The sequence below is a fragment of the Geotrypetes seraphini genome, chromosome 6 (genome assembly GCF_902459505.1).
Source record: "Geotrypetes seraphini chromosome 6, aGeoSer1.1, whole genome shotgun sequence".
In the NCBI taxonomy this organism is placed as follows: domain Eukaryota; kingdom Metazoa; phylum Chordata; class Amphibia; order Gymnophiona; family Dermophiidae; genus Geotrypetes; species Geotrypetes seraphini.
The window spans coordinates 12,154,995-12,731,710 of NC_047089.1; the positions used below are offsets into that span (position 1 = coordinate 12,154,995).

Genomic DNA, 576,716 nt, shown 5'->3' on the forward strand with positions numbered 1-576,716 from the left:
TTTTCTCAAAAATTTTTTTTATTTTATTAAGTATTGTATATACCAGTTTAAACCGGTTTCCTGCAGCCCCAGTAAATCAGTTCTGACAGACCTCAATGACATTGTAGTACTGACGGATCCTAATACTTTCTCCTCCCTAACTCCAAGCGGCACGGACCTCAGATTTTTAAGGACGTGTGGGTTTAGATCCGCGAGGTCCGTCAGGTCCGTGTTTTACCCCTTCCCTGGTATGTACAATACTTAATAAAATAAAAAAATTTTTTGAGAAAACTCCACTGGTTACCTGTCGAATTTCATATTGTTTTCAAGGTTCTGCTATTAACCATCTGAAAATCGCTAAGGTGGGCTTTTACAAAGGCGTGCTGCTGGAAGAAACTTGGCTCTTTCAGTGGCATCGTAAGGGGGGGAGGGTGGTCCGCCCTGGGTGCAAACGTGGTAGGGGCACTGGCACCCAACCTCCATTCTGCCCCCTCACTCCTTCCTGACCCCCCTGCCGCACGCGTGCTCCCCTTCCTTCCCCTCGTACCGCTTTAAATGTCCCTGCGCGAGCAGCGTTACGAACTCGCCGCCTGCGTCGGTGTCACCTCTCTCTGGCGTCACTTCCGGCCCCTGCGCTTAGGGAGTGACGTTAGAGGGATAGCCGATGTGACGCGGGCAGCCCGTTCGGGATGTTGCTCCCGCCTGCAAAATTAAAAAGGTACAGGGGAAGTGAAGGGTGCAGCCACCCCGGGGTGCCACTGCCCCTCGCTGCGCCACTAGGCTCTTTGTTTTCTCTAGCAAAATTTAGTGAAAATACTGTCCACCTCTTCTGCGACACCGCGCTACCCACGCTGAATGGCCCGCACTGCTTCCGATGCTCATCGAGTTCCTATGAGCGTCGGGAGCAGCGTGGGCCATTCAGCGCTGCTCCACGCTCTAGAAACTGCAAGCGCGGTTTCGTAGAAGAGGGGGTAAATTGTACCGGAATTCTGGATAATACCCCCCCCTTACAAAACTATAGCGCAGCCACTTCGGTAACAACTCCGACGCTCATAGAATTCCTATGAGCGGCGGAGCTGTTACCCCCAAGGCAGGCGTTAAAAACTGCGCTACAGTTTTGTAAAAGGGGGGGGATAATTAGCAAAAATACTGTTTAAATGTTGACAAATAAACTTGCTGAATTTTGCTGAATTTGCACATTTTCTGCACAGAATTTTCAGAATTCCGCCTGGAGTATTAATTTAATGTTCCAAATTGTGATCAGTCCCCCTCCTGTTAGGTCCTGTTGAAGACCGTCCTATGCTCTTCCACAGACCTAACAGGACTTAGCCTATTGCTAACGACTCGTCTGGACTTAGCTTATTACTAAGAAAGATCATTCTCATGCCTGCCCTACTATTGACCTTCAATTACACCCTCTTTCCAGTTTAAGCCTGCCCATTGCAAAGATACAGCAGAGAGAGGAAAGAGATTCATAGATCCTCTGTCTTAACTTCCTGACTTTGTGTGCATTGGCTGCTTCATCATCTTTGAAAGAACTAACCCTGTTGTACGGTATAAGGACTCTGACCTAGGTAGAAGTTCATCAACATGGAGATTAGAGGCCAAGTCAGCACCACCTTAAAAGCACCAGGTCTCAGTCTGGGGCCAAAGACCACAACTCTCGCCATGACCAGGAAAACCTGAAATATAAGAACATAAGAAAATTCAAATAAATGCTCAATTTTTAAGCTCAACAACACATATTTTTCCAGATATCTCACAAGTGTCACACTCGATGAAACTGCAGGGAAATAGTTAAGATCTGGAATGCATTGCCAGAGGTTGTGGTAAGAACGGATAGCGTAGCTGGTTTTAAGAAAGGTTTGGACAAGTTCCTGGAGGAAAAGTCCATAGTCTGTTATTGAGAAAGACATGGGGGAAGCCACTGCTTGCCCTGGATCAGTAGCATGGAATGTTGCTACTCCTTGGGTTTTGGCCAGGTACTAGGGACCTAGATTGGCCACCGTGAGAACGGGCTACTGGGCTTGATGGACCATTGGTCTGACCCAGTGTGTCTGTTCTTATACTCTTATGTGTGCCAATCAAACCATTGTAACTGAGGCTGGCTCTGAGCCTGAGGCACTGTGGAATGAGGCATTATGACATCACAATCTCAGCTCTGGAATGAGGCATTATGACATCACAATCTCAGCTCTGGAATATTGCTCTCATTGGGGTTCCGGAATCTTGCTATTCTTTGAGATGCTGGAATGTTGCTACTCTTTGGGTTTGGGCCAAGTACTAGGGACCTGGATTGGTCATCGTGAGAACGGGCTACTGGGCTTCATGGACCATTGGTCTGACCCAGTGTGTCTGTTCTTATACTCTTATGTGTGCCAATCAAGCCATTGTAACTGAGGCTGGCTCTGAGCCTGAGGCACTGTGGAATGAGGCATTATGACATCACAATCTCAGCTCTGGAATGAGGTATTATGACATCACAATCTCAGCTCTGGAATATTGCTCTCATTGGGGTTCCGGAATCTTGCTATTCTTTGAGATGCTGGAATGTTGCTACTCTTTGGGTTTGGGCCAAGTACTAGGGACCTGGATTGGCCACCGTGAGAATGGGCTACTGGACTTGATGGACCATTGGCCTGACCCATTAAGGCTATTCTTATGTTCTTATGAGAAGAATGGACTTTTTGGTTTATAGGCCTAGGTGCTACATTTGTTTTGAAATTTCCGGCAAAATGTTGTGTTGCTTATGGTGATAAAACATTTTTTTTTTTTTTTGATCCAAAACAATTGTTGGAATTTACTATGGCTAGAGAAGGAGGGGTGGGGGTGGGGTGGGGGGAGGTGTCATAATTGGATCTATCGCTCCTCCAAAAGAATAATGCGAACTGGCTGCTGGTTGTTTCTTCTTTTTCTATCCCCACTGAATAATATAATTTTGATTTTCTTTTCATTTTTACTTATCTTGGCTCTACATTTATTGTGGATTAAATAATTGTTAAGTTTTCCGATGGTGGGTTTTTTTTCCTACTTTGATTTTAAATGGTTACAAAATCAAAACGTATTGGAATATGTTTATACAGTGGCATACCTAGCCTATGTGACACCCAGAGCCCATCATTTTTTGACACCCCCCCCCCATCTGTACGAAAAACATGATTTTTAGTAACAAGCCACACGTCACACATGAGTACCTAGGAAAAGGCAGCATCTTGCATACTGCAGTGAGAAGTACAACATCAATACACCCATTGTAAAACTAAACAAACCAGACTAGTACAGATCAATCCTACAAAGTCAATCCTAACTGAAAACAATGTCTTTTCAAACACACAGAACACAGAAAACACCTTCACCTAGTATGTAATCACAAACTAACCCCTCCCCCTTTTACAAAACTGTAATGTGGTTTTTAGCCATGGTGGTAATAGCTCAGACTCTCATAGAATTCTGAGCATCAGAGCTGTTACCACCACGGCTGGCGCTAAAATACGCTCTACAGTTTTGTAAAAGAGGGGATAAAATAGAAATACGTAGACAAAGGTTAAATTGAACCACCAAGAAGCTGGACTCTGCATACAATGCAACACAACAGAAACAGCGATGCATCTCCCCTAAAGCAAAAAAATAAATAAATAGAATTTTTTTTTCTACTTTGTCTTCTCTGGTTTCTGCTTTCCTCATCTTCTTGTCACTCTTTTCCTTTCATCCACTGCCTACCCTCTCTCTGCCCCTTCTATATGACATTTGGAGGAGTGTGTGGCGCAGTGGTTGAAAGTTTCAAGTTTCAAGTTTATTTAACTCTTGATATATCGCCTATTTAAATATTCTAAGCGATGTACATAATATCATAAAACATAGAAACATTAATAAACATTTAAAAACAGCAAATTTCAATAATGACTAACAGGAAAGCGAGGGAAAGGGGGCAGAGTTACAATAAGGGCTTAGGAAAAAAGGGAAAAAACGAAAGGTTGGGTAAATAGTTACAAGGCACTCGTTGAGAAAATTAATTTAAGCAAAGTATGTCCATTAGGGCTTTAAAGATCATAGGCATCCCTAAACAAATAGGATTTTAAAAGTTTTTTAAAAGCTGAGATATCGTGTTCCATTCTGATATACTGAGGAAGGGAGTTCCACGCTTGTGGACCTGCTACAGTAAAGATGTCTGCTCTCCGTGTACCGATGATTTTTAGAGATGGGATAGTTAGTAAATTTGATTCAGATGAACGTAAAGATCGTTGTGGTTTGTAAGGAATCAAAGATTTTGATATGAATTGTGGCTCGCTAGATGTTAAAGTCTTAAAAATTAGAAATATAATTTTGTATAATATCCTATGATTTATTGGTAACCAATGCGCGTCAATCATCAGTGGGGATACGTGGTCAAATTTTTTAGCATTATAGATAAGTTTGATAGCCGTATTCTGGATGATTTGGAGTCGCCTTCTTTCCTTCTGAGTGATATTAAGGAATAGGGCGTTGCAATAGTCAATTTTTGCAATGATAAATGAGTGTATTAAGATTTTTATGGATGAAGGGTTTAGAAATTTGGAAATGGCTCTTATCTGACGAAGTTTGAAGAAACAGTTTTTGACTATAGAAGAGATATGATCGTGGTAAGATAAACTGTCATCAAGTATAACCCCAAGAATTTTAATTGATGCTTCAGTACTAATAGGAAAATTATTAAGGATAAATGATTTTGCAAGGCGTATGTCTTTTTTCCAGTTGAATAATATGGATTTGGTCTTATTAATATTTAATGACAATTTGTTTGAGTTCAGCCAATTGTGTATTTGTTCTAGTTTATGGTTTATGGAGGCAATGTCTGTGACATTTTCGGGATCTAGAGGATGGATTAATTGGATATCGTCAGCGTATGCGTATGGAATAAAACCTATGGCCTGACAAGTTTCTAATAAAGGCGATAAAAAGATATTAAATAAAAGTGGAGATAAAATGGATCCTTGAGGGATTCCAAATGTTGAAGTAAAAGTAGTAGAGTCTTCATTGTTAAAATTTACAGAAGAAGTACGATTGTTAAGATAAGACTTAAACCAATCTAGAACTACGCCGCTTAAACCTTTTTCTTCTAGTCTATTTAAAAGCAAGTCGTGATCAATGGTGTCGAAGGCAGCTGAGATGTCTAAAGAGAAAAGAATCACGGATTTATGGTGGTCAAGGTAGTATTGAATGTTGGAAGTTAGACCTATTAATGAGTGTTCTGTACTATGATATTTTCTAAATCCAGTTTGATGTGGGTGTAGTGCGTTTGTTTTTTCAAAAAAATCGGAAAGCTGGTTAAATATTAGTTTTTCAGTGAGTTTGGCCAAAAATGGAATATTCGCTATCGGACGGTAATTAGATAAATCATTTATGCTGGATTTATAATTTTTAATGATTGGGGTAATTGATGAAGACTTCCATTGAGGTGGTACTGTTGATGTAAGTAGGCTGTTTTGGATAATGGACAAAATAAAAGGGCCAAAGTGTGAAAAGTATTTTTTCAGATAGGAAGGAGGGATTATTTCTGATCGAGAACTTTTCATGTTGACTTGGGAGAAAAGAGATTCGATATCTTTTAGTGATGGGATTGAAAAGTTTGAACATTTAGCTGTCGGAAAGAAGTTTGATTGATTAGGGTTAGAAATAGTGGTGGATGTACTTTGAGTGAAGGAATTCCGAATATTATTTATCTTAAGATTAAAAGCGTCAGCTAGATCTTGGGCTTTGAGAGAAGATATGCGAGAGAAGTTTTTTAATTTATTTATGGGGTCCATTGATTTTAAGATATTAAAGAGGACAGAAGAGTTATTTGCTTTTTCAATTTTTTTAGAGAAATAAGACTTTTTGGCCGAATTGATTTTAGTTTTGTATATAGTAACCATATCCCTGAAATTTTGTTGATTGTCTGGTGTCTTACTTTTACGCCATTTTCTTTCTAATGAACGTAATTGTTGTTTAATTAAATGTAACTCAGCACTGTACCAGGGATTATTAAGCTTGCGTATGGAGATGGTTTTAGAGATCAGTGGTGAAATTGAATCTAAAAGAGATGTCAGGGATGAATTCCAGGCTGAAAGTTGACATGTGATAGAATTGGAATGAGTGGATAGAATATCAGGGTCAAGGAAGGAAGTTAAATCTTTATCTTCCAGATTTTTAAACTCTCTATAGGTAATAGTTTTAGTTTTGGGTGAAGAGTCAGTATGAGTGATTCTAGGTATGTTGATTCTAAAAGTTATAAAATAATGATCAGACCAAGGAATGGGAGAAACCAGCAGATCAGAAAAATTTAACGTTTGTGAAGATGGTAAAAAAATCATGTCCAATGTATGGTTCGCAATGTGTGTAGGGACAGTTATTTGCGGGTGGATGTTAAGCGGGATGAGAACGTTCAGTAAGTCTTGAGTAATAGGGTTCGAGGGATCGTCAAAATGGATATTTAAGTCACCGAGGATGTATGGAATGTTGGTAGCTGAAGAGAAATCAAATAAAGTGTCTTGAAGTAATGAGAGTTTGTTAGAGTTTAAAGGTGGTGGAACGTATAGTAAAAGAAAATTAATTTGGCTATTAAAATTACATTTTAGTTGTAGGTATTCGATTGAGGCAGATTTTGGAGATTTGTCTAGTATACTTAGGAAATTATTTTTAAAGATGACGGCTATACCTCTGCCCTTGCGGTTGTGACGATGGTTGAATATATAACTAAAGTTTGGAGGACAGCAGTATGATAGGTATGCCTCTTCTCCATCTGCAAGCCAGGTTACTGTGATGAATAAAACTTGAAGGTTATTATTTTCAATTTCATCTTTAATTAAATGATATTTATTTTTGACGGATCTGACGTTAATGAGACCAAAGTTGAGAATGTTGGCATTATTGGTTCCTAAGCTATTAGGTACGAATGTGGTGGGGATTTTTATGAGAGAAGAATAATGAAGGTTATCAGGTTTAGGTTTAATGGGGCGGTGACCCCAAAGGGATGGGATATTATATATCTCCATTGAGTCTGGCATTGTGAAGTTAGGTTGAAAAAGTAGTGGTGATTGGTTATGAAAAGGGAGAGAACCTAACAATGTAAAATATAATAAACCGATGATATAAAAAGTTCTGGATGTAATGTAAGAATGAAAGGGATAAGTATATTGAAGTTTTGTCGCGCCCTCTGGTTGCGCACGAAGGAGCGCACTAAGGAGCAGAACCTGCTCCTTTTGCGCGCGCCTCTGCGGCGTGCGCCGCAGAAGGCTTGATTAAATAGAGCATCAGCTGACCTGATGGGGGAGGTGTCCGGCTCGCCGCCGCTGTGCGGCGGCAGAGGAAGCTGAAAGCTAAAAGAATTAAACAGTAAAACAAATTAAAACAAGGTAAGATTAAAAGTTTAAAGTAAAATCATAAAACTTTAGTGAGCAAAGCAGCAGAGTTCTGAAGTGCCAGGTAGGTAGTGCAGGAGTGCAGTGAACAGCGTGCGCCGCAGAAGGCTTGATTAAATAGAGCATCAGCTGACCTGATGGGGGAGGTGCCGTTTAGAGCAGCGCGGAAGGTTCCAGAACCGGCCAGCCGGCTGTGCACCCCCCTAGGGCTGGCACCCGGGGCGGTCCGCACCCCTCGCCCCGCCCTTGGTACGCCACTGTGTTTATAAATAAGATGACAGCAAATACAAGTCTCAAAAAGCACGGTTAGCAATCGCTTCCACTTTCCTCAAATGGCCCCCGAGATCACCGGACATTACTGTTTGTGACTTTTTTCCTTTGGAGGGTACGTGAAAGACAGAGTGTACATACCTCCACTACCGCAACTGTGGACGATCTGCAAGAACGTATCGCTGAAGCTATAAACGCGATCCCACCGGATATGCTTCAGAGAGTCTGGTCCAAGCTCGAATGTCGCATCGACCTTTGCCGAGTAACAGGTGGGGGCGCACATCGAGTGTATGTAATCAACAGATACCATATGAAACTTTATGAGCTGATGAAACGGTAGCCTCAAAGGTGCCAATAAATTTTGGTTTTGTAACCATTTAAAATCCAGGAATCTTTTTGTGAGCACCTGCATACCTATTCTCTTTGTGAATCTGTATTCAAGTATGTTATTACTTGTTGGATTTATGAAAAAAAAAATTGATAAATAAAAAAGAACATAAAAAAATTATGCATTGATAGAAGCTGCTTTTCCTCCTTTCAGAGGCTCTGAATACCTTATCTGGAGCATCAGATCAGGCAGTCAGGATAAGAAACTGGTCTTTGGGGGAAAAAAACCCACCTGCCTTTCCACCTGGCAGCACCCAGCCCCGGTTCTCTTCCCCACTCTTCATACTGTGTTATTGTGGGTTTCTATGGATTTTCACATGTCCCCCCAAACACAAAAAGGGATAAAAGATGTGTGTTGCCCATTTCAAGACATTTTTGTTTGTTCAAGGTTGGATACACTAAGCTCTTTTCACACAGGGATTGAGAAAAACCCTTCAGTACATCTGGCCCCCTTTATATATTAACACACCACTTAGCACAAAAGCTGTTTATCCCTGGAGGGAAAGCAGCAAGGAATCTTGCTGCTTTTTGGGATTGTGCCAGGCACTTTAGGTCTGAATTGGCCAGTGATGGGAATGGGATACTGAGCTGGATGGGCCGTCGGTCTTATGTTCTTCCATTCTTAACTGCACCATTTCGTAAGACGTAGTTAGATAACACCGAGTGAAATTTCAAACTAATTCGGAGATCTTTTGAAACACGGAGAAAACAAATTTTCAAAATCCGTTTTCACAGGTAAACTGGTTTTTGCTTTTAATCTGAGGGGGAGATATGATGGAAGTCTACAAAATCCTGAGTGGAGTAGAACGGGTACAAGTGGATCGATTTTTCACTCCGTCAAAAATGACAAAGACTAGGGCTCGATGAAGTTACGGGAAAATACTCTTAAAACCAATAGGAGGAAATATTTTGTCACTCAGAGAATAGTTAAGCTCTAGAAGGCGTTGCCAGAGGTTGTGGTAAGAGTGGATCGCATAGCTGGTTTTAAGAAAGGTTTAGACAAGTTCCTGGAGGAAAAGTCCATAGTCCTGCGGGAATCTCCCCCTAACCCACGGGACTCCCATGGGGACCCCCTTCTGGCCCACAGGACTCCCACGGGGACCCGCCTCTAGCCAATGGGACTCCCACGGGTTGGAAGGCTTTGGAAGCAGGGTTCGTCCATATAATATAATGGACACGTCAGCCTTAGTAAAAGAGGGGGTTTATAAGTTAATTACCTGAACAGAAAACAAAAAAAGGGTTCCACCAAAGAGATTCCACAAGGAAAACAGCAGCGCAAACACAAAAGAAACTGTGGAATTGATGATCCTGTCAGAAGTAATTGCTGCTTTTTATGGGGACGGGCGGGGATGGAGGTAATTCCTTGCGGGGACGGGTGGGGACGGAGAGGATCCTGGCAGGGACGGGTGGGGATGGAGAGGATCCTGGTGGGGACGGGTGGGGATGGAGATGATCCTGGTGGGGATGGGTGGGGATGGAGAGGATCCTGGTGGGGACGGGTGGGGACGGAGATGATCCTGGCGGGGACAGGTGGGGACGGAGAGGATCCTGGTGGGGATGGGTGGGGGCAGAGATGATCCTGGCGGGGACGGGTGGGGACAGAGAGGATCCTGGTGGGGATGGGTGGGGACAGAGATGATCCTGGCGGGGATGGGTGGGGACGGAGAGGATCCTGGTGGGGACGGGTGGGGACGGAGAGGATTCTGGTGGGGACGGGTGGGGACGGAGATGATCCTGGCGGGGACAGGTGGGGACGGAGAGGATCCTGGTGGGGATGGGTGGGGGCAGAGATGATCCTGGCGGGGACGGGTGGGGACAGAGATGATCCTGGCGGGGACGGGTGGGGACGGAGAGGATCCTGGTGGGGATGGGTGGGGACAGAGATGATCCTGGCGGGGATGGGTGGGGACGGAGAGGATCCTGGTGGGGACGGGTGGGGACGGAGAGGATCCTGGCGGGGACAGGTGGGGACAGAGAGGATCCTGTTGGGGACGGGTGGGGACGGAGAGGATCCTGGTGGGGACGGGCGGGGATGGGTGGGATTTCTGTCCCTGTGCAACTCTCTACTTTCAAGCAGCTGTGCAATTCTTGACTTCCTTTCTTTCAAAACTAGTAATGGCTTTTTTATGTAGGATTAAAAAAAATGAAGAAAAAAAATGATTTGCATTTCAGAAAATTTACACAAGTTATACATTTGGGGCTCCTTTTCCTAAGGTGCGTTAGGGCCTTAACGCGCGGAATAGCGCGTGCTAAATCACCCCCCCCACACTAGACCTTAACGCCAGCATTGAGCTGGCGTTATTCTAGAAGTGCGCCGTGTGGTTTAGCGCGCGGTAATTTCGTTGCATGCGCTAAAAACGCTAGCACACCTTAGTAAAAGGAGCCCTTGAACAGGTAATACGGGATTCATATCATTTATAAAGAACCCCCCCCCAATACAATGGTATCTTGGTTTGCGAACATAATTCGTTCCAGAAGCATGCTCGTAATCTAAAGCGCTCGTATTTCAAAGCAAATTTCCTTATAGGAATTCATGGAAACTCAGATGATTCGTTCCACATCCCCAAAACTGGCCGGTGGGAGGGAGAAGTTTTGCGCGTAAGATGTGGTACTGCGGCTCCTTTAACAGTGCAAGCCAGAGAGACGGAGCAGTGGCAGAGGAGCGCCTTGAGTAGCCGCTGCTTTCAGAAATCCGTGAGGGGGGAGGGCGCCTCACTCACCCCCAAAGTGACACCGGGGTTCCTTGCTCTTCTTCGCTACAGGCTATTAGGGGTTTCTGGAGGGGAGGGGGGACGTGTGTGGTGCGCCTGTGACGTGTTTGTGCGTGATGCCTGCCTACGCGCTCGTTTAGCGAGTTACAAATTAAAAAGGGTTTTTTGCTCGTCTTGCAAAACGCTCGCATACCGCGTTGCTCGCTATCCAAGGTTTGACTGTACCTCCTTAGACCTGAAAATTTTGCAAAAAGGGGGGAGAAAGAAATAAGATAAGGAGATCCTGAGAATGAAACACCTAAGGAAAAGGCCATAAACGTGAATCTTAATTCATCCCTTTAAGGTTTAGTAACAGAAAATAGCTGAAAACTTCAAGTGACAATCTTCTTCAAGTCCAAAAAAGCTTTCACGTGTTCCGGCTGGAAAAAAATATATATTTTGTGCCTACATATTGAATATTTATTACAGGGAGACCCTTGTTAAAGCATTATATGCGAAATATGTCGGGTCAGACTCCTGTGTTTTGGCTGTGAATCAAGTTCAACAATATAGAGCTAAGTAATATACTAACCAAAGCACAAGCACTTTATTGCAGCACTTATATTTAAGTTTAAGTTTAAGTTTAAGTTTATTCAGTTTTTGATGAATCGCCTATTACAGATTCTAGGCGATGTACATATTACAATTTAAATAGAAGAAACTTACAAAATAATTCAAATTTCAAAATTAAAACAATACATACATGAGTTTGAGGAATGGGGATAAAAGTTACAATATTTGGGTAAAGTTAAAAATAAGGAAAAAACAATGGGAAGGGTGTTATAAAACCAGAGCACCATGTAAGAAAAATAAGAGAAGAAAAAAAAAAAAAAAAACCCACTAAATTTTTAAAAATCGTAGGCATCTTTAAATAAATAAGTCTTTAAGAGTGTTTTAAATTTAAGAATATCTAGTTCAGATCGAATATACTGTGGTAAAGCATTCCACCATTGTGGGCCCATAACTGTAAAAATATCTAGTCTTCTAGTCCCAATAATCTTTAATGAGGGTACCGAAAGGAGATTTTGTTCCGATGATCGTAGTGAGCGTTTTGGCTTATAAGGGATTAATAATTTGGAAATGAATTGTGGTTCATTAGATGCAAATATTTATTTAAAGTTATTATATGGTACAACTATGCAAAGCAAAACAAGGACGGCCATTGATGAAGCGCCACATAAAGCTTCTCGCAGTAAGTTAGTACTTTTGCGGTGGAGTGGTGGGGCTGAGGCTTCCTTTAGAAAATATATAAGCATATATGGTCCAGGTTGGAGCACTGATCTATAGAAGATATCTGTGCATGTATAATATATATTGAATCAGGCATTTACGGTACATAGACAAAACCGCATGAGACATTGCCAGGCAGACAATTGCGCGCAGGATATCGGCGTGCTGGATTAAAGCACAATTTTAAAGCGCTCCGAGGGGATGTGTGGGGAGGGAACCCCCCCACACACTTTACTTAGAACAGTTGGCGCTCCCATTGTGGGGGGTGTTGGGGGAACCCCCCCCCCTTAAAGAAGAAACAGTCTTTTTCCTTCTTTTTAGGGAAAAATTACAGTTTCCTCTGTAATGGAGGGTTTCTGCCCCCCCCCCCAACAGGAGCGCCAACAGTTGTAAGTTAAAGTGGGGGAGGGGGGGTTATCCCCCCTCAACTCCCTCGGAGCACTTTAAAACTGTGTTTTAATCCAGCGCGCTGGCGTCCTGCGTGCAATTGTCTGCCCGGCAATGTCCACACGTGATTGTCTTGCGCGGTTTTGACTCATCACCGGCATTTACAGGGATAGACTAAGAGAAATGTAGCTCCCAAACTTAATACGTCCTGTCACGCAGCCAAAAAGACTTTCCTGCGCTCCTGAGATGGTCTAGAAAAATCTGGAAAGATACATATCTTTTTTTTTCCACAAGCTAATGCTTGGGAATTGCGAAAATACATCTTCATCACTGCATTTAAGTCCTGAAGAAAAGCAAGCGAGACCAGCAAAGTCGCTCTTTCGGTATTTTCATTTCTAGATGTTTCCAATATTGCCGAAATATTAAGTTTTTCTGTTCTTTGTTCTTGTATTTGTCCCAGCTCCCTATTCTCCATCTAGATCTCCGGTAATATTTTTGTAGGTATATAAGAAAGGAGGAATAGCCTCCGAAGGAAACTTCAGAATACAAATAAATTTCCCCCTCTTTTTCTAAGGCACGCTAGTCAAGTTAGCGCACCCTAAATGCTAACACGTCCATAGAATATAATAAAGCCCTAAGCCCGCATGGGCACTCCCACCTGCGTGCTCCCGTTTTCTGTGCGCTGTAGGGACCCGCAGGTAAGAGTGCGCATGCGCGCGGCGGCGCGGAGCCTGTCGGCTGTGGCGGCTCTTGCCGTCTGAAGGATGTGAACTGGCCAGGGCGACGTCAGCGGGGGCCGGAATGAATTTTAATTCCTGCCTCCCAGGCTTCTCCTCCTGCTCCGGCTGGGCCCGTGTCAAAAAACCAAAAACCCCCAGAGCTGCTTCAGGTCCGGCAAGGGCTGTGGGTCCTGAAACCTTCCGATTCAAGCAACGTCTGCAGCACTCTACACACTCTGCTTCGGGGCCTTCTACTGCCCTGATTTGCTGGGCAGTAGAAGGCCCCGAAGCAGCAGTGTGTAGAGTGCTGCAGACGCTGCTGGAATCGAAAGGTTTGTCGGGACAGCGGGAAGGGAAGGGGGGGGGCGGTAAGGGACTAAGGGAGCCGGCCAGACCGCGGGAAGGGAAAGGGGGATAGGGGAAACGCTGCTGCTGCACAGGGAAGTGGTGTGGGGGGAGGGAATGCTGCTGTGGCTGCTGCACAGGGAAGTTGTGGGAGAGAAATACTGCTGCCTAGGAGGCAGGGAGAGAGACAGATAGAAAGAAAAGAAGAAAGACACAGGGGCAGGGAGAGACACAGAAAGACAGACAGACAAAGGGGGCCATGGAGAGAGACAGACAATGGGAGGAAGAGAGAGACAGAATTAAAGACACACAGACTTATATTCTAGCACCCGTTAATGTAACGGGCTAAAATACTAGTAGAATATAATTGGCTAGTGCGTCTTCGTAAAAGCACCCCTTTATTTAGCTTTCAACCTTGAATTGTTCCAAGTCCTAAAAGGGTTAAATTGAGTCCTCCTGTTTGAAGGAATTTCCACCTTCAATGCATAGCCAGTTCCCTGAGTAAATTATAAGCCTCGAAGAAATAAAATAATCAGAGGCCATGCTTGTATACAAATCCCACCTTGACCTTCTTCCCACACATAGGTGCTGAAGCCACACAGTTTTCCTGATCTTCTCCTCAGGTACTGTCGCTCAGTTTCAAATGGGCAACTCTGGTCTTCGAGGGCCGGAATCCAGTTGGGTTTTCCTCAATGAATATGCAGGAGATCTATTTGCATGCACTGCTTTCAATGCATATTCATTGGGGAAATCCTGAAAACCCGACTGGATTGCGGCCCTCAAGGAGGGACTTTGAGACCCCCTGCTTTAGATCATAGCCATCTCAGGGGAAAAATGTTTCCCTCTGGATCCTGGAAACGACAGAGTGCAAATATAAACTCATACTCTCTTATGAGACCAAAAAGAAACTGTGAAGGCAGGGGTAGGGAACTCCGGTCCTCGAGAGCCGTATTCCAGTCGGGTTTTCAGGATTTCCCTAATGAATATGCAGGAGATCTGTGTGCATGCACTGCTTTCAATGCATATTCATTGGGGAAATCCTGAAAACCCAACTGGATTCCGGCCCTCGAGGACCGGAGTTGCCCCCCCCCCCCCATTCTAACCTCTGGATCTCTCTCCTGGAAGCCTCTGCCTGTGGGGGCTTCTCTTTCTCAGCACTGACTCAGAGCCTTTAACTCCAGCTTGGTCTGAGCCCCGACCCTTTGACTAAACTGTTCTGTCCCACCTACCCTAACGTGGCGCACTCCTAGCATCTGTGAGATAGCGTCCCTTGCTGTACGGCAACTTATTTGCCATATCAGTGAAGTAGCGCCCCCTGATGTAAGGTGACTGAATTGCCATATCTGTGAGGAAGTTCTCTTCACTATAACAACCACTCCCTCACACTAACAAAACTTCAGAGGGGTCAATGTTCAATATTCGGGGCTAACCAGTCATTTTCAGCAGCTCTTAACTCGTTAATGCCATTGAAAATAACCGGTTAGAACATAAAAATATAAGAGTTGCCATACTGGGACAAACCGAGGTCCATCAAGCCCAGTATCCTGTTTTCAACAGTGGCCAACCCAAAGAGTAGCAACATTCCAGAGCTGAGATTGTGATGTCATAATGCCTCATTTCACAGTGCCTCAGAGCCAACCTCAGCAGTGATGTCACAATGGCTTGACTGTCCTATACTTGGCTTACATAAGAACATAAGAGCTGCCAAAACTGGGACAGACCGAAGGTCCATCAAGCCCAGTATCCTGTTTCCAACAGTGGCCGACTCAGGTCCAAGTACCTGGCAGAAACCCAAAGAGCAGCAACATTCCAGAGCTGAGGTTTTGATGTCACAATGCCTCATTCTACCACCGCCCAAGAGCCAATCTCAGCAGTGATGTCACAATGGCTTGATCGTCCTATACTTGGCACACGTAAGAGAATAAAAACAGTCATACTGCGTCAGACCAATGGTCCATCAAGCCCAGTAGACCGTTCTCACGGTGGCCAATCCAGGTCCCGTGTACCTGACCAAAACCCAAGGAGTAGCAACATTCCATGCTACCGATCCAGGGCAAGCAGTGGCTTCCCCCATGTCTTTCTCAATAATAGACTATGGACTTTTCCTCCAGGAACTTGTCTAAACCTTTCTTAAAACCAACTATGCTGGATGTGAGGAGAGAGTGATGTGCTGGACCAGTGGTTCCCAAGTCTGGTCATGGAGGCACCTCTGCCAGACAGGCCCCCAGGCCATCCACAATGAAACCCTGTGAGAGAGATTCCCATCAGTGGTGTAGTAAGGGGGGGGAAGTGGGGGACTGGACCGCCCCAGGCGCTGTCTTGGTAGGGGCACTGGCACCTCTCTACCCCTCATGCCACCCTTGTGCCCTCCCTTCCCCCCCATTCCCATACCTCTTTAAATCTTTTCCAACATGAGCAACCTCTCTGGCCTGCTGCTCTCGCTGGCCTGGCTCCCCTCTGAAATCACTTCTGGGTCGCGGGGCCAGGAAGTGACATCAGGGGTGAACCAACGCTGATGTGAGCAGCAGGCCAGAGAAGCTGCTCGCATTGATGAAGATTTAAAGAGGTACAGGGGGGAAGGGAGGGCACGAGTGTGGCATTGGGAGCAGGGAAGGAATGGGGAGGGGTGCGGAAGGAGCAAGGGGAGGCGGAGAGGAGGGCTTGGTGGCACCACCCCCCAGGCGTCTTTTACCCTTGCTACGCCACTGATTCCCGTGCAGTGGAAGAAAGTGCATGCAAATCTCTCTTCTGAATATTTGGTTAACTGCTTTGTTAAGCAATGTATTAAAGGCGGTGTATTAAATCTCCGATAAACCATGAGCAACCAGGAAAAGGGTGAACAGAATGTTAGGAATGGTTAAGAAGGGGATCACAAACAGATCAGAGAAGGTTATCATGCCACTGTACTGGGCCATGGTATGCCCTCACCTGGAGTACTGCGTCCAGCACTGGCCACCGTACATGAAGAAGGACACGGTACTATTCGAAAGGATCCAGAGAAGAGCGACTAAAATGATTAAGGAGCTGGAGGAGTTGTCGTACAGTGAAAGATTAGAGAAACTGGGCCTCTTCTCCCTTGAAAAGAGGAGACTGAGAGGGGACATGATCGAAACATTCAAGATATTGAAGGGAATTGACTTAGTAGAGAAAGAAAGATTGTTCACCTTCTCCAAGGTGGAGAGAACGAGAGGGCACTCTCTAAAGTTGAAAGAGGATAGATTCTGTACAAATGTAAGGAAGTTCTTCTTCACCCAGAGAGTGGTAGAAAACTGGAACGCTCTTCCGGAGGCTGTTATAGGGGAAAACACCCTCCAGGGATTCAAGACAAAGTAGATAAAGACAGGTTGTTCACCCTCTCCAAGGTAGAGAGAACGAGAGGGCACTCTCTAAAGTTGAAAGGGGATCAATTCCGTACAAACGTAAGGAAGTTCTTTCTTCACCCAGAGAGTGGTAGAAAACTGGAACGCTCTTCTGGAGTCTGTCGTAGGGGAAAACACCCTCCAGGGATTCAAGACAAAGTAGATAAAGACAGGTTGTTCACCCTCTCCAAGGTACAGAGAACGAGAGGGCACTCTCTAAAGTTGAAAGGGGATCAATTCTGTACGAACGTAAGGAAGTTCTTCTTCACCCAGAGAGTGGTAGAAAGCTGGAACGCTCTTCCGGAGGCTGTTATAGGGGAAAACACCCTCCAGGGATTCAAGACAAAGTTGGACAAGTTCCTGCTGAACCGGAACGTACGCAGGTAGTGCTAGTCTCAGGGCACTGGTCTTTGACCTGGGGTCCACCGCGTGAGCGGACCGCTGAGCCCGATGGACCACTAGTCTGACCCATCAGCGGCAATTCTTAAGTTCTTATGTACAATCATTAGCCTTGAAAAGAAGCCTAGCTGCTGAATTTGCAATGTCTGTAACCTATGCTGAGATTAGCAAGTTAAATCCTGTTTGCAATGCTTTTGGTTACTGCAGTGTATTTCTGTATAATAATGTCTTCTAATTGTTTCTAATATAAGACCTTGTAAATTGAAAATAAAAAAGAACAAACAGTTGGCCAGCCTTCTGTTTTGGGGTGTGTTGCAACTTTGCCAGGTTATGAAATCAAGATGCTTTTAATGGCGTGTTGTACCTTAATTAGCAGACCGTCGCATCATCTTGCAAGCTTCACATTCCTTTGGAGCATTAACAATAGGTCCACTCTAGTTTCGTGGTTGCTTATGGTTTATCGGACACTTAATATACTGCCTGTAAAGCATTGCATAACAAAGCAGTTACCAAAATATTCAGAAGAGAGATTTGCATGCGCTTTCTTCCACTGCACGGGAATCAGTGGAGTAGCAAAGGGTAGGGGGGAGGTGGCGCCCACAGTCATCTGGATAAAATTATCCAGATATCGATTCACAAACTTGTGTGGGTAAGTTCCACTGAATACCTAGGTGACATTATCCAGGTTACTTTAGCCAAATAGCTTCTCTGCTCACTAAAATGTACATATGACATTTTCGCTCAGCAAATTGTATTTCTATACTATCGCCTCCTGAGGTCTCTGATCTCTGTATTTCCTCTGAATATCTACTTATTGTATTTCACTGAATGTCCAGCACTCTTGATTGTAAACCGCCTAGAAGTCGCAAGATTGTGGCGGTATCACATATAATAAAACGCTAAGCGCGCATGCGCACTCACGCCGCATGTTCCCTGATCTGTCGCGGCAGCACGAGTGCGCATGCGCGCTAGACACGCTTCCCTGCTCTCCACCTCACAATACGGCGCTACGGCTCGAAGTGTCTTTAGACGCTGCCGCGGCAAGGCAGTACGGAGCGGCGGCTGCCGGGAGGAGGCCGCGGCGGCTTGAGGCGAAAGGCGGTGCAGAGCGGCGGCTGCCAGCCGCTAGCACCCCCCTGCCCTCTTCGTCACGGCTCAGGAGAGACGTGGCAGTGCAAGGGCTGGACGTCACCGCCGCGCGATGCGACGCCTGCGCGCTGCAGTAGGGACTCTAGAGGAAGTGGCTAGAAGTGCAGACACCAGCTCCCTGCGACACGGCAGAGGCCCCGCACCAGAGTGAACTCATGCTGCCACCCAGAACTCCCCCACCTCTGCTGACCCTTGCCCCTGCCTGTCCCACAGGGCACCCTGGCAATCCTGGCCCACAATAGTCGGCCCAGACCCAAGGCAGAGGAGATACTGGAACACCAACAATGCAACAGGCACTCTAATGATGCTGGATGGGGTGGAAAAAGGTGGAAATAGGAAAGGTAAAAGGGGAAATGGGAATATTGGTAGGTAAAAAGAAGGGGGAAGGGCTACTGATGGACAGGGGGAGGTAAAAGGAAGAGAAAAGGGCTACTGCTGGACAGGGGGAGCAGGAAAGGGGTTCTGCTGGGCAGAGGGAAGGTAAAAGGAAGGGAGAAGGGCTACTGCTGGACAGGGGGAGCAGGGAAGGGGTACTGCTGGACAGGGGGAGGTAAAAAGGAAGGGAGAAGGGCTACTGCTGGACAGGGGGAGCAGGGAAGGGGTACTGCTGGACAGGGGGGAGAGACAGAAAGAAAGGAGGGCTGGGAGAAAGAAAAAAAGACACACATACAGAAAGAGAGAAAGAAATGCCTAAGTCTACACTTCTATTCTAGCGCCCGTTAATGTAACGGGCTAAAAAACTAGTAGAAGAATAAAGTTATTATTATTATTTGCTTATACCAAAACGGGTGACAGGTCAAATGCGCGCAAGACAGTAGCGCACAGACAAAAACGCGAAGACAACTCAGCGCAAAGACAATAGCGCGTGGGACAACTGAGCGCAAGGATAACTCCGCCCAAGACAATTGAGCGCAAGCGTAACTCAGCGCGAGACAATGGAGCGCAACGACAACCACCCAAACGCATGCGTCATTACAATCTCCATCCAGGCAAAACATCTCTGCCAAACATGGATAAAAGTATTCACATGTTTTCCCTGCACATGCTTGCAGGAATGGCTTGGAAAGTTTCCCCTTACATAAGCAAGATTAAGGCCTCTTTTATATAGCCGAGGTAGCGAGTCCTGGTGTGGCAGATTCGACGCAGCCCATAGGAACTGAATGGGCTGCGTTGTATTTGCCGCACAGGAATCACTACAGCGGCTTTTTAAAAGGAGCCCTAAGTGTTTATATCCATCCCTTGCATTTGCCCGCAATGCCTTCTGGGTAGAAGAGGATGGAGGGAGAAAGAAAAGAGAAGACTGGAATATACGGAAAAGAATCTCTCTCCTGGACCCCAAGTCTAATCTAATCTAATCCTTAGGTTTGTATACCGCATCATCTCCACGTTCGTAGAGCTCGACGCGGTTTACAGTAGGAGAAATAGGAAGGAACTACAACAGAGGGTTAGAGGTAGAAGTGTGAAGAAAATTTACAGGACTTGGGATGCCAAGATAGAAGAGTTTCCTTGATTCCTAAGTTGGAGGGAGACTTACATTTTTTGAGAAAAGCCAGGTTTTCAGATGTTTGCGGAAAACTTGGAGAGAGCTCAAGTTCCGAAGAGGGGAGGTAAGGTTGTTCCAGAGCTCATTGATTTTGAAGTGAAGGGAAGTCATGCCACTTTTCAAGATTTTAGATTTTTCGAAGCCAGGATTCATATTATTTAGTTCTCAGAGAGCTTTTCTCTGCTACCCATAATTGGGGAAATAATTAACTGAAAGCTTATCTTTCTTATTAGCACATGATCCCACCGAGTGTTTCATGGAAAAACAGCAAGGACAGGTTACTGCAAATGGGGAAATCACGATTTCCGGGCTTTGATTCAAGTGGAAATGAATTAATCTTGGGGGAGGGCGGGGCTAGAGCAGGATGGGCAGGACTGGGGCGGGGATGGGTGGACCTAGGCGGACCAGGTCTAGGGGGTCCGGATTTTACTAAAAGTAGAATCTGGTAACTCTAAAATAGTGACTCGTCAGATCTGGGCATAAGTCCTTATGGGCATCAATTAACATCAATATCTGATTGTTAATGGCTCATTAACAAATTAGTTTCCATCTCGGTTCTGAGCCCAAATTTGGGAGAGCACTACGGAATCTAGGGGAATATCTTTTCGGTGGATTAGCTTATGTCCTATATATCATTCTTTAATGCGGCTGTTCTCTCTGTCTTTCAAAATGGCCACCAGAATCTTGCCGATCTGTATATATCTAAACCATTTTGAATGTGATCGTGTAATTACAAAAAGGCAGTATACAAGTCCCAGTCCCTTTCCCTTATTTGAACTTTCACAGAATGAAGCCTTGCTCTCTGGCTCAGCATCATGTTTTATCTAGCCTTGGCTTTCATTAGTTGATTCAAGGTCCCGTTATCGCATCGTCATGCTCGTTGTTGCCTCCATTGTAGCTAACTCTTCTTTAAGTTCTCTATTGTACTGTGCTGTGTGGCTCGCTACGACCTCATGTGTAGTTAAAACACATCCCTGGAGCCCTCTTCATCAAACCTACATGTATTATATTGTGTTATAGGGGAGACATGATTGAGACATTTAAGTACATCACGGGACGGGTCGAGGTGGAAGATGATATCTTTCTTCTCAAAGGACCCTCGAACACAAGAGGACATCCGCTCAAACTCAGGGGAGGGAAGTTTCGTGGAGACGTCAGGAAGTACTTCTTCACGGAACGAGTGATAGAGCATTGGAACAAGCTTCCAGTACAGGTGATTGAGGCCCGCAGTATCCCAGACTTCAAGAATAAATGGGATACCTATGTAGGATCACTGCGAGAGTCATACCAATGAATAGGGTCGCTAGGATATAGACTTAATAGAGCAGGTCAGTAGAGTTAAGGGGGCCAGTAGACTTAAAAGGGGGTCAATGGTATGGGCAGACTTGATGGGCTGTAGCCCTTATCTGCCGTCATCTTTCTATGTTTCTACTAAAGTTGCCATCAAGGAACAGTGTACCGTTAAACCTCCAGATCCATGGAAGCATCAACTGCTATCCTACATCTACTACCAATGAAATTCCCGCATGATTTGAAATCGACATTGCCTCTACCTCTGTGTTTGCTACAATAGCTTCTAATACCTGATATTACGAAACAGTCAAATCAGACCTATGGGCCTATCGCATATCATTCAAAGTTAGGTGCTGTTTACGGAATCACACCTAGTGGGGCGTAACTTAAGTTAGGCGCTGATGTATTAGGCCAGGGTTTTCTTGGCTGATAATACCAGCACCTATGGTAGGCACAGTAGTATAGTAAAGGGGGTGCGGACCACCCCAGGTGCCATATCGGCAGGGGCGCTGGTACCTCTCCACTCTGCCCCGCCCTGCCACACCACACTCGCGCCATCCCTCCCCCCCCCCCATTCTGTACCTCTGTATTTTCTTCACTAGCACAAGTAATTTCTGCCTTTTGCTTGCGCCAGCCTGGTTCCTCTCTGAATGACTTCCGGGTCACGGGGCCAGGAAGTGACGTCAAAGGGAAATCCAGCATTGGCGCGAGTAGCATGTTGCAGAAACCACTCGTGCTGGTGAAGGTTAAGAGGTTTGGGGTGGGGAGGGAGAGTGCAAGTGTGGAACGGGGCAGGGAAATAGCGGGGGGAGGGGGGAGCGTGGAAGAAGAGGGGCACCACCTCCCCGGGTGTCTCCTACCTTTACTACATCCACAGGGTAGACGCTTACTGGGGCCTAACTCATTCCACACCTAAACTGCCCTAACCTTGTCTACTTTTCAGGTAGGCCCCTTGGTGTTGATACCTACGTCGTGCCTACCGAATTTTTTTTCTTTTTTTTAAATTGATTTTTAATGGTGCTGTTCAATCAACAGTGTCGACTGAAGCAATTCAAAAATTAAGTTAGACACCTACCTGATTACTTTTCAGTGTGTTGTAAACCGCTTTGGGGGAATCTCTTTATAAAAAGGCAGTCAATATATATATAAATAAATCCATCCAGCACTACTGTTCCTCCCCTTGACATCCAATTAGCCTTTTAAAAAAAACCCCAGCAATGTAAATATACAAACACATGTACTAGTGTGGTGACAACCAGAATTACTGAAATTCTGGCTAACGCAGAACCTACATAACAAACCTGCCATACCGGAAAAACACTAATTGCTCGGGCTTAATTACAAATATTACATCAAGTGCTATTGACATCGGTGTTCTTGGAAAACTAGAACCAGGCAAACTGCTAGAGCTTCGTCCTGCGCCGGAATGATGGCGCTCGCGGGAATCCTTCGCCTCCGTTACCCGGAGAACGCAGACCCTCACCAAATACCAAATAAGAGCCCACACATTAGAAGCAGAAATCGCCACAAAAAAAAAGTAAAATGGACATTTTATGTACAGTCAAACCTTGGTGTGTGAGCATAATTCGTTCCGGAAGCACGCTTGTATATCAAAGCGAATTTCCCCATAGGAAATACTGGAAACTCAGACGAATCATTCCACAACCCAAAAACTTTAATACAAAATATTGTAAGCTGTGAGCGCTTTCCCCTAACCCCTGATTTCAGTCATTTTAATGTATTTTTCTTCTCATAAAGTCCTGATCTTCTCTCGGTTGTTTCTCCTGAAAAGTCTATTGCTTGATGTAGCAACAACCCATTCAGCCGTCTCTCTGACAACAGCCAATACCCAATTCTGTTTTTTATGTTTTATTAACATTTGATATCCCGCTTAAGCATATTACAGATCTAAGCGGTTTACGATCAAACACGGGTACTTAGAACTTCCCTATCTGTCCCGAAGGCTCACAGTCTGAAGTTTTATGGCTCAAAGCATTCCCTTATCTTCTTCCTCTACATCTTCAGCCTAGCTCCTCATCCTCCCAGCTGTCTGCAATTAGCTTTGCCCTATTATCACTTTATTTGCTTGCTGGGAGTGAAAACTGATTCAACCACCTTCCATCTGTCACCTCTAATTTAATTTTATCTAATTTAAACTCATCGGTGATGCCTGCCTTGGATTATAAGATCTGCAATAAGGTGGACACTCCACCCAGATAATTAAGAGGCATCTGACAAAGGTTAAGAACTAGTCAAAGATCCGGAAGCCAACATTTGGTGCATGCATTCGAGGAATAGATAGCGAGGAGAGCGCTATATGATGGAAATATGGGGGAGAAGCATTGGTGTGCACCAAACAGAGAAGACATGTTGGCGCTAGAAAAGGTTCAAAGAAGGGCGACCAAGATGTGACCCTGGGCAAGTCACTCAGTCCTCCATAGCCCCAGGTACGTTAGATAGATGGTGAGCCCACCGGGACAGAGAGGGAAAATGCTTGAGTACCTGATTGTAAAAACCGCTTAGATAATCTTGATAGGCGGTATATAAAATCCTAATAAACTTGAAACTTGAATGGAACTCCTCTCGTATGAGTAAAGACTAAAACGGTTAGGGCTCTTCAGCTTGGAAAAGAGACGGCTGAGGGGGAGATAGGATTGAAGTCTACAGGAATAGAACGGGTACAAGTGGATCGATTTTTCATTCCGTCAAAAATTACAATAATTAACGAATTGCCAGAGGTTGCGGTAAGAGCGGATAGTGTAACTAGTTATAAGAAAGGTTTGGACAATTTCCTGGAGGAAAAATCCATAGTCTGTTATTGAGAAAGACATGGGGGAAGCCACTGCTTGCCCTGGATCGGTAGCATGGAATGTTACTATTCTTTGGGGTTCCGGAATCTTGCTATTCTTTGAGATTCTGCATGGAATCTTGATATTCTTTAGGGTTCTAGAATCTTTTGTTGCTCTTTAGGATTCAGGAATATTGCTACTCCTTGGGTTTTGGCCAGGTACTAGGGACCTGGATTGGCCACCATGAGAATGGGCTACTGGGTTTGATGGACCATTGTTATGACCCAGTTGGCTGTTCTTATGCTCTTACATGAACCAAGTATAGGACAATCAAGCCATTGTGACATCACTGCTGAGGTTGGCTCTGAGGCACAGTGGAATGAGGCATTATGACATCACAATCTCAGCTCTGGAATGTTGCTCTCATTGGGGTTCCGGAATCTTGCTATTCTTTGGGATGCTGGAATGTTGCTACTTCTTGGGTTTTGGCCAGGTACTAGGGACCTGGATTGGCCACCATGAGAATGGGCTACTGGGCTTGATGGACCATTGGTCTGACCCAGTGAGGCTATTCTTAGGTTCTTATGTGATCATATTTGTTGATGTCAGAGTCATGAAATAGTATAGCAAGGCTGCAGCCAGAGTTAAAGTAATGCCCATCTGCAGGGAGGATGAGGAGGAATTTAGAAAGAGTCTGAATTTTTATACAGAAAAAATTGTACATTGGATGAGTATGCAGTGGCGTAGGGAGGGTGCGGGGGGGGGGTAAAGTCCACCCCGGGCGCCTCCTCTCCAACCCCTGCTCCTCTCCTTGCCGCATGCGTGTGCCCCTTGCCTTCCCCAAAATCTTTTTTACTTCCCTAGCTCGAGGTTGCTGCCCGCATCGGCATCGGCGCTCTCTCTGATCTCATTTCTGGGACCCGCGCATAGGAAGTGACGTCAAAAGATGCGTGGACACCGATGTGGGCATGCTGCTCACGCCGGAGAAGTTTAAAAGGTACGGGGGAAGGGAAGGGGGGGTAGGAATGAGGGCAGGGGAGGGGCACCACCACCCTAAGCGCCGCTCACTCTCACGACGCCACTGTGAGTATGCGTGACTTTGCAGCTGAATGTTAATAAAACGGAGGTGTTAATAGTGGGAAGTGATAAAAAAAAGACGAGATCTGAAGAGTGTGACCGTGTTAGGAAGTCAGTTACCAGAAATAAAAAGAAAAGAAAAGAAATGCTGGTTTTGGGGGTTTGGTTAGATTCTGCACTGACTGAGACATCCAATTTTGAAAAGAATTCAGATGGGATAAGCAGAACCGCATACGCTGTATAGGTTGAAGCCAACGTTAGTACCCTTTGGAGGAGCTGCCGTACAGCGAAGGATTAGGGTTCATAGACAACTCGGCGAAAGACAAAGGCGCGCGCCGAAGAAAATTACAGTTTATAGGGGCTCCGACGGGGGGTTTTGTTGGGGAGCCCCCCCAGTTTACTTAATAGAGATCGTGCCGGCGTTGTGGGGAGTTTGGGGGGTTGCAACCCTCCACATTTTACTGTAAACTTAACTTTTTCCCTAAAAACAGGGAAAAAGTGAAGTTTTCAGTAAAAGGTGGAGGGTTACAACCCCCCACACCCCCACAACGCCCCCACAACGCGGCGCGATCTCTATTAAGTAAAGTGGGAGGGTTCCCCCCCATGCCCCCCCGTCGGAGCCGTAAAAACAGTAATTTTCTGCGGTGCGCACCTCCGCGCTGCGCTCAATTGTCTGCGCGCGCCTTTGTCCCGGCGCGCTTTTGACCTGACACCAAAGATTAGAGAAACTGGGCCTCTTCTCCCTTGAAAAGAGGAGACCGAGAGGGGACATGATCGAAACATTCAAAATAATGAAGGGAATAGACTTAGTAGATAAGGACAGGTTGTTCACCCTCTCCAAGGTAGAGAGAAGGAGAGGGTAGAAAGCTGGAACGCTCTTCCGGAGGTTGTTATAGGTGAAAACACTCTCTAGGGCAGTGGTTCTTAACCTTGTTGGAGGTCCTGAACCCCACCAGTTTCATATGCGTGTTCACCGAACCCTTCTTTATTCCCTTAGACTAGAATTACTCAACTTGGCATTGCAAATCATGCAATTAGGACGCTGACTCCCATCACGTTCCGTTATACATGTGAATCCATATTGTACATATTCGTCCGACCACTTTCGTATTTTGCTCGACCTAGTTAGTAAGGGATTAAAATATTAAGATAGGGATCACATGACGTACCATCACTTGTGATCTGATGAACTTTATGGTGGCAGCAGGGAGAGACCGAACTGGGGCCTTATTCTGGTTGGGGTTGTGGAGGTCCTGGTCTGGGTCCTTTGCTCCAGTGTGCCGACGACTGCATGTTGCAGTTTACCCCTGTTTGGGAATGGAAGGGGAGGTGGCAGGTTTCAGGCAGGCGGCCGGAGGCAGCGATCGAGCCATCACTGAAGCTGAAACCGTGGATTGAAGACAATGTTTTTATTTTTATTTTTTCAGTTTATGAATTATTTTTAATCTTATTCATTGTTTTGCCACTTGTTTTTGTTTTGTTCAATTTCTGTCATTTAAATTTCTCCAGAATTCTTTTGTTTAATGGTTCCTCCTTCTGCATCTATTCTTTTCTCTCCTTTCTTCAACCTTCCAAAGTACTTAATTCAAAACAGACTTGTTAGAATGTTTATTTTCATATTTTTCCTCTATCTCCACTTTTCATTTCTTTATTACTCTCTAGGTACTTTAGTTAGATTGTGAGCCTTCGGGACAGTAAGGGAATTTTTCAAGTACCTTTCTTATTTATAATTTTAATGTATATTTTCTGTAAACCGCTTAGAACTTAACGGATGTAGCGGTATATAAGAAATAAATTACATTACATTACAACAGTTACAATTCGACTACTGCGCGCATCAAATCCCCTGCAGCACAGATAGGCCAAGCGATGTTGCGTGATCACCTGCAGCCAATTATGGACAAGCGGGGCGTATCATCACGAATCCTAAGCGCTTCGGTCACGTTCAATCATCTATCAGTTAAATCACAAATTTTGATCAGGAATTGATTGATTCTTCTTTTCTTCCCTTTGGGAAACTACAATTTGTAACTTTTACTCCTTATGTTTTTTCCCCAGTGTATTGTAGTTTGTCTGTATTGTCAGTCTGTCACAGCCCCTTTGTTTGTAAAATAATTAAATATATTTTAATGTTCTATACTAATGCATTTTTTATGTAATTCGCTTAGATTTAATAAGCGAAACATCAAATCCAAATAAACTTGAAACTTGAAACTATATAAGGCGTTAGTTACAGATTGATAGATCAAGAAACCAAGTACACGATCAGTCTTGATCAAAATCACTGAATAACTGATAGATGATTGAACGTGACCGAAGCGCTATACGAGTCGGAGGTGTGTTTTGACCTCCGCCGAACCCGGGAGACTGACTCACCGAACCCCTGGGGTTCGGTCGAACCCAGGTTAAGAACCACTGCTCTAGGGATTCAAGACAAAGTTCCTGCTGAACCAGAACATACGCAGGTAAGGCTAGTCTGAGTTAGGGCGCTGGTCTTTGACCAGAGGGCTGCCACTTTTGAGACATAACTGTCCTCGTTATGTTGTTTTTCAGGTCTGCCTTATTTGCTCTTTCCTTTACTGATTGCAGTTCTCCCGTTTTTCTTCTTGTTTTCCTTCTGTTTGTCCGCTGTATGTATTTTGGTTTTTACTGCCAAATCCCCTGTAATGATATGTTCTGTTTTTTTTAATCATTTCTTTTTGTGCCATGGTATGCTGATAATGAATTTTATTGTTCACCGCTTTGAATTTTAGATTAAGCGGTATAACAGATTTTTTTAATAAACCTTGACGGCTGGTTCTGTGGCTGGCGATGCAATAGAAAATCCCCTGCATTTGCTGAAAGAGACCTTTGTTGCTTGCTCAGAATAAAGCACCGACGATGACGTGTTTCTCAACGACACAAGTTAATGTAAAACAGAGGGGATTGCTGGACGCTGGAGCTGTTTGTTCAAGCCCCCGCTTTTGCATTTTTTTTTTCTACTGCTCGACTGCGTAGAGAGCACTGGCTTTGAAGGTCAGAGCAGCACATCTGCTCGGCTTGGACTGCTGGTCACCCTCCTGGCTGGATGTCAAAGGACTCGTGTTCACATCTGGGCACCTAGAACAATTCCAGGCTGCGAGACCTTTGCCAGATTCAACAAACAAAACAGACTGTATTCTATTTAGGGGTAATCTTCGATAATAAACTTAATTATCATGATCATATCGGTAACATTGTGAAAACTACCTTTTATAGGTTACGCAAAATTCGCTCCATCTCTAAATTTCTTTGTCCCAAAGCACTTAATATACTGATTCACTCTTTGGTGATGTCTAAAATCGACTACTGCAATTCTTTATTTAAAGGAATTGCGTTACACAAAATAAAACGATTACAAATTATACAAAATGCATCAATTAAATTAATAACCAAGTCTAAAAAATTTGATCATGTAACACCACTTCTCAAAAATGCTCATTGGCTACCAGTCATTCACAGAATTACTTATAAATTATGTATAATTATTTTTAAAACCCTATATAACAAGACCCCAGCATTTTTATTTAGGTTTTTAATTCCATACACTGCAAAGAGAATTTTACGATCTAGTGAACAAAATCTATTATCTATTCCCTCACTAAAAATTATTAATACGAGACGCCAATTTATCTTTTCTTGTACTGCACCGCAGACTTGGAACGCCCTCCCTATTTTTTTACGGGAGGAGAAGGAGTTTGGGAAATTTAAAAGTGAGTTAAAAACCTTCCTTTTCAAAGATGCCTTCGCAACTTAATTTTACTACTTTATTGTCTTATTTAACTTTGCTATACTTTTGTTAATTATTACCCCTTTGTATTTTCCCTTAATGTCTTCTCTTTACTTTAAGAATTGTATTTCTTCCCTCCTTACCCATTGTTTAGTAATGTTAATTTAATGTAAATTAGCCCTATTTAAGTATTTGTACGTATTGTATTGTCCCCTAAACAAATGTGAATTTTAAAGTGTACATCGCTTAGAAATCCTGATTAAGCGATTAATCAAGTCACCTAATAAACTTGAAACTTAAACTTGAAACTATTTTGCTGCATATAACATGGCGATGAAAGTGTAGGGTGACCAGAAGGGAGATGTTTGGGCCAGTCCTGGTTTTCAAATTACCTCCCAAAGCAGTGGAGTATTTGTAGTCCACGATTCTATCCACTGAAATCAGTGCCGCAGGTCCCATAATGCACCAGGAGTAGGTTGGCCGAAACCTAGGAATGCCAAAAAGTCTCCCTTCTGGATCTGGTAATCTGGTCGCCCTACCAAAGTGTAAAGCGAGCAGGGTAAACGATGCATGTTATCCTCTGCTGATATCCCTGTTCCCTGGGAATACCTTTAAGATCCCTGCTCCACTAGAACGTAAACCTTCTGCCAACTGAAATGCATTTGAAATGTTTGGAGAGCGTCGGAGGCTTCCTTCTACGCTCATCTGGTAAAGTGCGCCAAGTGTTTACGGTGTGAGCCATGCTGCAATGTTCGTCTTTGTCAGAGAATCATCGTTAACGGTGTTCAAATCCAAAACCAAAAAACTTTCTTTAAAAAAAAAAATATTCTTTATTCATTTTTTAAATCAAATACATAGTGCAAACATATGAGCAATCAATCAAGTAATATAACATACAGTACTCTATACCAATAAATAATATATAGCAATTTAACCCCCCTCCCATACCCTAGCGCTCCCCTCCCCCCCCCCCCCCCCCCCCCGCCCCTCCGGATATGTATAACGATTTTTCATGAATCAAAGGGAAATAATGCTAATAATTCACATTCAGATCTTGCAATATTTTGTTAATGGGCCCCAAATTTCCTTAAATTTGCTATGGTGTCCCCTCTGTAAAGAAACTTTCTATTTCAAGATGCTTTCAATGGAGGATAACTTCCTTCCATCTTAAAAATAAGAGACCCACCACCACCACCACCGTTCCCCATACCTCCTTCTACACTTCTCCCTCCTCATTCGCGAATACAGAAAAACCGCGAATAACTTTTTCATATGTTATTCACTGTTTTCTATTAAAAACCCTCGTGAATAGGGTGAAACCGCGAATAACCTGGCGGGAGACTTGGCCTGTTCCTGAAGGAGAGGCAAAACACGGTGAAGCGCTGGGAATCACACAACAGATTAAACAGAGTGGGGGTGGCGAAAGCTAGAAGGATGCTTGGGTGCATAGGGAGAGGATTGGCCAGTAGGATAAAGGAGGTAATGATGCAAGACTCAGATGAGACCTCCGTATTCGCTGTGATAGGGGATTAACAGAACCGCAAATACAGAAAAACCGCAAATATGTTATTCGCTGTTTTCTATTAAAAACCATTGTGAATATGGTGAAACCGCGAATAATACGGTGGGAAACCTGGCCTGTACCTGAAGGAGAGGCAAAACACGGTGAAGAAAGTGCCGGGAATCGGCGATTTTCTCTGTAAACGCTCGGAATCAACGATTTCTCTCCGCAAGCTGAGGTCATTTGGGGGGAGGAGCCAGCAAGCTAAAAACCGTGAATAACTTTTTCATATGTTATTTGCTGTTTTCTATTAAAAACCATCGTGAATAGGGTGAAACCGCGAATAACATGGTGGGAGACCTGGCCTGTTCCTGAAGGAGAGGCAAAACACGGTGAAGAAAGTGCCGGGAATCGGCGATTTCTCTATGCAAGCTGAAGTAATTGAGGGGGAGAGGAGCCAGCATGCTAAAACCCGTGAATAATCGAAACCGCGAATATGGAGGGAGAAGTATATGCCATTTTTTATTGTAACTTTACCTCCCTCCCCCACCTTCCCTCTTGCTTTCATATCTGTCAAGTCTGTCTGTCTTCCCCTCTTACTGTTTCAGATTTTATTTTAATCTTTTATTGTATTAACCTGCTGTAAACCGTTTAGAAAAGACTTGGGATAGACGGTATTAATAAACTTGGAACGCAGGAGCAGAGCAGTTGGACCCCTGAAGAACAGGAACACGTACGGAAGAGCCATTGAATCCCTGAGACTCCAGCGGGTGACTCCATGTATTTATCCAAGTAGGGAATAACCAAAAGCTCTCTCAGCACAACATAAAACCCAACACGGCAAGGCATAAAATCATGGTATACAAAGCCGCGCGGCAACAGCCCCGAAGCCCTTTAAGGGCTCCTTTTACTAAGCTGCTCAAGCAGTTTTAGCGCACATTGAGCTGGCGTTAGTTTTTCTGCATAGCGCGGGGATTAGCGGGCGCTAATCTGCAGCGCGCGGTAAAAACGCTACCGCAGCGTAGTAAAAGGAGCCCTAAATCTCTATGGGCTTCAGGGCCGTTACCGCGCTGCAGCCGCTAGCGCAGCTTTGTAAAACAGGCCCTTAGCCTATAGGGAGAGGAGGAGATAGTGGACGCTGCGGATGGGGTAGACTGGATGGACCAGTTTCTGTGACACATAAGCAGTTATTTCTGCCGAAAATGACCGATTTAACTTTGCACCGAATGGGGCGGAGTCAGGTGAAGCCCCTCCCCAAATTAGTAAACCACTTAAATCAGGGCACATAAAGAGCAGTCCTATCTCTAAGCAGTTTGGCTTAAGAGGGTATTGACGTCTCCAACTAGATGCGTTTGCAAATTTCTTTTTTAAATGCATTGCTCTTCTGGTCTGTGCTTTTCTGCCCAGCTTTGAGCGTTGACTTCTGCATTCCTGGATACACGTTGTAGGCGGGGAGATCTGGTTGGACAAGAGAGATCATTGTTGTTGCAACCAAGACGTTGACCCGTAGAATCCACAGAAAGAACGAGAAATCCTAAAACAAAAGACTGTGGAAACCGACGTTGCTGACGTTGACTTTTATTGGTATCCCAAAGAAACAAAAACACATCCACAACTTGTAATGGTGAAGAGGACCCAACACGATCTGTGGTGTGACCCGGAGGCCTTCCTCAGGGGTCCCAGTGTGGTCTCTTCTGAAGTATGTGGATATAGAACCTACGCCCGAGTGTGGGTGAGTGATGCACTTTCTCATTCCATAAGGGCAGTGGTGTACAGTGACATTACATTAGTATCTTCGATTCCGCCAATACCTTTCGGTTCTAGGTTTTTGTTGGTTTTGCAATTTTATAATCACTAATAATAAAACCCTAAGCGTGCATGTACACTCCTACCTGCGTGATCCGTAGCTCCGTGGCTTCGCATGCGCAGTAGAAAGAGTCAGCGGTGGTTTCTTTTGCGCATACGGAGGCGGTGATCACGGAGGCGCCTCCCTCCCGCCCTCCCTCTGTCTAACCCAGCGGTCTCAAACTCGCTGCCCCCCAGGTACTGTTCTGCGGCCCGCGGTCTGGTCGGCTCCCTTACAGTCCCTTGCCGAAGTTATTTTTAAGTTCAAAGCCGTCGCCGCGGCTCCTCTCACGAGCCGTACCTGCGTCAGAAGCCTCTCTGACATCACGTCAGATTGAAGGCTTCCGACCCAGGCACGGATCGTGAGAGGAGCTGCGGCGGCAGCTTTAAACTCAAAAATAACTTCAGCAAGGGATGTAAGGGAGCCGTCCAAAAACAAACAGAAATGCGGCTGCACAGGGAAGTGGAGGGGGAGGGAATGCTGCTGCACAGGGAAGAGGAGGGGGGAGGGAATGCTGCTGCTGCTGCACAGGGAAGTTAGGGGGAGGGAAATGCTGATGCTGCACAGGGAAGTGGGAGGGGGAGAGGGAAAGGGGGCCAGGGAGAGACACAGACAGAAAGAAAGACAGACAGCGGGAGGGAGAGAGACAGAAAGAAAGGAAGAAAGAGACAGGGGCAGGAAACAAAGAAAGACAGACAGACCTATATTCTAACACCCATTAACGTAACGGGCTTAAACACTAGTTTCAATTATAATGTGCCACGAAAAACATTTGCTCAATTTAGTGTGCTGGAGCTACAAAAGTTTGAGAGACACTGTTCTATAGAATTAGTCTGGGCATACCCAGTGAGATTGCAAGATAGATAGTTAGAAGAAGCATTGGGGTCGGGGGATATATTGAGAAGGTTAGTTTGATTTGACAAATTTCCTGACTAACTTGGTTTTTAATTCTCTCTTGAAAGGTTTTGTAGTTGGATGTTGTGATGTTCTAGTTTCGCTGCTTGGATGGCTAGTAGACCGTGTAACATGTTCAGGGGTTTCCGTGAATCCCCAGCTCTACAGCCCTGCATTTTTATATTTTTTCTTTACTTTTTCCTTGATACGCTTTGATTTGTTCAGTAGACAGCCTGCTCAACCCGTCAAATTGCATCAAACAAAAAAGTAAATTAAAAGAAAAGAAAAGCAGGGCTCTTGGGCTGGGGATTCTCCGAACCCCCTGAAGGCCCTGACAGTACTGATCTGAATTTGATTGGCTGGGCAGCATCTGCCTGTTGCCTGCTCAACCAATCAAATTCAGAGTAGTGCCCTCAGGGCCTTTGGGAGGTAGGGCAAATCCACTGAAGGCCCTGACTGCCACACCACTGCTTACGGGAGACTTTTTGGCCAGTCTTGGTTTTAAAACGACATCCCAAAGCAACGTGGTATTTGTAGTCCATGATTCTATCCACTGACGTGAGTGCTGCAGGTCCCATAATGCACCAGGATGATGAGGTTGGCAGAAATCCGGGAATTCACACTATGTAATGGGGATTTGTCCTGTTCTTGGTGTGTACTAAGCTGTGGAGAAACAGGAACTGTTGGAAGGGAAAGCTCCTCTTTGCATGCTGAAGTAGCTTGAAGTGTTTACGGAATCCTGTTTCAGTGTAAACTCTTTCTGGGCTGCTCAGTCTGGACAGTTTGACAGGCCGATAAAGTTGCTTGAATCAGAATCTGTTTGTTTGTTGTTTTATTATATTACTTGATATTGTAAAATATTATTTGATGTACTGGAGGTTTCTGAACAAAACAAAACAAAAACTGCAGATGGGGGTACAAGATGCAGGCACTGTTTATTACAGTTTTTTGGGTATGTAACCCTATTACCAAACAGAGGACCCAACGCGGTCCGTGTTTCGGACAACACTCCTTCCTCAGGGGCCCATGGTAGATAAGGTATTGAGACAAACAGCAATAAATGGATTGAATTTTACCCTTTCTACACCACTCAGAATTTGTAGTCTTAAATCATATCTCCCCTCAGCTGTCTCTTTTCCAAGCTGAAGAGCCCTTTCTTTTTTTTTTTTTTAAATTTATTCATTTGTTACAACTTATAATAATTCCATGAAAACAAATAATCAAGGAAAATACATCAAAAAGAAAAGAAAATCTAATTCAAGTCCACATTATATGAGGGCTGCTTGTTCTATTGGCATCACCACATCATAATTAAAAATTAACAGGAAATTATTCAGTAATCTTCAGATCAGGCAAAAGAAAGAACTTCTATATTTCGCTCAACCTCAATCTCTGCAATAGTTTCAGGTAAAATGTTCACTTTGTTTTTATCTTGAAGAAAATTCAAAAGCCCTTTCTTAAGGTGTGCGACCAGATGAAAAAGGAGCTTCGGGGACGTCGCAACTTGTCTCCGCAGAAACCAGGCACGCGCGTGGCATGCACTCCTCGCACACCTTAAGAAAGGGCTCTTCAGCTTGGAAAAGAGACAGCCGAGGGGAGATATGATTTAAGACTACAAATTCTGAGTGGTGTAGAAAGGGTAAAATTCAATCCATTTATTGCTCTTTGTCTCAATACCTTATCTACCATGGGCCCCTGAGGAAGGAGTGTTGTCCGAAACACGGACCGCGTTGGGTCCTCTGTTTGGTAATAAGGTTACATACCAAAAAAACTGTAATAAACAGTGCCTGCATCTTGTACCCCATCTGCAGTTTTTGTTTTGTTTTGTACTTGTTGCTTGGTTTACTGCTGTCTCCATTGGATCCTTTTTTTGTGTTCCTGGAGGTTTCTGAATTCATTCCCATGCAATTCTGCAATCTTCGATCTGTGGCCCAAATGCCTAGATAACATTATCTCTGTGAGAGAGGCAGAGGAATGTGTTAAGATAAACAGAGAATCTATCCTCCAGCTAACTCCACTGTAATTTGCACAATTACAGTGTCTGCATTGGAAAGAAAGTCATTTTAACCCTGTACTGGGATGTAGAGGGATCGCAACATGTCCTTCCTCCCCCCCAGGAATTTACTGAAGGTGATGCAAAGCAAGAATATCATGACATAACATAGGTTTTGTGGTTCTAGCCGGCGTACAGAAGGAATACATCAAGGAAAAGTGTTAACAATGAAGATAGATAAACCAAAACATAGTATTACGCGCATAGATATTCACCACCTGTCCCAGACGGGATCACAGTCTATGCTATGCGCAGCCTGAAAGTGATGGTAAGAACTGTTAACAGAAAGAAGAAAACTAATATAAGACCTCAATGAAAGAAGAAGGAAATGGAATGGGAAAATAAAGCTAAATGAATGAGAAAATTAAGCTGAAGTGGCAACAGCGGGATACAATGGCCGAGATAATCCCTCGATGTTTGTCTATTGTCTATGTTTGACTTATTCAAACTATGATAGACTATCACAACAGTAAAAATATTCAAATAACAATACACAATAAGAACATGGGTCAGACCAATGGTTCATCAAGCCCCAGTAGCCCGTTCTCACGGTTGTCAATCCAGGTCACTAGTACCTGGCCAAACCCCAAAGAGTAGCAACATTCCATACAGAATCTCAAAGAATAGCAAGATTCCGGAATCCCAGAGAGTAACAAGATTCTAGAATCCCAAAGGGTAGCAACATTCCAGCATCTCAAAGAATAGCAAGATTCCGGAACCCCAATGAGAGCAACATTCCATATAGAATCCCAAAGAAATAGCAAGATTCCGGAATCCTAGAGTAGCAACATTCCATGCTGCCGATCCAGGGCAAGCAGTGGCTTCCCCCATGTCTTTGTCAATAATAGACTATGGACTTTTCCTCCCGGAACTTGTCCAAACCTTTCTTAAAACCAGCTACGCCATCCACTCTTACCACAACCTCTGTCAACGCGTTCCAGAGCTTAACATAGGGTGTCGGTAAAGAGGAAACTTATGGAAGGGCATTTTCGATAGAATGTCTAAGTCCCACTTTGTGTAATACTAAATAATCAACAATGGACAGAAGCCTCAATATTTCTACAGGAAAAACCACAAAGAGGTTTCAGACCACTACTTTCATTGTTATTTCAGTACTGAGAGGAAAAAGATCTCAGATGCCTTCACAGAGTAGTATCGTTGACGATAATCAACCTATCCGCAGGTCAAGCTCTCTTTCATAGATTAAAAAAAAAGCCTCTCATATGAATAATGTTTGAGATGGCTTGGGGAAATCCACTGCTTATTCTTAGGATAAGCAGCATAAAATCTGTTTTATGCCTTGGGATCGTGCCACTGCAAAATGCAAGAGCGAAAAACCTGTAATTAATATCCCTACGAGATGGCTCATTTGCTGCTCACTCAGCTCTTGATGCCAAAGATACTGTAGAACATCGATCACTTAGCTGGAGTTTGATAATATCACTAAACGCAGAAATTATATAATTTATAAGCAAAGTGTTCAGGGACGGGTGGAGCTGGGCAGGCCTGGGGGTGGGTCTAGGGGTCCAGATTTTACTAAAATAAAATCTGGTAAGATAACTTTTTGGGGGGTCCTGTATCCCTAGCGGACTAGGTCCTTTAAGGCTTTTATGTGGGGGTCCTGTAACTCTAGCGGACTAGGTCCTTTAAGGCTTTTATGTGGGGATCCTGTATCCCTAGCGGACTAGATCCTTTAAGGCTTTTATGTGGGGGTCCTGTATCCCTAGCGGACTAGGTCCTTTAAGGCTTTTATGTGGGGGTCCTGTATCCCTAGCGGACTAGGTCCTTTAAGGCTTTTATGTGGGGGTCCTGTAACTCTAGCGGACTAGGTCCTTTAAGGCTTTTATGTGGGGATCCTGTAACCCTAGCGGACTAGGTCCTTTAAGGCTTTTATGTGGGGGTCCTGTATCCCTAGCGGACTAGGTCCTTTAAGGCTTTTATGTGGTGGGTCCTGTATCCCTAGCGGACTAGGTCCTTTAAGGCTTTTATGTGGTGGGTCCTGTAACCCTAGCAGACTAGGTCCTTTAAGGCTTTTATGTGGGGGTCCTGTATCCCTAGCGGACTAGGTCCTTTAAGGCTTTTATGTGGTGGGTCCTGTATCCCTAGCGGACTAGGTCCTTTAAGGCTTTTATGTGGGGGTCCTGTAACCCTAGCGGACTAGGTCCTATAAGGCTTTTATGTGGGGGTCCTGTAACCCTAGCGGACTAGGTCCTTTAAGGCTTTTATGTGGTGGATCCTGTATCCCTAGCGGACTAGGTCCTTTAAGGCTTTTATGTGGGGGTCCTGTATCCCTAGTGGACTAGGTCCTTTAAGGCTTTTATGTGGGGGTCCTGTAACCCTAGCGGACTAGGTCCTTTAAGGCTTTTATGTGGGGGTCCTGTATCCCTAGCGGACTAGGTCCTTTAAGGCTTTTATGTGGTGGGTCCTGTATCCCTAGCGGACTAGGTCCTTTAAGGCTTTTATGTGGGGGAAATGTAACCCTAGCGGACTAGGTCCTTTAAGGCTTTTATGTGGGGGTCCTGTAACCCTAGCGGACTAGGTCCTATAAGGCTTTTATGTGGGGGTCCTGTATCCCTAGTGGACTAGGTCCTTTAAGGCTTTTATGTGGGGGTCCTGTAACCCTAGTGGACTAGGTCCTTTAAGGCTTTTATGTGGGGGTCCTGTAACCCTAGCGGACTAGGTCCTTTAAGGATTTTATGTGGGGGTCCTGTATCCCTAGTGGACTAGGTCCTTTAAGGCTTTTATGTGGGGGTCCTGTATCCCTAGCGGACTAGGTCCTTTAAGGCTTTTATGTGGGGGTCCTGTATCCCTAGCGGACTAGGTCCTTTAAGGATTTTATGTGGGGGTCCTGTATCCCTAGTGGACTAGGTCCTTTAAGGCTTTTATGTGGGGGTCCTGTATCCCTAGCGGACTAGGTCCTTTAAGGCTTTTATGTGGGGGTCCTGTAACCCTAGCGGACTAGGTCCTTTAAGGCTTTTATGTGGGGATCCTGTAACCCTAGCGGACTAAGTCCTTTAAGGCTTTTATGTGGTGGGTCCTGTAACCCTAGCGGACTAGGTCCTTTAAGGCTTTTATGTGGATGGAATTATTTTATGTGGATGGAATTATTTTATGTGGATGATTTTAGTGTACCTTTGGAACTTTGACACTTTCAAATAAAGTCCATTTAGGAACATCGTCACTCCACAGAGTTTTTTTTTTGTTTTCTCTGGATTTTCTTCTTTGTGGATATTTTGGGGTCAATTCCTTTTGTTTTTTGGTCTAAAATTCAAGGCAAAGATATTGTTCAAGGCAAAGATATTGCAAGCAGTGTCTCACTTCCGGCTCACCACACAATTGATTCCCACGTATTCACCTTTATAGGACCCCCAGGGACCCCTGAAGAAGACTTTTTGTCGAAACGCGGACCGTGTTGGGTCCTGTATCCCTAGCGGACTAGGTCCTTTAAGGCTTTTATGTGGGGGTCCTGTAACCCTAGCGGACTAGGTCCTTTAAGGCTTTTATGTGGGGGTCCTGTATCCCTAGCGGACTAGGTCCTTTAAGGCTTTTATGTGGTGGGTCCTGTATCCCTAGCGGACTAGGTCCTTTAAGGCTTTTATGTGGGGGAAATGTAACCCTAGCGGACTAGGTCCTTTAAGGCTTTTATGTGGGGGTCCTGTATCCCTAGCGGACTAGGTCCTATAAGGCTTTTATGTGGTGGGTCCTGTAACCCTAGCAGACTAGGTCCTTTAAGGCTTTTATGTTGGGATCCTGTATCCCTAGTGGACTAGGTCCTTTAAGGCTTTTATGTGGTGGGTCCTGTAACCCTAGCGGACTAGGTCCTTTAAGGCTTTTATGTGGGGATCCTGTAACCCTAGCGGACTAGGTCCTTTAAGGCTTTTATGTGGGGGTCCTGTATCCCTAGCGGACTAGGTCCTTTAAGGCTTTTATGTGGTGGGTCCTGTATCCCTAGCGGACTAGGTCCTTTAAGGCTTTTATGTGGGGATCCTGTATCCCTAGCGGACTAGGTCCTTTAAGGCTTTTATGTGGTGGGTCCTGTAACCCTAGCGGACTAGGTCCTTTAAGGCTTTTATGTGGGGGTCCTGTAACCCTAGCGGACTAGGTCCTTTAAGGCTTTTATGTGGATGATTTACTTTTATGTGGATGGAATTATTTTATGTGGATGATTTCAGTGGACCTTTGGAACTTTGATACTTTCAAATAAAGTCCATTTAGGAACATCGTCACTCCACAGAGTTTTTTTGGTTTTCTCTGGATTTTCTTCTTTGTGGGTATTTTGGGGTCAATTCCTTTTGTTTTTGCTACTTATGATTTTGCTTAATCTTCTGTAAACCGCATAGAACTTCACGGTATTGCGGTATATAAGCTGTTATTATTATTATTATTATTATTAAAGTGTTTGAGGCTTGTGCATATGAGGAGAGAGCTTAGGCATTGGTGGAATGAGGCATTATGACATCACAATCTGAGCTCTAGAATGTTGCAAACACAAGCAGTGTCTCACTTCCAGCTCACCACACAATTGTTTCCCATGTACTCACCTTTATAGGACCCCCAGGGACCCCTGAAGAAGACTTTTTGTCAAAACACGGAACGTGTTGGGTCCTGTATCCCTAGCGGACTAGGTCCTTTAAGGCTCTTATGTGGATGATTTATTTTTATCTGGATGGAATTATTTTGTGTGGATGATTTCAGTGGATCTTTGGAACTTTGACACTTTCAAATAAAGTCCATTTAGGAACATCGTCACTCCACAGAGTTTTTTGGGTTTTTGGGGTTTTTTTTTTGGTTTTCTCAAGATAACTTTTTTGAACAGTTAGAATAAAGTTCATTTTAAATAGGGAGAAAAATGGGGGGAAAAGCCCTTGATTACAGTAGACGAGGATCGGTGAAGTGGGTACTGGAATAGCAGGAGCTATCGGAGGCCCCACGATCCCTTTCCGGTCTTAATTCTGATGCTTCTTTCCCTTCAGGTGTGCTAAACGCTAACACGTCCATAGACTAACATGCATGCGTTAGCTTGCGCTAATCGGTTAGCGCACCTTGGTAAAAGAAGGCCTCAATAATGGTAGAATTATTCAACAAAGCTTCCAAAAATTTTCTAAAAAAATGTTTTCTTAATGCGGATTAAGGAAGTTTATTTCTATCCTTAGCTTTAGTTATTATTTAGGGCTCCTTTTACGAAGCCGCGTTAGCGGTTCAACGCGCATAATAGCACGTGCTATTTTGACGGCCGCGCTAACTGCTGCCGCCTCCTCTTGAGGCAGGCGGTAGTTTTTCGGCTAGCGCGCGCTAAAAAGTTGCGTACGATAAAGCCGTTAACGCGGCTTCGTAAAAAGATCCCTTAGTTTACTAATTATAGATATGCGTTGCTCACACTTTTTTGAGGATTTGACACGACCCGTAAAACTGTCATTATATGAAAAAATAAAAGGGTGGGGAATCAGTGAAGAAGACTCGCGTCACTCTGGGGAGCAATGTTGGAGGCCTATCACAAGCTCTCCCCAAAGCCGCAATCGCTGAACTCACGGAAGCGCCGCAGGTGATCTGTTAAGAATTCCCCAAGTGACTGAAGGCCTGGGTTACAGCCGGGGGGGCCGGCACTTTGGCCCTGATTCTGTAAAAGACGCGTAAAGATAGGCGCCTGGATCCGCAAGCCCGGCCGATTTAGGTGCTTAACTTACTCCCCCGCTTCCAGCATGCCGCGCGAGAGGAATTTTCACGCCGGCCTGCGAGGTAAGCGCTCTGGCACGCGTAGGAATTCCGTGAGCATCGGCGCATTCACCAGGCCAGCCCGGGCTAAAAACCTCTGGCACAGCTCGAAAAAAGTGACCATTAAGTGTTTCAATTGGCTTAATCAGGGCTGATAATTGAATGTGCCATTAACAACAATTAAAAAAGTTAAAAAAAGATACCTAATTGAAATATTTACCTCCATTTTCACAGGTATACTACCTTCCTGATAGGAAAAATCAGCAACAAAAGATTGAGGACCAGGAGCCATTGGATGTGACAAAGTTATTGGAGACATCGGACAAGGAGGAACATCCTCTACATTGTTGCTCTTTCCATAGTTAAATCCTAGATTTTGAGACTTTTCTTTAAAAATCGGTTGAAGAATTTTTGGGGACTCAAAATACAAATGTTTCCTGACCTCTCACGAGAGACGCAAAGGCGTCGTCGTGAATTTCTTCTTTTAAAACCAGGGGTCATCTCTATGGGGGCCACATTTTACCTAAGACACAGTTAAATATGTTTTCTTTGAACCCCATCAATTGACTGATTTTTTGGCACTATAATAATAATACTACTAATAATTTATTCTTGTATACCGCCGTACCGGGAAAGTTCAAGGCGGTTCACAAAAAGTAGAGCTAAAGCATACAATGCAGTTAAAAATACAAGCAGATAAAATAGAAACATAGAAAGATGACGGCAGAAAAGGGCTATAGCCCACCAAGTCTGCCCACTCTACTGACCCGCCCTATCAAGTCTGAGTGTCTTATTAGGCATCTGTAGGGATCCCACGTAGATGTCCCATTTATTCTTAAAGTCAAGCACGCTGTTGGCCTTGGCCACCTGCTCCGGAAGCTTATTCCAGTGCCCCACCACTCTTTCCGTGAAGAAATACTTCCTAATGTCACCCCTAAATTTCCCTCCTCTGAGTTTGAGCGGATGCCCTCTTGTGGCCGAGGGTCCCCTGAGTAGGAAGATGTCATCAGGGTAAAATAAGAAAAAGAACGTATCAAGTTAAAACAGGATGCATTAAGATACCAACCTGTCGAATAGCTGTGCCTTTAACAATTTTCTGAAATCTAAATAGGAAGAAACCTCTAACGTAATTTTTCCAAGCCTTACATTCCAGTTTAGCGGCCTGAAATGAGAGAGTTCTCTCAAAGAACTTCTTGTAACGACAAGATTTTCTAGGGGGTTATATAAACGGATGCTAGACCAGTGTTTTTCAACCTTTTTACACCTATGGACCGGCAGAAATAAAAGAATTATTCTGTGGACCGGCATCGGTCCATGGACAGGCGGTTGAAGAACACTGGGCTAAGTCATGGGCAGACCCCGCCCATCTCTACCCAATCTCCATCCCAGACCCCGCCCCCATAATAGTACTAATTGCACCTTGCACGTCCCTTGCCTCATCTGAAAGCCTTCCCTCTGACGTTGCAACGTCAGAGAGAAGGCTTCCGGTTCAGGCGCAGGACGCCCGTAGGAGCCACGGCCCGTGGCTTTGTGCACTGAATCAGTTAGGAAGAGGGAGCTGGCTCGAAGATAACGCCGCATCGATCGCACTGTGGACCGGCGGTTGAAGAACACTGTTTTGGGCCTGATGCATGTGCTGGTCCTGTGGACCGGCACTGGTCCATGGACCGGTGGTTGAAGAACACTGGGCTAAGTCGTGGGCCAGATCCTGTCCATCTCTACCCAATCTCCACCCCAGACCCCGCCCCCATAATAGTACTAATTGCACCTTGCACGTCCCTTGCCTCATCTGAAAGCCTTCCCTCTGACGTTGCAACGTCAGAGAGAAGGCTTCCGGTTCAGGCGCAGGACGCCCGTAGGAGCCACGGCCCGTGGCTTTGTGCACTGAATCAGTTAGGAAGAGGGAGCTGGCTCGAAGATAACGCCGCATCGATCGCACTGTGGACCGGCGGTTGAAGAACACTGTTTTGGGCCTGATGCATGTGCTGGTCCTGTGGACCGGCACTGGTCCATGGACCGGTGGTTGAAGAACACTGGGCTAAGTCGTGGGCCAGATCCTGTCCATCTCTACCCAATCTCCACCCCAGACCCCGCCCCCATAATAGTACTAATTGCACCTTGCACGTCCCTTGCCTCATCTGAAAGCCTTCCCTCTGACGTTGCAACGTCAGAGAGAAGGCTTCCGGTTCAGGCGCAGGACGCCCGTAGGAGCCACGGCCCGTGGCTTTGTGCACTGAATCAGTTAGGAAGAGGGAGCTGGCTCGAAGATAACGCCGCATTGATCGCATCGTGGACCGGCGGTTGAAGAACACAATTTTGGGCCTGATGCACGTGCTGGCCCTGTGGACCGGCAGGAAATTCCTGTGGACCGGCACTGGTCCATGGACCGGTGGTTGGAGAACACCGTGTTAGAGTGATTCAAAGAGAAGTGAGGAACAAGATACCCAGGTGACCTACCAAAAACTGATTTATAACAAATACAAGAGAATTTAAACAAAATTCTAGACTCTATCGGTAATCAATGAAGTTTCTGATAAAAAGGAGTACACTTCCCCCTCCCCATTCGCGGTTTCTGCACTCGCGATTTCACATAATCGCAATTTTTTTCTGGGGAGGGGGAAAATTAAAAAAAACATATTTTTTTACCTCCCTGTCGCCTTTCCCGCCTTACCTGGTGGCCTAGAGAGTTTTCGGAGCAGGAGCGATCTTCCTACGCTCCTTGCCCCGTGCAGATCACCATGAGGAAATGGCTGTAGGGAGTCTCGAGAGACTACGGGAACTCCCAGCAGCCATTTCCTCATGGCGATCTGCACGGGGCAGGAGCGTAGGAAGATCGCTCCTGCCCTTAAAGCCCGCTAGACCACCAGGTAAGTCCGGGAAGGCGGCAGGGAGGCGGGGGGGGGGGTCAGAGCCGGATAATCGCGTTTTTTCGCCATTCGCGGTCCAGCTCTGCCCGTATCCCCCGCGAATAACGAGGGAGAAGTGTAATATGTTCCCATTTTTTTAAACCAAAGATAAGGCGAACAGCAGTATTCTGTTTAAATGTATGACTCTCTCTCTCTCGCTCTCAGCTCAACAGCCATTATTATGGACTCCTTTTACGAAGGCGCGTTAGGGCCTTAACGCGCGGAATAGCGTGCTCTAAAATGCCCCGCGCGCTAGCCTTGAGCGGGCGGTAGTTGTTCAGCTAGTGCGCTATAGCACGTGCTAATCCAGTGCGTGCGCTAAATACGCTAGCGCAGCTTCGTAAAAGGAGCCCTCTGTCTTTATGACACGATTCTGTGTTTCTTTTGTTCTCACTACTTACTTCTTGGATCCTAATAGAGGACTTGAGCTAGTTAAGCCCCCCCTCCCCCCCCCAATTTTTATTTCTCAGTTTAGATTTGTTCACGTTTAGTACGTGAATGTTTTGGAAATTCTTGTACAAGATTTATGCTTGGTTTGAAGTTTAGAAACCCAATTTCAAATGATTTTACACAATTACCCCCTCTTCTTGAGAGAACTTTCGCTTTCCAGGCCGCTAAACTATATACGGGGCTCGGAAAAACTATGTTCGAGGCTACTTCTTATTTTGATTTCAGAAAACTGCTAAAGACCCATTTGTTTGATAGGTTGACAAGTTTCAAGTTTATTATAAAACTAGTCTTATAGCCCGTTACATTAACGGGTGCTAGAATATATGTGTGTGTGTCTGTCTTTCTTTCTTTCTCTCTCTCTCCTTAGCCGCTTTCTTTCTTTCTGTCTTTCTTTTTCCTTGGCTGTCCATCACCACCCCTTGCCTGCTCCCCCTGTCCATTCTCCCTTCCTTTTACCTCCCCTGTGTCCACCACCACCTTATGCAGCAGCAGCCCTTCTCCCTTTGTTTTACCTCCCCCCCTGTCCAGCAGCACCTCTTTTCTTCTCCTCCTGTCCAGTAGTAGGCCTCCCTTTATTTTTCTTCCCCCCTCCTCCTTCTTATCCCTATAATACACTTACCTTGCTCTGCCCCTGATCAGAGGTTCCCGACAGCCGCCCAGTTGCACCCATTGGAAAAGTTCCCTCTGCCGCATCCCGCACCCCTCCTGACACAACTCCAGCTGTCTTTCTTTCTGTCTGTCTCTGTCCCTGGCCCCCTTTGTCTATCTGTGTATCTCCCTGCCCCTGTGTCTTTCTTCTTTTCTTTCTGTTTCCCTTCCTCCCACTGTCTGTCTGTCCAAAGCAGCATTCCCTCCCCCTCCATTTCCCTCCCCCCACACCAGTTCCCTGTGCACCTGCCCCTGTGTCTTTCTTCTTTTCTTTCTGTCTCCCTTCCTCCCTCTGTCTGTCTGTCCAAAGCAGCATTCCCTCCCCCTCCATTTCCCTCCCCCCACACCAGTTCCCTGTGCAGCAGCATTAGCGTTTCCTCTACCCCCCTTTCCCTTCCCCCGGTCCCGACTACAAACCTGGTGATTCCAGCAGCGTGTGCAGCAGTCTCCACACGCTGCTTCGGGTCCTTCTACTGCCCTGATTTACTCTGGCACGATCCTGATGACATCATCAGAGATGCGGCAGAGCAAATCAGGGCAGTAGAAGGGCCCGAAGCAGCGTGTGAAGACTGCTGCACACGCTGCTGGAATCACCAGGTTTGTAGTCGGGCCCGCGGGAAGGGAAGGGGGGCGGCAAAGGACTCGGGTCCCGGGCGGCGGAGTCATTTTAAGAGCCATGGTAGAAAGTTGCTGGGCTCCTCAGTGGGGGCGCTGAGCGGCCGCGATCCCTCTCCTCCGAGACCCCCCCCCCCCGCTGGAGGAACGGAGATCTGCGGCTGGCGGTGGTCCTGGCTTGTGGAGGCGATCGGCGGCTGGTGACGTAGTAAGCGCGCATGCGCACTCCTGCGGCCACAGACATACGGAACACACAGATAGGAGTGCGCATGCGCGGCTAGCGTTTTATTATCTAATGTAATCTAATCCTTAGGTTTGTATACCGCATCTTCTCCACGTTCGTAGTGCTCGGCACGGTTTACACGAGATGAAATAGGAAGGAACTACAATAATGGGTTAGGGGTCGAAGCATGAAGAATAATTAGAGGATTTGGGATGCCAGATAAGAAGAGTTTATGTGGACTTGGGATGTGATTAATCGCCTATTCCAAATTCTAAGCGATGTACAAATCGATAAAAATTACAGAATTAGGGGAAACAAACATAACTAACAAAGGGACTAAATCTACTAAAACATAATAAAAACCAACTTATACAAACATAATAAAACACAAGGAAAGGCTAGGAAAGAAATACAATCTGATTAATATGAAGAAAAACAAGATTAAAAACAATAGGAAAGGGAAGGAGAAAACTCTCAGAAAATATAAAGAAAAAATAACAGTCATAAGCAATTCATTTAGTCGTTGAATGCATCTTTAAAAAGTTTGCTCTTAAATTTTTTCAACGTCTTTTCCTCTCTTAAATAAATTGGAAGGGAATTCCATGTTTGAGGAGCTGTTACGGAAAAGATAGATTGGCGCCGTGTGTTAATAATTTTGAGAGAGGGAATGACCAATAAGTGTTGGTCATTCGACCTCAGTAATCTGAATGAAGTATAAGGTAAATAAAAGCTGGGGTTTTAAATATGAGAGATTTAAAGGTGAGCAGACTTAATTTATACATTATACGATGAGCGACTGGAAGCCAATGGGCCTTTTCTAAGTAAAGGAGTCACATGGTCAAATTTCTTGGCTTTCATAATAAGTTTAATTGAAGCATTCTGGAGGATCTGCAGACGCCTTAATATGTTCCGTTTTTACATAAAATCTCCTGTTTTAACTGATTTATTCTGATTTTACTTGCTTATTTTATCTGTTATGTTATTCCTATTCACACGGTATGTATTAATTGTCCTTGTTGTAAACCGCTTTGAACTTTTTGGTATAGCGGTATATAAAAAATAAATAAATGAACACTTAGCGTGGGTTTTAATGCCGGCAGTGGCGGTAACTGCTCCGACGCTCACTATGACGAAGGAAGTCATCCTGCCACTGTATCGTGCAATGGTGCGCCCGCACCTGGAGTACTGTGTCCAGTACTGGTCGCCGTACCTCAAGAAGGACATGGCGGTACTTGAGAGAGTCCAGTGAAGAGCAACTAAGCTAATAAAGGGTATGGGGGATCTCTCATACACTGACAGACTGAAAAGGCTGGGGCTTTTCTCCCTGGAAAAAGCGGAGACTTAGAGGGGACATGATAGAAACCTTCAAAATCATGAAGGGCATAGAAAAAGTAGACAGGGACAGATTTTTCAAACTATGGGGAACCTCAAGTACAAGGAGGCACTCAGTGAAATTGAGAGGGGAAAGGTTTAGAACAAACGCCAGGAAGTTCTTTTTCACCCAGAGGGTGGTGGATACATGGAACGCGCTGCCAGAGGATGTGATAGGCAGAAGCACGCTACAGGGCTTCAAAGAAGGTCAGGACAGGTACCTGGAGGACAAAGGGATTGAGGGGTACAGATAGGAGTAGAGGTAGGTTATAGAGATAGGATTAGAGGCAGTTACAAAATTAGTCAGGGACACTGTTCAGGCAATAAGGCCTGATGGGCCGCCGCGTGGGCGGACCGTTGGGCAGGATGGACCTCTGGTCTGTCCCAGCGGAGGCACCTTCTTATGTTCTTATGAGGGGGGGGTTGGGAATGGGGGGGAGTTGGGGGAGTTGTATATTTTTGGCTAGACCTGTACCTTTTACTGTGTTTTATTTCTCTGTTCAATAAAAATTAATTTCACTTTGAAAGAGGACCTTCACGAATGCACGGACATCGGCACGCACTTCCGGATGCCTCGAGCTGCGGCCACCATGTTGTCTCTTATGTGGTCATCAATAGATCGTTCCAAAACTATGGTCTCCTTTTGCGAAGGTGCGCTAGCATTTTTAGCGTGCGCTGGTCGAAAAACTACCGCGGTAGCGGCTAGCGCCAACAGCATTTTAGCGCCAGCTATTCCGCGCATTATGGCCCTGGCACACCTTGGTGGAGGGAGCCCTATGTGCACTTCGAGGCTCATAAGAGCACAGGGCCCTGCAGTGCTCTGTTCTTTATACAAGAGTGGTTTGGGTCTTGGGGGGAGGGAGATAACATAGATTTGTTGCTGCAGTTGTATATTTCTGGAAATGATGACTATATTGTTATGATCTTATTGGAACCATGTTTGTTCTTTCTACATTGTGCTTGCGCATTGCCTTGGTATTCCTTTCTTGTACGGCTTATTTTGTCATCAATAAAATTGTTTGCACCTTAAAAAAAAAAAAAGAACAAGTTATGTTTTAAAAGCTCTTCTTAAGTGGGATTTGTATGTAACTCAGAACTTGTAGATTTTAAGATTCTGCTCCCAGCTGACAAAAGGGCCAACTGAAGTGTTCCCTCTAAGGTACAGCATGCGCAACCACACACTGTTCTTAATGTGGCCGTGCGTCATTCCTGAATCTGCCGCAGGAGAAGTGGAGGCGTCTAGGCCACTGGAAATACTGATCAGTGAAATCAAATGAAGCCACAACCATGTTCTTAAGTAGCAACATTTCAGAGCTGAGATTGTGATGTCATAATGCCTCATTCCACCAATGCCAAAGAGCCAACCTCAGCAGTGATGTCACAATGGCTTGAAAGATTCTGCTCCCAGCTGACAAAAGGGCCGACTGTCCCTACCAGGGTTCCCTCTAAGGTACAGCACACACAACCACACACTGTTCTTAATGTGGCCATGTGTCATTCCTGAATCTGCTGCAGGAGCCTATGCCACAGGAAATTCTGCTCAGTGAAATCAAATGGAACCGCAACCACGTTCTTAAGTACGAATCGTACTTAAGTCAGATGTCTGTAGCTCGGGAACTGCCTGTACTAGATAAAATTTCTCATTGAAATTCAAAGCGGTTGCTGAGAAAATGGCACAAAATAGGGGGAGGAAAGGGACAGGCATAAAACTAGACCAAAACAAATGGGAAATTAAACAAGAACAGAAAAGAAAGGTACAAACCAGTATTTTACTTTCAGTTCGTTGTACTCTGTCATCTCTGATATCTTCTATTTCCCTTTCTCTGTCTGACTTCGTGAGGTTTCCAGTTCCCTATTATTGAACCTTATTTCATATTTGTCGAGAGCCTGTGTTTTCCACTTGTGACCAACATGTGGTATTTTGTTAGCATGCAGTTTCTGTGTAGATAATTCGTAGCAGTCGTGGGTGTTCTCTCTTCTCCCTAGGTGGTATATTGGTAATTTAGGACCTGGTGTAATATTTACAGTACAGCTTTTTTACAGGATAAGGGCCAGGATTTACTAACCTGCCCAATCGGGCCCGATCCGGGCAGGTCCGACCAATTCAGGAAACAAAAATATGAAGATGGGGGCGATCGGAGGAATGCCCCATCTGCCTGCACGGCTCGCACATGCGCAGACCCATCCCGGCTGTGACTTTTTTTTTTTAACTTTAAACTTTTGCATCCCTTGGGTTTAACCCGCTTCGGGCTTGCACATGCAGTCGGGGCGGTGCACCGTGCTGATTTCAAAGCCCAATATGTGCAAGCTTTGGGGCCGAGCAGACCGGGATGGGTTTTGTGTGCATTGTGTCTGAAAAGGAGGAATCCTGTTACTTAAAACTTTTTTTTAACTTAAAACTTTAGTTTTTAGCCCTGCGAGCGCGTTGTCTTAACCCGCTTTAAACCCGCGGGTTAAAACCACAGGCTCGCTGGGCGGGGAAGGGCAGGAGAACGGCGATGCGCAGGAGAGATTCGGGGACGATCGAGGCAGAGCAGGGCGGCATGAGGGCGAGCAGCAGGAGAGAAGAAACAGGGCAGCATTCGGGGCGAGCAGGCAGGAGAGAAGAAGCAGGGCCGCATTCGGGGCGAGCAGCAGGAGAGAAGAAGCAGGGCAGCATTCGGGGCGAGCAGCAGGAGAGAAGAAGCAGGGCAGCATTCGGGGCGAGCGGCAGGAGAGAAGAAGCAGGGCAGCATTCGGGGCGAGCAGCAGGAGAGAAGAAGCAGGGCAGCATTCAGGGCGAGCGGCAGGAGAGAAGAAGCAGGGCAGCATTCGGGGCGAGCAGGCAGGAGAGATTGCAGGGCAGAGAGCAGGGCTTCCAGTCAGAAAGACGTTTTCGACTGGTCCCCAGCAATCGCTTCTTCAGGTGATCGGCCAGTCCAGTCGGATTGGAAATTTGGTGTCTTGAATCGCATCCCAGCCTACTTTGCATGCGTTTCGCCTCATTTGCATGCACGGATTCGAAGCGGATCGCAGGAGAGGTAAATGAATCAGGCCGGAAGGAAATTTGATAGTAAAGGGGTCACAAACCGATCGGTACACAATCGGTTTGCTTGGTGATTCTAGGCCAAGGTTTGTTGGTGCTGTTATGGAGGGATTGCATGGAGGTCTTTTCATTGACTTTGTCATAACATCAAAGAGAATCTTTTGCAGACGTGTATCTGGTCAGGTTGAAATTATGAGACTCTGCCTCTTGAGAGATCTTTAAACACAGTTAAATTGTTTCCACAGATGTGTATCTGGTGTAGTGTTGGTGAAATATGTCAAGTGTCCTCCAGGAGGCCGAACCCTATTTTTAGGTTCACATCAAAGCATTAATTGTCAGTAAGAGCTGCCAGATTTGTCCTTGGAGTGCACCGCAAGTAAAACCTCCCTCGTTGGCCTTCAATCTCGCTCATTTGGGTAGTAAATCTCACTCTTTGAGGTGAGCCACCCTTGGCATTTCTGATGTAGTAAAAGGTAAGTTACACAGCTGAATTTTTCCACTGACTGTAGCAGAGAGAGACAGATGCCAGGAGACCTGTGCGAAGCAGCGTGAGCAGATTTTAGCTTAAGAACTTAAGAAGAGCCTTACTGGGTCAGACCAATGTCCCATCAAGCTCAGTGGCCAAAACCCAAGGAGCAGCAACATTCCATACAGAACCTCAAAGAATAGAAAGATTCCGGAATCCCAAAGAGTAGCAGGGTTCCGGAATCTCAAGGAGTAGCAACATTCCATAAAGAATCCCAAAGAAATAACAAGATTCCGGAATCCTAGAGTAGCAACATTCCATGCTACCGATCCAGGGCAAGCAGTGGCTTCCCCCCCCCCATGCCTTTCTCAATAACAGACTATGGGCTTTTCCTCCAGGAACTTGTCCAAACCTTTCTTAAAACCAGCTACGCTATCCGCTCTTACCACAACCTCTGGCAACGGGTTCCAGAGCTTAACTATTCTCTGAGTGAAAAAAAATTTCCTCCAATTGGTTTTAAAAGTGTTTCCCTGTAACTTTATCGAGGGTCGCCCTAGTCTTTGTAATTTTTTTGACGGAGTGAAAAATCGATCCACTTGTACCCGTTCTACTTCACTCAGGATTTTGTAGACATATGTAGAAATGTCTCTAGGTCACACAGCAATGCACACAGCCAAAATGAGATCAGCCTCCCAAAGGTCGACCTGAGCCAGGCGGGGGCCAACTAAGGGAGGCCAGGAGGTACAGCTGAAAGCCTTAGATTTCTCCAAAGATCCAGAGAGACCACAAGAACAAGCTGCTTCTGTCATCACAGTTCTGGCAGAAGCAGAAGAACAAAAAAATGACTTTCAAGGCAAAATAACCACTATAAATCCCCCTCCTCCTCCTCCCAAATCCTTTTATGCTCTGTGTCTTGGCAGGACAAATGAAAAGCTGGTAGTAGGGAGTGGTACAAGGAGGTGAGGTAAGGCTTTACATTTTATTCTTGAGAAAAGATTTGAGGGCACAAAATAGTCTTTCAGATTTTTTGGGTTTAAATAAAAGAAGGGCGGGAAACATCCGGGCAAGGGAGGAAGTGGGAAGTTGCTCAGCCTTTCTGGCACACGTGTTAAGGGGGCCTTCCACAAGTTGTCTTGCTCTGTGCCCTGTACCTCCCAAGGGTCAGTGGTGCAACAGAGCTTGCAATTTGGTCCAAGCACAATGCCCTGTAGCATTTACTGCAGACTTTTTAAGGAAAATTCCTAAGGCATTGATCAAGTCTCGCAGGCGAGACCTCCGTGCTCTAATAGAGTTGTGATCTCAGAGTGACAGACTCTTTAGAGGTCACCATAAAATGAGTTATCGTATTATCTCGTGCATAATGCGCACCCCGACTTTTTAAAAATAGCATAATACAAAAAACTGTTTACCAATATATAATGCGCAGACATAATTCTTGACTTTTGACAGGTGAAAAACCCTATTTGCGGTTTTTCAAAATTCACGGGGGTTCCTGGAATGGAGCACCCCATGAATTTCGGGGGAGTACTGTACAGGCATCAGCAACAAATACCACTGGTGCCTGCGTATCGTGCACGACAGCTCCAACTCTGCTCCAGCACTGCCTAGACTGTGGTACAGTGCTTGGAGCCGATATCCAGCAACACTTCCCAGTTACAAGATGCTGAATTTATTTCTTTAAAACATTTTTAATCCGCCTTTATCCAAGGCGGCTCACAAATTTCCATGCATAATAAAATGAACATGTTAAAAGGAGACATAAGTCAGGTAGAGGAAGATACAGAGTCACGATATGATGTCACCAGCAGGACTACGTCTGAGCAATTATCAAGCACCATCCGTCTTCAATTTAGGGCTCCTTTTACTATGCTACGGTAGCGGTTTTAGCGCACGTTAACCCCCGCGCTACGCGGAAAAACTATCGCCAGCTCTAATAAAAGGAGACCTTAGTACACAGCTGTCCAAGAAAAACGTAACTCAAAAGAAGTTTTATATTCACTTAAAGAAAGCTTGGACAAACCGATGGGTTTTAAGCCACTTCCTGAATTGCAGAAGATTTCCACAAAATCGTAACGTTCCGGACAAAGCATTCCAGATCGATGATCCAGCTATGGAGAAACAGGAACTCTTTGTTCGTGCGTAATGAGTAGTATTCTCTCTTTTTGGGTCCAACAACCTGTGAATATCGGCTGCCAGTCAGCTCTGCATGATTTAAGCAGAAGTATCTCCTGTCTGCTTAAACCACAAATATCTAGCCGACTGCGGTTTCAAGATAAGTGCAATAATAGCCTACAAAGTTGTTGGGTTGGTTTTTTGTTTTTTTTTTTGCTTTGTGTTGCACCTATGAGGCTATAGAAACGATGGGAGATCGAGCCATTTTCTATCGACCTAGACCCGTTCATTGCTCTCCTACCAAATATTTCCTGAGCATATGTTCCATCAAGATGATTGCTAAGCTGGGGATTTATGTATAGTTTAAACGTGGGCTCTTTATCCTGCCTGCAAAAATTTAAGAGTGTTTTCCTGTCGTAAGTGTGGGTACCCTTAAAATCAATATAATGCGGCTTAACAGACGAAAACCCAAAGGCTTTATGCTTTTGCAAAGCCAGGCAGTCAATAGATCTCCCATCCGTATCTCTCTGTTGCGTTTAGAGATTCTACTTTGTCACAAATTTATGGTGCTAGGAGTATTGCCGGATTCGAGTCTATGGCTTTGTCTCCACGAATCAACAAAAGTAAGTAAATGCTTTTTTAAGCTACAGCAGATTTGCTCAGCTCACTGGTCATTGTGAATTATTAACGCATTAACAAAGGTGGAAAGAAGAAGAAACGAGAGCCAGCATGGCTAAAAGGTGAAGTGAAAGAGGCTATTAGAGCCACAAAAGACATCCTTTAAAGAATGGAAAAAGGATCCAAATGAAGAAAATAAGAAGCATAAGCACTGGCAAGTTAGATGCAAAGCACTGATAAAGACAGCTAAGAAAGAATATGAACAGAAACTTGCCAAAGAGGTAAAAGCTCATAACAATTTTTTTAGGTACATCAGAAGCATAAAATCAGTGAGGGAATCTGTGACACCGTTGGATGATCAAGGAGCGAAAGGGACGCTCAGGGAGGATAAGGCCATAGCGGAAAGTCTGAATGAATTCTTTGCTTCGGTCTTTACGGAAGAAGATGTAAGAGATCTACCTGAACCGGAAATGGTTTTCAAGGGTGATGATATGAAGGAACTGAAAGAAATCTCGATGAATCTAGAAGATGTACTAAGCCAAATCGACAAGTTAAAAAGTGATAAATCACCTGGACCGGATGGTATACATCCCAGGGTCCTCCCCCGCCTTTACTAAGCCACTGGTCAGCATGTCATGGCTACATACGGTAATGTAACCCCGCCCTCTCTAGCCCAAGTGCTGCAGCTACTTTTTCAATAAATCTGTAGTCGTGATACATGAGTGGCCAGCTAAACACTCAGACAGAGGAGGCAGGAGTTCAGACAAATCATACTAGCCAGGCCTAGGGATTCAAGACAAAGTTAGACGTACGCAAGTAAGGCTAAACTCAATTAGGGCACTGGTCTCTGACCTAAGGGCCATCGTGGGAGCGGACTGCTGGCACGATGGACCACTGGTCTGACCCAGCAGCAGCAATTCTTATGTTCTTATTTAGGAGAACCTGGCTAGGACTAAAGATGGATTAAGAATCAGGTCAGATGTTACAAGCTCAGTGAGTTGAATTAATAAATAACTCCTTTTTTAAGTGCATATATATCTTTATTGCACTTATCCAATAAATAGTGTTGGTTTTTTTCAGTTCAAAAAGTTTTTTTGATTTATATTTAGAAAGAATGGCACTTCAATCCTCTCTGCTGCAGGAACCTGACTTTAAGGATATAATTAATAAATAGTGTTTAAAACATTAAAATCTTTTTTTCTCAGGTTTAAAAAATGTTCAATAAGTTATAAAGTGCAATTATTCAATTACTGGATCCAGTTACTAAGCTACTGAAAAATAGTACATGTTTCTTACAAACTTCAAAATTCTTGAAAAATGACCAATTTTCTTAGGATTTGCTCTAAAGCAGGGGTGTCCAACCTTTTGGCTTCCTTGGGCCGCATTGGCCGAAAAAAAATTTCTGGGACCACACAAACTGACCAGACCAGGAAAATTAAACCTTCCGTTCTTTTCAACAACATTGTTGGGTTCATTCTAGGACAGGGGAAGGCAATTCCAGTCCTCGAGAGCCACAGGTGGGTCAGGTTTTCAGGATATTCACAATAAATAGGCATGAGCTAGATTTGCATCTCAAGGAGGCAGTGCATGCAAATCCATCTCATACATATTCATGGTGGAGATCCTGAAAACCTGACCTGGCTCCGGCTCTCGAGGACCGGAATTGCCTCCCCCTGTTCTAGGACAATAGTTATTGTATTCATATCTAATCATCAAAATGCTCTCTCCAGTATAACAGAGAAATTCATTTTCTGTTTACTTCAGTTCTTGGTTTTGCCCCAATGACCTCTACACTAATGCTTTCCAAGACACGCCTAGTCAACCAGATGTTCCAGATCACCATAATGAATATGCATGAGAATGATTTGCATAAGTAGGGGACAATTATGCAAATCTCTCTCATGCATATTCATTGTGGTGATGCTGAAAAGCCTATTGCCGAGGTGTGTCTCCAGCAGAGGGCGTGCTTCCTTCTTTGGCTCAGGGATGTAGGCCTCATGAGCCACGTCAGGCAAGACATGCGGATGTGGGACTTCTGCACTCCTGCTCAAAATAAACTATTAATTATCATATTACTTTACAACTAATTTTACAATCTGACCCTTCATCAACCTTACTTGAAGAGCCACTGCTCTGCATTCCACTGCATTATTTCAGGTTTCAGGTTTTTAGGTTTATTTAAAATTTGATATACCGCTTTATCAAATATCAAAGCGGTTTTACATAGTATATATAAAAAACTCTTCAAAATTATAAAAACATATATTAAAAACAAATTTCAATACAATAACACTAACAGTCTGAAACACAATTAGTTACTGATACTAGAGGTAATTGGGCAGAAGTACAATATTTAAATAGAAAAAGATGGGGAGAGGGTAAAAACAAGCGGAAGGGAAAAGCAGGCAAATAATCTAAAATGCGAGGCTAATGAAAGGGAACAGACTTCCATTACCGTCCTTAAAAGGCATACAGCAGTAAAACAAGATGCTAGCTGGCCCAAATACCTATTGGATGTCTTTCACTCTCACACCTCTTAATTTATCACACATTTTCTTCAGCAATCATTTATTGCAGTAGAATATGCACATATATATATATATATATTTGTATTTATTTCTCTCTACCAGACTCTTTTTATGCTTTGTACTGAGACTAGGACATACAGTAACTATTTAAAAAATACTGTGTTGCCCTGCATTACTTCTGTGTTGCAATGGCGACACCCAGTGGCCAATAATATAAATTCTCCCTGGAATCATCGACATATCTGTGGAACACACATTCTCAACCCAATCCTTGAGACACACCCAGCCAGTCAAGTTTTCAGGATACCTCACAATGAATAGGCATGATATACATTTGCATGCACTACCTCCAGTGTATGCAACTCTCATTGGGCTGGGTGTGTCCTGAGGACCGAGTTGAGAAGATGACATTTAAAATCCACAATATAGTGAGCAGAGGCTCTTTTTTTCTCGTTTCCAACGTTGAAAGGCTGCACTTCTAAAATATTTCTGGATAAAACCTTATCTTATCAAGCCGGTGTCTGGAGTAAAATTATATGTGATATGCTAATGAATTTTGCCGACCTCCACAGAGTCCTGCCATCCGGCTCCTCCACGGAGCTTTTTTTTCCAAAGTTCCTGCACAGACCTTTTTTCTGTTACAAACTGCATCTGATATATTTCTGCACCTATAGCCTGCTAAAACAAACACTGACTGCTTCTATTCCATCCACCGCATGTACAACCTGCTACTACATGTTACCTGTATAGCTGCATTTACAACCTGCTACTACTTATTTTTAACCTACCACCGCATGTTACTTGTTACCACAACCTGTCACCACTTGTTACAAGTATAACCACATGTAAAACCAGTTACTGCATATTTAGCCTGCCACTGCATATATATCCTGTGCGAGTACTCTACTGTTATCGCATGTCATCGCATGTCTAGTTCTGCCACCACTTACTTAGCCTGCTCTGCCCATCACTACTACCTCTTATACAGCCTAGCCCCTCCTCAGTCTGCATCTTACTATCAGCACTAATCTCTCCCATCTCCTGCCTGACAAGCTTTGCCCAAACCCTCTCTCACTATCTCTCCTCGCTCCCACCATGAAGCCACCCTCCTGGCTCCTCCTTCTACTTCTCTGCTCTTTCACCAATACTCCCCACTGCCAAAAATCTCTCCCTCCCAACCTCCCTGACTCCACAATCTCAAACAACACCTGCCCAGGCCTCAGAATCCCCACACTAGTACACACTAGAACTCATCACAACAAAAAACACAGAGGAAGAAATCACACCTCCTTAAAGACTGTCCCTCCAGCCAACCTACCCACCTCACCTCTGTCTCTCTCACTCCTGTCCCCACACTCTACTGTAACACCAGATCAGTCCGCAATAAGGCCCAAATAATAAAAGACCTACTCGGTGACTCCGATCCGGGTTTCGTGTGCATCACAGAATCATGGATCGAAAAAGATGATTCTTTCACACAAAACGAACTCTGCCCCCCTGGCTACCATGGCCTCTTCTCACCCAGAATCAACCGGAAAGGAGGAGGCCTGGCTCTGCTTTACAAATCATTCTTCAATGTTCAGCTCCTTGAAAAGGGCAGCCATACCTCACTAGAATTCATACTAGCTTCAGTTAACGACGAACTCCATCCCCACCCACTACTTTACCGCCCTCCTATCCCCTGGAATAAATCCTCAGAACTTGTTCTAGAGACTATAACAAGAGCCTTCCTAAAATTCCAGAGACTACTGATCATAGGAGATATTAACCTCCACCTTGACGATAATACCAGCAAGGACACAACTGAATTCAAAGACTTCCTCACCTCCCTAGGCTTCACCACTCCTTCGCCCACACCTACCCATGATAAAGGACATACACTAGACATCATCAGCTTCTTCAACCTGTCTGAGCACATAACTTCTGCCTAAGAGGCCTGCTGGGACCATGTCCCATGGTCTAACCACCTTCTAGGCTCTTTCTGCCTCCCTATCTTCATGTCTCATCTAGGTACTCCACCCCGGCCCACAAAATCTATCACCTACTGCAAAAAAATCACGAGTGAACTGTTCTGGACCCAATTTCTTAATCAACTTCCCCCTTCTCCTAAACACGCAGACCCAGAGTCCAACTGGCATAATTGGGTTACCCTTTCCGGGACTACCTACCTCGCTCTGGCCCCCTTATCTACAAAACCTATCTCCCACTCCCACAAAGCCCCCTGGTACCTTCCATACCACAGGGAATTAAAACAGAAATGTCGAGCCCTGGAACGGAAATGGAAAAAATCGAAATCCCCCTCAGACAGACAATCCTGGCGAGACAACATCAAGTACTATAACACAGTACTAAAAAAAGCAAGAAAGAATTTCTATGGAGATAAAATCACCAGATCAAAAAATCAAAATAGTACTCTGTTCTACATCTGGTGAAACTTAACCTCAAAAAACGACTCCACCTTTCCCCTCTCCCCCCCATCTGCAAATGACTTAGCCAAATTTTTCAATGAAAAGATTTCCACCATAAGGAGTTCTTTCCCCCCAGTAGTCTCTTACAACTCTCTTCCTCCCAATGACTCAAACCCTATCCCAGCTGATAGATCCTGGATGACATTTGAACCCATATCTGAACCCCAGATCTCTAAACTCTGTCTCAGACTGAAATCCTGCAAATGCATCTTAGATCCTTTCCCATCCCACCTTTATGAAAACATTCCTGCACAGGCCATCTCCTCCCTTACGAGACTTATTAACTCTGCTCTACTATCAGGCCTGTTCTCCACAAAAATGGGTCACATTGCCTTGTCACCTATTCTGAAAAAAGCCGATCTCAACCCTTCCTTACCATCAAACTACCGTCCCATAGCAAATATCCCTCTACTTACCAAACTCCTAGAAACCATAGTTGCTACCCAGCTCTCTTCCTATCTCGAGAGATTCTCCATTCTTCACCCCTACCAACATGGCTTCAGACCCAGCTTCAGCACCGAATCCCTTCTAGTTTCCCTAATTTCAAAGGTACAACAACTACACTCACGTAACAAATTCGCTGTCCTATTACAATTTGATCTTTCTGCTGCTTTTGATGTCGTCCACCACGACATACTACTTTACCAACTTTCCGAGATTGGAATTGACTCCACCGTCCTAATGTGGTTCTCAAACTTCTTACGCTCTCGCTCCTACACCGTCAACACAAATGGCACCATGTCCACTCCTTGGACTCCATCTTGTGGTGTCCCTCAGGGATCACCCCTTTCCCCTATTCTCTTTAACATCTACATGTCCTCCCTGAAACTCTTTCAACTATCCCCCCTTGAAACAATCTACACTTATGCAGATGACATCCAGAACCTCACCAACCTCCACGAAAACATTACAGCTTGCATAATGAGACTCCGTGCCTGGTCCCTCTCGGTACAGATGAAACTAAACGAATCAAAAACAAAATTACTCTGGCTCGGCCCAAAATTTGAACACCTGCCCATCCTTTTCGCACTACCCACAGGCGATGCACTACAGCTCGAATTCTCATGCAAGGTCCTTGGCATCATTATCGATTCCTCTCTCTCCCTCAATGACCACCTCAACTCCTTGGCAAAATCATGCTTTTTCAGCCTCCACATGCTGAGGAAAGTTAGATCCTACTTCAGCCAACAACACTTTGCCATCCTTGTCCAATCCATCATCCTCTCCAAACTAGATTACTGCAACGCCAACTACTTAAATCTATCAAAAAAAGTCTTCTAAGACTCCAACTAATCCAGAATACTGCAGCCAAACTGATCTTCTCAAAACGCAAATCTGACCATGCCTCCCCACTCCTTGCCAAACTTCACTGGCTCCCAATAATCTCCAGAATCCATTTCAAATGTTCCTGCCTGGATTTTAAGATCATTAACGGCATCCTCCCTCCTCTTATCCCACTATCTTTCAACTCCTCCAGTCCCGCCTCCTCCAGAACTGCCCAAAGGTATAAACTAGCCTTCCCCTCTCTACGCGGCATCCACTATGCAGGCAAACTGGGAAAATCCCTTCTCTTCAAAATCACAGGTCTTTGGAACGACCTCACCATCCCGTTGCGGAACCTGGGCTCCCTTCAATTATTCCGCAAACAACTGAAAACCTGGCTTTTCATCAAATTGTAACTCTATCCTCCCCCCCTTTTCTCCTCCCTTCTACACATAAGTTCATGTAAACCTTTTTCTTCTTCTCTACCTATTATTTAAGTTCTTGTAAACCATGTCGAGCTCCATACTCATGGAGATGATGCGGTATATAAACTTAAGGTTTAGATTAGATTAGATTAGATTTGTTCTTGAACACAATTCCCTATCAAACTTTCAGAAAATCCTTGAAGACTTGCTTGTCTGATAAATTTGTCCAATGAAATTTTGGCTATGTATCGATTATGGGCTCCTTTTACTAAGCTGTGATAGCGTTTTTAGTGCGCGCTGATTTTTAGCTCCTGGATCCCACAGGCACCGGTTTTGGTGGGGGCTCCAGATCAGACTTCCGGGTACACAGCGAACACGTGGCTCACACTGGCGGGTTCTGCCCATCCTGCTTCCTATTGGACACGGGGGCTGTCGGTTATGTGAGTGGGAGGTGTAGAGGCTCGGATTTATTTTATTTATTTTTTTTTTTAGCGGGTTCTCTAAGGAAGCCAGGACGGCGAAACGCGTCAGAACCCCGCTGGGTCACCGCTGCAGAGACATTGAAACTAAATCTGTTTACTTAAATTAGCTTTTCACAAAACTTTGGACTTTGGACTTTATTTTCACATTATGGAGATTTAAGAATTACTTATGAATCTATGAAGTTATTTATAAATCATTTATTCTAACAAGATGGTGCAATGATTGATTCTATGAAAGTTTATAAAAGGGTTTTTCCCTATGCTGAGTTATTTTACTCTACTTTTGGATTCTAAACGCCATTTTTGAAACTGTATTAATAACTATTATTGTTCCTTTTTTGCTGTTTGTGCTACATTTCCTTTGGAACAATATTCAATTTATTCAATTACCCAGTTGTATTATAATGGGCACCACAATCCTAGACTTGCAACATTTATTTCAGTGAGTACAATCAGGCACTACAGTAATTTGGGATGTAAACTCAAAACTTGGACTGGCCTATAAGTCTCCAGCCTGGAACTGGGTAACCTAGCATTTCTGGAAAGCCAGGCATCTGACACCTCTTATTATAGAAGGCGATTTGCAAAGCCATTTATCAGAGTGACTTAATTGATTGAAAATTGTGCACCCTCTAAGCAGCTAAAAATATTTGCAGTTTAATAATGTGAGGGTCTTGAACCATATATAAGGGGAGAAGGATATATTGAGCAAGAATAGAAAATACTGTAACATGTCTGAATTCAAGAATGCCGGGGATAGGCATGTGGGATTTCGAAGAGAGCGGAAGAGATCATGGTTACTGCAGATGGGCAGACTGGAAGGGCCATTTGGCCTTTATCTGCCTTCATGTTTCTATAACCATAAAACTCTATGACCTCACAATGCAGATGTTAAGAGCCTTAGCCAATAGGAAGAGGAGATGCAAATGTTAAGAGTCTTAGTCAATAGGGAGAGGAGACAGTGGATGCTGTAGATGGGCAGACTGATGGGACTTTTGGCCTTTATCTGCCATCATGTTACAATGTTTCTATAACCATAAAGCTCTATGACCTCACAATGCAGGTGTAAAGAGCCTTAGCCAATAGGAAGAGGAGATGCAAATGTTAAGAGCCTTAGCCAATAGGGAGAGGAGGAGATAGTGGATGCTGCAGATGGGCCATTTGGCCTTTATCTGCCTTCATGTTTCTATAACCATAAAACTCTATGACCTCACAATGCAGATGTTAAGAGCCTTAGCCAATAGGAAGAGGAGATGCAAATGTTAAGAGCCTTAGCCAATAGGGAGAGAAGGAGACAGTGGATGCTGTAGATGGGCAAACTGATGGGACTTTTGTCCTTTATCTGCCATCATGTTACAATGTTTCTATAACCATAAAGCTCTATGATCTCACAATGCAGATGTTAAGAGCCTTAGCCAATAGGAAGAGGAGATGCAAATGTTAAGAGTCTTAGTCAATAGGGAGAGGAGACAGTGGATGCTGTAGATGGGCAGACTGATGGGACTTTTGGCCTTTATCTGCCATCATGTTACAATGTTTCTATAACCATAAAGCTCTATGACCTCACAATGCAGGTGTAAAGAGCCTTAGCCAATAGGAAGAGGAGATGCAAATGTTAAGAGCCTTAGCCAATAGGGAGAGGAGGAGATAGTGGATGCTGCAGATGGGCCATTTGGCCTTTATCTGCCTTCATGTTTCTATAACCATAAAACTCTATGACCTCACAATGCAGATGTTAAGAGCCTTAGCCAATAGGAAGAGGAGATGCAAATGTTAAGAGCCTTAGCCAATAGGGAGAGAAGGAGACAGTGGATGCTGTAGATGGGCAGACTGATGGGACTTTTGTCCTTTATCTGCCATCATGTTACAATGTTTCTATAACCATAAAGCTCTATGATCTCACAATGCAGATGTAAAGAGCCTTAGCCAATAGGGAGAGGAGGAGATAATGGATGCTGCGGATGGGTCATTTGGCCTTTATCTGCCATCAGGTTTCTATGTTTCTATGTGCAGTTTGTGATTCTCAAATCTACAGAAGTTATTTCCTATTGACATTTTATCTCTGAAAGAAAACAGCTGCAATGTCCATGGGCTCTTTACATCCACTGCAACTTTCACAGGGAAAGTATGCAGTTCCACCCTTTGAAAATTCAGATCAAGGTCCATGGGCATAGACTTTGCACCTAGGCAGGCAGCTTGGAAATGACCCCCCAGATGCCATCTCATGTCCAGCTATAAAAAAAAAGATCTGTAACAGCAATTTCTCAGACGTGTACAGTGCAATATAACCATAAACAATTCACTGATTTAATAATGCAACCAGCTAATCTAAACTTTCTGCACAGGCTGCATGCTGAGCTTCACAAATATACAGTGTAATAGCACATCTTGAACACAAGAGGGCAATAAAGCTTCAAACTGACAGTACAGTAGAATGGAAGATACTGTATTTGGGGATTTAACTGGCATCTTTTTCAGCTGTAGCTCAAGGCGAGTTTCTTCCAGGTACAGGAAGCATTTTCCTTATCAAGATAGGGTTACCAGATGTCTGGATTTATCCAGATGTGTCCTCTTTTAAGAGGACTGTCTGAATGTCTTTCTAAAATTTGAGGAGATTGTGAGGAGTTTGTATGGGGTTTCCTCTCCCCTGTCTACTACCTGCCTCCTCCACTGAAATTATATCTTCGGGTCATAAGAATATAAGAATAGCCTTACTGGGTCAAACCAATGGTCCATCAAGCCCTGTAGCCCGTTCTCACGGTGGCCAATCCAGGTCACTAGTACCTGGCCAAAACCCAAAGAGTAGCAACATTCCATATAGAATCTCAAAGAATAGCAAGATTCCAGAATCCCAACGAGAGCAACATTCTAGAGCTGAGATCGTGATGTCATAATGCCTCATTCCACCAATGCCTGTGAGCCAAACTCAGCAGTGATGTCACAATGGCTTGATTGTCCTATACTTGGCACACGTTGGAATATAAGAATAGCCTTACTGGGTCAGACCATTGGTCCATCAAGCCCAGCAGCCTGTTCTCATGGTGGCCAATCCAGGTCCCTAGTACCTGCCCAAAACCCCAGGAGTAGCAATATTCCATGCTACTGATCCAGGGCAAGCAGAGGCTCATGTTGGGATACGAGATGAGCCTGCTGCCTTCGGCCTACCCCAGAAGCCTTCATTGTGTAGCTGTCCTGCCTATGCGAGAACAGCAAGTTGCTGCAGGAGAAGGAGCAGACACAGGACCAGACGGAAACATGCTTTGTGTATAGTTGCAGCTTTGGGGTAGGGTAAGAGATGGATCAGGCGAACATTGCCATGATTGGTGAGGGATTTCAATCTGAGCATGCATGTGCTTGTTGACCTGCTGTTTGGAGAGGAGAGCTGCCGTTTTTAACTTCACGTGGGAATGCAAAAGATGCGCCACTGGAATCTGCATGAAGTTGCTCTAAACTCGCACACATAGACACTGGGGGGCAAATTCTATAAACGGCATCCCAATTGTAGGCAGTGGTAAGCATCCTACCGCTATCTAACCAGCCAATTGGGATACACATTTTACACCCCCACCCCCCCCGAGGAGGGTCGCCTACATTGTAGGCATTTTCATGAGCCTAAGGAGGCATGTAGGACTGCCTAAGGCTAGGCATGGGCGTGGTTTTGCCTGGAAGTGTCCATAGGCGAGCTTAGGCAGCCCTAGGGTTGCAATAGGTGTCTTAAAGGTACCCTAGCAAAATGGTGGTCTCAATTTCAAATAGACGTGGCTGGGGGATGTGTTGGGGAGGGAATCAGGGGGAACTGGGCATCCGTCCTGCCAGTCGTATTCACGGTGGGGATGGGTTCCCTGCCATGGCCGCTAAACCAATCAAGGAAGAGAGATTCCCTTGCCGCGATCAGCTCAGCGGCAATGCGATTCTCTAACTGGCACCTGTGGCATGGATGCCGGTTAAAGAATCGTGGTGGTTAGGTGGGCTAAGGCATCTGTCCGTGAATCAATGGATGGTCGCGTGATTTGCCCAGTGTCGCAAGAATCTGCGACAGGAACGAGAGCTGAGAGATATCTCCGGATCCCTGTGAGTAAGAGTGAAGAGTTTAAACTTAACCCAATGGAAGATTGGCAGGGCCACCTCCAAAAGGTTGTGGTGCCCTGGACCAACCTTTGCACCTCGTGCTGTGCCCACCTGCGCCACCCCACTTAGTGTTGCTCCTCCCTGCAAGGCACTCTGGGATTGGAACCTAGCCAGCGTGTCGTCCTGGAAAGAGGGCAGCAGGGGGCGATTCCAAGGTACTCTGTGCACCTATCAGAGGCCGGCTCCTACAAGGGGGATCGACTAGGTTTACCAGATGTCTGGATTTCCCAAGACACGTCCTCCTTTTGCGGACATGTCCGTGGGTCCAGATGGCTTTTCAAAACCCGGGACTGGGGATTGATGGGGCAGGGATGGGCAGAACTGGGCGAGCCTGGGGGTCCGGATTTTGCAAATGAAAATTCTAGTAACTCTAGTGATGGACCTAAACAGCAAAGAAGTAATAAGCATTTTTCTTACTATAGAGACAAAATAGGAAAAGTCTTTTGGTACGGCTGCCTGCAAAGCCGGCTGAGCACTGGCTCAGGACACCCAGTAATAAAGGGCATCAAGATCCCAATCTACCCTACACCTCCCCCACCCACCCCCATCTGCGATCCAGTATCGCTTCTTCTCTCTCAACCCTCTCATCTACCTTCACACTCTTGAAAGCGCCAGCACCAGCAGCAATCCACCCATGCTGCTTGCATCCACCCATGCTGCTTGCTTCCCTCTGCCTATGAATCAACTTCCTGTTTCCAACAGGACAGGACGCAGCAGAGGGAAAGCTCTGTGCCAGGCACAGGCAGTTTGTGTGGATCGCTGCTGCTGCTGGCACCCTCTAGAGCAGTGGTTCCCAACCCTGTCCTGGAGGACCACCAGTGGGTCAGGTTTTCAGGAAAGCCCTAATAAATATACATGGGACAGATTTGCATGCCTGTCATTTCCATTATATGCAAATCTCTCTCATGCATATTCATAAGGGTTATCCCAGAAACCTGACTGGCTGCTGGTCCTCCAGGACAGGGTTGGAAACTACTGCTCTAGAGTTTAAAGACAGAAGGCAGGAGTAGGTTGAGAGAAAAGAGACAATGCTGGATTGCAGGCAGAGAGGGGAGGGAGAAGATGAAGAGATACCGCATTGCAGGGGGGGGGGGGTTGACGCAAGGGGGAGCATACATATGGAGAGAGCACCAATGCAAAGATTGTCTTGGGGCACCACAGTCCCTTGAGCTGGGCCTGGCTGCCTTTAATGAGAACTCCCCTCCCCACTTCAGCTTTCCATGCCTCTTGGTAACAATAGACCTTCCTGAATGTACTCCAGTGATCAGCATGGTTGACTTGACTGAGGAAGGGATACTTCAGCCAGAGTTAATTTCACAGCGTCCGTGTTTACAGGAGAGTCTTGCCAAGGGCCAGAAGGGGATAAAAAAGAAATGCTTGGAACTCTTAGGATTTCGTTAAGGCAAACACACACACACACATGCGAAATGTCAGTGATCTAATCTGATGCAGATGTCTAGAAAGTTTCGTGAGGCCTGGATTGTGTTGCCTGTGTAGTTTTCTTCAGGACCTGATACAAGAGCTTAGTGTACACTGAAAAAACAAAATGTGACGTGAGCTAGCGCTGAACATCAGTGAAAAGGAATTTTCGTATCAGGAAGAGCAATATTAGGACCTCACTAGGAAGATGATTCTCTAAAGACATTTAACGATGGCACCAGTGGCGTTCCTAGGGTATGTGGCACCCGGGGCCCATCATTTTTTGACACCCCCCCCCATGTAAAAAAATATTTTTTTGTAATGACCATGAAACGGAATAAATGGTCAGAATAGAAACAGGCAGTGAAAATTTTCTTATATTCCAAACATAACATAACATAAATTATGTCTGAATTGTCATGACATCAGAAGTACATATGGAGTAGTTGCAGGTGATGCTTGGGACAGTTCTGATTGTGTTAGTTCGGTTTTATGTGTTTTTTGAATAGAAGGGTTTTTATTTCTTTTTTGATGGTTTTGTAGTCTGTGGTCGAGGTCAATAGGTTGTAGAGTTGGGGGTCGAGTGTTGCAGCTCGAATGTTGAACAGTTTTTTTCTTTTGACGTTTTTGGTTGGAGGGTGTGTGAATGGTGCGTGAGTTCTCCTATGTCTGGTTGAGGTGGATTGAATTATTTGGCTGAAGAAATTAGTTACCCCCTCATCCCACACACATTAATTCTCTTCCATTTTTGTTCCCATTATAAAAAACACTGATAAGCTCTCAGAAAAAAAAATACATTAAAATAAGAAGTGAAAAATAAGACCCCTACAGATGAGAACATAACATAAGAATAGCCTAACTGGGTCAGACCAATGGTCCATCATGCCCAGTAGCCCATTCTCATGGTAGCCAATCCAGGATACTAATACCTGGTCAAAGAGTAGCAACATTCCATGCTACCAATCCAGGGCAAGCAGACACTTCCCCCATGTCTTAATAACAGATTATGGACTTTTCCTCCAGGAATTTGTCCAAATCTTTCTTAAAACCAGCTACACTATCTGCTTTTACCATAACTTCTGGCCACTTCATTTTTAAGTTTAGATCTTTCCTTTCAAACAGAGACCTTGCTAGATGTCAAATACAGCACAAGGTAACTTCACATGGACTTAGCTGTGCAGGAAATGTGAATCTCCTCATACACCCACCATATAGTGCAAAAATGTGCAAAGGTCTGTTTTTTTCTTTCGATCACTACATAGCCTAATGCCACACAAGCAGCACTGTTACAAACATATTCTGTAGGTCAATGCTAAGGATAACAAAGTTTCCTTCCTTGGACCAGAAGGAGATACTGATAAACCACTGGAAGAGATCCCAAAACAACACCCAAAGACCCACTCAGTGTGTGAACCAGTTGAGCAGAGTGGACTAACTGGGGGGTGGAAATGGGCCCAGAGTTTGCTCAGCAGAATTTCCCAGACCACCTCTTCCTCTCAACACATTGACACGCTGCCACCACCACCACTAGGAACACCTCACTGGGTAGGCCAGCTATGCTATAAACTTTATAAAACACATTATTATATTTTCTTATAAAGCACATATTTTAACTGAACTCTCTGACATCCTCAGCCTTGCCATTCACAAAAATAGAAGGAAGAAAAGTTCCCATTTCCTGCTGTCTCATGTCCCCGGCCTATACAATATTTTTTTTTCTGCAGACCCTTCAAAATTCTGACCAAATCCTCGTTTCACTTGCATTATAAAGTACTGAGGATGCCATCTCTCCCCAATCCCAGGTCCTAAAGTCTAAGACAGTAGCGCAAACTAATGCTGCCAGATTCAGGGAAAAAAATTTCGATTCGATTCAGCCTATTGAATTGGTTTTTCAATTCGATTTTCCTGCCCAGTTGGGTGATTTTTTTCAAAATTCCTGGTGGGTTTTATAGCTTTTTCACCCCCTTTGGCTTCTCCTAACCACACTGGCGCTGTGGTGTAAATAAAATAAAGAAACAAAAAGGACTTTTCCTCTCTCTGTTAAATCCTAGCTCACGTTTGCAGTCCAACACCAGCTCTGTCAGGATACACATTTCAAATCTGACATATTATAATCACAAAACAGAAAATAAAATTAATTTTTCTACCTTTTGTTGTCTGGTTATATTTCAAATCTTGTTGGTCCAAGGCTCTGGTTTTCTTCTGATAACTTGCTTGCCAGGGTCTCCTTCTTTCTGCATGCTAACCATCCATCTGCCAACTCTGTCCTCCCTTTCCCTTTCCATTTACCTTTCCTCCCCAGGAAGTCTGGTATCTTTCCTTTTTTTCATCTCCCTCCACAGATCCACCTTTTCTTAACTAACCTTTCATCCGCCATCTCTCCCTCCTTCCCCACCACCCCAGAGTCCACCATCTCTCCCTTTCTTTTCCCAATTACCCTCCTATCCAGTATCTCTATCCCTCCTCCACACCATCCCTTGTGTCCAATTTCTCTCCCTTTCTGTTCCTATGAAGCAGCCGCAGCAGGATCGCGACATCAGCGATCCCTGCGCTGCTTAGGCGCTGCTTCCTGCACCACGGTCCCGCCCCTCCTCTGACATCAGAGGAGGGGTGGGACCGCGGCACAGGAAGCAGCGCCCAAGCAGCGCAGGGATCGCTGACGTCGCGATCCTGCTGCGGGCTGCTTCACAGGTGGTGCAGGAAGGTCAGATTTGAAATGTATCCTGCCAGAGCTTGTGTTGGACTGCAAACGTGAGCTAGGATTTAACAGAGAGAGGAAAAGTCCTTTTTGTTTCTTTATTTTATTTACACCACAGCGCCAGTGTGGTTAGGAGAAGCCAAAGGGGGTGAAAAAGCTATAAAACCCACCAGGAGTTTTGAAAAAAATCACCCAACTGGGCAGGAAAATCGAATTGAAAAAACAATTCAATAGGCTGAATCGAATCGAAATTTTTTTTCCTGAATCTGGCAGCATTAGTTTGCGCTACTGTCTTAGACTTTAGGACCTGGGATTGGGGAGAGATGGCATCCTCCATACTTTATAATGCAAATGAAACGAGGATTTGGTCAGACCTTTGAAGGGTCTGCAGAAAAAAAATATTGTATAGGCCGGGGACATGAAACAGCAGGAAATGGGAACTTTTCTTCCTTCTATTTTTGTGAATGGAAAGGCTGAGGATGTCAGAGAGTTCAGTTAAAATATGTGCTTTATAAGAAAATATAATAATGTGTTTTATAAAGTTTATAGCATAGCTGGCCTACCCAGTGAGGTGTTCCTAGTGGTGGTGGTGGCAGCGTGTCAATGTGTTGAGAGGAAGAGGTGGTCTGGGAAATTCTGCTGAGCAAACTCTGGGCCCATTTCCACCCCCCAGTTAGTCCACTCTGCTCAACTGGTTCACACACTGAGTGGGTCTTTGGGTGTTGTTTTGGGATCTCTTCCAGTGGTTTATCAGTATCTCCTTCTGTTCCAAGGAAGGAAACTTTGTTATCCTTAGCATTGACCTACAGAATATGTTTGTAACAGCACTGCTTGTGTGGCATTAGGCTATGTAGTGAAGGGTCTTGGAGAGAGCTGTTGAAAAGAGAGTTGCAAAGACAGGTAAAAACTAAACGTAATTAAACTTGAAAAAGAATAAGTAATATAATAAAAAAAACAATAAAATCTATACAAATTAAAAGCATGAACAAGTCAAGGTGCTGTGCAGATAATATCCAGCGTTCTGTGAGAGTGAGCGTGCGCCGCAAAGTGCTTGTTTTTGTATGACATGTACCGGAAGGGGGGCGGAGTCCACAGCGGGCCGCTGCTACGCGGCGGCAGAAGGGTCTTGGAGAGAGCGGAAGGGGGGCGGAGTCCACAGCGGGCCGCCGCTACGCGGCGGCAGAAGGGTCTTAGAGAAAGCTGTTGAAAAGAGAGTTGCAAAGACTGGGCTACTGGGCATGATAGACCATTGGTCTGACCCAGTTAGGCTATTCTTATGTTATGTTCTCATCTGTAGGGGTCTTATTTTTCACTTCTTATTTTAATGTATTTTTTTTTCTGAGAGCTTATCAGTGTTTTTTATAATGGGAACAAAAATGGAAGAGAATTAATGTGTGTGGGATGAGGGGGTAACTAATTTCTTCAGCCAAATAATTCAATCCACCTCAACCAGACATAGGAGAACTCACGCACCATTCACACACCCTCCAACCAAAAACGTCAAAAGAAAAAAAAACAGTTCGACAACCTCCTAGCCATTTGAGCTGCAACACTCGACCCCCAACTCTACAACCTATTGACCTCGACCACAAACTACAAAACCTTCAAAAAAGAAATAAAAACCCTTTTATTCAAAAAACACATAAAACCGAACTTACACAATCAGAACTGTCCCAAGCATCACCTGCAACTACTCCATATGTACTTCTGATGTCATGACAATTCAGACATAATTTATGTTATGTTATGTTTGGAATATAAAAAAATTTTCACTGCCTGTTTCTATTCTGACCATTTATTCTGTTTCATGGTCATTACAAAAAATATTTTTTTACATGGGGGGGTGTCAAAAAATGATGGGCCCCGGGTGCCACATACCCTAGGTACGCCACTGCTTCGACCACTCTCTGGGTGAAGAAGAACTTCCTTACGTTTGTACAGAATCTATCCCCTTTTAACTTTAGAGCCCTCTCGTTCTCCCTATCTTGGAGAGGGTGAACAACCTGTCCTTATCTACTAAGTCTATTCCCTTTAGTACCTTGAATGTTTTGATCATGTCCCCTCTCAATCTCTTCTGTTCGAGGGATCCTGCACAGCCAAAGAGAAGAAACAAAGAAACTCCCAGACAGAATTTCTTTTTGCAATATTCTGATGAAGAAAAACTAATCTGTTTTCATGAACCATAAGAAAGCCTGCGTCTCATTTTTGGAGGGCTTGCTCAACTTCCTCTGGCTCAAACTAGATAAACATTTCCCATTACTGAATATGACACATCTTAAGTAAAACAAAAAGACAGTCTGGAGCTTCAAAACAAATGTTATTTCTAGATAATAAACTTTTTTATTTTTATTTTTTATTACACCGTGATTACTCGCCAAGGGAGATTCCTTGAAAACAGGAAGAAAATGGGACACACTTACCAGAGAAGATGCAAAGGGAGAAGAGGTTATTGGAAGATGTGTCAGCAATGCAGACTCTTGCATGCAGTCGTGTGTGTGGGCAGAAGCTTCTCCTCTGATGCAACCGGTTGCATCAAAGAAGCTTCCGCCCACACACGCACACAACTGCACAAACACTCCGGCGGCTTTTAACAAGACTGAAACCTTAAAACGTGCCGTGAAGGTAAGGGGGAGGGAGGGAGATGCATGGACCGCGCGAGGGATGCTAGAGGGAAGGGGCGGTGAAGGGGACGGGGCAGTGAAGGGGACGGCGGGGGCGGGGACGGTGACAGGGCGGTGAAGGGGACGGTGGGGATGAGGCGGTGAAGGGGACGGGGCAGTGACGGGGACAGATTTTTTTTCCCCCCGTGTCATTCTCTACTGGTATCACACTTTAATCTCACATCCTTCTGGCCCATTTTTTCTAACGCATAGATGGATGAGGGAATGATCATAAATACTAAAGGCTCTCATTTATAGGACTAAGGCCAGTACTGGGCAGACTTGCACGGTTTGTGTCTGTATATGGCCGTTTGGTGGAGGATGGGCTGGGGAGGGCTTCGGTGGCTGGGGGGGGGGTGTAGATGGGCTGGAGTGGGTCTTGGCGGAGATTTCGGCAGTTGGAACCCGGGCAGGGTGCAGGGTGGAGCTTTGGGTTCTTGCCCAGAAATAGCTAAGAAGAAAAAATTAAAAAATTTGAATTGAATCAGGTTGGGCAGACTGGATGGACCATTCGGGTCTTTATCTGCCGTCATCTACTATGTTTGGTTTTAGGGGGTGGAGGTCAAGTGGGGGAGGCAAGGGAATCTCTTGAAAGGCCTTATATCCCTTTAATCAGTGATCAGTCAGTTGATGTACGAGTGAACTACAGATAAAAACACTCAATTGTGAGGACCCGAAATAATAGCAAATAACTGCAAGACCTGTGGTTCCAAAATTTGTTACAGTACAATACTCTCCCAAAATTTGCGGGGGTTCCTGGAATTGTGAAAACCGCAAATATGGTTTTTATAGGCAGGAGAGAGCAGCTGAGGCGCCGGCGGGCGCAAAATCACTCGCGGTACGCTCCAACTGCCTCCTCCTGTTGCTAAAGTCAGGCCACACCAATCAGGAGCCGCTTTGACACGCAGCTCCTGATTGGTGTAACTTGAATTTAGTACAGGAAGAGGCGGTCGGAGAATACCGCGAATTAGTGAGCCCGCAATTCACGAACCACGAATTCGCGGGAGAATACTGTATTTATATTTATTTATTTCGTTTTCCATCCCGCCCTCCCCAAAGAGCTCAGAACGGGTTACAATTTGCCATACGATAAGTTGCTTACACGCTGCTCCACAGGCCTCACTGAGTCCACAATCCCACATATCATTGCTGAGCATATGGAATGAGCATTTCACAGCTGAGAAACCTCTAGATTTATGGAATACAGGCCTTGCGAAAGAGAACCATCATGGCATTTCTTCTCTTAGGCCACCAAGAAGTTCAAAGATGCGCTAATTGCTCTTGTTCCTTTGGTAATGATAAATCCCTCTCTTTTTCATTTTAAGGGTTTCTTTTCCTTTACATGAGCAATTTACAACAGCAATTAAAATGTGCATGTATGTGTGTAGGGGGGGAAGGGGAGACAAAGGGTAGGAGGAGCCCCTTCCATCTCTGTTATTCACTGACTGGAAATCGCTCACAGATTGGGAATTCATCTTCCTCCTAGGAGCGTATGGATTATCAGGAACCATTGTTTCTGCTGGTACTTGAATGCCTCTGGAATTATCACTTGCACTCCTTTGGGTCAGACACTGAAAGCTCCTGCTTCGGAGCTACATCGATGGAAGGCAGAAAACAATACAATTCACTCTACTATTGATTTGATCTTCCCCTGCAGCTTTCGAGGCTGACCGAATTTTCATTTTCAGCCCTGAAACCAGGCCAATGTCTTTGTTCGGCCTTGTTTTTATTTCAGATTAAAATGCCCGCGTATTTTCAGCTGGAACTGAAATTGTGTGCATTCCCCCCCACCTGACCAAGAAGAGTACACCCCTAACCCCAGACCGCTCCGCTCCCAGCCCCTCCAGACAAGGCCATGAGCTCAGGGAAAACGAGATGAGGTTCGTGGAGGGGTGGGGGTGGAGAGGAGAAGAGTCGCCGACATCGGAAGTGACTCTCGGTATATGTCATGTGTCCTTCAATCCTGGAATCTTGCCGCGGCACACAGATTGCGATTCACTGGTTTAGGGACTCATTTTCAAAGCACTTAGCCACACAAAAGTACCATAGGTTTTTGCAGTACTTTGTATATCTAAAGTGCTTTGAAAATGAGCCCCTTCAAGGTTCTTTTATCCATATTTGGTGGAATTGTCCTAAGGTACAAATCTTCTGGGAACAGGTAATGAGCTTTATATCAAACTAAAGAATGTTGTCTACTGAATATGGTTACATCGGTAATACTAGACCAGTGGTCTCAAACTCAAACCCTTTGCAGGGCCACATTTTGGATTTGTAGGTACTTGGAGTGCCTCAGAAAAAAAAGTTAATGTCTTATTAAAGAAATGACAATTTTGCATGAGGTAAAACTCTTCATAGTTTATAAATCTTTCCTTTTGGCTAAGTCTTAATAATAATATTGTCATTTATACATATGATCAAGAAACTGTTTTATTTTACTTTTGTGATTATGATAAACATACTGAGGGTCTCAAAATAGTACCTGGCGGGCCGCATGTGGCCCCCGGGCCGCGTGTTTGAGACCACTGTACAAGACCATCATAGGAAACGGATTGGGCTAGTTATGACACCAGCACGAATGGTATTACCCTTATCTCTCCGTATTCATGGTTTTTAGCTTGCTGGCTTCTCCCCCCCCCCCCCAATTACATCACCTTACAGAGAGAAATCGCTGATTCCGAGCGTTTACAGAGAAAATCGCCGATTCCCGGCACTTTCTTCACCGTGTTTTGCCTCTCCTTCAGGAACAGGCCAGGCTTCCCACCACATTCATTATGGTTTTTAATAGAAAACAGCGAATAACATATGAAAAAGTTATTTGCGTTTTTTCTGTATTTGCGGTTCTGTTAATCCCCTATCACAGCGAATACGGAGGGAGAAGTGTATTCACTTCATCGTTATTAGCAGGAACAATTGAAGAGCACCAGAACAAACATATACACTTCTCCCTCCGTATTCACGGTTTCGATTATTCACGTTTTTTAGCTTGCTGGCTCTTCTCCCCAAATGACATCAGCTTGCATAGAGAAATTTCCGATTCCAAGCGTTTACAGAGAAAATCGCCGATTCCCAGCGCTTTCTTCACCGTGTTTTGCCTCTTCTTCAGGAACAGGCCAGGCTTCCCACCACATTCATTATGGTTTTTAATAGAAAACAGCGAATAACATATGAAAAAGTTATTTGCGTTTTTTCTGTATTTGCGGTTCTGTTAATCCCCTATCACAGCGAATACGGAGGGAGAAGTGTATTCACTTCATCGTTATTAGCAGGAACAATTGAAGAGCACCAGAACAAACATATACACTTCTCCCTCCGTATTCACGGTTTCGATTATTCACGTTTTTTAGCTTGCTGGCTCTTCTCCCCAAATGACATCAGCTTGCATAGAGAAATTTCCGATTCCAAGCGTTTACAGAGAAAATCGCCGATTCCCAGCGCTTTCTTCACCGTGTTTTGCCTCTTCTTCAGGAACAGGCCAGGCTTCCCACCACATTCATTATGGTTTTTAATAGAAAACAGCGAATAACATATGAAAAAGTTATTTGCGTTTTTTCTGTATTTGCGGTTCTGTTAATCCCCTATCACAGCGAATACGGAGGGAGAAGTGTATTCACTTCATCGTTATTAGCAGGAACAATTGAAGAGCACCAGAACAAACATATACACTTCTCCCTCCGTATTCACGGTTTCGATTATTCACGTTTTTTAGCTTGCTGGCTCTTCTCCCCAAATGACATCAGCTTGCATAGAGAAATTTCCGATTCCAAGCGTTTACAGAGAAAATCGCCGATTCCCAGCGCTTTCTTCACCGTGTTTTGCCTCTTCTTCAGGAACAGGCCAGGCTTCCCACCACATTCATTATGGTTTTTAATAGAAAACAGCGAATAACATATGAAAAAGTTATTTGCGTTTTTTCTGTATTTGCGGTTCTGTTAATCCCCTATCACAGCGAATACGGAGGGAGAAGTGTATTCACTTCATCGTTATTAGCAGGAACAATTGAAGAGCACCAGAACAAACATATACACTTCTCCCTCCGTATTCACGGTTTCGATTATTCACGTTTTTTAGCTTGCTGGCTCTTCTCCCCAAATGACATCAGCTTGCATAGAGAAATTTCCGATTCCAAGCGTTTACAGAGAAAATCGCCGATTCCCAGCGCTTTCTTCACCGTGTTTTGCCTCTTCTTCAGGAACAGGCCAGGCTTCCCACCACATTCATTATGGTTTTTAATAGAAAACAGCGAATAACATATGAAAAAGTTATTTGCGTTTTTTCTGTATTTGCGGTTCTGTTAATCCCCTATCACAGCGAATACGGAGGGAGAAGTGTATTCACTTCATCGTTATTAGCAGGAACAATTGAAGAGCACCAGAACAAACATATACACTTCTCCCTCCGTATTCACGGTTTCGATTATTCACGTTTTTTAGCTTGCTGGCTCTTCTCCCCAAATGACATCAGCTTGCATAGAGAAATTTCCGATTCCAAGCGTTTACAGAGAAAATCGCCGATTCCCAGCGCTTTCTTCACCGTGTTTTGCCTCTTCTTCAGGAACAGGCCAGGCTTCCCACCACATTCATTATGGTTTTTAATAGAAAACAGCGAATAACATATGAAAAAGTTATTTGCGTTTTTTCTGTATTTGCGGTTCTGTTAATCCCCTATCACAGCGAATACGGAGGGAGAAGTGTATTCACTTCATCGTTATTAGCAGGAACAATTGAAGAGCACCAGAACAAACATATACACTTCTCCCTCCGTATTCACGGTTTCGATTATTCACGTTTTTTAGCTTGCTGGCTCTTCTCCCCAAATGACATCAGCTTGCATAGAGAAATTTCCGATTCCAAGCGTTTACAGAGAAAATCGCCGATTCCCAGCGCTTTCTTCACCGTGTTTTGCCTCTTCTTCAGGAACAGGCCAGGCTTCCCACCACATTCATTATGGTTTTTAATAGAAAACAGCGAATAACATATGAAAAAGTTATTTGCGTTTTTTCTGTATTTGCGGTTCTGTTAATCCCCTATCACAGCGAATACGGAGGGAGAAGTGTATTCACTTCATCGTTATTAGCAGGAACAATTGAAGAGCACCAGAACAAACATATACACTTCTCCCTCCGTATTCACGGTTTCGATTATTCACGTTTTTTAGCTTGCTGGCTCTTCTCCCCAAATGACATCAGCTTGCATAGAGAAATTTCCGATTCCAAGCGTTTACAGAGAAAATCGCCGATTCCCAGCGCTTTCTTCACCGTGTTTTGCCTCTTCTTCAGGAACAGGCCAGGCTTCCCACCACATTCATTATGGTTTTTAATAGAAAACAGCGAATAACATATGAAAAAGTTATTTGCGTTTTTTCTGTATTTGCGGTTCTGTTAATCCCCTATCACAGCGAATACGGAGGGAGAAGTGTATTCACTTCATCGTTATTAGCAGGAACAATTGAAGAGCACCAGAACAAACATATACACTTCTCCCTCCGTATTCACGGTTTCGATTATTCACGTTTTTTAGCTTGCTGGCTCTTCTCCCCAAATGACATCAGCTTGCATAGAGAAATTTCCGATTCCAAGCGTTTACAGAGAAAATCGCCGATTCCCAGCGCTTTCTTCACCGTGTTTTGCCTCTTCTTCAGGAACAGGCCAGGCTTCCCACCACATTCATTATGGTTTTTAATAGAAAACAGCGAATAACATATGAAAAAGTTATTTGCGTTTTTTCTGTATTTGCGGTTCTGTTAATCCCCTATCACAGCGAATACGGAGGGAGAAGTGTATTCACTTCATCGTTATTAGCAGGAACAATTGAAGAGCACCAGAACAAACATATACACTTCTCCCTCCGTATTCACGGTTTCGATTATTCACGTTTTTTAGCTTGCTGGCTCTTCTCCCCAAATGACATCAGCTTGCATAGAGAAATTTCCGATTCCAAGCGTTTACAGAGAAAATCGCCGATTCCCAGCGCTTTCTTCACCGTGTTTTGCCTCTTCTTCAGGAACAGGCCAGGCTTCCCACCACATTCATTATGGTTTTTAATAGAAAACAGCGAATAACATATGAAAAAGTTATTTGCGTTTTTTCTGTATTTGCGGTTCTGTTAATCCCCTATCACAGCGAATACGGAGGGAGAAGTGTATTCACTTCATCGTTATTAGCAGGAACAATTGAAGAGCACCAGAACAAACATATACACTTCTCCCTCCGTATTCACGGTTTCGATTATTCACGTTTTTTAGCTTGCTGGCTCTTCTCCCCAAATGACATCAGCTTGCATAGAGAAATTTCCGATTCCAAGCGTTTACAGAGAAAATCGCCGATTCCCAGCGCTTTCTTCACCGTGTTTTGCCTCTTCTTCAGGAACAGGCCAGGCTTCCCACCACATTCATTATGGTTTTTAATAGAAAACAGCGAATAACATATGAAAAAGTTATTTGCGTTTTTTCTGTATTTGCGGTTCTGTTAATCCCCTATCACAGCGAATACGGAGGGAGAAGTGTATTCACTTCATCGTTATTAGCAGGAACAATTGAAGAGCACCAGAACAAACATATACACTTCTCCCTCCGTATTCACGGTTTCGATTATTCACGTTTTTTAGCTTGCTGGCTCTTCTCCCCAAATGACATCAGCTTGCATAGAGAAATTTCCGATTCCAAGCGTTTACAGAGAAAATCGCCGATTCCCAGCGCTTTCTTCACCGTGTTTTGCCTCTTCTTCAGGAACAGGCCAGGCTTCCCACCACATTCATTATGGTTTTTAATAGAAAACAGCGAATAACATATGAAAAAGTTATTTGCGTTTTTTCTGTATTTGCGGTTCTGTTAATCCCCTATCACAGCGAATACGGAGGGAGAAGTGTATTCACTTCATCGTTATTAGCAGGAACAATTGAAGAGCACCAGAACAAACATATACACTTCTCCCTCCGTATTCACGGTTTCGATTATTCACGTTTTTTAGCTTGCTGGCTCTTCTCCCCAAATGACATCAGCTTGCATAGAGAAATTTCCGATTCCAAGCGTTTACAGAGAAAATCGCCGATTCCCAGCGCTTTCTTCACCGTGTTTTGCCTCTTCTTCAGGAACAGGCCAGGCTTCCCACCACATTCATTATGGTTTTTAATAGAAAACAGCGAATAACATATGAAAAAGTTATTTGCGTTTTTTCTGTATTTGCGGTTCTGTTAATCCCCTATCACAGCGAATACGGAGGGAGAAGTGTATTCACTTCATCGTTATTAGCAGGAACAATTGAAGAGCACCAGAACAAACATATACACTTCTCCCTCCGTATTCACGGTTTCGATTATTCACGTTTTTTAGCTTGCTGGCTCTTCTCCCCAAATGACATCAGCTTGCATAGAGAAATTTCCGATTCCAAGCGTTTACAGAGAAAATCGCCGATTCCCAGCGCTTTCTTCACCGTGTTTTGCCTCTTCTTCAGGAACAGGCCAGGCTTCCCACCACATTCATTATGGTTTTTAATAGAAAACAGCGAATAACATATGAAAAAGTTATTTGCGTTTTTTCTGTATTTGCGGTTCTGTTAATCCCCTATCACAGCGAATACGGAGGGAGAAGTGTATTCACTTCATCGTTATTAGCAGGAACAATTGAAGAGCACCAGAACAAACATATACACTTCTCCCTCCGTATTCACGGTTTCGATTATTCACGTTTTTTAGCTTGCTGGCTCTTCTCCCCAAATGACATCAGCTTGCATAGAGAAATTTCCGATTCCAAGCGTTTACAGAGAAAATCGCCGATTCCCAGCGCTTTCTTCACCGTGTTTTGCCTCTTCTTCAGGAACAGGCCAGGCTTCCCACCACATTCATTATGGTTTTTAATAGAAAACAGCGAATAACATATGAAAAAGTTATTTGCGTTTTTTCTGTATTTGCGGTTCTGTTAATCCCCTATCACAGCGAATACGGAGGGAGAAGTGTATTCACTTCATCGTTATTAGCAGGAACAATTGAAGAGCACCAGAACAAACATATACACTTCTCCCTCCGTATTCACGGTTTCGATTATTCACGTTTTTTAGCTTGCTGGCTCTTCTCCCCAAATGACATCAGCTTGCATAGAGAAATTTCCGATTCCAAGCGTTTACAGAGAAAATCGCCGATTCCCAGCGCTTTCTTCACCGTGTTTTGCCTCTTCTTCAGGAACAGGCCAGGCTTCCCACCACATTCATTATGGTTTTTAATAGAAAACAGCGAATAACATATGAAAAAGTTATTTGCGTTTTTTCTGTATTTGCGGTTCTGTTAATCCCCTATCACAGCGAATACGGAGGGAGAAGTGTATTCACTTCATCGTTATTAGCAGGAACAATTGAAGAGCACCAGAACAAACATATACACTTCTCCCTCCGTATTCACGGTTTCGATTATTCACGTTTTTTAGCTTGCTGGCTCTTCTCCCCAAATGACATCAGCTTGCATAGAGAAATTTCCGATTCCAAGCGTTTACAGAGAAAATCGCCGATTCCCAGCGCTTTCTTCACCGTGTTTTGCCTCTTCTTCAGGAACAGGCCAGGCTTCCCACCACATTCATTATGGTTTTTAATAGAAAACAGCGAATAACATATGAAAAAGTTATTTGCGTTTTTTCTGTATTTGCGGTTCTGTTAATCCCCTATCACAGCGAATACGGAGGGAGAAGTGTATTCACTTCATCGTTATTAGCAGGAACAATTGAAGAGCACCAGAACAAACATATACACTTCTCCCTCCGTATTCACGGTTTCGATTATTCACGTTTTTTAGCTTGCTGGCTCTTCTCCCCAAATGACATCAGCTTGCATAGAGAAATTTCCGATTCCAAGCGTTTACAGAGAAAATCGCCGATTCCCAGCGCTTTCTTCACCGTGTTTTGCCTCTTCTTCAGGAACAGGCCAGGCTTCCCACCACATTCATTATGGTTTTTAATAGAAAACAGCGAATAACATATGAAAAAGTTATTTGCGTTTTTTCTGTATTTGCGGTTCTGTTAATCCCCTATCACAGCGAATACGGAGGGAGAAGTGTATTCACTTCATCGTTATTAGCAGGAACAATTGAAGAGCACCAGAACAAACATATACACTTCTCCCTCCGTATTCACGGTTTCGATTATTCACGTTTTTTAGCTTGCTGGCTCTTCTCCCCAAATGACATCAGCTTGCATAGAGAAATTTCCGATTCCAAGCGTTTACAGAGAAAATCGCCGATTCCCAGCGCTTTCTTCACCGTGTTTTGCCTCTTCTTCAGGAACAGGCCAGGCTTCCCACCACATTCATTATGGTTTTTAATAGAAAACAGCGAATAACATATGAAAAAGTTATTTGCGTTTTTTCTGTATTTGCGGTTCTGTTAATCCCCTATCACAGCGAATACGGAGGGAGAAGTGTATTCACTTCATCGTTATTAGCAGGAACAATTGAAGAGCACCAGAACAAACATATACACTTCTCCCTCCGTATTCACGGTTTCGATTATTCACGTTTTTTAGCTTGCTGGCTCTTCTCCCCAAATGACATCAGCTTGCATAGAGAAATTTCCGATTCCAAGCGTTTACAGAGAAAATCGCCGATTCCCAGCGCTTTCTTCACCGTGTTTTGCCTCTTCCTTCAGGAACAGGCCAGGCTTCCCACCACAGTTCATTATGGTTTTAATAGAAACCAGTGAATAACATATGAAAAAGTTATTTGCATTTTTTCTGTATTTGCGGTTCTGTTAATCCCCTATCACAGCGAATACGGAGGGAGAAGTGTATTAATTTCATCGTTATTAGCAGGAACAATTGAAGAGCACCAGAACAAACATATACACTTCTCCCTCCGTATTCACGGTTTCGATTATTCACGTTTTTTAGCTTGCTGGCTCTTCTCCCCAAATGACATCAGCTTGCATAGAGAAATTTCCGATTCCAAGCGTTTACAGAGAAAATCGCCGATTCCCAGCGCTTTCTTCACCGTGTTTTGCCTCTTCTTCAGGAACAGGCCAGGCTTCCCACCACATTCATTATGGTTTTTAATAGAAAACAGCGAATAACATATGAAAAAGTTATTTGCGTTTTTTCTGTATTTGCGGTTCTGTTAATCCCCTATCACAGCGAATACGGAGGGAGAAGTGTATTCACTTCATCGTTATTAGCAGGAACAATTGAAGAGCACCAGAACAAACATATACACTTCTCCCTCCGTATTCACGGTTTCGATTATTCACGTTTTTTAGCTTGCTGGCTCTTCTCCCCAAATGACATCAGCTTGCATAGAGAAATTTCCGATTCCAAGCGTTTACAGAGAAAATCGCCGATTCCCAGCGCTTTCTTCACCGTGTTTTGCCTCTTCTTCAGGAACAGGCCAGGCTTCCCACCACATTCATTATGGTTTTTAATAGAAAACAGCGAATAACATATGAAAAAGTTATTTGCGTTTTTTCTGTATTTGCGGTTCTGTTAATCCCCTATCACAGCGAATACGGAGGGAGAAGTGTATTCACTTCATCGTTATTAGCAGGAACAATTGAAGAGCACCAGAACAAACATATACACTTCTCCCTCCGTATTCACGGTTTCGATTATTCACGTTTTTTAGCTTGCTGGCTCTTCTCCCCAAATGACATCAGCTTGCATAGAGAAATTTCCGATTCCAAGCGTTTACAGAGAAAATCGCCGATTCCCAGCGCTTTCTTCACCGTGTTTTGCCTCTTCTTCAGGAACAGGCCAGGCTTCCCACCACATTCATTATGGTTTTTAATAGAAAACAGCGAATAACATATGAAAAAGTTATTTGCGTTTTTTCTGTATTTGCGGTTCTGTTAATCCCCTATCACAGCGAATACGGAGGGAGAAGTGTATTCACTTCATCGTTATTAGCAGGAACAATTGAAGAGCACCAGAACAAACATATACACTTCTCCCTCCGTATTCACGGTTTCGATTATTCACGTTTTTTAGCTTGCTGGCTCTTCTCCCCAAATGACATCAGCTTGCATAGAGAAATTTCCGATTCCAAGCGTTTACAGAGAAAATCGCCGATTCCCAGCGCTTTCTTCACCGTGTTTTGCCTCTTCTTCAGGAACAGGCCAGGCTTCCCACCACATTCATTATGGTTTTTAATAGAAAACAGCGAATAACATATGAAAAAGTTATTTGCGTTTTTTCTGTATTTGCGGTTCTGTTAATCCCCTATCACAGCGAATACGGAGGGAGAAGTGTATTCACTTCATCGTTATTAGCAGGAACAATTGAAGAGCACCAGAACAAACATATACACTTCTCCCTCCGTATTCACGGTTTCGATTATTCACGTTTTTTAGCTTGCTGGCTCTTCTCCCCAAATGACATCAGCTTGCATAGAGAAATTTCCGATTCCAAGCGTTTACAGAGAAAATCGCCGATTCCCAGCGCTTTCTTCACCGTGTTTTGCCTCTCCTTCAGGAACAGGCCAGGTCTCCCGCCGTGTTATTCGCGGTTTCACCATGTTCACGATGGTTTTACAGAGAATAACATATGAAAAAGTTATTTGCGTTTTTTCTGTATTTGCGGTTCTGTTAATCCCCTATCACAGCGAATACGGAGGGAGAAGTGTATTCACTTCATCGTTATTAGCAGGAACAATTGAAGAGCACCAGAACAAACATATACACTTCTCCCTCCGTATTCACGGTTTCGATTATTCACGTTTTTTAGCTTGCTGGCTCTTCTCCCCAAATGACATCAGCTTGCATAGAGAAATTTCCGATTCCAAGCGTTTACAGAGAAAATCGCCGATTCCCAGCGCTTTCTTCACCGTGTTTTGCCTCTTCTTCAGGAACAGGCCAGGCTTCCCACCACATTCATTATGGTTTTTAATAGAAAACAGCGAATAACATATGAAAAAGTTATTTGCGTTTTTTCTGTATTTGCGGTTCTGTTAATCCCCTATCACAGCGAATACGGAGGGAGAAGTGTATTCACTTCATCGTTATTAGCAGGAACAATTGAAGAGCACCAGAACAAACATATACACTTCTCCCTCCGTATTCACGGTTTCGATTATTCACGTTTTTTAGCTTGCTGGCTCTTCTCCCCAAATGACATCAGCTTGCATAGAGAAATTTCCGATTCCAAGCGTTTACAGAGAAAATCGCCGATTCCCAGCGCTTTCTTCACCGTGTTTTGCCTCTTCTTCAGGAACAGGCCAGGCTTCCCACCACATTCATTATGGTTTTTAATAGAAAACAGCGAATAACATATGAAAAAGTTATTTGCGTTTTTTCTGTATTTGCGGTTCTGTTAATCCCCTATCACAGCGAATACGGAGGGAGAAGTGTATTCACTTCATCGTTATTAGCAGGAACAATTGAAGAGCACCAGAACAAACATATACACTTCTCCCTCCGTATTCACGGTTTCGATTATTCACGTTTTTTAGCTTGCTGGCTCTTCTCCCCAAATGACATCAGCTTGCATAGAGAAATTTCCGATTCCAAGCGTTTACAGAGAAAATCGCCGATTCCCAGCGCTTTCTTCACCGTGTTTTGCCTCTTCTTCAGGAACAGGCCAGGCTTCCCACCACATTCATTATGGTTTTTAATAGAAAACAGCGAATAACATATGAAAAAGTTATTTGTGGTTTCTGTATTCGCGGGTCTGTTAATTCCCTATCACAGCGAATACAGAGGGAGAAATGTAGCTGCATATTGGAAAAAAGAGATATGCCATCAATTAAGATTAAGTTTGTCTATATGTTTAAACCAGGGATCTCAAAATCCCTCCTTGAGAGCCGCAATCCAGTCGGGTTTTCAGGATTTCCCCAATGAATATGCATTGAAAGCAGTGCATGCACATAGATCTCATGCATATTCATTGGGGAAATCCTGAAAACCCGACTGGATTGCGGCCCTTATGGAGGGACTTTGAGGCCCCTGCGATAAACTCTCAGGTGGAGCTAGGTCAGGGGTGGGCAACTCCGGTCCTCGAGGGCCAGAATTCAGTCGGGTTTTCAGGATTTCCCCAATGAATATGCATTGAAAGCAGTGCATGCACATAGATCTCATGCATATTCATTGGGGGAAATCCTGAAAACCCGACTGGATTGCAGCCCTCAAGGAGGGACTTTGAGGCCCCTGCGATAAACTCTCAGGTTAAAGTAAAGGAGCTAGGTCAGGGGTGGGCAACTCCGGTCCTCGAGGGCCAGAATCCAGTCGGGCTTTCAGGATTTCCCCAATGAATATGCATTGAAAGCAGTGCATGCACATAGATCTCATGCATGTTCATTGGGGGAAATCCTGAAAACCCGACTGGATTCCGGCCCTCAAGGAGGGACTTTGAGACCCCTGGCCTAAACCAACTACAATAAGAAGAAACCAGATATCTACATTTCAAAAAATATGGTCTAATAAAACTTGGGAAGAATAGATCACAACGATTTATTCTTTAACTTTTTATTGAAGAAATGCAATAAATACATAATAATATAACACAGTAAAATAGTCATTACATTTAAATTGACCATATTAACTTCTAATAAATGTTTATCATTCCTTCAAAAATAAATTTTTTATATCTCTCAATATGTTCCCTCAATTTCCAACCCCCCCCATATTTTATGGTTATAACATTTTATTGAAGGAATATACAGCAATATGATACAAAAAGACATTCTTTACAATCAAATTCACAATAAAACATTTGCATAAACATTTTATCATTCCTCCAAAATATATTTTAATATATCTAAACCACTTTTCCACTATATACCCCCTCCCCACTCCATACATATACAATTTAAATTTATACTAGTTGTGTCAGGGGGGTTGTGGGGGAGGGATGGATTTTAAAGATTAAGATGACTATATTAGGAAAGAACGAGATCTTGATTAGACGTGCCAACTGTTTTTTTTTTCTTTTTTGTTTAGTATTATAACAGTGTACAGCAGGGGTAGGGAACTCCGGTCCTTGAGAGCCGTATTCCAGTCAGGTTTTCAGGATTTCCCCAATGAAAATGCATTGAAAGCAGTGCATGCAAATAGATCTCATGCATATTCATTGGGGGAAATCCTGAAAATCCGGCTCTCGAGGACCGGAGTTCCCTACCCCTGGTGTATAGGCTGAAAAAGCTTGAAAGGAAGGAAAGTGTTATTATTACTATTATAAAAATGTATATCAGTGGTTCCCAAACCTGTCCTGGGGGACCCCCAGCCAGTCAGGTTTTCAAGATATCCCTAATGAATATGCATGAGAGAGATTTGCATATAATGGAAGTGACAGGTATGCAAATCTCTCTCATGCATATTCATTAGGGATATCTTGAAAACCTGACTGGCTGGGGGTCCCCCAGGACAGGTTTGGGAACCACTGATGTATATGGTTGTTATGAAGCAGGATTTTAAAGCAGGGGTGTCAAAGTCCCTCCTCGAGGGCCGCAATCCAGTCGGGTTTTCAGGATTTCCCCAATGAATATGCATGAGATCTATTAGCATACAATGAAAGCCGTGCATGCAAATAGATCTCATGCATATTCATTGGGGAAATCCTGAAAACCTGACTGGATTGCGGCCCTCGAGGAGGGACTTTGACACCCCTGTTTTAAAGCTTTTGTATTTTGAAATATTTTAATAAAGAATTGAAATGGAAACCATCAAAAAAAAAAGAGAATGAGCCCCTTAATCATGAATTGATAACTGATGGATTATTTAGGTATTTATTGGCTGTTGTCTACTAGCCGAAAAACGACCTCCTGCTCAAGAGGAGGCAGTAGTGGCTAGCGCGGCCGGAAAATTAGCACACGCTATTATGTGTGTTATACCGCCAACGCGGCTTCGTAAAAGGAGCTCTGTTATTTTTCCCCCCAATTTTTATTCCTTTACAGCAGTGCATCACAAACTGCGTGCAGTGGCACACTAGTGTACCGCACGAGATGCCAGGTGTGCCAGGAGATGCCAGGGAAGGAGAGACGCCGACTGCCCGCAGGACGTGCCAGCGCCTCTCCTTCTCTCTGTCCCTCTTCCGTTCTAGCGCCCTCCACTGGCGGCTCAGGGCCTGGTCTTGAGGGCTTTCGCACCGGTGCATTAAAGATAAGTGTGCCTTCTTAATAATTTTTTAATATCTTGCTCTATCCATATATGAGTGATAATCTGCTGGTGGACAGCAGTATAGAGACTTTTTAAATACATGTATATTGAGTAAGCGATGATTGGGTGGTGAGGTGATAGTTTAGGGGTTCGCCCCTTGTTTTCACCTCCGTGTCTATGAGCACTGATTTCTTTATAAGTTGATATAGTTTTCAAGAAATGATGTTGTGTATCCGTGAGTGAGTTTACATTACGTTGGCTATACAGTAGTTATTTTATCACTCACACCACATTAAGCACTGGATTTGTGGTCCTCCTGGTCTAATCAAATACCAGGCAAAACCTCTGTCCTGTCACACTCATTTCACACTGGACACAACTCATAAGTTAAGGGAGACTTCAAACAAGGCACCCCAAGGGAACACAAAATGTAAGTCAAGAGCCCTGAAGAGTGTGTGGGCTGGAGGCTGTTGGTGCATTATCATTCAGCTTGCTGGTTTCAATCACTCATTCATTAACCACCTTTATGAAGAGATGCACCCAAGGAGGTATACAGCAGATATAGTTTAATGTGGTAAGACTTACAGTTTTGTTAACAGCATAACAAAAGTAAAATGACCAAATATAAACAATATACGTAAAATCAGTGAGGTAAACGTAGAAACAGCAAATTGAAACCTAATAATAGGATTACTATGAAACAGTAACAGAAATGAGGAGGGAATCAAGGTGGGGGGAGGGGAAAAGCAGGAGCAAAGAGTGTGAGATGTTGGACTGCAATGGGGAAGATATGAAAGGAGGATGAGTTGCTGGACCATATGAGTGTGAAGAGATGGTTGAAATGATGGATCATGGAAAGGGGTGTGATGGGGGCAGGTCAAGTGCATTCACTCAACATCTCTCATAAGAACATAAGAACATAAGAAATGCCTCCGCTGGGTCAGACCTGAGGTCCATCGCGCCCAGCAGTCCGCTCACGCGGCGGCCCATCAGGTCCAGGACCTGTGCAGTAATCTTTTATCTATACCCCTCTATCCCCTTTTCCAGCAGGAAATTGTCCAATCCTTTCTTAAACCCCTGTACCGTTCGCTGCCCTATAACGTCCTCTGGAAGCGCATTCCAGGTGTCCACCACACGTTGGGTAAAGAAGAACTTCCTAGCATTCGTTTTGAATCTGTCCCCTTTCAACTTTTCCGAATGCCCTCTTGTTCTTTTATTATTCGAAAGTTTGAAGAATCTGTCCTTCTCTACTCTCTCTATGCCCTTCATGATTTTGTAAGTCTCTATCATATCCCCTCTAAGTCTTCTCTTCTCCAGGGAAAAGAGACCCAGTTTCTCCAATCTCTCAGCATATGAAAGGCTTTCCATCCCCTTTATCAGTCGTGTCGCTCTCCTCTGAACTCTCTCGAGTAACACCATATCCTTCTTAAGGTATGGTGACCAATACTGGACGCAGTACTCAAGATGCGGACGCACCATTGCCCGGTACAGCGGCAGGATAACTTCTTTCGTTCTTGTTGTAATACCCTTCTTGATTATCCCCAGCATTTTATTCGCTCTCTTGGCGGCCGCTGCGCACTGTGCCGTTGGCTTCATTGTCATGTCCACCATTACCCCCAAGTCCCTTTCTTGGGTACTCTCATTCAATAACATCCCTCCCATCGTATAGCCGTGCCTCGGGTTTCTGATTCCCACATGCAGTACTTTACATTTCTCAACATTGAACTTCATCTGCCATCTCTCTGCCCATTCTCCCAATTTGTCCAAGTCCCTTTGCAATTTTTCACAGTCCTCCTTTGTCCGAGCTCCACTTATCTCCCCCTATGATCCCCCCGTAAACTCCGTTCATCAAGCAAGCCCCTCATATCTGTACCCTTCTCCCCTACTGCCAACTCCAGACACCGTCGCTTCTTTCTTGCCACACTGTATGCCTGGAACAGGCTGCCTGAATCAATATGTCTGGCTCCATCCCTAGTAGTATTCAAATCCAAGCTAAAAGCCCACTTTTTTGAAGCTGCTTTCAACTTTTAACTCAATCACTGTCAGTTAGCTTTACCGATTTATATCATTCCTTCTGCTGGAAATATCCCAACCCTGAGACATCCTGTCTGTCCAAATTAGATTGTAAGCTCTTCTGAACAGGGGCTAGTAAATGTGAAATGTACAGCACCGGGTACACCTTTCTGCACTATAGAAATGATAAATAGTAGTAGTAGTGATGTGCTGGACCAGTGTTTCCCAAATCTGATCCTGGAGGTTGTCAGGCTATCCAAAATGATATCTATTAAACTGTTTTACCATGTATTGTGTTGATATTGTAATGAAGCATCCTATGCCTGTAATTTCTACTGCTGTTAATTGCCTTTGCTTATGATTGACATATTCTCATCATACACCGCCTCGAGTGAATTCAGTAAATAAATCCTAAAAATAAAGGAATATCCGTGAGAGAGATTTTCATGCAGTGGAGGAAGTACCTTCAGCCGATGCCGGCACCTCTCCTCCTCCCCAGCATCTCGCAGCACACCTGAAATCTCAGGAGGCACAGTTTGCGATACACTGGGCTAGGATACCTCCAGGAACAGGTTTGGGATCCACTGTGCTGGACCATTCATTATAAATGTGAAGAGGGTGAGGTGCTTGACCATAGGGTGGGGTGAAAAGAGGGTATTCTGGACTGGGGAGGACAAAGAGAATGAGATAAAGGAGAGAGATGCTGAACTCATGGGGGAGGGGAGATTAAGAAATAAACTAAGCAATGTCAATATGAAAGGAGAGGGAGAAAGGTTCATCTCCCATCTTGCCTACTTGGCACCACCACACAGAATAGGCAAATTACACTGATGACAGAATCCACCATAGCATTGGTCTTTACTAATTTTCAAATTGGGGCCACTTTGGATCCAATGAGCTGAAGGAGAGCTGCCAAATATCTTCCCATACGAAGTCATGACACTGCTGACCAGTGTGTGTGCCAATGGTATATACCCCATCAACCCACCATCAGAATATTTATTGGGCATATCATTGTGTAACCTGGGTCTCATGCTCCTGCTGAGGTGTGGGAGCAAGCTAGCTCTTTGGGTTTGGGACCTATGACCCGGGCTCGCAGAAAAAGATAAAGTCATCACTGGGTGCAGGCCGGGGCCGGATGAAGATCCTGTAGGCCAGAAGATCACAGTCCTGGGGTCTCAATCGTCACACTCACTCCTTATGCTACTCCCTTGTCAAAGAAAACAAGCTGAAGCCAAAGTGCAATTGATAATGGTAACTTTACTTGAATTGCATTACAAAATCATTGCAAGAACTATTTACAGTGTCTTCAGCTGTGCACATTAAAAATGGCTTTTCTTTCAAACTGTTGATGATTAAGTCAGCTCAAGAAACACTTCTTTTTATGTTCTCTAAACTCTTCACTCCACTCCTTCATACGTGCGGTGAGCTAGTCCTAGGCCCCACCCTCTTTCCTCAGCCTGGGACCACTGTATATTTCCTGCCAAGCTGAAACACTCCACACAAGCTCTGCAAGCAGGGCCTTCCACTCACAATTTCCTTTTTTGAGATGAGTCTCCACACACACTTTCCTCTCAATGGAGGAGGGTAAATAGTGGTGTGTCGCAGGGATCTGTATTGGGACCGGTGCTATTTAACTTATTTATAAATGATCAAGAAATTGGAACTACGAGTGAGGTGATTAAATTTCCAGATCACACTAAACTGTTCAAAGTTGCAAAACACATCCGGACTGTGAAAAACTGCAGGAAGACCTTAAGAAATTGGAAGACGGGGCATCTAAATGGCAGATGAAATTTAATGCGGACAAATGCATAGTGATGCATGTTGGGAAGAATTATCAAAATCATAGTTACCGCTGATTACAATTGATACAAAACACTGCCATAAAAATTATTACTTATAGGAAGAAAATCGACCATGTTACTCCTCTGCTGAAAAGTGTGCATTGGCTACCAATCCCACATCAAATTTTATATAAAATATCTATTCTTTGCTTCAAGTCCCAAAACACTAATGAACAGGCCTTTATTCACAAGCTCCTTATTCCACACGAACCTTCAAGAGTCCTAAGATCCTCATCTCAATATCTTCTTTATACACCATCCCTGAAAATCATCAGCAATTACAGCCCCTACAATATGGAATTCCTTGCCACTTCATATTAGGGTGGAAAAAAATTTAGACAAATTTAAGGGAAATCTAAAGAGCTACTTCTTCCAAGATGCTTACAACTGCTGAATAGACTTGGAAATAGCCAAGGTTATCTAATAATCTTTATTCCCTAGCTTCCCTATTGTTGTTTAGCCTTCATGTTTTCTTTACTTTAAAATTGTAGTTCCCCCACTTTCCTATCGTTTCACGTTTGTGATGTATTGTTTAGTCGGTATTTATATGTTCAGCGTTTTCCCCTTATTTTAATACAATTTGTAAAATGCTTAGAAATCTAGATTTGTGTTTTATCAAAATTTTAATAAACTTGGATACCAGGGTCCACCTTGGGGGTCAGCGTTCAAGAAAAAAATCTGGGTGTCATCATGGACAATACGCTGAAACCTTCCGCCCAATGTGCGATGGCAACCAAAAAAAGCAAACAGGATGCTAGGAATTATTAGGAAGGGATGGTAAACAAGACTAAGAATGTTATAATGCCTCTGCATTGCTCAATGGTGCAACCTCACCTTGAGTATTGCATCTCAAAAAAGATAACAGCGGCACTAGAAAAGGTTCAAAGAAGAGTGACCGAGATGATAAAGGGGATGGACCTCCTCTCATATGAGGAAAGACTAGAGAGATTAAGGCTCTTTAGCTTGGAAAAGAGATGGCCGAGGTGAGATATGATTGAAATCTACACAAGTGGATCGATTTTTTACTGCATCAAGATTTACAAAGACTAAGGGACACTCGATGAAGCTACAGAGTAATACTTTTAAAACTAGTAAGAGGAAATATTTTTTTCACTCAGAGAATAGTTAAGCTCTGGAACGTGTTGCGAGAGGATGTGGTGAACAGTTAATGTAGCTAGTTTAAAAACAGGGTTGGACAAGTTCCTGGAGTAAAAGTCCATACTCCGCTGTTGAGACAGACATGGGAGAAGCCACTGCTTGCCTTGGATCAGTGGCATGAGTTTTTGCCAGGTACTTGTGACTTGGATTGGCCTCCGTGAAGTCAGGATACTGGGTTAGATGGACCATTGGTCTGACCCAATAAGGCTATTCTTATGTCCTCTCCTGGTGACCCCTTCGAACAGTAAAGTCCTTTATTACTCCTCTCCGTAAAACTTTCCAGTCCACTTTCTCTTCTCTCGCTCTGTTGTCTGCTCTTCTGGCAAACGCTCTCAGACCTTTCCCTCCACAAGCAGTCAGCACCTCAGGAGTCTCCCTCAGTAGAGGCTCTGGCTGGAGAAACAGGTTAAGCAAAAGCCCTTTTCTTACTCATGTCTCCCCTTTTATATGTTCCCCCTCCAATCTGCTATCTACAAGTACAGACTTTCAGTGAGCCCCAAAGAATCCAGGTCTTCTGCTGGGCAGCAGAGGCATTTATTGGGGGGGGGGTGTCACACTTAGAAGGTAGATACTTCTGTAGGGTCATGAAATGGTTAACTGTTGTTTAAAATATTGCTCTGGCCTACATAGCTGAAAACAGTGCATAATCTATTGACTTCATCTGCCTAAAATGTATGTCCCTACCTTACCACATTGTAAGCTGAATAGATAAGAGTTTGAGCCATGATGTACCCTGCCCTTCTGTACATTTAACTGTAAGTGTCCTGCTAGTGACCTGCTAGTGTGAGCTTAGAACCAATGAGTGTTAAGAAAAGTAACACGTGAAAAGCTTTTTCTAGAATTCAGTTGTATAGCCAGAAAAATGAATAAATATCTCTGTAACTTCCTGGTTTCGGCACTTCTGAGCCTGCTTGGAGCTCAGGGGTCCAGCATGCATGCTGTGAATAAAACTTGTACTTTCTTCAGGCCTCTGACTTTGTGTGTCCAAGTGACCTTTCACTTCTAAATGCATTGGCTTCAGAAATGTCTTGTCCTTTAAGCATGTGGCTTCTCTTCCCACCTCTTCCCCCTTTTTCTATTATGAACTTGTTAGAGATGCATAAAATACAAAGTCAAAATGATGAAAAGGGCCACCATTGGTCCCCCAGGCCTTGAACAGAAGAGCAGTGCATTATGGGGGAAGGGGGTCTTTGACTTATAGAAGAACAGGCAGTACCACTGAGGCTTTTGAGAAGGGGACGCCCCAACCTCGGTACACCCCTCCTTCTCACACTTGGTAGGGTCCCGATTGCCGGAGCAGACAGTTAGCCACAAACGACCCTGCGCCGGCGCTTGAATCCCCCCCCCCCCCCCAACTTTAAAACAACGAACAAAAGCAAACGTCGTGATTTTAGTTTCACTTTCACAGCAGTCCCCTCCCCCCCCTTGTAAAAAACCAACAACCCAGCGTCCCAGGCAGAGGGGTCGCAGAACGCAGCGCCCCGCGCGCCGACGTCACCTTCCGCCCCCCCTCCCCTCCCCTATGATCCTCCTCTCTATGGCAGAGCGAAAAAAAAAAGAAACCAAAACCACCACAACAACAAACACGGGGGGGGGGGAGGAGGAGAAAAAGTTGCGCGAGGCCGCCGCGCGCCGGCCGTCCATTCCCGCCCAGCGTTGACAGAGGCTCGCGTTGGCCTCGGCGTGGCGCTGCGGAGCCGGAAACCGCCGTGGCGCGAGCCCGCTCAGCGCCTCCTCCCCCTCCCTCCCTCAGCGGCGCGGGCTCCACCTCCTCCCGGGCCGCGCTCCAGCCGCGGCTTGACTTTCGTGAGGGAAGAAGCGGGAGCCGACGGGCCGCTTTTCCTCCCCCTCCCCCCCTCTCTCGTGCCGCCGCCGGGGATGGACTGAGCGCCGGGGGGGAGGAAGGAAGCCTGTGAAGAGAAAAGACGGGGGAGACGCGGAGAAACCTCCCCCCCCCCGAGGCAAAGAAAGAAAACCGACCAGCGCCCCCCCCCCCTTCGCCAGGATTTATGTGGCTTTTCACCCCGTCGGCGGCATCATGCAGCCTCCTCCGAGGAAGGTGAGGAAGGGGGAGGAAGGGGGGGGGAGGGGGAGCGCGCAACGTGCGCGTCTAACTGTCGCTCTCCCCCCTGGTAGCGGCATTGTGCGGCTCGGAAACCCTCTGTCAGCAGCTCCTGGGCTCGAATCGTCTGTGCTGGGGGGGGGGGTTCCGCCCCCCCTCTCCCCTCTCCCCTCTCCCCCGTCGTTTCCCACGGATTGTGCTTTTGAGAGACGGAACGCTTTATTCCCGTAGATCGTCTTTAAAAATCCCGCACTGCAAACCCCCCCCCCAAAGTCCTGCAGTGCTGCGTGGAGCCCATGTGTGAAAGTGGGGTCCCCCCCCTCTTGTCTCCTGGAGATGCGATTTTAATTGGATGTTTTGGGAATTGGGGGAGGGGGGGAGTTGTCAGCCCCACTTTATATGACTTTAAAGAGCTGGTCCCCTCCCCCGTGTTGGATCTCTCTGATTTCGCTTTTTTTAATCCCTGCCAGCGTTAACACCCGTTTTCCTCTACGGGGTAGCTGTGCGCGTGGGTGTTGGCGTGCGGAAAAATACCCATTTTTAAATGTTTTGATGCCAAGCTCTGCTGTTTTTAAAAATAGGGTTTCTCTCCTCTGGCCAACTGGATTGTTTCCCGGGCTCCTGATGTCTGTCCCACCCCTTCCTAAAAAACATGGAGCTAAAATTTTCTTTTGGGTCCAGCCAGGAGAAATGTTGCTCTTTCTTGAATATGAGGCTTGTTAAAAAAAAAACCCCAAAATACCCCCTTATCTCTTAGTGCTCCTTTTACGAAGCTGCGTTAGCGGTTTAACGCGTGTAATAGCGCGGGCTAATTTGCCGGCCGCGCTGGCCACTACCACCTCCTCTTGAGCAGGCGGTAGTTTTTCGGCTAGTGTGGGGGTTAGCGCACGCTAAAAAGTCACGTGCGTTAAAGCCGCTAACGCGGCTTCGTAAGAGGAGCCCTTAGTTAAAACAGCTAACTGATTGATCTTAAATACCAGGATGACTTCCATAACATAAGTACTGCCATCTCCGGATCAGACCTTCGGTCCATCAAGTCCGGCGATCCGCACACGCGGAGGCCCAGCCAGGTGTACACCTGGCGTAATTTTAGTCACTCATATCTCTCTATATGCCTCTATGTTTTATGTGCATACTTTTGGTTCTCTCTGCCTTTCTCAGGTACTTTGCAGTTTGCTATTTTATAAATGCGGTTTTAAACTATTTTGGATTTTTTTTTCTGCTTTCATGCACTTAAGTCTTATGAGTTGCAAACCAGTTGACACACACACCCTTGTAAAACTTATATACATTTCATGGATTGCAAATTTTGTTTAGCATGCTCTGCTGTATCTTTAGTTGCTTTTGAAAGTAATTTACTAGTTCTGTATGTTGGTACAGTACTGCTTTAATACAGAAAAGTTGCTTGTATAATAAGATTTACTGCTAAAGGAGTGTGTATTGCACTTTTTATTTGGTTAAATATAGTACGATCCATTTCAAATAAAAAGTAGAATAATTTGATTTCGGTAGATTACCTTGTTTGTAGAATGATATTAGCTAGTAAGTGTTTTTATAGAATAATTTTTATCCATTATGCTCATAATCTGGTATTGACAGTTAAGGAGAAAACTCCATTATTTAATCTAGCATCCAAAATTGGAGCTGGGTATTTAGAAACAGCATATTTATGAACATTGTTGCTGTATCCTGTCTAATTCTAGGTGAAAGTTACACAAGAGTTGAAAATTATTCAAGTTGATCAGATGACAAAACTGCAAGCCAAGCATCAGGCAGAATGTGATTTACTTGAAGATATGAGGTAAGGTTGCAGCAAATACCACAAAATTTCTGTCCGATCTGCTCCTTTTGGAAGAACATTTGGGTTACAGAACTCTGGGAACGGACAGTGGAATTTCCTTTTGGATTTCCTGCATTTTAAGCAATTGAAGGTTGGACACAGCTGGAAATTATAAATGGTACTAGCACAGTGCCAGATCCTTTATTTTTCCTTTTTTTCAATTGAGGAAATTCATTAGTCATTAAAATATAAGCTTTTCTTGTATACCAAAGATAAAATCTTATACCTTATATTTTAAAAAGCCATCTTAAAAGCAAAAAGATTTTAATTAAACTGTTAAATATTTTCTGTAAAAATGCATAAAAACTAAAAAGATGCACACCATGATCTTGTATGTTATTTATGCAACAACAAACAAAGAATCCAACAAAACTGCAGTGAAATATCAAGTCGGAAGACAAAGGAAAAAACTGCAGTAATGATGTACAAGATCCTTTAATTTTGTACTGAATGTGTATATAGGTTAGAAACCAGTTAATGTTTAAGTGACATGCTGCTGTTGGTAAGTTAAGAACCACATTTGCATTAACATTAATCACTTCTGCAATATTCTGGTCAGTCTGTGGCTAGGCGCCAGGTCACTGCTTGCCCTGTATTGTTAGCATTGAATATTGCTACACCTTGGGTTTTGGCCAGGTACTAGTGACTTGGATTGGCCACCGTGAGAACGGGCTACTGGACTTGATGGACCATTAGTCTGACCCAGTAAGGTTATTCTTATGTTCTTACTAGTCTTTAAGCCCATTACATTAACGGGTGCTAGAATATATGTGTGTGTATGTCTTTCTTTCTCTCTTTCTGTCTCTCTTTTTCCTCGCCTGTCCACCACCACCCCTTGACTGCTCCCTATGTCCAGCAGTAGCCCTTCTCCCTTCCTTGTACCTCCCCCGTGTCCAGCAGCACCCCTTCCCTGCTCCTCCTGTCCAGCAGCAGCCCTTCTCCCTTCATTTTATCTCCCCCCTGTCCATCATCACTTGGGTTCCCGGCTCCCCCTGTCCAGCAGTAGGCTTTCTCCCTTTTACCTCCCTTCTGTCCAGCAGCACCTCTTCCCTGCTCCCCCTGTTCAGAAGTAGGCCTTTGCCCTCACCCTCCCTGTCCCAGCAGCACCCCTTACCTGATCCCCCTGTCCAGCAGTAGGCCTTCTCCCTTCCTTGTACCTCGCCCGTGTCCAGCAGCACCCCTTCCCTGCTCCCCCATGTTCAGCAGCACCCCTTCCAGCAGGGAATTTTTACCTCGCAGCAGCCGCACGACACCCTCCAGCTGTTTCTCTAGGTGCCGTGAAACCGCCACCGCCGCTCAAATTGCATGGTAATTGACCACATCATTAAAAACTGATTTAAAAAAATCATTATTTTAATTGTCAATTTAGGTTGTGCACAGTACCTAGCCTAAGTCAAGGCAGAGAATAGGTGTCGCTAGGTGTTTGAGATAGGCACCAGAAAATTTGACCAAGTAAAACCTGGCCTAATATACCGGCACCTACCTCTAGGACACCTAAGTCTGCTTACGTGCCGCTAGGTTTGATTTTATAAAGGATGCCTAGTGGTTAACTGTCAACAGCACGGAGCGGTGCTTACAAATTAGGCCCTGTTTATAGAATTAGACCCTTTGTGTTTTGATTTTCATCTGGATCCTGCCATATATTTTAAGCATGCTCATCTAGATTAAAATGACATTTTGGTGATATAGAGATGGTTAATTGTCTTAACACTGAATCAATATGATTTTGAATTAGGCAGACTATGTTAGTGATGACTGAAAATCTTTTTACCAGTTTGCTGTTATATTGCAGAAGCCCATTGACTAATACAGTGTCTTTTATTTTATTCGGTATCTGAAGCCTGTTTTAATACCATTAGCATTCATCAAAAAGTGGCCAAATTACAGGAGTCTATTATGTTTTGTGATAAATAAAATAAGTCACTAGTTCTGTTAGTCTATATTTCTGTATTTGAAGTGTTAAAAAAAACCTGAAACATTTTACAATAGTATTACATATTGTTGGAGGCATGAGGCTCAAACATACTGAAGAAGTCTTACCTTAGATTTTGTTGTGCTCAGGCTACGTACTGTTTGTGCTCCCCCCCTCCCGCATCGTGTGTTCTTTGCAACAGATATTGCTAAAGGTCAGTGGGCCACATGTAAAATGTCGGCAGCAGATGGTCTATATTATATGATGTGAAGGCCTATTTTGCATGGGAATTGGAATTTTTAGGCTGAGTAGTTCATAGTTCTACTGGTAGTTTCCCAAAAATTCTGATGAATGTGGAGCCTTTAGTAAAATGCATATAGTATCCTGGGTTGTAATGATCGTAAGCAATGCGTTGGAGTATATAGGATCATCCTAGAGTACTTTGTATGTTATTTTGAGAAGTTTAAATTTAATTCTAAACTGGATAAAGAGCCAGTATAGTTGTTTCAGAAAGGTTGGGACATGTTGATGCCTCTACTATTTTAGAATGGGATGGGCTGATATAGCGCCTTTACTAAGAAACTTTGAGATATGGACCTTTACGCATCCATAAAGTGCAGCAGGAACATCTGTTTTAGACTCATGATTAGCTAAAATATCGTCAGGGACAAAATGGGCATGTAAATGTTGATGTGCAAACATATAAAGAACCAAAGAATTGACCCAAATGTCGCCACAGACCAAAAAATCCAAAGTAATGTTCCTGAGATGGACTTTATGAATGATAAAACTTGAAAAATCACATACAAAACCTCTAGGACTTGGACCCAACATGATCCATGTTTCGACAAGAATGAAATCTTCAGGGGTCCTTATGAGTCCTAAAGAGAGAAAACGTGGATAAACAATCCAATGGTACTGGTACGTAGAAAGTACTACTGGATTGTTTATCCACATTTTCTCTCTTTAGGATTCATAGGGACTCCTGAAGAAGACATTCTTGTTGAAACACGGACCAGGGTCCAAGTGGACCGAGTCCTAGAGGTTTTGTATGTGATTTGTCAAGTTTTATCATTCATAAAGTCCATCTCGGGAGCATTACTTCTCCACAGTGTTTTTTTGTTTCTCTGTGCAAACATATAAACCTTTTTGTTCTGAAATGCCAACCTGCACCTTTATGTGGTGGATCATGAATGTTTGTTGGCCAATTTACAAACAAATGTTTATTGTACCTTAGTTGTCACAGAGTTCCATATTTCTTGCCAGTTTTGCCTTCAGGGAAACACAACCATTGGGGTATTTAAGGGGTAACCGCTTCTAATCCCTTCAGAAGAGCGTGGAATAGAATGAAGATTTTTTTTTTTTTTTTTAAACCTAGATGTCTTTTTGAACATAGATATGCATTCCCCTTCTGAAATGTAGGATGCATATTTGTAGCGGTTATTTTTGGGCCCACCCTAATCCCACTGAACAAATCTCTTCCACACTCACAAATTCTAGGCACTTCTCATATACATATGTCCATCTCATACATTTTTCCCACACTGTCTAAGATATTCCCAGCCCCTCCCCCCCATTGCTATATGCATTTTAGACATGTACTGTATATTCTGGATGTGTAAAACTGAATTTAGAAGTTTATGCCTTAGATCTACTGATCTCAGAAAACCGTGAATATAAATGGAGGCAATTAACATTCAAGGTTGCACATTTATATTTATTTTTCTTTAAAAGATCTAAGGCAGAAATTTTACTTCTTTAATCCCTGGTGCAAATCTTAGTCAAAAGGAACACTTTTTAAAATGTCATGTGCACTTCTGAGTTGATGTGGAACCTTACTGGGAAATTTGTTTCCATATATGTCCTTGTAAGATTGGAAATAATATGTATAGGTTTTCAGCTCTTTCAAAACTACACCTTGTGATTTGTGTCACAACTGTCTTAACAGGTATAGTGCTGAAATCACTGCTTACATGTGTATCCTGTCTACCCATGTACCATAATACTGCTATTTACACATGGAGGTGTTTTTGAAATACCTCTGTATTGCTAATATTGAAGTATACATGCTTCTCTTTCAATCAAATTGGGTTGGCTTGGTAATGCCAAATATTACCTTGCCAAGAATTGAGGTTTCATTCCTCCTGGGTGGGGGATGTCTGTGTGGGGATGCTGTAGGGGATGCTGTGCAGGCAGCAGCTAGCAGCTACAGTCCCTGGAGGCATAGGGGGAAAGCTCTGCCAGGACAGGATAGTGTTATTAAGTGACTGAGCTTAGAATCCATACTGGCTGGGTTCTGAAAGGAGCTGCATTTTATGACCACTAGCCTGAAATTATTATTTGTGATAGATGGGCTAAATTAGAAGGAGGATATAGAGAGGAGACTATTTCTGTTTCAACTAGAAGGCCAGAACAAGAAGAAGAAACTGACCTATTACTAATGAAAAGATTTATGCATTTAATACCAATTCAACATTTTTAATATGCCAGTGTAAGATCTATGTATCTTGTGCTTTGGGTAAGTGAAACCATCATGATTGTTATACATGTTTGTTGTACATTGAAACAACAAATTCTGATTGAGAAACAGAGGTAGGGGAGTTGATTATTTTTCTGAATATATATTTTACAATGGTTTACTTTTGGGGGTGAGCAAGGCTGATGTTTAAACTATGTTGGGGTTGAGGGCAGTAACTTGAAATGGGGCTCAAAGCTCTCTAGCATTTATGCCTCCTTCATTTTTGGGCAAGGTTGGGGCCTCTTAAGGCAGATGGACTCAGGGCAGTTGGCCTAAGTATCACCCACCATCCCAAAACTGGCAGAGTTAAGGAATCTTTGGCTTTATGGTTACAGATCCTCCATAGAAGTCTACCCAGCACTGGCCTTATTTCCCCAACTACTGCAGTTGCTGTCTAAGCAACGATAATTTTTTTTGACTTGACACTTATCTTCTTTCCACATAGAGATTATATTGCTCTTTTAAATTCAGTCACCGGTTTTGTCTCCATCACCTCCCCCAGGAGGGCATTCCAGGCATCCATCACCCTCTCCATGAAATATACTTCTTGACATTAACCCTAAGTTGACCACCCTATAACCTCAATTCACAAGGATCATATCAGAGACTTTTAGGAACTTCAAGGAGTAGTACAGGACAGGTACTTCTCCTGTTTTCTCAAAATGTTTTTTGGCTTCTTTTGCTTCCTCTCTATTTATCCTAATTACAGTATTTATTCTGTTTCTGTAGTTGGAGCAAATTTTAAAATGGCCTCTATTCATACATATAAGTTACACCTATAAATGTATTCGGTCCGCAGCTCCTCAGTATCTCTCCTCTATCATCTCTTTTCACACTCCCCCCCCCCCCCAATCACCCAGGCACTCTGCTCATCAGTTAAGTCTCTCTTGTCTCTCTTATCTGTACTCTTCTGCTCTACGGCCAAGTCCAGACTCCATCTCTTCTACTTTGCTGTATGCCTTGAACAAACTGCTTGACTTGATACATCAAGCTCCGTCTCTGGCAATATTCAAATCCAGACTCAAAGCCCACTTCTTGGAATCTGCTTTCGGTTCCAAACTTCAACCCACCAGTTAAGCACCAATATCTGTCTTATCATTCCCTCTGTAATTTCCTACCTGTTAAGCATCATTATCTGTCATATCATTTTCTTTGTAATTCTCTCACCTGAATGCTGTGTATAGATGCATCTTCTTGTCCAGTTTGTCTTGACAAGATTAGAAGCTCTTTTGAGCTTGGACTGTCTCGTCTATGTTTTGATGTACAGCGCTGCGTATGTCTAGTAGTGCTATAGAAATAAGTAGTAGTATTTTTTATACCTTTCTGCAGTGCTTATGTGATAGTCTAATGAAGATCTGCACAAGGCTTTCCTTCTTCTGAAACTGAAGGTTTTGGCTGCTGGGGGAATTTTTTTAAAGTTCCCTTGTAAGTGTAGTTATATACGAGAACGATTCTTATATATTTTAGATCCTAGCCACTTAGAAAGTTTTTTTAGGGCAAAAATGGATATTTTTTGTTTGATTGTTTAGGGCAGGGGTAGGCAATTCCAGTCCTTGAGAGCCAGAGCCAGGTCAGGTTTTTAGGATATCCACAATGAATATGTATGAGATAGATTTGCATGCACTGCCTCTTTGAGATGCAAATCTATCTCATGCATATTTATTGTAGATATCCTGAAAACCTGACCTGGCTCCGGCTCTCGAGGTCCGGAATTGCCTACACCTGGTTTAGGGGATAAAGAGTATATGTTTCCGATAAATGTGAATTGTTTACTTTTGCTTAGACCTAATCTAATCTAATCCTTAGGTTTATATACTGCATCATCTCCACGTTCGTAGAGCTTGGCGCGGTTTACAGTAGATGAAATAGGAAGGAACTACAACAAAGGGTTAGAGGTAGAAGTGTGAAGAATATTTAGAGGACTTGGTATGCCAGATATAAGAGTTTTTGATACCTAAGTTTGAGAGAGGCTTACATATTTGAGAAAAGCCAGGTTTTCAGATGTTTGCGGAAAACTTGGAGAGAGCTCAAGTTCCGAAGAGGGGAGGTAAGGTTGTTCCAGAGCTCAGTGATTTTGAAGGGGAGGGAGGTCCCTAGCTTTCCTGTGTGGGAAATGCCTTTTAGACCTGACCTCTCCTCCATAATGTAGGTTTGTTTGCTTAATGTGTTATGAATATTACTAATTATGTGTGAATTTTTCTTGCAAATTCTGCTTAATGTTATTCACTATGTAGCATTAGGAAAATTTACTTTAAAAAAAAAAAAAAAAAAAAAGCTCTGCACTGCAGTTCCCTGCTGTTCTTAATAATGCTGGGAGTGCTTTAACTTGGAGGAACTATCAAAATCAAATACTAAAGATATTAGATATGTGTACACACAAGAGGAAAGACAAAGGAGATATGATAAACATTCTGGAATGAGAGGGTATAAAATGATGCACAGGAAGTATACCTTTTTTTAGTTCTAGAACAAGGGGTCATGGGGTAGTACATTCAAGAGCAGTGTCAGGAAGTAGTATTTTATTAATCAAGAAAAACTTAGAAACATGACGCCAGATAAATGCCAAATGGTCCATTCAATCTGCCCATCACATCATCCACTATCTCCTCCTCTCTTCTGCCCCACACTTGAATTCAGACATAGTATTTGTCTCCACCACCTCTACTGGAGACTATTCCATATATCTACCACCTTTTCTTTAAAAAAGTATTTCCCTAGATTATTCCTGAGGCTATCGTATCTTAACTTCATCTTATGCCCTCTCATTCCAGAGTTTCTGTTCAAATGAAAGAGAGACCTTGTGCACATTTATGCCATGTAGGTACTTGAACATCTCTATCATCTCTTCTTTCTCCCGCAATAAATGTGTGGCATGGTGACGCAGGTAATGGAAACGGATGAGATAAGCACAGAGGATCTAGTACATTCTGAAAAATAGGAGTTGATAACAGAAGCTTGACCTATTAGCATGTGGTGAAATTTTAAAATCTATTATTTACTTTTGTATACTTCAGTATCCAAATAACACTTCTTGTGGTGTGCATTAATCAATGAAAAATAATAAAACACATTACCTAAACTCTTCAACTAAAAATTATTTAAAATGTATTTTTATTCTTTATAAGCTTCCTCAGACTTCATTCAACTTGCAGCTTACTAGGCAAAACATTCCATAATTGTTAAATCTTTTGAATATTCCCTTGTGCTAAGGATATATGAATAAATAGATCTATCTGTTCTAGCCAAAACAGGCATTCATATAAGTGGATTTGCCTGACAAGGTGCACAAAGAAGGGCAGATAGTGTGGCTATCGCCAGAACAATATTAATGGTAGTTTAGCTTCTTACAAAGATTTTGTGGTTAAGCATGGGAAGGGAGGGGATCCTGGGTGTATATGCTCAGATAGGCTGCAGATAAGGAAGGTGGCAAAACTGTTCTGAACGGTGAGTGTTTACAAGCAACTGTGATCCATGGTTGGCAGTTTTAGATATGACAGGCAAACTAGGGGGCTGATGCTCAGAACTAACATCAGTGCTAAAAGGGGGTTTGCACACATGTTAATGTGCACCAGATGCTAATAGTTTCAGTGTAGACTGCATTTAAATGCATGTTAATATAGTAATTATAACACCCCTCAGCCATGCACAAAAAAGAAAGTTTAAGTGCATTAAGCACAGGAAGATTTTAGCCTGAGCCAGGTAGTGTTAGAAGGGGTTGGTAAAGAGTTACCCCTTCTCTCCCAACCTGAATATCTTGCTATACCAGCCCCTCAAAAATAATGCCCTCCCCCTAGTCAACTTGACCTGTTTTAAGCATTGGCTCCCCCTTCCCCCAATATTAAAAAAAATGGTCTGGTGGTCCCTCCCTCTCCTCCCCAGTCACAAATTTCCTTGGTAGTCCAGCTTCCCCCTCCAGTCACAACTGACCTTGTGGTCTAGCAGAAGCTCCACTCCTCTGGCCTACCTACCTTGTAGAAAGCTACTGAGTGCCATCTTAAAAAAAAAGTGGGGTCCCCACTTCGTATGGTGCATTCTGGGATGCAGTGAATGGTTCCTTTCTACCTTTATATGATAACTTCTGCCTTCTATAAGGTAGGGGGTCAGGGGGGAGCCTCTTCTAGATCACTGGGTCAATTTCTGACTGGGGAGAGGGAGGCCACTGGCTACCAAGGCAATTTGTGATGGGGGTGCTGGCTATACTTGGAGTATGATCACTGGATCACCAGGGCAGAGTGACTGGAGGGAGAAGGAAGGAAGGGTTGGGTATGTGGGGGTCTGGGTAGGTGATGCTAGATACCAGGTATATGTTTGCCACATCCATCACACCTTGGAGGGGCACTAGAATACGCTGCTGCCACTTCTTCCTGTCTGATCCCATAGCAGTTTGATTGGTGTAGTGAGTTTCCTTGTTCCCACTTTCCTTGTTTTTAGTATCATAATCTTGTGCATTTGAGGAGAGTGGGGCAAATTTGTACATACCCCATATATTTATGCAGTCTGAGAGTCCATTCCATCTTCAAATCCCTGGCAGTTTGGGGGCATGGGGTGGGTGGGTACAGAGCTGGGAAAGTTGCCTTAAGTGAAACGTGTCACTTTGTGCTGCTTCAAGCAGGCACTTTCTACTTGATTTTTCTTTACAATCATATCAGTGTTGTCATCACAATCAATTTCCTATCTAGCTTTTGCCAGTTCTGTTTTTGTGAAATTATTTAATGATGACTTTCTGCAAGTTCCTTTCAACATTTTACTGAAGTACTCTTCTCCAGTCACTCCTTGCTGCCAGTTCTTGATTTGGTGTATGATTTACTGTGGATTATTTTAGATAACAGAGTAGTCTTTACATTTTTTTTCCTCCATAGTATGGTGTTATGGAACAACTTTAATTTATTAGAATTGCTTGATACAGTAGACTCTCTGTTAACTGGAACTCAAGCAACCAGAAAAAAAAATAAATAAAAAATCTAAGAAATACTGTAATACTTTAAAAATGAAAATCTATTTCTGGTGGAAATTTAACTGTAAGCTTTGACATGTCACACTTGAGTACGCCCATGCTTTGCCTACCACATGTCTGGTAGTTTGTCTGGAACAGTTTATGGTATGGTATAGTATTAGTTAGGCCTATTTTTAATAGTAACTCTCAAGCAGCCAGAAATCCGGCATCTATCAATCCCCATGGGTGCTGGTTAACTGAGAGTCTACTGTAATGTACAAGCATAGTACTTTGGAAAACATTTAGGTAGTGAATGTCAGGTTGGCAGTCCATAAAAAAGGCCGTATTTTTAGAACTTTTTTTATTTTGGATTTAATTACTCCCTTTTCCAAATCTGAGTGCAAGGTGAGTTATAAACGGATATGGGCTTTAGAGAAGTGATTTAGAGAGGAAGAATGATGGCCAAGGTCATAGTGAAGAGCAGAGTTCTGTTTCAGTCCTATTCCTAGACATCGCATTTGGTATTAAATGAGCAGCAGCCCAGATAATTTGTGTTGGAAACGCAGCAAATGTATGCTGCATGGGGGTGTGTATTGTGTCTATTATTATTTTAATATGCAAAAAAAAAAAAAAGCTTCATAAATACTGTTGAAGGCAATGTGTTGTAGTACCTGGTGGTCTAGTGTGTTTCCTTCCCTCGCTAGCGGTCACACAGGTCAGGAGCGTGGAAGTCAGGAGCAAGCTTTCTGTGCTCCCGCTTGTGCCCGCGCTGCTGTCTGAATGGCTGTCATCAGTTCTCGCGAGTCCCACGAGAACTGATCCATTCAGATAGTTCCACGGGGCCAGGCGGGAGCACGGAAAGCTTGCTCCAGATTTATGCGCTCCTGACCTGTGCCCCGCTAGCAAGGGAGGGAAACACACTGGACCACCAGGTACTACAACGGCGGCAGGTGGGAGGGTGTTTTAAAAGGCGGCTGTGACGGGGGGGGAGGGGGTGTTTTAAGAATACGGGGGGATGATTTAAAAGTACTTGGGGGATTCCTACAGGGCTGGGTGGGTGCCCATATTTTGGGCACCAGGTACTACGGCAGCAGGTGGGAGGGTGTTTTAAAATGGGTGGGGTACAGCAGCGGTGGGGAGGGGGGTGTTTTAAAACTGTGTGGGGGGGTTTAAAAGTTGTATCTTCGCTCCATAAGATGCCCCAAGATTTCCATCCACTTTTGGGTGGAAAAAAAGTGTGTCTTATGGAGCGAAAAATAAGGTAGTTAGGAGAGGCTCCTGCATGTCTAAACCCTGATCAGTGGGCTAGGGAAGGGATATTTGGCAGCTCTTAACTGGGCATTGCCAGTAAATATCTCTTTTGACTACAGTAGTATTGTCTAGCTAGTGCCAGGGTGGCCTGGGGCAGAATTGGGATGGAGCCAGCAGATATGTGGGTACTGGCCATATTCAGTGCTGATGCTTATGGATCTGACCAGAGAAAACCAAAAAAACTCTGTGGAGTGACAATGTTCCCAAATGGACTTTATTTGAAAGTATCAAAGTTTCAAAGGTACACTAAAATAAAATAATTTCATCCACATAAAAGTAAATCATCCACATAAGAGCCTTTAAAGGACCTAGTCCGCTAGGGATACAGGACCCAACACGGTCCGCGTTTCGACAAAAAGTCTTCTTCAGGGGTCCCTGGGGGTCCTATAAAGGTGAGTACGTGGGAAACAATTGTGTGGTGAACCGGAAGTGAGACACTGCGTCCATTGCAAATGCAAGCAGTGTCTCACTTCCGGTTCACTACACAATTGTTTCCCACGTACTCACTTATGTGGATGGAATTACTTTATTTTAGTGTACCTTTGGAACTTTGATACTTTCAAATAAAGTCCATTTGGGAACATCGTCACTCCACAGAGTTTTTTTGGTTTTCTCTGGATTTTCTTCTTTGTGGATATTTTGGGGTCAATTCCTTTTGGGTTTTTTTTTTATGGATCTGACCATTCAGATAGAACCCTATCTTTGCCTAGGTAGATATGCTTGTACCAGAACCTGCATAGCTGTAGGGTTCACGGAGATCCAGATATTCAGTGCCGGTGCCCAGACGTGTCCAGGCATTGAATATTCAGGTCTAATTCAGCCTATGGTGGTTAGCTCTAAAACCACTGTCTGCAGTAAGCTAGTATCTCCTGGTATGGTTCTTAAAAAGTGTGTGCATTTTATTAGAGGACTTTCACCTTAAAATAGGATATAGATAGTTTAAAATTTAAATTGCCTGAAAGATACTATTTCAAGTGTGGAATGTTGCTACATTTTGGGATTTTGCCAGGTACTTGGCGAACTGGAGTGGTCATAATTAGAAACAGATCCTGGGCTAGATGACCTTTGTGGTCTCCCCCAATCTGACAATTCTTACATTTTTATTTGGTAAAGATTACTGGTATATTGGACTGTTGTAGTATTGAGTGAGATATTTTCATAGATTTTAGTAAAACACAGCTATGACCATCATAAAAAGATTTCTTATGAATGTGAAAGTGAAAATGCCAGAGAATGAGAGACTCCTGACCATTGATGATGTCCATGTATGTATCCACAATAATTGGTTACAAGATGTCCTTTATCCAAGCCCTATATATATTTTGCTTCTCTGTCATTCTGGTTAGAAGAGTATACACATTCCTCAACCTAATCTAAAATCATTTCTCACCCATGTTAAACCATTAAACTTTGTAATCATTTTAACAGCTACAAAAACTAGTGAGGTGGCTCTTTAGCCTCCTCTATACCCATGACCTTTCTAGTTTGTCCCTAGCCATCACCTAGCTACTGGCATGAATCTAATTGATTTCTGGGGACTTGTAACATTTTGGAACAAACCCAGCCACCCCATTACCATCTGTCTTACTAGGTTACATTTTCTTTATTTGCCCTTTTGTTTTCCCTTTTGTGTTTGATCTTGAGGAAGAGCCAAAGATACTTGGACAGATGAACTGTATTTAAATAGTTTTATCACTATGGGCTCCTTTTACAAAGCCGCATTAGCGGTTTAACGCGTGTAATAGCGTTGCATTTGATCTTGAGGAAGAGCCAAAGACACTTGGACAGATGAACTGTATTTAAATAGTTTTATCACTATGGGCTCCTTTTACAAAGCCGCATTAGCGGTTTAACGCGCGTAATAGCGTTGCGTTTGATCTTGAGGAAGAGCCAAAGACACTTAGACAGATAAACTGTATTTAAATAGTTTTATCACTATGGGCTCCTTTTACGAAGCCACATTAGCTGTTTAATGCGCGTAATAGCGTGCACTAATTTGCTGGCTGTGCTAGCCACTACCGCCTCATCTTGAGCAGGCGGTAGTTTTTCGGCTAGCAAGGGGTTAGTGCATGCTAAAAATGTGCATGCGATAAAGCCGTTAACACGGCTTCTTAAAAGGAGCCCTATATCTCTTCTAAGATGATGATAGAAAACTTAAAACAGTCTATTTTATTTTCTGGTGGTTGTGAATTAAAATTTTTTTGAGCTTAGAGCCTCTTGTTTAATCCATTTCCTTTGAAGCTATTTGAGAACTTCCTTTTGTACACATGCTCTTGGAACAATATGCAGACATTTAAAAAATCTCTTGCATGTTATTGAGAAATAGCTGTGATATGTTCTTAATACATGACAATTTTAAATTTGTTTTCTCTTTATATGAGCAAAGCACATTAGTAATTAATTGTCTTTGTCATTTTGTTATTGTGTTCATTGCTAATATGTATTTAACCTAGTGTATGAACAGATTATGGTTAAGAATAAATAGAAACTTTTCCTTGTCTTTTTAAGAGCTGCAGAACATTATTAGATTTTATGTACTGTATTATATACTACAGCAAAATTTCTGAGGGGGATTTGAGCTGACTGTATATTTTGTCTGCAAGCTTGCATCTTGCAGATGTTAGCAGGGATACTGCATTGTATTCTGTCTAATGATGTTATTTGTCAAAGAAACTAGCTAAGAGCTGAGCACAGTTTTCACTTAGTGGAACTGAGCTACTGATAATGTGAGATCTTTTAATTACTTTGGAGAATGTAAGCAAAGTGCAGAAAGGAAATACCTAGTCATTTTTTCATGTATATTTGAATGAATTCATTTGGACAGGGGATCTGTTAAGAAAACCTAAAATCTTTGGTCAGAGTAATAAAACAATTGTAGAAATTCATTATCTTGACTGTTTGTACTTAAGTTTCTTAAAATAGCATATGGTGCTTAAAAGGAGAAGAACCATCTGGCAGATTTTACATATTGTACCTTTAGCAGAAGTTTAGATACCAAGGTTTATTTTTTCTGCTGGTTATTTTTATGAAAGGCTTCAAGCTTCATGGTCTGCATGCTTGCAGATGTCTTGCTGATTTTTCTCTCGGCTAGTGTTAGGATAAGTCCCAAGTATATTCACTGTGACTTCAAAGTGCCCTTTTCTCTGAAGTTGGAGAGCTGCACTGTTTATTAGGCATCATTGCCAGCGTTAGGAAATATCTCCAGGCAGTGCTTCTGAAATTGCTATTGCTTTACTCAATACCCCCTTCCAGCTGCAGCCTCTACAGTCATTGCTCTACTCCTTTGTTTTAAAAATATATACATACCACATTACCTACCCTTAAAGATTGAAGGGTAACGCTCGCAAAACTAGGGGGGAACAAAAGGCATATGGGAGGGGATCACTTCAGAAGAAGCATTTGATGTTTCAGAGCTTCATAGAAATTAGAAGTTTGAGAAGCGGAAGCTGGTACTAAAGAATAAAGGCATCTTTAAAGAGAAAAGTTTTGAGCTTGGTTTTAAATTTTCCAAGCGAGTTCTCTAATCGAACATCTAATTGGAGGGCATTCCACAAAGAAGGGGCAGTAACTGAAAAAATGGATTTACGAATAGTATTGTAAAACAGTTCGCGTATTGACGGTATGGAAAGTAGGTTTTGATTGTTAGATCGAAGGGTCCTGGATGATGAGTGTGGGATCCAAAGTTTATTTAGAAATGCTGGTTGGTTAGAGTTTTTTGTTTTAAAGGTGAGGAGGAGTATTTTATAAGTGAGACGATGACTAAGGCCCCTAAGTAAGCCCTAACTTCTTTTTATGACAAATGTTTTTAAAAGAAGGGAAATCTAGTTTAAATAAATGAGTGATTTAGGCAGTTGTGAATGGAGCAGGTAGTTTTAGACAATTGGATACAGCTCATGTTGGAGATGCTGTGTTTTACTTGCCCCTGAAGTAGCCCTAGGCAAAACATGGCCATATTGGGCACCTGCTCGTAACCATCTGGAGCAAGTAGTGAATAAAGATGGTTTAATTTTCTCATTGGCCTGCTGTTAATCTAGGGTTTTTTTTTCTATATTTAAAAAAATGAGATGCAACTGTTGTAAAAATCTATATTTTGAAATATGCTTACTACTACTAGACACATGCAGGTTTTCAATATCAGTTCCATAACTTACTTAAATTAATAATGGTTGGATAGGCGTTTAAGGAGATTATGACTTAATTATATTGTGGTATCTCAGAGAAATTGATAGCTTGCAATTATTACAAAATACTGCAAGGCTAATTTTTTTGGGAGAAGGACAAGTTTGAGAGGGCATTTCATTTGTTAACTCGGTTACACTGGTTACCTATTAGACTAAGAATCAAATTTAAGATTGCATGCTTGGTATTTAAATCGATCCATGGTCATAATGGATGGGCCATTTGGTCTTTATCTGCCGTCATGTTTCTATGTTTCTATATTTCTGAGGTCTTCAAAGAAAAAGAGCAACTAAAATGATAAAGGAGATGGAATTTCTCTAGTGTGAGGAAAGGCTAAAGAGGTTGGGGCTCTTCAGGTTGGAACAGAGACATTTGGGGGTGGGGGGAGGAATATGATTGAGGTCTACAGAATCTTGAGTGGTATAGAACGAGTAAGAATGAATCAAATTTTTTTTTTACCCTTTCAAAAAAGTGCAAAAACTAGGACACTCGAGGGAGTCAAGTGCTGCCCTGTCATTTCAATATATTATCGGCTAATCTACATTTTCAGAAAAGAGAGATCACCGGAGAAGGACATCATGGTTGGGAAGATCAAAGTAACCAGGCAAAGAGGGGACCTGCAATCAGATGGCTTGACTTGTTGAAAATAACCATGGGGATGACGTTGGAGGACCTTTCTGGACTAACACAAAACCAATTTTTTTTTTTTAAATCTGCAATTCAAGTCACTAGGACTCGAGCATGAGTCGATGGCACTAACAACAACAACAACAATAATCTACATTTTACACTTTGAATTCTGTTCTTTTTGTGGTATTGTACATTTGTACCTTGATCATTGCTAATTACTGCTAATTGGTAATGAGGCATAATGAGCTTATTTTCAGCATCTACATAACAGCTTGTTGGTGCCTCTTCTGACTCTTGATTCCTTATCTACCTTCTTGCACTCTTTGCTCATTACAACATAATTTGCTTATCATCCTGACTACCAGACATATTACATGTGATTCCAACCATAGCAGCATTTTCTCAATAACTGGCCTTTCTATGGAACGCACTTCCTTCCCCATTGCTAGACCGGTTCAAGTCAGCCCTTAAAACTTTCTTATTTTAAGGTGCCTTTGAATAAAAAAAAATCTTGATTTCCCCTCTATTGCCAGAATACGATTGGGATCACCACCTGCATGGACTATATAGAATATAAAGTCTACCTATACTGTTTTCCTCCTGTTCTATCGATTGTAGTTCCTCTCTTCTTCTATATTTGTCTTTACTTATTTCTCATTCTCACTATCGAGTATAATTCCTTGTATGTAACCTGCAGAGATGCTTCGTGATGTGCATTATGTCAAGACTAAATAAAAAATTTGAAACTTGAGAAATGTGACTGTATTTGAAATACAGCCTTATTTAGCTAGAGCGGTGTTTTTAAGAGATTATGTATCATTTAAGAATATAAATAAACAAGTCTAGTGTAAGCTAGAACCAATAGAGCAGTGGTCTCAAACTCAAACCCTTTGCGGGGCCACATTTTGGATTTGTAGGTACTTGGAGGGCCGCAGAAAAAATAGTTAATGTCTTATTAAAGAAATGACAATTTTGCATGAGGTAAAACTCTTTATCCCAGGACAAGCAGGCAGCATATTCTCACATGTGGGTGACGTCATCTACGGAGCCCCAGCGCGGACAGCTTTTCAAGCAAACTTGATTGAAGTTTCAAGCTTGCTATGCTGCACCACGCATGTGCACGCCTTCTCCCTCCACTAGAGGGCGCATCCCCACCTCGTGGTACTCAGTTCTGTTTTTTCCGCGGAGCCAGAAGCCCTGTGGAATTTGTGCTCCGTGCCTTTTGCCTCAATCAGTCCATTGTTCTTCCGGTGTTTTTTCCGAAGCCCCACTCTCATCCTGGCGAGGTGGCGCTTCACACGCTTGACTGTAAGAGGGCGTTGGCCTTTTATCTTCAGCGCACTAAGTCTCATCGGAAGGTTCCTCAATTGTTTTTGTCCTTCGATCCTAATCGGTTGGGACGTCCTGTTTCCAAGCGCACCTTGTCCAACTGGTTAGCTGCTTGTATCTCTTTTTGCTACGCTCAGGCTGGTCTCACGCTCCATGGTCAAGTCACGGGGCATAAGGTCCGAGCTATGGCAGCTTCTGTGGCTTTTTTCCGGTCTACGCCGGTCGAGGACATCTGTAAGGCTGCCACTTGGTCTTCGGTTCATACTTTCACCTCCCATTACTGTCTGGATACGTTGTCCAGAAGCGACGGCCGGTTTGGCCAGTCGGTTTTGCGTAACCTGTTTTCCTAAATTGCCATCCTCCCACCTGCCCTTTTTTGGTTGGCTTGGAGGTCACCCACATGTGAGAATATGCTGCCTGCTTGTCCTGGGATAAAGCACAGTTACTTACCGTAACAGGTGTTATCCAGGGACAGCAGGCAGATATTCTCACAACCCGCCCTCCTCCCCGGAGATGGCTTCTTTGCTGGATATAGAACTGAGGACCACGAGGTGGGGATGCGCCCTCTAGTGGAGGGAGAAGGCATGCACATGCGTGGTGCAGCATAGCAAGCTTGAAACTTCAATCAAGTTTGCTTGAAAAGCTGTCCGCGCTGGGGCTCCGTAGATGACGTCACCCACATGTGAGAATATCTGCCTGCTGTCCCTGGATAACACCTGTTACGGTAAGTAACTGTGCTTTATAGTTTAAGAACATAAGAAGCGCCATCTCCGGATCAGACCTTCGGTCCATCAAGTCCGGCGATCCGCACACGCGGAGGCCCTGCTAGGTATACACCTGGCTTATTTTATAGCCAACCATATCTTTATATGCCTCTCTCAAGGAGATATGCATCTAGTTTGCTTTTGAAGCCTAGGACTGTCGATTCCGCAATAATCTCCCCTGGGAGAGTATTCCAGATGTCAACCACTCTCTGTGTGAAGCAGAACTTCCTGATATTAGTCCTGAACTTGCCCCCCCTTAGCTTCATTTCATGTCCTCTTGTCCGTGTCAAATTGGACAATGTAAATAGTTTTTTCTGCTCTATTTTGTCGATTCCTTTCAGTATTTTGAAGGTTTCGATCATATCCCCACGCAGTCTCCTTTTCTCAAGGGAGAACAATCCCAGTGTTTTAAGTCGATCCTCATATTCCAGTTTCTCCATACCCTTCACTAGTTTAGTTGCTCGTCTCTGCACCCTCTCCAGCAGTTTTATATCCTTCTTTAAGTAGGGAGACCAATGTTGGACGCAGTATTCCAAGTGGGGTCTGACCATTGCCCTATAAAGCGGCATTATAACTTTCTCCGATCTACTCGAGATTCCTTTCTTTATCATGCCCAACATTCTATTTGCCTTATTTGCCGCTGCCGCGCATTGTGCCGACGGCTTCAGGGTCCTATCTATCAGTACACCCAGATCCCTTTCTTGTTCACTTTTTCCCAGAGTTGCACCTGACATTCTGTACTCGTATTCCTTATTTTTACTGCCTAAATGCATTACCTTGCATTTCTCCACGTTGAACTTCATCTGCCATTTCTCCGCCCATTTTTCTAACCGACACAAATCGCTCTGGAGTTCCTCACTGTCCTCCTGCGATCTGATTGCCCGGCAGAGTTTTGTGTCGTCTGCAAACTTGATGATCTCACTGGATGTTCCGTTTTCCAGGTCATTGATATAAATATTGAAAAGGATTGGCCCAAGTACCGAGCCTTGGGGTACACCACTAGTCACTTTCTCCCAGTCGGAGAACTTCCCATTTATGCCCACTCTCTGCTTCCTGTTTTCCAGCCATTTGCCTATCCATCTTTGTATATCTCCCTCTATGCCATGGCTTTGTAGTTTCCTAAGAAGTCTTTTGTGTGGAACTTTGTCAAATGCTTTCTGGAAGTCCAAGTATATTATGTCCACCGGCTTTCCACTATCAATTTGCTCGTTCACGGTCTCAAAGAATTGGAGTAAATTCGTCAAACACGATTTCCCTTTCCTGAATCCATGTTGACTGGGTTTCATCAAGTCATGTGTGTCCAAGTGCTGAACTATGCTATCCTTGATCAGTGATTCAATCATCTTGCCGGGGACAGATGTAAGACTCACAGGTCTATAGTTGCCCGGTTCTCCTCTCGATCCTTTTTTGAAAATTGGCGTGACGTTCGCTTTCCTCCAGTCGTCTGGTATCTGACCAGTTCTGATTGACAGGTTTGCAAGTTTTTGCAGTAACTCTCCGATTTCGACCTTCAATTCCTTCAAGACTCTCGGGTGAATTTCATCCGGTCCAGGGGATTTGTCACTTTTAAGTTTGTCGATCTGGTAGTATATCTGAACTAAGTTCACTTCAACTGTGGTGAGGCTGTCCTTTATTTCTCCTGTAAACAGTTTCTCCACTTCAGGTATTGTTGAGGTGTCCTCCTTCGTAAAGACAGACGCAAAGAAGGAATTTAGTTTGTCTGCGATTTGTTTATCTTCCTTGATGTACCCTTTTCTTCCCATGTCGTCCAGGGGTCCCACTGCCTCTTTTGCAGGTTTTTTCCCTTTCACGTATCTAAAGAAGGGCTTGAAGTTTTTGGCCTCCCGGGCTATTTTTTCCTCATAGTCCTGTTTTGCATCCCTCACCGCCTTGTGACATTTCTTCTGTTCATCTTTATGTTTGTTCCAGGCTTCGGTTGTCTTCGTGCATTTCCATTTTTTGAAAGAGTCCTTCTTTTCTTTTATGGCTTCCTTCACCTGTATGGTAAGCCATGCTGGTTCTCCTTTGCCTTTAGTTCTCCGATCTTTGGAAATCCTCGGAATGTAGAGATCTTGTGCTTCTGCAATAGTATTTTTCAATAGGCACCATGCCTGGTCTACTGTTTCAAGTTTGTCCACCATCTTCTCGAGTCGTTTTGTTACCATGGCTCTCATGCAATCGTATTTACCCTTTTTAAAGTTTAAGGTGGTGGTTAAGGTTTTGGCATGTTTCCCTTTCCCGATGTCAAGTTTAAAGTTGATTACATTGTGATCACTCGTTCCCAGTGGAACCATGACTTCTACTTCTGTTATCGGTCCGGTGAGACCATTTAGGACCAAGTCCAAGGTGGCGTCGCCTCTTGTCGGCTCTTTTACCATTTGCTCCAGGAAGCAATCCCCTAGCACCTCCAGGAACTTGGCCTCCTTGCCGCAGTTGGAGGCTCCTAGTTTCCAGTCTATTCCTGGGAAATTGAAGTCTCCCAATATAACTACATTGCCTGTCTTGCATACTTGTTTGATTTCCTCCATCATTTCTGAGTCAGTGACCTCCGCCTGTCCTGGGGGACGATAGTAAAGGCCAATTATTGTATCTGCGCCATTGTGACCAGGAATTTTGATCCAGAGGGACTCCAGCTTCTCTTTCCTGTCTGTTGTAATCATTCCAACAGAATCTATTCCTTCCTTAACATATAGGGCAATACCTCCACCTTTCTGCCCTTCTCGATCCCTTCTATATAGTTTGTATCCCTGTAGTACTGTGTCCCATTTGTTTTCTTCATTCCACCATGTTTCTGTTATGCCAATGATATCCATGTTCTCATGTCTTGCTATCATCTCTAGTTCTCCCATTTTGTTTCCTAGACTTCTAGCATTTGTATACATACATCTAAGTTCCCTTCGTGTTACCTTTTTGGACCTTCTACTCTTGGCTGTCCTTACAGTTTCATTTACGGTATCCTTTACTGCTCCTGTGTTATCTCCCATGTTTGCTGTGTGGTCATCCCCTCCTGTGTCTGAGTTGTCCCTTCCTGCTTGTTCTCCTTTGTTGGCTGTGAGGTCGACCTCTCTTGTGTATGAGTAGTAGTCCTTTGTTCCTACGTCGGGGCATCCTGTTGTCCGTGCCATCGACAGTTAAAAGGAAAGATATATAAACTATAAAGAGTTTTACCTCATGCAAAATTGTCATTTCTTTAATAAGACATTAACTATTTTTTCTGCGGCCCTCCAAGTACTCTATTTTTTTCTGCAGCACTCACATTTAAAGTTCAATATCTTTTCTTTCTCAAAACTGGCACATTTCAATCACTAAATTGAAAATAAAATCATTTTCCTACCTTTGTTTGGTAATTTCATCAGTCTCTGGTTGCACTTTATTCTTCTGACTGTGCATCCAATACTTCTTCCCTTCTTTCAGCCTCCTGTATGCTTCCTCTCCTCCAGACCTCATTCCCTCCCCCAACTTTTTCTTTCTTTCTCTATGTCTGTCTTTCTCTGATTCCGTGCCCCATTTTTTGTTTTGTTTCTGGTTTCCTGTCCCCCCTCCTTCTTTCTTTCTTCCTTCCTTCCTTCCTCCGTGCCCCATTTTTTGTTTTTTTTTTGGCTCCCTGTCCCCACCCCACCTTCCTTCTTTCTTTCTTTCTTCCTTCCTGCCCTCCCCCATGCCACCGCCGCCGCGGAATAGGCTGCTACCGCTATCGGGAACAGGCCGAGATCTCCCTGCTTCTCTTCTGCACGGGGCCAACTCTCGCTGCCCGACGTCAATTCTAACGTTGGAAAGGACGTTCCGTGCAGCCAGGCAGCGATTGGCTAGCCAGAACGTCCTCTCGACGTCAGAATTGACGTCAGGCCGCGAGAGTTGGTCAGCCCCGCAGGGAAGAGAAGCTGGGAGATCAAAGAACACGGTGCCGGCTTGATCCCCGATGGCAGCAGCGAGAAGGGAAGGGAAGCAGGTTGGGCACCACTGCTCTAGACGAGCCGCGAGCTGCACTCTAGGGAGAACAGTGGACCGCCCCCCCCTTGGTATGCCACTGGAGCAGCAGCGTGTCTGGCCGGCTCGTTCGTTCAAAGCCGCGGGTGGAGGCTCCTTGCGAGATCCGTGCCTGCGTCTGAAGCCTCTCTGATGTTGTGACATCAGAGAGGCTTCCGATGCAGGAGTGGATAGCGCAAGGAGCCGCCAACCCGCGGCTTTGAACGAACGAGCTGGCTGCTGCTCCAAAAGGAAGAGAATGATTGCCTCCAGACCGCGGGCCGCAAATAAAACCTGGAGAGCCACATGCGGCCCATGGGCCACGTGTTTGAGACCACTGCAATAGAGCAACAAAAAAAGAAATCCAACCGAATCTGCAGAAAAACCACCAAAACAGGAAAACCAAACAAAAATTGCAGACAATGTACACACGATGCAGGCAAGAATTTATTGTACCAAAGTTAAATTGCAGTAATAAAAAAAATTTTAAAAACTAATAAAAAACCTTTTTACCAACCAAGAGACCCAACACGGTCCGTGTTTCGGACAACATACCTTCGTCAGGGGTCCATGGTAAATAAGGTATACAATGTACCGCAAAAAAATGAAGGTAACAACAAATGCCTGTGTATTACACCAAGAACCGCTGCCGCTGCCAAAAACCAAATCACTCAAAAGCTTTTGAGTGATTTGGTTTTTGGCAGCGGCTCTTAGTGTAATACACAGGCATTTGTTGTTACCTTCATTTTTTGCGGTACATTGTATACCTTATTTACCATGGACCCCTGACGAAGGCGTGTTGTCCGAAACACAGACCGTGTTGGGTCTCTTGGTTGGTAAAAAGGTTTTTTATTACTGCATTTTAACTTTGGTACAATAAATTCTTGCCTGCATCGTGTACATTGTCTGCAGTTTTTGTTTGGTTTTCCAGCTAGAACCAATAGGTCAGATAGGGTTGGGATTCATGGAGGTAAATATTCAAAATGCCATAAAAAGTTTTTTAGTTGAACGTGGTTGTCATATTGCATATCGAAGAGGATTTTATTCTGTCCTCTGGCTGCAATGAAGCAGGATTGGCTCTTCTCAGAACACTTAGAATAGTGATTTGACATTTGACGAACAAGTTTGTTTCATTTTTATTTGTAAGAGGAAAATTAGTGTTTGTAGCCATAGATAACTCTTCGTGTGATCCACTCTTCCTATTATATACGTAAGTAAATTAGTATGCTGTTTGCTATTCTTAGAAACCTGCACTAGCAGTACTGTATCCAGCATAAACAACCAGATTGACCTCAGGGGAAGCGTTCTAATGAAAAAGGGTGTGTCTGTGATGTATTACAGTTATATTTAAAGATTCTGTTTCTGCATAACTGGCTGGAGAGATCTCTGAAACTTTTCTCATGGGTATATTTTATTCTTTCTAGAAGTAAGTTCAACTAACAGGGGAGACAGTGCTTTCTGTGCATCTCCAAAACCTGTTTTGCCTGCATTAATCTATTAATAACATGAGCTACTCAGGCCAGTCTGTGTATATAACTAACTTGTTGTTCAAATAAATTTTATATCTTTGAATGGTTCACAGTGCCATATGCAGACCTGGAGTATATTTCAATGTGCTGACCGGAACTTCCTCTCCAATGTCAGAATTGACGTCGGGTAGATGGCTGGTGGGCCCGGCGCTTATGGTGTCAGGAAGCAGGGAGAGCTCAGAACTTGGTGGTGGTGGCTTGGGATCCTGTTCCCCGATGGTGGCAGCAGCTTGGAGGGGGCAGGGAGAAAGAAAGGCAAAGAAAGAAAGAGGGCAGGCAGGGAGACGGAGTCAGAAACAAAGAGGGCAGGCAGGAAGAAAGAAAGGAAGGGGGCAGGCAGGGAGACAGAAAGAAAGAAAGGAAGGGGGCAGGCAGGGAGACAGACAGAAAGAAAGAAAGGGGGCAGGCAGGGAGACAGAAAGAGTGTGTGACCTCAACATCACCCACCAGGACTGGCTAGCAAATACACCTTGTTTGGGGGGGTGACCTCTTTGGTGCTTCCATGGCCATGCTGGGACATGCCTACTCAGCAGTTGTCTGTCCACTAGACCAGGTGGGACACTCTGGTCAAGCCCAAATAGCAGCCTTCACCCTCACCTCAGTCTTCTTCTCAACGAAGATTTGCTGCTCAACTTTTTCCTACATTCAGGGCATAGTCAACGTTCTACAGTCTAGGCCTCGTCCCTTTGGAGGCCGTCTTCAGTTCCTCATACATCGCTGAGAGCTCATCACCTTAGCTCTCTAGTTTCTCACCTTCATAGGGCAGGTTTCTATACTCAATGTTTTCATCCTGCTCTCAGACCTTTTTTCTTCCCAAGAGAGTCTGTTTTGGATCCTGCACAGTCCTCCCTTTTTCTCCTGCTGATTGCCATCAAAGGGTCCTCCTCGATTAGTGGAGTCAGGGATTCTAATCCTGTTTCTACTTGATTCCCAAGAACACCAGAGGACTGAGATTTTTCCTGGATCTCAGAGCTCTCATCATTTTTCTAGTCGAGAGGTACTTCAGGACTCATTTCTGCTCTTGCAACCTGTCTGCATTCATGGGGAGCAGAATTCCCTAGCACACAACCTCAGCAGAATTCTTCAACCTTATGAATGGACTCTCAACTCTACAACTCTCCAGTCCATCAATGGGGCACCCCACAAGTGGACTTGTTTGCAACTCCTCACAATCACCAGTTGCCCCAGTTTAGCTCCAGACTTTACTTCCCTCTCCGTCTGGCAGCAGATGCTTTTCTCCTGGGTTGGATGGGCATGTTTCTATATGCATTCCCTCCACTTCTTCTCATGTTGAGAACTTTATTCAAACTCAAGAGAGCAGCAGCCACCATGCTTCTCTTTACTTCATGGTGGCCCAGGCAACATTGGTTCTCTATTCTCCTTCAACTCAGCTTCAGGGAGTCCATACCTCTTTTAATATTTCCTACTCTGTTCACTCAGATTCAGAAATTTCTGATTCATCCCAATCTGCAATGCTTTCCCCTGACAGTTTGATTTTTCGCAGGCTACGTCCATCTCACTTACATCTTTCTCAGCCTGTTCGTTAGCTTCTAGATGTCTCCAGGAAACCAGCCACTCAACAGTATTACCATCAAAAGTGGCCTAGGTTTTCTTCCTGGTGTCTTCTTTATCTTCATGTTCCACCTTCCTAGACAGTGGAATTGATCTTGGATTATTTTCATCTTTTGTTTGACTCTAGTCTCGAGTCTATATCTCTCAGACTTCTTTTAAGTGCTATTGCAGTTTTTCCTTTGTCAGTCAAGGGTCAACTTCTTACTGCTTATCCTCTGGTTTCCAGATTCATGACAGGGGTTTTTAATGTGTAACTACACCTCATGTATTCCCCTGTCGTTTGGGCCCTACTGTAGCCCTTTCCACTTGGTTTCACAGGGAAAAAATCCTATCATAAACCTGGAAACCAAGTGGAAAGGGCTACAGTAGGATTTTTTCCCTGTGAAACCACCTCTACAGTCTCCTCATGTCGTCTGGGACCTTACTTTAGTTCTTACCAATTTGTTGAAGCCACCTTTTGAACCAATGGCCTTAGCTCATCTTAAGTTTCTTGCCTGGAAAATGGTCTTCATTATTGCTCTCTCCTCTGCCAGCAGGGTCGGTGAGTTACAAGCATTAGTAGCAGATTCACCCTTCACAGTTTTTCATCATGACAAGGTGGTTCTGCGTACACGTCTAAAGTTTCTTCTACAAGTTGTCACTTTTCATTTCACTCAGTCAATTGTTCTGCCTGTGTTTTTTCCTAAACCTCATTCTCATGCTGGAGAACCTGCTTTGTATACTTTGGATTGTGAATGGTCTTTGGCCTACTACATTGATCGGACAAAGCAACAGAGAACTTCTCCCCAACTTTTCATTTCTTTTGATCCAAACAAGTTAGGGCATCCTGTATTCAAGCGAACGATTTCCAACTGGCTGGCTGCCTGCATCTCATTCTGCTATACTCAGACTGGACTGGCACTGGAAAGTCGTGTCACAGCCCACAGAGTTAGAGCTATGGCAGCTTTTGTTGCTTTCCTTAGATCTACACCATCGAGGAACTCTGTAAAGCTGCCACCTGGTCCTCAGTTCATATCTTCACTTCTCACTACTGTCTGGATTCTTTCTCCAGAGGATCGGCACTTTGGCCAATCTGTATTTCGAAATATATTTTCTTAGGCCAACACTCCCACCATCCATCTCTGTTAGCTTGGAGGTCACCCATATGTGAGAATATGCTGCCTGCTTGTCCTGGGATAAAGCACAGTTCTTACCATAACATGTGTTATCCAGGGACAGCAGGCAGATATTCTCACAACCCACCCACCTACCCAGGTTAGCTTCTTAGCTGGCTTATCTTAACTGAAGGACCGTGAGCCTACATTGGGCGGGAAGGCACTCGCGCATGCGCGGTTTGGGCTATCGTGAACTTTCTAAACTCTTAAAATGGTGATGCACTTTTAAAGTGGTCCATACCGGGGCTCCATCGGTGACGTCACCCATATGTGAGAATATCTGACTGCTGTCTCTGGATAACACCTGTCACAGTAAGTAACTTTGCTGTACCTGCAGTACAAATTCCAAATACAATTAGGTCTATCAGAACCATAATCTAACATAATAAAATGCTAAGCGTGCATGCGCACGCCTACCTGCGTGATCCGTAGGTCCGTGGCCGGCAGGAGTGCGCATGCACGCTTACAACAGCCCCACACTCAAGGACACCAAGATAATGTTGCGGTCTGGCCGGCTCCCTTAAATTTATTTTTAAGTTCAAAGCCGCTACGGCGGCTCCTCTCACAAGCTGTACCTGCATCAGAGAAGGCTTCCGATGTAGGCGGATATCGTGAGCGGAGCTGCCGCGGCACCTTTAAACTTAAAAATAACTCCGACAAGAGACTAAGGGAGCCGGCCAGACCGCGGGAAGGGGGGAGGGGGAAATGTAGCTGCTACTGCACAGAGAAGTGGAGGGGGAGAGAATGCTGCTGTGGCTTCTGCACAGGGAAGTGGGGGGTGGGGTGAAAGGAAATAAAGGGGGAGGGAATGCTGCTGTGACTGCTGCACAGGGAAGTTTGGTGAGGGTGAAATGATGCTGCACAAGGAAATGGAGGGGGAGGGAATGCTGCGGCTGCTGCACAGGGATGTGTGGGGGAGGGAAATGCTGCTGCTGCATAGGGGGCAGGGAGAGAGACACATAGAAAGATAGACAGCGGGAGGGAGACAGAAAGAAAGGAAGAAAGACACAGGGACAGGAAGAGAGACAGAAAGACAGACAAAAGGGGCCAGGGAAAGAGACAGACAGAAAGAAAGACAGCGGGAGGGAGACAGAAAGAAAGAGACAGGGGTAGGGAGAGAGAAAGAAAGAAAGAAAGACAGACATATATTCTAGCACCCGTTAATGTAATGGGCTTAAAGACTAGTATAATATAATGGAAGCTGATAGGGATGGGCTCTGCGATCAACTCGTGTTGCCTTCGCGATCTACTGGTCGATCGTAATCGACCTTTCGGGTACCCCTGGCCTATAATGTCCCTGTAGAAACATTTGAGGTGTTCTGCCCAGTCTGGGCCACTGGAGCTTAATAGTGCCCTCAGGGCTCAGGCTGCAACAGTGAATGTTGCCGACTACTGGAGAGGGAAGGGGGATGTGGCATAGAAATTGTAAGGTGATGCACAAGTGCAAGGGAATGGGCACTGAGAGGAAAGCAGCTATTTGCAGAGGCTGGGGAGACAGGGCAGGGAATCTAGTGGGAACATGAGGTGCTGAATACATGTTGTATTTGTCTTACTCCTCTAGCTTTTGACCATGCATTTGGAGTCTGTGGACTGTTACAGTAGCATTGGAGGTCAGAGTTGGAACTGAGCATAAGGAAGAAGACAGTAGCAGCTCAATACTGCAAGAGTACACAAGGCCTGACCCCAGAGCAAAAGAGGGGAATCCAGAGAGGGGAACCTGGTCCCAGTGCCAGACTAGTAAACACAGTGGGTGTGGGTTTTGGAGCCTAAAAAAATTAGTCCAGGAGTTGGGACAAAAGAAGACTCTGGACAGAACATAGTGTAGGATCCTAGCTGGAACCATTGTGAATGCTAGAGCAGTATCAGCCCATGTGGATAGTGATGACAAGGGATAACCCAGGGGCTTGGGAGTGAGCAGCAAGAGAGCAAGAACACAAAAAATAATTTGTGCAACACAAGAAAAGTTGAATAGCAATAACTCCACAAATGGGAGTGGGGAGTGCTTGCTAGCAGGTCCAGCTGGGCCAAAGTGGAAGAAGAGGCCAGCACCCTCCAATATGACCCACTGGGGTCTTAGCAGTTAGCGTGGCTGGGCCAGAGTGGAACTTCAAGGGTTAGGATAAGTCCCAATAGGGCGATGATACCTGGATTTCAGAGGGGAAGCACACTCCTGACTTGCCCAATTGGGAGTTGCAAGATGGCTCTGGAGGGCATGAGCTGGGTTATGATTTTGCCACCAGCTGGGCCAACTGCACACACAACCCAGACCTGCGAGTTAGTGGCCATCATTTTTTGTATACACTTTAAATTGTGATGACTATAGATAATTAATTAATTCAATTTTTTAGCCCATCCTCCCAAACGGGTTACAAATCAGGTACTCAAGTGTTTTCCCTATTTGACCCAGCAGGCTCACAGTCTATTTAATGTAACTGAGGCAGTGGAGGATTAAGTGACTTGCCCTGGATCACAAGGAGCAGCACAGGGTTTAAACCCGCAACCTCGGGGTACTGAGGTTGTAGCTGTAACCACTATGCCACATCTTTCCCGAATGATGTCTTACGAGTGCTGTTAATAAGGACCCTGAGGAAGATGCACAGTGCCAAAACATGGACCATGTTGGATCCACTTCTAAAGCACCATCCTACCTATTTTGGATTATTTGAATAAACTTTTATCTCATCTGGATACTCTGTCCCCTTCTTGTTGTTTGTTCTTTTCAGCTCTTGTTTGCGCTTTTCTTTTTTTTGGGGGGGGAGGGTTGTGAGCCTGCATGAATAGTCAGTAGAGCGCTATATAGTACTTTAAACTTTTATTTCCCCAGGGATGGTAAGCGCTATTTCACCCCCCCCCCCCCATAACACTTGTGCATAAACTAACTTGTTTGGGCAACTTTGAAGCAGCTGTAAATGTTGATAAGTGCTGCTACAGGTGTGTATTATTGCCTGAAAGGCAGAATGCACATATACTTGAAGGATCACTGAGAATGTGCTCCCTCAAAATCTTTGCATGATGCCACCGATATATAAGTTGTTATAATATCCAACTCTAAGATATATCATTTCAATCTTATTTCTCTTCCGTTCAATTATTTCAATCACTTAATTCATTTATTTGGCATCATGCATCCAAAACCTCAGATATACCTGGGCAGTGGCCCAATAAGTACTTTTGTTAGCGGGGAATCTCTGGTGTTAAATCCTCATAGGTTTGAGCATTTAGATAATTTTTTATATATTTTTTCTTTTTAAATTTAACTTATCGGAATGAATGTAGATTGCAAATCTTTTAAAGACTTTAAGCAGGTCCTACGGCTGCTCAAATCTATGAGGATTTAACACCAGAGACTCCCCGCTAACAAAAGTACTTCTTGGGCGGTGGAGATGTGTATCTGAGGTTTTGGATGCATGATGCCAAATAAATGAATTAAGTGATTGAAATAATTGAACGGAAGAGAAATAAGATTGAATGAAATGATATATCTTAGAATTGGATATTATAGCAACGTATATTGATTGCTCTAAGAATAAAAAACATTCTAATACCATCTGCAGAATTAACCGATATATAAGTAGCACTTTTTTTTAAAAATCACAACTACTTATATAATACTTACTAATTTATACATATATCTATTTCTATGGGTATAAATGGCATCTAAGACTACTAAAATTCAGTCCTACGTGTAAAGTAGTAGGCTGGAAAATACATTGCACCTAATGTAGCAAAGAGAACATGGGATAAAACCAATAGAGAAATAACTAGCTAAACTGATATTGTGGAAATACTGTATTGCTGTTTTAAGTTATGCATATTGTGCACGCCCCTGCCCTAAAAAAAAAGCCAGTCGAGCAGATGTAATTAATTCACTGCAGTACTTTCTAGTAAACACAGTTTGTGTTGTCTGACTTGGTATTCAGATGTAAACAAAGTGTGTGCTGAAGTTGACACATCCCACATAGTGTGCAAATAAACATATGGAACAGATCCTGTTTATAAATCCATCTGTTATGAAATCAGATTTCTTGAGACTGCATATTCTTGCTATAAATCTTGTGCTTTTAAACTCTGAGTATGAAAGGGGGGGAGGTTGCATCTTAATAAATATCAGTTTTTTCTAGATCAGTGATCCTCAGTTTTAAGTATGAAAAAATCGGGGAGCAGTTTTATAGATATGAGGGAGCAAGGCAGTACATTTCAAGGATGTCTTCATTTTGAATGTAGTGAAAAGGGAAACTGTGAATGGAGTTGCAGAGTTCCTGTTCTCTGCGGCTTTCTTCACACTCCCTCCTTGGGCTGCAGCAGGTATAATGTCTATAAGCCAACAGCACAGGACACAGTAAGAATGTGCTCCTTGTCCTCATTTTTGTCGTTCCTCCTCTTTCCTACTTGTATGCATTTATTTTCTGAGTAGGAATTGCTTGCTAGAGGGGGATGCATAAATCACAGTGACGGGGAGCATGCTTTTGTGTTCTCCATTGCCATTCCAACAGTGTTGGGTAGGAAAAAGGGAAGAGGATTGGTGTGTGGAAGGTTGAGACAAAATGGAGAAAGAGGAGGAAATTGAATGAATAATGAAAAGGGGGACAAAAAGGACTGGTTTAAAGATGAAGATATGATTAGGGCACTGAAAGTTAATAGGGAGTGATGTAGGCCAAAGGACCTGAGAAATTAGAATGTTTACTTTTTTCATGTCAGTTCTTTTGACATAAGAAATCACCAGCACCATGTGAGACACCCTGCTTTACTGGGTTTGCTTTATTTTTTACTTTTTTTCCTTTGCAGCCAAACAAAAATAGGAAATGTCACTAGCATTCCACAAACCAAAAAGATGTACAGTCCTATACCAATTATAAAATTATCAGATTGCCGCAAACATATGTTTCTAAAATAAAATTCTATGACCTCTTTAGATCAAATATATGTAGTAACATATTAAATAATTTGAATTCCTTATATTCAAAAGCATGATTGAATGTTTTGATGATAATTAAATTTACTACTGGTGTATGGTCATGGGTACCATACACCAGATGGATTATTGCTCAAATCACAGTAGTACCAAAGCTTAGATAATATATATAATATCTAATACTTTATTTAAAATTGAATACCTGCAAATGATTACACATTAGTACTGGTATTTATATAAACCATATTTCCAGTGGACTAGGTGTATTATTCTAGACAAGCAAGTTATCTCTCCATGACCACGAGCCATCTGCAGAAGGATCCACTGTGGATTTTTTCTGTGTTCCTCCTACTTACTGTGAGCTCTCCTGCCACCTGCCACCTGCAGTTTTTCCCTTTTGCACGCAAGCCAGAAGGAGTATTTCCGTTCTGCTCTCTTCTTTTCTTATTTTATTTGGTGTTTTCTGTACTCATAGTGTTCACCTTGGTTACAGCTCTGCCTGCATAAAGAAGAAACAGACTTCAGTTTACAACTGATAGGCCAGTGGTCTCAAACTCATGGCCCAGAGGCTCGCCTGGTACTATTTTGAGGCCCTCGGTATTACAAAGAATGATTCTTTATGGAAAACTTATGCCTTAAGTGTCTGGCGGTCATGTTTGGCTGTCGCATTCTGGAACGTTCTCGCCTCACTGCTGTAACCTCACACAAGCACTTTCCTGCATCTGTATGCGATTATGAGGTGGAGTGGAGAGGACAATCGCGTACAGACGCAGGAAAGTGCTTGCGTGAGGTTACAGCAGTGGGGTGGGCAACATTCCCGAACATAAGGTAACCATTGCAGGCAGTAAAGCTTGTACGTGTGTCCGGTATTGGAGGAGGTGAGAGCTGAAGGCGATTGTGGACATGACCGCCGGACACTTAAGGCACAAGTGTTCCATAAAGAATCATTCTTTATAATACCGATGGCTTCAAAATAATTGGTCCAAAATCTTGTCTCTTGCAATTGATACTTTGATAGTTTTTCACTTTCTGCATGTTGCACTGCTTTCAGCTGTGTATTGCTGAAATTATCAGGAGCAATTAAGGATGACAATGACCACTTTGTGAATTCCTTATTTTCAGGGGACGCTCTTCCCGTGGCTGGGGATCCAGGAACATATGCTGACTTGGTGGATCCTGCTTTGGCTTTAGAGCCAGGGGACAGTCCCACAGTTTTGTACTTATTTAAATCCACTGCCTTACCGGATCTTATTTCGGAGTCTTCATGAGTTGATTTTAGTCACTCAGCCAACTCCTTTTACTTTCTCCTCTCTTATGTGTGGCATGAGATCTCCATCTTCTGCCTTTTCCTGGCATATTAACATCCTGTTCTTGGAACAGTGGGATTCTCCAGAGAGGATTCTCAAAGTAGCAAGAGCCATGTCCCGTCTGTATCCTATGGCACAGGAGTGTCAGCAACTCTTTAGTCAGCCTAGAGTGGATTCCTTGGTGGCTCAGGTCACTAAGTGCATCTTCCATTCACATAGCCAAGCAAGGTGGTTTTGGCTCTCTCTTGTTCTACTAGATAACTTTCCAAATTTGGAACATCACTCTGCAAGCTGCTTACCTCTCAGAGCAATAGAATCAAATGGGGAACTGTCACATAGTGAATCTACTTGAATAAACCCTTGACTTATTTTCAGTTTTTAAATATTATTTAACCTGTGGGGAACATCATAGATAGTTCTCTGCTTTATAGGACAGTGCACAGTGTGTTCTGTTTTGCTTCTTAAATAGCATCTGTTCTGTATGTGGGCAGTGTCCCAAAGTGAAGACCCTCTTCTCACATTCACCAGGAAAGGTACTTTCATATCTGCTTCACCTCTGTTCTGCTACACTTGACAGCCATCTCAGCTTATCATCAACTTTCAAAGGAAACTCTCTTGCCACCTTCTATCTTGTCTCTTGTTTCATGAGAGGACTAACAAACTTGAAACCACCTCTAAAAGATTTGCTTCCTACTTGGGACCTCAGTATTATTAACCAAACTCATTGGAAATCCATTTGATGTTGTAGAATAACATTAGTCAAACATCTACTGTAACTTGGAAAATGATATGTCTAGTGGTCATAAACACAGCGAGAAGACTCAGTGAATTGCAAGTTGTAGTTAATTACCCTCGCTACCCTCAATTTTTCCATAAGAGGGTTTGTGTGAACTTATCCCAAAAGTAATTTCAGATTTTTACTTTCACCAATCCATCATCTTGCTAGAATTCTTCCCTTCACCCTGTTAAATGTAGAGGTTTCCCTCCGTATTTTGAACTTTAGATGAGCCTTGCTCTATTACCTCCATGGAACAAAAGGTTTGTGAAAATCTTTTCAACTCTTTGTGACTCTTATAACCCTAATAACCTTAGTAGACCTGCTTAAAAACAAACACTGTCAAATTGGATATAAGACTGTATTTCTTTTAGCTACATTTACAAGTAGGTCTACATCAAGCAAACATTTTCTGTTGCAATGCAAACGCATGTCAGCTTCTATCACGGATATCTGCAAAATGATCACATGGGCTTCAACTTGCACCAGATCATTCATCAGTGCAAGATATAGTGTTCGACTAAGCAGTACTAAGCAACCTCTTTGCTCATCTTTCTTCATTATATATTCCACCATCCAATGTACCATATTGAAGCTATCAAAGCAACCAAATTTTGTGTGGTTCATAGCTTGGGACTCGCCAGAGTGTGTGCCTGCATCCCTCTGCTCAGCTGTGTGTAGAGAAAGCAAAGTTGCTTACCTATAGACAGCAGTGGAGTCAAAAAAGAGACAAATTAGAAATCTGACCAACTTCTCAGCTTGAATACAGATTGAAGGTGGAGGGCACCAAGGCAGTGTGGGAATCTCTGTACATTCTCAGAGAGGTCTAATTTTATATTTCTCTGAGCTGGAGGAGAGCACTGACACACAAGGTTCTGTCAGATGACATCACTATAGAGCAGTGGTCTCAAACTCACGGCCCAGGGGCCACATGCCACCCGCCAGGTACTATTTTGAGGCCCTCGGTATGTTTATCATAGTCACAAAAGTAAAATAAAACAGTTTCTTGATCATATGTCTCTAGCTATAAATTACAATATTATTATTAAGACTTAGCCAAAAGGAATGATTTATAAACTATAAAGAGTTTTACCTCATGCAAAATTGTCATTTCTTTAATAAGACATTAACTTTTTTTTCTGAGGCCCTCCAAGTATCTACAAATCCAAAATGTGGCCCTGCAAAGGGTTTGAGTTTGAGACCACTGCCATAGAGTGTGGCTGCATTCCCCTGCTGTCTGTGGAGAATCTCCGTTATTGGTAAGCAACTTTGCTTTCTGCACATAAAACACTGTTCTATATACAGAACTGTTATAAAAATTACCCCTTTTTAAATTCTTCTTAAGTCTTTTATTGCCTAGATGTTTGGCATTCTTCTGTTTTAAAGGAATTTTTTCCAATAACATTCCAAACCACAGTATTTTCTTCATGTTTACCTTAGGAAACTAAAACTGTATTTTTTATTTTTTTTTAATTCATATCATGGTTTTATGTGTGAAAATCTTGTGGATATAGGATTGCCAACTGGATCCACATTTTCTTGAAAAGGTTGTTCAATTCTGGATTAACCCTGTTACATGCAGGAAACTTGTAGTCCTGCTTTTCTAAGGAAATGCAATGGAAAAACCAGAACTTCAAGTCTTTGCATGCAGTAGGTTAAACCCAAGATTGGATCAACCATGTCAGGTGAATCCAGATCCTGTTGAGATCCTTATGTGGTACCTGTTTATCCTTCTCTTACTAAAGTAATGCTTGCTTTTGTGTTTTTTTTAAGATGGTGTCCGTTTAGGACGTCATCTACATTATCTGTTTTTTTGTTTTTCTGTTTATAGTTTTGTAATGATTTTCTACTTAAATTTTTTTTACCTAATTTTTTTATTCTTAAGTTTTTTGCTTTACTGATATAATTTTCACTTCTTTAATGATCTGAGAAAATACTATTATTATTTTGGTCATTCGATCTTTGTTTGTGGGTGACCGTTGGCGTTTTCTCAGCTGAGGCCCTTCTGCCTGTGAGGGTGAGACATGGAGGGAGTCGTGGCTGATTTTCTTCTCTCCTGCCAACCGTGGATCAACGTTGGAGTTGTTGATCCCAACTGATTTTGGCACTCATGCAGTCAAAGTATGCATTAGCTAATTGGCTAGCATCCTGTTTTTTATTTTCCCATGAATAGGCTGGTATTTCCTAACCAGCATAGATAAACCTTATCGAATAAGAGCTACTACTGCCACCATATCTGTTTTTAAATTTGCTTCACTGAACAGTAAAGCAGCTACTTGGTCCTCATTTTATACAAGGACCGTGCTGCCAATCAAGCAGTACTCTCTTTGTAATCTTTTTATCTGACCAGATCGCTTCTGATCAATGAAAAGTTTTCTGTAAACTGGGGAAATCCTGAGCTTGAGTCACCTACTTCTCTGCCTTATACATTCTTTTATGTTGATGGAAAAAGCAAAGTTGCTTACCTAGAAGTTGTTGTCTTCATAGGTGGCAAGGCTAATTAAATGCACACGCCCTCCCACCTACCTGAAAATTCTACTACTTCTAACCATCTTCCTAAGGGGCACAAATAAGGGAAAAGAGAGAACTATGTATGGGAGGAGCTGCATGTGCTTAGAACTTTTATACTAATTCTGAACCCTGAGAAAGCTGTTCCATCCTGGAACTTGTGCCCGATTTGATCTTCTGTCTACAAGAAGCACTTGTTACAATGGGTGCTGAAAAGTTCTCAGCCCAACCAACTTCCTAAATTCTGTACGTTATTTTGCCACTGTAGATGAAGAGTGTTATTTTATTTTGCAGAGTACCAATTTGCAGAAACAATGCTATGTTTTGACATTGTTTCAGATCATTGAACCATGTGAACAAAAAGTGTAGCATTTTTCAAGTGTGGAACTCTAAGCCATCATGAAGTTCCTGTTCCTGCAGAAGAAAACTGCAAAGGAAATCCAAGAATGTTTGATGCAAACATTGAATGATAAATGCCCATTATACTCCACAGTGAAGAAGTGGTGTGCAAACTTTCAGCAAGGAGATTTTGAGACTGAAGATGCAGCAAGGTCTAGGAGGCCTCAAACGGTGTCAACTCCTGAAATTGTTGGCCATGTCAATGACCCGATTTTCGAAAACAACAACAAAGGAGACCAGATGGTGCTCAATCCTTTTATTTATAAAACAGACTCGACACGATCGTGTTTTGACCTAAAAAGACCTGCCTCAATAGTCTTTATAGTAATTGATAAAACCATAGATGTATAAATCCATATGTCCAAGTATTACACTATGACTTCTTTTAAAACACCAAGATAAAAGCACTCGTTGCCAGCTTTTATCTTGGTGTTTTAAAAGAAGTCATATTGTAATACTTGGGCAAGTGGGGGCCCAAATGCTGAGGAGAAATTTCCAAGTTGATACGGCAGCATTTTCATCAAGTTGGTGCCAACCTTTTGGAATGACTAGTTACTGTTGATGAAACATTGTTATACCACTATGATCCTGAGACAAAACAACAGTCCGTGCAGTGGTGGCACTCAGGAACTCCAAGGCCAAAGTAATTGAAAATCCAATACAGTGTTTTGGGATCATGAAGGTGTTGTAATGACTGACTATCTTCCAAGGGTCCAGCAGTTAATGCATAAAACTACTGTAACTTGCTGTGTTGATTAAAGGAGGCATTGAAAAAAAAGGAGAGGGAATCTGCAGAAATAAGTTCTCTTTTTGTAAGACATTGCATCTGGTCACAAGGCTGACAGAACGATAAATGTTTTGATTCAGTTATGGTTTCAATGCATAGACCATCCACTCTACTCACCAGATCTTGCTCCATTTGACTATTTTCTGTTTCAAAATCTTAAAAAGAGAGGGCAACAATTTTCAGGTGATTCAGAGGTGACTGTTGCAGCGGACCAGTATTTCAGTGACCAGACATCGGAATATTTTTTGGAAGGGTTTAAAAAACTTAAGACACAATGTGCCAAGTGTGTTGAACTTATGTGGAAATATGTGGAATAATTTGTTTCATGGCTCTACATCATTCCCTTCTTGGTTGGGCTGAGAACTTTTCAGCACCCCCTCATGTTAGTGTGCTCTCCTCACCCCCCCCTCCCAATGCAGTTTTATTTAAGGTGTCTCCCATTTTATAGATTTTCTCCTTTCCTTTAGTGCCTTTTGTTTGTTCAGTGCTAGGCATACTGATTGTGTTATAAATATAAATCATAAAATATACTTGAACAAATAGAGCTCCAGGTGGTAATCAGTTGCAAAAGAACAAGGTATGAGCCTTGATCATAAACAGAAATTAGCAGGCTAAAGGAACATTAGCAGAAGTATCAAAATCTATAACAAGAAATTTCTTTCCTCACACTTTTCTTCATGCTAAACTAGCTAAGACTTGTGAGCAGATTTGAAAGGAATAAATGAGAAAATCTAATTTCCTAATTAAAGAGTAGAAAAATTTAAGAATGAATTCTTTTACATAAACATAGGAGCCTGTATGTTATGTTAGGTGATCAATCCATGATCGCAAACTGTTTGCAGTAGGATGTCATTCATATCTTTCACCTCCTCCTCCTTCACCAGTAGTGCTCTCTTCAGTTTTTCTTCTGCAAGTGAACTGAGAAGGTCTATTCTGATCAACTCTAAGTTCTTAAAAATTATTTTTGAATATTTTTCTTTGGTTTTGTGAGGCTTCGATGCCCAGAGAACCCCATTTTTAGGGCCACTCTTCCTGGGAGAGGATGCAGACTTCGCAAGAGTGGACTGCAGCTTGCAGGGCAACCCCCAGATATATTTGATGAGCCAGTTTGCTTTGGGTTTCTTTGAGGTTCAGGGTCTGTTCCCGTGGTAGCCAGCGTGTCTTCTAATTTATTAGAGGCTTAAGCACAGAAAAAGTTATTTTTAAGGGTTTCTGTGGCCAGAGCTAGGGTTCCCATTCTCCAAAACCCTTTCCCCTGAATTTTTGAGTGCACTTATGTGACATGAGATTGAATATTGAATTCTGCTTCTTTTAAATATTGTATTAAGTCATTTGCGATGTTGTTATTTTAGGTGTGTATGATTTTTGGGTTTTATATATGATGTGTTTGGGTTTTTTTATTTTATTTTAGAAACTTATTTTTAATGATTTAAGGTTTTTTTTTTTGTTTTTCTATGCATTGTTGTATTTATTTTAAATTGTATTTTTTTGTATGATATTATGTATGTTGCTTGTTACCCGCATAGAATTGTCGGATATGCAGGATACAGATTTTTAAATAAATAAATTTGCTGATGGCAGCTTTCTTGGATTTAAAACAGTCTTTTTTTTCTAAAGCCTCAATTTGCCTCAAAGCTCCTCAGTTTGACTCAAAATCAACTGGGATGGACTCCTCAGGCTGTTATATTCCTATAAGATGCCAGTTTTGCACTGGATGGCTGGTTGAGGAGCATCTGTATACTGCGTGCTGCGGAGTACATGAGGGAGGGATGGGAGCCTCAGCCTCCTCTAGGGCTGGGGAACTGTAGGGGGAGATATCCTTCTTTCAGGGGTCTCAAAACTGACACATTTCGATCATTAAATTGAAAATAAAATAAGTTTTCCCTATCTGTTGTCTAGTGATTTCTTGAGTCTCTGGTTACACTTCCTTCTGACTGTGCATCCAATATTTCTTTCTGCCTCATGCATGCTTTCTCTCTTCCGGACCTCGTTCCCTTCCCCAACCAACATGTCTCCCTCCCTCTCTCTCTCACTATCCATCTGTCTTAAGAGATTCAGGCATCTCTCTCATCGTTCTGCCCTCTACTGCTACATCCAACATTTTTTCCTCTTTAATGCCCTGATCATGTGCAGCATATTTTACCACTGCCCACCAGTCCCTGCCCATTCCTCCTTCTATCACCCCTCTCCAGCACAATGCCACATCTCTCCCTCCATGGCTGTGTCCAACATTCCTCCCCCTTGCACCCCATTTAATGTCCCTCTGTTCCCTCTCCACCACCAAATCCAACATTTCTCCCTCTCATCCTTCTTTCCCCATGCATCTCAAACACTCTCTTCTCTCTCTATGCCCAATTTTCCTTTCTTCCTTTCCCCATGTGCACCATCTCTTTTCCTCTCACTCACACACTCATGCCCAACAGTTCTCCCTTTCTATTCCCTCCCTCTTATGTCCAAAGTTAGTGTCCCCTTCCTCCCCCCTTCTATGTCCCATGTTCATGCCCCCTCCCTTTTCTGTCAAGCTCGTACCCCCTCTCTGCCTTCCAGCCTATGTTCCAAAATCGTGCCCCTCACGTGTCCCAATGCACTCCTTCCCCCCTCCTTTGTCCCAGGAAGATCATGTCCTCTTACTTGTTCAAGCCACACTCGCTCCTTCTGCCTTCAGCAGCACTTGTTGCAGGCAGTGGTTCACATGCTGCATGTGGCTGACCCACAAGCCTTCTCTCTGACGTCTGAGAGATGGTTTTTGGGTCAGTTAGTGTGCTGTGTGTGAACCACTGCTTGTAACAAGTGCCCCTGAAGGCAGAAGGAACGCATGCTACTCGAATGAGGTAACTGGGACCCCCCACCCCTGATCCGGAAGGCTTTCCTCTGACGTCAACTCTGACATCGGAGGGAAATTCTCTGGGTTGGCTTCAGTGGAGGGGGATGGGCAGGAAGGAGGTCCCTGGCAACTTCGGTGGGCAGTGGAGGACAGGAAGGAGGGATCCCTGCCTGTGGCTTCGATGGGTGGGTGGAGGACAGGAAGGAGGAATCCCTGGCGGTGGCTTTGGCGGGCGGCTGGAGGGCAGGAAGGAGGGATCCCTAGCGGCAGCTTTGGTGGGTGAGCAGGCAATATTCTCAGCAGCGGTCAGTGCCGCCTACTCCTAACATACGACTCGTGCACTCCTAAGGGTATGCATACTGCATGTTGAGAAACACTGTCCTAGACAGAACTTAGACGTTGTAAGCTAGACCTATTTTAAATGTGTCTTAAGTGCCAAAAAGCTACCCAAACTGACCAGATGATCACTGGATGGATTAAGTTATGCCCCCCCCCCCACACTTCCCTAGTGGTCACTAAGCCCCTCCTATCCCCTAAAAATCTAAATGAAACAGTACATACCTGTCTCTAGAACAGCAGTACCTGGTATGGAAAAGCCTACTAGAGCATCACAGAGGTGTCTTAAGTAGCCTGATGAATGGGCTAATCAGCCATAGAGAGGAGGACCCATGCTCTTAAGCCACTCTAATAATAATAATAATAAATTTATTCTTTTATATCGCCATTACCAAGAGCTCTAGGCGGTTTACATCATAAGAAACTGAACAATCAGCGAAATACATTCATACCATAAAAACAAAATCATTATAAAAAGTTAAAAATGTAATTGCAATCTTAAAAATACCCAACTAAGTAATAAATTTGTCAAACAAAGAAGACTTAACTAATTTTTGAAAAGAACTGTAAGATATGGCTTGATGAATACATTCACCAAGCCAAGATTGTAATTTACCTGCCTGAAACGCTAAGGTCTTATCAAAAAGGTCTTATATCTGACACCATTTGGCTTAGGATAGGCAAATAAGTAAGAACTTCTTGTATTTCTTGATGGTCTATATAACTCAAAATGAGGAGACAGGTAAATTGGAGACTCTCCTGATATCAACTTAAAGCAAATGCAAGAAAATTTAAATAGAACTCTTGCTTACAACGCTAACCAGTTCAACAAACGATGATATGGGCTAATATGGTCAGTCTTCTTCAGACCAAATATCAGTTGAACCGCGGTATTCTGAATTATTCTCAGTCTTCTTAAAATTTTTTGGGAAGATCCCAAGTAAATGATGTTACAGTAATCCAGAATGGGTAAGATCAATGATTGCACCAATAGTCTAAAAGACACTGGATCAAAATACTACATTTATGGTGGAAAGTGTGAGCCCATACTGCCATTTAGGTACGGCCTACAGCCATAAGGGCTATTGGAGTTTTGGTGGGTGTTATGGTGTGATGTACTTCTGACACCCTTTATGTTAAGTTTCTTCTAAGGTGCCCCAATGCTCTACTAGCATGTCTATGTGGTCAGTCCATTACAATGCTGACATCTCCCACATCCAAATAGTTTGCATTAGATCATTTTGAACTTGAACAGTTTTGTGGTCAAAAATAGCAAATAAAGCTGGTTGACCTGTTAGTCAAGATGTCTAAGTAGGCGATTTTCAAAATTTTTTGGTGTTTTGCAGTGTTGCCGATTTCAAAAATGGCTGTTTCTCTGCCCCGACTTTGGACGTCTTGTGGGAAAGGTCCAAAGTTGAACTTATTGAAAATGACACTCTGTGTGTGTAAAATGTAAGACTAAGAAACATTTGGTTGAAACCAGAATTACACTTCTCCCTCCATATTCACGGTTTCAGCAATCGCGGTTTCGATTATTCACGGTTTTTAGCTTGATGGCTCCTCCCCCAAATGACATCAGCTTGCTTAGAGAAATCACCAATTCCAAGCGTTTACAGAGAGAATCGCCGGTTCCTAGCACTTTCTTCACCGTGTTTTGCCTCTCCTTCAGGAACAGGCCAGATCTCCCACCATATTATTCGCGGTTTCACCATATTCACAATGGTTTGTAATAGAAAACAGCGAATAACATATGAAAAAGTTATTCGCAGTTTTTCTGTATTCGCTGTATCACAGCGAATACGGAGAGAGAAGTGTATTTAAAGTGTGTTTCAATGATGGTGGATTTAACTTGTTTTGATATTGTGAAAAAGAGATACAGGCTCTCTTACTAAGCAGCTGTAAGCACTAATGCATGATTACTACCGCTTAAAGATGATGATGCTAGTGGCATGTGCTAAGGAGCCATGAGCTAACTACGGTCTTGGTAATTTCACCCATGTGCCTCTGTTTTTATCATAATGATAAAAGGAATGGGGCAACTTCCTGTGAGGAAAGGCTAGGGCTCTTTATCTTGGAGAATAGATGGCTCAGGGATAATATGATAGAGGTCTATAAAAAACTGAGTGGAGATATGACCTGCTTGTTTACTCTTTCCAAAAATACTAGTAATTAAACTCTGTAATTCGTTGCTGGAGAATGTGGTGAAATCAACGTAGGAGGGTTTAAAAAAGGTTCGGATAAATTCCTGAAAGGGAAGTTCTTAGGCCACTATTGAGATAACTTGGAGAAATCCACTGCTTATTCCTAGAATAAGTAGCATAAAATCTAGGATCTTGCTAGGTACTTGAGACCTGGGTTGGCCACTGTTGGGAACAAGATGCTGGGTTTGATGGACCTTTGTTCTGTCCCAGTATGGCAATTCTTGTTTTTTTATGAGAAGCAGTCTGAATGTAAAATGCTTAGCCTCCCACTATTGCATTGGCCTTATGGCACCTGACAACCTGAGACGAGTTCTGAACTGCATGGCTCAGACATGCCCAGAGCTGCGTAATACTTTGGGAAGAAGCTCCATTGAGAAAACTGACCAGTTAGTCCTGCTCTTTGATTCCTGTCTTTTAATCAGTTGCTAGTTTATAATAAGACATGGTCTCCTATCCCCTGACTGTTTTAAAAATTTTCTAAGGAGTATTGCGCACATTTCTGGTTGCTGTATCTCAAAAAAGATATAGCAGAATTGGAAAAAGTTTAAAGAAGAGTAACCAAAATGATAAAGGGGATGGGACTCCTCTCGTATGAGGAAAGACTAAAGAAATTATTCAGCTTGGAAAAGAGACAGCTGAGGGGGGATATATTTGAGGAATACTTATAAAATAAATAGGAGGAAATATTTTTTTACTCAAAGAATAGTTGCCAGAAGATATGGTTACAGTGGTTAGTGTAGCTGGGTTTAAGAAAGGTTTGGACAAGTTTATGTAAGAAAAATCCATAGTGTGCTATTGAGACAGACATAGGGGAAACCACTGCTTGTCCTGGGATTGGTCACATGGAATGTTGCTACTATTTGGGTTTCTGCCTAGAGAATGACGAGGGGACCTGGGTTGACCACTGTTGGAAACAGGATACTGGGTTTGATGGACCTTTGGTCTGTCCCAATATGGCAGTTCTTATATTCTTATTTTTATACTCAGAGAATAGTTAAGCTCTGGAACACGTTGCCAGAGGTGGTTAATGTAGATAGGTTTAAAAAAAAAGGTTTGGACAAATTCCTGGAGTTAAAGTCCATAGTCTGCTATTTAGACAGACATGGGGGATGCCAGTGCTTGCCAACTTGGAAACAGGATCCTGGCTAGATGGACCATTGGTCTGACTCAGTATGGCTATTCTTACATTTTTATGTCCTGATAGCCTAATTGGCAGTACTGCCATGTCCATCGCTGTTCATTGGAAACAGTTTTGTGCCACTAAGACACTGCCTAGATCAGACCACACCTCCAAAGTTTGAAGGAGTGGACTAAGGAAATGTGAGAAAGGCCGGTGTTACTGTAAGATTGTTAAAATAATTATATAAATCTAAGGCTGGGGAAATGTTATTGACTTTTTTTTTCAACATTTTCAAGATTATTCCAGAAACATGGCTTATTACATTACTGATTTCTATTCCGCCAATACCTTGCAGTTCTGGGCGGATTACAAAAGAAGATAACTGGACATTTCCAGGAAAATTACAAATTAGGGTGCTGTTTACATGGTTGAGACTTTGCTGGGAAATTTACAGTGTCAGGATAGTCATGGAGATGTGTTAGGATTTCTTTTTTTTTAATTTTTTAATTTATAGATTTCAAATATTCAATTCAAGATTCATTTGTAAAGAAAGTGATTACAACATAAAGAAAACAAAAAATTTACCCCCAAGTTATATAGGAACATAGACATTGCTTAATCAACTCAAGTCCACAATGAGATTCAGGATATAATATAAACGGAATAATAAGAAAATACTAGCATAAGAAGCGTGGAACGCGATTAACTGATATACAGGCGTCTAATACATTAAAGCCCTCATTTCTTTTCCATCGCTAGGGGGGACAAAGAGAGAAAGGCCGTTAGCTGATATGGCTCAAAGAAAACATATTTCTGAGAATTATATTGTATTATACACTTGCATGGGTGACAAAGATAAAAAGTCGCCCCAAGAGCTAAAACTCCCGGTTTTAATAATAAAAATTCTCTTCTACGCTTTTGTGTGTCTCTTGCCAAATCTAGGAACATTTGTATCTTGAAATCAAGAAACTTTTTCTCTTTATTTTTAAAGAAAAATCTCAAAGCCAGTTTTTATCCAGTGTATGAGCCAAAGTCACTATCAATGTTGCTGGTATTGCACTTTCTTTATCTGATAATTCAAGTAAAGCAGACACATCCATTGGTCCTTGGTTTTTTTCCTGTTGACTCTGATTTTTATTCGGCAAGTAATAGACTTGGGTAAAAGGAGGCAATGAATCTTCTGGAACTTCTAAGATCTCCAACAAATAACGTTTTATCATTTCTCTCGGGGTAACTGTTAAAATTCGAGGAAAATTAATCAATCTAAGATTGTTACTCCTGGAGAAATTTTCAAATGTCTCTATCTTCCTTCTTAAGTTGATATTGTCCTTCATTAATGTCTCCTGAATTAACTTGGAAGATTTAAGTTCATCTTTAATGTTCTGGATATCTAGTTTTGATTTACCCAGGTCTTGTTTTATTTGAAGAACTTCCTTCTCCTGATTTTTTATCTTCCCTTCAATTTGAAAATAATTAGTATTCACTGTTCTAACCAAATTGGCAGTCAGATCCCACAAGGCGTCTAATGTTACCTCTTGGGGCTTTATAATATTTAAAGTTTGCAAGTCTGATACTGAAAAGTTCTGCTCACCAACCAGAGGTTCTCTTCCTCTTTGTCTCTCCTGGGTCGGGACTAACCCCGTTGTTATTCCATCCTCGTAAGCACTCAGGTTCCGATGTAAACTCTGGGAGTCTGGGTCGTTGTTTATCCCTCCATCCCCGGCAACCTCAGGGGAAGAACGCAAGTCGACTTCCGACTGTCTCTCTAACCCCGGGAAACTGGCGGCGCGAGGATTGGGGGGGAGCTCTCACGTCGGGGCACAATGTGATCTCAAGAGCCCGATGCGAAGCCTCCAATCCGTTTCCCGGAAGCGTCTCAGGCAGAGGCAACGCCAACGAACCTGTGGCGCCCTGCATCCACCTTAGTAAGTCTTCAATATTGCCGAAGGGAGCTGCTCCAGAGCGTCACGAGGTTACAGGGACGCTCTTCCCTCTCCTCTTTGGCATAACTAATATGTAACGCGACGAAGAATGTCGGAGGAAAACTTTTAGAAGAGAAGACTTGCAGGCAGCTGCTCAGTTAACCGCGACCGCGGCCATCTTGGATCCTCGTGTTACGTTTTCTTGATAAATTTTTTGAATAACAAGGTTTTGATTTCTTTTCAAAATGATTTGTAGATGGTCGCTGTTGTCAACATGTTGGAGAGGTGGTGATCAAGTTTCGCTGCTTATGTGGAAGGGTGGCAGAAAGGAAGCATCTATTGAAGTGAAGCCATATGATGTGCTGCCTTTTAATTGGCAGAGAAACTCTTAAGGTGCACCTCAGACATGTGGGAGAAGGTTTTCTGGTGTGAGCCAAAATGGAACATTTTGATCTGGGTGTGGCATAGCACAAACCCAGCACATTATCCTGTAGCACCATCCATACAGTGAAGCATGGTGGTGGCAGCATTCTGTCGTAGTACTACATCAGAGCAGTTAGGCTGGGGAGGCCTATGTAGATTGAAGGAATGATGGATGTTACAAAATACAGGGAGATCTGGAGGATATCCTGCTCAGTTGACCATAGACCTGAGAATGGGGAGAAGATTCACCTTTTTAGAAGGACAGTGATCCCTAAACAAAATCAACAATATAGTAGCTCAGTAAGAAGAAAGTGAATGTCAAAAGTTCAGACCTGAATCCAATAGAAAATTGGTAGAAAGACTTGAAGTCGCCAGTCCACAATGATCACCAGACCCTTTTATTTATTTATTTATTTAATTTGTTTTCTATCCCATTTTCCCCCAACGAGCTCAGAACGGGCTACATTTGAAATAAATTAAACTATTCTGCATGAAGAATGGGCAAAATCTATGCCATCCTAATCTGCAGAGTTGCTAAATGACTTATGTTTGTTAATGCTGCAAAAGGGGCTTCCAGTAAGACATTGAGGTAAGAGGGTGAAGACTGACTTTCTGGTTTCTTATTCTTAATTACTTTTTTGAATAATACATGGAACAGTAGTCTAATATAGCAGTGGGCTAGATCCCACTGCCATCAGTTGGAATGTAAGCAAATCACCTAGTCATCTATCGCTTAAGATGCAAACTGCTGTATTTTTCGCTCCATAAGGTGTACTTTTTTTTTTTTTTTTAAAGTGGGTGGAAAAAAGGGTGCGTCCTATGGAGTGAATACCCCCCCTGGGCCGTTACCTTATTTTGACCGCCGCCCACTGCCGCTGCTCCTGGTATCTCAATACCGTCATAAGTAGAGGAAGGGAAAGGCCAGGTGGCTGCAGTGATTGCCTGCCGCAGGCCCAGAAGCCTTACCCCCGACGTCAATTCTGACGTCAGGGTTAAGGCTTCTGGGCTGGCCACCTGGCACTTCCCAGCAGTTCGTTCCATGCCAGCTCCCCCCTCGTCCCTCGAACCGCTGGTGAGCCAGGAGTCCAACCTCCCCCCCCTGCCGCTGCTGCTTCGTTGATGTATCTTCACAGCAGCAGCAGCAGGAGGTAATTAGCAGGTTGGCGGGCTTGGGGAGGTGGAAAAGTACAAAGGCTGGAAGGCAGTGAGGGAAACATAGGAGGGAGGGAGGAAGGGATAATTGTTGGACCTGAGTTGGGGGGAGGGAGAGGGCAAAGGCTGGAAGGCAGTGAGGGGAACATAGGAGGGAGGAAGGAAGGGACAATTGTTGGTGTGAGGAAGGAAAGAAAGAAATCACCAGACAACCAAATGTAGGAAAAATGATTTTATTTTCAATTTAGTGATCAAAATGTGTCCGTTTTGAGAATTTATATCTGCTGTCTATATTTTGCACTATATTTGTCTATTTTTCTATAGTTGTTACTGAGGTGACATTGCATATTTTAAAAAGTCACCTGCCTTGTCCCTGCCTACCACTAGATCACCAGAGGGGGGACAGGGTACAAAGCCTGGCAGGGAGGGGGGACAGGGTGCAAAGCCTGGCAAGAAGTGTGGGGGTTGGGTGCAGAGCCTAGCAGGGAGAATTTGGTTCAGAATGTTTTTTTTTTCTTGTTTTCCTCCTCTAAATTTAGGGTGCGTCTTATGGTCAGGTACGTCTTATGGAGCGAAAAATACGGTAGGTTGTAAGCTGTTCCAGGACAGGGAAATAACTTTGAACCACTGAGAAAGGCATGAGCTAAATCCAAATCTCCCATCCTATTCCCAGAATTGTTCTTTTACCTTGATAAGTTGTATAAATCAGTGAAACAGCCTCTTGATTTTAGACAACAGAATGTGAAAAGTACAAGGATATGAAGACTTTTACAAGGCAGTGTATATTAAACACTATATTGTACTATATTGCTGAGCATAAACACATCCTTGCATGTTAAAAACCATGAGAGAGAAGGATTAACCAGAATTCTTAGAATCACTAATTGTTACATTTTTGGTTGCATAGTACAAAGCGTAGTAGATCTGGATGTCTGCTGTTAAAGATGACGGAACTAATTCATAGCAGCTTTTTATCTTGGTAGTAAATGCAGTGGAGAGAGAGTTCTTAATGTTAGCCAATTTTCTTTTCTTTCTTTTTTTTCAGTAAAATACAGCAATGATTTTGGTATTCAATATTGTTACAATATTTATTTTTGCACTCCCAAGTATGGAAAAGATAACTCCAATCTTTGAAAGCAGGCCTTGTTTCCAGGATAACCAGAAATTAGAATCCATATATACAGTAGTGATAAAATTAATGAATATTTTTTGCCTATGCCTTGAAAGCCAAACCTCTTATGCTATAGCTTGACACCCCTGTACATACAAAAAGAAAATAAAAGCTTTTTTCTGCTGTTGAATGTAATATATAGAAACAAAACGTAAAGAAAATAATTTTTATTGGACTATTTATTTATTTTAAAAATTTCTATACCGTTTAAACCTAAACGGTTTACATATCTTTACATACATAATTCAGTAAAACAAATAAGATCAAACAAACATGAACAAATAATCCTCAGAAGATCGACTATAAAAGAAGAAAGCCACACCAGGCTTATACAAGGAATCATATAAAAATTCTTCAGCAAAAAACAATCATGAGAGATTAGTATCTAGAAAAATGCATTTACAAATAACTGAGTTTGGAGTAATTTTCTATAACTGCCCTTTTCACAGCATTTTCGTAACTGACTGACAAGTGAGTTCCACAATTTAACCCCTGCACACAGTAATACATTTTCTGGTTACCTTATGAATGTACCCTTTTGATCTGTAGAAAGGGGGTTACTTTTGAAAACTAATAAATGTATTACTTTTTAATTGGACTAACTTATCTTATTTACTTTGTTTTGTTTATTTTTATATATTACCTTTAAAAGTGGATTAATACGGCTACCATATATTTTACTGCAACAGTGAAAATGCAGTTCATTTATAAGGCTAATTATGACTGCAATTCTAGGAAGACACAAGAAATGAAATCTGATGTTAAATGTTAAATCTGATGTAGTCGGTCTGTGCTATGGAAAGTTACAGAAATTCCATGAGATAAGAAGAAAGCAGTCAGCAGGGTCATTAAATAATACCAAAGGACATCAAATATTGGATGTTTATATTCTAAGAAGCAAGGAGGACATTGTGAAGGTTGCAGCTTTTCTAAAGCAAAAACAAGGAAAAACTGCAGAAACGCGTACAATGATGCAGGCTAAATTTATTTGTATAAAATAATTGAGTGCGGTTAATAATACCACCTTAAAAACAAACCTAGAGATCCGACATGGTCCGTGTTTCGGTTAACACGCCTTCATCAGGGGTCCCAGGTCGATAAGGGATCAAGTAAAACCATAAACAAGAAAACAGAAAAAAAAAACGTAGCTGGAGTTCACACATGGATTGTTCCTTGATGTTTGCTCTTTCATAGGCTATGGTTTTGTTTTGTTTTTTACTGTTTTCTTGTTTGCGGTTTTACTTGATTCCTTTTCATAGAAACATAGAAACATGGGACCCCTGATGAAGACGTGTTAACTGAAACACGGACCGTGTCAGGTCCCTAGGTTTGTTTTTAAGGTGATATTATTAACTGCACTCAATTATTTTATAGAAATAAATTTAGCCTGATTCATTGTATGTGTTTCTGCAGTTTCCCTTGTTTTTGTTTCGCATCCTTCACTGCAGATCTTGTTGGTTTTGCCTTTGTTTGTTCTAGCTTTTCTAAAGCCACATATTAGTCTGTGGAACTATTACAGGTTTCTGATCTTTCTCCTTTATTTGCTTAATATGGTAATCCGTTACTGAACACATTGACTCTTACTGAGAATTTGAAGGGGTCCTTGTTTTCTGACACACACCGAGATGTGAATGTATTCCTTTTAAACTTGTAATACTTTCTGGTAGTCTCCTTTCTCAACGCTAATTGAATATTTTGGATTTCATTGGATAAATGGAGTTCTGAAACAATGTGCTTCTCAATATCCATACCATTAGGAATAGTTAGCAGTATGGGTGTGCATTTGTGTGCACTCATTCAGCTCATTTAGGCATCTAAAACTTGTGTGTGTGCAACTTGGTGAATTTTTGATTAAATCACAATTTAAATCATTAGTCAGAAAGACTTGATTTAAATCATGGTTTTCTACAGTCTCATTCTTGCTGGTATAATCTTAATATTTACAACCAGATGCCATCAGAATAGGCAAGTTCTTGATATACTGCTCAAAACAGGTCACTGCAGAGTTCCATCTAACATCTTGTGGGAGCGTTAGCTTGGTTCCACCTGTTCTTTTCAGAGCTGCTGCAGCAAAATGATTGTTATGGAAGTGTTTAGCAATTTCAACGACATTAGTCTTTATTTCTGGGACACTGAAGTCTTTGGTGCAGCAAATGAGCACTGTAACCATATGTTATTAGCTTGGTATTCTCTTCATGCTCTTCTAAATTTCTTATCATCTTGGATACATTTGCAGCATTGTCTGTGACTAAACTAGACATTTGAATTTTTGTTCACAGTTTATTATAGCTTCTGCTGTATGTGCATTTCCTGAACTTTAGTTTAGTTTATTTCTAATCTGCCTTTATCCAAAGCAGATTACAAAAGTAAACTTACGCAATAAAAACCAATTAAAATACATACCAGACAGTATTAACAGGTAACAAAAGTCTGCTAACTTATAAGACCCAACATATTACCAGATAACATAATTCATTTACAGAGCATATCTCATTTTAATAATCCCTTACATGATCATAGTATCCTTTGAGTACCATATATCAATTGTTTTTGCAAGAAAGACTTTCCCTTCTTCTGTTGTTATATAAGCGCATACAACAGGATAGTAGCATAGTAAATGACAGCAGATAAAGACCTGAATGGTCTGTCCAATTTGCCCAATACTATAAATTCATGAATAAATTGCCTTTTTTCTTTGATATTTCTGGGCCATAGAACGTAGAAGTCTGCTTGATACTGTCTTTAGGTTCCAACTACTGGAGTTGCTGTTGAAGCTCTCAACGTCCTTCTGGCTACATCTACCTCCCACTCAGGGGGTCAGCCCAAGAAGTCACAATGATGCCGGGCCTCCAGCCTCCCTAGGCAAGATTGGAAGCAAGCTGCAGAACTTCCTGGCAGCTTGGGAGGCTATCACGACTAACTAATGGATTCTGGAAGTCATCGGGGATGGCTACAAATTGGAGTTCACCCCACCCCCTTTCTGCCTGGTTTGTGGACTTGCCTGTAGGCAGACGGGAAAAAGCAACTCAGGTCCAGGCGATGTCCAAAGGTTGTTTTAAATCTAGTACTTCTCCACATGCCCCATAGTAGAGAATGACACGGGAACAAATTTTTCTCTGTCCTTGCTGGATCTGTCTTCATCCCTGACCTGTTACTGTCAATGTGGATTGAAGTGTTCGAGGCTTGTGCACTTGAGGACATAACTTGCAGGGATGGGACAGGGACAGAACTCGCTGGGATGGAGATGAATTCGGGGGGGATGGGGACAAATTTGTCCCTGTCATTCTCTACCTAGTCCTAGTATTTTTGGAAAGAGTAAACATCAGTATTTTATAGACCTCTATCATGTCACCCCGAGCCATCTTGTCTCCCATCCTTTTTATAATTTTGGTGCCTTTCTCTGTACCTTTTCTAATTCTTCTATATCTTTTTAGAGATATGGTAACCAGAATTGCACACAGTATTCAAGGTGCAGAAATTTGGTTTCACCTTTCGAAGTTTCAAGAGAAACCACTCCAAAACAGCTAATAAAAACCAATATGTAAGGAGTCTTAAATGTATCTGATCTATTAGAATCAACAGTATCTGAATTATCGGAAAGAATGACTTTATTAGTTTTGTTAGTCTTTGAACAAGACGTAAATGTTATTTTTCGTATATATTTTTGTTCTTCACAAATGTTCTCTGGGAAAAAAGTTTATATATATACTCTGATGTAGCAAGACAGACACAGGAACGTAGGAAATTGTTTCTTGTGATGAGACTTGAAACTGTTTCTCTAGGTGCCACATTTTTTTTTTTTTTAGCCTACCCCTGTAAATGCCTTGTTAAATATCTAGGGGTTAAATATATTTTTTATTCTCCTGAACAACTCTGAGCTTTCTTGGATTTGAAAAAGTTGACCACAGGAAATGTTTAGTCTAGTTATGGTGAACAGCAGTTAGGAAAAGGGATTCTTAAGAATGCTGTTAAGTCTTTCTTATGATTGTTTATTTAAGTGAAAATAAGTTTCTCTTCACTTTTTGTAATTCCTCCCCCTATTGATTGAGGTCTAAGGTGCTACTTTTTAATGTATAAAGATTTTCTTTCTTTATTTTTGTACTTAATTCCTAGCAGTATTGCTGTAACAAGAGTTAATTCTTGTAATTTAATTTGAAAATTGATAAATAACCCCCCCAATATAACAATGCCATCAAAGCAGCAAAATGTGCAACAAACCCCTCCTTATTAGATACTGTTGTGAAGTATGCATCACTCAACTTCAAGCAGATGGTAGGCCCACCAAAAACCGTCTCACCTCCTAAGTCTTCGTCCAGATGATTGATTATGGATGAAGTGCAATCTGGCTGGAACAAAATGGCGCCATTGCTTTATGTTGCTTAGCCACTTTGTGGGAAAAATCCTGAAAAAGCAAATTTTTAACTATTATATTCCAATGAATTATGTTTCCTGTTGTAGTCCAAGAGCAGGGCTTTAATTAAGGAATTGAGCCAATGCTGATCTGGGCTGAGAATGCTGTCTTATTTTCTCTGTGCTGCCACAACCTGTGTGCTCTCTCTCCACCTGCACAGGCCCTGTGTTCAAGAAGGAATCCAGGTCTGTGGGATCCATGTTTCCACAAAATGCTGCAGCTCTGTCTCCTTAACACTCTCAGGGAAGCCCAATATGCAAATATTTTTCGCTGTCTCCTTTTTTCATAATCTTCAATTCTTTTGAGTAAGATCTTGTCCTTTGACTCTAGTGAGTTCAGTTTTCCCTCCGCAACTGAAAACCGATTTTCTTGGGCTGACATCTGCTCCTCCACATGCTAAATGCATGCTGTGTGCCTTGCTATCTAGTCTTGTTCTTCCATCAAGGTGTGCAGCTTAGCTAGTTTGTCATTGAGTAGTTGTGATAAATGGTGCATCAACAATTGCATAATGTCTTCAGGGAGTTGTACCGTCTGTCTGCTTTGCCGCCATTTTTCACAGTATTTTCACAGGTGCAGTTCTGTCTTTCCTCAGCCACCTTGGCCGAACCACACAGTGCAGAGAACTAAGAATGTAAAGTTTCACAAACAGAGTCCTCCTGATCAGCCTCAAGTCGATAGCTCAGAGAATAACTATTTTGCTTCCAAACACCAAAATAAAGAGGGGTTAGGAGAGGAGTCGAGTCGCAAGGTGTCTGCTCAGGTTGATGACATCATGTGACCCCAGCTAAAAAGGTATTTTTTAAAGTTTGCTTGCCTTTGCTTCAAAACCACGACAGGCTCATCCCCAGCCTATCTTTCCCACCAATTCGAATTCCCAGGCACAACTAATACACGCAGTACCTTTGTTCACTTTTCCATCCCTAAAGGGCTACACCTACAAGAGATACCTCGACATAACACTATCTTTCCAAGCAGGCAAATGGGATAAATGTTTAACCAACTTCATCTCAAACGCACTCTCATACCAAACGTTTAGAAAGTCAATAAAAACCTATCTCTTTGATAAATTTCTCTGACCCCACCTCAACCTGATGTACTTCTAGATAAACCTGACTAAACTTAACAATGTAATGTCTCTATCTGTATACAGTCTCTTCCCTTGTAAACTGCTTAGAACTGTTTGTGATATGGCGGTATATAAAAATAAAGTTATTATTATTATTAACAGTTGCACTGGCTGAAAGTGGATTGCTCTGTCTGAGTAACAAGGTCCTTCAAATCAGGACAGGCTGCAGTATTACTGATGTCTTTTAACTGGGTCTGCAGATACTGTTCAAGTCTGAAACACTTGACTTCCATATAGCGAAGAATACTTTATCATCATCATTATTTACATTAGAAGCAATACAGTCTAATTCATCACTTGTATCTTCATCTTCATGCTGGCAAATTACAGAGAAGGCTTTCATGAAGTTGTAGTCATTGACTGTTGTTCCAACAGTTTTTCATTTGATGGCAAACTCTGAATATATTTGAGAACTGATGTGAGAACTCTTCAGTCTTGGGGGCCAGACTATCAATCCAATGTAAAATTTATGACAATCACCCCAATGTAAAATTTATGTTGGGATGACTAGCAGTCTGCTATAGACACATATCTGTTCACCAAGAATTGCTACCAGATTCATCTCCGCTTCAAAGTGACCCAGATCATCTCTTCAATGGAAATCAAGCAGAAAAATTAACATCCATGGAAGTGAGCTTTGAAGATGTGCACAGGCAGATAGAAAAACTAAAAACTGACAAATATCCGGGTCCGGACTGAATCCATCCAAGGGTTCTGAAGGAATTAAAGGAGGAGATAGCGGGACTACTGCAGCAAATTTGCAACTTATCCCTGAAAACAGGCGTGATCCCGGAGGATTGGAAGATAGCCAACGTTATGCCCATCTTTAAAAAGGGATCAAGAGGTGACCCGGGAAACTATAGACTGGTGAGTCTGACCTCGGTTCTGGGGAAAATGGCGGAAGCACTGATAAAACGAAAACAAGGAAATTTTTTTTCACACAGAGGGTGGTGGACACATGGAACACCCTTCCGGAAGCCGTGATAGGAAATAGCACAGTACAGGGTTTCAAGGAAGACCTGGATAGGTTCCTGGAGGACAAAGGGATTGAGGGGTACAGATAAGAGCAGTGGAAGGTTTAGAGATAAATGAAGAGGTAGGTATAAAATTAGTCAGGGACTGCTGCTCAGGCAATATGCCTGATGGGCCGCCGCGTGAGCGGACCGCTGGGCGGGATGGACCTCTGGTCTGCCCTGGCGGAGGCGACTACTTATGTTCTTATGTTCTTATTGATGAACATTTTGAAAGAAACAAACTTCCGATGACCAGCCAACATGGTTTCTGCAAGGGGAGATCGTGCCTAACTAACTTATTGCACTTCTTCGAAGGAATTAACAAACGGATGGACAGAGGAGACCCCATAGACATCATATACCTAGATTTCTGTTAAATCTTATTTCCTCTTCCTGCATTTTTGTTTAAAATACTGTGTTTTAGGTGGTATAGAGCCTATATTTCTGGTGCCTGTGGCTCAGGGTGACTAAAGTAGGGAAAATCCTGTTATAAATCCTGTGTTTTAGGGAAGCACTGATAGAACCTGCAGTTTTGTTTAAAATACTGTGTTTTAGGTGGTATAGAGCCTATATTTCTGGTGCCTGTGGCTCAGGGTGACTAAAGTAGGGAAAATCCTGTTATAAATCCTGTGTTTTAGGGTAGCACTGATAGAACCTGCATTTTTGTTTAAAATACTGTGTTTTAGGTGGTATAGAGCCTATATTTCTGGTGCCTGTGGCTCAGGGGACTAAAGTAGGGAAAATCCTGTTATAAATCCTGTGTTTTAGGGTAGCACTGATAGAACCTGCAGTTTTGTTTAAAATACTGTGTTTTAGGTGGTATAGAGCCTATATTTCGGTCTTACTAGTATTCAGCCATTGTTTTCTGCTGATTAGGTGGAGAAGGGAGGGGCTCTAGTTTACTTCTAAGGTTAATTGCATTATCTTTGGGACATTGCTGTGAACAAGGCTGCCCTGTGAACTTCTAAAAGCTAAGTTACTCAGCATTTCATATTCTGCTCTTTTGACTGGTTTTCAGCATTATATCTGCTTAATTTCTCTTGTCCTCCCTGTTTCTTACTAAAAAAAAATATAAAAAAGCACAAAAAAATAAATCCTTCTCTTTCCTCTGTTAAATCTTATTTCCTCTTCCTGCATTTTTGTTTAAAATACTGTGTTTTAGGTGGTATAGAGCCTATATTTCTGGTGCCTGTGGCTCAGGGTGACTAAAGTAGGGAAAATCCTGTTATAAATCCTGTGTTTTAGGGTAGCACTGATAGAACCTGCAGTTTTATTTAAAATACTGTGTTTTAGGTGGTATAGAGCCTATATTTCTGGTGCCTGTGGCTCAGGGTGACTAAAGTAGGGAAAATCGTGTTATAAATCCTGTGTTTTAGGGTAGCACTGATAGAACCTGCAGTTTTGTTTAAAATACTGAGTTTTAGGTGGTATAGAGCCTATATTTCTGGTGCCTGTGGCTCAGGGTGACTAAAGTAGGGAAAATCCTGTTATAAATCCTGTGTTTTAGGGTAGCACTGATAGAACCTGCATTTTTGTTTAAAATACTGTGTTTTAGGTGGTATAGAGCCTATATTTCTGGTGCCTGTGGCTCAGGGGACTAAAGTAGGGAAAATCCTGTTATAAATCCTGTGTTTTAGGGTAGCACTGATAGAACCTGCAGTTTTGTTTAAAATACTGTGTTTTAGGTGGTATAGAGCCTATATTTCTGTCTTACTAGTAGTCTTACTTATAGTCCCACCAACCCCAGGGACCACAATTCATATATAGAGACCCATATAATCAGGACTACTCAAATCAAGTCACTTCACAACCAATCAAGATGACCTTTATTCTATGCAATCACTGTGGTGCTTTAATTCCAAGACATACTATTTGGAGGCTTAAGGCTTGCCCCATCTGTCTTCAACTTGCCAGTATTAAGGAGGAGCTCTGCAAACTTAAACAGGAATTGAATACAATTAAAGCAGCTTCCATCACTCCACAAAATCATACCAACTTACCACCTCTACCTCAAAGAATAAAACAGCCCAGGAATAAATGGGTCACAGTAGGCTCAGGAAGACTGCGACATGTAACACAGAAACATCCACCTTCACTAATATTACCTCTACAGAATTCCTTCGCTCCACTAGTGCACTGCGATACTCAGGAAAACAGAAGGGAGGTGGGACTGGAACCAATGAAGGTAACTCAAGAGAACAAGCGCACCCTAAGTACAAATAAAAAAGCCAAAAACAGAAAACTATTACTGTTGGGGGATTCCATCATCAGAGGCATTAACCTTGGAACACAAGACGAGGAGACCAAAATAGTGAAATGTCTTCCAGGATCCTCAGCTACCAGGAGTTCCAGGCAAATACTGACTATAATTAAGGAAGAAACTAAGGATTTTAACACTGATGTTGTTATCCATCTGGGAACAAATGACCTGGCCAACAACTCCACACTTGCAGCACAGAAAGCTTTTCGGGAGCTTGGTGAGGGCGTGAAACCTTTTGTAAAGACTTTAACTTTTTCTGAAATACTGCCTGCATATGGAAAAGGAGAGCAAAGAGTGAAAAACACAGAGGACTTTAATAGATGGCTCAGAGCCTGGTGTCATCAAGAAGGCTTCAGGTACATAGGAGGATGGGGAAATACATGGAAGGACAAGAAGCTATATTGCACTGATGGGCTACATATTACTACAGCAGGAAAAAGAAACCTTGCAGAGAAATTTAGACAATATTTTTCTAGGCATTTAAACTAGAAGGTGGGGGTGGTGTATGTACGAAGGACAATTATAGAGACCACCCCCAGCAAAAGAAAAGATGTGATAGTAGTAAAGGTTGCAACATAAGCAATATCAGCAACTCATTTCTTAGTATTGCAACGGAAAGTGAAACGACAAAAATCCATACGAAAAAGGAGATTATCGCTGAAAAATAGCTGGAAAGCGATGACCACAAATGCTCGCAGTCTAAGCAACAAAGTTCATGATCTGCAAGCCCTGATATTAGAGGCAGATCTAGATATTGTTGCTATCACAGAGACATGGTTCAGTGAATCACATGGATGGGATGCAAACATACCGGGATATAATCTTTTTAGGAAGGACAGAGATGGTCATAAAGGTGGAGGAGTAGCTCTCTATGTAAAGATCAATATCCAAGCGACCGAAATGCAAGGGACCTGGGGAGAGGAAGAAGCGATATGGATTGCTCTGAAAAGAGAAGATGGAACTTCTATCTACGTGGGTGTAGTCTACAGACCTCCGACTCAATCGCAGCAAATTGATAAGAATCTGATTGTGGATATCCAAAAGTTTGGAAGGAAAGAGGAGGTTCTGCTGTTGGGAGATTTCAACCTGCCGGATGCGGACTGGAATGTTCCGTCTGCGGAATCGGAAAGAAGTAGGGAGATTGTGGATGCCTTTCAAGAGGCTCTGCTCAGACAAATGGTGACGGAACCCACAAGGGAAAAAGCGATATTGGATCTGGTCCTCACAAATGGAGAGAGTATCTCTAATGTTTGAGTGGGTGCTCACCTGGGTAGTAGCGATCATCAAACGGTTTGGTTTGATATAACGGCTAAAATGGAGAGCGGCCGCACGATACTTAAAGACCTAGATTTCAAACGTATGGACTTTAATGCAATGGGAAAGTACCTGAACAAAGAGCTGTTAGGATGGGAGGACATAAGAGAAGTGGAAAGACAGTGGTCTAAGCTGAAAGGAGCGATAAAAATGGCTACGGACCTTTATGTGAAGAAAATCAATAAAAACAAGAGAAAAAGGAAGCCGATATGGTTCTCCAACCTAGTGGCTGAGAAAATAAAGGCGAAAGAGTTGGCGTTCATGAAATATAAAAAAACCCAAGAAGAGGAGAGCAGAAAGGACTACAGGGTGAAACTGAAAGAAGCCAAGAGAGAGATACATTTGGCGAAGGCACAGGCGGAAGAGCAAATGGCTAAAAATGTAAAAAAGAGAGATAAAAATTTTTTCAGATATATTAGTGAAAGGAGGAAGATAAAAAATGGAATTGCTAGGCTAAAAGATGCTGGGAACAAATATGTGGAGAGTGATGAGGAGAAAGCAAATGTGCTAAACAAATACTTCTGTTCTGTGTTCACAGAAGAAAATCCTGGAGAAGGACCGAGATTGTCTGGCAAAGTTACACGAGAAAATGGAGTAGATTCTGCGCCGTTCACGGAGGAGGGTGTTTATGAGCAACTTGAAAAACTGAAGGTGGACAAAGCGATGGGACCAGACGGGATCCATCCCAGGATACTAAGGGAGCTCAGAGAGGTTCTGGCGAGTCCTATTAAAGACTTGTTCAACAAATCTCTGGAGACGGGAGTGATTCCTGGGGATTGGAGGAGAGCGGATGTGGTTCCTATTCATAAAAGTGGTCACAGGGATGATGCAGGAAACTACAGGCCGGTGAGCCTCACTTCAGTTGTTGGAAAAATAATGGAAGTGTTGCTGAAAGAAAGGATAGTGTATTTCCTTGAATCTAATGGGTTACAGGATCCGAGGCAACATGGCTTTACAAAAGGTAAATCGTGCCAAACAAACCTGATTGAATTTTTTGATTGGGTGACCAGAGAGCTGGATCGAGGACATATGCTAGATGTAATTTAATTGGATTTCAGCAAAGCCTTTGATACAGTACCTCATAGGAGGCTGTGGAACAAACTTGAAGGGCTGAAGTTAGGACCCAAAGTGGTGAACTGGGTCAGAAACTGGCTGTCGGACAGACGCCAGAGGGTGGTGATTAATGGAAGTCGCTCGAAGGAAGGAAAGGTGACTAGTGGAGTCCCTCAGGGTTCGGTGCTGGGGCCAATCCTGTTCAATATGTATGTAAGTGACATTGCTGAAGGGTTAGAAGGAAAAGTGTGCCTTTTTGCAGATGATACCAAGATTTGTAACAGAGTAGACACCGAAGAGTGAGTGGAGAATATGAAAAAGGATCTGCAAAACTTAGAGGAATGGTCTAATGCCTGGCAACTAAAATTCAATGCAAAAAAATGCAGAGTAATGCATTTGGGGATTAATAATAGGAAGGAACCGTATATGCTGGGAGGAGAGAAGCTGATATGCACGGACGGGGAGAGGGACCTTGGGGTGATAGTGTCCGAAGATCTAAAGGCGAAAAAACAGTGTGACAAGGCAGTGGCTGCTGCCAGAAGGATTCTGGGCTGTATAAAGAGAGGCGTAGTCAGTAGAAGGAAGAAGGTGTTGATGCCCCTGTACAGGTCATTGGTGAGGCCCCACTTGGAGTATTGTGTTCAGTTTTGGAGACCGTATCTAGCGAAAGACGTAAGAAGACTTGAGGCGGTCCAGAGGAGGGCGACGAAAATGATAGGAGGCTTGCGCCAGAAGACGTATGAGGAGAGACTGGAAGCCCTGAATATGTATACCCTAGAGGAAAGGAGAGACAGGGGAGATATGATTCAGACGTTCAAATACTTAAAGGGTATTAACGTAGAACAAAATCTTTTCCAGAGAAAGGAAAATGGTAAAACCAGAGGACATAATTTGAGGTTGAGGGGTGGTAGATTCAGGGGCAATGTTAGGAAATGCTACTTTACGGAGAGGGTGGTGGATGCCTGGAATGCGCTCCCGAGAGAGGTGGTGGAGAGTAAAACTGTGACTGAGTTCAAAGTAGCGTGGGATGAACACAGAAGATTTAGACTCAGAAAATAATATTAAATATTGAACTAGGCCAGTTACTGGGCAGACTTGCACGGTCTGTGTCTGTGTATGGCCGTTTGGTGGAGGATGGGCAGGGGAGGGCTTCAATGGCTGGGAGGGTGTAGATGGGCTGGAGTAAGTCTTAACAGAGATTTCGGCAGTTGGAACCCAAGCATAGTACTGGGTAAAGCTTTGGATTCTTGCCCAGAAATAGCTAAGAAGAAAAAAAAAAAAAAAAATTTAAATTGAATCAGGTTGGGCAGACTGGATTGGCCATTCGGGTCTTTATCTGCCGTCATCTACTATGTTACTATTTCCAAAAAGCCTTTGACAAGGTGCCTCATAAATGTCTACTCCGGAAACTGAAGAATCATGGGGTGGAAGGAGATGTACATAGATGGATCAGAAACTGGTTGGCGGGTAGGAAACAGAGGGTAGGAGTGAAGGGCCACTACTCGGACTGGAAGAGGGTCACGAGTGGTGTTCCGCAGGGCTCGGTGCTCAGGCTGCTGCTATTTAATATATTCATAAGTGATCTAGAAACAGGGACGAAGAGTGAGATAATAAAATTTGCGGATGACACCAAACTATTTAGTGGAGCTCGGACTAAAGAGGACTGCGAAGAATTGCAAAGGGACTTGAACAAACTAGGGGAATGGGTGACGAGATGGCAGATGAAGTTCAATGTTGAGAAATGTAAAGTATTACATGTGGGAAGCAGAAACCTGAGGTACAACTATACGATGGGAGGGATCTTATTGAATGAGAGTACCCAAGAAAGGGACTTGGGGGTAATGGTGTACATGACAATGAAGCCGACGGCACAGTGCGCAGCGGCCGCTAAGAGAGCAAATAGAATGCTAGGTATAATCAAGAAGGGTATTACAACCAGAACAAAAGAAGTTATCCTGCCGTTGTATTGGGTGATGGTGCGCCCGTATCTAGAGTAGTGCGTCCAGTACTGGTCGCCGTACCTTAAGAAGGATATGGCGTTACTCGAGAGGGTTCAGAGGAGAGCGACACATCTGATAAAAGGGATGGAAAACCTTTCATACGCTGAGAGATTGGAGAAACTGGGTCTCTTTTCCCTAGAGAAGAGGAGACAGAGGGGATATGATAGAGACTTACAAGATCATGAAGGGCATAGAGAGAGTAGAGAGGGACAGATTCTTCAAACTTTCAAAAAATAAAAGAACAAGAGGGCATTCAGAAAAGTCGAAAGGGGACAGATTCAAAACGAATGCTAGGAAGTTCTTTTTTACCCAACGTGTGGTAGACACCTGGAATGCGCTTCCAGAGGACGTAATAGGGCACAGTACGGTACTGGGGTTTAAGAAAGGATTGGACAATTTCCTGCTGGAAAGGGGATAGAGGGATATAGATAGAGAATTACTGCACAAGTCCTGAACCTGTTGGGCTGCCGCGTGAGCGGACTGCTGGGCACGATGGACCTCAGGTCTGACCCAGCGGAGGCATTGCTTATGTTCTGTTCTGTTTGCCTGGAGACTATAATCAGTTCAACAAACACAGGCAACTCCACTGTTCTTATAGGTTGTATTCACTGAACGGCAAAATTTAAGATGAGATAAGCAATGTTCTCCCCAGAAATTTTTTCTAGCCGGGTGGCACTAAAAAATAGTTGGGTGGACGGGACGGGGAAATATGTTGGTGCAAATTTGATGCTATGCAAATTAACCCTCCCTGCTTACAGTGAAGGAGTAGGAGTGGGGAAGAGGGTTGGCCCACGACCTGGAACGCTATGAAAGTTACCCCTCCCTGCTCACGGTGAAGGAGTAGGGTAGGGGTGTCCAACCTTCCCTGGGCCACGTTGGACAAAAAAATTTTCTGGGGCCGCACAAACACCAACACTAGCTGATGAGCAAAAAAAAAAAAAAGGCTGAGCAGGTCCCAAATTTGCAATCACTAATATAGAAGATGTACGTATTTAATAATAAACCTTCATTAAAGGGACACTGTAGAGAGGAACCCAAAAAAGCAGTAATTCTTACCCTGACTGAGTGATCCTCCACGTACACCGCTGACAGTGGGAGCAGCCACAGGCTTCCGCATCCCCACTCTGATGAGCAGGGATGCGTGTTCCTGGTTCTCCCATTCATTTCTATTACAGCTATGGTGAGCCTCTTCAGAGGTGAGCCTCATCAGAGCGGGGATTCTGAATCAGCTGTCAGCAGCGCACGTGGAGGATCGTTTAATCAGGGTAAATATTACTGCTCTTTTGGGCCTCCTCCCTGCCCCCCCCCTTGGTTTTCATGTATGCATGAAAGCAGGGGCAGCTTGAGGATATTGCCTTTGGCTGCAAAGTTGCCAGACTGGAGGAAGATGTATTCAGTTGGCAGGGCTTGGGAATCTCCACTAGCTCAAGTATTTATAAATTGCACTCAGGCAGGGAGAAACTTTGGTGCCCCTCCACTAATTTTGGGCTCCAGTCCCTCCCCCAAATCAGCTGTATATGACTACGCCACTGAATACAAAAATAATTGTGATGCACATATCCCAAAGCTAACATATTCCAGTTAATAAATTCATAATAAAACAATTTTTTCTACCTTATTGTCTGGATGTTTTGTTTTTCCATCATCTTGGTCCCAGTTTCTCTTTCTGCTTTTTGTCGATCTTCTACCAATTCTCTTTCCAATGTTTGCTGTCCAGTTTTTCTCCTCTTCTCAATACTGTTCCATTCTTTCCTTATGCCTGTCTCCAACGTATTGATTTTTCCCTTTCAGCCTTCTTAACTTTTTCTTTTTTTTGCCTCTGTCCACTCAAATCTTGCCTTCTTTCTCACCCTTCTTCTTTATAAATGTTCAGCTACCTCTCAATTCTCCATCTTCTCTCAGTCCCTAGCTCTCCCATTTCCCATCTCACTCCTTTCCCAGCCTCCTATTTCCTTCTATCTACTCCCCATTACCACATTTCTACCACTGTACTCACTGCTCTCTTACTCATCTTGTCATTTCCCTTTTGACCTCATCCACATGGCTCACCACTTTCAGAATCCCCCTCCCTCTCTCCACTGGTCAGGCTGTAACTCCCTGCCCTTTTCTTTCCATCTCCTGCCTAGCATCTTCTTATCCCAGCTCTCTTCCCTCCTGCCCTCCCATGGGGTCCATCTCTCCTCCTCTATCTCCATGGTCCAACATTTTGCTCCCTCTCTTTTCTGTTTTCTTCTTCCCTCCCCCTTTGATGCTGAACAATGAAATGGAGGGGAAAAAAAGAGATGCTACATCTCTGCCTTCCATCCACAGACCTAACATTTCTCCCTCCTTCCCATCCCAAGATCCAACTTCTCTCCCTTTCTCTTCCCAACTGACCCCATCCCATCTCTCCCCCTGCCTGCCTGCCTCCCTTCCCCAGGTCCACCATTTCTTCCTTTCTCTTCCCAACAGTTCTCCCTTCAAATATCTTTTTCCCAAAGACCACATATATGAAATACCCCAAAATACTCACCAATTTCACCAATTAATAATTCAGAAACTCTAGTCAGAGTCTCAGGACTCCTACAGTCACTTTGGTTCTTGGGACACATTTTTTTTGCAAGCCGCGCACCAATCCTCTTCCCTGTCTCTACTCCAGGGGTGTCCAACCTGCGGCCTGACAAGGAGTTTTGTGCGACCCAGCTTCTCTCTCCCTCCGGCGGTAGTTTTCTGGCCGGCTCCCTTCTGCAGTCGGTGGTGGGTGGTGTTGGCTCCTCGCGCGATTCATGGCTGATTTGGAAGCCTTCGCTCTGATGTCATGACGTCAGAGGGAACGCTTCTGACACAGCCACAGATCGCGCGTGAGGAGCCGGCGCCATCCGCAGCCGACTGCAGAAGGGAGCCGGCCAGAAAACTACCGCCGGAGGGAGAGAGAAGCTGGGTCGCACAAAACTCCTTGTCAGGCCGCAGGTTGGACACCCCTGGAGTAGGGACAGGGAAGAGGATTGGAGCGCGGCTTTGATGCTGGTGGTGCGGATGCAAGATGACAGCCAGGTGCTCACCTAAATTAGCTGGGCGGAGCGCCCTGCTAAAACACGCTAGGGAGAACACTGGATAAGGTTTGCAGTAACAAAATCCTATTTCAGGTTTTGCTTCTGATTTTGGTTTATTGAGAAATCATCATTTACATCTTGCTTCTGCTTCTGCTTTTACTTTTAACTGCAAGCATCAGATGCAACTAGGTAAAAGTATTGAAAATTGGTGAAATTATTACTTAAGTAAAAATAACAAATGCTATCCTGTAAAAATGTTATTTAAGTACAGTAATGTTATTTAGGTAAAGTGATTTAAGTACATACAGCACTGGAATTTATGCCAGATAGGTGGCATGAAGGGAAAGTCAGGTGAGGCAAGGTAGTACTGGACAGTGTTATAAAATTTTCTGTTAGCAGGGTAGCTAGTAAAATCAGTCAATTTGTGCACCCATTCAAAAGGTCCTGGAGAGAATGTTGCAAATTGCTTCTCTATTTGAGCACTCACTGTTGTTCCTTTCTAGCCCTGCATATTCAATTGATAAAAGTTATAGGCCTAGTGAACATGTGCCTGAAAATAGCTTGCTCAGATTAAACGTTTTCAACTTATTTTATTCTATCATACCAAAATACTAATTTATTTATTTATTTTTTTAGCAAATTTACAGAGATTATAGCTTTTTCTATTGGGGGCTACCTTTGTGTGCATTTCATACCATTTTGAGTCTCTTCTCCATTTTCACCTTGTTGATCTTTCTGTAATTTGGCTTTGTAGGTATCAGTTCCTCCTTTGTGTGTCCTTTACTTTCATCATCTGTTTATCCTCTCCACCTACACTATCTTCTTTGTCACTTCTTGCCATCTTTTTCTGTTCTCTGCATCTGTGTATCTTCTGGCTAATCTCATGAGACTTCTTGCCATCTTTTTCTGTTCTCTGCATCTGTGTATCTTCTGGCTAATCTTGAGATAAGACCAGCTGGAAGGTCATGCACTGCACAACTGAAATTTAACACAAACCCAAGCCATTTGGTATAGATTATATTGTGCAGCAATAGCCATCCAGAGGAGGTGCACTAAGCCTTAGTTGTCTGGGGATGAGATATGCCTGATTTACCTAGAGCAGTGTTCTTCAACCTTTTTACACCTATGGACCGGTGGGGAAAAAAAAATTATTTTGTGGACCGGCAAACTACTAGGACTGAAATTTAAAAACCCCGTTTCCGCTCCGTCTCCGTGAGCTCGGTCCTCGCAAACCATCTGATCCCATCCGCACAAGCCTCAGTTATGATTTTATATTGAATGTATTTTATTAAAGTATAAAAAGAAACAATATTCTGTACAATTGTCATTTTATAAATACAAATAATACAGAGCAAGGATCAACAAAACCCCTGTCTCCCCTCTCCTTCACATATATCCCCTCTACTATCAAGAAAACTGAATAAGCCAAATTATTACAGAATGCTACACAGAAATATCATGCTAACAGAATACCGCAGTCACATAGTAGGAATAGGGTTAGGGGAGTGCAACTAGGGCAACTGCCCCCTGGTCAGAGAGAGCCCTAAGCCACTGCCTGGACTTTGCAGTCCCCAGCTCTAGCAGGATATATATTTCAAATCTGATATATTCTAATCACAAAATAGAAATAAAATTATTTGGTTTTATCTTTTGTTATCTCTGGTTTCTGCTTTCATCTTCTTTTTACTCTCTTCCTTCTAGCATCTGCCCTCTCTGTTTCTTCAATCCAGCATCTGCCCCTTCCATCTACTGTATGACTTCTCCCCCTTCCATTTGGTATTTGTCTTCTTTCTATGCCCTTCTCCCCTTTCCATCCAGCCTGTGCCCCCTCTCTCCTTTTTACATGATTCATTGCAGCTTCACTGCTCTCTTCATTTTTATCTCTCCTACACCAGATCTGGCATCTTTGTCCCTCTCTATTTCTCTGCTGCCCCTCCTTCCCATCTCATCCCTGTCTCTCCCCTTCCCCTCCTCTAATCTCCCTGCCAGCTGTTTCCTTCCTTTTTCTTTCTCCCTTCCCTCCTCCCTGTCCAGCAGTAACTCTCTTCCCTTCCCTTTCCCTCCTCCCCTCTCAGCAGCATCTCTCCTTCTCCTGCCCTCCAGGTCCAGTAGCAGCTGTCCCTTTTTTCCCTTGTCCAGCAGCTTCCCAGACTCCTTTCCCTCCTCCCCTCCTAGCAGCATCTCTCCTTCTCCCTCTCCAGGTCCAGTAGTAGCTGTCCCTTTTTTCCCTTGCCCAGCACCTTCCCAGACTCCTTTCCCTCCTCCCCTCCCAGCAGCATCTCTCCTTGAAGTACCTAGGTAATGAATCTGCACAATCGACCCCATCACAATCTCACCCCCCAAATCCGATCCCATAAACTGTCAACCACTAATCTCTAGCTATGAATGTTCCATTCAATTTGTAGAATCTTCTAATTCATTGTAAACCGCATTGAATCTTTCTAATTCATTGTAATTCATTCTAATTCATAGAATCTTTCTAATTCATTGTAATTCATTCTAATTCATAGAATCTTTCTAATTCATTGTAATTCATTCTAATTCATAGAATCTTTCTAATTCATTGTAATTCATTCTAATTCATAGAATCTTTCTAATTCATTGTAAACCGCATAGAACTTCACGGTCCTGCGGTATATAAACTGTTATTATTATTATTATTATTCTCCCTCTCCAGGTCCAGTAACAGTTTTCCCTTTTTTTCCCTTGCCTAGCACCTTCCCAGATTCCTTTCCCTCCTCCCCTCCCAGCAGCATCTCTCCTTATCCTTCCCTCCAGGTCCAGTAGCAGCTGTCCCTTTTTTTATTTTTATTTTTATTATTATTATTATTATTATTATTATTATGTTCTTATATCCCGCCATACCCAAAGAGTTCTAGGCGGTTTACATCCATTACATTAGGATCCGGTCTGAACCCGGATTTACAAAAATTTTGTCGGAATTGCAGGTAGCGTGGAAGGAAGCAAAGTAGTTTTAGCATAGGTTTATCGTAGTTGGGTGAGAAGATAAAATGGAGGGTGTGGGAAACCAGAGGAGGGGGGGGAGAGGGATGTGGGGGTGGGGGGGTTGGAGTGTATGCGGGGGGTGAGGATTAAGGGTCTTTTACCATGCCCAACAGCTTCCCAGCCTCTAACAGTGGCTTTCTCCCCTACCAGCAGTTCTCCTTAGTCCTTACTTGCCAGTGCAGCGATTCAGGAAGGCAGCCTCGGGTCCTTTGATGGGTTGCACCGCCTCTGAGGAAAGAGGAAGTTGCATCATCAGAGGTGCCCACAACTCAGCAAAAGCCCCAAGGTTGCCTTCCTGAATCGCTGCGCTGGTAAGTAATGAGAGCTGCTGGGAGGAGAGAAAGCCACTGTCGGAGGCTCCCCATGATCTCTCCGGCCCTGAGCGGACTTCAGCTCGTCGATCTTGCCGGCCCTTTGTGGACCGGCAGGAAATTGCAGATGTTGATCTCGCTGGTCCTGTGCGGACCGGCAGGAATTTTCTGTGGACCGGCAGTTGAAGAACAGTGACCTAGAGCACATGTGTCAAACACAAGGCCCGCAGGCCAAATCCGTCCTGCCTGGCCGTTTTATGTGGCCCGTGGTGACTGCGCTTGACACTACACTCTCCAGGAACCTCCTTGAGTCCCAACTTCCCCACCTACCACCTTCCTGCCGCTGAAATTTAAAATCTTCAGGCAGCCGACTCGAAGCCAGCCTTCCGCCGTCACCCTACCACGGAAGTGTTCTTTCTGCATTGTCCTGCCTAGATGGGAAGAGTAAGTGCTGTGGAAAGAATGCTTCTATCTCTTAAATATCACCAAAATTCACCCCTTCCAAACATGAAGAAACCATAGTAAAACATAAACACATAGAATAATGCAGTTAAAATAACAGAATAAAATGACTTATTTCTAAGACAGCAGGATAATAAGAACTATCAAATTACTAGACAAATCATTTCATGTTGTAATTTTAAAGTTAAAAACCTCGAGCAACCTATTCTGGTCCAAACTCCTCAACAAACTCTCCTCCAACCCTAGACCTATAGACCCTGAATCACATTGGCACAACTGGATCACCCTCTCCGAGTCCACCTACCACTCCCTTGCTCCATTAACTACCAAAACCATCTCCTACCCCCGAAAGGCCCCCTGGTACCTACCTCTTCACAGAGAATTGAAACAGAAATGTCGCGCTTTGGAGCGCAAATGGAAAAAATCTAAATCCCCCTCTGATAGACAGACCTGGAGGGCTAACATTAAATTTTACAACTCAACACTAAAAAAAGCCAGGAAAAATTTCTTTGGAGATAAGATCTCTAGATCCAATAACCAAATCAGTGCGCTGTTCAACATCTGGCGCTCCCTAACTACAAAAAAAGACCCACGTTCGCTTCCACCATCCCTATCAGCTGATGCCCTTGCAAATTTCTTTAATGAAAAGGTTACCACTCTAAGATGCTCCTTCCCTCCCACAGTCTCCTACAATTCCCTGACCTCTATTGATCTCAATCCTACCTCACCTGTATCCACCCCCATTCCTGCCGACAGATCCTGGACCGCCTTCGAGCCTGTCTCTGAACCGCAAGTCTCCAAACTCTGCCACAAACTAAAAACTTGCAAGTGCATTTTGGATCCTTTCCCCTCCTATCTATTCGATAATATCCCTACACAGGCCATCGCTTCCCTCACCGACCTCATAAACTCTGCCCTAACATCGGGCCTTTTCTCCCCCGACATGGGACACATTTCACTGTCCCCTCTACTGAAAAAGGCCGATCTTGATCCCACCATTCCATCTAACTACCGTCCTATAGCAAATATCCCTCTCCTAACCAAGTTATTAGAATCCATCATATCCACCCAACTCTCATCCTACCTAGAACGTTTCTCTATCCTCCTACCCCACCAATTCGGCTTCAGACCCAACTTCAGCACCGAATCCCTCTTGGCCTCACTAATCTCTAAGGTGCAACAACTCCATTCTCGAAACAAATTCGCTGTTCTTCTTCAATTCGACCTCTCCGCAGCCTTCGATGTCGTTCACCACGACATCCTTATCTTCCAACTCTCCGAAATAGGCATAAGCTCCACAGTCCTTGATTGGTTCTCGAAATTCCTACGCTTCCGCTCCTACACCGTAAACACAAACGGTTCTTCATCCCCCGCCTGGAAGCCGAAATGTGGAGTCCCGCAAGGCTCACCCCTCTCTCCTATTCTTTTCAACATCTACATGTCCTCTCTGAAACTCCTTCATCTATCCCCCCTAGAAACTCTCTACTCCTATGCTGACGACATCCTCATCCTCCTCGAAACCGACGCGAACCTCTCGAACCTCACTGAGAACATCTCCACATGTATTACGAACCTCCAATCCTGGGCCCAATCTGTACAAATGAAACTGAATGAGTCCAAAACCAAACTCCTTTGGCTCGGCCCAATTTCAGATCATTTACCCACCTCCATCCCTCTACCTTCCGGCCCCACTCTTCATCTTGAGTTCTCAAGCAAAGTCCTAGGCATCATCTTAGACTCCTCTCTCTCCTTCAACGATCACCTCAACTCCCTAGTAAAAAAATGCTTCTTTAGCCTCCATATGTTAAGAAAAGTAAGATCTTGTTTTCATCATTCTCATTTCGCCATCCTCGTCCAATCCACCATCCTCTCTAGACTAGACTACTGCAACTCCATCTATATAAGCCTAACTAAGAAAAACCTCCATAGACTTCAGCTAATTCAGAACGCCGCTGCCAAGCTTATTTTCGCAAAAGGCAAGTTTGATCACGTTTCCCCACTCCTCTCCAAGCTTCACTGGCTCCCAGTATACTCCAGAGTCCTCTATAAATGTGCCTGCTTAGCCTTCAAGATTCTACATGGCGTCCTTCCTCCCGTTATCCCACTCTTCTGGAATTCATCAAACCCGCTCTCTTCTAGACCCTCCCAAAAACTGAAACTATCTTTCCCATCTATAAAAGGTATATCCCGCGCAGGAAAACTTGGAACATCCCTCCCCTTTAGAACCACTGAACTCTGGAACAACCTCTCATCCCCGCTCAGAAATTCTAGCTCCTTCCAATCCTTCCGTAAACGCTTGAAAACTTGGCTCTTCTCAAAAATCTAATCTCCTCCCGTTCTCTAGTACCCTGCCCCTCTCTATCCTCTCAGTCCCTCTCCTATACCCCTTCTTTGTAATTCCTTTCCTCTTAACCTCTGTAAACCGTACCGAGCTCTGCGCATGCGGAGATGGTGCGGTATACAAACCTAATGGTTTAGTTTAGTTTAGTTTAGTAAAGCATGGTCACAATGATGGGTGCATTATATTTCATCTTGACCATGCTTTACATATTTCATGTTTGAATACAATGTGTTTTTTTATATAGTTTAAAGACAATAGACTGTTTTCAATCCAATTCTTTATATGTGAGTTTGCAAACCATTGGTATGTATAATGTCTTCTCATTATTACATTATGTCACATATCTCTTCATATTTTCAAAATCAGACACGCACTATGGTTCTTTATCCTATTAACTTTTCATTCTTATGGCTTCTCTTAGGCACTTTATAGATTTCTGTGCTTAATCTTATACTCTAACACACACCATGGCACTTTTTCTTTTCGGCCTTTTTTGGCACATTTTTTCCTCTTATGTCTCTTGTCGATGTTTCAAGTCTCTCTATATAGCATGATCACACTTGGCTCACTTGTTTTATCCTGCAGTCGAGTATAGACACTAATAAAGTACTTAGGCAACTAACCTCATCCCACAATAACTGATTCCTAGAGTTGTTAATCACTAGTTTCTAACTTTGCTAATTCCACTCAACTTGTAGCATCTTTCAATCATTGTTAACCGGCAGAACATTGCTAAATCCATTCAAACTGTAACATCTTCTAATTATTGTAAACTGCATAGAACTTCATGGTCCTGCGGTATATAAACTGTTCTATTATTATTATTATTATTATGCATGCTCTAGATTGGCATCAAAGTCGCATCTTATCTTCCATCTTTTTATCTTTCTCTTTATCATTATTCATCATTACCTCTTTCTTTTAGGACCCCTGAGAAAGGCATGTTCACTGAAACACGGACTGTGTAGGGTTCGGTTGGATTTTTATCACTGTATTTTTTATCATTGTACTTTTTAAATTGAATTTTCATGTTTTTATATGTCAGTGTATAATAAATTATCTCCAAACCATCTGTATCCACAGTTTTCTGTTTTTGTTTTCATCAATGAATTTTTTTGTCCCTGCGTCACTCGCTAACAGGGACAAAGTTTGTCCCTGTCCTGTCCCTGCGAGCTCTGTTCCCTTCCCCACTCCTCCGAACTCCTATATAGATATATAAATAGAGTCTGAGCCCTGGTATTAACTTGTATAACTGACTTTTATTACAGTATGTGTTAGTAATTTTCAAAGGCTTTTCATTTGACCTGGTCCTCACTATTTATAGTATATTTATATGCATTTTAGTTACATATTTTCATATTTTTTTCTAGGACATTCAGTCAGAAGAAAGCTGTGATTGAAAGGGACTATGCACAGGTAAACTCTATTTTAGACTTTTTTATGATATGTTGTCATTTTGTAATAGAATTGTATAAGTATCTACTTATTATTCTAAATGTCTGAATGTTAAATTGGTCACCGCAGAAAGGTCTGGTGGTAGTTGTAATATGTGGCAATGTTAAATAAGCTGCATAGTATACCTTTGCAGCTGTTATAACCCGTAAGCTTACATGGCATTTAAAGGTTCTCTGAATAAAATAAAATTGGAGTACATATTGGTGTTTCATCATTATGGAAGGTTATGTTCATCCTTATTCTGCTTTTTCTTGTGGAATATACTGAGAATGGAAAGATGAAAATAGTGAGGTGAATGGATTCTCATCTGAGGGATCCAAAGATGTGGTCATGATTTACAAGGTTTTTGTCATTCAGATCTTATAGGGTTAAGATGCATGAAGTGTTGTCAGAAAAGTAAGTACCGGTACTACAATCGGGAGTGCAGGTTTCTCATTTATCTCCCATATTGTTTAATATATTACTTTCATCATTGGGAAGAAAACTGGAGGCAGTGTGTTATCATATGTTTATCTATGCAGATATTACTATTTCAAATAGGTGATGTTACAAGATATTCAGCAGAAGATTTCTCAATGTTTCCATTGATTGGATGAGTACTAGCTATCTGAAAATGAACCAAGATAAAGCTACATTATTACTACTAGGTCCTAAATATATTCAAGAAAAAAGTTCTATCCTCAGAATAAATGGGGTGGATTATAATTTAGCATTACCTCTAAAATTCAGGGCCTCTTCTACTAAACCGCGCTGAATGACCCACGCTGCTCCGGACGCTCATAAGAACTCTATGAGTGTCTGGAGCAGCGCGGGCCATTCAGCGCGGCTCCCCGTGCTAAAACCGCTAGCGTTGTTTAGTAGAAGAGGGGGTAAGTATCATACTGAACAGCAAATTGACTATAGAGGAACAGATGTTGTAACCATATTGCCCCAAACACCTTTTGGATTTTGAGAAAGGATAAGGAAATTTTTGCAACAAGATCAGTTTAGACTAGTAGTACAGGCTTTAATTCTAACTAAATTAGATTATTGTATTTGGGAATTTCTAAGAATTTGCTTAGATGGTTACAAACGATCCTCACAATCGCACAATCAATCGGGTTCACAGTGTATACCTATGCTGATGACATCCAGCTATTACATACAATTAATCTAACTAATCAATAAGATATTCAAGACATCAGTATCAAACTGGAAACAGTTAACCAGTGGCTACTTAGTTATATGCTTAAACCCATTAAAATCAACAGAGATGATCTTCTTTTGGAATAGTGATGACCAGCCCATCTCTCCTATTTACCTCAAATCTACTCCGCTAAAATTATCAAATTCTGTTAAAATCCTAGGTATCATTATCAACGATAAACTAACTTTTTATTCACAAATTAGCTCAGTTGTCAAAAAATGCTTCTATAAGTTAAGAATGATGTGATCAATATCAAAAATATTAGAACTGTCATCCCTTAACATTCTTCACTCATTAATAATCTCGCAATTGGCCTATTATAACTCTCTATATCATGGAATCACTCAAAAAGAACTTCGAAGTTTACAAATTATTCAAAATACCGCTGTCAAATTGAAACATAAAGAAAAAAAATTTGACCTTGTGACATCCCCTTCTAATAAAATTACATTGGCTTCCCACCACCCACAGAATTACCTATAAAATCTTACTGCTTACATTCAAAACAAAAATTTTGCGTACAGCAAGCTTTAATGATAGATTACTTGTCCCCTACTGCTCATCAAGAACTCTAAGATCTAGCAATCAATTCCTTTTACATGTTCCATCCTTAAGACACCTTTTTTACAACGCCACCCAGAAACGTATCTTCTCAGTTACCGCGCCTGTACACTGGAACTCACTACCACTCAAGAGAGGAAGAAAATATTGATAAATTTAAAACAAACTTTAAAACTTTTTTATTTAAGGAAGCCTATGACATCCTAAACCACCTACTTCCCTTAAAATTAACTAAGGAAGAGCATAAATTCCCTTTCTCATTGTGTCGACCCTCTTTGTTTTTCTTTCCTTTTACGACTGTAATTCTACCCCGCTTTCCTATGTGTCTCAGTCTGTCTTGTTTTGGTTTACGTCTTAATTATATATCCCCAAATTTTTATACTTATTTTAAAATGTATTGTACACCACTTTGACAATTTTTTAAGTGGTATATCAAATTTTAATAAACTTGGAATTTATAAACTAAAAACAATCAGATAGAATCACATCATCTTATATAGGTTTACACTAGTTACCATTTAAGGTCAGAGTAACATTTAAATTGTGCTGTCTTTTGTTTAAAATATTTTATGGATTAATTCCACAGTACAGTGGTACCTCGGTTTACGAGTGCACCGGTTTGCAAGTGTTTTGCAAGATGAGCAAAACATTTGCAAAATCGGTGCCTCGGAAACCGAGTATGGCTCGATTTACGAGCGCCCCCCCCCCCCCCGCAATCCGGCACCCTCCCCCCCCCCCCCCGTGATCCGGCCCCCCCCCCCCCCGATGCGATCCGGCACCCCCCCCCCTGCCGCTTCTTACCCTCATCTGGGCACCGGCATGTCCTGTGCTTGGTGCCGGTGCCCGAAGATCGGCCTCCTCTTCTGCTAGGCCTTGAGCATCTGAGCATGCTCAAAGCCTAGCCGAAGAAGAGGCCGATTTTGGGCACCGGCACCAAGCACAGGACATGCCGGTGCCCAGATGAGGGTAAGAAGCGGCGGGGGGGGGGGGGGGGTGCTGGATCGTGGTGGTGGGGTGCCCAATCGCGTTGGGGGGATTGCCGAATCGTGGGGGGGGGGGGGGTGCCGGATCGCAGGGGGGGCCTTTGGGGGGAGCAATGCCGGTTCTCGTGGGGGGGGGGGGGGAACGCATCAAAGCGAGTTTCCATTATTTCCTATGGGGAAACTCGCTTTGATAAACGAGCATTTTGGATTACGAGCATGCTCCTGGAACGGATTATGCTCGTAATCCAAGGTACCACTGTATATGAATAATTTGATCTGTAAGTCTTTGATTAGTCGATATTATAGCGTACCCAGTACACTGGTGTTGTAGTTCTCTAGTTCAAAGGGAATTGTGCATAAATGACTATTTATGGTGGTTTTTCTTATAAGGCTATGTCTGTTTGTCCAACTTCTGCCGATTCAAATACGATCTATAACTATTTTAAGTGCTTTTAAAAAAGCATTTAAAACACTTCTGTTCCAAAAATTCAATCTCAGTAGTCAATAACAGGATATTATTTTCTTAGTTCAAACTGGTTCCATTATGTGTATATTCTAAAATAATTTGATTTAGGGCTCCTTTTACAAAGGCGTGCTAAGGCCTTAACACGCAGAATAGCGCATGCTAAAATGCTGCGTGCGCTAGCTGCTACCGCCTTCTTTTGAGCAGGTGGTAGATTTTTGGCTAGTGCACGTTAATCTGGTGCGTGCGATAAAATCCATAGCGCACCTTCATAAAAGGAGCCCTAAGTCTTTTTATATGCTATCCGCTATGAACTAATTGCTGGCAATAGTGGAATATAAATGATTGAATTGTAATTGTAACATGCATGGATTGGTCAGCTATTATCAGTAATGAGAGTACATTCTACTGAGGTATTTCTCTGGAAGGATTGCCAGATTTGGAAAAACTAATTTTATTTTATGTATATTTAGCTTCTAACATGGCAGCTCATCTGTTGACGGTCTGTCGATATATGCGATGTATGCCTCTAATTTAATAATGGGAAAACAATTGCTTTTTCTTTGAGGTCCTTATACCAAGCTGTGGTAAAAGTTGGCCTTAACGTTCTAAGACCATTTTTACTGCAGTTGGGAAATGGACAATTTTCACTTAATGGCAAAGCACTAGTGTTGCATGAGCATGCAGCCATTAAGAAAAATTACCACAGTAGGACTTACTGACATCTATTTTGTAAGCAGAAAGGCATTCCGTAGTAATCTTGCACTAATCATTTTGCATGTGGTAATGTAGACACTTACCCCCCTTTTACAAAACTACACTAACATTTTTTTTTTTTTTTATCACTGGTCATGGCGGTAACAGCTCCAACACTCATAAAGTTCCTATGAGCGTCGGAGCTGTTTCTGCTGTGGCCAGCGCTAAAAATTGCTAGCGTGGTATTGTAAAAAGGGGGGGGTTGTGTGGAAATGCCCTCTTTACCCCCTCAGACACACTATCTCCTAGAAAAACATTAAAAAAAAATATTTTAGAATACAGGTAGCGCAAGCCAATTGGGAACTAATCACAGGGCACCTGAGCGCTACCATAGCTTAGTCAAAGGACCTCTGTGCGACTTGTAGAAGGAAATTGAGTACTTTTTCTCTGTGTTAAAATATTTTTTAAAGAATAAGTAAGGAACATCCAACTTTGCAATATCTATAGTATTAATGGTGTTATTCATATGTAGCTTTGTATAGTCATCTAGATCTTTTCATAGAGCATGGCTTGGAATATGCCATTTTAAATTTAAATGTACTTTTAACATATGTTGAGATGCTGCAAATTCATCCGTCACCCAACTAAAAAAGTATTGAGAGAAGTTTAAATAAAAGACCTGATTTAAAATACATAGAAGTAAGTGTGAGCTAATTTATATTTTCCATGTGGACAAAGCAAAAACCATAGCAAGAACACAGAGGCATTATGAAAGAACAGTTGAGTGGAATGAATATTAAGGTCAAATCGAGTGTAGTCTATGAGCAATTAGTTAACCACCTGAGTGTTGTGAAAATAATTTGATGTGCTTTTACATTGGATAGCATCACAAATGGCTTTCTGTGCTTTAGTTACATCATTGTTGGCCTTGGCAGAATATGAGCTCAGAAAGATGCGTACAAAAGTGTCCGAATGAAGGAAGACTGTAGACTTTCTGGGTGGGTCCCTGTTTAGAGCAGCCAGTCATCCAGTACAGACAGACAGCCACTTGTAATATTTGGTTCCGCTTTTCCTCCTGCAAATGGAATCACTTATTTATAAAAGCAGTGTTGTAATAAATCCTTTTTTAAATTAGCAACAGGAGTGTGGCATAGTGATTAGAGCTACAGATCAAGTCGAAAGCTACAGCCTCAGCATCCTGAGGTTGTGGGTTCAAACCTCGTCCTACTCACTTAATCCTCTACTGTCCCAGGCATATTAGACAGACTGTGAGATAGGGAAAATGCTTGAGTACTTGATCGTAAACCACTTAATACACCTTGCCCAAGTGGTATATCACCGAACGTGCATGCGCTGAATGCTTTACAATTTCTCTGCCGGCCACGGGCACACTGTATAAAGTAAACTGGCACTTGTTGGAAATGGAACGTGCGCACGCGCCAAATTTTCTCTGCTTTACAATTTCTTTGCCGGCCACGGAGCTACAGATCACGGAACACGTAGGTAGGAGTGCGCATGCGCGCTTAGGGTTTTAGTATTAGTGATGGTAAAAGTAAGTTTGCTGGACAGTTTTGTTTCCTCCTGATTTTTTTCTGTACATTGTTGACATAAAAGAGAAAGGCCTTATAGAAATCATCAGAGTCTTGAACAATGGGATAGAGTTTAGAAGTAGTGACTGCCATGGTAAGACCCTGGTTAAGTGCTTGATTCCAAGTAAAAACTTGGAGATTTAAAGAGAGACTATTAAAGTCTGAAAGTAAATAAGTCCATAAAGGAGGAATGATAGAAGGATTCATTTTAGAGATAACTGGAGAATCCACACCTGATGCTGATGAGGTCATCTTAGTGTAAGCCTGTAATTGAAATGAGATCAGAAAGTGGTCCGACCAAAGAACAGTAATAGAATCAAATTAGTAAGAGAAATATTAGAAGAGAGAGATGATGAAATCACCAGATCAAGAGTGTGTCTGTCCTGCATGGTAAGTTGGAAACTTAACTTGTATCAATGCAAGATCAGATAACAGAGAAATAACCTTATCATATGGACGTGTGGGTGCTTCCCAATGAAAATTAAAATCACTGAGAATTAATAAATTAGGATCAAGAGTAACAGCAAGGGACAAGGTGGATGATGACAAATCCCATGAATTAAATGAGGGAGGAAAATATATTGCCCCAGGTAGATTAGATAGATTGTGAGCCCGCAAGGATAGACAGGGAAAAATGCTTGTGTACCTGAATAAATTCATATAAACTGTTCTGAGCTCTTTTGGGAGAACGATATAGAAAAATGAATGAATAAATAAATTATGCGCCTCCGTAGATGCGAAACCGGTGCCTTAAATGTAGACCTTTAAAAAGCTAGCCTACATTGTGTTCATATTTAAGGTAGATCATTTTGAGATCCCATGGTACTCGACACAGGTGTTAAAAGTGTAGCCTCCAAATGGTACGCATTGTTGAGACAAACCTCCTCAGTATCTATATTGCAAATGAGTGCATGGCATGCAATAATTTCAGCTGATGTTGAGATATGGCAAAAAGTGTGGACTAGGGCAGTGTTTGGGATAACCCTAATGAATATGCATGGAGCAGATTTGCATGCCTTTCACCTCCATTATATGCAAATCTCTCTCATGCATATTCATTAGGGTTATCCCAAAAACCCGACTGGCTGGTTTTCCTCCAGGACAGGGTTGGGAAACACTGGACTAGGGTATTTAAATCCACTTGATTAGCAGAAGTCCTACAGTCAATTTACCTTTTACTGTATCGGTCACATTGGACACCACAGAAAATTGCTAAATTTTCTAATAAAGGCTCCAATCTATGCTGGTCCTGTGGAAAATTTGTAGGCATGCTACCTCACATGATTTATCTATGCCCACATCTTAAACTGTATTGGGAAAAAGTCTGAAACACTATATCCACCATTTTAAACATTAAAGAACCCCTACACCTTAAAATTATTATTCTTTGTCTGACTCCAATGCCCGTTTGCTTAATATATTACTGTTTTTGGCTATAAAAAATATCCTGCATTGTTGGAAGGACTTATCTAAAGTAGAATTCATTGTATGGTGGAACAAAACGTAACTCTACTAGTTATTTCCACCAAATTTGGAGCCCTGTCCAAACTTATTGTGCTTTGGACCATTAACATGTAGTACAGGGATCTCAAAGTCCCTCCTTGAGGGCCGCAATCCAGTCGGGTTTTCAGGATTTCCCCAATGAATATGCATTGAAAGCAGTGCATGCACATAGATCTCATGCATATTCATTGGGGAAATCTTGAAAACCCGACTGGATTGCGGCCCTCAAGGAGGGACTTTGAGATCCCTGATGTAGTACTTAAATGTTAATATATGAGTTATCAAATGAAGCTATTCTTTGAAGCTTGTTGGGAGCTCTTCATGCTTGTTGGGAGCTCTTCAGCCATAGTTAAATGTACTGGTCTTACTTATATATTGGACATGAGACACTAGTTGTATGGCCTTATAGTCATCATTTTATATATATCATTTGTGTTATAAGCAACTAGTTGATTTCATGTTATAGCTAACTACTGTATCTTTGTATATTTTTATTAATTGTATATTTCTACTGATTTGTATCTTAAAATTAATAAAATATTTTTTTTTTTAAAAATGTACCAGCCATTAAGATATTTTAAGTCAGAAGGGGCTAGTTTATTGATTTATATCCTGCTTTATACAAAGTGGGTTACAGCTCATACATACCCAATTATAGCAGCTTTACATATAGTACAAACAAATCAGACGCTACAGTTAGTTAGTGAAGAGCTATCGACTGTACATTATGAGAAAATTAGGACTTCCATTATTTCAGTGGCAGAAGTATTGTTATGGAACAATTTGACAGGACCCCTTTGGTTATCTGACTTACATAAATTTAAGAAGGTTTTGAAGACAGGTTTATTTGTGGAAGCTTTTTTTAAATGATTTTCTGAAGAACTTTTATGAATGTAAATTATGTTTTATTGTCATTTGATATTAATGAATATATTTCTGTGAACCGCTTAGGTGTAAGCGGGCTAAAAGAATTTTTAAATAAATAAAATAAATACATTTAAGGTGCCTGGTTTATAAAATCAGCCACAGTTCTATGAGCGGCACCTACGTGTGGCGGCCATTTCTTAGGTGGATACCGATACTGGAGCTGTTTATAGAATCTAGCCCAAAATTCCTCCACTGCCAGATATTAAAGTAACACAAAACCCTGCAAATGTGCTACTCAGAACCTATGAACAGCAGATCTGTAACATTTCTGGTTGGGGCTGGTGGCAATAATTATCATTGGAGGTACAGTTAATGTGGATTTCAAGTACCTGACTCTCTGGGTCTCTGCTCTCCCCAGTTTACAGGCACAAGTGGTGCATAGGTAAAGCACAGGCTTACTAATTGTCAAATTGTGTTCTGACACACTAGTTGAAAATCACTGGACTAACATAATACTAGAAGTCCAGTTGTTTTGTCACACAGGCATACTGACTTCTAAATGATTGTTTTTGTTGAAATTTGCTGTTTTCTTTGACTTTTTTTTTTTTTTTTTCCTCTTCTACCAGAGGTTAGGTATACACTGAATGTTATTATTTGCCAGGACAGGATCTGGTCTGCTGTAGCAAACAGTAGCTTCTTCACTCTGATCCTACCTCTGAAAATTAATGTTGCATTCCACTGAAACAACAACAGAAAACTTGGCCTGGCATATACAGTACCTAATCTCAAGCCCTTCTTTCTCTCCAGTCTTAAATATTCTACTTGGTTTGTTTTTCCACATGACTGGGAAACAATTGCCTCTTCCACATGGAGTCCTTCTCCTATTCCTGGGAAAATAGCAGGGAATAGCTTGCATTTGCATAATCATCTTTAGTGCTATTGTGGGTGGGCTTTGGATGCCAGCACAGAGCTGCAGACTGGCCACCTGTCCAGAACAAATGAACTTAGCCTTTGTGTAACATTATCTGTTTTCTTCCACAGTGTTATTTCTGTGTAATGAATAACTTGATTAAAATATTATAAAACCCATCACTCACTAAATATTTGTGTTGAGTTTAAATCCTCCTTTCTTAGGAGAGGAAAAAATAATTTCCTCTTTCGTTTTATGGCATCCTAGGGCAGCTATATTTTCAGGTCCTTCTGACATAGTTTTATAACTGTCTTTGTGAAATTATACTCATGAATATTAATTAGGGATGTGGGAATTAAAAAAAAGTCTCAAAATCATTTGCATTCACTCATGTATAAATTATAAATTAAGTGTTCAGTGTGTTCTGATAGTTTGGTTTATATAAAACAATTACAAAAAACAAGAGAGAATCTTTGCAAATGAGATACAGCAACTGGGGTTTGTTTGTTTTTTGGAGACCTTGTTCTTTACTGTTAATGCAGAAAATGAATCCTGCAAATACAAATTACTTGATATTAGGAGGTAATTGGATTTCAGCTTCTGTCCTTTTAATTATAACTTGGGCGAGATGATTGTAAATGTATGTGAAAATTTATTTCAGGTATTATTAAATGGAAATGGGAGGAAAAAAGTTCGAAGCCAATATATAACAAAGTAGTCTTTAATTTATATTATCAAATGTACTGCATAACATCATATAAATAAATATTATTAGCTGTAGGACATAATGGTAGTTTAAAATGGTACTTCAAAGTAGATTTCTCCCTTAGTACTTTTTTCCAGAATAATAGGATTGCAAAGTTGATTTTTTTTTTTGTCTATCATTTTTGCTTGATAAATTTAAAAGTAACTTGAAGGCCTTTCTTTTTAAAGACGCATTTGGAGTATAACAGTCCTTCTAAGGACTGCAATGTAAATTTGTTCCTTGCCATTTTTTAATCATTTTAACCTATCTTACAAAGTACCAGACTATTTAGTTTTTGTTCCCATCCCTTTTGTTTTGATCCTTCTCCCTCTCTTTTTCATTATACAAATGTATTTCTGCCCTTTTCCATTTTGTATCGATATGTTAACGTTTGTCTGTGCGTTTGATCATCTGTAATAATAATTGTAATTTGTTTTTAACTTATGCCCTCTTTATTCTTTGTTTTTATTATGTAAAACCGCTTTGAATTTTAATGACGATATATCAAATTTTTAAATAAACCTGAAACCTGCACTAATAAAAGTATCAAATTTATGAATGCATTTTTTTAATTTATGGAAGTGTTTATTGAATTCAAGGTCAAAACAACAATACAAGGAAAACAGCCAAAAGCAGTCAAAAAAAGTATCACAAAAGCAGAACATAGCATCAGAGCACTCTGGATTGAACCAAGTACAAAACAATAGCAATGGAAATATTCCCAGAAATTTGTTTGGTTTTTTGTTTTTGACAATAGTTATAAAAAGAAAACAACTCCCTCCCCTCCCTTCCCTTCCCCCCTTCCTTGCAGTATCCCACTTTAATAAGAGAGGTGGTGTACAGCATCAAGAACTATGTGCCAGTAGAAAAGGGGTCCAAATCGATTCCCATTTAGAAAAAGTGCAACCAGGCGCTCCATATCACAGATCAACCATAACTTTTTAATCCAAGATGTTAAAGATAGTATTTCACGTCTTTTCCAATGTTTGGCCAAACTCAAGTGACCCGAATGAAAGGCCTGTCGGATCAATAAGGACTGTTTACAAGTTAAGCCTGACAATTTTGTCCCAAACAGAAAGATGTATGAGTTGCCAGTGGTGGTGCTGGCAAAATATTCCTTACACTGTAATCCTTTTTTCCCCCTTTTGGACATGAACTGTACTTTAAATAGACATTCAGCACTAGAGTTCTTTGTTTTTACAATCTTCTATAATATGTTTTTTTTGCCTTCTTTTTTGGAATCTTAATAAATGCTGAAATGCAATCAATGTAAATATTTTTCGTTCCTTTAAATTCCCTTCATACATATACAGTATGTCTGGTTGATAACAAGGGCTTAATTCACTAAATGTTTGTTGCATGGTAACTTGGCTAGAAAGTAAGCTGAAGGTTTTTGCTGTTGATTCTGAAAGTGCTTACTTATGGAGAATACAAGTACAGAGGACTATAGCTGCCTTTCAAAAGGTATATTTGTTGAAGCATGTTCTAATTTTAAGTACTTATCTCCCAAAGGAAAGCTCTGCAGTGTTGAAAGCCAAAAAAAGCCTATTTTGAGCATAGGATTGCTGAGACAGATACATATATCTAAGTGTCTTTTTTAGACATTTTCAATATTAACTTCATCCAATTTTGTTCTTACTGTTTCTCCTGCTTTATAGCTTAGAGCTAATAATTTCGCAGAATTTTTTCAGAATAAATTAAATAAAATTAGAGATCTGTTTAGCAGGAATATCCATATTTTTACCTTATGTTACATTAGATAATGTTTTGGGCACTCAGGGGTAAAATCCAACCAGTTGATAAGGTACAGGTTGATCAACTGTTAAAAAAAAATCTTGCTCTTTAGATAACTTGTCCATCATATTTATTGAAAAACATACAGTCTCTAGCATGTTATACTGGTGAGATCACTGGAAAAGATCATTATCCCAGGACAAGCAGGCAGCATATTCTTTACGCATGGGTGACGTCACCGACGGAGCCCTCGGTACGGACCTTTTTAACTAGAAAGTTCTAGTTGGCCGCACCGCGCGTGCGCGAGTGCCTTCTCGCCCGACGGAGGAGTGCGTGGTCCCCAGTTTCTTCATTTCCGCGGAGCGAAGAAGACGTGTGTTTTTTCAACTCCGTTGAAATTCTCTTTTTGCCTTCCCGCTCGCGTTCTTTTTTCGTTTATTCACCTTCGGGTGCTTTTTTCTTTCAGTTTACAAAAAAAAAAAAAAAAAAAAATTCCTTTCTTTTTGCTTTATTTTTCGTTCCTGCCCCGGCGGGGCCTGTTGTCACTATCCAGGCCTCGGGGTTTGATTTTGCGGAGGCCGTGTTCCCATTCATGCCCCCGCAGCCGGGTTTTAAGAAGTGCCAGCGGTGTGCACGCCCGATCTCCCTCACTGACCCACACAATTGGTGTTTACAGTGTTTGGGACCGGAACTTCGGGCGGACTCCTGCACCCGCTGTGCCACTCTTAAAAAACGCACTTTGAAGAATCGTCAAATCCAACAAAATCTACTTTTCGGCACCGGCCCGGCTATGGACTCGACTTCTTCACCTGCGGCACCGTCGAAATCGGCACCGACCACTTCGACACCGCCTGAAACGACATCGGCGCCACCGGCGCCAGGTAAGCCGGCTAAGAAGCCTTCCACCCTTGAGCGCCCTCCCACCTCGGTGGCGACACCAGCCCTTTCGGCTCCACGCCGACCCAAAAAATGCTCCGCCCCGATATCGGTGAGTGCCTCGTCATCGGCCTCCTCATCGCCGGGGCATAGAGCGGCACCCATGGAACCAAAACAGAAAAAAGTGGTTCCGGTGCCACCCCTGGATGACCGCATTGCGGCCATCCTCCAGGATAAGTTGCAGGAACAACTCCAACAGCAACTTCAACAGCTCTTGCCCTCTATCTTGGCACCGCTGCTTTCGGTACCAGACCGGCCCGAGCCCCGCACCGTCCAACCGGTATCCACTCCATCGGTACCTTTGGACTCCTCCATGCCCATTCTCTCGGCGTCGCATCTCCATACCCATGCCGAGACTATCGCCTTGACGACGACCGATCCTCCTCGGGACCGAACAGGACACCGGTCTTCCCGTGACCCTGACCGGCACCGTTCTTCCCGGGACCGAGACAGACACAGGTCTTCATCCCCCGGTACCGTCTCGGTACGCTCAGGCAAGTCTCTGTCTAAAACTCACCATACCGAGCCTTCCACTCCGGTCTCTCGACACGCGCACACCGATGTCAGAGACCCAGACCTATGGGAAGAATCCCCTCCCGGTACCGAGGAGGATGCATCGTCGTCGGACGAAGAGCCTTCGGCCCCCGATACCACATCTAAGCCTGAACAATCTTCCTTTTCTAAATTCCTCAGGGAGTTGTCGGGGGCTTTATCTTTGCCTCTGGAATCTGACTCTAAGAAGTCACAAGCTTTCCTGGAGGCATTGGATTTCGATCAACCTCCCAAAGAGTTCCTAAAGTTGCCCGTGCATGACATCCTACGGGAAACTTTTTATAAAAATTGGGAGAACCCACTGACTGTCCCTGGGGCCCCCCGTAAACTGGATAGCCTCTACAGGGTTATACCAATCCCGGGATTTGATAAAACCCAGCTGCCTCATGAATCTCTCCTGGTGGAGTCCACCTTAAAAAAGTCTCAGGGCTCGAGTGTTTATGCCTCTACCCCTCCTGGCAGAGAAGGCAAAACAATGGACAAGTTTGGCAAGCGACTCTACCAGAATGCCATGCTTGCCAACAGGGCTAACAACTACTCATTCCATTTCTCATTCTACTTGAAACATCTGGTCCTGCAACTCTCCGCTATGCAGAAGTACCTGCCGGAACACAAGGTTCCACTATTCCAGCAGCATATCTCCAGCCTGCTCCAACTGAGAAAATTTATGGTGCGCTCTATCTATGATTCTTTTGAGCTCACCTCCCGTGCATCTGCCATTGCTGTGGCTATGCGCCGCCTGGCCTGGCTCAGGGTCTCTGATTTGGATATCAACCATCAAGACCGACTAGCCAACGCCCCCTGTCTTGGGGATGAATTATTTGGAGAGTCCCTGGATACCACCACGCAGAAACTCTCAGCCCATGAGACCAGATGGGACACTCTCATAAAACCTAAGAAAAAGGCGCCACCTGCTCGTCCTTACAGACCACAGGCCTCATATCAGCGCAGGTTCTCCGCTAGGCCGCTCAATCCACCTTCACAGCAACCTAGGCGGCCCCGTCAACACCAGCACACCCAGGCTCGTGCCCAGTCTAATCAACCTGCCAAGCCTCTTCCTCCTACCAAACCATATCAGCCCTTTTGACTCCTCTCTCCAGGGCTTAGCCAGTCTTCCACCCTCATTGCTTCTTCCTCAGCCATCGGAGGCAGGCTCCACATCTTCCTCAGCCGTTGGGAGGTCATCACATCGGACCAGTGGGTCCTCAACATCATCCGCCACGGCTACTCTCTCAACTTCCAGACTCTTCCACCAGACAATCCTCCCGTAGAGTCTGCTTCTCATTCAACTCAGACCCCCCTCCTCCTGAGGGAGGTCCAATCCCTCCTTCTTCTCAATGCCATCGAAGAAGTGCCTCCGGAACAAAGAGGCCGGGGATTCTACTCCCGTTACTTCCTAGTTCCAAAGAAGACAGGAGACCTCCGTCCCATTCTCGATCTCAGGAACCTCAACAAGTTTCTAGTCAGGGAGAAATTCAGAATGCTCTCCCTTGCCACGCTTTACCCTCTTCTCTCTCAACACGACTGGCTATGTTCCCTGGACCTCAAAGAGGCCTACACTCACATCCCAATCAATCCAACTTCACGTCGCTACCTGCGATTCCAGGTGCACCACCGCCATTATCAGTACAAAGTGCTACCTTTTGGCCTCGCTTCATCACCCAGGGTATTCACCAAATGCCTCATTGTGGTGGCGGCCTTTCTCAGGTCTCACAACCTCCAGGTGTTCCCCTACTTGGACGATTGGTTAGTGAAAGCACCTACGTCTCCACTTGTGCTACAAGCCACTCATCATACCATCTCTCTTCTCCATCTCCTGGGGTTCGAGATCAACTACCCCAAGTCGCATCTGCTTCCCACACAGCGCCTTCAGTTCATTGGAGCAGTTCTCGACACCACACTAATGAGGGCGTTCCTCCCCTCCGACCGTCAACGGACTCTGCTCCACCTTTGTCGTCAGGTGCTCCTTCATCACTCTATTTCTGCCAGACAGATGATGGTCCTCCTGGGCCACATGGCCTCGACGGTGCATGTGCTTCCCCTGGCGCGACTCCACCTCAGGACACCTCAATGGACTCTGGCCAACCAGTGGTCACAGACCTCGAATCTTCTTTCTCATCCCATCTCTGTGACATCGTCTCTTCAGCGATCTCTACAATGGTGGTTGAACTCCTCAAATCTTTCCAGGGGCCTTCTTTTTCATCTGCCCCCTCATTCCATGATCATCACCACAGATGCCTCCCCTTATGCATGGGGAGCTCACCTGGGAGATCTACGCACCCAAGGTCTTTGGACCCCGCAGGAGCGTCTACATCACATCAATTTCCTAGAACTGAGAGCCATGTTCTACGCTCTCAAGGCCTTCCAGCACCTTCTCTGCCCTCAGGTTCTTCTCCTGTGCACAGACAATCAAGTCGCCATGTACTACATAAACAAGCAGGGCGGCACCGGGTCTCGCCTCCTTTGTCAGGAGGCTCTCCGCATTTGGACCTGGGCCACGGCCCGCAGTCTCTTCCTCAAGGCGGTCTATATCCAGGGCGAACAGAACTCCCTGGCCGACAATCTCAGCCGCATCCTTCAACCTCACGAGTGGACTTTGGATCCTCCCACGCTCCACTCCATCTTTGCTCGCTGGGGCACTCCGCAGGTGGACCTATTTGCAGCTCCTCACAACCATCAGCTGCCCCAGTTCTGCTCCAGACTCTTCTCTCCTCACCGTCTGGCCCCAGATGCATTCCTGCTCGACTGGACGGATCGGTTCCTCTATGCCTTCCCTCCACTACCTCTGATGTTGCGGACTTTGTCCAAACTCCGCAGGGACAGGGCCACCATGATTCTCATCGCTCCTCGGTGGCCTCGCCAACACTGGTTTCCTCTCCTGCTTCAGCTCAGCGTCAGGGAGCCCATTCCTCTTCCTGTGTATCCTACTCTACTTACACAGCAACGTCAGTCTCTGCTGCATCCCAATCTGTCTTCGCTCCACCTGACAGCTTGGTTTCTCTCGGGCTGACCTCTCCAGGAAATCTATCTCAGCCTGTCCGTCTCATTTTGGACGCCTCCAGGAAACCGGCCACTCTCCAATGTTACCATCAGAAGTGGACCAGGTTCTCCTCTTGGTGCCTCCGTCATCATCACAACCCCACCTCTTTAGCGGTGGAAACTGTACTGGACTACTTGCTCTCCCTGTCCAATGCGGGCCTCAAGTCTACCTCAATCAGAGTCCACCTCAGTGCCATCACTGCGTTTCATGAACCTATCCTCGGAAAACCTCTCACGGCTCATCCTCTGGTTTCCCGATTCATGAGGGACCTCTTCAATGTCAAACCACCTCTAAAGCCTCCTCCGGTCGTCTGGGACCTGAATGTGGTTTTATCAGCCCTCATGAAACCTCCTTTTGAGCCTCTTGCCACAACTTCGCTCAAACTTCTAACATGGAAGGTGCTTTTCCTCATTGCCATCACCTCTGCCAGGAGGGTTAGTGAGATGCATGCACTGGTCGCCGATCCACCGTTCACTGTTTTTTACCATGACAAGGTGGTTCTGCGTACGCATCCAAAATTCCTTCCCAAGGTTGTCTCGGCTTTTCACCTCAACCAGTCCATTGTGTTGCCTGTTTTTTTCCCGAAACCTCATTCACATCCTGGGGAACAGGCATTACACAGTCTTGATTGCAAGCGTGCCCTGGCTTACTATCTTGATCGTACAAGGGCTCACCGCTTGTCCCCTCAGCTCTTCCTGACCTTCGACCCTAATCGTCTCGGTCGACCGGTCTCTAAACGGACGCTATCCAACTGGCTTGCTGCTTGCATCGCGTTCTGTTATGCTCGGGCCGGTCTGTCACTGGACGGTGCTGTCACTGCCCACAGGGTGAGAGCTATGGCCGCTTCTGTTGCTTTCCTCCGTTCCACACCCATTGAGGAAATCTGCAAAGCTGCCACCTGGTCCTCAGTTCACACATTCACTACTCACTACTGTCTGGATGCTTTCTCCAGACGGGATGGGCACTTCGGCCAATCTGTACTTCAGAATTTATTTTCCTAATGGCCAACCATCCCTCCTCCCTCTTTGTTAGCTTGGAGGTCACCCATGCGTAAAGAATATGCTGCCTGCTTGTCCTGGGATAAAGCACAGTTACTTACCGTAACAGGTGTTATCCAGGGACAGCAGGCAGATATTCTTACGTCCCACCCTCCTCCCCGGGTTGGCTTCTTAGCTGGCTTATCTTAACTGGGGACCACGCACTCCTCCGTCGGGCGGGAAGGCACTCGCGCACGCGCGGTGCGGCCAACTAGAACTTTCTAGTTAAAAAGGTCCGTACCGAGGGCTCCGTCGGTGACGTCACCCATGCGTAAAGAATATCTGCCTGCTGTCCCTGGATAACACCTGTTACGGTAAGTAACTGTGCTGTTTCTCTATCATAATTTGCTAGTAGGAGGGGATAACATCCACTTGTTTGGGACAGTTGTCAGTCATTCTTCTACTCGGATTCCTTCTTTTTAGAATTATCAGTGTGCATCTGAAGTTTTCCAGACAATTCCTAATATTGGAATAATTTTGGGCATGCATTTATCATTTTGTGATCTGGTTAAAAGTATTATTCAGTTTCATTTTCGTCTATGGATGATTAGTACAATAAAACCAAGAATTCCTTTTGAAGAGTTTGTACTATTTTTTTTTTTAATAATTGACCCTGAAAATTGCCAAATTTCACCCCCTGTGCCAAATATGCCAAATTTGAAGTAATGTTATGATGTAGCTATTCATGCAGAATTGCTGCAAATTTGAGAGTGTAGTGTCCAATGCAAGGATAATCTACGATAAAAATCCATTTGGCTAAATAAATAGCCCATCCACAGTAGTGTGCTGCCTGATTCAGGAAAAAAAATTTTGATTCGATTCAGCCTATTGAATCGATTTTTCGATTCGATTTTCCTGCCCAATTGGGTATTTGGGGTTTGTTGTTTATTTGGGGTTTTTTTTTTTTTTTTTTTTCAAACATCCTGGTGGGTTTATTTTATAGCCTCTTCACACGCTTTGCCCTCTCCTACCCTGGCACTGTGGTGTAAACAAAATAAACAAAAAAGACTTTTCCTCTCTCTGTTAAATCCTAGCTCATGTTCGCGGTCTAACACCAGCTCTGGCAGGATACACATTTCAAATCTGACATATTGTCATCACAAAACAGAAAATAAAATTATTTTTTCTACCTTTTGTTGTCTGGTCATTACTCAAATCATGTTGGTCCAAGGCTCTAGTTGTCTTCTGATAACTCACTTGCCAGGGTCTCCTTTTTTTTTTTTTCCTTTATTGAATTTCACATTTTTTATGATAAACAACAATCATATCAAAATCAACAGTATCCTTAGAAATACAAATAATTATTAGAAATAGAAAAAAGAAAATAAACATTCTTTCAACTGATTGTTAGTCCACAATATTGGAGAAGGAGTTTCATAATCGGAGCATAATTCAAACCAAGATTATTTTATAGACAATATAAAAAGAAGACCTAATCTCCCTAGAACAATTGCTAGAACAAAGGCCTAGAACAATTGCTTTCGCCCACTACTTATGAGGAATTTAGGAAACGTTTGAAAACACACCTGTTCCTAAAGTATCTAGACAACTGATCCTCTCTTCTCTCTCCCATCTATAGCGATTAACTTATTCTATAGATCACTCACTCCTCAAAAATGGATTTCCTGTCCTATTAACCCTCTTTCTTCCTCCTCAATTTGTACCTTTGCTTAATCTTTGTAAACCGCATAGAACTTCACGGTATTGCGGTATATAAGCTGTTATTATTATTATTATTATCTTTCAATAGAAAATAGTGTCTATTCATTACAGTAAGATGTTAATGGCTCCCAAATTTTATTAAAATTATTATAACTTCCCTTTTTGGACCTAATATATTAACTGTGAGCGTTTATTCTTGTTTCTCGATAGGAGTACCAGCTGTCCTCACCTCTTTATCAATAATAAATCTAGATAACTGCGAAGAATCAAAGAAAATATATCTAACTCCTTTAAAGTTAATCAAGCATTTGCATGGAAATCGTAATACAAAAGTAGCTCGCAATTTCCAAACCTGGGGTCTCAAGAGCAAGAACTATTTCCTCTTTTTCTGAGTTAATCTAGACACATCCGGGTATATTCTAATTTTATGATTCAGAAACATTACATCTTTATGCTTAAAAAAATCTTCAAAAGCCAATCTCTATCTGAATCTAAAGCTAATTGAACAAATAGTGTGGCTGCGCTAATCTGTTATGTCTCTGATGTTTCTAATAAATTTGTCACATCAATTACAGGTTCTTGTTGGTCCTCTGGAGTTTTTTTTTTCCTCAAGGAAATATAATAAATTTTTGAAATAGGCGGAAAAGAGTTTTGTGGAACTTTTAAAATCTCCAAAAGATACCGTTTAAACATATCCAATGCAGGAACAGGTGATTTGGGAAAGTTAATTACTCTTAAATTTTGTCTCCTTGTTATATTCTCCAGTACTTCAGAAATTGATGTTCCCATTTTCTTTTATAAGGAGCTGATTTTGTGCTCCCATAATTTCCAGCTTTTTTTCCTGTTCCAAAAATTATTTCTCTACTTTGCCCACTCTCTGTTGCAATATTAACGTCTCAGAAAGTATCCCAGAGCAATGAGATGTTAATGTTTGCATTTGAGTCCCCAGGGAGGTTTGTAAATTTGAAATTGCTTCCCAAATAGAGTTTAAATCTATAATTGGGGGCTTTTGTAGAGGAATAACTGTATATTTAAATTCCATTTCCTTGAGTTTCACAGTGCCTGCAGGCAAATTCAACAGGGGTGAGTCTTACATCTCCACTATCGAGTCCAAGTTCCCTCGCGGCGGCAGTTGTAACATTGAAGCGGCTGTTATCCTCAATATTGCTAGGTCTTCATCCTCCTTTTTGCAGCTCACTGAGGGTGCCGCAAAACTCCCCTCGCTCACAGTGTACTGCAATACTGACCTGGAGAGTGGCTGCGCCGGCGTTCTACACTCCTCCGGCGAGAGACTGGCCACCTCGAAATAAGTTAAAGGGCTTTCCGGTATCACTCCACTTCCGCCGAGGTTTTCTCGTCAGGCTTTCCCTTAGGCCCGTGCTCAATGAATGCATCCATCGGACCAGGTAATTGTGGTTGCGACCTGGGTTCAGAAGGAAAAACCCGGGTCTTAGATTTCCGTTTAACCATAGGAAAACTTAGCTCCTTCAGGTCACCATTTTAGATAGGCTCTTCCCCTTTTGCCCGTCTCCTTCTTCTTTCTCTGTGCTAACCATACATCATCCATCTCCGTCCTCCCCTTCCATTTCCCTTCCTGTCCCTCGGAGGTCTGGCATCTTTCCTTTTTTTCATCTCCATCCCCACAGCTGCAGTGATGGACCCCATCATCCCCAGATCCACCATCTTTCCTTTTCTCAACTACCCTTTCATCCAGCATCTCTCCCTCCTTTCCCACCACCCCAGGGTCCACCAGCTCTCCCTTTCTCTTCCTAACAACCCTCCTATCCAATATCTGCATCTCACCCCTCCACACCATCCCATGTGTCCAACTTCTCTCCCTTTCTGTTCCTTCCCTCCCTAAATCCCATTGTCCACATCTCTCTCCCTCTCCTCTGTTTATAGACCCATTATTTCTTCACCCCCTCCCTTCATACCTCTCCCCCAGTATATGCACGTCTCTTTGAACTCCCCCATCCCTGCCCTCCTCCGTGTACTTTTACACTAAACTATTCTCTACTCCAAGATGGGCTCACAGTCTAAAACTATAATATGGATAAAATAGGGAGGAGGAAAAAAGGAAATTAAATAAACCCTAATGAAAAAAACCCAACAACCCCACTAAAATAAAATTGAAATAAAATAAGATAAGAAAAAGAATTAAACCAAAACTGAATATATAGAAGGATAAAACCAAAAATCTAAATAGATAGAAACCTAGCAGAAAAATCAACTAAAAATCAGGTCAATCCCTGATCAGCTCAAGGCCACGGTCAGATGGAGGAATTTTGCCGCTAAATGACCATGGCACCCAAAGACAGGCACCTTTCACATTTTTAAAGTTATTGAAATCTTTCTTCGGACTGCAGTTGTGGGTATAAATGGCTGGTACGGGCAGTTGTGGGGATGTAGGGATTCCTGGAATGCCGGTGATCGCAGGGTGTGGGCGAGGCTTCTCCACGCTTATTAAAGCTGTGGTGGCTACAACTGGATGAGCGCTGGCGGCTGTAAGACGGGCTGTAGGAGCGCTGGCTGCAGAGGCTGAGGTCCCAGAGGGCTCCACACCTGGATGGGCTGTGGTGGTAGGTGGCGATATGTCTCAGGTAGCTGCTTGTAGACAGCAGGGGTATCCGGCTCCTGTCAGTCTCCTTCTTTTCATGCTCTTCACGGGCTGCGCTGTTTCTATCCCCAGTCGCCAACTGCGCTTCCCAACAGCAATGCTGACGTCACTCCCGCTGCTCCTCTCTAGCCCAGTTGGCCGGGCGGAAGAAGCGGCAGAGGAGGCTGACGAAGAAGAGCCGGGGGACGGGCTGCCATTTTAGAACAGCGGGTAGGCAGAAGCGGGAAGTTGAGGGGAAGCCAGAGGACACTGCAGCACTTCCTGACTGACCTCCCTTGCCCCCCTAAAGCAGGAGCGGTAGCGGCCAGCCAGCAAGAGGCAGCATTGCTGCTCCTGCTTTAGGGGGCAAGAGGGGGAGGATCAGTCACCGAATTGGGAGGCCGATTTTTTTTTTTTTTACAAAAAAAAAATAAAAAATCGATTTGAATCGATTCACCCGAAGTGAATCGATTCAAATTGGGAATCGGGCAGCACTAATCAGTAGTATCGACTGTCTGCTCCTCTCCCTAAGAGATCCCACATGCATGTCCAACACTTTCTTGAATTCAGACACAGTAGTATTCAAATACAATATTCTGAAATCAAAGAAATGCCTTCCACTCTACTTCCTGATTAAGATCTTTTGTATTATTTCTCAATATTAAATCCATGATATGATTCATGCTGGGTCAGAAATATAAAGAAATAGCCCTGCAGGAAAGGTAAGAACATAAGACTAGCCTTACTGGGTCAGACCAGTGGTCCATGCAGCCCAGTATCCTGTCTGCATGGAGGCCAATCAAAGTCATAAGTACCTGGCAAAAACCCAAATAGCATCATTACATGCCACTGATCCACGGGCAAGCAGTGGCTTCTCCCATGTCTGTCTCAACAACGGAATATGTACTTTTCCTACAGGAACTTGTCCAAATGTGTTTTTTTTTAAAACCAGCTACGTTAACTGCTCTTACCACATCCTCTAGCAACATGTTCCAGAGCTTAACTATTCTCTGAGTGAAAAAATATTTCCTCCTATTGTTTTTAAAAGTATTACTCTGTAACTTTGAGTGTCCCCTAGTCTTTGTAAATCTTGATGCAGTAAAAAATCGATCCACTTGTACCCGTTCTACACCACTCATGATTTTGTAGACTTAAATCATATCTCCCCCTCAGCCATCTCTTTTCCAAGATGAAGATCCCTAACCTCTTTAGTCTTTCCTTTTATGAGAGTTCAGCCCCTTTATCATCTTGGTCGCTCTTCTTTGAACCTTTTCTAGTGCCGCTATATCTTTTTTGAGATATGGAGACCAGAACTGAATGCAATACTCAAGGTGAGGTCACACCATTGAGCGATACAAAGGCATTATGCCATTCTTAGTCTTGTTTACCATTCCTTTTCTAATAATTCCTAGTATCTTGTTTGCTTGCTTGGCTGCTGCCGCATATTGGGCAGAAGGTTTCAGTGTATTTTCCACGATGACACCCAGATCTTTTTCTTGAGTGCTGACCCCCAAGGTTGACCCTAGCATATGGTAAGTATGATTTGAATTATTCTTCCCAATGTGCTTCACTTTGCATTTATCCACATTAAATTTCATCTGCTATTTGGACTCCTAGTCTTCCAATTTCCTAAGAGCTTCTTGCAGTTTTTCATAGTCTGCATGCATCTGACTACTGATCCTATCGTATTGTTCTGATTTAGCAAAACAAAGAAATGAAGCTATGCATATACCTGTAGATGTGAATATCCTCTTATGTACGATACCTGCAACAGACAATGGTACCTAATGCCTTTATGAAATTATAAACCATAAACACACTCACATTTTTTTTATTTTTTTTTTAAAAATCTTTATTCATTTTCAATCACACATCAAGTGTACAAGAATCAAAACATTAAAATGAAATACATCAGTTGTCAATCTGTCTAAATTATCACATACTAGATATAAGTACCTCCCTTCCCACTCCACTTCCCCGCTCTTACTTTTCCCAATATGAATGATAATAGTATAATAAAGACCCCCCCTCCCAACTATAAGAAGGTGTATCTTCTGTGCTAGGAAGAAATACCATACCCTGCAAACATGAATCTCCTGATTTTCCTGATCTGTCTGCTAATTGGCAACATCAAAGATGTTAACTCCCTCCACCCACAATCACAATCAATCAACTACCCGGATCTCTCACTTCTACACATCTCTATTCCACAAGAAAACATAACAAATCACATTATTGCTATCTCAAATAAAAGAAGACACCAACGATCCCTTAAAAAAAGAATAAGGCAAGTAAAACCCATCAAAACCAATACCGCTACCAAACCTATCACACCCACATCTGTCCCCTGTGCATACCTTAATACTAGATCTGTCAGGAATAAAGCCTTCCTAATTAATGATTGGATCATTAACAAGCAAATAGCCTGCCTTTTACTAACTGAAACATGGTTACTATCAGAAGATGATCCAATAATAATTGACCTCCTACCAGACAATTTTAAAATCCTTACGCTAAACCGCATGGGAAAAAAAGGAGGAGGTCTAGCAATTATTCTTAAAGATGGATTTGAGTTCGAACTATTAGATTCCAAAATGAGCGACCAACTAGAAATTCTAGCCTGTAAAATTAGCAACCGTCATCTAGAAGAATCCCTATCATGCATATTATTCTATGTCCCACCAAAAAGCTGGCCAAAAGCCAAAGAAGACTTCTGTGCATTTGTCCTAAACAATTCACTCGGTTCTTCTTACAATATCATCGCAGGAGACATAAACTTACACCTAGATGAAGAGGACAATACAAACGCGAAAGAGTTTAAAAACTTTCTATCCCTACTCAATTGCAACCTCCCTCTACCCACACAAACACATGAAAAAGGCCATCAGTTAGATATGGTAGCCATGTCCACAAAGGACATCCCAAACCCTGCCATCTCTATACGGAAAGGCACCTGGTGTCATGATATCTGGTCTGATCATTTTACTTATTATTTCAAGCTAATCTGGTCTTATTCTAAAACACGCCCAATAATAAAAAGAGAACATCACACCAGAGGCTATATTAATCCAATAGATTTCTGGTCACAATATGAATTGCAATCAGAGATAGAAGAAGGAATCGATTTCTGGGATCACTGGATGACAACCAGCACATCCATTTTAGATAAAATCGCCCCTATACGCAATAGCAAAAGCAATGCAAATAAATATAACAAATGATTTGACACCGAACTTCTAAAACTGAAACAACTAGCTAGACGACTAGAAAGAACATGGAAAAAAACAGGAGAACTAACAGACCGTAACAAATGGAGAGCTAACATAAAAATCTACAAACAAATGATAAGACAAACGTAAAGCATTCTACTCAATTAAAATCAACTCATCTTGTAATGGTTCACAAGGAATCAATACAAAAGAGCTATTCAACCTGATCACAAATTTATTTGACACCGCTCACTACACCACACCCACACCCAACTCTAAGTTACCCTCTGCAAATGACTTAGCACTACACTTCGATTCGAAAATTAAAAACCTTAGAATTCATTGTTCAACAAACGACCCTAGTGATCATCCGATACCTATCACCCAAGGAAATGATACACCGGCAGACATGATCTGGAGCTCCTTTCAAGATTTAGAGTGGAACAATTACAACAGACTATATAACAAATACTCTAAATCCTATTGCGTTCTGGACTCATGCCCCCCAGAAATAATGAAAGCAGCACCTTTAGTATTTAAACTATCGTTGATGCAATATTTGGCTCATAACCTAAAAACTGGGAATTTCCTCTCTAATAATGGTCACATAATAATAACCCCAATTCTAAAAAATCGAAAAGAATCTTCAGCTATAATATCCAACTACAGACCAGTAGCATCCATTCTGTTTATTGTAAAAATTATGGAGGGATTGGTACACACCCAACTGATGGATTATCTGGATCAGTTCTCTCTCCTACATGAAACTCAATCCGGTTTTAGACCGTTATTCAGTACTGAGACAGTAATTGCGGCTATTTTAGACAAATTGCGCCTACTGTTTATTAAGGGCCTTAATGCCCTGGTTATGCAATTCGATATGAGTTCTGCCTTTGATCTAGTAGACCACGGGAAACTGCTGCAATGCCTAGACGCCATTGGTATCAGGGACGAGGTGCTGAATTGGTTCCATGGCTTCCTTATGTCCCACACTTATCAAGTACGTTTTAATTATGAACTTTCAGATACCTGGAGCAATCCATCCGGTGTGCCACAAGGGTCTACGCTATCTCCATTGCTCTTCAACGTCTACATATCCTCACTAGGCACTCAGCTAACCCAGCTAGGGATAAAACTATTTAGTTATGCAGATGATTTTACGATCATCATCCCATTCGTTAATTCTCTCTCTGAAACTATTCCTGAAGCTTCAGAAGCCATAAACGTGATGGAGCACTGGATGACAACCTTTAGGCTCAAACTTAATTCAGAAAAGACAACTTTCTTCATTGCTTCGCCACATCCGCTTGACACCAAATCACCACTATGTATCAATAATCTTAATTACCCTATCCAACCTACCATAAAGATACTAGGTGTAACTTTGGATCAGTGCCTAACCATGAGAGACCAGGTGGACTCCTTGATCAGAAAGGGATTTTTCACTCTCTGGAAACTCAGATCCATTAAAGCTTATTTCGATACAGCGGCATTCAGAACCCTAGTCCAATCCCTCGTACTGAGTCTACTTGACTACTGTAACATCGCCTATTTAGCAATTTCCCAAAAGAACATGCAACGTTTACAATTGATGCAAAATGCAGCGGTCAAACTGATCTTTGGACTGAGGAAGTTTGACCACGTGACACCCTACTACCGTCAGCTGCATTGGCTGCCAATGGAGGCACGCGTAAAGTTTAAATTTGCCTGCTTCTGCTTCAAAGCACTACACGGACTTGCCCCTAAATACATAACTGACCTTTTCTTCTTCTCAGCCAACAGACACAAGAGAAGCTCACATTCCAACTTCGTTTCCCCCCCAGTGAGAGGTTGTAAACTGAAAAAACACCATGAACATCTTCTCTCGCACCAAGCAGCATCGTGGGGTAAAGGCCTAGAACAATTGCTTTCGCCCACTACTTATGAGGAATTTAGGAAACGTTTGAAAACACACCTGTTCCTAAAGTATCTAGACAACTGATCCTCTCTTCTCTCTCCCATCTATAGCGATTAACTTGTTCTATTGATCACTCTCTCCTCAAAAATGGATTTCCTGTCCTATTAACCCTCTTTCTTCCTCCTCAATTTGTACCTTTGCTTAATCTTTGCAAACCGCATAGAACTTCACGGTATTGCGGTATATAAGCTGTTATTATTATTATTATTATTATCTTTCAATAGAAAATAGTGTCTATTCATTACAGTAAGATGTTAATGGCTCCCAAATTTTATTAAAATTATTATAACTTCCCTTTTGTATTGCTACCGTTCTTTCCAGTTTATAAATGTGACATAATGAATTCCACCATAAACTATACTTGAGTCTACTATGATCTTTCCAATTGTTAGTTATATGTTGAATGGCGACTCCAGTCATGATCAATAAAGGTTTATTATTATGTGCTGATATTTGACCCTTTTTTTCTCATGGACATACCAAATAATATTGTATCATAACATAATGGCACACTCAAATTCAGAATATTCAGATCCTAGTCTTGCTGGCATAAGAGTTTTTACCTCATGCAAACATGTTTCTTTACAGCTTTATTACTTTTCAATTCTATAACTGCATTCAATTATACATCCAATTAATATCAGACATTACATTATATATCATCTCAATATCATAAATCAGCCTTCTTGCGCTTTTACTATGCGGGACAACTAAGCGCAAGACGGGTGCAAAAATGACTAAACTTTGATGCACGCATGCGCGCCAACAAAACTTTAATTTGAACAAGTTCACTCAGAGTTTTATTATTATACCCTCGCTTTTCTTGCAGTTGTGTAGCGCGCATCTTGTATAGCTTGCAAATGGAGCGACATTAAAATATACGGTCCGCGCGCGCGTGTGAACCGAAAATATAAACATACCGAAAATATAAAAGTGAGAAAAATCCACACAAGACAAATATTCATTATAGATCAAGTTCTAGCAAAACCAGATCTTTACCTATAATGGACACGGTCAGGCAGCGAAAGGAAGGCAGGCTGTTCGGAGGACATATATAATGAGGACACGTAACCATAGTAATGAAAATGCATTCACGTGACTTATGTTGAAAAGGCAAAGAGTGAAGGGGACACGTAATCATAGTAACGAAAATGCATTCACGTGACTTATATTGAAAACGCAAAGAGTGAAGGGGACATGTTACCATAGTAACGAAAATGCATTCACGTGACATATTGAAAATGCAGAGTGAAGGGAACCATACTGAAAATGCGGTGACGTGATCACGTGTTAACGTGCTGAATGTGCGCGTGGCCTTCGTTCGCCAGGCGCCATTTAGGGGTGCGCTGAATTGTCATTGCGCTCAGTTATCGTTGCGCTCAATTGTCTCACGCTCAGTTATTGTTTCGCTCAATTGTCTTGCGCTGAGCTATCCTTGCGCTCAATTGTCTCGCACGCTATTGTCTTTGCGCTGAGTTGTCTGAGCGTTTTTGTCTGCGCGCGATTGTCTTGCGCACAATTGACCTGTCACCGTTGTCAGCGTAGCTGTAATGGGAGACGTTTAGACTACTGAGTTGTTCTCCTAGGAAAGCAAGGTAGACGTTGAAGAGCAAGGGCAATAATGGGGAACCTTGTGGGACGCCACAGTCACTGGTCCATGCCATAGATAGTGTGTCCCCAATCTTGACTGTTATGGCTGTTTAGGTTAGGGTTTCTGATTATGATTATATGAAAATGTGTGACATGGGTGTCACTTCTAGGACGTTTCATTATTTCTTGTTTTTCCTATGTTCTTGGAATGTTTTATGTAACATCTTGTGCTGATTTGAGGATGTAGGAAATTATTATCCTATGCTGCCTACCTATTCTCCTTTTACCTCTAGAGTTTTTCTGGATGTGCTGTACTACGTTCTGAGGTTGGTTTTGTACTGCATTATTTCACTCATTTTTCATGTGACTCTGCTATGTTGCCATAATAAAGATATTTATTAAAAAAAAAAAAAAAGCATTTGTCTGGTCTTTTCCTGCCATCATCTGCTGTACTACTGTAGAATCTAATTCAGTATGTGGAAGAACAGTTTGTTGAATTTTCTGTATATTTTCTAGAAAACCTAGAAAAATGACAACCATGCTGCTTTGCATTTGCCATTGATAACTGTGTTTATCACTGCCATGCTGATCTATAGCTTCCTTGATTTCGTGGCCATGAAGGGATGGAGTGAATGGAGAGATGTTTTCATTGTTACCATAATGTTGCATTAGCTGCTCAAATTCTGCAGGGTTAGTGGATTCTGGTAGTACAGCCAGTCCATGGAACAATTTGGTATTTGTTGCAGTCTTCTTTTGAGTTAGCTTCACAAGAGGCTGCTTTATAATAATTTATATACTGCTTTGAAGACCTTTTATCTTAGTAAATGTACTTTGCAGTCCTATGTGATAATTTTCAGTTGTTTTAATCTCCGTTCAAATATGAAATGTTACACAGTGAAACAGTATCACAGGTATCTAATTCTTTAGTAGATCAAATTATTATCTCTTGCTCTGTATAGTATGATGATCTCCTAGAAAGAGATGATGGCATTCCCTTTTATCCCAGGACAAGCAGGCAGCATATTCTCTACATGTGGATGACGTCACCGACGGAGCCCCCTAGCAGACGTTTTCGCAAGCAGACTTGCTCGAAGACCTTCAGGCTTGCGATTGGCCCGCGCATGCGTGCGAGCCCCTCCCGCCCTGCCTAGGGCATGCGTCTCCTCAGCATGTCCTCAGTTCTCTGTTTTCCGCGGAGTCAGAAGCACTGCTCCCTTGCTTCGCGCGATCTCATTTTCCCTCTTGCACCGCGGCTTATTTGGTTAGTTTCTTCTGAGTCGCTGTGTCTTTCATTTTCTTTATTTTCATTTTTTTTAGTTCATATATTTTTAACCAGGTTCCCGGTCTTCCTTTGGCCACCTGGCCTCGTGGGGCCGCAACTCTCTTTTTTCTTATGTCCCGGCCTCGTTCCGGATTTAAACACTGCACTAAGTGCAACCGAGTTATCTCCATCACCGATCCTCATCGTTGGTGTGTGGAGTGCCTGGGTGCAGAGCACCGCGCTGAGTCGTGTCCCCATTGTGCGACTTTACAACCATGGGCTCTTCGTAGACGGGTGGCCAAGATTCTTCAACTCTTTGGCCCCATGGATCCTGCGGGACTGGCCTCGAACTTGCCCCCGACGCCCTCGTTGGGCGCCTTGGCCTCTAAGTCCTCGGCCTCGAAGTCCCTGTCGGCCTCGGCCCCTCCTGCTACTCTGTCTTCGGGTAAGTCTCCTCTTTCCTCCTCAGGTATGCCAGCGAAGAAGCCTACCTCTGAGTCTCATGTTAGCACCGCCTCGTCGGCGTCTTCGAGAAATCAATCTAAGCGTGCCTCCTCATGTAGGGAATACTCTTCCTTGAGGTCGCCCCCGAAGGAGCCCACTGCTGCACCTACGACCCACCTACCTTTGGTCTCGGTGCCTATGTTCGAGGACATGCTTAAGGCTATTATTACCACACAGTTTTCTCGGTGGTAAGCCAACTAGTCCCGACTTCGATGCCCTTGACCTCGGTCTTGACCCAGTCGCGGTCTGACCAGCCTGAGCATCCCCTCATCTCTCGAGGCCTCAACCGTAAGACTTGTCAGATTCCCTCGAGTGGGTCTTTCTCTCCTGAGTCACCGTTGACTTTTCAGGGGTCCAAGCTGGGGGCCACTTTTTCCCCCGCTACTGCAGCGAGGCTCGCCTCTTCTAAATGGCCACGGTCTTCCCTGCCCTGTTGAGGCAGGTCTCCGAGCTGAAAACCGTCCAGACACATGCTTGTCCTCGAATTGGACTCTAGTGTTTATTCCCCATCGAGGCGCTTGCCGGCTTCTAAAGGGACTGCTTCGAAGCCGGTTGGGGATTTTTCCTGTACCCCGTGTTCTCCGAGGCTTCCTCAGCGATTTCCTCGGACCCCGGGGTCTTCCCCAGGCAATCTGGCGCGGGGCCGTTCCTCGACGCCCCCTACACGCCTTAGTCGAACCTCTTCGGTCTCCCATTCACGGGACTCTGAGGCTCCGACTTACTATCCCAGGGAAGTGTCTCCCTCTTTCTCGGCTGCACCCCGGTCTCGGTCGGAGTCTCCCCAGAGAGGATGGCTCTTCTTCTCGGACCTCCTCCTTTTCTCGTTTCATCTCTGACATGGGCAGAGCTTTGAACTTGGATCTTCAGGCCGAATCCCGCTTTACCTGGGAATACCTGGCGGAAATGGGAGTTGACAATAAGCTTCGCGAGGTGCTTCTCCTTCCGTTACATCAGGTTCTCCGGCAGACGTTTCTCCGGAACCTGGAGACACCATATGCTATCACGGCTATTCCCTCCAAGTTGGAGTCCCGTTACCGGACTATCCCGTTTAAAGGGTTTGAAAGTGCTCAGCTTTCCCACCAATCCTTGGTGGTTGAGTCTTCCTTGAAGAAGTCTAACCCTTTGAAGGTTTACGCTGCCATCCCTCCGGGCAGGGAGGGCCGTACGATGGACAAATTTGGTTGCCGCCTTTATCAGAATTCGATGATGGCGAACCGTGTCCTTAACCACAATTTCATCTTCACGTCCTACTTCCAGTTCTGTATAAATGCCCTCCTCTCATTCCGGGAGGTCGTACCAGAACCTCGGCATCAGGAGTTTCGTCTCCTCGAGGAGACCCTCTCCCAACTCTACCTGTATATGTTTCAGGCCTCTTACGACGCCTTTGAATTGTCCTCGAGAGTTACAGCCTTTGCGATCGCCATGCGTCGCCTCACTTGGCTCCGGATTGTGGATATGGATCCGAATCTACAGGATCGCCTTGCCAATCTCCTGTGTGTGGGTCATGAGCTCTTCGATGATTCCATCGAGGCAGCCACAAAACGCCTCTCAGACCATGAGCGGTCCTTTGCGTCTCTGGTGAAACTTAAACCTAAGACCCCTCCGGCTCACCAATATAAAATCCCTCTTCGGAGGTATCCACAAAAATCCACTCCTGCTTTCTCTAGGCCTCCTTCAAAACGGCCCCTGTAGCAGCAGCAACGGCAACCTAAGACTCAGCCGCCGGCCCCGGTGAAGACTGGGCCATCCTTTTGACAATTCCTGTCCGAGCCTTCTGGCTCCCTTCCTCCTGGAGCCTTCCCCCCTCCCCATCGGGGGTTGTCTCCATCATTTCTATACCCAGTGGGAGAGTCTTACATCCAACAATTGGGTCCTGTCTATCATCCGGGAGGGGTACTCCCTCCACTTCAGTTGCATACCCCGGACTTGCCTCCAAGAGAGTTTCCTTCTGCTCAGTCTCAGCTTCCCCTCCTCCTACAGGAAGCTCAGGCTCTTCTTCGCCTTCAGGTGGTCGAGGAGGTTCCCCCGGAGCAGTGGAACTCTGGATTTTATTCCCGGTACTTCCTGGTACCCAAGAAGACAGGGGATCTGCGTCCGATCCTGGACTTCCGTGTTCTGAACAAGTTTCTGGTTCGGGAACGATTCGGAATGCTCACCCTTCCCATGTTGTATCCCCTTTTGGACGAGGGGGACTGGCTGTGCTCACTGGACCTCAAAGAGGCATACACGCAAATTCCGATACACCCGGCCTCTCACCAGTATTTGAGATTCCGGGTGTGGAATCTCCATCTCCAGTATCGTGTTCTTCCCTTCGGCCTGGCAGCCTCTCCGAGGGTTTTCACGAAATGTCTGGTTGTGGTGGCTGCGGCCCTGCGCCTCCGCGGCCTGCAGGTGTTTCCCTACCTCGACGACTGGTTAATCAAAACGTCTTCTCGCAACGAAGTCCTGCGAGCGACAAGTCAGACCATCTCGCTCCTTCAGAACCTCGGCTTCGAGGTGAACTTTCCCAAGTCTCACCTCTGCCCGACCCAATCTCTCGAGTTCATCGGAGCGGTCCTGGACACGGTTCGTCTCCGCTCCTTCTTGCCTCACCATCGTCTGGAGGCCCTAATCCGTTTGTGCCGAAGTGTGACACATCTGCACTCAGCGCTGGCTCGGCTTGTGATGGTCCTCTTAGGTCACATGGCCTCCATGGTTCACGTGACTCCTTTTGCCAGACTTCACCTCCGTATTCCTCAATGGACTCTGTGGAACCAGGATTGGGATTCTCTCTCCCGACGCATTGTCGTGACTCCTTTGTTGAGGAGGTCTCTCCATTGGTGGATGCTCTCTTCCAATCTCTCCAGAGGTTTTCTGTTCCATGCGCCTCCTCTGCAAAAGGTCCTCACGACGGACTTGTCGACCTTTGCTTGGGGGGCTCATCTGGATGGTCTGCACACCCAGGGTCTTTGGTCCCGTGCTGACCGCTTTTGTCACATCAATCTTCTAGAACTTCGAGTGATTTTCCTTGCTCTGAAAGCCTTTTGTCACCTACTTCGTGACTGAGTAGTGCTAGTTCGCACGGACAACCAGGTTGCCATGTATTATCTCAACAAACAGGGGTGCACGGGGTCCTGGTCCCTGTGCCAGGAGATGATGCGGCTCTGGGATTGGGCCATCCGCCGCAACATATTCATTCGAGCTGTCTACATTCAGAGCCAGCGGAACAGTCTGGCAGACAAGTTGAGTCATCTGCTGCAGCCTCACGAGTGGTGCCTCCACTCCGTAACCCTGCGTCAAGTGTTTGCTTGTTGGGGGACTCCGGATGTCGATCTGTTCGCATCCCCCCTCAATCACAAGTTGCCCCGCTTCTGCTCCAGGGTTTACACCCCTCTCATGATCGAGGCAGATGCCTTCCTTCTGGATTGGACGAACACGTTCCTGTATGCGTTCCCTCCATTCCCTCTGATTCTGAAGACTCTCGTCAAGCTCAAGTCTTTGCATGCCACCATGATTCTGATAGCTCCTCGGTGACCCCGACAACCTTGGTTCTCCCTTCTGTTGCAACTCAGTTCCAGGGAGCCTCTTCCTCTGCCTGTTTTTCCTTCTCTGCTTACACAGAATCAGGGTTCTCTGCTTCATCCCAACCTCCAATCTCTGCACTTAACAGCTTGGTTCCTCGAGACTTAATGCCCTTGTTCCAGTTCTCCAAGCCTGTGCTGGATGTCTTGGAGGCGTCTCGGAAGGAGTCCATTCGCCAATGTTACCATCAGAAGTGGACCCGCTTTTCTTCCTGGTGTGCTACTTGGCAGCTGGAGCCGGTCTCTGCCTCCCTATCTTCTGTCCTGGATTATCTGTTGCACTTGTCTGACGCTGGGCTCAAGTCCTCTTCGGTTCGAGTCCATCTTAGTACCACTGCTGCTTTTCATCAGCCGATTGACAGGAAGCCTATCTCTGTTCATCCTGTGGTTTCCCGCTTCATGAAAGGACTTTTCCACGTTCATCCGCCCCTCAAACCTCCTCCTGTGGTTTGGGACCTTAACGTGGTCCTTGCTCAATTGATGAAACACCCGTTTGAGCCACTAGCGCGGGCTCACTTAAAGTATCTTACTTGGAAAGTTGTGTTTCTTATTGCTCTCACTTCTGCCGTCAAGCCTTGGTTGTGGACCCACCTTTCACTGTCTTCCATCACGATAAGGTGGTTCTCCATACCCATCCTAAGTTCTTGCCTAAGATTGTTTCTGATTTTCACATCAACCAATCCATTGTTCTTCCTGTGTTTTTTCCAAAGCTCCATTCTCACCCTGGGGAAGTGGCTCTACATTCTCTTGATTGTAAGCGTGCGCTGGCCTTCTACTTGAAGCGTACTGCACCTCATCGTTCTGCTCTCCAGCTGTTCCTTTCCTTCGATCCTAACGGCTTGGGTAGCTCTGTCTCTAAGCAGACCATTTGTAACTGGTTGGCTGCTTGTATTTCTTTCTGTTATGCTCAGGCTGGTCTCTCCCTGCCGAGTCGAGTCACAGGCCACAAGGTCAGGGCGATGGCAGTGTCTGTTGTTTTCCTCCGCTCCACTGACACTTGGTCCTCGGTTCATACATTCACCTCTCACTGGATGCTTTCTCCAGGCATGACGGCCACTTTGGCCAGTCAGTTTTGCAACATCTATTCTCCTAAATTGCCAACTCTCCCTCCATCCCTTTCTGGTTAGCTTGGAGGTCACCCATATGTAGAGAATATGCTGCCTGCTTGTCCTGGGATAAAGCATAGTTACTTACCGTAACAGGTGTTATCCAGGGACAGCAGGCAGATATTCTCGCAACCCACCCACCTCCCCGTGGTTGGCTTCTTTGCTTGCTATCTGAACTGAGGACACGCCGAAGAGACGCATACCCTAGGCAGGGCAGGAGGGGCACGCGCGCATGCGCGGGCCAATCACAAGACTGAAGGTCTTCAAGCAAGTCTGCTTGCGAAAACGTCCGCTAGGGGGCTCCGTCAGTGATGTCACCCAAATGAAGAGAATATCTGCCTGCTGTCCCTGGATAACACCTGTTACGGTAAGTAACTGTGCTTTATTGCATGGCTTTCATTTTCACATTTGTGTTTATTTTCTAGGCAATTCAGAAATTGGCTAGTCAATATATAAAGAAAGATTGGCCTGGAGTAAAAGTGGATGAAAGAAGCAATTATAGGTATGTAACAAACATTTTTAAATCTAAATTTATAATAGGTAAACTGATAATGTGAACTCAGAGAACAAAGTGCTTTTCTCTAAATGCAATAAATTGCTTCTGTAGAATATTGCCAGCTAAAATGAATTTTCTATTGCTAACAGCTCTCTCTTGTTAAGAAAGAGGGGGGCGAAGGGGGGGGCGAGAATGAAGTTGTCATGTGCTACAGAATGTATTGGGTTGAGAATAGTAGTTCTCAACACAAACCTGGATGCACCTACCCAGTGTGTTTTTCAGGATCTATGCCATGCATATTCACTGGGGGCCTGTTCTGTAAAGGAATGTAGGGCATCTATTTTCTTTTATAGAATACCAGTGTTAGAAACATAGAAACATGATGACAGATAAAGGCCAAATGGCCCATCTAGTCTGCCCATCCGCAGTAATCATTATCTCTCTCTGAGAGAACCCATATGCGTAACCCAGGTCCTCTTGAATTCAGACACAGTCTCTGTCTCCACCACCTATTCCAGGAGACTGTTCCACGCATCTACCACTCTTTCTGTAAAATAGTATTTCCTTAGATTACTCCAGAGCCTGTCACCTCTTAACGTCATCCTATGCCCTCTCATTGCAGAGTTTCCTTTCAAATGAAGAGATTCGACTTGTGCACATTTACATTACATAGGTATTTAAATGTCTCTATCATATGGCTTATAACATTTTTGCAACATTTTTTGCTGCAGTTATTTATCTATTTAAATGTCTCTATCATATCTCCCCTCTCCTGCCTTTCCTCCAAAGTATACAGATTGAGATCTTTAAGTCTGTCCCCATATGCCTTAGGATGAAGACCACACAACATTTTAGTAGCCTTCCTCTGGACTTACTCCATCCTTTTTATATCTTTTTGAAGGTGCAGCCTCCAGAATTGCACACAATATTGTAAATGAGGTCTCACCAAAGTCTTATACAGGGGCATCAATACCTCCTTTTTCTTACTGGACATACCGCTTCCTATGCAACCTAGCATCTTTCTAGCTTTCACCATCTCCTTTTGAACCTATTTGGCCGCCGTAAAATCATCACATACAATCACACCCAAGTCCTGCTCTTCTGTCGTGCACATAAGTTCTTCACCCCCTAAACTGTACTGTTCCCTCTGGTTTTTGCAGCCCAAATACATTACCTTGCATTTCTTAGCATTAAATTTTAGCTGCCAAATTTCAGAACATTCTTCAAGCTTCGCTAGGTCTTTTTCCATGTTATTCACACCATCCTGGGTGTCTACTCTATTGCAGATTTTGGTATTATCCACAAAGAGGCAAATCTTACCCGACAGCCCTTCAGCAATATCGTTTATAAAAATGTTAAAAAGAACAGGCCCAGGAACAGAACCTTGAGACACATCACTGGTGACATCCCTTTCCTCATATCGATCTCCATTGATCACTACCCTCTGTCGCCTTTCACTTAACTAGTCCTTGACCCAGCCCGTCACTTTGGGATCCATCCCGAGGGCACTCCGTTTATTTATTAGACGTCTGTCAAAGGCTTTGCTAAAATCTAAATACACAACATCTAGCGCACATCCTCTATCCAATTCTCTGATCAACCAGTCAAAGAAATTGATCAGATTTGTCTCACAAGATCTATATCTAGTGAATCCATGTTGCCTCCAGTCCTGTAATCCACAAGATTCCAGAAACTTGACCGTTCTCTGTTTTAAAGCATTTCCATTAATTTGCTTACCACAGAAGGCAGGCTTACCGACCTGTAATTCCCTACTTCTTCCTTATTTCCATTTTTGTGGGGACCACATCAGCCCTTCTCCAGCCCTCCAGTACCACTTCTAACTCTAGAGAAGCATTGAAAAGGTCAGTCAGTGGAGCCACCAGAACTTCCCTAAGTTCCTTCAGCACCCTCGGATGTACACCATCCGGCCCCATCACTTTGTCTTCCTTTAATTTACCTAGCTCCTCACGAACACAACCCTCTGAAAATCTGTCAGGGTCTATTACTCCTCCACCCCTATTCAGGTTTGTCTTCTGCGGTCCCTCTAACAACACTTCAGCCGTGAACACAGAACAGAAATATTTGTTAGGCAATTCAGCCTTTTCTTTATCAGCTTCTACATATTCCTCCCCTTCACCTTTGAGTCTCACAATGCCACTTTTTTCACTTCTTCCTATCACTAATATATATAAAAAAAAGTCTTGTCTCCCCGTTTTACCATGTCAGCTATTTTTTCTTCCATTTGCATCTTTGCTTTCCTGACTACATGACCAGCCTCTCATAACTTTTCCAGATATTTTTGCCTGTCTTCCTCTTTATGTGATCTTTTTATTTTATGAAAGCTAACCTCTTATTCCTTACCTTCTCAGCTACTACTTTTGAGAACCAAAGCAGTCTTCTTTTCCTCTTACTTTTACTTACTTGCCTCACAAAAAGGCTTGTCGCCCTTACAATCGCTCCTTTCAGTTTTACCCACTGCATTTCCACTCCTTCTGGACGTTCCCATCCAGACTACAATTCCTTGATGTAAACCCCCGTCCAAACAAAGTTAGTTTTTTTTTTTTAAAGTGTAGAACCTTTGCTTTTGAATGAACTCTCTCTATACCCATCTTAATATTAAACCATACCATGTAGTGATCACTGGATGCCAGATGATCACCCACTATAACATCAGAAACACTTTCCCCATTTATATTACAGTACAAATACTTGCCTACAAGTTAGGTGCAATGTGTATGCCTCAGTGCTGGAGATATGCATGTATAGTATTCTGTGAATTATATGTGTGGGAGTCCTATGCATGCTCTGCTCAGATGCTGCCTGTGTGCTCATCCACCTCTAAAATATTTGCCATGTAAGATGCGTATATACTTACAGAATAGCATGTAGGTAGAATTTTGGCATTTATATCCATAAGTGCAGACATACACATGTATATGCTATTCTAATGAATTATGCAAATTTCAGTGCTTAAATGTTAGCGCTACTTTATAGAATTGCCCTGTATGTGTATTTCCTGAAAATATGACTGGCTGGCTGTGACTTGAGGATTGGATTGAGAATCGCTGCTCTAGAGATTTTGTTCAAACACATGACTTGTAATAGTAAAGATCAGGCATAAGTAATCTCAGCCCTTGCTTGCAGATATTTTGGGGTATTCAAGTACTTACTGTTCTGGTACTGCATGGTGTTTTGTTTTTTTGTTTTTACTTTATTTTTAATAAATTTTAATAAAACATCACAAGCATTTATAACTTTTTACAAAAAAAAAGAGCCTAGATGTACCAAAGTACAAAGGAACTTATTTCAAAAGTAGAAATACAAATTTGCCATACCATACAGTTCCTTATATCAGTGGTTCCCAACCCTGTCCTGGAGGACCACCAGCCAGTCTGGTTTTTGGGATAGCCCTAATGAATATGCATGAGAGAGATCTGCATATAAAGGAGGTGACAGGCATGCAAATCTGCTCCATGCATATTCATTAGAGCTATCCCGAAAACCTGACTGGCTGGTGGTCCTCCAGGACAGGGTTGGGAACTACTGCCTTATATCACACAATTTTCAGCAAGGAATAATTGCGGCTTGGGATCAGTTATAACATTAGCGATTAGATTCTAGAGAGCATATTGGATAGAGATCGGTCATTATAAGGAGACGAGATAAGTCTTTAACATTCTTCTGAAGATGTAATAGGAGGAGACCTGACCTAAGTATAGGAGTAGTCTATTCCAGATTCTGGGGCTCAGGGATTCGAAGGTGGTCTTGACTAGTTTTTTCCGTTGAACTTGATGAAGGGAGGGGAAGGACAGCTTAAGCCTTAAGACATTGCATCTTTCTTACAGTTTGGAATGAACGTATATTATCACCAAACTACACGAGTCCACAATTAAGAAAGAAGATCCATTTCACAGTATATAAAGGAAAAAATATATATGAGTTTATAAAGGAAAAAATAAGCAAATTTAAGCAGCAGTTTATTTTCCAAATGCAGATCCCTAACTTCTATTTAATAGGTGAACTAGTTGAAGACATTCTAGCAACAATACTTAACTGAGACTCCTGGAATTTAAAGGCCACCAACATAGATAAATAAAATATATAAAAAATGCCTTGGTATTTAATTAAACATTTACAGGGATAATGCAGAAAAAAACCAATGCCCCCTGTTTTAAAACTGCTGGCCTCAATAGCAAAAACTGTTGTCTTCTCTTCTGTGTTTCTTTAGATAAATTGAACTTTACTGTTCAAAAAAGAAGGATCTTTAACACAAAAGAACATTTTGAGCAACCAGTTTATCAGGTTCTAATATGCAAGTCACCAACAATGTAAAAGTCACAGGGTCAGAATCCAATCTTTGGACAAAATTAGACAAGGTCTCGCAGCGATAGTGGACAAATTTTGTTTACTGTGCTGAGGTAGTAGCTGGAACTCTGGGTGACTTGCTTGGGGAAACAACAGCGGGAAGTGGTTTGGTGTCATAGTAACATAGTAACATAGTAGATGACGGCAGATAAAGACCCGAATGGTCCATCCAGTCTGCCCAATCTGATTCAATTTAAATTATTATTTTTATTTTTTTTTCTTCTTAGCTATTTCTGGGCGAGAATCCAAAGCTTTACCCGGTACTGTGCTTGGGTTCCAACTGCCGAAATCTCTGTTAAGACTTACTCCAGCCCATCTACACCCTCCCAGCCATTGAAGCCCTCCCCTGCCCAACCTCCTCCAAACGGCCATGCACAGGCACAGACCGTACAAGTCTGCCCAGTAACTGGCCTAGTTCAATCTAGTGTCTCCCTTAGAGGTAGAATATTCTCTCAGTTTAAACTGTATAATTCCAACAGGAATGCTCAAAATAAAAATGTTTATGTATCCATCTCTAAAAGTTATTCGATTTAAGAGATTCTTAGAAAGGACGTTTGCTTTCCCCTCATTTTACAAACTCACTCTTATTCCGCTTTTAGGAAGACACTAAAGACAAAATTGTTTGATAACTTATGAAACCTGATGTATTCTCTGATATTTGTTTGTATGCTTCACTGATTATACAGTACTCTTTATGTGAACCGCTCAGAAATTATGGCAGGGCGGTATACAAGAATAAAGTTTATTATTCTTATGATGTCCCATTGATGCTGCAAAGTAGTTTGCCCTGGAACAGGAATTTGGTAGCTCTATGGAGGCTTTTCCGGAAGGACACCGAACCAGTTCTTTGACTGGACAGTTGAAAATCTCAGCAGAAGTGGGTAAGACCCCACAGCTGCTTCTCCAGCCCCAAAGAGGCTGCAGAACGGCCTTTTCCTATGTCACAGCTAAATGTTAGCTAGGCAAGTAACCTTTTCTTTTATACTAATGAAGCCTAAGGTGTTTTTCTCTGAGACATTGGAAGATGGTCTTGGGGAAATTCACTGCGTATTCCTATGATAAGCAGCATAAAATCTATTCCTTAGAAACAGCAGCAGATGAATCCAGAGACCAATGGGATAGCACACATCTACCAGCAGGCGGAGATAGAGAAACTGATTAACAGGTGGTCCTGTTGGCTGGCACGCTTCCTGTATCTCCAGTATGCTCTATCTCCCAGCAGGTGATGGTCGCTATTCAACTAGCTCCTGGATTCTGTCTGTGGCTGGAAAATTATTTTCTCCTGTTGAGGTTTGCTCTTCAGTGAGACAACAATTCTATTTCTCCTGTTGAGGTTTTCCTCTTCAGTGAGACAGGGGTGTCCGGCTGAACGGTGCCGGCTTTAGGGGTTACACCTGGGCCCCCCCAGGTCCCTCCCTCACTCTCCCTCCAGTGATAGAGGGTCTGCCTTGGTCTCTTATTTCTTCTTCCCCCCCCCAAAAAAAAAAAAAGAGAGAGACCACAGTGGCTGAATTGCATTTCTACCCTGCTAGTGCTGAGAGACCGGCATCTACCAGCACTGAAAGCGAAGTTGTAAGTATTTGCTTGCTAACGTGGTTGGAGCTGTGCAATTACGGGTTTTGTCTTTTCGTGGTGTTGAACGGCAGCTTTGTAGTTTCTTGATGCCACGCTGAATTTGGTACGGTGGTAGCAATGTTTTCTTTCATTTAATTTATTATGGATTGTGTGATCATTCTTCAGGGAAGGGCTCTGGGTATGTAATTCTGATAACATTTAAGGAGCTGATCCCTTCCCGCGCGGTAGAAGTGCACGCTTGATTTCCTACTCTGAAGAGCACGTAGCGGCTTTCCTACTGTGGCTCCGCGACGTTGCTTTTAATGCACACACCGGCGGTGTCGCATTAATTGGCGGTTGGCTCCGGGGGTGTTTTTACAACATGGTTATATGGGGCCAGCACATTTCTCCATGAACACAGGCACGCGCTGGTTATCTTACCCTGCCGAGATCTCCACTGTGTTGCTCATTGGACCTGCCTTGCGTCAGTGTTTGCTGCGGCTGGGTTTGAATTATTCAGCCGGTAAGTTATTTTAACAGCATACTGGGGCTGGTGTCTTATAGCGAGCATGGGGCTCGCGCTTGTGCTCCTGTGTTGGTGGGAGCGCCACAGCGTTCAGTGAGTTTCCTTGGCAGCTGACTTTTCTTAACATCTGCCGCGGCCTCTATGACTTCGGGGTCGGATGCGTGGGCAGTTTTTAACAGTTCCTGCATTGCTGAGACGTGTGAGCTCGGTTTGTGATGTTCTCCTGAGTTGATTTCTTGCCACACTAGTGTTATATCAGTTGGGACCTTTTCAGGCACTTAGGAGAGAGAAGCTGCTCTTTGCTTGACTGCCCAGTTTCTGCTTCCCTCTGTGCTGTGTCAGTAGGGGGCAAATCGCTGTGCATCTTATGTCGATCGCAGGAGGGTACCCGGTGTTTCGGGTTTTGTCTCTCTCGAGGTCTCCAATGGGTGAACCCATATAGGTTTGGATGTTTTCTTATGTTTGGTGCCTTTGTACATCACTGAGTGTGTCTGCTTTAGTGGTTATTACTGAACTATGGAGCAGTTTCTATGGGGCATAATGGCTATTCCCATTTCCCTGCGGGCAAAACTGTCTTTTTTTTCTGTTTCTAGCGTAGCAGGGATGTCCAACATTTGGCCTTCACTGGGCCCTGTTTAAAAAAAAAAAAAAAGGTGCATTTCATATTCATCCAAGCACACAGGATGCCATCGGCTAGGTGGTTGTTGGAATCGCCCCTGAAGTTCTCTTTCGGGATGGCGGTCTTTTCTTATATCTAGCTAGGTGTATCTTATAGCATCTAGTGTGTTTTCTCTTTAAGGGCAGTTGGTTTTTGGAGAAGCTTGCATGCAGTTTTCAGATGACACAGTCTTCCGCAGCTTCCTCTTATTTTTCAGATTTCCATCATATTCATTATTACATTGCAGAACTGGTATGTTCTCAGGAGGGTTCCTTTCTTCTATTCAGAACTTCCAAATCTCCTTCAGCTTGTTACCTGACCTCTGCTTCACCTTGAAGGGATCATTGCTCCCTCTTATGGCTCTTTCTGCTTTCTCGCGGTAAGGGACTTATGTTAAGGACAGGTCACGGGACTTTGAGTGTTATTCTGTTGATTGCATCTTTGAATTCTTTTCTCCCATTTCATATTCTTTCTTGGTGTCACTGTGTCTCGCTGGTGCGAGATCCCCTTCAAGGGTTTCTGGACCTTGGGACAGTAGTTTCAGTTCTTCCAGACCTGAGAGGAGTTATTCCATTTACTTCATGGTGCCCAAGAAGGGGGACTTGGTTACACTGGCGATGGATTCCCTGTGAGTCACTTTGTTTCTCAGCTTTGGACATTTCCAGAGGGAAACTGTGAGATTCTTTACATGTTCACATGTGACCTCCACATCAGCAGTATCTTAGCTTGGTTGTTTTAGAGCAGTGCTGTCAGTTATGCAGATGTCGTTTGGCATCGCCACGGTTCCACAAACATTTTAGAAGTTGATGGTAATGGTGCTGGCATTTTGTCATAAAGAGGTACTTTCTTTCTTGGACGCCTGGTTGATTCGGACATCTTCCAGCTAGGTCACTTTACCAGACACAAGTGGGGGATTTATTTTCTTCAATCTTTGGATGTGAGTAATCTAAATTCCAAAGAGTTCTCTTGTTCTATGTCGTATATTGGAATTTCTGGGGATGTTGTTTGTCCTGTACATGAGGAATGTGTTCTTCCCAGAGATGGGGGCAACTGATTACGGTCTCAGGTTCCCCTTCTTTTTCTTCTTCAGTCGCCAGGAGCAAGAGTATGGGATTATGTACAGGTTCTAGGATATATGGTGGTGACTCCTCTGGGAACTTCCACTCGCTTTCACGTGAGCACGCTGCGGCAGTCACTTTCGTTATGGTGGTTCCTGGTTTCTCACAGCTACACTTGTAATTTCTAGTGGGCCCCTCAAGCCTCGCTTAATATGCTTTGGTGGCTTTGCGAGAGTACTCTTTTCAGATGCATGCCTCGGTCTTTGCTGGACAGGCTCTTGGTCACCAAATATCCCAGCCTGTCGAGTTGGGGGGGGCTCAGTGCCTTCTGTTTTCGGCGCAAGGAGTCTGGTATTAACAGGAGACTCAGTGCTCGTTCATTCTTCTAGACTGAAGCATGGTCTAGCTCCCTTTTCAGGAGTTGCATACCTTTCTTCCTGAATGAAGTTAAAGGTCTTTTAGGACAGTGTATTATGGTGGTGTTTCTCTACAGCCAGGGAAGTACGTGATGTACTCAGTTGGCGAGTGAAGTTCTGGTTCTACTTCAAGGGATGGTATCTCATCTTCCTCTTCTGTCAGCGCATCATTTTCCTGGCCAGGGAATGAGTTTAGATAGCCTTTCTCTCCAACTGAATTTGAGCAGGGCCCACCTCTCATCTGTTGAAGTGTACAGCGCTGCGTACGCTTTTCAGCACTTTCGAGATAATATATGGTAGTGGTAGTGAGATCTTCTACATCCTGGAATTTGGGAACTATTCGCTCAGGCGTTCCAGATCTTTGTATGAAGTTTAGTTCTCCTAAATCTTGTCTCGGAATTTAGAGATTCCTAGTTTCTTCAACAGACGCAGGGAGTCTCAGTCAGAGGGGGTAGCAGCTTTGCTTCTTTCTCACCTCTGGTTTATCTTTTTTCAGTGTTTTCCCCTGGCAGAGGTTTGAATGGATTTGCCATATCAAGTTCGCTTTCAAGCTTGCTATGTGGATCTGATGAGTCTTTTGACGGCCATTCTGATGAGATTCCTGGCATCTCCGGATTTCCTCACCTAAGGTCTGATCGACAAGGATATTCGTACTACTTTAGTATTGCAACCTAGCTTTTGAAATGTCATGGGTGTCTTGTAAAGGATATACGAAGCAGATTATTTCTTCTCTTCTCCAGGTGATACACCTGTGGCTTGTGCTACTGTTTGGAAGCTTTACCTTTCTTGGGTACTTCGCAACATTGGTACTCTTCCAGGCTTCTATGTTTTATGTTCTTTCATTTTTGGCTGAGGCGTACTGCCAAGGGCTTAGTGTTCGCTTCCCTTCAGCTTCAAGTGGCAATCTTAGCTTGTTACAAAAGCTAGGTATCTTGCTATTCGCTTACTTCTCGGCTTCATGAGGTGCAATTCCTTAAAGGAGCAAAGTATATTCATTCGCCTCTTAAGCAGCCCTGTCTGGAGTGTAGTCTTAAGGTACTTCTTCGCAGTTTACAGAAGGTTCCACTTCACTCTGGTCTTTTGAGACTCTAAGGCTGAGGACTTTGTGCACAGGGTTTCCTGTGACCTTGGCTTCGGCTTGGCGGTTTTCTGAGTTGCCGACCATATACTGCGGGGATTCTTATTTCTGAGTTTCAAATTCTGGGGTGTCAGTTCGGAAAGTGCCACCCTTTCTTTCTATAGTGGGGTCATCCTTTATTTTATGCCGTTCTCACTTTTCCTTTCTTCTTCTTGAGAAGAGGAAATAGGGAGGCGAGCTTTTCTTCACTGTTGGTTTCTCATGACTTTTAGTCGTTTAGATCACCTCTTTGTATTCTTCAAGGGTCGCAAATACATTAAAAAACAAAACAAACAACTGGGCAGTGACCAATGCCTCCTTCGCTCATAAGGTCCAGGTGGACATTCTTTCTGCTTGGTGTCACTGTGTCTCGCTGTGCTTACTTGATGACAGGAAAGCAATTGGCGGATGGGCTTTTTGGTCATTCAGCCAGAGCGATGGCTACTTCTTGGACTCGGTCCAGGGATTTTGTCAAGTAGCTAATTGGTCTTCCACGAATACTTTATCTCGGTCTTATCGGTTGGATGTGGGGGCGCTTGCGGAGGCTGCGTTCGTGCTTCGGTTGTTGCGGAGGCGGTGTTTGCTTCCCACCCAAATTGAGGATTGCTTTGCTATATCCCATTTGTGTCTGGATTCATCTGCTGCTGTTGCTAAGGAAGGAAAAATTATGTTCTTTTACCTGTTAATTTTCTTTCCTTTTAGACGCAGCAGATGAATCCAGAGCCCCATCCTTTCTAGTTGCTTCTGTCGGTTTATGTGTCGAGATTGCGGAAGTTTTCTTATGGTTGGTGGTTGTGTTCTGTATTATTATCTTTGAAATTTGTTATGGGAAAGAAGTTTTTTACATGCTGTGACTATTACTGGTTCCGGATTCTTGGGCAAGGAGCGATACTGGAGATACAGGAAGCGTGCCAGCCAATAGGACCACCTGTTAATCAGTACGGCTATCAAGATCATCTGCGGCGCAAAAAAATACGATCACGTCTCTCCCCTTCTGTTCCATGCTCACTGGTTACCAGTGGAACATAGAATTAGCTATAAAATTCTACTTTTAACATTTACAACAAAAATAAATAATCAACCGGATTTTATTAACAGACTTCTAATTCCGCATAATACATCAAGATCTCTCTGCTCAACTTCTCAGAATCTTTTAGTCATACCCTCTTTAAAATTGATAAATACACTGCGTTCCAATAACTTTGCGGTCATTGCTCCCACTCTATAGAATTCGCTGCCTAACCACCTGTGCTATGAATCCGATATAAAACAATTTAAATCAAAACTAAAGACATTTTTGTTCCAAGACGCCTTTGGTTAATAACTGTCCTTTTAAGGGCAAAGTTTAAAAAACTTTTTTTTTTTTAATTTTTTTTAAAATTTGAATCAATTGTTATTTCTATCCTAACCTATTGTTTTATCCTTTAATGTTTCACCTTTCCTATATCAATTGTAGTTCTCTCCCACTATCCTATTGTTTCATTTCGTATGTTTTTGATCAAAGCGGTCTGTATGTTAGGACGTTAGTCTGTATTCCCCATTTTCGTGTTTTATTGTTATTTTATAACTCGTTTTTATGTAATTTTACATTGTCAACCACTTAGAAACTCGAATAAGCGGTCTAAAAATTTTTTAAATAAACTTGAATTTGAAACTTTCTGTCTCCACCTGGTGGTAGATGTGTGCTATCCCATTGGTCTCTGGATTCATCTGCTGTGTCTAAAGGAAAGAAAATTAACAGGTAAGAACATAATTTTTCTTTTTACTCTCTGGGATCTTGCCAAGTACATGTGACCTGGGTTGGCCACTGCTGGAGATAGGATACTGGGCTTGATGGACCTTGGATCTGGCTCAGTATGGCAGTTCTTATGTAAGGTACTCAGCATTTAGAAAAGTCTCTTTTGGGCCAAATGGAAATTGTTATACTAAAGATGGAGGTAATAATGCAACATCAAGACTTTATATTGGCTGATATGATATGAAAAAACAAATTTCAGAAGTAGAAAATTGGAGGATTTAACCCAGAAGGAAATATCAGTAATGAAGGACGTGACTATTGTATAAAAGAAATTAGAAGGTTTGGATACTGTTAACAGATGAAGGAATCTTAGATACATTAATTTTCCATGTATGTCAGCAGTTTCAGCTCTTGATGTGTATGAGAAATTTGTCATATCTATATTGAAGGTCCTTACTGAGTCTGTTTTTCCTGTATGCAGAGTTTACTTTCTCCTGCAGGTAAAGAAGAAAGCGGGTGCTTTTAAGACCAGCTCTTTGGAAAAGGATAGTTTACAAAGATATGATACTGGTGTTCAACTTTGGAATGTTGCAGATCCATTCAAACATGGCAAAATAATCTTCTCCCTAATTTCTCCCAACTCAAATTGTCCTCCATATATAGACACAGACACAAGGACTCATATAGAAGGCTTCATATCGGGGCTTTTGATCTGCTCAAAAAAAGACTGCATCAGATAAATTTCCTTAAAGCTAAGGGTGATATGGAATGCTCCAAATGCTTTTAGAGATCACTTGTCTGATTTATGATGATTTGTTGGACAATCAGGTAGATATGTCCTACATGAACAAGCAGCAAGGAAATAGATTATAGTTTGTATATTGTGAAATAGGATGTGGAACTAGGCCATTTGCTTGAGATGAATCAGAGACAGAATACCTTGCATGGAATGATCTCAGGGCTCAAGGGTCTCTCGTACGAAGAGAGACTGAACAAATTGCAGCTCTACACTCTCGAAGTGGAAGATGATATTTTCTTTCTCAAGGGACCCTCGGCCACAAGAGGGCACCCGCTCAAACTCAGGGGCGGAAAATTTCATGGCGACACCAGAAAGTATTTCTTCACAGAGAGAATGGTTGATCATTGGAACAAGCTTCCAGTGCAGGTGATCGAGGCAGACAGCGTGCCAGACTTTAAGAATAAATGGGATACCCATGTGGGATCCCTACGAGGGTCAAGATAAGGAAATTGGGTCATTAGGGCATAGACAGGGGGTGGGTAAGCAGAGTGGGCAGACTTGATGGGCTGTAGCTCTTTTCTGCCGTCATCTTCTATGTTTCTATGTTTCTATGGAATGGCAACATTATGACAGATCCTTCTACTACATGAATAGAATAGTTTCTAGAGAGACGTAGTAAACACGATATTTTGTGAATGTGTGTGGGACACCTACAGTAGATGCAAATGGATCTCCTCTGGGAATTTCCTGAGTTCTGTTTGAAGGTAGGGGCATATGGCAAACTAGCCTCAGATGCTTTCTGCCTTGATTGGGAAACAGGGCTGGCTTTATGCATAGTTTCTAGTTCCTCTTGTGGCAGACTGTGTGCTAAAACTTGGAAGAGACTGGGGTCTATGATCCCAGTACAGTAGTTCCTTACTGGCCTAGATGGGCTTAGTTACTACTCTTTTGAGAATTATCCATCAGGAAATTAGGATTGAGGAATTCTCCAGCACATCATGCAGAATCAGGGAACTCAATTCTGTTGCAATCATATGCTCAGACCTCACATCCTGAATGTTGAAGGCAATAGTGTTTATTTCTTGGACCTTCTGTTCTTCTGACTTCTAGGAAAAACTCCACTAGAAAGCATCAAGTGTGTTTTTAGTATCATTGGTTGACACATTTTTCCCTGTATTGGATGGATATAGCTCTTGAAAAGGAGGGTTTTAAGTATGCTTTTAAATAGAGGTTTAACCTCTGGTGTAAAGGAAAAACCCTAGAACTTCCTATTGTCCCTGATTGAATACCCTCTACATCAGAGGTGCCCAATAGGTCGATCGCGATCGACCGATAGATCACCAAGGCAAAGTGAGTCGATCATGGAGCCCATCCCGGGCTTCGTGATAGACTCACTTTGCCTTGGCAATCTACCGGGCCGATCAGCCTTCTTGTCCCCGACGTCAATTCTGCTGTCGGAGAGGAAGTTCAGGCCAGCCAATCGCTGCCTGGCTGGGCCAGAACTTTCTCTCCGACGGCAGAATTGACGTCGGGGAGAGGAATGCTGGTCGGCCCGATGCAGGGAGAGCTTGGGGCAGCGGCGGCTTTGGGGCCTGTTCCCCGATGGCGGCGGTGGCTTGGGGGCCTGTTCCCTGATGGCGGCAGTGGCTTGGGGGAGGGCATGAAGAAAGAAAGAAAGGGGGCATGAAGAGAGAAAAAAAGAAAGAGAGGCAGGGAGAGAGGAAGAAAAAGTTGGGGGAGGGAATGAGGTCTGGAGGAGAGGAAGCATTCAGGCTGAAAGCAGGGAAGAAAGACTGGATGCACAGTCAGAAGAAGAAAGTGCAACCAGAGACTCATAAAATCACCAGACAACAAAGGTAGGAAAAATGATTTTATTTTAAATTTAGTGATCAAAATATATCGGAATTTATATCTGCTGTCTATATTTTGCACTATGGCCCCCTTTTACTAAACTGCAATAGTGGTTTTTAGCGCAGGGAGCCTATGAGCGTTGAGAGCAGCGCTGGGCATTCAGCGTAGCTCCCTGCGCTAAAATCTGCTATTGTGGTTTAGTAAAAAGGGAGGGGGGTATATTTGTTTATTTTTGTATGGTTGTTACTGAGGTGACAATGCATAGAGTCATCTGCCTTGACCTCTTTGAAAAAACCCCAGAATAGGAATAATAATTAACATTTTCTCTGCGTACGGTGTGCTTTGTGGGGTTTTTTATTTTATTGTTGGTAGATCATTTTGACTTGGTCATTTTAAAAGTAGCTCGCAAGCCCAAAAAGTGTGGGCACCCCTGCTCTACATCTCTGAGTCAGGTTTATAGACCAACTCAGAATTCATCTCAATGCAGTTGGTGCTGCTTATATAGAAGGTAAACCCATATTTGCGCAATCTTGCTTGTTTTTATGCATGTGAGGCCTAATACAACTTTTTCATAATGAAGCTTAAACCTCAGTGGGATACATCCTTTTTACTAAGCTGTGTTAAAACAGCTAGTGCAGGCTTTTCAGTGTGATAGACAGTAGTGTGGGTGTATGCCACAATCTGTGTTAAAAGGGGCCTTCCCATGTTAGCTTCCTAATTCAGGACTTTGTGGGATCTGGGCGTGACGTTGGTGGGTGGAGGTGTGACTGATCAGTACCATGTGCTAGCTGTCATGACTGCCAATAGTTCAGCTGAACATATTACCACCTCAAGAGGAGACAGTAAGGTTATTGACAATTTGTTAACATAGCTTTTGACAAGTGAAGAGCTGTGGCTGCACAATCCCTAGCATTTCTGGTCTTTTCCCTAACATCAAGCCCTGCTCCCTGAAATTCATAATCTTCCCCAGTCTCATCCCAGATGTTAAGCTTGCTTTTGGGGGAGGGAGGAGAAAAACATAAGCATTGCCATACTACCACAGATTGAAGTTTCATCAAGCCCAGTATCCTGTTTTCAACAGTGGCCACAAGAACATGGCAAGGTTCCAGAAGAGTAAGAGAGATTTTTTTGCTGCTTATTCTAGAAACAAGCAGTGGATTTTTCCAAGTCCATCTTAATAATGGCTTATGGTCTTTTCTTTTAGGAAATTATCTATATGTTTTAAAAATCCTTCTAAGCTAATAGCTATTACCACATTGCCTGACAACGAATTCCAGAATTTAATTACATGTTGAGTGAAAAAATATTTTCTCCAGTTTGTTTTAAATTTAGTGCAGCTTTGCTTCATTGCATGCCCCCCTAGTCCTCCTATTTTTGGAAAGAGTAGTTTAGCTTTAAACTAGAGATTCACGTCATGTCAATGCGGCAGAAGAAAGGCCCTGTCGGAGCTGACCGGAAACAGCCTATTTATGGCACTTCTTCTGTTCAGGCTGCCACTAATGCCTCGGTAAACGGGGATGGGTGGGGTTGTCCAGATCGTTTGATGCTTCTTCGGGGCTGAGGGAGAGGGGGTTGTCAGAATAAGCTGCTGCCAGTTCAGCACGGCTTTTTCATCGCAGGACATTTCATTGCTGGCTTTCCAACACCGTCCCACTTTAATTTTGCTTTTCAGCATGGTGACTTTTTTCTACTTTTATGTTGGTTAGCTGTTGCACAGAAAATTTCACCAACACTTTAATTTTGCAAAGATTTGCTATGCATTTGCTGTGTTTCAACACCGAGATTTGCCACTTTTGCAACTTACAGAATACTTTTACAGTTCAGCGTGTTGCACAGAAAAAACTTTAGCAAAGATGTAGATTTGCTATTTTTGCAAACAGCAGCTTTTTTTTTCTATTTTTGTGTCGGCTGTTACATAGAAAATTTCACCACTATCCCACTTTCAGTTTGTTTTTCTGTGCAGCGACTTTTTTCTACTTTTATGTCGACTGAAAATGCTTTAATTTTGCAATGCATTTACTATGTTTTAATGCCAAAATTTGCTACATTTACAGAATACTTTAGCAGTTCGGCAACTTACAGTATACTTAATACTTTTACAGTTCAATTCCTTTTGCACAGAAAACATTTTTAAAAGTGCTGTGCTTCCATTCTACTTTTATGTCAACTTTTGCACAGAAAACACTTTAATTTTGCCAAGATTTGAAAGATTTGCTACTTTAGGTTTGCTACTTTTGCAACTTACAGGATACTTTTATAGTTCAGTGCTTTAATTTCATGTTCACAACATCATCTAGGACAGTGGTTCCAACCCTGTCCTGGAGGACCATCAGGCCAGTCTTGTTTTCAGGATAGCCATAATGAATATGCATGAGAGAGATCTGCATTTAATGGAGATGCCAGGCATGCAAATCTGCTCCATGCATATTCATTAGGGCTACCTGAAAACCCAATTCCAGGAAAGGGTTGGGAACCACTGATCTAGGGCATTGGTGTAGGTGTGTTGCTACATTTACATTTTAAGTTTCCTTTTTTTTTTTTTTTTAAATTCTTTATTTGATTATTCGTTACAATGTATTAATAACAAATATTCATGAATGACCACAGCAAACTCAATATAGAGAACATTAAAACATAGGCAATTAGTCAACCATGTCCTAGTCCACATTATCATGGTCGCCAGTATCATTTTTAAAAAAGAAAGAAAAAAATAAAATCCATCAATCTACCATCTAAGGACAGGCAAATGGCATTTATAATTAATATATCATCCTCCAAAAATAAAAAAAAAATCAATAATAGAAATTAAACTTTCAGCAAAGGTTTCTCTTTAACAAAGACTTCTAACTGGACTGGCATTTTAAGTTTCCTTATGGCGTTCACGGCGTCTCGATATCATAGAGGGTGAGGGCTATACAGTTTAACTTTCAGCCAGGTCACAGTGCAAGCATAAAAAGTACTGAAAGCAGAGCAGATCTAACCTTCAGAGATTGTCTTCTTTCAACAAAAATAATACACAAACAAGCAGTTTAAAGTAGTTAAATGTACTGAAAGCAGGACAGATCTAGCCTTTATAGCATTCTTCTGCAGTACTTTTTATGCTATAAAGGCTAGATCTGCTGTGCTTTCAGTACATTTAACTAGTTTAACCTGTTTCTCTTTGTATTCTATTTCTCTTTTTTGTTGAAATAAGGTAATCTCTGCCTTTTTTTCCATGATATATGGCGCGCACCCCCTGTGACTTCAAGATGCCATAAAGAGGTGCCTGCACCATGCCCTAGCTCAGGGATCTCAAAGTCCCTCTTTGAGGGCCACAATCCAGTTGGGTTTTCAGGATTTCCCCAATGAATATGCATGAGATCTATGTGCTTGCACTGCTTTCAATGCATATTCATTGGGGAAATCCTGAAAACCCGACTGGATTGCGGCCCTCAAGGAGGAACTTTGAGATCCCTGCCCTAGCTGAAAGTTAAACTATATTTTAGAGGCTAGTGTCTCGGTCTGAACAGTTCCTTCCATCCTACCGAAAGTCGTGTCCAGTTTTCACATGAACCAGGAGGTGCGACTCCCAGCTTTCACTCCCTTGGGAGTGAAGAAAACAGATGGGTCTGTTGAAAATTCTGGATGTGTGACATTTTGATTCGTTACTTGGAGGTGACCAATGAGTTTGGCTGTCTGATCACCTTTTCGTGTTTATGAATGAAGCACATCAGGAGAGATCAGCCATATCCAGGTAGATTAGGATGGCCATATCTTCTGCCTACATTGGGAGTAGAAAGTACTTTCCAGTAGCAGTGAAGGCGCATTACACGCGCAGTGTCACGTCATCTTGGGCAGAGTCTAAGAGGAGTCTCTCCTGCAGAAATTTGTAAGGTGGCCATTTGATCCAATCTCTACACATTCACTTACAGGTGGATATGGCAGCCAGACTGGACATCGCTTTTGGGTCCACCATGCTGGCAGTAGGCTCATCTGTTAACCTAGAAACCGGAGATTGCTCTGATACATCCCTGTAGTCAAGACTATCAGTCCAGTTGCACAAGAAGGAAAGATTAGGTTCTTACCTTGCTAATCTTCTTTCTTGATTCCCGCCCTGTCAGTTCATTAGCCTACTTTCTGTCTCAGACATGACTGGAAGGTCATACTTCTTGTTTTCTTTCACTGGACCTTAGGGTCAGGGAGGAAAAGAAATTTTATTGCAGTAGCATCAAACTTGCAAATTATGTAATTTTCAAATTGTTAATGCAGGTTGTACAGAGGGTTCATTTCATCTCTTGGGCATTGCAAATAATAATAATAATTTTATTTCTTATATACCGCTATACCCTAAGTTCAAAGCGGTTTACAATGAGAGTCATGCAGAGTTTATAGCAGGAGAACAGGTGTTTACAACAAGATACATGTGTTTAGAACAAGATATAAGATACCAGCTTTGGGACCAGGAATCTAAGATACATTGGCTTTGGAACAGGATATCTAAGATACATTGGATTGAAACAGGGTAAATCAGTATGGGGCAGTTTGCAAAAAGATATGGCTGTAAAGATACAACTGGTTGGGTAGCTTGCAAGAATATACAGGCTATTAGAATACAGGAGTTAGCAATATGAGGCGAAGTGATTTGGGTCATGTTACAGAACGAAGGGTTCAGAACAAGGTACAAGAGTTCAGAGCTGCTTACAGGAAGATAATTACAATAAGAGTAAGATACAGTATATTACAATGTGAATAAGAAACAGGGTGTTACAATGTGAACAAGATACAGGAGATCAGCGCTGTTTATATACTGCTTTTTGTTGAGCAGAACAGACTTGTGTTGTCTCGGGGAGAATCCCTGTGTTTCTTCTCTTTGTACACACTCTAGGGATGACTAACTGCTTTGATACAGACTGAAGAAATCAGCACAGCACAGAATGAGAGGAGGAGGAACATAAAAATATGTAAATTGGGCTCTCTACAGACTTCACAGTAAAGGAGGGTAAATACCCGTTGGTCAAGACTGATATTCCTGTTTACAAGAAAGAAGATTAGCAAGGTAAGACCCTAATCTTCCATTTCAAACATTTTGAGGGCAGTTTAGAATTTGGTATGCTTTGGATGCCGATACTTATATGCTTTAACATAAGACATTGAAGCCTTGCTTTTAAACCAAGTAATAATTTTCAGGATGCATCTTATTCTTCAGCTGTACCTAAACCCCACTGCTAGATACTGTGCTTTGGTCAGTCAAAGATTTAAATCTCAAGTCAGTTTGAAGAAGAAATTATGTCTTGCTGTAAACATTAATTTTTAAGACTGATCACACTGTAAAGCTTTATTTTCTCTCTCATAAAATGTATGTTTGATTTTAGACACATATATGCTGTTTGGAAATCATTCTTAGAAGGCACAATGCAGGTTACCCAGTCTCGGATCAACATCTGTGAAAACTACAAGAATCTGATTTCAGAGCCTGCTAGAACTGTAAAGAATTACAAAGAACAGCAATTGAAAAAGGTATTGTCTATTTGAAAACATGTTTATACTTTTTCTGTTTCTTCCTCAAAGCCCCTTCCCTCCAAGCCCTCTGCATGCTCCAGATAGAAACATAGAAACATAGAAAGGTGACGGCAGAAAAGGGCTACAGCCCATCAAGTCTGCCCACTCTACTGACCCACCCCATCAAGTCTGAGTGCTGCTCGACCCACGTAGGGATCCCACGTGGATGTCCCATTTATTCTTAAAGTCGAGCATGCTTGTGGCCTTGATTACCTGCACCGGAAGTTTGTTCCAGTGATCTACCACTCTTTCTGTGAAGAAATACTTCCTGATGTCACCACTAAATTTCCCTCCTCTGAGTTTGAGCGGGTGCCCCCTTGTGACTGAGGGTCCCTTGGGAAGGAATATATCGTTTTCCACCTCGACATGACCTGTGACGTACTTAAAAGTCTCAATCATGTTACCCCTTTCCCTGCGCTCCTCTAGAGAGTAGAGCTGCAACTTGCCCAGTCTTTCCTTGTATGAGAGACCCTTGAGTCCAGAGACCTTCCTAGTGGCCATTCGCTGGACCGACTCAGCTCGAAGCACATCTTTACGGTAATGTGGCCTCCAGAATTGCACTCCAGATGAGGTCTCACCATGGTTCTATACAGTGGCATTATGACTTCAGGTTTGTGGCTGACGAAGCTTCTATTGATACATCCCATCATTTGCCTTGCCTTGGATGAGGCCTTCTCCACTTTTTGGCAGCCTTCATGTCTGCACTGATGATCACTCCCAAGTCCCGTTCTTCTGAAGTCCTAGCTAGTGTTTCTCCATTCAAGGTGTATGTATGTTCTGCATGGATTTCTGCTGCCGAGATGCATGACTTTACACTTCTTAGCGTTGAAGCCCAGCTGCCATGTCGTGGACCAGTTTTCCAACTTGATCAGATCCTGCGTCATACCATCCGTGGGATTGCTTCCACCCACTATATTACACAGTTTGGCGTCGTCGGCGAACAGCGCTACTTTACCCTGAAGCCCTTGGGTCAAGTCTCTTATGAATATGTTAAAAAGGGATGGTCCCAGGACTGAGCCCTGCGGCACTCCGCTAGTCACCTCCGATGTCTCAGAGAGGGTGCCATTGACCACCACTTTCTGAAGTCTTCCACTCAGCCAATCGTTGACCCACGCCGTTAGTTTCTCACCTAACCCCATCGATTTCATCTTGTTTAATAGTCTACGGTGTGGGACACTATCAAAAGCTTTACTGAAATCCAAGTATACTATGTCCAGAGACTCTCCCGAGTCCAGCTTTCCTGTCACCCAATCAAAGAAGCTGATGAGATGAGATTGGACTGGCATGACCTGCCCCTAGTGAATCCATGTTGACAGGGATCCCTCAGATTCCCCTCATCCAATATCTTGTCTAATTTCCCTTTAAGTAGAGTTTCCATGAGTTTACACACTATTGATATGAGACTTACTGGTCTGTAATTCGCGGCCTCCGCTCTGCAACCCTTTTTGTGTAGAGGAACCACGTTGGCAGTTTTCCAGTCCAGGGGGACTCTTCCCGTATTTAGGGAGATATTGAAGAGTATTGCTAACGGTAAGTTAAAGCCTTGCTAGCTCTGAGTGCTGGGAAGATATTTTCTCCAAGATAATTCTTCTGCACTACTTTATTATCACAGTCCTGTTTTCCTGTGGAAAAGTTTTCAATCTTCTGTGCCAGTTATGTACCATATTTGCATTATTTTGCATAAAATTTCACATATTTCACTTAAACATAAAAGATTTTATTGAAAATCATTCACAGTGTGATTAAATAATCTCCCATCTACAAGCAGGATTGTGTCAAGTAGGTAGCTTTGCATTTTCATTGGTGGTCTATTTATGGGGTCCCTCAGTCCTGAAGAAATGTTCTGCAGAGTTCTATGATCCTGGACAATTTGTCTTAACAGATTTCCTGAAAACATCATAATTTGCAAATTGTCTTATAGGTAATATATTCTACATTTTTGCTGCTTGATAAGAAAGTGACAAAAAATTATCCTATATTTAAATACCATTACATATTGTAACATAGTAAATGATGGCAGATAAAGAGACCTGAATGGTCCATCCAATCTGCCCAACCATACATGCTCCATAATTTAATTTAAATGGTCCTTTTTCTTAGATATACTAATTTCAGCTGATTTTGCATCTCATATCTTTTAGTAGAATTAAAGTGATTAGTCTATACATAAAAAGGCTGTGCAGTTCCCTGAACAATTTTGAATATTAAACAATACAATTTATATTACATTCTGGCTTGTTTAGGTAGGCTTTGTAGTTGAATATACCAAGGTATTACTGTATCAGATTTGTTCAGGGAACAATCAAACGGATAGAAATGTTAAAGCAAAAATAATGAACAAACATTGGACTGAATAAGACCACAAATTAAATCAACCAAACAAACCCCCAAATCGGATACCGCCAGGAGGGATGCCCACTCCCTCTCGTCACCGACATCAAGCATCCCGGCAGCGGGAGGAATGCTATTATGCTGAGAATCGCCAGTAAAAGAAAAATCACTCCTACTATGGCCACTACATCGACCTGCTAGATTTTACTGGTGAGTTTTGAGAATCCAGCGCCGAGTCTTTTACATAATTAGTAGGAGAGGCTTTTAGACATCTTCTTTGGTCTGATATTGATGTCATGGTAGAGAACTGGGATGATTGTTTGTATAACATTAAGAACAAATTGCTCCAAGGAGATGGTTTAGGACAAAGTTTGACAAATCCCAGGCCAAGAAATTGCTAGGGATTTCTTGCCTCCTGCATGTCTTTTTATTATTATTTTTTGTGTTGTCACTGAAAACACGCTGCTTCCTTCCTCGTAGCTCAGCTCACTGAAAGATTGAGCTGTTCAATATAAGAAGTTTGAGTAGACCTGCAGTTTTAAGTCTCACAAGACTTGAAATTGTGAGACGAGTCACAACTTTTGCGCCACACAGATTTCAAGGAGATGGGTAACAGACGGTATTCACCTGGAAGGCATCCCTCTCCTTCCTCACTCTCTTCTCAGCATTTATATTACCCCCCCCCCCCCTCCCATAAATTACTTGTAGGGATCATAGCTATAGTCTTGGTCTGTTGCTATTCATATCCTCACTATTTCACCTGTCCCAACAAGCAACATACATGTCCTGGCTGAATGAAGAGAAAGTTTGGAGCTGACACACTAAGTCAGAGGAGATTGCTCCTGCTTAGTTCTGACTTCTCTCCTTTTGTCATCTTACATATTTCGTCTCTTTTACCCCGCCCCAAAAATGCATTTTGCTTCATAGCCAGAAAGAGAGGGGGACTGGACCAGAGAGAATATGGGCTCCTCTTCATTGCTCTGCAGTTTTTGTTCCAGCCACATCCCTCCCTTCCTATCCCTGAATGACAAGAGAATAAGCTATATTATCCCAGGACAAGCAGGCAGCATATTCTCACATGTGGGTGACATCATTCACGGAACCTGGTACAGACAATGTTAAAAATGAACTGTCACTTTTAGATTTAAGAAACGTCGCAACTCCCCATACCCACATGCGCAAGTGCTTTCCCGCCCAACACCAGCTCACAGTACCTCAGTTCTTTGTTTTCTGCAGAGCATAAAAGTACTTCTTTTCTGAATTCTGTTCAGTCTGCATTGCCTTAACCCATAAAATGTTTTTTGTCTTCAAGTGGCCTTTGGCCATTTCTCCCGTATTTTCTTTGTTTAGAAAAATTTAAATTAAAAAAAAAAAATATATATATACATATATTTTTTTTTTTCCTTCACTTGGGCCTTTTGGCCTTTGTGTTCTCCCTTGCCAGGCTTTTTTTCCTATCTCACCGTTGAGTTTAATTTTGCCGCTACAATTTTTCTGTCCATGTCGAAACCATTGGCTGGTTTTAAAAAGTGCTGTCGATGCCAGTGGCCTATTTCAGTCACTGACCTGCATAGTTGGGGTTTGCAGTGTTTGGGCCCTGAGCATCGAGTTGACACCTGCACATGCTGTTCCACCTTACAAAAGTGCTCACTGAAGGATCGTCATATCCAACAAGAGAAGCTGTTAGGCTCAGCAATGGACACCAGGAAAAAATCCAAGCCTCCAGCATTGGGGAAACCAGCTAAGAAGCCCATCCTTTTCCCAGCAAGCATTGAAGGCCTCTAAAGCATCGAGTCCCTTGATGCAGGCCAAACGTTGATTCCATCGCTCTCTCATCTCTGCAGGTTGTGTCTCTCCAGGGCGTGCATCCTTATCAAGGTCACCCACTCCTTGACACCCTGTCATACTGATGGTACTGGCTGTTGAGCCAAGGGTACCGGTGCAACTCTTCAAGGAACACTGAGAGAGGTGCAACTCTTCTGGGATACTGAGAGAGGTGCTGGGATGTAACACAGGTATAGAAAGCTAACCAGGTAATAAGTATAGAAACCCAACAGGTCGTGCATGTGCAAGACCGGAGGGTTAGGACTACGATGGGAAGATAGGACTTCAATGAGAAACCAAGGTGGCAAGGGAGCCCCTTCTGGTGATTCAGACAGGTCGTGACCTGTTTGGGCCGCCGCGGAAGCGGACTGCCGGGCAGGATGGACCTATGGTCTGACCCGGCGGAGGCAATGCTTATGTTCTTAACAACTCAAGTTTTTCCAGAGGGAGATTGGTGACATGTTTAAATTGCACTCGACACCGGTGCTTACATCAACTCCTGTACTGGCCCAGCCTAAGTATAGCACCTTGAGACCACAAGGTACCAATTCCAGATCTTCATCGAAGCGCTGGTCTGCCTCTTATTGATCCTCCAGTAGACATCGCCGCTCCTCATCGAGACTCGATCCTCGACATTGCAGCGTCGACGCTATTCATTGACTCGATGCTCTGCATCGAGGCACCGCTGCTCTCCATTGCGTCGATCCCATACTTCCAGGGATAAAAGAACCTCTCATCGCTCCTCTTCATCTTCATCGGATCAGTACCGAAGACATTGAGGAGCATCTTCTTGTCGTTCTCATCATCTTCCACTACAATCTTCATCTTACAGGGAGTCACTTGGAGTTCCTGCAGTTGATTCTGATCTCTCACTTCACCATACTTACTCAAAGTGTGAGCCCACTTTGTCTGCTCCTGAGTCATATGGTATAACTTCAAGTTTCAAGTTTATTTATTATTTGATTAATCACCTATTCCAAATTCTAAGCGATGTACAAATCAGCAAAATACATATTTAAAATATACATGAAGTAGACATACATAATTAATAAAGGGATAAGTTTTCAAAAAAATAATAAAAAAAAACCTAATTAACTCAATACATGACACAGTAGGCAAGGCAGGAAAGAAATACAATCTTACAAAGGAAAGAGTCAACAATTAAAGGTTAAGCACAAGAGGAATGGAAAGACTACTAAATAGGTAAGTTAAAAAAAAACAACAAAAAACGAAAGAGCAGTTAACATTTCAATTAAATATTGAATGCATCTTTAAAAAGAAAACTTCAGATCTATCTCCTCCTGAAGGACTTTCATTTACTAAATGCATTAGACAATTGGGCAAGGACTTCCCTGTCAAATTAGAGACTGATGCTGAGCCCAAAGCAGAGTTCATTGATGCCTTGGATTATGACGAGCCTCCTAAAGAACTTCTCAAGTTACCTTTGCATAATCTCCTTATAGAGGCATTCTTTAAAAACTGGGAGACTCCTTTTTCTGTCACTGCAAGCCCAAGAAAAATTGATTCACTCTACAGAATAATTTATTGCCCTGGGTTTGGCAAACTGCAACTACAACACCAATCATTGCTTCTGGAATCGACTCTTAAAAAAATCCTCCAGTACTTGGGTTTCTGCACCACCGGGGACGTGAGGGTCGTACTATGGACAAATACTATGGACACATTTGGTTGCTGTCTCTACCAAAACTCTATGTTGGCCAATAGAGTTCTTAACTACAACTTCTGCATATTTTATTTTAAACATCTTGTAAAGATGTTGACTGACTTTGGACAGTATATTAAGAACATAAGAACTGCCATCTCCAGATCAGACCTTAGGTCCATCAAGTCCGGTGATCTGCTCACGCGGAGGCCCATCCAGGTGTAACCTGGCGAAAACTTAGTCACCCGTATCCTTCTATGCATCTTTCAAGGAGATGTGCATCTAACTTGCCCTTAAATCCTAGAACGGTGGGTTCTGCAGCAATCTCCACCGGGAGAGCGTTCCAGGCGTCCACCACTCACTGTGTGAAGTAGAACTTCCTGGCATTTGTCCTGGGCTTGTCCCCCCTCAGCTTCAGTCCATGACCTCTTGTCCTAGTCACATTTGACATCGTAAATAACTTTTTATCCTGCTCTATCTTGTCGATTCCTTTTATTATTTTAAAAGTCTCAATCAGATCCCCTCGCAGTCTCCTCTTCTCAAGGGAGAACAGTCCCAGTTTTCTAAGTCGTTCTTTGTAGTTTAAGTTCTCCATACCTTTTACCAGCTTCATTGCTCGCCTCTGCACCCTCTCCAGCAGCTTTATATCCTTCTTTAGGTAGGGAGACCAGTGTTGGACACAGTATTCCAAGTGTGGTCTGACCATTGCTCTATAAAGCGGCATTATGACCCTCTCTTTAGAGAATGACACGGGGAAAAAATTTGTCCCCGTCACCGCCCCATCCCCGACCCACCATCCTCTGCACCGCCCCGTCACCGCCATTCCCTTCACCGCCCCGTCACCGCCACTGCCATCCCTTTCACCGCTCCGTCACCGCCACTTCTACCCCATTCACCGCCCCGTCACCGTCACCGCAGCATACATTTATTCTTTCTCTGAGGTCTCCCTTTCCTGCTTTTCTTGAGCAATGCAATTTACCTTTTGTTCCATGTCAGGCAGTGATATATGAATCTCGTTTTGTGGAAGGTTTGCTGACTTAAGGCTTTACCGAAAAGGAGCAAGGTGTGTATTAGAGGGAAGAGAACAGACGACTCGTGGTTCTAATTACCAGGCCCCCTCCGCAATAACATTGCACATGGATATGAAATGATCCTTTTTCCAGTGCAGAAATGAACAAAAGGCTGTTACTGCATGATCTGCATAGTACTGTCCATTTAACAGACTGCAAAAAAATGATTGGGTCCTGATTTTCCTATGGTAATTCAGGATTTTTGCAATTAAATAAAGGATTAAATATCTCCTAAAGGTGGTGGGAAAGCATCAGGGCCAAGCATTTGCAGGTTACCGAAAATGGCTGATTTCCTGGTCTGGGAATGGGATTTCCTTTTACCAGGCTATGCTCACACAACTAGCATGCTATTTGTACAGTAAAAGAGGAGAGGGGCTGTGCCTGGTACTTGCTTAGCAGAGCAATCGCTAGGCACAGCTCCTCTTCCTGATCAGCTGATCACAGCTCTTGAGCCGGCAGGGGACGCCGCGAATCAGCAGAGCAATCGCTAGGCACAGCTCCTCACAGCTCTTGAGCCGGCAGGGGATGCCACGAATCAAATGAGGAGCCAGTATATTGGGGGGCGGAGTCAATGCGGCAACGTGCAAGTCGGGTAGAGAGTTGGAGGAGACAGACCACATGGCGGAGACAAACATGGCCGCCGGAAAAAAATCAAACACCCGGTCCCGAACCAAAGACACACGGTGAAGACAAGGTAAATAGCGGTACTTAGAAGGGGGTACATTGGCCTGCGGGGACAAATCTTTTCACCGTTTTTGCGGGCGGTGAAAACTTTTGTCCCCGTGTCTGCGGCGATTTGGCTATGGAGTCTCCATAACCCGCAGCCAAACCGCCGCCACGCCGCGGCTCCCTGCGGGGATCGCTCCCCGTGTCATTCTCTACCTCTCTTATCTACTCGTGATTCCCTTCTTTATCATGCCCAACATTCTATTTGCTTTCCTTGCCGCCACCACACATTGCGCTGACAGCTTCAGGGTCCTATCTATCAGTACCCCCAGGTCCTATTCTTGTTCGCTCTTACCCAGGGTTGCACCTGACATGCTATACTCATGCTCCTTGTTCTTTCTGCCCAAATGCATTTTTCCACATTAAACTTCATCTGCCATTTCTCTGCCCATCTCTATAACTGGCTCAGATCTCTTTGTAGTTCCTTGCTGTCCTTTTGTGATCTGATTGCCCGACATAACTTTGTGTCGTCTGCAAACTTGATGATTTCACTGGACTTCTAGGTCGTTGATGAAAATATTAAATAAGATGGGCCCAAGAACCGAGCCCTGGGGCACACCGCTAGTCACTTTCTCCCAGTCTGAGAGCTTTCCATTTATACTCATCCTCTGCATTCTGTTTTCCAGCCATTTGCCTATCTACCTTAGTATGTCTCCCTCTATTCCGAGGCTTTGTAATTCCTGAGAAGTCTTTCGTGTGGAACTTTGTTGAACACTTTCTGGAAGTCCAAGTATATTATGTCTACTGGCTTCCCGTTATCGATTTGTTTGTTTACTTTTTCAAGGAATTGTAGTAAATTTGTCAAGCATGACTTCCCTTTCCTGAAGCCATGTTGACTGGCTCTCATCAGGTCGTGTGTATCCAAGTGCCGGACTATGTTATCTTTAATCAGTGCTTCAACCATCTTTCCAGGGACAGACGTAAGACTCACCGGTCTGTAGTTGCCTAGTTCCCCTCTTGATTCTTTTTTGAAAATTGGGGTGACGTTCGCTATCTTCCAGTCGTCCGGTATCTGTCCGGTATCTCACCGGTCTGTAGTTGCCCGGTTCCCCTCTTGATTCTTTTTTGAAAATTGGGGTGACGTTCGCTATCTTCCAGTCGTCCGGTATCTGTCCAGTTCTAATTGACAGGTTAGCAAGGTTTTGCAGTAGTTCTCCGATTTCTACCTTCAGTTCCTTTAATACTCTCAGATGAATTCCATCCGGTCCAGGGGATTTGTTACTTTTAAGTTTGTCGATCTGATAGTATATCTGGTCCAAATCCACTTCTACTGTAGTGAGGCTGTCCTCTATTTCTCCCTTGAACACTTTCACTGTTTCAGGTATTGATGTAATGTCTTCCTTTGTAAAGACAGATGCAAAGAATCTGTCTGCAATTTGTTTGTCTTCTTTGATGTACCCTTTTCTTCCCTGGTCGTCCAGTGGACCCACTGCCTCTTTTGCAGGTTTTTTCCCTTTTACGTATCTAAAAAAGAGCTTGAAGTTTTTGGCCTCTTGCGCTATTTTCTCCTCATAGACCCTTTTGGCATCCCTCACCGCCTTGTGATATTTCTTTTGATCATCTTTGTGGCTGTTCCAAGCTTCGGTTGTTCTTTCGCGTTTCCATTTTTTAAAGGAGTTCTTCTTTTCTCTTACAGCATCCTTCACCTCTTTAGTAAGCCATGCTGGTTCTCCTTTGGTTTTATTTTTCCGTCCTTTGGATATCTGCGGAATATAGAGATTTTGTGCTTCCGTGATAGTATTTTTCAATAGGGACCATGCCTGATCTACCGTTTTAATTGTGTACATTCTTTTCTTGAGCCGTTTTTTTTACCATGGCTCTTATGCTATCATATCTTCCTTTCTTAAAGTTGAGGGTCGTGGTTAAGGTTTTGATATGTTTCCCCTTCCCTATTTTGAGTTTAAAGTTGATCATGTTGTGATCGCTCGTCCCTAGCGGGACCGTGATTTCTACTTCTTTAGTCTGACCAGTAATGCCATTTAGGACCAAGTCCAAGGTGGCATTCCCCCTCATCGGCTCTACCACCATTTGTTCTAGGAAGCAGTCCCCTATCATTTCTAGGAACTTTGTTTCTTTGCCGCAGTTTGAGGTTCCCAGGTTCTAGTCTATCCCCGGGAAGTTGAAGTCTCCCATGATCATTACATTGCCTGTCTTACATCCTTGTTTGATTTCCTCTATTATTTACATAAGAACAAAAGAAACACCTTCGCCGGATCAGACCGAGGTCCATCTAGTCCAGCGATCCGCACCCGCGGCGGCCCATTTAAGTACTCTTTTTTGGAGACCCAGAATTACCGTATCCCTCAATATGATATGCAAGCAGGTGTGTATCCAACTTGCGCTTGAATCCCAGTACAGTAGTCTCCTCCACAACCTCCCCGGGGAGTGCATTCCAAGCACCCACCACGCGCTGCGCGAAACAGAACTTCCCGACATTTGTCCTGAACCTACTGCCACTCAGTTTCAGGCTATGTCCTCTAGTCCGTGTCACATTTGAAAATGTTAGTAATGCTGTTTCTTGGTCCATTTTATCAAATCCTTTTAATATTTTAAAAGTCTCTATCATATCCCCCCTCAATCTTCTCTTCTCGAGGGTAAACAGTCCCAGTTTCCTGAGTCGATCTTTGTAATCCAAATGCTCCATCCCTTTGACGAGTTTCGTGGCTCGCTTCTGCACTCTCTCCAGCAGAGTTATATCTTTCTTAAGGTATGGAGACCAGTGTTGAACACAGTATTCTAAATGCGGTCTGACCATTGTTCTGTAAAGCGGCATTATGACCTCTTCCGATCTACTCGTAATCCCCTTCTTAATTATGCCCAACATCCTGTTTGCTTTCTTTGCCGCCACCGCACATTGTACCGATGGTTTAAGGGTGCTGTCAATCAGTACCCCCAAATCCCTTTCTTGTTTGCATTTTGCTAACTTCACCCCCATCATCATATACTCATGTTCTTTATTTTTCTTTCCTAGGTGCATCACCTTGCATTTGTTTATGTTAAAGTTCATCTGCCACTTGTTTGCCCAAGTTTCCAGCTGGTACAGATCCTTTTGGAGGTCCTCGCAGTCCCTTTGAGTTCCAACCGCCCGACATAGTTTTGTATCATCAGCAAACTTAATTATATTGGATGATGTTTCCTCCTCCAGGTCCTCCGAGTCTGTCTCCTCCGCCTGTCCTGGGGGTCAATAATAAAGGCCAATTTTTGTGTCAGTACCGTTGTGTCTAGGAATCGTAATCCAGAGGGACTCCAACTTCTCTTTCCTCTCCTTCTTCATCTCTCTAACAGATTCTGTTCCTTCTTGAACATAAAGGGCAATACCTCCTCCTTTCTGCCCTGTTCTGTCCCTTCTGTATAGCTTGTATCCCTGCAGTACTGTATCCCATTCATTTTCATCATTCCACCATGTTTCTGTTATACCAATGATTTCTAGTTCGTCGCGTCTTGCTATTGTCTCTAACTCTCCCATTTTGTTTCTTAAGCTCCTAGCATTCGTGTACATACATTTCAGTTCCCTTTGTGATCCCTTCTTGGGCTTTCTAAGCTTTGCAGCCCCTACTGTGTCTTCCCAGGTATCTGTCTGTGCTCCTACTTTGTATCCCTCGTTTGCTTTGTGCTCTTCTCCCCCATGTCTGATTTGTTGTCCGTAGTTCCTTTTTCGGGGCATTTCATCGCCCGGGCCATCGACTGGTGGTCGACTGTCGGCTTTCCCCTGACCTTTAGTTTAAAGCCTTCTCAATGGCCCTCTTCATGTTGCCTGCCAATATTCTTGCTCCTTTCTTGGTGAGGTGTAATCTGTCTCTTCTGTAGTACCTGTTTCTTCCCCAAAACGCCGTCCAGTTGCGCACGAAGTCAAAGCCTTGTTCCTCGCACCATCTTCTCATCCAGGCGTTGATCTCTCGCAGTTCCTCTTGCCTCTTCTCATCCGCTCTTGGTACCGGGAGGATCTCGGAGAAAGCCATCTTCACCTCCCTTACTTTCAGTTTTCTTCCGAGTGAGCGGAGCTGGCCCTTCATTTCTTCCCTGTCATACTTCCGTCTGCTCACATCATTGGTTCCCACGTGGATAAGCAGAGCAGTGTCCTCTCCTCCTGCATTGTCTATGATTCTGGTGATCCTGTTGGCCACATCTTTCACTCTTGCTCCGGGCAGGCAAGTGACGAGTCTATCCTCTCTTCCTCCTGCGGTGTAACTGTCCACATGTTGTATAATGGAGTCTCCTACGATGATCCCCATCTTCTTTATTCGGGGGTTCCATGGGAGTCGTAAGTCCACATCCATGGTGTAGGGCTGTTCTTCTCTCTCCTGTGATACATCCCCATGCAGTCTCCTTCTTCCTCTAAGTGAATGGTCACCCACTGTCTCTGCTTCAGACCCATCAGTAATTGTAGTGGTGTCTCCTCTTGTTTCGTCTAGGCCTTCTTCCTGGGTTGCTTGGGTACAGCTCTCCAGCCCTGGAGCCTTCACATGTTGCTGGTGGGCTTCCTCAATGAATCGCTCTAGCTCCTTGATCTGTTCGTTGGTACTGGACTCCATTAGTAACTTCTCCTGTTCGCGGATTTCCTCTTCCCTCAGAACATCTTACAGATTTTCAGCAGACTACTCTGATTCCTCTCAGACTCAGTCTCCTGGCAAGGATGGCATTTAAATGCTTTTGAAATGTCATCCAGAGCATCTTCCATGCCTGTTGCTATGAGACATCTTGCTTGGCTATGGGTCTCTGACATAGATATTAATCTTCAAGATCATTTAGCCAACATTCCATGCCTGGGTGAAGAACTCTTCAGCAATAGGATAGAAGCTGCTACTCAAAAACTGACTCGGCATGAGCAGAATTGGAATTCTTTGAATAGATCAAAGTCTAGGAGTCAATCATCTAAGTCTGCTCCAAAATCTGCTTCTTAGTCCTGCAACATCATCTTCCAAGCTTCCCCCATAGAAAAGACAAAAGTAGCAGCGACCTCATAAGACCCAGTCTTCGGCTTCTCAAAAGCCAGATCAGTCTTTTTAACATACTTCTAGAGAGCATGGCCACCATATCTCCCTCTCAGCCTCTTCCCCAACCTATCGGAGGTCGACTACAATTGGGCTCTCATCATGACGGAGTCCTCAAGGTCAACAAGGAAGGGTTACTGTAGTACATAAATGTCATTTCACGTTATGGAAATTACGAACAATTAGATCTTATTTTGAATTTACTGCTTTTAGACTACTGGTTCAAGCGTTACTACTGAGTCTTCACGATTACTGTAATATTATCTACCTGACAGTCGCCAAGAAAGAATTAGCAAGACTTACAATAATGCAGAATACAGCGGTCAGAATGATTTATGGCCTGAAGAAATTTGATCATGTTACACTCTTTTACTGTGAATTGCATTGGCTGCCAATGGAAGCCCGGGTGTTGTTTATATTAGACTGTTTCTGTTACAAGACTGTTTATGGCATAGCTCCTTCCTACTTAGTTAATAGATTTTCTTTAGCATCATAAAGACACAATAGAAGAACTCATCCTTTGTTTAATTTTCCATCTGTCCAGGGTTGCAGGAGTAAGAAATTTCTTAATCATACTTTGGCATCTCAGGCAGCTCTTCATGATAACGAATTCCAAATACTGTTGCTTACTACCCACTCTTATGGACATTTTAGAAAATAACAATATTTTTTCTAAATATCTGACTGTTTAATGAACCGTCTTATTTTATGCAATATGTTTACTTTTGTAACTTTTTACCGCGTTGAACTTCTGGTTACACGGTTAATAAGCACAATGTTATGTTATGCTACTCTCTCCATATCATATCCATACCTCCAAATCACCCTCCAAGAGAGTCCTCTTTCACATCACAACTGACATCCCTTCTTCTTCAGGAAATAGAAGCTCTGCTTCAACTAAATGCCATAGAAGTAGTTCCTCCTCCTCAGAAAAATCAGAGGATCTACTCCAGATATTTCTAATCCCAAAGAAAATGGGAGGTCTTCAACTAATTCTCGACCCCGAGATGTAAACAAATACCTAATCAAAGAAAAGTTTTGCATACTATCTCTAGGAACTTTATACCCTCTTCTAGAGGCTTACATTCATATATCCATACATTCTGTTGACAGAACGTTTCTGCGTTTCACATAGTTCATCAACACTTCCATTACAAAGTTCTGCCATTCGGCCTGAAGGCTTCAAGAGTATTCAGCAAGGGGTAAATTCTAGAAATGGTGTCCCGATTGTAGGCGGCAGTAGGCATTCTGCCGCTGTCTAACCAGCCTATAAGGATGCACATTTTTTAAAAAGAACACCCGAGGCAGACTGCCTACATTATAGGCGTTTTCGTGAGTCTAGTGAGATGCGTAGGGCTTCTTAAGCTTGCCCAAGGCTAGGCGTGGGCATGGTTTTGCTCGGAAGTGGCTTTAGGTGAGCTTAGGTGGTCCTAGGCACCTCCCTAGGGCTGCAATAGGCACCTGAAATGTAGGCCAGAAAAATGCTGATCTACATTTCAAATATATGCAGCCGCTGAACTGATCGTGGTAAGGGAATCTCCCTGTTGTAATCAATTTAGCAGTCGTAACAGGGAACCCGTCCCCCCCCACCTCGCGAAGTCATGCCCAGTTCTTCCTTTTGTAACCCCCGAAGCCGCGCCCCCCCACCCCTGAATGTCTGCAGCAGGAGAAGTGCCCAGTTCCTCCTGCCGCTACCCCTCCCCGAGACTTCCCCCAGCAGGAGGGATGCCCAGTCCCTCCTGCTGAAACCTCCATAGTCCCCCCTTCCCAAAATGTCTGCGGCAAGTGATGTGCCCATTCCCTCTTGCTGCCACCCCTTGAGACATCCCCCAGCAGGAGGGATGCCCACTCTTTCCTGCCGTAAGCCTCCTCCCCCCGAATGTCCCCAGCAGGAGGAGTGCCCAATTCCTTCTGCCACCTCCCCCTTTAAATCACTGACAGGAGGTATGCCCACTCCCTCCTGCCAGAACCCCCTCCTATGGGAGGGGCCTTAGGCACCTGGGCCAAACAGTGTTACAGAATTAATTTTCTTTTTAATGGCCAACTCTTTCTCCATCCCATTATGTTCAGCTAGGGAGTCCCACATGTGAAAATATGCTGCCTCCTTATCCTAGGATAAAGCACAGTTACTTACTGTAACGGGTGTTATCCAGAGACAGCAGGCAGATATGTCACATCCCTCCCACCTCCTGGTTGGCTTCTTAGCTTGCTTACGGAACTGAGGTACCACGTGCTGGCATCAGGCGGGAAGGCACACGCACATACGCGTTGCGAGCATTCAAAAAGTTTCTTAAAACTTAGTGGCAATTCACTTTTAATACAGTCCTTACTGGGCTTTGTGGATAACGTCACCCACATGTGAGAATATCTGCTTGCTGTCTCCGGATAACACCTGTTACAGTAAGTAACTGTGCTTTTTGGGGTCGGTTTACAGGCCTCTAATAGTATTGTTTTTACTTTGTTTGACAGTGTGTGGATCAGTTGACAAAGATCCAGACCGAATTGCAAGAGACAGTGAAGGAGCTGGTTAAGGCCAAGAAGAAGTATTCTGAGATGGAGCAGATGGCTCATGCAGTTCGGGAGAAAGCTGACATAGAGGCCAAGTATGTTTGCTCATACTAACAAATGTCTTCCAAAGAAAAGTAGTTTGCTTACAATCAGTCAGTGCATTCATCTGTTTCAAGATCAGTTTTCAGATTTAAGTAGCTGAAGTGGAGGTATAAGAAATCGGGTAAACTGTGTGTGTAGACCCTCCATACATTTTTTATTTAGTGTCCTTGGTGATAAGGACAGGCTGTCAGTCCCGCCTATGCAGAAACAGGAAGTTGAACTAAAGCAGGTGGGACTTGCAGAGGGAAGGCCCCAATACCAGTCGCCTGTCTTAATTGCTGCTGAGTTGTCAAAGATGCTAAAAAAAAAAGTACAGTGGTCCATTGGAAAGAGGGGAGGAAGAGTGACAGAGTGCAGGACTCACTGGGGGTGGGAGAAGAAAGAGAGTGAGTGAGGGAAATAGATGGGGAGAGATGCCATACTGTGGGGGAGTAGAAAGTTGCTGGCTACAGGGGGGCAATGCTGAAAAAGGGGAGGTGAGATAGACACATAGAGGGGAGCAATGCTGAAAGGGGGTAGATAAGCATACAGAGACAGGCAATGCTGAAAAAGGATAGGGTAGATTGTAAACATCAGGGAAGAACAAGAAAGGCAAGAGGAGCAGTCCTTTCAGCCAAAGCAATCTTTATTCAAGAATGTTCTTGAATAAAGATTGTTTTGGCTGAAAGGACTACTCTCCTTGTCTTTCTTGTTCTATTTTTCTCTCAAGGTGAGGTGTTCTTCTCTTTTTTTTGTCTGAACATTGGGGAAGGACAGGGGCACAGATAGAGATGCTGGAAAAGGGATGAGATAGGTACTCAGAAGGGCAATGCTGGAAAAAGGGGTTGACAGGGACATGGTGGTGCTGGAAAAGAGATGGAATGTTGATACTGAAGAGCACAAAAGGGACATGCTGAGGAAAGATATAAGATGGACAGAGAGAGAATTAATGGCAATAGTTGCAGTGGTGGCTGGTTCTGGCCTCCCACTCTCCTCCCTCCTTTCTCCCATGACAGTGCTGGGCAGCACATCCGGGCCTCAGTTCCCTCTACCGCTGCTCCTCTGACTTCCTTCACGTTTGGGCGAGACATGGAGGAACGGGCCCGTCAAGCTGTGCCAGAGGAAATAAAGGTACGGGGAGAGGTCGGAGGGAGTAATGGGGAGGGGGTATGCCTGCCTGCCTGCTTGCCTCAGTGGGGGGGGGGGTGCCTTCCCTTCCCTTACCTACCTGTCTGTTTCGGGATGGGGTTGAGGAGTACAGGAGGAAGGAAATGACAATTCAGCATAAAAACCAGGGCAATCAGGGGAGGGAAAGAGACAGAGCAAAAAAAATTCTGAAGGAGGAGGGAGCATAGGGACAAGGAATAATGCTGGAAAGGGGAGGAATAAAGATATAGAGATGTGATACTTAATGGAAGGGGAGGAAATGGATAGTGAAGAAGAGAAGAAAGATTATGCACTTTGGGGGGGCCCTGCCTAACAAACAGATCCTACAGAGTAATTGGCAATGGAAACTACTCCAAACCATGGAAAAACCCATCAGGCGTGCCTCAAGGTTCCCCCCTATCACCCACACTTTTCAATATCTATATCGCCTCCTTAGGCCACCTACTACAAAAATTAAATTTAATACACTACATTTACGCCGACGACATATCCATCCTTATACCCTTAAACGACATCACAAAAGAAATTGTAGATAACCTCTCATACACAATGATGGGATGGGGGGCCCTGCCTGTCACTAGGCCACTAGGCCTGCCTGCCCTGTCCCTGCCTCTGCCTACCACTAGACCACCAGAAAGGGGACAGGGTACAGAGCCTGGCAGGGAGAATTTGGTTCAGCATGGGTTTTTTTCTTATTTTCCTCCTCTAAATTTATGGTCATGTGCGTCTTATGGAGCGAAAAATACAGTAATTAGAAAAATTCAAAGAAAATTTAAAATGCTTTCTTTTTAAAGACGCTTATGAAATCTGATCTGGTCCACGTAGCATTCAGTTCTATTTAAACTGATCTCTTCCCATCCCCTCGGTTCTTAACTTTAATGTGTTCTTTTCTCTTAATATTGTAGTTCTCCCCTCTTTCCTTTTGTTTCATTGTACGTCATATATTGATTTGTTATATAGTCCATTTTATTTGCATTGTTTTAGTTTCTCTCTCGTTCCCCCATTTTTAATTTAAAATGCTTAGAAGTAATGATTAGCATTTTATCAAAAATTTTAATAAACTTGGATGTCTAATATCTTTAGATATATCAGGAGCTTTTGACTAAGTAGACCTTCAGAAATTGTTGTTAGGATTGAAAGATCTCGGGGTGGGTGGTACAGTCCTCAAATGGCTTAATTCATATATGATAGATCGCTCTTTTCAAGTAAGAAATGGGAATAAGATCTCGAGTAGGGGAAGCTGTTACTGACCCGGAGGGAGAAATAAGAGAAGGCTTTTTGAGTGTTCCCTGGTCTCCTGCAGCAGCGGTTCGGCGTTTCTTTGCACCCGCCCGCAGGCATCGACAAAGACGGACCCCTGACGTCACCGGGTCCGTCTCCAACACTTTAAAGTTCAGCCGCTGCCGCGGTTATCCAGGGAGCTGTTACTGACCCGGAGGGAGAAATAAGAGGAAGTTTTTTGAGTGTTCCCTGGTCTCCTGCAGCAGCGGTTCTGCATTTCTTTGCACCCGCCTGCAGGCATCGACAGAGACGGACCCCTGACGTCACCGTGTCCTTCTCCAACACTTTAAAGTTCAGCCGCGGTTGCGGCCGCAGGGTGTGGCCAAAGGGGCAGAGCCCCTTGGAGCCACGAGGAGCCGGGGAGCTGGAATCCAAGTTGGTTATTTACTTTTATAATTACTGTACTTTTGATTTTCTGATCTGAATATGGGGAAAAGAAAAATTAAACCAAAAAGTTCAACACCTGCTGTATCTGGCCCCATGGACAGGCATTTGCTATTACTATCTGAAAATCCCTCAGTAACACCATAACCGACACAACACAAATACTGAAAAAGGACACTGAGCCCACTCCATCGGCACAAACCCTAGCCAATTCCTTTCAAAATAAAATCACAGAGCTAAGAGCAACACTACCCACGACCACAACAAATGCTCCTCAATTCCTGGAACCCCACGACCAAGACACCAAGGTAGACATGATATGGGACCACCTTGAATACCCAAACTGGCAGCAATTCCTGAATTTATTTAACAAGTACACCAAATCTAACTGCCTACTTGATGCATGTCCCCCTAAAATCATGACAGTTGCCCCCCTAGAATTTAAAAAGGAACTTTTTGCATGGCTAACATCCACCCTTACAAGCGGAACATTAAACAAAAAAATGGGTCACATACTAATCACCCCAATCCCCAAAGACCAGAAAGCCCCCTCAGCCTTGACAACCAATTTCAGACCCATAGCAAGCATTCCCCTCTTCACAAAGATACAGGAAGGACTGGTCAACCTTCAATTAGTCAACTACCTGGACAAATTTAACCTCCTTAGCGAACACCAATCAGGATTCAGGAAAGGATACAACACTGAAACTGTCCTAGCCTCCTTACTGAACCACCTCTATGATCTCTTCAGTAAAGGCAAAAGCGCACTGATCCTACAATTAGATCTCAGCAGTGCGTTCGATTTGGTAGACCATGAAATCATGCTACTGTGCCTTGAAGCAATGGGAATATCAGGAAAGGCAAAGAAATGGTTCCAAGAATTCCTAACAAACAGATCCTACAGAGTAATTGGCAATGGAAACTACTCCAAACCATGGAAAAACCCATCAGGCGTGCCTCAAGGTTCCCCCCTATCACCCACACTTTTCAATATCTATATCGCCTCCTTAGGCCACCTACTACAAAAATTAAATTTAATACACTACATTTACGCCGACGACATATCCATCCTTATACCCTTAAACGACATCACAAAAGAAATTGTAGATAACCTCTCATACACAATGACCGAAATCAATAAATGGACCAACAACTTCAAACTAAAACTAAACGCAGAGAAAACAAAAGTTTTTCTGGCTAGTCCTAATGACAAAATTACGAATACATCGATAAAAATAAACAACCACGAATACCCAATTTCCAAAAACATAAAAATACTAGGTATCACGCTAGACACTCATCTAACTATGACTGACCACACCAACTCACTAGTCAAAAAATGCTTTTACACGTTATGGAAACTAAGAACCATAAAAAAATACTTTGACCCTACATCATTCAGGTTGCTGGTACAAGCACTGACCCTATCCCTTCTTGATTATTGCAACATCATATATCTGGGCATCCCACAAAAAACAATCAAAAAACTAAGACTCATACAAAACACCGCCGTCCGCCTAATTTTCGGACTAAGAAAAAACGACCACATCAGCCCCTACTATAAAAAACTGCATTGGCTTCCAATAGAAGCGCGAATTATATTCAAATTTGCTTGCACCTGTTTTAAACAAGCCTGGGGAATAGCACCTTCATATCTACAAACACACTTCACCCTACACAACCCCACAAGAACGACCAGGAACAAAAACATCTTTGCATACCCAAAGATTACAGGCTGCAGATACAAAGCCTTCCTGGATAGAACCTTTAAGTTCCAAGCGAACAGACAGCAAATCTGGCTGAAAAACCACATAATCAAACCCAATGTAACTTATAATGCATTCCGCAAAACAATCAAAACTGCCCTATTCGCAAAATACATTGACTAAAACGGTCCCCAACGCCACCAGGTCTCCTCTCCCCATTAAACGCATTTTCTCTCTCTCTACAAACCCCTCATACCTTGATCTCCTCGAATCCAGAACTCCAACTCATGGTTGTTCTAAATCCCTCAGACACTCATTACCCTTAGATCTCCAATCAATTAATACGTAACTTTCGCCTCTAAACTATTGTATTGCATTTAGACTCTTTGTACGATATTGTATTTAGACTTAATGTATAGTATTGTATTTAGACTTAATGTATAGTATTGTTATTCAGACTCACGGTATTGTATAGTATCGTATTGTATGTGGATCTATTGTTTTGTTTTGTATTGTTTTAAAACCTTTAATATTCGCTGAATGTCCAGCCTTCTTACTATGTAAACCGCCTAGAAGTCGTCTGACTGTGGCGGTATAGAAAAATAAAGTTATTATTATTAAAGTTATTATTATTATTATTATTATTAAATATTGATTCCTCTTTGTCAGGAGCTTCAATGAGTCCCCTCGAACGTTCTCATCCCATTCACCCAGTATCTAGTGATAGTAGGAATATAAACCCTACTAATTCCAACGGACAAGTGGTATCCTCCACCCACATTAATAAATTAGTTTATACTGAAATACCTAAACCACTGATTTTTTCAGTTGGAGTGGAGGAAAATCCACTAAAAGAGGAAACACAAGATATTACCCTTGAAGACATGGCTAGGAATTTCTAGAGTGGAAGGGTTTCTCAGGACAATGATGAGACAAATGGGGGACTTTTCTCAGTCAGTTTCTCATAAATTAGAAAATGTGGATTCCAATTTAATTTGTTTGGATAAACGATTAAATGTTATGGAGACTCAATGTAATACACTTCAAGCTGTTTCGGTATCTGCTGTTAAAGATTCTACGGTGATACATGCTAAAATAGAATCTATGGAAAATATGAATAGAGGGAAAAATCTACGCTTAGTCAATTTCCCAATAACTCATTTATTGTCACCTGAAATTCTATTAAGGAAATTTTTTAAAGAAGTATTGGGATTGGCTAATGCTGAGAATTTTCTAATAGCCCAGGAGGTGGACCATCTGGTCACTACTGAAGTAAATTTGACTGAGTTTTTGGAGGATACTCAGGATGTGATTCAGAGCCGGTCCACATTGGTGATAACATGCATGAGTGAAATAGATAAGATGTTATTAATGAAACTTTACTTTAAAAATAGGTTAATGAAATTTTGTGGAGATTTGGTTAAGATTTTTCTGGATGTCTCTAGAACAACTCAAATGAGAAGAAAATAATTTTTGAAGTTAAAAGCTAGAGTTTTAGCTCTAGAGACATCTTTTTACCTGAAATTTCCTTGTAAATGTTTTGTTAAGTTGCAAGATATTGAGTATGTTTTTTGGGACCCCATACAATTACAGCAATTTTTAGTAGCGAGAGAACAGAAATGATTTTGTTTCATCTGTAGAGAATAAAAGGAGAAATTAGAATCCCTATTAGTAAGGAATGATTCAAGGTTCGCTAGGACGAACTGAGAATTTTTGTCCTTAATCTTTTCCTTTAAACTTGTTTGTTTAGAAATTGTAACATGTTTCCCCGTAATGTGGGCTTAAAAATAATTTTGTATGAATGAATGATTATGAATTGTTTTGAGAGATTTTTCTTTTTTTCCTTGAATTATTGGATATTGTAAATGTATTCAAAAGCATAAATTTAAAAAAAAAAAGATCTCGAGTAAATTTCAGGTGAGGAGCGGAGTCCCCCAGGGATCAGCGCTTTCAGCGTTACTATTCAATATTTATATGGCCACAATTGGTCAGTTATTCCAATCTTTAGGGGTTGAATACTGCATATATGCGGATGATATCATCATCTTCTTCCCAGTGTGTGTATGGAGGGATGGGTTAGAAAAATTGATGAGTAATTATATGAGTAAAATTACTAGATGGATGGAAAGGCAAGGCTTGAGATTAAACGTAGAAAAGACAGGTAATGTTTGTGGGTAAATCTGACCGGGTCAGTTGGCCAAAAAACATTAAAAGTGATAGATGAGGTATTGTTGGTGAGACAGTCCTAGTAGTAAAATTGGACCCAGGACTTACAATGAATTGTCAAGTGGTAAAGACAGTGCAAGTATGCTTTGCACAGATATATTTATTGTATCGTTTAAAACCAATGCTGTAACCAGTTGACTTTTGTGCTGTTCTACAAGCACTGATTTTGTTGCGGCTGGACTACTGCAATATCCTGTATCTGGGAATAAATAAAACCAGGTGCAGGGTATTGCAGGTGATCCAGAATAAGAACATAAGCAGTGCCTCCGCCGGGTCAGACCACAGGTCCATCCTGCCCAGCAGTCCGCTCCCGCGGCGGCCCAAACAGGTCACGACCTGTCTGTATCACCAGAAGGGGCCACCTTGGTTTCTCATTTAAGTCCTGTCTTCCTATCGAAGTCCTAACCCTCCGGTCTTGCACATGCACGACTGGTTTGGTTTCTATACTCATTACCTGGTTAGCTTTCTATACTTGTGTTACATCCCAGCTCCTCCCTCAGTATCCCATGATCCCTTTATCCTTCAGGAATCCGTCCAATCCCTGTTTGAATCCCTGTACCATACTCTGCCTGATCACTTCCTCCGGTAGCGCATTCCAAGTGTCCACGACCCTTTGGGTGAAAAAAAACTTCCTTGCGTTTGTTTTGAACCTATCTCCCTTCAGTTTCTCCGAATGCCCCCTCGTATTTGCTGTCAGATTGATAACTGGAATGCCAAGATATGAGCATATTACCCCATATCTCCGTCAACTTCATTGGCTACCAGTTGTATTTAGAATCCAATATAAAGCAATTATGCATTGCCAGCAATTTCTATATGGCACGATTCCCGAATTTTTTAAGAGTTTGATGTCTGGTTACCAACCGTCAAGATCATTGCGTTCTGAAAATTCAGCACTGTTAAAAACAAAGGCCAATCCCAAGTATGTGGAAACAAATAGTATGACGTTTTCATGTGCAGAAGTAAAACTGTGGAATGGCCTTGTTGACCAAATTCAGAAATATGGTGATAGGAGTTCGTTCAGGAAACTGCTGAAAGCACAATTATTTGTTGATGCATTTCTTTGAGCATTTGACCTATTGTAAGGATTGAATCTTTCTGCCTTTTCTTTTATCTGTTCTGACCTGATATCTTCTATTATGACTCAGATAAAACAGTGGACAATTAATTTCAAACTGAAACTCAATACGGAAAAGACCAAACTTTTCTTAGTTAGTCCCAACGACAAAATAACAAACTCATTGCTTCATCTTAATGGTCATGACTACCCGATTATTAAATCTATCAAAATTCTGGGAGTCACACTAGACTTGACATTTAACACTAGCAGAACACACGAACTTAGTGGTACAAAAATGCTTTTTTACATTGTGGAAATTAAGAACCATAAAAAAATATTTTGATCATTTATCGTTCAGACTATTGGTGCAGGCATTAGTTTTATCTATTTTAGACTATTGTAACATCATCTATTTAGAAGCACCCAAAAAATATCTAAGGAAATTAAGGATAATTCAGAATACAACTGTTCGATTGAGTTTTGGTTTAAAAAAAGAACTTCTCTGTTCTATCGTTGGCCTAACATAGGAGTTTGAGTAGGGATACTAACGTTTAATTTGGACTGTTAAAAAAAGAACGACCATATTAGTCCATATTATTGTTTACTTCATTGGTTGCCTTTGGAGGCAAGAGTATTATTCAAATTTTCCTATATCTGCTTTAAGCTGATATCGGGATTGTCCCCAGCTTACCTTTTTCCTCATTTTGTGTTGCATAGACCATCAAGAGAAACTAGAAACTTCTACTTATTTACTTATCCAAAAAGTAATGGGTGTAGATATAAGACCTTCTTAGATAGGACCCTAGCATTTCAAGCTGGTAGGCAACAATCTTGGTTAATTACCGTATTTTCGCGGATATAACGCGTGCGTTATACGCGTTTTTACCTACCGCGCATACCCCTCGCGCGTTATATGCCTGAGCGCGGTATACAAAAGTTTTTAAACATAGTTCCCACCCCGCCCGACGCCCGATTCACCCCCCCAGCAGGACCGCTCGCACCCCCCCCCCCGAACGACCGCTCGCACGCGCTCCCACCCGCACCCGCATCCACGATCGGAGCAAGAGGGAGCCCAAGCCCTCTTGCCCGGCCGACTCCCCGACGTCCGATACATCCCCCCCCGGCAGGACCACTCGCACCCCCACCCCGAAGGACCGCCGACTTCCCGACAATATCGGGCCAGAAGGGAGCCCAAACCCTCCTGGCCACGGCGACCCCCTAACCCCACCCCGCACTACATTACGGGCAGGAGGGATCCCAGGCCCTCCTGCCCTCGACGCAAACCCCCCTCCCCCCCAACGACCGCCCCCCCCCAAGAACCTCCGACCGCCCCCCCAGCCGACCCGCGACCCCCCTGGCCGACCCCCACGACCCCCCCACCCCCCTTCCCCGTACCTTTAGTAGTTGGCCGGACAGACGGGAGCCAAACCCGCCTGTCCGGCAGGCAGCCAACGAAGGAATGAGGCCGGATTGGCCCATCCGTCCTAAAGCTCCGCCTACTGGTGGGGCCTAAGGCGCGTGGGCCAATCAGAATAGGCCCTGGAGCCTTAGGTCCCACCTGGGGGCGCGGCCTGAGACACATGGTCGGGTTGGGCCCATGTGCCTCAGGCCGCGCCCCCAGGTGGGTCCTAAGGCTCCAGGGCCTATTCTGATTGGCCCACGCGCCTTAGGCCCCACCAGTAGGCGGAGCTTTAGGACGGATGGGCCAATCCGGCCTCATTCCTTCGTTGGCTGCCTGCCGGACAGGCGGGTTTGGCTCCCGTCTGTCCGGCCAACTACCAAAGGTACGGGGAAGGGGGGTGGGGGGGTCGTGGGGGTCGGCCAGGGGGGTCGCGGGTCGGCTGGGGGGGCGGTCGGAGGTTCTTGGGGGGGGCGGTCGTTGGGGGGAGGGGGTTTGCGTCGAGGGCAGGAGGGCCTGGGATCCCTCCTGCCCGTAATGTAGTGCGGGGTGGGGTTAGGGGGTCGCCGTGGCCAGGAGGGTTTGGGCTCCCTTCTGGCCCAACTACACAAAGGTACGGGGAAGGCGGGTGGGGGTGTCGTGGGGGTCGGCCAGGGGGGTCGCGGGTCGGCTGGGGGACGGGCGGAGGTTCTTGGGGGGGGGCGGTCGTTGGGGGGGGGGGGTTTGCGTCGAGGGCAGGAGGGCCTGGGATCCCTCCTGCCCGTAATGTAGTGCGGGGTGGGGTTAGGGTGTCGCCGTGGCCAGGAGGGTTTGGGCTCCCTCCTGGCCCGATATTGTTGGGGAGTCGGCGGTCCTTCGGGGTGAGGGTGCGAGTGGTCCTGCCGGGGGGGGGGGGATGTATCGGACGTCGGGGGGGGCATCAGGCTTTCAGGATGGGGACAGACCTTCAAGGGGGGACAGGACTTCAAGGGGGGACAGTGCACGGAAAGTCAGGGGGGGTGAACGGAGAGTCGGGACAGCACGGAAAGTCAGGGCAGTGCACGGAAGTCAGGGGGGGTGAACGGAGAGTCGGGACAGCGCACGGAAAGTCAGGGCGGGCGAAAGGAGCGTCGGGCATCATGCGCGGTATACCCGTGAGCGCGGTATACAAAAGTTTTTGTACATATCGTGATTTCTGCGCGCTATACCCGTGTGCGCGTTTTACACGGGTGCGCGTTATATCCGCGAAAATACGGTAAATGTATTCAGCAAGCTATGTTATACTATTGCAGTTTTTGGAAATTAATTAAGACCATTTTGTTCGATGAGTTTATTACTTAGTGAGTTTTATTATTGAAATTCTATTTTACGAATATTTGTATTTTTTTTACTGGATTATTGCATTTCGCTGATTGTCTAGCTCTTTTTAATGTAAACCGACTAGAACTTTTGGTTATGGCGGTATAAATGAATAAAGTTATTATTATCATTATTATTATTATTTTATGTATGTAACTTTATTGTAAGCCGGTTTGGAATAAAACTGTATAGAAATTTTAAAAATAAATAAATAAGTATAATGTGAGGCTACCATATCGCTATTAAAAAAAGAGAGCAACATCGACAGAAAGTGTACTTGCATAATAGCAATGAACATCAGCAAGCAAAGCCTGTGAATAATAAAATGAAATTGAAAAAAAAACAAGCCATAAAAGAACTCCAAACTGAGGGTGGTACAGGTATCCCACTTGCCTTTACCTTGTAGTACTTCTCATTGACATGACCATGAATTAGAATGGAGGGGAGAGGAGATAAGATGTGAAGGTCAAAGAGCCACCAAGAGCCACCTTTTCTTTTAAAGGAGTCAGGGCAAACTTCAGGTCCACTTGCCCACTGAGAAGTAGAGATCCACTCAAAGGTCACAAATGGGGAAGGGGTATGGGGGAGTCTCCGGTGCATTGTTCTTAGGGCAGGGTTGCTTGGAACCTAAGGAGTCCAAGTAAATAGAAGTTAACAACTTTACCTCTAAGGTTCATGTTAAAAAAAAAAATCAAAATCAAAAGTTGAAATTTTAAAAACCTTTTTTAAAGTTTTGCGTACTTTGCTTTCATTGGATATAATTCCATATGCAAGTTTTTCATTCTGGGAACATGCACTAAAAGCACATTTTAATATGCATTTTTCCATATTAAAACTTATATTAAATGCAGGAATAAAATTAGTGTGGAAAAATGTATATTAAAATCCCAATAAAATGGCATACTTAGGTAGTGCATTTTATTACTTTGGGGCCAGAGAATGAATCAGGTTGGAATTATCTTGGAAACTGGGGGGGGGGGGGGGGAGGGGAGGGGAATAAGGATATAGTCCTAGACTTAAGCTACCTGAAGAAACTTCTGCTGTTATAATAGATACCTTTACTGCCTGGCCACGGTGGTTATGGTGTGTGGAAAAACAGGTGGCATAATGATCACTATTTCTCCAAATCCCCCCTCCACTCAATCACCCAGTTTTCATCTTGACTCTTTCTTGTTCATTGTCCCCATCCTTTACTATCTATTCTTAGTTATATTTTTGTGTTTCTGCTCTTATTAGATCACATCACTGGCCCTTGAAATGCAAACAAACCCACTGTGATTACTACCTTTTTTTGTGAGAGATTCACAGTATTTGAACAGTTGTCTCTTGTTTTATTTGTGAAATATGTACCACATACTTGTTTATAATTTCAGAGAATGGGGTTTTATTTATCTTCCTTACAGATCCAAGCTTAGTCTTTTTCAGTCAAGAATAACTTTACAGAAGGCAAATGTAAAGGTGAGTTTTCCCCAGAACTATTTTAAGCAAAAAAAAAAAAAATCATTAATGGCCACATTTCAGACATCAAACGTATAAAAGAGTTTTTCATGATAAAAGAAACACATTCAGATTAGCCAGTTCTGCCTTTTGAATATTCAGACCCTTTGGATGTTTTAGAATCAATATGCCAAATTTTTCTGAAATTTTGAAGTCAAGTGGCATAGAGCTCCTTACTAAGCTGCGCTAGCGATTTTAGCGTGCGCTGAAGATTAGCACACGCTAACCCCCGTGCTACGTAGAAAATGCTAATGCCAGTTCTATGGAAGCGTTAGCATGTAGCACGTTCTAAAACCACTAGCACAGCCCTTAGTATCTTATCCTGGCAACATGAAAATGTTGTTCTGTGAAAGCGATGAATGAACACTAGTAATCAGCCAGTTCATTGTATAAATAAAACATGTAAAATATTTGTGCATATTCTTATTGCAGTATTAGCTCTTAAAGGGCACAAAATCTGAACTTTTCTAAACACTTGAAATTGAATATTTTGGAGTGAACTAGCAGAATCCACTATTCCATTCAAACTGAAGTAACATAGATGCAGACTAATTAAAACATCCATTGAGAAATCTTAAATTAATGTGTAGAACTATGGAAAAAATTCCTCCCCTTCAAGCTTCAGGAGCACTGTATTTCATAACTGTGTGAAAATTCCCCACTTTTTGCTCAGAATGTAAAATTATGAACTATGGTACATCTAGGAATTAGGGGACACATTGTTTCTCTCTTATTGGTGAACCAATTCTGACAGTGTTCCCTTTTCTAAACATAGTTAAAAGCCCGCCGTTCTGAGTGCAACACAAAAGCAACCCATGCCAGAAATGACTATCTCCTTACGTTAGCAGCTGCTAATGCACACCAGGATCGCTACTACCAGACAGATTTAATTAACATTATTAAGGTAAGGGTGTGTGTATTTATTCTTTGATTCAAAGAGCATTTATTAAATTTCTTTTTCTTTTATTGTGATCTTTTACAAATCATATAGAAACATCAAGCATAAAATGTAATAAGAAATTTGGAAAACATTTTCTTAAATGTAATACTTGTTCTTGTAGCCCACCATAAGAATAGGGAGGGAGATCCACTAAATCTAGAATTTGTTTTGGATTTTTCTTTTTATGTTTGAATTTGCTTTCATTGTGATAGCTCTGGCTGTGAGAGAGCATGGAATCTGAGGTCGACAGTCTGCTTCCAAGGGAGAAACTGCTTTGCAGTGCACCCACTTGGACAGTCTGTACTAACACTTTTGGGGCTTAGAGACTGTTCCCTTGGGAGCAAGGCTTGCCCCAGGTTCATTCGCAGTGGGCTTGAGTGCAGGCTAAGTGGCTCTGTGGCAGTTTTTCCATGATCAAATGGTTAAAATTTGTTAATCTAGTATATGTTTAATGTTATGAGCAGAACAGACATGTTTCTCAGGGAGTGTCTTCGTACCCCTCCCTATATTATTTCCTCTCCAGGGCTGACTCATCTGCTCTGATATGAATTGAGGAGTTGAAGGACAGCCCAGATGGATGGGAGGAAGAGCAAAAGAATGTTAATGAAGCTCCCTACAAGAGTTCTTGTGAGAAGAGGTTGACTACCCACTTATTTAGGAATGGAGTGTCTTTCTACCAGAAAGAAGATTTATGAGTTAAGAACCTAATCTTTCCTTCCTTTTCACTAAGTACTCCTCAAGGCATCAAGAGAGATGGAACACTTAAACCCCAATAAAATATTGCCAAAGAGAATTTCTTTTCAAGTGATTCACTTGGGTTATCGCTGTCCCTTGGGTTTTAATATTATAAAGGTAGTTTCATGAGACATGAAGTGAAACTCACCTGATCTGGTTGAAAGCCAAGAGACATAGCTTATCATCTTGTCATTTATGCTAGCACACACCAAATGTGTGTCTGGTTGTTCAGAAAACATCTATAGTACCATGTCCTTCATGTATGGCGACCAGTGCTGGACGCAGTATTCCAGGTGAGGGCGTACCATGGCCCGGTACAGCGGCATGATAACCTTCTTAATCATTCCTAGCATTCTGTTTGCCCTTTTTGCCGCCACCGTACATTGCACAGATGGCTTCATCGACTTGTCAACCAGTACTCCCAAGTCTCTTTGCTGGGGGAGTCTCTCCAAATACTGCTCCGGACATTCTGTTTTCGTGTATAAGATTTTTGTTACCGACACGCATCACCTTACACTTATCCACGTTGAACCTCATTTGCCATGTTGCGGCCCATTTCTCGAGCGTGTTTGTCACGTTGCAGTTCTTCGCAATCCTCCTGCGTCTTCAGTACTTTGAATAACTTAGTATCATCTGCAAATTTAATCACCTCACTTGTCGTGCCAATTTCCAGATCGTTTATAAATATGTTGAAGAGCATGGGCCCAAGCACTGAACCCTGCAACACTCCACTGGTGATGCTTTTCCAGTCCGAGTATTGTCCATTTACTCCCACTCTATCCGCCAGCCAGTTTTTAATCCACGTGAGTATTTCACCCTCGATTCCATGGCTCGTAATTTTTCAAAGTAGTCGTTGAGGCGGAACCTTGTCAGACGCATTCTGAAAATCCAGATATACAATGTCAACCAGGTCACCTTTGTCTATCTGCTTGTTTACTCTCTCGAAGAAGTGCAGCAAGTTCTTCAAGCAAGATCTTCTTTTGCTGAAGCCGTGCTGGCTGGTCCTCATCAAATATGTCCGTCAAAGGGCTCAATGATGTGGTCCTTTATCAGCACCTCTACCATCTTTCCCGGTACCAAGGTCAGACTCACCGGTCTGTAGTTTCCCAGATCACCCCTTGAACCTTTCTTGAAGATCGGCATAACATTCGCCACCTTCCAGTCTTTCGGAATCCTTCCTGATTTGATCGACAGATTGGCTATTAGTTGAAGCAGTTCAGCTCTAGCCCTTTTCAGTTCCTTGATTACCCTCGGATGGATGCCATCCTGTCCTGGGGATTTATCATTTTTAAGCCTATCAATCTATCTGCACACCTCTTCTAGACTGACCGTCAATCCTTTCAGTTTTCCGTCTTAGTTTCCCGCGGATTGCTTGTCGGCTTCCAGTATGTTATGTATATCCTCTTCAGTAAACACAGACGCAAAAAAATGTGTTCAGTTCGTCGGCTATGGCTTTGTCCTCCTTTAGCACTCCCTTTATTCCAAGGTCATCCAACGGCCCCCACCGCTTCCTTTGCAGGTCGTTTCCCCTTAACATATTGAAAGAACGGCTTGAAGTTTTTTGCCTCCTTGGCTATTTTTTCCTCTTAGTCTCTTATGGCCCCTCTTACCGCATTTGATGCTGTTTGTCTGCCTTTCCAAGTATTGGTAAGCTGGATTTTTGTTCCAGCTGGATTTTTGATCCAGCTGTTATAAGAGTACTATCAGAATGGGTTTAGCATTTATTTGGGGGGGAGGGGGTCCCTGGTTTAGGGACCCCCTTCTGACAGTGCAGCCTGTCTCTCCCTATAACACTGTTTTGTCATTCAGGTTTTTAATGTTTCACGACCTGTTCTCTCGCTTTTCATTGTTGCTGTTTTGCATTTGTTGATATGAGCAGAATTGACTTACTTGCCAGGGAGTTTCCCCGTTCCCCTCTCTCTTGATATTTTCCTCTTCAGATGTTCCTGGCTGCTTTAAGATTAACTGGTGCTAACTGGAACAGTGATGAGGTAAAAGGAGGAGAGGTTTAAATCTCTGAAGTTTGAGGTTTCCTAGAAAATCCTGGTGGGTAGATGGAAATAACCCACTGGTCCCGGACTATAGTGTAGATTTACAAGAAAGAAGATTATCAAAGATAAGAACCTAATCTTTCGTTATGACTGTTTGGGTTGAGATGGAGGAAAATGTATAACTATTTCATTCAGTTGTTGAAAACTACTGTAAATAACTTTTTTAGATCTGCTAAGTTGTAACTTCTTTTTAGGTAAGAGAGAGTTAACAGATTGTAGTTAAAAAAAAAAAAAAAATTAAACCTATATATTTTGAAAAATTTGGAGCACCATAGCATATAATCAGATTACAATTGATTCAAGCAGAATCAATTAGAATATAACTAGATTGGGTACATAGACCAGTGTGAAGTTTAGAATTACACCTTTGAATGCCTTAATAGTAATTGCCATTACATTTTATTTCTGGTTTTTGTTTGGTTTTTTAGGTCATCAGTTTGTATTAATTTTTTCCTATTGTTGTTTCCAAAGTAAGACTATGTTTGTGGCATATTGTTGATTTACTATTATAATCTTATATATTTGACAGCATACTCGATGCCCAAATCACCTGGCAGGCATCCAATATGCTGAGCTAAGTGCAAACTGCTGCTTAGATAAAGCTCTTTGTGTAGATACAGTAAAACTTTATTCAAATGCCCTTGTAATGACTTTTGGAGTGTGTACAGACATGGTCTTGTTTAGCTTGAAAGCTCTGAATGTGGTTTTGGCTCTCCGTGAAATAGCACAGAATAGATGAGAGAACAACATTGTCAAGCAATTGTATTCATCCAAATGTTTTTTTCATTTACAAGAAAAACATCTGCTAGGAAGAAAATAGTAATTTGAATATTTTCATTTTTTTAAAAAAATTACTTTATCTTAGTGGTCCAAATGAATGAATAAACATTTGCAAACTTGTAGTTTCCAAGTTTATTTGACATTTGATATACCGCAATGGAAGAACATCTATGCAGTTTACATATAAAAACTAATAGTTAAAATAATATAAGTAAAGGTAGAACTCCAATATCAATAGTAAAGGCAAGAAATTAGACTAATATTTTTTATTTGGATTCTTTGTGTGGTAGATTTAGGTATTAAGACAAGCCTTGATATATTTTTCTTATTTAGGAGCCAGTGACCGACACAGTTGGTCCCTTCCTTCGCCATCACTACCATCTGCATAAAATTGAATGGGGGAGGGGAGAAGAGGTCCTGATCTGTTAATGCTATTTTCCTTGTTCCATGTCTAATGGAAGAAAAAGCTTTGTAAATCAGGTGCTTAATATACCACTATAAAAACACAGCTAGCAGCTTAGGGTTACCATACTGTCTGGGTGCCCAGAGAGATTTCCAAAACCCGGCAGTTTGTCTGGGTTTTGGAGGGCCCCAAACTCGGGGCCGCGTCTCAATGGCCTCTTCACATGTGCGGACGTCGGCATGACAACATCACACTCATGCATGTGACATCATTGCGCCAACGTCCATGTATGTACAGAGGTCTTCCAGACATGACCCCAAGCTCAGGGAAGGAGACAAGGTTTGTGTGGGGGTGGGGCTGGAGACGGAACAAGGTGGGGCCAGGTGTCCTCTTCTTTTTTTCTTTTTTAAAAAAAGATGAAATCTGGTAACTGCAGCAGCTCCCTCACTACTCAGTCTCTTATCTCTTCCTTTCTCATCAATTCCCCCCCGCCCCCGGGAAGAGAGTTGTTTGTCTCCCCAGCTTCTGCCCACACACCCCTAAAGTTAGTTGCATCTGTTTCTCCCTCCCCCTCCCCCATTAGGCCACTTCTCTTTACTTTGATCTTCCTTTTAGCTGACTTCACTATCATGGAAAACAGGAGCTTCTTCCTCTCAGAGTATTCCTCATGGCACCTGTCATTTCAGATCACCTTGTTTTTAATCACTATGATAAATGGTGTTTGTGTGTATTAACTCCAGGTATTTTTGGCTGCCTTCAAAAGCATGCAGAAAACAATTTTTAGCCACATAAGTTGCAATGATTTTCAAAGTAGAAATGAGCACATACTGATTTTTAGTCATTTGTAATATATTTTTCGTGAGAACTTAAGTGAACCTTGTGTCCTGTTTTCCACAATAGCCAGTTTGGATTATTAGGAAACATGCAGAAGATCATTTCTCTGTTGCTCCTTCCCAGGTGAGGTGGTGATTTTATGCCTCTCGTGCTATGTATTACATCTGTTGTTCTAAGGAAAGCAATAACAATTATTTTCTTTATTTAGCAAACTTGAAGCCGCCTCTTATGTATCATTCAGTTTTTGTTATCAGTAAATAGCCCATATTTGACAATTATGGGGCTTGCATTAGTGTGTGTTACTGTATTATAACATCAATGGGGGGGGGGGGTGATCTTCTTTTTTGCCACAGATTAGGAATAGGCCCCTTGACTTGTAAACTGTCTGTGGACAGGGAAATATACATAAATGTAGGTCACCTTGAGCTCAAAACAACAAAATCCAAATACAGTATAATCTTGTTATAACGGACTCGCTTATAACGGAATGGTTCTCCCTTCTTCTTCAACTCAGTTCCAGGGAGCCCATACTTCTTCCAGTGTTTCCTTCTCTACTTACTCAGCGTCAGCAGTCCTTTCTACATCCCAACCTACAGTCTCTGCACCTGACAGCTTGGTATCTCTCGGGCTGAGCTCGTCTCACTCTCTTCTTTCTCAGCCTGTCCGTTCTATCTTGATGCTTCCAGGAAGCCGGCCACTCTTCAATGTTACCAACAGAAGTGGACCCAGTTTTCTTTCTGGTGCTTTCGGCATCATCATGATTCAACTTCACTAGCAGTAGAACTTGTGTTGGATTATCTTCTTTCTTTGTCTAACTCTGGTCTCAAGTCTACCTCTATCAGAGTCCACCTCAGTGCCATTACTGCTTTTCATGAGCCAGTTCACGGGAAACCTCTCAGGGCTCATCCTTTGGTTTCCAGATTCATGCGGGGGCTTTTCAATGTGAAACCACCTCTCAAGCCCCCTCCTGTTGTCTGGGATCTTAATGTGGTTCTTTCCGCCTTAATGAACCATTGGCCAAAGCTCATTTCAAATTTCTCACTTGGAAAGTCATCTTCCTTATTGCTCTCACCTCTGCCAGGAGGGTCAGTGAGTTGCATGCACTAGTTGCAGATCCACCTTTCACTGTCTTTCACCATGACAAAGTGGTTTTACGGACACATCCAAAGTTCCTCCCTAAGGTTGTCTCTGACTTTCACCTTAACCAGTCCATTGTCTTACCTGTATTCTTCCCGAAACCTCATTCTCATCCTGGGGAGCAGGCTTTGCATACTTTGGACTGTAAGCGTGCTTTGGCTTACTATTTGGAGCGCACTAAACCTCACTGCTCCTCTCCTCAACTTTTTCTATCTTTTGATCCCAATAAATTAGGTCGTCCTGTTTCTAAACATACGCTATCCAATTGGCTTGCTGCTTGCTTCTCGTTCTGTTATTCTCAGACCGGACTGACACTGGAAGGTTCTGTCACGGCCCATAGGGTTAGAGCTATGGCAGCATCTGTGGCTTTCCTCAGATCAACTCCTATTGAGGAAATCTGCAAAGCTGCTACTTGGTCCTCAGTTCATACTTTTATATCTCATCATTGTCTGGATACATTCTCCAGACGGGATGGTCACTTCGGCCAATCTGTTTTACAAAATTTATTTTCCTGATGGCCAACCTTCCCTCCATCCCTCTTTTTCTTAGCTTAGAGGTCACCCATCAGTTAAGAATATGCTGCCTGCTTGTCCTGGGATAAAGCACAGTTACTTACCGTAACAGGTGTTATCCAGGGACAGCAGGCAGATATTCTTACGTCCCACCCACCTCCCCGGGTTGGCTTCTTAGCTGGCTTATCTTAACTGGGGACCGCGCACCTCAGTCGGGCAGGAAGGCACTCGCGCATGCGCGGTGCGGCCTAACTAGAACTTTCTAAGTTCTTAGAGTGTAATCACTCTAAAATTGTCCGTACCGGGGCTCCGTCGGTACCGTCACCCATCAGTTAAAGAATATCTGCCTGCTGTCACTAGATAACACCTGTTACGGTAAGTAACTGTGCTTTATAGTGGATGAGGTCCACTGGTCCCAGCTGTGTGCCTTTATGAACATGCAGAAAATCACTGCATATAGCGGCTTCGCATATAACGGACAAACAATTTGGTCCCCAGATCTGCTTTTAGCTGTAGCTTTGTTCAGCTATAATGGACATGCAGACTCCGCCTACAAGGCGTGTGGCGTGCCGGTGATATAGTATCAAAAAGCAGCCCAGAAGAAAATGACAAATATTTTTCTTTCCAATGCAGTACGACATAATGCTTTAGAACAGGGGTGACCAATAGGTCGATCGCGATCGACTGGTAGCTCGCCAAGGCAAAGTGAGTCGATCATCCAGGACTCACTTTGCCTTGGCGATCTATTAGGCCGATCAATCTTCCTCTTCCCGACGTCAATTCTGCCGTCGAAGAGGAAGTTCGGGCCAGCCAATCGCTGCCTGGCTAGGCGGAACTTCCTCTCCGACGGCAGAATTGACGTCGGGGAGAGGAAGATTGATCGGCCTGAAGCAGAGAGAGCATGGGGCGGCGGCGGCGGCTTTGGGGCCTGTTATCCATTGGTGGTGTTTGGGTCCTGTTCCCCGATGGTAGCGGCAGTGGCAGTGGCTTGGGGAAGGGCAGGGAGAAAGAAAGAAAGGGGGCAGGCAGGGAAACAGAAGGAAAGAAGAGAAACAGAAAAAAAGAAAGGGGGCATGAAGAGAGAAAGAAAGAAAGGTCAGGGAGAGAGGAAGAAAAAGTTGGGGGAGGGAATGAGGTGTGGAGGAGAGGAAGCATACAGGCTGAAAGAAAGATTAGATGCACAGTCAGAAGAAGAAAGTGCAACCAGAGACTCATGAAATCACCTGACAAGGTAGGAAAAATGATTTTATTTTATTTTAAATTTAGTGATCAAAATGTGTCTGAATTTATATCTGCTGTCTATATTTTACAATATGGTCCCCTTTTACTAAACCACAGTAGAACTTGTGTTGGATTATCTTCTTTCTTTGTCTAACTCTGGTCTCAAGTCTACCTCTATCAGAGTCCACCTCAGTGCCATTACTGCTTTTCATGAGCCAGTTCACGGGAAACCTCTCATGGCTCATCCTTTGGTTTCCAGATTCATGCGGGGGCTTTTCAATGTGAAACCACCTCTCAAGCCCCTTCCTGTTGTCTGGGATCTTAATGTGGTTCTTTCCGCCTTAATGAAGCCTTTTTTAGCGCAGGAAGCCTATGAGTGTCGAGAGCAACGCTGGGCATTCAGCGCAGCTCCCTGCGCTAAAAACTGCTATTGTGGTTTAGTAAAAAGGTAGGGGGTGGGTATTTGTCTGTTTTTGTATGGTTGTTACTGAGGTGACAGTGCATAGAGTCATCTGCTTTGACCTCTTTGAAAAAACCCCGGAATAGGAATGATAATTAACAATTCTATGCGTACAGTGTGCGTTGTGTTTTTTTAAAATTTTATTGTTGGTAGATTATTTTGACTTGGTCATTTTAAAAGTAGCTCGCGAGTCAAAAAAGTGTGGGCATCCCTGCTTTAGAACATCTTTTAGTGTTAGTTTTGCAATCATTTCGTGCTATACCAATGTTTTGCTGAGCTTTCTTATTATTTGTGCAGTGACTGTTGTTCATTGATTGAACGTTGTTTCAAGTTGACCTAAATAAAGTTTTTTAAAAAATGCAACTCTGGATAGAACGGACTGTTTTTCCAGGTCCCTTGAAGTCCGTTATAATGAGATTATATTGTAGCACCAAAAGGTTCCACAAAGGAAATGAAGCAGCAAAACAACCAAAATATTGTGGAACAGAAGTTCATATGTATTAGTTTGTAGTTTAATAAGCTTCTAGCCTACATTGTAATCTTTTGAGCTGTGCTGCTTATTTGTAGTATCTTAACTACTTGATTTTTTTGTGACTTTTATGTTTTTTATTTGAGACAGCTAAGGGCCCTATAAAATCCCTGAGGAAAGCATTTTTATTTTGCCGAAACACGGCCCATGTTGGGTCATTTTTATTGTATACTTTATTTGGTTTCTATCCTGTACGTCATTTGTGACTGTATGCACCTTTTGTGGATTGATTATAGATTATTGTTTGTAAGTTATTTGGACACTTATTATGTAATGTAATGTAATGTAATGCAATTTATTTCTTATATACCGCTACATCCGTTAGGTTCTTCAAACTGGTACATCTGACCTTCTGTTCCACAATCTTTTTGTTGTTTTCTCACCTTGAGCTTCCAATAAAAATGTGTGCACTAAATCCAAATAGTTTTGTTTTTTTTTAATACAGTACTGATCATCTCTGTCATTCCTATATTCAACTTTTAAACTGAGATGCGGGGGAAAGCCAATAGTCACCCAAGAGCAGATGGTTCCGTGTGAGGTATTACATTACATTACATTACATTAGGGATTTCTATTCCGCCATTACCTTGCGGTTCAAGGCGGATTACAAAAGGTTAATTTAAAAAATACAGAGTTACAATGATTAGCTAGAGAGGTAAGTTGTAGATTTTATAAACATTAACGGGTTGTTGAGGGGTGAGGTGGTTTGTAAGAGAATTAATAGTTGGTCATAGTGGAGGTTCTTTTGTTGTTGTTAGTGCAGTAATGGGTAGATCAGATGTCGGTTTTAGAGTTACTAAGAGGTCGTGATGTTATTGCTGCTTCAGGAATTTCTTGAAAAGTGTGGTTTTTATTTCTTTTTTGAACGTCCTATAGTCTGGGGTGGTCATCAGAAGGTTGGAGATCTGGTTGTCCAGCCTTGCGGCTTGAGTGGCTAGGAGGCCGTCGTGTAGTTTTGTTCTTTTTACTTCCTTGATTGGGGGGGGTATGAATGGGGAGTGTGTTTTTCTGTGTCTGGTAGTGGGTGCTAGGATGAGGCGGTTGTTCAAGTATGATGGGCTGTCTCCGTGTAGGGTTTTAAATAGTATGCAGTAGAATTTGAATTGGATTCTTTCTTGGATTGGAAGCCAATGTGAGTTGATGAAGGCTTCAGTGATGTGGTCATGTTTTCTCAATGAGTAGATGAGTCTCAAAGCTGTATTTTGGATTGTTTGGAGTTGTTTAATCGTAGTTACAGGGCAAGGAAGGAAGAGGATGTTGCAGTAGTCCAATATACCTAGTATTAGGGATTGTACTATAAGTTGGAATTGTGTTCTTTCAAAGAATTTTCGGACTTGTCTCAGATTTCTCATGACTGCGAATGATTTCTGAATTGTTTTATTTATTTGCGGTTGCATAGTGCAGCATCTGTCTATGGTCATGCCAAGTAGTTTTATGGTGGTTTGGATTGGATATTTGATTGCGTTTATTTCTAAGTTGGTTGTGGTTTGGACCTTGTCATTTTCGAGAAGGATGAATTTGGTTTTGTCTTGGTTGAGTTTAAGTTTGTGATTTTTCATCCAGGTTGTGACTGTTTCAAGTGTTTGGTGAAGTTTGTCTGTCATGGTAGGTTTAGAATGATCATATGGGATGAGGATGGTGATGTCATCAGCATAACTATAGGTGGTTATGCCCAGATTGTCCAGATGCGTTCCTAGAGAAGCAGTGTATAGATTGAAGAGGGTAGGGGATAGTGGGGATCCTTGTGGTACGCCGCAGGGGTTTGACCAGGATTCTGACTTTTCTTTGTTTGATTTTACACTGTAGGTTCTGAGTTTTAGGAATCCTTCAAACCAAGAGTATACTTTATCTGAGATGCCTATTGCGTCTAAGATCTGTAGAAGGATGTTGTGATCCACTAAGTCGAATGCTGCAGTTAGGTCCAGTTGTATGAGAAGCATTTTTTTCCCTGTACTAAGGTGTTGTCTGACGGTATCCATAAGGGAGCCTAGTAGTGTCTCTGTACTGAAGTTTGTTCTGAAGCCTGATTGCATGGGGTGGAGTAGGTTGTGGTCATCTATGTAATTGGTGAGGAGTTTGGCTACTAGGCCTTCTATAATTTTGACATATAGCGGAATTGAGGCTATAGGTCTAAAGTTAGATGGGTGGTTTTGTGGTGCTTTTGGGTCTTTTTGGATTGGGGTGATGACGATTTCGCTGAGGTCAGCAGGGAATGTGCCTTCTGTGAGCGTGAATTGAATCCATTGTAGAATTATGGTGCGGAATTTTACACTAGAGGTGGTAAGGAGATATGAGGGGCAATGGTTGAGGTCACAGGAGGCATGGCTGTATTTTTTGTAGAATTTGTTGAATTCTGACCATTGTATGTTGGGGAATTGAGTCCAAATTCTGTCTGCTGCGGTTGCCTCTTTTCCTGTAGGGTGGATTGTGATTGGGTTTTGATGGGATGGGTTAAGGGTGAGAGTGGCTCTGGTGTTAGTAATTTTGTTCTTGAAGTGTTCTGCTAAGAGGGTGGGTGATGGTGGAGGGGTGTTCGTGGTGGTAGTGTATGGTTTGGTGTCCGTTAATTCTTTCAGGATTTGGAATATTTTTTTGGAATCTTGGGTTTCCGTGCCTATGAGATTAGTATAGTAGCTTTTCCTCTTATCCCTTAGTAGATTTTTGTATTGTTTGTTGATTTTTTTCCAGTCGGTTTTTGTTTGATCTTGGTTCTTTTTTCTCCATTTTCTTTCTAATCTTCTACACTGTCTTTTGAGTTGGAGTAATTCATTATCAAACCATTGGTCTGATTTCCTGCTGGTTCTGGTTTTGGTTTGTAGGGGGGCCAGATCATCAAGGATGTTGGTGGATACATTTTTCCAGTGGGAGATGAAGTTTTTTGGGTCGCAGTCTTGGATAGTTTCGTCTACATTTGACCAAAAAATGGTTGGATCGATATGTTTGCGTGTGGTATATGTGGGGTTTTTTTTTGATTGAGGTGTGTGTTTGGCTTTAGTCCAATTGATGTTGAAGTTGTATGTGTAGTGGTCTGACCATAGGGATGGGGACCATGTTCCGTTAGTAGTTTGGATTGCTGGATTGGATGGTTGGAGAGACATGAATGCAGCAATGTCCAGTTGATGACCTTTTTCATGGGTGGTATGTGGGTTTAGGATCTGGAAGGATAAGGCTTTGAGGAAGGATACAATTGAAACAGGATATTTAGGGAGTCCCAGTAGAGAGATTCCAGTAATGGTCGCCATACATGAAGAAGGACACGGTACTACTCGAAAGGATCCAGAGAAGAGCGACTAAAATGGTTAAGGGGCTGGAGGAGTTGCCGTACAGTGAGAGATTGGAGAAACTGGGCCTCTTCGCCCTTGAAAAGAGGAGACTGAGAGGGGACATGATCGAAACATTCAAGATAATGAAGGGAATAGACTTAGTAGATAAAGACAGGTTGTTCACCATCTCCAAGGTAGAGAGAACGAGAGGGCACTCTCTAAAGTTGAAAGAGGATAGATTCTGTACAAATGTAAGGAAGTTCTTCTTCACCCAGAGAGTGGTAGAAAACTGGAATGCTCTTCCGGAGGCTGTTATAGGGGAAAACACCCTCCAGGGATTCAAGACAAAGTAGATAAAGACAGGTTGTTCACCCTCTCCAAGGTAGAGAGAATGAAAGGGCACTCTCTAAAGTTAAAAGGGAATAGATTCCGTACGAACGTAAGGAAGTTCTTCTTCACCCAGAGAGTGGTAGAAAACTGGAATGCTCTTCCGGAGTCTGTTATAGGGGAAAACACCCTCCAGGGATTCAAGACAAAGTTGTGTGAGCGGACTGCTGGGCACGATGGACCACTGCTCTGACCCAGCAGTGGCAATTCTTATGTTCTCAAATTTTCCCTGTCTTCTCAGCAGCCTGTAGTTACAAGAAAAAAACACAATTTGAAGTGTCTTTATACAAATGCTAGAAGTCTAAAAAATTTGCTGTATAGTCCCTATATTTACACTGCTGCACAGTCTCGTATGTCCAAGTATTTAAATCTACTGTATAATCTTGTATGTCCAATTCACTCCATTGTGAATGTTTACTTGTAAACCGTTCTGAGCTACTGGGAGGACGGGATAAAAATCTAAATAAATAAATAAAATAAATAATAAATAAATAAATAGTAAGAGTATATAGCACTGAATGATGAGGTAGAAACTGCTTTCAATCTTAACTCCCACTCACTGCTGTCAGATACCTAAACCCACTGTATCATTTCCTCTACCATAATCTCCCTGTAATGTCCTGTCTAAATTAGATTGTAAGCTCTTCTGAGCAGGGTCTGTCTATTGTATGTTAATATGTACAGCACTATAGAAATAATAAATAGTAGTAGTAGTAGACATAATAGGCATCTCAGGGACCTGGTGGAAGGAGGAAAATCAACGGGACACTATTACCTGGGTACAAATTATATCGCAAGGATAGACTAGATCAAGTTGGAAGAGGGGGGAAGGTTGTGCTATATTTTAAAGAGGGAATTGAATCAAAATAAACATTCTGCATGCATAGATAGCAGTGTGGAATCCATATGGATAGAAATTCCATGTGTGAAGGGAAAGACAAAATGAGATTAGGAAAGCTGGCAAATTGGGCAACAGTATAATAGTGGGTAATTTCAATTACACATAAAGTACATGTCTTATTAAGCACACCAAGAGCTCCCTTCCTAAGCTACAGGCTACCATAACCTACCAAACCCTCACACAATAATACACCCACAAAAATATATGAAGTGGAGAAAAACTTCAGTTGAGCTTCATAGGTTAAAAAAAACTCCATTCCACATGGAGTCCTATAACTGCTGTCCTAAAGCTCTTCCTGGGGATTCTATCAGCTGGTTCAACACAGCAGCATAGAGGGGCCATTCTAAGTCTGAGCACTAGTGCCAAGTCACTTGAGAAAAAGCGCACCAGGTTCTGGGAGAACTGTGCTTTCTTTCATCTCTCCCAACTGCTTCTCTTCCTGGAGATTCTATCAGCTGGTTCAACACAGCTGCGAATTTCAAAGCAGACACGTGGCCGCTTAACATAAGCCTCTGATTGGGACCCTTTAAAAGGAGGTCATGTTGCTTAGGTGTGCTCCTTAGGGTGGCCGACGGGGGATTAACTTCATATTTTGATCATTGTTATAGGAAAAAAAGAAAAAGATACGTGTAATTCATTGAACAATCTTATTGGGTGCTATTGGTATGATGTGTTCAATACCGATAATAATAGGGAATAGGCCAGGGAGGAACCAAGGTAAGGTGGATGTAAGAATTAGCCGGAAGCAGGGTGTAATCTCAATAAATGTTAATCAAAAGCTCGATGGCCAAAGGATTAGAAAGGCAACAGATAGGAAGGTAAAATTTCTATTAGTAAACTGTAGGTCAGTAAAGACTAAAACGGCTGTTATTCTGAATTTAGTAGAGAATAAGGATGTGGAGATTGTATGCTTTACAGAGACATGGTTGCGAACTGAGGAAGAACCCTATTTATTTCAAGCTCTTCCTTCAGACTTTGAAATTTTTTCTCATTCAAGATCTGATAAGAGAGGAGGAGGGATAGCCATAGGTTATAAATCCTCTTTACAGTTGTTTAAACTTAAATCAGTGTCTTTCCTATATAAGAAACTATTATTGGTTCAGATCGGGAGGAAGTGCCCAACCTATTTGGCAGTGTTTTACTGCCCCCCAGGATTACCAGTGAAAACTTGGAATAATATATATCAGACTATAGCAGATTTAACGGTATGATATTCTAGGTTATTAATAGTAGGAGACTTTAATGTTCAGATTGACATGGTAAATTGTTCTTATCTTTATTAGCCGATTTAAAATTGAAACAATGGATTAATGTGGCAACTCATCAAAAGGGACATACATTAGATTTATTGTTAACTTCTGATAATATTGGTAATGATAATTTGGTGAGGATAGAGACTGAACCTCTTTCGTGAAGTGATCATTATGCAGTCAGTTGGAATATAATGTTGGGTAATCAAGTTGATAAGAATAGTGGGTCAGCAAAGATAAGATATTGTAGGTCATTGCATTCTATTCAATTAAATGAGATATCCTCTTTTTTCCTTAAGTTTCACTCAGATTTTCTGGAAGCTATATTAGAGCATCAGGTAGATATTTGGAATAAGGTTTTACGGGAAGTATTAGATGAACTAGCACCACTGAGAGAAAGAAAACAAAGACTCAAAATAAATGGTTTCATAAGGGATTGCGGTTACTTAGGAGACAATTAAGAAGGGCAGAAAGAATTTGGAGAAAAGAAATAGTTCAGCTTTAGGTCGGTTTAAAAATATCCAAAGCATTTTTAATAGGGAGATAAAGAAAGCAAAAAAGAGGGAGTCTAATAATAGAACTAGATGACTGCCAGAGGCAGATGTGCTAGCTGATTTTTTTTCTCTCAAAAATTTTACTTTTACGGTCAAGGGGAAAAAATGGAACATCAAATAGTATTGAGTTAGATAGGGATGAATCAAAAGAGGATAGTATAAAAATAGGAAAATCAAACTGGTCAACTTTTCAACTGCCTACGTTGACAAAACTAGAGAAACTTTTGAGTAAAATGCATGTTACTTTTTGTGTGTTAGATTCATTCCGTCCAATGGCTATCATGCTCTAGACCAGTGGTCTCAAATTCAAACCCTTTACGGGGCCACATTTTGGATTTGTAGGTACTTGGAGGGCCGCAGAAAAAATAGTTAATGTCTTATTAAAGAAATGACAATTTTGCATGAGGTAAAACTCTTTATAGTTTATAAAACTTTCCTTTAACAGTTAAAAGGAAAGATATATAAACTATAAAGAGTTTTACCTTATGCAAAATTGTCATTTCTTTAATAAGACATTAACTATTTTTTCTGCGGCCCTCCAAGTACTCTATTTTTTCTGCAGCCCTCACATTTAAAGTTTAATATCTTTCCTTTCTCAAAACTGACACATTTCAATCACTATATTGAAAATAAAATCATTTTCCCTACCTTTGTTGGCTGGTGACTTTATTTTTCTGTGCTTTTAACTATGTTTCCAGGGCCTTCTTGTCCTTTGACTGTTTTTCTCTCCGTCTTCACTTTCTGCCTTGCATCCATCTTTGGCATTAACTTAATATTCAATTTTTCTGCTTGCTTTTCAAAATCTACGTTTCCATGTCTTTGTACGGATCGATTGACTTGAGCCGGCCAAACATGCTGCTGCTCCACAAGGGAAGGGGGAAGAGAAATGCGCGAGGAGCCGCCGCCGCTTGATCATCGCGTCCAGACCGCGGGCCACAAAATAGCACCTGGAGAGCCACATGCGGCCCTTGGGCCGCGTGTTTAGAAACATAGAAACATAGAAATTGACGTCAGAAAAGGGCCATAGCCCATCGAGTCTGCCCATACCAATGACCCACTCCCTGATTCTCACTCCCCTATAGATCCCACATGAATATCCCATTTTCTCTTAAAATCTGACACGCTGCTGGCCTCAATCACCCGCTGAGGCAGCTCGTTCCAATGATCGACCACCCTTTCGGTGAAGAAGTACTTCCTAGCATCACCTTGAAATTTCCCTCCCCTGATTTTCAGCGAGTGTCCTCTGGTTACCGAGGGCCCTGTAAGACTGAAGATATCATTTTTCACCTCTATAAGCCCCGTGATATACTTAAAGGTCTCAATCATGTCCCCCCTCTCTCTTCGCTCCTCCAGTGAGTACATCCGCAGTTTTTTTTAACCTTTCTTCATACGTGAGATCCCTGAACCCCAAGACCATCCTGGTAGCCATTCGCTGAACCGACTCAATTCTCAACACATCTTTCCGGTAGTGTGGTCTCCAGAATTGAACACAATACTCGAGATGAGGTCTCACCAGGGATCTGTACAGTGGCATTATGACTTCAGGTTTTCTGCTGACAAAACCCCTACGGATACAGCCCATCATTTGTCTTGCCTTGGACGAAGCCTTCTCTACTTGATTGGCAGCCTTCATATCATCGCTAATGATCACTCCTAAATCACGTTCCACCGTGGTCCTGGACAAGGTTTCACCATTTAGTGTGTAAGTTCTGTGTGGATTTTTTTTGCCTAGGTGCATTACTTTACATTTTTTAGCATTGAAGCCTAGCTGCCAAGTTGATGACCACTGTTTGAAACCGCTGCTCTAGACATAGGCTATCGGCTTTGGCTTTAGCTATGATACAGTTTAAATAAGGGTGAGGTCCCAGTATGCTGGAAAAAGGCAGTTATTAAACCTATTTTAAAGAACAAAGGTCTAGATATATTTAATCCAGCTAGTTATAGGCCAGTTTCAAATCTTTGCTTTTTAGCAAAACTGACAGAGTGGATAGTTTTAGAGCAATTGGTCTCTTATATTAAGTCAACAAAAGTTCTAAATCCAAGACAGGCAGGATTTCGAACTATACACAGTACTGAGACAGTTTTAGCAGGTTTCCTTAATGAAGTTCACTCTGTCTTGGATCACAGGAAGTTCGCTATGGTAATATCTTTAGATCTGAGCTCAGCATTTGATCTAGTTGACCATGAACTTCTATTGAGATTGCTCCATGAGATAGGTTTAATAGGAGTGGTTTGGGATTGGTTTGCAGCCTTTCTCCGGGATCGTACTTTTAGAGTAGTTACGAATGGGTCAACATTTAGTGATAGATTATTGGATTGTGGGGTACCACAAGGCTAAGCCCTTTCACCTATTCTGTTTAAATCGGGGGTCGGCAACCCGCGGCTCCAGAGCCGCATGCGACTCTTTTCCACCTCTGCTGCGGCTCCGGTAGTGTGTCACGCAGGAATGCAGCTTACAAGTCCGGCGTCGCGGCGGGAAATAGCCATGCTGAGCAGTGAGCTCGGCACACACAGATGAAAGCCTTGCTTGCTGATTGGTCCGGCGGCCCCGCCCCGCCGTGCCGCCGGACCAATCAGCAAGCAAGGCTTTCATCTGTGTAGTGCTGAGCTCACTGCTCAGCATGGCTATTTCCCGCCGCGACGCTGGACTTGTAAGGTGCCTGAAAAAGAAATCATCCTGGCCTGGGTCGGTGTCATGCTCCGGAGATCTACAGCCTTCCTATCTCCCTCTCCCTTCTACCTGCTTCCGGCCACATCCCCTGCTCCGCGGCTCTCTTCGGCAACTCAGCAGCAGCGATCTACACAAGCTTCTGACGTCGGGGCCTACCCTCTGCGAGTCCCGCTTGTTTCAACTTCCTTTTTCCACAAAGGCGGGACTCGTAGAGGGAAGGCCTCGATGTCGGCAGCTTGTCTTGATCACCGCTGCTGACGAGTTGCTGAAGAGAGCCGCGGAGCAGGGGGATATTGCCAGGTGCAGGTAAAAGGGAGAGGGCCAGATGCAGGACTCGTGGGTGAGGGAGCAGAAGAGAGAGAGAAAGAGAGAGGGGAGGGAAACAAAAGGAAATATTTCATACTGGGCTGGGCCGGAGTGGAGGGAGGGTGGAAAGATTCTGGCTACAGGGTGCATTAACAATGGAAAAGGGGGGAAAGCTGAAAATGGAGATAGTGACACAAAGAAGAGAAAGGGTAAGCAGGACCTACTGAATAAGGATAGAGATACAGAGGGGACATGAAGAGGAGGTGAAATAGAGACATAGAAGTAATACTGAAAAAGTGTGTGTGGGGGGGGAGATAAAGACATTGAAAGGGCAAATGGTGAACATGGGGTAAAGACAAGGACAGAGACAAATGAAGATTCTGAAAAAGTGGTGAGATAGGGATATAGGTGAGATGGACACAAAGAAGGGGGATGCTGGAAAATAGGTGGAATGGTAATTCTGACAGACACAGAAGGGAAATGCTGGATCAAGGAGAGATGGGGCTCAGGCTGGATGGAATGAGGAGAAATGCCTTGTTGGCCCGGAACTTCCTCTCCTACATCAGAATTGACGTCAGGGAGCGGAATGCTGGTCAGCGCAACACTTCTGCAGGGAAAGCTTGGGACGGTGGTGGCTTGGGGGCTGTTCCCCGATTGCGGTGGCAGCAAACCGAGTGGCTTGGGGGACGGCACGGAGACAGAAAGAAGGGGGAACAGGGAGACAGAAAGAAAAAGTTGGGGGAGAGAATGAGGTCTGGAGGAGAGGAAACATACAGGAGGCTGAAAGAAAGGAAGAAAGATTGGATACACAGTCAGAAGAAGAAAGTGCAACCAGAGACTCATGAAATCACCAAATAGCAAAGGTAGGAAAAATGATTTTATTTTCAATTTAGTGATCCTGTATATAGCATTAAGATAAGAAACAATATATGCAGTGTTAGATTTGTTTTATAATGGTTTTGCGGCTCCAAGTTTTTTTTTCTTTTCGAAAACGGGTCCAAGTGGCTCTTTATGTCTTAAAGGTTCCAGACCCCTGGTTTAAATTATTTTTGAGTCCTTTTGCAAGACGAATTAGGAATCAGTACATATATCTGTACAGATGATATTTTGTTGGTATATGATTTATCCCCTTCAACATTGGATCTGAGCCCTCTTTTGTATGGTTAGGATAGGATAGAAGAATGGTTGGGGGAACATAGACTAGTATTGAATATGTCAAAAACAGTAGCATGTTGTATTTCCTGTGACAAGGTAACACCACCACTAGATCTTTCACTACACCATCAGCACATAGAGATAGTAGATAGTTTTAAGTATTTGAGAATTATAATTGACTGTCATTTGAATTTTGAAAAGCAGATTTCATCTGCAGTTGGAAAGGATTTGGGGCATTAAGACAACTTAGAGCTATTCGAGATTTCCTGGATGAGAAATCGTTACATACTTTTATCCATGCTTTTGTTCTATCTAAATTGGATTATGGCAACTTGGTATATGTGGAATTAACAGTAGGGCAACTGAAATGTTTACAAACAGTACAAAATGCGGCAATTCGGCTGTTAGGTCGCGCACACATCTATGATCATGTAACTCCATTATATTTGAAATTCCATTGGTTACCAATGGAATTTAGAATTAAATTTAAAATCCTGATGCTGGCACATAGGGCATTATTTGAGTTACAACCATTATATCTCTCTAATCTAATGTTATTTTACACACCTAGTCGCTCATTGAGATCTTTAAATGACAATAGAGTAGCTGTTCCCCATATCTCAAAGGCTCACCTTGCCTCAACCAGAAATGGTGCATTTTTCTATTTGGTTCCAATGTTGTGGAACGATTAACCAGTAGAGTTAAGGAAGGAAGAATCATTTCAATATTTTAAGAGACATCAAGAAGCACATGGCTCTCCCGAATTGAATAATGGAATGGGGACCGCAATCTGCCTTAATTTGTACTGATTCATGTTGATTTGAGTTTATTTATTTCATATAACAGTTTTAGTGGATATGTTTTAGAAATGTTAATTTCTTCGATGTTCTCAAGCTCTGCCAGTGACAGATCTGTGAAGTGTGCTATGCCAAGAGTTATATTAAGATCTGCACTAAAATATGACTGTTTGTTATCAGGCCGCTTCAGAGACTTTTCTATCTCTTAAATTTGTTTTATTTTATTTTTAATTTTTTATCTTCTTTCATTATTTCTGTTTTTTTTCTCTTTGATTTTTGATCTTGGAAATGTATTATAGGGTAGTTTTTCTCAAGTACCTAATTTCATTTTAGTTTGATACATTGTAAACCGCTTAGGTCAGTAAAATGCAGGAGCGGTATATCAAATCTTAAATAAACATTAGACTGAATGAAAACACAGAAGCTGCTAGTACAAGCATCCTTCTTTGATCTTCCCAGAAAGGAAAAATTCATGTAGAGAATGATACGGGGACAAATTTGTCCCCATCCCTGCAGGAACTCAATTTCCCCATCCTGTTCCCGCGAGTTTTGTCGCTGTCCCTGCCCCATTCCTGTAAGTTCTACCTTAAAGCATAAGCTTTGAACACATATGATATTGAAGTACTGTATATACTCGAATATAGGATGAGATTTATTGGCCCAAAAAATGGGGGTCTCGTCCTGTATTCGGGTTATTACCCCAGTGACCATCTGACACCCTCCCAGACTTCTTGCAGGCCTGCCATTAGGCCGAGACAGGAGGGATCCCTTCCGTCTACTGTCCCGGCCGATACAAATAATTTTTTTAATAACACCCCCCCCCCCCCCAAATGTACCTTTTCTGTTATCCCTGGTGGTCCAACAGTGTATGGGCAGGAGCAAACTTTCCGCGCTCCTGCCCTTCATACCTCCTGGACTCGGGACTCACGGCCAGCTGCACACAGGCATGCAGGAGCGAGCTTCTTGAGCTCCTGCCCTGTGCCACTCACTGAATGGCTTCCACTAGGTCCCGCGAGAACTGGCAGCAGCCATTCAGCAAAGCGGTGCTGGACCGGAGCTCAAGAAGCTTGCTCCTTCGAGCCTGTGCAACATTGGCCACGGGTCCCGAGCCCGGAAGGAGGTGCGCAAGGGCAGGAGCGCGGAAAGTTCAGATAGCATGTGGTGTGCGGCTCTGAAAGTGGTGTCAGCTGTGTGCTTTGGTGTAGATCTGTATTCTGATGATGGGGGATGAGGAGGATTGATTTCACTATAGGCTTTTCACATTAGCAGGAAGAAAATGCCCAAGAATTATGGAAGCAGAATACATCTTTACTAGCACATATCAGTAAACTGTAATTTAGCTTTTCCACCAAGTGCTGGCTGGGATGTTTTTTTTTTGGGGGGGTGGAGGGGAGGCTTCTGGTTACCAGTTTAATAGACTGCAGTATATTAAAGGAAATGGAACCAGTCAGATTAACTTTGACAGTATTCATGCCAAGAAAACTAAATTAAAAGAGAATGAGGATGATAGTACTGAATAGTAGTACCTGAGGACAAATGGAATATATTCAAGCCATACTCTTTGTCCATCCATGCCCTTTGTGTTAATGATTTGAAGAGGAGGAGACACGGTGCAGATCCTGGCAGGGCATGGCACTTGAATATTAAGCCTCCGTCTTATATTCAAGTCAACCATTTTTCCTCCTTTTGGGTAGGGGGGGAATGGGGGGTCTCGACTTATATTCGGATCGATTTATATTCAAGTATATACAGTATTTGAGGCTTGTGCAGATGAGGATGGAGCTTGCATGAATGAGGCAGGGACAGGAAAAGAACTCGTGGGGACAGGAAAATGAATCCCCGTGGGGTTGGGAAAAAATTTGTCCCCGTATCATTTTCTACTGGCTACCTCTCTGGAGAGATTGAAAGGGCCCTGTTGATCTTTATCTGCCCTCATTTACTATGTTACTTTGACGACACAGATATTGAGCTTGATTGCTGAGCTCAGTAGAGGAGGAAGGTTTAGAGCAATCCTTAATTTCTTTTAATGTTTGAAGGTCTCACTTGGAAAGTTAGGTATTATGTAGGTAGCAGGGCTGATGGTTTGATAAGTATATTTGGTATTGTCAAACTAAATGGAAAATTTGAGCTCTAGATTGTGTTTTAGATTACTTAAAGGAAGTTAATTTTATTTTTTTTAAAACACCCTTGTTCCTACTTGTTTTAGGAACTTAATCATTGCTGCTGGATTTAACAAGTTTTCCCTTCAGCTTTTCCCTAGGAGATTTCTAAAATCAACATTAAGTATTCCAGAATGGCACAGTGTCAGCTGCATTCACATTTGTTTAATTAACAATTGACCTTGTTGGTTTCTGGGGAGTTTTAGCCTGATGGTTTCCATATTCTAGTGGCTTGCAATATCGTGCTTGCTTCATCCATGCCTCTTTTTATATTCTTCCCATGCTGTGAAAGGAATTGAAGAGCAGGGGTTTTCTGCAATATGGTAGTCTCATAACCTTGTTCTGCTTATCTGTGTCAAATATGCTTAAATTCTGCCATGATACTAATTTTTGCCTCCCCTGTCAGGCTAAGCCAGTAAGTACAAACCTTCTTGTAAAGTTTTAATCCAGGTCTTCCTATACCTGTCATGGTGACTTCATAACCTCTTGGAATGTTAGAAAATATGTAAAGAAACTTTATGAAATAAATTTGCATACTCTGGGCATCTGATCTAGACAACTTTATTATTTAAAGGGTCTAGGTCAATTCATCGTGGCCATTTCAGTGCAGTGAAACTGGTGATGCTCCCTACACTTTCCCAAAAGCAAATCCTCCAGTGACCTTCGCGAAAGTTGGCCCCGGAGCAGCAGGCCACAGGGTGAGGCTGAGAAGCGGGTGGAGGTGGGTGGTGGGGAGCCCGAGCCCTGGGGAAGAGAAGCTGCCGCCAGGACTGCAGATACAAGAGGGTGGCAGTTCGGCTTGGCTGGAGCTTTCAGCTGCTCGTCCCAGGTACTGGGGAGGAGGCTGGGGCCTCTGTGCCACTTGAAGCCCAGCCTCCCCATAATGGGACGATTTATCATGGCCATTTCATTGCAGCCATGCTGAAATGTTCCGTGATGAATTGTCCCATTCCATTTTTTAAAAAACTTAATTGGCACCAATAACAGACAATTAGCACTTATAATCATTCTAAATTAAAATTAATTGGATGATAGGCGCCTACTTTCAAGTCCAAGGCATCTACCAGAGAGTAGGAACGGGTGTTTTTGGCTTGTAGGCACCTGTTTTGGACTTAGGCACTGGTATACTGGCCAAGAAACCCTGGTATAAATCTGGTACACGTAAATCCACTTTAGGCATTACTAAGTGTGATTCTATAAACGGTACTAACTTGAGATTGACATGTGCTAAGCACTGCGTTCCACACAGACCTCTAATAATTAAACTGAGTGCCCACGGGATTGGTCCCAAAGTGACAGGCTGGGTCAGGAACTGGTTGAGTGGAAGGCAACAGAGTGTAGTGATTAGTAGAGATCGCTCTGAGGAAAGGGATGTTACCAGTGATGTGCCTCAAGGTTCGGTTCTTGGGCCTGCTCTTTTTAACATTTTTATAATGCTGAAGGGCTTTTGGGTAAGATTTGCCTCTTTGCAGATGATACCCCGAATGGTATGAATAACATGAAGAAAGACCTAGCAAAGCTTGAAGAAAGGTCTGAAATTTGGCAGCTAAAATTTATTGCTAAGAAATGCAAGGTCATGCATCTGGACTGAAAAAACTCAAGGGTACAGTTTAGGGGGTGAAGAACTTATGTGCATAACAGAAGAGCGGGACTTAGGTGTAATTGTATTTGATGATCTTAAGGTGGCCAAACAGGTTGAAAAGGTGACGGCAAAGCTAGAAGGATGCTAGGTGCATAGGAAGAGGTATGGCTAGTAGGAAAAAGTAGGTATTGATGCCCCTGTATAAAACTCTGGTGAGACCTTATTTAGAATATTGTGTGTAATTCTGGAGACAGCATCTTCAAAAAGTTATAAAAAGGATGGATTTGGTTTAGAGGAAGGATACTAAAATGGTGTGTGGTGGTCTTCATTATAAGGCGTATGTGGACAGACTTAAAGATCTCAATCTCTATACTTTGGAGGTAAGGCAGGGGAGGGTTGATATGATAAAGATGTTTAAATACCTATGTGGTGTAAATGTGCATGAGTCGAGTCTTTCATTTGAAAGGAAGTTCTGAAATGAGAGGGCATAGGATGAAGTTTAGGGGTGATATGCTTAGTAGTAATCTAAGGAAATACTTTTTTTTTACAGAAAGTTGGTAGATACGTGGAACAGTCTCCCAGAAGAGGTGGTGGAGACAGAGACTGTGTCTGAATTCAATAAGGTGTGGGATCTCTCAGAGAGAGAAAGATAATGGTTACTGCAGATGGACAGACTGGATGGGCCCATTTGGCCTTTATCTGCCATCAAGTTTCTATAGTTTAGGTGCTGTTTATAGAATTGGGCCTCTGTACCTGGTTTCAAACTAACGTGTGTATAGATACAGAAGATTACTGTCTCTCTACCAATCAGCACTGCTCTGGCATCATTTATGTCCTTCCATAAAGCAGGATCGGTTGTGTTTTCATTCCAGTAAGAGCCGGTTACCTTGTTTTCTTCTGTTGGAGCCTCATCTCGGATGCAGGATTCAAGGGCTCAAATCTATCTCCTGCAGCTGTAGTTCCTGCAGCTCCCACACTCATCTTTGCCATATTTGCAACTATGTTCTGCAATTACTGGCAAGTAATTGAAGCTGTCTCCAGCTAGTGTCAGGGGGAATTCCTCTGTCACAGCTTCTTTTGCCTTTCAGGCAGGTAGTGGCAGAGGCAGCCTGCTTAATTGCTGCTGCTGATGAAGTTTGGAGGGCTGAGAAGGAAGATTGAGGTAAGGAAAGATTCTGGTCTCAAAGGGAGTTTGGGGGGGTGGAGCTAGAGCTAGAGACCACATCAGGGGTGGGGGAGTTGGGAGGTGCTGGTTCAGTGGAGGAAGGGAGGGAGAGAATTACATGTACTGGCCTATTAGGTGTGGGGAGAGTACAGGAGACAGGGTGGGAGAGTTGCTAGAAATAGTGAAGGGAAGATGCTGGACACGAATGGAGAAAGGGGGAAATGCTGCACATGGATGGAGTAGAGAGTAAGGAAAGAGTAAGGAGATTCTGTATACAGATGGAAGTGAAGGGAAGAGATAGAAAATTGCATAGATTTGAGAAAGAGACATACAAATGGAAGAAACCTGAACACGAAAGATCAATGCCTAAGCTAAGAGTATAAGATAAGAAATGAAGGTGAAAGGAGGAAAGGAAAAAAAATTGCAAATGGATAGGAAGCTCTGGAAACGTTCAGACAAGGTGAAGCAGAGCCAAAGATAAGACAACGGATAACAAACGACAAAGTTTAGTGATTAAAATTAGAACTGTACCAAATAGCATATTTTTTTACTATTTGTCCGAATAAGAATAATGAAAAATATTATTTGGCTGAATATGAATAATGGGCATTGAGCATTAACATAAATAATAAAAGAAGCAATATGGAATCAGAGATCAAGTGTTTATTTCTGTAGGATTTAGCATAGAGTGCTGGATTATTAGTATTTGAATTTAAATCGTTACTCAGCTGTAATGTATTTGGGGCTAAATCGAAGCAAATACGGATGGATATTTGGTACAGTCCTAATTGAAGTAGGTCAGTGGATTACTGCAATGTCCTGTACCTGGCAATAACCAAGATCAAGTGTAGGGCATTGCAGTTGGTCCAGAATGCCACGGCCAGATTGATAACTGGAACATTAAGATATGAGCATATTACTCCATGATTTCTTTCGGTTTAGGAAGGTTGGACCCTAAACCCTAATTTTCCTAAACTGAAAGAAATCATTATGCTAAGCATGAACAAAAACTAAGCTAAGTTCTGGCAGTTATTTATTTATTTATATATTTATAGAAATTCGAATGAGATGAACAATTTATATGAAATGAAAATAAGTAATTAGCACTAAGCACTTTAAATAAGGGAGCGTAGCAATAGCACATTGCATTTTTAAAAATTATAAATTATTGTGTAGAGCCGAGGATGAAATGTCATGTAAATCTTGCCGCGATGAAAGTTTGTTGTTGCGGTGGAGTGGTAGGGCTGAGGCTCGTAAATTCTTTCTAAAAAACTGTTGTTTCAACAATATAAAAGATAGATTAAATGCTCAGTGGTTGGTGGAATAAGACGTATATTTTTTTATCCATCATTTAATAATCTGCTGCCTCCAGACCTCAACTGTTTTAATGACCAGCCTTGGCCAGGAGCCACTGACTGCAGCTCTCTCTAAAACCCAGTATGTGCTCCTTATGCAGTGGCATAGTGAGGATGGGAGGCATCCCCCTTTTTCTTCTCTGCCCCCCCCCCCACAAACACTCCTAGCTAGCTTCATCTCCTCCTTCCCTCTCCCTGTACCTGTTTAACTTCGCTGGTGCACGCAGCATCTCCTGTCTGCTGCCCACACCAGCCTCGGCTCTTTCTAATACCACTTCCTGGTTCTGCAACCAGGAAGTAACTCCAGAAGGGAAACCGAGGCCAATGCAAGTAGCAGACTGGATTTACTGCTTATGTTGGAGAACAGTTAGAGGCATGGGGAGGAGTGGCGGGGAAGGACCGGGAAGCGACGAGGAGGAGAGGTACCGACTCCCTCACCAAGACAGTGCCTGGGATGGTCTGCCTTCCCCTTACTATGCCACTGTCCCTATGTCTAGTCTAGTAGGTGTCACTGTTGGGCGATGTCTAAGGCTTTTCCTAGGACAGTAAACACACCATCTCCAGTTCCGGTTGACCTACAGAGCAAAACTAGCCTAGGTGGTCTGCATTATACCGCACAGGAATTTGGTCCCCAATTTCTTTTTTTTTTTCCTCTTTGCCAGCATTTCTTACACGTTCTGTAATGGCTTCTAGTGGACAGAAATATCATGATGAAAACATAGCCCTACTGTATTGTGTTCAGTTTTAGAGGCCGTATCTGGCTAGACAACCAGGCCGTATCTGGCTAGACAACCAGATCTCCAACCTTCTGATGACCACCCCAGACTACAAGACATTCAAAAAAGAAATAAAACCAATACTTTTCAAGAAATTCCTGAAACAACCCTAACTTCGCTTATTCTTAACAACGCAAAAATTGACAAAGGATCTACTCTTTACTACCCTAGTAATGACAATTTTGCTACCATTTAAACCCCTTTTATAAATCTTTGTAAGCCGCCTTAATCTTAACAACCCGAGAAATGTCAAATGATCTACTCTTTACTACTCTAGTAAACCAATTGTTCTCCCATTGTAACCCCTGTTTATAAATCTTTTGTAAGCCGCCTTGAACCGCAAGGTAATGGCGGAATAGAAATCCCTAATGTAATGTAATGATATAAGAAGACTTGAAGTGATCCAGAGGAAGATGACCAAAATGATAGGGGGTTTGCACCAAAAGAAGTATGAGAAGAGACTGGAAGACCTAAATATGTAAACAGGAGAGGAGGGACAGGGGAAATATGATACAGACCTTTAAATACTTGAAAGGTATTAACATAGAACCTTTTTGGCATCTAAATTGTAAGAGCTTTGGCAGAAGTACCCAAACAGAAAATCTCTGTTCCCACATTTAGGCAACAAATGAGAAACCATAAGAGAGCACCGATGTAGTTTATAAAGCCACTTCCAAGCTTGTCTAGTTGATTTGTACAGTACATACAATTTCATTATTGATGTCTGGCATGCTGAATTTACATGCAACAAATATCCTAGATGATCCTTCACTAAGGACTTTTCCAATTGAGGATTCAAAAAATCCTCTGTGTCAAAATACCAGTCACTAATATGATGTAAATTGCTAGCAACAGAGAATAACTTTATATTTAACATGCCCCATCTTCTAATCTAATCTAATCTTCAGTTTATATACCGGTTCATTTCCCGAAGGAGCTCGACCCGGTTTACAATTCATTAAAGATAGAAATGACATAATAATAGACCATATGGAGAATGATGCTATTGGGATAACAATTCCTGAGTCAGTTCTATTAATTAAGTTAAGATAGAAATTTTAAAAAGTAAAATATACTTATTACAGTTTGTCAATTCATAATCTTGAAAACTATTGTGTAAACAGCCAAGTTTTTAGATCTTTCGGAAATTGTTGTAGCTGACCTAACAGTCTTAGAGTCTGGGAATTTGTTCCAAATCTCCACCAATTTAAATGCCATAGATTTACTAAGCTTCCCAGCACATTTAATTCCTCTAGAGGATGGAAATGATAATTTATAAATTGTTGTAATCCTTGAGTGACAAGATCTAATAGCAGGATTGAAGGATCAAATATTCCATAGAGGAATTTAAAAACACACACGCACTTGAACTGTATCCTATGACGGACTGCAAGCCAGTGAAGCTTTTTCAATAATGGGGATATATGGTTGTACTTTCTCTTTCCAAAAATAAGTCTAGCCGCTGTATTCTGTATCAACTGAAGTCGGTCTAGACCAGGGGTGTCCACACTTTATAGACTTGCGAACTACTTTTATAATGACTAAGTCAAAATGATCTACCAACAATAAAATTTTTAAAAAAACACAAAGCACACTGAAAGGCAGAGAAAATGTTAATTATTCATATTCTGGGTTTTTTCAAAGAGGTCACGGCAGATGACTCTATGCAATGTCACCTCAGTAACAAAATACAAAAATAGAGAAATATACCCCCTCCCTTTTTACTAAACCATGATAGTAGGTTTTAGCACAGGGAGTTACGCTGAATGCCTCGCACTGCTCTCAATGCTCATAGGCTCCCAGCGCTAAAAAACGTTATTGCGGTTTAGTAAAAGGGAGCCATAGTGCAAAATATAGACAGCAGATAAAATTCTCAAAACAGACACATTTTGATCGCTAAATTGAAAATAAAATCATTTTTCCTACCTTTGTTGTTTGGTGATTTCATGAGTCTCTGGTTGCACTTTCTTCTTCTGACTGTGCATCCAATCTTTCTTCCTTTCTTTCAGCCTCCTGTATGTTTCCTCTCCTCCAGATCTCATTCTCTCACCCAACATTTTCTTTCTGTCTCCCTGTTCCCCCTTCTTTCTGTTTCCCTGTCTGCCCCCTTTCTTTCTTTCTCCGTGCCCTCCCCCAAGCCACTCGGTTTGCTGCCACCGCAATCGGGGAACAGCCCCCAAGCCACCGCCTTCCCAAGATTTCCCTGCAGAAGCGTCACGCTGACCAGCATTCCGCTCCCTGATGTCAATTCTGACGTAGGAGAGGAAGTTCCGGGCCAACAAGGCATTTCTCCCCATTCCATTCAGCCTGAGCCCCATCTCTCCTTGATCCAGCATTTCCCTTCTTTGTCTGTCAGAATTACCATTCCACCTATTTTCCTTCTTTGTGTCCATCTCACCTATATCCCTATCTCACCACTTTTTCAGAATCTTCATTTGTCTCTGTCCTTGTCTTTACCCCATGTTCACCATTTGCCCTTTCAATGTCTTTAACTCCCCCCCCACACACACTTTTTCAGCATTACTTCTATGTCTCTATTTCACCTCCTCTTCATGTCCCCTCTGTATCTCTATCCTTATTCAGTAGGTCCTGCTTACCCTTTGTGTCACTATCTCCATTTTCAGCTTTCCCCCCCTTTTCCTTTGTTAATGCACCCTGTAGCCAGAATCTTTCCACCCTCCCTCCACTCCGGCCCAGCCCAGTATGAAATATTTCCTTTTGTTTCCCTCCCCTCTCTCTTTCTCTCTCTCTCCCTCACCCATGAGTCCTGCATCTGGCCCTCTCCCTTCTACCTGCACCCGGCAACACCCCCTGCTCCGCGGCTCTCTTCAGCAACTCGTCAGCAGCGGTGATCAAGACAGGCTGCCGACATCGAAGCCTTCCCTCTAAGAATCCCGCCTTTGTAGAAAAAAGAAGTTGAAACAAGCGGGACTTGCAAAGGGTAGGCCCCGACGTCAGAAGCTTGTGTCGATCGCTGCTGCTGAGTTGCCGAAGAGAGCCGCGGAGCAGGGGGTGTGGCCGGAAGCAGGTAGAAGGGAGAGGGCCAGATAAGAAGGCTGCTGGAAGAGGTTCCGGAGTATGATACCGACCCGGGCCAGGATGATTTTTTTTTCAGGCTGATGCTGCCACCTCCACGCCCCCCCCCCCGCAAAATGACAAAAAACAGCCTAAAGTGGATGCCCGGCGTCGACATCTTTGACATCGGGGAGAGGAAGACTGATAGGCTCGGTAGATCAGGACGGCAACACGAGTCTATCACGGAGCCCGGGATGGGCTCTGCGATCGACTCGCGTTGTCTTCCTGAGCTACCAGTCGATCGCGATCGACGTATTGAGCACCCCTGGTCTAGACTACCCTGCTTAACACCCAAATAAACAAAGTTACAATAGTCCAACTGAGCAAGCACGGTGGACTGTACCAATAATGAGTAGTGTTCGTGATAAAATAATGACCTGACTTTTCTCAGGATATGCAAACTAAAGAAACATTTCTTTGCCAAAGAGTTTATCTTAAGAGGAATCCAGAATAATGCCCAAGACTCTGGAAGTGAAATCAAGTTGTAATAGGATTCCTGACTTCAATACGACATTAGTGGGGAGAATTTCTAGTTTGGGCCAATCCAAAGCAATTTGATTTTTGAAGCACAAGGGCCTGATAGGTTTTCTCTAGGCATGATTATTCAATTCAGTAGAATTCTTGTCCTGCCAAATATATTTAGACACGTATCTATTAATTGGTTTCTCATCTATGACAGTAATAAATAATGGAAGCATCTGAAAAAGATATAACCAGTTGAGTTCTATAATCATGCTATATAGATGTATTTTCTCCTAGAGAGACAACAGGTTTGATTGCCATATTTGCAATTTACATCTGGTCTCCACCTCTAGCGGTGTTATGTTAATAGAGTGTATTCAGATTTTGAGGAATTAAAACTCCCAAATATTTCACTAGATCTTTAGCCCAGGTCAAGGCAAATGAACCAGTCCAGGACAATCGTGCACATTCTTGGAAGGGGAGGGCCTAAGATATCTGTAAGTTTAAGGGCTACTTTTACGAAGGTGCGCTACCGCATGCACCGGATTAGCGCGTGCTAGCCAAAAATCTACCGCCTGCTCAAAAGGATGCAGTAGTGGCTAGCGCACGTGGCATTTTAGCGCATGCTATTCCGTGCGTTAAGGCCCTAGTGCACCTTTGTAAAAGGAGCCCTAAATGTAAACCCGATAACTGACCAAGACAACATAGATTCTAAAGCTCTTGACAGAGATTTTTGTGGGTGTATTCACTGATATAAGGTCATCAGTAAAAGCTAAATTTTGTATTTCTGTGGAACCAATTTGGACTCCACGTATAATGACATTTTCATAATGATCATAAAAGGGGTTCTAAATAAATAAAAAACAATTAAAAGGCTAGGGGACACTCATAGCATATCCTTCTTTAAATAGATAATGAGGGAGTCAACATGCAATTTATCCAAACCACTTGTGGGTTGATATATAGAGCTTGGACTGTTAAACGAAACCAACCCTGTATCCTCACATAGGTTAATGTTTCAAAAAGAAATGTCTAATGAACCTGGTCAAATGCCCTAGCCGCATCCACACTTACTAACATTCCTGGAAAACTTTCATGTTGACACTGTCATAGCTAATAGTATTTTTCACACATTTAATGCTGAATGTCACCCCTTCATAAACCCCATCTGTCCAGATCCTATTCAATTCAGCATATAAGCCGATAGTTTCATTGCTGAAAAACATGACAGTATTTTAAGATCTTCCTCTCAGAAAAAAACACTATCTAGTCACTGTGCAAATATGATCACAGAAAGTATCTATATTTATAAGATCCATCTTAATAAGAGAGTTTGGCCTATAAGAGTCTGGATTATGGCTAGGTTTAGCCAGTTTAGATATCAAGGTGATCACAGCCTCATTAGCATACCTAGAAAAGTTCCTTTCAAGTACGCTGAATTGCAATATGGTATCAAAGATCTTCCATTTGTAACTGCAATATCTTATAAAATTATGGGGGAAACCTATCAGGCCCTGGTGCTGTAATGTTCTTAGCAGCTTTTATTACTAATTGCAATTCCTTCCCTTGTATGGAGGAATTCAGATGTAAAAGTGCAATATCTTAAAGTGGGCAAGCCTGGAGATCTAAGATATTCTCTAATTTAGTTCACCTCAAGTTCAGGCTGTCTCAAGTATAGTTTAGCAAATGGGATAGAAAAATGTTTGCAATCTCTTCTATATCATCATGCAGCACCTGTTGGGCATTTCTCAAACTCTGGATATAACGATTACCAACCCAATGTTTTGTAAAGTTGCACTAGCAATTTACCCAGTTTATTGCCGTAATTATATCTATACTTGCAGAACAAAGTACTTTTTTGCATCTTTTCCTGTAACAGAGCACTGAGAGATGCTTGTACTGCAATAAGTTTTTCTTTCAATCATGGTGTTGGAGTAGATGTATAGCTCCATTTTGCTTTTTGAAGTTTCTTTTCAAGTAAGAGAATTCCTTGTGTAATATGTGCTCTGCATTTTGATCGTGTAGCCTGTCCACTTATTCAGTAAATAATTATAAAAGTTAGTATCATTATAGAGGTGTGCAGGAAAGTGCATCTAGGTGTTTTGTCCTGCAGGATAAAATAATTTCAGATCTTCCCATATCAAGGCATGATCTGACACTTCTGTAGGACTGATGGTGACCTATATAACTAAATGAAACCATTGCTTTGATAGTAAAATACCAATTCTGGATAATGAGTGTTAAAGCCCGATTATGGCCGTACACACTCTGTCATTTGACAAGCAGATGCATCCGGGGACAATATCTAAGAGAAAACAGACACCTATTGTCTCTCAAACATGTCCACTTTATTGAATGTTCTGTACCTCAATTTATATCATCTTACATGGGTAAGGGTCGTCAGCATATGACGTAAATGCAAACCATATCAGATCACATGCAACTTTAAAAGAAATAACAAAATCCTTTACTTATCTAAGGCCAAAGTCTAGAGGTGCTTTGTCTTAGCAAAGTCTTATCTAAATTTTCTTACAAATACAGCTAAGAAAACAATTAGATTCACTTTACTACAGAATAAGAAAACACATCTCTCAAATATACAATGGCCTTGTAGTATATCAGCAGGAGAAGGCAAACAATCTGGATTTACAACTTCAAACACAACTTAAGGAAAACTACATAATAGAATAGCCTTATAACATTTGGCAAGAGAAGGCAGACAATACCTGGATTAAACATAGCATAAGAACACACATCTTTTCAAACACAGATGTCCTTGCATTATTACAGAAAAGGAAAAACAAACAGGGCCTGGTTTTCTTACAGCTCCAAAACACATTCTATGGAAAACTACAAGACGTGTCCCTTCAAATCCCCTCTTACGTCATGTAAATGACGTCATAAATGTACAGCATGAGCTTGAAGGGAGAGATATTCCAAATATGTCTCTCGAGGAGGAGTTTTAGGAGCTGTAATACGAATAACACAGCGCATGAGCAGTCGAAAAATTACATAAGAGACAAGAATGCAGATAATAATAGAGATTATAACAATAAGAAGGTCTTTTACCCAGCCCTTCATCCAACTAAAATACTGGTCCCAAGGGTGAGATAAACCAGAGTTATGTTTAAGCTCAGCAGAGAGGTCTGCTAATTTCTGAATGGCCATAGTAACTTTTCCTGTAGGACCTGTATTATCAGGAATAAATGTACAACACGATAAAGTACTGGGAAGAATTTTACAAACACCCCCCTTCTCAGCTAAAATCATATCTAGGGCCATACGATTTTGAAAAGCCATCTGAGAAGTGGGGCCTAACTGATCAGCAATACCTTGCAAGGCATCTCTAGAGTAATTCACAAAGCGTTGCTGATTATAATAAATGTAATTAATCCAATCAACATTCTTATTGATAGTAATAAGGGGAATAAGGGATTCAAACCCAGCCTTAACCTGGTCTCGGGCCTTGAATTCATCTGGGACCCCTCTTGGGACCCCTATAGCATCTATATATACATGCGGATCAAAACTACCAAGGAGATCACGTCTATGTCGAGACAGAGGAGAGGAAGAAAGTGAATAGGAGGAAGAGTGCCCTTCAGAAAGGATATGCAGAGGCATAATAACCTTAGCTAAAGCACACTGGCCTATCCACTGGCTGGGTAGCTTAACACGGAGCCTAAAGTCTCCACAGAGCCAGTAAATATCACCTAGGGTGAAAATCTGATGCTGTAACAATGGGGCATACCTATAATCCAAGACAGAACAATAACCTGGGGGAAAGTTGCCCACAAAACTTCCCTGTGTCAAATTAGAAACATGACATGTGTAATTACCCTTATAGATAGTAACGGCTATGTCAAGCTTTTTCTGTCCTGGCAGCAAAGGGTATTTAGAACGCCACAGCGCACAAAGGGGATCAGTAAAATTAGAGGAGATATTGGTAAATAACCCAAAAAAGCATGGTTGGATACCAGGAGGGAGGTCCAGAGGTACGGTTCCTAGATGGGGCCTAGCTTGAGCACATATGTAACAATTACTCTTATTATGTTGATCAGCAGTGAATTTCATCCATTCTAACCAAAGGTTACGTTCTGAAAACCCTACCTCAACAGCCATAATATCTTCAAAAGTGGGATTGGCAATAGCCATCATGTCAGTAAGTTTATTGAATGTAGGGGCCAGTGGGTTAGTACTTTTGGGGCCCCCACAAAATGGCGGGAGAGGATGAGTGGAGGTAGATAGATCCCGTAAGAAAAACTGATGGGTCGGATAGCTAGACCCACCCTTAAACCATATGCCCATAACGTACATACCTTCATCAGTAGGTCTAGGGTTGTCAATAGTAAGAGAAAGCTTAATAATTTGTTCAGGAGCCCTTCTCCTATAACAGTTTCCAATCTTACGAAGGGTCATACGAGTAAGCAGAGATTTACCATTTTGATCCACTTTTTTTAGAGCACTTTCTGGTCTATAAGCCCAGTCAGTGCCAGTATTCCACCCTACTGCTCCCCAGGATGCACACTTATCCCCCCAACGTAAGTCAGTAACACATATATATATATCTTTAGTTTTAGGAATCTCTGAGGACCAATGGCATAGCCTTGGGATATCAATTGATGAGCAGTCCATAATGTCACAATACTCAAAGGAGAAGGTGGCAACTTGCACACTACTGGAATTATACCAAAAGGTAGTATACTGTCTATCTTTCTGAATTCCAATTGAAGGACAGCCTTTGCGAGGGAGTAGTCCAGCTTGACGTCTTAATCGCAAAGAGGCGCCGGGGGTGCTGTTTGCAGATGAGTACATTGTTGGAGTATCATTTACAGATGGGTATGGGCAGAAAGTGTCGTGAACCCAGGACACATCATCCCTGTAGACACAGTTAGAAATGATCCATACAGGAAAGAAAACTAGCAGCAGCGCTGCCAGGAGGAGAAAGATAAAGTTGGTGGAATGCTGTGATGAGATCATCATGTTGTTCCTCTGAAGGGGGTGAAATCTGCGCAGAGACGGCTTGCTTCTGGGGTTTTAGGTTAACCCTCTTCAAGCGACTTGCGTGGATCCAAACAGGAGACTCCTCAGTGAGTACAGCGGTCCTGGTCACAGCGATCACAGTAGTGGGAGGGCCAAAGGGGAAATCCGTCTGCTTCCGATCCTTGAAAAGCTTCTGGATGATGACTTCATCACCAGGCTGGAAGGAATGGGTAGGAGTCTGTGGAGAGAAAGGAGAAGTGCAAGACACAGTTCTTTCAACATGCCCTAATGTTTCAATGAGCTTCCGAACATATTCTTCTTGTATCAAAGGAAGATCACTACTCTCAACTATGGAGGGTCTGTCTACCCATGGGGCAGGGAAAGGTCGTCCCATGAGAATCTCAAAGGGAGAGTAGCCAGTGGTGCAGTGAGGCTGCATCCTGATTTCAGCTAAAACAATAGGGAGGAATTTTTTCCAATTCACAAACGTGCCAGCTGTGGCTTTCCTGATTTTGTCTTTAATAGTCCTATTCATGCGTTCGACAATACCAGAACTCTGTGGGTGATATGGAAGATGAAATTTCCACTCAATACGGAGTGCGGTAGCTAAAGCTTTGCATACTCTGGCAGTGAAAGCAGGACCATTATCTGAATTGATGTGTATGGGACATCCCCACCTAGGGATGATTTCACGAAGTAAAATGTTCACCACAGTCTGAGCAGTTTCATTTGTAGTGGGAAAGACTTCAGGCCATCGGGAAAACATGTCAACAATAACAAGAGCATAATCCTGGCGGGTCCCAGTGGCATGAGGTATATGAGTAAAATCAATCTGTAAGTGTGAAAAAGGAGAAGTGGGGTAAGTAAGATGCTGGTGTGGTGCTTTATGGGGTATGTTGGGATTAGCACGGAGACAAGTTAGACATCGAGCTATATATGTCTGTATCAGGGAGCGAAGATCAAGAATGAAAAAATCACTGGCAAGGAGCTGGAGTGTCGAGCGAGCACTACGATGACCAATGCCATGATATTGAGCAATGAATAAGGGAGAACTAGCGGCTGGTATACAGGGTTTCCCCTCTTTGCACCAAAGTCCGTCCGAAGGGCGGCTTTGGGCACCAGCAATTTGCCAGGCATCAAGTTCAGAGGGGGTAACAAAGGATTGAAGCTGGGAAAAAAAGAGAAGAAGGGGGAAAAGCAGGAGGAGAAAGAAGAGAAAAGAGAACAGAGGAAGGAGGGGGGTCCAAAGCAGCTTGTTTAGCAATGCGGTCAACCAGAGCATTACCTCTGGCAACTTCAGTCTGAAGGCCAGTGTGTGCACGACAATGAAGAATAGCAACTGCAGCAGGCAGGAGTAAAGCAGAGAGAAGATCCGAAACAAGAGAAGAATGAGAAATAGGCTTACCATCAGCGGCCACAAAGCCGCGACGCTGCCAGATAACACCATGGTCGTGTACAACACCAAAGGCATATTTAGAGTCAGTATAAATATTAACGCGTTTACCAGAAAAAAGGTGACAGGCGCGAGTAAGAGCAATGAGTTCAGCAGCCTGTGCCGATGGATAGGGGAGGGAAAAGGCCTCATGGATGATATCAGGGCGTTCAACCACAGCATATCCTGTGTGGAAGGTGTTGTCACTAGGACGTGAGCAAGAACCATCAACAAAAATGGAGGAAGCATCGGGGAGAGGAGTAGAGGACAAATCAGGGCGAGGGGAAGTGTCTTGATATATCAGGGAGACACAGGAATGATCAGGAGGAAGCGCATCCTGTTCACCCTTAAGACCCAAAAGACCATTTAAAAGTAGAGCAGGGCCATATGTCGGGGCAGAATATCTGATGGTGAGATTGGGATTAGAAAGGAGGATGACCTCATAACCACTAAGGCGCTGAGCTGACATATGCTGGGTATGAATATTGCGAAGGAGGGCTTGGACATCGTGAGAAGTATGAAGGGTAGTGGGGTGACCAAGGGTTAGAGGAGTAGCCATCTCTACCACCATAGCACATGCAGCTAGGGCCCTTAAACAGGCAGGCATGCCTTGAACTTGAACAGGGGTAACTTTAGAAAAAAAAGCAACAGGGCGTAACTTACCGCCATGATCCTGAGCCAGGACGCCCGCCATAGTTTTACAATTGTCACGAGCAAAGAGATGAAACATTTGTTCATAATCAGGAAGACCCAAGCCGGGGCTAGAAACCAAAGCACATTTCAAATGTCCAAAAGCGTCCAACATTTCTTTAGTCCATCTGATAAGATCAGTCATTTCAGTACCTAGGGTCTGTCTCAAAATCTGGTCATAGAAGGAACAATCAGGGATCCATTGGCGGCAGTAACCAATCATACCAAGAAAAGTAAGCATGTCTTTTTGAGTAGCTGGGCGAGGCAAACCCAGAACAGCAGCAATGCGAGAAGTGCTAATTTTCCTCTGACCATGAGTCGGGACAAAACCCAGGTATTCCACTTCAGTTTTACACCATTGTAGTTTCTTTCGTGACACCTTGTGACCACACAGAGACAACCATTGTAAAAGGTGCAAACTATCAGCTTGACAGGTCTCCTGAGTTATGGAACACAAAAGAAGGTCATCCACATATTGAATGAGAATAGAACCATGGGGGGCAGTCCATGACTGTAAAGTAGCCCGCAGGACAATGGAGAAAACCACAGGGGAATCAACATATCCTTGAGGCATTCTACACCAGGTATACTGCTGTTGCTTAAAAGTGAATGCAAAAAGGGGCTGAGTGTCCTCATCAACAGGGACAGAAAAAAAAGCATTCTTCAAATCAATGACTGAAAAAACATGAGTTGCAGGTGGAATGGAGGAGAGTAGAGAAGGGACATCCGGGACAATGGGTGCAATGGGAATCACCAAAGCATTAACAGCCCTAAGGTCTTGAATAAAACGGGGGGTGCCATCAGCTTTGACAACAGGATTGATGGGCGTATTGTAGGAAGAGATGGTGGTTTTAATAATACCAGAGGAAAGAAATGAAGCAATTAGTGAAATCATGACTTTCTCCTTTTCTTGGGAGATTGGGTACTGCTTAATGAAAACAGGAATGAGTGATTTCAGAGAAGCACGATAGGGGGTACATGAAATAAAGCCTACATCAGTGTCAGTAGAAGCCCAGACCGGAGAGTCTGGGGGAAGGGGCAAAAGTGTGTCAGGGCAAGTAGAAAGGTAAAGGGTGGACGGAGGGCGAATGGGAATAACGGAGGAAAAGACATGCAAACCTCCTGTATCATCTGTAGTGAGCTGAATGAGGAGAGGAAAAAAAAGATCTCGACCAAGAAGGCTGACAGGGCAATGGGGAATAATAAGAAAGGAGTGCTGAAAAAGAGTAAAGCCTGTATCAGGATGAGCTACAGACAGGGGTGTGGTACGATAGGATTTAGTCAAAACCCCATTAATTCCCATAGAAGGTTCAGCATTCATGCGTGGGCCCCGATAGTAATCCTCACTGATGGTGCTACAAGTGGCACCCGAATCTACAAGAAAAGGCACTGGACTCCCTTGTACAATAAGAGATATCATAGGAGAATCCTTAGCAAAGGCAGAGACCAAAGTGAATGCTGGGGTGTAAACCTCCGGGCCCCTTCATTGGGGAGTAGGGGGGCTGTGCCAGGAGATAGGAAAACGAGGAGAAGTGGCAGATGGTCTCACAGTAGAGGGAGGGGTAGGCACCACCGGTGGGGCGGGCTGAACTGGTAATGCGGGGGGTCTGGGATGAGGGCATTGATTAAGCCAGTGACTAAGGTCCCCACAATTAAAACATCCAGTACTTCTGGATGGATTATTACCACCTCGACCGGAGACTGGAGCCCTCCCCCTGCGAAACCCGCGACCCCTTCTTCCACGAGTAGTAGTCAGGCGCGGTCCCCAGGTGGGTAGCTGGCCCTGATGCAGGATTTCCCGAGGTTTAGAGATCTCAAAACAACCTGCTGCCTCTTTTTCCATTAATTTATTTTGAAATTCAGCACGAGAACTAGTGGGCCATTCTGAAATCATTTGTTTGACCAGAATTTGCAAGGGAGAACGGAGGTTAGAAAGGAAAGTCTGAATAAGTAAGGAATCCATATTAGCATGAGAACTGAGACCCGCCTCTTGGGTCCAGGTTTCATTAAACCTCTTCCAGAAATCCACAACAGTTTCACCTGATTTCTGTTTGCAGGCTACTGCAATAGGAAGGGAAGATCGAGACTTAAAACACCGATCAAGCTCTGCCTGTAATTCATTCCACATAACAGCATTTCCTGCTTCAGTATTCAGTCTATAAGCAGTAGCTGTGACAGTAGCAGGCTCTAAAACACTAATACTAGGGACATTAGACCAGTCCCAAGGGGAACTGTGTCCAACAATGCCATCTATAATAAGGCGCATATCTTCCTGCGTATAATTTCGACCCTTGCATGCTCGTTTTAAATAGTGAAAAGTCGCACTAGCAGAGACAAGAGGCTTGGGGCAGTGCTTAATGATCTTGTTAATGTCTTCTAACTCAATGGGTTTCTTCAAAAGAGTATCCCCCACTGTGAGAAAGGGCATCTGTTCTTGCATCAGCTCCTGTACTTCCGCAACCCTTTGAGTACCGCTACGAGTGTGGAGGGGTGAAAAAGAGATTATCGGCCCCCGAACAGTGGGGCTGGTCGTGGATACAGTGGGAAATGTAATGTCTTGGGGCAAAGTGTCAGCAACCTGTCCTGATGCAACTGCACCGGACAGGACGGGAGGTGGAGGAGGAGGAGGAATAAGAGTACTACCGATAAGGAGGTCAATATCATCCTTAGATAAAGAGGGATAAAGTTTAAGAGGAGCACCGGGTGAAGGAATTTGTAAATGATAAGGAGGAGGGCTAGCAGCACAGATAGATTGTTCTGCAGCATGTAATTGAGCAGGGGAAAGAATGGACAGCTTGGATGTTTTATCTTTAACAGTAGCTGACCAATAAGGAGCATATGTAAGCCAATTAATGCCTCCCCTTCTCATATATTCTTTGTCCCAGTGCGGATCCCCTAAATAATATGGCCATGCCTCATGATCCCCCAAACACAATCCCTTTATCATATCCATATGAAACGTATCATTTGCCCCATCTCGGGGAAACGGACTCGAACTATGAAGTCCTTCAGTCCAACCAGCCATATTATCTATCCAAGGATCAATAAGATAATATCCCGTGTCACATACACGGGCAACATAAGCCTTACAAGTCTCAGCTTTCTTAGGGGGGGGGGAACCTTACTACCGTTCTGACCCATTACAAAAACAATATAGCAATGCAGGAATCCCGCTTATCTTACCTTATAAGCGAGATACAGAACAGTAATATACAATATAGTCTTATACTCTATAAAATCTTATCTCTAAGCAATAGAAAAGAATAGCGATAGAAGAGAGAAAGCACATACAAAAAGTGTTAACCCCACAAACGACAGAGTGCGCAGGCAGCTCTATAAGTAATATAGTTCTTCCCAAAAGAACAATAGGAGTTTCTTTATTGTTATAAACTCCGCTATAGACTTCCCAAAAATCTATATTTAACAAATAAAGGGTGGGAACAGGGCACCTAATACCCGTGAGTATTAAAGAACAGAACTCAAAATTCAGAAATACTCACAAAATACCGGTGATATCAACGTCCCTCCCGGAGGAGCCCCCACTGTTAAAGCCCGATTATGGCCGTACACACTCTGTCATTTGACAAGCAGATGCATCCGGGGACAATATCTAAGAGAAAACAGACACCTATTGTCTCTCAAACATGTCCACTTTATTGAATGTTCTGTACCTCAATTTATATCATCTTACATGGGTAAGGGTCGTCAGCATATGACGTAAATGCAAACCATATCAGATCACATGCAACTTTAAAAGAAATAACAAAATCCTTTACTTATCTAAGGCCAAAGTCTAGAGGTGCTTTGTCTTAGCAAAGTCTTATCTAAATTTTCTTACAAATACAGCTAAGAAAACAATTAGATTCACTTTACTACAGAATAAGAAAACACATCTCTCAAATATACAATGGCCTTGTAGTATATCAGCAGGAGAAGGCAAACAATCTGGATTTACAACTTCAAACACAACTTAAGGAAAACTACATAATAGAATAGCCTTATAACATTTGGCAAGAGAAGGCAGACAATACCTGGATTAAACATAGCATAAGAACACACATCTTTTCAAACACAGATGTCCTTGCATTATTACAGAAAAGGAAAAACAAACAGGGCCTGGTTTTCTTACAGCTCCAAAACACATTCTATGGAAAACTACAAGACGTGTCCCTTCAATGAGCCATGTGCTTGAAAGAGGAGGTAAAATCAAGTTCCTCTGGGTATAACAAGAGCCATGGATCCAATAAATTCAAAGCTGATACAAACCCCAGTATGCCCCTAGCCTTATCCATTTATAGTCCCTTACAAGCCTGGGATCTATCCAAACAAGAATATTGTACTAAATTAAAATCACCAGCCTCAATCAATGGGACATCCAAATAGGATGAACATTGCCAACATTTGGGAAAATACATGATCATATTCATAAGGGACATAAAGCATTAATAGATAAAACATCTTGCCTTATACTGTCATGTTCAACAGTATATTTCTACCTGAAGGGTCCTTGTTAAAAATTTTGACAGCACCTTCTAAATGTTTATGAATCAGCACAGCACCTCCTCCAGTCCTGGCATTAGATGATGCATAATAAACCTGCCTCACCCATGAACGAGTCAATTTACTGCATTCTTTATCAGATAACCTAGTTTCCTGCAAACAAGCTCTGATGATTTAGCTGCTATAAAATCTTTTTTCTCTCAGTGGGAGATGTGGTTCCAGAAACATTCAAGGAAATTATCCTTAAGTTAGAAGTAACCATTGAAAAAGAATTGTAGCTTTTATATATGAATAGCAATGAATTCCAAAGAATAAAATTAGATGGCTTCTACCTCCCCTGCAGTAACCAATTATATAGACTATTACTCAGATGTTAATACAACTGATCCTCTATCATGCCTTGTTTTAATACATTCCCCCATCTTATACCCTCCCCTTTCCCCTAATACCCAGAAAAACCCCTGTGCAACAAACATTGCACCCACATGATTGCAACTGCTGACAGTGGGTCATGATTTGTAATGCAATGAGGGGCACCATCCATCTATAGCATATATAGAAATGAACTGCTGAACCCCCAAACTCAACATTATGCATATAAAAGTATGCAGTAGTGGTACCATTATAAATATATCTGCTCTATATAGCAATGGATATGTTAACAGTATGATACCAAATCTCAACATAAAAAGAATACATGCCACTATTATTACGGTAATCAGTTTATAAGCAGATCAGATCCACTTACACACTGCAGCTAACAAATATCAACTGTCTTTCTTCACAATAAAAATTTGATCTTTCATGTTGGGGAATCAATATCGGTATTCATTTGTTGCAGCAGATCCTCAGCTGCTGGAGTTGTTCCACAGGTAGACCACTGATTCTTGTATATTTTCAATATAGTTGGATATATTAGCATAAATCATCTTTGCTTTTCAAATAACAGCCAAAATGGAGTAAAAAGAGAATGGAACTTGATATACCGCCTTCCTGTGGTTACAATCAAAGTGGTTTACATAAATATAGACCTCCGCCATTTTGTTGTTCATCTCCTTCAGCCTTTCTTTATTTTTGTCTCATTTCTGAGATTTGGATGCCATATTCTCCACAGATTTAGTGACAAAACCTGTCCAAAAAACAAGAGAATGGAAGTACAGAGAATATTTTATCATTAACAGAAGTGGGGACCAGCAAATGAACAAAGATGAAGAGAATGCCCTTGGAGCGGCTCTGGTTCACATCCAGCACCGTTCACAGCATCATGTGACTCGAAAAAGGACTGATTTTAAAAACAGATAAGATGCTTTTTCCAGGACTACGGTACATCATCCCATGGTAATTGATTGTTTTTGTGTATGATCCTTCCAAGAAAATCCTTTCTCCATACACACATTTATTTATTAATGATCCTATTTAAAATCCTGGATAGGCAACTTTAAAATATTAAAACTTTAATCATAAAATGTCAAACATAACTCAATACGGTTTGTGAAGAGCAGTTTGAAATCCAGAGGAAAAGAGCTATGGATAGGATAGATATGGCCCTTTGCATTTGATAGTAGGAAATAGTTTTGAGATTTCATTTGTAAATTGCTTTCTTTTATTGGTAAAAGGATCAGGTATGAACATTATCAATTAAATATTTCCCATTCAGCCTTATAGGCTGGAAGTGACTCATTCCCAGTTTCTTATATTTGAGATGTAGCTGACAGTTTATTGACACAGACAAAATGTCATTGCTATGTGTATCTTCAACTTCCATTGCCCAGAAGCTACAGAATAGATGAAATGAGCACAAAAATGTTTTTTAAAAAGCAAAGAACAAAACATTTGGAAAACCTGCACTAAATGTCATACTGCAGGTAATTCACAATCTTGCAGAGCACTAGAGAGAGTAAATAGTAATTTTTATGTGTGATGCTGTTCTCCCTTGGGTAAACAGTGCTGTATAGTAGATTTATTTTCTGTAAGGTGCATTGAAGAGGAGTTAAGATCTGTGAGCTACAGCTTTAAGCACTAGCCTTCTTGGACAGAATTTATGATCCTGATTGTAGATTACAATTTTTTTTACCTATCTCTAGAGTGCATAGTTCAGTTTTACTCACACTGTGCCAAAAACCATTAGGAAAATAATTATAATAATATACTTGAGATGGACTACATGTTTCTGTGGCAGGCAAAAGGATCCTAACTGAAAAATTCAATCAATATGTAGACAGCATTTAAACTAAAGGAAGGGGGGGGGGGGTAGCAGAAGAAATGAAATAATTTCAGGAAGTTACCCCCCTAGCATAAACAATCTAGTGATATAAATAACAAGAAAGTTGATCTCCACAAAGGGAAGAAAGTGACCAAAACAAAAACTACAAAATGCATCTAAATATTAGTGGATGCTTAAGCTTCAGCCAACAAAATTCCTGATCTTAAAGCCCTAGTGGTGGTACATGGACTTTGACATTGTGGTCATTATGGAGACATGATTCATTGAGTCTTATAAGTGATATATTGCTTTATCTGGCGATAAACTATTTGGAAGGAAGGATAGAAATCACAAAAAAGGAGATATAGTAAATGATGGCAGATAAAGATCCGAGTGGTCCATCCAGTCTACCCAACCATACATGCTCCATAAATTAATTTAGTTTAAATGTTTTTTTTTTGCCCTGCCCGATAGTGTGCTTAAGTTCCATCTACTGGAACTTCCATCAAAGCTCACTCCAGCCCATCTTAACCATCCCAGCCATCAAAACCCTCCCCAGCTCGTCCTCAACTGAATGTCATATACGGGACACCGGCCGTGCAAGCCTGCCCAGTACTGGCCTTAGTTCCTTCAATGTATACCCATTATTTTCTGATTAGAGATCTTCTATGTCATTCCACGCTTGTTTGAACTCTGTCACCGTTTTATTCTCCACCACCTCCCTTGGGAGCATATTCCACGCATCAACCACCCTCTCCGTAAAGAAGAATTTCCTAACATTACTCTTGAATCTACCACCCCTCAACCTCAAATTATGCCCTGGGGAAAGAAGGATGCCCTGTGGATTGTGTTGGAAAGAGGAGATATACTCTGATCACACTGGAGTAATTTAAAGACCTTTAACTCAAGCATAAGAACTGGATAGAGGCTTGACTGATGATATTGCAAAGGTGGGAAAGAAAGAAAAGATGTTGATATGAGGTGGCTTCAGCCTACAAGATATGAATTGGGATATTCATGTGCAAATTTGGAGAGAAGTAGAAAGTTAGTGAATGCCCCTACAAGAGACTTTACTTGGACAAATGGTGAGGGAACCCACTAGGGAAGCCTCATTTCTGGATTTAATACTGATGAATGGAGAGAGTGTACATGCTGTGTAGGAATTCACTGCATGGTATATAATTTGATAAAAGAGCTAAAATGGTTCTGATCACACCAAATTCAGAGTTCTGAAGTTCAGCCAATGCAGACTTTGGAAAAATAAAGAGATATTTGAAGGTCTAGCTGGCAGGATAGGAGGAGATAAACAAAGACCATAGGTTTTCCAACTGATTGATCAACCATAAATCTCCTGGACCAGACATTGAACCTCCCAACCAAGCAGATATGCATCTCTTGTAACTATCTCTTAGCTGGGAGTCTCCAAATACAGCCTCTTGGTTAGATGCATGGAATGACAGTGGGCTAAACTTGAAAGGAGTTATAAAAAGAGCAGCAAATCTTTATGTAAGGAAAATAAGTCAAAGCATGAGAAAAGAAAGCCACCGGCTACAAAAATAAATGAGAAAAAAATACTCACAAAATACATAAGATCATGAAAAGAGGAACATAAAAAAGAATGCCTCTCAACTAGTGCTGGTCTTACCTCAAAAGGAAGTCGTCCCATCCCTTTTATCATTTTCATCACCACATTTAGTAGACATGTATCCCAAGTTTCGGAGAAACAAGGATTAGCCCTATATAGTGGTTATAGGTTATAGGTAGTAGTTTAGGAAGAGGGGAAAGCCACAGAATAAGACTAACAATCCTAGATAGTTTAGAAAACAGTTGAAGGTTACAGCACCATAGTCTAATGAAGCACAGTGCCGGAAACTGTCATTCCCAAGTAATAGATTAGTAACATTAGTTAATCCCTTGAGTTTTTGAGTACATTCATGCAGCTTCTATGTTGACTGTTGATGGAAGGGTTATTTTATTGTGCAAAATATTTGGGAAACAAAACCAGGAAGCATCAGTCACTGAGAACACAAAAGCAAGAAAAGGAAACATGAGCTCCAATTGTAACTATGTGTGTATGTATATATTTATATATATATAGATGGATATAGATATAAAATATCATCATATGTACACTGTTTCACAGTAACAGGACTACTTCTATCATCTTGTATGACAAATAACTGAGTACAACAATAAAACTTGACTCACAAATAGGCCTTTGCTGGAGCTATAAAATCGGGCAACACATATGTAGTGTGATAAATATTTTTTGTAAATCATATTAATGTACTTAAAAAGTACCAATGAAAACCATGAACCAATGAAAGTGATAAATATGAATGCTAAGAGCATTATGCTCAAAAATTGCAAATTTAAACTATTTTCACTGATTATTTAAAGTGCATGTTCAAAATGTCCGCTGTTTGCTGTGTTGCGTGCACAAGTGCTTGACAGCATCATCAAATACTCCACTCTTCCAAACTACATTTTAAAGTACCTTTTATTATGTGAAGTTTACAAAGAATATTTAAGGTGGTGGACCTCATGCATCACCTAAATAAGATTTTAGACAGTGCTGGTGGAGAGTCTGCAGTCTTGGTACAAGTGGGTACCAGTGATATAGGGAAATGTGCCAGGGAGATTCTGGAAGCCAGATTTAGGTTTTTAGGTAGGAAGTTAAAATCCAGAACCTCCAGGGTAGCATTTTCAGAAGTGCCTCCTGTTTACATGCAGGACCCAAAAGATAGACAGCTCTTGAGTTTCAATGCATGGATGAGAAGATGGTGCAGGGAGGAGGGTTTTAGATTTGTTAGGACCTGGGCGACATTTTGGGGGAGGGGGAACCTATTCTGCAAAGATGGGCTCCACCTTAACCAGGGTGGAACCAGGCTGCCAGCATCAACATTTAAAAAGGAGATAGAGCAGCTTTTAAACTAGAAACTGGAGGAAGGCCGACAGTCACTCAGAAGAGCATGGTTCAAAACAAGATATCTTTAAAAGATATCATAAAAGAGAAAGCAGAGCATCCCGATAGGGAGATTGCAATACAGGCCATGGTAGACCAGGTTTCCTTAAATATAGAGCAGGCTGATTTTAAAGATTGTGAATTATCCATTCCAGCTGCTGAGTAAATTGTAAATAGATATGATAAACATCGTTTGAAATGTCTGTATGCAAATGCCAGAAGCCTAAGAAACAAGATGGGAGAGTTAGAATATATTGCACTAAATGAAAAGATAGATATAATAGGCATCTCTGAGACCTGTTGGAAGGAAGAAAACCAATGGGACACTGACATACCAGTGTACAAATTATATCGCTGTGATAGTGTGGATCAAATTGGTGGTGGCGTAGCGTTATATGTTAAGGAGGACCTTGAATCAAATGGACTGAAAATTCTACAGGAACAGAAACACCTTGGAAACAGAAACACCTTGGAAACAGAAACACCTTGGAATCCTTATAAGTAGAAATTCCATGTGTAAAGGAGAAAAGGATAGTGATAGGAGTGTACTACCATCCGCCTTACCAGAATGAACAGACATATACTGAAATGTCATCAGAAATTAGGGAAGCTGGATAACACAATAATAATGGGTGATTTCAACTATCCCGATATTGACTGGGTAAATGTAACAGGGTATGCTAGGGAGACAAAATTCCTTGATGAAATCAAGGACTGTTTTATAGAGCAGCTAATTCAAGAACCAACAAGAGGTGAAGCAATTCTAGACCTAGTTCTTAGTGGAGTGCATGAATTGATGCAGGAGGTAATGGTGCTGGCGCCGCTTGATAATAGTGATCATAACGTGATCAGATCTTATATAATCCCTGGAATAAGTTCACACAGGAAATCCAATACAACAACATTTAACTTTAAAAAAGGAGAACTATGATAACATGAGGAGAATGATAAAAAAAGAAACTTAGAGGAGCAGTTGCAAAGATCAAAAATTTACATCAGGCATAGATGTTATTCAAAGATAGCATCCTAGAAGCCCAGACTAGATATATTCCATGTATTAAAAATGGAGAAAGGAAGACCAAACGACAGCTGGTGTAATTGAGTGAGGTGAAGGAAGCTATTAGAGCGAAAAGAAAATCCTTTAGAAAGTAGAGGAAGGATCAGACTGAAAATAATTGTAAAAATAAAAAAGAATGGCAAGTTAAAAGCGAGGCACTAATGAGGAAGGCAAAGAAAGATCTTGAAAAGAGGAATGTGCTGGAAGCAAAAAAACACAGTGAAAACTTTTTTTAGCTATATTAAAAGCAAGAAGCTGGGAAGAGAAAATCAGTTGGACCGCTAGATGACTGAGGGATAAAAAGGGATCTCGGGGAACACCAGGCCATAGAGGATAGATTAAATGAATTCTTTGCTTCAGTCTTCTCTGAAGATGTGTGCCACAATGGTTTTCAACTCTGATGAATCAGAGAAACTCAAACAAATCACTGTAACACTGGGAGATGTAATGGGTCAATTTGACAAATTGAACAGTGGTGTGCACATAGGATAGCTGCACTGAGGTTTATCATGGGGCCATGTATGGAGGATAACTATGCCAGTGTTCATTGGGAGGGGGGCCATCATCTTATTAAAGATTACTACACTGGTGGTCATCAGGAGTTGAATGGAAGACAGCTGTGCCATCAGTCGAGTAGTGGCTCAAATATAAACCAAGACCCCCATTTTGGGGCCAATTTTTTGGCCCAGATATCTTGGTTTATATTTGAGTATATATGGGAGCTGGGTTGGCCACTGTTGGAAACAGGATACTGGGTTTGATGGACCTTCAGTCTGTTCCAGTGTGGCAATTCTTATATTCAAGAAGGCATGGGATAGGCATGTGGGATCTGTTAGAGAGAGAGAAAGAGATAATGGTTACTGTGGACGGGCAGACTAGATGGGCCATTTAGCCTTTATCTGCCATCATGTTTCTATGATCATTTTATTACTCTGTCATAGGCATATATAGTATCTGACTCGTTTTATTATTGTGCACTCAGCCATTTATTTGTTGGAGGAAAATAAAGGGGTCCTGTTATTTTGAAACACAAGAAATTAAGAAACATGAACATATGCACACACAAATATCTTTTGGGGATTGGTTTTGTAGCATAAGTCCTGGAAGGAAAGTGATGAAAGGGTATGTTTGGAGATACTTATCATGCATGGTCTTCACACACTTGACTTTTCACAGCAGGTGAAAGCAGAGTATTTAAGTGGGGGGGGGGGGGAATTCAATATTCTGAGCATTCAAAAGAGGTTTGTAAAAATCTGAAATTCTATTATGAGTAAATTCTCTCATTGTATAGGAAGAGAGCACTCTACCACTAAGATGAATAAACAACCACAGAGCAAAATACTAAACAGTTATGGTAGGATCCTCTAAGAGAGGATCAATTTACTATAAAAGAGCTTTATTCAAAGCACTTACTGACTTATTGGATACCTATTAACTTACAACTATTTGTCACCAGTCTAAATTTTGCCCATCAACTCTGACTGTGCCAATGCCCATGTTGATGCTGCCTGTTGTCCTTCCTTTGCCTGAGGTATCTAGTCTGCCTGTGCGTCATTTACAATAAGGTAGATACCAACAGACAGATGGCGGCTTCTAGCAGCCTGAGCAAGTTTATATAGATAGAGGCCAGGTCCTTTTTAACCTACAGCTTGTTTGGGAAATATTTATAGAGAGGGGTTGAAAGTGTGAGAGAGAAAAATAAATCTGAAAATTTATTTATTATGATTTATTAACCACCTTTTTGAAGAGATTCACCCAAGGCGGGTGTACAGCAGTTATAATTCAGCAAAAAACTTACAATTTTATTAACAGCTTAACAGTAGTAAAAAGACCAAATATAACCATAAATACAGTGATTGAGGTAAAGTCAAACTAATAATAATAAAAGCTTTATTTATATCCCATCATACCTGTTCAGTAAATTGAAACTTAATAAGGAATCATATTGATGTATTTTGTACCAGTTATAGGTGTTTTATTTGATACTAAGTACAATCTACCAATAGAGCATTAAAAAGTCAATTCTGTTGATCATAAGTGTATACAACAAAAGGTTCATTGCTTTCTGGTCTAGAAATCTCAGAAGAGATCTTATTCCTTATATTGTAAGAGGAATTTTTCACTGTTTTTTTAACTATGGTGATTGAACACTAATTAAAAATCTCAAGACAATGCCAATGAAGTGTCAGTAGATTTTACCTGGATGGACTGATTCTGGATCATAAGGATGAAAGCAAGAGTACCAATGCTTGAAATCCATAGTACTTCATATTTGGATTAGGCCCAATTTTTGCAGGTGAGTAGAAGGCCTGTACTTTTCATCAAAAGGCATGCATAAGGATGAGTGTTGGGTATTCCAACGATTACCTTTTAGACAGGGGCAATTGATAAGGATTTCCCCATGTCCTCACTTCTATTCACCTTACTTTACAACTATTAGCAGAGAGAATAAGAGCCAACGGGGACATCAAAGATATTGAGATGGGGTCTCGTATATTAAAAATAATACTATATGCACATAATATAATGTTTACTGCGTAGCAGACAATGCCTTACGATGCTGGTCTTGATAGGAGAGCTAAAGCATTATAGTGCTATCTCTGGATTTAAAGTAAGCTATGATAAATCCAAATTATTAAAGGTTCACTTTTCCAGAGATGATGAGGAAACTGCTAAGATAGTTTTAACTTCAAGAGAGCACTTGGGGGCGAGTCAATACCTAGGAGTAAAAATAGCTCCTAATGCAGCAGCTCTTTATGGGTACAGCTATGGGAAATTGATTCTGGGGCTAGAGAAAGATTTAGAGCAGTGCTGCTCAACCCAGTCCTCAATGTATACCCAGCCAATCATGCCCTCAGGACATCAACAATGACCATGCATGAGATAGATTTACATACCAAGGAAGCAATGCTGGATTCACCAGAACCCTGAGGGAGAAGCATCGAGCCTCATCAAGGATACAGACTTGAGACCAGAGAGGAAGCTGAGGAAGGGGAAATCTGCAATCGTGGTGGGAGACTCAATCCTGAGAGAAGTGGACAGTCACATAGCAGGAGGGAGAGAGGACCGGCTGGTGACATGTCTCCCAGGTGCAAGGACGAAGGACATCACCGACAGAATCGAAAGGATCATGAAAGGAACTGAAACAGAAGAGACAGCGGTGATAATCCACGTTGGAAAAACGACATCATCAGCAGAAATTACAGCAGGACTACGCTAACTGAACATTTCAAGATCCTGGGGAAGAAACTGAAGCTGAGGACGAACAGGATAGCATTCTCAGAGATCCTGCCAGTACCGAGGGCAGATGTGAAGAGGCAGACTGAGCTACAAGCAATGAACGCATGGCTGAGGAGATGGTGTGAAGAGGAAGGCTTCCACTTTGTGAAGAACTGGATGACTTTTTGGGGGAAGAACAAGCTCTACAGGAGGGACAGACTACACCTGAGCATGGCGGGAACAAGACTGCTGGCAAACAACATCAAGAAAGAAATAGAGATGGCTTTAAACTGAGAAAAAGGGGAAAGCCGAACATCGACCAGACGTCATCATTTCGGAAAACAGTATCAAATGAAGATGCTGAGTGGGAACAATGCTGGGAAGAAACAAATGGCACACTACAGGGGTCCAAAGGTCAAGCGGAACCAGAGAACAAAACGAAGAGCATACAGCAGGAGTTAGGGGAACAGGTGAATTTGAGGAAACAGGCTGAGGACGGGAAAGACAAGACATTGAGAGAAAAAGAACAAAATGGAATTCAGGGGCTGGAAGCCCGCAAGGTGGACGGCAAGAGGAAAAATTCACAAGGCAGAACGAGAAAGGGAAAAAAACAGGACTTAAACTGTTTATATGCTAATGCAAGGAGTCTAAGGGCCAAAATGGGAGAACTGGAAGTCACAGCTAAAAATGAGGACCTGGACATTATAGGAATTACAGAAACATGGTAGACTGAGGACAACAAATGGGACGTAGTATTGCCCGGGTACAATCTCTATAGGAGAGACAGGACCCACAAGAAGGGCGGAGGAATAGCACTATATATAAAGGACACCATTCACTCGACCAGATTGGATACGGCAGCAAGGGTGGAAGAACTGGAATCATGGGTTAAATTACCAGGAAGAAATGGAGCTGACATAAAATTGGGACTGTACTATCGCCCGCCTGGGCAAACGGAAGCAAACGACAAAGAACTGGAAGCAGAATTGAGGAGAGAATGCAAAAGCGGAAGTGTACTGGTGATGGGGGATTTCAACTACCCCGGGATAGACTGGAGCATTGGGAACTCAAGCTGTGCGAGGGAAACAGAATTCCTGGAGGCTGTGGGAGACTGCTTCATGGAACAGCTTGTTAAAGAATCAACGTGAGGAAATGCCACTCTCGACCTAATCCTAAATGGACTAGGGGGACCTGCAAAGGAAGTGGCAGTTGTAGGACCACTAGGAAATAGTGATCACAACATGATCCGGTACAAACTAGAGGTAGGAGCATCCAAAGTGAAAAGAACTGCAGCGACGATGCTCAACTTCAGGAAAGGGGACTATGAAGCTATGAGAGCAGTGGTGAAAAAGAAACTCAAAAATCGCTCAAAATGGATGGAAACCGTAAAGAAAGCATGGTCCATATTCAAGGACACGGTGCTGGAAGCACAAAACCTGTACATTCCCAGGTTTAGGAAAGGGTGCAAAAAAAATCGAACAAAAGACCCGGTATGGATAACGACAGAAGTAAAGAGGGCGATAGGAGATAAAAGAAAATCGTTCCGAAAATTGAAAAAGGACCAAACCGAGGAAAACCGGAAAGAACACAAAAATTACCAGAAAGAATGTCACCGAGTGGTTAGGAAAGCAAAGAGAGAATACGAGGAGAAGCTGGCTGAGAAATCCAGAGACTTCAAATCGTTCTTCAGATACGTCAAGGGGAAACAACCGGCGAGGGAGGAAGTTGGACCGTTGGATGATGGAGACAGAAAGGGGGTGGTAAAAGAGGAAAAAGAGGTAGCTGACAGGTTAAACAAGTTCTTCTCGTCGGTCTTCACGAGCGAGGACACATCGAATGTACCAGAACCAGAAGAGATCATAAGTGGAGATCAAGAGGAAAAACTGGTGCATATAGAGATAAGCCATGAGGAGGTCCTCAAACAGATAGACAGACTAAAAAGCGACAAATCACCGGGCCCGGACGGAATCCACCCAAGGGTTCTAAAAGAGCTAAGGAACGAAATAGCGGAAACTCTCCGACAAATTTGCAACTTGTCCTTGAAAACTGGGGAGATCCCGGAGGACTGGAAAATAGCAAATATCACACCTATCTTTAAAAAGGGATTGAGGGGTGACCCGGGGAACTACAGGCCAGTAAGCCTGACTTCAGTCCCAGGCAAGATGATGGAGGCACTAATAAAGGACACCATCTGCGAACACATAGAAAAAAATGGACAACTAAAAGTGAGCCAGCATGGCTTCTGCAAGGGAAGATCGTGCCAAACGAACCTACTGCACTTTTTTGAAGGGATAAACAGCCAGATGGACAAAGGAGAACCCATAGACATCATCTATCTCGACTTCCAAAAGGCCTTTGACACGGTGCCCCATGAGCGGCTTCTTAGGAAGCTGTGGAGCCACGGGGTGGAAGGGGACGTACACAGATGGATTAAACACTGGTTGGCAGACAGAAAGCAACGGGTCGGAGTGAAGGGACACTACTCGGACTGGCGGAAGGTCACAAGCGGTGTTCCCCAGGGGTCGGTGCTCGGACCGCTGTTGTTCAATGTATTCATAAATGACCTAGAAGCAGGGACAAAGTGTGAAGTTATAAAATTTGCGGATGACACCAAACTCTGCAGCAGGGTTAGAACCACGGAAGAATGTGAAGACCTACAAAGGGGCCTAAACAAACTGGAGGAGTGGGCAAGCAAATGGCAAATGTGCTTTAATATAGAGAAATGCAAGGTCATGCATTTAGGAAAAAAAACCCCGATGTTCAGCTACAAAATGGGGTCAGTGCTAGGTGATAGTAATCTTGAAAAAGACTTGGGTGTACTGGTAGATACTACAATGAAACCAATGGCACAATGTGCAGCGGCCTCCAAGAAAGCAAACAGAGTGTTGGGTATTATTAAGAAGGGCATTACGACCAGGAAGAAGGAAGTCATCATGCCGCTGTATCGTGCGATGGTTCGTCCGCATCTGGAGTACTGTGTCCAGTATTGGTCACCGTACCTCAAGAAGGACATGGCGATACTTGAAAGGGTCCAGAGAAGAGCGACGAAAATGATAACAGGTATGGAAAACCTTTCATACACAGACAGGTTGGGAAGGCTGGGGCTCTTCTCCCTTGAAAAGAGGAGACTCAGAGGAGACATGATAGAGACTTTCAAGATCATGAAGGGCATAGAGAGGGTGGAAAGGGACAGATTCTTCAGATTATTGGGAACCACAAGCACCAGGGGGCACTCAGAGAAGCTGAAAGGGGACAATTTTAGAACCAATGCTAGGAAGTTCTTCTTTACACAGAGGGTGGTGGACACCTGGAATGCGCTTCCGGAGGTTGTGATAGGACAGAGTACACTACGGGGGTTCAAGGAAGGTTTGGATAAATTCCTGAACGATAGGGGGATTGAAGGATACAAATAGGGGTAAAGATAGGTTTTAGACAGAGTATAGATAGAAGGATAAAAGGGATTAGAGAAGAATCACATTACAGGTCATGGGCCTGATGGGCCGCCGCGGGTGCAGACTGCTGGGCACGATGGACCTCGTGTCTGACCCAGCGGAGGCAACTTCTTATGTTCTTATCTCTCTCTTACATATTTACTGTAGACATCCCGAAAACGCAATCAACCTCTCGTGCCCTGAGGACTGGGCTGAGAAACACCGATTTAGAGTACTAGGAGAATTTCAATTTATCTTGGCTCGGTAAAATAGCTAGTGTGAAGATTAATATGGTACCTTGCTTGCTGTATCTGTTCTCAGCCTTTTCTGTTAGGGTTCTAGAGGGAGTCTTGAAATGGTTTCAAAGGAAACAATGCTGCTACATCTGGAGGCAAAGACCCCCGAGAGTGACTTGTAAGGTACTCAAGGAGATCTGGTGCACTCTTAAAATGGAGAGACAGACCCAACATAAAAGTTTGAATTGAGCAAGCACTAGCAGGGTACAACATCTTTGTGGGACTACGGCTAACTGCCTAGGGAGCAACTTAACAGTGGTCATGGGATGCAAATAAGATGAAATATTTTCCATTTGTGACCTGTACACATTAGCCTGTAGCTCAGATCTGTGGCATGTGATTCTCAATTCTGGAGTCAACATGCTCTCAAAGCTGACTTGACTTGGATGTACACTGTCCTCATCCAAGAGAGAGAGCCCACAGGAGCTTATAACCTAGTGGCTGCCATTTCAAAGGCATGTGTATGGGTAGACTGGTGGGTTTACAAGAGTGCCAACAGGCTCCACACCAGTGGTTGAGAATGTGCGAGAGAAAAATAAATCTGAAAATTTAATACAATGGGATGAAATTCTACATACAGAAAATACCAGTAAAAAGACACTTCGCCAAATCGACTGGAGGTACCAGAAAAATAAAGCCCAGCACATTTCTATAGGAGGAATTTATTTATATAAAAAGTTATAGCCTGCTGCATTCTGTGCGGGTCACATCAAAGCTTACATAATAATAAAATGTACTTCTGTAGCATAGAATCTTATGTACAATGAAACATAGCAGTTAATGGAATTGCCTCATTTATAGCCTTTCTCTGCTTTCTAATTACTCCTACAACTACCTTATTCCCAAAAATGTAATGTAATGTAATTTATTTCTTATATACCGCTAAACTCCGTTAGGATTCTAAGCGGTTTACAGAAAAAATAGACAATAGGGTGCATTAAAATTATAAGTAAAATAGGTACTTAGATATTCCCTTACTGTCCCGAAGGCTCACAATCTAACTAAAGTACCTAGAAAAATGACAATTAGTAGAGTAATGAAAAAATAAAATAGAGATAGATGAGAAAAAAATAAGAAAATAAACATTCTAATAAGACTACAATGGTCTAAAGGACTTTGAAAGGTTGAAAAAGAGGGGAGATAGGAAATAGAAGCAGAAGGGAGAACCGTTGAAACTATAGAATTCTTGGGAAATTTAAATGAAATTTAAATATTAAAGTAGGAAACAAAAACCAAGTGGCAAAACAATGAATGAGATTTAAAAATAAAATATCATAAACTAAAAAAGAAAGTGAAAAAATAAAAACAAACAGTCAAGACTGAAGTCCAGCTTGAAATGACTTCACTGCTTTGGCTGCGAAACTTCTCCAGATGTCATCCGATCCTTGTCAGCAAACCGGAAGCCCCAAATCCAGTGTCTCCGGTCATCAACTCGTCTAAGATATTCACTCTCTGCGCCTGCATGTCAAATTCGCTGAATCTGTCTCCTTTCAGGACAGGCACCGCTCGCGTCTCTCTGACCGTTTGCGGCGCCAACCATGGCCTCCCCCTCGTGGTGGTGGTCGTGGGGGTCGCTCCTCATCATGGCCGAAGCTAGCGGCTGCAGCGCCTTCTCTGGCTTGCCTGGGTGTCCATTGTTTCCTCCTCTGGCTGCTCCCAAGGCTCCCTGATATGAGCTGCATCATCTGCTTCTAGCATGGGCCAGTCTGAGAGAGTCTGGCTCTCTCCAGCTTCATACCCTCCTGGGTATTCCTCTCCTGGGTGCCTAGTGAGTCTGGTTTCCCTTGGCTGCTTCTACTACATCACAAACTATCCCCAGAACACTGTCACCCAGAAAAACTACCTTTGTAAGTGGTCTGCTACCTTGAAAATTGCTCCCCCCCCCCCCTTAAAAGTACCCCTTGCAAACTGATTCAGCCTGTACAGATTGGGATGGAATGTTGCTACTTTTGGGGGTTTTGCCAGGTACTAGTGACCTGGATTGGCCACCATGAGGACGGGTTACTGGGCTAGATAGACCATTGGTTTGACCCAGTAAGGCTATTCTTATGTTCATCCCACAAAATCAAACCTCCTGCAGCTACCATGCAAACTGCTGTACCCCCACAATTCAAAAATTATTGCTCGCCACTTTGCAAACTTCCCCACTTCCCATATGTATAATGCTAACTAATATCTGAGCAGAGAAGGATGAATTCATTGGTAAACTAAGAACATACCTAGGGTCCAAAGATTAAGGGAGCCCTATCCCATGTGATGAGAAATTAGGATTGGCAAATGTCTGTCCTTTGTTTCAGGATTCTACATTCATGAAACTGCCCTGCCCTTCCTGCTGTTTCCAGGATAGCTAGCAGCATAGACTGGAGGGGGGGAGGGAGCCCATCCCCGCTCATCCCTTCAAGTAATCTCTTCCACCCCTGCCCATACCCATGTTTCAGAAGTAGTTAATTATGCTACTGAGGTACATTAGAATTTCTGGCAGAGACCCATTTATAAAGTAAACATTCTTCCTAATTAACTTTTCCAAATAAGCAAAGATACTTTATTAATTGGGAAGAATGTTTACTTTGTAGATGGTATCTGACAGAGCCTCTAATGTAAATATAAAATAAAATACTCTAGCTGATCAGTATCCCATCTCCATCTCCGCAGAACTCCCACCACCCCCATTCCCATGCAAATCTCTAGTAACAGAGACTGTGGTTAGGATCAAGCCAAGCTAAGGGGGCAGAGTACTGGAATCCTGTTCTAGTCACAGAAATGGGTACTTGAGTACCAGCATCTTTCCCATTGTTTGATAAAAATGATCCATGGTCCCCAAGTATTAATAAAAGAGCTCAGGTTCTGCCTTTTTTTGAATTCTGTGACTGGTTGCAGGAGGCCCTGGCTGCAGTGGGGTGATCCTTCCACTCCTGAAGAATGGCTTTCTACTTGAATAACAGCACCTTTTTTGCTAGAAAAAAATGCACTGACATTATCTGTACACAGGATTGTACAAGATTTGAGTTATAAACCACATTCCTAGTCCCAAAAGGGGACTGCACATAGCAGTGTAAATATAATATACAAATTAAAACATAATTTAAATGGTTACTGTTCACAAGTGCTTATCTTGGGAGTTAAGTAACTTTCTGAAGCTACACACAGTGAATGGTAGACAGGCAATAACTTTAGAAGTTTGCTTTTTACCTGCAATAATAATGTTGCTTGTTGGAAAACGTTTCTTAATCTGACTTCAGCACTCAGTGGATAGATTTACAAAACTATGAAAAGAAAATACTGCTTTGCTATGCAATCTCTGTAGTGCCATCAAATGGTTTGTAATGGTGCAGCTTGAAACCCATTTCCATAATGTTTAACCCGTAACCTGTTCTGAACTCTTTGAAGACAACGGTATAGAAAATGAATTAAGTAAATAAATAGACTGCTAAAATGAACAATCTGGTTTTTAAACTTTTAGAGGCTCGTGTGAAGACATTGAACCATTAACACCTAAAATTACAAGACAGTATGGATTAGTGAGCAGTTGCAGGGAACAATATAAGTGTCTTGAGCTTGTATTGTAGGGGTCTGCAGGAAGTGTCAGCATTAGGTTTTGTATTTTAGACATCCATCTTAAATACAATGGCATTAGATTATTACATTACAAAGTTTGCACTCCATAATCGCTGATTTTCTGTGGAATATATACAATAGGCACAGAGCACATTATGGTGTAAGCTTGGTACCAGTCCTAGGGCTAGATTCACTAAGCAAACCGATTGTGTACCGATCGATTTGTGAACCCTTTGCGATTTCCCTCCGACCTGATTCACTAACCTCTCCTCCGATCTGATTCCGAACCGTGCATGCAAATGAGGGGAAACAGCATGCAAAGCAGGAAGAATGCAATTCACTAATTTTTTTCCTGACACACCGACTGGCTGGCCGATCAAAAAACAAGCGACTGGTGAGGACCAGTTGCTTGTGTAAAAAGCTGCTCTCTGCCTTGCTCTCTGCCCTCTGCTGCCTCTCCTTCACAGAACAGCAATAGAGGATAGTTCTTACCTTGCTATTGCTGCCTCGACTCTCCTGCTCTTTGCAGCCCTTCCCCGCAGTGCGAGCCCGTGGTTTTAACCCGCGGGTTTAAAGCGGGGCTGCACTGCGGGGAAGGGCAGCAGAAAGAGAAGAGTCAATAAATTATGCCTGCTTTTAAAAAAGTTAGCTGTGGCTCTTCATGGCAGGGACTTACCGGGGCAGTGAACTTGAGTGCCACTACAGTCTGCAAAGGGAAGAGGCTGCTGCTGCTGGAGAGCGCCCTTCCCTTGGAGAGCAGGAGAGTCGGGGCCAGTAAAAAAAAACCACAAAACCCCCAGCAAAAACGGACAGCAAACGCATGCACAAACCATCTACAGGCAAAGTAGATGGTCTGCACATGCGTCTGGATCGCTACACAGCAATCCATGTAGTCGGATGGGGGGGGGCGTGCCTCCAATTGCCCCCCATTTGAATATTCTCCCTTTGTGAATTGCTTGGCCTGCCGCAGATCAGCCATGGATCGGGCACGGAGAGGCAAGTTTGTGAATCTAGCCCCTAGAGATTGGATACTCTTGGAAAGTTTTTTTTTTAGATTTAGGGAGGAATTCATCAAAAGGTGCTAATTTGTTTAGTACACTTACAATTAGCACATGCTAAACGCTAAAACCCCCATAGTAATATAATGGGCATCTCAGCATTTAGCATGCACTAACAGTTGATTCCCCTTAATGAATTCCCCTGAGTTTTATGTTATGGAAGTTTGCAACACTTATCTTCTGTTACATAAACACAGGGGGTCTGTACGTTAGGTAAACAATCTGCTCACCAACTGTTGCAGAAGAATGTCATTCACATCTTTTAATTCCTCCTTTACCAGTGGAATATAGTTCCCTCTTCAGTTTTTTCTTATGCAAGTGAACTGTGAAGGTGTGTTTGTTCTGCTCTGTTCAGTTTTTATTATTTTCAGGTATTTTTCTCCCATTTTGTGAGGCTTTGTGCCAAGAGGACCCTATATTTGTGGCTGCTCTGTCTGGGAGAAGATGCAGACTGCAAGGGTTGGCTGCAGCTCGCAGGGCAACCCCCAGGTGTACTTGATGAGCCAATTTGCTTTGTGCGTCCTCGCTCAGAGTCCATTCCCCTGAAAGCCAGCTTGCCTTCTGATTTATTAGATGTTTGAGATCAGGCTATGGGTCCCTTGTGTGAATCCCATGAGATTTCAGGGAACCAGCGGCTTGTAACCCATTCTGGGCTCCTTTTGGGAGGACAGGCTAAATAAATGACTAAATAAATAAATAAATCTCACCCCATCATGCCGTGAGGATTTGGGGGAAGAGATGGAGTCATTCAGAGGTGGCCAAAAAAGCAACGCTAGGAAAAAAGCAGGATGCTAGGAATTATTAAAAAAGGGATGATTAACAAGACTAATAATGTTATAATGCCCCTGTATCGCTCCATGGTGTGACCTCATCTGGAGTATTGCGTTCAATTCTGGTCTCCTTATCTCAAGAAAGATATAATGGTGCTAGAAAAGGTTCAAAGAGGAGCGACCAAGATGGTAAAGGGGATGGAACTCCTCTCGTATGAGGAAAGACTAAAAAGGTTAGGGCTCTTCAGCTTGGAAAAGATACTGGCTGAGGGGTGATATGATTGAAGTCTACAGAATCCTGAATGGAGTAGAATTGGGTACAAGTGGATCGATTTTTTACTCTGTCAAAAATTAGAAAGACTAGGGGGCACTCAATGAAGTTACAGGGAAATACTTTTAAAACCAATAGGAGGAAATATTTTTTCACTCAAAGAATATTTAAGCTCTGGAACGCACTGCCAGAAGTTGTGGTAAGAGTGGATAGTGTAGCTGGTTTTAAGAAAGGTTTGGACAATATCCTGGAGGAAAAGTCCATAGTCTGTTAATGAGACAGACATGGGGGAAGCCACTGCTTGAACTGGATCAGTAGCATAGAGTATTGCTGCTCCTTGGGTTTTGGCCAGGTACTAGTGACCTGGATTGGCCACCGTGAAGACAGGCTACTGGGCTTGATGGACCATTGGTCTGACCCAGTAAGGCTTTTCTTACGAGATCCCTTTTCCAGAGATCTCCCCACCAAGTTTCCAAGTTTATTATATAGTTTGATTAATCGCTTAATCTACATTCTAGGCGATATACAAAATAGTACGAATATTTAAAAACAGGTAAATTATTACATAGACAAACAATATTTCAAAAACGAACAACAACCAAAAAAAACCCAAAAAAAAACAATATAGAAACAATAGGAAAATTCTTTAAAGGTTACAATCTGTATCAAGTTCAATAGAGAAAGCCAGCTCCTAGCCTAAGTGGAACAGGACTGGAAGGATTGGAGTTCATACCTTTATTGTCCCAGGGCTCAGCTGCTTTCCTAGAGGATTCCAATTCCCTGTCAGGGACCGGAAGTCAAGAGGCGATAGTTGCACTCAACCAGGAGGAAGATCCATCGATGTGGTAGCTTTTTAAATCTGCTACTGTCCCACATGTTATTATGGATGCGCTCAGGGAGTTGGAGCCCCAGCAGCCATCCATCTCACAGTGCATGGTCATGAGCGGCACAAATGCTCAGACCACCTTTTTCCCCACACATCTGGACATCATAATGCTGGTCACTGAGCAATGGGAGACTCCAGAAAGCTCTCTAAAGGTGGCAAAGACTATGTCCAAATGTTACCCTTTGACTCTGGAACTTCAGCAACTGTTTAGTCAGCCGAAGGTGAATTCCACAGGGGCTCAAGTAACTAAATGTACCACTCTCCCTAGTGAGGGAGGAGTGAAGTTAAAGGATGCACAAGATCGCAAGGTTCTTAAGAGGCAACTTGAACCTCTAGCTTTGGGGATGAAAGCTGCAGTGGCAGCCTCGTTTGTGGTACGTGCCTGCCACACCAGGTTAAGGTAGAGTCCTGCTGGCAAGGAAGATGTCTGATCCCAACTGGCACTAGAGAGGGTTGATTATATGACAGATGCTCTATATGACATCATCAGAGTCATGAGCAAGGTGTTGGCGTATGCTGTTTCTGCCCTCAGGATGCTCTGGATCAGGCAATGGGCAGGCGATTCAACCTCCAAGGCCACTTTAAGCAAACTGCCCTTCAAAGGGCAGATGTTCTTTGGTAAGGGCTTAGATGTCCTCATGGCAGATTGCCACCCTAAATCTCTGCCAGATAGCAGATCTCACTGATAAGTTGTGAATCAAAGGCAATTTTCATTCCTCACGATGTTCCCGCCAGTACTATGCAGGTTCCTCCACTCAGAGATCTTATCAGGGATCTAGACAGAGATTTAGCAATCCCAGACGTCAGCACAAGGTGAAGAAAATCCCAATGACGCCAGAGTAGCAGCCATGCTCCTGCACATTGGTGGGAGGCTGTTTGCATTCTGGAGGGAGTGGGAGCAGATTTCCTCAGACCACTGGGTCCTAGATCTTATTCGAGAGGATCACAAGATCGAGTTCTATTGCCCTCCTTTAGATCTGTTCATTGACTCTCCAGCCAGATAGCGGGAAGAAGCAGCCAGGGTCCGAGGGACCTCGCAAAGGGCATTGGGCATTCAAGCTATAGAGCCAGTTCCCAAAGAAGAATCTCACGTTGTCAGATGCTCCATATACTTCATAGTGCCATAGAAAGGCACAGAAGACTGGAGACTGATCCTGGACCTAAAGTTCATAAATGCATCACTGGGAATATCACACTTCCACATGGAGATGGTTTGTTTAATCATTGCAGCGGTGGCTCCTGGGGGAATTCCTAGCTTCCCTAGATCTGATGGAGGCAAACCTTCATATTCCCATTTTTCCAGACTACAGGAAATATTTGAGATTCCATGTCCTTCAAAGGTCTTTCCAGTTTCTGGCTCTACCTTTTGGGTTGGCAGCTACCTCACACACCTTCACCAAGGTGATGGTGGTGATTGCAGCTCACCCCCACAGGATGGGGATACACATACACTCACACCTGGATGATTGATTGATCAGAGCACCATCAAGGCCAGAAGGCAAGCAGGCAGTGTGACAAGTTGTGGCTGTCTACAGGATCTGGGCTGGATAGTCAACTTTAAGAAGGGTCATTTAGAGCCGTCCAGTGCTTGAGTATTTTGCTTTAACACAACAAAAGGTTGTTTCTTTCTTCCCGAGCCATGCAAACAGATACTTGGTAAGCAAATTTTGAAGCTCTTAGCAATACTGAAATCTATGTCCTGCTGGCATTACCTCCAGCAGCTTGATGGCAGCCACCCTGAAAGTAGTTTCCTGGGCGAGAGCGCATATGTGTCCCCTCCAGGATTCCCTGCTCTCCACAGCTACATTCTCTCCAAGGGAAGTGAGGGTCAGCTTGCACTGGTGGCTCCAAGGTGATTCCTTATCAAAGGGCATGTGTCTCCAAATCTCATTGGTGACCCTAATGGCCGCCATTAGTCTGTTCGACTGGGGGGGGCCAATTGCAGCGATCATTCAATACAGGGCTAACCATCCTGCAGTGAAAATGGTTCATAAATTGTCTGGAACGATGAGCCATTTGTCTAGCGATGAGGGTGATAGAGAAATACCTGGAAGAAAAAGTAGTCAGTGTTCTCCAGCAATGTCATAGCTTATGTGAACAGACAGGGAGGTACCAGAAGTGCCCCATTACATCTAGAGGCCCAGATGTTGTTCAGGTGGGCAGAAGATCATCTTCAGGTGCTTTCCACAGCCTATGAAGTTGGAGAGCAAAACATACAGGCAGACGTTCTCATCTGGTAGATTCCAGACCCAGGGGGAATGGTCACTGTCCCAAAGAGCATTCAACCTCATTGTATAGCGCTGGCAATGGACTTGATGGCTTCAGCCAAGAACGCCAAAGAGATGAACCAGAAAGTGCAGGGTTGGACACGTTGGTTCAGCCCTGGCTGGAAGAAAGGCTTCTACAGTGTATGTGTTTCCACCTTCGCCCATGGTCGGTCAGGTCATCCACAGAATCGTGACTCACCCAGGACTTTTGACCCTGGTAGCCCCAGACTGGTCTCGGTATTCAAATCTAGTGCATCTCCAGTGAGACAGATGCATCAAGCTACCGGTTCATATGGGGCTTCTCAGTCAAGGACCAGCTCTGTTGCACAAAGGATCAAGTAGAGCCTTTTGAGGCACTAATTCCTTTGATCCTAGCATTTCTACAAGCCAGACTAGATAAAGGACTAGTGCTGGCATCTCCCAAAGTCCAGGTGGTAGGCCTCTTGTGCTTCTGAGCTTGAAGAGAAAAGCTATTGCTGGCATCTCACACGGATGTTACATGGTTTTTGAAGGGGGTGCTCAGGTTGCAGCCTCCATTGTGCCAGCCTTTTCTGTCTTGGAATCTTAATATTGTCTTGAAGCACCTTTCTAAGCCCCCATTTGAGCCCCTCCAAGAGGTGTCTCTTCTGGATCTCACAGTGAAGGCAGTATTCCTGATGGCAATAGTCTCTGCGAGATGGATCTTGGAATTGTAAGCTTTTTCCTGCAGAGAGCCGTTCCTCAGGATCACAGAGGCTGGGGTTTCACTGTGCACAGACCCTTCCTTTATGCTGAAGGTTGTGTCAGCCTTTCACATCAACCAAGAGGTTCGTTTGTCCACTTTTCATCCTACAAGTTCAACTAAGCAAGACAAGATATTGCGCAGGCTGGATGTGCAGAAAGTTTTACTCCAGTTTGTGGAAAGGACCAGTGATTTTCAACTTTCCAACCATCTTTTTGTTCTAACCGGTCAGTCAAGATGAGGCAGACCAGCTTCTAAGGCTTCTGTTACCAAATGGATTCACAATTTCATTAATGTACATTGGCTGTGGTCAACAGCCACCTATTTCTCTCAAAGCTCATTTGACCAGGAGTGTGGCATCTTCATGGGCAGAATCATGAGCAGTTCCACCCAGAGAGATCTGTAGAGAAGCTACTTGGTCTACTGTTTGTACCTTTACAAGGTTCTACAGAGTAGATGTAGCGGCTCGAGAGGATGCCACTTTTGGGTCCTCTGTTTTGTGGGCAGGCTCATCTGTCCCACCCTAATTGTCTGCCATTGCTTCGGTACGTCACCTAATGTGCACACTCCTTTATATATGTAACAGAATAAAAGATTAGGTTCTTACCTGAATAATCTTGTTTCTGTTAATATGCATAGGAGTCTGTATGGCCCGCCCTGTGAGTTTTGTAATTTGCCTGCTTGCTGCCTCAAACAACTCTATAGTCCAGAACTGGAGTTCTTCTCCTGACAGTTGGATGAACATGTGTGAATAAATTACTAATGAGTTTGTTGAGCTTTGGAGCTCCTTATGTGTTAGTGCTAATTGCACACAGCAGGTTGGTTCATTGATACATCTGTGTTGCAAGTTCATGCAAATATTGTTCTTTTTCATGGGTTGCACAGTAGAAATGTATATCATCTCCGGGGAAGTTCCCCATGCCCCTCCTTCTCTTTTCTTCACTTACTATGGAGATCAATTGGTTTGGTACAAACTGAAGAGGGCACTATACTCCACTGGTGGAGGAGGAGGAACTGAAAGATGTGATTGACATCCTTCTGCATCAATTCGTAAACACAGATTGATATCCTAACGTACAGACTCATGTGTATATTAACAGAAAGAAGATTATTTAGGTAAGAACCTAATCTTTCAGTGCTCATGTACTTCCTTCTTCCCATCCACAGGCTCTTGATGGCAATGTGTATGACCATCTTAAAGATTACTTGTTGGCATTCTGCAGTACTGAGCTGGAGTCATGCCAAAATGTACAGAACACGTTTCAGTTTTTATTGGAAACTTCAAACAAGGTAAGATGTTTTACCAAATTACTTAATGCTAAAGTAGTCACTCAACTGCAAATGTTATAATCCTAATTTAGCAATATATTTATATGAATGGGCAGCATTGTGTTTTATATTTAAATTTTTGTCTGGGACAATACAGTTGCATGTCAAATGGGACAAGCTGATCAAAGTGGTCAAAATAAATCTTTGAAATTCCTTTCCCAAATTGATTCAGAGAACAGTAGATTTTATCACTTTTAGGAAAATGGTAGACAAGTCTTCAAATTAACTGAGTGTTTATTTATTTATTTTAAAAGCTTATAGCCCTCCTATACCTAAGAGGGTTACAGAATACATACAAAAGTATAACATAAAAACAAACCATTATAGAAAATTTGTAAAACAGCATTTACCTCTTATCTGTTATGCACTTCATTTTTTTAATCACTGCTTCTGATTTACTCATAAAAAGCATCAACAAATAAAGCTGTTTTTTTTAAAAAGTTTTTTAAAACTGAATATACAAGGTCTGTTCAAAAAGTTCCAGGATAGTTAGAATTGCGCACCAATGGGAAGTTCTTTTGAGATGTGCTAGGCAGCGTTGAGTAGCTTTAAACATCACAGGTAACCTCCTATTTTCCGTTTGTTGATATCTGTTTTCATCTCCAACCACTGCAGTTTATGTGAAAGTGTGTTTTCATGATCGGCTATTTTTTATCATGTGCGACCTCAATGAATAGCGCTACAGCATAAAGTTCTGTTTTAAATTGGGTAAGACCGCTACAGAAACTTATGATATGTTGAAAGTGGCTTATGGTGAACATGTTATGAGTTGTGGAAGATGTTTTGAATGTGTCAAAATTTGTGAATTTTGCACAAAAACACGATGACAGTTCTTCTCCAGCCTCTTTACTCTCCTGACTTTGGCCCCTGTTGACTACTTCTTGTTTCCTAAACTTGGGGCATGATGTACCGGGGTGGGTCCTAAGGCCGGCATTGAATCAAGAACAGGAGCAGGAGGATTTTGCAGTTCCTCCTGCTCCCGAAGACTGTGCTGGAGGCCTAAGGAGCAGGAGGGACTGAGCCACCCCTCCTGCTACCAACTTTAGTGTTCTGTCATGGACTGTTCTAATGTGCTGTCCTCCTTTTTTCTATCTTCTTGGTCTGTTATGGAACAATAGGATACCCCAGAAAGCTCTTTCAGGCTCTCTAAAGCTATGACTAAGCTTTATCTAATCTAATCTAATCCTCGCATATCCTCAAATCACAGAGTGCTGGACATCATTCAGGAGGAGCACAAAATAGATTTCTTTTGCCTGCCTCCAGATTTGTTTCTGGACTCACCAACAGATCAGCAAGAGAAGAAGTCAAAGGTCCACGCTAACCTACAGTGTCTCCTGGACATCTGAGCCATAGAACCCGTTCCAGAACCTGAATTGGGCTTAGGCAAGAAAGGCTCAGAGGACTGGAGACCCATTCTGGAACTCAGATCAGTCAAGTCACTTCTTGCAGATTCCTCATTTCCAAATGGAAACCATTCGCACTGTCATAGCTGCTGTCTCTCCTAGAGAGATTCTAGCGTCCTTGGATCTCACAGAGGCTTATCTCCATATTCTAATCTTCCCTGAACATCACAGGTTTCTGTGTTTCCATGTTCTGCAACATTTCCAGTTTATGGCTCTTCCCTTTGGACTCGCAACAGCTCCCTGTGCTTTCAGAAAAGTGATCGTAGTTGTAACGGCTTTTTTCCACAGGCAGGGTGTCCAGGTCCATCCTTACTTGGACGACTGGTTGATCCAGGCGCCATCTCAACAGGAGTGCAAATGTGTGGTGAAGATGGTGATCGCTGGTGATAGCAATGGGCACATGTGCAGAATAAACACACAAAAAAAACCCCACAACCAACAACAAACCGAGCCGCCAAAGTCTAGCAATCCTCCACCCAACTGTAGAAAAGATGCCCGCTCTCCTGCTACCCCAACACCCCCTCAGCAGTGGGAGAGATGCCCACACTCTCCCGCCGCCAAGCAACAGCCCCCCATGCAGCGGAAGAGATGCCCATTCCCAACCAACAACAAACCGAACCGCCAAAGTCGAGCAATTCTCCACCCAACTGCAGAAGAGATTCCCACTCTCCTGCTGCCAAGCAACAAACACCCTCAGCACCAACACCCCCTCAGCACCGGGAGAAATTCCCACACTCTCCCGCTGCCAAGCAACAGCCCCCCCAACACCCCCTCGTCAGCTGGAGAGATGCTCATGCTCTCCCACCACCAAGCAACAGCCCACTACCCTGTGCCTCAGGTGATCCCTGCCCTCTCCCCTTTACCTTACATAGATGGCTGGATGGAGGGATGCCTACTCCCACAGGCCTGCTGGCTTGCCTCTTCAAAATAGTGGGTCTTTCCCTCTCCGGTTCATCCTGGGAAGCACCGGGGAGGGGTCTGAGGCTCTGATTGGCTCATGTTGTTTAAGGCCTCTCCCATAGGATGCACCGGGGAAGGGAAGACCCTCCTATGGGAGGGGCTTTAAATAACCTGAGCCAATCAGAGCCTTAGGCCCCTCCCCAGATACACCGTAGAGGAGCCTATGGCTCTGATTGGCCCAGACGCATAAGGCCCCTCTTATAGGAAGGGCTTTAAACAATTTGGACCAACTGTGGAGGAGAAGACCTACCATTTTGAAGAGGTGGACCAGCTGGCCGAGGTTAGAGAATCACTCGGCAATTATATAGAATTGCTCGAAGTGATCATTTCAATATTAATGACCTGGTTGTATTACATTTGCATGGCAGCATCGGAGACTGCTGGAAAACTCAGAAAAGACCTTCCTAAGCTGTTTTGAAAATCCACTGCTAAAATATATGCACGCTAAATCAGCTGGAATCTATTTAATGAGCACATTAAATGCATGTTTTTGGTTTGAAAATCTGGCCCTGAGTGGGCAGGATAAGCTCTCTGGGAAAGAGGAGGAGTTGGAAAACATGATTGACAGTTTTCTGCAAGCAACTTGCTAGTTCAGATACAAGACCCTAGCATTTTGGACCAACAGACACATCTACAAGAAACAAGATTACCAAGGTAAGAACCTAATCTTTCTATGTCACCTCGCCACAGATTTGATCAGTGCTGTCATTTCAATATAATTTGTACCTTTGTCATGGTATCTCATTGGTTGTCCTGCTTCCACAAGGTTTCAGATGCTTATTATGTATAACTCTTCATTTACTGCCATATAGTATAAATATCCAATCTTTTTTTTTTTTTTTACTTAAGGCGTTTGTATACAGATAATTTAAAGATTTTTTTTATTTGTATTAAAGCCAAAGTCCTGTTGAAAAGTTGTAAAATCAGATTGCTAGTTATTAAATTGCAAACCATGTTTGGATGGCAAGGATGATAAATTCACAAAAAACAATAACAAAATTCAAGAAAGCATGTGAAAAACTTAGTTGTAGATAAGTAGAGGAAAAGTCAGAAATCAAATAGGGTTGATGATATATCGAAGGAAGTAAGGGGGCCATTTACTAAACAGTGTTAATCACAGCACCTGGTGTATGTGGCGTTAACTGCTAACACAGAACCACTTTAAAGCTCTTTTTAGCATTCTCGAAGTTAGGGTGTGGTAAATTGGGCATTAAGGGGTTTTTGTGTCAGGGCGTGGCATGGATGAAGAGTGAACTTAGAAGGTGTTTGGCAGCTAATTCACTGCACTTATCTCACTCTAACTGCCTAGTACAAAGTTCACATGGGACCACTTACTGCCTCCTAAATAATGCAGTAAGGACCGGATTCTCGAAAAGCCACCGAAAGTCACCAGCAGGTGCCTAGATCGTGCCTACTGGCAATTAACTTAAAGGTTTTAATTGGTTCTTAGTGGCGAGATGATTGGTCACGCCACTAAAAACCTATTAAAACCTCGTAAAAATAATTAGGTGACACTAGGTGGCTTCCGGGACTGGCGCTTAGTTCCATGGTGCCTAGCATCGCCTAGTCACATTGAAACCTGAAAGTGGGCATGTTTAGAGGACAGCGCTAGACTACAGCATCACTACACGACACTAGACATGATTTTGCAAGGACTCTAGGCACCAGAAATGTAAGCTTGTAAAACCCTGGCCTACATTTCCAGCGCCTAGAGTCTTTGCTAGGTGCCAGTATCCCTGATTGGTAGGCACCACTTAAAGAATCAGCTTCTTAGGGTCTGATTCTATAAATAGCACCTTAGGTGCCGAATTGAGGCCATCTAGTGACACCTACCCTAAATTAAATCAATTAGTTTAAATGGCATGCTAATTGAACACTCCATTGAAGTTAATTGAATAATTTTAGGCATGGAATTCCACGCTGCGCCTATCAATACCTAAAAAGTAGGCATGGTTAGGGATGGAGAATAGGTGTGGTTGACTTAGGTGTCTAAGTTAGGCACCAGTAAATTAGACCACCTAAAACCTGGCCTACCTCCAGGATGCCTGTGGCAACATCTAAGCACGCCTAGGAACCACTAGGTGGGATTCTATAAATTGCCCCTAGTGGTTGATTGACAGCTGCGCTGAGTGACAATTACAATATGGGTGTCATTTATAGAATCAGGCTCTTAATGCCTTAATATGAATGTTTGGTCAACTTAAATTGCACATCAAACTTAATCCCAAAGTTTACTTTAGATATGTCATTCAAAAATCCTCGGGATATAACAACAGACTTGCACTTTTAAAGTATTTCATCAGGCTTCAGTGGTGCTGCTTAGAGCTCAATATCTCTCACTGCTCTAAATTTTAAACACCCACTTTGTCATTAGCCTTTAAATTATAAATACTTTTTAAATATTTTAAATGTTTTTGAAACAGTTTACTTTCCTTAAAGCTGCTTTGGTCCAAATGGCCAGGGAGAAGTAGTACTTACAATTTAAAGGTTAATTTGAATGTTAACTCATGACCTACAATTTAAAAAAAAAAAAAAGTAGGAACAGCCTTAATAGTTGTAAAGCTAAGTTTGCAGTTACCCTGCTGTAAAATTCTGTGTTAAGCAGCAGTACCTACAAATTTTACCATGGTTTCGTAAAAGGGCCCCTAAATTGGGTAGACAAGATAGTTTTTAAGTACCTCTGTCATTTTCTGTTTCTCCGTGCTTCTATTTTTGCAAAACCGAGTACTGTGCCTAGGTAACCTTTTCTGCCTCTTAGCTGTAATTTGTTCTTTTTTCAGGTGGTACAGGATTATAATCTTCAGATGTTTGTTCAAGAAAACTCAGTATTTCACAAAGCACAACCGTTCCAGTTCCAGCCTAGTGACAGTGATACGGTAAAAGCATTTTATCAGCTATGTAAATAGCACTCACAACACTAAAGTTTTGTAATAATTGTGATAATAGTCCATTCAGTGTCGACATTCATTAGATTTTATTTTTGTATTAGACTGTGATTTCTATAATTTTATAAAGGAGTGCTCTGATTTTTATCTTGTTTTATGTTCAAATCTGTTTTATTATGCAATAACAACAGGAAGTACAACAGCAGGAAAAAAAACATGTTATATTATGTCACCCAACCATATCCGCGGAGGACTGGACTCTGATGTCCCCCACGATCGAACCCCACCCCCCCACACAGAGAGAACCCCCCATCCCCACCCCACCCACCCACCCCCAATGAACATTTTTAGTCAATATTCTACAAGCTCCCATAAATGGTCTAGTTTGTTCATGTGTGCATATTTTATAACACGATTCAAAAACAGTTATAAAACCACATATTATCAATAAAGTAGGTGAGGATACTCAACCAAACTTGTTCCAAATCTCCTCATCAAATATAAATATTTAGGGAGAAATTCTATAGTCAGAACCTAAATTTAGGCACCCTGCCAATGGTTAGAAAAGGTAGGCTTGAAGCGCCTACCGATGCCTAAATAACAGGCGTCTGATATGGCCACTGGAATCACGGAACGCCAAAGAAGGCATGGCCAACCCCTGAAGTGGCATTAGGCGATCTAAAGCGGCTACCCAGCCACAAATCATGCCAAGATAGGCAGCTGAAAGGTAGGCCTGGGAAACCCTGGCCTACAGTTCAGCCACCTGTCTTTGCCTAGACCGCAGCAGCCAATCGTGGCAGGGAAATTCCCCATCAACTGAGCGTCAGGGATTCCCCAAAGCCGCATTTCTATAACCGACACCCAAGTTCTGGGCACCAGTTACAGAATCGCGGCTTTGGGGAGTTCCTGCCGCTCAGCTAATGGGGAAATTCTCCAGCCAGCACAAATCAGCCAGCAGGAGAGATGCCTACTCCCTCCTGCCAGCACCCCCTCCCTCCCTGCTAACATCCCCACCAGGAGGGATACCTAATCCTTGCTGCCGTCACCACCCACCCCTCCCGAAACCCACCTGCACCCTCCCCCGTATTTTTTTGTAGAAGGCCTACCGGAATGCACCAGGGAGGGGCCTAAGGCCTTGATTGGCCCAGGCACTTAAGGCCCCTCCCATAGAAGGGGTTTTAGGCACCTGGGCCAACCGGAGTCTTAGGCTTCCTTCCCACTATATTCTGGGATGCACTGGGAGTGCCCTAAAATTCTGTGTGGCCAGATCCCTAAGGTGAGGCCAAAGGTGAGGCAGTCTTAGGCCACTCCCAGTGCATCTCAGAATGCAATGGTAAGGAGGCCTAAGAATCCGGTTGGCCCAGGCGCCTAAGGCCCCTCAGCTAATCAAGGCCTTAGGCCCCTCCCTGGTGCATCCCAGAATGCACCAGGAAGGGGAAGGCCCGCCATTTGAGCTTTGGTGCTGGAGAAGGTTTTTATGTGGTCCATGGACCGCCTGAAGAGCTAACAAATCAATTCTGGAAGAGATCAAACTGGCTATGTCATTCAAAGCCCAAATGATGAAGTTACGACTGTCTCTTATTTTGGACACACTGTCAAAAAAGAGAGATCATTGGAGAAGGTCTTTATGTTTGAGAAGATTGACAAAACTAGATGAAGAGGGCGAACTGCAATCAGATGGTTGGACACGTTGAAAACAATCATGGGGATGATGCTGGAGGACCTTACAGGACTAGCACAAAATTGATCTCTTTTTAGATCTATAACTCATCAAGTCACTAGGACTCGAGCATGAATCTATGGCACCAAACAAGAAGGATGTCATTACTAATAAAGGAGGGGGCATTTTGCCAAAGTTGTTACTACTAAAAGTGGTGCCAATTTCCATTTTTGCAGAAGATACTAGAATCAGTGCTAACTCGGCTTCCAAGTTAAGCACTTACTCTGTAACCACTAGAGCTTTAACAGGTGGACGGCACACAGTGGACTGATATGAATGTACATCTTTAGGCTCACCGATTTCCTTCTCAGCATGTGATCTTTGGGATTTTCAGCCTGAGATCAAGGAAATGTTGCCCTAGATATTGTAAAGAAACTGATTGCTGAGCTTCCAAGGTTTGTGCATGCAGGTAAAGGAGGAGCTCATAGGGCCTTTCTGGATGTGGAATTTCTATAGTAGTTCAGTCTGTGAGTTCTGGGAAGTGGGAGTAGGAATATGTTCCTTGCCAGGAAGGTGGGGATATAAATTTTGAAAAATACAGGGTGGGCCATAGAAAAGCAGCCTGCCTCCGGCAATAGTATGACAAGGTGAACAAGCAAGTGGATTGTTTTTATTCACTTACCCACAAGTTACAACAGATGGTGAAAGTAGTCTCCGTTCACTAGTGCTGCCTGATTCAAGAAAAAAAATTTTGATTTGATTCAGCCTATTGAATTGGTTTTTCGATTTGATTTGATTCGATTTTCCTTCCCAATTGGGTGGGTTTTTTTCCAAACATCCTGGTGGGTTTATTTTATAGCCTCTTCACCCCCTTTGCCTTCTCCTAACCACACTGGCGCTGTGGTGTAAACAAAATCAACAATCAAAAAAGATTTTTCCTCTCTCTGTTAAATCCTAGCTCACGTTTGCGGTCTAACACCAGCTCTGGCAGGATACACATTTCAAATCTGACAATTGTAATCACAAAACAGAAAATAAAATTATTTTTCCTACCTTTTGTTGTCTGGTCATTATTCAAATCTTGTTGATCCCAGGCTCTGGTTGTCTTCTGATAACTTGCTTGCCAGGGTCTCCTTCTTTCTTCTTTCTCTGTGCTAACCATCCACCTGCCATCTCTGTCCTCTGGCATCTTTCCTTTTTTTTGTCTCCCTCCACAGATCCACCTTTTCATAACTACCTTTTCATCCAGCATCTCTCCCTCCTTCCCCCCCACTCTAGGGTCCACCATCTATCCCTTTCTTTTCTCAACTACCCTCCTATCCAGTATCTCTATCCCACTTCCAAAGTCCAGTATATGCATGTTAATTTGAACCCCCCCTTCCCTCCCTCCATGTACTTCTACACCAGGGCCCCCTCCCTTAAAGGTCTGTCCCACTCCTGAAGGCCTGTCTCTCCCCCTTGAAGGCCTGTCTCTCCCCCTTGAAGGCCTGTCTCTCCCTCTTGAAGGCCTGTCTCTCCCCCTTGAAGGCCTGTCTCTCCCCCTTGAAGGCCTGTCTCTCCCCCTTGAAGGCCTGTCTCTCCCCCTTGAAGGCCTGTCTCTCCCTCTTGAAGGCCTGTCTCTCCCCCTTGAAGGCTTGTCCCCCCCTTAAAGGCCTGCATCCCACCCCTGAAGGCCTGCTTGTCTACCCCCTTGAAGGCCTGCCTGTTCCCCCTAAAGGCCTGTCCCCTCCCCCCGAAGGCCTGTTTCCCCCTTGAAGGCTTGTCCCCCATTGAAGGCCTGTCCCCCCCTGAAGGCCTGTCTCCCCCCTTTGAAGGCCTATCTCCCCCTTGAAGGCCTGTCTCCCCTTTTGAAGGCTTGTCCCCCCCCCTTTGAAGTCTTGTCCCCCCTCTTGAAGGCTTGTCCCCCCCCGAAGGCTGCCTGCTTGTTTCCCCCTAAAGGCCTTTCCCCCCCCCTGAAGGCCTGCCTGCCTGTCCCACTCCCCACACCGAAGGACTGCTCCCCCCCCAACCCCAGAAGGCCTGCGAGTTCCCCCTGGCCTCCCACTGGTGTCCGGCTTCCCCCCTGGCCTTCCCGCACCGTTTACCTTTGAAGGGCAGCCTGCACAGAAGATCGCAGTGTTAGCGATGTTTGCAAACAGCTTCGGAGCTGTTTCCTCTTCCGCGGTCCCGCTCCTCCTCTGATGTCAGAGGAGGCGCGGAACCCAGCAGAGGAAACAGCTCCAAAGGTGTTGAGACAGACATGGGAGAAGCCACTGCTTGCCCTGGATCAGTAACATGGAATGTTGCTATTATTTGGTTTTTTGCCAGGTACTTGTGACGATGGGCTACTGAGCTAGATGGACCATTGGTCTGACCCAGTAAGGCTATTCTTATGAGTGTGGTGTACAGTACATAAGAACATAAGCAGTGCCTCTGCTGGGTCAGACCAGAGGTCCATCTTGCCCAGCAGTCCACTCATGCGGCGGTCCATCAGGTCCAGGACCTGTATAGTGATCCTCTATCTATAATCTTCTATCCCTTTTTTCTTCAGGAATTCATCCAATCCCTTCTTGAACCCCGATACCGTACCCTGTTCTATCACACCTTCTAGAAGCGCATTCCAGGCATCCACCAGTCTTTGGGTGAAGAAGAACTTCCTAGCATTGGTTCTGAATCTGTCCCCTCTTAATTTTTCCGAATGCCCTCTCGTTCTTGTAGTTTTTGAAGGTTTGAAGAACCTGTCCTCTCCACTTTCTCTATGCCCTTCATGATCTTGTAAGTCTCTATCATGTCCCCTCTAAGCCTCCGTTTTCCAGGGAAAATAGCCCCAGTTTCTCTAATCTTTCATCATATGAAAAGTTTTCCATACCTTTTATCAGTTGCGTCGCTCTTTTCTGAACCCTCTCGAGTATCGCCATATCCTTCTTAAGGTATGGCAACCAATATTGGACGCAGCACTCCAGATGCGGGCGCACCATCATCCGGTACAATGGCAGGATGGCCTCTTTCGATCTGGTTGTAATGCCTTTCTTGATAATACCTAGCATTCTATTCGCCTTCTTAGAGGCCGCTGCGCATTGTGCCGACGGCTTCATTGTGTTGTCCACTATTACCCCCAAGTCCTTTTTTTGGGTACTTTCACCCATTACCAGCCCTCCCATCGTTTAACTGTACTTTGGGTTTCTGTTCCCTACATGCAAGGCTTTACATTTCTCTACATTAAACTTCATCTGCCATCTCATCACCCACTCTTCTAACTTGTTTAGGTCCCTTTGTAGTTCCTCACAGTCCTCTTTAGTCACAGAACTAAATAGTTTGGTGTCATCTGCAAATTTTATTACTTCGCACTTCATCCCTGTTTCTAGATCATTTATAAATACATTGAACAGCAGTGGCTTGAGTACGGACCCCTGCGGAACACCACCCATGACCCTCCTCCAGGCAGAGTATTGGCCCTTTACTCCTACCCTTTGCTTCCTACGCACCAACCAATTTGTGATCCATCTATGTACGTCTCCTTCCACCCCATGGTTCTTCAGTTGCAGTAGTAGATGTTCATGGGGTACCTTGTCAAAGGCTTTTTGGAAATCCAAGTATTCGATGTCTATGGGGTCTCCTTTGTCCATTTGTTTGTTAATTCCTTCGAAGAAGTGCAATAAGTTTGTTAGGCATGATCTTCCCTTGCAGAATGTTTTCATCAGTTTATTTCTTTCCAGATGCTCTTCGATGCTGTCTTTTATCAGCGCTTCCGCCATCTTCCCCGGAACCAAAGTCAATAGGTGGGCTGGGAATAGGATGGTAAACTATGGGGATGAGTTGTGGTTGTGGAGGAAAAGAGATTGATGCCACCAGAATTTATTTCACCAACAAGTCCTCCCTGTGTGGCACCACCTGCTGTGTTGTTCATTTAAAGACCGCCTGGTCAGTCGTGAAGCGCCGGGACGTGAAGCGTCCACAACTTCTGATCCCAAGACAGAACTAACTGAACCTCTAGACAATAAGTAACCATCTTTGTCAGACTGCCTATCATTTCCAAGGTATCTCTAGCCATTCATCCCCCTTCGACTAGACAGTTTTTTGTCACCCCAACCCTACGTCTGCTGGACGGTGTTCCTCTCCTCCCAACTTCTTACATAAAATCTGCATCATGGCCCACCCCAACTCCCAACCGTGGCTACCACTATTCCTACTCTATCTGATCTGGTTCAGAATTTGCCTAATCAACTCTCTCACCCTAACCCCTATCCCTGTCCTTAATCCCACATTCCGTGCGGTTAAAACTAGCACCCCTACAATCTCTCACCACACCTTATATGACTACTCTGATGCAGGCCCCTTCCCAATACCAGTTCTACCACCCCTACCCAGACCGACCAAACCATACATAAAAAAACAACGATCACTAAAAAAATTAACTTACTCACACATCTATCCAATTGATCCGGCCAACTACCAGAACCTACATGGCTTTTACCTAAATATAAGATCTATGAGAAACAAGGCCTTACTTATTAAGGACTGGCTGAAAGAAACCAACCCTGACTTCGCTCTATTTACAGAAACATGGCTACTATCCGATAACGATATTATTATCCAAGACTGCCTTCCCCCAGGCTTCAAAATTTTATCGCTGGCTAGAACTTGGGGCAGGGGGGGAGGCCTAGCCATAATCTTCAAAGACAACCTACACTGCTCTATTCTAAGCTCAAAATCCACTCCAAACCTAGAAATTCTTTCACTCTCACTATCGTCCAAATCCCTAGCGGCCGCACTAACAATAACTCTGTTTTACATTCCTCCAAAAAAATGGAACCTTGCCAAGGATGACTTCTCCGAATTTTTACTAACTAACTCTCTATCAACTCTCTACAACCTACTTTGTGGAGATATCAATATCCACCTGGAAAAAATAGACCAATCTGAAACCATAGAACTCTGGTCACTCATCTCTTCACTAGGGTACCTCAAACCTCCACCAATTAAAACCCACCAAAGAGGCCATCAATTAGATTTAGCCACTTTCTCCTCAAGAGAGCTACCTAACCCCAAAATATTCTGGAAACAAGAACACTGGACCGACTCTCTATGGTCGGATCACAGCCTCTGCAATTTTGAACTCGATTGCCAACTAAAAACCACAAGCCCAACAAATAATAATAACCCAAAAACGAGAAATAAAAAATTCCATACTAGCAGAGGTAAAATAAATCCCGTAGAATTCTGGTCTCACTATGAGATCATATCAGATCAAAACATACAAACCGATCAATTCATGAACTCCTGGATTAATGATAGCACCAATATCCTAAATAAAATGGCTCCCATTAAAACCCGCAGAAAGAGACTTAAAAACCTAGAGGGCTGGTTTGACATGGAACTGCTATTGCTAAAGAGAGACCTAAGAAAATAGCCTTTGGCTAAAATCAGGGGCACAAGAGCACAGAATTGCTTGGAGACAAAAATTAAAAATCTACAAAACTCAGACCAAAGAAAAACATAAAAACTTCTATGCCCTCAAAATCGGCGACATCTCAATCAACAGTAGCAACCTTTTTAAGCTGGTAAATGATCTATACAATATAGAAACATTTATCGATACACCCGAAGAGCCCTCCCTAACTGCAAACTGCATGGCGGACTTCTTCATCTCCAAAATTCAAAAACTAAGGTCCTCCCTCACTGACCCAACAAAACCCCACTGGTGTTACCCCATTCTTCTAGATTTAGACAATTCTAGAGCCGATCTATTCTGGAACACATTCTCACCCATAGACTGGCAAACTTTCAGTAAATACTACAATAAGTATGCCAATTCCTACTGCAGACTAGAAACCTGCCCCCCTAATGTCATGAAATCAGCCCCTGTCTTTTTTAAGGCCAAAATGCTGGCTTGGATCAACTCTCTACTAACCTCTGGGAAGTTCCCAGTTGAACAAGGGCACATTATGATTTTGCCAATTAAGAAAAACACTAAAGAGCCATCTAACAATGCATCCAACTTTAGACCAATCGCCAATATCCCTCTGGTCACCAAAATAGCAGAAGGGATAGTAAACACCAAACTCACCACATACTTAGAAAAACACAATATCTTACATGACAATCAATCCGGTTTCCGATCAGGCCACAGTACTGAAAAAATTTTAGCCTCTCTGCTTGATTACCTTCATCAACTATTCAGCCAAGGCTCAAGCGCTCTTATATTGCAACTCGATCTGAGTAGCGCATTTGACTTGGTTGACCACGCCACTCTACTAGACTGCCTAACATCTATTGGAATCTCAGGTCATGTTCTCAACTGGTTCCACGAATTCCTGACAACAAGAACCTACAAGGTGTTCAAGGACGACACTACCTCTTACAGCTGGGTCAACCCCTGTGGGGTCCCACAAGGCTCCCCCTTGTCCCCCACCCTATTTAACATCTACCTTGCCTCCCTAGGAAACCTCCTGCAGAGTTTGAATCTCAAATTCTTCATCTATGCAGATGACATCACCATAATCATTCCGCTCTCCTACCTTACCTCAGAGCTACTCAACTTGCTATCTCTCACCTTAAATCAGATCGAACTTTGGATGACAGCGTTTAGGCTAAAGCTAAACCCAGAAAAAACTAAATTCTTCTTAGCATCCCCAAACGACAAAATCAAGGAAACTGCGATACATATCAATGGCCTAGACTACTGTATCGAGCAATCCTTAAAAATTCTAGGAGTCACCTTAGACAAACATCTCTCACTAGAGAAACATACTGACCTAGTGTTTAAAAAATGCATCTCGATACTCTGGAAACTCCGCACCATTAAAAAATACTTTAACGAAACCTCCTTTAGTCTGCTGGTCCAAGCTTCTATTCTTAGCGTCCTGGACTACTGTAACATCATTTATCTAGGCGCCTTCAAGAAAGTCACCAAAAAGCTGAGATTGGTCCAAAACACCGCCATCCGCCTTATCTTCGGCCTAAAGAAATGGGAACACATATCCCCCTTCTACCACAAGTTGCACTGGCTGCCATTCGAATCCAGGGTCCTATTTAAGTTCTCTTGTATCTGCTACAAAACCGTACGGGGTATGTCACCTGACTATCTTTACCCCCACTTCAACCTGAACTATAATAATAAGAGCTCCCGCAGAATAACTATGTTCGCTTTCCCCTCACTGAAAGCATGTCATCTTAAAAGATTCCTTGAACAAACCTTCTCTTTTCAAGCGGCCAAACTAAACTCATGGCTCGCCAAAATTATACTTGACGCCTCTTCATACCTCCACTTTAGAAAAGAGCTCAAAACTCTACTTTTCAATGGACCAAATCCTTAATGCTCCCCTCTTCCGCCTTAACGCTCCCCCTCTCCTCATTAGAAAACAGATCGAATTCCCTCCTCTGCATCAGACCAAATCCTCCTCTTCCCCCCTCAACACGGCCCACCTTTCTTTACTTTTTCCCCCTCCTCCCCCCCCTCCCAACGATCCCTGTCCCCTCCTCTCTTACAATTTGCTTGGCTCCCCCTTCTCACAAATTCTATTGAACTCTTTTACGGTAAATACCATATATGCTCTGTATTAGTCCTTCCTTACTTAAATTGTCAATGTAAACTAGTTTGACCCTTCGATTGACTTGTTATGTACTTCTTTTTCAACTGCACTGTATGTAACTCATCTATTTGTTGTGAACCGCCTAGAACTCCCTGGGTATGGCGGTATACAAAAAATAAAATTATTATTATTATTATGTTCACAATTCACCATGCTTTAATTTCCTTTATATTGGACTTGGTAATTTGTGGTGAGTCAAGCACGCTCAATCATTTTGAAAAGCTGTCTCCTATGCTACTACCTATAAAACCAGTGTGGCAAACACTGGATGCCCCTCTTCACAAAGCATGCAAAAGGTTCTGCAGCAGAAGAGCAAGTGAAGAAGTAAAGCTCAGCTGGGCAATCTCCTGCGGGAATCCAGCAGTTTGAGTCCTTGCATTCTTCAGGGAATAGGGTCCTAAAATCAATGTGACCAAAATGGTATAGCTTGAATATTACTTTTGATAGATGTATCATTTGATTGGGTAGCCTTCTGAGAACCTCACAGCTGTTCACAAACTGTCCTGTATCCCCCACCATTTTGTGGCTAAAAGAGCAACAGATCGAGATCTTTAAGAAAGTATTCTTTCACTATATCTTTTGTGTGTAAAGACTATCATTTAGTTATGACCTTCCATTACAAGGGCAGACAACTCAGGTGGTTTTTATCCTTCCCTCCCCCCAAGCCAGTTCCGACAGTCGACTACTTTTTAAAAATCATTTGTAGAGCATTGAAAAAAATGGCTAGTCACTCAGCCTCCATCTTCTTCCTTCTCTTACCATTAAAACTGGATGTCGTGTCAAGCACCCAGCTGTGAAAAGGAACAAGCAAAGAGAGGCAGAGTGTGAGGGAGACCCAGAGTGCTCTTGGCTGCCAGCCATTTTTAAATGCCATGTAATTGATTTTTAAGTACAGCTTTTGAACTTGGAACTGCCTTTAAAAAAATTTGCTTTTTTTATTTTTATTTTTTATGTTAAGAAACCTTTCTCCTACTAGTTGTTGCAAATTGTAACTTTGTTGTGATCCGAAAGCACTGCTTCTTCAACTAGAAATAGTATTATGCTCACGGTGAGACATCTCTGTGCCCAAAAATAGACTTTCTATAAAAAGTCTTGTTTATGTGTGAAAAAGGCATGCAATGAAAATGCACAGTGCAGTAGGTCTCTGACAATGTCACATTTTAAAATGGAGACCTGTTTGTTCATTTTTGCAGAGCTATGTGACGTTTCTGCTTAGTGTGTTGGCTCAAAATATCTTTCTTTTTTTAATGCTTTATTTCATTTATTATTTCAAATTTTAGTTCCAGACTTGTTCAGTTTAATCAGACTGCAAAGTTTATATGGATTCTCTGTACAAGCAATGACTGAAACGATGAGCTCAGAAATAATACAGATTCACATAACAAAACGAACCACACAATGTAAAACTGCAGTTCGGTTTAGTGGTTTCAAGTTTCATCTGTTTTCAAGCTTAATATGCTTATTCAGATTGCCTCATTTTTGGACGCCTCATCAAAATTTTCAACAAGATCTGCAACGTCATCATCATCCCCAGTAGCAAGTGGAGCTTTCCCATCCACTGATTGTTTGGGCAGTGCTTCTGCCAGTCTCCTCAAGCTGGTCAGACTGTCAGCTCCGAACTGGTTCAAGATACTTGGCAGCATCTCCGTCAGTGGTTTTGTCTCTGCATGCCCTGTGTTGGCAGCCAGGGGAAGCCTGCACTTTAGGATTGTTGAAGTGGATGACTGTTCCCTGGTTGGTAAACATATCGACCTCTTCAATTCCAGAAATATTGTTGACACCCAATTTCTTTAAGGAGAACTGAAGTTTCTTGTCATCCGCTGTAGCTGTTCTGTGGACAACCTTCTTCTTTCTACGGGGAGTACCCTTGCCACCAATGCGCACTTGAGCTGAAGTTTAGCCAATTTTTCTTGATTCATGATGGTTTCTTTCATCTTCCAATGGCGGGGAGAGACTAGAGAGCGACGAGTTTAAAAACTGCTCACAGAACCGCAATGGAAAAGAGCGCTCATGCGGGGTGAAGATGGCAAATCTTTCTTTTAGGACATTCAATGGTGGGGAGAGACCGGAGAGCGACGGGTTTAAAAACTGCTCACAGAACCGCAACGGAAAAGAGCGCTCATGCGGGGTGAAGATGGCAAATCTTTCTTTTAGGACATTCAATGGTGGGGAGAGACCGGAGAGCGACGGGTTTAAAAACTGCTCACAGAACCGCAACGGAAAAGAGCGCTCATGCGGGGTGAAGATGGCAAATCTTTCTTTTAGGACATTCATGTACTACCATGAAAACAGTATAGTTTTTAGTTGCTTCTTTCAGAAGCCATCAGTACAGATTTGTCTGTGGTGGTGTTTTGGAAAGGAATATCATATGTTTAGCTGGACGTATTGTTTTCAACAGGTTCCAGGGCAAAACTAGGGCATATCTGTGATAAGTAAAGTTCCTTGTAAACATCTTTGCACATTCTGCTGTTTAAAAATATAGAAAAGAAACATAAGACATTATACTTGTGCATGGATACACATGTTTAGGTTTTATTTGAGTTTTTTTAATAAAATTGTTGATCCCCGGCTTCAGTTTTCTTAGAGATTTAAAAGTTTCTCTTCAGATCCTTTCCAATATTATTTGCAAAAGAGTTTATCTTTTCCATCATTTTGGAAGTATTCTTCACTTATGTATCCCTAGGGTAATAAAAATCCCTCTGTAAACTGTATCCATAGAGCACATCTGCTTTTATGACTTCCTGAACATATTTGCTTGCTTAAACATTTATTCATACTTTTTTGCACACTCCCATTTCCGCATAAAGAGAAAGATTTTGGAAACTGAAGCATAGGTATTTCCTGCAAATTGTCCCTAACACAACACAGTTTACCCTTTCAGACTCTGATTCGGCAAAGATTTATGCTCCATCAAATTCTTTTTACTTCCCTTGTGCAAGACTCAGCATTTTATAGTTGCATCAGGATTATAAAATGTATTGTTTATAGAGAATGCAGCTTTTCACACACTGAAATAATATGGCACCTGAGGGTGGTGATAGGCCAAATCTGTTTCTGCTGCAGCTTATCAGGATCAGCACTGATAGTAAACTGTGCATATTTAAAAGAATCATATCTTACTCCTCTATGAACTCCTGACATTTTTTTTTATTTTTGTCATTTCTTTAATTGAAATTCTAATAGGGCTGCTGTCACTTGAAAAGGCATTGTCCCTAGTTGTGTAATGAGTACTTTGAGATTTAAAAATAAAGCTGTGGATTCAGAGCATTTTTAATTTCCACTTTGAATTTATGTTAAATTACCATGAGCAATTTGATATCACCTTTTGTCAGTTTAGGTGGTAATCTTCTTTCTCACCTGTGCCCTTCAGAAAATATGGTGCATTCTCATCATAAAAAAGAAATATTAGCCAGGCTTTCTGCCACATTATAGCGGCTGCAGAGTACACTAAAATTTTATTTTGATGAAATGTGTTTATGGAAATATAAAATGCTGCTCATTTAGCACCTTATTTATTAAAATTGCATTAAACCTTTGCAGTTTATATCTATTAATTGCCAAAACTGACACTTGGCAACTATTTATGTTTATTATTTGACCTTAATATATCACTTTATCTGATATACAGCAGGAGATGTTCTACAAACTAAAACAAACAAAGGATAGAAAAGAAGGCAAGCAAATAAATAGGACAGGAAATAGGACAGGAAACAATCATGCTTGCAGACACTGAGCGATGAAACTATATACCAAAAAGTCTCTCTGTAAAAAGTTTTAAGCAGGTTCTTAAATTTGGAAAAAGATTGTTCAGAGTTGAGGTGAAGTAGGTAGTCATTCCATAGTGGGAGTGTGTGGCGCAGGGGTTCAAATCCCTCACTGCTCCATGTGACCCTGGGCAAGTCACTTAATCCCCTCATTGTCCCAGGTACACTAGATAGAGTTTGAGCCCACCGGACATTATTGTAGTTCATTCTTTAACTCGTGGCTGACTGACCCAATTTTTAGGGAATATAGGTTCTTTTATTGGAGAAGAATCTGTGCAAAGATTGAACCCTTTCAGTATCTCACTTGGGTATGTAGAATTCCCTCCCGCACTAGTAGTAAATACCTATTCTTCCCTAGAGGTCCAACAAACCAGTTCTGTAACATGTTTGGGTTCCTTGCAGCCAAAAGACTAAATCTGAGTCTTCTGTTTGTCAGCTGAGCCATGTGGCTTTACTGCTGGATATTTTTCTTTATATCCTCTGTGGAGGTACAATGTCATTCCTGTGCCTGAGACTGAGAAAGGCCCTTATCTGAAACTTGCTCAGCCTGAAATCTTGTAAACTTGCATTCCCAGCTTTATTCTTCTTCCTAGCTTTCACATTAGCACAAAAGCCTCTTTCCTCTCTGCTTTCCTTGAACTACATGTTATCATGTAAGAAATGTGCTAAACCAGCAAAACAAACTTCCAAACAACAAAGCAAAAGGAGCCAAATAGCTGAGGCACAGTTTTTAAGTACATTCTATTTCCTGTTTTTTTGATACCAATCTGCTTATGCGGTATTACCATGTCCTGAAAAGTATTGGCAGGGCTGTCCTCAATATCAGTTTAGTCTTGTTAACATATTAGTTGATGCTTCTCTTAATGGCCTGTATTAAATAAGGAATCATGGGAAAGACATGCAATGCATGCTTTAAATATCTACCATAAACAAAACACCTCACCAGCACAAAAAATTACAGAAATTGCAGAAAACATCCAAGCTCAATATTAGTATTGGTTGGTAAGTAGCAGCGATGTTGGAGTTATCAATAAAGGACCTCAGTCTTCCAAACCCCTCCTTACAGCCATTGGTCCAATTCAGTCCATTCATTTTATCAAACATTTTTTTTTAATGACTTGTTTGAAATTGCAAGTGAAAGTGTATTGTGAAACAGTTCAAATACAGTTCATTTCTCTGTGATAAGAACATAAGAAGTGCTCTGCCGGGTCAGACCACAGGTCCATCCTGCCCAGCAGTCCGCTCCCGCGGCGGCCCAAACAGATCAAGATCTGTCTGAATCATCAGAAGGGGCTCCCTTGCCATCTTGGTTTCCCCTTTAAGTCCTGCCTTCCTATCGAAGTCCTAGCCCTCCGGTCTTGCACATGCACGACCTGGTTGGTTTACTCATTACCTGGTTTACTTCTTATACTTGTGTTACATCCCAGCTCCTCCCTCAGTATCCCACGATCCCTTTATCCCTCAGGAATCCGTCCAATCCCTGTTTGAATCCCTGTACCGTACTCTGCCTGATCACTTCCTCCGGTAGCGCATTCCAAGTGTCCACGACCCTTTGGGTGAAAAAAAACTTCCTTGCATTTGTTTTGAACCTATCTCCCTTCAGTTTCTCCGAATGCCCCCTTGTACTTGTTGTCCCCTTCAGTCTGAAGAATCTGTCCCTATCCACCCTCTCTATGCCCCTCATGATCTTGAAGGTCTCTATCATATCTCCCCTGAGCCTCCTTTTCTCCAGAGAGGCTCAGGGGAGATATGATAGAGACCTTCAAGATCATGAGGGGCATAGAGAGGGTGGATAGGGACAGATTCTTCAGACTGAAGGGGACAACAAGTACGAGGGGGCATTCGGAGAAACTGAAGGGAGATAGGTTCAAAACAAATGCAAGGAAGTTTTTTTTCACCCAAAGGGTCGTGGACACTTGGAATGCGCTACCGGAGGAAGTGATCAGGCAGAGTACGGTACAGGGATTCAAACAGGGATTGGACGGATTCCTGAGGGATAAAGGGATCGTGGGATACTGAGGGAGGAGCTGGGATGTAACACAAGTATAAGAAGTAAACCAGGTAATGAGTAAACCAACCAGGTCGTGCATGTGATCAAACATTAAACACAAGCTTTCTTCCTTGGAACAGACGTCTTCATGTACTTAACTAATGCAAGGGAAATAAAACCAATGTAACACACATTCATTCTTCTTTTAGTGCCCTTGTTCAACATTTTGGCCATTACTTCCACTATTTTATGGAAAGAAAAACATTCTTGTGTAGAACTACACATTTAATGTGATTAACACGTTAAACATTTAATGTGTGTTTAAAAGTTTAATGCAGGTCTTTCTCCCTCACAATGATCCAACATTGCTCTATTTCTTGGGCTGAAGAGACTGGCTGCTTTGTTCCGGATCAGTCCTACCGATCTGGGAAGAGGCCACTACCACTTTGAGGCACTGCTAAGCAGCGTGGGGAAGTAAAAGCAACATACACGTGACCCAGAAGTAACTATGGAGGTAGGAGTCCGCAGAACTTCGGGACAGAGGCAAGACAAGAGATTCTGGGCAGCAGCAATGGGGCTCAGAAGAGGTGGCCTGCATTCTCACTCTCCTTTCTGCCTTTCTCGGTCCTTCAACCTTATCTTTAGCAATGCAGGCATGCTGCTGCTGTCACTGTCCAAAGCCTCTCCCTGTAGCACCACCTCTCAGAATTTGATATACCACCTTTCTGAGGGACAATCAAATTGAAATGTCAGTTTTGAAAATTTACATCTACTATCTACTATAAAGAAGGAAATGTAAGGCAGGAGCTTTGTGTGATTTAAAATGTACAGCCCTATTCTTGTGAGAACCCGATGTTAAGTACATCATGATTGATGTCAGATTTTTATGTTAAAAACTTCCTTTAATATATGCATAAGTGCAAAGGGGAAACATAAAATCTATACAAACCGTGGGATATATGCATAAGTGCAAAGGGGAAACATAAAATCTATACAAACCGTGGGGAGAGCATGTAAAGCACAATTCAAGGCATTTTTTTCAAACCCTTAATGTATGTGTATGGGGGATGAGGAGTTGGTGGGGGTTGTACATATTCGTCTATGCTTTGTGTGCATGAGTGTGTCTAATCAAAGGACAACATGAGAGAGGAAGGCAGTTTGAAAAATGCAACTTATTAATCTTTGTTATAGTGAATCATTTTTGTATGTATACTCCAGCTGTTGGAATTGCTTCTCCCAAACAAATATATTGGGTTATTTTTTGGAGAGAGCTCATTTCTTCTGGTACCAAATGCAGAAACCACACTTCTCCAGCATAACATGACAAAGTAGCTTATGAAAAACTTCTGAGGAAATTAGAAAGTCATGGGATGCACGAATCACGCCAGATATTGCTGTGGCATAAAGACCGTATTAAAATACAGAACACTTAATTGGATAATATGTCAGCAATGTGGAATCTGGACTCTCCATGATTTGCTGGAAGTCCTTTAGTGAACTACATACTACCTACAATTTGCTGCACCACCAACAGTATCGCTGGATACAATTAAGACACTGCTTGACTGCTGTTTTTCCAGAGATGATGCAATTAAAGGATACTCCAGAGTTGACTTCAGAAGTTAATACTAACCGTGGAATTGCCTAACGCCGGTATGCTGTTATGAGAAAGTCTTCTTCCTCCTCTTTAACAAGTATGATGAGTGCCTGGCAAGGGGACCTCGATCTCTTGATAAAAGAAGAGACTTGGCAGGAAGTTTGGAAAGGTCTGTTTAGATCTTCTCGTTCTGCTAGTGTTCTTCAATCCATGCTCTTTCTACTACATACGACACATTGGACCCCAGTAAAAGTAGCAGAATTTTCAAATGGCCTTTCCTCTATGTGTTGGTCTTGTAATTCCCAAGAGGGATCTTTAACGCATATGATATACCACTACAGTCATCTAAACGTTTACTGGAGTAGAGTATGGGAAGCTATCTCCTCAATTTTATCCATACAGGAGCCATTAAATCTACATATTATCATTTTGGGCCATCATGGACTATTACATACTGTGTCGGATCATAATGCAAGGCTGCTTAACATTATTCTATTCTTGGCTCTAGAAAATATATTACATTACATTACATTACATTAGTGATTTTTATTCCGCTTGTGCCTTGCGGTTCAAAGCGGATTACATAAGAAGAGAGCTGGACATTTCCAGGAGGGTACATGACATTGGAGAATACAGATTGAGGGTATAGACTTAATGACAGAGTGAGGGTGTAGACATAATAACAATGGAAGATAAATCAGGTTACATTACTATACATATCAAATATTCTGTTTCCATACTTTGGTAGGTAATCGGTTTCGGTAGGGTGAATTAGGTTCCAGGTTTTTTTTTTTGTTTTTTTTTTTTTTTTTATTTATTTATTATTTTTTTTATATGTATTTTTTGTCGATTGATGGTATGGTGCCAGGGAGTGAGCAAACCTGGTTGGTGGAAGAGGAGAGGGAGATTAGGTAGATTGTAAATACTTTTTGAAGAGCAGCGTTTTGATTTCTTTACGGAATGCTTTGAAGTCAGATGTTGAGGTTAACAATCTAGTGATGGAGGGTTCGAGTTTTGCTGCATGCGTTGCTATGAGGCTATCATAAAGCTTTTTACGATGAGTGCCATTGAGTGGTGGATATGAGAATGGTGTCAGTGTTCTTCTTATTCTGGGTGAAAGGTTACGGTTTAGGCGATCGTTTAGATAGGCAGGTGCAGTACCGTTGAAAACTTTGAAGATTAGACAGTACAGTTTGAATTGAACTCTGGCTTTAATCGGTAGCCAATGTGAGTCTAGGTAGGCGTTGGTGATGTGGTCATATTTTCCGAGGGAGTAGATTAGTCTGAGAGCTGTGTTCTGAACGGTCTGTAGTTTTTTGATCATGTTTGTAGGGCATGGTAGATATAGGATATTGCAGTAGTCCACAAGACCTAGTACCAGGGATTGTACAATGATCCTGTAGTGTTCTTTGTCAAAGAATTTCCTTATTTTTCTTAGGTTGCGCATTGTGAAGAATGCTTTTTGGGTAGTTTTGTTGATTTGAGTCTGCATAGTGCAGCATCTGTCTATCAGCACTCCCAGGATTTTGAGGGAGGTTTGGATTGGGTATTTGATTGCTTTAATTTCCAGGTCTGTTATGGATGGGTTTTTGTCTGTTTCGAGCATTAAGAATTTGGTTTTGTCCGAGTTTAGTTTTAATTTGTGGTTTGTCATCCATTTTTCTACTTCGTTCAGTATTGTTTCCAGGTGTCCTGTTGAGGTGTGGTCTTGGGTTTCGAAGGGGAGGAGAATAGTTATGTCGTCTGCGTAGCTGAATGATGTTACTTTTAGGTTGTCAAGAGTGGTACCAAGGGAGGAGATGTAGAGATTGAATAGAATGGGTGAAAGTGGAGATCCCTGCGGGACTCCGCATGGATTCGACCATGGGTTAGATTTCATATCGTTTATCTTAACTCTGTAGGTTCTTGTTTTAAGGAATCCTTGGAACCAGTTGTAAACCACCCCTGAGATCCCTATTGCATCAAGTATCTGGAGTAGTATGGTATGATCAACTAGATCGAAGGCGGCGGAAAGATCTAGTTGGATAATTAGGATCCTGTGTCCTTTACTGAGGTGTTGTCGGGCTATGTCCAGTAGTGTTGCTAGTAGTGTTTCCGTGCTGTGGTGAGATCTAAATCCTGATTGAGATGAGTGAAGTATATTGTGGTCAGCTAGGTAGTTGGTGAGGTATTGAGCCACAAGTCCTTCAATCAGCTTGACATATAATGGGATCGAAGCGATAGGTCTATAGTTGGTAGGTGTGTCTACTGGACCTTTTTGGTCTTTCAGTAAGGGTGTGATTATGATCTCTCCAAGATCTTGTGGAAATTGGCCTTCTATGAGAGTGCTTTGTATCCACTGCGTGAGGCTGGTTTTGAATTTATGGGAGGCATTTGTGAGTAGATACGATGGGCAGTAGTTCAAGTCGCATGAGGTGTGGCTGTATTTTTTATATAGTCGGTTCAAATCAGGCCATTGTAGAGTTGGGAAGGTGGTCCATGTTCTGTCTGCAGTTATGGCTTCTTCCATTGTGGGGGTTGTTGTTAACTCGTCGAGTGTGGTAGTTAAGTTGTTGAAGGTTGTTCTGATTTTGATGATCTTGAGTTTGAAATGGTCTGCTAATTGGTGAGCTGTTGGTGTTTTATTGCCTTGAGTGGCAAGGAATGGGTTTGTGTCCGTAAGTTTTTTTACTAAGTTGAAGAGTGTTTTTGTGTCGGAGTTGTTTGTGCCAATTAGTTTAGTGTAGTATGTTTTGCGCTTTTCCTTAAGTTTGATATTATATAGTTTGATTTGGGTTCTCCATGCGGATTTGGTTTGGTCATTTCTCTTTTTTCTCCAAGATCTTTCAAGTTGCCTGCAATGCCTTTTTAGTAGGTGGAGTTCGGAGTCGAACCACTTGTCTGAGGGTCTGCAGGTTCTGTGTTTGGTTTTTTCTGGGGCTAGCTCGTTCAAGGTTGCTTCACTTAGGGTGCGCCAGTGGTTTATGAAGTCCGTAGGGTCAGTGGGGTCGATTGCAGGGTCCACTTTTTCCCAGAATGTGGCTGGTTCAATTTTCTGTCTAGATTTGAAGGTTGTTTTTTGGGGCATAGGTTTTATGTTATTTTGAGGCCAGTTGATTGTGAAGGTGTATTTGTGGTGGTCTGACCAAAGAGAGGGATGCCAGGTACCATTGATGATGTGAATATTTGGTGTGTATTACATTGCTGGAAAGATCTATCCAAGACTGAATATGTCACTTGGTGTAATACACTGTGCTTTACAGCTAAATATGAAAGTGTCATTGTGGAAAAACATAAGTTTATGAGATCATACTTAAAAATCTGGAGCCCGGTTACTTCCTACTGTAATATAGATTGATGACATTCAGTTGTTGAGTGTTGACAATGTAGTCTACAGATGTACCTGTTTCTCCACTTCATAGCTTGTCTCTTGATACAACCTTTTGATGTGTTGCTCTGGTGTCTCTGTGTGCTTCAGATATTCTACTGCATTTATGCTGATATTCTTCCTCATGAATAGGCATGGTTTAGCCTGTTGTATTGTACATGCTTCATCTTCTGTTCTAATCATTGTTATTAGTGCAACTGGTCTGTGTATAGTTATTGTATTTTGTAACTTAAAATCAATAAAACTTTTTGAACTAAAAAAAAGTCATGGGATAGGGGGATAATGTCCTATTATGGCTTAACAGCTGGTTGAAAGAAAAAAAAAACAGTGAATAGGTTTAAGTGGTCAGTATTCTCAATGGAGAAGGGTAAATAGTGGGGATTTCATATACTGTTTTTAGGTATTATGTATGTGGATGTACTGTAAACCGCCTAGGAACTGCACAGTATAGAAATTTAATAAATAAATAAATTGGCTGTGCTCGGACTGAAAAGCGTACGCAGCGCTGTACATTTAACATGCAATAGAAAGTCCCTGCTCTGAAGAGCTTACAATCTAATTTGGACAGGCTGACAAGACATATAGGGTTGGGGAGTTTCTTACATAGGTAATTTTATGCTGATTAGGAGTTAGTTGAAAGCAGCATTGAAAAAGTGAGCCTTTAGCTTGGATTTGAATACTGCTAAGAGACTAATTTAATCCCTATAGTACAGTGTCCCACAAACTTTCTCGAGCCGCAGCACACTAAACGTAGTGGCCACAGCTCGAGGCATCCGGAAGTGCGCGGACGTCATCGTGCGCGGACATCACGCCCACATTGCAAAGGCCTTCCAGACAGGCCCTGAGACGGCAGAAAGGGGTGCCAGCAGGGAAGAGGGCTGGAGAGGAGAGTTTCTGGCACCAGCTGATTGGCTACAGGACGTGCCTCTCGCCATGAGAAGCACGTCCTGTAGGCAGTCAGCCAACGCCGGCACCTCTCCTCCTCCCCAGTGTGCTGCAGCACACCTGAAATCTTAGGAGGCACCCAGTTTGTGTTACACTGCTATAGAACATATGTGGCGAGAGTGTACTATTAGTTAGGATTCTCAAACCGCACACCTTGCTTGTAAAGTTGTAATGTATTTTGTAACCTTACAAAAGTTGAACTGCAACTCTATGTAATGGTAAACTGTAACCCATTCTGAGCTCTTTAGGAAGAATGGAATATAAAATTAAATAAATACAGACTGTATTTTCTTAAATATTATGAAAGCTTTCAAACTATTGGTGGTTTTTTCTTTTATGATGTAAATGCAGATGTTGGAAGAAGGGAGTACATGAGACAACTTGGAAAATATTGGGAGGTTTTTTTATGTTCACTGTTTTGCTTTCCATTTGCATCGCAGAGTCGACAACTAGAATCTGAAACTGGGTCTACAGAGGAGCACAGCCTAAACAAGGAAGCTCGGAAATGGGCAACACGTGTAGCACGAGAGCACAAAAACATTATCCACAGTAAAAGAGTAAGATGAAAATGCTTTTCCTTTCTTAAACAGGAAAATTAATAAGTTTCAAACAATTTCTGTATTTTGTTTCAGAGCCATTGATAAAATTCTTGTTTGTCTTCTGTGGTAATCGGAATTGGCCTCTTTCAGACTTGTAAAGATAAAGGACTACAGAATTAAGAGATGTGGCCTGTTTATTCTAGACTTAATATTAGGTGAAAGATAATTAAAACAGCCATCAGCAGATGATGATCAAATAAAAGTTTCTGATGGTGGAATTTAACGGTGGCTTATTTCTGGAGTGTGGAGTTTTTTGGGGTTTGTTTGGTTTTTTTTTTTTTGGGAGGGGGTTCTCAACAATATACCAAATAGAATCAGAGTGTGACAGAGCTGGAGGGGGTTGTTCCCTCCTCTGATGACACAGCTGACTGATTGTGACCCCCTATACTCCACCCCCCTCCAATGATAGTAAAGACAAGTGTGAGCATAGTAGAAGCTCCTTTGAGAGTCAGTTGTTTCTGGGTGGTAGAACTTATTTAGGATGACCCATATAAGTTACCACCGGAGTAAAAATTAATTATCTAACTGGACCCCCCTTACTGGGACTCCTCTCTTTCACAAATTTTAGGTTATTGTTAAATCAATGTATGGTAATATTGAGAGTGAGTTAGAACTTTCACATTATCTGCTAACCTGCTTAGAAGTCATTTTGGAGGGTTAGCTTAGCATATAATTAGTGATAGTGTTCCCTTCCTGATAACACCCTGTATACTAAGTGAAAGAGCCACAAACCAAATGAAATTGTGCAGCAGCAGGCTAGTTGTTCCCCAGCACTGGCATATTTGTTCAGAACTACCAAAAGCTGAGTTGAAAACTGTAACATCACTGGCATAGTTGGACAATAAGTGTAAAACACATGTAAGCTATGCTGAGACTAGTAAAGGTACTCGGTACTGAGCCAGAAAGATACTGAGCAAATAACCATGGTTAGCATGTACAGGCTCTGAGGGAGTATATTGATGGCTCCATCCCTTCCCTACTCTAGAGAATGACATGGGGCAAAAATTTGTCTCTGCCCCATCCCCATGAGCTTGGTCTACATCCTGTCCCCATAAGCTCGATCCCCGTCCCTGCAAACCATCTGATCCCATCTGCACAAACCATCTCCCTTCTGTGTTCCTATTTTCCCCTGTTCTAGGATCTGTATCTGTATATTCTTCCTGTTTCCAGCATTTCCCCCTCCTTGTGTCTATATACTATCCCCATGTATCAGCCCTTTATGTCTCTGTCCCTATGCCCCCACGCACATAATTTCCCCTCTGTTTCTATTACCTTCCTGTGTCCAGATTTCCCCTCTCTTCCTCTTCCACACCAATGTGTCTCTCTCCTCTCCAACCCCATCTAGCTTCTTTCCCTCTTTCTCTTCCCGCATCCAGCATCTGATTCACCTGCCTGTCCTTCTCCCCTCTTTCCTGCCGCATCCAGCATCTCTTTCCCTTTCACTCCCTCCTTCCTTCTGTGAGGGAACACACACGGTCACGGATTGCGTGGTCCAGCAGCCCCCTCCCTCCCTTCCTCTTATGTGGCGAATTTCATTTTTCTTCTCCCAGCAGCACACTTTCAACAAGTCGTGCACGACTGCTTCAGTTGAATGTTCTCCTCTGACACAACTTCCTGTTTCCAGTTGCGTCAGAGGAAAAGATACAACTGAAGCAGCCGCGCGTGACTTTTTGAAAGCATGCCGCTGCGAGAAGAAAAATGAAATTCGCCACATAAAGATGAGGGGTAAGGAGATGAGATGGCAGCAATCGGGCAGGAGGGGGCTGCTGGACCACGCGCTTTCCCTTACTTCACCGCTCCACAGGGCGATGAATGGTCTTGTCCCCGTCCCCGTGGCGACGACTGTTTTTCTCCCCGCAGGTAGCCACCATATCATTCTCTACCCTACTCTTCAGAGAGAAGGAATGAATTGTTTCTAGGGGGGGTTGGGTCTATGCTGTCACACAGTTCTTCTGTTTTGCATGAGCTTAAGATCAGTTAGTAGGATACCATGAAGTGCCTTAGGATTATGCAAAAGATCAGGGCTTCTTGCAGCACCCTACAGCCAGCCTTGTATTCTGGCAATTCTAGTATTCCCAAAGAGTGGAAGGGTCACAAATAAATATTGCTATGAAATAAAAGATCTAAGGTTTGCTCCTTTTGTATCAACTTCTAAAAAAAACATTTTGTAGTCCCTCTCCCTTTTCTTTACCTCTTCATATTTACATACATTTGAGTCAGTGTTTAGTCGAAGGTAGTAACCTTTTTTTTTTTTTTTTAAGAAATATCTTAAATTCGCAAAACAAAAATGAGAGGCAATGCAATAAAAATAAAACAACTGAACATAATTTCTTTAACAGTACAATACTGTTCATGATCATCATTCCCTCCTCCCCGCCCCCCTTTTTTTTCTTTTTTTTAAATCTTTATTGATTTTCAAACTTTGCCAGTGCAGTACAATTAATTGAACATAAAATACTGAAACGCACTATTAACTACACAAGTAATACATAAAACAGTCATTTTCTCCCATCCTCCTCCCAATTATTAATACAATAAGACATATGATATGATTACAATATTATAATTAAGTAATTTAAATCCTCAAAATACATTTCCCTCCCCCCACCCACCCACCATTTCTCTCACATTAGAATCCACAAAGAGAAGATAGAATTTCTTACACCCTCTCCAAGGGACATAATTAAGCTGGTACTTTGAATAAATGAAGCTTCTACCCTCCCTCCTATCACCCCTTCACTGATGACTGCACCTCTCTGGAAACAAATACCACATTAATAATTAGCAAACTGAGGGTCCTGGGGGGCAGGTTAGACCACACTGACACCCAAATCTTTTGAAATCTAGTCCAGTGTGCTGGTATTCTTCTGTGAGAATGTATATACACCATGGTTAATAAAGTGAAGACATTGTTTCTCCATTGGGTCATGCTAGGAGAATCAATATATTAATTTTTTCCATGAGAAACAATAGTAATTTCCTGGTTCCTGTAAAAGACTCCACCACGGGATATTCCAAGAATACACATGGAGTGTGTAGAAATCTTTAATTTAAATAATTGCTCAATATAAAAAATTATCTGAGTTCTAAACGTCTGAATCAGAGCACAGTCCCAAAACAGATGTGCTAAAGCAGCTTTGGGTTCTGCATACTTAACACAAGTGTCCGCAAACCTTTTCCAGAGACAGGAAGATGGTAGAACTAGAGGACATGAATTTAGGTTGCAGGGGGGCCAACTCAGGAATAAAGTCAGGAAGTACTGTTTCACAGAGAGGTGGTGGAGATGAAAAGAGTAATGGAATTCAAAAATGTGTGGGATAAACACAAAAGAATCTTATGTGGCAGGCATGGAATCAAACAATCTTGGTGGTAATTAGATGGCAACTAACATAAGAACATAAGAATTGCCACTGCTGGGTCAGACCAGTGGTCCATCATGCCCAGCAGTCCGCTCACGCGGCGGCCCTCCGGTCAAAGACCAGCGCCCTAACTCCAGTAATTCAGAAGCAAAGTCGGTGCTGGGCAGACTTTTATGGTTTGTGCCCTGATCATAGCTGGGCAGATTCAGTTTCACTAGCTGGAGAACAAGGCCAGTGCCAGGCCAACATCTATGGTCTGTTATTTGATTGAGCCTGGACAGATTTGGATGGGCTGGAGTGGGGCTTCAATGACAGCTTCAGTCGTTGGCGAACAAGGCCAGTGCTAGGCAGACTTCTACGGTCTGTGCCCTGAAAATTGCAAGGACAAATCAAGATCAAATATGCAAATGTAGTACATTATGCTGTGAGTTTTATCTTGTTTGCCTTCATTGTTTGAAGTGCCTATAATACATACTACTTCTACTCAATGTCCAAAGTCTTATGTCCATCAATCAGCCAAACTCTGAAAATCCCAAGGAGGTACACCTTATGAAAATATCTGATAAAGGTTATAGATCTTTGCTCCTATCAGACTGGCTAATAAGAAAGTTTCCTCTATTTCTTCCTCTGTATTCAGGGTTAAAGCCAACTTTTCCAAAGTTTGTGCTTAGCGAGTAAGTTGTAAATAAGATAGAAATTTAGTTTCAGCAATTTACCACTGAAGGTCATATAAATTACCCTTATCTGCAATATGAAGTATGTCTCTGCACTCCATATTTATTTATTTATTTTAAGAATTTCTTTACTGTTTACAACTAAACGGTTAACAGAATATACCTACATAATTTTAAAAAACATAATATAGTTTATTTAAAATTTGATGAAACGCTTTACAATATATTTCAAAGCGTTGTACAATTAAAATAAAAAATAAATAATGGGTAAAGCCAATACAAGGACAGACATACTAAGGTGGGAAGGAGGAATAAAACAAAAGGGAAGTGTGGAAGAAAATTACAATTTTTTTAAAAAATTAATAACAGAGGGAAGAAACGAAGGGAAAGAATAGGGAAGAATTTTTAAATTGATAAGAAATAAAGGTGAATTAAGATTGTATAAAATACATCAAAATTGAATCAGATACATTAATCATATGCATCTTTAAAAAGGAAGTATTTTAAGCTGCTTTTAAGTTTAACCAAGTTTGGTTCTACTCTTAACTGTAAAGGTAGTGAATTCCAAATAGTGGGTGCTGTTAAGGAGAAAATGTATGAACGACGAACAAACATACAAACAAGCCTTAAAATTCATAACTAAAAAATACTAAAATGAGTTTGCATAGATCCCTTAGCAAAGTCTGAGTTACCAATAAGTGGTAGCCAAGGAGTTAGTTATGAATTATTACCTCTACACTTATAGGCAAATTGCTAGCAGCGGTACAGGGGCCAAAACACCATTCTGTGTCGTTCTATAAAGTCCAGTGTAGATTTCTCTGTATGTAGGCAGAGGGCCTAGTTTATTGGGTGTAATACTTCTGCTTCTCAAGCCCTAGGGGTATAATTAGATGTGCCCTGGAGCCAATCCCCCAGTAAAGGTTTTGATAATATTTTGTGAATACAAGGGCAATTTTCTCATTGGTCTGCACATGTCAGAGTCAAGAGTGTCAACACTTCAAATCCCCAAACCAAGCGGGCCAACAACTTATGTGGACCATTACCAAATTGGTATCAAGTTTCAAGTTTTATTAATTTTGATATACCAACCATCAAGTTAATATCTGGCCGGTTAACAATAAGTTTAAAAGAAAGAGAAACTGAAAGAATTAAAACTATTGTGTGTATACAAATAACTTTTACAGGACAAACTAGACAGTGAGGGTAGAGGGGAGGGGAGGGTGAAAGTTACATATTTGAGAAGAAAAAAGGAGATAGTGGGGTTTGGATAAAAACATAAAAGGGAGGGTCGCTTTGTCAAAGCGGTTTGTTGTTGATAAGTAGAAAAAAAGATGATGGCTCTAAGTGTTAGCGAATGCATCACGAAATAGGAAAGTTTTTAGGCCTGTCTTAAATTTGTCGAGTTGTGGTTCGTCGCGGAGTTGCTGTGGTAGGGAATTCCAGAGGGTAGGAGCAGTTACTGCGAAATTTACTTTTCGTGTATAGTAAAAATCTTTTATGGAGGGGATGAAAAGAAGTTTTTGATCAGTTGATCTTAATGTGCGTGGGGAACATTGGGGAATGAGAAGTTTATCAAGGAATGAGGGCAGATGAGAAAGTTTTATTTTAAAGGAGAGTAAAATGATTTTATAGGTGATGCGGTGAGTAATGGGGAGCCAATGTGCTTTTTTTAAGAAAGGAGTGACATGGTCGTATTTGCCTATTTTATAAATAAGTTTTATTGCTGTGTTTTGTATTAGTTGTAAGCGTCGAATTTCTTTTTGAGGAAGAACATTGAGAAGAGAGTTACAATAGTCAAGATGAGAAATTACTAATGAATGTATCAGGATAGTGATTGAATTGATCTCTAGGACAGAAGTTAAAGATCGAATAATACGTAATTTGTAGAAACAAGTTTTGACCACTGAACTTATATGATCGTGAAAGGTAAGATCCCTGTCGATGATAACACCTAAAAGTTTTATTTTAGTGTCCATTTGAATTGGTGTAGATTTAATTGAGATATTGTCCAGTAAGAATTCTGTGGTTTTGATTGGAAATAGCAAGCTTCGGGATTTGTCTAGATTGAGGTAGAGTTTATTTGTGAACAGCCAATCATATATAATGTCTAATTTGTTATTTATGTCTTTTATGTCAGAAATGTTTGATGAATTGATTGAGTGGAGGAGTTGTATGTCGTCAGCGTATGCGAAAATGGTAAATCCAATAGATTGAGCTAGTGTAAGGAGAGGAGATAGGAAAATATTAAATAGTAGTGGGGATAGGATCGAACCTTGAGGGACACCGTAGGAGTGTGTTGTGGCTGCAGAGGTAGCATCGTTTACACGAACTATGTTGTAGCGTTCGTTAAAAAAGGATGTAAACCATAAGAGAGCTGAACCCGAGATACCGCAGTCTTTGAGTCTATTGATGAGAAGAGAGTGATCAATGGTGTCGAAGGCTGCTGCTAGGTCTAGGGAGATAAGAACAACAGATTTTTGATGGTCATGGTAATATAGAATGGTTGAAATAAGACCTAATAGTGATAGTTCTGTTGAATGGGATGAGCGGAATCCAGTTTGACAAGGATGTAGGGCATGGGTTTTTTCAATAAACTCTGTGAGTTGAGAATGGATGATTTTTTCCGTTAATTTAGAGATCATAGGCAGATTAGCGATGGGGCGGTAATTTCTAGGTAATGAGGGGTCTAAATTGTGTTGTTTGAGTTTGGGAAAAATAAGGGCTGTTTTCCAGGCTTTGGGTATGGTACAGTCGGAGAGAGATTTGGATATCATTTCTGAAATGAATGGGCCGAAGAAAGAGAAAAATTTGTTGAGAATGGAAGGGGGGATACTTTCCATGGGATTGTTGGATGTGTTTAATGATTGTAAGGTAAGATGGAGATTTACTAGTGAGGGCATTTTGAAATTTGAGAGAGTGCTGAAGGAAAGTTGTAAAGAGTCGTTGGAGTTTTGAGAAGAGGAATCAGGGAGTAATGGTCCGAGATGAGATCTGATATTTTTAATTTTAGTGTCAAAGAAAAATGATAGTTCATCTGCGTTAGGTTGGGTAGAGGGAGGTAGATTTTTTTTCTTGGAATATTTGGAGAGAGACTGAGCTATGTTAAAGAGATTGGAAGAGTTACGAGTGGAGGTAATGAGTTTTGAAAAATATTCTTTTTTAGTTAGTTGAATGGTTTTTTTTATAATGGGAAGCTTTTTCCTTGTACATAATGAGTAAGTTATTGAGTCGGGTTGTGCGCCATTTGTTTTCAATGGAACGAAGTTGTCTACGGAGTAAGGCCAGATTTTGGTTGAACCAAGGTTGTTGTTGTTGATGATATTTATAATAGTTTAATTCCCACTGAGTTTGCTCATGTATCAAGGAAATTAAATGCACCTGCCCTGCCAGAAAGTTCTTGTTCTGCCTGGTAGGTTGCCTTTGAAAAGAATGTTTGACTTCACATAGCTGTTTATCCAATCTAATAAGATTACTGTATTATTTCCGTTTCCTCACCATATACTCTAGCCCGAGGCCTCTCACTACCACTTTAATATCCATTCACAGCACTGCAGAGTCCTTTGTATGGATAGAATTCACTTAACAATATTTTGGTTTTTGTTTGTTTATTTTATTTTATTTATAACCCTTCACAAGGTGGTTCACAGTCTAAACATGCACAATAAAATATACATAAAATACATATAGAAAACACAAACAAAAAAGTGACCAGCGCTTACACCATCACAAATGCCTTAATGCCCATATTTCATTTTACAGAATAGGTGTCTTTTCAGTAACTTCTTAAAAACATCAAAATGACTCTGCTTTCGAAAGTACAGAGGTAACCGATTCCATTCCTGGGGGCTCCTGCAAGAAAACATGCTTACACGTAAGGTATTCAGTCTCAATTCCCTTAGCGATGGCACAAACAAGTCACCATGATGAGCAGAACGTAACTTGGGTAGTGGGACATAAGCCTGAATAATACCCATCAAGCTTGCAGGAGCCAAACAGTGCATACACAAATAGACCATCACAAGCAGTCTAAAGCAGTGATTCCCAACCCTGTCCTGGAGGAACACCAGGCCAATTGGGTTTTCAGGCTAGCCCTAATGAATATGCATGAGAGAGATTTGCATATGATGGAAGTGATAGGCATGCAAATTTGCTTCATGCATATTCATTAGGGCTAGCCTGAAAACCCAATTGGCCTGGTGTTCCTCCAGGACAGGGTTGGGAACCACTGGTCTAAAGTATATACGGTCTTCTAACTTTAACCAGTATAGCTTTACGTAATATTCTGTTACATGCTCAGTCCTTCCCAAACGAAAAAGAGTCCTTACCACTGAATTTTCATCAACCCGTAATGCATTCAACAGAGTTGCTGGTACGCCCAAGAGAACAGAGATTACAATAATCAAGACACGATAGTCCCATCGACTGCAAAATGATCTTAAATGTGCTAGCAGGCAAATATGGTCGAAGCGTATTGAAAAGCCACAATCTGAAAAAAATCTTTTTAATCAACTCCTGAACATGACTTAAATGTTCCCTATCTGTATAAGGAAAGACTTAAACTGCAGATCAGTATAAAAATGAGAAAAATCCATCTGTAAAAATGACTTGATTGACTCTCCATCCCCAGCATCAAACTGATAGGGGCATGGTCTGATATAATAATGTTTTCTGTAGTAACTGATTTTAGTTTATGAAACCAAGAGCTGATTAATAATACAGTATATAATCAAGACTTGCTGCCTTATCATGAGCTCTGGCCATATGTGTGTAATCACGCTCCGTAGGGTACAATAATCACCAAGGATTCAATAATCCCAACAGCTCTAAGAGCTTACAAAATGATAGAGTATAAGTCAGCTACCTGTTTTGACTCAGCTTTGGCATTCTATCTAAATGAAAATCAAATAACACATTTAAATCCCCTGTCAATAGCTTTCTTCAGGTCAGTAAATGTTTGCACAGTGTTCTCTCCATTTAATCTGCAGAACATAGTAAGAACTTGGGAGTGAATGTATTTTCTAGGACACTTTGGGCTAAATTCACTAACCTGCCCAATCGTGACCGATCCATGTCCAATCGATTCAGGAACCAAGAACATTCAAATGGAGGCAATCAGAGACTCGCCCCCATCTACCGACCTGGATCGCTAGGTAGCGATTCCGACGCATGCGCAGACCATCTACTTTGCCTGTAGATGGTCTATGCATGTGTTTGCTGTATGTTTTTTTTTGTTGTTGTTGTTTACTTTTTTACTGGCCCTGACTCTCCTGCTTTCTGCCGCCCTTCCCCCGCAGTGCGAGCCTGTGGTTTTAACCCGCGGATTTAAAGTGGGTTAAAACCACGGGCTCGTGCTGCAGGAAAGGGCGGCAGGAGAGTCGGGGGAGCCGGAGAGAGTCAGGGCAGGCCGAGAACAGGTAGTGGCAGAGAGCAGGAGAATCGGGGGAGCCATGAGGGTTTGAATCTACCATGACAACTTGATAAGGATCAGTCTTATCCACCAGTATGGCAACTCCCCACTCCTCTAGCATCAGAAGAAGCAGAAATCACTGCACCCACCCAGTATCTTTTCAACTTTGTATGTTCTTACTTAAACAAATGTCTCCTGTAAACATACCAAAAAGCAGGAGAAACACCTCCACAGGATGAAAACTCGCACAAGAACAGTGAAAATGACCAAAGGTGTTGGGATGCTTTGTTATTCAACTAAAAAGACTTGATATGAATGTGTTTCAGCCCTACAGCCTCTCTTGTAATAAGCTGATCAAGAACAATACAGCTTGCAATGGGACCTTGCTATAATAGTTAAATAATATGGACCAACCAATTAGCAAAAGTCTGGAGAAACTCATTAACAAAACCAGTGCATGGAAGAGCATTCACATAGCAGTGTTGTGAAAGGGATATTTTCTCTCAGGGTTTTCACAGCTGACATCGTGTTTGTTTCAGGTTTCCGGGTCTCGCCAGTTGGTTCAGATTATTTAACTACTGCAAGTTTTCTAATGGTAATACCATGATTGTTTCATTATTATACTTTTAGTCCACAGCAATAATTTATTCTATGTAATTTTCCTTTTAATAGGCACTTGATGAGCTAGAGTGCCATTGCACACCAGTATCAGAACAAAATCGAATAGAACTGGATCAGAAAATAGAAGAGACCAGAGAGAGTCTTCGCAAAGCTGAGGTGAGAGAAATCTTGATTTTAAGGACTGTAGATATGCTGCCCTTTGATTTCTTGTACTAGTGCTGAGGTAAGCTATGCAGAATTTTCTCTTGACTTTAAATTTAAGTAATGGAAATAATACCATTTTAAGTCTTAATGCCTCCATAAGTGGCTGTAAATAGAGCTTACTAGTAAATTGTCTACCATGTATGGACAAAAGTGAGCATGTTGTGAGAAATAGGTCCACAATGAACATCAGAAAAAGTGTAGCACTACATGTGACATTTGTAAAAACATTATCCAAGGTAGTACATGAATTTATCCACAGACCCATAAATCTTATGCTCTGAAATCTACCACTTTTTGCAAAATATCATGGGTTATATACATTATAACCTGCCCGTGTCATCTTGCATATGTGGGACGGACACAAAGGTCTATAAGAACTAATCTCATAGAGCATAAGAGTCAGATCAACACTCAATCTTTGAGCTCTCCCATAGTTCTCCATTGTGTTCAACATCATCATTCGTTTGCAGATTTACGCTGGGGCATTATAGAGCAAGTTCCTGAGAATTTTGAAGGAAACAAAGTGTCTTGCTTACAACGGAGGGAACAATACTGGATTTTTGAACTTCAATCTGTACAACCTTTAGGATTAAATGAGTTTTTTGAATGGCATTGCGCCATTTGAAGGACATTTTCAAGACCATTCATATGATGGCCTCCTGGCCACTCAAGCAGCCAAACTAGACAACCAAATCGCCAATCTACTGACAGCATCCCTCGACTACAAGACTTTTAGAAAAGAAATAAAGACCATACTCTTCAAGAAAACTCTGAAAAAAGAAATAATACCGCAAGTCTCAAACTCCACCTCTCACTAAAGCCAACTACCCCAAACAAATAACCTTACCCATTTCTTACTCTTTTTGAAAATGACCAATTTTTTTTTTTTTTTTGGTAAGTTCTTGTTGTAATACATCTTGGATAATTCTTTTGTAATCTGCCTTGAACAGCAAGGTAATGGCGGAATAGAAATCCCTAATGTAATGGAATATATTTGCAGTTTTCCGGGTTTTTAAACCTTCCCGCCCTCACGTTATGGCTTATTGACGTCGTTACGTCAGACACCCTGTAGTTAAATATTTAGAGGCGTTCTCCTTTGGTCAGCGCCATTTTCATTCTGGACTTTTCATTCTTCGGCTGGTATCTGAGAGCACAGTTCAACTTCACAGTTGGTTCCTGAGGAAGGAGGGTTTTTCCCCTTCGAAACGGAGCCCAGTTGGACAGGTCAACTTCAAGCTGGTTATTCCACTTTTTGAACTTACGGAGAAGCGAAGTACTCTCTTTTTGATTTTGTTCATTCTTGAGCCAGCCTGGTTGATTTTGGATGCTATTTACCCCCCAAAACGGGGGATAGAGACTCATGAACCATTTCACCGTGTTTGAGTATTTTTTGGTTTATTTTGTTCACCTTTTTTCACTCAGCACTTTTGTGCACTAGTTTAATTCAGTTGGGCAATCCAGGGATGTTTCACAAGTAATACCTGTGTGGGTTTTGGTTGTGACAGCTGGTGCTCTAGGGACTTGTTCCCATATGTAGGCTGTGAGACTGAGGGTATCCCACTTATACACATTTATTCATTAGTAGATAGATGGTTGGCTGGTTGGTTTGTCTCTATCCTCCATTTTGTCTCTTTGGGTTAGGGGGAACTATTTGGTTTTGGCTATTTTGGTGAGAAATAGGTCTACATTTCTGTAGTGGTATTCCCAAGGCGAGGTTAGGCCAGGGAGGCAAAAACACATGTAGTTTCAGCCAAAAAAAAGTACAGTACCTATGGAAAAAGTGGGTGCAGGTCTCTGAGTGTTTTTCTCTTTGAAAATTTTGGTGCAAAATCCATAGACTTTGTGGACTTTTCACATTCAAGCTGGTCTAGACACAGATAATTACTAATTGGCTAGTTAGCTTTATATCATTTGAAGTACATGTGTGTAAAGCAGGATGCAGCTCCAAAGATTTTTGTAAGATTCAGGAATTCTAGTACTGAGCTTAAAACAAAGGGTGCATTTTGGTGAAAGGTAATCAGAGAGAGAAATTTGAAGCCCCTAGCTTACACAGTATATTTAAAATGAGCTTGAGTTGTCAATGTGCGAAAGTTACTGTTATTCATGGCATATTGTCAACATCATCAAATTCCTTCTTTGGCCGTCAGCCTGGATACTAAGAAGGCCTTTGATCGGGTGGCCTGGGATTTTTTGTTCCCGACGCTTGAATATATGGGTTTCGGAGGTCCTTTTTTGACAGCGGTGCGCGCATTATATTCTGGACCTAGGGCATTCATCTTAATTAATGAAGTTCGCACAGCTCCATTTGCCATTGCTAGGGGTACGCGACAGGGATGTCCATTATCCCCTTTGTTGTTTGTGCTTTCTTTGGAACCCCTGTTGCGTACTCTGTTGGCAGATGTTCAAATCACTGGGGTGGACGACCCTCCTTTTCGGATGAAGGTCCTGGCATACGCTGATAATCTATTGATTTTACTTACACAACCTTCTGCTTCTCTCTATGGTCTGTTGGATGTCCTCTCCGCCTATGGAGCTTTGTCGGGTTTTTCTCTCAATTTCCTGAAATCTAAAGCTTTACCTTTATTGAGGGAGGTTAAGGAATGCTGGGTGGGACATTTTCCTTTACAATGGGAGTTGGTTGATCTAACTTATTTAGGTGTTAAGATACCGGTCAACTTGTCCTTATTATATAAAGAAAATGTATCTAGGCTGATTTCTGATACTGCTGTTAAGTTGCAGATGTGGAGAGCCTACCCGCTTTCCCTGTTGGGCTGAGTTCATCTTTTTAACATGATTTTGGCACCAAAATGGCTGTATTTATTTCAAATGCTCCCTTTGTTTTTTAAAAGGAAGGATAAAAAACGTTTATATTCTTTATTGCAGCTTTATTTATGGCAGGGAAAGCGGGCCCGTCTTCCCATTCGCATCATACAGACGCCTAAGCACTATGGGGTCTTGGGTCTACTTAATGTTAGATACACACATTACAGAGGAAATTGACGTTTTTCTCTAAAAAAAGGGAAAAACGCCTCTTCCCCCAACACCCCCACTCAATGGCAGCGCAAACAGTACTAACTTAACTGCGGGGTTCCTTCCCCTACCCCCCCCCCTTGGGGCACTTTAAAATTAAGTTTAAGTGTGGCGCGCTGATGTCCTGTGCGCGATTGTCTGCTCGGTATTGTCGGCACTCAATTGTCCTGCGCGTTTTCGACTATTAACCCATTTGTATAGCCATTGTGCATGGTATGTAACACACTGCTGACTGTGACTGTCCAGGTGTTTGATTTTTGCTTTCCACTGTTCCACTTGAGTGTATTTGCAACATCTAATCTGCATTTCTTTGTGCAGGCAAAGCTATGCAAGTCACATCTGATTAAACACATGAGTTCATAAAAGTATTTTCTCATCTCTCCTTTGCAAGAAGAGAGCAAACCCTTTGTGATATGTCCTGGTTGTTGTACTCAGCAAAAATTCAAATAACGCAAAAAAATGACATAACTTTGGTAACATGCATCACTGGGTCCCCTCTGACCTATGATGTAAATGCATCTCCTCATATATAACTCATTGTACATAAAACCAGCTAATGAGTAATGTCTAGTGCTGATGTTAACAGAATTATAAATAGTACTGCACATACTCGTAGATCTCAGTTTTGGATTGGCTAATACATTTCACTTGTATAAAGCTTGATAATCTTTACTATTTAAAACTCCTGACAGGTTGTGCAAATGAGAAGCAGCTATTGTCTTTAATGATACTGCCTGTGGTTACCATCCATGTTCCACCACCCTGTAAGCTAACTGGACAATGTTTAAGCATGCATTTTTCTTTGAGGGTTTCTTGGGAGTAAATGTTCAAAGGAAAATGACTTTTCAGTATAATAAAGATTTTCATTTGACTGGCAATGCAGAGCTGGGACCCCTCAGAACAAAAAAAAAAATATGGCTTTATGTTGCAAATATGGAAAACCTAACTTTAATTTTTTTTTGCAAATTATTCTCATCTTGTCTTATTCTTTAATTGTGATTTTTAAAATTGAGAGGCCAATGCAGAAAGCCATGCATTACAGCCAGGAACTGGTAGCTGAGCGCACAGCTTCTAATGAAAATGTAATATTTAAATTTTGCTTGTGTAAGCTAATCATGTACAAATTTGAAATGCAAAGAAATTGGGTGTTAATCAGGCAAGCATACAGGATGCATGCACACAATGTTCTGTGCTGAGGGCATCTACCGTATTTTCACCCATATACCGCGCACCCGTGTAAAACGCGCACACGGGTATAGCGCGCGGGGAACAGAAATTTATGTAAAAAATTGTACTATAGCACGCACACGAGTATACCGCGCATGACGCCCCGAATCTCCTCTCGCCGCCCCGACTCTCCATTCGCCCGACTGACTCTCCTTTCTGAAGGACCGCTCGCACCCCCACCCGAAGGACCGCTCGCACCCTTACAGCCTCTCCCCCCTCCCGCATGGAGAAGCTGCCTACCGTTGTTTCCGGATGCCAGTGAGCCCAGCTGCTTCCTCTGCCGGCGGTCCTGCCCCTTCTCTGAGCCCTGCGCTGTGCTGCTTCCTCTTCCAGCAGTCCCGCCCTTTCTCTGAGGAAGCAGTGCAGTGCAGGGCTCAGAGAAGGGGCAGGACCGCTGGCAGAGGAAGCAGCTGGACTCACTGGCATCCGGAAACAACGGTAGGCAGCTTCTCCATGCGGGAGGGGGAGGAGGGGGAGGCTGTGGGGGTGCAAGCGGTCCTTCGGGTAGGGGTGCGAGCGGTCCTTCGGGGTGATGAATCGGACGTCGGGGGGGGGGGAAACTATGTAAAAAAAAATTTGTACAACGTGCTCACGCGTATAACGCGCATGGTTATGCACGGTTTGTAAAATCGTGTATAACGCGCGCTTTATATGCGTGAAAATACGGTACTCGTAGTACTGTATGCGTGTCTGAGCAAAACAAGTGTCAACTCGCATCTGATAGAATGTTATTCTCTGGCTGAATATTGGTATCACAAAATTTCTTGCACATTAAACTTTTGTGATTTTGAAATTTATGTTCAGAACAACATTCCAGTATATACCCAAATAACCATTTTTTTCTGCTTGGACCTCTGCGCAGAGGTAAATCACTAAAGGCTAGATTCTCAAAAAATAGCATTAAAAACTGATGAGTTGCTGTTGCAGCCGTTATTGTAGCGATTTTTAAAAATTGAGTCATTCTCGACTAATTGGAAAGACTGTTCTAGACTGAATTGTAGTTTCTGGTGGAATTCAGTATGCAATATGTACAAGATGGAAAGATTTCTTGCAGTACAGAGGGGGCATTTTAAAAGGTTTCAGGAGGTATGGAGGCCATTAATTGAATATTATAATGATTAAGGTTTATTCTTTTTCCTTAGGGGATAATTTGTAGAAATGGGGGGGGGGGATAGGATAATCCAATTAAATAGCGGTATATTTCAACTGATTAATGGATATAAGAAACATGGTATATATGTATGAATAGAAAAGGAAAGGGGGTAAAATTATTGGAAATATGTTGTTATGAAATATTAGGGGATATATGTAATATGATGAGATATATTTGTTGTGCATTAATGTATATAATAAAATGAAAAAAGAGTTTGAGGAAGAAAGGGTGGGGGGAGGGATAGGTTAAAGTATGATTAATTGTATTATGGAAGAGGGATGTCTAAGTATGTATATATTTGGATAGATTATTTTATTGATATGGGAAGGGATGGGAGGTGGGTGGGGGGAATTAAAACATGTATAATAATTTTGTTTAAGAATGTCAAGTGAGTTTTGTGAATTAATTGTAATAATATTGTACACTTGTTGAGAGAAATAAAAAGGAATAAAGATTTAAATATATCCAAAAAGAGAGTCATTCTCCAAACAATGCTCATGTAAATGAGGTTGGCAGAGAGTATCAAAGATTCACTAAATTTTTATGTGCCCATCGCTGGTGATAGCGATGGGCCCTTGCACAAAATAGATGCAAAAATTAAAAAAAAACAAAACCCCAAGCCGCTGAAATCAAGTGACCCGTCACCCCCCAGCAGCGGGAGAGATGCACACTCCCTCCTGCCACCTAGCAACGAATCCCTGACACACCACCCGGCAGCAGGAGGGATGCCCACTCTCCTGCCACCATGCAATGCATCCCCCAACACCCTACCTAGGAGCGGGAGAGATGCCCACTCTCTCCTGCCACCAAGCAACGCACATACATACACACCCTGACACCTCACCCGGCAGCGGGAGAGATGCCCACTCCTACTGCCATCTTCCAATAATGCTTTTATCCAATAGAAACAAACTTATAATAAATCCACACAAAAATATCTAAATTGTTTTTCTTTTCTTCTTTCAATACACCATGCATAGTACTATAGGGGAGTTCATATCTCCACCTCAATTAATAAACTCAAGGTGGTATAGTTCTTCATCATTCCCAGTACAGTACTCCCCCAATATTCGGGGGGGGGGGGTGTTCCGTTCCAGGAACCCCTGCGAATCTTGAAAAACCGCGAATACGTTTTTCAGTGTGGGAGGCAGGAGAGGGCAGCTGGAGTGCTGGCAAGTGAAGGAAATCACTCGCAATATGCTCCGACCGCCTCTTCCTGCACTAAAGTCTGGCCTCACCAATCGGGAGCTGCGTGTCATTGGTGCAACAATCCTCAAACAAGGACTATGAGCAGTGTACCTTGCAGCCTTCAGGGCCATTGGACCCCACACTTAGGCCACAAGCCAAAGCCCATGCAGGCAGCAGATTGTAAGGGAAAGGTGATGGTGATGGGGCTGCTTAGTTGGCCTGCTGCTCCACTAGGCCAGCTCCATGCTGGGGCCTGCAGCCATGGTCCAAACATGTGTCTTGAAGGCCACATAGGCATAGAAACATGATAGCAGCTAATGGCCCATCCAGATGAGAGCCCACATCGTCCCTGGATGAGTATCCTTGCCTGACCCTCACAGCTTGCATCAAAAGAGGTGGCCCAGCCCCCACCAAACACTGTTCAAAGTTATTAAAACACATACATTTTATGAAAAATTGCAGACAGACTTTAGGAAATTGGAAGATTGGGCATCCAAATAACAAATGAAATTTAATGTGGACAAATGCAACGTGATGCACATTGAGAAGAATAATCCAAATCAAAGTTACCAGATGCTAGGGTCTACCTTAGGGGTTAACTCCCAAGAAAAAGATCTGGATGTCATTGTAGAAAATATGATGAAAGCTTCTGCCCAATGTACAGCAGCAGCCAAAAAGCAAGCAAGATGCTAGAAATTATTTAAAAAGGGATGGTTAACAAGACTAAGAATTTTATAATGCCTCTGTATCATTTCATGGTGCGACCTCACCTTTAGTATTGCGTTCATTTCTGGTCACCTTATCTCAAGAAGAATATAGCAGAATATAGAATGAATTTGTATGAATTTAGATTGTACACTTGTTATATGAAAAATGAATAAAAAAAACTTAAAACATAAGAATATAGCAGAACTAGAAAAGGTTCAAAGAAGAGCAACCAAGATGATAAAGGGGATGGAACTCCTCTCATATGAGGAAAGACTAAAAAGGTTAGGGCTCTTCAGCATGAAAAAGAGACAGCTAAGGGGAGATATGATTGAAATCTACAAAATCCTGAGTGGTATCGAATGGGTACAAGTGGGTTGATTTTTTAATTTTTTTATTTTTTACTTTGTCAAAAATTACAAAGACTAAGGGACACTCGAAGTTGCAGGGAAATACTTTTAAAACCAATAAGAGGAAATAATTTTTCACTCAGAGAATAGTTAAGCTCTGGAACGTGTTGCTAGAGATTGTGATAAGAGTGGTTAACGTAGCTGGTTTTGAGAGACGTTTGGATAAGTTCCTGGAGGAAAAGTTCATACTGAGATAGACATAGGGGAAGCCACTGCTTGCCCTGGATTGGTAGCAGGGAATGTTGCTGCTTTTGGAGGTTTTGCCAGGTGGATTGGCCACCGTGAGGACGGGATACTGGGCTAGATGGATCATTGATCTGACCTAGTAAGGGTGTTCTTATGTTTCTAATTACTGGAATATTATTTAAAATTTTAATAGTTTATTTTTCATTTTTAAACCAGTGGATGATTTGTGTTCTCCATTGGGTTTAATGCAGATTAGTAAATGAACTCTTTGGATAGGTCCCTATTGCCAAAATTGAAGAGGATCAGAGAATAACGTAACATAGTAGATGACGGCAGATAAAGACCCGAATGGTCCATCCAGCCTGCCCAACCTGATTCAATTAAAAATTTTTTTTTTTTTTTTTAAATTTTTCTTCTTAGCTATTTCTGGGCAAGAATCCAAAGCTTTACCCGGTACTGTGCTTGGGTTCCAATTGCCGAAATCTCTGTTAAGACTTACTCCAGCCCATCTACACCCTCCCAGCCATTGAAGCCCTCCCCTGCCCATCCTCCACCAAACGGCCATACACAGACACAGACCGTGCAAGTCTGCCCAGTAACTGGCCTAGTTCAATATTTAATATTATTTTCTGATTCTAAATCTTCTGTGTTCATCCCACGCTTCTTTGAACTCAGTCACAGTTTTACTCTCCACCACCTCTCTCGGGAGTGCATTCCAGGCATCCACTACCCTCTCCGTAAAGTAGAATTTCCTAACATTGCCCCTGAATCTACCAGCCCTCAACCTCAAATTATGTCCTCTGGTTTTACCATTTTCCTTTCTCTGGAAAAGATTTTGTTCTACGTTAATACCCTTCAAGTATTTGAACGTCTGAATCATATCTCCCCTGTCTCTCCTTTCCTCTAGGGCAGTGGTTCCCAACCCTGTCCTGGAGGAACACCAGGCCAATTGGGTTTTCAGGCTAGCCCTAATGAATATGCATGAAGCAAATTTGCATGCCTATCACTTCCATCATATGCAAATCTCTCTCATGCATATTCATTAGGGCTAGCCTGAAAACCCGATTGGCCTGATGTTCCTCCAGGACAGGATTGGGAATCACTGCTCTAGGGTATATTCAGGGCTTCCAGTCTCTCCTCATACGTCTTCTGGCGCAAGCCTCCTATCATTTTCGTCGCCCTCCTCTGGACCGCCTCAAGTCTTCTTACGTCTTTCGCCAGATACAGTCTCCAAAACTGAACACAATACTCCAAGTGGGGCCTCACCAATGACCTGTACAGGGGCATCAACACCTTCTTCCTTCTACTGACTACGCCTCTCTTTATACAGCCCAGAATCCTTCTGGCAGCAGCCACTGCCTTGTCACACTGTTTTTTCGCCTTTAGATCTTCGGACACTATCACCCCAAGGTCCCTCTCCCCGTCCGTGCATATCAGCTTCTCTCCTCCCAGCATATACGGTTCCTTCCTATTATTAATCCCCAAATGCATTACTCTGCATTTCTTTGCATTGAATTTTAGTTGCCAGGCATTAGACCATTCCTCTAACTTTTGCAGATCCTTTTTCATATTTTCCACTCCCTCTTCGGTGTCTACTCTGTTACAAATCTTGGTATCATCTGCAAAAAGGCACACTTTTCCTTCTAACCCTTCAGCAATGTCACTTACATACATATTGAACAGGATTGGCCCCAGCACCGAACCCTGAGGGACTCCACTAGTCACCTTTCCTTCCTTCGAGCGACTTCCATTAACCACCACCCTCTGGCGTCTGTCCGACAGCCAGTTTCTGACCCAGTTCACCACTTTGGGTCCTAACTTCAGCCCTTCAAGTTTGTTCAACAGCCTCCTATGAGGAACTGTATCAAAGGCTTTGCTGAAATCCAAGTAAATTACATCTAGCATATGTCCTCGATCCAGCTCTCTGGTCACCCAATCAAAAAATTCAATCAGGTTCGTTTGGCACGATTTACCTTTTGTCTTTAAAAACAAAAAGCTGTCTTTTTCATATGTTGGAGGGGAGGGTTTGTTATTGTTGGGAATGTTTTAAATACCATACTAAACACTAACACTGACCGGTGAGATAAATGCACCGATGCTAGTAGAAATTGAATGAGCGTCAGAGCATTTACTTCGCCAACCTGCAGTAAAAAGCTCTACCGCAGTTTGATAAAATGTCATTGGTCATGATAGTTTTAAATACAGCATTGCAAATCATTTTGAATCTGTTATTATGCATCCTTTATTTCATACAGTTTTATTTAAATAATGTGAGATTTTTTTTAAATAGAGAAAACAGGTTATGAATGATAGAATGTGGGCAGTACCTTCTCATATCTTAGGGTCCTTTTACTAAGGTGCGCTAGCATTTTTAGCACGCGCCAACCCCATGCTAAACAAAAAATACTAATGCAAGCTCTATGGCGGCATTAGCATTTAGCGTGCGTGGCATTGTAGTGCGCGCTAAAACCACTAGCACACCTTAGTGTGTTAGTGTTGCTTTTCAATGAATAAATTTCTTATTTGCAATGAAAGTTTACTTAAGGGAGCTGTTTGTAGTGTATTGTATTCCTTTACAAAAATAGCTGTTATCTTACACCTCAAGCCTTGCTAATTAAGAAATGTAAAATCATCATCTTTTTTTTTGGTTCAGAAATTATGCTTCTGTGGAAGGAGGTGCTGTAATGGATAGGAACTCACCAAGAGAGCTAAGAGGAAATGAAAGAGCCATTTGAGAACGGTTCATTCCTCACCTCCCAGATTCCAGTTGTCAGTAAAATATGATAGTATGTGAGCCTGTAGTTCGAGTTGGAACTTATGAGGGCTGGCAAGAGCAACCTTTCCCGGAATGAGGACACTTTCTAGCTGTTTCTAGAAGAGCATGGTTCCCCCCCAAAAAAAAACAACAGTTGATGATCTCTTCTGTTGAGATACTTTTTTTCACTCTTAATGGCGTGTAAATTTAAACATTCAGCTTCTAATAGATTTTTAACTTCTTGCTGTCTCCTCAGATCATTAAATTGAAAGCAGAGGCTCGTTTGGATCTCCTGCGGCAAATAGGTGTTTCTGTGGATACCTGGTTGAAGAGCGCAATGAATCAGGTGTTTGAAGAACTGGAGAATGAGCGCTGGGCAAGCCTTCCTACACTCATGAATAATGGCTCCCTACACTTGGTATAGTCTTGTGTTCTTTAGGCAAAGTATTAATTCATGAAGGATATGTGTCTTTTTTCCTTGCCTTTGGGATTGCAAGAAACACAAATAACAGAGTCTTTAAGTTTTGCAAGTAATATTTAGAAAACATATAAAGTTCTCTGAGGAAAAGCAGATATGGAAATCTCCAAACCGGGGTGATTATAATCTATCGGAACCCTGCATTGAAACTTTTCTCCCAGTCCTAAATACAGAGCTTTTGAAATAGCTCAACTGTGTATTCACATGCCTTCCTGCCTGCCACCATTACCATATTTGTGATTTGTTTTTGTTGGACGGGATTGAATGTGTTTTGCTTCTTAGTCACCTTAGCTCATATTTTCTTTAAAGTTTCGCAGATTTTCTTATACAGGTAAGTCCTGTTAACTGTCATGCAGTTCTCGTCCCTATAACTTCCATCGTTGCTTTTCTGTTCTTTGAAGTTTCCTTTATTTTTGTTGTCAACTTGAGGTTGACTTCGAGCATCATGAATCTTTTTATTTTGCTGCACTTATTTCACCAGATATCATCTCCCAAGAGAAGGCCCAACTGGCTTCAAGAAGTACTCCTGATCATATCCATCACAGATTACATGGGGGGGGGGGGCTGAGCATGATCCCTGATCATTATATTCTGTGACACAAATGTCAGAAAGGGATTTGTGGCCGTGAGAAACGGCAAAATTATTTTGGTGCAGATAAGATTGCTATATCTGCATCTGGGTTGCAAAGCTGTATGGAGCACTGGGAATGCACTCTTGAGAGTGTCTTGACATGTCTCCCAGGGGCGAGGACAAAGGACATCTCCGACAGAATCGAGAGAATCATGGAGGGAGCTGAGACAGAGGACACAGCAGTGATAATCCACGTCGGAACAAATGACGTCAGCAGAAGGAATTTCAACATGACTACACTGACCGAGCATTTTAAGATCCTGGGGAGGAAACTGAAGCTGAGGACGGGGAAGATAGCCTTCTCGGAGATCCTACCAGTACCAAGGGCAGATGCGAGGAGGCAGACCGAGCTGCAGGCAACAAATGGATGGCTAAGGCGATGGTGTGACGAGGAGGGTTTCCTCTTTGTACGGAACTGGTCAACCTTCCTGGGGAAAAACAAACTCTACAGGAAAGATGGACTGCATTTGAGCACGGCTGGGACAAGGATGCTGGCACGTAACATCCAGACCTGCATAGACATGACTTTAAACTGATAACAAGGGGAAAGCCGACAGTCGATCGGACCTCGACACATCGGACCACAGTATCGAGCAAGGATACTGAGACAGGAACTGGAAATAGTGGGCTAGAGACAAAATGGACGCTTTATGGACATAAACCCAAAGATGCAGCACAGGGACCCGAGGGGAAATTAAAGCTAAAGAGTAAGACAAAGAGGAAGCAGCCGGAACCAGAGAGCTATCAAAGAACAAAGAAGCAGGCAGAGGACAGGATAGACAGACCACAAGAGGCAGCACAGGAGACAAACAGGAGCAACAAATCAAGAGTAGATCCAAAAGAAAAGGTAACAAACAGGGACTTAAAATGCCTATATACAAATGCTAGGAGTCTAAGGACTAAAATGGGGGAGCTAGAAGTTATAGCCGGAAATAAGGACCTAGACATAATTGGAATCACAGAGACATGGTGGTCGGAGGACAACAAATGGGATGTGGCCCTACCAGGGTACAAACTCTACAGGAGGGACAGGGCACACAAGAAGGGGGGAGGAATAGCACTGTATATAAAGGACTCTATTCCTTCATCCAGAACAGAAACAACAATAAGGGCAGACAGTCTGGAGTCGTTATGGGTTAAGCTGACAGGAGGGGAAGGAGCTGACATCAAATTGGGACTGTACTATCGACCACCAAGACAGCCAGACGCAATCGACCTGGACCTGGAGGCCGAACTGAGACAGATGTGCAAAAGTGGAAGAGTGGTGGTTATGGGGGATTTCAACTATCCAGGAATAGACTGGGACATTGGGCACTCAAATTGCACGAAAGAAACTACATTCCTAGAGGCGATAAGGGACTGTTTCATGGAGCAGCTGGTCACGGAACCAACGCGAGGGGAGGCCACCCTAGACCTAATCCTCAACGGGCTAGAGGGACCCGCAAAGGAAGTGGTGGTACTAGCACCGTTAGGGAACAGCGATCACAACATGATCCAGTACAAATTAAACATGGGAACATCAAAGGTGAAAAGAACCACAACGACTGCACTCAACTTCAGAAAAGGAAACTACAAGGTCATGAGGAAAATGGTACGAAAAAAGCTCAATAACAACTCAGGGAAGGTGAAGACCGTAAAGGAAGCCTGGACACTGCTTAAAGGCACAGTGCTCGGGGCACAAGACCTGTGTGTCCCAAGGTTTAGGAAAGGGTGCAAAAAAAATCGATCTAGAAACCCAGCATGGATAACAACTGCAGTTAAAAAGGCGATAAGCGACAAGAAATCATCCTTCAAAAAATGCAAAAAGGAACCAACAAAGGAAAACCAGGTAGAGCACAAAAGACACCAAAAACAATGTCATCAAGAGGTCAGGAAAGCAAAGAGAGAATATGAGGAAAAATTGGCAGGAGAAGCAAGAAACTTCAAACCCTTCTTCAGGTATGTGAAAGGGAAACAGCCAGCCAGAGAGGAAGTGGGACCACTGGACGACGGAGACAGGAAAGGAGCGATAATAGAGGAAAAAGAGATAGCTGACAGGTTAAACGAATTCTTCTCGTCAGTCTTCACCAGAGAGGACACATCCAATATTCCGGAACCCGAGGTAATTATAAACGGAGAACACGATGAAAGGCTGGTACAACTAGAGGTAAGCAAAGAGGATGTCCTCAGACAGATAGACAGACTGAAGAGCGACAAATCACCAGGCCCGGACGGCATCCACCCAAGGGTACTAAAAGAACTGAGAAACGAAATAGCAGAGACATTTCGCCAAATATGTAACCTCTCCCTAAAGACAGGGGAGATCCCAGAGGACTGGAAAATAGCAAATGTCACGCCCATCTTTAAGAAGGGATCAAGGGGTGACCCGGGAAACTATAGGCCTGTAAGCTTGACCTCAGTTCCAGGGAAGATGATGGAAGCAATGGTAAAGGACAAAATCTGCGAACACATAGAAAACAATGGACAACTAAATGCGAGTCAGCATGGCTTCTGCAAGGGAAGGTCATGCCTCACGAACTTGCTGCACTTCTTTGAGGGAATAAACAACCAGATGGATAAGGGGGAATCCATAGACATCATTTACCTTGACTTCCAAAAAGCCTTCGACAAGGTACCTCACGAGCGGCTACTTAAAAAGCTGTGGAACCATGGGGTGCAAGGGGATATCTACCGATGGATCAAACACTGGTTGGCAGGCAGGAAACAGAGGGTTGGAGTGAAAGGCCAATACTCAGACTGGCAATGGGTCACGAGCGGAGTTCCATAGGGGTCGGTGCTGGGACCTCTACTGTTCAATATATTTATCAACGATCTGGAGGCGGGGACAAAATGTGAGGTTATCAAATTTGCCGATGACACCAAACTCTGCAGCAGGGTTAGAAACACGGAAGACTGTGAAGACCTGCAAAGAGACCTAACGAGACTGGAAGACTGGGCAAAAAAGTGGCAAATGAGTTTTAACGTAGAGAAATGCAAGGTCATGCATGTAGGGAAAAAGAACCCGATGTTCAGCTACAAAATGGGGGGAACACTGCTAGGGGTGAGTACCCTTGAAAGGGACCTGGGGGTGATGGTCGACACATCACTGAAACCATCGGCGCAATGTGCGACAGCCTCAAAGAAAGCAAACAGAATGCTGGGCATCATCAAAAAGGGTATCACAACCAGGACGAAGGAAGTCATCATGCCGCTGTATCGCGCAATGTTGCGCCCGCACCTGGAGTACTGTGTTCAATACTGGTCGCCGTACCTCAAGAAGGACATGGCGATACTCGAGGGAGTGCAGAGGAGGGCGACTAAACTGATAAAAGGTATGGAAAATTTTGCATACGCCGACAGGTTAAAAATGCTGGGGCTGTTCTCCCTAGAGAAGAGGAGACTTAGAGGGGACATGATAGAAACCTTCAAAATCCTAAAGGGCATAGAGAAAGTGAATAAGGATAGATTCTTCAAACTGTGGGGAGCCACAAGAACTAGGGGTCACTCGGAGAAATTGAAAGGGGACAGGTTTAGAACAAATGCTAGGAAGTTCTTTTTTACTCAGAGGGTGGTGGACACATGGAATGCGCTTCCGGAGGATGTGATAGGCCAGAACTCTGTACAGGGGTTCAAGGAGGGTTTGGATAGGTTCCTGGAGGATAGGGGGATTGAAGGGTACAGATATAACTTGAGGTAGGTTATAGAAGTGGACAGAAACCACTTCACAGGTCGCAGACCTGATGGGCCGCCGCGGGAGCGGACCGCTGGGCGAGATGGACCTCGGTCTGACCCAGTGGAGGCAACTTCTTATGTTCTTATGTTCTTATGACATTGAGCATCAGTCATGCACCTTTGAAATTGGTCATTGTCCAGCTTCTGCCTGAAGAAGAGGAAGGATTTGCCTTCATCTTTGCCACTGAGAGATCATGATGCACTGAGTGAGGCGCATCAACATTATACCTATTTACATAGAAACATAGTGGATGGTATGGATAATCGGACTGGATAGGCTATGTGATCTGTATCTGCTGTCATTTTCTTACTATACATCTCCCTTAGAGATCCTGTGTGTTTGTCCCATGCTTTCTTGAATTTGTATACAATCTCCATCCACCAAGAGGCTGTTCCTTAAAGATGTAGTTCCTTAGATTACTTTGAACTCTTTCTTTTCACCTTCATCCCATGTCCTCTCATTCTCAAGGTTTTTCAATTCCAAGAGACTTGTCCCCTGTGCATTTATGCATTTAAATGTTTCTATCATATATCTCTTCTGTCAACTTTCTTCCAAAATATATGTATTGAGATCTTTGAGTGCTCCCTTGGGTTTTATGCACAAAGGTTGCTGGTTTTCTCTAAGTACCTTCAGCGTGATGACTGCTCATCCTCTTTGGTATCTCAGTGTGTGCAACAGCTTATATGGATCCAATACAATTCTTCCAATATGCACCCAAAGTAACTCAAGGACATGGCCACTGTCATTGTGATGGCCACACCTTTTTTCATAGTAACTCATGAAGAAGTTTGAGGACAGGATGAAATGCTTTGTCACTTCACATGAGGTAGTCCCAGTTGATTCTGAAGACCCCTCTAGAGTATTTTTATGAGTCTCATTCAGACTGAAGAAGAACTAGAAATCTTTTCAGAAAAGGAGTCTCTAGGTCTATATTCAGATCCTTCCCCACCTGACAAAAAAATGCATCTCTCTACCAGAGAAACTTGTGTTCGAGTTTGACTGGGAGATGGCTTCTAAGCCATTTCGTTTAAGTTAGACATGCAAGAAGAGCACAGGGCAGAATCATTGATATTTTCCAATTCCTCAATGCATCCTTGAAAGTTGTGAACTAGAGAGCTGCACGGGAATGGGGATGACGGGAATCCCGCGGGTTCCCCCTTTGGGTCACGGGGATCCCGTGGGGACGCCCCCTAGGGTCGCGGGGATCCCGTGGGGACGCCTCCGAGGGTCGCGGGGTTCCTGCGGGGTTGGATCGCAGTGCACTCGAGCCGCGAGGGTAGTCTCCTTCTCCTTACCTGCCCTGTCGCAGCACACAGCTGAACGGAAATCTTCCCGATGTCAGTGCTGACGTCGGAGGGAGGACTTAAGCAAAGCCCTCCCTTCCTCCGACGTCAGCGCTGACATCAGGAAGACTTCCGGTCGGCTGTGTGCGGCAGGGCAGGTAGGGAGAAGGCAATGGCGTACGAAAGAGGGGGGGAGGGGGCGGTCCGCCCCGGAGAATGTGCACAGCCGGTCAGGTCCCCCGATCGACCGACAACAGGCCCGGCCGACAAATCTCCCTGCCCTGTAGCCGCAAATCTAAATTACCTCTTACAGCAGCTTCAGTACTCCAGCTGCTGTAAGAAGGTAATTTAAATTTGCGGCTACAGGACAGGGAGATTTGTCCAACCGGGCCTGTTCTGTTGAAGGTCGGGTGCAAAAGCGCCACAAAGGTGGAGGCAGGGAGGGAGGAAAGGTGGAGTGGAGAAGAAAAGACGCTTAAGGGGGGAGAAGGCCGCTGAAAGCACTGGGGAAGACAAAGGGGTGGAAAAGAACGCTGAAAGGACATGGGGTAAATGGGAGGAGGGGGGGGAAGGACCCTGAAAGCACTGGGGAAGACAAAGGGGTGGAGAATGCCACTGAAAGGACATGGGGAAGACAGAGGGGAGAAAGGCCGCTGAAAGGACATGGGGAAGACAGAGGGGGGAGAAGGACGCTGAAAGGACATGGGGAAGGCAGAGGGGGGAGAAGGATGCTGCCTGACAGGACACGGGGAAGATGGTGGGGGAGAAGGACACTGAAAGGAAATGGGGAAGAGGGAATGGGAAGAAGACGCTGGCAGGGAAGAAGACAGAGGTGCCAGACTATGGGTGGAGCGGAGGGAAAAAGATGGGTGCCAGACCAATTTGGGAGGGGGGAGAAAGGGAGAGGCACAGTAACAGAGCAAATGGAAGACACAGAGAGAAGAGAGGCAGTGGATGGAAGGAATTGAATGAGAACACGAAGAAAGCAGAAATCAGGCAATAAAGGTAGGAAAAAAATTCTTTTTTTTTTTTTGCTTAAGGATAAAGTAGTATATTAGTTGTGTTGATAAAAATTTATAAACATTAGAGGCTCTGGTAGAAACCCGTTTACAAAGTATGTATTCTTCCCAATTAATATTTCCAAATTAATAAAGTCTTTTTGCTTATTTTTAAATGGGTTTCTACCAGAGCCTTTAATTCAGTAGCATAATTAAATGAAATAACTATTTCTGTAGTTTATAGGGATGGGCGGGGACGTAGGGGATTCCTCGCAGGGACGTAGGGGATTCCTCGCAGGGACGGAGGGGATTCCTCGCGGGGACGGGTGGGGACGGAGGGATTCCTCGCGGGGACGGGTGGGAGTCCTCACGGGGACGGGTGGGACTTTGGCGGGGACGGGTGGGATTTCTGTCCCCGCGCAACTCTCTATTGTGAACGTGCCCATGCACATGATCCTGAAGAGGTTCCGATGAGTGTGTGTGACCCCTCCCCCTGGTTTCTTTATGTACAGAGTCCAGAAGGCTCCAGATTCAAGAAAGCAACAGCTTCCTCACTATTCCATGATATTCATATCCACTCTCAAAAGAGCCAAAAGCTCCAAAACTTGTTCCTCATCCCCTGTGAAGGATGCTCATTCATTGGAGTCATTTGGGAGAACATTTTCTAGAATGCAATGTTAATGTCCCACATAGCATCTTATCAGCTTTTCATAAGTATGTACTTGTGTGACCTTGTGCACAGTATTGTGTAGTTTATCAGCACTCCCCCCAGGGAGAAAACTGAAAAACTCTGGATTAATAGTTAACAGGAAAGAGTATAGAAAATACATAGTCCATGAGACATGATATTTTTGATATGGCATTGTTGGCTTCTGCAGTTGGTATTTACACTTGTATTCTCACCTACGTGAGGGCCTCAGACCTTAGACTTAATATGCAGGAAAAGCTCACTCCTGTGCCCTGTGATGGATAAAATCTTTTTGGGGGAGATAAGTTGCAGGAAACTGCAACTCTCATCAAGCCAGCATAGTGATACCTTTAGGACCCTTACCAGCTCACTTCTGACTCAGGATCCTCTTCCAGAAAATGTCACAGTTATGGGAAATGGAGATCCTATTACTCTCAAAGGTATATGAACCTTCCATCCTCCCACTTCTCTAAGCCTAGACAGAAATCTTGCTCTCATACCAGAAAAAGCATGAGAATCCTGCCTCCACCCTACTGAGTCTGGGTGGTAGGCATTTCAGAGTGAAGAAATCTCAGCATAAAAAAACCTTTCCCACAAAAAGTTTAATAGCTCTGTGCAATGCAACAGTGGAATCAGGACAAACTTATCTCGCAAGTTTTGATACAGGAAGATAGAGGTCCAATAAGTGAATATTCATCCTGAGGCAGCAGGAAATTGCAAAACACTGGCTATCTTTGGTGATACAGACCTTTATTATAAGTTTTATAAGTATCTATGATTATTATAAAATAGAAGAGCTATTGTTGAATTTTTGAGAGTTTCTATTTAACCTGAGTAGTGGTCACTATATCATATCAAGAAGTGCCGGAGATTAAATGAACAGTTGTAGGTTGCGCTATTTTTAAGGCACGAAATGTCCATATAGGAAGTCTTACAAACCCAAGACATTACAATAATTAAACAAAGGGAAATCAAAGGCTTGGACCACAGCATGAAACTGAACCACCTTTAACAAATCACGTAGGTATCATAAAGATTTCAATTGGAAAAATACCCACTGTACAACTCCTTTAAGATGTTTCATAGATGATAATGAATCCAGGCTAGTTCCTAGATACTTCATTTCTCTTGAATATCAAATCTCCTAGTAGGACCAGGTTATTATTATTGATAAAATAAGTCTTTTGTTTGATTACATTTGTTATCCTTCTCTTCTTCATTTTATATCCTTCTCATGTTATCTTTATTTCTGAATCCTGGGAAGGTATTATGATGTGTTACTTAGTTTTTCTTTCTTGTCTTTCCTTCCCTTTTTATATAATATGACCAACTATGGTTGTTTAATTTTCTTCTATGAAACTGTTAAAATTTTAATAAAAATAAGGGAATATCAAACCCATCAAAAGAGAATAAGTCAGGAAAATTTGGAATATTGAGTCCAATAAGAAAAGAACCTGTGTCTTTGATATGTTCAGTTTGTTTATTTGCTGATGGCCAGATTCAACAGAGAAAGGCTAAAGCATCTGAGATTTTATCCTTAACTGGAAAGTAAAATTGTATGTGATCAGCATACAAATAACAGCTAACATCTAAACCACTGTTCTTCAACCGCCGGTCCATGGCCCGGTGCCGGACCGCAAAAATTTCCTGCCGATTCGTGGCCCGATGAGCTGGGTACCTACCCACGTGTCTCCCTCCTTCCTGTGAAGCAGCCGATGTTTTGCTTTCCTCCCCGCACAGGAATAGCAGTGGCTCTCTTCACAGCCTCCAGACAGTGGCTTCCTCCCCTCCCCTCAGCTCTGTATTCTAACTTGCCTGCAGCAATGTCAGTAGCGTCAGCGCAGAGATTCAATTAGGCAGCCTTGGGGTTTTGCTGAATCATGGCCCGCCTCTGATGATGCAACTTCCTCTTTCCTCAGAGGCGGTCGCAACCCATCAAAGGACCCAAGGCTGCCTAATCGTTGTGCTGATGCTACTGACACTGCTGCAGGCAAGTTAAAACACTGAGCTGCTGCTAGTCCGGGTAAAGGAAGGTACTGGTGGGATAGAGAAGTGCCTGGCAGCAATGCTTGCTTGTATGAATGCTCTTGGGCATGTTTTGGGGTTGGCCTTGCCACACTGGACTGGAAATGAAGGATGATGAAGGGGAAGCTGTTGATGTTAGGGGTGAAAGGAGAAGGGGAGCTAGAGCTGGTTGGGGGGAATGGGGAACTGCTTCTGCTGGTCAGGGGAGTTGCCACACTGGACTGGAAATGGAGAATAGTGAAGGGGGAGTTGCTGCTGGACAGAGGGAAAGAAAGGGAGGGCTGCTACTGGACCTGGAGGGAGAAGAAGGAGATGCTGCTGGACTGTGGGGAGGGCAGTGGAGAAGGGGGTAGAGAGAGAGAATTGGTGGATGGGGAACAGTGGACTCAAGGAGGGAGAGATGCTAACAACAGGGGGATAGCAAAGAAGGCATACAAGCCATAAGGTGGGCTCTGGGCAGAAAAGAATAGAGAGATGATGCCCAGAGAAGAGATGCTGTGCATGGAGTATAGGGACAGACACAGAGGGGAATGCTGGATGAAGAAGAGATGGGGTCAGAGAAGGGCAATACTGATCACAGGGGTAGAAAGGGACAAGGACACAGAGTGTAGTGGTTTTTATTTCAGTCTTAGTAGTTTGCCGGTCCACAAAATAATTCTTTTATTTCCGCCGGTCCATAGGTGTAAAAAGGTTGAAGAACACTGATCTAAACAACCAAGCACTTTATATAAAGAAACTATGTATATAATAATAAGAGTGATGAGCCATGAGGACAGATAGATAAAATGCTTGTGTTCTTGATTGTAAACCACCTTGATAAGTGGTATATAAATACCCAAAATTTTTTAAGAAAAGGTACTGCAAATTGGATTTCTGTCTAGCCAGATATGTCAGAACCAATCCTTACTTGAAACTGACATGTTTCCAAACAGGAAGTAGACTGCTTCAGGTCTAGCCCAGAAATCCCAAGGGCCTATAATCAAATTAAAAGTGATTAACCATGTCAAATGCAGCAGAAATATCTAAGGTAACCATCAAAGAATTGCAATCAAAATCACAACGAATTGATTCTGGAATAGAAATTAAGAGTTTCCGTATTGTTTTATACCAGAAACCAAAATGAAATTGATCAAGAAGTCCATGCTCCTCAATAAACCTTTGCAATTGTTCTAATACAATTTTGCCAAAGAGGATAACAAAATATCAGTCTAAAATTATCAGGAGAACTCGGATCTAATTTTGGATTTTTCAACAAAGACCCGACTTTCATTAAAGCAAGCTTTAAAAGATCAATACCCTCCTATTTACAGTTATCAAAATAATGGATCTGGTATCATCACAACTGGTTTTTGGGGGGGGATTTCTGTCTTACAGGAGATGATGGGTGTTGTATGCTGTTACGGGGGGGGGCTGAGGGGCTGGTTTTCGGGGGGGTTTGCTATTCTGTTGATTGACTGATTGTTCTGATTTGGCACAGTACTGCTGTAGCGATGTGCGATTCTTTGTTATAAATAAACAATTACAAAAAAAAAAGGAATTTGAGGAATTTAAAAAGTGAATTGCTTCAACCACTTGCCCCAATGATACAAAATATTTCCAATTTTCAAAGTCATCTGAAACTGATTCAGCTTAACTAAAGTGGATTCTAAGGATTATTTATTTATTCAATTTTTCTATACCGTTCTGCCAAGGGAGCTCACAACGGTTTACATTAATTTATTCAGGTACTCAAGCAATTTTCCCTGTCTGTCCCAGCGGGCTCACAATCTACCTAATGTACCTGAGGCAATGGGAGGGGGATTAAGTGACTTGCCCAGGTTCACAAGGGGCAGCGTGGGTTTGAACCCACAACCCCAGGGTGCTGAGGCTTTAGCTTTAACCACTGTGCCACACAAGTTTCTTCTAAAACCTATCTGTAAATTGTGGCAATAACAGTAAAGTCCAGTGGTACCTTGGTTTACGAGCATAATTCGTTCCAGAAGCATGCTCATAATCCAAAGTACTCGTATATCAAAGCAACTTTTCCCATAGGCCATAATGGCAACCCTGACAATTAATTCCAGAACCCAAAAGGTGCCGAGGAAGTGGTGAGGGGTGGCCCAGGGGTCTGTACCTGACGGGTGCTGGGTCTCTAGTTAACGCATCCTTTGTCCACCAGCCGCTGGAGAACCCCACAGTGCTGCTTTGGGGGGATGCCTCATCTGTCCGCCAGCCGCTGAAGAACCCCTGAGCCCACACAACGCCGCTTCAGGGGGATTTCTCTTCCGTCCGATGGGCAGCCTTCCACGCCGGGTGCCTTCCGCATGTCGGAGAGCTTTTATCTGAGCCCATGCAGCTGAGTGCCATTCCACCTGCACGTTGCATATGATCACGCACAACGTCAGTCATCGAAGTGCGTGATCATACACAATGTGCAGGTGGGATGGCACTCGACTGCATGGGCTCAGATAGAGGCTCTCCGACATGCGGAAGGCACCCGGCGTAGAAGGCTGGCAGGTGGACGGAAGAGGAATCCCCCTGAAGCGGCGCTTCCTGCAGCTGTAAGTGCTCGGTTTGCGAGACAAAAGTTTGCTGAGTGTTTTGCTCGGCTTGCAAAACACTCGCAAACCGAGTTCCACTGTACTACCAAAATCAACTTGTCTACTAAAGACTCAATGTAACAATAAAATTGGCTAACTCTTAAAATTGTATCAATCTAAAAGTTAAGCTGTATACTTCAAGGACTCAAGGAAGCAGGGCTACGATTTAACTATTAGATTGATACATTTTAACAGCCAATTTTATTGTTACATTGAGGCTTTAATGACAGTAAAGTAACAAGACACACATTTTAGCGGATAGTTTAGCAACTACAGTATAGCAAACAACTCCTTGGACTCAGAAACAGATTGAAGTTTCCTAACAAAACATTCTTTGTTTTATTGTTCAAAACATTCAATAAAAACCAAAGCAAAATAACTGCAACCCAGCTTTGCACAGCTAATACTGACTGTAGAACATTTTTCATCCCTTTTATGACTTTGGTCTTCAAAAATGAGATATTTCACTGTTAGCATCCTAAAATATACCATGAAATTAATGACTTTAGACTGTAAAATTGTGCTATTTAAAGGGTTAACAGAGTCTACTATACACCCTTTATAGTGATTTGAAACAAGTGATAATTTCTCCTTGCCATAATCCAGTTTGCTTACATTTTTTCTTTTAACATTTTTACAGCCAAACACTGATGGGGAAAGAGAAGAGGGAGAAGAGTTGGAAGACAGCATGGATGCTTTTGATGACAGCGGTTCCAGCCCTTCCAGTACGCTAAGAAACTATCCACTGACTTGCAAGGTTGTTTACTCATACAAGGTTTGTATTTATTCCTGGATTTGTCCTCCACCATAGAATAAACAGACATGTTCCATTGAGCTTATGCACTAATAGCTAACATGAACGAATACAGTATAATCTCTTTATAACGGAACCTCATCTATAGCAGACGAGGTCTGCTGGTCCCAGCCGTGCGCCTTTATGAACATGCAGAAAATCACTGCATATAGCGGACTCACATATAACGGACAAACAATTTGGTCCCCAGAGCCGCTTTTAGCTGTAGTTTTGTTCGGCTATAACGGATACGCAGGCTCCGCCTACAAGGAATGTGGCATGCCGGTAATATAGTATCAAAATGCAGCCCAGAAGAATATTTTTCTTTCCAGTACAGTACAACATAATGCTTTAGAACATCTTTTAGTGTTCTGCTTTTGCAATCTTTTTGTGCCATACCATTGTTTTGCTGAGTTTTGTTATTGATGTTGCTGATATGTTTGTGCAGTGACTATTGTTCATTGATTGTAAGTTGTTTCAAGTTGACCTAAATAAAGTTTTTAAAAAATGCAACTCTGGATCTAATGGACCGTTTTTCCAGGTCCCTTGAAGTCCGTTATAATGAGATTATACTGTAAATTCTAAAAATAATATGTACCTGCATTCAAATGAGCATATATCAAAAGAAAATAAGGCTTTAGCAGGTGTGCACAAAATTGCAAGATATTCTAACCTCCGTGCTCTATCTTGTAGGTACCCAGTAAGACCTAAAAGTTAACAGCAAAATTCCTAGGGTAATAGTCCAGAATTAAACGGCTAGATTTGCTCAGGGAGTTTATTCCTCCATTAAGGTCAGGTGATAATCCCTCTTCAAGCAACCAGCCCACTCATCAAATAACAGGACTTCCTCAAGGCAGTCTCCTATCACCACCCTTCTGGAATGAGTTCTTGTCAATAGTTCTGCCCGATTCACGATTCGAATCAATTTAAAACAAAAAAAAAATCAGCCTCCCGATTTGGTGACTGACCCTCCCCCCTCGCCTCCTAAAGCAGGGATTGTGATTACATATTGTGATTACATATTGTGATTACAATATGTCAGATTTGAAACGTGTATCCTGCCAGAGCTGGTGTTAGACCGCAAACGTGAGCTAGGATTTAACAGAGAGAGGAAAAGTCTTTTTTGTTTGTTTATTTTGTTTACACCACTGCACCAGTGTGGGTAGGAGAGGGCAAAAGGGGTGAAGAGGCTATAAAAGGGGTGAAGAGGCTATAAAATAAACCCACCAGGATGTTTGGGGAAAAAAACAACAACACCCTATTGGGCAGGAAAATCAAATCAAAAAATCGATTCTATGGGCTGAATCGAATCAAATTTTTTTTTCCTAAATCGGGCAGCACTACTTGACAGTCCTGAGGGACACAATCTTCACCAAAACAAGAAGCCTGAGAATCATTCTGGCTGCACGATTGCAGTCCTCCAGTTGGCATCATATACAGTAGATCTCTCCCTACTATAAATTGAAGTGAGCACCTCGTGGCGGAATTGTCTGTGAGACTATACAGTGCTATCAGGTCAGAATGGTGGGTTCTCATTTTCAGGGAAGAGGGCTTTTCTTGAAAGAAGATGTCAGATTTTATTTTGGTAAAGGGGACAACCAGAGCAAAGGGATTGGGGAATAACGGAGATGTTCTGTTTTATCATGGTCTTGCATTTTCTTGTATTATTTCAGTGGATCTCTTGGGTTTAGGTATACTCTTTTAATTATTTATTAGAATGGACAATCTTTTATTTTCAATTAAGGATACTAGTTTGTTGGATTTCTTATATTTATTCTGCCCTGTGTCTATTTATGTTGTATTTGGTATGCTTTATTTTGTAATTGGTTGTTATTGACATTTTGGGCTCCTTTTACTAAGGTGCGTTAGGGCCTTAATGCGTGCTAAATTGCTGCACGCACTAGACCTTAACGCCAGCATTGAGCTGGTGTTATTCTAGAAGCGTACCGCGCATGGTAATTCTAGAAGCGGTTTAGCGCATGGTAATTTTGTACATGCGCAAAAACGCTAGCGCACCTTAGTAAAAGGAGCCCTTTGTTTTTGCCGCTTCTATATTATGCTAAATATTCTATGTTTTGTGTGCCACCTTGATGTGGCAGTATAACAAGTTCGATCAATTCCATATACTAACCAGCCCTTTCAGTTTGGGCTGTATAGCATGGGGTATTTGGCCTACTGTCTGAGCACACTAAATTTGTTGAGGTCAGTGTACATGTCAAATAAAATGGGACCTTTTTTTTTCTCCACCAACTAGAATTTTGTCCATAGCATGGTACACTTCTCCCTCGTTACTCACGGGGGATAGGGGTAGAGCCGGACCGCGAATGGTGAAACACCGTGAATATCCAGCTCTGACCCACCCCCACCTCCCTTCCACCTTCCCCTGGCATCCCAGCCTTACCTGGTGATCTAACTGGTTTTTGGGGCAGGGGCGATCTTCCTACACTCCTGCCCTGTGCAGATAGCCATTAAGAAATGGCTGTGGGGAGTTCCCGTAGTCTCTCGAGACTAGCTGATGAGTGCTAGAAAATGACACAGGTACAAAGTTTGTTCCCTTCCCCGTCTCGTCCCTCTGAGCTCTGATCAAACTGGTCTAGCTTAAAAAAAAAAAATGCATCACATTTGCTCTTTAGTATGAAGGCCTTAGTTTTAGAAAACAATATATTTGCATATTCTTTTTTTTTTTTTTTTTCCAATTCTTTATTCATTTTTTCATCTTACATCAAGTGTACAATAATACATCAATAAAATCATACACATCACTTTAATTTCTTTTCTAGTATCATCTTCAATATATAAATTAAGTCCCTTTCCCACCCACCCTTTCCACAAATATTATAAAGCAAACATATCTCATATATAATAAATTGAAAAACATTTATTTAACCAATAATTTAGCTATACATCCCCCCTTTCCCAAAATTATAATTATACTTTTAGTGTAAAAAGGTGTCTAATCATTGCAATATGTTATCAATGGCCCCCAAATCTTTTTAAAATTGTTATAATTCCCTTTTTGTATGGCAATTATTCTTTCCATTTTGTATATGTGACATAACGAGTTCCACCAGAAAGTACATATTCTTAATTTGTCAGTTTTCATGTATATTTGTTAATTTTTTATTGGTTGACACAAATTTGAAAACCTGGGGGCTCCTTCATTACCATAAAGTAATATTCAGGCTTTTTCTATTAATTTAAGTAATTTGATCAACAAGATGAGGCAAAAAATGTAGAATCTCCTGGGGGAATTCTGTGCAAAAGTTTTTAAAAATAAGTGCACAGTATTTGAAAATTCTGTGTTTTCGTAACAATAACACACTATAACTACTATCCTTGAACCATAATACAGTATATTAAAATAGAACAGCAAAAAATATTATTTCTCAATTATGCAGGATTTTTGAAGGAATTAAGACAGAATTCCCCTAAGAATACCCATCATAATTATAGGTCTAGGCTTTGAGGGATTTTATTATATCAAGCTGTAGAGCCTGAGGAAAACTTGGAACTGCTAATCCTTGCAGTTACAATGACAGTACCGTATTTTCACGTAGATAACGCACACCCGTGTAAAACGCGCACACGGGTATAGCGCGCGGAAAACACAAATTTATGTACAGAAATTTTATATACCGTGCACACCCGTATACCGCACATGCTGCCCGACTCTCCTTTCGCCCGCCCCGACTCTCCTCTGGCCACCCCGACTCTCCTTTCGCCCGTCCCGACTCTCCTCTCCCCCTTGAAGTCCTGTCCCCACCCTGAAAGCCTGATGCCCCCCCCCCCCGACGTCCGATTCACCCCCCGCAGGACCGCTCGCACCCCCACCCCGAAGGACCGCTCGCACGCACTCCCACCCGCACCCCCACCCTGAAGGACCGCTCGCACCCCCACAGCCTCCCGACCCCCCCCCCCCATCATGTAGAAGCTCCTACCGATGTCCTGCTGCTTTCTCTTGGCGGTCCCGGCCCTTCCGTGAGCCCTGCGCCTGCGCTGCTTCCTCTTCCAGCAGTTTGCCCTTTCTCTAACATCAAGCCCTCTTGCCCCGCCGACTCCCCGACACGATCGGGGCAAGAGGGAGCTCAAGCCCTCTTGCCCCAGCTAACCGCGGCACCCCCGACACGATTGGGGCAAGAGGGAGCTCAAGCCCTCTTGCCCCCCCTGACACGATCGGGGCAAAAGGGAGCCCAAGCCCTCTTGCCCCGCCGACTCCCCGACAATATCGGGCCAGGAGGGAGCCCAAACCCTCCTGGCCACGGCAACCCCCTACCCCCACCCTGCACTACATTACAGGCAGGAGGGATCCCAGGCCCTCCTGCCCTCGACGCAAACCCCCCTCCCCCCAACGATGACCCCCCCCAAGAACCTCCGACTGCCCCCCAGCCGACCCCGACCCCCCTGGCCGACCCCCATGACACCCCCACCCCCTTTCCCCGTACCTTTGTGTAGTTGGCCGGACAGACGGGAGCCAAACCCGCCTGTCCGGCAGACAGCCAACGACGGAATAAGGCCGGATTGGCCCATCCGTCCCAAAGCTCTGCCTACTGGTGGGGCCTAAGGCGCCTGGGCCAATCAGAATAGGCCCGGGAGCCTTAGGTCCCTTCTGGGGGCGGGGCCTTGGGCACATGGTCGGGTTGGGCCCATGTGCCTCAGGCCCCGCCCCCAGGTGGGACCTAAGGCTCCCGGGCCTATTCTGATTGGTCCAGGTGCCTTACGCCCCACCAGTAGGCGGAGCTTTGGGACGGATGGGCCAATCCGGCCTCATTCCGTCGTTGGCTGCCTGCCGGACAGGCGAGTTTGACTCCCGTCTGTCCGGCCAACTACACAAAGGTACGGGGAAGGGGGGTGGGGGTCGGCCAGGGGGGTTGCGGGTCGGCTGGGGGGGCGGTCGAAGGTTCTTGGGGGGGGGGCGGTCATTGGGGGAGGGGGGTTTGCTTCGAGGGCAGGAGGGCCTGGGATCCCTCCCCGTAATGTAGTGCGGGGTGGGGGTAGGGGGTCGCCGTGACCAGGAGGGTTTGGGCTCCTTCCTGGCCTGAACAACTAGCGGGGGGTGGGGTCGCCAGGGCCAGGAGGACTTGGGCTCCCTCCTGGCCCGATATTGTTGGGGAGTCGGCGGGGCAAGAGGGCTTGGGCTCCCTCTTGCCCCAATCGTGTCTGGGGTGCCGCAGTTGGCTGGGGCAAGAGGGCTTGAGCTTCCTCTTGCCCCGATCGTGTCGGGTGTCGGGACCGCCAAGAGGAAGCAGCAGGATACCGGTAGGAGCTTCTACATGATGGGGGGGGTCGGGAGGCTGTGGGGGTGCGAGCGGTCCTTCAGGGTGGGGGTGTGGGTGGGAGTGCGTGCGAGCGGTCCTTCGGGGTGGGGATACGGGTGCGTGCGAGCGGTCCTTCGGGGTGGGGATGCGAGCAGTCCTGCAGGGGGGTGAATCGGACATCGGGGGGGGGGGGGAAACTATGTAAAAAAAATTTTGTACAACGCGCTCACGCGTATAACGCGCAAGGTTATGCGCGGTTTGTAAAAACACGTATAACGCACGTGTTATATGCGTGAAAATACGGTACTTTCACAAAGGCAAAGGATGTTGGCAGCCCAGATCTTCTTTCAGGCTCCATGAACTAATGAATAAAACTTAAAAAAAAAAATCAAAAAATTTATTATTGTCCTTATATTAAGATATTTTGGAACTCAATATGGTCTCAAGTAAATGCATTATTGGAAAATCATGTGGCACTCTCTTACGATACAGTGCTATTTAGTATGATGATGAGGAAAAAGAGTCAAATATCACCAGAGAACAACAAGCTTTTATTAGTTATGACAGGGGTTGCCATCCAACATATAACCAACAATTGGAAAAATCACAGCAACCTTAGTTATGCTTTTTGGTTCAATACATTATGCCATATATTTAAAATGGAACGAGCAATAGCAATACAAAGAGGGACATATACTAACTTTATAAAAATTTGGGGGCCATTGACAAAATATTGTACTGAATAGTCATCTCTTCTCTTTTTCTTTTTCTCTTACAGCACACTAAAAAGGGGGGGATTTGGAAATAATTTTACATAATATGTTATAATATGATATATAATTTGTGTGTATTTTATTGAAAATATGATGAAGGGTGGGTGGTGGGGGGATATTGATGTACTAGATTTTTATGTATAGATATCAAAGTGATATTGTGGAATATTTTAGTGTAATATACTCTTTTGTGCACTTGTTCAATTTGAAAACGAATAAAGAATTGTTAAAAAAAAAAAAAACTTAAAAAAAAATAGAAGCCATAAACCCCATGTTCAGGTTGCCCCCCTCCCCAACCCTTTTCATGCTCAACTTGTGTCCTCACCACATCACCAGTTCTTCTTTTTCAGCCAGGTAGCAGGATTGCCAAGACAGGCAGTCACCCCCCCCCCCCCCACAAGACAGCCTATTCTCCCCAACCCCTCACCAGTCATACAGCCAGGCATTAATCTGCTGTCCCACAACCAGTCAGTCTCACCTCTTCCTCAGTAGCTTGCCTGCTGTCCCAGTCGAGCAATCAATGAGCTTGGTTTTCCTCCCTCACCTCCTGACAAGGGAATAGCTAGCGTGCTCCACCCCCCCCCCCAAAAAAAAAAAAAAAAAAGAAGCAGTTTCCAGCCAAAGCAGTCAACTACTAGGATTACAGTGTAACTCCTCACCAGTTCATCTGTTTTCCTCTGCAGCATGTTCATTTTAGTGCCCAGAATGACTCGGATTCAGGCACCACTGTTACATCCACGCGAGCTGAGCTCATGTTTCATCCTCAAGAGACGAGGCAAAGAAAGGAGCCATGCTGTAAAAAAGAAAGAAAAACCTGCAGAAAAACCCAAACGGAGCTGCTTTTATGTTCTTTGATCCCAGCAGTTAGCCAAATACTGTAGGGAGGGGGAATTAGGAAGAAACATTGAAATGCCTGTAGATGGACTGTTTTGTCCACATGTGTACTGTGAACTTTCCAACGACAGCTTGAATTAATGTAGTTATGGTGTTTCTGTAAAGGCACAATACATACTTTAATCCAGATTTTGTGACTAAAATACAAAAGAGCCACTTTGATTAGGGGAGAAATTTTTTTCCAAGGTTTGATAGAATTATATTTACAAACTCCCGAACCTGCTTTTTTTTGTGTGTGTGTGTGGGGGGGGTGTTAATTATTATTTTCTGTGCTGATGAGAAAGTGGTCATTCTTTAAACCCTGCTCTTAACAAACTTGAACACAGGACCCACTTTTTGCCTCTCAACCTTCCCCTCCTTTTTAAACGTTTCTTTTCCTTCCACAGGTCTCCACAAGTGAACCCTACATGCTGCTCATACCAGCTTCACAGTCCTCTATTTGATGCTTCCTGTCTGAGTGGAAACAGAAAGTTGCATCAGGCAGAAGGCTGCTGGGTCACAGGAGCAGCGTGTAGGAATTAAGCCAGAGACCTGTGGAAGGAAAAACAACTTAAAAGGTACTTGGAGGGGGTGGGATGGGAGTAGGAGAGAGAGAGAAGCTTGACCTGGAAGGGGCGTGGAAAGGAGGTGAGATAATTGGCAATTAATTATTTTGTTTTACCATGGGGAAATGCTTTTTACCATTCCCGCGGGGCGGTAAAATGTTTTTCTTCTTCTGCATCTGCAATCTTTCAAAATGTTTGCTGTTACCACGGATTACCATATGTCCCCATCCCCTGTCATTCTCTACTGACGATGTCCAAGCAACGTCATCGGATCTGCCCACCAGGCCCCCTTGAACCCTTCAGGTCCGAGGCATATGCCTACTTTGCCTATCCGTTAATCCGGCCCTGAGTGCATTGGCCTTTATTTCTGCTGGGCTTAGCATGCATGCTGTAGATCAGGGGTGCCCAATACGTCGATCGCGATCGACCGGTAGATCGGGAAGGCAACGTGAGTCGATCGCAGAGCCCATCCTGTGATAGACTTGTGTTGCCGTCCCGATCTACCGGCCGATCAGCCTTCCTCTCCCCGACGTCAAAGACACCGCCGCCGGACACCAGTTTAGTCTGTTTTTTTGTCATTTCGGTGGGGTGGGGGGGCGGCGGCAGCCTGAAAAAGAAATCATCCTGGCTGGGGTCTGTGTCATGCTCCAAAGCTTCTACAGCCTTCCTATCTGGCCCTCTCCCTTCTACTTGCATCTGGCCACACCCTCTGCTCCGCGGCTCTCTTCGGCAACTCAGCAGCAGCGATCGACATAAGCTTCTGACGTCGGGGCCTACCCTCTGCGAGTCCCGCTTGTTTCAACTTCCTTTTTCTACAAAAGCGGGACTCGCAGAGGGAAGGCCTCGATGTCAGCAGCCTGTCTTGATCACCGTTGCTGACGAGTTACTGAAGAGGGCCGCAGGGCAGGGTGTGTGGCTGGATGCAGGTGGAAGGGAGAGGACCAGATGCAGGACTCGTGGCTGAGGGAGGAGAACGAGAGAGGGGAGGGAAACAAAAGGAAATATTTCATACTGGGCTGGGCCCGAGTGGAGGGAGGGTGGAAAAATTCTGGCTACAAGAAAAGGGCGGAAAGCTGAAAATGGAGATAGTGATACAAAGAAGAGAAAGGGTAAGCAGGACCTACTGAATAAGGATAGAGATACAGAGGGGACATGAAGAGGAGGTGAAATAGAGGCATAGAAGTAATGCTGAAAAAGTGGGGGGGGGGAGATAAAGACATTGAAAGGGCAAATGGTGAACATGGGGTAAAGACAAGGACAGAGACAAATGAAGATTCTGAAAAAGTGGTGAGATAGGGATATAGGTGAGATGGACACAAAGAAGGGTGATGCTGGAAAATAGGTGGAATGGTAATTCTGACAGACACAGAAGGGAAATGCTGGATCAAGGAGAGATGGGGCTCAGGCTCGATGGAATGGGGAGAAATGCCTGGTTGGCCCGGAACTTCCTCTCCTACGTCATAATTGACGTCGGGGAGTGGAATGCTGGTCAGCACAACGCTTTTGCAGGGAGAGCTTGGGGCGGCGGTGGCTTGGGGTCTGTTCCCTGATGATGTCAAACCGAGTGGCTTGGGGGGAGGGTAGGGAGAAGGAAAGAAAGGGGGCAGGCAGGGAGATAGAAAGAAGGGGGAACAGGGAGACAGAAAGAAAGGGAGGCAAGGAAACAGAAAGAAAAAGTTGGGGGAGAGAATGAGGTCTGGAGGAGAGGAAACATACAGGAGGCTGAAAGAAGGGAAGAAAGATTGGATGCACAGTCAGAAGAAGAAAGTGCAACCAAAGACTCATGAAATCACCAAACAACAAAGGTAGGAAAAATGATTTCATTTTCAATTTAGTGATCAAAATGTGTCCATTTTGAGAATTTATATCTGCTGTCTATATTTTGCACTATGGCTCCCTTTTACTAAACCACAATAGCGTTTTTTAGCGCAGGGAACCTATGAGCATTGAGAGCAGCACGGGGCATTCAGCACAACTCCCTGTGCTAAAAACTGCTAGTGTGGTTCAGTAAAAAGGAAGGGAGTATATTTGTCTATTTTTGTATGGTTGTTACTGAGGTGACATTGCATAGAGTCATCTGCCGTGACCTCTTTGAAAAAAAACCCGGAATATGAATGATAATTAATATTTTCTCTGCCTTTCAGTGTGCTTTGTGGGTTTTAAAAAAAAATTTCATTATTGGTAGATCATTTTGACTTGGTCATTTTAAAAGTAGCTCGCAAGCCCAAAAAGTGTGGGCACCCCTCCTGTAGATCATACTTAGTCTTCTTACTGGTCCACTCATCTCTGCAATTAGGGGACTTTATCACATATTTTTCTTTCCCTCAGACAGCTGTCTGCACAAACTACCTACGAACCTTTTTTGCAATGACTCCCTTCCCCCATTCAGGTCTCAAAGTGGGCACTATAGGTGGAGGTACAATCAACAATCTTATCAGCTTTAACCATTCTTCCTTAGCTTCTATGATATGGGTGCAGGAAGGAGTACAGTGGTTCATTCAGGAACAATCAGCTTTAAAGCAGGCTAACCATTGCTTCCATCCCTAATCAACGGGTCTCCAGTGTTATTTGTAGGTTCTGGAAGTTTTTACTCCTGGATTTCTTTTCGGGATTGCTCCTTCCTATAGAATTATAGTATCTGTTTAAATGCCAGTAGTTTAAAACTTAGTTTTAGTTTAGTTTTTCTTAGCTTTAGAAGGAAGATATTAACATACTTGTTTCAGAGGACTTATTCTCTATGACAGTAGGTAAAGGAATGGTTGGAGATTTTATATCTGATATTGTTTTATTTGCTATATATATGTATTGATTATATATATATGTATTGATTCATTTTGTATACTAAGATTTAAATTTAAGAGTGTAATGATAGGCAAGGCAATAAAGTTTTTATCATAATAATGGTGATGATGGTATTAGATTGTATTAAATGTGTACACTATTTTAAACATACAATTAAGATAATACATGTAATGCTGATTTTGCAAAACTTGACCTCATCTCATTCCAGCTTGTCCCTTCTCTTCTCAATACAAACTTGAAAGTGTACAGTTTCCATCTTTCTACTAAATCCAGTATCTAGCTTGATCAGCCTAAGAAATCTCATTGCTGGTTTTCAGATTTTCAGTACTTCATTGCCAGTTTTAGCTAATAACATTTCTATGAGCCTTAAATGCAAATACAGTAAAAACTTGGATTGCAAGTAACTTGGTTTGCATGTGTTTTGCAAGACAAGCAAAACATTTTATTAAATTTTAACTTGATATGCAAGCAATGTCTTGCAATACAAGTACATACAGTATACACGTGTCACATCTTCACAACTGAGCTGATGGTTCTTCTCTCTCTGACGCTGCAGGAGTATAGTGACTGTTCTAAACCAGCAAGGTCTTGCAATACAAGTACATATAGTATTTTGTATTAAAGTTTTTGGGTTGTGTAACGAATCATCTGAGTTTCCATTATTTCTTATGGGGAAATTTGCTTTGATATACGAGTGCTTTGGATTACAAGTGTGCTTCTGGAACGAATTATGCTCGCAAACCAAAGTTTTACTGTACTCCAAATCTGTATGGGCTTAATAGATTAGAATCCATAGTCAATAAAGGCTCCCGAACCCTTATATCACTTTAACATGATAGTTTTTTTGATAGCCCTTTAAAGATGTGTTCTAACTTTTTAACGTATTTTCATTAATGTTTGTTTTTTTGGAGTGTTTCTAATTTTCTTTCATATTTATTTTCCAGGCCTCTCAGCCTGATGAGTTAACTATTGAGGAACATGAGATGTTGGAAGTGATTGAAGATGGTGATATGGAAGACTGGGTGAAGGTACTCTGCTTTCCAACTTTCAGAATAATTCTGTAAGGATGATATTAACCCACCTTTCTATAATTAAAAGTATCATGTCCACAGTACTAAGGTTAAAACCTAATGATTCCTCTAAGGCACAGGTTTCAAAGTTGGTCCTCAAGGGCCACAATCCAGTCCAGTTTTCAGGATTTCCCCAATGAATATGCATGAGATCTATTAGCATACAATGAAAGCAGTGCATACAAATAGATCTCATGCATATTCATTGGGGAAATCCTGAAAACCCGACTGGATTGCGGCCCTCGAGGACCAACTTTGACACCCCTGCTCTAAGGAAAGGTTGGTGCTTGCAAATTTTTTTTCGTGTGAGCAACAAATTCTAAAAATCAACAATTTTCCAGATTTGCAAGTATTTTTCTGAGCAACCGTGTAAAATTTGTGAGTGACACTTCTAGAATATGTGAGCGATTGTTCATGCGCTCTGCTTAGAGGGAACGTACGTAAAACTCTGGATTTTATTACCCTTAGGATGGATAGTGTATTTCATAATCACAAAGAATTGTCCTTTGTTCTGTACCCCCCTCCATCTTTTGTTGTTTAGCAATGTAAAATATCTGAGTAATTGTTTTAATTCTCTTCAACAGGCACGAAATAAAGCAGGTCAAGTAGGTTATGTACCAGAGAAGTATCTACAATTTCCAACATCCAACAGTTTGCTAAGCATGCTCCAATCACTTGCAGCATTAGACAGTCGATCGCACACCTCCAGCAATTCAACTGATGCTGAGCTAGTCTCAGGAGGCATTAATGGAGATTCTAATGGTAACTACCCAAGGCCTGCATTTAGCATCAATTTATAGGTTTTGAAACTTACTATGTTAGTACCAAATATTCCAAATTAATGTGAAACCAACAAAAAATTTGTAATATGGTAGAACTTAACAAATCGAGTACTACTCGAAAGGGTCCAGAGAAGAGCGACTAAAATGGTTAAGGGGCTGGAGGAGTTGCCGTACAGTGAGAGATTGGAGAAACTGGGCCTCTTCTCCCTTGAAAAGAGGAGACTGAGAGGGGACATGATTGAAACGTTCAAGATATTGAAGGGAATAGACCTAGTAGAGAAAGAGAGATTGTTCACCCTCTCCAAGGTAGAGAGAACGAGAGGGCACGCTCTAAAGTTAAAAGGGGATAGATTCCGTACTGGAACGCTCTTCCAGAGTCTGTTGTAGGGGAAAACACCCTCCAGGGTTTTAAGACTAAGCTGGACAAGTTCCTGCTAAACTGGGACCTATGCAGGTGAGGCTGGACTCATTTAGAGCACTGGCCTTTGACCTGGGGGCCGCCGCGTGAGCGGATACTAGGCAGGATGGACCACTGGTCTGACCTAGCAGCAGCAATTCTTATGTTCTTATGTATTGAAGGCTTTGCTCGCCCTTCCTTCCTGATATTTAATTACAGTGGTCAGCCATTATTTTAAAATGCAGCCATTGCACTTTAATAAAATCTGAATATTTAGCACCAATGCCCAGTTACCAGCTGACACTGAATAACCACATTGACAAGCAGTGCTATAGAGAGCTAATTGGATACAACTAGGACATCCTTTTAGGTATCCTAGTTTTATCTGGTTAGTGGACTGAATATCCCAGTTAACTGGATTAATCTCCAGCCATACCCCTAAATCACCCTGGTACTATCCAAATAATGCAAAGGTGGTAAAAAAAAAAAAACAACAGCATTGTTATCCAATTCATGCCATTGAATATCCCACTAACTGGCGCTTATGTGATTGGCAATACTTGTTAACCAAATAAATGCCTTTAATTTTATTAAGAGCTTTCATGGTCATAAGTTTTGGGTAGCCTTATCTCCCTAGAAGGGATAGGAGTTCTACTAAACGATCATCTAATGTAGCTGTTCTCAGTTTATTGTGTGTTAATAGTTTGTAAACTGGCTTGTTTTCAATTTAGCTTTTCAAGTGAATGAATAGACTTAACATTTCTTATTCTTTTTTGGCATTTAATGGGATAACAGGAATGTAGTAACATATTGCAAGCTTGATTTAGGGCTTTTATCCCTTCTGGATTTGCATGGCTTCTCTCACCTGATTTTGTCTGTTGGGGAGATAATGGTTTATACCTCCTCCCCTGTGCTTAGTTTACATACTGGCAGTAATGTCATAGGTATCTGTCCTGGGACAAGATTTTGGTTGTTTTTGTTGTAGTAGAATGGATCCCCTAGGACACAAATAAAGTAAGAAATGACCTAAGAAAGCTAAAGAAGTGGTTGCATGCTTGGAAGTTAAGATTCCTTTACCAAAAAAAAGTGCAAAATCATGAATTTGGGGTGCAGAAAACCAAGGAAGCAGTACATAATGCAGAGTAACTGATCAGAACCAACCCTTTTGTTATGATTTGTACATTGTCAAAATCTTGTCTACTGAAATTTTGGTGGTGTTTGTGTTCTGTTGACTTTTCTGGCAGCTTTTTTTTTTTTTTTTTGCATTATGCTATTGTTTTTAATTATTTAAATGTTTTATCTTTATGGTTTTTATTATGTCTTCAATGTGTGTTCTCTTTCTTCTGTACTTTTATCATTACTGTACATTTTCTTGAATTTCAGTTATGTGATTTTGACAAGCCCACAATATAGAATTGTTGTTGGTATATGCTATGGAGGTGTTAAAAGAGGGGATGGATCAGAATGAGACTTATTGTCTGATTTCGTTAGATATCTCAAGGGCATTTGATTCAGTAGATCTGAAATTATTTTTGTTAACGTTAGAACGTTTGGGAGTGTTTGGATGTTTTACGATGGTTTTCTTCATATTTGCTGAATTGTTCATTTCAAGTTAGTGGATGTAAAGAGGCTGATTCTACAAACAGCATCCCGATTGTAGGCGGGATGCACATGTTTTAAAATCCATGCCGCAAAGGACACCTACAATATATGCATCTGGCTCACACCTACAGAGGCATCTAGGCACTCCTACCAACACCCGGAAGTGACCTTAAGTGCCTATAAGTATCCTTATGCGTCTCCATAGGTGCAAGACAGACGCCTTAAATGTAGGCCTGTAAAATGCTGGCCTACACTTATTTATTTATTCAGTTTTCTATACCGTTCTCCCAGGGGAGCTCAGAACGGTTTACATAAATTTATTCAGGTACTCAAGCATTTTGCCCTGTCCTGGCGGGCTCACAATCTATCTAATGTACCTGGTGCAAATGAGGATTAAGTGATTTGCCCAGGTCACAAGGAGCTTCATGGGATTTGAACCATAACCTCATAGTGCTGAAGCTATAGCTCTAACCACTATGCCATACAGTCTCCTGTTGGAAAAAAAAGACATAATTCTCTTAAAGACACCAATGTGTGATTGACATGTGATCCGCAGCTGCCAAGATCAGCGTCCTTTAGAAAATCAGGCCCAAAGTGTCCAACCCAATTTTTGTAGGGAGTGGAGTGTCCCAGGGCTCACCCACTCTGCCTTATTATTTAACCTTTATTTGGCGTGTGTTTGGGGTATTGTTTGACTCTGAGCATTTCCTATAAGTTGTACATGGATGGTATTTTTAAGATTCTGAAATGAATGATTGATTGAATTTTTATATGCAGCATGTTACATGAGGAGACAGGATTTATGTTTGAATGTTAGGAAGTCTGAGGTGACGTTGGTTGAGAGGAGTGGTGAGGAATTTTGACTTTATAGTGCAGTGGTCTCAAAATGGCGACCCGGGGGCCACATGCGGCCTGCCAGGTGCTATTTTGAGGCCCTCGGTATGTTTATCATAATCACAAAAGTAAGCTAAAACAGTTTCTTGATCATATGTCTCTTTAGCTTTAAATGACAATATTATTATTAAGACTTAGCCAAAAGGAAAGATTTATAAACTATAAAGAGTTTTACCTCATGCAAAATTGTTATTTCTTTAATAAGACATTAACTGTTTTTTTTTCTGAGGCCCTCCAAGTATCTACAAATCCAAAACGTGGCCCTACAAAGGGTTTGAGTTGGAGACCCCTGATATAGTGGGTGCATGAAGGATGTATGTTTAAGGGTGGAGAAGGATATGACTGTTGGGGTAAAATTTGATTACCGTCTTAACCTGCAAGCTCAGTTGACTAAAATGATCCAATTTTGTTTTACACAAGTTCATTTGCTTTTTCATTTGAAGCCTATGTGTCCTTTTTTAAAAATCTCTGGTACAGAAGTTAGTGCTCTCCAGACATGACTACTGCAACAAATTATACCTTGGCATATCAAGTGCTAGATGCTGCTCACTTGGTTACAGGTGTGCCTAGGTCTGCTCACATAACCTCGGTTCTTCATCAACCGAGGCTAGTTGCTAGTTTTGTTTAGGGTACAGTAAAGAATGACCCGCAGGTAACCTGCAGGAACAGGGGGGAAAAAGTCTGTTTGCTACAGGTACAGGGACAAGGTCATTGAATGGCCTTGTTCCCACAGAAAAGTATCTGCCGCAAGTTGCCTCCCTTTCCACCCCTCCCGGTCAGCAGCCTTCCTCGCGATCACGCAGTCTAGCAACCTCCCCCCACCCCTCCTGATCGACAGCAGGAAAAAAACCCCAACAAACCTGCGACTCTCCTGAGGTGGGCCTACCAGACTCTTGGTAACTACAGGCAGGGCTGCTCTGACCGAAACCTTCTTGCCTCCGAGTCATTGTAATGTCAACACAATAAAACATTTTAATAATGTCAGCAAAGATGAAATATATAGATAGGTTAGTGTAACAGGAGTTATAAAATAGGGAGATTAATTTAAAGAAAGTTGCATGTGAAGTCAGAGAGGTGCATGAATATAATCTCCTCTGAGGTAGGAGTGGATAAACATGTCCTGTTACAGTATGTGCGGTTCACAGTCATTCGCGCGCGGGACAAAGCCGTGCCGACATTTGAGCCCAGACAATTGGACGCAAGACTCTAGCGCGCTGCCAGAAAAGTTAATTTTAAAGAGCTCTGATGGGAAGTGTGAGGGAGGAACCCCCCCCCAATTTACTTAATAGTGTTCGTGCTGCTGTTAGGGGGGGTTGGAACCCCCATTATAGAGGAAACTTAGCTTTTTCCTGACTTTTTAGGAAAATGTTAAGTTTTCTGTATAATGTGGGGGTTGCACCCCCCACACCCCTCCCCCCCATGGCAGCGTGAACAGTACTAAGTAAAGTGGTGGGGTGCCCCATTGGAGCTCTTTAAAATTAACTTTTACAGCGGCACGCTGGAGTCTTGCGCCCAATTGTCTGTGCCAAAATGTCGGTGCAGCTTTGTCTGGTGCGCTTTTGGCCTGTCACCGTAAGTGCCGCTGATGTCACGCCTTGTAGTATGTGTATGACTATCAAGTTAGTAATTTCTTCCATGTATGTGTAGGGTAAGGTGTTTCATAAAGGATTCACCTTAATTTTCATTAAATCTCAAGCAAAGATATACACTGTTACATTATAAAGACTAGTAGGTGCCTAACCATTACATCCTGTCATAAAATTACCCTTATTATGGAAGAGGAAGTGACGTCATCGGGAGCGATGGTGGCTTAAAATCGAAGCTCCTCCGAATCGCGCTAAACTTTTAGCTTTCAGCTAGCAGTACGAGGCTAGTATCTGGCACTTTTTGCATAATTAAGTGTGGAAAACTAGCGGGCTGCAGATGGCTTCGAAAAAAGGGCGAGCGGATTTGAAATCCTATGCTTACCAGCCATCGGATAATTCTGAGGCCTGTGAGACTGATGAACCACAACGCGGTAAGGGCGTTGTCCAGTTGAGTGCCGAGTCTGATGCTCGATCGGCCACCTGTGGGGAAATGCGTGCATGGATGGCAGATTTAAAATCTACAATGCTTTCTATCCAAAGCACTTTGCAATCGGAGGTGGCTAAGATTGGGCAGTCAGTGCATGAGATGGGGGCTCGGCTGCAGGAGTTTGAAGAACGCGTTATTGATCATGATACGGATCTAGTGGCCCTGCAAGCGCGGTGCGCTCATTTGGAACGCAGACAGGAAGATTTTCAACTTCGCCTAGAAGATGGTGAGAATCGCAGCCAACGGAGTAATGTGCGTGCTAGAGGGGTTCCTGAATCTTTGGCTGCATCGGAGTTACAGGCTCATTTGTTGGAAATCTGCAAGCGCTTTCTTCAGGCAGCTGACCCAGAGGCTCCAATACCTGTGATCGAGTTTGAAAGAGTGCATCGGGCTCTGGGTCCCCGGGTAGGTGATAGGCCCCGGGATGTGGTAGCCTGTTTTACACGCTATCCAGTTAAAATTCAAGTTCTTCAAGCTGCTCGAAAAGTGGGACATATCACATGGGAAAATTCTAAAGTGGAATTATTTGCGGATTTATCCGCAATTACTTTACGAAAGCGTCGAGATTTTCGGGAGATTACTCACTGCTTACAATCCCATGCTATCAGATATCGATGGCTTTTTCCTTTTGGACTTTCCTTTCAAGTGGCTTCTCAACTACATAAGGTTACTTTAGTGGAGGAAGCTGCAGCTATATTACGTGATGCTCAACTTTATGCATCCTTGGAAGAGCCGACTACATCATCTGGAACTGGTGCTTCATCGCAGCGCTGGAAACGGGTCCCTACTAGTAGCAAGCGCCTGCAGCGGAGATCTGGCCTGGAGCAGAACTCGGCCTCTGGACCTACCTGAATTTTTAAGCAGCTTTGTTTGGTTCTTTGTTGAATGATATGTGACTCTTGCTAGTTCTTGTTTATTATTGGCATATATGATCTCTTCTCGTACTATTTTTTATAAGTTTGGTGTGATTTGGGGTATGTTGGGATGTCACTTTCTCTTTTAGCCCACCATGAGGAGGGCCTATGGTTAGTTTGGGGATGGGAGGGGAGGGAGGTGGGGGGGGGGAATGGAGAAGGGGTTTTTTCTTTCTTGCTGCTGGTTTTTACACTGGGGTTTGTTATTCTGGGTTGTGAAGGGTTGTTTGCGGGAGTATGGTTGCGTGTGGGTATGTTTGGATGAATGGCTCCTGAAGGTATTAGTTTCTTTACTTTAAATGTACGGGGCCTGAATGTACCTCGAAAGAGGCAATTGCTTTTTAAAGAGGCTGATAGGTTGAAGGCTGGGGTGGGTTTCTTTCAGGAGACCCATCTTAAGCCTCAATATGAAACGCTAGTGAAGCATCCTCGTTATCCCCATATATATTTTGCTTCAAATGAGGAGGGGTCTAAAAAACATGGAGTAGGGATTCTTTTTGCAAAGCACCTTGATCCTCAGATTAAACAGGTGATACGAGACCCGAAGGGTCGTTATTTGATATTAAAAGTTGAATTGCAGCAGGTGCTATATACTTTTTGTAATATTTATGCTCCTAATTCTGAGCAAAAAGATTTTTTGGTAACTTTAGACCAGGTGTTGCGAGGGGTTGTAGAGGGCTCTTTATTAGTAGGGGGGGATTTTAATTTGACTTACGATGTGGGATTGGATAATTCGTCACAGTCGATTCATTATGGAAAATCTGATAGAAAGCAATTGCACTCTTTCTTTATGACCTGGGATTTGATTGATCCTTGGAGACATCTATATCCAACTACCAAAGATTATACTTATTTTTCATCAGTACATGATTCATATTCTCGTATTGATTTTTGGGGTATTGATAAGGCTTTACTTTCCCAGGTGTCAGATGTTGGAATTGCTCAGCGTGTGTGGTCAGATCATGCTGCGGTATACTTTATTTTACATCCTCATATGGCTTCCTTTGGGCGGCGGTTCTGGAGATTTTGTGATAACCTATTGACGGATCCTATAATAGTGTCTCGAATAGAACAGAATTTGAAGGATTATATTCAGTTTAATACTAGTGATGAGATTTCTCCTTTGATATTTTGGGAAGGTATGAAGGCAGTTTTACGTGGTCATATTATTTCTATTGGAGTACATCGACGGCGAGAACGTGGGCGAAAACAGGAAGCTTTGCGCCAACAATTGCATTATCTAGAACAAAAGCATAAGCGGGATCTTTCTTCTGCTTTGCTGACGCGTCTAGATAAGGTGCGAAAAGATCTTCAGATGATGCAATTGGACGAATTATCAGACCAATTACAGTCGGTCCAACAAAAACATTTTGAATATGGTAATCGGGCGAGCCGTCAGTTGGCTTATAAGTTGAAAGCTCAAAAATTGAGGAATGTGATTACTAAGGTGACAGCCACTGATGGTTCAGCCTGTTATACGCCGGAATCTATTGCAGGTGCTTTCCTTTCATTTTACCAACATCTATATACTCCTGAACAAGATGTGTCTCAAGTTCAAATTGATAATTATTTGGCTCAGACACAGCTTCCTAAATTGACATCTGAAGAAGCAGAGTGTCTGTCAGCCCCTATTTCGGAAGCTGAAACTCAATGGGCGATTTCCACTTTGGCTTATGGGAAAGCACCTGGGTTAGATGGCTTTACGAATAGATTTTATAAATGTTTTAGACATTTGCTTGTAGGCCCTCTTACTCGGGCCTTTAATAGTTTAGAAATGGGTATGGAGTTGCCTTATTCATGGAGATTGGCGGGTATAACACTTATTTTGAAACCGGGAAAAAATTCTATGCTTTGTGGATCATATCGTCCAATTTCATTGTTAGACACTGATTACAAAATTTTCACAAAAATATTGGCTCGTAGGTTGCAATGTTATATGACTTATTTAGTACAGGATGACCAAGCGGGTTTTATTGCGGGGAGGCAAACATTTGATAATATTCGTAGATTGCTTCATTTGATTTGGTTTGTACAACATGAAAAGATGCCAGCATTGCTGTTGAGTGCTGACGCTGAAAAGGCCTTTGATAGGGTGTCGTGGCCATTTTTGTTGAGCACTTTATCAGCTATGGGAATTAGAGGACAGTTTTTTATGTGGATTCAGATTCTATATACTAAGCCTTTAGCAGCTCTCCGGATTAATGGGGGGTATACAGATTCATTTCAGTTAGCTAGAGGAACAAGACAAGGTTGTGCGCTTTCGCCACTACTTTTTGCGTTGGTGATGGAGCCTTTTGCTTCTCATGTTCGAGCCCAGCAGTATATTCATGGCATGGTTTGTAATGGACTTTCCACAAAGTTATTGATGTTTGCTGATGATGTTATTTTTACTGTAACTGATCCTTGTGTTACTCTCCCGGGTATTATAGGTGAATTGTCTGCCTATGGCGCTGTATCTGGATTTCGGACCAACATGGATAAATCTGAGATATTGAATTTGTCAGTTCATCCAAGGGATTGTGCTTTTTTGAAAGCTACTTATTCTTTTAAATGGGCATCTAAGTCTATACGTTATTTAGGAATCAATGTGCCAGCGCGGCTTTGCTCTTTGTTTGAAGTTAATTATCCAGCGATTTTGCAATCTCTTTGGGTTGATTTGGATAGATGGGAGAATGTCTCCTTATCATGGTTTGGTCGCATACAAAGTGTAAAGATGATGGTATTGCCGAAGCTACTTTATCTTTTTCAGGCTTTACCAATTCCTTTGTCTGCTGCTTTCTTTCGTGGGGTGGCTAGAAAAATTTTTAAATACATTTGGAAGAGTCGACCCCCGCGGGTGCCTAGGAATGTGTTGTATCAACTTCGCTCTCAGGGGGGTATGGCTGTACCCTGTTTGAGGCGTTATTATGAGGCTGCTCAACTGAAGTCTTTTTTGAGTTGGTGTAAGGATAGATCAAAAAGTTGGGTTCGAGGGGAAAAAATTTTGGGATCGGAAGAGCTTTGTCGGGTGATCCCTTGGTTAAGAGTGGAAGAGGCTCGACAAATGTTTAAGGGGGCTAACCCTTTTTTGCAACATACGTTTGTGATGTGGATTAGGTTGCGTAATAGGTTTTTCCCCTCTCGATTGTATTTTCGTAGTACCCCGTTGTGGGTTGCGTGGGGTTTTGCACCAGGAAGATCTGATTGTCGTTTTCGGGTTTGGGCTCAAATGGGTCTTATGGATTTGGGAGATTTTGTGGAAGAGGGGCGATTATTATCATTTTTGGAATTGAGGGAAGCTTATGATTTGCCGCCGACGGATTATTTTCGCTATCTTCAAGCAATAGATTTTATTAGGCGCAGGGCTTTTGATGATGTTTGTTTGGAAGAAACCACCCTAGAGTGGGCAATTATGGGTAGTAGTGGTAAGGGGTGTATTACTAGATTCTATAAAGCTCTTATTCAACAACAGGCTCCCCCGGTAAAATATCTATCTCTTTGGGAGGGACTTTTACGCCCAGTGCCACCGATTATTAAATGGGAGCGGGTGTTTAGTCGCCTGCTTCGAGTTTCTATAGCCAGCTCTTTGGTGGAAAATGGATATAAGATGCTTTATCAATGGTACCTAACACCCCAGCGTCTTCACCTCATGTATCCTCAAGTATCTAATTTATGTTGGAGACGCTGTGGTTGTTTGGGTACCTTCCTTCATATCTGGTGGGATTGTCCGAAGGTAATCCCATATTGGGATATGGTATTTGAACTATTATCTGATATTTTACATACCACGATTTCTCGAGCTATGGGTAGTGCTCTTTTACATCTACCTTTGGTTCCATTGTCTTCTAATACACATAAATTGGCTTGTTATATTTTTACTGCTGCTCGTCTTTTGTTAGCTGCATATTGGAAACAGGCCTTTCCCCCAGGTCGATTACACTTACTACGAAAAATAGATTTTATTTTTCGTATGTCTAAATTGACGGCATTAACAAAATCTCGTCTTACACCCTTTTTTAAGGTGTGGAATCCTTATATTCGGTGGTGTGAATGTCCTTCATGATCTGAGTGTTTAGCTACATTTGTGTAACCCTATGTGAAAGCTGATTTTGGGGTGGGTTAGGGGGGGAGGTTTATTTTGATTTATATGATTCTTTTTTGCATTGTGCTGAAGATTAAAGTACAACTTTATCTTTTTACTAATTTGGGGGGAAGAGGTTGGAGAAAATGTGACATTGTAGATATCTGTTTGCTTAACCTCTGTGTCTTTGTTTTGTATATTTGAAAAATTTATTAATAAACAATTTAAAAAAAAAAAAAAAAAAAATTACCCTTATTATGTCTTGCATCCTAAATAGGTCATAGACGTATCTGTACATTTGACCTTGTCTGGAACACATTGTGATAAAAAAATTCTTTTTCTGTAATTTTTCAACCTTTAGTCTGTTTCGTGAAAGCACTTTATGACTATGAGGGCCAGACAGATGATGAGCTCTCATTTCCCGAAGGAGCAATCGTACGAATCTTAAACAAGGAGAATCAAGAAGATGATGGCTTCTGGGAGGGCGAATTCAATGGCCGTTTTGGAGTTTTTCCATCAGTACTGGTGGAAGAACTTGCATCCTCTGAGAATGGTGATGCGCCGAGCATGGTGCATGTTCAGGTACGAAATCACCAAACACAAGGGTGGAAGGACCATATACTACACAAACTACCCCCTTCTACTCATACAGACAGCAAAACTTAGTTCAAGCAACAGGTCCCTTGTTTGGATCAGTCAGGCTTCAAGATGGTGCACTAGAACTGGAGGCAGAAGGGTGGCTACTGTGTAGTGGCCCCTGCCAGAAAACTCATGATAGACTTTGTACCCCAGGGGTGTCCAACCTGCGGCCCCGTGAAGCATTTTGTGCAGCCCCAGTAGAAAGCGATGCAATGTTTTCCTCTGATGCCCCTGGGTGTTTACTGTCTTGCCGGCCCCCTCCTCTGTCTTGCTGCAGCGTTTGCGCATTTGTGCGGCCCCAGAAACATTTTTTTCGGCCATTGCAGCCCAGGGAAGCCAAAAGGTTGGACACCCCTGTTGTACCCAGAGGTGATCCCCCCAGAGGATTATTAGTCATACCGATGTGACATTTGAGGGAAGAAGGCTCTAGGAGAGCAATAAAAAGAGGGCAGTCAAAAAATGGTGGCTTATTTGACTTAGCTTTTGATTCTTTTTTTTTTCATGTTTATATACGTTTAATAAAAACAAAACTAAGTAAATACACTTGTACATAAAAGTACTGAAAAATAAAACATACAATATATGGTTTATATCAAACCTAGAAAATAAAATAATACAAGAAATAGAATTTAGATATTTATCCTAAAATAATCAGGTGAAATATATCAATTGTGAGGTCAATTTTCAACAGCTAAAAATAAGTGCAGGTCTCCACTATATGTGCACCAGTAGAAGCTTGTCATTTTATAATCGTTATTTTTCATCCAAAATGCATTACAGAGAAAGCAGGAACAATCATTTACATATATGCCGCCCGATATTCAGCGTTATTTAGCCATCCAGGAACTGCTCCTGGCTGGCTTACCGTTGATTTTCAGCCAGCTATCTCCTGCTGAATATCCTGGTCAGCAGATAGACCCGTCACTGGTTATGTTGTGCAATATAGCTAGTTAGTGCTAATATTCATTGGCCGACCAGTGGACTGATATGACCCCAGTATTGAATTTTCAGGTTCGATGCCAACCATGGGAAGTAGCCAGGCTGCCTCCCGTGGTCTGAATATCAGCCTCATGTTATTTATTTATTTATTCATTCATTCAATTTTCTATACCATTCTCCCAGGAGGACTGAGAATAGTTTACATGAATTTATTCAGGTACTCAAGCATTTTTCCCTGTCTGTCCTGGCGGGCTCATGTTATCTTCATAGAAGTTTCCAAGGGAAAGTACAAGTGTGCTTTCTCTTTGGAAATTTATTCAAATTTGCAAATTTTACACCTGGGCAGGCTTCAAAAATTTCCCCTAGTTTATGATCTTAGGAAATTTGATAGATTAAATCGGGATTTATAAAGAATCTGTAAGCACCTGATACAGGTTATCCTCTAAATTGTGGATAAAATGTTATCATACTATTATTTTAATCTATAGGCAAACAGATCAAAGTTGTTGGAGGGTGTAATATGATTTCCTAACCAGTGAGGAAATTTGCAAATCGAAGGTGAGAGAGCAATCAGTGATAAAACCTAGGATTTTTACAGAGTCACTAAGTGGAATAGGGATTCTGGGAGTTCTGATCAACAAGTCAATGAAGCCGTCTATCCAATGTGCGGCGGCGTAAAGGGCGAACAGAATGCTAGGAATGATAAAGAAGGGGATCATGAACAGATCGGAGAAGGTTATCATGCCGCTGTACCAGGCCATGGTGCGCCCTCACCTGGAATACTGCATACAGCTCTGGTCACCGTACATGAAGAAGGACACGGTACTACTTGAGAGGGTCCAGAAAAGAGCGACTAATATGGTTAAGGGGTTGGAGGAGCTGCCGTACAGCAAAAGATTAGAGAAACTGGGCCTCTTCTCCCTCGAACAGAAGAGATTGAGAGGGGACATGATCGAAACATTCAAGGTACTGAAGGGGATAGACTACTAGTAGATAAGGACAGGTTGTTCACCCTCTCCAAGGTAGGGAGAACGAGAGGGCACTCTCTAAAGTTGAAAGGGGATAGATTCTGTACAAACGTAAGGAAGTTCTTCTTCACCCAGAGAGTGGTGGAAAACTGGAACGCTCTCCCAGAGTCTGTCATAGGGGAAAACATCCTCCAGGGATTCAAGACAAAGTTAGACAAGTTCCTACTGAACAAGGACGTACGCTGGTAGGGCTAGTCTCAGTTAGGGTGCTGGTCTTCGACCAAAAGGGCCACCGCATGATGGACCACTGGTCTGACCCAACAGCTGCATCTCTTATGTTCTTAGCAGTTAAACAGGGTAGAGAGAAATAACTGTAACCAGAGAGTAGTACAGAGAGAGTTTTTGAAGGGTTATGTTTAGTCCAATCTGATCAAGCTTAGAGAAAAGATCAGAAATGAAGTTGAGAGGTGATCAGCAACAGCAAGGATCTGGATGATATTAGCGTATATAAAAAATGGCATAAGAAGGGACTTCACATGGAAGGGATTGAACTGTAGATAGAGGACCATGCCAGTGAACACAAAAAGCTCAACAAGAAAGGAACAAAACCAGTCAAGTACTGTTTCACTAATGTTGAAGTCAGATAGTGATAGAGATGGCTTGAACTTTAAAGATTTTCACTTTATTTCATGATTTAGCACATTTATTTAGTGCACTTTATTGCAAAATTGTGGTTTAGTCCAAGGATGTTTCACCCTTCTGGGTTTACTATTGTGGCAGCTGTGCATATAGGAGTTGTAATTCCCCAACTGCAAGCTGTGAGACTGAGGACTTTTTTCACTTACACTAATAATTTGGATTGAGATTCTGGTGGCCGTCTCTTCCCTCCTACCCTTCTTTGTTTTCAACCATTTTGTGTACTCTGTTGAGTTCTTCCATTCTAAGTTTCTTTACAATATCCTCATCCATGCTCATGTCACCTCTCACCTGGACTCCTTGAACTTGCTAAGTCATCTCTCTCCTCTTCAATCTGTTGAGGAGAATTCTGCTGCATGCCTTGCAGTCCACCAGTGTCATTATGCTCATGTTACCCCTCTCCTCAATTCCCTGTCCATTTCCACATGTAGTTCAAATTCCTCTTACTGATCTACAAGTATATTCACTCTGCAGCTCCTCAGTTTCTCTCCTGTCTTATCTCTCCCTATACTCCACCCCGGGAACTCTGTTCATTGGGTAAGTCTTCTCTTTTATTGTCAACTCCTGACTCTGTCCCTTCTGTCTTGCTGCATCGTATGCCTAGAACAATGGTATTCAAATCCAGGCTGAAAACCCACTCTTTTGAAATTATGTTTAAGTCCAACCCAACCAACTTGTAAAGCACTCATGTCTGTCGTCATTCCCTCTATAGTCCCCTACCCTATCTTCCGCCTCATTCCCCTGTAAGTCCCTACCTGAGCAGCGTGTTCTGATTCATCTTTTTTTCCTATATGTTTGTCCTAATTAGATTGTAAGCTCTTTCGAGCAGGGACTGTGTCTTGCATGTTTAATATACAGCGCTATGTGCATCTGGTAGTGCTATAGAAACAAGTCGTAGTAATAGGCTTAACTGGTTAAGTTCTGATTGCCAAAAATAGAACTGGAAATTCAGTGTCATTCGCCACATACAGCGTGGCATTGAATTTCCAAGTTCAGCACCAACAATAGGTTTTAATTGCATTGCCCGCCACCAGCTGGATATTCCTGCCCCCCCCCTTAGGTTTTTGAAAGCAACACAAATCAGAGGCAGGGATTTGCCACAGAATTTAACAAACCAAAAAGCAGATCAGTCCCAAATGAAGTAGTCTGATTTATTAATATCAAACACCCAGCATGGCCACGTTTCACTCAGAGGTAGTAACTTCAGGGAATAGAGAAACACAAACCCTGCTAGTCAACACTTACAAACCACACAGCAAATGAGATTATCTTTATTCACACTAGGACAGGGCTATGTATTACTACTACTTATCACACTGCCATAAAAGTCATAACTAATACCAAGAAATACGACCATGTTACCCCTTTACTAAAAAAAAGCCCATTGGCTTCCAGTTCCCCAAAGAATAACTTACAAAATAGCCATCCTCACATTCAAAACCCTACAATCCAACGAACCTGCTTTCATTGATAGAACCCTCATCCCCTATTATCTCCCTAGAGCCTTGAGATCAACTTCCCAACATCTTCTTCATATCCCCTCCTTAAAAATTATCGGCGCTCATCGAACCACCTCCTTCTCGGTTACATCCCCCACCATCTGGAATTCTCTATCAAATACTCTGAGGGCTGAGAAAACTGAGATCTATTCAAAGGCGGATTAAAATGTTTCCTTTTCAAAGACGCGTTTGAGTAATAACCTCTTCCTCTCCACTCTTACATTTTTTTTCTTCTTTTTTTTTTCTTTTTCTTTGCACACTCTCCACTTCAGCCTCTTTCAAAAAATAAAAAGGGATCTCTTTAATAAAGAGGAACTTCTCCTACCCTCTCCTCGTAATCTTCCCTTCTATGAATGCTTTTCTTGTAATTATTGTATTTCATCATTACTTACCCATTGTTTTCATGTCCAGTCCCTAATTTGTCTTGTCAATATGCCCTTGTAAGTCTCCCCCCTTGTTTTTAACATTGTAAAACGCTTAGAATTTATGATAGGCATTGCAACAAATTTTAATGAAAAGCTGAAAGGCATACGCAGTGCTGTACATTTTGACATTTAAAGACAGTCCCTGCTCGGAAGAACCTACAATCTAACTTGGACAGATGGGCACGACGTTTAGGGTTGGGGATGCAGAACCCAAGGTGAGAGAAGTTAGGAGTTGAAAGCGCTCTTAAAAAGGTGGGCTTTTAATGGGGCTTGCAAGTCCTTGTATCTCTCACTGCCCACTTTTGCCATCTGCTGACTTTTTATGCTGAACAGATGGCTGTCCAGACAGTCTCAGAAAACCACAAGTGCAGTTTCAGCAACACTTTCCACCTCATGAATTTGGAGTTCTTGTTCGGTTTCATGCTGAGCAGATATTAGTCACAGTATAAACCACAGTGACATTTGCCCAAAACTAGGAGCTCGAGCTTTGTGTGCAAACCTCACAGGTGCATTATTGGTCAGTTATTCTGATCATTTTCTTCATTCTCCTGTATAGCTTGTGGTTAGCAGCTGGGCTATTTTTAGTTATCTACAGACCTCACTGTTTGAAACTCAGCAGTTCTTCTTGTGAGCAGTTAAGGTGCAGGCCCATTTTGAGACTGTTCCTTAATCTGGATCATCAGATGTTTCAGATCACTTTCAGCTAGTAAATTAGTAGTGATATAATCAACATACGGCCTCTTTTACAAAGCCGCGCTAGCGGCTGTGTTGTGCTAATGTCCCCGAAGCCCATAGAGATTTAAAGGGCTTCGGGGCTGTTGCTTCGCAGCTTTATAAAAGAGGTAGATAGTGAAAATTGTTGACAAGTGGTCCACCAATTTTCATATCTTAGGTTTCTTCCTATATAATCCTGCTTTCCTGATTTGCTCTGAATATAGTTTGAGGGGAGGGGAAGTTTACAGATTTGTTGGTATATCTTTGCCAGTTTAAACCTTTCTGTTGTTCCTTATTCCATTTGAACTGTTACTTCTTCTTGAAGGGCCCATAATTTTTCATGATTTACAAAGTCAGAGACCTTGTTCTAATCAGTGAAACACATCTAGATATTCTTTTGCTAAGTATTCCATCTTGCATCCATGATGTTTCTTGTTCCTTGCCTTTTCAAGTTTCAAGTTTATTAAGATTTTTTATACTGCTATTTTTAAGCGGTGTACAAAGTAAAAAAAATGCCATAAAAACAAATTAAAATTAGAAGTACTAAACAAGACCAGGGTAGGTTAATAAGACACATAACAAAACTTATGACACATAACAAAACTTACTTCACACAAATGGGAAAAAAAAGGGCAAGAACTACAATCTTTAAAAAAAGAGCACAGTACGAGGGAAAGACAATCAGTGAGGATAAAAAGCTTTATTTTGGTCCTTAAAAGGACAGTTATTGTCCAAAAGCATCCTGGAACAAAAATGTTTTTAATTTTGATTTAAATTGATTTAATACGGATTTGATGCGTAAAAGATTAGGCAGCGAATTCCAGAGAGAAGGTGCAGTCACAGTGAAATTATTAGATCTCAGCATGTTGATTGATTTTAGTGATGGTACGACAAAGAGATTCTGTGACATTGAATGAAGCGATTTAGAAGGACTGTAAGGAATTAAGAGTCTATCCTGAAAGGGTGGGTATTATTATATTTATCTCATAATGTATATGGATATATAAATAGTCTCACTGTATTTGTATGTAATTCTGTAACGGGAGGGGATGGGATGGGAGAGTTTTCTATTTAATAATAATTGTTTAGATATTAGATGTATTACATAATATTCAAGATATTATAGAATATAAATATGTAATGAAATGTTGTATTTAACGTGTTATATGAGAGCTAATCAAGTGTATATTTATAAGTTCATATGATTTTATCTAATACACTTGTTGTAATATGCAAAAATGAATAAAGAATTAAAAAAAAAAAAAGTCTATCCTGAACCCTGCTTGAACTTCAGTTCTTCTTCCAAATATGGTTGTAGCCTCCACTGAATAATCTTGTGTAGAATCTTGAAAGCAAGTGGAATCAGAGTGAATGTGCAATCATTTCTACAGTCAGTCAGATTTTCTTTCTTCAGTCGTGGTATGAATGCAGATCTTTCCCAGTCTCCCAAATTTCCTGGCAAAGCCTTGTGAGTATTGTAACAACGTTTGTTTGTGAAGTGTGCTCATAGAAACAGTCTGAAGGAATGACCATAAAATAAAAAACCTTTGGTCCACTTTACTAATCTATCATAGCACACAATTCTAAACGTGCCACATCAAATTGACACCATTAGTAACTTCAGTATGAAATATCAAGCTTATCTTAAGACTTGCATAGTTTAGAGCTCAGCCCCGACACAGACTGTGTTTCACAAGGGAACCAGAGAAGCAAACTTCCAAAAAGACATTCCTATAAAAAAAATTAAAATGCATTAAACCAAAATCACAAAAGTCAAAATGAAACAAAATGCATAACTTAAACATGGGGCTTAGGACTGGTACCTATACATTTACAACAATTTGTTCAAGTGTTAGAACGCCCTGCCAAAAAATGCACCCTCAAAAAAGAGTGATGCAAGGGTGGTAGATGTGGTGGAGACTGTCTGAACTCAAGAAAGCATGGAATAGGCATGTGGGTCTCTTAGGGAGAGGAGGAGATAGTGGATGCTGTGGATGGGCCATTTGGCCTTTATGTGCCATCATGTTTCTATACCCTTTGAGCATGACAAATTGGAAACCAAGCTGATTCCTTAGTACAAGCATATACCTTTCTTTATTTAATCCAAAGAGGATTTTTTGGTGGTTGGTTTGAAATGGATGAACTACCTGCCCATTAAAAAAAGTTCCACTTTCAGCCATCTAGATCCCCCTGACTTTGCTGGATAGTTCCCATACACTACCACCCTGCTGAAGCTGAATCATGCTGCTTCCAATCCGGCTATACCTTGGCTACAGTCTTCATAGGTCTTGCTTCCTTTATCATCTCATTTTTCATATTAACTTCTTGTCTATAGTTTTGATTTATATAAGGTACTTAGAGGGGCATTTTTAATATGACGTCTAAATCCGATTTTAGATATTTTGGGGAAAACGTCCAAAAATCCAGTAGAGAAAATAACCATTTTCAAACCAGTAAAAGTCTCTTTTTTTATGTCATTTGTAGAAGTTTGTCCTCAGTGCATCTCCTATATGAACCATTTTTTTGGGGGAAAAAATGTCCAAATATAAAATGCTCAAAAACCAACCATTAGGACGTAGGAGGGGCTAACATTCTTAGCAGACTGGCCACATATAGATCCCAGTAGAGCAGTGTGACACCTTAGGAGGCACTGCAATGACCTTCAGATAAAAGGTTCCAGGCACACATCTCACTATAACCCTCTTACATTGTATGGTGAACCCTCCAAAACTTATCCACAACGTACTATATTCAACTGTATATCTCCCTAATAGCCCTTATGCCTGCCCATATGTCAGTACAGTAGGTTTTTGATGGGTTTTGGTTAGCTCACACTTTCTACCACAAGTGTACTAGTTAGAGTGGGATATGAGAGAGGGCCCCCTTCTCTCCAGCCCAGTGCATTGACCATAAGGCTATCCCAGAGACCTTCTTTCTGCTCTGATAGGACTGGCCATAACATCTGAAGCTATCATACAGGATGGTATGTACTGCTTCATTCACTTTCCAAACTGAGACAAGATATGTGAAACCAATCATGTATATATCATGTTACATGCGTAATGAACCTCAAACACCCGTGTTATCCCAGGACAAGCAGGCATGATATTCTCACATGTGGGTGACGTCATCTACGGAGCCCCAGCGCGGACAGCTTTTCAAGCAAACTTGCTAGAAGTTTCAAGTTTGCACACTGCACCACGCACGTGCATGCCTTCTCGCCCACTAGAGGGCGCATCCCACCTCGTGGTCCTCAGTTCAATTTTTTCCGCGGAGCCAGAAAGCCCTGTGGATCTGAGCTCCAGTTGTATTGCCTTCTAGCTGCCGCGTTTCGTTGTTTTCTTTAATTTTTGTTCGATTCGCGGTGCTGCTTTCTTTTTTCCTTCGTAAAAAAAAAAAAAAAAAATATTTTATTTTTCGTTAGGCTCCGGGGGCTCCCGGAAGCCGTGGCCGCGGGACGTCGGTCGTTCCCGGCCTTCTTTTTCGTTGATGTCCCGTCCTGTTACGGGATTTAAGAAGTGCAGCCGGTGTGAGAGGTTACTTAACATCACTGACCCTCACCGGTGGTGCATTGTCTGTCTTGGGCCGGATCATCCGACAGCTTCGTGTGATCGCTGTGCGACTTTTCAAAACAGAGCCCTCCGTCGCCGTAAGGCCAGAATGGCGGAATTGTTCGCCGTGGACGCGCCGCCCAAGGCCTCGACGTCGGCCTCGGCCTCGGCCCCGGCCTTGACCTCGTCCTCGGGGGCCTCGGCTTCGCCTCGGCCCTCGTCTTCGAAGGCGTCTTCAGGAAAACCGGCTTCGGGTAAGTCCTCTGTTCCATCCCCTTCAGCAAAGAAGCCGTCCTCTACTCCGGCTAAGGCGGGTGGGTCGACCCCGGCCCCGCCTCGGACCTCGACTTCGCACACCCCGAGGGAATACTCGAGACCGAGGTCGCCCTCCAGGGAGTGTGCTCCGGACTCGGAACTCCCCACCTTCGTGGGGATTCCGGCTTTCCAGGACCTCCTTCGAGCCCTGATTTCATCGGAGCTGTCGGGGGCCCTGGAAGTGTTGCAGCGGGCTGCGGTTCCGGCGGCCTCGACCTCGGCCGGGGCGCCCTCGGCCTCGGAGGCTCCGGCCTCGGCTCCCTCGACCTCGGGAGCCCCGGCCTCGGTGACCTCGGTCTCGGGTACTGTGGCCCCCTTAACCTCGGTCCCGGCCCTGCCCTCGGCCTCGACCTCGGGGGGGCCGCCTGAGCGGAGTGTGAGGCCCAAGGAAAAGTTGCGCAGAGTGCGCCGTATTTCCTCCTCCTCCTCGGGGTCTTCCCGGGACGCCTCGCCCTCGACGCGACCTCGGACAGGGCGCCGATCGAGGAAGTCTAAGCGGCCGCGGGGCTCGCCTCGGAGGCACGACCGTTCCTCGCCGCTCGGGGGCGAGGCGCTGCAGGTGTCGGAGTTACGCCTCGACAATCCGAGGCTCCTCCGTTCACCTCATGGGAAGTCTTCCCGTGCCGCCTCGCCGAGGAAGTGGGAGAGTGTCCCCCGGACCCCGGGGTCCTCACCCAAGGTTTCTGCGAGGCGGAGAATTTCTCCTTCCCCCTCGAGGGCCTTGGAGAGGGGATCCTGGGACTCGGGGTCAGTAAGGGATCCTCATTATTCCCATGAGGCCTCTCCCCTCTCCTCGGTGGGGAGGTCGAGAACCCCGTCTCCCCCGGCCAGGCCGTCCTCTTTTACATCCTTTGTTCAGGACATGGCCCGAGCCCTGGGGTTAGACCTAATGGTCGGTTCTCAATATTCCAAAGAATTTTTGGAGGAGCAGGACCTTCCCACTCCTCCTAGAGAGGTGCCTAGGCTCCCCCTCAACAGAGTCCTTCTACAGACCTGGTTGAAGAACTTGTCGAACCCTCTTACAGTCACGTCTGTGCCTTCCAAAATGGAAGCGAAGTATAGGACGGTGCCCCCTAAAGGGTTCGAAAAGGCGCAGCTCTCCCACCAGTCTCTTCTGGTGGAGTCTGCCCTTAAGAAATCACAGCCCTCACGGGTTTCTGCGGCGGTTCCACCCGGCAGGGAGGGGCGGACCCTGGACAAGTTTGGCTGTCGCCTCTATTCAAATTCCCTGATGGCCACCAGGGTTCTAAATTATGCCTTCACCTTTTCCTCCTATTTGCGTGGCATGGTGAAGGACCTTCCTCAATATCGAGACTCCTTACCGGACTCCCAAAGGGCAGGATTCGATAAGTTTATGTCCAACCTGTCTCAATTGCGGTTGTACCTATTTCATGCGGTGTACGACGCATTTGAGCTGGTTTCGAGGGTGTCGGCCTTCGCAGTGGCCATGCGCCGCCTGGCCTGGCTTCGCACCCTCGACATGGACCCAAACCTGCAGGAACGTCTTGCAGACTTGCCTTGTGTGGGGTCCGAGTTATTTGACGAGTCCTTAGATGCGGCGACCAAGCGGTTGTCGGAGCAGGAGCGCTCGTTAGCATCCCTGGTCCGCCCCAAACCTAGGCCCCCGCCGCAGAAACCTTTCCGTCCTCCGCCGCGCCGATATCCTCAGAAGTCGACCCCGGCTTTTTCGAGGCCACCTCCGAGGCGTCCGTCTCAGAGAGGCAGAGGGGGACAAACCCAAGCCCCGGCGCAGGGTCCTTCCAAGCCTGCGCCTTCCTTTTGACGGGCTGAGCGGACGGGGCGGGTTCCCCTCTGCGAAATCACAGGAATCCCTTCCTATCGGGGGGCGTCTTCGGTTCTTCCGGGAGCCATGGACCGAGATAACCTCAGACGCTTGGGTGCTCCGGATCGTCTCCGAGGGCTACTCGCTCAACTTTGTGTCCTCGCCACCGGACCATCCCCCAAGTCTAGCCTCTTGCAATCGATCGCAGCTACCGACCCTTCTGGCCGAGGCCAGGTCCCTATTGGTGCTTCGGGCGGTCGAACCGGTCCCCAAGGACCAGCGGGGTACGGGGTTTTACTCCCGTTACTTTTTGGTCCCAAAAAAGACCGGGGACCTGCGCCCCATACTGGACCTCAGGAAGCTCAACAAATTCCTGGTCCGGGAGAAGTTTCGAATGCTATCTCTCCCGGTTTTATATCCTCTCCTGGAGGAAGGGGACTGGATGTGCTCCCTCGACTTGAAGGAAGCTTATACCCACGTTCCGGTGCACCCCGCCTTCTGAAGATTTTTACGATTCCAGGTGGGGGACCTACACCTCCAGTACAGGGTCCTACCCTTCGGACTGGCCGCGTCCCCACGAGTCTTCACGAAGTGCATGGTGGTGGTTGCGGCAGCCCTGAGGTCTCGTGGGCTTCATGTGTTCCCTTACCTGGACGATTGGCTCATCAAAGCCCCGACCAGGGAGGGGGTTATCTCAGCGACCCGACAGTCTATTGCCTTCCTGCAAAGCCTCGGGTTCGATATAAACTTTCCAAAATCTCAGTTGAGCCCGGCTCAGTCTCTTCAATTTATAGGTGCGGTGCTGGACACGGTGCGCCTGCGCTCCTACCTCCCGCCCCAACGGTTGGAAGCCTTGGTGCGGATGGGCCGTCAGGTCTCTCAACTGTCGGTGGTGTCGGCCCAGCGCATGATGATGCTGCTCGGCCATATGGCATCGACGGTTCACGTCACTCCGTTTGCAAGGCTGCATCTGAGGATTCCTCAGTGGACCCTCGCTTCCCAGTGGCGTCAGGAGTACGATCCGGTGTCTCGCCTCATTTCGGTGACTCCGCTTTTGCGGAAATCGCTGCGTTGGTGGACAGACTCTTCAAATCTGTCCATGGGTCTACTGTTTCTCACCCCTCCTTTTCGCAAGGTTCTGACCACAGACTCCTCGGAGTACGCGTGGGGAGCCCACCTCGACGGTCTTCGCACGCAGGGCCTGTGGTCTGCCGAGGACCGTCGGTGTCACATCAACGTGCTAGAGCTTCGGGCCATCTTTCTAGCACTTCGAGCTTTCGTTCACATATTGCAGAATCAGGTTGTCCTCGTCCGCACGGACAATCAAGTGGCAATGTACTATGTGAACAAGCAGGGTGGAACGGGGTCTTGGCCCCTCTGCTCGGAGGCTCTTCGCCTTTGGGAGTGGGCGGTCTCCCGGAACATCTTCCTTCGGGCGGTCTACATCCAAGGAGAACTGAATTGTCTGGCAGACAAACTCAGTCGACTTCTGCAACCGCACGAGTGGACTCTACACTCCGCAGTTCTGCGCGAGGTTTTCGCTCGCTGGGGAACGCCACAGGTGGATCTGTTTGCCTCTCCGGAGACCCACAAACTGCCCCTGTATTGTTCTCGGATGTACTCGCGGGACCGTCTGGAGGCCGATGCCTTTCTTCTCGATTGGGAGGGGAGGTTCCTGTATGCGTTCCCTCCTTTTCCTCTGATCATGCGAACGTTAGTACATCTCAAATCGTCCACGGCCACGATGATTCTCATTGCACCTCGGTGGCCGCGTCAGCACTGGTTCTCCCTGCTGCTTCAGCTCAGTGCCAGGGAGCCTCTTCTTCTGCCTGTGTTTCCTTCTCTGCTGTCTCAGAGTCAAGGATCCATGTTACATCCCAATCTGCAGTCCTTGCACCTGACAGCTTGGTTTCTTGCTCCCGAACTCCTCCGGATCTGTCTCAATCAGTGAGGGAGGTATTGGAAGCCTCACGCAAGATTTCGACGAGGCTTTGTTATTCGCAGAAATGGACCAGGTTTTCCACCTGGTGTTCGTCTTTTCACCTGGATCCGGTATCGGTTCCGGTTTCCTTGGTTTTGGACTATTTATTCCATCTGTCGCACTCTGGCCTGAAAACCACTTCGGTGCGTGTTCATCTTAGTGCTATTTTTGCTTTCCACCAACATCTGGATGGACGCCCTCTGTCGCTCCATCCTTTGGTAACACGCTTCATGAAAGGGTTACTCAGGGTTTGTCCCCCTCTTAAGCCTCCTTCTGTCGTGTGGAATTTGAATGTGGTTTTAGCTCAACTGATGAAACCCCCTTTTGAGCCACTCAACGAGTCTCTCTTGAAATTTCTGACTTGGAAGGTGGTGTTTCTGATTGCCCTCACCTCCGCTAGGCGGATTGGGGAGTTGCAAGCCTTGGTTGCGGACCCTCCTTTCACTGTCTTCCATCATGACAAGGTGGTTCTCCGCACCCATCCTAAGTTTGTACCTAAAGTTGTTTCTGATTTTCACCTCAATCAGTCCATTGTCCTTCCTGTGTTCTTTCCTAAGCCCCACTCCCATCCTGGCGAGACGGCGCTTCACACGCTTGACTGTAAGAGGGCGTTGGCATATTACCTTCAACGCACCAGGTCTCATCGGAAGGTTCCTCAATTGTTTTTGTCCTTCGATCCCAATCGATTAGGGCATCCAGTTTCCAAGCGCACTCTGTCTAACTGGTTGGCTGCTTGCATTTCCTTTTGCTATGCTCAGGCTGGACTTCCGCCCCCGGGTCAAGTCACGGGGCATAAGGTCCGAGCGATGGCAGCTTCGATAGCTTTCCTCCGATCCACTCCTATGGAGGACATATGTAAAGCTGCCACTTGGTCTTCGGTTCATACGTTCACCTCTCATTACTGTCTGGACACTTTATCCAGGAGTGACGGCCGGTTTGGCCAGTCAGTTTTGCAAAATCTGTTTTCCTAAATTGCCATCCTCCCACCTGCCCTTTTTTTTTGGTTGGCTTGGAGGTCACCCACATGTGAGAATATCATGCCTGCTTGTCCTGGGATAAAGCACAGTTACTTACCGTAACAGGTGTTATCCAGGGACAGCAGGCATATATTCTCACAACCCGCCCGCCTCCCCGGGGATGGCTTCTTTGCTAGTTATGGAACTGAGGACCACGAGGTGGGATGCGCCCTCTAGTGGGCGAGAAGGCATGCACGTGCGTGGTGCAGTGTGCAAACTTGAAACTTCTAGCAAGTTTGCTTGAAAAGCTGTCCGCGCTGGGGCTCCGTAGATGACGTCACCCACATGTGAGAATATATGCCTGCTGTCCCTGGATAACACCTGTTACGGTAAGTAACTGTGCTTTGTGTTGTCTTTACTGGGGTTTGAACATCATCATCAGTTCATATTCGCTCACTCAAGCTGCTTATCATTTATTCTTAAAAAAAAGAGACTTCATCATGACCTCCCAGGACTGCACAGTACTCATGCTTGCGGGACTTACTAGTAGCCTACACAAGACAATATTTCCTCATTTTCCTGTCAATGAAACTGTATGTAGACATGCTATTAAGTTTTTGTTATAATTTTGATAACTCAAAAGTTGTGTTCTTTCTGTTGATTTCAAAAAGGATTTGATTCTCTCCACTTAGACTTCTTTTTATTCTTGAAACAGGAATCTCCATCCCCTAAACCACAGAATTCCCTCCCGCCTTTACCGCTGTATGACCAGCCTCCCAGCAGCCCCTTTCCTAGCCCTGACAAGAGAGACTCTCAGCAGTTCCCTAGGTCACCATCAGTGAATGGTAAGCATAATTTTGCTGACATATCTGCTAATGAAAACTTTATTATAGTGGTGGTGGTTTTTCAGCTTGTAACTCATTTAACACTGTATATTTGCTTCTGTTTAAGAAAATAACTTCAGTGCAGATTTTTCTGGATTGTCCCAGCCCCTGCGGTTCACTCCTGAAACCTCCTATGGCAAACTACGACCTGTAAGTTATTAGGCTTAAGTGATATGACATTAGTTTCTAATAGAAATTGTTTACATTTTATGGATCACCTCTTCTTCCATTGACACGCAAGATAAGACAGCTATTCAAGTAGAATATCCTGAGCGTTCTCCCAGTCTGGTTTCATCTGAGCTTTTGCACAAATATAGTTTTGCCATCTCTCAGGGGATTTTCTCCCTTACAGCTGAAGAGATTTTCTATTTCCTTATTTTATTTATTTATTTAATTCATTTTCTATCCCCTTGTCCCCGAAGAGCTCAGAACAGCTTACAGATTCCAGAAGAGCGTTCCAGTTTTCTACCACTCTCTGGGTGAAGAAAAACTTCCTTACGTTCATATTGAAAGGGGATAGATTCCGTACAAAAGTAAGGAAGTTCTTCACCCAGAGAGTGGTAGAAAACTGGAACGCTCTTCCGGAGTCTGTCATAGGGGAAAACATCCTCCAGGGATTCAAGACAAAGTTAGACAAGTTCCTGCTGAACCGGAACGTACGCAGGTAGGGCTAGTCTCAGTTGGGGCGCTGGTCTTTGATAAGAGGGCCGCTGTATGAGCGGACTGCTGGGCACGATGGACCACTGGTCTGACCCAGCGGCAGCAATTCTTATGTTCTTATATAGTTGACAGGTTACAATTTGCATCATTATCCTGGCTTCATTTTCTTTTTTTCTCTCCTCCTCTCTTTCCCCAATTAAAGGAGTAAACTTACAATGGAGTTCTACAATTCCTGTTATCCTCAAATTAAATTCATCTTCGATACCTGCCTGTTCAACATGCCTAGTGGCAACAGAAGATTCCCCTGCTTTAGTGGACGATGCCATTAAAGCAAATGCATTGGCTTCCTGTTAAGTTTAGCATTTGCTTTAAGGGGCTGGTTTGGTGTTTAAAACTTTACATGGGTCAGCTCCAGACTAGCTTGACATCCCAAACATGGCCTTGTGTCCCAGAGGAGTGGCTGTTGTCAATCCAAATTGATGGTGTTTTGAGGGAGCAAATTATAACTGCTGCAGAGAGGCCCAACTCGTCAAGTTGAAGAGTAACCTTTAATAGAAGACTATGCAGCATAGGACTGAGATAGACCTGACATGGACTGTGTTTCAGCTACAAAGTCTGCCTCTGGAGTCCAAATATTTCTGATGTATTCAACAAATGATAGATGACAAAATGTGAACTAAACTGCCTGTGGCCAACATGCTGTGAAGATACTTCTTCAAAGAAATTTAATTTCACATTTTGTCATTTATTATTTGTTGGATACATTAGAAATATTTGGACTGGAATATCTGGAAATCAATATGGGGTCAAATAAATAATTTGTTAGATAATCCGGAGGCATTAACTTATGATACTGTGTTATTTGACACATCAATGAGGGCCAAGAGCCAATTATCTTCGAAGAATAACAAGTTATTACTCATTATGATAGGAGTTGCCATACAACAGATCATGAGAAATTGGAAAAATTGGGATCGATTGAATTATAGCTTTTGGTGGAACTCCCTATGTAATATATTTAAAATGGAAAGAATAATTGCCATGCAGCAGGGGAATTTTAGGAAATTTCAGGATATTTGGAAGCCATTAACAAAATACTGTAAAGATTGAATATCATTTTTCCCCTTGAATATGTGCATCCAAAGAGAGGGGTTATTTTGGTTCTTTTATTAATGCAAATAATGTGGGGAGGGGGGGTTATTTTATTTGTTCTTATATTGAAGAAGGTTATTGATTATGGGGGAGGGAAGGATATGTGATATGAATTAGATTTTAATAAGATATTAAGTGATGTATTTATGTATAAATTGATGTTATATGCTATTTCACTTATTGTAAGTTTTAAAAATGAATAGAGAATATAAAAAAAAAAAGAAAAGAAATATTTGGACTCCAGAGGCAGGCTTTATAGCCAAAACATGGTCCATTGGGCTAGATGCACAAAACACGGTTGCTAAGACTATGCAGGCTTCTGTGGGCCGATTTTTGGGGGGTCGATTTCTAAACAGCGATCGATGTTCAAATGGCTGCCCATGCAAATGAGTTTTGCGGAGGGCAGTCATAATCCCATCTACGTCTACGGAGAGAGAGAAGGGAACTCGAAAAGGAAGCTATAAAGAAGGCGCTATTATTACTGGAATAAATGGACGAAACGGATGAAAAGACTCTTTAAATGTGAAAATATATAGAATAAAATAAACTGATATATAGGGGAAAATAATATTTTATTTTTAAAGAAATATAATAGTTGCATGATTTAGGAAGTATATTTTAACCCATTTTCTTACAGATATAGGTCAATTGATATATCTCTCCAAGGCTTTGTATGACTGATTTGGAAATACAAGTTAGTATGATAATGGGAATGGGTTATGAAAATTTTTATTTATGTTTTATTTTTAAATATTTTCTTATTATCTAATTTTAGAATTTTTGGAGCAATGGTTTTTATGAATGGAATTGAAAATGCATGTGGTGACTGGTTTCAGTTAATTAAAAAATTCTTATATCTATAAAATATATATAGAGTGACTGATTTAAAAATATAAGTAAATATGATTGTGAGAATGGATGGAAAAGAAAGCAAAGATATAGAAATATTTAATTCTATTGATACTACGTTATGTTATAAATATGGAGTAATAGATACAAAATTATAATTTTTTAGCTTGTGATGGAGTGATGTCAAACCTGATCTAATTTGCATTTCCAAGTATTCGTAGATGTATGGGGAGGGGTGGGAGGGAATGGGTGGGCTTTAAAGTTGCAGGGTTTGGGTGAAGTAAGCAATTTTTTGATTTATATTATATATGGGAAAATGGAATTTATAAAAAATATTGAAGATTGGGATGATACATTACAAATTATATTAATGTATGATGGATCTTAAGATAATATCTTTAAACGTTAATGGTCTCAATCACCCGATTAAAAGAATAAAGGCATTATTATTTTTAAAAAGACAGAACGCTGATATATGTTGCATACAAGAGACCCATCTGTCAAATAATGAATCTATAAAGCTAAAAGGTGATTGGGTCAAACAATGCTATTTTTCTCCAGCAATAGGGAAAAAAGCTGGTGTTGCTATATTAATAAATAAAAAATGTTCTGCTTCATTTAAATTTAAGGCAGCTGATCCTCATGGAAGGTGGGTATATGTGGAAATGGACATGGGAAATACCACCATGACGCTCTTCAATATATATGCCCCTAATTCGAATCAGAATGAATTTTTTAAGACTCTACAACAATTGATTCTTCCACTGGCTACTTCAAATTTAGTAGTAGCAGGGGATTTCAATGCTGTTATGGATCTACTGATGGATAAAAGTCCGAGAAGATTTATAAAATCGTTAGGCCTTGATAATTTGGTACATTCTTGTGATTTAAAAGATATTTGGCGTATACTTCATTTTGATGGTCGGGAATTTTCATTTTGCTCCCAGGTTCATAATTCTTTTTCTAGAATAGATTACATTTTTGTTTCTAATAAATTAGTACATCAAATCTCACAGGCTGTCATTGATCCAATTATACTATCTGATCATGCTGGAGTGTGGATTGAAATTAAAATAATAGATCAGAATGGAAATAGACCTATATGGAGATTAAATAATACATTACTTGCAAATAATGACTTTTATGAAAATCTTCTGGAAAAAATGAAAGATTATTTTCAAATTAATGATACAGAAGGAATTTCAGTAGAGACTTTGTGGGATGCTTTTAAAGCATACATTAGAGGACAAATTATTTCTTATTCAGCTTTGCAAATAAAAAAGGAAAAAAAGCAATTTACAGATGTGGAAAAAGTGGTAAAGTCTCTAGAATCAAAATTAATAGAAAAATGGGATTATTTGACACAACAAGAACTTTTAAAAGCTAAAGGTAAATATAATGAAATTTCTTCAAAAATAATTAGAAAAGATTTATTTGTAAAGCAAGCTTTGTATTATGGAAATTCGAATAAGGCGGGAAGAATGCTGGCAAATTATCTTAAAGAAAAACAAAAATAATTGCCATTAAAAATGAGAATGGTGAAATGTTGTCCCAAATTGATCCCATTATAAAACAGTTTTTAAAATTTTATAAAGATTTGTATTCTTCTGAGCCTTATTCAGAAAAAGAAAAGGATGGTTTAGATTTTTTAAAGTTAATAGAGGGACCAAAAATTCCTGAACATATAAAACGAAGTTTAAAGGAGCCAATATCCTTAAAATAGTTAGATACAGCTTTGAAATCCCTTAGGGTTGGATCCGCTCCAGGTGGAGATGGTTATACAGTGGAGTTTTATAAATCATTTCAAAACATCATAATGCCCTATTTTATTAAAATTGTATCAGACACAACTAAATAAAGGTTGTATTACAGGTACTATGGCTGAATCAATAACTATAGTTTTACCTAAGCCAAATAAAGATCCCACTTTGGTTTCAAATTATAGACCTATTTCTTTAATAAATGTAGATGGAAAAATTTTAACTAAGGCATTGGCATTAAGATTGGCTAAAGCTCTCCCTTTCATTATAGATATGCATCAGACAGGTTTTGTTGCTCGAAGACATTCATCTCATAATACTAGATTGGCACATCACATGTTGTATTTGACAAAATCTATTAATGACCCAGCATTTTCTATTTCATTAGATGCTGAGAAAGCTTTTGATAGAGTGGAATGGTCCTTCATGTTTCAGGCAATGGAATGGTTTGGTATAGGATCTGGATTTATACAAATAATAAAAGCATTGTATAGCTCCCCTGCAGCTAGATTGTATATTAATAATACTTTTTCAGAACGGTTCATTCTACAGAGGGGGGTTAGACAAGGATGTCCACTATCTCCTTTGCTTTTTGATATCGTTTTGGAACCCTTGTTATTAGCTATAGAACAGGTAAAGGAGATAAAGGGTGTTCCGCATTCGGATAGAGAATATAAACTATCAGCATATGCGGATGATATTTTACTTTATTTGAGAAATCCGGAAACAACCATTCCACACTTGCTTGAATTGATTGAAAAATTTGGAAAATTTTCAGGATATAAAATAAACTGGAATAAATCAGAAGTGCTTCCACTCAATGTACATTGTACAAAAAGTCTATTTGACTCATTTTCTTTTATCTGGAAAGAGGAGGGTTTAAAATATTTAGGAATTTGGATTACAAAAACTGTGGATGAGACTATGAAAATTAATGAAAAAAATTTATTACAAAAAGTGTCAGAAATGTGTGAACAATGGAATCCTTTATGCATATCTTGGTGGGGGAGAGTGCAAACGATAAAAATGATGATATTACCAGTAGTTTGTTACCAAATGGGTATGATACCAATTTTTTTTCAGGGGTCTTTTTATAAAAAATTGGATAAGATTTTAACAAAATTTATTTGGCTTGGAAAAAACCCCAGAATTGCTCTAGTATCTTTACAAAGACCAATTGCGGAGGGAGGGGTAAATTTTCCAAATTTTTATAGGTACCATCAAGCCTATATTATGCGTCAAGGTATGTATTGGATCCTCCCAGAGCCCATTGAAAATATACCAGATTGGTTCTGGTTAGAATGGAGACTAATGTTTCCTTTACGTCTGAGTCATGTTATCAGTATTGAAATGCCAAGGTTATATAAGGAACACAAAATATTTGTTGATACCTGGAAAACTATAAGGTATATAAGTAACCTAACTCCTATTCCAATAACTAAATCAACGACTCAAACAATATGGCTCAATCCAAAGATCAAAGTTGGCGGTTTTAAAATTATCTGGAAACATTGGATGATTGCTGGAATTCGTATTTTAGAGGATGTAATGAATAAAGGTAAACTGCTTGAGTTTTCACAATTGCAAAATAAATTTGGTTTAAATAAATCACAATATTTCAGATGGATGCAATTGAAGCAGGCCATTCAGATAGGGTTCTCTGAATGGAAAAACCTTAATAACTATCATAGTATGGAATTCTTATGTTTTCAGATAGATTCCATGGGTCACCAGGCCGCAATGTGGTATAAATTGATATCTGGATTTGTACATAAAAAGAAAAAAAATGGTCTTAGAGATATTTGGAGCATTGAGATTAAGCATCAGATTAATGCATCTCAATGGCCACGACTTTGGTCTTGGAGGTTAAGATGTACACTGTCAGCTTCTATGAGACAAACTTGGTTTTTTATTTTACATAGAGCTTTATGGACCCCCACACGTTTACATAGAATTGATAGCTCTAAGTCTAATAGATGCTGGCATTGTCATCTTGAAGCAGGGACATTAGATCATCTTTTATTCTATTGTCCATTCATATTAATATTTTGGAAATCAATTTGGCCTCAAATTAATAGGATGTTAGAAAATCCGGTAGCCTTGACATATGATCCGATTTTGTTTGGTACTGCAATGAGAGCTCGAAGTCAAATTTCATCAAATAACAATAAACTTTTATTTATATTGACTGGAGTAGCAGTACAACAAATTACACATAACTGGAAAAATTGCGACAGGTTAAACTATAATTTTTGGTGGAACTCAGTTTGCCATATATATAAGATGGAGCGTACATTTGCAACACAAAAAGGATATATGGATAAGTTCAAGAGGATTTGGGGACCATTAACAGAATATTGTAACAACTGATTTTCATTTTTCCCATATTAAGATAATGGTTAAAGGAGGGGAGGGTGGGAGGGGGTAAGGTTTTTATTCTCTTTGTCATAAATTATAAATAATTTATCATAATAGATGTTATTCTTATGTGACAATAACAAAATGGAGGGAGGGAAGAGGATTCATAATTCAATAATAATTGATAAAATCATTACAGTTTATATGATATGTAAAATCATAATAAGGATAATATAAGATGTTTTATATAAAGTACATTATAGATATATCAAGTGTATTGTTAAACTAATTGTATGAAAATTTATGACACTTGTTGTTATATGAAAAAATCAATAAAAAAAATTAAAACAAAAATAATCCCATCCAATTGCTCGCTTAAAAATCAGCTCTCAGACAAGTGCAGAGCCAGTTTGGGGAAGCTCAAACAGCTGAGCCCCAAAGTAGCCTCCTGCCACTCAGCTGTTGGGACTTTTTCTTTTTTTTAAATGACACAGAATGTTGTTGTGCTTGTGTTACACATGCACAATATCTACCCCATTAAAAAAAGAACGAGGTAAAGGAACCTCATCGGCATAAAAAACCTACACACACAAAAAAGCTGTGGAACCTTCTGCAATGTAAATAAATCCCAGTGTATTAATCTTCGTGAAAAAAAAAGCAGTACTTGTCTTTAAATAGGAGGTCAACGACACCAACAATGGACAGCGTTTCGCCATCAGAGCTATCATTTGATCAAATCCTCTTAGAACATTCAAACCACATTCAGCATGTCTCCATGGTGTTTAAAGATAAGTGCTGTTTTGTTCATGAAGATCGATACAGTGGGATTTATTTGCATTGCATTGCATTGCTTGATAGCTTTTTTGTGTCTTATTCGGTATAGGTGAGGTTCTGAGGCTTTTAAGCATCTTGGAGCTAGCTTCAATGCTGATAACCCGATTCTCATGAGTTTGTAGTTCTATGCAAAAACATACCTTTATTTAATTGCATGCATAACAAAGTATGACATTTTAATCTCATGCATTTTGCTGACTCTCCTTGGGGGTTATATTTGTTGTCTCGTTTTTGTTAGGTGCGAGCAGCTCCTCCTCCCCCAACACAGCACCAGCGGAGGCCGGTGGAGAAGGTGGAAGATGTGGAAATCACTTTGGTTTAATGATGGGGACTGTTGGAGTAGTGCTACAATCAAGGCCAAATGCAGTATTTGGTCACACTCGTTTTTAGGCACCTTCGCGTGATGCGACTCGTTATAGAGCAGGAGTAAAAGGGAGGATATCAGACAGCATGATAGTGTGTTGGACAACTCCCCATGCTCATAAGTATATCGTGCCTTTTCTTTCATTTTATTTTCTCTTTGTTTTTATATGTCATCTCTCCTCCCTGAGCACAAAGTAAGGCAGTCCAAACTGTAAGCAACAGAATATCTCCAAATTCGATTCCCGGCTGCCGATACTGGTCAGCTCTTTTACGGAGGCGTTTGGGCAATGCCTTGCTCCTGTAACTTAGTCATAGCATACTTACATCATATGCATTAGTACAGTATATTACTGTTGCCATAGGAATGTGTCATGATACACTTATATATAAATATACAGCCTTCTTCAAACAAAAGTTCAGTTCAAAGCAACTTACAACAAACAAACATACATTAGTCATATTTCACTATCCTCAGTAACGTTACATGTCTAGTTTAAACATTGATTGAATACATTTGCATTGGGAAATATAGAAGGAAAACAAACACATGTAGGAAGAGGCTGGTTCCTCTTGGACACCCTTTCAAAGCAGATAATAGCAGAGAAAAGTACTAATTACACAAATGCATATCTCTTCAGTAAATATCATTTGAAAAAAAGGAATAAATGTTTTTGTATTAATACTTATGCAGGTCTATTAGTATAGCATTATCAATATAGAGGTGCTGAATTAGCACCCACATCTTGTTCTGTAGTGTAATGCAAGACTTCCTGTGACCTGGGTAACATAAGGCATCACTTCTCTTACCTAAATTTTTTTCTTTTGTTTCCTTTAAGTATCTGGCTCATTTATATCTCACTTAATACAGTGTACTTTATTATCCAGCATTAGCAGTATAACATTACGACTTCAAAACGTCCAGAGAGAGCTAGGGATTACGTTTAGAGTATGTATACATGTTGTAACTTCTCACAGATGCGTTACTTTGTATAAAGCCCGTCAAGCTTGCCAAACCCAGGAAACTTTGGCTTCAAGCAATCCTCAGGCCTTATCCTCATGTTGGGAGGATGCTTTCATCATTACTGATGTTTGGTGAAGAGTGCAAGGTCATTTTAAACCAACTTTCTGTACAAAAGCATTTATTGTATCATTTGGGAAAAGTAGGGTCACCTGACTTTTATTTAATGAGAATAAAATCTATTGACATGGTAGAGGTGGGGGAGGTAAATTCTGGACCTCCAAAGGCTATGAATCTCTCTTTCTTTGAAAATTGAAAAGAAAATGAAATGTATTAATCTGCAACACTGAACCTGTAGGTTTCACAGTGTTCACCAGGTATGGAGGAGTTCAGGGGTTCTGTAAAGTTCTTTGTTTCTTCCCTTTCATGCCATAAAAGTACCTTAATATCCTTTTTATACCTGACAAGAGAATTTTGTTGTTGAGGCAACATTTATTGGGGGAGGGGTTGCACTTAGTTTGTACCATAAACATACAGACTTGCATTTCACACTCATCTTTCAGCGGATGTAAGGAATGCATTGTAGATCTCTTCCTCGAAGATCCAGAAAGGGGAAAGTCTTGATGCCTGTGTGGAAAGACCTGTTCAATTGGTTAGTTTTCAAATCGGTGACTGCGCTAGCAGTTTTTAGCGCAGAGCGCAACACTGAATGGCCTTCGCTGCTCCCGACACTCATAGGAACTCTATGAGCATTGGGAGCAGCGCAGGCCATTCAGCGCAGCTCACCACACTACAAACTGATAGCGCAGTTTGCTAGAAGAGGCCCTGTATCTTCTTTTTTCCCCATGTTTTGCCTCCTTTTGCACCTCTTGTCCTGTTGATCTGTTTGAGATCTTTTTGTTATCAAACTTGTTCTTAAGTTTATAGAAAAATAATTCTTTAAATATGTAATTATCTCCAGAGTTTTAAATGCAGAATGATGCAGATTTAAAGCAAGTATTGTCACATTTTCCTGTCCATCTCCGGCCAGTTTTTTTTTTTTTTTCTCTTGAATATCACTCCCTGATTTTCAGAATTTGAAAAGTGTTATTTTAAAATATAAAAACTAGAGTTTTCAAATATAATTTTGTGTAAGAGCTGCTAATTTTATTTAAGAAAGTTGTACAAATATGCCCCCCCCTATAACTATTATTTCTTATAGGGCGTCTAACCCATGTACCACACTGTACAGTGTCAATACATTGAGAGCACAGGTGCAAATGCTGCTTTTCTTTGTATTGGCTGTGAAAAGTTTGTATTTATTATGTATAAAATGTTGAATAATAAAACTTGTAATTAAGAGTGTTTGTTTTTCCTGTAGTTCACCAAAGATGATTTTACAGCAAAACATGCTGAACACATGTGTGAACAGTGTGATAATCAGAGGGGATAGCAGATGTCTCCTTTTATGAGCACATTTTGGGAGAGCTGACTGTCATTTCTCTTTTATCCATGGTTCTCAGATCCAATCCACAGCACCCATTACAGGTCTGATTTCATGGTGAACAAGCTACTGAAAATGAACTTCTTACTAGGTCTGTTGTAAGGAGATGCATCTCAGGAATATTTACACTGACATCCCAAACAAAATTTCCAGCGCAAAAGACGTGAGTCTTGACAAATGGGTTTCTTCCCTTTACCCATGAGGATTACAGAAGGCATCATCTACATTTTTCAACCTTGCCTCCTTGTCATTGGCCAGTGCCTCACATCCTCAATTTTTCCTTTTGCAACTGAGATGAGAAGGTATCTTTTCTTCTGCTTTGCATCTCCTTTTTCAATTTCAAGTTTTCATCCCATCTTTGAGGCTTCTGGTGCTACAGAGGTTCCCAGAAATCCTCTGTGTTCAGAGAGCTGTAACTTAGGGGGGGGGCACCCTTCTAAGGAACCTGCCTAGCTGGCCTGCAGTAACCTTTTGGACAGCTCAGGATCTGAGCTCACCCCTGATTTATCAGGCACTTGAGCACAGGCTGAATGACCCTGTGTTCATCTAGTGGACTATACTGGGTGCCAGCTGCATGTCTTCTCTCCTTTTCCCCCCCCCCCCTGAAGACCCATGAGGAGTTAGTGGGGTCAAGGGTTTCAGACATTCAAGGTCTGACTAAAAGGAGAACCTGAAGAGACAAGCCCCTGGAGGGGATCTACAAGCTTGTTTGAGGCAGAAATTTTCTCCATTCTCCAGATGCAATGAGAGCTGAAGCAGGCACAGCACCTTCCAGTTTGTGAATACAGTGCATTACTCTGTGAGAATTCGGGAGTCCTCAAAACAAAGTTTTGAGGGTATCAGGGGCTTCTTTGAGGGTCCCCCACCTCCAGAAATGTCTACAAAATCCTGAGTGGAGTAGAACGGGTACAAGTGGATCGACTTTTTCATTCCCTCAAAAATGACAAAGACTCGATGAAGTTACAGGCAAATACTTTTAAAACCAATAAGAGGAAAAAAATTTCACTCAGAGAATAGTTAAGCTCTGGAACGCATTGCCAGAGGTTGTGGTAAGAATGAATAGCGTAGCTAGTTTTAAAGATTTGGTATTGAGAAAGACACAGGGGAAGCCACTGCTTGCCCTGGATCATAGCATGGAATGTTGCTACTTCTTGGGTTTTGGTCAGGTACATGGGACCTGGATTGGCCATCGTGAGAACGGTCTACTGGGCTTGATGGACCATTGGGCTGACCCAGTAAGTCTGTTCTTATGTTCCAGATCACTTTTAGAAATACACTTGTTCTGATGATCAAACTTATTTCATTAATCATAAACACTTCACATAAGACTACACCACCAGTGGGAAATAACTAAGCATGCAGAATAAAATAGTAACTGAATCCATCACATAACAGAATAATAAATATGGGAAAGAATGGTCCTTTAGAGCAGTGCTTCTCAACCTAGTCCTCAGGTTTTCAGGATATGCCTGGGATAGATTTGCATGCACTTCTATGGTATACAGATTTCTCTCATTCATTATGCATATCCTGAAGACTGGGTTGAGAGCCATTGCTTTTAGATTGTAAGAACTTTGACAGCCACCTGATGCCCAGTAGTAAGGGTAGAGATTTGGTTTGGTGATCAGAGCTGCCTGCCTGGGACACCTGTTCAGATGCTTCCCCTCCTTACTGAATGACCAAGGGTTTTTTTTCTCTTTTCTTTACCCAGCTATAGTTTACTGAGAATGATAATGTTCTCTCTCCACTCATCCTTTCAAAAGTTTTTAGCAAGTGAAAACCATAATTGTAAAGGCCATTGGCAAATTGTTTACCATTTAATTTAAACCCATATAGCATGTGCTGTTGAGCAGATATCCTATTACTAATTTCAACTTCTATAGTATTTAGTGGAAGAGTAGCCTAGTGGTTAAAATAAGCAGGCTGTGAACGAGAGACATTAGCGTTTGAATCCCACTGACACTCCTTGTGGATCTGGGCAAGCCACTTAAATCCTTCATTGCCTCAGGTAAAAACTTAGTTTGTAAGCCCTCTGATGGCAGGGAAATACCTACTGTACCTGAGAGTTGCAACTGAAAAAAGGAGAGTCAAATCCAAAATTCTCTCCACATCGGAGAGCTGTATAGAAACATGACAGCAGATAAAGGCCAAATGGCCCATCTAGTCTGCCCAACCTTGGAAAGCCATCCCTATATCATTCTTTAAGGAGAGAGGGAAGAATCCGAGTATGAAAGGGCCCAGCCACTGACCCCTCAAGCCTTGCATTGAAGAATACCGGTGTAGGACTGAGGTTGAGAAAGAACCTAAAGAATAGCACAGGATGGTTTCCCACAATACTGGGACAGACCAAAGGTCCATCAAGCCCAGCATCCTGCTTCCAACAGTGTACAACCCAGGTCCCAAGTACCTGCCAGAAACCCAAATAGTAGCAACATTCCAGAACTGAGATTGTGATGTCATAATGCCTTATTCCACCAATGCCTAAGAGCCAACCTCAGCAGTGATGTCACAATGGCATGATTGTCTCATACTTGGCTTACATAAGAACATAGAGAATGGCACGGGCACAGTTATCCTCATGGTTAACCAACCCTGTGTCATTCTTTAAGGAGAGAGGGAAGAATGAGTATGAATGGGCACAGCCACTGATCCTCAAGTTTTGCTTTGAAGAATGCTGGTGGAGATTGACACTAAAAAATGACACAGGATGGTTTCCTGTTATTAGCAACAGGGATGGGGACAAATTCTGTCCCTGTGTCATTCTCTCCAAGTGTATAACCATGGTCCCAAACTTAGATAAATGTGCAAGAAATTGTAGTGCCTGGCTTGTTGCCACCTGTATAGAAGTTCTTTATCAATAGATGAAGATGGAAGGCATGATCACATAAGATTTGGGGCTTGAAGATCTTGGTCCTCTGAGTTTCCTAGATATGGTTAAAGTATTTGATTCTGCCTCTCTGCACCAGTTTTAAAATGTTCAGGGCATCTTGGTATTTGTCATCTGAAAAATAACTATCCATAATTTTGCTTCTAAGCTGTTGCCTTATTTAACAAATTTTTACAAGACAAGGAACTTCTTGCTAATGAAACACAGTAAAAGTAAATATTTAAGGTATACACGTATACTTTATTTATTTATTTATTTATTCGATTTTTAGCCCATCCTCCCAAAAGAGCCCAGAATGGGTTACAAAGTACATCCATAATAATCCAGACAGAGCAGAGATGACATTTTACATAAATTACAATATAGATGTCAGTTTACATAAATTACAATATAGACATGACAATAAAACATATGTAATAAGTAGCATCTGGTGAAATTAAGTGACAAAGGTGAGTTGGCTCGGTGGCATTTCAGGGTGAATGACTTTAAGGCGCTGGGTTAGTAAAGAGGAAGGTTTTACTTGGAATCAATATAATTCTTCCTTAGACCACTAAATTAAATTCCTAGGAGGCCAATAAAGAAAATATAGAGGATTTACAATAAAGAAACAAATAACTGATATATAGGCTTTAACACTGAATACACTACCACCTTTTCATTTTATGTCAGTTATAACTTAAGCAGTTTAAACAATTTTCTCCAGGTCTAGAAAGGCCCTTAAAAGCATTTTTGGTATCTAAATATTTGACTACACATTTACATGGGTAGGCCAATAAAAAGGTAGCACCCCCAAAATGTATGGTTTTGTAGGGGTAATGTCGAAGCAGCCTTACAAGCCGCAGGTCCCGGGTTCAATACCCTCATTGAAGATCCAGTAGGCAGTAAGATTACTGACAAAGACAGCTAAGAGTGCTTGCATAAAGAATATATATATTGTGCAGAAATACACTTAATATTACAGAAAAGCAAGATTTACAAAGATACATCAAGCATTACAATTAATGAGAGAGAAAAGACAGTTTACCTGCCTTACAGAGTTCAGAGGAAAGAAAAAAAAGAGGGGAGGGGTGATGTTCCAGGGAGGGGGGGAAGTTCTAATCTCCCATATTAATACATTTGAGGCTTGGTCTAAAAATAGAATCTATTGAAGTTAAGCACCCCTATCTTTTGTAAACTGTTTGAAACAATGGTGAGACTAGAGAAGAATAGAGGGAGAACCTGTCCTTTACAGACGAGTCAAATGTAATTTCCAGTTTCACTCTGACAATGGTTTCTGATTAACTTAACTATCTGTGCTAGAACATGCAGCTGAGCTTATTGTATATCTTAGGCGGCCCCTCTTAAGCACCAGACATTAATACGTCTCAGCTGTCTTTAGCACCTCTTAGCTGTACCAAGGTCCTTTGTTACTTTTAAGCACTAATGTAATTTAGGCTGTTTTCAATGACATGCCCTAAGATCAGACATGAATGATATGATCTCCCATAGGCCTTTGCTGACATTGGTTAGGCCAACTGAAAATGCTGAGGCTGACAGCCCCAAAATTTCTTCTTTCTTGTCTCATTGAAAGGAATGTTCTTCTCTCCTGTGCAGATCTTGTCACATCTTGGTATATCCAGATCCTTTTGCCATAGAAAAATCCTCGGTATGTCGGAAATAAAGTTTCATTATGGCATTTAGATTCTGTTCAAAAACTAAAGAAACTAAGATTAGCTCTAAATAATGATTCAGTTATGGATTCTTCAAGGATGGCGGAAATATTATTAATATCTAATACCGGAGATTGAGGAATAACTTTAGCTGGATCTTGTTGGACTTATTTAGAAGAAGAGGGAAGATAATACATTTTGTTAAGCAGTGGTATACAATCAGCGGAGTATTTGAGAATTTTTATTACATATTTTTTAAACATTTCAATAGAGGATAGTACAGCAATTTTTGGAAAGTTCAAAAGACGTAGATTTAATCTGCAATTAAAGTTCTTTGTGTTTTCCATTTTTCTGTGCAAAGCTAAATTATCTTTAATAGACACTGTTTTAAATTCTTTAAGTGATTGGACCTCAGTTTGAATTTATGAGATGGAACCTTTAATCTCAAGTTTACTTTGATCAAGAGATTTGGCCAATCGTCCATCCCTCCTCCCCCCCAGGGCATTTACCTCTCCAGCTGATTTTAAAACTGTGGTATTCAAGTTTTGAAGCGTTGTCCAAATTGCTTCAAGAGTCACCTCCTTGGGGGATTTCAATCCCTCTTCCATTTTCTCCATCGGCGAAGGATTTTCTGCAGGCAGGCCCTCCTGTGCGGGAACGTTTGCAACAATGCTGGCTTTCAAACTTCCCGCTCCCTCAGCAGCTCCAGTCGCTGGACAAGGAGGGATGGCTGACGTCGGGGGCGAAAGTGATATCTCGTGCTCCAATAGGGGAGAGCTTCCTCCTCTCTCCCCTAGCGTGGAGAACACCTCCCCGGATCCTGGTAGTGCCACTATGGTGTATCGCTCAATCGTTGGCTGAATGAGCGGTGGTAATACAGTAGCGGAGAATGCTGCCCTAACCACTCCTTTCCTCTTATATGGCATATTTGATAAAGTTATTGCCAAACGGCGATTAAGGTAAGCAATTCAGCCCGAAGAGTAGATTCCCGTGTGAGCTCACGCACAGCGCCGCCATATTGCTTTAAAACTGTTAATGAAATATAAATACTGTGGAAAAGCTTGTGATCATTTCATTGTAAGATTTAAGTCGTTTGGGATTGTAGTTAATCTTCTGTGGTGTCTGTTGCTTAAACAGTTTATCTGTTTTGTCATTGCCAAGAGCCAAACATTCTCTGTGATTTAAGTCGGTGCTCCTATGGAATAATACAGAACAAAATGTGAGCAAGTAAATCCATAGAGGCAAGTATGTATGCAGCCTAGAGAAAAGATGTGAAAGAAGAAACTGAAATGAAAGAAAATTGTGAAAAGTAATAGCTGGCTTATGTTGGTTTACAATTTTAAATATTCAGATCATGTGCACAAGTTAATGTGTAACTTTGTGGAAATTGATCATTTATTTTATTTTTAAATTGCTTTTCACTTGGGGATGGGTTTTCCCCTTCTTTCCCCAAAACTGGAAGCCTGACCGGTATCTGTGGCCAGCTGAGGCACCTCTACAACAACCTGGGGAGGTGGAGGAAGGGGGGATCCAACTCGAGACCTGTCGGGTTTGACACCCCCGAGGTTGGATGGACCCCCCAAACAGGACCCATCCAAGCTCTGTCCAGCATCAAAAAGGGGACCAGGAGCCCTAAACAAATTCCAACAGCTCTAACAACGGGAGACTATCTTGTGTATCAAAGAACTTTCCACATGCTTGGAGACTGAGCAAGACTGGTTTCTAAGAGGGAGCTTCAGCTAATACAGTATACTATAACCAAAGTTTGTTCTCAGTCTCCACCTGCTGGTCACAGTGAGCTATTACCCATCAGTCAAGAACTGTACCGGTCTAGAGAGTGAAAAAGAAGATTATCAAGGTAAGAACTTCATCTATCTAGAGCAATGTGTCTGGTGGTCCTGAACAGTAGGGATGTACCTAAGAGCCTAGGGTGGGACCCCTGAGCCTGCCTGTAACACGGAGGACCCAAACGTGGTGTCCTTCCTGGCTGCTATATCCACTCTATTGGATTGATTTTTCACTGTCAAAAATTACAAAGACTAGGGGACACTCAATGAAGTTATAGGGAAATACATGTATAACCAATAGGAGGACATTTTTTGCACTCAGAGAATAGTTAAGCGTTGCCAGAGGTTGTGGTAAGAGCGGATAGCGTATCTGGTTTTAAGAAAGGTTTGGACAATTTCCTGGAGGAAAAGTCCATAGTCTGTTATTGTGAAAGACATGGGGGAAGTTTGCCCTGGATTGGTAGCTTGGAATATTGCTACTCTTTAAGATTCTAGAATCTTGTTACTCTCTGGTATTCTGGAATGTTGCTACTCCTTTGGTTTTGGCCAGGTACTAATGACCTGGATTGGCCGCCGTGAGAACGGGCTGCTGGGCTTAATGGACTATTCTTATGTTCTTAAGTCACCAAGGTTCTCTGGAAAGCAGATAATGGACTTTTAACCCTCATGTTACAGTCAAGCCTGTTGAAATGAAAGAGCATATCCTCTTCTAATTGTGTGGACTTTAAAAGTGATCTGTGCCTGTAATTCATTTTGCACAACTGCAGTTCAGATATGCCTTTGATCGATTGTGATAAAAATAGGACTCGTATTGGTTCCTGTTCTGGATTATATTTTTGTTATCCACATTGGAGATTTGATTTTACAATAACCTTCACTGTTTCACCCTGATGCTGTGGTATTGTTCCCAACTCTTTTTTTTCCCATAAACACTTTTGATTCTGCCACTGAACTGCTGCAAATAACCAGAAGTATTTAGTTATAAGTAAATGTCAGTCTTCTGTCCAGAAGCTTCCTTTCTTGATCACCAAGTTCTCACCTGGCCTTAACTACTGGTATTGCATGCTCCAACTCCTGATAGGCTTAGCCTTCCCAAATGCCTATGAAGTGGTTAAATGCTCGAGCTGCAGAACAGAGGTCCTAAAGTTTACAGCTACCAACGTAGGGAAAGAAATTCTTCTAATGTAAAGGTGTGCATTTAAGCTCTGTGAGGACTTAAAGACCTTTACTGCTAAGTAGAGAATGACACGGTGACAAAATTCATCACCATTCCTGTCCCCACGGATAACCGCGGGAAATAATCCCTTGTCATTTTCTAGTGTCTATTTCAACCTCAGTCCATCTTCAAAGCAAAGCTTGCGGGTCAGTGGTTGTGGCCATTCATACTCTGATTCTTATGTGAGCCAAGGATAATGAAGCCATTGTGACATCACTGATGTGATTGGCTCTTAGGCACTGGTGGAATGAGGCATTATGACATCACAATATCTGCTCTGGATACCAGAGACTGTCATTCTGTAGTGTCTATTTTAACCTCGGTCCTTCTACACCAGCATTCTTTAAAGCAAAGCTTGAGGGTCAGTGGCTGTGGCCATTCATACTCTGATTCTTATGTGAGCCAAGGATAATGAAGCCATTGTGACATCACTGATGTGATTGGCTCTTAGGCACTGGTGGAATGAGGCATTATGACATCACAATATCTGCTCTGGATACCAGAGACTGTCATTCTGTAGTGTCTATTTTAACCTCGGTCCTTCTACACCAGCATTCTTTAAAGCAAAGCTTGAGGGTCAGTGGCTGTGGCCATTCATACTCTGATTCTTATGTGAGCCAAGGATAATGAAGCCATTGTGACATCACTGATGTGATTGGCTCTTAGGCACTGGTGGAATGAAGCATTATGACATCACAATATCTGCTCTGGATACCAGAGACTGCCATTCTGCAGTGTCTGTTTCAACCTCAGTCCTTCTACACCAGCATTCTTCAAAGCAAAGCTTGCGGGTCAGTGGTTGTGGCCATTCATACTCTGATTCTTCCCTCTCTCCTTAAAGAATGACATGAAGATGGTTTCCCACGGTTATCTGCGGGGACGGGAACGGTGATGGATTTTGTCACCGTGTCATTCTCTACTGCTAAGTAGTTCATCTAATTTCTGGTCACTGAGGTTGACTCATACTGTGTGAAATTTCACTACCTATCAGTTTCAAGTATCACCAGGATATGCAGACATCATGAATCATGCTGGCTGTCTGGATTCTTTGGAGGTTGTTATTAAAAAATGCATAAACTACTACTAAACATAGCACAGGTTCTCTGGAATAAATATTTTGTATTAGTTCATGAACTCACAGTATAATAGAAATTACTGCAATAGGCACAGACTTGAAAGTACTGTTTTGTCTTTTTTTTTTTTCCACAGTCAGATTGCAATGTACACATCGTGTGGGTCTTGAGCATGTTAAATGACCTGTTTGTGGGCTGCAGTCACAGACAAGGAAGGAAATTGCTCTGCCCTTGTATTCCTGAGATTGTAGTATATTCACAGGAATAGACTAGAAAGTGGGGCTATGCTTCCAGTCTCCAATAAAAATAAATGTTTATAACCCAGCAAACGGGAATCAACTCGCTAAAAATCCAGGAAGTAAAGTAGTAATAATAGTTTTTGAAAGCACATTTGGTTGAATTCTGTAAGATTGCTGGAGCATATGATCTAACTGGGCAAGAGATGTTATTGGGGTGTTGCTTTGAACCAAAATTTAGGGCTCCTTTTACGAAGGCGCATTAGGGCCTTAACACACAGAATAGCACGCACGCTAGCTGGTACCGCCTCTTGAGCAGGCGGTAGTTTTTCAGCTAGCACGCGCTAATCCGGTGCATGCACTAAAAACGCTAGCGCACCTTCGTAAAAGGAGCCCTTAGGCTAATTGGAAGAGCGACCAAGATGATAAAGGCGATGGAACTCCTCTCGGTTGAGGAAAGACTAAAACGGTTAGGGCTCTGCAGCTTGGAAAAGAGACGGCTGAGGGGAGATAGGATTGAAATCTACAAAATCCTGAGTGGAATAGAACGGGTACAAGCGGATCGATTTTTCACTCCGTCAAAAATGACAAAAACTAGGGGACACTCGATGAAATTACAGGGAAATACTTTTAAAACCAGTAGCAGGAAATATTTTTTCACTCAGAGAATAGTTAAGCTCTGGAATGCGTTGCCAGAGGTTGTGGTAAGAGCGGATAGCGTAGCTGGTTTTAAGAAAGGTTTGGACAAGTTCCTGGAGGAAAAGTTCATAGTCCATTATTGAGAAAAACATGGGGGAAGCCACTGCTTGCCCTGTATTGGTAGCATGGAATATTGCTACACCTTGGGTTCTGGCCAGGTACTAGGGATCTGGATTGGCCACTGTGAGAATGGGCTACTGGGCTTGATAAACCATTGGTCTGACCCAGTAAGGCTATTCTTATGTTCTTATCTATTTGCTTCTGGTGGTGAGGTTGAGAATCATCTCTAAATGGAATACACAGTGTCCTGGAAAAATTGGGACTCCTCACATTTTTCCAAATAATCCCAAAATGTCCTCCTGTAGCAGAAAGTTTTGCCTGAAATTCATTTCCGAGTTTGTTTTTTCAACCGGATGGAGCTCCAACACATTGAGCTCTTAATGAAACCCAAAATTAATTGAGCCAACAGCTCATTGGCATTGAAGACTTTGGGAATGTGTCAAGGGTGAAGGAAGGCACTTTGAACACAAATTGTGAATTAACTAAGCAAAAACTCCCAACAGTGCATCAGGGCAGAGGGAGATCTGGTCTTCTTACATTGTCTCGCAGCCCCTCTGGACCTACTGTTTTGGCAGATGAAGGCTACTCTGATACCATGGATGGTGATGTCTTGAGAAGACAATTTGGCAGCGGAGGAGTAACCTAATGGTCAGTGCAGTGTCTTGAACCTGGGTAACTGGCCCTGGCAAGTCACCTAACCCTCCTGCTGAACAAGAATGTACGCTGGTAGGGCTAGTCTCAGGGCGCTGGTCTTTGACAAAAGGGCCACCGCGTGAGTGGACTGCTGGTCATGATGGACCACTGATCTGACCCAGCAGCAGCATTTCTTATGTTCTTATGCCCCAGGTCCAATAATTAGGGCCTGTATTACAACGCCGCACGGCAACGGCCCCAAAGCCTTTTAAATCTGTATGGGCTTCGGGGTTCTTACCGCACAGCAGCCACTAGTGCGGCTTTGTAAAACAGGCCCTTAGATTGTGAGCCCGTTAGGGACAAAAAAAGTGCCTGTATATAATATATGTAAACCACTGTGGTTGTACCCATAGCAAGCTGATATATATCAAGATGAAGAGTATTGGGAGAAAGCTGAGCAACTCTTTGCCTGTAGGATAAAGGAAAGTGTGAAAATTCAAACACTATGATATTATTTTTACAATACAGAGAGAGCTTGGTTTATGTAGTTAGAGACTTGCCTGGCTTCAGAACTGAAGCCTGAGTTCTCAGATAAGATCTGCAGGAAAAGCTCCACGACGAGTATGTTTGCGGACTTTCCATGCCGTCTTTTCTGGTGGAACAGAGCAAGGCGGTGTACAGTCTTAAAATCAGTAACGATAACAATTCTGAAAGGAATGCCAATATACAATAGGAAAGAGAAATCATGCATCAATCACGTTGCAAGTTGAGAAATGACAATTAACCACATTTGACCGTATTCAACAAGATACCATCTCCCCAGCAGTTCGGCTGTCATAAGGTTGGTAAGAGAGTTTCCAAAGGATGATTTAACTTTGAGAAAGACTCCTTACTGCAAGGAGGAGAGGGTGGCGCAGTGGTTAGAGTTACAGCCGCAGCACCCTGAGGTTGTGGGTTCAAACCCTGTGCTACACCCTGTCACCCTGGGCAAGCCACTTAATCCCCCCATTGCCCCAGGTACATTAGAGAGATTGTGAGCCCACCAGGACAGAGGGGAAATGCTTGAAGTACCTGTATGTAAACTGATTTGAGTGTGGTTGTGTAACTACAAACAGGCAGTATATAAGTCCCAATCCCTTTCCAAATATCCCCGGGGAGATAATTCCAAAGGCATGGGGCTAAAAAGGGAAAAGCAGAGCTGTGTGTACATTCAAATCTGGCCTAGCAATACTAGGCAATGAGAATCCATATAAGGAGTTGTTAACAAGGAGGAACATTCTGGAAGTAAGCTTTATGGGTAAGACACGTGCAGTGCCCTAGAACGAATCTCTTTAGAGATAGCATGCAGAAAGCTGCTACCCTAATCAAGCAGCACAGTGACGCCCCAGACCCACTTCTGGTCTTGTTTGTTCTTCTAGCAGATACCAGAGTTGAGGGCAAAGGAGATCTTAGGTAGTGATCTTGCTGTTGATCCAGACAGCAGACGGCGAATACCACACTCTAGTAACCTTACTCTAATTTTTTTGATAGGGTGGTTCTGCACATTTATCCCACGTTTCTTCCTCAAGTAATGCTGGATTTCCATCTTAACAAGCCTTTCTTCCTGCTACCATTATTTCTGACTCCTCGTGCCTGCAAAAGAAAAGTCCTACTACTACTACTATTATTTCTATAGTGCTACCAGATGTACGCAGTGCTGTACAGAGTCACAAAGACGACAGTCCCTGCTCTAAAGAGCTTACAATCTAAATAGCCAAGACAGACAAACAGGATGTCATGGATACAATCAAGGGAAACGGTTAATCTGGTGGCTGGGTTGGTGGGAAGAGGAGTAGGATTATGGGGTGAAGGCTATATCAAAATGATGGGTTTTCAGTCTTCACACCCTGGACTACAAGACAACCTTGTCCTATTTGGAATAGACTACTGTTCAACCCTTTGAGGAAGTCCATTGAACTTTTGGTTTCTTTTGACTCAAATAGGGCAAGGGCTATTGTCTGCAAACACTCTTAATAATTAGTTTATTGACTTACAGCCAGGTTGGTTTGCTTCTTGAGGGTCATGTCATAGGTTATGTTTCCTACCCTAGGGGGAGGAAATGGGGTATCAAGACTAACTTTTGTGGGGGCTCACCGCTAATTAGAGGGCTGGGACTTAGGACTTCCCACCTTAGAAGCCCAGTTAGGTGGGAGCAGGTCTGGCCCCTAGGTGATCCTTGAAGGGAGGAATGTTGGCATAGACCTAACCCTCAATAAGCCACCATTTTCACCAGAGTGACCATCTAGACCAGTGGTTCCCAAACCTGTCCTGGAGGACCCCCAGGCCAGTCGGGTTTTCAAGATAGCCCTAATGAATATGCATGACAGAGATTTGCATATAATGGAGATGCCAGGAATGCAGATCTGCTCCAGGCATATTCATTAGGGCTATCTTGAAAACCCGACTGGCCTGGGGCTCTGCCAGGACAGGTTTGGGAACCACTGATCTAGATCAAAGTGACCAGTGATCATATTGACCAGAAGTGACCATATACCATTTTGACCAAGGGGACCTGAATGACCATTTACATATCTGGTGTCAGGAGCGATACTGTGAAATCGCCGGAGGTCCACGGTTTGTGTCACCTTGGAGAAGGTGATCTTCAGCCATATCAGGTAAACCGTACCGGGGCTAAGGGAGTGAGTAATTGAGAGGCTCTGTTCCTTGAGGAAATCACCTTTGGATCTTGTGTTGGTTTTTGTTCCCATCTGTTCATTAGGAGGATGGTGTTGGAGGTGAGTCTAAAATGGATGACCAAACTACTTCAAGTTCAGGAAATGATGGTTAAACAGCATAAAATCTGTTTTATTACTTGGGATCTAGCTAGGTACTTGTATATGCGATGATTGGGAGATGAGGTTTTGTTCCAGGGAAAGTTCCTCAGGAGATCTCTGAGCATATTAGTACATTCTAAATTTTGGTGCAATAAGTGATTAGATTACTATTGATATATGATATACTACATGGATGGATTTATTATTTGGATAAATCACCAATAAAATATATCACCCTCAACGAAAGGAATATATCTTATAAAGAAAAGAATACAGCTCTGCCTGATTCAAACGTAATAGGTATTAAGTATAATATATGTGTATATTTATTCAAGAACTAAGACAAAGAACATTTATAAGCAAACTGAAAATTTATTTCTTACAGAGCAGAATTAGTTATAAAATCAGGCAGGTAGAGCAAGTTACACATAGGATTGTTTAAGCAAGGAGAATGTGCTACAAGACAAGATTTTGCTAAAGCCAAATAATTAATTTACATGGTTCAAAAATTACTTACAATTGCTGGTAGAAAAGTCCTTTAGATGGAGAGGAGACCACATGGCCTAGTTGGAGAGCTAAGCACATGGTCTAAAGGAGAGATGTTGGCACCCCAGAAGAAAAGAGAGGGTCCAACACTGATCCGAGGGAAAGGAAAAAAGGACGGAGCATGGGTAAATCTTCTGGCTTTATAGATGTGGGTGGTTTGAAAACTGGTCCTATCAGAACCCAGGGGCAACTGTCCAATCCTAAAGCAGGTGACTAGCGGAGTGCCGCAGGGATCAGTACTGGGACCATCCCTTTTCAACATATTCATAAGGGACTTGACCCGGGGGCTTCAGGGAAAAGTAGCACTGTTCGCCGACGACGCCAAACTGTGTAACATAGTAAGTGAAAGCAATCTCAAGGATAATATGACGCAGGATCTGATCACGCTGGAAAATTGGTCCTCGACATGGCAGCTGGGATTCAACGCTAAGAAGTGTAAGGTCATGCATCTCGGCAGCAGAAATCCATGCAGAACATACACCTTGAATGGAGAAGCACTAGCTAGGACTTCAGAGGAACGGGACTTGGGAGTAATCATCAGTGCAGACATGAAAGCTGCCAAACAAGTAGAGAAGGCCTCGTCCAAGGCAAAGCAAATGATGGGATGTATCAAGAGAAGCTTCGTCAGCCGCAAACCTGAAGTCATAATGCCACTGTATAGAGCCATGGTGAGACCTCATCTGGAATACTGTGTGCAATTCTGGAGGCCACATTACCGTAAAGATGTGCTTCGAGCCGAGTCGGTCCAGCGGATGGCCACTAGAATGGTCTCCGGACTCAAGGGTCTCTCATACGAAGAAAGACTGGGCAAATTACAGCTCTATACTCTAGAGGAACGCAGGGAAAGGGGTGACATGATTGAGACATTTAAATACGTCACAGGTCGTGTAGAGCTGGAAGACGACATATTCGTTCCCAAGGGACCCTCGGTCACAAGGGGGCACCCGCTTAAACTTAGAGGAGGGAAATTTAGTAGTGACACCAGGAAGTACTTCTTCACAGAAAGGGTGGTGGATCAATGGAACAGACTTCCGGTGCAGGTGATCAAGGCCACCAGCGTGCTCGACTTTAAGAATAAATGGGACATCCACGTGGGATCCCTACGAAGGTCGAGCTAAGGAACTAAGTCATATGCACTCAGACTTAATGGGGTGGGTCAGTAGAGTGGGCAGACTTGATGGGCTGTAGCCCTTTTCTGCCGTCATCTTTCTATGTTTCTTTCTATGAACTCAGGGGCTATGTCTCGTCCCTGAGGTTGGCATCGCATCCAATCACAGAGCAGTTTCCCTCTGTTTCTAGGTGGATGATGTCATCTAATTGAATTTTCTTATCTGAATGGCTTAAGTTCTGGCTGGGTAGGGTCTGCTTAGATTCTGTTGCTCTTGCAGACTGGGGTAATTAGTAGCTGAATTTGGTGTGAAGAGATACTGGCATACACCCTGTTATCCTTTTGTACACCTCCTATTACGGTGCAGTTGCACTGGTATCCACCCTGACGGTCCTTTTATTCTCCATTGAATTAGGTGCATTTAACACAACACCTGGCTAAGATGGCTGGAAGCAGGGCTGGCAGAAGTCTTTTCAGAATCCAAGTTAGAAATTCAAAATTCACTTATTTAATGGTTCAGGCACTAACTTCGGCAAAATTAAATATATCATGCTACACTAAGATTACTTGGTGCATGGGATTTCAATTCTACCATTACATTTTGACAAAAAGAATTGCCCTAGGCCACTCATGGATGAAGGTTGGAATAGGGTAGGTGTTAAGACCAATTATTTCTGCGCTACGTGTACATACGGCCGTAAGGTCAAAGGTTAGAATTCATATTTAAATGCATGTGCACTGCAGCGGTATGACACAGCTAGAGAAGCCATGAAACGGAGAAACATGACAGCAGAAACACTTGTGTACAGAGAATTGTGGAAACCATGCCAAAGTTTTGCTAAAATATTACTACTACTATTTATTATTTCTATAGCGCTGAAAGCTGCACACAGCGCTGTACATTTTAACATACAATAGACAGTCCCTGCTCAGAAGAGCTTACAATCTTATTTAGACAGGACATTTCAGGGTTGGGGAGGTTATAGTGGGTATAGGTATATGACAGCAGTGAGGGGGAGTTAAGAGTTGAAAGAACTTTCAAAAAAGTGGGCCTTTAGCTCAGATTTGAACCCTGCCAGGGATGGAGTACGACGTATTGATTCAGGCAGCCTGTTTCAGGCATACGGCGCCACAAGAAAGAAGGGGCAGAGTCTGGAGTTGGCAGTGGAAGAAAAGGGTACAGATAAGAGGGGCATGATGAAACAGAATTTTCAATTCTGTATTAAACTAGTGCAGGCTTAAATGAAGAAGGGGGGGCAGGGGAGTGGATTTCCCCTGGCACCATCTTCATGGGGGGGGGGGGCATTGGCGCCTCTCCTCCCCTCTGCCCCTCCACATACCTTTTTAAATGTTCACCGGCATGAACAGCATCTTTCATTTCCTGGTCATGCTGGCCTTGGCTCCCATCTGACATCACTTCCTGTTCATGGGACCTGTTCCATCTGACATCACTTCTTGTTCCATGATGCCTAACCCTAGCTCCTTGTGTTCTACCCTTCCCATCCCCTTATTCCCACCTTTTTCTCCAAACCCTCGGCTATTCCTTTCATGTATTCCTTTATTATCTGTTTAGATAACTAAAGTTCTTATCAAGTTACAGGAAAAAAGTGGATGTCACGCCTGTAAAAAGAATTGATGTGCTTAGTTAGCAGTTCCTGCATTCACGCACATTTTATGTATATTTAGGATTAATTGTTAATGTCCCTTTCATTCTTGGCAGTGGGAGGGAGGATAGTTCCTGTCCTCTCCCTCCTCTGGATTTCTGCGAGAAAGAGCTGGACTTTAATAGCTGGTGGAGGAAGAATGAGCTCAGCCTGCTGGAATGTCAAAGCTGCCCACCCTCCATCCCTAAACGCCAGCATCCTGTGCCACACCATGGCTGTGTTAAAGGACTGAGAGGCGACAGCTAATGGAAAGCAAAGAACGCCAGAGAAAAACACACCTACAGCCAGTTGCTTTCAAAGCCCCATATCACCTTTTCTTTATGTATTAACCACTACTACTTATTACATTACATTACATTACATTAGGGATTTCTATTCCGCCATTACCTTGCAGTTCAAGGCGGATTACAAAAGGTTAATTTAAAAAATACAGAGTTACAATGATTAGCTAGAGAGGTAAGTTGTAGATTTTATAAACATTAATGGGTTGTTGAGGGTGAGGTGGTTTGTAAGAGAATTAATAGTTGATCATAGTGGAGGTTCTTTTGTTGTTGTTAGTGCAGTAATGTGTAGATCAGATGTCGGTTTTAGAGTTACTCAGAGGTCGTGATGTTATTGCTGCTTCAGGAATTTCTTGAAAAGTGTGGTTTTTATTTCTTTTCTGAACGTCCTATAGTCTGGGGTGGTCATCAGAAGGTTGGAGATCTGGTTGTCCAGCCTTGCGGCTTGAGTGGCTAGGAGGCCGTCGTGTAGTTTTGTTCTTTTTACTTCCTTGATTGGGGGGGGGTATGAATGGGGAGTGTGTTTTTCTGTGTCTGGTAGTGGGTGCTAGGATGAGGCGGTTGTTCAAGTATGATGGGCTGTCTCCGTGTAGGGTTTTAAATAGTATGCAGTAGAATTTGAATTGGATTCTTTCTTGGATTGGAAGCCAATGTGAGTTGATGAAGGCTTCAGTGATGTGGTCATGTTTTCTCAATGAGTAGATGAGTCTCAAAGCTATATTTTGGATTGTTTGGAGTTGTTTAATCGTAGTTACAGGGCAAGGAAGGAAGAGGATGTTGCAGTAGTCCAATATACCTAGTATTAGGGATTGTACTATAAGTTGGAATTGTGTTCTTTCAAAGAATTTTCGGACTTGTCTCAGATTTCTCATGACTGCGAATGATTTCTGAATTGTTTTATTTATTTGCGGTTGCATAGTGCAGCATCTGTCTATGGTCATGCCAAGTAGTTTTATGGTGGTTTGGATTGGATATTTGATTGCGTTTATTTCTAAGTTGGTTGTGGTTTGGACCTTGTCATTTTCGAGAAGGATGAATTTGGTTTTGTCTTGGTTGAGTTTAAGTTTGTGATTTTTCATCCAGGTTGTGACTGTTTCAAGTGTTTGGTGAAGTTTGTCTGTCATGGTAGGTTTAGAATGATCATATGGGATGAGGATGGTGATGTCATCAGCATAACTATAGGTGGTTATGCCCAGATTGTCCAGATGCGTTCCTAGAGAAGCAGTGTAGAGATTGAAGAGGGTAGGGGATAGTGGGGATCCTTGTGGTACGCCGCAGGGGTTTGACCAGGATTCTGACTTTTCTTTGTTTGATTTTACACTGTAGGTTCTGAGTTTTAGGAATCCTTCAAACCAAGAGTATACTTTATCTGAGATGCCTATTGCGTCTAAGATCTGTAGAAGGATGTTGTGATCCACTAAGTCGAATGCTGCAGTTAGGTCCAGTTGTATGAGAAGCATTTTTTTCCCTGTACTAAGGTGTTGTCTGACGGTATCCATAAGGGAGCCTAGTAGTGTCTCTGTACTGAAGTTTGTTCTGAAGCCTGATTGCATGGGGTGGAGTAGATTGTGGTCATCTATGTAATTGGTGAGGAGTTTGGCTACTAGGCCTTCTATAATTTTGACATATAGCTGAATTGAGGCTATAGGTCTAAAGTTAGATGGGTGGTTTTGTGGTGCTTTTGGGTCTTTTTGGATTGGGGTGATGACGATTTCGCTGAGGTCAGCAGGGAATGTGCCTTCTGTGAACGTGAATTGAATCCATTGTAGAATTATGGTGCGGAATTTTACACTAGAGGTGGTAAGGAGATATGAGGGGCAATGGTTGAGGTCACAGGAGGCATGGCTGTATTTTTTGTAGAATTTGTTGAATTCTGACCATTGTATGTTGGGGAATTGAGTCCAAATTCTGTCTGCTGCTGTTGCCTCTTTTCCTGTAGGGTGGATTGTGATTGGGTTTTGATGGGATGGGTTAAGGGTGAGAGTGGCTCTGGTGTTAGTAATTTTGTTCTTGAAGTGTTCTGCTAAGAGGGTGGGTGATGGTGGAGGGGTGTTCGTGGTGGTAGTGTATGGTTTGGTGTCTGTTAATTCTTTCAGGATTTGGAATATTTTTTTGGAATCTTGGGTTTCCGTGCCTATGAGATTAGTATAGTAGCTTTTCCTCTTATCCCTTAGTAGATTTTTGTATTGTTTGTTGATTTTTTTCCAGTCGGTTTTTGTTTGATCTTGGTTCTTTTTTCTCCATTTTCTTTCTAATCTTCTACACTGTCTTTTGAGTTGGAGTAATTCATTATCAAACCATTGGTCTGATTTCCTGCTGGTTCTGGTTTTGGTTTGTAGGGGGGCCAGATCATCAAGGATGTTGGTGGATACATTTTTCCAGTGGGAGATGAAGTTTTTTGGGTCGCAGTCTTGGATAGTTTCGTCTACATTTGACCAAAAAATGGTTGGATCGATATGTTTGCGTGTGGTATATGTGGTTTTTTTTGATTGAGGTGTGTGTTTGGCCTTAGTCCAATTGATGTTGAAGTTGTATGTGTAGTGGTCTGACCATAGGGATGGGGACCATGTTCCGTTAGTAGTTTGGATTGCTGGATTGGATGGTTGGAGAGACATGAATGCAGCAATGTCCAGTTGATGACCTTTTTCATGGGTGGTTTGTGGGTTTAGGATCTGGAAGGATAAGGCTTTGAGGAAGGATAGACAGTTATTTGCTGGTGTGGAGGTTGTGTCTTCTAGGTGTAGGTTTAGGTCTCCTAGGATGAGGTTATATTCTGCTGTTAATGAGTTTTGGTAGATGAAGTTTTCAAATTCAGGTCTCACTGTGGTCCAGTTTCCTGGTGTTATGTAGCAGAGTAAGCAGTTTAGTGAGTATTTTAGTGTTGGGTTTGTGAGTTGACACGCTAGGAAATCCATTTGCGGAGTGGATGTTTTTTCAAGTATGTTTAGAGTTAGGGAGTTCTTGATTATTATTGCTAGACCTCCTCCTCTTTTTTTTTCTCTGCAGGTTACTGTTATTTTGTATCCCGGCGGACATACTTCTTTTATTCTAGGGTCTGTGTCTGAGGTTAACCAGGTTTCAGTGAGGAATAGGCAGTCAAGTTTTTCTGTTTTTATCCAATTTTTTATGTTTTCTGTTTTGGGTCCTAGTGCTCTGATGTTAACATAGGCACATGTAAGGGAGGTTGTGTCGGTCTGTGGAATGTAAGTTGTTTCCGGGTATATGAGTGTTGAGGGAGTTGGATGGGATTTTGTTTTCGGGAGTGTTGATCTTCTTCTCCAGGTAACAGTGATGGATTGTTGAGTGCTGGTGTGGTGGTTCGAGTTTCTTGATGTGAGTATTCTTCTGTTGGGAAGTTGGAAGTTGGTTGTACTGGAGGATGTGGTTGTGGTGGGTAAGTTGTTTGCTGCTGCTTTCCAACTAGAAATGAGGAGGGTTATCAAAAGGGTGGCTAGTGTGTATGTATGCAGGGAGAGCTTCATTTTTGATGTCTGGTTCGGAGTGTTAGGTAGAAGGAATGGTTCTCCCTTAGAGTCCCGGCTGGATCGGGAGTGGCTGGTTTTTTCGTGCTGGGAGGAGGGGGAGGAGCGGGGATCTCTCGCTCCTTACCTTGTATTGGAAGTCGGCAGGAGGTTCTGTGGAGTGGTCTTTGGGGTGTAGGTGTTCCCGGTTCCAAGGTCCGCAGGTGCTCCTCTCAGGTGCTCCACGAAGGCGCTCACTAAGGCGCAGGCGCCTTTGTCGTGCGCCTTCGTCGGCACGCCGAACGGCGGCGCGCCGTTGGCGCTGTGTCTTTTAAATGAATTTGTCCTCCTGCGGGATCGGGTGGGCGGAGCAGGGCTCCCACGCCGGCCCGGTCGAGCTGGTTGGTGAGGTGCAGTGCGCTGTGTCTTTTAAATGAATTTGTCCTCCTGCGGGATCGGGTGGGCGGAGCAGGGCTCCCACGCCGGCCCGGTCGAGCTGGTTGGTGAGGTGCGGTGCGCTGTGTCTTTTAAATTAAATGGTGTCCTCCTGCGGGATCGGGGGGGCGGAGCAGGGCTCCCACGCCGGCCCGGTCGAGCTGGTTGGTGAGGTGCTGTGCGCTGTGTCTTTTAAATTAAATGGTGTCCTCCTGCGGGATCGGGGGGGCGGAGCAGGGCTCCCACGCCGGCCCGGTCGAGCTGGTTGGTGAGGTGCTGTGCGCTGTGTCTTTTAAATGAATTTGTCCTCCTGCGGGATCGGGTGGGCGGAGCAGGGCTCCCACGCCGGCCCGGTCGAGCTGGTTGGTGAGGTGCAGTGCGCTGTGTCTTTTAAATTAAATGGTGTCCTCCTGCGGGATCGGGGGGGCGGAGCAGGGCTCCCACGCCGGCCCGGTCGAGCTGGTTGGTGAGGTGCTGTGCGCTGTGTCTTTTAAATGAATTTGTCCTCCTGCGGGATCGGGTGGGCGGAGCAGGGCTCCCACGCCGGCCCGGTCGAGCTGGTTGGTGAGGTGCAGTGCGCTGTGTCTTTTAAATTATCACTTCTATAGCGCTGAAAGGCGTACGCAGGGCTGTACATTTTGACATTTATAGGCGGTCCATGCTCGGAAGAGCTTACAATCTGACTTGGACAGACAGACATGACATATAGGGTTGGGGATGCAGAGCCCAAAGTGAGAGGAGTTAGGAGTCGAAAGCACTCTCAAAGAGGTGAGCTGACATTTATAGAAAGCCCCTGCTCAGAAGAGCTTACAATCTAACTTGGACAGACACACATGACATATAGGGTTGGGGATGCAGAACCCAAGGTGAGAGGATTTAGAAGTCGAAAGCATTCTCGAAGAGGTGAGCTGACATTTATAGACGGTCCCTGCTCGTAAGAGCTTACAATCTAACTTGGACAGACAAACATGACATATAGGGTTGGGGATGCAGAGCCCAAAGTGAGAGGAGTTAGGAGTCAAAAACACTCTCAAAGAGGTGAGCTGACATTTATAGGTCCCTGCTCAGAAGAGCTTACAATCTAACTTGGATGGACAATCATGACATTTAGGGTTGAGGATGCAGAGCCCAAAGTGAGAGGAGTTAGGAGTCAAAAGCACTCTCAAAGAGGTGAGCTGACATTTAAAGGTCCCTGCTCATAAGAGCTTACAATCTGACTTGGATGGACAATCATGACATTTAGGGTTGGGGATGCAGAGCCCAAAGTGAGAGGAGTTAGGAGTCGAAAGCACTCTCAAAGAGGTGAGCTGACATTTAAAGGTCCCTGCTCAGAAGAGCTTACAATCTGACTTGGATGGACAATCATGACATTTAGGGCTGAGGATGCAGAGCCCAAAGTGAGAGGAGTCAAAAGCACTCTCAAAGAGGTGGACTTTTAACCGGGCCTTGAACACTGCCAGGGACGGAGACCGCCGTAGGGATTCAGGCCGCTTGTTCCAAGCATTAACAGGTATGTTAACTGGCTGTCTCGTATTCATTTCCTTATATTAAATAATGTAACTAATACTTTGCTATTTGAGGGACCTCATTCAGAATGTAGTTCAGTTCTCCTTATAAAAGGGAATTTGGAGACACTGAAGCAACCAATTTGCTTGTTCAGTTCTGCCTTTTCCAGTAGGTAAACCTAGGAGATGAGTACTGGTACGTAAGGTTTGAATGGAAGCCAAAGATTTTAAGTCTTCCCTTTTGTGCTCAGGACGGCATTGTTCAGCGATTGTCGATGGGATAATTGATGACTGTTCATGTCAGATGGTTGAGGAGTTTTCACATAGGCAAATTTTCACTGTTCATGTTACTGGTCCAGCGATTCCTGCAGCTGCTTCTAGATCAGCCTCGACTTCCAGAATAAAAAGAACAGCCCCACTCGGTAAGACCAATGGGTCCATCTTAGGGTAACCAGACGTCTGGATTTACCTCTCTTTATTGTAAAATATATTTTATTGAGCTCAAGAAATGGTGCAGAAGTACAAGACAACACAAAAAAATGAAGCTCACTTTTTAAATAGCACAAAACCCAACAAATAGGAACCACCCCAGAAACGCAAACCCCCCACAAACCCCACATGTTCCCCAACAGTAAATAGCAATAAGAACCAGCCCAAAAATGAAAAGGGAATCACCGGTGTCAGGTCAAAAGCGCGCCGGGACAAAGGCGCGCCCAGACAATTGAGCGCAGCGCACGCCGCCGCTCTGCTCTAAATTACTGTTTTTAGTGCTCCGACGGGGGGGACGTGGGGGGAACCCCCCCCCCCAGTTTACTTAATAGACATCGCGCCGCGTTGTGGGGGGTTTGGGGGGTTGTAACCCTCCCCATTTTACTGAAAACTTCACTTTTTCCCTGTTTTTATGGAAAAAGTTCAGTTTACAGTAAAATGTGGAGGGTTACAACCCCCCAAACCCCCCATAACGCCGGCACGATGTCTATTAAGTAAACTGGGGGGGGGGTTCCCCAACAAAACCCCCCGTCGGAGCCCCTAAAAACTGTAATTTAGAGCGGTGCGGCGGCGTGCGCTGCGTTCAATTGTCGGCGCGCGCTTTTGTCTTTCGCGCCGTTGTCTATGAACCGGAATCACCATGCAAGAACAAGATAGACATAGAAGAAACACAAATCACCAACTCACCCCCCAACCCTCCCTCAAGCCCAATCCAAGTAAAGCAGTCAAATAAAAGGCAGTGATAAACAATCAGACAACATGTGCAAAGAAGAAAACAAGTCAACAGTTCAGGAGGCGGCTACGTGCCACCGGGGTCATACTATTCCAAAAAGGCTCCCAGGTGCGTTGAAAAATCCGGCCAGGCAGGGAGGAAAAGTCATGCATTTCCCGGCGTTCCCACAGCACAAGAGTGATCAGACGGCAGCGCCATAGGGAAAAATCAGGTCCCTCCACCTCTAGCCACTTAAGCAAAATACGCTTGAGGGCAATCACCGCAGTCCATCGAAGAAATGCCGCAATCCCCGGTCTTCGAGGGGTAAAGTGAAGAGGGACACCAAAAAAGAAACAAAGGGGGAATGCTGAAGAGCAATATTCCAAATGCGCTCGACAAAAATAAAAATAGTTTCCCAAAAGGACTGAATAAGAAGGACAAGTCCAGAACATATGTCCCAATCCAGCATCAGGAGCAGCACATTACCTCTTTTTAGAGAGGCATCCGGACGGCTTTTCAAAACCTGGTGTATGTGAGTGATGTCATTGCGTCGCATATGCACAGATGCCCTCCTGACGCGGTTCTGAGCATTTGAGGTTGGGGGGTGGGTCTTAGGCACAACAGGGCTTGACTTGGGTCTGGATTTTATGATTGTAAAATTTGGTAACCCTGGTCCATCAAGCCCAGTTTCCTCTTTCCAGCAGTCACAAGTACCTGGCAGAATCCCAAATAGTAGCAACAGTCCATTTTAGTGATCCAGGGCAAGCAGTAGCTTCCCCCATGTCTGTCTCAGGAGCATTTCCTCCAGGAACTTTAAATCTTTCTGAAACCCAGTTCTGCTAACCACCGTTGCCACATCCTCTGGCAATGAGTTCCAGAGCTTATTTATTCTTTGAAAAAAATATTTCCTCCTATTTGTTTTAAAAGTATTTCCATGTAATTTCATTGAGTGTCCCCTGGTTTTTGTACTTTTTGAAAGGGTGAAAAATTGATTCAGTCTTGTCTGTTCTACACTACTCAATTTCTTTAACTAATTTATTCATTGATGTAATATTGCATCATAACTTATGCTATGAGCTTGTCTTTTTTGGGCAGACTAGATTGGCTGTATAAGTCTTTATCAACTGGATCTTCAGAAAATAGGGCTATCCCGAAGCAACAATGAGTAATATACAGGTAAATTATTGCAAGGAGGAAAAAACCTCTGAGGTCCTCATAAGGCACTCTCAAACTCTTCTCGCTGTCCCTTCCCTACGTCATCTTTTCTACGACACTACACGTAAAACAATCTTTTCAGTTACGGTGCCTACCCTCTGGAACATATTACCAGCCCCTCTCCACGAGCTTTAGATAAATTTAAATCCAGCCTACAAAGTTTCCTATTCAAAGATGCCTTCAGTCTATAAACTCTTTCCTCTCCCTCCAAGCAGAAAGATTACGCCTCTTCCCCATTGTGCCTTTCCCTCGTGGTTCATCTTTCCTATCAAAAATTGTATTTCTCCCCCAAACACTCATCAGTCATTCAGTCTGTGATTTCCCCTATAAATCTTGGATTGTATAACTTTTTTTTTTTTATAAGCCGCTTTGATATCAATAAAGCGTGATATCAAATTTTTAATAAACTTGAAACTCAAACCCCCTCTCTTACGAAACTGAGATAGCAGTTTCTAGCACGGGGAGCCACGCTGAATGAGCATCGGGAGCAGCAAGGGCCATTCAGCGTGGCTCCCTGTGCTAGAAACTGCTATCGCAGTTTCGTGAAAGAGGGAGAAAGTTATCAAAACAGATGAGGACTGTGCAAAATTGCAGGAAGACCTTAGTAAATTGGAAGATTGGGCATCCAAATGGCAGATGAAATTAAATGCGGACAAATGCAAAGTGATCCGCATGGGGAGGAATCCAAATCTTAGTTGCATTATGCCAGGGTCCACCTTAGGAATCGGCACCCAATGCGCAGCCATGGCAAAAGAAACCAAACAGGATGCTAGGATTTATTAGGAAAGGAATGGTAAATAAGATCGAGAATGTTATGATGCCTCGGGAGTGCTCCGTGGTGCGACCTCACCTTGAATATTGCACACAGTTCTGGCCCCATGTCTCAAAAAAAGATTTAACGGAATTAGAAGAGGTTCAAAGAAGAGCAACCAAAATGATAAAGGGCATGGAAATCCCTCTCACACGAAGAAAGACTAAAGATGGCTGAGGGGGACTATGACTGAGGTCTACGAAGTCCTGAGTGGGTTAGAAAAAGTGTATCGACTTTTCAACCATTCAAAAAGTACAAAGATGAGGGGAGACCATTAAATGATATGGAAATAGGAGGAAATGTGTTTTCTCTGAAAGATTAGTTGAGCTCTGGAACAGAGAGTGGGGGTAAATGGACAATACTCGGACTGGAAGAACGCCACCAGCGGGGTGCCGCAGGGCTCGGTGCTTGGACCCGTGCTCTTCAACATATTCATAAACGATCTGGAAATTGGTACGACGAGTGAGGTGATTAATTTGCAGACGATATGAAGTTATTCAGAGTGGCAAAGACGCAGGGGGATTGTGAAGATCTGCAACGCGACATAACCACTCTCGAGAAATGGGCAGCGACGTGGCAAATGAGGTTCAACGTGGATAAGTGTAAGGTGATACATGTCGGTAACAAAAATCTCACACACGAATACAATATGTCCGGGGCGGAACTTGGAGATACCCCCCCAGGAAAGAGACTTGGGAGTACTAGTCGACAAGTCGATGAAGCCATCTGTGCAATGCACCGCGGCGGCGAAAAGGGCGAACAGAATGCTAGGAATGATTAAGAATGGGATCACGAACAGATCGGAGAAGGTTATCATGCCTCTGTTCCGGGCCATGGTACGCCCTCACCTGGAATACTGTGTCCAGCACTGGTCGCCGTACAATGAAGGACACAGTACTACTCGAAAGGGTCCAGAGAAGAGCAACTAAAATGGTTAAGGGGCTGGAGGAATTAAGAGATTAGAGAAACTGGGCCTCTTCTCCCTTGAAAATAGGAGACCGAGAGGGGACATGATTGAAATATTCGAGATAATGAAGGGAATAGACTTAGTAGATAAAGACAGGTTGTTCACCCTCTCCAAGGTAGGGAGAAAGAGAGGGCACTCTCTAAAGTTGAAAGGGGATAGATTCCGTACGAACATAAGGAAGTTCTTCTTCACCCAGAGAGTGGTAGAGAACTGGAACGCTCTTCCGGAGTCTGTCATAGGGGAAAATACCCTCCAGGGATGCAAGACAAAGACAAGTTCCTGGTGAAGAGCATACGCTGTTAGTTAGGGCGCTGGTCTTTGACCAGAGGGCTGCTGTGTGAGAGGACTGCTGGGCATGATGGACCACTGGTCTGACCCAGCAGCGGCGATTCTTATGTTCTTAAGGGAAAAGATTCCGTACAAATGTAAGGAAGTTCTTCTTCACCCAGAGAGTGGTAGAAAATTGGAACGCTCTTCCGGAGTCTGTTATAGAGGAAAACACCCTCCAGGGATTGAAGACAAAGTTGGACAAGTTCCTGCTGAACCAGAACGTACGCAGGTAACGCTAGTCTTAGTTAGGACACTGGTCTTTGACCTAAGGGTTGCCGCGTGAGCGGACTGCTGGGCACGAAGGACCACTGGTCTAACCCAACTGTGGCAATTGTTATGTTCAGAGTGGATGGGTCATAGTCCGTGCTTGCATGCTTGGATTCTTGCCCAGAAATAGCTAAGAAGAAAAAAATTTAAACTGAATCAGGTTGGGCAGACTGGATGGACCATTCGGGTCTTTATCTGCCGTCATCTACTATGTTACTATGTTTATAGCACAGCTAGTCTAACAGAGGGGGTAAATCAATGGAAGCCAGGACCTCATTGCAAATAACTCGCATAGAGAATCAGCATTAGTTCTAAAGCAGAACAATCCAGCCTAAGGAAAATGCATTGTAGCTTTCCTCTTCCCTTTTGCATGCACAGCCTAAATTATTCAGCACTGTATTTACAGGCTATTTTTAAGAAAGGCCCAGTTGACATGCATACGCTCGAAATAATAATACACCAGTCTCTCAGTTAATTAATCCCAGTACACACACACAGCTTTAGGTAGACCACACCTATAAATGCCAGCTCTGACCAGGGAACATTCACCCCCCAGCATAGGTTTTCATGCAGATCCATCCACTGAGTTTGCCCTGCAAATAGAACCTAATGATTGGCGCCATGCACAGATCGTTTGTGAGGTCTTTCTTCATATCTAGCAGCTTCTGCCTTTGAAATTACAAAGGTGGTTGGGGCTAGGATATGCAAAATAGCAGGCTTATAAACATCTTTGTATCAGGACTACATTTTATAAATTGTAACATCCTCAGGGCTAGGGTTACCAGACATCTGGATTTCCCCCTTCCCCCCCAAAATAGGCAGGATGGATGCCCAATTCCCTCCACTCAGTCCCTCCAGCTCCAAGGCCTGCCAGTCCAAAATTGTGAGCCTTCCCCTCCCTGGCGCATGGGGAGGGGCCTAATACCCTAATTGGCTCAGATGCCTAAGGCCCCTCCCTCTTAGGCATCTGAGCCAATCAGGGTGCTCTCAGCGATTCATCAGCAGGATTAAATGGGGATTATGAAGAACCTTCACTCGTTACTGTGGATGGGCAGACTAGATGGGCCATTTGGCCTTTATCTGCCGTCATGTTGCTATGTTTCTATATCATTTGCATGCAACCTTGTTTGTGCATCAATTGCTCTTTTCGAATCGACCAAAAATCGGACCACAGTGGACCCACATAAGAACATAAGAACTGCCATCTCCGGATCAGACCTTCGGTCCATCAAGTCCGGCGATCCGCACACGCGGAGGCCCCGCCAGGTGTACACCTGGCTTAATTTATAGTCCACCATATCTTTATATGCCTCTCTTAAGGAGATATGCATCTAGTTTGCTCTTGAAGCCTAGGACGGTCGATTCCACAATAATCTCCTCTGGGAGGGCATTCCAGGTGTCAACCACTCTCTGAGTGAAGCAGAACTTCCTGACATTAGTCCTGAACCTGTCCCCCCTTAGCTTCATTACATGTCCTCTAGTCCGTGTCAAATTGGACAATGTAAATAATCTTCTCTGCTCTATTTTGTCGATTCCTTTCAGTATTTTGAAGGTCTCGATCATATCCCCACGCAGTCTCCTTTTCTCAAGCGAGAACAATCCTAGTGTTATAAGTCTATCCTTGTATTCCAGTTTCTCCATACCCTTCACCAGTTTTGTTGCTCGTCTCTGCACCCTCTCCAGCAGTTTTATATCCTTCTTTAGGTAGGGAGACCAATGTTGGACGCAGTATTCCAAGTGTGGTCTGACCATTGCCCTATAAAGCGGCATTATAACTTTCTCCGATCTACTCGAGATTCCTTTCTTTATCATGCCCAACATTCTATTTGCCTTCTTTGCCGCTGCCGCGCATTGTGCCGACGGCTTCAGGGTCCTATCTATCAGTACACCCAGGTCCTTTTCTTGTTCACTCTTCCCCAGAGTTGCACCTGACATTGTATACTCGTATTCCTTATTTTTATTGCCTAAATGCATTACCTTGCATTTCTCCACATTGAACTTCATCTGCCATTTCTCCGCCCATGTTTCTAACCGACACAAGTCGCTCTGGAGTTCCTCTTTATCCTCCTGCGATCTGATTGCCCGGCATAGTTTTGTATCGTCTGCAAACTTGATGATCTCACTGGATGATCCTTCCTCCAGGTCATTGATATAAATATTAAAAAGGATCGGCCCAAGTACCGAGCCCTGGGGTACACCACTAGTCACTTTCTCCCAGTCGGAGAACTTCCCATTTATGCCCACTCTCTACTTTCGGTTTTCCAGCCATTTGCCTATCCATCTTTGTATATCCCCCTCTATTCCATGGCTTTGTAGTTTCCTGAGAAGTCTTTCGTGTGGAACTTTGTCGAACGCTTTCTGGAAGTCCAAGTATATTATGTCCACCGGCTTCCCACTATCAATTTGCTCGTTCACGGTCTCAAAAAATTGGAGTAAATTCGTCAAACATGATTTCCCTTTCCTGAATCCATGTTGACTGGGTTTCATCAAGTCGTGTGCATCCAAGTGCCGGACTATGCTATCTTTGATCAGTGCTTCAACCATCTTGCCGGGGACAGACGTAAGACTCACAGGCCTATAGTTGCCCGGTTCCCCTCTCCACATGGTCTTATCTAACCCTGTTTAGCACATCTAACCCCTAGTGAGGCATAACTGATTAAAGATAAATGTATCTGCTTAACTCTCAATGGGTACTTCATTGATTCTGTTTAACTAATATTGATAGTACTGAGTCTCAGTGATATCTGGTTAAATACTAACCATACTTCTAATACACCTACTAATCCTCTTCCTTTTAATCCAGTCATTTTTGACCAAACATGAAGGTGTCTGACCAGAAGTTAATCAATCTGTAGAGCTGACTTTTGAAAAGTGATGACTTGTCCAGCGAAGTTCTCAAGTTGGTCAGACAAATTGTTTGACTATCGACTCCTCCTACTACTACTACAATTCTTAACAATTTGTATAGTGCTGCTAGCGTACACAATGCCAGCACTGTACACAATAAATGGAGGTACAATCTCTGTCCCTATAGGGCCCTTGACTCTCTTAGAACAAAATGATAAGAACATAAGAATCGCCTTACTGGGTCCATCAAGCCCAGTAGCCCGTTCTCACAGTGGCCAATCCAGGTCCCTAGTGCCTGGCCAAAACCCAAAGAGTAGCAACATTCCAGCATCTCAAAGAATAGTAAGATTCCTGAACCCCAATGAGAGCAACATTCCAGAGCTGAGATTGTGATGTCATAATGCCTCATTCTACAGAGCCTAAGAGCCAACCTCAGCAGTGATGTCACAATAGCTTGATTATCCTATACTTGGCTCACATAAGAACAGCCATACTAGGTCATACTAATGGTCAATCAAGCACAGTAGCCTGTTCTCACAGTGGCCAATCCAAGCCTCTAGTTCCTGGCCAAAACCCAAGGAGTAGCAACCTTCCATGCTATGATCCAGGGCAAGCAGTGGCTTCCCCCATTTCTTTCTCAATTACTATGGACTATGGACTTTTCCTCCAGGAACTTTTCCAAACCTTTCTTAAAACCTAAAAATTAGACCAAAAGAGAATGCAATAAAAAAGCTAAAAATTTTGAAGGTTTTAGTTGGCATTGCTGCATTAAATCAGAAAATGTTTCTTTCATCTGTGCTGTGCTCTTAGTGGAGAACTGGAGATCATTTATTTCAAAGGTTAATGAGTGCCACCTTGTGGCCATTTGATGCAGTTTGGCTACTTGGTCACTAAAATAAGTTTTTATACATTGAAACGTTTTATCTGGAGTTATAGGAAAGTAAGTGTCCACTTTCTTTTAAAGAATGCTAGCATAGCAGCACAAAAACGTGTGTATTGCATTCAATTCGGGTCTCCTTATCTCAAAAAAGATATAGCAACGCTAGAAGGTTCAAAGAAGAGTGACCAAGATGATAAAGGGGACGAAACTCCTCTCGTATGAGGAAAGACTAAAACGGTTAGAGCTCTTCACCTTGGAAAAGAGACGGCTGAGGGGAGATAGGATTGAAGTCTACAAAATCCTGAGTGGAGTAGAACGGGTACAAGTGGATCCATTTTTCACTCAGTCAAAAATTACAAAAACTAGGGGACGCTCTAGGAAGTTACAGGGAAAAACTTTTAAAACCAATAGAAGGAAATCTTTTTTTTCATTCAGAGAATAGTTAAGCTCTAGAACGCGTTGCCAGAGGATATGGTAAGAGCGGATAGCGTAGCTGGTTTTAAGAAAGGTTTGGATAAATTCCTGGAGGAAGACATGGGGGAAGCCACTGCTTGCTCTGGATTGATAGCATGGAATGTTGTTCCTCTGTGGAGATTCCATATGGAATGTTGCTACTCTTTGGGATTCTAGAATCTTGATACTCTCTGGGATTCCGGAATCTTGCTATTCTTTGAGATTATGTATGGCAGTGGTTCCCAACCCTGTCTTAGAGGACTACCAGCCAGTCAGGTTTTCAAGATAGCCCTAATGAATATGCATGGAGCAGATTTGCATGCAAATTACATTACATTACATTACATTAGGGATTTCTATTCCGCCATTACCTTGCGGTTCAAGGCGGATTACAAAAGGTTAATTTAAAAACAGAGTTACAATGATTAGCTAGAGAGGTAGGTTGTAGATCTTATAGACATTTAGCGGGTTGTTGAGGGTGAGGTGGTTTGTAGTAGAGTTGATAGGTGGTCAAAGTGGAGGTTCTTTTGTTATTATTAGTGCAGTAATGGGTAGATCGAGCGTCAGTTTTAGTGTTACTAAGAGGTCGTGATGTTATTGCTGCTTCAGGAATTTCTTGAAAAGTGTGGTCTTTATTTCCTTTCTGAATGTCCTATAGTCTGGGGTGGTCATCAGAAGGTTGGAGATTTGGTTGTCTAGTCTTGCGGCTTGAGTGGCTAGTAGGCCGTCGTGTAGTCTTGTTCTTTTTACTTCCTTGATTGGGGGGGGTATGAATGGGGAGTGCGTTTTTCTGTGTCTGGTAGTGGGTGCTTGGATGAGGCGATTGTTCAAGTATGATGGGCTGTCTCCGTGTAGGGTTTTAAATAATATGCAGTAGAATTTGAATTGGATTCTTTCTTGGATTGGAAGCCAATGTGAGTTTGTGAAGGCATCCGTAATGTGGTCATGTTTTTTCAATGAGTAGATGAGTCTCAAAGCTGTATTTTGGATTGTTTGGAGTTGTCTAATCGTAGTTGCAGGGCAAGGAAGGAAGAGGATGTTGCAGTAGTCCAATTTACCCAGTATTAGAGATTGTACTATAAGTTGAAATTGTGTTCTTTCAAAGAATTTTCGGACTTGTCTCAGGTTTCTCATGATTGCGAATGATTTCTGAATTGTTTTATTTATTTGCGGTTGCATAGTGCAGCATCTGTCTATGGTCATGCCAAGTAGTTTTATGGTGGTTTGGATGGGATATTTGATTGCGTTTATCTCTAAGTTGGTTGTGGTTTGGATCTTGTCATTTTCGATCTTGTCAAATCTCTCTCATGCATATTCGTTAGGGCTATCCCAAAAACCCAACTGGCTGGTGGTCCTCCAGGACAGGGTTGGAAACCACTGCTGTATGGAATGTTGCTACTCTTTGGATTTTTACCAGGTACTAGAGACCTGGATTGGCCACCATGAGAACGGGCTACTGGGCTTGATGGACCATTGGTCTGACCCAGTATGGCTGTTCTTATGTTCTTACGTGAGCCAAGTATAGGACAATCAAGCCATTGTGACATCACTGCTGAGGTTGGCTCTGAGGCATTATGACATCACAATCTCAGCTCTGGAATGAGGCATTATGACATCACAATCTCAGCTCTGGAATGTTGCTCTCATTGGGGTTCTGGAATCTTGCTATTCTTTGAGATACTGGAATGTTGCTACTCTTTGGGTTTGGGCCAAGTACTAGGGACCTGGATTGGCCACCGTGAGAACGGGCTACTGGGCTTGATGGACCATTGGTTTGACCCAGTATGGCGATTCTTATGTTCTTATGTGTACAGCAGGTATAAATCCACACGTACGGCAGAGCAAACCAGGTTAAAGATACACATACACTCGTTTGCAGTGCTTGAGCCTGTTATCATTTGTCTTTTTCCTATAGTTAGATTGTGACCTGGTGGCAGAGATAGGGAAAATACTTAAAGTACACCACTTTGATATTTGTGGATGAAAGGCAGAGCATCAAGTAGAGATAACCACACTGACTTTCAGCCTATTTATTGTATTCTTTTTAAGGGTTTTTAAAGCAATTTTAGCTGCTTTCCATATGCAGGACATAAACGAGTTAGCTTCACGATATGGTTCGTTTTCAACTACACAAGGAAGCAGAGTATTGCTCTGAAAAGATACTACTACAGTTGGGAGTAGCTGCATTTTCAATTGTTCAAATATCTGGCCCTTCCCTCATCACACTGGTTCTCTGCTTATTTTATACATTTTTGGCTGTTGTAGGTTTGGACAATATCATTCACTATTAGGGGAAAGACTTCTTAGAGTCCTCAATTGGGACAGACCAAAGGACCATCAAGCCCAGTATCTTGTTTTCAACAGTGGCCAACCCGGGTCCCAAGTACCTGGCAGAAACCCAAAGAGAAGTAACATTCCAGAGCTGAGATTGTGATGTCATAATGCCTCATTCCACCAATGCCTAAGAGTCAACCTCAGCAGTGATGTCACAATGGCTTGATTATCCTACATTTGGCTCACATAAGAATTGCCATAGTGGGACAGACCAAAGGTCTATCGGACCTAGTATCCTGTTTTCAACATTGGCCAACCCAGGTCACAAGAACCTGGCAAGATCCCAAGGAATAAAACTGATTATTATTAAGATGCAGAGTAACCAAAAGAAAATCAGCATAAATTCAAGGCAACCCCCCCATCTCCAAACATTATACAAAGATAAACCACTAGTCAGTATAGCACAACATTCGTTTCATTTGGGAGCGGTTTTCCCTCCACCCCCCAATTCTGAAGTACAGAAGCAGCAGTATTCTCATACAGCAAGCAACCATTCAAAATTCTGCTTTGTGCGGTAGGAGATAGTGTTTTCCAATGCAGGACTTTGAGCTTAGCAAGGTGTCACCATCTCGGATGCCCATCCCATGCGGTATGGAGCAAGACACTACTATTTCTTGGTAATGCTGAGAATCAAGATTGATTATATATAGATCTCCTATCCAAACCCGAGTTCACAGTTAGCTTATATTTCAGGTATGATCTAAGTCAGGGGAAGGCAATTCTGGTCCTCGAGAGCCGGAGCCAGGTCAGGTTTTCAGGATATCCATTATGAATATGCATGAGATGGATTTGCATGCACTGCCTCCTTGAGATGCAATCTATCTCATGCATATTTATTGTGGATATCCTGAAAACCTGACCTGGCTCCGGCTCTCAAGGACCGGAATTGCCTACCCCTGATCTAAGTCAATGGAAGGTGAAGTGACTTTTTCAAGATTACGAGCATTGTTGGTGAGAGTGTGAGAACTGAGTCCTCGCTCCATTGGTTCTCAGTTAACTCTTCATAGGACAACTTGAATAGGGTTGTCACCGAGTGGGGGAGGGGTGACAAGGCCAATCCGGTCTGGATTTTATCCCCATTGCCTCTAAGGCAGGGGTGTCCAATGTCGGTCCTCGAGGGCCGCAGTCCAGTCGGATTTTCAGGATTTCCCCAATGAATATACATGAGGCCTATTTGCATGCACTGCTTTCATTGAATGCTAATAGATCTCATGCATATTCATTGGGGAAATCCTGAAAACCCGACTGGATTGCGGTCCCTCGAGGACCGACATTGGACACCCCTGCTCTAAGGACTTAATTAGCTACTGAAAATAAAAGCTTACTGACAACCTACGTCCAGTTCCACTGGAGGCGTGGCCTAATGGTTAGAGCAGCGGCCTCAGCACCCTGTGGTTCTGATTTCAGTTCTCACTACAGCTCCTTATAACACTGGGTAAGTCACCTACAGCACTTCATAGCCCCAGGTAAAAAAAAAAAGTGCCTGTCTGAAATGTATGAACTGATTTGATTGCGTAAGCCACACCAAAAAAGCAGTGTACAAGTCCCACGAGCAAATCAGCTCAGTGGTTAAAAATTGCTTCTATAAGTTTTGCTTAATCAGATCTTTCGCAAAAGTGTTGGAAGCAGCAGCCTTAAATATTATAACTCATTCACTTGTGATATCAAGGTTGGACTACTGCAATTCATTGTGCAAAGGTATCTCACAAAAAAGAACTGAGAAGATTACAAATAATTCAAAACATGGCAAAATAAAATGATCACAAATTCACAAAAGTTCGACCATGAGACACCCATAAGAACATAAGAATTGCCACTGCTGGGTCAGACCAGTGGTCCATCTTCCCCTGCAGTCCGTTCACGCGGCGGCCCTTAGGTCAAAGACCAGTGCCCTAACCGAGACCAGCCCTACCTGCATTCGTTCTGGTTCAGCAGGAACTTGTCTAACCTTGTCTTGAATCCCTAGAGGGTGTTTTCCCCTATAACAGCCTCCGGAAGAGCGTTCCAGTTCCCTACCACTCTCTGGATGAAGAAGAACTTCCTTACATTTGTACAGAATCTATCCACTTGGAGAGAGTGAACAACCTGTCTTTACTAAGTCTATTCCCTTCATTAGCTTGAATGTTTCGATCATGTCCCCTCTTTTCAAGGGAGAATAGGCCCAGCTTCTCTAATCTCTCACTGTACGGCAACTCCTCCAACCCCTTAACCAATTTAGTCGCTCTTCTCTGGACCCTTTCGAGTAGTACCGCGTCCTTCTTCATGCATGGTGACCAGTGCTGGACACAGTATTCCAGGTGAGGGCGTACCATGGCCCGATACAGCAGCATGATAACCTTCTCCGATCTGTTCGTGATCCCCTTCTTAATCATTCCTAGCATTCTGTTCGCCCTTTTTGCCGCTGTTGCGCATTGCGCAAATGGCTTCATCGACTTGTTGACCAGTACTCCCAAGTCTCTTTCCTGGGGGTCTCTCCAAGTACCGCCCCGGACATCTTGTATTCGTGTATGGGATTTTTGATACGGACATGCATTACCTTACACTTATCCCCTTCTGAAAAATGCACACTGGCTTCCAATTTCTTACAAAATCACATATAAAAGAGCTCTAATAATCGTCAAAATCCGGATATCAAAATCACCGTTTTTTCCTCGCTCGCCTTCTTATACCATACACCCCATCCAGGACATTGAGATCAACAGAACATCGTCTTCTTTCCATTCCTTCATTACAAATTATTAGTATAAAATGTGCCGCTATTTTTTCAGTGACAGGCCCACAGCTCTGGAACGCCTTACCAGGTCACTTGCGTAATGAAACGTCATTGGACAGATTCAAAGGCTCCCTAAAAAGGTTCCTGTATAAGGATGCCTTTGAAACGTAGGGCCTCTTCTATCAAACTGCGCTAGCCGTTTATAGCGCGGTGGGCCGCGCTGCTCCCGACGCTCATAGAGTTCCTATGAGCGTCGGGAGCCGCGTGGGCCATTCAGCGCGGCTCACCGCGCTAAAAACGGCTAGCGCAATTTGATAGAAGAGGCCCATAGACTCGAGGATCAAGAATTCGGATCGTTTAAATTTCTTTTATCGTACCTTTGAAAATTTAGATTCAAAGACCAAGACTTTCTTATCGTCCACACTCCTTTTTCCCCTCCAGGTTCTGTTATCCCTCTAGGTCCTCTCTTTGCTATAATTTTTGTAGTTCTAGCCCTCTTCCTTCCTGTACCAGTCCGGTTTGGGATGTCTGTCTGAAATTTTGTTCATGCATTGTATTGTCCTCCCCATTTTAGAACTGTAATCGCTTTGAAATATTTGACAATGCGTGTACATCAATTAAAAAAAAAAAAAAATTGGAAATTTTTATTAAGTATGCCTTACACAGCAAAAAGAGATACCAACATAGCATAAACAGACCTACAATAAATGGGACAAGCAAATTGACAGCATTCCCAGGACAATACAAAACCGCAATGAAACCCCCCTCCCCCAACCCCCTACCAAGAACATCACCAATAACACAGTAATCAAAGGCTCTGTACATCGACCAAAAAGCAAAAAAAAAAGTTACATATTCTGCGGAATCAGAAACAAGCAAACCACTCGGAAGGACACCCCCCTGTAGAAAAACAGTCTTCCACCTCCAAGTAAGAACCCCAGATGGCTAAAAAGCGCTGCCACTTGCAGCTCAAGAGTGCGGAAAGCCTGTACTTATGACATACCTCTCTCAATTTATCTCACATCAGCTATACGGTAGGCGCCACAGTCTGTTTCCAAGTTCGGGCCACCAGCAGCTGCGCGGCCACAAATGCAAGGGTAAGTAATTTATCCTGAATATCATTAAACCCTCCACCCTAACCCCTAACAGGGCTACCATGGCATTTCTGCACACACGGGTATGGACCAACTTGCCTACATAGAGAAACACCTGATCCCAGGACCCGTCTACCACCGGGCATTCCCACCACATGTGAAAGAAAGTGCCCCTCGCCCCCACATCCCCTCCAGCACACCACAGACTCAGAGCGGGTCATTTTCTGATACAGCGCAGGTGAAAGGTGCCAATGGACCAACAATTTGACTGCGTTCTCCACCAACATGGGAGCCAGCGCAGTACGCTGTAGTCACTAGGCTATATCAGCCCACTCCTGCGCTGTAAAAGAGCGATGTAAATCCTTCTCCCGGGCTAGCGCGTAAGATACCTTCGGTCTCAGCGCCTTATTAAGCAACTGATACAGAATGGAGATGAAACCCCTTCGAACCGGCTCTCCTAGTAGCTCTTCAAACCGAGAGCTCTGGAAGTCGTTAGGGCATTAGCGCGCGGAATAGCGCACGCTAGACCTTAACGCCAGCATTGAGCTGGCGCTAGTTCTAGCCGCGTAGCGTGCAGTAATAACCTGCGTGCGCTAAAAACGCTAGCGCACCTTAATAAAAGGAGCCCTGAGTTACCCTATTCCGCTACAAATAATCTTTAACCTGCAAATAGAGAAAAAGGTCCCCAGAGGCCACGGGAAAGTCTCCGGAAAGTCTTTAATCCTATCCCCATCCAAAAATTGCCCCAAACAGCGTAAGCCTACCCTGGCCCACCTCTCAAAGACGCCCCCCCCCCTCCCTCCTTTAACCTCCTCAGGCAGTCCCTGCCTTTTAATCACAGATCCCTGGAGCGGATGCTGTTCTCCGCAGGCTCCTGTGCACAAGGCTTGTTTCTTATGAGCTTTTAAAAACCCACCAGGAATGGTGAGGATCTGCCTTATACTGGGCAACTTTCTTGCAACTCAAACCGATGTGCACAGTCCAAAGAAAGTTTTCTATTTGGTAAAAAAAACCAACCAACCAAGGAATGTCCTGGACAAACGCCAGCAATCCTTAACCGGCCTTTTCTGGCCCCTGCTTGTTCACTGTTTCCAAAATGTGAGAGCGCCTATTGAAATTCAGAGGCTGCGTCGAAGAGCATAAAAAAGGCCCATTTTATGTAGAAAACAGAGACTGGAATTGAGATATCCAGGCTGAGACTGAGCCTTTTCTAAAATACTGCGTGCCATGCAGTGGAAAGTCCGGCCTAGCCTCAGCTGCCCAAAAGGTAAAGAATAATAGGTTCTCTTTGGGGGGGAAGGGATATTTACTTATTTATTTATTAAAAGCATTTCTAATAAGTTTGGAAATGTGGGAATGTTTGTTTTTGTTCATATTTTTCAAGGCATTTCTTCATTATGGGAATGATGGTGTCGTCTTTGCAGAGGACACATGCCTCCTCAACAATGCACACTATTTTCAAAGAGTGCACGTTCTGTTCCCCATGGTGCATGCATGTACGATGGCTCGCACATGTGCAATGGGTTGCTCTTGCATACAGTATGCACAGTATCTCACTTGCCCTTCTTGGTTTGGGGCCTGGACTTGTGTTATTCCTAGGGCTTGTTCTCTTTCTTTTTGTTGTTTCAACAGGAAGCCATTTTCCTACCTGCTGGATGGGACTGGGAAACTATTCCGAGGAGCAGGAGACCCGGTAACCAGACCTAAGAGAGAGGCATGGGAGAGAATGAAGGAGCTGCAAAGGCGAAGAATGCACATATCCAACCCTTGCTGCTGGAAAGAGGAAGGATGGGTATGGCTGGATTGGGGGTTATAATCATCGCTCACTCTGGAAGCGAGACTGTAGGTGTTCACCCCCTTGTCTCTAGTAATGAGAATACTAGAATAGTGCCCGAGGGTATCTGTCACTCTAGACCAGGGGTTGGCAATTCCGGTCCTCGAGAGCCACAAGGGGATCAGATTTTCAGGATATCCACAATAAATATGCATGAGATAGATTTGCATTACAAGAAGACAGTGCATGCAAATCCATCTCATATATATTCATTGTGGATATCTTGAAAACCTGATCCGCTTGTGGCTCTCGAGGACCGGAATTGCCTACCCCTGGTCTAGACAAACCTTCACCCATGCGTTCTCCTAAGGGGCAGCTTGAGGCTCTTCCCCCTCACATCCACCACCTTCCCTACTTCCATGTCCAGCATCTCCTCTTCCCTAACTCCTAAGTGTCCAGCATCTCCCCTTCTCTACCCCCTAGAGCAAGGGTGTCCAATGTCAGTCCTCGAGGGCCGCAATCCAGTCGGGTTTTCAGGATTTCCCCAATGAATATGCATGAGATCTATTTGCATGCACTGCTTTCATTGTATGCTAATAGATCTCATACATATTCATTGGGGAAATCCCGAAAACCCGACTGGATTGCGGCCCTCGAGGACCGACATTGGACACCCCTGCCCTAGAGGGCAGCGTGGCAATTAGCTGATGTGGCGTCAAGACCATCCACACCTCTCAAGGCCTACCATATCCTACCATTTCTGAACTTCCTGTTTCGGAAAGGGTCAGAAGCAGTAGGTCTTGTGCCACACAGGTAATCAGGGCCCTGCACTGGACAATCTTGAGTCTTGTTTAGAGATGATGACCACCACACCAATACTACCCGCCAAGTCGTGCTGCCCCAGGAGGATTCTTAGTTTACCTAGTAGTTGGACCAATTCTAATCAGATAAGAGTAGAGATAATGTGATTGGTAGGGGTGGGAGGAGAGGAGAGGAGAATGTGAAGGAGAAAAAAGTTTGTAATCACATGTATTAACATTGGAGAGAAAGTAATTATTTTATTGGGTGGTATTTCAAAACCTTAATAAACATGGAAACTTACTCCCTCCTTTACAAAGCCGTGGTAACAGATCCGACGCTCATAGAATTTCTATGAGCGTCTGAGCTGTTACTGCCGTAGCCAGCGCTAAAAATGCTAGTGCGACTTTGTAAAGGAGGGGGTTAGGAAGGTGACTAGGTGAGAAGAGAATGGCAGAGGGTTGGAACATAAATCTCCACCCTTGAGAACTTCCTGTGGAACTCGGGAACCTCCTGAAAATGAAGACTATAACCTTGGCTGACCAGCCTCATTTAGAGCGGGGGTGTCAAATGTCAGTCCTCGAGGGCCGCAATCCAGTCGGGTTTCAGGATTTCCCCAATGAATCTATTAGCATACAATGAAAGCAGTGCATGCAAATAGATCTCATACATATTCATTGGAATCCCAATCAATACAAATGACGGACGTTATAAAAAGAAAATCTTCCCCTTTTCACTGTTTTTTAACACATAATATACAATTAGAAGAAGAAAACTATTACACATATTCACAAACTAATAGGAATTGATTTAATCAACCTCACTTATTACCATAAATATCATAAATATATTATAAATATACCACCCCCCCCCCCAACTATCATTTATCACAACCACACAACTTTTTCAAAGTGCAACCCGGGCAAATGCCCTTGCTGCCTCGAAGACCTGGAACATCAGTTCCCCATAGTCCAGTCTTAATAAGTGAGGTTCATTAAATCAATTCCTATTAGTTTGAGAATATGTGTAATAGTTTTCTTCTTCTAATTGTATATTATGTGTTAAAACAGTGAAAAGGGGAGGATTTTCTTTTTATAACGTCCGTCATTGGTATTGATTGGGATTCCAATGAATATGCATGAGATCTATTTGCATGCACTGCTTTCATTGTATGCTAATAGATTCATTGGGGAAATCCTGAAAACCCGACTGGATTGCAGCCCTCAAGGACCGACATTTGACGCCCCTAGTTTAGAGCTCATGTGCCTGGAAGTTCATTCTTCCTGACCTATTATTTCTCTCTAGACTGAGACCTGGTCAAAGAGGTGAAATGGAAAAATGGTGGCTTCTAATTCCTTGCTGGCCTCACAGCAAGCCCCAGCCTAAGGGGTTCTGCAGCTCCAGAATTAAAGGAACGTACAGTTTCTGTAGCTCACTCCCAGGGCCGCGCTACCACGCCACGCAGCTTGCAACACACTGCAGTCAAAGATGTGCTTGAAATGCTGACTCAGCACATAGTTTAATCCTGGCAGGAAACACGAAGAGAACCGTGGCAGCCAAGGTTCTTTATAACTAGAAATGCTGGGCAGGACATCCCTAGAGATAAGCTGCTATTAAACCCTACTGCCATTGTAGGTTTCATCGATTCTATTTCCTAGACTCTTTTCCTCCTAACAGAGCTTTTTCTTAACCCTTTCAGGACCAAGGGACATATTTGTCCCATAACTTTAAAATCCTATAAATTTTGATTGGGATAGTCTACAGTTCTAAATTTGATATGTACGGATTCCATATGATACTGCCTTTATGTAAACAAACTGGTTCCGACATTCATTCATTAGCGTCGTTGCCAGATTGACGAGAAGATTCACTTGCCACACTGTCCATAAGCCAGAAGTGTGATTTTTTTAAATAAAAATAATGATATTTCACAAAAAAAAAATCAATTTTTTGGCACCTGCAAGCCCTTTTTACCATAAAAATGTCGTCAAAACCACAAAAATTGGCCTACGATCCTTATGGTCCTGAAAGGGTTAATGCAGTATGTTACAGTTTTCTAGTATTAAAATTGCCATTGGCTGTCGACTTTTTCCAACTTTTATATTTCTAGATTTACAATTCTCTCTCACCAAGCAGCCCTATGGGGTAAAGACCTAGATCAACTGCTTTCGCCCACTACCTACGGGGAATTCAGGAAGTGCCTAAAAACATATCTGTTCCTGAAATACCTAAACAATTCCAAGTTTCCAAGTTTATTATATAATTTGATTAATCGCCTATTCAAAGTTCTAGGCGATGTACAAATTGTTAAAATATCTAAGATATAGGTAACAAATCACACAAACATACAGTATATCATATTAAATTTAAAAATATGGACATTCTTATACAAAGATTAAATCATTTAAGTTAAATAATTTATACATACAATATCAAGACAAAAGGAAAATTATTTAGTGGTTACAATCAATATTAAATTCAATATATTAAGGTAAAAACATTGGGAGGGGAGACGAAAATGATTAAAGAAGAAATATTAGATGAAGAGAGATAAGAGAATTATATTTATTCCCTAAAAGCATCTTTAAAGAGAAAACTTTTAAGTTTGGTCTTGAATTTTTCTAAATTTTTTTCCTCTCTTATATACAGTGGAAGATCATTCCAGGACTGAGGAGCGGTTATTGAAAAGATAGTATGACGCCTCGTATTAATAACTTTTAATGAAGGAATGGCCAATAAATGTTGATCTTGTGATCTCAGAGATCTAGAGGTAGAATAAGGAATTAAAACTCTGAAAATAAAAGCAGGAGTTTTAAATGATAGAGATTTAAAAGTAAGTAAGCATAGTTTAAATAAGATGCGATGTGCAACAGGGAGCCAGTGTGCCTCTTTAAGTAATGGAGAAACATGATCAAATTTTTTAGCTTTGTAAATAATTTTAATAGAGGCGTTCTGAATAATTTGAAGACGTCTGATTTCCTTTTGTGGCAAGCCTTTAAATAAGGCATTGCAATAATCGATTTTAGAGATTACTAGGGAATGCATTAGGATATTCGAGGATTTTGCGCATAAAAATTTGGCCACGGATCGAATTTGGCGAAGTCTGTAAAAAGTAGATTTAACCACTTGGCTTATATGATCGTGGTAAGAAATAATCCTAATATTTTGAGTCGTCTGCAATGAAATGCCTTTAATAGAAATGGGAAAAAGAAGTGTACTACAGTCCTTCCATGGAAAGAGCATGACGTTAGTTTTATGAATATTTAAAGCTAGTCTATTAGCATCCAGCCAATGGTGAATTTGATCCAGCTTGTCATTTATTGCTGCTATTTCTTGTGGATTATTAGGATCAATTGGATGTAATAGTTGTATATCATCCGCGTAGGCGAATACCGAAAATCCAATGGATTGACATAAAGTCATAAGAGGAGCAAGAAAAGTGTTAAATAAAATAGGAGAAAGTATTGATCCTTGAGGGATACCATAGGTTAATGAAAAACTATTTGAGGACCCTGAAGCCGTCGGCACAATGCGCGGCAGCGGCAAAGAAGGCAAATAGAATGTTGGGCATGATAAAGAAAGGAATCTCGAGTAGATCGGAGAAAGTTATAATGCCGCTTTATAGGGCAATGGTCAGACCACACTTGGAATACTGCGTCCAACATTGGTCTCCCAACCTAAAGAAGGATATAAAACTGCTGGAGAGGGTGCAGAGACGAGCAACAAAACTGGTGAAGGGTATGGAGAAACTGGAATACGAGGATAGACTTATAACACTAGGATTGTTCTCCCTTGAGAAAAGGAGACTGCGTGGGAATATGATCGAGACCTTCAAAATACTGAAAGGAATCGACAAAATAGAGCAGAGAAGATTATTTACATTGTCCAATTTGACACGGACTAGAGGACATGTAATGAAGCTAAGGGGGGACAGGTTCAGGACTAATGTCAGGAAGTTCTGCTTCACACAGAGAGTGGTTGACATCTGGAATGCCCTCCCAGAGGAGATTATGGCGGAATCGACCGTCCTAGGCTTCAAGAGCAAACTAGATGCATATCTCCTTAAGAGAGGCATATAAAGATATGGTGGACTATAAATTACGCCAGGTGTACACCTGGCAGGGCCTCCGCGTGTGCGGATCGCCGGACTTGATGGACCGAAGGTCTGATCCGGAGATGGCAGTTCTTATGTTCTTATGTTCTTATATTATTGAAAAAGACATTGGAAGAGCGGTTTTCAAAATAAGACTTAAACCCGCTCTCCCCTCGCTCTCCCCTACCTTTACGCCCCCTCCTTAGTCCACTTGAATTTCACGATACTGTGATACATATAAACTGTTATCTTTATCTTATCGTAATTTTTCGTTGTTATTTTCTAAAACACGCGGCCCATTCCAAACAGGGCCTCTCGGACATCACCTACCAAAATGTACATCTTATACTCTTGCTAAGCAATTTGTATTTCTATTTTCTTGCTTTCTTAAAGTCTCTGCTCTCTGTATTTCCTCTGAATTATCTGCTTATTGTATTTCGCTGAATGTCCAGCTCTCTTGATTGTAAACCGCCTAGAAGTCGCAAGATTGTGGCGGTATAGAAGAATAAAGTTATTATTATTAATTCTCATATCACAAGTTGCTAAAGAAAAGGGGTTACAATCAGAAATGTTCATGCAACTTAGAGGGAGTGCATGGTGCAGTGGTTAGAGCAGGGGTAGGGAACTCCGGTCCTCGAGAGCTGTATTCCAGTCGGGTTTTCAGGATTTCCCCAATGAATATGCATTGAAAGCAGTGCATGCAAATAGATCTCATGCATATTCATTGGGGAAATTCTGAACACCCAACTGGAATACGACTCTCGAGGACCGGAATTCCCTACCCCTGGGATAGAGCTGCGGCCTCGGCAACCTGAGGCTGTGGGTTCAAATCCCGCACTCCTCCTTGTGACCCTGGGCAAGTCACTTAATACCCATTGCCCCAGGTACATTAGATAGAATGGGAGCCCGCCGGGACAGTTAGGGAAAAATGTTTGAACACCTGAATAATTTGTAATCTGCATAGAATTGTAGGATATGCAGAATAGAATTTTTATTTTTTTTTAAATTGGGCCACTCTTCAAGACTGCGCAAAGATGAGAGATCCAAAGCGCAAATCAAAGGAAAGCATTTGGGAAAATAGCACGGCAACATCCATCTAATTTTTATAAACTTTTGTTTATAATTTGACGCCAGCGTTCAAGGTTGCGCTTGCAAGTTATAGAACGCTATCATTACGTAACTCTAGACTTTCTGGCAGATTCTATAGAAGACGTCTAAAGTTGGGCACACGGCCAATCTAGATGCATAACGTACCCCCCCTCCCTTTTTACTAAACTGTGATAGCGGTTATTAGCGCAGGGAGCAGCGTTGAATGCTCCGCACTGCTCCCGACACTCATAGAGTTCCTACGAGCGTCGGGAGCAGCGTGGAGCATTCGGCGCAGCTCCCTGCGCTAATAACCGCTATCGCAGTTTAGTAAAAAGGGGGGGGGGGAGTAATTATTTTAAAAGCTTTGACGGTGCTGATAACAATTAGCGGATAGCAATTAACACCTCATAATTGACTTAAATTAAAATGACTTGGGTGAGAGGCGCCTAACTTGGTAGTCCAAGGCGCCTACCAGAGAGCATGCATGGTTAGGGGGCGGATCATGCGTGTTTTGCGTGTAGGTGCCTATTTTGAACTTAGGCATCAGTATTTTAGGCCAAAATAACCCTTGTATATAGGGTGTACATAAGAACATATAAACTGCCGCTACTGGGTCAGACCAGCGGTCCATTGTGCACAGCAGTCCACTCACGCGGCGGCCCTCTGGTCAAAGACCAGCACCCTAACAGAGACTAGCCTTACCTGCGTAACTTTGTCTTGAATCCCTGGAGGGTGTTTTCCCCTATTTGAATCCCTGGAGGGTGTTTTCCCCTATAACAGCATCCGGAAGAGCGTTCCAGTTTTCTACCACTCTCTGGGTGAAGAAGAACTTCCTTATGTTTGTACGGAATCTAACCCCTTTCAACTTTAGAGAGTGCCCTCTCGTTCTCCCTACCTTGGAGAGGGTGAACAACCTGTCCTTATCTACCTTGAATGTTTCGATCCTAAGCTTCGGATGCCTACCGGTGCCTAGGTCCACTTCATGCACCGCTAGGTGCAATTCTGTAAACAGTGCTAACTTAAGATTGACAAGCACTGTGTGCCACGTTCCTTGGCGCCTTAGGGTTAAGTTGCCTTTATGCTAGTATTCGATTTTATTTAAAAATTTGTTACTCACGCTATCCTCTAGTTCGGTGCGAATTACAGAATAACATTCATAGCTAAAACGCAAACAACAAAATATCCCACATATTGTACAACAGCATTGTAAGATAACTGCTTGCTAAACAACCTTCTTGCTGTCCAAAAAATCAGGAAGAAAAGCTGCGTTTGAATAACTCCATCTTCAGTAACTTTCTATAATTTAATAAAGTTGCTGCTTTCTTTACTGCAAGAGGTAGATTTTTCCAGAGACGTATGAATGCTGCATGATTTTGGGGGGAAGGGAGGGGGGGGGCAAGAGCTCTGCCCTAGCCCCGGTGGAACCATACAGCGCACGTGCAGCCTCTCCCCTGCTCCTGACTCCTCACCCATCTCCTCCCGGCGTTGCAATTGTAAGTCTTCAGCCAGCCACTGTTCAGCGTCAGCGAGCAGTCCTGCCCCGGAAGTAGAATGAAGTGTTCCTGGGCAGGCGTGCTCATTGACGTGGCAGCTGCCCGAAGATTTAAAATTAGAACGCCAGAAAGTGGGTGGAAGGGCAGACACCACAAGAGAATACCAATCTTTGGGAAAGCCATGGCACCTGTGGCCTCCCTCATTCCAACGCCTATGGATTGTTCCATAAGATTGCACCCTGAACTGCTAACATTGTTCATCGACAAGCCCCAGATTTCACCTGTTTCCGAGAGGGTACCTCAAAACACAGTTGATCCTCTGATCACAAATTCCTCACCGGTTGATATTCAATAAAGATGCCACTTACTGCTGATGGATATTGTAAATGAATTAATTTATAGATCAAACAAAGCATCTTGAATTCAATTTGGGCTTGCACAGGCAACCAGTGCAACCAAAATCGGTGTAACAGGTTCAAATTTGGCAGCATTGACAATCAATTGTGCCATTGCGTTTTGAACTAATTGCAAGGCACGAACTACTTTTTTGGTAACCCCAAGTACAGCGCATTGCAATAGTCCAAAATCGGTGTTATAGTTGCACTGTTTATGATTTGAAATTCCCCTGCTGGAAGAAAATCTCTTAATTTCTGTAATAACTGTAGTTTAAAGAAAGCACGTGACACCACTGATTTTACCTGAGGTTTCGTGGACAATTCAGAGTCCAACAATACCCCCAAATATTTTATATATATTGGCAGTTGCCCACATAATTACCAACAAAGAATTCATGTTTAATCCAGATCATCCCAGCGCCAGGCAACCTAGCGTTTAGAAATGAAAACAGCTGACTTCCACGTGCAAAACAGTTTTGCTTTGTGAAAGATGATGTACTCTGAGCTCTTTCGTGGCATTTATGTTGCTGGATTTGTGATACACTAAACAATAAACAATGGAAAAAGTCCTCTTTGTTATCAAACCTGCATCCTATATGGACTTTTTGAACACAATTGTCTCCAATATGTGTAATACCAAGTATGACGGCCTCCTGGCGACGCAGGCAGCGAAACTGGACCCCTTTATCTCCAATTTGCTGTCAACAACTATCGACTTTAAATCATTCCGAAAGGAAATTAAAACCCTACTTTTCAAAAAAATATACAACCTCCCAACTGAACCTAACAATCAACCAAACCCTTCTCCTAAATTGTAATTTCCGGCATCTATAATGTAAGCATCATCCAATTATAACTTCCTAGAAAACCCCAGCTTCCCCCTCTATTCTACGCCTGATCTGTATACTTCCCCTGAATTGTAACTTCCTGGATATGTCCAGCTGTCTTACACTGTAATTCGCTTAGAACTGCAAGGTAAAGGCGGAATAGACTGGGACATTGGGCACTCAAATTGCACGAGAGAAACTAAATTCCTAGAGGCGATAAGGGACTGTTTCATGGAGCAGCTGGTCACGGAACCAACGCGAGGGGATGCCACGCTAGACCTAATCCTCAACGGGCTAGAAGGACCCGCAAAGGAAGTGGTGGTAATAGCACCATTAGGGAACAGTGATCACAACATGATCCAGTACAAATTAAACATGGGAACATCAAAGGTGAAAAGAACCAAAACGACAGCACTCAACTTCAGAAAGGGAAACTACAAGGACATGAGGAAAATGGTAGGAAAAAAGCTCAACAGCAACTCAGGGAAGGTGAAGACCGTAAAGGAAGCCTGGACACTGCTTAAAGGCACAGTGCTCGAGGCACAAGACCTGTGCGTCCCAAGGTTTAGGAAAGGGTGCAAAAAAAATCGAACTAGAAACCCAGCATGGATAACATCTGCAGTTAAAAAGGCGATAAGTGACAAGAAATCATCCTTCAAGAAATGGAAAAAGGATCCAACAAAAGAAAACCAGGAAGAGCACAAAAGACACCAGAAAGAATGTCATCGAGAGGTCAGGAAGGCAAAGAGAGAATATGAGGAAAGACTGGCAGGAGAAGCAAGAAACTTCAAACCCTTCTACAGGTATGTGAAAGGGAAACAACCAGCCAGAGAGGAAGTGGGACCACTGGACGACGGAGACAGGAAAGGAGCGATAAAGGAGGAAAAAGAGATAGCTGAAAGGTTAAACAAATTCTTCTCGTCAGTCTTCACCAGAGAGGACACATCCAATATCCCAGAACCCGAGGTGATTATAAACGGAGAACACGACGAAAGGCTGGTACAACTAGAGGTAAGCAAAGAGGATGTCCTCAGACAGATAGACAGACTAAAGAGCGACAAATCACCAGGCCCGGACGGCATCCACCCAAGAGTACTAAAAGAACTGAGAAACGAAATAGCAGAGACACTTCGCCAAATATGTAACCTCTCCCTAAAAACTGGGGAGATCCCAGAGGACTGGAAAATAGCAAATGTCACGCCCATCTTTAAGAAGGGATCAAGGGGTGACCCGGGAAACTACAGGCCTGTGATCTTGACCTCGGTTCCTGGAAAGATGCTGGAAGCAATGGTAAAGGACACAATCTGCGAACACATAGAAAACAATGGACAACTGAAGGCGAGCCAGCATGGCTTCTGCAAGGGAAGGTCATGCCTCACGAACTTGCTGTACTTCTTTGAGGGAATAAACAGTCAGATAGATAAGGGTGAATCCATAGACATCATTTACCTTGACTTCCAAAAAGCCTTCGACAAGGTACCACATGAACGGCTACTTAAAAAACTGTGGAACCACGGGGTGCAAGGGGATATCTACCGTTGGATCAAACACTGGCTAGCGGGCAGGAAACAGAGGGTTGGAGTCAAGGGCCAATACTCAGATTGGCAATGGGTCACGAGCGGAGTTCCGCAGGGGTCAGTGCTGGGACCTCTACTATTCAATATATTTATTAACGATCTGGAAACGGGGACAAAATGTGAGGTTATCAAATTTGCTGATGACACCAAACTCTGCAGCAGGGTTAGAAACACGGAAGACTGTGAAGACCTACAAAAGGACCTAACGAGACTGGAAGACTGGGCAAAAAAGTGGCAAATGAGTTTTAACGTGGAGAAATGCAAGGTCATGCATGTAGGGAAAAAGAACCCGATGTTCAACTACAAAATGGGGGGAACACTGCTAGGGGTGAGTAACCTGGAAAGGGACTTGGGGGTGATGGTCGACTCATCACTGAAACCATCGGCGCAATGTGCGACAGCCTCAAAGAAAGCAAACAGAATGCTGGGCATCATCAAAAAGGGTATCACAACCCGGACGAAGGAAGTCATCATGCCGCTGTATCGCGCAATGGTGCGCCCGCACCTGGAGTACTGTGTTCAATACTGGTCGCCGTACCTCAAGAAGGACATGGCGGTACTCGAGGGAGTGCAGAGGAGGGCAACTAAGCTGATAAAAGGTATGGAAAATTTTCCATACGCTGACAGGTTAAAAATCCTGGGGCTGTTCTCCCTGGAGAAGAGGAGACTTAGAGGGGACATGATAGAAACCTTCAAAATCCTTAAGGGCATAGAGAGAGTAAATAAGGACAGATTCTTCAAACTGAGGGGAGCCACAAGCACTAGGGGTCACTCAGAGAAATTGAAAGGGGACAGGTTTAGAACAAATGCTAGAAAGTTCTTTTTTACGCAGAGGGTGGTGGACACATGGAACGCGCTTCCGGAGGAAGTGATAGGCCAGAACTCTGTACAGGGGTTCAAGAAGGGTTTGGATAGGTTCCTGGAGGATAAAGGGATAGAGGGGTACAGATAGAACTTGAGGTAGGTTATAAAAGTGGTCAGAAACCACTTCACAGGTCACAGACCTGATGGGCCGCCGCGGGAGCGGACCGCTGGGCGAGATGGACCTCGGTCTGACCCAGTGGAGGCAACTTCTTATGTTCTTATGTTCTTATAACTTGCAACTAAGTTCTCAGATGCTTGCGCTGATTGATCATTGAATTCTTAAATCAGCCTCCGCAGGTGTAAGATATCTTTCTTTCTTTTTTTTTTTTTAAATATTTTATTATTTTATTAAATTACAACAGTGTAATACATTTGATTAAAAATAGCAAGTTCTTACCGAAAATACACCATTTCATATAAATAGTATATAGAAATATAACTATACTCCCCTTCTAACAATAAGTGATAATACTAAACAACTTTATTACTATAATAAAAATATTTCATATCCATTTTTCCAGTATCTTTCCCTCCCCTACCCCTCTCCCGCCCCGGATGTGTAATGAAAAAACTTAGAAGGTAAAATATTATCATTTACTGTGAATCAACAAATAAAGTCAATGGACTCCATATTTTTTTTAATAAAGCACTAAATCCTAAACACTCCGTATTCATTCTTTCATATTGATATGTACTCCATACAGTTGTCCACCAAAATGTATAATTTAATCTGTCATGGCTTTTCCAATTCTTTGTGATCAATTGAACCGCAATTCCAGTCAAAATCAGGAGAAGACAGCTTTTAAATTTATCAAGGAGAGGTTTAACTTGTAACATAGTGCCACAAATTATTACTTCGTATGTAAGATATCTTTCATTGAGCTTTGTGCGTGCTCATTTTTTGATTTTTAAACAATTTGTGCTTTCAATAACTTAAAGTGCTTAGTGCAATAAATATTTAAATATGAAAAGAACCAGCACTTATCTTAGTTTATGCCAGTTCTTCTGTAGCTAATACTTGTAGCTTTGTTCTTGGCCCAAAGGGACCCGTTTCGCCAAATTATTGGCTTCTTCAGGGGTCTGCGGTCATGTGAACAGCTATGCTTCCATTCTAAAGCAAAAGTGGTGCTGAAGAGGAAGACGACAAAGTGAGAGAAACCTCTTTCTTGTATAGAAGACAGTTGATATGATACAGATGTTTAGATAGTTCACAATTAATTAGCAAACAAATCTTTTTCAATGATGAGGAAGCTGTAGAACATGAAATTATAACTAGCTGGCCCGGAATTTCCTCTCCCATGTCAGAATTGATGTCGGGGGTGGGGGGAGGGGGAGGCTTGTGCAGTCGTGGCTGCACCCACATGTTGCTGCGTCGGCTTGGTGAAATCAGCAGCAGTGACTGGGGGTGGGGGGTGCGAAAGAAATGAAAGAAAGGATGCACAGTCAGAAGGAAGTGCAACCAAAGACTCATGAAATCACCAGACTACAAAGGTAGGAAAAATTATTTTATTTTCAATTTAATGATCAAAATGTGTCAGTTTTGAGAATTTATATCTGCTGCCTATATTTTGCACTATATTTAACGGGGTCCGGGGAGGGTCCTGTCCCGTTTTGAGAGAAAAAAATAAATGGTCATGCTATATAAAGAGGGTGACAATCATAGACAAATTGGTCTTATGTGCCAGGATGATTAGACAAACTTGAAAAACTGACACAAAATAACAATTAAAAAAAAAATATCTAGAACTAAAACTTTATGCAACCCCACCTAAACCACTATTTGGTCCCAAGCAATGGAGACTCAGCCAGGCCAGATTTGACCCGTGGCATATAGGGATTTGTAGTCCTGTTCTCAATAGAAAGCTAAGAATAACAAACCAGTCCATGGCCTCAAAGGAGTAAAAACGAGTTGCTAGAACATGTTTGTACAGCATCGATATGGTCAGATTCCATTAAACAGCCTTCTCCATTCCAGACTTCCAACAGCAACCTTAGCCGTGGAGAAAACAAACTACAGTTCCCGTGAGGCCACGCATTCAGGACGTCCGGGACGGACGACGTCGGTCCTTTAAGTGCATTTCCGCCGGAAGCTCTCTCCCTTTTGCCTTGGGCGGCACGGAGCAAGATGGCGGTGCAGATTTCTAAGAAGAGGAAGGTGAGCGCTGATGGCGTAGGAAATAGCGGTGATGGCGCACGGTGAGAGCAGAAATAGTGACGGAAGGGAATGCGAGGCGGGGCGCCGCGGTGTCCGGCGCTGGTGGGGGCTGCGGGGGCTGCGAGGGAGGGCCGGATGGGGAAGGATTGCCGGCTGGGCCTAGGTGAGGCCTTGGCCGGGGGACGCTAGGTTCACGCGCTTTGCTATGACCCAGAACTCGAGGTGAGCTTAATGCTTTCTTCTGGACCTGAATCTGTGTTTATTACTTATATAGCGTTAATAGACAGTCCCTGAGCGGAAGAGCTTACAGTCTTACTTAGGGTTAAGGACGCAGAACCCAAGGTAAGAGGAGTTAGGATTGTACTATAGCTGTGATTTATCACTACAAATCTTTTAATATACGTTGTAGCAAAGGTTAACATAAGAAGTGCCTCCACTGGGTCAGACCTGAGGTCCTTTGTGCCCAGCAGTCCGCTCGCGCGGTGGCCCAACAGGTCCAGGACCTGTGCAGTAATCCTCTATCTATACCCTTCTATCCCCTTTTCCAGTAGGAAATTGTCCAATCCTTTCTTGAACCCCAGTACCGTACTCTGCTCTATTACGCTCTCTGGAAGCGCATTCCAGGTGTCCACCACACGTTGGGTAAAGAAGAACTTCCTAGCGTTCGTTTCGAATCTGTCCCCTTTCAACTTTTCCAAATGTCCTCTTGTTCTTTTATTTTTTGAAAGTTTGAAGAATCTGTCCCTCTCTACTCTCTCTATGCCCTTCATGATCTTGTAAGTCTCTATCATATCCCCTCTAAGTCTCCCCTTCTCCAGAGAAAAGAGTCCCAGTTTCTCCAATCTCTCAGCGTATGAAAGGTTTTCCATCCCTTTTATCAGTTGTGTCGCTCTTTTCTGAACCCTCTCAAGTAACGCCATATCCTTCTTAAGGTACAGTGACCAATATTGGTTGCAGTACTCCAGATGCGGCCGCACCATCGCTCGATACAACGGCAGGATAACTTCTTTCGTTCTGGTTGTAATACCTTTCTTGATTATACCTAGCATTCTATTTGCTCTCTTAGCGGCCGCTGCGCACTGTGCCATCGGCTTCATTGTCATGTCCACCATTACCTCCAAGTCCCTTTCTTGGGTACTCTCATTTAATAACATCCCTCCCATTGTATAGCTGTACCTCGGGTTTCTGCTTCCTACGTGCAATACTTTACATTTCTCTACATTGAACTTCATCTGCCATCTCGTCGCCCACTCCCCTAGTTTGTTCAGGTCCCTTTGTAATTCTTCGCAGTCCTCTTTAGTCCCAGCACCACTAAATAGTTTGGTGTCGTCTGCAAATTTTGTTATTTCGCACTTCGTCCCTGTTTCTATATCATTTATAAATATATTGAATAGCAGCGATCCGAGCACCGACCCCTGTGGAACACCACTCGTGACCCTCCTCCAGTCCGAGTAATGGCCCTTTACTCCTACCCTCTGCTTCCTAGCCACCAACAATTCCTGATCCATCTATGTATGTCTCCTTCCACCCCGTGGTTCTTCAGTTTCCGAAGTAGGCGTTCATGGGGTACCTTGTCAAAGGTTTTTTGGAAATCTAAATATACGATGTCTATGGGGTCCTCTTTGTCCATCCGTTTGTGAATTCCTTAGAAGAAGTGCAGTAAGTTCGTTAGGCACGATCTCCCCTTGCAGAAGCCATGTTGGCTTGTTTTTAGAAGTTTATTTCTTTCAAAATGCTCATCGATGTTGTCTTATCAGCACTTCCACCATTTTCCCCGGAACTGAGGTCAGACTCACTGGTCTGTAGTTTCCCGGGTCACCTCTTGATCCTTTTTTAAAGATGGGCGTAACATTGGCTATTTTCCAATCCTCCGGGATCACTCCTGTTTTCAGGGATAGATTGCAAACTTGCAGCAGTAGTTCCGCTATTTCCTCCTTTAGTTCTTTCAGAACCCTTGGGTGGATTCTGTCCGGGCCCAGCGATTTGTCAGTTTTTAATTTTTCTAACTGCCTGCGTACGTCTTCAAGGCTTACTTCCATGGAGCATAGGCGTCTGAACGGGGGAGGCCACAGGGGCCATGCCCTCATGGGCGGTCAGTGCCCGCCCTTACGTTTCCCGGCATTGTACTTTAAATCTTCGGGCAGCCGCCACGCAGCGTCAACGATCAGGCCTGCCCATTGTACTTCCAGGGGCAGACCTGCTTGTTGACGCTGTGAAGTGGCTGCCCGAAGATTTAAAGTACAACGCTGGGAGGAGTTAAGGGGGAGAGGAGTCGGGAGCTGATGAGGGGCTGTGCCGCAGGATTCCGCTGGGGCTAGGGCGGAGCTCCTGGGCCCCCCCCAAACTAAACTCTGCTGCTTTCTTGTTTGAAATTAGCAACATATTGAGGACATGTATTATTACTACTACTAATGTTTATTATTTCTATTTTTATTCTATCTTGATTTTATTCTATTTTCTACCAGTTGTTGGACATATATTTAGTGCCTTTCAAGTTTTTGAAAGATGTAGTTTAGATCTTTCATTGAGGATGCACTTATCCTGTTTCAGGCAAAGCATATTTTAAATTATTTAGGAATTTGTATGCATTGGCTGATGGTATTCACTTACTGTTGTAGGTTTTTACTTATAACTTACTGGAATTGGCTAGGGAAGCCCTGTTTTAATCTTACTGTGGCTCTTTCTGATCTTAGACAGGTCATTTGGGGGGAGCATAAGACTAGGCTTACTGGGTCAGACCAATGGTCCATCAAGCCCAGTAGCCTTTTCTCACGGTGGCCAATCCAGGTCTCTAGCACCTGGTCACTTAATACACACTCGCTTGTAATTTCTAAAATCGATTAGTGCAACTCTCTGTACAAAGGAATATTACAAAAGGAAATTAGATGACTTCAGCTAATACAAAACACTTCCATCAAAATCATCACCTACTCTGTTACCCCTTTACTTAAAAATGCCCATTGGCTTCCCATCCCTCATAGAATTACTTTTAAAATTGCTTTACTCACGTTCTTTACACATAAATCCAGAGAACCAGCTTTCATCGACAGATTACTCATCCCTCGCATTCCCTCTAGAGATCTTCCTCCCAAAATTTACTCTTTGTCCCCTCTTCTTAAGACATTCTGTGCTCCCCGTACAACCTCTTTTGCAGTTACTGCTCCCCTTATCTTAGGGAGAAAACTAATTTAGATAAATTTAAAGGAGCTTTAAAATATTTCCTATATAGAGATGCGTTTGAGCACTGATGCTAGTTTTCCTTCCTTGTATCTGTACAGACAGCTTTGAATGAAACACCTCTCCCTCTCCCTCCTGTCTCTTACTAAATATTGGTGCATGTTTTCTGTCACAGGATCCATTTTATTCCTATGGGCCCCATGGCAGATAGCGTGCACTAATCTTTAGTAAAAAAAGATTCTCTTTATCCTGCATTACCTCATGTAACAAGCTTATGCTGGCTTTTAGAAAGTTGCGGTAGAGGTATTTCTGCAGGCCGGAAAGGTAAATGCTCTGATGCCCATAGAATTCCTATGAGCGTCGGAGCATTTACCTCGCCATCCCACGCTACTGCAGCTTTGTAAAAGGGAGCCTTAGATTGTAAACCCTCAGAACAGGAAAATATTTGTCCAAGGATGTAATTTGCCTGACTAACAATTGTATTGCTAAATCCAAATCTCCCTCCTTTGTTTCCATTTTTTATTTGTATTAAACTATATAAACCAGGGGTGTCCAACCTTTTGGCTTCCCTGGGCCGCATTGGCTGAAAAAAATATTTCTGGGGCCGCATAAACGTGCAAACGCTGCAGCAAGACAGGAGGGAGCCAGTAAACACCCGGGGGCAGCAGAGGAAAACACTGCATCGCCCTCAACCGGGGCCGCAGGATGGACATCCCTGATATAAACATTTATGATGTATCCACCTTGGGTGAATTTCTCCAAAAAAGAGGTTAAGTACATTTTGCCCTTACTCTTTATGCTTCAATAGTTTGTTGCTGATGGCATCTTCAAAGCTGAATTGAATGAGTTTCTGACTCGTGAGCTGGCTGAAGATGGTTATTCTGGAGTTGAAGTCAGAGTCACTCCGACCAGGACTGAAATCATCATCCTTGCCACCAGGTAAGTACCATCTTTGCGCTCCAGCTACTACTTCCAGTTGCTGTTGTGTTAATTGTTCATGTTTATTGCTACGTAAATAGGTATATGGAAGATTAGCGTTTTTCCTCCATTACTGGAGTTTCTTTACTGTGTACTTTAACCTTTGAATTTGTGTTTAGTAAATAAGCAACAAAAGAGGTAAAGGGGTATGGAATTTGATATACCGCTTTTATGTGTGGTTACACATGAGGAAAGAGGGAAAGAAATACAATATTTAAAAGAAAATAAGACAAAAAGGGAATGGACAAAAGGGAGGGTAGCAGTAAATAAAGTCACATGGCAGACCCTTTAAAAAGAAAGCATTTCAACTTACTCTTGAATCGGTCTCCCATTTCTGGAGATTCTCGCTGCTTGAACTTCTCTAAAATCCAGGGTCCTGCTTCACGTCCAACTTGCCTCTTCCATCTCGACCAGTACAACTTTTATCATTGGCATCTATCCTTTCTGTATACTCTTAATTTTTTTTTTTTTTAATTTATGGTGGAGGAATAGCCTCACGGTTGGGAAACTGGGTTCAATTTCCACTGCAGCTCCTTGCAAGTCACTTAACCCTCTGTTACCCCAGATAACAAGAATTAGTTTGTGAGCCCACGAGGGTCAGTAAAGGTACCCACAGAAAAGCCTTACTACATTTTAGAGTTCCTCAGATGTGAAATGGTATAAACCAGGAACTCATTAGGCTTGAATGGTTTTCACCAGACCACCCCTCTCATGCACCTGCAATAACTGTTTGCGTTCTTTTCAGGACTCAGAATGTTTTGGGTGAGAAGGGCCGCCGTATCCGTGAGCTGACTGCTGTGGTTCAGAAGAGGTTTGGATTTCCCGAGGGCAGTGTGGAGGTGAGAAAAAAGCAAAAATCAAATAATCAAAATATACCCTCCATACATTTGACGATATACTCGCAAATCCATCTTTTCAGTTACCGCCCTCTCTCTGTGGAATGTCCTCCCATTAGACGTTCGATTAGAGAACTCGCTTGAAAAATGTAAAGCCAAACTTAAAACCTTCCTCTTGGGTCACCAAGCCGCAAAATGGTACAAGTTGATATATGAATTTTTAAATAAAAAAAAGAAAACTGGTCTTAGGGATATTTGGAGTATTGAGATTGGACAGACAATTTCTGCGTCTCAATGGCCACGATTTTGGTCCTGGAGATTAAGATCTACAGAGTCGGCATCTATGAGTCAAACATGGATGTTTTTATTACATAGAGTGTTATGGACCCCTACGCGCCTGCAAAAGATAGATAATACTAGATCCAATAGATGCTGGCATTGTAAAATAGAAATAGGGACTTTAGATCACTTAATTTTTTTTTGTCCCTGTGTAAATGCCTTTTGGAATCTGATTTGGCCCCAAATTAACAAATTACTTGAAAATCATGTAGGACTCTCATATGATACCATACTATTTGGCACTGCAATGAGAACTCAGAGTCCGATTTCAGCAAATAATAACAAGCTGCTATTAATATTGACAGGAGTCGCCATGCAACAAATCACTCAAAATTGGAAAGACTATACCAAATTAAATTATACGTTCTGGTGGAACTCTGTCTGTCACATCTACAAAATGGAAAAAGTATTAGCAATACAACATGGGAATCTTCATAATTTCAAGAAAATTTGGCAACCATTGACTAATTATTCTAATGATTAGACTTCTTAGCACATTCACAATACTTATATAGGAATGGGGTGGGTTATGCATAATTTTTGGAATCATTAATTGTAAAAATGGGGAGGGATTTATAACTTTTGATTATATATAACTTATAATATATACTGCTTATAAATTAAATTGTATTAATGATAGATACAATAATATATAGTAAATAATTATATTACTTGTGATTCAATTGTTGTAAAAATGGAAATTTAATAAATAAAAATTAAAAAAAACAACAAAAAAACCTTCCTCTTTAAAGATGCCTTTATTCTTTAGTATTAGGTTCAGCCTCTTAATTTCTTGATTTCATGTGAAGCTTTGAAACATTTAATACTTCTTTTGAAATGATTCCCCTCCTAATGTTTTTTGCCACTCTCCATTTACCATCCTTTTTTATTAATTTTACTTAGATGTATTTTAAACAACCTTTCCCTCCCCTACTTTCCTTCCGTCTCATGTACATTAATCTGAATTCATCTAGTATTTTTAATATTTGATAAAATATTTCTTTTATTTACCTATTTTAATTGTCCCTTACAATCTTTTTATGTTGTACACTGTCTAGACATTTGTTTTGATAGACGGTATATCAAAAATAAAGAAACTTGAAACTCAAACAGGATGCAGTCTCTTTATAGTCCTTGAAAGAATTCATTCCTCCTTCATAAGCCAGAGCTGGTGTCCTTTGCCGCCATGTGGTTTTATATGACATTATAATTCAAAGTTTGTCTAGCAGGGAGGGTATTTTGCTCTTATTATGGAGTAGTGACCGACTACAATATCATGTTTTCTCTTCTCTGTTTACGTGGTTGATTCTGTGCTTTAAGGGTTACTTCTTCATTGCTTGGTACTTCAGATTTTTCCTTATTTATGAAAGGGTAGCTTTTGACACCAGGCAAAGTTTGTTTCCCTGGCCAGGGGAAGGCGGCCACAAGGTTTGTGGATGTTTGTGGGGGGGGTTTCCTGGGGGGGGGCAAGATTTTGTAAACATTTTAGGTCAACAAATGTCTCTTTAGTCATGATAAATGTATTTAGTTTGCTTATGTATTTGAGCAGCGTGTACACTACTAAACTAAACTAAACCTTAAGTTTATATACAGCATCATCTCCACGGATGTTGTGGAGCTTGGCACGGTTTACAAGAATTTAAAATATAGGAAGAGAAGGAAAAAAAAAGGTTTACATGAACTTATATATAGAAGAGAAGAGTAAGGGGGGATAGAATTACATTTTAGTGAAAAGCCAGGTTTTCAGTTGCTTGCGGAATAATTGGAGGGAGCCCTGGTTCCAAAGCGAGATATTAAGATCGTTCCAAGGACCTGTGATTCTGAAGAGAAAGGATTTTCCCAGTTTGCCTGCATAGCAAATACTACACATTTGGAACCATTATAGTGGTTAAATAGGAAGTCCTGTACCTATATGTACAGCTGTTTTAAAATATGCAGGCATGTTAACATTTAAAGCTGGGGTGGGTGGGTAGATATATCATAATAGAGAACCCAATACATAATGACCAAATCAGAACATGAGAAATGAACTGTCCAGCTAGTCTCAGCCGAGGGAAATAGACTGCTCTGCCTAGGATGTATCTAAGGAGACAAGGACACGACCTCCTAGAAAGCTTAGTCAGGGAAGGCTTTCTGAAACCACCTTATTTTAAGATGCGTTACAAATTTTAAAAAAGGTACTAAATAGCAAGAGGCAAAAGTTAGTTTCCTGAGACAAGGGAATGACTAATAGGTTTGTAGCAGAAGAATGCAAAGATCTTGATGGTTTATATGGAATAAGTATGGAGTACGGAGAATCTGTACGTAATAAACTGATTTCTAAATTGAACATATAATCAGTATTGTTCCTCTAGAAGCCTCTAGTCATCATAAAGGAACTTTTGCATGGAAGCTTTTCCTGGACTTGGGATGAAATGCAAACACTCCTTCCTTTAGGTGAGGTAAATGTTACATTCTGCCAATAGGAGAGCTGTTGGTAGTGTGAAATACACCTCTCTTGAAGGAAGCTGGAGGGGAAAGGATTAACAGCGATATTCTGCGCTTCAGAAGAAGGAAGAGAGAGCCTTGTGTCAGGGCTGCTGTTCCAACTAGAAAACAGACTGGAATGATTTGCATTAACTTTCCACGAACTTTCAAGACTCAAAGTAGACAAAGCTATGGGGCCAGACAATCTACACCCCAGGGTACTCAGAGAGCTGAGTGAAGTTCTGGCTGAACCACTATCCGTACTCTTCAATCTTTCCATGCGCACGGGAATAGTACCCCTAGACTGGAAAACAGCTAACGTAATTCCACTCCACAAAAAGGGCTGCAGAACGGAGACAGGAAATTACAGACCGGTGAGTCTTACATCCATAGTGTGCAAACTCATGGAAACACTGATCAAACAGGAACTTGACAAAATTCTAGATGAAGAAAATCTACGTGATCCACATCAACACGGATTCACCAGGGGAAGGTCCTGCCAATCTAATCTGATTGACTTCTTTGATTGGGTGACCAGTCATCTGGATGCCGGTGAGTCCCTTGACGTGATATACTTGGACTTCAGCAAAGCTTTTGATAGCGTTCCACACCGCAGGCTGTTGAAGAAACTAAAATCGATGGGATTAGGGGATACATTCACAACATGGGTGAGGGATTGGCTAGATGGTAGGCTTCAAAGGGTGATGGTAAACGGTACCCCCTCCAAAACGTCAGCAGTGATGAGTGGAGTACCTCAGGGCTCCGTCTTAGGGCCGATTCTATTCAATTTATTCATAGGAGATTTGACCCAAGGACTTAGAGGAAAAGTATCACTGTTTGCCGACGATGCCAAACTATGCAACATAGTTGGCAAAAGCAGTGTGCCTGACTTGACGCAGGACCTAAGACAGCTTGAACAGTGGTCATCAACTTGGCAGCTGGGCTTCAATGCTAAAAAATGCAAAGTAATGCACCTAGGCAAAAAAAATCCACACAGAACTTACACACTAAATGGTGAAACCTTGTCCAGGACCACGGTGGAACGTGATTTAGGAGTGATCATTAGCGACGATATGAAGGCTGCCAATCAAGTAGAGAAGGCATCGTCCAAGGCAAGACAAATGATGGGCTGTATCCGTAGGGGTTTTGTCAGCAGAAAACCTGAAGTCATAATGCCGCTGTACAGATCCATGGTGAGACCTCATCTCGAGTATTGTGTTCAATTCTGGAGACCACACTACCGAAAAGATGTGTTGAGAATTGAGTCGGTTCAGCGAATGGCTACCAGGATGGTTTTGGGGCTCAGGGAACTCACGTATGAAGAAAGGTTAAAAAAACTGCGGATGTACTCACTGGAGGAGCGAAGAGAGAGAGGGGACATGATTGAGACCTTTAAGTATATTACTGGGCGTATAGAGGTGAAAGATGATATCTTCAGTCTTACAGGGCCCTCGGTCACCAGAGGACACTCGCTGAAAATCAGGGGAGGGAAATTTCAGGGTGATGCGAGGAAGTACTTCTTCACTGAAAGGGTGGTAGATCATTGGAACGAGCTGCCTCAGAAGGTGATTGAGGCCAGCAGCGTGTTAGATTTCAAGAGAAAATGGGATATTCATGTGGGATCTCTAGGAGAGTAAGAATCAGGGAGTGGGTCATTGGTATGGGCAGACTCGATGGGCTATGGCCCTTTTCTGCCGTCAATTTCTATGTTTCTATGTTTCTAACTCTTTGTTTTAATAACTTCTTTCCATTGGGAGTTTGAATTCTTATTTGTAATTGGGGAAATATAGCCTTTGATTTGCTGTCGATTCTATGTTATCTTTCCATCCCCGCTGGTAAAGCTCTGATTCCAGTTTTGTTTCTTTGTAGCTCTATGCTGAGAAGGTGGCCACAAGAGGCCTCTGTGCCATTGCCCAGGCAGAGTCCCTGCGTTACAAGCTTCTCGGGGGTCTAGCAGTGCGCCGGTAAGTCAGAAGTAGAATTTAAATTAATCCTGCTAAGAGAGTGTGTGAATGTAAAATGATATCTACATTTTAAAATGCAGGCAGTCCCCCCCGGATTAAGAACAAGTTATGTTTTTAAAACTTCTTAAGTTGGATTTGTACGTAACTCAGAACTTGTAGATTTTAAGATTCTGCTCCCTGCTGACAAAAGGGCCAACTGTACCAGGGTTCCCTCTAAGGTACAGCACGCACAACCACACACTGCTCTTAATGTGGCCGTGCGTCATTCCTGAATCTGCCGCAGGAGAAGTGGAGGCGTCTAGGCCACTGGATATACTGCTCAGTGAAATCAAATGAAGCCACAATCACGTTCTTAAGTAGCAACATTCCAGAGCTGAGATTGTGATGTCATAATGCCTCATTCCACCAATGCCTAAGAGCCAACCTCAGCAGTGATGTCACAATGGCTTGATGATTCCTATACAGGCAGTCCCCGGGTTAAGAACGAGTTGCATTTTTAAAGCTGTTCTTAAGTCGGATTTGTATGTAACTCAGAACTTGTAGATTTTAAGATTCTTCCTGCTTACCACTGCTCCCAGCTGACAAAAGGGCCAACTGTCCCTACCAGTGTTCCCTCTAAGGTACAGCACGCACAACCACACACTGCTCTTAATGTGGCCGTGCGTCATTCCTGAATCTGCTGCAGAAGTGGATGCGTCTAGGCCACTGGAAATACTGCTCAGTGAAATCAAATGAAGCCGCAACTGCGTTCCTCAGTACGAGCCATACTTAAGTCAGGCGATTGTAACTCGGGAGACTGCTGTATACTTCTTTTATCTGTACAAGTTTAGTATGCAGCTAAAGATAACCTCAGAACCAGAGGATTAACTTATCTTTTCTTTGGACATTATAGCAGTGGTGCGATTTGATTGATATGAATTGATCAAAGGATTAATTTTTCACTTGCTTCTACCAGTGGTATAAAAAAGGGGAGAGAAAAACAAAGCAATAAGAAAAATAAAAAGGTACTGATTTTTTAAAAAATGTGAGTGACATTTAAGTTTTCTAAATGTATTTCCATCTAAACTAGTGACAGCAGATTGAGGCACCCATCCAAATTTCCAAATACCCTGCACTCCTTGTAAGCGGTGCCATGGTAAAATATACAAGTCAGCATATTGCACAATTAAAACAATATGGTATACTTGGAAACAAGAAAATTAAATCAGTGTCGGCACATTACCTGTTAAAACATAGCAAAACGTTAATATGATGTCAGCACAGTACATTTGAAATTACTGTAATGGTGAATGAAATTGTAGACGGAGAAGAAAGCATCTGACAAAGCAGTTGGTATAGGTCAAGGGTAGGAAATTCCGGTCCTCGAGATCCGGAGCCAGGTCAGGTTTTCAGGATATGCACAATAAAATATGCATGAGATAGATTTGCATCTCAAGGAGGCAGTGCATGCAAATCCATCTCATACATATCCATTGTGGATATCCTGAAAACCTGACCTGGCTCCGGCTCTCAAGGACCGGAATTGCCTACCCCTAGTATAGGTAAACTTGTCAGACATGTACGATTGATCTCACACATGTCTGCAGTAAGGTTTTAATTTGCGTATCTTATTTAACCCTGAAAATCAACCTGTTTGACTGCTAGAAACAGTTGCTGAGAAGTACTTAGTAAAGATATTTTTTATCCTATTGAATGGAAGAGAAAGAAAAAGTCGAGATATAATAGTGCTTCTGTTTGGGCAGCGGTCTGGTCATCCTTTTCACCACAGAACTAGGAAAAATAAGGACGAGCGATGGCAATGACAAAGGAGATGGAACAGCTCTTGCTTGAGAAAAGGCCAAGCAGGTTAGGACTCTTCATCTTGCAGAAGAAACAAATAAGGGGGGTGTATTTTGAAGATAAGTTTTAGGCTGTCTTGGGTCCTGTTTGGAGGCAAGTGAAAGCATCCTCTATAATAAAACCCTAAGTGCGCATGTGCACTTACAATGGCATGATCCCTGACAGCGTGATTTGTGACTCTGTGTCCATATTCGATTTGCGGCGGTTTGAGCGGCGACGAGAGCAACGGCAGGAGGGTGTCTGAGGTGCTGCAAGGCGTTCGGCTGCTATTGCTGCACAGGGAAGGGGAGGGGGAAAGGGTGCTGCTTTGGGGAAATGGGTGTGCTGGGGGGCAGGCAGCAATCTTGGTTTGTTCGGGGGGCCAGGGAGAGAGACAGACAGAAAAAAGTGGAGAGGGAAAAGGGGCTGCTTTGGGGGGATGGGTGTGCTGGGGGGCAGGCAGCAATCTTGGTTTGCTCGGGGGCCCAGGGAGAGACACAGAAAGAAAGACAGACAAACAAGGGGCCAGGGAGAGACACAGACAGAAAGAATGACAAACAAGGGGCCAGGGAGAGACACAGAAAGAAAGACAGACAAACAAGGGGCCAGGGAGAGACACAGACAGAAAGAATGACAAACAAGAGGCCAGGGAGAGACACAGACAGAAAGAATGACAAACAGACAGGGGGCCAGAGAGACAGACAGTGGCCAAGGAGTGAGAAAGACAGACGGGACCAGAGAGACAGACAGACAGCGGCCAGAGAGAGAGAGACAAAGGAAAAAAAGACAGGCGGCCAAGGAGAGAGACAGAAAGCGGCCAAGGAGAGAGAGAGACAGAAAGAAAGACAGACACATCTGTTCTAGCACCCGTTAATGTAACGGGCTTAAAGACTAGTGAAAGAATAAAAGGGGACAGTTATTAGTCTTCCAAGTAGAGCTAGGACATGCCATGAAATGAACAGGCAGAAAGCATGTTTGAACCAAAGTGGTGAAAAGTCAAAAGTAACCTACAAATGCTAAAAGCAAATACTGTGGAATCCCAGTTTTCCCTGGGGAGAAAAGTCCCAAAGTCCATCAGGTTAGTTTAACCTAAAACTTACAATGTTGTTAACAGTGGTAAAATGACAAACATAAATACAATATATGAGGTAAACCTGGAAGTTGCAAATTTGAAATTTAGGAATTGAACGAACATGAAACAGTACCAGAAATAACTCTGTAGAGCAATCATATGCTGAGACTTATATTTCTATTAGAATACAAATTAAACCATAATATCCTATGGGAATCTTTCCTGGAAATAAAGTTCATTCTCCTACAGTACAAACCATTGTGAATGAGATTGCCATAGAAAAGAATAGGCTGCAGGCTCTCCCCGAAATAGACTAGATAAACAAAAGCTGTGGGGCTGAGGGTCATTTGGATCTCCTTTCAAAAAGTGTTTGAATTTCTGCATAAGATGATTACTTTTAAAAATGACTTGAGTCTGTTGATAACTTGAGATCGCACAGAAACCAACTCAGAGATTTTGAAAACGTGAAGTCATTGAATGACCAGAAGGAACAATAGTTTACTGTGGCCAGTAAGATTACTCAAGTCAGTTATTTTATTAACAAAAAAAAGTCAAGTCAAAGGGAAATAATTAAAAAAACAACACAATAGGGAAATGTGTACTGTACAATTAACAATACTGGAGGACTGCAGCAGAACAAAACTTGGGAGTGATCATTAGTGAAGACATGAAGACTGCCAATCAAGTGGAGAAAGCTTCATCCAGGGCTAGACAAATCATGGGTTGTATCCGTAGAAGTTTCGTCAGCCGTAAGCCCGAGGTCATAATACCTTTGTACAGATCCATGGTGAGACCTCATCTGGAATACTGGAGTACAATTCTGGAGGCCACATTACCAAAAAGACGTGCTAAGAGTTGAGTCGGTTCAGAGAATGGCCACCAGGATGGTCTCAGGTCTCAAGGATCTTCCGTATGAGGAATGACTGGGTAAGTTGCAGCTATACTCACTCGAGGAACGCAGAGAGAGGGGAGACATGATTGAGACGTTCAAATATGTCACGGGCCGTATCGAGGTGGAAGAAGACATATTTGTTCTTATAGGACCCACGGCAACAAGAGGGCATCCGTTGAAAATCAGGGGTGGGAAATTCCATGGCGACACCAGAAAATATTTCTTCACCGAATGGGTGATCGATCGCTGGAATAATCTTCCACTACAGGTAATTGAGGCCAGCAGCGTGCCAGATTTTAAGAAAAAATTGGATAAGCATGTGGGATCTCTTCATGGAGGAAGTTAGGGGGTGGGTCATTAGAGTGGGCAGACTGAGATGGGTAGTGGCCCTTTTCTGCCGTCATTTTCTTTGTTTCTATACTAGATACACAATGACAATCGAGGGCAGGAAAGGTTTACAGTATCAAGAGATAAAAACAATAGATGTGACATAATGAATTCCACCAGAAGCAAGAACTGAGTCTATTCCAGTTCTTCCAATTAAGTGTGATTTGTTGTATGGCGACTCCTGTCATGATCAGTAAAAGCTTATTATTGTTAGACGAAATTTGACTCTGTGTCCTCATTGATATTCTGAATAGAATTGTATCATAAGATAATGCCACATGGTTTTCCAATAATGGTGGAATTCATTATGTCACATCTATAAAATGGAGAGAGCAATTGCTATGCAAAGAGGGAGCTATAATAATTTTAATAAAATCTGGGGGCCATTGGCAAGATATTGTAATGAATAAATACCATTTTTCCATTATAAATGCAATAAGAAGGAAGGGATGGGGGAGGGATTTTATAATTTTATTAAATATTTAGATCAATAATAAAGAATATTGTATATGAGCTTTGTGTACGCATAGGTTATGGTTGGATTGGGAGGGAATGGGTTAAAAATTTTAATGTTCAATATGATAGAGATTCAAGTGTTGTATTCAGTTCAATTTAACTTATTTATTGTTACACTTTTAAGATGTAAAATGAATAAAGATTTATAAACGAGAAGAAATGAATATTTGGTACAACAATGAGAGCAAAAAGTCAAATTTCGTCACATAATAATAAACTTTTATTCATATTAACTGGAGTAGCAATTTAACAAATAACATGTAACTGGAAAAATTATGACAGATTAAGTTATAACTTTTGGTGGAATTTGGTATGCCATATATATAAAATGGAGCGCACAATAGCAACACAGAAAGGTTATCTTGGTAAATTTCTGAAGATTTGGAGACCATTAGCAGATTTTTGTAATGATGAATAACATTTTCCCATAATAAGAGATTTGTTAAGTGGGGATGTGGGTGGGTATTATTTTATTTACCTTACAATATGTATGAATTAATTAATGCATTTTGAAGTATTAGGTTAGAGTTTCTGAAATAGGAAGGGAGGGCTTGGGGGGGGGGTTATTTTATTTATATTTGTCATACATATTACATATTCATATTACAACAAGTGTATCAGAAAAATACATATAATCTTATAAACACACACTTGATTTTCCTTCATGAATACTTTAAGTACAATATATCATATTTATATTCATATTTTTATAATGTTTTAGATAATATGTAAATCATTTAATATGTAACATAGTAGATGACGGCAGATAAAGACCCGAATGGTCCATCCAGTCTGCCCAACCTGATTCAATTTAAATTTATTTATTTATTTATTTTTTTCTTCTTAGCTATTTCTGGGCGAGAATCCAAAGCTTTACCCGGTACTGTGCTTGAGTTCCAACTGCCAAAATCTCTGTTAAGACTTACTCCAGCCCATCTACACCCTCCCAGCCATTGAAGCCCTCCCCAGCCCATCCTCCACCAAACGGCCATATACAGACACAGACCGTGCAAGTCTGCCCAGTACTGGCCTTAGTTCAATATTTAATATTATTTTCTGATTCTAAATCTTCTGTGTTCATCCCACGCTTCTTTGAACTCAGTGGAGAGTAAAACTGTGACTGAGTTCAAAGAAGCGTGGGATGAACACAGAAGATTTAGAATCAGAAAATAATATTAAATATTGAACTAGGCCAGTTACTGGGCAGACTTGCACGGTCTGTGTCTGTATATGGCCGTTTGGTGGAGGATGGGCTGGGGAGGGCTTCAATGGCTGGGAGGGTGTAGATGGGCTGGAGTAAGTCTTAACAGAGATTTTGGCAGTTGGAACTCAAGCACAGTACCGGGTAAAGCTTTGGATTCTCGCCCAGAAATAGCTAAGAAGAAAAAAAAAAAAAAATTTAAATTGAATCAGGTTGGGCAGACTGGATGGACCATTCGGGTCTTTATCTGCCGTCATCTACTATGTTACTATGTTACATATTAAATGATTTACATATTATCTAAAACATTATAAAAATATGAATATAAATATGACATATTGTACTTAAAGTATTCATGAAGGAAAATCAAGTGTGTGTTTATAAGATTATATGTATTTTTCTGATACACTTGTTGTAATATGAAAAAATGAATAAAGAAATTAAAAAAAAAAAAAAAAGTTACAAACAAGAGGATAGCGGGGAACAAAATGCAAGAAGAAGAAAGCAAAGGAAGAACTAAACGGAAGTGTTAAGAACTAGGGTCTAATGCGACCTTGATACGCTGTGTAGTGTAGGATGCATTGCGAGTAAGTTTGTGTGATGAGTACGAAGCATGTTTGCTCCCTAATCCTTTGGAGTCTTCCTTGCCTTCTCCAGAGCCTGCTATGGTGTTCTCCGTTTCATTATGGAGAGCGGTGCGAAGGGATGTGAAGTTGTCGTATCCGGCAAACTCCGAGGCCAGAGAGCCAAATCCATGAAGTTTGTGGACGGTCTGATGATCCACAGTGGAGACCCTGTCAACTACTATGTTGATACTGCAGTCCGCCATGTCCTCCTCAGACAGGGTGAGTGACTAAATTTCATCTCGAAAGGAGCTTGGAGTAGTCCCATCTTCTGGCACTCAAGCCAGTGGCTTTTAGTGCAGGTTCTGCATACGATTTTCTTCACCTGATTATGTCTTCCCTATACAAAAGGAAGATGTGCAGAGTATTAAAATGGCATTAGCTATAAAACCCAGGTGCAAAGTGCACGTATGACCCAAAGGTTTAATGTCAGACTTTCCAGCACTGGGGGCTTAGCACATAATCTGAGGACAGGTAAAGTTAGCCCACTTTTCTGTGACTAACATTAGGACTTGTGTCAGCATAAACTATCCACACCTTTATTTAATCTTATTAAAGGTGGTGGTGTACAATTATTATAAATAAGCATAGGAACGAAGAGCTGAAGTTGACTGGGGGGTTGATAGGGAAGGCGTTTCATCTCTGGGCTTGCTGGTCTGCAGATTTGAGCTCTCCTGTTTCGTCTGTAGTGGGGTTTGGGGAAAGCCAAGTTCTGATCCCTTCACTGATGACACGATGACGAGTCAGAATGGCTGGGTTGTGCTCAAGGCATTAACCTCTCCAGTGCCATGTTCTGTGGTTCTGGCTTGGTTGCCTTAGCAAAGTCCTGGCCTTGCCATTGGATGATTTTGAGGCATTTGTCTGAGAAGGGACATGAAGAACTTGCTTTTAAATGTGCAACCCAAACTTCTTAGTTGACCATGTTTATGAGAACTTTCTTTTCTTTTCATTTTTTTTAAACCTGTTTCTTTAGCACTCTCCAGAGGTTAATCTTTACACATGGGTATAAATCCAATCATGACCAGCAGGTGGAGACTGAAAACAAAACTGTGAGATAGTACGTAAGAGATGCGTTTCCCTATTCCTTTCAGAGGGGACAATGTTGAAAATCACGTGCACTCTTTCAGTTACAGCAGTCTCTCTGGAACAGTTATCTCCCAGTCCCATCCTGGAGTCACATCTAACCAGTCTGATTTTCAAGATACACTCAATGAACGTGCAGAAGAGCGTTGCTTCCATGGGGCTCCAGTCTGCAAATTTTTCATGCATGCACATTGGGCCTGATATTGAGCTGTGGGAGGCTGCAATCCTTGATTTTCAGTGCCAGCATTGAATATCCAGGGCAAAAGTCAGCAGCTCGCACTTAGCCAGCCACACTGAATTTTGTCAGCTAGCCGCCAGCTAATGCAAATGGCCAAATCTGGCCATGTGTCATAACCAGCCAACTGATGAAAATCAGCAGTGTCCACCTACGTTGCACGGCATAGCTGGTCACCGGGTTGGTCAGCGAACCTGTTATCCTGCAGGAGATAGCCGGCTGTATCCTAAATATCTGCAGATAGCCAGCCAAACAGGACTTAGCCAGCTGGGAGTAGAGGTCTGCACGGGAATGGGGATCGTGGGAATCCCGCGGGTCCCACAGAGATCCCCCCTAACCCATGGGACTCCCACGGGGATGGAAGGCTTTGGAAGCAGGGTTCGTCCATATAATATAATGGACACATCAGCCTTAGTAAAAGAGGAGGGTTTAGAAGTTAATTACCTGAACAGAAAACAAAAAAAGGGTTCCACCAAAGAGATTCCACAAGGAAAACAGCAGTGCAAACGCAAAAGAAACTGGAATTGATGATCCTGTCAGAAGTAATTGCTGCTTTTTATGGGGACGGACAGGGATGGAGGTAATTCCTTGTGGGGACGGAGAGGATCCTGGCAGGGACGGGTGGGGATGGAGAGGATCCTGGCGGGGATGGGTGGGATTTCTGTCCCCTTGCAACTCTCTAGCTGGGAGCCATTCCTGTACGGCCGAGTCCTGCTGAATATCGGGGGAATTGTGACTATCCTGAAATGGAGTTGTTTCCAACCACAAATAGGTTAGGGTTCAGAAGTTAAAGTGCATATACATCTCATCATTTCATGCATGTTCATTAGCGGTAGCCTAACTTGCTTGAGGTCTTCAAGACCCATTGGTGTGAATATCGCTGTGCTAGGAGGAAGGAGACACACATTCAAATATCTAGTAATATAGAATTTTTGAGCCTGGCTTCCTAAACTGAGCATCATGACCCCCATCTGGAATTGATCTGGGTAAAGGGGATGGGACTTGATATACCATTTTTTCTGTGTAGTTACATATTTTAACACAGGTACTTATTTTAGGTAGGGCTACCATAAAGACATTAGCCCTTGCTTGGGGGGTGGGGAGAGGCACACGCTTTCTGTGGCTATGTAATTGGGATAGTGGCTACAGAGATTGATGAGTATGAGAAGACAGCCAGTCTACACAGTGCCCTTGTTGGTTTGGGATCCAGGGAAGTTATCGTAAAACCTTTGCTCCTTGAAGGTCAATTCTTCTCATGCCCTTTAAAGCTAAGAGTACTTAATTAGCAGCACAAGGGCTTATAATACGGACTTTTGTATGACCAGTGCTTACAAAGTGTATGGATGATGGTAAATCCCATGCTTAAGAATATTTTTTGCCAGATTGGTCATTGATTTAGCAATCCTTTTGAGGAAAGGGCACTGGAATGAATGGAAATTAGGGAGTAAACATTCTCTCTTTGTCCCACAGGTGTGCTGGGTATTAAAGTGAAAATCATGCTACCCTGGGACCCCAGTGGCAAGATTGGCCCCAAGAAGCCCCTGCCTGACCATGTCAGCATTGTGGAGCCCAAGGAGGAAATCCTGCCCACTACTCCCATCTCTGAGCAGAAAGGAAGCAAACCAGAGCAGCCCCCACAGCAGCAGCCTCCACAGCAGCCCCCACCAGCCATGCCTCAGCCTGTTCCTACAGCATGAGCAGTGTACGGTATCTTTCCTTTCTTTTTCTCAGTAAAGTAGGCCCTTGCTTCTTAATTGTCTACTTGATGTCCGGCTTGCCCTTCAGTGATGATACGATGACGAGGCTGAAAAGCCATGCTCACGGCCTAGGCTGGCATTCCATGGCACGTTCTGTGCTGTGGACTATGACCTCCTTGAGTCGTAGCATCTTTTCACTGATGAGTTAGAGGCATTTGTCTGAGAAGGGTTTTATGGAGTCGCAGAACTAACCTTGTAAATGACTTAACTCTGTTCTCATTGGTTTTTATGATTCTCGCTACATTTCATGTTTGATATACTGCAAATAATTTTATCTGAGCAGTTTACAAAGCAAATAGAGTAAGAAAAAAAAGAAATAGGAGGCCTATGTTACTTTCTTAAGTCTAAAGAGAAGTACAGTTTGTAAATATGAATTACAAGTACACTAAGATAGTGTTTCTCAAGTCAGTCCTGTCATGTTTTCAGGATATCCACAATGAATGTGCATGAAATAAATTTGCATATAATGGAGGCTGTGTATGCAAATCAAGTTTATGCAAATTTGTTGTGGATATCCTGAACACCTGACTGGCAAGGGAGTACTCCAGGACCGACTTGAGAAACGCTACACTAAGACACAGGTCGTGTGAACTACCTATATGTGGACTTAGTGAGGCGCTCTCTCAATGAAAGTATCTGGCTGTTGGAAGCAAATCAGGCAGGGAACGCCTCACTACTTATGCTGCTTAGATGTTGCATGTTTGCTGCTGGTGTACCTGTGGCAGAATACACACAATAAAACTGAAGTCATACATTTAGGAACTTAGTCCACAGAATTTGCACTTTTAGTTCAATAGGAACGTCAGCTTATGCACCTTCACCCGCAGGGTGTGTGTAGAGAGCCTCATTTCCATTTTTCTGCTCTGCCTCCCTTCTCTCTGGGCTCTCTTGTATTCCTCAGATATTCTCTCTGCCTGTCTGTTCTGCTCGTGTTTCTTTCTCTTTTTTTCCCCCCAAGTTTTTATCATCCGGTCAAGAGGCTTTTTGGTTCTGTAGAGGCTCCTGTTCTCGGGACATCTCTGGCTTTGGGAGAACACAGATTTATGCCCCCTACAGGAGGCACTTTTATCCCGCTGGACTCTGCAAATGGATGTGTTGAAGATGCTGCTTCCTTGGACAGCACAGGTGCATCACAACATGGACTGGTGGCTACAGCCACAGTCTCTGACCTGAGGAATGCCTTTTCGCATTTTCACCTGTGTGAGGCTGATGACAGATGCCAGCCTTTACAACTGGGGAGTGCATTGTGAGGAGTGGTAGTCCCCCCCCCCCCCCGCACAGAGAAAGTGATCTTTCAATAGGTTGGAACTGAGGACTATCCACCTGGTGCATAAGGTGCTAGGGAACTTCCTACAAAGCAAAGCAGTTTTATTATTCTCGGACAGTGCATCGGCAGTAGCAGGGAGGTACCAAGAGTGTCCCTCTGCTGTTTCATTGGATGGAGAACCATCTGTTGGCAATCTCGGTGGCACATGTAGTGGGAATGGACAGTGTACAAGTGGATTTTCTCAGCTGCCAAACCCTAGATCCCGCGGAATGGTTTCCATTAGAGAATGACACGGTGACAAAATTCATCACCGTTCCTGTTCTCGCGGGAAACCATCTTCATATCATTCTTTAAGGAGCGAGGGAAGAATCAGAATATGAATGGCCACAACCACTGACTCAAGCTTTGCTTTGAAGAATGCTGATATAGAAGGACTGAGGTTGAAATAGACACTAAAAAATGACATGGGATTATTTCCCACGGTTATCCGTGGGGACGGGAACGGTGATGAATTTTGTCACCATGTCATTCTCTAGTCTCCATCTCAGGAAGCATTCAACGCCATTGTAAGTTGCTGGGGGTGTCTGGTAATAATAATAACAGTTTATATGCCGCAGGACCGTGAAGTTCTATGCGGTTTACAATGATTAAAAATGCTACAAATTGAGTAGAACTACCAAAGTTACAATGATAGTCAACCTCATGGCATCGGTATCAAACAAGATAGCAGCTCAATTCTTCATAAGAACATAAGAAACGCCTTCGCCGGATCAGACCTAGGTCCATCTAGTCCGGCGATCCGCACACGCGGAGGCCCAGTTAGGTGCTCCTTATTGGAGACCCAGATTTCCCGTATCCCCCGATGTGATTTGCAAGAAGGTATGAATCCAACTTGTGCTTGAAACCCAGAACAGTAGTCTCTGCCACAACCTCCTCTGGGAGAGCATTCCAAGCACCCACCACTCGTTGTGCGAAACAGAACTTCCCGACATTTGTCCTGAACCTGCTGCCGCTCAGTTTCAGGCTATGACCTCTTGTCCGTGTCACATCTGAAAATGTCAGTAATGCTGTTTCCTGGTCAATTTTGTCAAATCCTTTTAATATTTTAAAAGTCTCTAACAAATCTCCTCGCAGTCTTCTCTTTTCGAGGGTGAACAGTCCCAGTTTTCTGAGGCGTTCTTTGTAGCTAAAATTCTCCATACCTTTGACTAGTTTCGTGGCTCGCCTCTGCACCCTCTCCAGTAGAGTTATATCCTTCTTAAGGTATGGTGACCAGTGTTGGACACAGTATTCTAAGTGTGGTCTGACCATTGCTCTGTAAAGTGGCATTATGACGTCCTCCGATCTACTCGTGATCCCCTTCTTAATCATACCCAACATCCTGTTTGCTTTCTTCGCCGCCACCGCACATTGAGCCGATGGCTTTAGGGTTCTGTCTATCAGTACCCCCAAATCCCTTTCCTGTTCGGCTCCCTCTTTAAAGGAGGGGGGCCAACGGCGCGCAGCCGTTCGGCGCGCGGCAAAGGCGAGCGGCAAAGGCGCTCGCCTTAGCGAGAGCGCCTTTGCGAAGACGCCTTAAGAAAGAGCCGGGAAGCTAGGCCAATAAATTAATAATCCCAAATTGTAAGTCGTAATCTGTCATACACACACAGACGGTTGGCTGGTACGGAAGGAGGACAACTAATTGGCAAGAGGACTCACACAACTCACTGATATAGAGGACTCACACATAAAGCATAGGCAGCTCGGAGGAGGAACAGGTTATGAACACCCACGGAACCAAGAAGATAAGCTTTCCAGTCTTCTGCACCGGCTGCAGTATGTATGACTACCTCCCCTCAGGGACTACGGCATGCATTTGCAGTCGGTGCAGGGAGCTGGAAAGCCTGAAAAAGCAAGTCTGGTTGCTGGAAGGAAGGAACTGTGAAGGAACTAGAAGAACTTCTCATCAATAAAGAGGAAAAGCGCAAGCAAGAGTGGTTGCTTGTGGAGTCCAGCACCAGTGAAGTGATTGAAGAATTGGAGAGATACATCGAGGATGCCCACCAGCAGATTGTGGAGATCCCAGGGCTTGAGATCAGCAACCGAGCAACCCAGGAAGATGGAATAATAGATAAGGAAGGAAGCACCAATCCAATCGACGGGAAGGTAGAAACGGAGGCCGTATATGTTCACACACTCAGTAGAGATGATGGACCATCTGGAGATGAGCCACAGAAGAAGGTAGACAGGACTTACATCTGTTGTCCTTCCAGTAATGCCATTCATGACCAAGTCCAGGATTGCGTTTCCTCTGGTCGGTTCTCCCACCATTTGTTCAAGGAAGCAATCTCCTATCATTTCCAGGAATTTTGTCTCTCTGCCGCAGATTGATGTTGCCAGTTTCCAGTTTATCCCCGGAAAGTTGAAGTCCCCCATGATCGTTACATTTCCTGATTTACATCCACGGTTGATTTCCTCCATCATTTCTTTGTCTATTTCCTCAATCTGTCCCGGGGGTCGATAATAGAGGCCAATTTTTATGTCTGCTTCTTTATGTCTGGGAATCTTTATCCAGAGGGACTCTAGTTTACCCATTTGCTTCCGTATCCCCTTCGCTAATAGATTATATTTCTTCTTGAACGTACAGGGCAATACCTCCCCCTTTTTGCCCAATCCTATCTCTTCTGTATAGTTTATATCCTTTCAATGCCGTGTCCCATTCATTCTCTTCATTCCACAATGTTTCTGTTATTCCTATGATATCCAGTTGTTTTCTTTTTGCTAGCTCTTCCAGTTCTCCCATTTTATTTCTTAAGCTTCTGGCATTCGTGTATATACATTTAAGATCCTTTTGTGCTAATTTCCTGGATTTAGTGGTCCTCGCATCCATTTTAGTATCCATTTGATCTTTTTGAATGCCTCTTGTAGTCTCCTCTTGTTCTTGCCCTATATCTGTACGGTTGCTTGAAGTTTCCTTCTCAGTTTCATCCTGTTCTTGACCTATATCTGTGCTGTTGCTTGAAGTTTCCTCCTCAGGATATCCTGGTGTCCGGGCCATCGACTGGTTGTCGACTGTCGGCTCTCCCCTGATCTTTAGTTTAAAGCCTTTTCAATGAACTTCTTCATGTTCTCAGCCAGGACTTTCGCTCCCTGTTTGGTGAGGTGTAGGCCATCCTTTCTATAGTACCTGTTTCTTCCCCAGAACGTTGTCCAGTTTCGCACGAAGTCGAAGCCCTCCTCTTCGCACCATTTCCTCATCCAGGCGTTTACTGCTCTCAGTTCATCCTGTCTCATTACATCCGCTCTTGGTACCGGCAGGATTTCCGAGAAAGCCACCTTCACCTCCCTAACCTTCAGTTTCCTTCCAAGTGAACGGAGCTGGTCCTTCATTTCTTCCCTGTCGTATTTCCGTCCGCTAACATCGTTGGTGCCCACGTGAATAAGCACGGTAGTGTCGTTTCCTCCTGCGCCGTCTATGATGCTGGTGATCCTGCTGGCCACATCTTTCACTCTTGCACCGGGCAGGCAGGTGACCAATCTATCCTCTCTTCCTCCCGCAGTGTGGCTGTCTACATTTCTTATGATGGAATCCCCTACTATGATCCCAATCTTCCTTAGTTGGAGGTTCCTCGAGGGTCTTAAGTCCTTATCCATGATGTAAGTCCTGTCTACCTTCTTCTGTGGCTCATCTCCAGATGGTCCATCATCTCTACTGAGTGTGTGAACATATACGGCCTCCGTTTCTACCTTCCCGTCGATTGGATTGGTGCTTCCTTCCTTATCTATTATTCCATCTTCCTGGGTTGCTCGGTTGCTGATCTCAAGCCCTGGGATCTCCACAATCTGCTGGTGGGCATCCTTGATGTATCTCTCCAATTCTTCAATCACTTCACTGGTGCTGGACTCCACAAGCAACCACTCTTGCTTGCGCTTTTCCTCTTTATTGATGAGAAGTTCTTCTAGTTCCTTCACAGTTCCTTCCAGCAACCAGACTTGCTTTTTCAGGCTTTCCAGCTCCCTGTACCGACTGCAAATGTATGCCGTAGTCCCTGAGGGGAGGTAGTCATACATACTGCAGCCGGTGCAGAAGACTGGAAAGCTTATCTTCTTGGTTCCGTGGGTGTTCATAACCTGTTCCTCCTCCGAGCTGCCTATGCTTTATGTGTGAGTCCTCTATATCAGTGAGTTGTGTGAGTCCTCTTGCCAATTAGTTGTCCTCCTTCCGTACCAGCCAACCGTCTGTGTGTGTATGACAGATTACGACTTACAATTTGGGATTATTAATTTATTGGCCTAGCTTCCCGGCTCTTTCTTAAGGCGTCTTCGCAAAGGCGCTCTCGCTAAGGCGAGCGCCTTTGCCGCTCGCCTTCGCCGCGCGCCGAACGGCTGCGCGCCGTTGGCCCCCCTCCTTTAAAGAGGGAGCCGAGTTGCGCTGCTGGTGACGCACGGGGGGTGGGCGGAGCTAACTCTCGCCAACCCCACGCTGCCTGAAGTCGCCTTTACCTCCCCTTTCTGGCAAAAAAGAAAAAAAAACAAGAAACAACCTAACACCACCTCGCAGTGTTAAGCAGCTCCGGTGAGTGTTGCCTTCTTTCTCCGCGGCTCTCCTTTAAAGGGGGAGCCAAGTCGCGCTGCTGGTGACGTGCGGGGGGTGGGCGGAGCTAACTCTCGCCTTTACCTCCCCTTCCTGGCAAAAAAGAAAAAAAAAAAACAAGAAACAACCTAACACCACCTCGCAGTGTTAAGCAGCTCCGGTGAAGATACAAGCCCAGAAGTGTTGGCTTGGATGCTCTGGTAAAGCCATGGCTTTGGGAGGACAGCTGTATGCCTTCCCTCTGTGACCTATGATAGGCAGGGGTCTGCGAAGGATAAGGGATCATCAGGGACCGGTAGTCCTGGTGATGCTGGATTGGCCAAGACGGCCGTAGTGTTAGGATCTGGTCCATTTAAAGCAGGACCAGGGACTCGGACTACCTTGTCATATAGAATTGCTAACATAGGGCCCTATTGTCCTGGAAAATCTGAAACGCTTTGGTCGTAAGGCATGGCTCTTGAGCAAGCAGCATTAGTGCACAGAGGCTATGGTTATTGCCACTCTCTTGAGGTCCAAGAAGCAGACAATGCTGTCGGTCTAGCTGGTGTGTGCAAAAGAAAAAGGACCTGGCTACGTCCCCAGTTGCAGTGGTGCTAGCATTTCTTCAAGAAGGTCTTGTAAAGGCCTAGCAGTGGGCTTCTTCAAAGTACAAATCATGGGTCTCTTGTGCTTCAGACCTTGGACCAACAAAGGAACATTGACCTCTCATCCAGTTGTATCCAATCTTTTGAAGGGCGCGTTGAATGGCCACCCGGATGGTCTCGGGACTCAAGGATCTACCATATGAAAAACGGCTTGACAAATTACAGCTATACTCGCTCGAGGAGCGCAGAGAGAGGGGAGACATGATCGAGACGTTCAAGTATCTTACGGGCCGCATCGAGGCGGAGGAAGATATCTTCTTTTTCAAGGGTCCCACGACAACAAGAGGGCATCCGTTGAAAATCAGGGGCGGGAAACTACGAGGTGACACCAGGAAATTCTTTTTCACTGAAAGAGTGGTTGATCGCTGGAATAGTCTTCCACTACAGGTGATTGAGGCCAGCAGCGTGCCTGATTTTAAGGCAAAATGGGATCGGCACATGGGATCTATTCACAGGGCAAAGGTAGGGGAGGGACATTAAGGTGGGCAGACTGGATGGGCCGTGGGCCCTTATCTGCCGTCTATTTCTATGTTTCTATGTTATATCTGCATCCGCCAATATGCCTTTCTAGAATGGAATCTGAATCGTGTCCTGCAACTCTAGCCAGAGCTCCATATGAGCCACTGGAGAAGGCGTTGACAATGGATGTCATTCTTAAAGCAGCATTTTTGGTGGCTATCACATATGCACGATGGGTATTGGAACTGCAGGCTCTACCCTGCAGGGAACCTTTTCTCAGAATATCGGAGACTGAAATAGTACTCTGTACTGTCCAGTTTTCATGTCATCCAGGAGGTCCAGTTGCCAGGATCCAAGAAGATGGACAAGATCATGAAACTGCTAGATGTGCGCAGATTATTGCTGCATTGTCTGTCAGATCATTTTTTTTGTGTTAATGGGCACTACCCGCCAGAGACAGCCAACTTCAAAGGCAACCATATTTAGATGGTTTCGAAGGGCCATTTCATCGGCTTATATCAGGAACAGTACAATACCTCCAACTTCCCTGAAGGCCCAGTCCACTAGGAGTGTGGCTTTCTCTTGAATGGAGTCCGAGGCATTGTCCATGGAAGAGATTTGTAGAGCGGCCACGTTGTTCTCTCCATACTTTTACAAAATTTTACAGGGTGGATGTAGTGGTAAAATTGTATACTGCTTTCGGAGCTTAAGTTCTGTCTCAGACTCGTCTGTCCCACCCTAGGTTCCAGGGACTGCCACTGGTTCAACAAGTTCCTATTGAACTAGAAGGGAAAATTATATACCTACCTTCTTAATCTTCTTTCTAGGAGATAGGAATGTCGGTTTTGAAGCCCACCCTGTCAGATGACTTCTAGTCTTGTCTTTCTGCCTCGGACTTGTTTGTAGCACCAGAGTTAGCTGCTTCCATTGGCCTGTAGCAAGATAAGAGAGGCTTACCTATCTCGAGAAAACGAGGGGTATCTGATAGAACCATGTAAGTGTTAATGCAGGTTGCACTCAAGTAAATAGCCTGTATTCTGCCTAATTATGGGTTATAAAGTGTTCATCATTGTTAATGTTGTTTGTTGTGTTATGAGCAGACTTGTTTTTCGAGGAGAGTCCCCATGCCTCTCCCTCTTATGTTTTTTCTCCAGGGCTGACCACCTGCTTTGATACAAACTGAGGAATAGAGGACAGCCCAGGGAGAAGGGAGGCGGACCAGAAAAATACAAATGAGGCTTTCTACACACACCCTGCGGATGAAGGTGCATAAACCCATTGGTTCAAGATTGACGTTCTATCTCCTAGAAAGAAGATTAAAATGGTAGGTACATAATCCTCCCATAAACCCCAAAGCAGTGATTATTCCTCCTGGGCATCTCTTGAAGCAGAATGTTCTTCAATTTTTTGTTCCCTTATAGGTTTGCTTTGCCCCTTAATTTTAGCCAACAGGCTTTTTGCAGATAGAAACATCAAAATAAAAATTTACTGAACAGTTTTAATAAAGTAAGTGTTTTGTATAATGGCATGTCTCTTGCTTTTAGTTTTTGTAACATTTTTGTAGCATCTTGAAATGATCCTAAAAGAAAGGGATTTAAAAAAGGCCAAATGATTATAGGTTTAATGGTGAAATGGGACCAAGGGAAATGGCCCCTAATGAGGAAAACAGGGATGCAAACAACTATCAGCAAGTTAGATAAGAACATAAGAATAGCCTTACTGGGTCAGACCAATGGTTGATCAAACCCAGAAGCCCGTTCTCACGGTGGCCATCCAGGTCACTAGTACCTGGCCAAAACCCAAAGAGTAGCAACATTCCAGCATCTCAAAGAAGAGCAAGATTCCGGAACCCCAATGACAGCAACATTCCAGAGCTGAGATTGTGATGTCATAATGCCTCATTCCACAGAGCCTCAGAGCCAACCTTAGCAGTGATGTCACAATGGCTTGATTGTCTTATGCTTGGCACACGTTGGAACATAAGAATAGCCTTACTGGGTCAGACCAAAGGTCCATCAAGCCCAGTAGCCCGTTCTCACGGTGGCCAATCCAGGTCACTAGTACCTGGCCAAAACCCAAAGAGTAGCAACATTCCATGCTTCTGATCCAGGGCAAGCAGTGACTTCTCCCAAGACTTTCTCAATAACAGACTCTAGACTTTTCCTCCAGGAAATTGTTCAAACTCTTCTTTAAACCAGCTACGCTATTCACTCTTACTACAACATCTGGCAATGCATTCCAGAGCTTAACTATTCTTTGAATGAAAAAATATTTCCTCCTTTTGGTTTTAAAATTATTTCCCTGTAACTCTAGCCAGAGCTCCCCTAGTCTTTGTAATTTTTGACAGCGTGAAAAATTGATCCACTTGTACCTGTTCTACTCCACTCAGGATTTTGGAAAAGAGATGGCTGAGGGGAGATATGATTGAAGTCATATCTCCCCTCAGCCATCTCTTTTCCAAGCTGAAAAGCCCTAACCTTTTTAGCATTTCCTCATACGAAAGGAGTTCCATCCCCTTTATCATCTTGATTGCAGTTCTTTGAACCTTTTCTAGTGCCGCTATATCTTTCTTGAACGTAATACTCCAGATGAGGTCGCACCATGGAGCGATGATACAGAAGCATTATAACATTCTTAGTCTTGTTAACCATCCCTTTTTAAATTATTCCTAGCATCCTGTTTGCTTTTTTGGCCGCCGCCACACATTGGGTGGAAGGTTTTATCATATTGTTTACGATGACACCCAGATCCTTTTCTTGGGCGCTAACCCTCAAGGTGGACCCCTAGCATCCAGAAACTGATTCAGGTTATTCTTCCCAATGGGCATCACTTTGCATTTGTCCACATTAAATTTCATCTGCCATTTGGATGCCCAGTTTTCCAATTTCCTTAGGTCTGCCTGCAATTTTTCACAAGCCGCATGCGTTTTAACAACTTTGAAAAGTTTAGTGTCATCTGCAAATTTAATCACCTCGCTCGTCATCCCAATTTACAAATCATTTATAAATAAGTTAAATAGCATCGGTCCCAGTACAGACCCCTGAGGCATTCCACTGTTTACTCCCCTCCATTGAGAAGAATGACCATTTAACCCTACCCTTTGTTTTCTACTTGATAACCATTTCCTAATCCACAACTGAACTTGGCCACCTATCTTTAATTTTCTCAGGAGCCTCTCAAGAGGAATTTTATCAAAAACTTTCTGAAAATCTAGATATACTACATCAGCTGGAACTGTGAGCAACTGGTTGAAATGACAAGATATGCTGTTTTTTTATGATGGCTTTCAGAAACTTTTGCAATGTTTGCAGAAATGTGTTGCCACTGTAGAAAAGTTAAAAAAAAAATTCATTACATTATCTTCATTTAAATTAAACTTATGATGGAAGAGGCATTACATTTCATTCAATCCTTGCAGAATTATTCAGAGTGATTACCGTATTTTCACGCATATAACGCGCGCGTTATACGCGTTTTTACCTACCGCGCATACCCCTCGCGCGCTATATGCGTGAGCGCGGTATACAAAAGTTTTAAAACATAGTTCCCACCCCGCCCGACGCCCGATTCACCCTCCCAGCAGGACCACTCGCACCCCCACCCCGAACGACCACTCGCACGCGCTCCCACCCGCACCCGCATCCACGATCGGAGCAAGAGGGAGCCCAAGCCCTCTTGCCCGGCCGACTCCCCGACGTCCGATACATCCCCCCCCCCCCCGGCAGGACCACTCGCACCCCCACCCCGAACGACCGCTCGCACGCGCTCCCACCCGCACCCGCATCCACGATCGGAGCAAGAGGGAGCCCAAGCCCTCTTGCCCCCGCCGACTCCCCGACGTCCGATACATCCCCCCCCCCCGGCAGGACCACTCGCACCCCCACCCCGAAGGACCGCTGACTTCCCGACAATATCGGGCCAGAAGGGAGCCCAAACCCTCCTGGCCACGGCGACCCCCTAACCCCACCCCGCACTACATTACGGGCAGGAGGGATCCCAGGCCCTCCTGCCCTCGACGCAAACCCCCCTCCCCCCCAACGACCGTCCCCCCCCAAGAACCTCCGACCGCCCCCCAGCCGACCCGCGATCCCCCTGGCGACCCCCACGACCCCCCCACCCCCCTTCCCCGTACCTTTGGTAGTTGGCCGGACAGACGGGAGCCAAACCCGCCTGTCCGGCAGGCAGCCAACGAAGGAATGAGGCCGGATTGGCCCATCCATCCTAAAGCTCCGCCTACTGGTGGGGCCTAAGGCGCGTGGGCCAATCAGAATAGGCCCTGGAGCCTTAGGTCCCACCTGGGGGCGCGGCCTGAGGCACATGGGCCCAACCCGACCATGTGCCTCAGGCCGCGCCCCCAGGTGGGACCTAAGGCTCCAGGGCCTATTCTGATTGGCCCACGCGCCTTAGGCCCCACCAGTAGGCGGAGCTTTAGGATGGATGGGCCAATCCGGCCTCATTCCTTCGTTGGCTGCCTGCCGGACAGGCGGGTTTGGCTCCCGTCTGTCCGGCCAACTACCAAAGGTACGGGGAAGGGGGGTGGGGGGGTCGTGGGGGTCGCCAGGGGGGTCGCGGGTCGGCTGGGGGGGCGGTCGGAGGTTCTTGGGGGGGGCGGTCGTTGGGGGGGAGGGGGGTTTGCGTCGAGGGCAGGAGGGCCTGGGATCCCTCCTGCCCGTAATGTAGTGCGGGGTGGGGTTAGGGGGTCGCCGTGGCCAGGAGGGTTTGGGCTCCCTTCTGGCCCAACTACCAAAGGTACGGGGAAGGGGGGTCGTGGGGGTCGCCAGGGTGGTCGCGGGTCGGCTGGGGGGGCGGTCGTTGGGGGGAGGGGGGGTTGCGTCGAGGGCAGGAGGGCCTGGGATCCCTCCTGCCCGTAATGTAGTGCGGGGTGGGGTTAGGGGGTCGCCGTGGCCAGGAGGATTTGGGCTCCCTCCTGGCCCGATATTGTTGGGGAATCGGCGGTCCTTCGGGGGGAGGGATGTATCGGACGTCGGGGGGGGGGCATCAGGCTTTCAGGATGGGGACAGACCTTCAAGGGGGGACAGTGCACGGAAGTCAGGGGGGGTGAACGGAGAGTCGGGACAGCGCACGGAAAGTCAGGGCAGTGCACGGAAGTCAGGGGGGGGTGAACGGAGAGTCGGGACAGCGCACGGAAAGTCGGGGCAGTGCACGGAAGTCAGGGGGGGGGTGAACGGAGAGTCGGGACAGCGCACGGAGAGGCGGGGCAGTGCACGGAAGTCAGGGGGGTGAACGGAGAGTCGGGCAGCATGCGCGGTATAATCGTGAGCGCGTTATATCAAAGTTTTTGTGCTTATCATCGTGATTTCTGCGCGCTATACACGTGTGCGCGTTTTATACGGGTGCGTGTTATTTGCGTGAAAATACGGTATAAAAGCATAGCATTGTAAAGATTTGTAGAAAGAGGTTTGCTGCATTAGGAGACCCCTCATCTAAATAGCAGGTGACATTTATAATATACTGCGTTTTTAATTAGGAGTCGCTGCCCAAGAATAAGATCTTGGAGTCATTGTGGGTAATAATGTTAAAATTGTTGGCCCATTGTGATACAGCTACCAAAAAAAATCAAAATAGAATGTAGAAGATTTGTAAAGAAATGGAGAACAAAACAGAAAATATTCTGCTTCTTCATCTTCTGTTCCAACCGCGTCTTTTAGTATCGTGTACAGATTATTCACTCTACCTCAAAAAGGATACAGCAGAGCTAGAATTAAGGGGTGTAGCAACATCCGACCTTGTGAACAAAGGCTAAACTGGTTAGGGATGTTTAGGAAGAGGAAAGGTTAAATACAACTTCGTTCGAACTTTAAAGCAAGAGGCCATTCCATTAAACATGATCAGCAACTTGAAAGCAAAAGAGTTTACACTTCTCCCTTGGTATTCACGGAGGATAGGGGCAGAGCCGGATCGCGAATTGAGAAAAACCGTGAATATCTTCTCGTCCGGCTCTGACCCACCCCCGCCTTCCCCCTGGCATCCCACCCTTACCTGGTGGTCTAGCAGGCTTTCGGGGCAGGAGCGATCTTCCTACGCTCCTGCCCCGTGCAGATCGCCAATAGGAAATGACTGCAGTGAATTCCCGTAGTCTCTCGAGACTACAACGGGAGCTCACGGCAGCCATTTCCTATTGCCAATCTTCACGGGGCAGGCGCTCCTTCCCCGAAAGCTTGCTAGACCACCAGGGGATGCCAGGAGGAAGGCTGGAAAGAGGTGGGAATGTGGTAAAATAGGGTCCCCCCATAAAAAAAAAAAAAATTGCGAAAATGTGGAAACTGCGAATGGGGAGGGGGAAGTGTATTTTTTCACACTGTGCAAATTAAACTAGAATTTGGTGCCAGTTTAGGTGACTAACATAGTTCAAGAAATTTAGACAAATTGAAAGAAAAGGCAATAAAACTTACCCCCCTGTTCTACGAAACCGCGCTAGTGGTTTTTAGCACAGAGAGCTGTGCTACTCAAGATGCTCATTGAGTTCCTTTGAGTGTCGGGAGCAGCGCGGGCCATTCAGCGCGGCTCCCCGTGCTAGAAACTGTTAGCGCAGTTTTGTAGAAGAGGGGGTTAATTTTGGGAGAGATTTATCCCTGGAAAGAGATGTTTTGAGATGGTCTATAACGTATAACTATTTTAGTTCATTGTTGAATTACTCTGAAAAAACAATGAATCAGATTTCTAACACATACTTTAATGCCTGTCGTTTGACTTCTGTTTTCTTTCATCTTTGTTGCAGGATACTGAATCTGGGAGCGAGATATCTGGACGCTGTGTACAATTAATAAAAAAATCAAAAGAAAAACCATGTGTGGCTGTTATTGGATCAGATTCTTTAGGCTGCTGCTTTCTTTCAGGGTGGTGTATTCTTTTTTTTTTAATTTCTTTATTTATTTTATAACTTACATCAAGTGTACAGTAAATATCAAACAATTATAGTACAACATCACTTGAAAATCTACAATATCATACAACAAGAAGATTTTACCCCCACCCCCCTCCCAAATTCATATACAACTAAAATATACCAAATGAAAATAATCTTATGTCATTCATAAATATATTATTAGTGGAAAACCAAGAATCCCCCTCCCCACCCCAAATCCACATGAGTATTAAAATTGGGAAAAGTGTAAATTATTCATTATAATACTTTTAATAATGGTCTCCACACATCCTTAAATTTATTCAATGTATTCAAATGGATTTTTCTGATTATTCGTGCATACATACCAGTTATACTGGAGTTTGGTTTATTGTGCTTTACAGTAGTATGTACCTTTAGTACTTTTTTTGGTTTATACTACTTCGTTAACCATAAATGATTAGAACAGAGATATAAACACTCAGAAAGCTTTTGTGTTTTTAGTAAATCATTAATTATTTTCTTGAAGATCATCTTGCCGTGAAATACACTTTGACCATAGTCCAAAAAGTTCATATGGCCCTGGTTGTTCATGACTCAGAGCTTATGTTTTGTTGCTTTTAATGCAAGTTCATTCATCTTATCTTGTTTAATATAATCGGTCTTGATTTCTGCCCTGTCTCATCAGTCATGGGCTCTGGAACATGCATGCACAGAACACATCAGTTCAACTTAAATCCCCAGCTAACACGGAGTAAAACAAAATGTCTTTTTACATTTAATAAAAACAGGTACTTTGACATGGTAATTAAACCCTAAAATAAACTATTAGAAACATAGAACATGACGGCAGAAAAGGGCCACGGCCCATCTAGTCTGCCCACACTAATGGCCCACCCCCTAACTTCCTCCATGAAGAGATCTCGCATGCCAATCCCATCTTTTCTTAAAATCTGGCACGCTGCTGGCCTCAATTACCTGTTGTGGAAGATTATTCCAGCGATCAACCACCCTTTCGGTGAAGAAATATTTTCTGGTGTCACCATGAAATTTCCCACCCCTGTACTAAAGTCGGGCCTTACCAATCAGGAGCTGCGTGTCAAAGCAGCTCCTGATTGGTGAGGCCCGACTTCAGTACAGGAAGAGGCGGTTGGAGCATACAGTAAGTGATTTCCTTCACTCGCTGGCGTTCTGGCTGCCCTCACCTCTCTCCCGTGACTAAAAACCGTATTTGCGGTTTTTCGAAATTCGCAGGGGTTCCTGGAACGTAAACCCTGTGAATTTGGGGGGGAGTACTGAGAAAAGAGAGCTTACATCTGAGGGGGCGGGGGGGGTCCAAAAGAGAGTCAAAGAAAGGGCGAGAGTCTTCATTGGCTCCCAGTTTATCTTGGAATTCAATTTAAATGTGCCTGCATCTCTCAAAAATTTACATGGCATTTTTATTCCCCTCATTCCCTTATGTAACGTTTACAAATTTTCCTTTGCAAGAGGCATCCAACAATTCAAACTCTACCTTCCTTCTAGAAAAGGAATTAAAGGAGTTAAGATCTTCAGTCAATCTTTGGCTTTTAAACTTTCTCAACTATGGAATGAACTCCCCTTAATTCTGAGGAGTCCCAGTTTTTTCAATTTTTCCGTAAATTTCTAAAAAATTTTCTTTTTGCCAAACATTTTGAAAACTAATCTCTTTGAAACTTTTGTTATTACTTTCTTTAGTTTTTATCTAATTGTAAACCGAGTCGACTTCCTTAGGTTGACGACCAAGTATATAAAGTTAAGCTTTAGTTTAGTTTAGTTTCTAACACATTCCTGTATTTACTTTTGCTTCAGTCAAAGAACATAAGATTTGCCGCTGCTGGGTCAGACTAGTGGTCCATCGTGCCCAGCGGTCCGCTCATGCAGTGGCCCTTAGGCCAAGACCAATGCCCTATTTGAGTCTAGCCTTACCTGCATAGGTTCTGTTCCAGTAGGAACTTATCCAACCTTTTCTAGAATCCCTGAAGGTTGTCAATATAAAAAATATCAATGTCTCCTGTCATTTCAAGCTGCAATATGGGATAAAGTTCTGATTTCTAGCGACCTCGTATCAGCATTTTAGGAGACAATTGAAAATGTATTTGTTTACAAGATTCTTAGGAAATTAATGTATTACATTCAGCTGTATATGTGCATTTTTAAAAATTCTGTTTTCTAAACAGCATAGAACTTAATAGTATTGTATAGAAATAAATTGTTGTTATTTGGTTTGTTTGATCTGTTGTCTTCTGATTGACAGATATATGTACACTTCCCCCTCCGTATTCGCAGGGGTTAGGGGCAGAGCCGGCCCGCGAATATGGAAACCCCGTGAATACTGCCCCTAACCCCCACTTCCCCCTGCTATTTTAAGCCCTGTAAGCCCCCCCCCTTAAGTCTTACCTGATGGTCTAGCGGGTTTTCAGGCAGGAGCGATCTTCCCACGCTCTTGCCCCGTGCAGATCGCTCACAGGAAATGGCTGCCTTGAGCTCCCAGAGTCTCGAGCCATTTCCTGTGAGTGATCTGTATGGGGCAGGAGCGTGGGAAGATCGCTTCAGCCTGAAAACCCGCTAGACCACCAGGTAAGGGTTAAGGGGGGGCTTGCAGAGCTTAAAATAGCCCAAAAAATGAAAGTAAATTTTTTAATTAAAAACTGTGAAGCCATAGATACGGAATTTGTGAATACAGAGGGGGAAGTGTATTCCTTTGCAGGGTCCCCTTCTCAGAGATAGCCTGTCTGGTTTCTAATTCATCCCAACCAACTACAGTGCATTCTCGCCATTTACTGGGGCTAGGCTCCTAGAAAACTCTGAAAATACGAATCATTGGTCTTGGGAAAAGGGGGGTTAGTTTCCTGTGTGACCCCTGCTTCTCATGCATTTTTGCTGCCCATCACCATAAAATCATCATTTCATGCACCCTTGTAAAGAACATCTTATTTATATTCTGCATTTTATAAATGTATTTTATATACTATTTTTTTAAAAAAAAAAAAATCTTTTGCTGTAACAATATTCCTGCACAGTTCTGTGACTATTTTCTTCCACATGGGAACACACACTGCATGGCCATAAATAAGTGAAAATACCTGTGACTAGTGGAAATGGATTAAACTTATTTTAAGCAAACAAGTGGATTTGTGAATATTGAGCACATGGATAATGAGAATGCTCTGTAATCTCATCAGACCACCATCCTGTGTACTTATACTGACCACCAGGGGTCAGAGCTGCTTCTGTGCATCTCACAAGGGCATTTGGCTAAAGCGGGGGGTAGGCCTTGAACAGCACAATGTCAGGCTGACATAGGTATGTCTGTCCATCAGAGTGTTCTCCAGTTTTGCTCTGCCCACAGAAACTTTGCTGGCCTGTTACCATATGGGATTCCGACTTTAATCCTAACACGGCTGTTTATAACAGGACTGCTGAATTTTGGATTTGCTTTATAGCATTGAGCAATATTCCAGTTAGGTCACTGTAAATGTGACTACAGAATTATATGGCGCAGGACCTGCTTACATTGGAAAATTGGTCCTCAGCCTGGCAGCTAGGCTTCAATGCTAAGAAATGTAAGGTCATGCACCTCGGAAGCGGAAATCCATGCAGGACGTACTTCTTGAACGGAGAAACTTTAACTAGGACTTCAGCAGAATGAGATTTAGGAGTAATCATCAGTGCAGACATGAAAACTGCCAATCAAGTGGAGAAGGCTTCATCTAAGGCAAGGCAGATATTGGGTTGTATCAATAGAAGTTTCGTCAGCCGAAAGCCTGAAGTCATAATGCCGTTGTACAGGGCCATGGTGAGACCTCATCTGGAGTACTGTGTGCAATTCTGGAGGCCACATTACAGTAAAGATGTGCGCAGAATTGAATCGGTTCAGCGGACGGCCACCAGGATGATCTCGGGGCTCAAGAGTCTCTCGTATGAAGAGAGACTGAACAAATTGCAGCTCTACACTCGAGGAACGTAGGGAGAGGGGAGACATGATCGAAACATTTAAGTACCTCACGGGATGTGTCAAAGTGGAAGATTATATTTTCTTTCGCAAGAGACCCTCGGCCACAAGAGGGCACCCGCTCAAACTCAGGGGCGGAAAATTTCATGGCGACACCAGAAAGTATTTCTTCACAGAGAGAGTGGTTGATCATTGGAACAAGCTTCCAGTGCAGGTGATCAAGGCAGACAGCGTGCCAGACTTTAAGAATAAATGGGATACCCATGTGGGATCCCTACGAGGGTCAAGATAAGGAAATTGGGTCATTAGGGCATAGACAGGGGGTGGGTAAGCAGAGTGGGCAGACTTGATGGGCTGTAGCCCTTTTCTGCCGTCATCTTCTATGTTTCTATCCTGTTTTTAGCTCGCCTGTCCCTTTGTCCCTATGCACAGCTTCAGGACACTGAAATGTCCCATTTTCAGAAGGAGCGGGACAGGCGAGCTAAAAACGGGCCACCACCGACTATTTCTCCAAGCCACTGCTGCACTAACATATTCGTGCAGTGACTGCACAAGCTTCCCCCCCCCCACCCCCAACATCAATTCTGATGTCAGAGAGGAAGTTCTTAGCTAGCCAATCACTGCCTGGCTGGCCCGGAACTTCCTCTGATGGGGAGGGTGGAGGCTTCTTTAGTCGCTGCACAAATATGATGTTAGTGCGGTGGAGGCTTGCAGAAATAGCCTCTTTGCCCTTGCTTTTGCTCTACACAGCTTAATTATATCTTTTGGAGAGATTTGTTTTTCTCTGACAGCCATTTCTCCTATTGGGTTATTTTTGGTGTAATTTCCTCTTCCTGGTGCATCCTGGGATGTACTGGGAGGGCCTAGGATTCTGATTGGTTCAGTTGCCTAAGGCCCCTCCCATAGGAGACACCTGAGCCAATTAGGGCCTTGGGCCCCTTTCCAGTGCGTCCCAGGACATACCAGGAAGAGGAATGTTTGAGTACCTGATTTGTAGCCCGTTCTGGGCTCCTTTGGGAGGATGGGCTAAATCAATGAATAAGTAAGTGAGCGTCCCTTGTTGTTTGAAGTGGGGGTGGGGGTGGGGAGGCTGGGTGGCTAAACAGAAGGGAGTGGACATCCCTCCTGTCAATCTTCATGGGGGAGGAGGGCCCTAACTTGGTTCTTTTTTTTATTTTTTTAATGGGCATAGATGTGCATGTGTAATACACATACATCTGTGCTTATTGAAGACAAAAACCACCTCTTACCGCCTGAGCAGCAGGGGGCTGCTTCAGGGCTTCCCCTGCTGACTCTGCACATGTCAGTTGCTTTCTCCAATGACTGATCAGATGGGGTTAGGGTGGGCATCCACAAACCTTTGCAGGTGAACTATCGCCGTTTTCATATTGGACAATTTAGCAGCACCACAGCGACCCACAGGATTTTACGTAACGGGGGGTTTGGAGCATCTATGCCCCTTAGGCCTTGCCAACATTGCTGGTAACCCATAATATTGGTGTAGTCAGCTTCCACTACCACCTGCTGCTTCCTTCCATGCCAGCAGAAGGTGCTTCGCCAGCCATCCTTTGATTGGAGGAAAACTTTGTGATTAATCCTACCTGTCCCAAAGAGTCTGATTTCATTACATCGACGTAGACCCTCCTGTGTTTCTTCCCAAGTCCATGCAGTGTCGTAGCAAGGGGGAAAGGTGCCCCTTCCCCACTCTGCTGCGTGCAGGCTGCTTCCCTTCCCCAGTACCTCTGTTCCTGGCACAAGCAGCAACCCTCGAGCTACTGTCAGGCAGGCATCAGCTCTTCCTCTCATGTTACTTCCTAGGCACGGGTCCAGGAAGTGACATCGCAGGAAGAGCCGATGCTGGTGAATGCTGTCCTAAAACTATGCTATGCCATGTAATATTTTCTACAAATGCTGCAAATTCTTCTAAGCTATCTGCCAAAAATGCCTTTCACTAATTTTGTCCTTTTCTATATTGTGAATGTACCTTTGTAACCCGTTCTGGGCTCCTTTGGGAGGATGGGCTAAATAAATAAATAAATAAATGTTAGAGGTACAAGGGAAGCGGTGCGCACCTGTGGCAGTGGGGGATGGGGAGGGAGTGGAAGGAAGCTAAGAGGACAGGTGCCTGCGCCCTCACCAAGATGGCGTCCGGGAAGGATGCCTCCTCTCCCCCCCCCCCCTACTATGCCACTGAATCCATGGGAAAATTCAGACAAATTCCATGTACAGTATGTCCCTGAAATTCGCGGAACCCCCACGAAATTCCAGGAACCTCTGTGAATTTCAAAAAACCACCTGTGAAAAGGCAGGAGAGGGCAGCTGGAGCACCAGCGGGTGAAGAAAATCAGTCGCGGTCTGCTCTGACCGCCTTTTCCTATAATAAAGTTGGGCTACACCAATCAGGAGCTGCTGTGGCACACAGCTCCTGATTGGTGTAGCCCGACTTTACTACAGGAAGAGGCAATCGGAGCAGACCACGAATGAGTGAGTTTGCGAATTCGCGGGGGAACACTATTGTATAAGGCAGGTTCTCTTACCAAATGAAAGCACATACACAACTGAATAGCAATGCAATAATACACTTCCATTAAACACAAGTTTTCATTTTTTTTTTCTTAAAAAAGTTTATTGCAAAATCTCTAAAAACAATTATTTTACTTACAAAACTTCCCCTCAAGAGACGTGTATCCACATGGTGAAAGTAACTCAACAATTCTCCACAGAGTTTGTTTCGATATAGGAATTTTCTCGTTCACTCTCTTGTCAAAATATCCGACAACATGAACCTCGGTGCACTGATTTCACTGCATCATTTTCTCAAGAGAATATACACTTTTTAAATTAATACCTGTATCCTTTACCAGTAAAACATGAAAGACCTTTGAAAGACATGGAAGGATTTCTAGAGCAAAAGGAATGGAGATAATGGCCTGTTCCAGGCCTCTGGTTGACTCTTTGTTTGGAACACAATCTTTAAAAAATATATACGCACCGAACATCTATGAGGGCAAAAAGTCAAATTTCGGCAAAAAATAACAAACTTTTGTTTATAATGACGGGGGTTGCCATGCAGCTTATCTTAAAGAATTGGAAAAATTGGGATAGATTAAATTATTCATTCTGGTGGGAATCCCTATGTTCTATCTTTAAAAATGGAAAAGTTTATGGCCATTCAGAAGGGATATTATAAAACATTTATGGAAGTTTGGGAACCATTAACTAAATATTGTAAAGATTGATTTATTTGTATAATTTGGGGAAAACATGCACATCCAGGGAGGGGGATATGTTTTTGGCACTGTTTAAGAGGTATAGATAGGTGGTTTACAGGTATTTTTATGAGGTGTTGGAAATTGGAAAATGGGTGGGAGAAAATAAGTCTTGTTTTTATTCTATTAAGTATATTGTGCTATAATGATAATTTATGTAAATGCATCTTCTTTTGTGCACAATTGAAGTTCTAAAAATGAATAAAGAAAAAAAAAAAATATATATACATATACGCACACACATACACCGTGCAGTTTTCCACATCTGCGTTAAAACCTATCGAGCATATAAGAGTTGAAAAGAGAAAGAGCTGTACTGGGCGATTGTCCCTTCCTAAACTGCAGCTCTCAGTCAACCTGATTGCTGCCTCATACTCTCAAAACTGTACCACACGTGTCATTTGGATACAAAAACATAAAGCTTCAAAAATATCTTAAAGTGGGTGGAACAGATGTTGTCTTACGAGTCAACCAGCAGCCATTTTGAAGCCAACCTCCCTTTTTAGGGGAAGGGAGTTGAGGAAGCTTTGCTAATACTTCACCTGAGCGTCAACATTTTGTGAAAGAGGGCAGTATAAATAGAACGCTTTGATACCACATTTGCTCTAGAATCCAACCAACACCCTGATCTTAAAGGAGAAAAAAAAATCCTTCCCTCCCCATTTCCTTATTACCCCATATTACAAACAAAGAGGGGGAGGGGGGGAGAAGAGGAACTATAATTCATCACGCATTTTGTCCCCTTTAGGTCTCACCAATCTACCAATAAAAAGGATTGAATCTGTTTTGTTGTCCTTGATCAGGAAGACAAAGGGGTGGTCTACATAAAATAGTTTGGGGCTCTTAAGTTCATCCCGGGAATAGAGGTTGGTGTCGAAGGGGTTCCCAGGAGTATCCCATTCCAAGGCGGCAGCATGGAAGACGTTGGCCAGGTACAGGTCTTTCTTGCCTGAGATTCTGGAGAGGTCAGCTTTGTTTTTGTCGACAGCTTCAGTTAAACCCAAGTCGGCTAAATGTTTCTACAATTGAGGGGAAGGGAGAGAAGAAGAAGAAAAAAAAAAAAAGTTACTACTGTTGCATAAATTAGTGCAGAAGTTCTTGATATAGGGTTACCAGATTTCCCCAAAGGAAAATACGGACCCATGGCCACACCCCCAGCCCCACCCTTTAACCTGTTCATGATTCGGGACGGCATCTGCGTATGCGTTGATGCGTTGCAATGATGTTTGCGCGTGATGTCTTGCGTTGCATCGGCGCAATCGCGGATGCATACGCAGGGGTTTCGTCAGCCGTAAGCCGGAAGTCATTATGCCATTGTATAGATCCATGGTGAGGCCCCACCTGGAATACTGTGTGCAATTCTGGAGGCCACATTATCGCAAAGATGTGCTGAGATTGGAGTCGGTTCAGAGAATGGCCACCCGGATGGTCTCGGTACTCAAAGATCTCCCGTACGAAGAATGGTTAGACAAACTACAGCTATACTCGCTCGAGGAGCGCAGAGAGAGGGGGGACATGATCGAGACGTTCAAGTATCTCAAGGGACGCATCGAAGCGGAAGAAGATATCTTCTTTTTCAAGGGACCCACGGCAACAAGAGGGCATCCGTGGAAAATCAGAGGCGGGAAACTACGAGGTGATACCAGGAAATTATTTTTCACTGAAAGGGTGGTTGATCGTTGGAATAGTGTTCCACTGCAGGTGATTGAGGCCAGCAGCGTGCCTGATTTTAAGGCCAAATGGGATCGACACGTGGGTTCTATTCACTAGGCAAAGGTAGGGGAGGGTCATTAGGGTGGGTAGACTAGATGGGCCGTGGCCCTTATCTGCCGTCTATTTCTATGTTTCTATGACGTCAGAAGCTTTTCAAAACACGGACAAAGTGCCGGTTTTTGAAAAGCCATCCGGACTCCTAGATATATCCTCAAAAGGAGGACATGTCTGGGAAACTCCAGATATCTGGTAAGCCTATCTTTATAGAACTATTGTAATGTTGTCATGTCATGTTAGCAGAGTATAATCAGTGTTTCTCATATCATTCCTGGAATATGCCCTTGCCAGTCTAGTTTTCTGGACATCCAGCATGAATATGCATTAGATAAATTTGCACAACTTCCTCCATGCTGTCTCATGCACATTCATGATGGCTATCCAAAAATAAAAACTGATTGGCACAGGGATACTGCAAGATGGGGCTTGAAGAACAGTAGGCTAGCTAACCCGTTGAGGTCCCTCAAAGCAGTGGTCTTCTGCAATGCATCACTAAATGAACTTTCTAGGGTTGCCAAGTGGCTTCAGAGTTTCTCAGCCAGTTAATCCAGTCCTGAATCCATTCCACTGCATGCAGGGACTTCTAGTCATTTCTTAGGGATGCAATTAAAAATCCAAAACAAGGTCCCGTGTGAGGAAAGACTAAAAAGGTTAGGGCTCTTCAGCTTGGAAAAGAGACATGATTGAAGTCTACAAAATCCTGAGTGGAGTAGAACGGGTACAATGGATCGATTTTTTCACTCTGTCAAAAATGACAAAGACTAGGGGACGCTCGATGAAGGTACAGGGAAATACTTGTTTCACTCAGAGAATTGTTAAGCGTTGGAACATGTTGCCAGAGGTTGTGGTAAGAGCGGGTAGCACAGCGGATTTTAAGAAGGGTTTGAACAATTTCCTGGAGGAAAAGTCCTTAGTCTGTTATTGAGACTGACATGGGGGGAAGCCAATGTTTGCCCTGGATCAGTAGCACGGAATGTTGTTGCTCTTTGGGATTCCGGAACCCTGCTACTCTTTGGGGTTCTAGAATGTTGCTACTCCTTGGGTTTTGGCCAGGTACTAGGGACCTGTTTTGGCCACCATGAGAATGGGCTACTACTGGGCTTGATAGACCATTGGTCAGACCCAGTAAGGCTATTCTTATGTTCTTATGCCAGGTTAACCCTGAATTGAATCAATCTGATGGGTGCAGCTAGAGCCAGTAGGCAGTGCCAGAACATTCTGAGATTATTTTATTTTACACGTAATCAGCTTGGCCCAGGTATGAAATTAATGAAGAGAAGAACTAGTGCCACAGCTTACAGGTGATGTCAGCGGTAGTACTGCCCGTCGTGTTTGTGCCGACTCAAGGTACTTGTCCGTACCATTCCCCATGCTATGGGGTGGCAAGACACCCTCAAAAAAATGGCTTGCCACTCCGGTTGCAGCCGTTGGGTTTGTGCTGGAGTAACCCAAAACAATACCTCTCTGGCCCGGTTCTTGTCATATTCTCTGAAGGTGCGGCACAGCACTTCCCACCATCCCTGGCAGCTGAAGGGTTAAGATGTCATCGCGCCAGCTGTCATGGAATCAGTCTCATAACTGCTGCAAAATCTCACCACTCTCACTGCGAGAGTGGTCCTGCAGCAGCAGGAGATGACTTAACCCTTCTGTTGCCAATACGAGGACCCTACATAGAGTACTAAAGAGGTGGCTTGAGTCTGGGGCACTGACAGGCATCGCCTTCACTGGTAAATTGGGGAACTCTTTATGTTATCTATGGAAGAATTTCCCTCTACAGTTGAAGAATTTGAACTCTTTTCAATTATTCCGTAAACATCTGAAGACTTGGTTATTCTCAAAACTGTAAAATCTCTCATCTCTTTTCTCTATGAATTTCACCGTATATCTTTCTTTCCTTTATGCTTTCTTAATTTTATTGTAAACCGTGTCGAGCTCTATTCTTATAGAGATGATGCTGTCTATAAGCTTAAGCTTTAGTTTAGTGGTGTAGCCACCCAAAATTTGGGCTTCCTTATGTGGCTGGTGGGGATCTGCAAGCCCGGCCAGCTGAAGATCACCTGACTGAACAGACTTAAAAATTGAACAACCAGCGGCTGCTCCCCCCCCCCCCCCCATGCACGCTCAGTTAACCCCATATGTATGGCAGCAGTAGTGCACGGACACTGCTAGAACTATAGTAGCCCATATTTTCAGAGGCCATTCAGTGAGGTTTTCGGCTGGTGGTGTCCCCAGCAGCCCAGGTATTTTGAGCTGGAACTTGGTGCCAGAGAGGAGGTGGCAGTGAAAAACATTTAGGCCCACCCACAATACTTTGAGACCCACCCTAAATTGGCCATTTGGTTATGCCCGTGTTCTGAGGAAAGGTTTTGAGGGGCAAGGAGGGCAGGTGAGTAAGAAAGGGAGATAAAAGCCTCCAGATGAACTGAGGGAGAGAGCAAAGAGGACAGCCACCAGTGGGATTTGGGATGGAGGCATGCAGGGAAGGAATGGATGAGTGGGGAAACACTTCTGGAGGCAGGACGGGAGGCAGCAGATTAGAAGAGCAATGGAAACACTTCTAGTTAGACATTGGGAATGAAAACTGGAGAATGAGCTGTGTGTATAGTACTATTAGGAAGGAAGCAAGGGTGGGGGTAAGAAGTAGGGGGAAATCCTAGTGGAAAAAGTTGGAAAAAAAGAAGGGAGCATAAAAATGGGAGAATTGAAAGAGAGAAGCATCATGAAAGGGGTGAAAAGAGGTGAAAGGGAGGGAGTGAAAAGCAAAGCAGTATCTTTAGAGGCCAAAGAAGGGAGGGCACAAAGAAAGAAGTGTCTCTAAAGAGGGAGAAGGGAGTGAACAGACTGTTGTTGAGAGTGAGAAGAGGGAGAGGTAGAACATGAGCCTGCAGTGGGAGGGAGAGAAGGGGGGCCTCTAGTGAGGCAAGATGGGGGAAAGAGTGTCTGGAGGGAGGGGCAGATCCACCCCAAATATTTCTGTCTATAGATGCAACTGTTGAGCTCATAGTTCCTCAGTTCCTTCCAGGAATAGGGGCCAGTTTCCAATAGGTTTCTAGGAGAATCGCCTTCCACTATACCCCCTGGAAGTCTAGTCTTCCCCCATCAGCATTCAGGTTCCAGAAGCACATGGACCACCTAGGTATAGAGTGATGCAAATTTAAAGCACCGATAATTCCAATTGATCTATCAATTTCATAGGATTTACAGTAGAGCAAGTCGAGGAGACCATTACCTGCAGATCGTGGCTAACGTCCAGGACGACTTTGGGCAGGGATATGGCCACCGCACTCACTTTCAGCTTTCCCAGCCAGGTCTTCACCTGTTCTCTGGTCAAGAGCTTCTCCACTCTTTCAAGGGACTCAACTTGATGTGGCATGATGAAAATCATACTGGACAGCTTGTGGGCAAGAGGCATTTCGACGATCTGCAGTTTCTCACCTCCATCTTCATAGTAACCATAGAGACCTTGGAGGGAAAAAGAACAAATGAGGTTTGTTTTGCTCTAGACAGGAATTTCATCATGTTATGAAAGACAGATCTTAATGTCTATATTGTGACATGGATTTTCAGTCAAGTCAACCTAGATGTTGTGTAGGCCTGGATATTGCTCTTTAGGAGGAGTGGCCAAATCCAATCCCCAGTGTATCCAAGAAATATATTTACATTCCTGCTGCCTGAAGAGCGTACAAAAGTTAACCCATGTTCATTAGAGTTATCCTGAAATCCTAGGCTGGACATGGTCACCTCTGCTTTAGAAGTACAGTAGACTGTTAACTGGAACTCAAGCAACCAGCAGAAAGAAAATCAAAGAAATACTGTAATACTTGAAGTAAAACTGAAAATAAAATCAATTTCTGGTGGAAATTTAAGTGTAAACCTGGCACGCCATACCTTAGTTCAACCACGCTATGCCTACCACATGTCCGGTAATTTGTCTGAACAATTTATGGTATGGATATAGTATTATTCGGCATCTATTAATCCCCATGGGTGCCAGTTAACTGAGAGTCTACTGTATATGCCAGCTGTATTGAATTATGGAGGGTGGCGGGGGGGGGGGGGGGGGGGGATAAGCAAGATCTCTGCATCATTTCTTTTAGTTTCAGATGCAGAGAATAAAAAGGCAATCCATCTAAATGGACTGCTACCTTGTAGCCATGATCAAGATAACCAATTCATCTGTCATCCTTGAAGAACTGCATCGAATAATGGGAGCTAGAACCGAGTCTAGAGCAAAGAATAATTAGGAAATTTGGATTACCCCCCCCCCCCCCCAAAAAAAAAAAAAAAGCTTTAATGCTTCAATGCTTGGAATCTAGAGTGGAGCGCCTAATGACGAGTCAAAAAAAATAGCAGATTGAAGGGGGCATCTATGACCGGCAGCCATTGTTTTATTTTCCTTCAGTCCCAACATCTACCTGTGCGGTGCATCATGGGAACACCCACTGTGAAAGAACGAGTCACCATAAAGCCACGGTTATCCACCATCTTCTCATGGAATCTTTCATCCCAGTGAGCTACACGAGACAATATTTAGGGAAAGGTTTTTAGTTAAGTCACTTTCATGTCGGCAGTCAAATCAATACCACGTCATTGTGAATATCACTAGGCAATTGTTCTATGACTGGTCTGAACTAATGCGATCATCTGAGTTGTTATAAGTAAAAGCGTACTCACGTTTGAAGAACATGGCATTGACAATCAAGGCCCCGTCAGTCTTCACATCTTTTGTCACTTCTGGGAGCTTGCCATCGGTGGTCTGAGAGGCCCATTCATTGATCGACTTCAATGCACTCCTCTTGTCTCTGAAATTGATCTTCGAATGCTCATAGTTGTAGTGTTTCTTGCTGTCCTTCACAAAGTCGTCAGCAAAGTTGATGGAGCTGGGGCCGTACAGGCGGTTCCCAATCTTCCAGGTCATATTGCGAGCAGTAGAGTTGCTGACTTCATTCAGGAGTTCGGCCAGTCCAACATGCACGTGATCATCACTAAGTTTGTCAGCGCTGAGAACAGCCTTGGCTTGGGAAGCTGTGTTCGATTTGCCGGCCAGAGACACTAGGCCAAGGGAAGAGGCAACCACCACAGGGGAAATGAGAATGTTCTCTATATTCTTATCTTTGGCCATCGTGTGGTAGAGGTTGAAGGCCAGGCTTGCACTACGGTCAGCCAAAGTGGTCGCTTTGTCACTCAACTTCTTGGCCACTGAAGCATTTTTGGCCACTTTCTTATCTGTCGCGGCTTTAGAGGCTACCTTAGCGGCGGCTGCAGCCATTGCTACCAGCATGGTGAAAAGGACAAGCTTCATCATCCACATGGTGGTGGGTAATGCTGGCAATACTGTAAGTCTGAGACAAAAGGTAGAGTCACAGAAAACGAAATAAGCATACAGACATTTATAAAGATCTGAATGTTTGACAAATGTCTAACATATCATATGACTCAAGTACTCCTGGTGGAATTCTGCTCAAAAAAAAAATTCAAAAGTTTAAACAGTATTTTTGCTAATTATCATCTACAGCAATGTCCCGCCACGGCTCGAAGCACCCAGAAGTATGCGGACGTTGATGTGATGACATCACGCTGACGTCCGCGCATGTGTGAAGGCCCTCCCTCCAGACGGGTCCTGAGGCACCGGTGGGGGGTGCCAGCAGGGAAAAGGTCTGGAAAGAATGAGAGGTGCCGGTGCCGGCTGATTGCCTACAGGACGTGTCTCTTGCTACGAGAGGCACGTCCTGTAGGCAGTCAGTTGGCGCCTCTCCTCCTCCCCAGTGTGTCGCAGCACACCTGAAATCTCAGGAGGCACACTGATCTACAGTATATTCCATTGAAAACATTTAAAACAAGATATTTTTCTTCTCTCTTTCTTGTTTGGACATTTTATTTTTCCATCATGTTGGTTCCAGTTTCCATTTTCTGCTTTCCTGTCATCTGCTAATTCTCCTTCAAGTGACTGCTATCCGTTTGGGTTATTTTTTCCCTCTCTCCTGCCTATTCCCTCACCAAATCTACCTCTGACATATTGATCATTCCTTTTTAACTCTTTTCTGCCTTCTATTTCCCTTTTCAGCTACTTATCAAATTCCCTTCTTCTCTCCCATTCCCCAACTCATTCCTTCCTCAGCTCTCCATTTCATTTTTAACATACAACCCATTACCATATTTCTACCCTCTGCAATATCTATCCTCTCATCCATTTCCAATAAACCACTTATTTCATGGATTATGCTGTGCTGATTCAGGGCTCTAAGATCCATGTCATGTGTCAGTTCTGAAAAGGTCACAGTGCTAAGCAGCTTTCATAGAATAGCGCTTTGCATGGATTCCCCGCCCAATTTCAGGTGCAAGGACTTATGCCTGCCAGGGCTGGCTCAAAAGATTACTGTGCCCCATCCATGTCCTGCCCCTCCCCCCCTGTCTTGTTTGCTTCCTCCTCCTGTGACGCTGACACTAGCCCATTAAGCCACACCTTGCTGCAACAGGGCAGTAGCCTCAGAAGGAGGAGGAGGGAAGCAGCAAGGTAGCTTAACTTATGGGCGGTAAAGTCCATGCCCTGGGTGTTTGGCGCCCTTTAATGCTGGCGCCCTGGGCTGGAGCCTCACCTGATCCAAAGGTTCAGCTGGCCTTGGCGCCTGCTGAAACCTGGTAAATGTTGGCAAGCAACCAATGGTTTTTGGGCATGCAAATAACCCTATTTGATAACGTTACGCCTAGAGAATGCCCTTGACCCACTCATGTTCCTCCCCCTTTGAGTTGCGTGTAAGAATTTAGGTGTGCAGCGTTACAGAATAGTGCTTAGGCAGATCTGCACATCAGTCCTAATTAGTGCAATTAGCTCCAATTAACAGCTCATTAACTTATTTGTGCACAGATCTGGGATCCATGCCCACATGTGGGCATCCGTTATAGAATCTGGGGTAGTGTTTGCTTTTCTTCCAAAGAACAAAATGGAGGCTCTATCACAATCCTTCACGCATGCACATATGTCATTATGTAAACCGCTTAGACTTAGGCGGTCTATAATTTTTTAAAATAAATAATGGTTTATGCACGGGTAATGGTTCACACATGCATGCACTATTAAGAAATAGTGCATACTCTGTGACCAGTCAGGCTCTGTGCCTGACGTGCTCCCAGCTAGAAACCCCAGGAGCGGCAGAGACAGGGCTAGGAAAGCTGTTCCTGAGCCCAGCAGCCTAGGTTCCCTGAGTACATCCGCTGAAGATGAGGTCCTATCTGACTATTCAGAAGCTGAGGACATGGAAACTCAGCCCAGTTCTGCTAGGTTTGCTCTCAAACCTGTGAATATTAGGTTTAGGCAAAATGCCCCTGTGAGAAAACCCTGCAGTTATCACAACATCCACAGGGGGAGCCCAAGAAAGCCTCAGAACAGCTCAGACACACTGAGAGCAGGGGGTGGCTTTCCCCCTGAAAAGCCAGCTGCTTTCCCTTCAGAATCAGTGAGGACAAGGAAGAGAAAAGGTCCTCTCTCCAGTGCAACTGATCAGCCTAGAACCCGTGGAAGTGGATCATTTAGCTCCAGACCAGGGAGCTGAGGCCATGCCTCAGGAGGAAGAAATGGACATTGTTGAGCAGGTATTTCCAGACCAGGAAGCTATGGAAGTAGGAGTTGCCTGAAAGGCTAGTAACTGAAAAACGGTGTTTTCTTTATGTGAAGTTTTCCAAGCAAGCCACTGTTTTGAGGTGAACTGGTTTTGAATGTTGTTTTGCCTGGACAATTACTAGGGTTTGTGTTGCAGCCTGCAACTTAGGGAGAAAGAGTTTGTTGGTTTTTTTTTAACTTTCTCCTTTGTGCTACCTGGGCCCACAGTACTACGGTGGGGGGCAGGGCTCTTTAGCTCTAATGTTTAAAGGACTGTTATTGGTGCTTTCCCAGTTTGTTTTGCTGGGGAAGTGTTTTGTTTTATTTTGAACTGCATGGTTTTTGTTTGAGTGCAGTAAAGCCCAGGAACTGAGAACTGTACTAATGGGGAGAAGTTTGTCAACACCTCGGGTGGGGAATATTTGAATATTATTGAAGACAAACTTGGCAGTTCTCCCGCCCCAGCTCAGGGGCAGAGCTCAGGGCCTCCTGAACATTTACTTTTTTGCTTTGGTGTTTTGTGGAAGTAATGTTGGTTTTTTCACTGGGTTAAGTGAGATGAACTCTCTCTAGAGTTAGGACTAGGCCCAGGTGAGGCCTAGCTGCAGGAAGCGGTGCCAGCCTTGCTAAGGCACCGGGACTTTGTATATCCTGATTTGCGTACCAGGATTTTTGCTTTGAATTTTTCCTTTTTGTTGCTTGTTTGCCATTCTGATTTTGTTTTGGATATAATTTGACTAATTGCCTGGTTTCCTCTTGACTGATTTATCTGCTATTTGGCCTGTGGGGACTGTCTCCAGTTTGAGCAGTACGCCAGCGCAATTTACCTGTGGTCCACCCGGGGCACTATTCGCCTAGTCCAGGGCCCGGTGGAAATAGTGTAACAATTGACAACATCCATTTAAAAATGAAATAAAACGGGGAAAACCCCCCATAATAATGTTCTGGCTGTCACCTCTAGGAACTAGGGTTTTAGCGATACAAAAGTAAGGCACTGGAATTCTAGTGGTTAGAGCAGCTGCCTCGGGCACCCTGAGGTTGTGAGCTTGATTCCCACTGCAGCTCCTTGTGACCCTGAGCAAATCACTTAACACTTCATTGGCCCAGGTACAAAATAAGCATCTGTCTGAAATATGTAAATCGCTTTGATTGTAACCACACAGAAAAAGTGGTTTATCAAGTCCTTTACCTTTTTAGAATCAAGCTATTGTGACATCACTGATGAGGTCGACTCTTATTGGTGGAAAGAGGCATTATGACATCACAATCTCAGCTCTGGTTACCAGAGACTGAAACGCTTCACATTAAGAGGGGAAGTTAACATAGATCACTAGGAGCGGCCCAGTGGTTAGAGCAACTGCCTCCGCATCCCGAGGTCATGAGATCAATTCCCACTGCAGCTCCTTGTGACCCTGAGCAAATCACTTAACACTTCATTGGCCCAGGTACAAAATAAGCATCTGTCTGAAATATGTAAATCGCTTTGATTGTAACCACACAGAAAAAGTGGTTTATCAAGTCCTTTACCTTTTTAGAATCAAGCTATTGTGACATCACTGATGAGGTTGACTCTTATTGGTGGAATGAGGCATTATGACATCACAATCTCAGCTCTGGTTACCAGAGACTGAAACGCTTCACATTAAGAGGGGAAGTTAACATAGATCACTAGGAGCGGCCCAGTGGTTAGAGCAACTGCCTCCGCATCCCGAGGTCATGAGATCAATTCCCACTGCAGCTCCTTGTGACCCTGAGCAAATCACTTAACACTTCATTGCCCAAGGTACAAAATAAGTACCTGTCTAAAATATGTAAACTTCTTTGATTGTAACCACACCGAAAAGGCAGTATATCAAGTCCCATTCCCTTTCAGTCTGCATGAACCCAAGTACTTAGATTAAATCTACTAATTGCCCACCTACCGCTTTGAGTGTTACTGGCATGGAAACCTTTTGCGCATCGGGGCCTCAGTGTTAAAAGGGCCAGAAGGAATGGGGTGCTCTGTAAAGTTAAAGCTGGAAGTCTAAAGTCCGCCTATGCAGCCACAGCAAAGGAGGGGGGGGTCCAAAGAAAGGGGGGGGGGAGCAGCCACCTGCTGCCACACCCAGGTCTTCTGTGATGGTTCCCCCTCAACACTCTGGGGGATCCTTTCCAAAAGTGTTGCCTAGAGGGCCCCTAATTTGAACGTCTACATCACTGGGCTACAGCAGATTCCAGCAGCATTAAGGATGTGGCAGTGTAGCTTAACACTCCACCTCCTGCATTCCCTCTGCCCACCATGGGGTGGAGCTACCCTCAGGCAGGCAGCTGCACTCGACTGTGCAGATACCAGGGCAGAAATGTTTTTTTCAGCCACTGCAGTGCAGACAAGAATGAACTGGAAGCTCTGCTCCAGGAAATGAAGCCCAAGAAACAAGGAGCGGCCCATAGAAGTGAAAAACTATAGCCCAGGGCAGGGGATGTATCCTTTTTTTTAAACTATGCTCTGACTCACTGATTTTGGCACCTCAAGGGCTCCTTTTTCAAGAAAAAAAAAAAAAAAGCAAATAGAATATATTAACATTTCACTGTTTTGCTATTTTGCAGTAAACGCTTTTACTTTTGCTGCTTCTGAGGATCCCTTGAAAGTTTGTCATTGTGTGGTCAACGTTTGCCCTTTTCATTCTGAAAGAAAAGAGACATTAAAATACTTGTAGGACCCTAAAAAAAAAAAAAGGACCAACTCATTTTCAGCTTTGGGAGGTGATGTGCAAGAGGGCTGGGTTTGTAGCTCATGGAGCTTCTCCTGCCCACTCCCCCACCCCATCCAAATCTGTCTACGTGGACATCTGCTATAATTCATCCGGCAGCCTATGTCACACCCTTTGAAGCCCACTTTCCAGCAGTAGCCCCTCCATTCCACCATGTATCTAGGCAAACAGTAATTCTATAGACGATATCTAGACATTTGCTGATGTGGCAGCCATGCAGAGCAGACCCTCCCTCTTCCCTCCTCCCCTTCAAAATTCCCCTTTTTCCTGCAAATAATTATTCCAGTCATCCATCTCAAAAGTTGCTATTCACGAGAGGATTTTAGATCTTCTCCACAGGGCATGAAGGAAATCTTCATTTACAAGTGTTTGTTTTATTGCATGCAATTACCTTCTTAAATTATTTTGTATTTTGAAAGTTTTATCTTCTACAAGAAAGAGAGAAAAAAAATCAAAGCTTTTCATAGCAGAAAGCTAGGGAATTGTACAAAGGGGTGCTGTAAAGTTCTCAGCCCAACCAACCAACTTCCTACATTCTGAGCGTTATTTTGCGGCCGTAGTTGAAAAGAGCGTTATCTTATTTCGTTAAATGAGAATTTTTTAAAATATTGTTTCAGATCATTGATTGAACCATATCCACCGCGCTCTCTTCTTGGTTGAGAACTTTTCAGCACACTCTCTCCCCCCCCCTCCTAAAACAGCAGGGGAGGGGAAGGGAAAAGCATCTTTTTTTCTACAAGTTGTACAAGGCTAACAGGAGGCGATCTGTTTACAGAGGTTGAGATAAATTGATGCAGTTTCCAGGCGAATGCACAAAGATAAAGGTTAACCAAATATTTTAAGTGATAACGTCTTTACTAGTCTATTATACTTCTTGACTAGGCTTTCTGAGTTGAATTTTGTTTGGGTGTGAGGGAAGGAGTGTTAGCGCTCAAAAGCTTATTGTATCAAAGGATTCGATTTAATCCAAAAGACTTATAACCTTGATATCGATTTGTTTATTGACCCAGTGTTGCTGGGGACAGAGATTTTGCCCGTTCCCCACACCCTCTTTTTTTTTTTTCTTTCCCCTGTAAATCTATTTGCATTTAAGTTTTTCAATATTATCACTATCATTTTCTGCAGCTAATGTGCATCCTTTAAAAATAATAATGAAATGTCTTATGGACTATCTGTAGCCTATTTCTTTTGTCTCCATAATAGGAAAGATATATTTTAGGACAACCTCCCCAGGTAGAAAATTGGGTACAGGAAAAGCCTGAACTCTCTCAAGTCTGAACAAAGGAACTTAAACCCTGCCATGAAAAGACATCGACTCTCATTCGTGCCTCGACTCCTATCGCTAAAGCAGACGTCAAAACAACTCATTCCTTACACACAAAGATTTCGTGCCATACTTAAGGAAAAGACACAAGATGGGAGGAAGTCTGGAATCTGGGATTCAGTCCAGGAGACTGTTAGGACAAAAGAGATGAAGCCATGTTGGAAAGGCAGGAGAAGAACACTTTTTTCTCAGCTGCTGGACAGAGCGGAAAGCCCGAGATTGTAGATTAAAGAGACAAGAGAAAGGAGTTACAATCTTACACTAAGATCAAACAAAGAAACCAAAAGATTCCCAAAGTCTTACGACTTCACGTAGTTGTACACTTTGGATACACTTTCCAAACTTCAGCTCAAAGCAAGTTACATTCAGCTGCATAGATATAGCTCACCCTCATAAGCAAAAGTTATAACCAGGTTTAGAATCCCGTCTTATAGTAAATAAAGGCCCAACCTTCTCTTTCTCCTTACCTTAAAGAAAGTGTCTCGGCTCGGGAGATAAATCTTATTATTTTGTTTTTTCTTTCACTGCTCTCTGGAAGCCCAGCCCTCCTTTTCCTCTTTCTCTCTCTTAGCTCTGGCACCAAGAGAGTGCTTCAGCGGGGCCTATATACCCTCCAAGAGAAAGTTCTGGAAATTTGGAAAAGCCCTTCAAAAGTTTATTTAAATGAGGAGCTTGGAGCTCTGCTGGTTTCCAGCCCTCCCACTGCATCCTAGCCTCATCCGCCCGCCCTCCGTTTATAGAACCACATACTAGGTCCTGCCGCTTGCCCTGTTCCACTGAGCAATGGGAAAGCTTAGGTTTAATATTAGACTATGGCTGCTTTGTAACGTGTTGGTTTGCAGATTATCGGAGCTCCGTTCTGGGCTCATTTTCCCTGAACCCCTCGGCGTAAACATTTACGGGTCGATAGCCAAAAGTGATTTGACCAGCAGCCCAATTTTTTTTTTTTTTTCTTCAAGATACCCGCAATCCCTCTCCTCAATACTGGTCAGAAACAGCCACTGACCACTTACATCAGGGGTCTCAAAAGTCCCTCCATAAGGGCCGCAATCCAGTCGGGTTTTCAGGATTTCCCCAATGAATATGCATGAGATTTATGTGCATGCACTGCTTTCAAATGCATATTCATTGGGGAAATCCTGAAAACCCGACTGGATTGCGGCCCTCAAGGAGGGACTTTGAGATCTCTGATTTACATAGCGTTTTTGCAGCTAACCGCAAAGAAAGGTCCTTCTATTAAGGCGCGGTAAAGATTTGCACGCTAAATGCTAAGGAGCCCATAGAATATAATGGATGCCTTAGCATTTGACATGGGCTAAATCGGTTAACGCACCTTAATAAAAGGACCCCATAGTTATCTCCAGTGAATATTTGCGGGAGCACCTATTACCAAACTAGCTATGTCATACGATTGATTTAGTTTAAAAATTTATACCCCGCTTAAACCTAAGTGGTTCACAAGATACATACACAGTTTAAAAAAAAAAAAATACAACAAATATTTAAAAAAACCAACCCTCTCCAACAGTATTATTAAAGTGAGCAGCTTTCAAAACCAGACTGGATTAGCGGTTAAACTGGATCACATAAATGGTGGTTCTTTCTTTAGTTTTATAATATTGAAGGAATCGAATAAATATACAATAAAATAATACAAAGAGATATTCGTTACAATTAGATTCACAAAAATAATATTCCATACATATTTCTATCATTCCTCCAAAATAAATTTCCATATGATTTAATCCGTTCATATCTACACCCCCCCTTGATCCCTTCCCCCCTCATTCTAAATGTTCAAACATTTTATTAAAGGAATAAAGTAAAAATACATATAAAGTATACAGAAAGAGATTCTTTACAAATAATTCACAAATGTTAAAATTCTAATCCATATAATATATAAAATTATATCATTTCATCAAACATTTTATATAATAAACCATAATCCCCCCCATCCCAACCCCCCAATTACAGTTCTTTCTTTAACTACTATAATTTAACCAGTCAACCACCGAATATTTATTTACTTAATCCCGTCCTCACGTTTACTATCCCGTCCTTCCCAAAGAGCCCAGGACGAGGCACAGGTCAACATACACCAAGGATGTCCAATGTCGGTCCTCGAGGGCCGCAATCCAGTTGGGTTTTCAGGATTTCCCCAATGAATATGCATGAGATCTATTTGCATGCACTGCTTTCAATGCATATTCATTGGGGAAATCCTGAAAACCCGACTGGATTGCGGCCCTCGAGGACCGACATTGGACACCCCTGACATACACAATATACAGTTAACAAATTAAATTAGTCATAGTTACAGTGCAAGATTTTTCAATCCACGTTTTTATCCTAACACGACATATCGAGGATTGTGTATCGATATTAATTTCTTTGTAATCTATTGGTCGGGGGAGTTAGGTGACGAGGTCTGTTTTTATTGCTTTCCTAAAGTTGAGGCATCCTTCGAGGCAGTGGTTCCCAATCCTTTCCTAGAGGACCGCCAGCCAGTCGGGTTTTTGGGATAACCCTAATGAATATGCATGAGAGAGATTTGCATATATTGGAGGTGACAGGCATGCAAATTCATTAGGGCTATCCTAATTTTTGGGATAATCCTAATGAATATACATGAGAGAGATTTGCATATAATGGAAGTGACAGGCATGCAAATTTGCTCCATGCAAATTCATTAGGGCTATCTTGAAAACCCAGCTGGCTTGTGGTCCTCCAGGACAGGGTTGGGAACCACTGCTTCAAGGGATCTTATCTGATAACATAAGAACATAAGAAGTTGCCTCCACTGGGTCAGACCAGAGGTCCATCCTGCCCAGCGGTCTGCTCCCGTGGCGGCCCATCAGGTCTATGACCTGTGAAGTGGTTCCTGACCATTCTTATAACCTACCCCTGCTTCTATCTGTACCCTTCAATCCCTTTATCCTTTAGGAACCTATCTAAACCTTCCTTGAACCCCTGTACTGTGCTCTGGCCTATCACAACCTCTGGAAGCGCGTTCCATGTGTCTACCACCCTCTGGGTAAAAAAGAACTTCCTAGCATTTGTTGTAAACCTGTGGCTCGGTATGAAGTGGGAGTAGGAACGTCGTTTGGCGGTTTGCAGTTGAAAGGCACGGCCAAGGAGCGTTTTGAGGCGTATTTCATCCTGGGAGCGGAGGGACCTGTTCGGCATGTACGGAGGAAGCTTGGTCATCACGTAGCCCAGCGCCTAGTCATGCAAGGATTTGAACACTAGCACCAGGCCCTTGAAGACACAACAGGCAGGCAGCCAGTGAGCTGACGACAGAGCCTGGGAGACAGGGTCACAGGGGTGGAGGGGTTTTAGAAATCTGATTGCCGTGTTTTGTACATGCTGGAGATTTCATATGTTCTTCGCTGTGGACCGAACACCTCCGAAGATCTAAAGGCAAAGCAACAGTGTGACAAGGGGACGTTAAGCTGTATAGAGAGAGACCAGTAGAAGAAAGGTGTTAATGCCCCTGTATAGGTTGATGGTGAGGCCCCACTTGGAGTATTGTGTTCAATTTTGGAAACCGTATCTGGCAAAGGATTTAAGAAGACTTGAAGTGGTCCAGAGGAGGATGACAAAAATGGTAGGAGGTTTGTGCCAGAAGATGTATGAGGAGAGACTGGAAGCCCTGAATATGTATACCCTAGAGGAAAGGAGAGACAGGGGAGATAAGATTCAGACGTTCAGATACTTGAAGGGTATTAACGTAGAACAAAATCTTTTCCAGAGAAAGGAAAATGGTAAAACCAGAGGACATAATTTGAGGTTGAGGGGTGGTAGATTCAGGGGCAATGTTAGGAAATTCTACTTTACGGAGAAGTTGGTGGATACCTGGAATGCGCTCCCGAGAGAGGTGGTGGAGAGGAAAATGGTGGCAGAGTTCAAAGCAGCGTGGGATGAACACGGAGGAACTCTAATAAGAAAATAATGGTATATATTGAAGAACTAAGGATAGTACAGGGCAGACTTGCACGATCTGTGTTACGTATATGGCCATTCAGTTGAGGATGGGCTGGGATGGATTAGATGAGCTGGAGTGAGCTTCAATGGAGACTCCAGTAGATGCATAATACCAGGCAGAGCTCTGGGTTTCTGGCCCAGAAATATATAAGAAAAAGAACAATTTAAATTAAATCATTAAATTATAGAGAGTGTATGTTTGGGCAGACTGGATGGACCATTCGGGTCTTTAGCTACTGTCATTTACTATGTTACTATGGTTACTGCAGTATTGGTTCGCTATTGGTTCTTGTCATCCTGTCTCTGAGCTGCCCCACTAACGTAGGACCAGGAAGGTGGCAGAGCCCCTGCAAGGCTATTGGGTGCCCTAGGCTGGTGTTTCTCAACTCGGTCCTGGAGTCCCCCCTTGCCAGTCAGGTTTCCCAGAGCCCCACAATGAATATGCATGAAAGAAATTTGCATATATGCAAATCAAAAGTTTATGCCTATTCATTGTGGATCTCCTGAAAACCTGACTGACAAGGGGGGGGGACTCCAGGACCGAGTTGAGAAACACTGCCCTAGGCAGTGGTGCAGTAAGGGGTGGGGTGGGAGGGGTGGTGGGAGGGGTGGTCTGCCCCCGTCCTCCTCTCCACCCCCTCCCACTGGGTCCGCGCCTAGGAAGTGGTATTGGAGGAAGAGCCGACGCTGGCGTGAGTAACAGGTTGGGTTTGCTGATCACGCCAGGAGCGTTAAAGAGGTACTGGGGGGGAGGGGCGTGCGCAGCAGGAGGGGGCAGGGAAGGAGCAGATGGGGGTGGAGGTAGGGGAGGGGCGCCACCATCCCGGGCACCTCTTGCCCTCTCTACTGGCCACAGATGATCCTTCAGCCTTATTTGCCCCCCCCTCCCCCATGAGCACCCCTCCCACTAGAATCCTATAAGAATGCTCTGTTGGACATTACCTCACTTTTAAATGCTAAACCTGTGTGGGCCTACTCTCCCCCCAGATGAAAGAATGTGCTGCTGCTCTTTGCCACCCCTATGAGGTTTTCTCCCTAGGCAGTGGCCTAGTCATACCTAATGGTTGAGCCGTACTGGGAGGGTCTGGAATAGAGAGTTGCGCGGGGACAGAAATCCCAACCATCTCCGTCAGATCCTCTCCGTCCCCACCCGGATCCTCTCTGTCCCCACCCGTCCCCGTCAGGGTCCTCTCCGTCCCCACCCGGATCCTCTCTGTCCCCACCCGTCCCCGCCAGGATCCTCTCTGTCCCCACCCGTCCCCGCCAGGGTCCTCTCTGTCCCCACCCGTCCCCGTCAGGGTCCTCTCCGTCTCCGCCCATCCCCACAAGGGATTACCTCCATCCCCGCCTGTCCCCATAAAAAGGAGCAAATACTTCTGACAGGATCATCAATTCCACAGTTTCTTTTGCTGTTTTCCTTGTGGAATCTCTTTGGTGGAACCCTTTTTTGTTTTCTGTTCAGGTAATTAACTTATAAACCCCCTCTTTTACTATATGGATAAACCCTGCTTCTAAAGCCTTCCATCCTCGTGGGAGTCCCGTGGGCCAGAAGGGGTCCCCGTGGGAATCCCATGGGTTAGGGGGGATTCCCGCGGGACACCCGCAGGATTTCTGCGATCCCCGTTCCCGTGCAGACCTCTAGTCTGGAAGTCTATAGTGATTGCAGACTCTAGTGGAAGCTCTCTATCTCTTCCCCTATGTAATGCCGGTAGCTCCAGGCGACATCTTCCAACTAGGGAAAAAATGTAACGCTGCTCACTGCAGTGAAGCTGGGTTACCATCCCTGGTGAACCAAGACCCTGTAGCTTTAAGGCTTAAGCTGAGCTGTAGGCATGGGGAAACGGGAGGTGGAGCTCCTGTTATCATCACAGCATCTGGTTAAATCCCTGGGAAAAAAAACCCCTCTGTCATCATAGTTAACATGAGGACGGGCCGGGTACCTTATACTGCTCCTCTCTTTTTCCTCATGCCTATTTCTCATGACCGTTTGAGGCCTTGAATAATTTGAATTTCCTGGCCAGATAACATGTTCTTCTCCCACTTCCAGGAGGAAACTCCCAGAGCAGGAGGCCAGAGCTGCAGGAAATGGGGGAGGTGACCAGCCGCGTCTTCAGTATTTTGAGAAGACGCTTGATGCAATCGGCAGCACAGATTTCATTATCGTAGTGATTTGTACAACACACCATATATGTAATGTAATGTAATTTATTTCTTATATACCGCTACATCCGTTAGGTTCTAAGCGGTTTGAAGAAAGTATACATTAAGATTATAAATGAGAAGTAAGAAGGTACTTAAAAAATTCCCTTACTGTCCCGAAGGCTCACAATCTAACTAAAGTACCTGGAAATTAATAAAGAAGAGAAAATAAAGATGGTTGAAAAAAGAAAAATTCTATGTGAACTTATAGGATGGAAATTAAACTGACAGTGAAGAACTGTATGAAAAATACATATGGAATGCAGTTAGAGAGGGTAGGTTACAATCTATTGATGGTATTTGTTTAATTGGAAGGTGTTAAGGAGGGTAATTTGGGGGAAGGTTATCTGAAGGTAGGTGAATCTTCTGGAGGTAAAAGAGGAGGGGTTAAGATATTTGGATGAATTTTTTGAAAAGCAGGGTTTTGATTTCTTTTCTGAATGTTTTGAAGTTGTCTGATATTGTCATAAGATTGGAGATGGAATGGTTGATTTTTGCTGCTTGTGTTGCCAGAAGGTTGTCAAACATTTTCTTGCGTTGTGTGCCTTTGAGTGGGGGGAAGGCGAAAGGGTTCGAGGTTCTTCTGTGTCTTGAGGTGGAGATTTGTACGCATAGTGTGACCATATGGCTCCAGAAAAAAGGGGATGGATTGAGACATCCGGGTTTTACTTCCATTGAAAGCAACCAAGATGTCTCAATCTGTTCTCCTTACTTCCATGGCTTTCAATGGAAGTAAAACCCGGATGTCTCAATCCGTCCCCTTTTTTTCTGGAGCCATATGGCCACACTATGTATGCAGCACAGAGACAGATAGGATTGGATTCAGTAGATGAAGCCCAATTCATTTATTTTAAAATTTTCGACACCGCCTAACTCCTAAGCGGTTTACGAGGTAAACATGCGCAATCGTGTATATACACACACAATCAGTCCTCCAAAGTTGTCTAACGTAGTAAAACTAGCACATGGCTGGTAAGACTTCAATGAAACAGATTATCGAAATCTCAAACATCATCACTCCCTAGTAAAAAGCTTTCACAGAGAAATATGTTTCTAGTTGCTTCTTAAGAGGCACCTTGTCTGTACATAGGGCTTGATTCACTAAGCAAACCGATCGTGTACCGCTCGGTTTGCGCTCACTTTCCGATTACGGCTCGATTCACTAACCTTCCTCCAGACCCCATCCGCACCCGATCCGATCTGCGCATGCAAATGAGTAAAAAGGCATGTGAATTTCTTAAGGCATCGATTCATGAAACCATTTTCGTCCAAACCGACTGGCCTTTCCGTTCCAAAAAGTTTCGACTGCTGAGGACCAGTTGCTTTACATCCTCACCGACTATTCCCGCCTAGCAACTGCCGCGTGCATGTTAAGAACCCCATTAAAAATATATATCTACCCCGCAAAAACTCCAAAATATATCTAAACTTTAAATATATGTAAACTTTCATGTACATAAGCGTTAGAAATATTTTTTTTATTTTTTGGGAATGCGCTTAGCAAGCGCGGGAGTGAATCTCGGATTTGTAATGCGAATGGCGAGAAAACCCCGTGCTCTCCTTGCGTTGTATATTTCATATATCAATGCCAAAATAAAAAATAACTTAATGGCCAACTATCCCTCCCCCCCCCCTTCCTTCCAGCTAGATTGTCATGTGCATCTAACGTCATGGGGTTGCCTTTGGTTGCTTTGTACTTCACGGCAGAAAGAGCCGCACAGCCTCCTGGGATTCGTAGGCTGTACATAACAGCGCGTGATCCCAGCACATTCAACTGCTGTTAACGGTTGTGCCTTCTAGTAACTTAACAGTTCTTTTCCTGAGAGAAATGGACGGCGCTCGTCGGCTACGCTATCTGCTTCTTTTGGAACACGAATCTGCCGAGGAGAGGTTGGTAAAAACTACAATTCTTATATTGCATTTTTTACGACAACAATGCTTTGCGGCAGGCGCATTCGGAGCCCGCCAATGACGTCCGCGATTAAATCCCGCCCCATGTCTACGCAGTGCCGTTCTAAAGAGCTAGCGCGTGCGTTATGTGCTTCAAACCCAACAAGGATACAGTGCGCATACGCGTTGATCAACGTTACAGCGAGATGTGTTCACAAATGGGGCGTGTTTACGATTTGATCATTTGCATGGACAAGATTTACCGAATCGATCGCCAGAATGACTCGGAAATGGATAGGACATGAATCGGAGCGATTTGTGGACTTTAGTGAATCTAGCCCATAGCCTCAAATATCCCGGTAAAGCATTCCATTTTGGAGGACCCGCCACAGAAATGGCTATTGCTTGCGTCTTCTTGTAATGAGTTTCACCAAGCACCTCTGTTGATGGCCTCATGGCAGATTCTGATCTTAACGTTCTAGAAAGGGTTGTCCAACGTCGATCCTCGAGGGCAACAATTCAGTCAGGTTTGCAAGATTTCTAAACTAAACTAAACCTTAAGTTTGTATACCGCATCATCTCCACAGAAGTAGAGCTCGACACGGTTTACAGGAATAGATATAGAAGGAACTCCAACGAAAGTAGAAGGACTTAGTAAAGAGAAAGTTTAGAGGGACTTAGTATATTGAATAGGGAGAGGTCAATTATATTTTAGAGTAAAGCCAAGTTTTCCAAATGTTTTCGGAAGAGTTGGAGGGAGCCTAGACTCCGAAACGGGGCAGTAAAGCTGTTCCACAGTTCGGTGATCCTGAAGACGATGGATGTCCCTAATTTTCCTGACTGGGATATGCCTTTTAAAGAGGGGAAGGATAGTTTGAATTTTTGAATGGATCTGGTGGTGTTGGGATTCGAGGAGTTCTAGGATAGTGGAAAAAGGGGAGGAATTTGCATGAGATCTATTTGCAAGCACTGCTTCCATTGTTTGCAAATAGATCTCATGTATATTCATTGAGGAAATCCTGAAAACCCAATCTGGCGAGGGCTGAGGTTGGCCATCCATGTTTAGAGCAATGTTTCTCAACTCGGTCCTGGAGTACCCTGAAAACCTGACTGGCAAGGGGGTACTCCAGGAGTGAGTTGAGAAACAATGTTATATCTAGAGGATATGTAGTGCTTCAGTACCTCCTTCAGTACCTCCTTTAAATACCACAGTGTTACCCCATAGATCGCTTGGTGAACAACCATCAAAAGTTTATAATCAATGTGCTGAAAAGTTGGGTGAAGGGTTACCAGCTGACCAGGAAAACCTTGATATGTCCTCATTTTAGAGGACTATCCAGGTGCCCATAGGGATTTCCAAAACCCAGCAGTTTGTCCGGATTTTGGAAGTCCCTAACCTTAGGGCCATGTTTGGAGGGCATCTGTGCATGAGCGGACGTTGACACCATGACATCATACATTACATTAGAGATTTGTATTCCGCCATTACCTTGCGGTTCAAGGCGGATTACAAGAGTTCTAAATGGTGGATTACAATGGAAGATCATTGGTCATCCAAACAAACCAATGGGAAAATCACAAATGCCTAGTGAATGTAGTGTGAAACATCAAAACAAACAACCCCCCCCAACTCAGCATGCAATTACTTGAAACCAACTTGTATGTAGTATTTTAGAAGTGTCCAGAAGTGTTGCCAGAGAGACCACTGCTCGTGAAATTTTTCCCAATGGCTTGTCTCTACTACTTCCAATTATTGCACTTTTCCTACTGCCCAAATCCACAGATTTCATTTAATAGTGAAAAATATAAACCAGTGCACTTACATCTTTTGGGTTCTGACGCGTTTCACCGAAGCTGCTTCAGAAAGCTCGTACTGCCGAGAAACGTCGACTTTTGATGATTTTGTAATGAGAACGACTGCGCGTTGAAGTTTCTCAGCTGTACGGGCTTTCTGAAGCAGCTTCGGTGAAACGCGTCAAAACCCAAAAGATATAATAGCACTGTACAGAATATGGAGGTTTATGATGGTCTGTACTCCATGGTATTTATGAGTACTGCCCGATTCAGGAAAAAAATTTTGATTCGATTCAGCCTATTGAATCAATTTTTTGAATTGATTTTCCTGCCCAATTGGGTGGTTTTTTTTCAAACATCCTGGTGGGTTTATGTTACAGCCTCTTTACCCCTTTTGCCCTCTCCTACCCACACTAGCGCTGTGGTGTAAACAAAACAAACAAAAAAAGACTTTTCCTCTCTGTTAAATCCTAGCTCACATTCGCAGTCTAACACCAGCTCTGGCAGGATACACATTTCAAATCTGACAACAGAAAATAAAATTATTTTTTCTACTTTTTGTTGTCTGGTCATTATTCAAATCTTGTTGGTCCTCGGCTCTGGTTGTCTTCTGATAACTTGCTTGCCAGGGCCTCCTTCTGTCTTCTTTCTCCGTATTAACCATCCATCTTCCATCTCTGTCCTCCCCTTCCGTTTCCCTGGTCTGGCATCTTTCCTTTTTTTTTCATCTCAATCCCTGGCAGCTGCAGTGATGGACCCCACCATCCCCAGATCCACCATCTTGAGTGCCTGATTGTAAAACCGCTTAGATAACCTTGATAGGCGGTATATAAAATCCTAATAAACTTGAAACTTGAAACTTGATCTCATTTTCTCAACTACCCTTTCATCTAGCATCTCTCCCTTCTTCCCCACCACCCCAGGGTCCACCAGCTCTCCTTTTCTTTTCCCAACTACCCTCCTATCCAGTATCTCTATCTCCCCCTCCACATCATCCCTTTTGGCAAACTTCTCTTCCTTTCTGTTCCATCCTTCCCTAAATCCCATTGCCAACATCTCTCTCCCTCTCCTCTGTTTTTAGACCCATTATTTCTTCCCCTCCCCCCAGTCCAGTATATGTACCTCTCTTTGAACCCCCTTCCCTCCCTCCCGCTGAAGGCCTGCCCCTCCACCCCCACCCCCCCGAAGGCCTGCATGTTCCCCCCCCTGGCCTCTCGCTCTTATCTTTACTTAATTACAGCAGCGGAGTGGCCTGCAGAGAGGATCACCAGTGCTTTAGCGATCCTATTAGGCTGCTGTCATCCTGAGCAGCACATTCCCTCTGTCGCAGTCCCACCCCTCCTTTGACGTCAGGGGCAGGATCGCGGTGCTCAGGACAACGGCAGCCTGCAAGGATCGCTAAACTACTGGCGGTCCTTTCTGCAGACTCAGAAAAAGCTGAATTGTTAAACGAATACTTCTGTTCGGTCTTCACCCACGAGGTGCCAGGTTCTGGCCCTCAGCTGCAGAAAAAGGATGGCTCAGGAGACCCGTTTAGTAATTTCAAGTTTACAACAAGCAGTGTCTACTGTGAGCTGTCTAAACTCAAGGTTAACAAAGCAATGGGGCCAGACAACCTACACCCTAGGGTGCTCAGGAAGTTAAGGGATGTCCTGGCGGAACCACTATCCGCACTCTTCAATCTCTCCCTTAGTACAGGTAGAGTCCCGTTGGACTGGAAAACGGCTAACGTCATTCCACTCCACAAAAAAGGTTGCAGGACAGAGGCTGAGAACTACAGACCAGTGAGTCTCGCATCTATAGTGAGCAAACTAATGGAAACCCTAATCAAACACCAATTAGATAAGATCCTGGATGAGGAGAATCTACGGGATCCCCGTCAACATGGATTTACCAAGGGGAATTCCTGCCAATCCAACTTGATCAGCTTCTTTGACTGGGTGACGGGGAAGCTCGATGTTGGAGAGTCCTTGGACATTGTATACTTGGACTTCAGCAAAGCATTTGATAGTGTCCCACACCGCAGGTTGTTGTGCAAAATGAGTTCTATAGGATTAGGTGACACTTTGACAAAATGGGTTGGAGACTGGCTTGGTGGTAGGCTTCAGAGGGTGGTGGTGAACGGCACCCCCTCCGTAACGACAGCAGTGATCAGCGGAGTGCCACAGGGCTCGGTCTTAGGCCCGATCCTTTTCAATATCTTTATAAGGGACTTGGCTGAGGGGCTTCGCGGTAAAATAACGTTATTCGCCGATTACGCCAAACTATGTAATATAACAAGCAAAAGCACAACGAACAATATGAAACACGACCTACTCCTATTGGAGCAATGGTCAAGGACCTGGCAACTGAGTTTCAATGCCAAGAAATGCAAAGTCATGCACCTCGGCAGTCAAAATCCATGCGAGACTTACACCCTAAATGGCGAGATCCTAGCAAGGACTGTTGCAGAACGGGACTTAGGGGTGATCATCAGTGAAGACATGAAGACTGCCAATCAAGTGGAGCGGGCTTCATCTAAGGCTAGGCAGATCATAGGATGTATACGTAGGAGTTTTGTCAGCCGTAATCCTGAAGTCATTATGCCGTTGTATAGATCCATGGTGAGGCCCCATCTGGAATATTGCGTGCAATTCTGGAGGCCTCATTACCGCAAGAATGTACTGAGGCTGGAGTCAGTCCAGCGAATGGCCACCCGGATGGTCTCGGGACTCAAGGATCTCCCGTACGAGGAACGGCTGGATAAATTGCGGCTATACTCGCTCGAGGAACACAGAGAGAGGGGAGATATAATCGAGACGTTCAAGTACCTCACGGGCCGTATCGAGGTAGAAGAGGATATCTTCTTTTTCAAAGGTCCGACGGCGACAAGAGGACATCCATGGAAAATCAGGGGGGGGGAAGTTGCACGGCGACACCAGGAAATACTTTTTCACCGAAAGAGTGGTTGATCGCTGGAATAGACTTCCACTTCAGGTGAGCGAGGCAAGCAGCGTGCCTGATTTTAAGAAGAAATGGGATCGTCACGTGGGATCTATGCACAGAGTTAAATAGGGGAGGGTCATTGGGGTGGGCAGACTAGATGGGCCGCGGCCCTTATCTGCCCTCTTTTTCTATGTTTCTATGACTCACCCCCTAAAGCAGGAGCAGCAGCGGCCAGCCAGCAAGAAGCGGCGCTGCCACTCCTACTTTAGGGGGTAAGGGGGGAGGGTCAGTCACTGAATTGGGAGGCCGATTTTTATAAACAATGAATCGATTCAAATTGATGCACCTGAAGTGAATCGGGTAGCACTAGCATTTACACTCCAGACAGGAGACGCAATGGAAAAACAATTCAGTTTTAATGACTGCTCTATTTCAGCAAGTCTGAATTTGAAAATGTCAGAGCAGGAGGTTTTCTGAGGCTGCAGAATGTTACGATGACAAAATGATTTATCTTGGCCAGTTTATTTCCCCATTAATGCAGCTGCTAAGTTCAACAGATTGAGGCTCTGTGTGCAAAGACCCAGGACGTGAATGAAACTAGACCCGATTGCACAGGGGAAATTGCTGGACATTGAAGCGGCCTATTCCCTCTGAATCTTCTGGAAGTGGTTTCTGGGAAGATTTTGGCCTCGGCTCTCCCTCCCTCCCTCCACAGTGCCACGTCGAGAGTCTGCACGGAGCTTTTTCCGGCTGTAGCCAGATGTGTGGGATGCAGAGGAGGGCTAGGCTCCTGCTTCTGCTCCTTTTTAATTTAAAAGGAACACCTCTCTGTTGCTTAGAGACATGGACATGGTAAGTAAGCAGGCCCTGCCAAAATCAGAGAATGTCAAGATGACGCAACTTCCACCAACCTCATGTCACCCCTCCCCTTAAATCACTTCACTGGCTCCAAATCTGCCTTTGCATACAGTTCATGCTCCTATTGCTGACCAACAAGTGGGTTCGTTCTTCTGCCCCTCAATATCTCTCCTCATACACCTCCCAGAGAACTCTGTTCCTCAGATCAGCTGCTCTTAGCTGTACCCGTCTCCTCCACTGCCAATTCCAGACTTCGTTCCTTTCATCTAGCTGCCTCCTAGACCTGGAATAAATTACTCGAATATGTCCGCCAAGCCCCTTCCCTTCCCTTGTTTAAAAGCAGACTGAAAACCCACCTTTTTGATATAGCCTTACTCCCCACCAGCCCAGTCAGCAGATTAACCGTTCCCCTTAACTGTATCCACGACATCCTGTTTGTCTGTCTTGGCTGCTTAGATTGTAAGCTCTTTGGAGCAGGGACTGTCTTCTTTGTGACTCTGTACAGCGCTGCGTGTGTCTGGTAGGCTATAGAAGTAATTCATAGTAGTAGTGTGAAGCGTTTCAGTCTTTGGGAAGCAGAGCTGAGATTCTGATGTCATAATGCCTCATTCCACCAATAAGAGCCAACCTCATCAGTGATGTCACAATGGCTTGATTGTCCTGGACTCCCCTCTGCCCTCCAACCCAGCCAGCAGATTAACTGTTCCCCTTAACTGTATCCATGACATCCTGTTTGTCTGTTTAGATTGTAAGGTCTTTGGAGCAGGGACTGTCTTCTTTGTGACTCTCTGTACAGCGTTGCGTACATCTAGTAGCGCTATAGAAATAAGTACACTTCTCCCTCCATATCCACGGGAGTTAGGGACAGAGCCGGCCCGCGAATATTAAAAAAACGCAAATAATATTCGGGCCATTTCTGCCCCTAACCCCCGCTTCCCCCGGCTATTTTAAGCCCTGTAAGCCCCCCCCCTATAAGCCTTACCTGGTGGTCTAACGCAGTGGTTCCCAACCCTGTCCTGGAGGACCTCTAGACCAGTTGGGTTTTCAGGATCGCCCTAATGAATATGCATAGAGCAGATTTGCATGTCTGGCACCTCCATTATATGCAGATCTCTCTCATGAATATTCATTAGGGTTGTCCTGAAAACCTGACTGGCCTGGTGGTCCTCCAGGACAGGGTTGGGAACCACTGGTCTAGCGGGTTTTCGCGGCAGGAGCGATCTTCCCACGCTCCTGCGCCGTGCAGATCGCTCACAGGAAATGGCTGCCTTGAGCTCCTGTCGTCTCTCGACCCATTTCCTCTAAGCAATCTGCACGGGGCAGGAGCGTGGGAAGATTGTTTCTGCCCCGAAAACCCGCTAGACCACCAGGTAAGGCTTATGGGGGGGCTTACAGGGCTTAAAATAGCCCGAAAAATTAAAATGGGGTTTTTGGTTTAAAATCATGAGTAACTGAATCCGCAGAGGCTGAAACCATGGATTCGGAGGGGGAAGGGTAGTAGTAATCTTTCAAACAATATGTTAAAGCTGAATGTTCTGGACCTTGTGGTCTTTGCTAGGTGATTGTTTAGTTTCTGAAAAAGTGACTCGGTTATGTTCTGTCAAGTTCCTATTTGCAATCTAGGAATAGCATATTTGAATTGCTAAATAAATTCAGAGCAACTTTTGTTACAAGGAAATGCTTTTAAAACCAATAGGAGGAATAGTTAAGCTCTGGAAAGCGTTGCCACAGGTTCTGGTAAGAGCAGTTATTGCAGCTGGTTTTAAGGAAGATTTGGACAATTTCTTGGAGGAAAAGTCCATGGGGGAAGCCACTGCTTGCCCTGGATCGGTAGAATGGAATGGAATGTTCCGCTTTGGGTTTTGGCCAGGTACTGGGGACCTGGATTGGCCACCGTGAGAACGGGCTACTGGACTTGATGGGCCACTGGTCTGACCCAGTAAGGCTATTCTTATGTTCTAACGTATGCCAAGTATAAGACAATGAAGCCATTGTGACATCACTGCTGAGGTTGGCTCTGAGGCACTGTGGAATGAGGCATTATGACATCACAATCTCAGCTCTGGAATGTTGCTACTCCTTGGGTTTTGGCCAGGTACTAGTGACCTGGATTGGCCACCGTGAGAACGGGCTACTGGGCTTGATGGACCTTTGGTCTGACCCAGTAAGGCTGTTCTTATGACGTTTCTACCCAGTATCATCATAGCTCAGGGAAGATGGCATTTTCAAATCTATGGCTGGACTTTTCAAGCATAATTTTATCCACACAAAAACCAGGTGTACATGACCACTCATGACTTCTTCTCTATAATATTACCAAAATCTGACCTCTCCTCTCTGAACACACTACCAAAACCCTTATCCATGCTCTTGTCACCTCCCAGTGTACCTCTCTCAGATCTCCAGGGCATCTGTCTCTCATGCCTTCACTCCGTTCAAAATGCTGCTGCATGACTCATATTCCGTGAAATCCGCAATTCTCACATTACCTCTTTCCTCAAGTCACTTCAATGGCTCCTCTTAATGACTTACAAGTGCATTTGCTCTGTAGCCCCCCCAATATCTCTTCCCCTATCTTCCACTATGCTCATCTCCATGAATTCCGCTCATCAGGTAAGTCCATCTTATCTGTACCCTTCTCCTTCACTGCCAACTCCAGACTCCGTCCCTTCTTTCTTGCTGCATCGTATGCCCGGAACAGGCTGCCTGAGTCAGTGCATCGTGCTCCATCTCTGGCGGTATTCAAGTCCAGGCTAAAAGCCCACTTTTTTTTTTTTTAAGCCACATTCAACTCCTAACTCCCAGATACCTTTACCCATTCTATCATCCCTTGTACTAGAATCTCCCCAACCCTGAGATGTCCTGTCTGTCTTTCCAAAATTAGATTGTAAGCTCTTCTGGATTTGTCGGTACTTGGAGAGCCTCAGGAAAAAATAGTTCATGTCTTATTAAAGAAATGACCATTTTGCATGAGGTAAAACTCTTTATAGTTTATAAATCTTTCCTTTCGGCTAAGTCTTAATAATAATAATAATGTAATTTATAGCTAAAGGGACATAAGATCAAGAAACTCTTTTGTTTTACTTTTGTGATTATGATAAACATACCGAGGGCCTCAAAATAGAAACATAGAAACATAGAAGATGACGGCAGAAAAGGGCTACAGCCCATCAAGTCATCCCACTCTGCTTACCCACCCCCTGTCTATGCCCTAATGACCCAATTTCCTTATCTTGACCCTCGTAGGGATCCCACATGGGTATCCCATTTATTCTTAAAGTCTGGCACGCTGTCTGCCTCGATCACCTGCACTGGAAGCTTGTTCCAATGATCAACCACTCTCTCTGTGAAGAAATACTTTCTGGTGTCTGCAGCAGCCACTCTCTCCTCCTCTCCCTATTGGCTAAGGCTCTTAACATTTGCATCTCCTCTTCCTATAGGCTAAGGCTCTTTACACCTGCATTGTGATGTCATAGAACTTTCTGATTATAGAAACATAGAAACATGATGGCAGATAAAGGCCAAATGACCCATCATAGAAACATAGAAACATAGAAGATGACGGCAGAAAAGGGCTACAGTCCATCAAGTCATCCCACTCTGCTTACCCACCCCCTGTCTATGCCCTAATGACCCAATTTCCTTATCTTGACCCTCGTTGGGATCCCACATGGGTATCCCATTTATTCTTAAAGTCTGGCACGCTGTCTGCCTCGATCACCTGCACTGGAAGCTTGTTCCAATGATCAACCACTCTTCTGCAGCAGCCACTCTCTCCTCCTCTCCCTATTGGCTAAGGCTCTTAACATTTGCATCTCCTCTTCCTATAGGCTAAGGCTCTTTACACCTGCATTGTGATGTCATAGAACTTTCTGATTATAGAAACATAGAAACATGATGGCAGATAAAGGCCAAATGACCCATCATAGAAACATAGAAGATGACGGCAGAAAAGGGCTATAGCCCATCAAGTCTGCCCACTCTGCTTACCCACCCCTTGTCTATGCCCTAATGACCCAATTTCCTTATCTTGACCCTCGTAGGGATCCCACATGGGTATCCCATTTCTTCTTAAAGTCTGGCACGCTGTCTGCCTCGATCACCTGCACTGGAAGCTTGTTCCAATGATCAACCACTCTCTCTGTGAAGAAATACTTTCTGGTGTCTGCAGCAGCCACTCTCTCCTCTCCCTATTGGCTAAGGCTCTTAACATTTGCATCTCCTCTTCCTATAGGCTAAGGCTCTTTACACCTACATTGTGATGTCATAGAACTTTCTGATTATAGAAACATAGAAACATGATGGCAGATAAAGGCCAAATGACCCATCATAGAAACATAGAAGATGACGGCAGAAAAGGGCTACAGCCCATCAAGTCTGCCCACTCTGCTTACCCACCCTCTGTCTATGCCCTAATGACCCAATTTCCTTATCTTGACCCTCGTAGGGATCCCACATGGGTATCCCATTTATTCTTAAAGTCTGGCACGCTGTCTGCCTCGATCACCTGCACTGGAAGCTTGTTCCAATGATCAACCACTCTCTCTGTGAAGAAATACTTTCTGGTGTCGCCATGAAATTTTCCGCCCCTGAGTTTGAGCGGGTGCCCTCTTGTGGCCGAGGGTCCCTTGAGAAAGAAAATATCATCTTCCACTTCGACACGTCCCGTGAGGTACTTAAATATTTTGATCATGTCTCCCCTCTCCCTACGTTCCTCGAGAGTGTAGAGCTGCAATTTGTTCAGTCTCTCTTCGTACAAGAGACCCTTGAGCCCCGAGATCATCCTGGTGGCCGCTGGGCCGTGAGTTTGAGACCACTGCTCTAGCATGTTTCAAAGAGAAAGTATTATGTACTTGAAAATCTGGTAAAAATCTTGCAGTGTGTGAAAATTCCCTCTGACATTTCATTTTGTTCCATATCCTTCCTTTCAAGCTCTCTAAGGAGAAACGGGATCTATTTTTATCCTTAAGCATCTGATGGGAAATGCCTTTGTTCTGGGCTTGATTTCAGCAGCAGGAGAGGCTTCTCCAAGTGTCTGAGCCTCAGCGTCCTACAGAAAGCAGGCGGCAGATTCTCCCTTTCGTTCATAAAGGCCACTGCAACAGAACTTAACCTAAAGCAAAGATGAATTGAATAACCCCACATTTTTTTCTCAACAAAAACAGTCTAGAATACAGGGATCCTGGTCAGTTTGATTTTTAAATTTCACATTTAAAATCATTCTCTTTTTAATTAAATGTTAAGACGTAGAATAATTGATTTTCAGCTGGTATAACACAAGCCCAGTTAATTCCCCTTTCCAATTATTTCTATATACTATTATGCACAGAGTCACAAAAAAGGAAAACCCCCCCCCCCCCATTCCTGCTTGAAAGAGCTTACAATCTAGACAGCCGTGATGGATTTTGAAGCCCACAAAGTCTATTTGCTCAGCCTTCCATTTTATTTGTTTGAATTTGGCTCTCGGTCACACCTTTTCCAGTTTTTGCTCAAGCTGAGTTACATTCAAGTAATTTTCCTGGTCACAGACAGGGACACCCAAGCTCCCTGCATAACATAACATAATATACCACATAACCATAAGTTCAATAATAACATAACCTAAAGATGATTGGATTAATTCACCAAGTTTTTTGAGAATAGACGAGTTTTCAACTGAGTTCTAAAGGGCTTGTAAGAACAAGCACTATGCAACAGTGGCCTGAATTCCCTGTCATAAAAAGCAGCCTTAAATGCTAATGTATATTCCAAGAATTTCTTGTTCTTACATCTTTGAGCAGATGGAAAATTAAACAATGCATGTGATTCTCTCCTATGTTTATGGAATGCACCTGGGGCAGACTGTCCCCCCGCCCCGTCTTTGGTACTCCACTTCCTATCTTTTCTTACCATGCCTTGTTAACTGTTTTGCCATCTCTGTCAGCCAATGTTCGCCTTGCTATGTCTGAGAATGTGGCGCAGGGGTTGGAACTAAAGCCTCAGCCCCCTGAGGTTTTGGGTTCAAAACCCACTCTGCTCCTTGCGCCTCTGGACAAGTCCCTTGGTCCCCCATTGGCTCAGGTATACTGGATGGGAACAGACAGGGGAAAATGCTTGAGTACCTGAAGAAATCCACGTATGGGTCTCATCTGGTGCAAATTGCCTGGAACCTGTTTTGAATAAGAGCAATTCAGAAATTCAAATTTATTTATTAAAAATTTCATAGTCGGCTACATCCATGTTCTGAGCAGATTACTTAACAACATTCATAAAAACTAATGTCAAACAAATATTCAACATACAATTAAAACATACTCAAATGTACACTTTTTTTTTCCATTTACTATATATGCAAAAACTTAAAAACCAAACAAACAAACCCCAAAGCAGGCCTGCCTGCCAAAAAGTCAAGAAAAAATCAATTTCATTTATATTTCCTCTCTTATAACATAATTTTTTATGTGTTTTCTAAATTAAATCTGAAGACTGCTTAATTTCAATTGGTAGCAAATTCCTTGTATTGACAGCCTAGATTGACAAATTCTTGTCATTTGACCACATTCAATGACAGAATTTCAAGTTTCATATTTGATTCTTATAGCGCAAAGTTCTCTCTGGCTGATTAAAAATGAAACAGCGAATTCAAGATGGCAGGATTAGATTAGATAATGACTTGCTGCCTTTTCTTTTAGGAAATTAAACAAACTTTTTTTTTTTAAACCTGCTAAGCTAACTGCTTTCACTACATTCTCCGGCAACAAATGCCAGAGCTTAATTCTAGGCAAATAAATGTAGAAGCCCCTTTAAAGGATTGTCTGCTGGGATTTCTGAGTAGTTTGCATGCCCAGAAGCCTAGAACACAGATTTTGTCCTGTTTAGAGGCACAATAAGTTGTCTGTTGAGTGGCGGCTGCGGCAGCCAAAAAAACAAATGGGATGTTAAGAATTATTAAGAAAAGAATGGTAAAATAAGATGAAGACTATTAAATCTCTATAGTGCTCCATGCTGGGCTTCACCTTAAGCATTGTGTGCAGTTCTGGATCACTGTATCTTAAAAAAGATATAGCAAAATTAGAAAAAGTTCAAAGAGAGTGACCAAAATGATAAAGGGGATGGAACTCCTCTCGTAAGAGGAAAGGCTGAAGAGATTAGGGCTCTACAGCCTTGAAAAGAGATGGGCTGAGTAGGGATATGATTGAGGTCTACAAAATCCTGAGTGGTGTAGACTGGGTAAAAGTGAATCAAAAATTACAAAGACCAGGGGGCACGCAATGAAATTACATGGAAATACTTTTAAAATGGACAGGAAGACATATTTTTTTTCACTCAATGAATAGTTAAGCTATTGAACTCGTTGCCAGAGGATGTGGTAACAGCGGTTAGCCTATCTGAGTTTTTTTGGGTTTTTTTTTTAAAAAAGTTTGGACAAGTTCCTGGAGGAAAAGTCTGTAGTCTGCTATTATGGTAAACATGGGGGAAGGTCACTATTTATCTCTGGGATCACTAGCATGGAATCTTGCTATTCTGTGGGATAATACATGGAGTCTTGCCACTATTTGGGATTCCGCCAGGCACATCTGACCTGGATTGGCCACTGTAGAAGCAGGATGAACCATTGAAATGACCCAGTGTGGTTATTCTTAGTCTTATGTCTGTTCTCTGTGACTGCTTTATATTAGAAAGGCAGGCTTGACTCCTGGGAGGCTGCAAATACCAGTGAGATGTGTCAGGCCACAGATGATGCAATATTTCACAGGTCTTGCAAAAAAGTGCGTCCTCTGCTGTCCTTTGGAAGAATGTCTTCTAGAAACAGACCCCTGTACTGCTAAAAGCTTGATTTCGGATTATTTGTAGTTTCAAAAGATAAAATAATAATATACCAATAGATATTATTTAGAGGTTAATAAATAGAAAGAAAGCCAGAGAAAAAATAGGAAAATAAGTTGATTTTTTTAAAAATTGGATTTCCCTCTAGTAGTTCTATAAAGTTGTGTGTGATTTATAGAATAAGGTTCTTTGCACACACAGCTTAATTCAGTAATTGGCTGTTAATTGGAGCTATAAAAGGCCTTACTTGATACTAAATGGTGCCATTTAGCAAGCCCAAGTTGGATATGGGAGGGGCATGGGTGGGTTATAGAACCTATCTTTTACATAGGCCAGGGATAGGCAATTCCGGTCCTCGAGAGCCAGGTCATGTTTTCAGGATCTCCACAATGAATATGTATGAGATGGATTTGCATGCACTGCTTCCTTGAGATGCAAATCTATCTCGTGCATATTTATTGTGGATATCCTGAAAACCTGACCTGGCTCCGGCTCTCGAGGGCTGGAATTGCCTACCCCTGCTGTAAGGGAATGCTGGATAGAAATACGTGGATTCCATATCTATATAAAAATGAATGTCTGATTGATGCATGGCATATGGCAGTGGTTCCCAATCCTGTCCTGGAGGACCACCAGGCCATTCGGGTTTTCAGGCTAGCCCTAATGAATATGCATGAGAGAGATTTGCATATAATGGAAGTGAGAGGCATGCAAATCTGCTCCATGCATATTCATTAGGGCTATCCTGAAAACCTGATTGGCCTGGTGGTCCTCCAGGACAGGGTTGGGAACCACTGGCATATGGTACATAACCAGCAGAATGAGATTACACTCGAGTCTTATGTGCATGGCATAAAGTCCCATAAGGAATACAGGCCCAAAATTTTTTAAAAAAAGCTAACCTCCAAAATTTAGGGCTCCTTTTACAAAGGTATGCCAACGGTTTTAGCGCGCTAGTCGCTACCGCAGGGGTAGGGAACTCCAGTCCTCGAGAGCCATATTCCAGTCGGGTTTTCAGGATTTCCCCCAATGAATATGCATTGCAAGCAGTGCATGCAAATCAATCTCATGCACATTCATTGGGGAAATCCTGAAAACCCGACTGGAATACGGCTCTCGAGGACCGGAATTGCCTACCCCTGACATAGAGTTACCAGATTTTCTGTTTGGAAAATTCGGATCTCTAGATCTGCCCCCAGGCCAGCCCAATTCCATCAATCCTTGCCCAGTCATGCCCCAGCCTTGCCCCCCCCCTCCGCTGCCTGCTCCTGTCGGGCAGGGGGACATCTGTGCATACGCGGGTGTTACGTGATGTCATCGCGTGGCATTTGTGCATGCGTAGAAGCCCTCCTGCCCGACGCGATGTGGAGGAAAGCTTTTCAAAACCCAGACACGGTGCTGGGTTTTGAAAAGCCATCCGGGGAAATCTGGATGTCTGGTAACCCTGCATTAACATGCCTAACTGCCTAGGTGTGAGCACTTCCACCAGCCTTTGAGTTGGCATACAAAGACTAGAGGACACTCGAAGTTCCAGGGAAATACTTTTAAAACCAATAGGAGGAAATTTTTTTTTCACTCCTAGAATAGTTAAGTTCTGGAATGCGTTGTCAGAGGATGTGGTAAGAGCGGATAGCGTAGCTGGTTTTAAGAAAGGTTTGGACAAGTTCCTGGAGGAAAAGTCCATAGACTATTATTGAGAAAGACTTGGGGGAAGCCCCTACTTGCCCTGGATCGATAGCATGGAATGTTGCTACTCCTTGGGTTTTGGCCAGGTACTAGGGACCTGGATTGGCCACCGTGAGAACGGGCTACTGGGTTTGATGGACTATTGGTATGACCCAGTATGGCTGTTCTTATGGTCTTACATGTGCCAAGTATAGGACAATCAAGCCATTGTGACATCTGAGACACTGTGGAATGAGGCATTATGACACCACAATCTCAGCTCTGGAATGTTGCTCTCATTGGGGTTCCGGAATCTTGCTATTCTTTGAGATGCTGGAATGTTGCTACTCTTTGGGTTTGGGCCAGGCACTAGGGACCTGGATTGGCCACCATGAGAACGGGATACTGGGCTGACCCACTAAGGCTATTCTTATGCTGACCCACAACATTAGGCTAAAGCATTGGTTCCCAAACCTGTCCTGGGGGACCCCCAGCCAGTCAGGTTTTCAAGATATCCCTAATGAATATGCTTGAGAGAGATTTGCATACCTGTCACTTCCATTATATGCAAATCTCTCTCATGCATATTCATTAGGGATATCTTGAAAACCTGACTGGCTGGGAGTCCCCCAGGACAGGTTTGGGAACCACTGGGCTAAAGGAAGGATCTGGTGTCAGATAGGGGAAGACAGGGAGGATAACTGCCAACAGACGTTTGTGCTTATGAGACAGATAGAAGGAGTTTCTTGGGGCTGACAGAGTTTCAAGTTTATTTAAAATTTCTTATACCATCCAATCAACATCGTAAAATCGTAAAAACATACTTTGGTTAAAATGCAAATTTAAGATGACAGGGCATCACCAGGAATAACAATGACATTTGAAGACATTTAAAACAAAGACAGATGGGAACAAAGGGTGAGAAGGCAGGAACTACAGTAATCAAGGTGAAAGAACACATTTAGGAGGGACTTCTAGAGATAAAATCAAACTAGGTTGCCCTTAGAAGAAGAGTTAGGTCTCGAAGGCATCAAGAAAGAGGAATGTTTTTAACTTCGTCTTGAAATTATTAAGAATTGATTCTTCACGTAAGTAGGTTGGAATATTATTCCAAAGAGTAGGGGGCGCTAATAGAGAAAATGGTAGACCTCATTGTGTTTATGTATTTCAGTGACAGGATGGAAAGAAGATTTTGGACAGTCGGTCTTAGAGTCTTAGATGGATTATAAGGGACTAGTCTTTTAGCCCGTTACATTAACGGGTGCTAGAATATATGTCTGCCTGTCTTTCTTTCTGTCTCTCTCCCTCCCGCTGTCTTTCTTTCTGTTTATCTCTCTCCCTGGCCCCCTTTGTCTCTGTCTTTCTGTCTCTCTCTCTGCCCCTGTGGCTTTCTTCCTTTCTTTCTGTCTCCCTCCCGCTCTCTGTCTGTCTTTTTTTCTATCTGTCTCTCTCTCCCTGCCCCCTATGCAGCAGCAGCATTTCCCCCCAACCCACTTCCCTGTGCAGCAGCCACAGCAGCATTCCCTTCCCCTCCATTTCCCTGTGCAGCAGCATTTCCCTTCCCCCACCCCACTTCTCTGTGCATCAGCAACATTTCCCTCCCCCCACTCTCCTGTGCAGCAGCCACAGCAGCATTCCCTTCTCCTCCATTTCCCTGTGCAACAGCATTTCCCTCTCCCCACCCTAATTCCCTGTGCAGCAGCAGTATTTCCCTCCCCTCCATTTCTCTGTGCTGCAGCAGCAGCAGCATTTCCCTTCCCGTGGTCTGGGCTGCTCCCTTAGCCCCTTGCCGCCCCCCCCCCTTCCCTTCCCATGGTCTGGCCGTCTCCCTTGGCCCCTTGCCGGAATTTATTTTTAAGTTTAAAGGTGCCGTGATGGCTTCTCTCACGGTCGTCGCCTGCATTGGAAGCCTTCTACGACGCAGGTGCGGCTCGTGAGAGGAACCATCACCGAAGCTTTTAAAGTTAAAAATAAACTTCGGCCTGGCGAAAGGGAGCCGGGAAGACAACACATCACCTTGGGGTCTGCGAGAGATGGACCGTTGTATGTGCGCATGCGCACTCCTGCCAGCCATGGACCTACGGATCACGCAGGTAAGAGTGCGCATGCGCGTTTAGCATTTTATTTTAGTAGATAAGAAGATTAGTAACAAATTTGGGTTGGTTATTTTGTCTGCTTTTGAATGTTAACATGTGAGGAGAGAACTGTGGGAAGATGGTTGGGATTAGGCAGGGAGAGAAGATGCTGGGAGGGGTCTAGAGATTTGAGAGGACACCTAGTGGTAGAACTACTGCCTCTGCACCCAGAGGTTGTGGGACTGAGCTCCTTGTGACCGGTGGCTTAGCGAGGGTAAGAGGCATCCGGGACGGTGTCGCCCCTCCACGCACTCCTTCCCCGCCCCCTCCTGCTGTGTTCTTGCCGCTTCCCTTCCCCCGCGCCTCTGTAATGTTCCTGGCGCGAGCTGCAACCCCCCCAACCTGCTATGTCGCCAGCGTCGGCTCTTCCTTTGACATCACTTTCTAGGGGCGGGACCAGGAAGTGACATCAGAGGTAGAGCCGACACTGGTGCAACAGCAGGTTGAGGGGATGCTGCTCGCGCCAGGAACGTTACAGAGGCGCGGGGGAAGGTGCGGGGGTGGAGAGGAGGGCAGGTGCTTGCACCCTCAACAAGAGGGCACCCCTGCCCTCTACTTGTGATCTTGAGCAAGCCATTGCCCCAGGTACAAAATAATTCCATGTATATATGTAAACTGCTTTGAATGTGTCGCCACAAAAAAGGCGGTATACAATCCCATTCCCTGTACTTTTCTCTTATTCTCTTAGGCTTCTGTGGCTGTTGTCACGATGGCTGCAGTTGTCGGGGGTCTCGTCGCGTCTGCGTAGGTGGAACCAACGTTTCAGGCTGAAGAAAGCCACAACAGGACGGCTGAAACATTGGTTCTACCCACCCAGACTTGGCGAGATCCTGACGACTGCAACAATCGTCACGCCTGGGCTTGCCCGTTGGATCCAGATTTGCTCGACAGGGCTGTTCCAGTCCTGAGTTTACCTCATTGCATGCACAGGCTGGTGGTTTCTGATTTCCCCATTGCCTTTCCTAAGAAACGCAAGACTACAAGTCCCAGCATGCAATGACTGGGCCCAGTTGGCAACTTTAAGGACGGCCCCCTTGTTCCCCAGAGCCTCGACCCCAGAACTCCACTGACTGAACTCCTTGGGTCAAAATGTTTGCCTTCTCCTGGCGTAGATTAGGACTACAAGCAGTGGCATAGTAAGGGGATGTGGTCCACCCCGGGAGCAAACTTGCTAGGAGCGCCAACACCTGTCTTCTCCGCATCCCTGCTACTTCCTGGCGTCCCCTCCCTCTCCTTGTACCTCTTTGATTTTTCCTTGCGTGAGCAGCATTACAAACTTACTGCCTGTGTCGGTGTCGCCTCTCGCTGACGTCATTTCCGGGCACGTTGCGCCCACCTGGAAAATTAAAAAGGTACAGGGGACGGGAAGGGCGTGCGGTAGGGGGGGCAGGGCCGATAAGGAGTGGAGGGGGGCAGAAAAGAGGGCAGGTAGGGGCGCCACTGCCTACAAGCATCCTTCTGCTCCGGCAATTGCTCTGCTTGTATATTTCTGCCGCTCGGTTTTCACTCTCAAGCCTTTGAGAGGATTCATAAGGACTCCTGATGAAGACACATTACTTACGCGTCGAAACACTGTCCGTGTCGTGCTGAGCCATCATCCGTCTTATGTGATTCTCCAGTAAAGTTTGTGTGTTCCTAAGGAAGGACCAGCCTTTCGCCTCACTTTTTTTCTGTTTGTGCGTCTACTGCGTGGGGTACGACTTTCCTGTTTCTTTTTGGTAGATTATGACAACTCGGCTTTCTGACTATTTCCCCTTTTGCTTGCTTATGATTTACATATTCGTATCTTCATACCTAGGGTTAGCCTGCTCTGTCCCAGCACCGCCCCATTTTGCCACTAGCCACACCCCCTCATCTCCTTTACCGAGCTCGGGGCCTCAACTAGAGGGCCTCCGAGCATGTGCTCAAGCAAAGTGATTCTGTCGCACATCGTCGCATGCGCACGTGCCCAGAGGCCCTCCAGACGTGGCCTTGAACTCAGGAAACCCGGACAAACTACCAGGGTCTGAAAATCCAGACAGTTCTCTAAAAAGAGGACATGTCTGCGTTTCCCCAGACATCTGATAACTCAAAATTAATTTTTTTTATTTTTGGGAATGGCATCCTAAATCATCAGGCTTCTATCTCCAACTCCTTCCTTTCATTTAAATTGGGAAATGATAAATTACTATTCAAATACCAATACAATACTAGATGTATGCATCCATTTATTCAACATTTTGCTTGAACAGTTATGAAGAAATCTGATGTACAAGTAGAGACCTCTAGTGGCTCAACCAGGTAAACGAGTTGATATTAAATAAAAGACTTTCAGAATATCCCTTCTAATGAGGTAGTGGTAAGAGGAAAGAACATTAAAGCCTTACTGGGTCAGACCAATGGTCCATCTAGCACAATATCCCGTCTTTGCAGTGGCCAAGCCAAGTCGGAAGTACCTGGCAAAAACCCAAATAGTAGCAGCATTCCATACAGAATCTCAAAGAGTACCAAGATTCTAGAATCCCAAATATTAGCAACATTCCATGTTACCAATCCAGGGCAAGCAGTGGCTTCCCCCATGTCTCTCTCAATAACAGACTATGGACTTTTCCTCCAGGAACTTGTCCAAACCTTTCTTAAAACCAGCTACACCATCCGCTCTTACCACATCCTCTGGCAACGTGTTCCAGAGCTTAACTATTCTCTGAGTGAAAAAATATTTCCTCTTATTGGTTTTAAATTTATTACCCTGTAACTTGATCGAGTGTCTCTCCTAGTCTTTGTAAATCTTGACGCAGTGAAGGATCCTTTCTAGTGAAGAAATGATAGGAGAAAAGGAAATATGAATGATTTTAATATTACAGCCCAAGGGCAATTTCTCCTGTTTGGTTGGCTGTGCCATTGGACCACAGTAGTACTGTTTTTTGGCTAAGCCAATATGGGATGAAACCCTAGGTAGGCCTAAGCTGGCCTGGGCTAACCACTTCTGCTTCAGGCCCACTCAGCAACTGGTTTTTAAACTCTGTTATGCTAACTGCTGTTATCACATCCTCCCGCAACCAATTCCAGAGACTATTCATTGAGTGAAATAATATTTTCTCCTATTCATTTGATTAGGGTTACCAGATTTTTCATCTTATGTTTTCCATTCTTTTTCTGATAATTCCTATCATTCTATTTGCTTTCTTAGCCACCGCTGCACATTGAGCTGAGGGTTTCAACATATCCCCACACATCAGATGCCAGAGCAAGATTTGATTGGTCAAATACCACAGGAACATCTGCTGTACAGGGACCAGCACGGTGCAAGTTTCAAGTTTAATAAAATTTTGATATACCACCTTATCATTTACTTCAAGGTGGTTATACATTTTAAAATAGGGCAGAAACAGATAATATCATTAACGTAACTTTAACAAAATAAACACACACGATTAGATAAAAACAATGACATACACGACTGGACAAACGGGTACGAGTGGAAAAGAAGGGGAGAACTACAATGATGAAAGAAAAGTAACATAGTAACATAGTAGATGACGGCAGATAAAGACCCGAATGGTCCATTCAGTCTGCCCAACCTCATTCAATTTAAATTTATTTTTATTTTATTTTTAATTTTTCTTCTTAGCTATTTCTGGGCAAGAATCCAAAGCTCTACCCGGTACTGTGCTTGGGTTCCAACTGCCGAAATCTTTGTTAAGACTTACTCCAGCCCATCTACACCCTCCCAGCCATTGAAGCCCTCCCCTGCCCATCCTCCCCCAAACGGCCATATACAGACACAGACCGTACAAGTCTGCCCAGTAACTGGCCTAGTTCAATATTTAATCTTATTTTTTGATTCTAGACTCTTTGTGTTCATCCCACGCTTCTTTGAACTCAGTCACAGTTTTACTATCCACCACCTCTCTCGGGAGCGCATTCCAGGCATCCACTACCCTCTCCGTAAAGTAGAATTTCCTAACATTGCCCCTGAATCTACCACCCCTCAACCTCAAATTATGTCCTCTGGTTTTATCATTTTCCTTTCTCTGGAAAAGATTTTGTTCTACGTTAATACCCTTCAAGTATTTGAACGTCTGAATCATATCTCCCCTGTCTCTCCTTTCCTCTAGGGTATACATATTCAGGGCTTCCAGTCTCTCCTTATACGTCTTCTGGCGCAAGCCTCCTATCATTTTCGTCGCCCTCCTCTGGACTGCCTCAAGTCTTCTTACGTCTTTCGCCAGATACGGTCTCCAAAACTGAACACAATACTCCAAGTGGGGCCTCACCAATGACCTGTACAGGGGCATCAACACCTTCTTCCTTCTACTGACTACGCCTCTCTTTATACAGCCCAGCATCCTTCTGGCAGCAGCCACTGCCTTGTCACACTGTTTTTTCGCCTTTAGATCTTCGGACACTATCACCCCAAGGTCCCTCTCCCCGTCCGTGCATATCAGCTTCTCTCCTCCCAGCATATACGGTTCCTTCCTATTATTAATCCCCAAATGCATTACTCTGCATTTCTTTGCATTGAATTTTAGTTGCCAGGCATTAGACCATTCCTCTAACTTTTGCAGATCCTTTTTCATATTTTCCACTCCCTCTTCGGTGTCTACTCTGTTACAAATCTTGGTATCATCTGCAAAAAGGTACACTTTTCCTTCTAACCCTTCAGCAATGTCACTTACATACATATTGAACAGGATTGGCCCCAGCACCGAACCCTGAGGGACTCCACTAGTCACCTTTCCTTCCTTCAAGCGACTTCCATTAACTACCACCCTCTGGCGTCTGTCCGACAGCCAGTTTCTGACCCAGTTCACCACTTTGGGTCCTAACTTCAGCCCTTCAAGTTTGTTCAACAGCCTCCTATGAGGAACTGTATCAAAGGCTTTGCTGAAATCCAAGTAAATTACATCTAGCATATGTCCTCGATCCAGCTCTCTGGTCACCCAATCAAAAAATTCAATCAGGTTCGTTTGGCACGATTTACCTTTTGTAAAGCCATGTTGCCTCGGATCCTGTAACCCATTAGATTCAAGGAAATACACTATCCTTTCTTTCAGCAACACTTCCATTATTTTTCCAACAACTGAAGTGAGGCTCTGTAGTTTCCTGCTTCATCCCTGTGACCACTTTTATGAATAGGGTCCACATCCGCTCTCCTCCAATCCCCAGGAATCACTCCCGTCTCCAGAGATTTGTTGAACAAGTCTTTAATAGGACTCGCCAGAACCTCTCTGAGCTCCCTTAGTATCCTGGGATGGATCCCGTCTGGTCCCATCGCTTTGTCCACCTTCAGTTTTTCAAGTTGCTCATAAACACCCTCCTCCGTGAACGGCGCAGAATCTACTCCATTTTCTCGTGTAACTTTGCCAGACAATCTCGGTCCTTCTCCAGGATTTTCTTCTGTGAACACAGAACAGAAGTATTTGTTTAGCACATTTGCTTTCTCCTCATCACTCTCCACATATTTGTTCCCAGCATCTTTCAGCCTAGCAATTCCATTTTTTATCTTCCTCCTTTCACTAATATATCTGAAAAAATTTTTATCTTCCTTTTTTACATTTTTAGCCTTTTTTACATTTTTTATCTTCCTTTTTTACATTTGTTCTTCCGCCTGTGCCTTCGCCAAACGTATCTCTCTCTTGGCTTCTTTCAGTTTCACCCTGTAGTCTTTTCTGCTCTCCTCTTCTTGGGTTTTTTTATATTTCATGAACGCCAACTCTTTCGCCTTTATTTTCTCAGCCACTAGGTTGGAGAACCATATCGGCTTCCTTTTTCTCTTGTTTTTATTGATTTTCTTCACATAAAGGTCCGTAAGATATAAAGGTATAAACAAAAGGATGGGGTTAAAAACAAGTAAGTCCAATAGAAGTGGACTCGTAAAGGATAAAAAAGTTTCTTTTTTTAATAAAAATCCTTAAAAGGACATTTACACTTGAAAGGCATCTTTAAAAAGGAATGTCTTAAGAAAAGATTTAAATTTCTCAAGATTCGTTATCTCTCTTAGAGCATTTGGTGTTGAGTTCCAGAGGGTCGGGGCAACGACTGAAAAGGTAGTGTTTCTTCTAGTGTTAATATGGTTCAAGGCTGGGATTACTTTGCTCCGAGGAACGAAGAAATCGCGATGTTGGCGTACGGTATCAAAAATGTATTTAATGAATTCTGGTTGTCCAGTGTGTCTTGTTTTAAAGGTCAATAAAGTTTTATAAATGACACGGTGATGGATGGGAAGCCAAGTGGCTTTTATCAGAAGAGGAGTTACGTGGTCAAATTTTTGGCCTTATAGATGACTTAGTACCAGTATCAGAGTCATGTGACGGGCAACATATCAGGCTCAAGGAAAAGCAGTGGATGAGGAGCTTCAGCAAGTCAGACCCCTTGTCCAAATACAGCTTTCAACCATGCCAGCTCCAAAAGCCGGTTCTTGTAGTCAAAGGCTCTGTAGGCCTCTATGCAATAAGCTCAGTACTTGCAGATCACTTCCTGGGTCCATCTTCTAGTTCACTTTTTCAGAACCAGGACATCACAATAATGAGCTGGCTCAGTTGGTCCCACCCATGTAAGGGGCAATAAAAGAAGCCCCTCACTAGGATGGGCATTTATTTGAAATGACAGGGAACACACCAACGACATTTCTCGTGCCATTTCATGTTGCATTGTGCTTAAAATAACATAGTAACATAGTAAATGATGGCAGATAAAGACCCTAGTGGTCCATCCAGTCTGCCCAGCCATACATGCTCCATAAATTAATTTTTTTTAGTTTAAATGGTCCTTTTTCTTCGATATTTCTGGGCCAGAAACCCAGAGCCCTGCCCAGTACTGTGCTTAGGTTCTATCTATTGTCAGGAAAATAAAATGTTTTTCCTTCAAAACAAGGGCACCTCAAAAAGTGGGAACAATTCACATACGTGCATCCGGACAGCTTTTGAAAACCCGACACTTTATCCGGGTTTTGGAAAGCAGATCGCGTCGGGAAGGGCATGCATGGATGCCCTCCTGACCGAAATGAGCAGGCTGAGGGAGCGGGGGCTAGGGGGCGAGGCTGGGGCATGGTGTGGGCCTAATGGGGCGGGGATTGGTGAACTGGGCGGGCCTGGGGGGGGGGGCGGGTCTATGCGTCCGGATTTTACACACGTAAAATCTGGTAACCCTAAGTATTTGTGATGAAGGTGCACCAATAGAAAATAATGTATGCAATCCCCCCTCCCAAAAAAGAAAATTACTGTAATTGACACTGGAAGCTAAACAAACTGAAAATATTGTGACTGCACTCTCTTCCCCTTTACTAACTCTTTAAATTGGGCATATTGCAACCTCAGACTGACGGCAGTTGAACGTATGTACAATACTCCCCCGATATTCGCGGGGGTTACGTTCCGTGAATACGGTTTTTCATGGGGGAGACTGAAGAGGGCAGCGGGAGAGAGCAGCCGGAGCGCCGCGAGTGCAGGAAATCTTCCTGCGTGTCAAAGCAGCTCCTTATTGGATAAGGCCCGACTTAGTGCAGGAAGAGGCGGTTAGAGCATCCCGCGAGTGATTTCCTGCACTCGCGGCCTCTCCCTGTTGGCGGTTCACGGTCAGAAAATGCCGCGAATGACCGGGACTGCGAACCGCCGACCAGGGGAACACTGTATACACTTCTCCCTCTGTATTTGCGGTTTCAGCAATCGCGGTTTCGATTATTCACGGTTTTTAGCTTGCTGGGTCCTCCCTCCAAATTGCATCAGCTTGCATAGAGAGATCGCCGATTCCCAGCACTTTCTTCACCGTGTTTTGCCTCTCCTTCAGGAACAGGCCAGGTCTCCCACCAGGTTACTCGCGGTTTCACCATATTCACGATGGTTTTTAATAGAAAACAGCGAATAACAAAGTTATTTGCGGTTTTGTTAATCCCCTATCACAGTGAATACGGAGGGAGACGTGTATAGCTGTGTGTAAGCTCAAGGTATTGCATATTAGGAAACTAGATGATATGGAGATTTATTCTGAATATAAAAATAGCCATCTTGGGGCAGACTGATGGTTCATCCAGCCCAGTATCCTGCTTCCAACAGTGGCCAAACCAGGTCCCAAATGCCTGGCAGAAACCCAAATGTTAGCAACATTCCATGCTACCGATCCCAGGACAAGCAGGGGCTTCCCCCCATGTCTGTCTCAATAGCAGACTATGGACTTTTCCTCCAGTAATCTGTCCAAACTTTTTTTTTTTTAAACCTAGATATGCTAACTGCCATAACCACATCCTCTGGCAACGAAATTCCAGAGCTTAACTATTTGTTGAGTGAAAAAAAATATTTCCTTTCTTTTTTTTATTTTTAGCTATTACTATGTAAATTCACTGAGTGAACCCTAGTCTTTGTACTTTTTGAAACAGTTAAAAAAAATCAATTCACTTTTACCTAATGATCAGCTGTTATTTTGATAGCTGGCTATCTTCCACTGAATAGGTGCCGATATGCTATTTAACTGGCCAGTAGCTGGTTTTAAGAAAGGTTTGTACAAGTTCCTGGAGGAAAAGTTCATAGTCTGTTATTGAGAAAGACATGGGGGAAGCTACTGCTTGCCTGGATCAGTAGCATGGAATGCTGCTACTCCTTTGGTTTTGGCCAGTTACTAGTGACCTAGATTGGCCACCGTGAGAATGGGCTACTGGGCTTGATGGACCATTGGTCTGACCCAGTAAGACTATTATTTCTTAAATAGTTTTGAATAGTGTATAGGGAGAAGGGGGAACCTACAGCCCCAATGGTTCCATCAGCCGATGATGTAAAGCGTTTGGGATTTGTTCATGCAGAAATCCCAAAGACGTTCGTAAGGTCTGCAAAAAGAAATGGAGGAGGTTGGAAAATGATTTGTTCTTTAGAAACTGTTTTCCAGGTTCTTGAAGATGATAAAGACTGAAGAAGGAGGGGAGACAATCTGTCTAAAGAGCCAACGGAAAGAGCTAGAAGGTTTCCAGCATCAACGTCATAGTCCATGATATGAATGGAGCTAACATGGGTGGGGGGAGTCGCGACAGAGCGATTGCCCTAGATACCCCCTCCTCCCCCATGCTATGCGGTCCCTAAGCCTACTGAAATCTGAAGGAGACACAGTCTGTTAGTGAGCTTCAGGGCCACCTCCTAAATTTCTGTCCTGGGCCTCTGCATGTTTAACCCACTGGCCCCGATATGACTGGCTCTGGATTTTAGTTTTGCTTAATCTACCAGTAAAGACTATGTTGTTCTTCAGCCAAGGACTTACTGAGCAGCGTTTTCATTTGGTGAGAAAGTAAGGCCCTGGAAAAGAATTTCCTCCGCACTCAGAGCCACTGAGCCCTTGAAGGGTGAGGAGGGAGCCTCCCAGATCTGGGGGGAGGCTACACACTCGGAAAATATTTATAATATGTGTAGGGGGCTGGGATAAAGCTCTGCTAGGTCCTTTGGGGAAGCAGAACATACTGTATCCAGTGTTTCAGTTATCTTTTTCTCTCCAGAATAATGAATGCCACACTTGTTTGAGCGATTCCTCTGAAAAAAAGCCTCTTTAACTGCACACATAATAACAAAGATTATAGAAAACTGATGTACATGAATTTTATTTCTTTAAATTCAGGCTGCCTGAACTGACGCACCGCTCCTTGTGACCCTGGGCAGGTCACCTGCTCCACCATTGCCCCAGGTAGATAGATTGTGAGCCCGCCAGGACAGATAGGAAAAAATGTAAACCGTTCTGAGCTCCCCTGGGAGAGAACAGTATAGAAATTTGAGTCAATAGTGTGAAAAGGTTCAGCCTCTGAAAACCAGAGCTGGTATTGTGACTTCATAATGCCTCATTCCACCAATGACTCATCAGTGATGTCACAATGGCTTGACTGTCCTTTACTTGACTCACTTTTACTACATTCTAGAGTGGTGCAGTGGTTAAAGCTACAGCCTTGGACCTCTGAGGTTATGGGTTCAAACCTGTGCTGCTCCTTGTGACCCTGGTACATTAGATAGATTGTGATCCCACTGGGACAGACAGAGAAAAATGCTTGAGTACCTGAATAAATTCATGTAAACCATTCTGAGCTCCCCTGAGAGAACAGTATAGACAACTGAATGAAAAGTTTCAGCCTCTGATAACCAGAGCTGGTATTGTGATGTCATAATGCCTCATTCCACCAATAAGAGCCAACCTCATCAGTGATGTCACAATGGCTTCATTGTTCTTTACTTGGCTCTCTTCTACTACATTTTGATTTCTAGAATGATGCAGTGGTTAAAGCTACAGCCTTGGACCTCTGAGGTTATGGGTTCAAACTTGTGCTGATCCTTGTGACCCTGGGTAAGCCACTTAATCCCCCCATTGCTCCAGGCACATTAGATAGATTGTAATCCCACCAGGAAAGACAGGGAAAAATGCTTGATTACCTGAATAAATTCATGTAAACCGTTCTGAGCTGACTGGGCACTCTAAGGATTGAATCACTCTATCTTCTGCCTTTTATTTTCCATATCTTGTTCCTTTATGAACTTAATTCCTCAGCTAGTGTTGTTTGACTGAATGTTTCAAAACTCTGCCTGCCTGCCTTTGTGTTTAATATAAAAATCCTAAAATTACCCCAAACAATGAAGAACAGAGATATTAGATACCCAGAGTCTATCATAATACCTGCCATATGTTGATAGAAACGGAGATAGATTAGCCCTGATTCATTTTCAAAGGGGCTTATTTAAGCTCTTAAATCCTAGAAAACTGACGCCAAATCCTCTTTTAGCAGCTACAAGGCGGCAGTTTGAAAGGTTCATTCCACCAGCTGCCACTAGGGGATGATCTTGTACCACTGAGGATTTGGAATGGGCACTGCACTGCCAGACCAGTCCATAAGTTAAAAGACAGGGCAAGAGGCTATGTGAAACCTTTTACTGAAGTAGCCCCCTCATATTTCATGTCATGAGCAATCTGAATGGTTCTTCTGACAGGCTGGAAGCACCCAATTAAGGACCTTTTATTCTAGAAAGCTAATTGCCTCTCATACTGGGGAGATTGGTATGCAGAAATATGGAACTGATTTAGACGTTCTGTCTAAGGTCATATGATTTTTATGATCTCTTATGCATGGAGTGTTTTGAGGACTGCAACAGCTCAGCACTTGTATATTTAAATATATACCTAAAACTTTCCAACAACTTAGGGGTCAGTTTGCAAAGCAAATTTGACCACGTGACTCCATTGCTTTTGAGTCTCCATTGGCTCCCCGTTTATCTCAGAATTCAGTTTAAATGTTTTTGCATTATTTTCAAAATTTTATATGGTATTTTTATTCCTCTTGTTTCATATGCGAGCGGCACTCGTCGATTTAAACTTTCCCTCCCTTCTAGGAAAGGAACTCAAGGAGTCAAGAATTTTAGCCTTTCTCTGGCTTTTAAATTCCCCCAATTATGGAATGAACTTCCTTTAATTTTGAGGTGCCCCAGCTCTTTTCAATCTTTTCCTTAAATCTTTAAAAACTTTTCTATTTGCTAAACATTTTGAAAATTAATCCTCTTGTATTTTAGCTTATTTTTGTGTTTAAATATATTTATTAATGTTTCAAAAAAAAAAAAAAAAAGTGCCAGAGATACAAGCCGAAAATGCAAACAGCATTCTCACATATGTGCACAGAACAATTCCCACCCGCAAGCAACCCCCCCCCCCAAATCCCATATATAGATGATGGTCCAGGAGCACAGACAATAACACTTGGTCCAGATCACAAATTCAGTAATCTACTACGAGCATGTGGAGTAAGCGCCATCCAGAAACGTTCCCAAGTTAAACAGAAACGATGTCCAGGTCCTGTATCAAGGTCACCAAACTGTCTCCGTTCCAAGGAGGCATGCACTATCATCAACGATCACCAGTGACTGTAAGATAGCAGGTCACTGGATAACCAGTTTGTCAAAATGGCCTTCTTGCCAAGTTTTAGCTTATTTTTTTAACTTATTGTTAACCGCGTCGAGCATCCTCTGGTGGAAGACCCGGTATATAAAGTTAAGTTTTAGTGTATTTATAATTTCTATAGCACTGAAAGGCACACTCAGTGCTGTACAAAAATGTAATAGATGGTCCCTGCTTGGAAGAGCTTACAATCTAATTAGAAGAGACAGAGCAAGAGTCGGGGAGTTTCTTGCAGAGAGAATGATAGGATGGATATAGGTATGAGTTTTGAAAGTAGCCTCAAAAAAAGTGGGCTTTTAGCTTGGATTGGAATCCTGGTAGAGACGGAGCTTGACGCATTGACTCAGGCAGTCTGTTCCAGGCACCCAGTGCAGCAAGATAGAAAGGACGGAGTCTGGAGAAGGGTATGGATAGGAGGGACTTGACGGAAGAACGGAGATCACAGGGGGAGATAAGTGAGGAGAGATATTGAGGGGCTGCAGAGTGAATGCACTTGTAAGTCAGTAAGAGGAGTTTAACTGGATGGGGAGCCCCATAAAATGACTTGAGGAGAGGGGTAATGTGAGTACGGCGGCTCGGGCAGCCAAGTCGTGCAACAGAATTTTGAACGGATTGATGGGGAGAGGGATGGTTTGAGTGGAAGACCTGAGAGAAGCATGTTGTAGCAGTGGCACAGCAAGGGGAGGTGGTGCCCGGGGCGGTGGCACTCCTGCCCTCTTCTCTGCCCCCACGCTCCTTCCTTGCCCCTCTTCCATCTTGCGCACCCCTTACCTCTTTAACTTCCTCCGTGTGAGCAGCCTCTCCAACTTGCTTCACAGGCCAGCCTTGGATCTCTCTCTGACCTCACTTCCTGGTCCCGTTCATGCCATCGAACAGCTAGAGGTAAGGGGGGGGGGGGGGGAAGGTGCATGCGTGGCGGGAAGCATCCAGGGGGTGCGGAAAGGAGGATAATTGCCGGCGCCCCCACCAAGATGGCAGCTGGAGTGATCTGCCCCCCCCCCACCGCCCACCCCCACCTTGCTAAGCCACTGAGTTCTGGGAATCATCATTGACTCTACACTATCCTTCAACGACCACATCAACTCCCTATTTTAAAAAATGCTTTTTCAATCTTCACATGCTAAGAAAAGTCAGATCCTGCTTCCACCAACAACATTTCGCTGTCCTCGTTCAATCCATTATTCTAACCAGACTAGATTACTGCAACTCCATCTACCTAAGCCTAACAAAGAAAAGCCTTCTCAGACTTCAGCGGATTCAGAACACCGCAGCTAAACTAATCTTCGCAAAAAGCAAATTCGACCATGTCTCCCCGCTTCTGTCTAAGCTTCACTGGCTCCCAGTCATCCTCAGGGTTCACTACAAATGTGCCTGTCTAGCCTTCAAATCTCTTCACGGCATCCTTCCTCCCCTCTTTCCACTATCTTGGCTCTCCTCGAATCCTAACTCCGCCAGATCCACTCAAAAATTCAAACTATCCTTCCCCTCTTTAAAAGGCATATCCCATACAGGAAAACTTGGAACATCCCTCCTCTTCAGGATCACCGAGCTGTGGAACAGCTTCACAGCCCATCTTCGAAGTTCGACCTCCCTCCAACGCTTCAGGAAACATTTGAAAACTTGGCTTTTCTCCAAAATGTAACTACTTCCTCCCTCTCCATTATACTAAGTCCCCTCTTTCCCAAGCCCTTCTTCTTTCCATTGGAGTTCCTTTCTTTATTAATTCCTGTAAACCGTGTTGAGCTCCACTTCTGTGGAGATGATGCGGTATATAAACTTAAGGTTTAGTTTAGTTTAGAGTTGCAGTAATCTAAGCGAGAGGTGATGAGAGTGTGGATAAGGGTTTTGGTAGCATGCGTGGAAAGGAGAAGTTGGAGTTTGGGAACATTATAGAGGATAAAAGTGGCTCTTCCCGACTCTCACTGACTGAGTTCAGCCTGGATGTTGGTGGTACGTACGTGGATTTGGGCAGACTAATGTGGTACTGTCCAGTTAGTGTCCGGTTAGAGCTATACAGGTACTACCAGTAATCAGCTCTCTCTGGGTACCACCACTGAATATCGGTGGTACCTGGGTAGATCCCCACTGAATTGGGGCTTTGATTTCTGTGCCTAAAATTCCCATTTGGCTTTGGTTTGGTTGGGGGGGGGGGGCGAAAATGCTGGTGTATATTTTTTGGCTGGAACTGGAACTTCTTTGCTGTGTCCCATGGCTCTCCCCCCTCCTTCTGCCCAAACAAAGAGCTCCCACTTCCTCTTCCCTTCCCGGATCTCTCCGTAAGCCCCCTTCAGGCTTCCTCTACTGCCCTGGTAATCTAGTGGCTAGTCAGGACAGGAATGATCCCCTCTATGCCATCTCCAGAGCAAAAATAGCTACCGTGGCTTCCCACAGCAGTCTCGCGGGATTGCTGCTGGAGGTTGCAACTGGAGCTGGCACAGACATGAACAATCCTCGGGAAGGAGGGCGAAAGGAAGGAAGTAAAGGTTGGGTTCGGGGGGGGGGAAGGGGGGACTTTTCCTGTTTGGGGGCTGGCTTGGTTTCAGTTTCAGATGAAAATATGTGTTAAATTTTGGCCACAGATTTGATTTTATATCTGACCATTAATTTCCACAAGCGTCATAAAGTCGGTCTCAGTTCTTCTTAAACCAACCTTTTGGTTTTCACCTTGATTGTTCTCTTTTCTTTTAGCATATGTAGTTCCTCCCAGTACGTCAAATAAACCCTAAAACTATGGGCCCCCTTTATCAAGCCGCGCTAGCGGGGTTAGCGCATGTGACTTTTATTCACGCGCTAACCCTCGCGCTGGCCAAAAAACTACCACCTGCTCAAGGCAGGCAGTTTAACCCGGGCTATTTCACGCGTTAAACCACTAGCGCGGCTTGATAAAAGGAGCCCTATGTGTATGTATTTTAACATTGTATAATTTTTATTTTTGTAATTCGCCTAGAATCCTAGGAATAGGCGATTATGTCAAATTTTAATAAAATTATAAAACTATAATTTTAAAAAACAAACCTGTTTTGGCTGCCCCAGAACTAGGGTTATCAGACGTCTGGATATTCCCGGACACGTCCTCCTTTTGAGGACAGGTCCGGGGGTCCAGACAGATTTTCAAGAAATTGCGTCGGGAGGGGGCATCCATGCATGCATGGATGCAACGCGGTGATCTCACATGCACGCCTGCGCGTGGCATCATCGCATCGCATCTGTGCTGATGTCTTTCTGCCTGATGAACAGGCAATGGGGGGGGCGGAGCTGGGCTATAACGTGGCAGGGGATGGGTGGAACTTGGCGGGCCTGGGGGGTGGATCTAGGGGGTCTGGATTTTACTGACTTAAAATCTGATAACCCTACCCAGACCTGAATATACAGGTCTAATTCATTCAACAGCAGCCAGCATTTAAAGCAGGGGTGTCAGATGTCGGCCCTCGAGGGCCACAATCCAGTCGGGTTTTCAGGATTTCCCCAATGAATATGCATGAGATCTATTTGCATGCACTGTTTCCATTGTATGCAAATAGATCTCATGCATATTCATTGGGGATGACAGGCTGAGGTTCCTCCAGGACAGGGATGTCAAATGCCGGTCCTCGAGGGCCGCAATCCAGTTGGGTTTTCAGGATTTCTCCAATGAATATGCATGAGATCTATTTGCATGCATTGCTTCCTTTGTATGCTAATAGATCTCATGCATATTCATTGGGGAAATCCTGAAAACCTGACTGGATTGCGGCCCTCGAGGACCGACATTTGACACCCCTGATTAGAAGCACTAAGAACCACCACCTGAATATTAACTGGTTCCTTTCCCTTATGGTACTCATCATTAGTGATATATTATTTTCAGACTCTTCACAGTGCCATTGCTCTGTAACGATTGAATCTGTGGCACCTTTTAGTGCAGGGGTAGGCTCAAGAGCCAGAGCCAGGTCAGGTTTTCAGGATATCCACAATAAATATGCATGAGATAGATTTGCATCTCAAGGAGGCAGTGCATGCAAATCCATCTCGTACATATTCATTGTGGATATCCTAAAAACTTGACCAGGCTCTGACTCTCGAGGACCGGAATTGCCTACCCCTGTTTTAGTGTGTTGCAAATGTAAAATATTTCAGTTTTCCTTAAGGGGGCGCTGTTTTGTAGACTAAGTTGCCCATGTCTCAGCAAACACTGATCAAGAGCAGCCCCAACCTCACGTGAGGCTGACATAATGTCTACCCTACAGTACAGAGTCAGACCCAACCTGTCCTCATCATCTAGACTCCTCTGTAATAAAAGGTTTTAACCTGTGCTTATTGGCGCCGAGTACAAAATAACATTCCTTCTGTTTATTCCCTCAGTTTACATGGGATTTTTGGCAATGCTAAAGTAAAGCAATAGAAAATGCAGGACGCTGGGATTGAATCCTGTCCCGTCCCTAGAGAACAGAAAAGCAAGAGGGCTGGAGAACATATGAATTGCCACTGCTGGGTCAGACCAGTGGTCCATCGCGCCCAGCAGTCCGCTCACGCGGCGGCCCCCAGGTCAAAGATCAGTGCTCAAAAATGAGTCCAGCCTCACCTGTGTATGTCCCAGAAATGAGTAAACCAGTTCATTTGTGCCGGAGACGCATACAATGGGTGCTGATTTTCAAAGCGGTTTACAATACATTGATTAGGAATCGGATGCTCTTAAGTATTTTCCTTATCTGTTCTGACAGGCTCATAATCAACCTGAGCCAATGGAGGGTTGGGTGACTTGCCCACAGTTGCAGACGTGTCTTTCTTCTGCTATGTTCAATATTTCACTCACTCTTCTTTCATCGCCTTGGTGCAGCTTTTCTCTTTCCCTTTCCTTCTCTCTCTTCCTCCCTGCAGGTCCTGCACGTCTCTCCCTTCTCTCTACTCCCTTCCCTTGGGTCCAACACTTTTATTCCCTCCCTTCAGCACCCAGGTGTGGGTCTGACACATCTTCCTTCCCTCCAGCTCCACTCCACCCACCACATGGGCTCAGCACCTGTTTCCCTTCAGCTCTAGCCAGTCCAGAAGCCCATGCACCTCCCTTCACGTGAGTGCAGCAGCCCTCTCCCTCCCTCCTTCTCGTGGGTCCAACAGTCCCCCTCACCCTCCCTCTGATCGCCACTGGCAAACCCCCCCTCCCAAAAGAAATACAACAACAAACTTGCGACTCTCCTGGGTCGGCCCCTTTGCGCCTCCCAAGAATCCCCAATCAGCTGACCTGGCAGAACTCCTTGAAGCTGCAGTTTTGGGGAGTCCTGCCGGCTCAGCTGATCGGGGATTACCCTGTCACAATCAACTAATGGCAGGCCCTGGCATGATAAGAGTCAACCTCATCAGTGATGTCACGATGGCTTGATTCTCCCTCTGCCCTCCAACCCAGCCAGCAAATTAACCATTCCCCTTGATATCCTGTTTGTCTATTTAGATTGTAAGCTCTTTGGAGCAGGGACTGTCTTGTTCTTCATGACTCTGCAGCACTAGCACTATAGAAATAATGAATAGTAAACAGAGTCTTAGGCAATGAGGCCAGCGTTTTACTCATTTTTGTGAACATAAGAACATAAGAAATGCCTTCACCGAATCAGACATTTGGTCCGTCTAGTCTGGTGACCCGCACACACGGAGGCCAATCTAGATGTTCCCTGATGGAGACCTTGTTCACCCTTTTCCCTCAATGTGATTTGCAAAGAGGCGTGCATCCAACTTGCCCTTGAATCCCATAATGGAGGTTTCCGTCACAACCTCCTCCGGGAGAGCGTTCCAAGCGTCCACCACTCGCTGTGTGAAACAGAACTTCCTGACATTTGTCCTGGGCCTGTCGCTCCTCAGTTTCAGTCCATGACCTCTTGTCCGAGTCACGTTTGACAACGTGAAGAACGATGCTTCTTTCTCTATTTTGTCGAATCCTTTTAGTGTTTTAAAAGTCTCTCTCATGTCCCCTCGCAGTCTTCTCTTCTCAAGGGTGAAGTAAGACGTAAAGAGACAAGCTGACTTGGACCTTTGCTACTGTAGTTTAAAAAAGAAATCTGAGTTCAATAGTTTCCGTCTGGCACTAATTAACATCAATTACATGCACAACTGTTTTTTTCGCGCAGTGTATAAAGTGGTGCGTGTCACTTCTAGTGCGCACATCTCAAAAGGGAGTGTGGCCAGGGGAGGAGCGTTGGTTAGGTGCACTGTTCTAGAATATGCCCGATCATGCGCAACTTAGGCGCAGTTATTTAGGCCTGGCTTTCCGTGGTCTGTATGGTTACGCCTGCATGTTATGCCGCCTTCTGCCGCTAAGCACGATTCTAGGCGCTGCTCATAACTTTTATAGAATTTCACTAAGGGCTCCTTTTACAAAGGCATGCTAGCGGTTTAACGCGTGTAATAGCTAAACCGCTGGACGTGCTAGCCGCTACCGCCTCCTCTTGAGCAGGCGGTAGTTTTTGGCCAGCGCGGGGGTTAGCGCGTGATGAAAAGTCGCGTGCGTTAACCCCGCTAGTGCGGCTTTATAAAAGGAGCCCCAAGTGCTCTCCATATTAACACTGATTTTTTTTTTTTTTTAATGCTTTATATAGAACTAGCTGATGCCCCAGCGTTGCACGGGTATTTAATTATAGCAATAACACTGTAAATGGATTCAAATAAAGATACTTTATAGTGGTGAATGAAAGTATTTTTTTACAGCTTAATAAAAAGTACAATATTCAAATTATAAAGTGAAATATTTGACAAAATGAATACAATACAACTAACGCAAAACGTGATTATAAACAACAATTTTAGTTTCACCTCCTGGAGCAAGAACTTATAAATTATTGGGTGAACCCACCCTTGAGCAAGCAAACTAGAGTTGTGGGCCGTGAGACCCCTAGAACATATCACCCCAGGTAGTGAGGGATCTGCATACCAAGTTTCGTTCAAATCGGTCAAGCCGGTTTTGAATTACTGTGAGAATGGCAGCTTTTTACATTTTTTCCATTGACATGAATGGGTGAAATCTGATTTTCTGTTTGTAGCTCCGCCCACATGTGCAGGTGGGCCGCGAGACCCCCAGAACATATCACCCCAGGTAGTGAGGGATCTGCATACCAAGTTTCGTTCAAATCGGTCAAGCCGTTTTTGCGTGATCGCGGCACATACACACATACATACCTCCGATTTTATATATATAGATTTAGCCCTAAGTAGGTGTGTCACCGATGGTGCAGTAAGGAGGGGCGGGATCTGCTCTGGGTGCCATATTGTTGGGGGCACCAAGGGACGGGGCCTAAGGAGTCTGAGCATATCAGGGCCTTCCAGATATCCACTTATGTAAAGCAGGGATCTCAAAGTCCCTCCTTGAGGGCCGCAATCCAGTCGGGTTTTCAGGATTTCCCGTATGAATATGCATTGAAAGCAGTGCATGCACATAGATCTCATGCATGTTCATTGGGGAAATCCTGAGAACCCGACTGGATTGCGGCCCTCAAGGAGGGACTTTGAGATCCCTGATGTGTAAAGGGGTCCCATAATCATCATGTAAAACCAGGGCTGGCCAAGTCCGGTCCTCGAGATCTCTGGCAGGCCAGGTTTTCGGGATATCCATAATGAATATGCATGAGAGAGATTTGCATACCGAGAAGGCAGTGCAGGCAAATCTCTCTCATGCATATTCATTGTGGATATCCTGAAAACCTGGCCTGCCAGTAAATCTTGAGGACCGGACTTGGGCAGCCCTGATGTAAACTTTATTCTAACCCAGTGGTTCCCAAACCTGTCCTGGGGGATCCCCAGCCAGTCAGGTTTTCAAGATATCCCTAATGAATATGCATGAGAGAGATTTGCATATCTGTCACTTCCATTATATGCAAATCTCTCTCATGCATATTCATTAGGGATATCTTGAAAACCTGACTGGCTGGGGGGTCCCCCAGGACAGGTTTGGGAACCACTGTTTAAGTGTAGGGGGGGTTCCCTCCCCACCCCCAAAAGAGGGGTGCATTTGTCGGGGTACAATTGTCATGTGTGCGTTGGACGAGTCACGCTAAAGATATACCCCAGTTGCCTAGCAGTTGAAGTTTGATGTTGCTTCTTACCCAAGTCAATTTTTAAAAATCTTTATCGGATCTCTATTATTTGGGTAGATGTATATGGAAGATTCCACGCGTAACCTAACCCCCATGGCCTTCCATTCTTTGCCCCATGGCCTTCCACCATGTTAGCTAATGATATGAACACTAGCCGAGCTCTTTGGGATCTTGCCAGTACTTACAACCTGGCTTGGTCGCTATTGGAAATGAGATACTAGGGCTTGATGGTCCTTTTGGTCTGCCCCGATATGGCAATTCTTATGTTCTAAGCTCTAGCCCCAAACATCTGACCTGATGGTCATCAAAGGCTTGGCTGGACAGTACCCAGTCACCACCAGCCTTCTAGCATTGACCTAGCTGATTTCTGGGCCTGAAGGGAAGACTAGATTGTCTAAAAAGAAACTCTGAACAGTCTAAAAATATACATGTTATGCTGACCCAGCTCCCTGGAGTAAACTTCCATCCAACTACATAAATATTCAGCTCTTAATCTGCTCTAGATAAATATTTGATAACTAAACACACTTATAAAAGCTTTTAGCAGCTATGTTTATAAGAATTAGGTTATAATAGTTCTACTTTTTCAGTGCGCTCCATATATCCCGTAGCCTCCTAGAAGGAAGCGGAAAACAAGGCTGTTATCATTCAGTCTTTGAGAAGCAGAGCTGAGAATGTGACGTCATAATGCCTCATTCCACCAATAAGAGCCAACCTCATCAGTGATGTCACAATAGCTCAATTGTCCTGGACTCCCCTCTGCCCTCCAACCCAGCCAGCAGATTAACTGTTCCCCTTCATATCTTGTTTGTCTGTTTAGATTGTAAGCTCTTTAGAGCAGGGACTGTCTTCTTTGTGACTCTGTACAGCGCTGCGTACATCTGGTAGCAGTATAGAAGCAATGAATAGTGTAGTAAGATAAAATTCTGGAATCTTTCGTGGCACAACACTGTGCCGTGGCACGCAGTTTGAGAGACATTGATCTAAGGGGTCATTTAAAGAGCACAAGCCCTGTTATTTGCGGTAGGTTGACTAAGTTCGCACTTGACTCAAATTAGCAAGAATGAATGGGCATTAAGAGGGAAATTCTGTAAGGACCGCCTATAGTTAGGTGCCAGCTCCCCGCGTCTAACTTAATTGTTTTAATCGGCTTTACATGGTGGGATAATTGATCGCGCCTTAGAAAGCTGATTTTAAAAAAACAATTTTTTTAAAAAAGTCTAGACACCGCTGGTTCCCTCCCAGGACTGGCAGCTAACGCCCGGGTGCCTGGTAGCGCCTGGTGTCCTGTTTCTCCACAGAGAAACAGTGCAGATTGAAATAGAGTGGCGTGGTAAGGAGGTGGGGAGGAAAGGTCCGCCCTGGGTGCCATCTTGATGAGGGCGTAGGCACCCGACCTCCTCTCCATCACCCTGTTCCTTCCCCGCTCCCCCCCA

The 576,716-nt window shown here is 43.2% G+C and overlaps 3 protein-coding genes, 2 non-coding genes and 1 pseudogene across 11 annotated transcripts; 4 read left to right on the forward strand and 2 right to left on the reverse strand.

Moving 5' to 3' along the window:
- Positions 1 to 92,931: 92,931 nt before the first annotated feature.
- FCHSD2 (FCH and double SH3 domains 2) lies at positions 92,932 to 423,874 on the forward strand. Of its 3 annotated transcripts, none has more exons than XM_033947792.1 (20): positions 92,932 to 93,435; positions 95,142 to 95,239; positions 166,612 to 166,657; positions 201,369 to 201,445; positions 220,813 to 220,957; positions 236,074 to 236,207; positions 248,158 to 248,212; positions 249,027 to 249,155; positions 315,180 to 315,302; positions 320,485 to 320,580; positions 341,924 to 342,040; positions 352,195 to 352,299; positions 363,258 to 363,419; positions 376,036 to 376,170; positions 387,402 to 387,485; positions 388,112 to 388,289; positions 398,611 to 398,831; positions 413,431 to 413,560; positions 413,667 to 413,749; positions 421,451 to 423,874. In XM_033947792.1, the coding sequence occupies exons 1-20, from the start codon at positions 93,415 to 93,417 to the stop codon at positions 421,532 to 421,534; spliced, it is 2,223 nt and encodes a 740-aa protein (XP_033803683.1). In that variant the 5' UTR covers positions 92,932 to 93,414; the 3' UTR covers positions 421,535 to 423,874. The 3 variants fall into 3 exon arrangements, with proteins under 3 accessions (XP_033803683.1, XP_033803682.1, XP_033803684.1); XM_033947791.1 differs by lacking the exon at positions 92,932 to 93,435 and adding an exon at positions 94,543 to 94,599; XM_033947793.1 differs by lacking the exon at positions 92,932 to 93,435 and adding an exon at positions 94,543 to 94,599 and having other exon boundaries at positions 363,258 to 363,347.
- Positions 331,284 to 331,754, reverse strand: LOC117362056 (annotated as a pseudogene).
- Positions 423,875 to 476,089: 52,215 nt separating the features above from the next.
- Positions 476,090 to 509,344, forward strand: RPS3 (ribosomal protein S3). 2 transcript variants are annotated; one of them, XR_004539873.1, is made up of 8 exons: positions 476,090 to 476,246; positions 480,232 to 480,362; positions 481,147 to 481,240; positions 485,912 to 486,006; positions 492,550 to 492,737; positions 495,304 to 495,535; positions 503,691 to 503,860; positions 509,276 to 509,341. XR_004539873.1 is itself a non-coding variant. In XM_033948679.1 (7 exons), the coding sequence occupies exons 1-6, from the start codon at positions 476,217 to 476,219 to the stop codon at positions 495,528 to 495,530; spliced, it is 765 nt and encodes a 254-aa protein (XP_033804570.1). In that variant the 5' UTR covers positions 476,090 to 476,216; the 3' UTR covers positions 495,531 to 495,535; positions 509,276 to 509,344. The 2 variants fall into 2 exon arrangements, 1 of the variants encoding a protein (XP_033804570.1); XM_033948679.1 differs by lacking the exon at positions 503,691 to 503,860 and having other exon boundaries at positions 509,276 to 509,344.
- On the forward strand, positions 493,235 to 493,385 carry LOC117363229. The gene has a single exon (XR_004540003.1). It is a non-coding gene; the product is annotated as a small nucleolar RNA SNORD15 (small nucleolar RNA).
- LOC117363230 lies at positions 495,613 to 495,758 on the forward strand. The gene has a single exon (XR_004540004.1). It is a non-coding gene; the product is annotated as a small nucleolar RNA SNORD15 (small nucleolar RNA).
- A 7,189-nt stretch (positions 509,345 to 516,533) lies between the features above and the next one.
- On the reverse strand, positions 516,534 to 530,756 carry SERPINH1 (serpin family H member 1). Of its 4 annotated transcripts, none has more exons than XM_033949053.1 (6): positions 530,555 to 530,756; positions 528,610 to 528,676; positions 523,088 to 523,755; positions 522,829 to 522,927; positions 521,643 to 521,875; positions 516,534 to 517,662 (listed from the first exon to the last, which is right to left on the reverse strand). In XM_033949053.1, the coding sequence occupies exons 3-6, from the start codon at positions 523,722 to 523,724 to the stop codon at positions 517,360 to 517,362; spliced, it is 1,272 nt and encodes a 423-aa protein (XP_033804944.1). In that variant the 5' UTR covers positions 523,725 to 523,755; positions 528,610 to 528,676; positions 530,555 to 530,756; the 3' UTR covers positions 516,534 to 517,359. The 4 variants fall into 4 exon arrangements, with proteins under 4 accessions (XP_033804944.1, XP_033804943.1, XP_033804942.1 ...); XM_033949052.1 differs by having other exon boundaries at positions 528,610 to 528,674; positions 530,552 to 530,756; XM_033949051.1 differs by lacking the exon at positions 528,610 to 528,676 and having other exon boundaries at positions 523,088 to 523,757; positions 530,555 to 530,755.
- Positions 530,757 to 576,716: the final 45,960 nt, after the last annotated feature.

What these genes read in the sequence shown, in the direction of transcription:
- FCHSD2 (XM_033947791.1), top strand. Translation starts at nt 94,558, where the DNA reads ATGTTTTATGTGCATACTTTTGGTTCTCTCTGCCTTTCTCAG. An exon ending in AGCCTAGTGACAGTGATACG is followed by an intron (nt 320,581 to 341,923) that starts GTAAAAGCATTT and finishes TTTGCATCGCAG; the next exon opens with AGTCGACAACTAGAATCTGA. An exon ending in CCTATGGCAAACTACGACCT is followed by an intron (nt 413,750 to 421,450) that starts GTAAGTTATTAG and finishes CGTTTTTGTTAG; the next exon opens with GTGCGAGCAGCTCCTCCTCC.
- SERPINH1 (XM_033949053.1), bottom strand. Translation starts at nt 523,724, where the DNA reads ATGTGGATGATGAAGCTTGTCCTTTTCACCATGCTGGTAGCAATGGCT. An exon ending in CAATGCCATGTTCTTCAAAC is followed by an intron (nt 522,928 to 523,087) that starts GTGAGTACGCTT and finishes TGTCTCGTGTAG; the next exon opens with CTCACTGGGATGAAAGATTC. An exon ending in ACGTTAGCCACGATCTGCAG is followed by an intron (nt 517,663 to 521,642) that starts GTAATGGTCTCC and finishes CCTCAATTGTAG; the next exon opens with AAACATTTAGCCGACTTGGG.
- RPS3 (XM_033948679.1), top strand. Translation starts at nt 476,217, where the DNA reads ATGGCGGTGCAGATTTCTAAGAAGAGGAAG. An exon ending in GGGGGTCTAGCAGTGCGCCG is followed by an intron (nt 486,007 to 492,549) that starts GTAAGTCAGAAG and finishes TGCCTTCTCCAG; the next exon opens with AGCCTGCTATGGTGTTCTCC. An exon ending in CCATGTCCTCCTCAGACAGG is followed by an intron (nt 492,738 to 495,303) that starts GTGAGTGACTAA and finishes TTTGTCCCACAG; the next exon opens with GTGTGCTGGGTATTAAAGTG.